The 576,716-nt window shown below is 38.8% G+C and overlaps 1 protein-coding gene across 19 annotated transcripts; it reads left to right on the top strand.

The window, feature by feature from the left end:
- The first annotated feature begins 175,901 nt into the window (after positions 1-175,901).
- On the top strand, positions 175,902-562,199 carry FSTL5 (follistatin like 5). 19 transcript variants are annotated; one of them, XM_069013597.1, is made up of 21 exons: positions 175,902-176,239; positions 220,277-220,336; positions 220,512-220,561; positions 232,749-232,830; positions 283,082-283,130; positions 297,201-297,348; positions 310,436-310,574; positions 329,677-329,710; positions 367,810-368,058; positions 430,544-430,740; positions 440,403-440,523; positions 469,661-469,827; positions 490,150-490,270; positions 497,607-497,768; positions 499,626-499,760; positions 514,802-514,828; positions 518,966-519,084; positions 525,949-526,098; positions 532,353-532,460; positions 534,023-534,147; positions 559,770-562,199. In XM_069013597.1, exons 4-21 carry the CDS (start codon positions 232,777-232,779, stop codon positions 560,470-560,472), a joined length of 2,808 nt encoding a protein of 935 aa, XP_068869698.1. In that variant the 5' UTR covers positions 175,902-176,239; positions 220,277-220,336; positions 220,512-220,561; positions 232,749-232,776; the 3' UTR covers positions 560,473-562,199. The 19 variants fall into 19 exon arrangements, with proteins under 19 accessions (XP_068869698.1, XP_068869699.1, XP_068869701.1 ...); XM_069013598.1 differs by lacking the exon at positions 220,277-220,336; XM_069013604.1 differs by lacking the exons at positions 175,902-176,239; positions 220,277-220,336; positions 220,512-220,561; positions 297,201-297,348 and adding exons at positions 243,562-243,688; positions 271,247-271,296; positions 272,548-272,906 and having other exon boundaries at positions 232,747-232,830.
- Positions 562,200-576,716: the final 14,517 nt, after the last annotated feature.

Below are 576,716 nucleotides of genomic sequence, written 5' to 3'. Positions count from 1 at the left end.
GTTTTTTTGCAGTCGTTCGTTGGAAACTTTTTCTCGTTCCCTTCTTCCCATTTTTCCCTGCACTCGTTCATTGCAAACTTTTTCTCGTTCCCTTCTTCCCATTTTTCCCCTGCACTCGTTCGTTGCAAACTTTTTCTCGTTCCCTTCTTCCCTTTTTTCCCCTGCACTCGTTCGTTGCAAACTTTTTCTCGTTCCCTTCTTCCCTTTGTTTTCTGCACTCGTTCGTTGCAAACTTTTTCTCGTTCCCTTCTTCCCGCTTTTTCCCTGCACTCGTTCGTTGCAAACTTTTTCTCGTTCCTTTCTTCCCATTTTTCCCCTGCACTCGTTCGTTGCAAACTTTTTCTCGTTCCCTTCTTCCCGCTTTTTCCCCTGCACTCGTTCGTTGCAAACTTTTTCTCGTTCCCTTCTTCCCGCTTTTTCCCTGCACTCGTTCGTTGCAAGTTTTTTCTCGTTCCCTTCTTCCCGCGTTTTTTTTGCACTCGTTCGTTGCAAACTTTTTCTCGTTCCCTTCTTCCCGCTTTTTCCCTGCACTCGTTCGTTGCAAACTTTTTCTCATTCACTTCTTCCCGTGTTTTTTGCACTCGTTCGTTGCAAACTTTTTCTCGTTCCCTTCTTCCTGCTTTTTCCCTGCACTCGTTCATTGGAAACTTTTTCTCGTTCCCTTCTTCCCATTTTTCCCCTGCACTCGTTCGTTGCGCTCTTTTTCTCGTTCCCTTCTTCCATTTTTTCCCTGCACTCGTTCGTTGCAAACTTTTTCCCGTTCCCTTCTTCCCGCTTTTTCCCTGCACTCGTTCGTTGCAAACTTTTTCTCGTTCCATTCTTCCCTTTTTTCCCCTGCACTCGTTTGTTGCAAACTTTTTCTCGTTCCTTTCTTCCCGCTTTTTCCCTGCACTCGTTCGTTGCAAACTTTTTCTCGTTCCCTTCCTCCCCCGTTTTTTTTGCACTCGTTCGTTGCAAACATTTTCTCGTTCCCTTCTTCCCGCTTTTCCCCTGCACTCGTTCGTTGCAAACTTTTTCTCGTTCCCTTCTTCCCGCTTTTTCCCTGCACTCGTTCGTTGCAAACTTTTTCTCGTTCCCTTCTTCCCTTTTTTCCCTGCACTCGTTCGTTGCAAACTTTTTCTCGTTCCCTTCTTCCCGTGTTTTTTTTGCACTCGTTCGTTGGAAACTTTTTCTCGTTCCCTTCTTCCCGCTTTTTCCCCTGCACTCGTTCATTGCAAACTTTTTCTCGTTCCCTTCTTCCTATTTTTCCCTGCGCTCGTTCGTTGCAAACTTTTTCTCGTTCCCTTCTTCCCGCGTTTTTTTTGCACTCGTTCGTCGGAAACTTTTTCTCGTTCCCTTCTTCCCGTATTTTTTGCACTCGTTCGTTGCAAACTTTTTCTCGTTCCCTTCTTCCTGCTTTTTCCCTGCACTCGTTCGTTGCAAACTTTTTCTCGTTCCCTTCTTCCCGTGTTTTTTTTGCACTCGTTCGTTGGAAACTTTTTCTCGTTCCCTTCTTCCCGCTTTTTCCCCTGCACTCTTTCGTCGGAAACTTTTTCTCGTTCCCTTCTTCGCATTTTTCCCTGCGCTCGTTCGTTGCAAACTTTTTCTCGTTCCCTTCTTCCCGCGTTTTTTTTGCACTCGTTCGTCGGAAACTTTTTCTCGTTCCCTTCTTCCCGTATTTTTTGCACTCGTTCGTTGCAAACTTTTTCTCGTTCCCTTCTTCCTGCTTTTTCCCTGCACTCGTTCATTGGAAACTTTTTCTCGTTCCCTTCTTCCCATTTTTCCCCTGCACTCGTTCGTTGCAAACTTTTTCTCGTTCCCTTCTTCCATTTTTTCCCTGCACTCGTTCGTTGCAAACTTTTTCTCGTTCCCTTCTTCCCATTTTTTCCCTTCACTCGTTTGTTGCAAACTTTTTCTCGTTCCCTTCTTCCCATTTTTCCCCTGCACTTTTTCGTTGCAAACTTTTTCTCGTTCCCTTTTCCCGCGTTTTTTTTGCACTCGTTCGTTGCGAATTCTTTTTCGTTCCCTTCTTCCCATTTTTCCCCTGCACTCGTTCGTTGCAAACTTTTTCTCGTTCCCTTCTTCCCATTTTTCCCCTGCACTCGTTCGTTGCAAACTTTTTCTCGTTCCCTTCTTCCCTTTTTTCCCTGCACTCGTTCGTTGCAAACTTTTTCTCGTTCCTTTCTTCCCATTTTTCCCCTGCACTCGTTCCTTGCAAACTTTTTCTCGTTCCCTTCTTCCCGTATTTTTTGCACTCGTTCGTTGCAAACTTTTTCTCGTTCCCTTCTTCCCATTTTTTCCCTTCACTCGTTCGTTGCAAACTTTTTCTCGTTCCCTTCTTCCCTTTTTCCCCTGCACTCGTTCGTTGCAAACTTTTTCTCGTTCCTTTCTTCCCTTTTTCCCCTGCACTCCTTCGTTGCAAACTTTTTCTCGTTCCCTTCTTCCCTTTTTCCCCTGCACTCGTCCATTGCAAACTTTTTCTCGTTCCCTTCTTCCCTTTTTTCCCTGCGCTCGTTCGTTGCAAACTTTTTCTCGTTCCCTTCCTCCCCCGTTTTTTTTGCACTCGTTCGTTGCAAACTTTTTCTCGTTCCCTTCTTCCCGCTTTTTCCCTGCACTCGTTCATTGGAAACTTTTTCTCGTTCCCTTCTTCCCATTTTTCCCCTGCACTCGTTCGTTGCAAACTTTTTCTCGTTCCCTTCTTCCATTTTTTCCCTGCACTCGTTCGTTGCAAACTTTTTCTCGTTCCCTTCTTCCCATTTTTTCCCTTCACTCGTTCGTTGCAAACTTTTTCTCGTTCCCTTCTTCCCATTTTTCCCCTGCACTTTTTCGTTGCAAACTTTTTCTCGTTCCCTTTTCCCGCGTTTTTTTTGCACTCGTTCGTTGCAAATTTTTTTTCGTTCCCTTCTTCCCGCTTTTCCCCTGCACTCGTTCGTTGCAAACTTTTTCTCGTTCCCTTCTTCCCATTTTTCCCCTGCACTCGTTCGTTGCAAACTTTTTCTCGTTCCCTTCTTCCCTTTTTCCCCTGCACTCGTTCGTTGCAAACTTTTTCTCGTTCCCTTCTTCCCATTTTTCCCCTGCACTCGTTCCTTGCAAACTTTTTCTCGTTCCCTTCTTCCCGCTTTTTCCCCTGCACTCGTTCATTGCAAACTTTTTCTCGTTCCCTTCTTCCCATTTTTCCCTGCACTCGTTCGTTGCAAACTTTTTCTCGTTCCCTTCTTCCCGCGTTTTTTTTGCACTCGTTCCTTGCAAACTTTTTCTCGTTCCCTTCTTCCCACTTTTTCCCCTGCACTCGTTCATTGCAAACTTTTTCTCGTTCCCTTCTTCCTATTTTTCCCTGCACTCGTTCGTTGCAAACTTTTTCTCGTTCCCTTCTTCCCTTTTTTCCCCTGCACTCGTTCGTTGGAAACTTTTTCTCGTTCCCTTCTTCCCGCGTTTTTTTTGCACTCGTTCGTCGGAAACTTTTTCTCGTTCCCTTCTTCCCATTTTTCCCCTGCACTCGTTCGTTGCAAACTTTTTCTCGTTCCCTTCTTCCCTTTTTTCCCCTGCACTCGTTCGTTGCAAACTTTTTCTCGTTCCCTTCTTCCCTTTGTTTTCTGCACTCGTTCGTTGCAAACTTTTTCTCGTTCCCTTCTTCCCGCTTTTTCCCTGCACTCGTTCGTTGCAAACTTTTTCTCGTTCCTTTCTTCCCATTTTTCCCCTACACTCGTTCCTTGCAAACTTTTTCTCGTTCCCTTCTTCCCGCTTTTTCCCCTGCACTCGTTCGTTGCAAACTTTTTCTCGTTCCCTTCTTCCCGCTTTTTCCCTGCACTCGTTCGTTGCAAACTTTTTCTCATTCGCTTCTTCCCGTGTTCTTTGCACTCGTTCGTTGCAAACTTTTTCTCGTTCCCTTCTTCCTGCTTTTTCCCTGCACTCGTTCATTGGAAACTTTTTCTCGTTCCCTTCTTCCCGCTTTTTCCCTGCCCTCGTTCGTTGCAAACTTTTTCTCGTTCCCTTCTTCCCGCTTTTTCCCCTGCACTCGTTCATTGCAAACTTTTTCTCGTTCCATTTTTACCATTTTTCCCCTGCACTCGTTTGTTGCAAACTTTTTCTCGTTCCTTTCTTCCCGCTTTTTCCCTGCACTCGTTCGTTGCAAACTTTTTCTCGTTCCCTTCCTCCCCCGTTTTTTTTGCACTCGTTCGTTGCAAACTTTTTCTCGTTCCCTTCTTCCCGCTTTTTCCCTGCACTCGTTCGTTGCAAACTTTTTCTCGTTCCCTTCTTCCCTTTTTTCCCCTGCACTCGTTCCTTGCAAACTTTTTCTCGTTCCCTTCTTCCCGCTTTTTCCCCTGCACTCGTTCATTGCAAACTTTTTCTCGTTCCCTTCTTCCTGCTTTTTCCCTGCACTCGTTCGTTGCAAACTTTTTCTCGTTCCCTTTTTCCCGCGTTTTTTTTGCACTCGTTCATCGGAAACTTTTTCTCGTTCCCTTCTTCCCATTTTTCTATTGCACTCGTTCATTGTAAACTTTTTCTCGTTCCCTTCTTCCTATTTTTCCCTGCACTCGTTCGTTGGAAACTTTTTCTCGTTCCCTTCTTTCCGCGTTTTTTTGCAGTCGTTCGTTGGAAACTTTTTCTCGTTCCCTTCTTCCCATTTTTCCCTGCACTCGTTCATTGCAAACTTTTTCTCGTTCCCTTCTTCCCATTTTTCCCCTGCACTCGTTCGTTGCAAACTTTTTCTCGTTCCCTTCTTCCCTTTTTTCCCCTGCACTCGTTCGTTGCAAACTTTTTCTCGTTCCCTTCTTCCCTTTGTTTTCTGCACTCGTTCGTTGCAAACTTTTTCTCGTTCCCTTCTTCCCGCTTTTTCCCTGCACTCGTTCGTTGCAAACTTTTTCTCGTTCCTTTCTTCCCATTTTTCCCCTGCACTCGTTCGTTGCAAACTTTTTCTCGTTCCCTTCTTCCCGCTTTTTCCCCTGCACTCGTTCGTTGCAAACTTTTTCTCGTTCCCTTCTTCCCGCTTTTTCCCTGCACTCGTTCGTTGCAAGTTTTTTCTCGTTCCCTTCTTCCCGCGTTTTTTTTGCACTCGTTCGTTGCAAACTTTTTCTCGTTCCCTTCTTCCCGCTTTTTCCCTGCACTCGTTCGTTGCAAACTTTTTCTCATTCACTTCTTCCCGTGTTTTTTGCACTCGTTCGTTGCAAACTTTTTCTCGTTCCCTTCTTCCTGCTTTTTCCCTGCACTCGTTCATTGGAAACTTTTTCTCGTTCCCTTCTTCCCATTTTTCCCCTGCACTCGTTCGTTGCGCTCTTTTTCTCGTTCCCTTCTTCCATTTTTTCCCTGCACTCGTTCGTTGCAAACTTTTTCCCGTTCCCTTCTTCCCGCTTTTTCCCTGCACTCGTTCGTTGCAAACTTTTTCTCGTTCCATTCTTCCCTTTTTTCCCCTGCACTCGTTTGTTGCAAACTTTTTCTCGTTCCTTTCTTCCCGCTTTTTCCCTGCACTCGTTCGTTGCAAACTTTTTCTCGTTCCCTTCCTCCCCCGTTTTTTTTGCACTCGTTCGTTGCAAACTTTTTCTCGTTCCCTTCTTCCCGCTTTTCCCCTGCACTCGTTCGTTGCAAACTTTTTCTCGTTCCCTTCTTCCCGCTTTTTCCCTGCACTCGTTCGTTGCAAACTTTTTCTCGTTCCCTTCTTCCCTTTTTTCCCTGCACTCGTTCGTTGCAAACTTTTTCTCGTTCCCTTCTTCCCGTGTTTTTTTTGCACTCGTTCGTTGGAAACTTTTTCTCGTTCCCTTCTTCCCGCTTTTTCCCCTGCACTCGTTCATTGCAAACTTTTTCTCGTTCCCTTCTTCCTATTTTTCCCTGCGCTCGTTCGTTGCAAACTTTTTCTCGTTCCCTTCTTCCCGCGTTTTTTTTGCACTCGTTCGTCGGAAACTTTTTCTCGTTCCCTTCTTCCCGTATTTTTTGCACTCGTTCGTTGCAAACTTTTTCTCGTTCCCTTCTTCCTGCTTTTTCCCTGCACTCGTTCGTTGCAAACTTTTTCTCGTTCCCTTCTTCCCGTGTTTTTTTTGCACTCGTTCGTTGGAAACTTTTTCTCGTTCCCTTCTTCCCGCTTTTTCCCCTGCACTCTTTCGTCGGAAACTTTTTCTCGTTCCCTTCTTCGCATTTTTCCCTGCGCTCGTTCGTTGCAAACTTTTTCTCGTTCCCTTCTTCCCGCGTTTTTTTTGCACTCGTTCGTCGGAAACTTTTTCTCGTTCCCTTCTTCCCGTATTTTTTGCACTCGTTCGTTGCAAACTTTTTCTCGTTCCCTTCTTCCTGCTTTTTCCCTGCACTCGTTCATTGGAAACTTTTTCTCGTTCCCTTCTTCCCATTTTTCCCCTGCACTCGTTCGTTGCAAACTTTTTCTCGTTCCCTTCTTCCATTTTTTCCCTGCACTCGTTCGTTGCAAACTTTTTCTCGTTCCCTTCTTCCCATTTTTTCCCTTCACTCGTTTGTTGCAAACTTTTTCTCGTTCCCTTCTTCCCATTTTTCCCCTGCACTTTTTCGTTGCAAACTTTTTCTCGTTCCCTTTTCCCGCGTTTTTTTTGCACTCGTTCGTTGCGAATTCTTTTTCGTTCCCTTCTTCCCATTTTTCCCCTGCACTCGTTCGTTGCAAACTTTTTCTCGTTCCCTTCTTCCCATTTTTCCCCTGCACTCGTTCGTTGCAAACTTTTTCTCGTTCCCTTCTTCCCTTTTTTCCCTGCACTCGTTCGTTGCAAACTTTTTCTCGTTCCTTTCTTCCCATTTTTCCCCTGCACTCGTTCCTTGCAAACTTTTTCTCGTTCCCTTCTTCCCGTATTTTTTGCACTCGTTCGTTGCAAACTTTTTCTCGTTCCCTTCTTCCCATTTTTTCCCTTCACTCGTTCGTTGCAAACTTTTTCTCGTTCCCTTCTTCCCATTTTTCCCCTGCACTTTTTCGTTGCAAACTTTTTCTCGTTCCCTTTTCCCGCGTTTTTTTTGCACTCGTTCGTTGCAAATTTTTTTTCGTTCCCTTCTTCCCGCTTTTCCCCTGCACTCGTTCGTTGCAAACTTTTTCTCGTTCCCTTCTTCCCATTTTTCCCCTGCACTCGTTCGTTGCAAACTTTTTCTCGTTCCCTTCTTCCCTTTTTCCCCTGCACTCGTTCGTTGCAAACTTTTTCTCGTTCCCTTCTTCCCATTTTTCCCCTGCACTCGTTCCTTGCAAACTTTTTCTCGTTCCCTTCTTCCCGCTTTTTCCCCTGCACTCGTTCATTGCAAACTTTTTCTCGTTCCCTTCTTCCCATTTTTCCCTGCACTCGTTCGTTGCAAACTTTTTCTCGTTCCCTTCTTCCCGCGTTTTTTTTGCACTCGTTCCTTGCAAACTTTTTCTCGTTCCCTTCTTCCCACTTTTTCCCCTGCACTCGTTCATTGCAAACTTTTTCTCGTTCCCTTCTTCCCATTTTTCCCTGCACTCGTTCGTTGCAAACTTTTTCTCGTTCCCTTCTTCCCGCGTTTTTTTTGCACTCGTTCCTTGCAAACTTTTTCTCGTTCCCTTCTTCCCACTTTTTCCCCTGCACTCGTTCGTTGCAAACTTTTTCTCGTTCCTTTCTTCCCTTTTTCCCCTGCACTCCTTCGTTGCAAACTTTTTCTCGTTCCCTTCTTCCCTTTTTCCCCTGCACTCGTCCATTGCAAACTTTTTCTCGTTCCCTTCTTCCCGCTTTTTCCCTGCACTCGTTCATTGGAAACTTTTTCTCGTTCCCTTCTTCCCATTTTTCCCCTGCACTCGTTCGTTGCAAACTTTTTCTCGTTCCCTTCTTCCATTTTTTCCCTGCACTCGTTCGTTGCAAACTTTTTCTCGTTCCCTTCTTCCCATTTTTTCCCTTCACTCGTTCGTTGCAAACTTTTTCTCGTTCCCTTCTTCCCATTTTTCCCCTGCACTTTTTCGTTGCAAACTTTTTCTCGTTCCCTTTTCCCGCGTTTTTTTTGCACTCGTTCGTTGCAAATTTTTTTTCGTTCCCTTCTTCCCGCTTTTCCCCTGCACTCGTTCGTTGCAAACTTTTTCTCGTTCCCTTCTTCCCATTTTTCCCCTGCACTCGTTCGTTGCAAACTTTTTCTCGTTCCCTTCTTCCCTTTTTCCCCTGCACTCGTTCGTTGCAAACTTTTTCTCGTTCCCTTCTTCCCATTTTTCCCCTGCACTCGTTCCTTGCAAACTTTTTCTCGTTCCCTTCTTCCCGCTTTTTCCCCTGCACTCGTTCATTGCAAACTTTTTCTCGTTCCCTTCTTCCCATTTTTCCCTGCACTCGTTCGTTGCAAACTTTTTCTCGTTCCCTTCTTCCCGCGTTTTTTTTGCACTCGTTCGTCGGAAACTTTTTCTCGTTCCCTTCTTCCCACTTTTTCCCCTGCACTCGTTCATTGCAAACTTTTTCTCGTTCCCTTCTTCCTATTTTTCCCTGCACTCGTTCGTTGGAAACTTTTTCTCGTTCCCTTCTTCCCGCGTTTTTTTTGCACTCGTTCGTCGGAAACTTTTTCTCGTTCCCTTCTTCCCATTTTTCCCCTGCACTCGTTCGTTGCAAACTTTTTCTCGTTCCCTTCTTCCCTTTTTTCCCCTGCACTCGTTCGTTGCAAACTTTTTCTCGTTCCCTTCTTCCCTTTGTTTTCTGCACTCGTTCGTTGCAAACTTTTTCTCGTTCCCTTCTTCCCGCTTTTTCCCTGCACTCGTTCGTTGCAAACTTTTTCTCGTTCCTTTCTTCCCATTTTTCCCCTACACTCGTTCCTTGCAAACTTTTTCTCGTTCCCTTCTTCCCGCTTTTTCCCCTGCACTCGTTCGTTGCAAACTTTTTCTCGTTCCCTTCTTCCCGCTTTTTCCCTGCACTCGTTCGTTGCAAACTTTTTCTCATTCGCTTCTTCCCGTGTTCTTTGCACTCGTTCGTTGCAAACTTTTTCTCGTTCCCTTCTTCCTGCTTTTTCCCTGCACTCGTTCATTGGAAACTTTTTCTCGTTCCCTTCTTCCCATTTTTCCCCTGCACTCGTTCGTTGCGCTCTTTTTCTCGTTCCCTTCTTCCATTTTTTCCCTGCCCTCGTTCGTTGCAAACTTTTTCTCGTTCCCTTCTTCCCGCTTTTTCCCTGCACTCGTTCGTTGCAAACTTTTTCTCGTTCCATTTTTACCATTTTTCCCCTGCACTCGTTTGTTGCAAACTTTTTCTCGTTCCTTTCTTCCCGCTTTTTCCCTGCACTCGTTCGTTGCAAACTTTTTCTCGTTCCCTTCTTCCCGTTTTTTTTGCACTCGTTCGTTGCAAACTTTTTCTCGTTCCCTTCTTCCCGCTTTTTCCCTGCACTCGTTCGTTGCAAACTTTTTCTCGTTCCCTTCTTCCCTTTTTTCCCCTGCACTCGTTCCTTGCAAACTTTTTCTCGTTCCCTTCTTCCCGCTTTTTCCCCTGCACTCGTTCATTGCAAACTTTTTCTCGTTCCCTTCTTCCTATTTTTCCCTGCACTCGTTCGTTGCAAACTTTTTCTCGTTCCCTTTTTCCAGCGTTTTTTTTGCACTCGTTCATCGGAAACTTTTTCTCGTTCCCTTCTTCCCATTTTTCTATTGCACTCGTTCATTGTAAACTTTTTCTCGTTCCCTTCTTCCTATTTTTCCCTGCACTCGTTCGTTGGAAACTTTTTCTCGTTCCCTTCTTTCCGCGTTTTTTTGCAGTCGTTCGTTGGAAACTTTTTCTCGTTCCCTTCTTCCCATTTTTCCCTGCACTCGTTCATTGCAAACTTTTTCTCGTTCCCTTCTTCCCATTTTTCCCCTGCACTCGTTCGTTGCAAACTTTTTCTCGTTCCCTTCTTCCCTTTTTTCCCCTGCACTCGTTCGTTGCAAACTTTTTCTCGTTCCCTTCTTCCCTTTGTTTTCTGCACTCGTTCGTTGCAAACTTTTTCTCGTTCCCTTCTTCCCGCTTTTCCCTGCACTCGTTCGTTGCAAACTTTTTCTCGTTCCTTTCTTCCCATTTTTCCCCTGCACTCGTTCGTTGCAAACTTTTTCTCGTTCCCTTCTTCCTGCTTTTTCCCTGCACTCGTTCGTTGCAAACTTTTTCTCGTTCCCTTCTTCCCGCTTTTTCCCTGCACTCGTTCGTTGCAAGTTTTTTCTCGTTCCCTTCTTCCCGCGTTTTTTTTGCACTCGTTCGTTGCAAACTTTTTCTCGTTCCCTTCTTCCCGCTTTTTCCCTGCACTCGTTCGTTGCAAACTTTTTCTCATTCACTTCTTCCCGTGTTTTTTGCACTCGTTCGTTGCAAACTTTTTCTCGTTCCCTTCTTCCTGCTTTTTCCCTGCACTCGTTCATTGGAAACTTTTTCTCGTTCCCTTCTTCCCATTTTTCCCCTGCACTCGTTCGTTGCGCTCTTTTTCTCGTTCCCTTCTTCCATTTTTTCCCTGCACTCGTTCGTTGCAAACTTTTTCCCGTTCCCTTCTTCCCGCTTTTTCCCTGCACTCGTTCGTTGCAAACTTTTTCTCGTTCCATTCTTCCCTTTTTTCCCCTGCACTCGTTTGTTGCAAACTTTTTCTCGTTCCTTTCTTCCCGCTTTTTCCCTGCACTCGTTCGTTGCAAACTTTTTCTCGTTCCTTTCTTCCCATTTTTCCCCTGCACTCGTTCGTTGCAAACTTTTTCTCGTTCCCTTCTTCCCGCTTTTCCCCTGCACTCGTTCGTTGCAAACTTTTTCTCGTTCCCTTCTTCCCGCTTTTTCCCTGCACTCGTTCGTTGCAAACTTTTTCTCGTTCCCTTCTTCCCTTTTTTCCCTGCACTCGTTCGTTGCAAACTTTTTCTCGTTCCCTTCTTCCCGTGTTTTTTTTGCACTCGTTCGTTGGAAACTATTTCTCGTTCCCTTCTTCCCGCTTTTTCCCCTGCACTCGTTCATTGCAAACTTTTTCTCGTTCCCTTCTTCCTATTTTTCCCTGCGCTCGTTCGTTGCAAACTTTTTCTCGTTCCCTTCTTCCCGCGTTTTTTTTGCACTCGTTCGTCGGAAACTTTTTCTCGTTCCCTTCTTCCCGTATTTTTTGCACTCGTTCGTTGCAAACTTTTTCTCGTTCCCTTCTTCCTGCTTTTTCCCTGCACTCGTTCGTTGCAAACTTTTTCTCGTTCCCTTCTTCCCGTGTTTTTTTTGCACTCGTTCGTTGGAAACTTTTTCTCGTTCCCTTCTTCCCGCTTTTTCCCCTGCACTCGTTCGTCGGAAACTTTTTCTCGTTCCCTTCTTCGCATTTTTCCCTGCGCTCGTTCGTTGCAAACTTTTTCTCGTTCCCTTCTTCCCGCGTTTTTTTTGCACTCGTTCGTCGGAAACTTTTTCTCGTTCCCTTCTTCCCATTTTTCCCCTGCACTCGTTCGTTGCAAACTTTTTCTCGTTCCCTTCTTCCTGCTTTTTCCCTGCACTCGTTCATTGGAAACTTTTTCTCGTTCCCTTCTTCCCATTTTTCCCCTGCACTCGTTCGTTGCAAACTTTTTCTCGTTCCCTTCTTCCATTTTTTCCCTGCACTCGTTCGTTGCAAACTTTTTCTCGTTCCCTTCTTCCCATTTTTTCCCTTCACTCGTTCGTTGCAAACTTTTTCTCGTTCCCTTCTTCCCATTTTTCCCCTGCACTTTTTCGTTGCAAACTTTTTCTCGTTCCCTTTTCCCGCGTTTTTTTTGCACTCGTTCGTTCCGAATTCTTTTTCGTTCCCTTCTTCCCATTTTTCCCCTGCACTCGTTCGTTGCAAACTTTTTCTCGTTCCCTTCTTCCCATTTTTCCCCTGTACTCGTTCGTTGCAAACTTTTTCTCGTTCCCTTCTTCCCTTTTTCCCCTGCACTCGTTCGTTGCAAACTTTTTCTCGTTCCTTTCTTCCCATTTTTCCCCTGCACTCGTTCCTTGCAAACTTTTTCTCGTTCCCTTCTTCCCGCTTTTTCCCCTGCACTCGTTCCTTGCAAACTTTTTCTCGTTCCCTTCTTCCCATTTTTCCCTGCACTCGTTCGTTGCAAACTTTTTCTCGTTCCCTTCTTCCCGCGTTTTTTTTGCACTCGTTCGTTGGAAACTTTTTCTCGTTCCCTTCTTCCCATTTTTCCCCTGCACTCGTTCATTGCAAACTTTTTCTCGTTCCCTTCTTCCCTTTTTCCCCTGCACTCGTTCGTTGGAAAATTTTTCTCGTTTCTTCTTCCCATTTTTCCCCTGCACTCGTTCGTTGCAAACTTTTTCTCGTTCCCTTCTTCCCTTTTTTCCCCTGCACTCGTTCGTTGCAAACTTTTTCTCGTTCCCTTCTTCCCGCGTTTTTTGCACTCATTCGTTGCGCTCTTTTTCTCGTTCCCTTCTTCCTGCTTTTTCCCTGCACTCGTTCGTTGCGCTCTTTTTCTCGTTCCCTTCTTCCCATTTTTCCCCTGCACTCGTTCGTTGCAAACTTTTACTCGTTCCTTTCTTCCCGTTTTCCCTTGCACTCGTTCGTTGCAAACTTTTTCTCATTCCCTTCTTCCCATTTTTCCCCTGCACTCGTTCGTTGCAAACTTTTTCTCGTTCCCTTCTTCCCGCGTTTTTTGCACTCGTTCGTTGCGCTCTTTTTCTCGTTCCTTTCTTCCCATTTTTCCCCTGCACTCGTTCCTTGCAAACTTTTTCTCGTTCCCTTCTTCCCGCGTTTTTTGCACTCGTTCGTTGCGCTCTTTTTCTCGTTCCCTTCTTCCATTTTTTCCCCTGCACTCGTTCGTTGCAAACTTTTTCTCGTTCCCTTCTTCCCATTTTTCCCCTGCACTCGTTCCTTGCAAACTTTTTCTCGTTCCCTTCTTCCCGCTTTTTCCCCTGCACTCGTTCGTTGCAAACTTTTTCTCGTTCCCTTCTTCCATTTTTTCCCCTGCACTCGTTCGTTGCAAACGTTTTCTCGTTCCCTTCTTCCCATTTTTCCCCTGCACTCGTTCGTTGCAAACTTTTTCTCGTTCCCTTCTTCCCTTTTTCCCTGCACTCGTTCGTTGCAAACTTTTTCTCGTTCCTTTCTTCCCATTTTTCCCCTGCACTCGTTCCTTGCAAACTTTTTCTCGTTCCCTTCTTCCCGCTTTTTCCCCTGCACTCGTTCATTGCAAACTTTTTCTCGTTCCCTTCTTCCCATTTTTCCCTGCACTCGTTCGTTGGAAACTTTTTCTCGTTCCCTTCTTCCCGCGTTTTTTTTGCACTCGTTCGTCGGAAACTTTTTCTCGTTCCCTTCTTCCATTTTTCTCTTGCACTCGTTCATTGCAAACTTTTTCTCGTTCCCTTCTTCCCTTTTTCCCCTGCACTCGTTCGTTGGAAAATTTTTCTCGTTCCCTTCTTCCCATTTTTCCCCTGCACTCGTTCACTGCAAACTTTTTCTCGTTCCCTTCTTCCCATTTTCCCCTGCACTCGTTCGTTGCAAACTTTTTCTCGTTCCCTTCTTCCCATTTTTCCCCTGCACTGGTTCGTTGCAAACTTTTTCTCGTTCCCTTCTTCCCTTTTTTCACCTGCACTCGTTCGTTGCAAACTTTTTCTCGTTCCCTTCTTCCCTTTGTTTTCTGCGCTCGTTCGTTGCAAACTTTTTCTCGTTCCCTTCTTCCCGCATTTTCCCTGCACTCGTTCGTTGCAAACTTTTTCTCATTCACTTCTTCCCGTGTTTTTTGCACTCGTTCGTTGCAAACTTTTTCTCGTTCCCTTCTTCCTGCTTTTTCAGTGCACTCGTTCATTGGAAACTTTTTCTCGTTCCCTTCTTCCCATTTTTCCCCTGCACTCGTTCGTTGCGCTCTTTTTCTCGTTCCCTTCTTCCATTTTTTCCCTGCACTCGTTCGTTGCAAACTTTTTCTCGTTCCCTTCTTCCCTTTTTCCCCTGCACTCGTTCATTGCAAACTTTTTCTCGTTCCCTTCTTCCCGCTTTTCCCTGCACTCGTTTGTTGCAAACTTTTTCTCGTTCCTTTCTTCCCGCTTTTTCCCCTGCACTCGTTCGTTGCGCTCTTTTTCTCGTTCCCTTCTTCCCGCTTTTTCCCTGCACTCGTTCGTTGCAAACTTTTTCTCGTTCCCTTCTTCCCTTTTTCCCCTGCACTCGTTCATTGCAAACTTTTTCTCGTTCCCTTCTTCCCGCTTTTCCCTGCACTCGTTTGTTGCAAACTTTTTCTCGTTCCTTTCTTCCCGCTTTTTCCCCTGCACTCGTTCGTTGCGCTCTTTTTCTCGTTCCCTTCTTCCCGCTTTTTCCCTGCACTCGTTCGTTGCAAACTTTTTCTCATTCACTTCTTCCCGCGTTTTTTGCACTCGTTCGTTGCAAACTTTTTCTCGTTCCCTTCTTCCTGCTTTTTCCCTGCACTCGTTCGTTGCAAACTTTTTCTCGTTCCCTTCTTCCCTGTTTCCCCTGCACTCGTTCATTGCAAACTTTTTCTCGTTCCCTTCCTCCCCCGTTTTTTTTGCACTCGTTCGTTGGAAACTTTTTCTCGTTCCCTTCTTCCCATTTTTCCCCTGCACTCGTTCGTTGCAAACTTTTTCTCGTTCCCTTCTTCCCTTTTTCCCCTGCACTCGTTCGTTGCAAACTTTTTCTCGTTCCCTTCTTCCCTTTTTCCCCTGCACTCGTTTGTTGCAAACTTTTTCTCGTTCCTTTCTTCCCTTTTTCCCCTGCACTCCTTCGTTGCAAACTTTTTCTCGTTCCCTTCTTCCCTTTTTCCCCTGCACTCGTCCATTGCAAACTTTTTCTCGTTCCCTTCTTCCCTTTTTTCCCTGCGCTCGTTCGTTGCAAACTTTTTCTCGTTCCCTTCCTCCCCCGTTTTTTTTGCACTCGTTCGTTGCAAACTTTTTCTCGTTCCCTTCTTCCCGCTTTTTCCCTGCACTCGTTCATTGGAAACTTTTTCTCGTTCCCTTCTTCCCATTTTTCCCCTGCACTCGTTCGTTGCAAACTTTTTCTCGTTCCCTTCTTCCATTTTTTCCCTGCACTCGTTCGTTGCAAACTTTTTCTCGTTCCCTTCTTCCCATTTTTTCCCTTCACTCGTTCGTTGCAAACTTTTTCTCGTTCCCTTCTTCCCATTTTTCCCCTGCACTTTTTCGTTGCAAACTTTTTCTCGTTCCCTTTTCCCGCGTTTTTTTTGCACTCGTTCGTTGCAAATTTTTTTTCGTTCCCTTCTTCCCGCTTTTCCCCTGCACTCGTTCGTTGCAAACTTTTTCTCGTTCCCTTCTTCCCATTTTTCCCCTGCACTCGTTCGTTGCAAACTTTTTCTCGTTCCCTTCTTCCCTTTTTCCCCTGCACTCGTTCGTTGCAAACTTTTTCTCGTTCCCTTCTTCCCATTTTTCCCCTGCACTCGTTCCTTGCAAACTTTTTCTCGTTCCCTTCTTCCCGCTTTTTCCCCTGCACTCGTTCATTGCAAACTTTTTCTCGTTCCCTTCTTCCCATTTTTCCCTGCACTCGTTCGTTGCAAACTTTTTCTCGTTCCCTTCTTCCCGCGTTTTTTTTGCACTCGTTCCTTGCAAACTTTTTCTCGTTCCCTTCTTCCCACTTTTTCCCCTGCACTCGTTCATTGCAAACTTTTTCTCGTTCCCTTCTTCCTATTTTTCCCTGCACTCGTTCGTTGGAAACTTTTTCTCGTTCCCTTCTTCCCGCGTTTTTTTTGCACTCGTTCGTCGGAAACTTTTTCTCGTTCCCTTCTTCCCATTTTTCCCCTGCACTCGTTCGTTGCAAACTTTTTCTCGTTCCCTTCTTCCCTTTTTTCCCCTGCACTCGTTCGTTGCAAACTTTTTCTCGTTCCCTTCTTCCCTTTGTTTTCTGCACTCGTTCGTTGCAAACTTTTTCTCGTTCCCTTCTTCCCGCTTTTTCCCTGCACTCGTTCGTTGCAAACTTTTTCTCGTTCCTTTCTTCCCATTTTTCCCCTACACTCGTTCCTTGCAAACTTTTTCTCGTTCCCTTCTTCCCGCTTTTTCCCCTGCACTCGTTCGTTGCAAACTTTTTCTCGTTCCCTTCTTCCCGCTTTTTCCCTGCACTCGTTCGTTGCAAACTTTTTCTCATTCGCTTCTTCCCGTGTTCTTTGCACTCGTTCGTTGCAAACTTTTTCTCGTTCCCTTCTTCCTGCTTTTTCCCTGCACTCGTTCATTGGAAACTTTTTCTCGTTCCCTTCTTCCCGCTTTTTCCCTGCCCTCGTTCGTTGCAAACTTTTACTCGTTCCCTTCTTCCCGCTTTTTCCCCTGCACTCGTTCATTGCAAACTTTTTCTCGTTCCATTTTTACCATTTTTCCCCTGCACTCGTTTGTTGCAAACTTTTTCTCGTTCCTTTCTTCCCGCTTTTTCCCTGCACTCGTTCGTTGCAAACTTTTTCTCGTTCCCTTCCTCCCCCGTTTTTTTTGCACTCGTTCGTTGCAAACTTTTTCTCGTTCCCTTCTTCCCGCTTTTTCCCTGCACTCGTTCGTTGCAAACTTTTTCTCGTTCCCTTCTTCCCTTTTTTCCCCTGCACTCGTTCCTTGCAAACTTTTTCTCGTTCCCTTCTTCCCGCTTTTTCCCCTGCACTCGTTCATTGCAAACTTTTTCTCGTTCCCTTCTTCCTGCTTTTTCCCTGCACTCGTTCGTTGCAAACTTTTTCTCGTTCCCTTTTTCCCGCGTTTTTTTTGCACTCGTTCATCGGAAACTTTTTCTCGTTCCCTTCTTCCCATTTTTCTATTGCACTCGTTCATTGTAAACTTTTTCTCGTTCCCTTCTTCCTATTTTTCCCTGCACTCGTTCGTTGGAAACTTTTTCTCGTTCCCTTCTTTCTGCGTTTTTTTGCAGTCGTTCGTTGGAAACTTTTTCTCGTTCCCTTCTTCCCATTTTTCCCTGCACTCGTTCATTGCAAACTTTTTCTCGTTCCCTTCTTCCCATTTTTCCCCTGCACTCGTTCGTTGCAAACTTTTTCTCGTTCCCTTCTTCCCTTTTTTCCCCTGCACTCGTTCGTTGCAAACTTTTTCTCGTTCCCTTCTTCCCTTTGTTTTCTGCACTCGTTCGTTGCAAACTTTTTCTCGTTCCCTTCTTCCCGCTTTTTCCCTGCACTCGTTCGTTGCAAACTTTTTCTCGTTCCTTTCTTCCCATTTTTCCCCTGCACTCGTTCGTTGCAAACTTTTTCTCGTTCCCTTCTTCCCGCTTTTTCCCCTGCACTCGTTCGTTGCAAACTTTTTCTCGTTCCCTTCTTCCCGCTTTTTCCCTGCACTCGTTCGTTGCAAGTTTTTTCTCGTTCCCTTCTTCCCGCGTTTTTTTTGCACTCGTTCGTTGCAAACTTTTTCTCGTTCCCTTCTTCCCGCTTTTTCCCTGCACTCGTTCGTTGCAAACTTTTTCTCATTCACTTCTTCCCGTGTTTTTTGCACTCGTTCGTTGCAAACTTTTTCTCGTTCCCTTCTTCCTGCTTTTTCCCTGCACTCGTTCATTGGAAACTTTTTCTCGTTCCCTTCTTCCCATTTTTCCCCTGCACTCGTTCGTTGCGCTCTTTTTCTCGTTCCCTTCTTCCATTTTTTCCCTGCACTCGTTCGTTGCAAACTTTTTCCCGTTCCCTTCTTCCCGCTTTTTCCCTGCACTCGTTCGTTGCAAACTTTTTCTCGTTCCATTCTTCCCTTTTTTCCCCTGCACTCGTTTGTTGCAAACTTTTTCTCGTTCCTTTCTTCCCGCTTTTTCCCTGCACTCGTTCGTTGCAAACTTTTTCTCGTTCCCTTCCTCCCCCGTTTTTTTTGCACTCGTTCGTTGCAAACTTTTTCTCGTTCCCTTCTTCCCGCTTTTCCCCTGCACTCGTTCGTTGCAAACTTTTTCTCGTTCCCTTCTTCCCGCTTTTTCCCTGCACTCGTTCGTTGCAAACTTTTTCTCGTTCCCTTCTTCCCTTTTTTCCCTGCACTCGTTCGTTGCAAACTTTTTCTCGTTCCCTTCTTCCCGTGTTTTTTTTGCACTCGTTCGTTGGAAACTTTTTCTCGTTCCCTTCTTCCCGCTTTTTCCCCTGCACTCGTTCATTGCAAACTTTTTCTCGTTCCCTTCTTCCTATTTTTCCCTGCGCTCGTTCGTTGCAAACTTTTTCTCGTTCCCTTCTTCCCGCGTTTTTTTTGCACTCGTTCGTCGGAAACTTTTTCTCGTTCCCTTCTTCCCGTATTTTTTGCACTCGTTCGTTGCAAACTTTTTCTCGTTCCCTTCTTCCTGCTTTTTCCCTGCACTCGTTCGTTGCAAACTTTTTCTCGTTCCCTTCTTCCCGTGTTTTTTTTGCACTCGTTCGTTGGAAACTTTTTCTCGTTCCCTTCTTCCCGCTTTTTCCCCTGCACTCTTTCGTCGGAAACTTTTTCTCGTTCCCTTCTTCGCATTTTTCCCTGCGCTCGTTCGTTGCAAACTTTTTCTCGTTCCCTTCTTCCCGCGTTTTTTTTGCACTCGTTCGTCGGAAACTTTTTCTCGTTCCCTTCTTCCCGTATTTTTTGCACTCGTTCGTTGCAAACTTTTTCTCGTTCCCTTCTTCCTGCTTTTTCCCTGCACTCGTTCATTGGAAACTTTTTCTCGTTCCCTTCTTCCCATTTTTCCCCTGCACTCGTTCGTTGCAAACTTTTTCTCGTTCCCTTCTTCCATTTTTTCCCTGCACTCGTTCGTTGCAAACTTTTTCTCGTTCCCTTCTTCCCATTTTTTCCCTTCACTCGTTTGTTGCAAACTTTTTCTCGTTCCCTTCTTCCCATTTTTCCCCTGCACTTTTTCGTTGCAAACTTTTTCTCGTTCCCTTTTCCCGCGTTTTTTTTGCACTCGTTCGTTGCGAATTCTTTTTCGTTCCCTTCTTCCCATTTTTCCCCTGCACTCGTTCGTTGCAAACTTTTTCTCGTTCCCTTCTTCCCATTTTTCCCCTGCACTCGTTCGTTGCAAACTTTTTCTCGTTCCCTTCTTCCCTTTTTCCCCTGCACTCGTTCGTTGCAAACTTTTTCTCGTTCCTTTCTTCCCATTTTTCCCCTGCACTCGTTCCTTGCAAACTTTTTCTCGTTCCCTTCTTCCCGTATTTTTTGCACTCGTTCGTTGCAAACTTTTTCTCGTTCCCTTCTTCCCATTTTTTCCCTTCACTCGTTCGTTGCAAACTTTTTCTCGTTCCCTTCTTCCCATTTTTCCCCTGCACTTTTTCGTTGCAAACTTTTTCTCGTTCCCTTTTCCCGCGTTTTTTTTGCACTCGTTCGTTGCAAATTTTTTTTCGTTCCCTTCTTCCCGCTTTTCCCCTGCACTCGTTCGTTGCAAACTTTTTCTCGTTCCCTTCTTCCCATTTTTCCCCTGCACTCGTTCGTTGCAAACTTTTTCTCGTTCCCTTCTTCCCTTTTTCCCCTGCACTCGTTCGTTGCAAACTTTTTCTCGTTCCCTTCTTCCCATTTTTCCCCTGCACTCGTTCGTTGGAAACTTTTTCTCGTTCCCTTCTTCCCGCTTTTTCCCCTGCACTCGTTCGTTGCAAACTTTTTCTCGTTCCCTTCTTCCCGCGTTTTTTTTGCACTCGTTCCTTGCAAACTTTTTCTCGTTCCCTTCTTCCCACTTTTTCCCCTGCACTCGTTCATTGCAAACTTTTTCTCGTTCCCTTCTTCCTATTTTTCCCTGCACTCGTTCGTTGGAAACTTTTTCTCGTTCCCTTCTTCCCGCGTTTTTTTTGCACTCGTTCGTCGGAAACTTTTTCTCGTTCCCTTCTTCCCATTTTTCCCCTGCACTCGTTCGTTGCAAACTTTTTCTCGTTCCCTTCTTCCCTTTTTTCCCCTGCACTCGTTCGTTGCAAACTTTTTCTCGTTCCCTTCTTCCCTTTGTTTTCTGCACTCGTTCGTTGCAAACTTTTTCTCGTTCCCTTCTTCCCGCTTTTTCCCTGCACTCGTTCGTTGCAAACTTTTTCTCGTTCCTTTCTTCCCATTTTTCCCCTACACTCGTTCCTTGCAAACTTTTTCTCGTTCCCTTCTTCCCGCTTTTTCCCCTGCACTCGTTCGTTGCAAACTTTTTCTCGTTCCCTTCTTCCCGCTTTTTCCCTGCACTCGTTCGTTGCAAACTTTTTCTCATTCGCTTCTTCCCGTGTTCTTTGCACTCGTTCGTTGCAAACTTTTTCTCGTTCCCTTCTTCCTGCTTTATCCCTGCACTCGTTCATTGGAAACTTTTCCTCGTTCCCTTCTTCCCGCTTTTTCCCTGCCCTCGTTCGTTGCAAACTTTTTCTCGTTCCCTTCTTCCCGCTTTTTCCCCTGCACTCGTTCATTGCAAACTTTTTCTCGTTCCATTTTTACCATTTTTCCCCTGCACTCGTTTGTTGCAAACTTTTTCTCGTTCCTTTCTTCCCGCTTTTTCCCTGCACTCGTTCGTTGCAAACTTTTTCTCGTTCCCTTCCTCCCCCGTTTTTTTTGCACTCGTTCGTTGCAAACTTTTTCTCGTTCCCTTCTTCCCGCTTTTTCCCTGCACTCGTTCGTTGCAAACTTTTTCTCGTTCCCTTCTTCCCTTTTTTCCCCTGCACTCGTTCCTTGCAAACTTTTTCTCGTTCCCTTCTTCCCGCTTTTTCCCCTGCACTCGTTCATTGCAAACTTTTTCTCGTTCCCTTCTTCCTGCTTTTTCCCTGCACTCGTTCGTTGCAAACTTTTTCTCGTTCCCTTTTTCCCGCGTTTTTTTTGCACTCGTTCATCGGAAACTTTTTCTCGTTCCCTTCTTCCCATTTTTCTATTGCACTCGTTCATTGTAAACTTTTTCTCGTTCCCTTCTTCCTATTTTTCCCTGCACTCGTTCGTTGGAAACTTTTTCTCGTTCCCTTCTTTCCGCGTTTTTTTGCAGTCGTTCGTTGGAAACTTTTTCTCGTTCCCTTCTTCCCATTTTTCCCTGCACTCGTTCATTGCAAACTTTTTCTCGTTCCCTTCTTCCCATTTTTCCCCTGCACTCGTTCGTTGCAAACTTTTTCTCGTTCCCTTCTTCCCTTTTTTCCCCTGCACTCGTTCGTTGCAAACTTTTTCTCGTTCCCTTCTTCCCTTTGTTTTCTGCACTCGTTCGTTGCAAACTTTTTCTCGTTCCCTTCTTCCCGCTTTTTCCCTGCACTCGTTCGTTGCAAACTTTTTCTCGTTCCTTTCTTCCCATTTTTCCCCTGCACTCGTTCGTTGCAAACTTTTTCTCGTTCCCTTCTTCCCGCTTTTTTCCCTTCACTCGTTTGTTGCAAACTTTTTCTCGTTCCCTTCTTCCCGCTTTTTCCCCTGCACTCGTTCGTTGCAAGTTTTTTCTCGTTCCCTTCTTCCCGCGTTTTTTTTGCACTCGTTCGTTGCAAACTTTTTCTCGTTCCCTTCTTCCCGCTTTTTCCCTGCACTCGTTCGTTGCAAACTTTTTCTCATTCACTTCTTCCCGTGTTTTTTGCACTCGTTCGTTGCAAACTTTTTCTCGTTCCCTTCTTCCTGCTTTTTCCCTGCACTCGTTCATTGGAAACTTTTTCTCGTTCCCTTCTTCCCATTTTTCCCCTGCACTCGTTCGTTGCGCTCTTTTTCTCGTTCCCTTCTTCCATTTTTTCCCTGCACTCGTTCGTTGCAAACTTTTTCCCGTTCCCTTCTTCCCGCTTTTTCCCTGCACTCGTTCGTTGCAAACTTTTTCTCGTTCCATTCTTCCCTTTTTTCCCCTGCACTCGTTTGTTGCAAACTTTTTCTCGTTCCTTTCTTCCCGCTTTTTCCCTGCACTCGTTCGTTGCAAACTTTTTCTCGTTCCCTTCCTCCCCCGTTTTTTTTGCACTCGTTCGTTGCAAACTTTTTCTCGTTCCCTTCTTCCCGCTTTTCCCCTGCACTCGTTCGTTGCAAACTTTTTCTCGTTCCCTTCTTCCCGCTTTTTCCCTGCACTCGTTCGTTGCAAACTTTTTCTCGTTCCCTTCTTCCCTTTTTTCCCTGCACTCGTTCGTTGCAAACTTTTTCTCGTTCCCTTCTTCCCGTGTTTTTTTTGCACTCGTTCGTTGCAAACTTTTTCTCGTTCCCTTCTTCCCGCTTTTTCCCCTGCACTCGTTCATTGCAAACTTTTTCTCGTTCCCTTCTTCCTATTTTTCCCTGCGCTCGTTCGTTGCAAACTTTTTCTCGTTCCCTTCTTCCCGCGTTTTTTTTGCACTCGTTCGTCGGAAACTTTTTCTCGTTCCCTTCTTCCCGTATTTTTTGCACTCGTTCGTTGCAAACTTTTTCTCGTTCCCTTCTTCCTGCTTTTTCCCTGCACTCGTTCGTTGCAAACTTTTTCTCGTTCCCTTCTTCCCGTGTTTTTTTTGCACTCGTTCGTTGGAAACTTTTTCTCGTTCCCTTCTTCCCGCTTTTTCCCCTGCACTCTTTCGTCGGAAACTTTTTCTCGTTCCCTTCTTCGCATTTTTCCCTGCGCTCGTTCGTTGCAAACTTTTTCTCGTTCCCTTCTTCCCGCGTTTTTTTTGCACTCGTTCGTCGGAAACTTTCTCTCGTTCCCTTCTTCCCGTATTTTTTGCACTCGTTCGTTGCAAACTTTTTCTCGTTCCCTTCTTCCTGCTTTTTCCCTGCACTCGTTCATTGGAAACTTTTTCTCGTTCCCTTCTTCCCATTTTTCCCCTGCACTCGTTCGTTGCAAACTTTTTCTCGTTCCCTTCTTCCATTTTTTCCCTGCACTCGTTCGTTGCAAACTTTTTCTCGTTCCCTTCTTCCCATTTTTTCCCTTCACTCGTTCGTTGCAAACTTTTTCTCGTTCCCTTCTTCCCATTTTTCCCCTGCACTTTTTCGTTGCAAACTTTTTCTCGTTCCCTTTTCCCGCGTTTTTTTTGCACTCGTTCGTTGCGAATTCTTTTTCGTTCCCTTCTTCCCATTTTTCCCCTGCACTCGTTCGTTGCAAACTTTTTCTCGTTCCCTTCTTCCCATTTTTCCCCTGCACTCGTTCGTTGCAAACTTTTTCTCGTTCCCTTCTTCCCTTTTTCCCCTGCACTCGTTCGTTGCAAACTTTTTCTCGTTCCTTTCTTCCCATTTTTCCCTGCACTCGTTCGTTGCAAACTTTTTCTCGTTCCCTTCTTCCCGTATTTTTTGCACTCGTTCGTTGCAAACTTTTTCTCGTTCCCTTCTTCCCATTTTTCCCTGCACTCGTTCGTTGCAAACTTTTTCTCGTTCCCTTCTTCCCGCGTTTTTTTTGCACTCGTTCGTTGGAAACTTTTTCTCGTTCCCTTCTTCCCATTTTTCCCCTGCACTCGTTCATTGCAAACTTTTTCTCGTTCCCTTCTTCCCTTTTTCCCCTGCACTCGTTCGTTGGAAAATTTTTCTCGTTCCCTTCTTCCCATTTTTCCCCTGCACTCGTTCGTTGCAAACTTTTTCTCGTTCCCTTCTTCCCTTTTTTCCCCTGCACTCGTTCGTTGCAAACTTTTTCTCGTTCCCTTCTTCCCGCTTTTTCCCTGCACTCGTTCGTTGCAAACTTTTTCTCATTCACTTCTTCCCGTGTTTTTTGCACTCGTTCGTTGCAAACTTTTTCTCGTTTCCTTCTTCCTGCTTTTTCCCTGCACTCGTTCATTGGAAACTTTTTCTCGTTCCCTTCTTCCCATTTTTCCCCTGCACTCGTTCGTTGCGCTCTTTTTCTCGTTCCCTTCTTCCATTTTTTCCCTGCACTCGTTCGTTGCAAACTTTTTCTCGTTCCCTTCTTCCCGCTTTTTCCCTGCACTCGTTCGTTGCAAACTTTTTCTCGTTCCATTTTTACCATTTTTCCCCTGCACTCGTTCATTGCAAACTTTTTCTCGTTCCTTTCTTCCCGCTTTTTCCCTGCACTCGTTCGTTGCAAACTTTTTCTCGTTCCCTTCCTCCCCCGTTTTTTTTGCACTCGTTCGTTGCAAACTTTTTCTCGTTCCCTTCTTCCCGCTTTTCCCCTGCACTCGTTCGTTGCAAACTTTTTCTCGTTCCCTTCTTCCCGCTTTTTCCCTGCACTCGTTCGTCGCAAACTTTTTCTCGTTCCCTTCTTCCCTTTTTTCCCTGCACTCGTTCGTTGCAAACTTTTTCTCGTTCCCTTCTTCCCGTGTTTTTTTTGCACTCGTTCGTTGGAAACTTTTTCTCGTTCCCTTCTTCCCGCTTTTTCCCCTGCACTCGTTCATTGCAAACTTTTTCTCGTTCCCTTCTTCCTATTTTTCCCTGCGCTCGTTCGTTGCAAACTTTTTCTCGTTCCCTTCTTCCCGCGTTTTTTTTGCACTCGTTCGTCGGAAACTTTTTCTCGTTCCCTTCTTCCCGTATTTTTTGCACTCGTTCGTTGCAAACTTTTTCTCGTTCCCTTCTTCCTGCTTTTTCCCTGCACTCGTTCGTTGCAAACTTTTTCTCGTTCCCTTCTTCCCGTGTTTTTTTTGCACTCGTTCGTTGGAAACTTTTTCTCGTTCCCTTCTTCCCGCTTTTTCCCCTGCACTCGTTCGTCGGAAACTTTTTCTCGTTCCCTTCTTCGCATTTTTCCCTGCGCTCGTTCGTTGCAAACTTTTTCTCGTTCCCTTCTTCCCGCGTTTTTTTTGCACTCGTTCGTCGGAAACTTTCTCTCGTTCCCTTCTTCCCGTATTTTTTGCACTCGTTCGTTGCAAACTTTTTCTCGTTCCCTTCTTCCTGCTTTTTCCCTGCACTCGTTCATTGGAAACTTTTTCTCGTTCCCTTCTTCCCATTTTTCCCCTGCACTCGTTCGTTGCAAACTTTTTCTCGTTCCCTTCTTCCATTTTTTCCCTGCACTCGTTCGTTGCAAACTTTTTCTCGTTCCCTTCTTCCCATTTTTTCCCTTCACTCGTTCGTTGCAAACTTTTTCTCGTTCCCTTCTTCCCATTTTTCCCCTGCACTTTTTCGTTGCAAACTTTTTCTCGTTCCCTTTTCCCGCGTTTTTTTTGCACTCGTTCGTTGCGAATTCTTTTTCGTTCCCTTCTTCCCATTTTTCCCCTGCACTCGTTCGTTGCAAACTTTTTCTCGTTCCCTTCTTCCCATTTTTCCCCTGCACTCGTTCGTTGCAAACTTTTTCTCGTTCCCTTCTTCCCTTTTTCCCCTGCACTCGTTCGTTGCAAACTTTTTCTCGTTCCTTTCTTCCCATTTTTCCCCTGCACTCGTTCCTTGCAAACTTTTTCTCGTTCCCTTCTTCCCGCTTTTTCCCCTGCACTCGTTCCTTGCAAACTTTTTCTCGTTCCCTTCTTCCCATTTTTCCCTGCACTCGTTCGTTGCAAACTTTTTCTCGTTCCCTTCTTCCCGCGTTTTTTTTGCACTCGTTCGTTGGAAACTTTTTCTCGTTCCCTTCTTCCCATTTTTCCCCTGCACTCGTTCGTTGGAAAATTTTTCTCGTTCCCTTCTTCCCTTTTTCCCCTGCACTCGTTCGTTGGAAAATTTTTCTCGTTCCCTTCTTCCCATTTTTCCCCTGCACTCGTTCGTTGCAAACTTTTTCTCGTTCCCTTCTTCCCTTTTTTCCCCTGCACTCGTTCGTTGCAAACTTTTTCTCGTTCCCTTCTTCCCGCTTTTTCCCTGCACTCGTTCGTTGCAAACTTTTTCTCATTCACTTCTTCCCGTGTTTTTTGCACTCGTTCGTTGCAAACTTTTTCTCGTTCCCTTCTTCCTGCTTTTTCCCTGCACTCGTTCGTTGCGCTCTTTTTCTCGTTCCCTTCTTCCCATTTTTCCCCTGCACTCGTTCGTTGCAAACTTTTACTCGTTCCTTTCTTCCCGTTTTCCCTTGCACTCGTTCGTTGCAAACTTTTTCTCATTCCCTTCTTCCCATTTTTCCCCTGCACTCGTTCGTTGCAAACTTTTTCTCGTTCCCTTCTTCCCGCGTTTTTTGCACTCGTTCGTTGCGCTCTTTTTCTCGTTCCTTTCTTCCCATTTTTCCCCTGCACTCGTTCCTTGCAAACTTTTTCTCGTTCCCTTCTTCCCGCGTTTTTTGCACTCGTTCGTTGCGCTCTTTTTCTCGTTCCCTTCTTCCATTTTTTCCCCTGCACTCGTTCGTTGCAAACTTTTTCTCGTTCCCTTCTTCCCATTTTTCCCCTGCACTCGTTCCTTGCAAACTTTTTCTCGTTCCCTTCTTCCCGCTTTTTCCCCTGCACTCGTTCGTTGCAAACTTTTTCTCGTTCCCTTCTTCCATTTTTTCCCCTGCACTCGTTCGTTGCAAACGTTTTCTCGTTCCCTTCTTCCCATTTTTCCCCTGCACTCGTTCGTTGCAAACTTTTTCTCGTTCCATTTTTACCATTTTTCCCCTGCACTCGTTTGTTGCAAACTTTTTCTCGTTCCTTTCTTCCCATTTTTCCCCTGCACTCGTTCCTTGCAAACTTTTTCTCGTTCCCTTCTTCCCGCTTTTTCCCTGCACTCGTTCGTTGCAAACTTTTCCTCATTCACTTCTTCCCGCGTTTTTTGCACTCGTTCGTTGCAAACTTTTTCTCGTTCCCTTCTTCCTGCTTTTTCCCTGCACTCGTTCGTTGCAAACTTTTTCTCGTTCCCTTCTTCCCTGTTTCCCCTGCACTCGTTCATTGCAAACTTTTTCTCGTTCCCTTCCTCCCCCGTTTTTTTTGCACTCGTTCGTTGGAAACTTTTTCTCGTTCCCTTCTTCCCATTTTTCCCCTGCACTCGTTCGTTGCAAACTTTTTCTCGTTCCCTTCTTCCCTTTTTCCCCTGCACTCGTTCGTTGCAAACTTTTTCTCGTTCCCTTCTTCCCTTTTTCCCCTGCACTCGTTCGTTGCAAACTTTTTCTCGTTCCTTTCTTCCCTTTTTCCCCTGCACTCCTTCGTTGCAAACTTTTTCTCGTTCCCTTCTTCCCTTTTTCCCCTGCACTCGTCCATTGCAAACTTTTTCTCGTTCCCTTCTTCCCTTTTTTCCCTGCGCTCGTTCGTTGCAAACTTTTTCTCGTTCCCTTCCTCCCCCGTTTTTTTTGCACTCGTTCGTTGCAAACTTTTTCTCGTTCCCTTCTTCCCGCTTTTTCCCTGCACTCGTTCATTGGAAACTTTTTCTCGTTCCCTTCTTCCCATTTTTCCCCTGCACTCGTTCGTTGCAAACTTTTTCTCGTTCCCTTCTTCCATTTTTTCCCTGCACTCGTTCGTTGCAAACTTTTTCTCGTTCCCTTCTTCCCATTTTTTCCCTTCACTCGTTCGTTGCAAACTTTTTCTCGTTCCCTTCTTCCCATTTTTCCCCTGCACTTTTTCGTTGCAAACTTTTTCTCGTTCCCTTTTCCCGCGTTTTTTTTGCACTCGTTCGTTGCAAATTTTTTTTCGTTCCCTTCTTCCCGCTTTTCCCCTGCACTCGTTCGTTGCAAACTTTTTCTCGTTCCCTTCTTCCCATTTTTCCCCTGCACTCGTTCGTTGCAAACTTTTTCTCGTTCCCTTCTTCCCTTTTTCCCCTGCACTCGTTCGTTGCAAACTTTTTCTCGTTCCCTTCTTCCCATTTTTCCCCTGCACTCGTTCCTTGCAAACTTTTTCTCGTTCCCTTCTTCCCGCTTTTTCCCCTGCACTCGTTCATTGCAAACTTTTTCTCGTTCCCTTCTTCCCATTTTTCCCTGCACTCGTTCGTTGCAAACTTTTTCTCGTTCCCTTCTTCCCGCGTTTTTTTTGCACTCGTTCGTCGGAAACTTTTTCTCGTTCCCTTCTTCCCACTTTTTCCCCTGCACTCGTTCATTGCAAACTTTTTCTCGTTCCCTTCTTCCTATTTTTCCCTGCACTCGTTCGTTGGAAACTTTTTCTCGTTCCCTTCTTCCCGCGTTTTTTTTGCACTCGTTCGTCGGAAACTTTTTCTCGTTCCCTTCTTCCCATTTTTCCCCTGCACTCGTTCGTTGCAAACTTTTTCCCGTTCCCTTCTTCCCTTTTTTCCCCTGCACTCGTTCGTTGCAAACTTTTTCTCGTTCCCTTCTTCCCTTTGTTTTCTGCACTCGTTCGTTGCAAACTTTTTCTCGTTCCCTTCTTCCCGCTTTTTCCCTGCACTCGTTCGTTGCAAACTTTTTCTCGTTCCTTTCTTCCCATTTTTCCCCTACACTCGTTCCTTGCAAACTTTTTCTCGTTCCCTTCTTCCCGCTTTTTCCCCTGCACTCGTTCGTTGCAAACTTTTTCTCGTTCCCTTCTTCCCGCTTTTTCCCTGCACTCGTTCGTTGCAAACTTTTTCTCATTCGCTTCTTCCCGTGTTCTTTGCACTCGTTCGTTGCAAACTTTTTCTCGTTCCCTTCTTCCTGCTTTTTCCCTGCACTCGTTCATTGGAAACTTTTTCTCGTTCCCTTCTTCCCATTTTTCCCCTGCACTCGTTCGTTGCGCTCTTTTTCTCGTTCCCTTCTTCCATTTTTTCCCTGCCCTCGTTCGTTGCAAACTTTTTCTCGTTCCCTTCTTCCCGCTTTTTCCCTGCACTCGTTCGTTGCAAACTTTTTCTTGTTCCATTTTTACCATTTTTCCCCTGCACTCGTTTGTTGCAAACTTTTTCTCGTTCCTTTCTTCCCGCTTTTTCCCTGCACTCGTTCGTTGCAAACTTTTTCTCGTTCCCTTCCTCCCCCGTTTTTTTTGCACTCGTTCGTTGCAAACTTTTTCTCGTTCCCTTCTTCCCGCTTTTTCCCTGCACTCGTTCGTTGCAAACTTTTTCTCGTTCCCTTCTTCCCTTTTTTCCCCTGCACTCGTTCCTTGCAAACTTTTTCTCGTTCCCTTCTTCCCGCTTTTTCCCCTGCACTCGTTCATTGCAAACTTTTTCTCGTTCCCTTCTTCCTATTTTTCCCTGCACTCGTTCGTTGCAAACTTTTTCTCGTTCCCTTTTTCCCGCGTTTTTTTTGCACTCGTTCATCGGAAACTTTTTCTCGTTCCCTTCTTCCCATTTTTCTATTGCACTCGTTCATTGTAAACTTTTTCTCGTTCCCTTCTTCCTATTTTTCCCTGCACTCGTTCGTTGGAAACTTTTTCTCGTTCCCTTCTTTCCGCGTTTTTTTGCAGTCGTTCGTTGGAAACTTTTTCTCGTTCCCTTCTTCCCATTTTTCCCTGCACTCGTTCATTGCAAACTTTTTCTCGTTCCCTTCTTCCCATTTTTCCCCTGCACTCGTTCGTTGCAAACTTTTTCTCGTTCCCTTCTTCCCTTTTTTCCCCTGCACTCGTTCGTTGCAAACTTTTTCTCGTTCCCTTCTTCCCTTTGTTTTCTGCACTCGTTCGTTGCAAACTTTTTCTCGTTCCCTTCTTCCCGCTTTTTCCCTGCACTCGTTCGTTGCAAACTTTTTCTCGTTCCTTTCTTCCCATTTTTCCCCTGCACTCGTTCGTTGCAAACTTTTTCTCGTTCCCTTCTTCCCGCTTTTTCCCCTGCACTCGTTCGTTGCAAACTTTTTCTCGTTCCCTTCTTCCCGCTTTTTCCCTGCACTCGTTCGTTGCAAGTTTTTTCTCGTTCCCTTCTTCCCGCGTTTTTTTTGCACTCGTTCGTTGCAAACTTTTTCTCGTTCCCTTCTTCCCGCTTTTTCCCTGCACTCGTTCGTTGCAAACTTTTTCTCATTCACTTCTTCCCGTGTTTTTTGCACTCGTTCGTTGCAAACTTTTTCTCGTTCCCTTCTTCCTGCTTTTTCCCTGCACTCGTTCATTGGAAACTTTTTCTCGTTCCCTTCTTCCCATTTTTCCCCTGCACTCGTTCGTTGCGCTCTTTTTCTCGTTCCCTTCTTCCATTTTTTCCCTGCACTCGTTCGTTGCAAACTTTTTCCCGTTCCCTTCTTCCCGCTTTTTCCCTGCACTCGTTCGTTGCAAACTTTTTCTCGTTCCATTCTTCCCTTTTTTCCCCTGCACTCCTTTGTTGCAAACTTTTTCTCGTTCCTTTCTTCCCGCTTTTTCCCTGCACTCGTTCGTTGCAAACTTTTTCTCGTTCCCTTCCTCCCCCGTTTTTTTTGCACTCGTTCGTTGCAAACTTTTTCTCGTTCCCTTCTTCCCGCTTTTCCCCTGCACTCGTTCGTTGCAAACTTTTTCTCGTTCCCTTCTTCCCGCTTTTTCCCCTGCACTCGTTCATTGCAAACTTTTTCTCGTTCCCTTCTTCCTATTTTTCCCTGCGCTCGTTCGTTGCAAACTTTTTCTCGTTCCCTTCTTCCCGCGTTTTTTTTGCACTCGTTCGTCGGAAACTTTTTCTCGTTCCCTTCTTCCCGTATTTTTTGCACTCGTTCGTTGCAAACTTTTTCTCGTTCCCTTCTTCCTGCTTTTTCCCTGCACTCGTTCGTTGCAAACTTTTTCTCGTTCCCTTCTTCCCGTGTTTTTTTTGCACTCGTTCGTTGGAAACTTTTTCTCGTTCCCTTCTTCCCGCTTTTTCCCCTGCACTCGTTCGTCGGAAACTTTTTCTCGTTCCCTTCTTCGCATTTTTCCCTGCGCTCGTTCGTTGCAAACTTTTTCTCGTTCCCTTCTTCCCGCGTTTTTTTTGCACTCGTTCGTCGGAAACTTTTTCTCGTTCCCTTCTTCCCGTATTTTTTGCACTCGTTCGTTGCAAACTTTTTCTCGTTCCCTTCTTCCTGCTTTTTCCCTGCACTCGTTCATTGGAAACTTTTTCTCGTTCCCTTCTTCCCATTTTTCCCCTGCACTCGTTCGTTGCAAACTTTTTCTCGTTCCCTTCTTCCATTTTTTCCCTGCACTCGTTTGTTGCAAACTTTTTCTCGTTCCCTTCTTCCCATTTTTTCCCTTCACTCGTTCGTTGCAAACTTTTTCTCGTTCCCTTCTTCCCATTTTTCCCCTGCACTTTTTCCTTGCAAACTTTTTCTCGTTCCCTTTTCCCGCGTTTTTTTTGCACTCGTTCGTTCCGAATTCTTTTTCGTTCCCTTCTTCCCATTTTTCCCCTGCACTCGTTCGTTGCAAACTTTAACTCGTTCCCTTCTTCCCATTTTTCCCCTGTACTCGTTCGTTGCAAACTTTTTCTCGTTCCCTTCTTCCCTTTTTCCCCTGCACTCGTTCGTTGCAAACTTTTTCTCGTTCCTTTCTTCCCATTTTTCCCCTGCACTCGTTCCTTGCAAACTTTTTCTCGTTCCCTTCTTCCCGCTTTTTCCCCTGCACTCGTTCCTTGCAAACTTTTTCTCGTTCCCTTCTTCCCATTTTTCCCTGCACTCGTTCGTTGCAAACTTTTTCTCGTTCCCTTCTTCCCGCGTTTTTTTTGCACTCGTTCGTTGGAAACTTTTTCTCGTTCCCTTCTTCCCATTTTTCCCCTGCACTCGTTCATTGCAAACTTTTTCTCGTTCCCTTCTTCCCTTTTTCCCCTGCACTCGTTCGTTGGAAAATTTTTCTCGTTCCCTTCTTCCCATTTTTCCCCTGCACTCGTTCGTTGCAAACTTTTTCTCGTTCCCTTCTTCCCATTTTTCCCCTGCACTCGTTCGTTGCAAACTTTTTCTCGTTCCCTTCTTCCCGCGTTTTTTGCACTCATTCGTTGCGCTCTTTTTCTCGTTCCCTTCTTCCTGCTTTTTCCCTGCACTCGTTCGTTGCGCTCTTTTTCTCGTTCCCTTCTTCCCATTTTTCCCCTGCACTCGTTCGTTGCAAACTTTTACTCGTTCCTTTCTTCCCGTTTTCCCTTGCACTCGTTCGTTGCAAACTTTTTCTCATTCCCTTCTTCCCATTTTTCCCCTGCACTCGTTCGTTGCAAACTTTTTCTCGTTCCCTTCTTCCCGCGTTTTTTGCACTCGTTCGTTGCGCTCTTTTTCTCGTTCCTTTCTTCCCATTTTTCCCCTGCACTCGTTCCTTGCAAACTTTTTCTCGTTCCCTTCTTCCCATTTTTCCCCTGCACTCGTTCCTTGCAAACTTTTTCTCGTTCCCTTCTTCCCGCTTTTTCCCCTGCACTCGTTCGTTGCAAACTTTTTCTCGTTCCCTTCTTCCATTTTTTCCCCTGCACTCGTTCGTTGCAAACGTTTTCTCGTTCCCTTCTTCCCATTTTTCCCCTGCACTCGTTCGTTGCAAACTTTTTCTCGTTCCCTTCTTCCTGCTTTTTCCCTGCACTCGTTCATTGGAAACTTTTTCTCGTTCCCTTCTTCCCATTTTTCCCCTGCACTCGTTCGTTGCGCTCTTTTTCTCGTTCCCTTCTTCCATTTTTTCCCTGCACTCGTTCGTTGCAAACTTTTTCCCGTTCCCTTCTTCCCGCTTTTTCCCTGCACTCGTTCGTTGCAAACTTTTTCTCGTTCCATTCTTCCCTTTTTTCCCCTGCACTCGTTTGTTGCAAACTTTTTCTCGTTCCTTTCTTCCCGCTTTTTCCCTGCACTCGTTCGTTGCAAACTTTTTCTCGTTCCCTTCCTCCCCCGTTTTTTTTGCACTCGTTCGTTGCAAACTTTTTCTCGTTCCCTTCTTCCCGCTTTTCCCCTGCACTCGTTCGTTGCAAACTTTTTCTCGTTCCCTTCTTCCCGCTTTTTCCCCTGCACTCGTTCATTGCAAACTTTTTCTCGTTCCCTTCTTCCTATTTTTCCCTGCGCTCGTTCGTTGCAAACTTTTTCTCGTTCCCTTCTTCCCGCGTTTTTTTTGCACTCGTTCGTCGGAAACTTTTTCTCGTTCCCTTCTTCCCGTATTTTTTGCACTCGTTCGTTGCAAACTTTTTCTCGTTCCCTTCTTCCTGCTTTTTCCCTGCACTCGTTCGTTGCAAACTTTTTCTCGTTCCCTTCTTCCCGTGTTTTTTTTGCACTCGTTCGTTGGAAACTTTTTCTCGTTCCCTTCTTCCCGCTTTTTCCCCTGCACTCGTTCGTCGGAAACTTTTTCTCGTTCCCTTCTTCGCATTTTTCCCTGCGCTCGTTCGTTGCAAACTTTTTCTCGTTCCCTTCTTCCCGCGTTTTTTTTGCACTCGTTTGTTGCAAACTTTTTCTCGTTCCCTTCTTCCCGTATTTTTTGCACTCGTTCGTTGCAAACTTTTTCTCGTTCCCTTCTTCCTGCTTTTTCCCTGCACTCGTTCATTGGAAACTTTTTCTCGTTCCCTTCTTCCCATTTTTCCCCTGCACTCGTTCGTTGCAAACTTTTTCTCGTTCCCTTCTTCCATTTTTTCCCTGCACTCGTTCGTTGCAAACTTTTTCTCGTTCCCTTCTTCCCATTTTTTCCCTTCACTCGTTCGTTGCAAACTTTTTCTCGTTCCCTTCTTCCCATTTTTCCCCTGCACTTTTTCGTTGCAAACTTTTTCTCGTTCCCTTTTCCCGCGTTTTTTTTGCACTCGTTCGTTCCGAATTCTTTTTCGTTCCCTTCTTCCATTTTTTCCCCTGCACTCGTTCGTTGCAAACTTTTTCTCGTTCCCTTCTTCCCATTTTTCCCCTGCACTCGTTCCTTGCAAACTTTTTCTCGTTCCCTTCTTCCCGCTTTTTCCCCTGCACTCGTTCGTTGCAAACTTTTTCTCGTTCCCTTCTTCCATTTTTTCCCCTGCACTCGTTCGTTGCAAACGTTTTCTCGTTCCCTTCTTCCCATTTTTCCCCTGCACTCGTTCGTTGCAAACTTTTTCTCGTTCCATTTTTACCATTTTTCCCCTGCACTCGTTTGTTGCAAACTTTTTCTCGTTCCTTTCTTCCCATTTTTCCCCTGCACTCGTTCCTTGCAAACTTTTTCTCGTTCCCTTCTTCCCGCTTTTTCCCTGCACTCGTTCGTTGCAAACTTTTCCTCATTCACTTCTTCCCGCGTTTTTTGCACTCGTTCGTTGCAAACTTTTTCTCGTTCCCTTCTTCCTGCTTTTTCCCTGCACTCGTTCGTTGCAAACTTTTTCTCGTTCCCTTCTTCCCTGTTTCCCCTGCACTCGTTCATTGCAAACTTTTTCTCGTTCCCTTCCTCCCCCGTTTTTTTTGCACTCGTTCGTTGGAAACTTTTTCTCGTTCCCTTCTTCCCATTTTTCCCCTGCACTCGTTCGTTGCAAACTTTTTCTCGTTCCCTTCTTCCCTTTTTCCCCTGCACTCGTTCGTTGCAAACTTTTTCTCGTTCCCTTCTTCCCTTTTTCCCCTGCACTCGTTCGTTGCAAACTTTTTCTCGTTCCTTTCTTCCCTTTTTCCCCTGCACTCCTTCGTTGCAAACTTTTTCTCGTTCCCTTCTTCCCTTTTTCCCCTGCACTCGTCCATTGCAAACTTTTTCTCGTTCCCTTCTTCCCTTTTTTCCCTGCGCTCGTTCGTTGCAAACTTTTTCTCGTTCCCTTCCTCCCCCGTTTTTTTTGCACTCGTTCGTTGCAAACTTTTTCTCGTTCCCTTCTTCCCGCTTTTTCCCTGCACTCGTTCATTGGAAACTTTTTCTCGTTCCCTTCTTCCCATTTTTCCCCTGCACTCGTTCGTTGCAAACTTTTTCTCGTTCCCTTCTTCCATTTTTTCCCTGCACTCGTTCGTTGCAAACTTTTTCTCGTTCCCTTCTTCCCATTTTTTCCCTTCACTCGTTCGTTGCAAACTTTTTCTCGTTCCCTTCTTCCCATTTTTCCCCTGCACTTTTTCGTTGCAAACTTTTTCTCGTTCCCTTTTCCCGCGTTTTTTTTGCACTCGTTCGTTGCAAATTTTTTTTCGTTCCCTTCTTCCCGCTTTTCCCCTGCACTCGTTCGTTGCAAACTTTTTCTCGTTCCCTTCTTCCCATTTTTCCCCTGCACTCGTTCGTTGCAAACTTTTTCTCGTTCCCTTCTTCCCTTTTTCCCCTGCACTCGTTCGTTGCAAACTTTTTCTCGTTCCCTTCTTCCCATTTTTCCCCTGCACTCGTTCCTTGCAAACTTTTTCTCGTTCCCTTCTTCCCGCTTTTTCCCCTGCACTCGTTCATTGCAAACTTTTTCTCGTTCCCTTCTTCCCATTTTTCCCTGCACTCGTTCGTTGCAAACTTTTTCTCGTTCCCTTCTTCCCGCGTTTTTTTTGCACTCGTTCGTCGGAAACTTTTTCTCGTTCCCTTCTTCCCACTTTTTCCCCTGCACTCGTTCATTGCAAACTTTTTCTCGTTCCCTTCTTCCTATTTTTCCCTGCACTCGTTCGTTGGAAACTTTTTCTCGTTCCCTTCTTCCCGCGTTTTTTTTGCACTCGTTCGTCGGAAACTTTTTCTCGTTCCCTTCTTCCCATTTTTCCCCTGCACTCGTTCGTTGCAAACTTTTTCCCGTTCCCTTCTTCCCTTTTTTCCCCTGCACTCGTTCGTTGCAAACTTTTTCTCGTTCCCTTCTTCCCTTTGTTTTCTGCACTCGTTCGTTGCAAACTTTTTCTCGTTCCCTTCTTCCCGCTTTTTCCCTGCACTCGTTCGTTGCAAACTTTTTCTCGTTCCTTTCTTCCCATTTTTCCCCTACACTCGTTCCTTGCAAACTTTTTCTCGTTCCCTTCTTCCCGCTTTTTCCCCTGCACTCGTTCGTTGCAAACTTTTTCTCGTTCCCTTCTTCCCGCTTTTTCCCTGCACTCGTTCGTTGCAAACTTTTTCTCATTCGCTTCTTCCCGTGTTCTTTGCACTCGTTCGTTGCAAACTTTTTCTCGTTCCCTTCTTCCTGCTTTTTCCCTGCACTCGTTCATTGGAAACTTTTTCTCGTTCCCTTCTTCCCATTTTTCCCCTGCACTCGTTCGTTGCGCTCTTTTTCTCGTTCCCTTCTTCCATTTTTTCCCTGCCCTCGTTCGTTGCAAACTTTTTCTCGTTCCCTTCTTCCCGCTTTTTCCCTGCACTCGTTCGTTGCAAACTTTTTCTTGTTCCATTTTTACCATTTTTCCCCTGCACTCGTTTGTTGCAAACTTTTTCTCGTTCCTTTCTTCCCGCTTTTTCCCTGCACTCGTTCGTTGCAAACTTTTTCTCGTTCCCTTCCTCCCCCGTTTTTTTTGCACTCGTTCGTTGCAAACTTTTTCTCGTTCCCTTCTTCCCGCTTTTTCCCTGCACTCGTTCGTTGCAAACTTTTTCTCGTTCCCTTCTTCCCTTTTTTCCCCTGCACTCGTTCCTTGCAAACTTTTTCTCGTTCCCTTCTTCCCGCTTTTTCCCCTGCACTCGTTCATTGCAAACTTTTTCTCGTTCCCTTCTTCCTATTTTTCCCTGCACTCGTTCGTTGCAAACTTTTTCTCGTTCCCTTTTTCCCGCGTTTTTTTTGCACTCGTTCATCGGAAACTTTTTCTCGTTCCCTTCTTCCCATTTTTCTATTGCACTCGTTCATTGTAAACTTTTTCTCGTTCCCTTCTTCCTATTTTTCCCTGCACTCGTTCGTTGGAAACTTTTTCTCGTTCCCTTCTTTCCGCGTTTTTTTGCAGTCGTTCGTTGGAAACTTTTTCTCGTTCCCTTCTTCCCATTTTTCCCTGCACTCGTTCATTGCAAACTTTTTCTCGTTCCCTTCTTCCCATTTTTCCCCTGCACTCGTTCGTTGCAAACTTTTTCTCGTTCCCTTCTTCCCTTTTTTCCCCTGCACTCGTTCGTTGCAAACTTTTTCTCGTTCCCTTCTTCCCTTTGTTTTCTGCACTCGTTCGTTGCAAACTTTTTCTCGTTCCCTTCTTCCCGCTTTTTCCCTGCACTCGTTCGTTGCAAACTTTTTCTCGTTCCTTTCTTCCCATTTTTCCCCTGCACTCGTTCGTTGCAAACTTTTTCTCGTTCCCTTCTTCCCGCTTTTTCCCCTGCACTCGTTCGTTGCAAACTTTTTCTCGTTCCCTTCTTCCCGCTTTTTCCCTGCACTCGTTCGTTGCAAGTTTTTTCTCGTTCCCTTCTTCCCGCGTTTTTTTTGCACTCGTTCGTTGCAAACTTTTTCTCGTTCCCTTCTTCCCGCTTTTTCCCTGCACTCGTTCGTTGCAAACTTTTTCTCATTCACTTCTTCCCGTGTTTTTTGCACTCGTTCGTTGCAAACTTTTTCTCGTTCCCTTCTTCCTGCTTTTTCCCTGCACTCGTTCATTGGAAACTTTTTCTCGTTCCCTTCTTCCCATTTTTCCCCTGCACTCGTTCGTTGCGCTCTTTTTCTCGTTCCCTTCTTCCATTTTTTCCCTGCACTCGTTCGTTGCAAACTTTTTCCCGTTCCCTTCTTCCCGCTTTTTCCCTGCACTCGTTCGTTGCAAACTTTTTCTCGTTCCATTCTTCCCTTTTTTCCCCTGCACTCGTTTGTTGCAAACTTTTTCTCGTTCCTTTCTTCCCGCTTTTTCCCTGCACTCGTTCGTTGCAAACTTTTTCTCGTTCCCTTCCTCCCCCGTTTTTTTTGCACTCGTTCGTTGCAAACTTTTTCTCGTTCCCTTCTTCCCGCTTTTCCCCTGCACTCGTTCGTTGCAAACTTTTTCTCGTTCCCTTCTTCCCGCTTTTTCCCCTGCACTCGTTCATTGCAAACTTTTTCTCGTTCCCTTCTTCCTATTTTTCCCTGCGCTCGTTCGTTGCAAACTTTTTCTCGTTCCCTTCTTCCCGCGTTTTTTTTGCACTCGTTCGTCGGAAACTTTTTCTCGTTCCCTTCTTCCCGTATTTTTTGCACTCGTTCGTTGCAAACTTTTTCTCGTTCCCTTCTTCCTGCTTTTTCCCTGCACTCGTTCGTTGCAAACTTTTTCTCGTTCCCTTCTTCCCGTGTTTTTTTTGCACTCGTTCGTTGGAAACTTTTTCTCGTTCCCTTCTTCCCGCTTTTTCCCCTGCACTCGTTCGTCGGAAACTTTTTCTCGTTCCCTTCTTCGCATTTTTCCCTGCGCTCGTTCGTTGCAAACTTTTTCTCGTTCCCTTCTTCCCGCGTTTTTTTTGCACTCGTTCGTCGGAAACTTTTTCTCGTTCCCTTCTTCCCGTATTTTTTGCACTCGTTCGTTGCAAACTTTTTCTCGTTCCCTTCTTCCTGCTTTTTCCCTGCACTCGTTCATTGGAAACTTTTTCTCGTTCCCTTCTTCCCATTTTTCCCCTGCACTCGTTCGTTGCAAACTTTTTCTCGTTCCCTTCTTCCATTTTTTCCCTGCACTCGTTTGTTGCAAACTTTTTCTCGTTCCCTTCTTCCCATTTTTTCCCTTCACTCGTTCGTTGCAAACTTTTTCTCGTTCCCTTCTTCCCATTTTTCCCCTGCACTTTTTCCTTGCAAACTTTTTCTCGTTCCCTTTTCCCGCGTTTTTTTTGCACTCGTTCGTTCCGAATTCTTTTTCGTTCCCTTCTTCCCATTTTTCCCCTGCACTCGTTCGTTGCAAACTTTAACTCGTTCCCTTCTTCCCATTTTTCCCCTGTACTCGTTCGTTGCAAACTTTTTCTCGTTCCCTTCTTCCCTTTTTCCCCTGCACTCGTTCGTTGCAAACTTTTTCTCGTTCCTTTCTTCCCATTTTTCCCCTGCACTCGTTCCTTGCAAACTTTTTCTCGTTCCCTTCTTCCCGCTTTTTCCCCTGCACTCGTTCCTTGCAAACTTTTTCTCGTTCCCTTCTTCCCATTTTTCCCTGCACTCGTTCGTTGCAAACTTTTTCTCGTTCCCTTCTTCCCGCGTTTTTTTTGCACTCGTTCGTTGGAAACTTTTTCTCGTTCCCTTCTTCCCATTTTTCCCCTGCACTCGTTCGTTGGAAAATTTTTCTCGTTCCCTTCTTCCCTTTTTCCCCTGCACTCGTTCGTTGGAAAATTTTTCTCGTTCCCTTCTTCCCATTTTTCCCCTGCACTCGTTCGTTGCAAACTTTTTCTCGTTCCCTTCTTCCCATTTTTCCCCTGCACTCGTTCGTTGCAAACTTTTTCTCGTTCCCTTCTTCCCGCGTTTTTTGCACTCATTCGTTGCGCTCTTTTTCTCGTTCCCTTCTTCCTGCTTTTTCCCTGCACTCGTTCGTTGCGCTCTTTTTCTCGTTCCCTTCTTCCCATTTTTCCCCTGCACTCGTTCGTTGCAAACTTTTACTCGTTCCTTTCTTCCCGTTTTCCCTTGCACTCGTTCGTTGCAAACTTTTTCTCATTCCCTTCTTCCCATTTTTCCCCTGCACTCGTTCGTTGCAAACTTTTTCTCGTTCCCTTCTTCCCGCGTTTTTTGCACTCGTTCGTTGCGCTCTTTTTCTCGTTCCTTTCTTCCCATTTTTCCCCTGCACTCGTTCCTTGCAAACTTTTTCTCGTTCCCTTCTTCCCATTTTTCCCCTGCACTCGTTCCTTGCAAACTTTTTCTCGTTCCCTTCTTCCCGCTTTTTCCCCTGCACTCGTTCGTTGCAAACTTTTTCTCGTTCCCTTCTTCCATTTTTTCCCCTGCACTCGTTCGTTGCAAACGTTTTCTCGTTCCCTTCTTCCCATTTTTCCCCTGCACTCGTTCGTTGCAAACTTTTTCTCGTTCCCTTCTTCCTGCTTTTTCCCTGCACTCGTTCATTGGAAACTTTTTCTCGTTCCCTTCTTCCCATTTTTCCCCTGCACTCGTTCGTTGCGCTCTTTTTCTCGTTCCCTTCTTCCATTTTTTCCCTGCACTCGTTCGTTGCAAACTTTTTCCCGTTCCCTTCTTCCCGCTTTTTCCCTGCACTCGTTCGTTGCAAACTTTTTCTCGTTCCATTCTTCCCTTTTTTCCCCTGCACTCGTTTGTTGCAAACTTTTTCTCGTTCCTTTCTTCCCGCTTTTTCCCTGCACTCGTTCGTTGCAAACTTTTTCTCGTTCCCTTCCTCCCCCGTTTTTTTTGCACTCGTTCGTTGCAAACTTTTTCTCGTTCCCTTCTTCCCGCTTTTCCCCTGCACTCGTTCGTTGCAAACTTTTTCTCGTTCCCTTCTTCCCGCTTTTTCCCCTGCACTCGTTCATTGCAAACTTTTTCTCGTTCCCTTCTTCCTATTTTTCCCTGCGCTCGTTCGTTGCAAACTTTTTCTCGTTCCCTTCTTCCCGCGTTTTTTTTGCACTCGTTCGTCGGAAACTTTTTCTCGTTCCCTTCTTCCCGTATTTTTTGCACTCGTTCGTTGCAAACTTTTTCTCGTTCCCTTCTTCCTGCTTTTTCCCTGCACTCGTTCGTTGCAAACTTTTTCTCGTTCCCTTCTTCCCGTGTTTTTTTTGCACTCGTTCGTTGGAAACTTTTTCTCGTTCCCTTCTTCCCGCTTTTTCCCCTGCACTCGTTCGTCGGAAACTTTTTCTCGTTCCCTTCTTCGCATTTTTCCCTGCGCTCGTTCGTTGCAAACTTTTTCTCGTTCCCTTCTTCCCGCGTTTTTTTTGCACTCGTTCGTTGCAAACTTTTTCTCGTTCCCTTCTTCCCGTATTTTTTGCACTCGTTCGTTGCAAACTTTTTCTCGTTCCCTTCTTCCTGCTTTTTCCCTGCACTCGTTCATTGGAAACTTTTTCTCGTTCCCTTCTTCCCATTTTTCCCCTGCACTCGTTCGTTGCAAACTTTTTCTCGTTCCCTTCTTCCATTTTTTCCCTGCACTCGTTCGTTGCAAACTTTTTCTCGTTCCCTTCTTCCCATTTTTTCCCTTCACTCGTTCGTTGCAAACTTTTTCTCGTTCCCTTCTTCCCATTTTTCCCCTGCACTTTTTCGTTGCAAACTTTTTCTCGTTCCCTTTTCCCGCGTTTTTTTTGCACTCGTTCGTTCCGAATTCTTTTTCGTTCCCTTCTTCCCATTTTTCCCCTGCACTCGTTCGTTGCAAACTTTTTCTCGTTCCCTTCTTCCCATTTTTCCCCTGTACTCGTTCGTTGCAAACTTTTTCTCGTTCCCTTCTTCCCTTTTTCCCCTGCACTCGTTCGTTGCAAACTTTTTCTCGTTCCTTTCTTCCCATTTTTCCCCTGCACTCGTTCCTTGCAAACTTTTTCTCGTTCCCTTCTTCCCGCTTTTTCCCCTTCACTCGTTCCTTGCAAACTTTTTCTCGTTCCCTTCTTCCCATTTTTCCCTGCACTCGTTCGTTGCAAACTTTTTCTCGTTCCCTTCTTCCCGCGTTTTTTTTGCACTCGTTCGTTGGAAACTTTTTCTCGTTCCCTTCTTCCCATTTTTCCCCTGCACTCGTTCATTGCAAACTTTTTCTCGTTCCCTTCTTCCCTTTTTCCCCTGCACTCGTTCGTTGGAAAATTTTTCTCGTTCCCTTCTTCCCATTTTTCCCCTGCACTCGTTCGTTGCAAACTTTTTCTCGTTCCCTTCTTCCCTTTTTTCCCCTGCACTCGTTCGTTGCAAACTTTTTCTCGTTCCCTTCTTCCCGCGTTTTTTGCACTCATTCGTTGCGCTCTTTTTCTCGTTCCCTTCTTCCTGCTTTTTCCCTGCACTCGTTCGTTGCGCTCTTTTTCTCGTTCCCTTCTTCCCATTTTTCCCCTGCACTCGTTCGTTGCAAACTTTTACTCGTTCCTTTCTTCCCGTTTTCCCTTGCACTCGTTCGTTGCAAACTTTTTCTCATTCCCTTCTTCCCATTTTTCCCCTGCACTCGTTCGTTGCAAACTTTTTCTCGTTCCCTTCTTCCCGCGTTTTTTGCACTCGTTCGTTGCGCTCTTTTTCTCGTTCCTTTCTTCCCATTTTTCCCCTGCACTCGTTCCTTGCAAACTTTTTCTCGTTCCCTTCTTCCCATTTTTCCCCTGCACTCGTTCCTTGCAAACTTTTTCTCGTTCCCTTCTTCCCGCTTTTTCCCCTGCACTCGTTCGTTGCAAACTTTTTCTCGTTCCCTTCTTCCATTTTTTCCCCTGCACTCGTTCGTTGCAAACGTTTTCTCGTTCCCTTCTTCCCATTTTTCCCCTGCACTCGTTCGTTGCAAACTTTTTCTCGTTCCCTTCTTCCCTTTTTCCCTGCACTCGTTCGTTGCAAACTTTTTCTCGTTCCTTTCTTCCCATTTTTCCCCTGCACTCGTTCCTTGCAAACTTTTTCTCGTTCCCTTCTTCCCGCTTTTTCCCCTGCACTCGTTCATTGCAAACTTTTTCTCGTTCCCTTCTTCCCATTTTTCCCTGCACTCGTTCGTTGCAAACTTTTTCTCGTTCCCTTCTTCCCGCGTTTTTTTTGCACTCGTTCGTTGGAAACTTTTTCTCGTTCCCTTCTTCCCATTTTTCCCCTGCACTCGTTCATTGCAAACTTTTTCTCGTTCCCTTCTTCCCTTTTTCCCCTGCACTCGTTCGTTGGAAAATTTTTCTCGTTCCCTTCTTCCCATTTTTCCCCTGCACTCGTTCGTTGCAAACTTTTTCTCGTTCCCTTCTTCCCTTTTTTCCCCTGCACTCGTTCGTTGCAAACTTTTTCTCGTTCCCTTCTTCCCGCTTTTTCCCTGCACTCGTTCGTTGCAAACTTTTTCTCATTCACTTCTTCCCGTGTTTTTTGCACTCGTTTGTTGCAAACTTTTTCTCGTTTCCTTCTTCCTGCTTTTTCCCTGCACTCGTTCATTGGAAACTTTTTCTCGTTCCCTTCTTCCCATTTTTCCCCTGCACTCATTCGTTGCGCTCTTTTTCTCGTTCCCTTCTTCCATTTTTTCCCTGCACTCGTTCGTTGCAAACTTTTTCTCGTTCCCTTCTTCCCGCTTTTTCCCTGCACTCGTTCGTTGCAAACTTTTTCTCGTTCCATTTTTACCATTTTTCCCCTGCACTCGTTTGTTGCAAACTTTTTCTCGTTCCTTTCTTCCCGCTTTTTCCCTGCACTCGTTCGTTGCAAACTTTTTCTCGTTCCCTTCCTCCCCCGTTTTTTTTGCACTCGTTCGTTGCAAACTTTTTCTCGTTCCCTTCTTCCCGCTTTTCCCCTGCACTCGTTCGTTGGAAACTTTTTCTCGTTCCCTTCTTCCCGCTTTTTCCCTGCACTCGTTCGTCGCAAACTTTTTCTCGTTCCCTTCTTCCCTTTTTTCCCTGCACTCGTTCGTTGCAAACTTTTTCTCGTTCCCTTCTTCCCGTGTTTTTTTTGCACTCGTTCGTTGGAAACTTTTTCTCGTTCCCTTCTTCCCGCTTTTTCCCCTGCACTCGTTCATTGCAAACTTTTTCTCGTTCCCTTCTTCCCTTTTTCCCCTGCACTCGTTCGTTGGAAAATTTTTCTCGTTCCCTTCTTCCCATTTTTCCCCTGCACTCGTTCGTTGCAAACTTTTTCTCGTTCCCTTCTTCCCTTTTTTCCCCTGCACTCGTTCGTTGCAAACTTTTTCTCGTTCCCTTCTTCCCGCTTTTTCCCTGCACTCGTTCGTTGCAAACTTTTTCTCATTCACTTCTTCCCGTGTTTTTTGCACTCGTTCGTTGCAAACTTTTTCTCGTTTCCTTCTTCCTGCTTTTTCCCTGCACTCGTTCATTGGAAACTTTTTCTCGTTCCCTTCTTCCCATTTTTCCCCTGCACTCATTCGTTGCGCTCTTTTTCTCGTTCCCTTCTTCCATTTTTTCCCTGCACTCGTTCGTTGCAAACTTTTTCTCGTTCCCTTCTTCCCGCTTTTTCCCTGCACTCGTTCGTTGCAAACTTTTTCTCGTTCCATTTTTACCATTTTTCCCCTGCACTCGTTCGTTGCAAACTTTTTCTCGTTCCCTTCCTCCCCCGTTTTTTTTGCACTCGTTCGTTGCAAACTTTTTCTCGTTCCCTTCTTCCCGCTTTTCCCCTGCACTCGTTCGTTGCAAACTTTTTCTCGTTCCCTTCTTCCCGCTTTTTCCCTGCACTCGTTCGTCGCAAACTTTTTCTCGTTCCCTTCTTCCCTTTTTTCCCTGCACTCGTTCGTTGCAAACTTTTTCTCGTTCCCTTCTTCCCGTGTTTTTTTTGCACTCGTTCGTCGGAAACTTTCTCTCGTTCCCTTCTTCCCGTATTTTTTGCACTCGTTCGTTGCAAACTTTTTCTCGTTCCCTTCTTCCTGCTTTTTCCCTGCACTCGTTCATTGGAAACTTTTTCTCGTTCCCTTCTTCCCATTTTTCCCCTGCACTCGTTCGTTGCAAACTTTTTCTCGTTCCCTTCTTCCATTTTTTCCCTGCACTCGTTCGTTGCAAACTTTTTCTCGTTCCCTTCTTCCCATTTTTTCCCTTCACTCGTTCGTTGCAAACTTTTTCTCGTTCCCTTCTTCCCATTTTTCCCCTGCACTTTTTCGTTGCAAACTTTTTCTCGTTCCCTTTTCCCGCGTTTTTTTTGCACTCGTTCGTTGCGAATTCTTTTTCGTTCCCTTCTTCCCATTTTTCCCCTGCACTCGTTCGTTGCAAACTTTTTCTCGTTCCCTTCTTCCCATTTTTCCCCTGCACTCGTTCGTTGCAAACTTTTTCTCGTTCCCTTCTTCCCTTTTTCCCCTGCACTCGTTCGTTGCAAACTTTTTCTCGTTCCTTTCTTCCCATTTTTCCCCTGCACTCGTTCCTTGCAAACTTTTTCTCGTTCCCTTCTTCCCGCTTTTTCCCCTGCACTCGTTCCTTGCAAACTTTTTCTCGTTCCCTTCTTCCCATTTTTCCCTGCACTCGTTCGTTGCAAACTTTTTCTCGTTCCCTTCTTCCCGCGTTTTTTTTGCACTCGTTCGTTGGAAACTTTTTCTCGTTCCCTTCTTCCCATTTTTCCCCTGCACTCGTTCGTTGGAAAATTTTTCTCGTTCCCTTCTTCCCTTTTTCCCCTGCACTCGTTCGTTGGAAAATTTTTCTCGTTCCCTTCTTCCCATTTTTCCCCTGCACTCGTTCGTTGCAAACTTTTTCTCGTTCCCTTCTTCCCTTTTTTCCCCTGCACTCGTTCGTTGCAAACTTTTTCTCGTTCCCTTCTTCCCGCTTTTTCCCTGCACTCGTTCGTTGCAAACTTTTTCTCATTCACTTCTTCCCGTGTTTTTTGCACTCGTTCGTTGCAAACTTTTTCTCGTTCCCTTCTTCCTGCTTTTTCCCTGCACTCGTTCATTGGAAACTTTTTCTCGTTCCCTTCTTCCCATTTTTCCCCTGCACTCGTTCGTTGCGCTCTTTTTCTCGTTCCCTTCTTCCATTTTTTCCCTGCACTCGTTCGTTGCAAACTTTTTCTCGTTCCCTTCTTCCCGCTTTTTCCCTGCACTCGTTCGTTGCAAACTTTTTCTCGTTCCCTTCTTCCCTTTTTTCCCCTGCACTCGTTCGTTGCAAACTTTTTCTCGTTCCCTTCTTCCTGCTTTTTCCCTGCACTCGTTCGTTGCGCTCTTTTTCTCGTTCCCTTCTTCCCATTTTTCCCCTGCACTCGTTCGTTGCAAACTTTTACTCGTTCCTTTCTTCCCGTTTTCCCTTGCACTCGTTCGTTGCAAACTTTTTCTCATTCCCTTCTTCCCATTTTTCCCCTGCACTCGTTCGTTGCAAACTTTTTCTCGTTCCCTTCTTCCCGCGTTTTTTGCACTCGTTCGTTGCGCTCTTTTTCTCGTTCCTTTCTTCCCATTTTTCCCCTGCACTCGTTCCTTGCAAACTTTTTCTCGTTCCCTTCTTCCCGCGTTTTTTGCACTCGTTCGTTGCGCTCTTTTTCTCGTTCCCTTCTTCCATTTTTTCCCCTGCACTCGTTCGTTGCAAACTTTTTCTCGTTCCCTTCTTCCCATTTTTCCCCTGCACTCGTTCCTTGCAAACTTTTTCTCGTTCCCTTCTTCCCGCTTTTTCCCCTGCACTCGTTCGTTGCAAACTTTTTCTCGTTCCCTTCTTCCATTTTTTCCCCTGCACTCGTTCGTTGCAAACGTTTTCTCGTTCCCTTCTTCCCATTTTTCCCCTGCACTCGTTCGTTGCAAACTTTTTCTCGTTCCATTTTTACCATTTTTCCCCTGCACTCGTTTGTTGCAAACTTTTTCTCGTTCCTTTCTTCCCATTTTTCCCCTGCACTCGTTCCTTGCAAACTTTTTCTCGTTCCCTTCTTCCCGCTTTTTCCCTGCACTCGTTCGTTGCAAACTTTTCCTCATTCACTTCTTCCCGCGTTTTTTGCACTCGTTCATTGCAAACTTTTTCTCGTTCCCTTCCTCCCCCGTTTTTTTTGCACTCGTTCGTTGGAAACTTTTTCTCGTTCCCTTCTTCCCATTTTTCCCCTGCACTCGTTCGTTGCAAACTTTTTCTCGTTCCCTTCTTCCCTTTTTCCCCTGCACTCGTTCGTTGCAAACTTTTTCTCGTTCCCTTCTTCCCTTTTTCCCCTGCACTCGTTCGTTGCAAACTTTTTCTCGTTCCTTTCTTCCCTTTTTCCCCTGCACTCCTTCGTTGCAAACTTTTTCTCGTTCCCTTCTTCCCTTTTTCCCCTGCACTCGTCCATTGCAAATTTTTTCTCGTTCCCGTCTTCACTTTTTTCCCTGCGCTCGTTCGTTGCAAACTTTTTCTCGTTCCCTTCCTCCCCCGTTTTTTTTGCACTCGTTCGTTGCAAACTTTTTCTCGTTCCCTTCTTCCCGCTTTTTCCCTGCACTCGTTCATTGGAAACTTTTTCTCGTTCCCTTCTTCCCATTTTTCCCCTGCACTCGTTCGTTGCAAACTTTTTCTCGTTCCCTTCTTCCATTTTTTCCCTGCACTCGTTCGTTGCAAACTTTTTCTCGTTCCCTTCTTCCCATTTTTTCCCTTCACTCGTTCGTTGCAAACTTTTTCTCGTTCCCTTCTTCCCATTTTTCCCCTGCACTTTTTCGTTGCAAACTTTTTCTCGTTCCCTTTTCCCGCGTTTTTTTTGCACTCGTTCGTTGCAAATTTTTTTTCGTTCCCTTCTTCCCGCTTTTCCCCTGCACTCGTTCGTTGCAAACTTTTTCTCGTTCCCTTCTTCCCATTTTTCCCCTGCACTCGTTCGTTGCAAACTTTTTCTCGTTCCCTTCTTCCCTTTTTCCCCTGCACTCGTTCGTTGCAAACTTTTTCTCGTTCCCTTCTTCCCATTTTTCCCCTGCACTCGTTCCTTGCAAACTTTTTCTCGTTCCCTTCTTCCCGCTTTTTCCCCTGCACTCGTTCATTGCAAACTTTTTCTCGTTCCCTTCTTCCCATTTTTCCCTGCACTCGTTCGTTGCAAACTTTTTCTCGTTCCCTTCTTCCCGCGTTTTTTTTGCACTCGTTCGTCGGAAACTTTTTCTCGTTCCCTTCTTCCCACTTTTTCCCCTGCACTCGTTCATTGCAAACTTTTTCTCGTTCCCTTCTTCCTATTTTTCCCTGCACTCGTTCGTTGGAAACTTTTTCTCGTTCCCTTCTTCCCGCGTTTTTTTTGCACTCGTTCGTCGGAAACTTTTTCTCGTTCCCTTCTTCCCATTTTTCCCCTGCACTCGTTCGTTGCAAACTTTTTCTCGTTCCCTTCTTCCCTTTTTTCCCCTGCACTCGTTCGTTGCGCTCTTTTTCTCGTTCCCTTCTTCCATTTTTTCCCTGCACTCGTTCGTTGCAAACTTTTTCTCGTTCCCTTCTTCCCGCTTTTTCCCTGCACTCGTTCGTTGCAAACTTTTTCTCGTTCCCTTCTTCCCTTTTTTCCCCTGCACTCGTTCGTTGCAAACTTTTTCTCGTTCCCTTCTTCCTGCTTTTTCCCTGCACTCGTTCGTTGCGCTCTTTTTCTCGTTCCCTTCTTCCCATTTTTCCCCTGCACTCGTTCGTTGCAAACTTTTACTCGTTCCTTTCTTCCCGTTTTCCCTTGCACTCGTTCGTTGCAAACTTTTTCTCATTCCCTTCTTCCCATTTTTCCCCTGCACTCGTTCGTTGCAAACTTTTTCTCGTTCCCTTCTTCCCGCGTTTTTTGCACTCGTTCGTTGCGCTCTTTTTCTCGTTCCTTTCTTCCCATTTTTCCCCTGCACTCGTTCCTTGCAAACTTTTTCTCGTTCCCTTCTTCCCGCGTTTTTTGCACTCGTTCGTTGCGCTCTTTTTCTCGTTCCCTTCTTCCATTTTTTCCCCTGCACTCGTTCGTTGCAAACTTTTTCTCGTTCCCTTCTTCCCATTTTTCCCCTGCACTCGTTCCTTGCAAACTTTTTCTCGTTCCCTTCTTCCCGCTTTTTCCCCTGCACTCGTTCGTTGCAAACTTTTTCTCGTTCCCTTCTTCCATTTTTTCCCCTGCACTCGTTCGTTGCAAACGTTTTCTCGTTCCCTTCTTCCCATTTTTCCCCTGCACTCGTTCGTTGCAAACTTTTTCTCGTTCCATTTTTACCATTTTTCCCCTGCACTCGTTTGTTGCAAACTTTTTCTCGTTCCTTTCTTCCCATTTTTCCCCTGCACTCGTTCCTTGCAAACTTTTTCTCGTTCCCTTCTTCCCGCTTTTTCCCTGCACTCGTTCGTTGCAAACTTTTCCTCATTCACTTCTTCCCGCGTTTTTTGCACTCGTTCATTGCAAACTTTTTCTCGTTCCCTTCCTCCCCCGTTTTTTTTGCACTCGTTCGTTGGAAACTTTTTCTCGTTCCCTTCTTCCCATTTTTCCCCTGCACTCGTTCGTTGCAAACTTTTTCTCGTTCCCTTCTTCCCTTTTTCCCCTGCACTCGTTCGTTGCAAACTTTTTCTCGTTCCCTTCTTCCCTTTTTCCCCTGCACTCGTTCGTTGCAAACTTTTTCTCGTTCCTTTCTTCCCTTTTTCCCCTGCACTCCTTCGTTGCAAACTTTTTCTCGTTCCCTTCTTCCCTTTTTCCCCTGCACTCGTCCATTGCAAATTTTTTCTCGTTCCCTTCTTCCCTTTTTTCCCTGCGCTCGTTCGTTGCAAACTTTTTCTCGTTCCCTTCCTCCCCCGTTTTTTTTGCACTCGTTCGTTGCAAACTTTTTCTCGTTCCCTTCTTCCCGCTTTTTCCCTGCACTCGTTCATTGGAAACTTTTTCTCGTTCCCTTCTTCCCATTTTTCCCCTGCACTCGTTCGTTGCAAACTTTTTCTCGTTCCCTTCTTCCATTTTTTCCCTGCACTCGTTCGTTGCAAACTTTTTCTCGTTCCCTTCTTCCCATTTTTTCCCTTCACTCGTTCGTTGCAAACTTTTTCTCGTTCCCTTCTTCCCATTTTTCCCCTGCACTTTTTCGTTGCAAACTTTTTCTCGTTCCCTTTTCCCGCGTTTTTTTTGCACTCGTTCGTTGCAAATTTTTTTTCGTTCCCTTCTTCCCGCTTTTCCCCTGCACTCGTTCGTTGCAAACTTTTTCTCGTTCCCTTCTTCCCATTTTTCCCCTGCACTCGTTCGTTGCAAACTTTTTCTCGTTCCCTTCTTCCCTTTTTCCCCTGCACTCGTTCGTTGCAAACTTTTTCTCGTTCCCTTCTTCCCATTTTTCCCCTGCACTCGTTCCTTGCAAACTTTTTCTCGTTCCCTTCTTCCCGCTTTTTCCCCTGCACTCGTTCATTGCAAACTTTTTCTCGTTCCCTTCTTCCCATTTTTCCCTGCACTCGTTCGTTGCAAACTTTTTCTCGTTCCCTTCTTCCCGCGTTTTTTTTGCACTCGTTCGTCGGAAACTTTTTCTCGTTCCCTTCTTCCCATTTTTCCCCTGCACTCGTTCGTTGCAAACTTTTTCTCGTTCCCTTCTTCCCTTTTTTCCCCTGCACTCGTTCGTTGCAAACTTTTTCTCGTTCCCTTCTTCCCTTTGTTTTCTGCACTCGTTCGTTGCAAACTTTTTCTCGTTCCCTTCTTCCCGCTTTTTCCCTGCACTCGTTCGTTGCAAACTTTTTCTCGTTCCTTTCTTCCCATTTTTCCCCTACACTCGTTCCTTGCAAACTTTTTCTCGTTCCCTTCTTCCCGCTTTTTCCCCTGCACTCGTTCGTTGCAAACTTTTTCTCGTTCCCTTCTTCCCGCTTTTTCCCTGCACTCGTTCGTTGCAAACTTTTTCTCATTCGCTTCTTCCCGTGTTCTTTGCACTCGTTCGTTGCAAACTTTTTCTCGTTCCCTTCTTCCTGCTTTTTCCCTGCACTCGTTCATTGGAAACTTTTTCTCGTTCCCTTCTTCCCATTTTTCCCCTGCACTCGTTCGTTGCGCTCTTTTTCTCGTTCCCTTCTTCCATTTTTTCCCTGCCCTCGTTCGTTGCAAACTTTTTCTCGTTCCCTTCTTCCCGCTTTTTCCCTGCACTCGTTCGTTGCAAACTTTTTCTTGTTCCATTTTTACCATTTTTCCCCTGCACTCGTTTGTTGCAAACTTTTTCTCGTTCCTTTCTTCCCGCTTTTTCCCTGCACTCGTTCGTTGCAAACTTTTTCTCGTTCCCTTCCTCCCCCGTTTTTTTTGGACTCGTTCGTTGCAAACTTTTTCTCGTTCCCTTCTTCCCGCTTTTTCCCTGCACTCGTTCGTTGCAAACTTTTTCTCGTTCCCTTCTTCCCTTTTTTCCCCTGCACTCGTTCCTTGCAAACTTTTTCTCGTTCCCTTCTTCCCGCTTTTTCCCCTGCACTCGTTCATTGCAAACTTTTTCTCGTTCCCTTCTTCCTATTTTTCCCTGCACTCGTTCGTTGCAAACTTTTTCTCGTTCCCTTTTTCCCGCGTTTTTTTTGCACTCGTTCATCGGAAACTTTTTCTCGTTCCCTTCTTCCCATTTTTCTATTGCACTCGTTCATTGTAAACTTTTTCTCGTTCCCTTCTTCCTATTTTTCCCTGCACTCGTTCGTTGGAAACTTTTTCTCGTTCCCTTCTTTCCGCGTTTTTTTGCAGTCGTTCGTTGGAAACTTTTTCTCGTTCCCTTCTTCCCATTTTTCCCTGCACTCGTTCATTGCAAACTTTTTCTCGTTCCCTTCTTCCCATTTTTCCCCTGCACTCGTTCGTTGCAAACTTTTTCTCGTTCCCTTCTTCCCTTTTTTCCCCTGCACTCGTTCGTTGCAAACTTTTTCTCGTTCCCTTCTTCCCTTTGTTTTCTGCACTCGTTCGTTGCAAACTTTTTCTCGTTCCCTTCTTCCCGCTTTTTCCCTGCACTCGTTCGTTGCAAGTTTTTTCTCGTTCCCTTCTTCCCGCGTTTTTTTTGCACTCGTTCGTTGCAAACTTTTTCTCGTTCCCTTCTTCCCGCTTTTTCCCTGCACTCGTTCGTTGCAAACTTTTTCTCATTCACTTCTTCCCGTGTTTTTTGCACTCGTTCGTTGCAAACTTTTTCTCGTTCCCTTCTTCCTGCTTTTTCCCTGCACTCGTTCATTGGAAACTTTTTCTCGTTCCCTTCTTCCCATTTTTCCCCTGCACTCGTTCGTTGCGCTCTTTTTCTCGTTCCCTTCTTCCATTTTTTCCCTGCACTCGTTCGTTGCAAACTTTTTCCCGTTCCCTTCTTCCCGCTTTTTCCCTGCACTCGTTCGTTGCAAACTTTTTCTCGTTGCATTCTTCCCTTTTTTCCCCTGCACTCGTTTGTTGCAAACTTTTTCTCGTTCCTTTCTTCCCGCTTTTTCCCTGCACTCGTTCGTTGCAAACTTTTTCTCGTTCCCTTCCTCCCCCGTTTTTTTTGCACTCGTTCGTTGCAAACTTTTTCTCGTTCCCTTCTTCCCGCTTTTCCCCTGCACTCGTTCGTTGCAAACTTTTTCTCGTTCCCTTCTTCCCGCTTTTTCCCCTGCACTCGTTCATTGCAAACTTTTTCTCGTTCCCTTCTTCCTATTTTTCCCTGCGCTCGTTCGTTGCAAACTTTTTCTCGTTCCCTTCTTCCCGCGTTTTTTTTGCACTCGTTCGTCGGAAACTTTTTCTCGTTCCCTTCTTCCCGTATTTTTTGCACTCGTTCGTTGCAAACTTTTTCTCGTTCCCTTCTTCCTGCTTTTTCCCTGCACTCGTTCGTTGCAAACTTTTTCTCGTTCCCTTCTTCCCGTGTTTTTTTTGCACTCGTTCGTTGGAAACTTTTTCTCGTTCCCTTCTTCCCGCTTTTTCCCCTGCACTCGTTCGTCGGAAACTTTTTCTCGTTCCCTTCTTCGCATTTTTTCCTGCGCTCGTTCGTTGCAAACTTTTTCTCGTTCCCTTCTTCCCGCGTTTTTTTTGCACTCGTTCGTTGCAAACTTTTTCTCGTTCCCTTCTTCCCGTATTTTTTGCACTCGTTCGTTGCAAACTTTTTCTCGTTCCCTTCTTCCTGCTTTTTCCCTGCACTCGTTCATTGGAAACTTTTTCTCGTTCCCTTCTTCCCATTTTTCCCCTGCACTCGTTCGTTGCAAACTTTTTCTCGTTCCCTTCTTCCATTTTTTCCCTGCACTCGTTCGTTGCAAACTTTTTCTCGTTCCCTTCTTCCCATTTTTTCCCTTCACTCGTTCGTTGCAAACTTTTTCTCGTTCCCTTCTTCCCATTTTTCCCCTGCACTTTTTCGTTGCAAACTTTTTCTCGTTCCCTTTTCCCGCGTTTTTTTTGCACTCGTTCGTTCCGAATTCTTTTTCGTTCCCTTCTTCCCATTTTTCCCCTGCACTCGTTCGTTGCAAACTTTTTCTCGTTCCCTTCTTCCCATTTTTCCCCTGTACTCGTTCGTTGCAAACTTTTTCTCGTTCCCTTCTTCCCTTTTTCCCCTGCACTCGTTCGTTGCAAACTTTTTCTCGTTCCTTTCTTCCCATTTTTCCCCTGCACTCGTTCCTTGCAAACTTTTTCTCGTTCCCTTCTTCCCGCTTTTTCCCCTGCACTCGTTCCTTGCAAACTTTTTCTCGTTCCCTTCTTCCCATTTTTCCCTGCACTCGTTCGTTGCAAACTTTTTCTCGTTCCCTTCTTCCCGCGTTTTTTTTGCACTCGTTCGTTGGAAACTTTTTCTCGTTCCCTTCTTCCCATTTTTCCCCTGCACTCGTTCATTGCAAACTTTTTCTCGTTCCCTTCTTCCCTTTTTCCCCTGCACTCGTTCGTTGGAAAATTTTTCTCGTTCCCTTCTTCCCATTTTTCCCCTGCACTCGTTCGTTGCAAACTTTTTCTCGTTCCCTTCTTCCCTTTTTTCCCCTGCACTCGTTCGTTGCAAACTTTTTCTCGTTCCCTTCTTCCCGCGTTTTTTGCACTCATTCGTTGCGCTCTTTTTCTCGTTCCCTTCTTCCTGCTTTTTCCCTGCACTCGTTCGTTGCGCTCTTTTTCTCGTTCCCTTCTTCCCATTTTTCCCCTGCACTCGTTCGTTGCAAACTTTTACTCGTTCCTTTCTTCCCGTTTTCCCTTGCACTCGTTCGTTGCAAACTTTTTCTCATTCCCTTCTTCCCATTTTTCCCCTGCACTCGTTCGTTGCAAACTTTTTCTCGTTCCCTTCTTCCCGCGTTTTTTGCACTCGTTCGTTGCGCTCTTTTTCTCGTTCCTTTCTTCCCATTTTTCCCCTGCACTCGTTCCTTGCAAACTTTTTCTCGTTCCCTTCTTCCCGCGTTTTTTGCACTCGTTCGTTGCGCTCTTTTTCTCGTTCCCTTCTTCCATTTTTTCCCCTGCACTCGTTCGTTGCAAACTTTTTCTCGTTCCCTTCTTCCCATTTTTCCCCTGCACTCGTTCGTTGCAAACTTTTTCTCGTTCCCTTCTTCCCTTTTTTCCCCTGCACTCGTTCGTTGCAAACTTTTTCTCGTTCCCTTCTTCCCGCTTTTTCCCTGCACTCGTTCGTTGCAAACTTTTTCTCATTCACTTCTTCCCGTGTTTTTTGCACTCGTTCGTTGCAAACTTTTTCTCGTTCCCTTCTTCCTGCTTTTTCCCTGCACTCGTTCATTGGAAACTTTTTCTCGTTCCCTTCTTCCCATTTTTCCCCTGCACTCGTTCGTTGCGCTCTTTTTCTCGTTCCCTTCTTCCATTTTTTCCCTGCACTCGTTCGTTGCAAACTTTTTCTCGTTCCCTTCTTCCCGCTTTTTCCCTGCACTCGTTCGTTGCAAACTTTTTCTCGTTCCATTTTTACCATTTTTCCCCTGCACTCGTTTGTTGCAAACTTTTTCTCGTTCCTTTCTTCCCGCTTTTTCCCTGCACTCGTTCGTTGCAAACTTTTTCTCGTTCCCTTCCTCCCCCGTTTTTTTTGCACTCGTTCCTTGCAAACTTTTTCTCGTTCCCTTCTTCCCGCTTTTTCCCTGCACTCGTTCGTTGCAAACTTTTTCTCGTTCCCTTCTTCCCTTTTTTCCCCTGCACTCGTTCGTTGCAAACTTTTTCTCGTTCCCTTCTTCCTGCTTTTTCCCTGCACTCGTTCGTTGCGCTCTTTTTCTCGTTCCCTTCTTCCCATTTTTCCCCTGCACTCGTTCGTTGCAAACTTTTACTCGTTCCTTTCTTCACGTTTTCCCTTGCACTCGTTCGTTGCAAACTTTTTCTCATTCCCTTCTTCCCATTTTTCCCCTGCACTCGTTCGTTGCAAACTTTTTCTCGTTCCCTTCTTCCCGCGTTTTTTGCACTCGTTCGTTGCGCTCTTTTTCTCGTTCCTTTCTTCCCATTTTTCCCCTGCACTCGTTCCTTGCAAACTTTTTCTCGTTCCCTTCTTCCCGCGTTTTTTGCACTCGTTCGTTGCGCTCTTTTTCTCGTTCCCTTCTTCCATTTTTTCCCCTGCACTCGTTCGTTGCAAACTTTTTCTCGTTCCCTTCTTCCCATTTTTCCCCTGCACTCGTTCCTTGCAAACTTTTTCTCGTTCCCTTCTTCCCGCTTTTTCCCCTGCACTCGTTCGTTGCAAACTTTTTCTCGTTCCCTTCTTCCATTTTTTCCCCTGCACTCGTTCGTTGCAAACGTTTTCTCGTTCCCTTCTTCCCATTTTTCCCCTGCACTCGTTCGTTGCAAACTTTTTCTCGTTCCATTTTTACCATTTTTCCCCTGCACTCGTTTGTTGCAAACTTTTTCTCGTTCCTTTCTTCCCATTTTTCCCCTGCACTCGTTCCTTGCAAACTTTTTCTCGTTCCCTTCTTCCCGCTTTTTCCCTGCACTCGTTCGTTGCAAACTTTTCCTCATTCACTTCTTCCCGCGTTTTTTGCACTCGTTCGTTGCAAACTTTTTCTCGTTCCCTTCTTCCTGCTTTTTCCCTGCACTCGTTCGTTGCAAACTTTTTCTCGTTCCCTTCTTCCCTGTTTCCCCTGCACTCGTTCATTGCAAACTTTTTCTCGTTCCCTTCCTCCCCCGTTTTTTTTGCACTCGTTCGTTGGAAACTTTTTCTCGTTCCCTTCTTCCCATTTTTCCCCTGCACTCGTTCGTTGCAAACTTTTTCTCGTTCCCTTCTTCCCTTTTTCCCCTGCACTCGTTTGTTGCAAACTTTTTCTCGTTCCCTTCTTCCCTTTTTCCCCTGCACTCGTTCGTTGCAAACTTTTTCTCGTTCCTTTCTTCCCTTTTTCCCCTGCACTCCTTCGTTGCAAACTTTTTCTCGTTCCCTTCTTCCCTTTTTCCCCTGCACTCGTCCATTGCAAACTTTTTCTCGTTCCCTTCTTCCCTTTTTTCCCTGCGCTCGTTCATTGCAAACTTTTTCTCGTTCCCTTCCTCCCCCGTTTTTTTTGCACTCGTTCGTTGCAAACTTTTTCTCGTTCCCTTCTTCCCGCTTTTTCCCTGCACTCGTTCATTGGAAACTTTTTCTCGTTCCCTTCTTCCCATTTTTCCCCTGCACTCGTTCGTTGCAAACTTTTTCTCGTTCCCTTCTTCCATTTTTTCCCTGCACTCGTTCGTTGCAAACTTTTTCTCATTCGCTTCTTCCCGTGTTCTTTGCACTCGTTCGTTGCAAACTTTTTCTCGTTCCCTTCTTCCTGCTTTTTCCCTGCACTCGTTCATTGGAAACTTTTTCTCGTTCCCTTCTTCCCATTTTTCCCCTGCACTCGTTCGTTGCGCTCTTTTTCTCGTTCCCTTCTTCCATTTTTTCCCTGCCCTCGTTCGTTGCAAACTTTTTCTCGTTCCCTTCTTCCCGCTTTTTCCCTGCACTCGTTCGTTGCAAACTTTTTCTTGTTCCATTTTTACCATTTTTCCCCTGCACTCGTTTGTTGCAAACTTTTTCTCGTTCCTTTCTTCCCGCTTTTTCCCTGCACTCGTTCGTTGCAAACTTTTTCTCGTTCCCTTCCTCCCCCGTTTTTTTTGCACTCGTTCGTTGCAAACTTTTTCTCGTTCCCTTCTTCCCGCTTTTTCCCTGCACTCGTTCGTTGCAAACTTTTTCTCGTTCCCTTCTTCCCTTTTTTCCCCTGCACTCGTTCCTTGCAAACTTTTTCTCGTTCCCTTCTTCCCGCTTTTTCCCCTGCACTCGTTCATTGCAAACTTTTTCTCGTTCCCTTCTTCCTATTTTTCCCTGCACTCGTTCGTTGCAAACTTTTTCTCGTTCCCTTTTTCCCGCGTTTTTTTTGCACTCGTTCATCGGAAACTTTTTCTCGTTCCCTTCTTCCCATTTTTCTATTGCACTCGTTCATTGTAAACTTTTTCTCGTTCCCTTCTTCCTATTTTTCCCTGCACTCGTTCGTTGGAAACTTTTTCTCGTTCCCTTCTTTCCGCGTTTTTTTGCAGTCGTTCGTTGGAAACTTTTTCTCGTTCCCTTCTTCCCATTTTTCCCTGCACTCGTTCATTGCAAACTTTTTCTCGTTCCCTTCTTCCCATTTTTCCCCTGCACTCGTTCGTTGCAAACTTTTTCTCGTTCCCTTCTTCCCTTTTTTCCCCTGCACTCGTTCGTTGCAAACTTTTTCTCGTTCCCTTCTTCCCTTTGTTTTCTGCACTCGTTCGTTGCAAACTTTTTCTCGTTCCCTTCTTCCCGCTTTTTCCCTGCACTCGTTCGTTGCAAGTTTTTTCTCGTTCCCTTCTTCCCGCGTTTTTTTTGCACTCGTTCGTTGCAAACTTTTTCTCGTTCCCTTCTTCCCGCTTTTTCCCTGCACTCGTTCGTTGCAAACTTTTTCTCATTCACTTCTTCCCGTGTTTTTTGCACTCGTTCGTTGCAAACTTTTTCTCGTTCCCTTCTTCCTGCTTTTTCCCTGCACTCGTTCATTGGAAACTTTTTCTCGTTCCCTTCTTCCCATTTTTCCCCTGCACTCGTTCGTTGCGCTCTTTTTCTCGTTCCCTTCTTCCATTTTTTCCCTGCACTCGTTCGTTGCAAACTTTTTCCCGTTCCCTTCTTCCCGCTTTTTCCCTGCACTCGTTCGTTGCAAACTTTTTCTCGTTGCATTCTTCCCTTTTTTCCCCTGCACTCGTTTGTTGCAAACTTTTTCTCGTTCCTTTCTTCCCGCTTTTTCCCTGCACTCGTTCGTTGCAAACTTTTTCTCGTTCCCTTCCTCCCCCGTTTTTTTTGCACTCGTTCGTTGCAAACTTTTTCTCGTTCCCTTCTTCCCGCTTTTCCCCTGCACTCGTTCGTTGCAAACTTTTTCTCGTTCCCTTCTTCCCGCTTTTTCCCCTGCACTCGTTCATTGCAAACTTTTTCTCGTTCCCTTCTTCCTATTTTTCCCTGCGCTCGTTCGTTGCAAACTTTTTCTCGTTCCCTTCTTCCCGCGTTTTTTTTGCACTCGTTCGTCGGAAACTTTTTCTCGTTCCCTTCTTCCCGTATTTTTTGCACTCGTTCGTTGCAAACTTTTTCTCGTTCCCTTCTTCCTGCTTTTTCCCTGCACTCGTTCGTTGCAAACTTTTTCTCGTTCCCTTCTTCCCGTGTTTTTTTTGCACTCGTTCGTTGGAAACTTTTTCTCGTTCCCTTCTTCCCGCTTTTTCCCCTGCACTCGTTCGTCGGAAACTTTTTCTCGTTCCCTTCTTCGCATTTTTTCCTGCGCTCGTTCGTTGCAAACTTTTTCTCGTTCCCTTCTTCCCGCGTTTTTTTTGCACTCGTTCCTTGCAAACTTTTTCTCGTTCCCTTCTTCCCGTATTTTTTGCACTCGTTCGTTGCAAACTTTTTCTCGTTCCCTTCTTCCTGCTTTTTCCCTGCACTCGTTCATTGGAAACTTTTTCTCGTTCCCTTCTTCCCATTTTTCCCCTGCACTCGTTCGTTGCAAACTTTTTCTCGTTCCCTTCTTCCATTTTTTCCCTGCACTCGTTCGTTGCAAACTTTTTCTCGTTCCCTTCTTCCCATTTTTTCCCTTCACTCGTTCGTTGCAAACTTTTTCTCGTTCCCTTCTTCCCATTTTTCCCCTGCACTTTTTCGTTGCAAACTTTTTCTCGTTCCCTTTTCCCGCGTTTTTTTTGCACTCGTTCGTTCCGAATTCTTTTTCGTTCCCTTCTTCCCATTTTTCCCCTGCACTCGTTCGTTGCAAACTTTTTCTCGTTCCCTTCTTCCCATTTTTCCCCTGTACTCGTTCGTTGCAAACTTTTTCTCGTTCCCTTCTTCCCTTTTTCCCCTGCACTCGTTCGTTGCAAACTTTTTCTCGTTCCTTTCTTCCCATTTTTCCCCTGCACTCGTTCCTTGCAAACTTTTTCTCGTTCCCTTCTTCCCGCTTTTTCCCCTGCACTCGTTCCTTGCAAACTTTTTCTCGTTCCCTTCTTCCCATTTTTCCCTGCACTCGTTCGTTGCAAACTTTTTCTCGTTCCCTTCTTCCCGCGTTTTTTTGCACTCGTTCGTTGGAAACTTTTTCTCGTTCCCTTCTTCCCATTTTTCCCCTGCACTCGTTCATTGCAAACTTTTTCTCGTTCCTTTCTTCCCTTTTTCCCCTGCACTCGTTCGTTGGAAAATTTTTCTCGTTCCCTTCTTCCCATTTTTCCCCTGCACTCGTTCGTTGCAAACTTTTTCTCGTTCCCTTCTTCCCTTTTTTCCCCTGCACTCGTTCGTTGCAAACTTTTTCTCGTTCCCTTCTTCCCGCGTTTTTTGCACTCATTCGTTGCGCTCTTTTTCTCGTTCCCTTCTTCCTGCTTTTTCCCTGCACTCGTTCGTTGCGCTCTTTTTCTCGTTCCCTTCTTCCCATTTTTCCCCTGCACTCGTTCGTTGCAAACTTTTACTCGTTCCTTTCTTCCCGTTTTCCCTTGCACTCGTTCGTTGCAAACTTTTTCTCATTCCCTTCTTCCCATTTTTCCCCTGCACTCGTTCGTTGCAAACTTTTTCTCGTTCCCTTCTTCCCGCGTTTTTTGCACTCGTTCGTTGCGCTCTTTTTCTCGTTCCTTTCTTCCCATTTTTCCCCTGCACTCGTTCCTTGCAAACTTTTTCTCGTTCCCTTCTTCCCGCGTTTTTTGCACTCGTTCGTTGCGCTCTTTTTCTCGTTCCCTTCTTCCATTTTTTCCCCTGCACTCGTTCGTTGCAAACTTTTTCTCGTTCCCTTCTTCCCATTTTTCCCCTGCACTCGTTCGTTGCAAACTTTTTCTCGTTCCCTTCTTCCCTTTTTTCCCCTGCACTCGTTCGTTGCAAACTTTTTCTCGTTCCCTTCTTCCCGCTTTTTCCCTGCACTCGTTCGTTGCAAACTTTTTCTCATTCACTTCTTCCCGTGTTTTTTGCACTCGTTCGTTGCAAACTTTTTCTCGTTCCCTTCTTCCTGCTTTTTCCCTGCACTCGTTCATTGGAAACTTTTTCTCGTTCCCTTCTTCCCATTTTTCCCCTGCACTCGTTCGTTGCGCTCTTTTTCTCGTTCCCTTCTTCCATTTTTTCCCTGCACTCGTTCGTTGCAAACTTTTTCTCGTTCCCTTCTTCCCGCTTTTTCCCTGCACTCGTTCGTTGCAAACTTTTTCTCGTTCCATTTTTACCATTTTTCCCCTGCACTCGTTTGTTGCAAACTTTTTCTCGTTCCTTTCTTCCCGCTTTTTCCCTGCACTCGTTCGTTGCAAACTTTTTCTCGTTCCCTTCCTCCCCCGTTTTTTTTGCACTCGTTCCTTGCAAACTTTTTCTCGTTCCCTTCTTCCCGCTTTTTCCCTGCACTCGTTCGTTGCAAACTTTTTCTCGTTCCCTTCTTCCCTTTTTTCCCCTGCACTCGTTCGTTGCAAACTTTTTCTCGTTCCCTTCTTCCTGCTTTTTCCCTGCACTCGTTCGTTGCGCTCTTTTTCTCGTTCCCTTCTTCCCATTTTTCCCCTGCACTCGTTCGTTGCAAACTTTTACTCGTTCCTTTCTTCACGTTTTCCCTTGCACTCGTTCGTTGCAAACTTTTTCTCATTCCCTTCTTCCCATTTTTCCCCTGCACTCGTTCGTTGCAAACTTTTTCTCGTTCCCTTCTTCCCGCGTTTTTTGCACTCGTTCGTTGCGCTCTTTTTCTCGTTCCTTTCTTCCCATTTTTCCCCTGCACTCGTTCCTTGCAAACTTTTTCTCGTTCCCTTCTTCCCGCGTTTTTTGCACTCGTTCGTTGCGCTCTTTTTCTCGTTCCCTTCTTCCATTTTTTCCCCTGCACTCGTTCGTTGCAAACTTTTTCTCGTTCCCTTCTTCCCATTTTTCCCCTGCACTCGTTCCTTGCAAACTTTTTCTCGTTCCCTTCTTCCCGCTTTTTCCCCTGCACTCGTTCGTTGCAAACTTTTTCTCGTTCCCTTCTTCCATTTTTTCCCCTGCACTCGTTCGTTGCAAACGTTTTCTCGTTCCCTTCTTCCCATTTTTCCCCTGCACTCGTTCGTTGCAAACTTTTTCTCGTTCCATTTTTACCATTTTTCCCCTGCACTCGTTTGTTGCAAACTTTTTCTCGTTCCTTTCTTCCCATTTTTCCCCTGCACTCGTTCCTTGCAAACTTTTTCTCGTTCCCTTCTTCCCGCTTTTTCCCTGCACTCGTTCGTTGCAAACTTTTCCTCATTCACTTCTTCCCGCGTTTTTTGCACTCGTTCGTTGCAAACTTTTTCTCGTTCCCTTCTTCCTGCTTTTTCCCTGCACTCGTTCGTTGCAAACTTTTTCTCGTTCCCTTCCTCCCCCGTTTTTTTTGCACTCGTTCGTTGGAAACTTTTTCTCGTTCCCTTCTTCCCATTTTTCCCCTGCACTCGTTCGTTGCAAACTTTTTCTCGTTCCCTTCTTCCCTTTTTCCCCTGCACTCGTTTGTTGCAAACTTTTTCTCGTTCCCTTCTTCCCTTTTTCCCCTGCACTCGTTCGTTGCAAACTTTTTCTCGTTCCTTTCTTCCCTTTTTCCCCTGCACTCCTTCGTTGCAAACTTTTTCTCGTTCCCTTCTTCCCTTTTTCCCCTGCACTCGTCCATTGCAAACTTTTTCTCGTTCCCTTCTTCCCTTTTTTCCCTGCGCTCGTTCATTGCAAACTTTTTCTCGTTCCCTTCCTCCCCCGTTTTTTTTGCACTCGTTCGTTGCAAACTTTTTCTCGTTCCCTTCTTCCCGCTTTTTCCCTGCACTCGTTCATTGGAAACTTTTTCTCGTTCCCTTCTTCCCATTTTTCCCCTGCACTCGTTCGTTGCAAACTTTTTCTCGTTCCCTTCTTCCATTTTTTCCCTGCACTCGTTCGTTGCAAACTTTTTCTCGTTCCCTTCTTCCCATTTTTTCCCTTCACTCGTTCGTTGCAAACTTTTTCTCGTTCCCTTCTTCCCATTTTTCCCCTGCACTTTTTCGTTGCAAACTTTTTCTCGTTCCCTTTTCCCGCGTTTTTTTTGCACTCGTTCGTTGCAAATTTTTTTTCGTTCCCTTCTTCCCGCTTTTCCCCTGCACTCGTTCGTTGCAAACTTTTTCTCGTTCCCTTCTTCCCATTTTTCCCCTGCACTCGTTCGTTGCAAACTTTTTCTCGTTCCCTTCTTCCCTTTTTCCCCTGCACTCGTTCGTTGCAAACTTTTTCTCGTTCCCTTCTTCCCATTTTTCCCCTGCACTCGTTCCTTGCAAACTTTTTCTCGTTCCCTTCTTCCCGCTTTTTCCCCTGCACTCGTTCATTGCAAACTTTTTCTCGTTCCCTTCTTCCCATTTTTCCCTGCACTCGTTCGTTGCAAACTTTTTCTCGTTCCCTTCTTCCCGCGTTTTTTTTGCACTCGTTCGTCGGAAACTTTTTCTCGTTCCCTTCTTCCCACTTTTTCCCCTGCACTCGTTCATTGCAAACTTTTTCTCGTTCCCTTCTTCCTATTTTTCCCTGCACTCGTTCGTTGGAAACTTTTTCTCGTTCCCTTCTTCCCGCGTTTTTTTTGCACTCGTTCGTCGGAAACTTTTTCTCGTTCCCTTCTTCCCATTTTTCCCCTGCACTCGTTCGTTGCTCAATTTTTCTCGTTCCCTTTTTCCCTGCACTCGTTCGTTGCTTGGATTTCCTCGTTCCCTTTTTCCCTGCACTCGTTCGTGCTCGCTCTTTCTCGTTCCCTTTTTCCCTGCACTCGTTCGTTGCTCGCTTTTTCTCGTTCCCTTTTTCCCTGCACTCGTTCGTTGCTCAATTTTTCTCGTTCCCATTTTCCCTGCACTCCTTCGTTGCTCGCTTTTTCTCGTTCCCTTTTTCCCTGCACTCGTTCATTGCGCGGATTTTCTCGTTCCGTTTTTCCCTGCACTCGTTCATTGCGCGGATTTTCTCGTTCCCTTTTTCCCTGCACTCCTTCGTTGTTCGCCCTTTCTCGTTCCGCTTTTCCCTTCACTCGTTCGTTGCTCGCTTTTTCTCATTCCCTTTTTCCCTGCACTCGTTCGTTTTTCGCTTTTCCTCGTTCCCTTTTTCCCTGCACTCGTTCGTTGCTCGGATTTTCTCGTTCCGTTTTTCCCTGCACTCCTTCGTTGCTCGCTTTTTCTCGTTCCCGTTTTCCCTGCACTCGTTCGTTGCTCGCTTTTTCTCGTTCCCGTTTTCCCTGCACTCGTTCGTTGCTCGGATTTTCTCGTTCCCTTTCTCCCTGCACTCGTTCGTTGCTCGCTTTTTCTCGTTCCCTTTTTCCCTGCACTCGTTCGTTGCTCGCTTTTTCTCGTTCCCTTTTTCCCTGCACTCGTTCGTTTTTCGCTCTTTCTCGTTCCCTTTTTCCCTGCACTCCTTCATTGCGCGGATTTTCTCGTTCCCTTTTTCCCTGCACTCGTTCGTTCCTCGCTCTTTCTCATTCTCTTTTTCCCTGCACTCGTTCGTTGCGCGGATTTTCTCGTTCCCTTTTTCCCTGCGCTCGTTCGTTGCTCGCTTTTTCTCATTCCCTTTTTCCCTGTACTCGTTCGTTTTCCGCTTTTCCTCGTTCCCTTTTTCCCTGCACTTGTTCGTTGTTCACCCTTTCTCGTTCCCATTTTCTCTGTACTCGTTCGTTGCTCGCTCTTCCTTGTTCCGCTTTTTCTCGTTCCCTTTTTCCCTGCACTCCTTCGTTGCTCGCTTTTCCTCGTTCCCTTTTTCCCTGCACTCGTTCGTTGCTCGCTTTTTCTCGTTCCCTTTTTCCCTGCACTCGTTCGTTGCGCGGATTTTCTCGTTCCCATTATCCCTGCACTCGTTCATTGCGCGGATTTTCTTGTTCCCTTCTTCCCTGCACTCGTTCGTTGTGTGGATTTTCTCGTTCCCTTTTTCCCGGCACTCGTTCGTTGCTCGCTTTTTCTCGTTCCCGTTTTCCCTGCACTCGTTCGTTGCTCGGATTTTCTCGTTCCCTTTCTCCCTGCACTCGTTCGTTGCTCGCTTTTTCTCGTTCCCTTTTTCCCTGCACTCGTTCGTTGCTCGCTTTTTCTCGTTCCCTTTTCCCTGCACTCGTTCGTTGCTCGCTTTTTCTCGTTCCCTTTTTCCCTGCACTCGTTCGTTTTTCGCTCTTTCTCGTTCCTTTTTTCCCTGCACTCCTTCATTGCGCGGATTTTCTCGTTCCCTTTTTCCCTGCACTCGTTCGTTCCTCGCTCTTTCTCATTGTCTTTTTCCCTGCACTCGTTCGTTGCGCGGATTTTCTCGTTCCCTTTTTCCCTGCACTCCTTCGTTGCTCGATTTTTCTCGTTCCCTTTTTCCCAGCACTCGTTCGTTGCTCGGATTTTCTCGTTCCCTTTTTCCCTGCACTCGTTCGTTGTTCGCCCTTTCTCGTTCCCATTTTCTCTGTACTCGTTCGTTGCTCAATTTTTCTCGTTCCCTTTTTCCCTGCACTCGTTCGTTGCTTGGATTTTCTCGTTCCCTTTTTCCCTGCACTCGTTCGTGCTCGCTCTTTCTCGTTCCCTTTTTCCCTGCACTCGTTCGTTGCTCGCTTTTTCTCGTTCCCTTTTTCCCTGCACTCGTTCGTTGCTCATTTTTTCTCGTTCCCATTTTCCCTGCACTCCTTCGTTGCTCGCTTTTTCTCGTTCCCTTTTTCCCTGCACTCGTTCATTGCGCGGATTTTCTCGTTCCGTTTTTCCCTGAACTCGTTCGTTGCGCGGATTTTCTCGTTCCCTTTTTCCCTGCACTCCTTCGTTGTTCGCTTTTTCTCGTTCCGCTTTTCCCTTCACTTGTTCGTTGCTCGCTTTTTCTCATTCCCTTTTTCCCTGCACTCGTTCGTTTTTCGCTTTTCCTCGTTCCCTTTTTCCCTGCACTCGTTCGTTGCTCGGATTTTCTCGTTCCGTTTTTCCCTGCACTCCTTCGTTGCTCGCTTTTTCTCGTTCCCTTTTTCCCTGCACTCCTTCGTTGCTCGCTTTTTCTCGTTCCCGTTTTCCCTGCACTCGTTCGTTGCTCGCTTTTTCTCGTTCCCGTTTTCCCTGCACTCGTTCGTTGCTCGCTTTTTCTCGTTCCCTTTCTCCCTGCACTCGTTCGTTGCTCGCTTTTTCTCGTTCCCTTTTTCCCTGCACTCGTTCGTTGCTCGCTTTTTCTCATTCCCTTTTTCCCTGTACTCGTTCGTTGCTCGCTTTTTCTCGTTCCCTTTTCCCTGCACTCGTTCGTTGCTCGCTTTTTCTCGTTCCCTTTTCCCCTGCACTCGTTCGTTTTTCGCTCTTTCTCGTTCCCTTTTTCCCTGCACTCCTTCATTGCGCGGATTTTCTCGTTCCCTTTTTCCCTGCACTCGTTCGTTCCTCGCTCTTTCTCGTTCTCTTTTTCCCTGCACTCGTTCGTTGCGCGGATTTTCTCGTTCCCTTTTTCCCTGCGCTCGTTCGTTGCTCGCTTTTTCTCATTCCCTTTTTCCCTGTACTCGTTCGTTTTCCGCTTTTCCTCGTTCCCTTTTTCCCTGCACTCGTTCGTTGTTCGCCCTTTCTCGTTCCCTTTTTCCCTGCACTCGTTCGTTGTTCGCCCTTTCTCGTTCCCATTTTCTCTGCACTTGTTCGTTGCTCGCTCTTCCTCGTTCCGCTTTTTCTCGTTCCCTTTTTCCCTGTACTCCTTCGTTGCTCGATTTTCTCATTCCGTTTTTCCCTGCACTCGTTCGTTGCTCGCTTTTTCTCGTTCCCTTTTTCCCTGCACTCGTTCGTTTCTCGCTTTTTCTCGTTCCCTTTTTCCCTGCACTCGTTCATTGCGCGGATTTTCTCGTCCCATTTTTCCCCGCACTCGTTCGTTGCGCGGATTTTCTTGTTCCCTTTTTCCCTGCACTCGTACGTTTCTCGCTTTTTCTCGTTCCCTTTTTCCCTGCACTCCTTCGTTGCTCGATTTTTCTCGTTCCCTTTTTCCCTGCACTCGTTCGTTGCTCGCTTTTTCTCGTTCCCTTTTTCCCTGCACTCGTTCGTTGCTCGGATTTTCTCGTTCCCTTTTTCCCTGCACTCGTTCGTTGCTCGGATTTTCTCGTTCCCTTTTTCCCTGCACACATTTGTTACTCGCTTTTTCTCGTTCCCTTTTTCCCTGTACTCGTTCGTTGCTCGCTTTTTCTCGTTCCCTTTTTCCCTGCACTCGTTCGTTTCTCGCTTTTTCTCATTCCCTTTTTCCCTGCACTCGTTCGTTGCTCGGATTTTCTCGTTCCCTTTTTCCCTGCACTCGTTCGTTGTTCGCCCTTTCTCGTTCCCATTTTCTCTGTACTCGTTCGTTGCTCGCTTTTTCTCGTTCCCTTTTTCCCTGCACTCGTTCGTTGCTCGCTTTTTCTCATTCCCTTTTTACCTGCACTCGTTCGTTGCTCGATTTTCTCGTTCCTTTTTTCCCTGCACTCGTTGTTTGCTAACTTTTTCTCGTTCCCTTTTTCCCTGCACTCGTTTGTTTTTTGCTTTTCCTCGTTCCCATTTTCTCTGTACTCGTTCGTTGCTCGCTTTTTCTCGTTCCCTTTTTCCCTGCACTCGTTCGTTGCTCGCTTTTTCTCGTTCCCATTTTCCCTGCACTCGTTCATTGCGCAGATTTTCTTGTTCCCTTTTTCCCTGCACTCGTTCGTTACTCGGATTTTCTCGTTCCATTTTTCCCTGCACGCGTTCATTACGCGGATTTTCTTGTTCCCTTTTTCCCTCCACTCGTTCGTTGCTCGCTTTTTCTCGTTCCATTTTTCCCTGCACTCGTTCGTTTTTCGCTCTTTCTCGTTCCCTTTTTCCCTGCACTCATTCGTTGCTCAATTTTTCTCGTTCCGTTTTTCCCTGCACTCGTTCGTTGCTCGCTTTTTCTCGTTCCCTTTTTCCCTGCACTCGTTCGTTTCTCGATTTTTATCGTTCCCTTTTTCCGGCACTCGTTCGTTGCTCAATCTTTCTCATTCCCTTTTTCCCGGCACTCGTTCGTTGCTCGGATTTTTCTCGTTCCCTTTTTCCCTGCACTCGTTCGTTGCTCGCTTTTTCTCGTTCCCTTTTTCCTTCCACTCGTTTGTTGCTCGGATTTTCTCGTTCCCTTTTTCCCTGCACTCGTTCGTTTTTCGCTTTTTCTCGTTCCCTTTTTCCCTGCACTCCTTCGTTTCTCGCTCTTTCTCGGTCCCTTTTTCCCTGCACTCCTTCATTGCGCGGATTTTCTCGTTCCCTTTTTCCCTGCACTCCTTCGTTGCTCGCTTTTTCTCGTTCCCTTTTTCCCTGCACTCGTTCGTTGCTCGCTTTTCCTCGTTCCCTTTTTCCCTGCACTCGTTCGTTGCACGGATTTTGTCGTTCCCATTTTCCCTGCACTCGTTCATTGCGCGGATTTTCTTGTTCCCTTTTTCCCTGCACTCGTTCGTTACTCGGATTTTCTCGTTCCCTTTTTCCCTGCACTTGTTCGTTGCTCGGATTTTCTCGTTCCCTTTTTCCCTGCACTTGTTCGTTGCTAGTTTTTTCTCGTTCCTTTTTTCCCTGCACTCGTTCGTTGCTCGCTCTTCCTCGTTCCGCTTTTTCTCGTTCCCTTTTTCCCTGCACTACTTCGTTGCTCGATTTTCTCATTCCCTTTTTCCCTGCACTCCTTCGTTGCTCGCTTTTTCTCGTTCCCTTTTTCCCTGCACTCGTTCATTGCGCGGATTTTCTCGTTCCATTTTTCCCCGCACTCGTTCATTGCGCGGATATTCTCGTTCCCTTTTTCCCTGCACTCGTACGTTTCTCGCTCTTTCTCGTTCCCTTTTTCCCTGCACTCCTTCATTGCGCGGATTTTCTCGTTCCCTTTTTCCCTGCACTCGTTCGTTGCTCGGATTTTCTCGTTCCCTTTTTCCCTGCACTCGTTCGTTGTTCGCCCTTTCTCGTTCCCATTTTTCTGTACTCGTTCGTTGTTCGGATTTTCTCGTTCCCGTTTTCCCTGCACTCGTTCGTTGCTCGCTTTTTCTCATTCCCTTTTTACCTGCACTCGTTCGTTGCTCGATTTTCTCGTTCCTTTTTACCCTGCACTCGTTGTTTGCTAACTTTTTCTCGTTCCCTTTTTTCCTTGCGCTCCTTCGTTGCTCGCTTTTTCTCGTTCCCTTTTTCCCTGCACTCGTTCGTTTCTCGCTTTTTCTCGTTCCCTTTTTCCCTGCACTCGTTCATTGCGCGGATTTTCTCGTTCCCTTTTTCCCTGCACTCGTTCGTTGTTCGCTTTTTCTCATTCCCTTTTCCCCTGCACTCGTTCGTTGCTCGATTTTTCTCGTTCCCTTTTTCCCTGCACTCGTTTGTTTTTTGCTTTTCCTCGTTCCCTTTTTCCCTGCACTCGTTCGTTGCTCGGATTTTGTCGTTCCCTTTTTCCCTGCACACATTCGTTACTCGCTTTTTCTCGTTCCCTTTTTCCCGGCACTCGTTCGTTGCTCGCTTTTTCTCGTTCCCTTTTTCCCTGCACTCGTTTGTTTTTTGCTTTTCCTCGTTCCCTTTTTCCCTGCACTCGTTCGTTGTTCGACCTTTCTCCTTCCCATTTTCTCTGTACTCGTTCGTTGCTCGCTTTTTCTCGTTCCCTTTTTCCCTGCACTCGTTCGTTGCTCGCTTTTTCTCGTTCCCTTTTTCCCTGCACTCGTTCGTTGCTCGGATTTTCTCGTTCCCTTTTTCCCTGCACTCGTTCGTTGCTCGGATTTTCTCGTTCCCTTTTTCCCTGCACACATTTGTTACTCGCTTTTTCTCGTTCCCTTTTTCCCTGTACTCGTTCGTTGCTCGCTTTTTCTCGTTCCCTTTTTCCCTGCACTCGTTCGTTTCTCGCTTTTTCTCATTCCCTTTTTCCCTGCACTCGTTCGTTGCTCGGATTTTCTCGTTCCCTTTTTCCCTGCACTCGTTCGTTGTTCGCCCTTTCTCGTTCCCATTTTCTCTGTACTCGTTCGTTGCTCGCTTTTTCTCGTTCCCTTTTTCCCTGCACTTGTTCGTTGCTCAATTTTTCTCGTTCCCTTTTTCCCTGCACTCGTTCGTTGCTTGGATTTTCTCGTTCCCTTTTTACCTGCACTCGCTCCTGCTCGCTCTTTCTCGTTCCCTTTTTCCCTGCACTCGTTCGTTGCTCGCTTTTTCTCGTTCCCATTTTCCCTGCACTCCTTCGTTGCTCGCTTTTTCTCGTTCCCTTTTTCCCTGCACTCGTTCATTGCGCGGATTTTCTCGTTTCGTTTTTCCCTGCACTCGTTCGTTGCGCGGATTTTCTCGTTCCCTTTTTCCCTGCACTCCTTCGTTGTTCGCCCTTTCTCGTTCCGCTTTTCCCTTCACTCGTTCGTTGCTCGCTTTTTCTCATTCCCTTTTTCCCTGCACTCGTTCGTTTTTCGTTTTTCCTCGTTCCCTTTTTCCCTGCACTCGTTCGTTGCTCGGATTTTCTCGTTCCGTTTTTCCCTGCACTCCTTCGTTGCTCGATTTTTCTCGTTCCCTTTTTCCCGGCACTCGTTCGTTGCTCGCTTTTTCTCGTTCCCGTTTTCCCTGCACTCGTTCGTTGCTCGGATTTTCTCGTTCCCTTTCTCCCTGCACTCGTTCGTTGCTCGCTTTTTCTCGTTCCCTTTTTCCCTGCACTCCTTCGTTTCTCGCTCTTTCTCGGTCCCTTTTTCCCTGCACTCGTTCGTTGCGCGGATTTTCTCGTTCCCATTATCCCTGCACTCGTTCATTGCGCGGATTTTCTTGTTCCCTTCTTCCCTGCACTCGTTCGTTGTGTGGATTTTCTCGTTCCCTTTTTCCCTGCACTCGTTCGTTGCTCGCTTTTTCTCGTTCCCGTTTTCCCTGCACTCGTTCGTTGCTCGGATTTTCTCGTTCCCTTTCTCCCTGCACTCGTTCATTGCGCGGATTTTCTCGTTCCCTTTTTCCCTGCACTCGTTCGTTGCTCGCTTTTTCTCGTTCCCTTTTTCCCTGCACTCGTTCGTTTTTCGCTCTTTCTCGTTCCTTTTTTCCCTGCACTCCTTCATTGCGCGGATTTTCTCGTTCCCTTTTTCCCTGCACTCGTTCGTTCCTCGCTCTTTCTCATTGTCTTTTTCCCTGCACTCCTTCGTTGCTCGATTTTTCTCGTTCCATTTTTCCCAGCACTCGTTCGTTGCTCGGGTTTTCTCGTTCCCTTTTTCCCTGCACTCGTTCGTTGTTCGCCCTTTCTCGTTCCCATTTTCTCTGTACTCGTTCGTTGCTCGCTTTTTCTCGTTCCCTTTTTCCCTGCACTCGTTCGTTGCTTGGATTTTCTCGTTCCCTTTTTCCCTGCACTCGTTCGTGCTCGCTCTTTCTCGTTCCCTTTTTCCCTGCACTCGTTCGTTGCTCGCTTTTTCTCGTTCCCTTTTTCCCTGCACTCGTTCGTTGCTCAATTTTTCTCGTTCCCATTTTCCCTGCACTCCTTCGTTGCTCGCTTTTTCTCGTTCCCTTTTTCCCTGCACTCGTTCATTGCGCGGATTTTCTCGTTCCGTTTTTCCCTGAACTCGTTCGTTGCGCGGATTTTCTCGTTCCCTTTTTCCCTGCACTCCTTCGTTGTTCGCTTTTTCTCGTTCCGCTTTTCCCTTCACTCGTTCGTTGCTCGCTTTTTCTCATTCCCTTTTTCCCTGCACTCGTTCGTTTTTCGCTTTTCCTCGTTCCCTTTTTCCCTGCACTCGTTCGTTGCTCGGATTTTCTCGTTCCGTTTTTCCCTGCACTCCTTCGTTGCTCGCTTTTTCTCGTTCCCTTTTTCCCTGCACTCCTTCGTTGCTCGCTTTTTCTCGTTCCCGTTTTCCCTGCACTCGTTCGTTGCTCGCTTTTTCTCGTTCCCGTTTTCCCTGCACTCGTTCGTTGCTCGCTTTTTCTCGTTCCCTTTCTCCCTGCACTCGTTCGTTGCTCGCTTTTTCTCGTTCCCTTTTTCCCTGCACTCGTTCGTTGCTCGCTTTTTCTCGTTCCCTTTTCCCTGCACTCGTTCGTTGCTCGCTTTTTCTCGTTCCCTTTTTCCCTGCACTCGTTCGTTGCTCGCTTTTTCTCGTTCCCTTTTCCCTGCACTCGTTCGTTGCTCGCTTTTTCTCGTTCCCTTTTCCCCTGCACTCATTCGTTTTTCGCTCTTTCTCGTTCCCTTTTTCCCTGCACTCCTTCATTGCGCGGATTTTCTCGTTCCCTTTTTCCCTGCACTCGTTCGTTCCTCGCTCTTTCTCATTCTCTTTTTCCCTGCACTCGTTCGTTGCGCGGATTTTCTCGTTCCCTTTTTCCCTGCGCTCGTTCGTTGCTCGCTTTTTCTCATTCCCTTTTTCCCTGTACTCGTTCGTTTTCCGCTTTTCCTCGTTCCCTTTTTCCCTGCACTCGTTCGTTGTTCGCCCTTTCTCGTTCCCTTTTTCCCTGCACTCGTTCGTTGTTCGCCCTTTCTCGTTCCCATTTTCTCTGTACTCGTTCGTTGCTCGCTCTTCCTCGTTCCGCTTTTTCTCGTTCCCTTTTTCCCTGCACTCCTTCGTTGCTCGCTTTTCCTCGTTCCCTTTTTCCCTGCACTCGTTCGTTGCTCGCTTTTTCTCGTTCCCTTTTTCCCTGCACTCGTTCGTTGCGCGGATTTTCTCGTTCCCATTATCCCTGCACTCGTTCATTGCGCGGATTTTCTTGTTCCCTTCTTCCCTGCACTCGTTCGTTGTGTGGATTTTCTCGTTCCCTTTTTCCCTGCACTCGTTCGTTTTTTGCTTTTTCTCGTTCCCTTTTTCCCTGCACTCGTTCGTTTTTCGCTCTTTCTCGTTCCCTTTTTCCCTGCACTCCTTCATTGCGCGGATTTTCTCGTTCCCTTTTTCCCTGCACTCGTTCGTTCCTCGCTCTTTCTCATTGTCTTTTTCCCTGCACTCGTTCGTTGCGCGGATTTTCTCGTTCCCTTTTTCCCTGCACTCCTTCGTTGCTCGATTTTTCTCGTTCCCTTTTTCCCGGCACTCGTTCGTTGCTCGCTTTTTCTCATTCCCTTTTTCCCTGCACTCGTTCGTTGCTCGGATTTTCTCGTTCCGTTTTTCCCTGCACTCCTTCATTGTTCGCCCTTTCTCGTTCCCATTTTCTCTGTACTCGTTCGTTGCTCGCTTTTTCTCGTTCCCTTTTTCCCTGCACTCGTTCGTTGCTCAATTTTTCTCGTTCCCTTTTTCCCTGCACTCGTTCGTTGCTTGGATTTCCTCGTTCCCTTTTTCCCTGCACTCGTTCGTGCTCGCTCTTTCTCGTTCCCTTTTTCCCTGCACTCGTTCGTTGCTCGCTTTTTCTTGTTCCCTTTTTCCCTGCACTCGTTCGTTGCTCAATTTTTCTCGTTCCCATTTTCCCTGCACTCCTTCGTTGCTCGCTTTTTCTCGTTCCCTTTTTCCCTGCACTCGTTCGTTGTGCGGATTTTCTCGTTTTGTTTTTCCCTGCACTCGTTCGTTGCGCGGATTTTCTCGTTCCCTTTTTCCCTGCACTCCTTCGTTGTTCGCCCTTTCTCGTTCCGCTTTTCCCTTCACTCGTTCGTTGCTTGCTTTTTCTCATTCCCTTTTTCCCTGCACTCGTTCGTTTTTCGCTTTTCCTCGTTCCCTTTTTCCCTGCACTCGTTCGTTGCTCGGATTTTCTCGTTCCGTTTTTCCCTGCACTCCTTCGTTGCTCGCTTTTTCTCGTTCCCTTTTTACCTGCACTCGTTCGTTGCTCGCTTTATCTCGTTCCCTTTTCCCTGCACTCGTTCGTTGCTCGCTTTTTCTCGTTCCCTTTTTCCCTGCACTCAATCGTTTTTCGCTCTTTCTCGTTCCCTTTTTCCCTGCACTCGTTCGTTGCTCGGATTTTGTCGTTCCCTTTTTCCCTGCACTCGTTCGTTCCTCGCTCTTTCTCATTCTCTTTTTCCCTGCACTCGTTCGTTGCGCGGATTTTCTCGTTCCCTTTTTCCCTGCGCTCGTTCGTTGCTTGCTTTTTCTCATTCCCTTTTTCCCTGTACTCGTTCGTTTTCCGCTTTTCCTCGTTCCCTTTTTCCCTGCACTCGTTCGTTGTTCGCCCTTTCTCGTTCCCTTTTTCCCTGCACTCGTTCGTTGTTCGCCCTTTCTCGTTCCCATTTTCTCTGTACTCGTTCGTTGCTCGCTCTTCCTCGTTCCGCTTTTTCTCGTTCCCTTTTTCCCTGCACTCCTTCGTTGCTCGCTTTTCCTCGTTCCCTTTTTCCCTGCACTCGTTCGTTGCTCGCTTTTTCTCGTTCCCTTTTTCCCTGCACTCGTTCGTTGCGCGGATTTTCTCGTTCCCATTATCCCTGCACTCGTTCATTGCGCGGATTTTCTTGTTCCCTTCTTCCCTGCACTCGTTCGTTGTGTGGATTTTCTCGTTCCCTTTTTCCCTGCACTCGTTCGTTTTTTGCTTTTTCTCGTTCCCTTTTTCCCTGCACTCGTTCGTTTCTCGCTCTTTCTCGATCCCTTTTTCCCTGCACTCGTTCATTGCGCGGATTTTCTCGTTCCCTTTTTCCCTGCACTCCTTCGTTGCTCGCTTTTTCTCATTCCCTTTTTCCCTGCAATCATTCGTTTTTCGCTTTTCCTCGTTCCCTTTTTCCCTGCACTCGTTCGTTGCTCGATTTTCTCATTCCGTTTTTCCCTGCACTCCTTCGTTGTTCGCTTTTTCTCGTTCCCTTTTTCCCTGCACTCGTTCGTTGCTCGCTTTTTCTCGTTCCCTTTTTCCCTGCACTCGTTCGTTGCACGGATTTTGTCGTTCCCATTTTCCCTGCACTCGTTCATTGCGCGAATTTTCTTGTTCCCTTTTTCCCTGCACTCGTTCATTACTCGGATTTTCTCATTCCCTTTTTCCCTGCACTCGTTCGTTGCTTGGATTCTCTCGTTCCTTTTTTCCCTGCACTCGTTCGTTGCTCGCTCTTCCTCGTTCCGCTTTTTCTCGTTCCCTTTTTCCCTGTACTCCTTCGTTGCTCGATTTTCTCATTCCGTTTTTCCCTGCACTCGTTCGTTGCTCGCTTTTTCTCGTTCCCTTTTTCCCTGCACTCGTTCGTTGCTCGGATTTTCTCGTTCCCTTTTTCCCTGCACTCGTTCATTGCGCGGATTTTCTCGTTCCATTTTTCCCCGCACTCGTTCATTGCGCGGATTTTCTTGTTCCCTTTTTCCCTGCACTCGTACGTTTCTCGCTTTTTCTCGTTCCCTTTTTCCCTGCACTCCTTCGTTGCTCGATTTTTCTCGTTCCCTTTTTCCCGGCAGTCGTTCGTTGCTCGCTTTTTCTCGTTCCCTTTTTCCCTGCACTCGTTTGTTTTTTGCTTTTCCTCGTTCCCTTTTTCCCTGCACTCGTTCGTTGCTCGGATTTTGTCGTTCCCTTTTTCCCTGCACACATTCGTTACTCGCTTTTTCTCGTTCCCTTTTTCCCGGCACTCGTTCGTTGCTCGCTTTTTCTCGTTCCCTTTTTCCCTGCACTCGTTTGTTTTTTGCTTTTCCTCGTTCCCTTTTTCCCTGCACTCGTTCGTTGTTCGACCTTTCTCCTTCCCATTTTCTCTGTACTCGTTCGTTGCTCGCTTTTTCTCGTTCCCTTTTTCCCTGCACTCGTTCGTTGCTCGCTTTTTCTCGTTCCCTTTTTCCCTGCACTCGTTCGTTGCTCGGATTTTCTCGTTCCCTTTTTCCCTGCACTCGTTCGTTGCTCGGATTTTCTCGTTCCCTTTTTCCCTGCACACATTTGTTACTCGCTTTTTCTCGTTCCCTTTTTCCCTGTACTCGTTCGTTGCTCGCTTTTTCTCGTTCCCTTTTTCCCTGCACTCGTTCGTTTCTCGCTTTTTCTCATTCCCTTTTTCCCTGCACTCGTTCGTTGCTCGGATTTTCTCGTTCCCTTTTTCCCTGCACTCGTTCATTGTTCGCCCTTTCTCGTTCCCATTTTCTCTGTACTCGTTCGTTGCTCGCTTTTTCTCGTTCCCTTTTTCCCTGCACTTGTTCGTTGCTCAATTTTTCTCGTTCCCTTTTTCCCTGCACTCGTTCGTTGCTTGGATTTTCTCGTTCCCTTTTTCCCTGCACTCGTTCGTTGCTCGCTCTTTCTCGTTCCCTTTTTCCCTGCACTCGTTCGTTGCTCGCTTTTTCTCGTTCCCATTTTCCCTGCACTCCTTCGTTGCTCGCTTTTTCTCGTTCCCTTTTTCCCTGCACTCGTTCATTGCGCGGATTTTCTCGTTTCGTTTTTCCCTGCACTCGTTCGTTGCGCGGATTTTCTCGTTCCCTTTTTCCCTGCACTCCTTCGTTGTTCGCCCTTTCTCGTTCCGCTTTTCCCTTCACTCGTTCGTTGCTCGCTTTTTCTCATTCCCTTTTTCCCTGCACTCGTTCGTTTTTCGCTTTTCCTCGTTCCCTTTTTCCCTGCACTCGTTCGTTGCTCGGATTTTCTCGTTCCGTTTTTCCCTGCACTCCTTCGTTGCTCGATTTTTCTCGTTCCCTTTTTCCCGGCACTCGTTCGTTGCTCGCTTTTTCTCGTTCCCGTTTTCCCTGCACTCGTTCGTTGCTCGGATTTTCTCGTTCCCTTTCTCCCTGCACTCGTTCGTTGCTCGCTTTTTCTCGTTCCCTTTTTCCCTGCACTCGTTCGTTGCTCGCTTTTTCTCGTTCCCTTTTCCCTGCACTCGTTCGTTGCTCGCTTTTTCTCGTTCCCTTTTTCCCTGCACTCGTTCGTTTTTCGCTCTTTCTCATTCCTTTTTTCCCTGCACTCCTTCATTGCGCGGATTTTCTCGTTCCCTTTTTCCCTGCACTCGTTCGTTCCTCGCTCTTTCTCATTGTCTTTTTCCCTGCACTCGTTCGTTGCGCGGATTTTCTCGTTCCCTTTTTCCCTGCACTCCTTCGTTGCTCGATTTTTCTCGTTCCCTTTTTCCCAGCACTCGTTCGTTGCTCGGATTTTCTCGTTCCCTTTTTCCCTGCACTCGTTCGTTGTTCGCCCTTTCTCGTTCCCATTTTCTCTGTACTCGTTCGTTGCTCGCTTTTTCTCGTTCCCTTTTTCCCTGCACTCGTTCGTTGCTTGGATTTTCTCGTTCCCTTTTTCCCTGCACTCGTTCGTGCTCGCTCTTTCTCGTTCCCTTTTTCCCTGCACTCGTTCGTTGCTCGCTTTTTCTCGTTCCCTTTTTCCCTGCACTCGTTCGTTGCTCATTTTTTCTCGTTCCCATTTTCCCTGCACTCCTTCGTTGCTCGCTTTTTCTCGTTCCCTTTTTCCCTGCACTCGTTCATTGCGCGGATTTTCTCGTTCCGTTTTTCCCTGAACTCGTTCGTTGCGCGGATTTTCTCGTTCCCTTTTTCCCTGCACTCCTTCGTTGTTCGCTTTTTCTCGTTCCGCTTTTCCCTTCACTTGTTCGTTGCTCGCTTTTTCTCATTCCCTTTTTCCCTGCACTCGTTCGTTTTTCGCTTTTCCTCGTTCCCTTTTTCCCTGCACTCGTTCGTTGCTCGGATTTTCTCGTTCCGTTTTTCCCTGCACTCCTTCGTTGCTCGCTTTTTCTCGTTCCCTTTTTCCCTGCACTCCTTCGTTGCTCGCTTTTTCTCGTTCCCGTTTTCCCTGCACTCGTTCGTTGCTCGCTTTTTCTCGTTCCCGTTTTCCCTGCACTCGTTCGTTGCTCGCTTTTTCTCGTTCCCTTTCTCCCTGCACTCGTTCGTTGCTCGCTTTTTCTCGTTCCCTTTTTCCCTGCACTCGTTCGTTGCTCGCTTTTTCTCATTCCCTTTTTCCCTGTACTCGTTCGTTGCTCGCTTTTTCTCGTTCCCTTTTCCCTGCACTCGTTCGTTGCTCGCTTTTTCTCGTTCCCTTTTCCCCTGCACTCGTTCGTTTTTCGCTCTTTCTCGTTCCCTTTTTCCCTGCACTCCTTCATTGCGCGGATTTTCTCGTTCTCTTTTTCCCTGCACTCGTTCGTTGCGCGGATTTTCTCGTTCCCTTTTTCCCTGCGCTCGTTCGTTGCTCGCTTTTTCTCATTCCCTTTTTCCCTGTACTCGTTCGTTTTCCGCTTTTCCTCGTTCCCTTTTTCCCTGCACTCGTTCGTTGTTCGCCCTTTCTCGTTCCCTTTTTCCCTGCACTCGTTCGTTGTTCGCCCTTTCTCGTTCCCATTTTCTCTGTACTCGTTCGTTGCTCGCTCTTCCTCGTTCCGCTTTTTCTCGTTCCCTTTTTCCCTGCACTCCTTCGTTGCTCGCTTTTCCTCGTTCCCTTTTTCCCTGCACTCGTTCGTTGCTCGCTTTTTCTCGTTCCCTTTTTCCCTGCACTCGTTCGTTGCGCGGATTTTCTCGTTCCCATTTTCCCTGCACTCGTTCATTGCGCGGATTTTCTTGTTCCCTTCTTCCCTGCACTCGTTCGTTGTGTGGATTTTCTCGTTCCCTTTTTCCCTGCACTCGTTCGTTTCTCGCTCTTTCTCGTTCCCTTTTTCCCTGCACTCGTTCATTGCGCGGATTTTCTCGTTCCCTTTTTCCCTGTACTCCTTCGTTGCTCGATTTTCTCATTCCGTTTTTCCCTGCACTCGTTCGTTGCTCGCTTTTTCTCGTTCCCTTTTTCCCTGCACTCGTTCGTTTCTCGCTTTTTCTCGTTCCCTTTTTCCCTGCACTCGTTCATTGCGCGGATTTTCTCGTTCCATTTTTCCCCGCACTCGTTCGTTGCGCGGATTTTCTTGTTCCCTTTTTCCCTGCACTCGTACGTTTCTCGCTTTTTCTCGTTCCCTTTTTCCCTGCACTCCTTCGTTGCTCGATTTTTCTCGTTCCCTTTTTCCCTGCACTCGTTCGTTGCTCGCTTTTTCTCGTTCCCTTTTTCCCTGCACTCGTTCGTTGCTCGGATTTTCTCGTTCCCTTTTTCCCTGCACTCGTTCGTTGCTCGGATTTTCTCGTTCCCTTTTTCCCTGCACACATTTGTTACTCGCTTTTTCTCGTTCCCTTTTTCCCTGTACTCGTTCGTTGCTCGCTTTTTCTCGTTCCCTTTTTCCCTGCACTCGTTCGTTTCTCGCTTTTTCTCATTCCCTTTTTCCCTGCACTCGTTCGTTGCTCGGATTTTCTCGTTCCCTTTTTCCCTGCACTCGTTCGTTGTTCGCCCTTTCTCGTTCCCATTTTCTCTGTACTCGTTCGTTGCTCGCTTTTTCTCGTTCCCTTTTTCCCTGCACTCGTTCGTTGCTCGCTTTTTCTCATTCCCTTTTTACCTGCACTCGTTCGTTGCTCGATTTTCTCGTTCCTTTTTTCCCTGCACTCGTTGTTTGCTAACTTTTTCTCGTTCCCTTTTTCCCTGCACTCGTTTGTTTTTTGCTTTTCCTCGTTCCCATTTTCTCTGTACTCGTTCGTTGCTCGCTTTTTCTCGTTCCCTTTTTCCCTGCACTCGTTCGTTGCTCGCTTTTTCTCGTTCCCATTTTCCCTGCACTCGTTCATTGCGCAGATTTTCTTGTTCCCTTTTTCCCTGCACTCGTTCGTTACTCGGATTTTCTCGTTCCATTTTTCCCTGCACGCGTTCATTACGCGGATTTTCTTGTTCCCTTTTTCCCTCCACTCGTTCGTTGCTCGCTTTTTCTCGTTCCATTTTTCCCTGCACTCGTTCGTTTTTCGCTCTTTCTCGTTCCCTTTTTCCCTGCACTCATTCGTTGCTCAATTTTTCTCGTTCCGTTTTTCCCTGCACTCGTTCGTTGCTCGCTTTTTCTCGTTCCCTTTTTCCCTGCACTCGTTCGTTTCTCGATTTTTATCGTTCCCTTTTTCCGGCACTCGTTCGTTGCTCAATCTTTCTCATTCCCTTTTTCCCGGCACTCGTTCGTTGCTCGGATTTTTCTCGTTCCCTTTTTCCCTGCACTCGTTCGTTGCTCGCTTTTTCTCGTTCCCTTTTTCCTTCCACTCGTTTGTTGCTCGGATTTTCTCGTTCCCTTTTTCCCTGCACTCGTTCGTTTTTCGCTTTTTCTCGTTCCCTTTTTCCCTGCACTCCTTCGTTTCTCGCTCTTTCTCGGTCCCTTTTTCCCTGCACTCCTTCATTGCGCGGATTTTCTCGTTCCCTTTTTCCCTGCACTCCTTCGTTGCTCGCTTTTTCTCGTTCCCTTTTTCCCTGCACTCGTTCGTTGCTCGCTTTTCCTCGTTCCCTTTTTCCCTGCACTCGTTCGTTGCACGGATTTTGTCGTTCCCATTTTCCCTGCACTCGTTCATTGCGCGGATTTTCTTGTTCCCTTTTTCCCTGCACTCGTTCGTTACTCGGATTTTCTCGTTCCCTTTTTCCCTGCACTCGTTCGTTGCTCGGATTTTCTCGTTCCCTTTTTCCCTGCACTTGTTCGTTGCTAGTTTTTTCTCGTTCCTTTTTTCCCTGCACTCGTTCGTTGCTCGCTCTTCCTCGTTCCGCTTTTTCTCGTTCCCTTTTTCCCTGCACTACTTCGTTGCTCGATTTTCTCATTCCCTTTTTCCCTGCACTCCTTCGTTGCTCGCTTTTTCTCGTTCCCTTTTTCCTCGTTCATTGCGCGGATTTTCTCGTTCCATTTTTCCCCGCACTCGTTCATTGCGCGGATATTCTCGTTCCCTTTTTCCCTGCACTCGTACGTTTCTCGCTCTTTCTCGTTCCCTTTTTCCCTGCACTCCTTCATTGCGCGGATTTTCTCGTTCCCTTTTTCCCTGCACTCGTTCGTTGCTCGGATTTTCTCGTTCCCTTTTTCCCTGCACTCGTTCGTTGTTCGCCCTTTCTCGTTCCCATTTTTCCCTGCACTCGTTCGTTGTTCGGATTTTCTCGTTCCCGTTTTCCCTGCACTCGTTCGTTGCTCGCTTTTTCTCATTCCCTTTTTACCTGCACTCGTTCGTTGCTCGATTTTCTCGTTCCCTTTTTACCCTGCACTCGTTGTTTGCTAACTTTTTCTCGTTCCCTTTTTTCCTTGCGCTCCTTCGTTGCTCGCTTTTTCTCGTTCCCTTTTTCCCTGCACTCGTTCGTTTCTCGCTTTTTCTCGTTCCCTTTTTCCCTGCACTCGTTCATTGCGCGGATTTTCTCGTTCCCTTTTTCCCTGCACTCGTTCGTTGTTCGCTTTTTCTCATTCCCTTTTTCCCTGCACTCGTTCGTTGCTCGATTTTTCTCGTTCCCTTTTTCCCTGCACTCGTTTGTTTTTTGCTTTTCCTCGTTCCCTTTTTCCCTGCACTCGTTCGTTGCTCGGATTTTGTCGTTCCCTTTTTCCCTGCACACATTCGTTACTCGCTTTTTCTCGTTCCCTTTTTCCCGGCACTCGTTCGTTGCTCGCTTTTTCTCGTTCCCTTTTTCCCTGCACTCGTTTGTTTTTTGCTTTTCCTCGTTCCCTTTTTCCCTGCACTCGTTCGTTGTTCGACCTTTCTCGTTCCCATTTTCTCTGTACTCGTTCGTTGCTCGCTTTTTCTCGTTCCCTTTTTCCCTGCACTCGTTCGTTGCTCGCTTTTTCTCGTTCCCTTTTTCCCTGCACTCGTTCGTTGCTCGGATTTTCTCGTTCCCTTTTTCCCTGCACTCGTTCGTTGCTCGGATTTTCTCGTTCCCTTTTTCCCTGCACACATTTGTTACTCGCTTTTTCTCGTTCCCTTTTTCCCTGTACTCGTTCGTTGCTCGCTTTTTCTCGTTCCCTTTTTCCCTGCACTCGTTCGTTTCTCGCTTTTTCTCATTCCCTTTTTCCCTGCACTCGTTCGTTGCTCGGATTTTCTCGTTCCCTTTTTCCCTGCACTCGTTCGTTGTTCGCCCTTTCTCGTTCCCATTTTCTCTGTACTCGTTCGTTGCTCGCTTTTTCTCGTTCCCTTTTTCCCTGCACTTGTTCGTTGCTCAATTTTTCTCGTTCCCTTTTTCCCTGCACTCGTTCGTTGCTTGGATTTTCTCGTTCCCTTTTTCCCTGCACTCGCTCCTGCTCGCTCTTTCTCGTTCCCTTTTTCCCTGCACTCGTTCGTTGCTCGCTTTTTCTCGTTCCCATTTTCCCTGCACTCCTTCGTTGCTCGCTTTTTCTCGTTCCCTTTTTCCCTGCACTCGTTCATTGCGCGGATTTTCTAGTTTCGTTTTTCCCTGCACTCGTTCGTTGCGCGGATTTTCTCGTTCCCTTTTTCCCTGCACTCCTTCGTTGTTCGCCCTTTCTCGTTCCGCTTTTCCCTTCACTCGTTCGTTGCTCGCTTTTTCTCATTCCCTTTTTCCCTGCACTCGTTCGTTTTTCGCTTTTCCTCGTTCCCTTTTTCCCTGCACTCGTTCGTTGCTCGGATTTTCTCGTTCCGTTTTTCCCTGCACTCCTTCGTTGCTCGATTTTTCTCGTTCCCTTTTTCCCGGCACTCGTTCGTTGCTCGCTTTTTCTCGTTCCCGTTTTCCCTGCACTCGTTCGTTGCTCGGATTTTCTCGTTCCCTTTCTCCCTGCACTCGTTCGTTGCTCGCTTTTTCTCGTTCCCTTTTTCCCTGCACTCGTTCGTTGCTCGCTTTTTCTCGTTCCCTTTTCCCTGCACTCGTTCGTTGCTCGCTTTTTCTCGTTCCCTTTTTCCCTGCACTCGTTCGTTTTTCGCTCTTTCTCGTTCCCTTTTTCCCTGCACTCCTTCATTGCGCGGATTTTCTCGTTCCCTTTTTCCCTGCACTCGTTCGTTCCTCGCTCTTTCTCATTGTCTTTTTCCCTGCACTCGTTCGTTGCGCGGATTTTCTCGTTCCCTTTTTCCCTGCACTCCTTCGTTGCTCGATTTTTCTCGTTCCCTTTTTCCCGGCACTCGTTCGTTGCTCGCTTTCTCTCATTCCCTTTTTCCCTGCACTCGTTCGTTGCTCGGATTTTCTCGTTCCCTTTTTCCCTGCACTCGTTCGTTGTTCGCCCTTTCTCGTTCCCATTTTCTCTGTACTCGTTCGTTGCTCGCTTTTTCTCGTTCCCTTTTTCCCTGCACTCGTTCGTTGCTCAATTTTTCTCGTTCCCTTTTTCCCTGCACTCGTTCGTTGCTTGGATTTCCTCGTTCCCTTTTTCCCTGCACTCGTTCGTGCTCGCTCTTTCTCGTTCCCTTTTTCCCTGCACTCGTTCGTTGCTCGCTTTTTCTCGTTCCCTTTTTCCCTGCACTCGTTCGTTGCTCAATTTTTCTCGTTCCCATTTTCCCTGCACTCCTTCGTTGCTCGCTTTTTCTCGTTCCCTTTTTCCCTGCACTCGTTCATTGCGCGGATTTTCTCGTTCCGTTTTTCCCTGCACTCGTTCATTGCGCGGATTTTCTCGTTCCCTTTTTCCCTGCACTCCTTCGTTGTTCGCCCTTTCTCGTTCCGCTTTTCCCTTCACTCGTTCGTTGCTCGCTTTTTCTCATTCCCTTTTTCCCTGCACTCGTTCGTTTTTCGCTTTTCCTCGTTCCCTTTTTCCCTGCACTCGTTCGTTGCTCGGATTTTCTCGTTCCGTTTTTCCCTGCACTCCTTCGTTGCTCGCTTTTTCTCGTTCCCGTTTTCCCTGCACTCGTTCGTTGCTCGCTTTTTCTCGTTCCCGTTTTCCCTGCACTCGTTCGTTGCTCGGATTTTCTCGTTCCCTTTCTCCCTGCACTCGTTCGTTGCTCGCTTTTTCTCGTTCCCTTTTTCCCTGCACTCGTTCGTTGCTCGCTTTTTCTCGTTCCCTTTTTCCCTGCACTCGTTCGTTTTTCGCTCTTTCTCGTTCCCTTTTTCCCTGCACTCCTTCATTGCGCGGATTTTCTCGTTCCCTTTTTCCCTGCACTCGTTCGTTCCTCGCTCTTTCTCATTCTCTTTTTCCCTGCACTCGTTCGTTGCGCGGATTTTCTCGTTCCCTTTTTCCCTGCGCTCGTTCGTTGCTCGCTTTTTCTCATTCCCTTTTTCCCTGTACTCGTTCGTTTTCCGCTTTTCCTCGTTCCCTTTTTCCCTGCACTTGTTCGTTGTTCACCCTTTCTCGTTCCCATTTTCTCTGTACTCGTTCGTTGCTCGCTCTTCCTCGTTCCGCTTTTTCTCGTTCCCTTTTTCCCTGCACTCCTTCGTTGCTCGCTTTTCCTCGTTCCCTTTTTCCCTGCACTCGTTCGTTGCTCGCTTTTTCTCGTTCCCTTTTTCCCTGCACTCGTTCGTTGCGCGGATTTTCTCGTTCCCATTATCCCTGCACTCGTTCATTGCGCGGATTTTCTTGTTCCCTTCTTCCCTGCACTCGTTCGTTGTGTGGATTTTCTCGTTCCCTTTTTCCCGGCACTCGTTCGTTGCTCGCTTTTTCTCGTTCCCGTTTTCCCTGCACTCGTTCGTTGCTCGGATTTTCTCGTTCCCTTTCTCCCTGCACTCGTTCGTTGCTCGCTTTTTCTCGTTCCCTTTTTCCCTGCACTCGTTCGTTGCTCGCTTTTTCTCGTTCCCTTTTCCCTGCACTCGTTCGTTGCTCGCTTTTTCTCGTTCCCTTTTTCCCTGCACTCCTTCGTTTTTCGCTCTTTCTCGTTCCTTTTTTCCCTGCACTCCTTCATTGCGCGGATTTTCTCGTTCCCTTTTTCCCTGCACTCGTTCGTTCCTCGCTCTTTCTCATTGTCTTTTTCCCTGCACTCGTTCGTTGCGCGGATTTTCTCGTTCCCTTTTTCCCTGCACTCCTTCGTTGCTCGATTTTTCTCGTTCCCTTTTTCCCAGCACTCGTTCGTTGCTCGGATTTTCTCGTTCCCTTTTTCCCTGCACTCGTTCGTTGTTCGCCCTTTCTCGTTCCCATTTTCTCTGTACTCGTTCGTTGCTCGCTTTTTCTCGTTCCCTTTTTCCCTGCACTCGTTCGTTGCTTGGATTTTCTCGTTCCCTTTTTCCCTGCACTCGTTCGTGCTCGCTCTTTCTCGTTCCCTTTTTCCCTGCACTCGTTCGTTGCTCGCTTTTTCTCGTTCCCTTTTTCCCTGCACTCGTTCGTTGCTCATTTTTTCTCGTTCCCATTTTCCCTGCACTCCTTCGTTGCTCGCTTTTTCTCGTTCCCTTTTTCCCTGCACTCGTTCATTGCGCGGATTTTCTCGTTCCGTTTTTCCCTGAACTCGTTCGTTGCGCGGATTTTCTCGTTCCCTTTTTCCCTGCACTCCTTCGTTGTTCGCTTTTTCTCGTTCCGCTTTTCCCTTCACTTGTTCGTTGCTCGCTTTTTCTCATTCCCTTTTTCCCTGCACTCGTTCGTTTTTCGCTTTTCCTCGTTCCCTTTTTCCCTGCACTCGTTCGTTGCTCGGATTTTCTCGTTCCGTTTTTCCCTGCACTCCTTCGTTGCTCGCTTTTTCTCGTTCCCTTTTTCCCTGCACTCCTTCGTTGCTCGCTTTTTCTCGTTCCCGTTTTCCCTGCACTCGTTCGTTGCTCGCTTTTTCTCGTTCCCGTTTTCCCTGCACTCGTTCGTTGCTCGCTTTTTCTCGTTCCCTTTCTCCCTGCACTCGTTCGTTGCTCGCTTTTTCTCGTTCCCTTTTTCCCTGCACTCGTTCGTTGCTCGCTTTTTCTCATTCCCTTTTTCCCTGTACTCGTTCGTTGCTCGCTTTTTCTCGTTCCCTTTTCCCTGCACTCGTTCGTTGCTCGCTTTTTCTCGTTCCCTTTTCCCCTGCACTCGTTCGTTTTTCGCTCTTTCTCGTTCCCTTTTTCCCTGCACTCCTTCATTGCGCGGATTTTCTCGTTCTCTTTTTCCCTGCACTCGTTCGTTGCGCGGATTTTCTCGTTCCCTTTTTCCCTGCGCTCGTTCGTTGCTCGCTTTTTCTCATTCCCTTTTTCCCTGTACTCGTTCGTTTTCCGCTTTTCCTCGTTCCCTTTTTCCCTGCACTCGTTCGTTGTTCGCCCTTTCTCGTTCCCTTTTTCCCTGCACTCGTTCGTTGTTCGCCCTTTCTCGTTCCCATTTTCTCTGTACTCGTTCGTTGCTCGCTCTTCCTCGTTCCGCTTTTTCTCGTTCCCTTTTTCCCTGCACTCCTTCGTTGCTCGCTTTTCCTCGTTCCCTTTTTCCCTGCACTCGTTCGTTGCTCGCTTTTTCTCGTTCCCTTTTTCCCTGCACTCGTTCGTTGCGCGGATTTTCTCGTTCCCATTTTCCCTGCACTCGTTCATTGCGCGGATTTTCTTGTTCCCTTCTTCCCTGCACTCGTTCGTTGTGTGGATTTTCTCGTTCCCTTTTTCCCTGCACTCGTTCGTTTCTCGCTCTTTCTCGTTCCCTTTTTCCCTGCACTCGTTCATTGCGCGGATTTTCTCGTTCCCTTTTTCCCTGTACTCCTTCGTTGCTCGATTTTCTCATTCCGTTTTTCCCTGCACTCGTTCGTTGCTCGCTTTTTCTCGTTCCCTTTTTCCCTGCACTCGTTCGTTTCTCGCTTTTTCTCGTTCCCTTTTTCCCTGCACTCGTTCATTGCGCGGATTTTCTCGTTCCATTTTTCCCCGCACTCGTTCGTTGCGCGGATTTTCTTGTTCCCTTTTTCCCTGCACTCGTACGTTTCTCGCTTTTTCTCGTTCCCTTTTTCCCTGCACTCCTTCGTTGCTCGATTTTTCTCGTTCCCTTTTTCCCTGCACTCGTTCGTTGCTCGCTTTTTCTCGTTCCCTTTTTCCCTGCACTCGTTCGTTGCTCGGATTTTCTCGTTCCCTTTTTCCCTGCACTCGTTCGTTGCTCGGATTTTCTCGTTCCCTTTTTCCCTGCACACATTTGTTACTCGCTTTTTCTCGTTCCCTTTTTCCCTGTACTCGTTCGTTGCTCGCTTTTTCTCGTTCCCTTTTTCCCTGCACTCGTTCGTTTCTCGCTTTTTCTCATTCCCTTTTTCCCTGCACTCGTTCGTTGCTCGGATTTTCTCGTTCCCTTTTTCCCTGCACTCGTTCGTTGTTCGCCCTTTCTCGTTCCCATTTTCTCTGTACTCGTTCGTTGCTCGCTTTTTCTCGTTCCCTTTTTCCCTGCACTCGTTCGTTGCTCGCTTTTTCTCATTCCCTTTTTACCTGCACTCGTTCGTTGCTCGATTTTCTCGTTCCTTTTTTCCCTGCACTCGTTGTTTGCTAACTTTTTCTCGTTCCCTTTTTCCCTGCACTCGTTTGTTTTTTGCTTTTCCTCGTTCCCATTTTCTCTGTACTCGTTCGTTGCTCGCTTTTTCTCGTTCCCTTTTTCCCTGCACTCGTTCGTTGCTCGCTTTTTCTCGTTCCCATTTTCCCTGCACTCGTTCATTGCGCAGATTTTCTTGTTCCCTTTTTCCCTGCACTCGTTCGTTACTCGGATTTTCTCGTTCCATTTTTCCCTGCACGCGTTCATTACGCGGATTTTCTTGTTCCCTTTTTCCCTCCACTCGTTCGTTGCTCGCTTTTTCTCGTTCCATTTTTCCCTGCACTCGTTCGTTTTTCGCTCTTTCTCGTTCCCTTTTTCCCTGCACTCATTCGTTGCTCAATTTTTCTCGTTCCGTTTTTCCCTGCACTCGTTCGTTGCTCGCTTTTTCTCGTTCCCTTTTTCCCTGCACTCGTTCGTTTCTCGATTTTTATCGTTCCCTTTTTCCGGCACTCGTTCGTTGCTCAATCTTTCTCATTCCCTTTTTCCCGGCACTCGTTCGTTGCTCGGATTTTTCTCGTTCCCTTTTTCCCTGCACTCGTTCGTTGCTCGCTTTTTCTCGTTCCCTTTTTCCTTCCACTCGTTTGTTGCTCGGATTTTCTCGTTCCCTTTTTCCCTGCACTCGTTCGTTTTTCGCTTTTTCTCGTTCCCTTTTTCCCTGCACTCCTTCGTTTCTCGCTCTTTCTCGGTCCCTTTTTCCCTGCACTCCTTCATTGCGCGGATTTTCTCGTTCCCTTTTTCCCTGCACTCCTTCGTTGCTCGCTTTTTCTCGTTCCCTTTTTCCCTGCACTCGTTCGTTGCTCGCTTTTCCTCGTTCCCTTTTTCCCTGCACTCGTTCGTTGCACGGATTTTGTCGTTCCCATTTTCCCTGCACTCGTTCATTGCGCGGATTTTCTTGTTCCCTTTTTCCCTGCACTCGTTCGTTACTCGGATTTTCTCGTTCCCTTTTTCCCTGCACTCGTTCGTTGCTCGGATTTTCTCGTTCCCTTTTTCCCTGCACTTGTTCGTTGCTAGTTTTTTCTCGTTCCTTTTTTCCCTGCACTCGTTCGTTGCTCGCTCTTCCTCGTTCCGCTTTTTCTCGTTCCCTTTTTCCCTGCACTACTTCGTTGCTCGATTTTCTCATTCCCTTTTTCCCTGCACTCCTTCGTTGCTCGCTTTTTCTCGTTCCCTTTTTCCCTGCACTCGTTCATTGCGCGGATTTTCTCGTTCCATTTTTCCCCGCACTCGTTCATTGCGCGGATATTCTCGTTCCCTTTTTCCCTGCACTCGTACGTTTCTCGCTCTTTCTCGTTCCCTTTTTCCCTGCACTCCTTCATTGCGCGGATTTTCTCGTTCCCTTTTTCCCTGCACTCGTTCGTTGCTCGGATTTTCTCGTTCCCTTTTTCCCTGCACTCGTTCGTTGTTCGCCCTTTCTCGTTCCCATTTTTCTGTACTCGTTCGTTGTTCGGATTTTCTCGTTCCCGTTTTCCCTGCACTCGTTCGTTGCTCGCTTTTTCTCATTCCCTTTTTACCTGCACTCGTTCGTTGCTCGATTTTCTCGTTCCCTTTTTACCCTGCACTCGTTGTTTGCTAACTTTTTCTCGTTCCCTTTTTTCCTTGCGCTCCTTCGTTGCTCGCTTTTTCTCGTTCCCTTTTTCCCTGCACTCGTTCGTTTCTCGCTTTTTCTCGTTCCCTTTTTCCCTGCACTCGTTCATTGCGCGGATTTTCTCGTTCCCTTTTTCCCTGCACTCGTTCGTTGTTCGCTTTTTCTCATTCCCTTTTTCCCTGCACTCGTTCGTTGCTCGATTTTTCTCGTTCCCTTTTTCCCTGCACTCGTTTGTTTTTTGCTTTTCCTCGTTCCCTTTTTCCCTGCACTCGTTCGTTGCTCGGATTTTGTCGTTCCCTTTTTCCCTGCACACATTCGTTACTCGCTTTTTCTCGTTCCCTTTTTCCCGGCACTCGTTCGTTGCTCGCTTTTTCTCGTTCCCTTTTTCCCTGCACTCGTTTGTTTTTTGCTTTTCCTCGTTCCCTTTTTCCCTGCACTCGTTCGTTGTTCGACATTTCTCGTTCCCATTTTCTCTGTACTCGTTCGTTGCTCGCTTTTTCTCGTTCCCTTTTTCCCTGCACTCGTTCGTTGCTCGCTTTTTCTCGTTCCCTTTTTCCCTGCACTCGTTCGTTGCTCGGATTTTCTCGTTCCCTTTTTCCCTGCACTCGTTCGTTGCTCGGATTTTCTCGTTCCCTTTTTCCCTGCACACATTTGTTACTCGCTTTTTCTCGTTCCCTTTTTCCCTGCACTCGTTCGTTGCTCGGATTTTCTCGTTCCCATTTTCCCTGCACTCGTTCGTTGCTCGCTTTTTCTCGTTCCCTTTTTCCCTGCACTCGTTCGTTGCTCGGATTTTCTCGTTCCCTTTTTCCCTGCACTCGTTCGTTGCTCGGATTTTCTCGTTCCCATTTTCCCTGCACTCCTTCGTTGCTCGCTTTTTCTCGTTCCCTTTTTCCCTGCACTCGTTCATTGCGCGGATTTTCTAGTTTCGTTTTTCCCTGCACTCGTTCGTTGCGCGGATTTTCTCGTTCCCTTTTTCCCTGCACTCCTTCGTTGTTCGCCCTTTCTCGTTCCGCTTTTCCCTTCACTCGTTCGTTGCTCGCTTTTTCTCATTCCCTTTTTCCCTGCACTCGTTCGTTTTTCGCTTTTCCTCGTTCCCTTTTTCCCTGCACTCGTTCGTTGCTCGGATTTTCTCGTTCCGTTTTTCCCTGCACTCCTTCGTTGCTCGATTTTTCTCGTTCCCTTTTTCCCGGCACTCGTTCGTTGCTCGCTTTTTCTCGTTCCCGTTTTCCCTGCACTCGTTCGTTGCTCGGATTTTCTCGTTCCCTTTCTCCCTGCACTCGTTCGTTGCTCGCTTTTTCTCGTTCCCTTTTTCCCTGCACTCGTTCGTTGCTCGGATTTTCTCGTTCCCTTTTCCCTGCACTCGTTCGTTGCTCGCTTTTTCTCGTTCCCTTTTTCCCTGCACTCGTTCGTTTTTCGCTCTTTCTCGTTCCCTTTTTCCCTGCACTCCTTCATTGCGCGGATTTTCTCGTTCCCTTTTTCCCTGCACTCGTTCGTTCCTCGCTCTTTCTCATTGTCTTTTTCCCTGCACTCGTTCGTTGCGCGGATTTTCTCGTTCCCTTTTTCCCTGCACTCCTTCGTTGCTCGATTTTTCTCGTTCCCTTTTTCCCGGCACTCGTTCGTTGCTCGCTTTTTCTCATTCCCTTTTTCCCTGCACTCGTTCGTTGCTCGGATTTTCTCGTTCCCTTTTTCCCTGCACTCGTTCGTTGTTCGCCCTTTCTCGTTCCCATTTTCTCTGTACTCGTTCGTTGCTCGCTTTTTCTCGTTCCCTTTTTCCCTGCACTCGTTCGTTGCTCAATTTTTCTCGTTCCCTTTTTCCCTGCACTCGTTCGTTGCTTGGATTTCCTCGTTCCCTTTTTCCCTGCACTCGTTCGTGCTCGCTCTTTCTCGTTCCCTTTTTCCCTGCACTCGTTCGTTGCTCGCTTTTTCTCGTTCCCTTTTTCCCTGCACTCGTTCGTTGCTCAATTTTTCTCGTTCCCATTTTCCCTGCACTCCTTCGTTGCTCGCTTTTTCTCGTTCCCTTTTTCCCTGCACTCGTTCATTGCGCGGATTTTCTCGTTCCGTTTTTCCCTGCACTCGTTCATTGCGCGGATTTTCTCGTTCCCTTTTTCCCTGCACTCCTTCGTTGTTCGCCCTTTCTCGTTCCGCTTTTCCCTTCACTCGTTCGTTGCTCGCTTTTTCTCATTCCCTTTTTCCCTGCACTCGTTCGTTTTTCGCTTTTCCTCGTTCCCTTTTTCCCTGCACTCGTTCGTTGCTCGGATTTTCTCGTTCCGTTTTTCCCTGCACTCCTTCGTTGCTCGCTTTTTCTCGTTCCCGTTTTCCCTGCACTCGTTCGTTGCTCGCTTTTTCTCGTTCCCGTTTTCCCTGCACTCGTTCGTTGCTCGGATTTTCTCGTTCCCTTTCTCCCTGCACTCGTTCGTTGCTCGCTTTTTCTCGTTCCCTTTTTCCCTGCACTCGTTCGTTGCTCGCTTTTTCTCGTTCCCTTTTTCCCTGCACTCGTTCGTTTTTCGCTCTTTCTCGTTCCCTTTTTCCCTGCACTCCTTCATTGCGCGGATTTTCTCGTTCCCTTTTTCCCTGCACTCGTTCGTTCCTCGCTCTTTCTCATTCTCTTTTTCCCTGCACTCGTTTGTTGCGCGGATTTTCTCGTTCCCTTTTTCCCTGCGCTCGTTCGTTGCTCGCTTTTTCTCATTCCCTTTTTCCCTGTACTCGTTCGTTTTCCGCTTTTCCTCGTTCCCTTTTTCCCTGCACTTGTTCGTTGTTCACCCTTTCTCGTTCCCATTTTCTCTGTACTCGTTCGTTGCTCGCTCTTCCTCGTTCCGCTTTTTCTCGTTCCCTTTTTCCCTGCACTCCTTCGTTGCTCGCTTTTCCTCGTTCCCTTTTTCCCTGCACTCGTTCGTTGCTCGCTTTTTCTCGTTCCCTTTTTCCCTGCACTCGTTCGTTGCGCGGATTTTCTCGTTCCCATTATCCCTGCACTCGTTCATTGCGCGGATTTTCTTGTTCCCTTCTTCCCTGCACTCGTTCGTTGTGTGGATTTTCTCGTTCCCTTTTTCCCGGCACTCGTTCGTTGCTCGCTTTTTCTCGTTCCCGTTTTCCCTGCACTCGTTCGTTGCTCGGATTTTCTCGTTCCCTTTCTCCCTGCACTCGTTCGTTGCTCGGATTTTCTCGTTCCCTTTTTCCCTGCACTCGTTCGTTGCTCGCTTTTTCTCGTTCCCTTTTCCCTGCACTCGTTCGTTGCTCGCTTTTTCTCGTTCCCTTTTTCCCTGCACTCGTTCGTTTTTCGCTCTTTCTCGTTCCTTTTTTCCCTGCACTCCTTCATTGCGCGGATTTTCTCGTTCCCTTTTTCCCTGCACTCGTTCGTTCCTCGCTCTTTCTCATTGTCTTTTTCCCTGCACTCGTTCGTTGCGCGGATTTTCTCGTTCCCTTTTTCCCTGCACTCCTTCGTTGCTCGATTTTTCTCGTTCCCTTTTTCCCAGCACTCGTTCGTTGCTCGGATTTTCTCGTTCCCTTTTTCCCTGCACTCGTTCGTTGTTCGCCCTTTCTCGTTCCCATTTTCTCTGTACTCGTTCGTTGCTCGCTTTTTCTCGTTCCCTTTTTCCCTGCACTCGTTCGTTGCTTGGATTTTCTCGTTCCCTTTTTCCCTGCACTCGTTCGTGCTCGCTCTTTCTCGTTCCCTTTTTCCCTGCACTCGTTCGTTGCTCGCTTTTTCTCGTTCCCTTTTTCCCTGCACTCGTTCGTTGCTCAATTTTTCTCGTTCCCATTTTCCCTGCACTCCTTCGTTGCTCGCTTTTTCTCGTTCCCTTTTTCCCTGCACTCGTTCATTGCGCGGATTTTCTCGTTCCGTTTTTCCCTGAACTCGTTCGTTGCGCGGATTTTCTCGTTCCCTTTTTCCCTGCACTCCTTCGTTGTTCGCTTTTTCTCGTTCCGCTTTTCCCTTCACTTGTTCGTTGCTCGCTTTTTCTCATTCCCTTTTTCCCTGCACTCGTTCGTTTTTCGCTTTTCCTCGTTCCCTTTTTCCCTGCACTCGTTCGTTGCTCGGATTTTCTCGTTCCGTTTTTCCCTGCACTCCTTCGTTGCTCGCTTTTTCTCGTTCCCTTTTTCCCTGCACTCCTTCGTTGCTCGCTTTTTCTCGTTCCCGTTTTCCCTGCACTCGTTCGTTGCTCGCTTTTTCTCGTTCCCGTTTTCCCTGCACTCGTTCGTTGCTCGCTTTTTCTCGTTCCCTTTCTCCCTGCACGCGTTCGTTGCTCGCTTTTTCTCGTTCCCTTTTTCCCTGCACTCGTTCGTTGCTCGCTTTTTCTCGTTCCCTTTTCCCTGCACTCGTTCGTTGCTCGCTTTTTCTCGTTCCCTTTTCCCCTGCACTCGTTCGTTTTTCGCTCTTTCTCGTTCCCTTTTTCCCTGCACTCCTTCATTGCGCGGATTTTCTCGTTCCCTTTTTCCCTGCACTCGTTCGTTCCTCGCTCTTTCTCGTTCTCTTTTTCCCTGCACTCGTTCGTTGCGCGGATTTTCTCGTTCCCTTTTTCCCTGCGCTCGTTCGTTGCTCGCTTTTTCTCATTCCCTTTTTCCCTGTACTCGTTCGTTTTCCGCTTTTCCTCGTTCCCTTTTTCCCTGCACTCGTTCGTTGTTCGCCCTTTCTCGTTCCCATTTTCTCTGCACTCGTTCGTTGTTCGCCCTTTCTCGTTCCCATTTTCTCTGTACTCGTTCGTTGCTCGCTCTTCCTCGTTCCGCTTTTTCTCGTTCCCTTTTTCCCTGCACTCCTTCGTTGCTCGCTTTTCCTCGTTCCCTTTTTCCCTGCACTCGTTCGTTGCTCGCTTTTTCTCGTTCCCTTTTTCCCTGCACTCGTTCGTTGCGCGGATTTTCTCGTTCCCATTTTCCCTGCACTCGTTCATTGCGCGGATTTTCTTGTTCCCTTCTTCCCTGCACTCGTTCGTTGTGTGGATTTTCTCGTTCCCTTTTTCCCTGCACTCGTTCGTTTCTCGCTCTTTCTCGTTCCCTTTTTCCCTGCACTCGTTCATTGCGCGGATTTTCTCGTTCCCTTTTTCCCTGTACTCCTTCGTTGCTCGATTTTCTCATTCCGTTTTTCCCTGCACTCGTTCGTTGCTCGCTTTTTCTCGTTCCCTTTTTCCCTGCACTCGTTCGTTTCTCGCTTTTTCTCGTTCCCTTTTTCCCTGCACTCGTTCATTGCGCGGATTTTCTCGTTCCATTTTTCCCCGCACTCGTTCGTTGCGCGGATTTTCTTGTTCCCTTTTTCCCTGCACTCGTACGTTTCTCGCTTTTTCTCGTTCCCTTTTTCCCTGCACTCCTTCGTTGCTCGATTTTTCTCGTTCCCTTTTTCCCTGCACTCGTTCGTTGCTCGCTTTTTCTCGTTCCCTTTTTCCCTGCACTCGTTCGTTGCTCGGATTTTCTCGTTCCCTTTTTCCCTGCACTCGTTCGTTGCTCGGATTTTCTCGTTCCCTTTTTCCCTGCACACATTTGTTACTCGCTTTTTCTCGTTCCCTTTTTCCCTGTACTCGTTCGTTGCTCGCTTTTTCTCGTTCCCTTTTTCCCTGCACTCGTTCGTTTCTCGCTTTTTCTCATTCCCTTTTTCCCTGCACTCGTTCGTTGCTCGGATTTTCTCGTTCCCTTTTTCCCTGCACTCGTTCGTTGTTCGCCCTTTCTCGTTCCCATTTTCTCTGTACTCGTTCGTTGCTCGCTTTTTCTCGTTCCCTTTTTCCCTGCACTCGTTCGTTGCTCGCTTTTTCTCATTCCCTTTTTACCTGCACTCGTTCGTTGCTCGATTTTCTCGTTCCTTTTTTCCCTGCACTCGTTGTTTGCTAACTTTTTCTCGTTCCCTTTTTCCCTGCACTCGTTTGTTTTTTGCTTTTCCTCGTTCCCATTTTCTCTGTACTCGTTCGTTGCTCGCTTTTTCTCGTTCCCTTTTTCCCTGCACTCGTTCGTTGCTCGCTTTTTCTCGTTCCCATTTTCCCTGCACTCGTTCATTGCGCAGATTTTCTTGTTCCCTTTTTCCCTGCACTCGTTCGTTACTCGGATTTTCTCGTTCCATTTTTCCCTGCACGCGTTCATTACGCGGATTTTCTTGTTCCCTTTTTCCCTCCACTCGTTCGTTGCTCGCTTTTTCTCGTTCCATTTTTCCCTGCACTCGTTCGTTTTTCGCTCTTTCTCGTTCCCTTTTTCCCTGCACTCATTCGTTGCTCAATTTTTCTCGTTCCGTTTTTCCCTGCACTCGTTCGTTGCTCGCTTTTTCTCGTTCCCTTTTTCCCTGCACTCGTTCGTTTCTCGATTTTTATCGTTCCCTTTTTCCGGCACTCGTTCGTTGCTCAATCTTTCTCATTCCCTTTTTCCCGGCACTCGTTCGTTGCTCGGATTTTTCTCGTTCCCTTTTTCCCTGCACTCGTTCGTTGCTCGCTTTTTCTCGTTCCCTTTTTCCTTCCACTCGTTTGTTGCTCGGATTTTCTCGTTCCCTTTTTCCCTGCACTCGTTCGTTTTTCGCTTTTTCTCGTTCCCTTTTTCCCTGCACTCCTTCGTTTCTCGCTCTTTCTCGGTCCCTTTTTCCCTGCACTCCTTCATTGCGCGGATTTTCTCGTTCCCTTTTTCCCTGCACTCCTTCGTTGCTCGCTTTTTCTCGTTCCCTTTTTCCCTGCACTCGTTCGTTGCTCGCTTTTCCTCGTTCCCTTTTTCCCTGCACTCGTTCGTTGCACGGATTTTGTCGTTCCCATTTTCCCTGCACTCGTTCATTGCGCGGATTTTCTTGTTCCCTTTTTCCCTGCACTCGTTCGTTACTCGGATTTTCTCGTTCCCTTTTTCCCTGCACTCGTTCGTTGCTCGGATTTTCTCGTTCCCTTTTTCCCTGCACTTGTTCGTTGCTAGTTTTTTCTCGTTCCTTTTTTCCCTGCACTCGTTCGTTGCTCGCTCTTCCTCGTTCCGCTTTTTCTCGTTCCCTTTTTCCCTGCACTACTTCGTTGCTCGATTTTCTCATTCCCTTTTTCCCTGCACTCCTTCGTTGCTCGCTTTTTCTCGTTCCCTTTTTCCCTGCACTCGTTCATTGCGCGGATTTTCTCGTTCCATTTTTCCCCGCACTCGTTCATTGCGCGGATATTCTCGTTCCCTTTTTCCCTGCACTCGTACGTTTCTCGCTCTTTCTCGTTCCCTTTTTCCCTGCACTCCTTCATTGCGCGGATTTTCTCGTTCCCTTTTTCCCTGCACTCGTTCGTTGCTCGGATTTTCTCGTTCCCTTTTTCCCTGCACTCGTTCGTTGTTCGCCCTTTCTCGTTCCCATTTTTCTGTACTCGTTCGTTGTTCGGATTTTCTCGTTCCCGTTTTCCCTGCACTCGTTCGTTGCTCGCTTTTTCTCATTCCCTTTTTACCTGCACTCGTTCGTTGCTCGATTTTCTCGTTCCCTTTTTACCCTGCACTCGTTGTTTGCTAACTTTTTCTCGTTCCCTTTTTTCCTTGCGCTCCTTCGTTGCTCGCTTTTTCTCGTTCCCTTTTTCCCTGCACTCGTTCGTTTCTCGCTTTTTCTCGTTCCCTTTTTCCCTGCACTCGTTCATTGCGCGGATTTTCTCGTTCCCTTTTTCCCTGCACTCGTTCGTTGTTCGCTTTTTCTCATTCCCTTTTTCCCTGCACTCGTTCGTTGCTCGATTTTTCTCGTTCCCTTTTTCCCTGCACTCGTTTGTTTTTTGCTTTTCCTCGTTCCCTTTTTCCCTGCACTCGTTCGTTGCTCGGATTTTGTCGTTCCCTTTTTCCCTGCACACATTCGTTACTCGCTTTTTCTCGTTCCCTTTTTCCCGGCACTCGTTCGTTGCTCGCTTTTTCTCGTTCCCTTTTTCCCTGCACTCGTTTGTTTTTTGCTTTTCCTCGTTCCCTTTTTCCCTGCACTCGTTCGTTGTTCGACATTTCTCGTTCCCATTTTCTCTGTACTCGTTCGTTGCTCGCTTTTTCTCGTTCCCTTTTTCCCTGCACTCGTTCGTTGCTCGCTTTTTCTCGTTCCCTTTTTCCCTGCACTCGTTCGTTGCTCGGATTTTCTCGTTCCCTTTTTCCCTGCACTCGTTCGTTGCTCGGATTTTCTCGTTCCCTTTTTCCCTGCACACATTTGTTACTCGCTTTTTCTCGTTCCCTTTTTCCCTGCACTCGTTCGTTGCTCGGATTTTCTCGTTCCCATTTTCCCTGCACTCGTTCGTTGCTCGCTTTTTCTCGTTCCCTTTTTCCCTGCACTCGTTCGTTGCTCGGATTTTCTCGTTCCCTTTTTCCCTGCACTCGTTCGTTGCTCGGATTTTCTCGTTCCCATTTTCCCTGCACTCCTTCGTTGCTCGCTTTTTCTCGTTCCCTTTTTCCCTGCACTCGTTCATTGCGCGGATTTTCTAGTTTCGTTTTTCCCTGCACTCGTTCGTTGCGCGGATTTTCTCGTTCCCTTTTTCCCTGCACTCCTTCGTTGTTCGCCCTTTCTCGTTCCGCTTTTCCCTTCACTCGTTCGTTGCTCGCTTTTTCTCATTCCCTTTTTCCCTGCACTCGTTCGTTTTTCGCTTTTCCTCGTTCCCTTTTTCCCTGCACTCGTTCGTTGCTCGGATTTTCTCGTTCCGTTTTTCCCTGCACTCCTTCGTTGCTCGATTTTTCTCGTTCCCTTTTTCCCGGCACTCGTTCGTTGCTCGCTTTTTCTCGTTCCCGTTTTCCCTGCACTCGTTCGTTGCTCGGATTTTCTCGTTCCCTTTCTCCCTGCACTCGTTCGTTGCTCGCTTTTTCTCGTTCCCTTTTTCCCTGCACTCGTTCGTTGCTCGGATTTTCTCGTTCCCTTTTCCCTGCACTCGTTCGTTGCTCGCTTTTTCTCGTTCCCTTTTTCCCTGCACTCGTTCGTTTTTCGCTCTTTCTCGTTCCCTTTTTCCCTGCACTCCTTCATTGCGCGGATTTTCTCGTTCCCTTTTTCCCTGCACTCGTTCGTTCCTCGCTCTTTCTCATTGTCTTTTTCCCTGCACTCGTTCGTTGCGCGGATTTTCTCGTTCCCTTTTTCCCTGCACTCCTTCGTTGCTCGATTTTTCTCGTTCCCTTTTTCCCGGCACTCGTTCGTTGCTCGCTTTTTCTCATTCCCTTTTTCCCTGCACTCGTTCGTTGCTCGGATTTTCTCGTTCCCTTTTTCCCTGCACTCGTTCGTTGTTCGCCCTTTCTCGTTCCCATTTTCTCTGTACTCGTTCGTTGCTCGCTTTTTCTCGTTCCCTTTTTCCCTGCACTCGTTCGTTGCTCAATTTTTCTCGTTCCCTTTTTCCCTGCACTCGTTCGTTGCTTGGATTTCCTCGTTCCCTTTTTCCCTGCACTCGTTCGTGCTCGCTCTTTCTCGTTCCCTTTTTCCCTGCACTCGTTCGTTGCTCGCTTTTTCTCGTTCCCTTTTTCCCTGCACTCGTTCGTTGCTCAATTTTTCTCGTTCCCATTTTCCCTGCACTCCTTCGTTGCTCGCTTTTTCTCGTTCCCTTTTTCCCTGCACTCGTTCATTGCGCGGATTTTCTCGTTCCGTTTTTCCCTGCACTCGTTCATTGCGCGGATTTTCTCGTTCCCTTTTTCCCTGCACTCCTTCGTTGTTCGCCCTTTCTCGTTCCGCTTTTCCCTTCACTCGTTCGTTGCTCGCTTTTTCTCATTCCCTTTTTCCCTGCACTCGTTCGTTTTTCGCTTTTCCTCGTTCCCTTTTTCCCTGCACTCGTTCGTTGCTCGGATTTTCTCGTTCCGTTTTTCCCTGCACTCCTTCGTTGCTCGCTTTTTCTCGTTCCCGTTTTCCCTGCACTCGTTCGTTGCTCGCTTTTTCTCGTTCCCGTTTTCCCTGCACTCGTTCGTTGCTCGGATTTTCTCGTTCCCTTTCTCCCTGCACTCGTTCGTTGCTCGCTTTTTCTCGTTCCCTTTTTCCCTGCACTCGTTCGTTGCTCGCTTTTTCTCGTTCCCTTTTTCCCTGCACTCGTTCGTTTTTCGCTCTTTCTCGTTCCCTTTTTCCCTGCACTCCTTCATTGCGCGGATTTTCTCGTTCCCTTTTTCCCTGCACTCGTTCGTTCCTCGCTCTTTCTCATTCTCTTTTTCCCTGCACTCGTTTGTTGCGCGGATTTTCTCGTTCCCTTTTTCCCTGCGCTCGTTCGTTGCTCGCTTTTTCTCATTCCCTTTTTCCCTGTACTCGTTCGTTTTCCGCTTTTCCTCGTTCCCTTTTTCCCTGCACTTGTTCGTTGTTCACCCTTTCTCGTTCCCATTTTCTCTGTACTCGTTCGTTGCTCGCTCTTCCTCGTTCCGCTTTTTCTCGTTCCCTTTTTCCCTGCACTCCTTCGTTGCTCGCTTTTCCTCGTTCCCTTTTTCCCTGCACTCGTTCGTTGCTCGCTTTTTCTCGTTCCCTTTTTCCCTGCACTCGTTCGTTGCGCGGATTTTCTCGTTCCCATTATCCCTGCACTCGTTCATTGCGCGGATTTTCTTGTTCCCTTCTTCCCTGCACTCGTTCGTTGTGTGGATTTTCTCGTTCCCTTTTTCCCGGCACTCGTTCGTTGCTCGCTTTTTCTCGTTCCCGTTTTCCCTGCACTCGTTCGTTGCTCGGATTTTCTCGTTCCCTTTCTCCCTGCACTCGTTCGTTGCTCGGATTTTCTCGTTCCCTTTTTCCCTGCACTCGTTCGTTGCTCGCTTTTTCTCGTTCCCTTTTCCCTGCACTCGTTCGTTGCTCGCTTTTTCTCGTTCCCTTTTTCCCTGCACTCGTTCGTTTTTCGCTCTTTCTCGTTCCTTTTTTCCCTGCACTCCTTCATTGCGCGGATTTTCTCGTTCCCTTTTTCCCTGCACTCGTTCGTTCCTCGCTCTTTCTCATTGTCTTTTTCCCTGCACTCGTTCGTTGCGCGGATTTTCTCGTTCCCTTTTTCCCTGCACTCCTTCGTTGCTCGATTTTTCTCGTTCCCTTTTTCCCAGCACTCGTTCGTTGCTCGGATTTTCTCGTTCCCTTTTTCCCTGCACTCGTTCGTTGTTCGCCCTTTCTCGTTCCCATTTTCTCTGTACTCGTTCGTTGCTCGCTTTTTCTCGTTCCCTTTTTCCCTGCACTCGTTCGTTGCTTGGATTTTCTCGTTCCCTTTTTCCCTGCACTCGTTCGTGCTCGCTCTTTCTCGTTCCCTTTTTCCCTGCACTCGTTCGTTGCTCGCTTTTTCTCGTTCCCTTTTTCCCTGCACTCGTTCGTTGCTCAATTTTTCTCGTTCCCATTTTCCCTGCACTCCTTCGTTGCTCGCTTTTTCTCGTTCCCTTTTTCCCTGCACTCGTTCATTGCGCGGATTTTCTCGTTCCGTTTTTCCCTGAACTCGTTCGTTGCGCGGATTTTCTCGTTCCCTTTTTCCCTGCACTCCTTCGTTGTTCGCTTTTTCTCGTTCCGCTTTTCCCTTCACTTGTTCGTTGCTCGCTTTTTCTCATTCCCTTTTTCCCTGCACTCGTTCGTTTTTCGCTTTTCCTCGTTCCCTTTTTCCCTGCACTCGTTCGTTGCTCGGATTTTCTCGTTCCGTTTTTCCCTGCACTCCTTCGTTGCTCGCTTTTTCTCGTTCCCTTTTTCCCTGCACTCCTTCGTTGCTCGCTTTTTCTCGTTCCCGTTTTCCCTGCACTCGTTCGTTGCTCGCTTTTTCTCGTTCCCGTTTTCCCTGCACTCGTTCGTTGCTCGCTTTTTCTCGTTCCCTTTCTCCCTGCACGCGTTCGTTGCTCGCTTTTTCTCGTTCCCTTTTTCCCTGCACTCGTTCGTTGCTCGCTTTTTCTCGTTCCCTTTTCCCTGCACTCGTTCGTTGCTCGCTTTTTCTCGTTCCCTTTTCCCCTGCACTCGTTCGTTTTTCGCTCTTTCTCGTTCCCTTTTTCCCTGCACTCCTTCATTGCGCGGATTTTCTCGTTCCCTTTTTCCCTGCACTCGTTCGTTCCTCGCTCTTTCTCGTTCTCTTTTTCCCTGCACTCGTTCGTTGCGCGGATTTTCTCGTTCCCTTTTTCCCTGCGCTCGTTCGTTGCTCGCTTTTTCTCATTCCCTTTTTCCCTGTACTCGTTCGTTTTCCGCTTTTCCTCGTTCCCTTTTTCCCTGCACTCGTTCGTTGTTCGCCCTTTCTCGTTCCCATTTTCTCTGCACTCGTTCGTTGTTCGCCCTTTCTCGTTCCCATTTTCTCTGTACTCGTTCGTTGCTCGCTCTTCCTCGTTCCGCTTTTTCTCGTTCCCTTTTTCCCTGCACTCCTTCGTTGCTCGCTTTTCCTCGTTCCCTTTTTCCCTGCACTCGTTCGTTGCTCGCTTTTTCTCGTTCCCTTTTTCCCTGCACTCGTTCGTTGCGCGGATTTTCTCGTTCCCATTTTCCCTGCACTCGTTCATTGCGCGGATTTTCTTGTTCCCTTCTTCCCTGCACTCGTTCGTTGTGTGGATTTTCTCGTTCCCTTTTTCCCTGCACTCGTTCGTTTCTCGCTCTTTCTCGTTCCCTTTTTCCCTGCACTCGTTCATTGCGCGGATTTTCTCGTTCCCTTTTTCCCTGCACTCCTTCGTTGCTCGCTTTTTCTCATTCCCTTTTTCCCTGCACTCATTCGTTTTTCGCTTTTCCTCGTTCCCTTTTTCCCTGCACTTGTTCGTTGCTCGATTTTCTCATTCCGTTTTTCCCTGCACTCATTCGTTGTTCGCTTTTTCTCGTTCCCTTTTTCCCTGCACTCGTTCGTTGCTCGCTTTTTCTCGTTCCCTTTTTCCCTGCACTCGTTCGTTGCACGGATTTTGTCGTTCCCATTTTCCCTGCACTCGTTCATTGCGCGGATTTTCTTGTTCCCTTTTTCCCTGCACTCGTTCGTTACTCGGATTTTCTCATTCCCTTTTTCCCTGCACTCGTTCGTTGCTCGGATTCTCTCGTTCCTTTTTTCCCTGCACTTGTTCGTTGCTCGCTCTTCCTCGTTCCGCTTTTTCTCGTTCCCTTTTTCCCTGTACTCCTTCGTTGCTCGATTTTCTCATTCCGTTTTTCCCTGCACTCGTTCGTTGCTCGCTTTTTCTCGTTCCCTTTTTCCCTGCACTCGTTCGTTTCTCGCTTTTTCTCGTTCCCTTTTTCCCTGCACTCGTTCATTGCGCGGATTTTCTCGTTCCATTTTTCCCCGCACTCGTTCGTTGCGCGGATTTTCTTGTTCCCTTTTTCCCTGCACTCGTACGTTTCTCGCTTTTTCTCGTTCCCTTTTTCCCTGCACTCCTTCGTTGCTCGATTTTTCTCGTTCCATTTTTCCCTGCACTCGTTCGTTGCTCGCTTTTTCTCGTTCCCTTTTTCCCTGCACTCGTTCGTTGCTCGGATTTTCTCGTTCCCTTTTTCCCTGCACTCGTTCGTTGCTCGGATTTTCTCGTTCCCTTTTTCCCTGCACACATTTGTTACTCGCTTTTTCTCGTTCCCTTTTTCCCTGTACTCGTTCGTTGCTCGCTTTTTCTCGTTCCCTTTTTCCCTGCACTCGTTCGTTTCTCGCTTTTTCTCATTCCCTTTTTCCCTGCACTCGTTCGTTGCTCGGATTTTCTCGTTCCCTTTTTCCCTGCACTCGTTCGTTGTTCGCCCTTTCTCGTTCCCATTTTCTCTGTACTCGTTCGTTGCTCGCTTTTTCTCGTTCCCTTTTTCCCTGCACTCGTTCGTTGCTCGCTTTTTCTCATTCCCTTTTTACCTGCACTCGTTCGTTGCTCGATTTTCTCGTTCCTTTTTTCCCTGCACTCGTTGTTTGCTAACTTTTTCTCGTTCCCTTTTTCCCTGCACTCGTTTGTTTTTTGCTTTTCCTCGTTCCCATTTTCTCTGTACTCGTTCGTTGCTCGCTTTTTCTCGTTCCCTTTTTCCCTGCACTCGTTCGTTGCTCGCTTTTTCTCGTTCCCATTTTCCCTGCACTCGTTCATTGCGCAGATTTTCTTGTTCCCTTTTTCCCTGCACTCGTTCGTTACTCGGATTTTCTCGTTCCATTTTTCCCTGCACGCGTTCATTACGCGGATTTTCTTGTTCCCTTTTTCCCTCCACTCGTTCGTTGCTCGCTTTTTCTCGTTCCATTTTTCCCTGCACTCGTTCGTTTTTCGCTCTTTCTCGTTCCCTTTTTCCCTGCACTCATTCGTTGCTCAATTTTTCTCGTTCCGTTTTTCCCTGCACTCGTTCGTTGCTCGCTTTTTCTCGTTCCCTTTTTCCCTGCACTCGTTCGTTTCTCGATTTTTATCGTTCCCTTTTTCCGGCACTCGTTCGTTGCTCAATCTTTCTCATTCCCTTTTTCCCGGCACTCGTTCGTTGCTCGGATTTTTCTCGTTCCCTTTTTCCCTGCACTCGTTCGTTGCTCGCTTTTTCTCGTTCCCTTTTTCCTTCCACTCGTTTGTTGCTCGGATTTTCTCGTTCCCTTTTTCCCTGCACTCGTTCGTTTTTCGCTTTTTCTCGTTCCCTTTTTCCCTGCACTCCTTCGTTTCTCGCTCTTTCTCGGTCCCTTTTTCCCTGCACTCCTTCATTGCGCGGATTTTCTCGTTCCCTTTTTCCCTGCACTCCTTCGTTGCTCGCTTTTTCTCGTTCCCTTTTTCCCTGCACTCGTTCGTTGCTCGCTTTTCCTCGTTCCCTTTTTCCCTGCACTCGTTCGTTGCACGGATTTTGTCGTTCCCATTTTCCCTGCACTCGTTCATTGCGCGGATTTTCTTGTTCCCTTTTTCCCTGCACTCGTTCGTTACTCGGATTTTCTCGTTCCCTTTTTCCCTGCACTCGTTCGTTGCTCGGATTTTCTCGTTCCCTTTTTCCCTGCACTTGTTCGTTGCTAGTTTTTTCTCGTTCCTTTTTTCCCTGCACTCGTTCGTTGCTCGCTCTTCCTCGTTCCGCTTTTTCTCGTTCCCTTTTTCCCTGCACTACTTCGTTGCTCGATTTTCTCATTCCCTTTTTCCCTGCACTCCTTCGTTGCTCGCTTTTTCTCGTTCCCTTTTTCCCTGCACTCGTTCATTGCGCGGATTTTCTCGTTCCATTTTTCCCCGCACTCGTTCATTGCGCGGATATTCTCGTTCCCTTTTTCCCTGCACTCGTACGTTTCTCGCTCTTTCTCGTTCCCTTTTTCCCTGCACTCCTTCATTGCGCGGATTTTCTCGTTCCCTTTTTCCCTGCACTCGTTCGTTGCTCGGATTTTCTCGTTCCCTTTTTCCCTGCACTCGTTCGTTGTTCGCCCTTTCTCGTTCCCATTTTTCTGTACTCGTTCGTTGTTCGGATTTTCTCGTTCCCGTTTTCCCTGCACTCGTTCGTTGCTCGCTTTTTCTCATTCCCTTTTTACCTGCACTCGTTCGTTGCTCGATTTTCTCGTTCCCTTTTTACCCTGCACTCGTTGTTTGCTAACTTTTTCTCGTTCCCTTTTTTCCTTGCGCTCCTTCGTTGCTCGCTTTTTCTCGTTCCCTTTTTCCCTGCACTCGTTCGTTTCTCGCTTTTTCTCGTTCCCTTTTTCCCTGCACTCGTTCATTGCGCGGATTTTCTCGTTCCCTTTTTCCCTGCACTCGTTCGTTGTTCGCTTTTTCTCATTCCCTTTTTCCCTGCACTCGTTCGTTGCTCGATTTTTCTCGTTCCCTTTTTCCCTGCACTCGTTTGTTTTTTGCTTTTCCTCGTTCCCTTTTTCCCTGCACTCGTTCGTTGCTCGGATTTTGTCGTTCCCTTTTTCCCTGCACACATTCGTTACTCGCTTTTTCTCGTTCCCTTTTTCCCGGCACTCGTTCGTTGCTCGCTTTTTCTCGTTCCCTTTTTCCCTGCACTCGTTTGTTTTTTGCTTTTCCTCGTTCCCTTTTTCCCTGCACTCGTTCGTTGTTCGCCCTTTCTCGTTCCCATTTTCTCTGTACTCGTTCGTTGCTCGCTTTTTCTCGTTCCCTTTTTCCCTGTACTCGTTCGTTGCTCGCTTTTTCTCGTTCCCTTTTTCCCTGCACTCGTTCGTTTCTCGCTTTTTCTCATTCCCTTTTTCCCTGCACTCGTTCGTTGCTCGGATTTTCTCGTTCCCTTTTTCCCTGCACTCGTTCGTTGTTCGCCCTTTCTCGTTCCCATTTTCTCTGTACTCGTTCGTTGCTCGCTTTTTCTCGTTCCCTTTTTCCCTGCACTTGTTCGTTGCTCAATTTTTCTCGTTCCCTTTTTCCCTGCACTCGTTCGTTGCTTGGATTTTCTCGTTCCCTTTTTCCCTGCACTCGCTCCTGCTCGCTCTTTCTCGTTCCCTTTTTCCCTGCACTCGTTCGTTGCTCGCTTTTTCTCGTTCCCATTTTCCCTGCACTCCTTCGTTGCTCGCTTTTTCTCGTTCCCTTTTTCCCTGCACTCGTTCATTGCGCGGATTTTCTAGTTTCGTTTTTCCCTGCACTCGTTCGTTGCGCGGATTTTCTCGTTCCCTTTTTCCCTGCACTCCTTCGTTGTTCGCCCTTTCTCGTTCCGCTTTTCCCTTCACTCGTTCGTTGCTCGCTTTTTCTCATTCCCTTTTTCCCTGCACTCGTTCGTTTTTCGCTTTTCCTCGTTCCCTTTTTCCCTGCACTCGTTCGTTGCTCGGATTTTCTCGTTCCGTTTTTCCCTGCACTCCTTCGTTGCTCGATTTTTCTCGTTCCCTTTTTCCCGGCACTCGTTCGTTGCTCGCTTTTTCTCGTTCCCGTTTTCCCTGCACTCGTTCGTTGCTCGGATTTTCTCGTTCCCTTTCTCCCTGCACTCGTTCGTTGCTCGCTTTTTCTCGTTCCCTTTTTCCCTGCACTCGTTCGTTGCTCGCTTTTTCTCGTTCCCTTTTCCCTGCACTCGTTCGTTGCTCGCTTTTTCTCGTTCCCTTTTTCCCTGCACTCGTTCGTTTTTCGCTCTTTCTCGTTCCCTTTTTCCCTGCACTCCTTCATTGCGCGGATTTTCTCGTTCCCTTTTTCCCTGCACTCGTTCGTTCCTCGCTCTTTCTCATTGTCTTTTTCCCTGCACTCGTTCGTTGCGCGGATTTTCTCGTTCCCTTTTTCCCTGCACTCCTTCGTTGCTCGATTTTTCTCGTTCCCTTTTTCCCGGCACTCGTTCGTTGCTCGCTTTCTCTCATTCCCTTTTTCCCTGCACTCGTTCGTTGCTCGGATTTTCTCGTTCCCTTTTTCCCTGCACTCGTTCGTTGTTCGCCCTTTCTCGTTCCCATTTTCTCTGTACTCGTTCGTTGCTCGCTTTTTCTCGTTCCCTTTTTCCCTGCACTCGTTCGTTGCTCAATTTTTCTCGTTCCCTTTTTCCCTGCACTCGTTCGTTGCTTGGATTTCCTCGTTCCCTTTTTCCCTGCACTCGTTCGTGCTCGCTCTTTCTCGTTCCCTTTTTCCCTGCACTCGTTCGTTGCTCGCTTTTTCTCGTTCCCTTTTTCCCTGCACTCGTTCGTTGCTCAATTTTTCTCGTTCCCATTTTCCCTGCACTCCTTCGTTGCTCGCTTTTTCTCGTTCCCTTTTTCCCTGCACTCGTTCATTGCGCGGATTTTCTCGTTCCGTTTTTCCCTGCACTCGTTCATTGCGCGGATTTTCTCGTTCCCTTTTTCCCTGCACTCCTTCGTTGTTCGCCCTTTCTCGTTCCGCTTTTCCCTTCACTCGTTCGTTGCTCGCTTTTTCTCATTCCCTTTTTCCCTGCACTCGTTCGTTTTTCGCTTTTCCTCGTTCCCTTTTTCCCTGCACTCGTTCGTTGCTCGGATTTTCTCGTTCCGTTTTTCCCTGCACTCCTTCGTTGCTCGCTTTTTCTCGTTCCCGTTTTCCCTGCACTCGTTCGTTGCTCGCTTTTTCTCGTTCCCGTTTTCCCTGCACTCGTTCGTTGCTCGGATTTTCTCGTTCCCTTTCTCCCTGCACTCGTTCGTTGCTCGCTTTTTCTCGTTCCCTTTTTCCCTGCACTCGTTCGTTGCTCGCTTTTTCTCGTTCCCTTTTTCCCTGCACTCGTTCGTTTTTCGCTCTTTCTCGTTCCCTTTTTCCCTGCACTCCTTCATTGCGCGGATTTTCTCGTTCCCTTTTTCCCTGCACTCGTTCGTTCCTCGCTCTTTCTCATTCTCTTTTTCCCTGCACTCCTTCGTTGCGCGGATTTTCTCGTTCCCTTTTTCCCTGCGCTCGTTCGTTGCTCGCTTTTTCTCATTCCCTTTTTCCCTGTACTCGTTCGTTTTCCGCTTTTCCTCGTTCCCTTTTTCCCTGCACTTGTTCGTTGTTCACCCTTTCTCGTTCCCATTTTCTCTGTACTCGTTCGTTGCTCGCTCTTCCTCGTTCCGCTTTTTCTCGTTCCCTTTTTCCCTGCACTCCTTCGTTGCTCGCTTTTCCTCGTTCCCTTTTTCCCTGCACTCGTTCGTTGCTCGCTTTTTCTCGTTCCCTTTTTCCCTGCACTCGTTCGTTGCGCGGATTTTCTCGTTCCCATTATCCCTGCACTCGTTCATTGCGCGGATTTTCTTGTTCCCTTCTTCCCTGCACTCGTTCGTTGTGTGGATTTTCTCGTTCCCTTTTTCCCGGCACTCGTTCGTTGCTCGCTTTTTCTCGTTCCCGTTTTCCCTGCACTCGTTCGTTGCTCGGATTTTCTCGTTCCCTTTCTCCCTGCACTCGTTCGTTGCTCGCTTTTTCTCGTTCCCTTTTTCCCTGCACTCGTTCGTTGCTCGCTTTTTCTCGTTCCCTTTTCCCTGCACTCGTTCGTTGCTCGCTTTTTCTCGTTCCCTTTTTCCCTGCACTCGTTCGTTTTTCGCTCTTTCTCGTTCCTTTTTTCCCTGCACTCCTTCATTGCGCGGATTTTCTCGTTCCCTTTTTCCCTGCACTCGTTCGTTCCTCGCTCTTTCTCATTGTCTTTTTCCCTGCACTCGTTCGTTGCGCGGATTTTCTCGTTCCCTTTTTCCCTGCACTCCTTCGTTGCTCGATTTTTCTCGTTCCCTTTTTCCCAGCACTCGTTCGTTGTTCGCCCTTTCTCGTTCCCTTTTTCCCTGCACTCGTTCGTTGTTCGCCCTTTCTCGTTCCCATTTTCTCTGTACTCGTTCGTTGCTCGCTTTTTCTCGTTCCCTTTTTCCCTGCACTCGTTCGTTGCTTGGATTTTCTCGTTCCCTTTTTCCCTGCACTCGTTCGTGCTCGCTCTTTCTCGTTCCCTTTTTCCCTGCACTCGTTCGTTGCTCGCTTTTTCTCGTTCCCTTTTTCCCTGCACTCGTTCGTTGCTCATTTTTTCTCGTTCCCATTTTCCCTGCACTCCTTCGTTGCTCGCTTTTTCTCGTTCCCTTTTTCCCTGCACTCGTTCATTGCGCGGATTTTCTCGTTCCGTTTTTCCCTGAACTCGTTCGTTGCGCGGATTTTCTCGTTCCCTTTTTCCCTGCACTCCTTCGTTGTTCGCTTTTTCTCGTTCCGCTTTTCCCTTCACTCGTTCGTTGCTCGCTTTTTCTCATTCCCTTTTTCCCTGCACTCGTTCGTTTTTCGCTTTTCCTCGTTCCCTTTTTCCCTGCACTCGTTCGTTGCTCGGATTTTCTCGTTCCGTTTTTCCCTGCACTCCTTCGTTGCTCGCTTTTTCTCGTTCCCTTTTTCCCTGCACTCCTTCGTTGCTCGCTTTTTCTCGTTCCCGTTTTCCCTGCACTCGTTCGTTGCTCGCTTTTTCTCGTTCCCGTTTTCCCTGCACTCGTTCGTTGCTCGCTTTTTCTCGTTCCCTTTCTCCCTGCACTCGTTCGTTGCTCGCTTTTTCTCGTTCCCTTTTTCCCTGCACTCGTTCGTTGCTCGCTTTTTCTCATTCCCTTTTTCCCTGTACTCGTTCGTTGCTCGCTTTTTCTCGTTCCCTTTTCCCTGCACTCGTTCGTTGCTCGCTTTTTCTCGTTCCCTTTTCCCCTGCACTCGTTCGTTTTTCGCTCTTTCTCGTTCCCTTTTTCCCTGCACTCCTTCATTGCGCGGATTTTCTCGTTCTCTTTTTCCCTGCACTCGTTCGTTGCGCGGATTTTCTCGTTCCCTTTTTCCCTGCGCTCGTTCGTTGCTCGCTTTTTCTCATTCCCTTTTTCCCTGTACTCGTTCGTTTTCCGCTTTTCCTCGTTCCCTTTTTCCCTGCACTCGTTCGTTGTTCGCCCTTTCTCGTTCCCTTTTTCCCTGCACTCGTTCGTTGTTCGCCCTTTCTCGTTCCCATTTTCTCTGTACTCGTTCGTTGCTCGCTCTTCCTCGTTCCGCTTTTTCTCGTTCCCTTTTTCCCTGCACTCCTTCGTTGCTCGCTTTTCCTCGTTCCCTTTTTCCCTGCACTCGTTCGTTGCTCGCTTTTTCTCGTTCCCTTTTTCCCTGCACTCGTTCGTTGCGCGGATTTTCTCGTTCCCATTTTCCCTGCACTCGTTCATTGCGCGGATTTTCTTGTTCCCTTCTTCCCTGCACTCGTTCGTTGTGTGGATTTTCTCGTTCCCTTTTTCCCTGCACTCGTTCGTTTCTCGCTCTTTCTCGTTCCCTTTTTCCCTGCACTCGTTCATTGCGCGGATTTTCTCGTTCCCTTTTTCCCTGTACTCCTTCGTTGCTCGATTTTCTCATTCCGTTTTTCCCTGCACTCGTTCGTTGCTCGCTTTTTCTCGTTCCCTTTTTCCCTGCACTCGTTCGTTTCTCGCTTTTTCTCGTTCCCTTTTTCCCTGCACTCGTTCATTGCGCGGATTTTCTCGTTCCATTTTTCCCCGCACTCGTTCGTTGCGCGGATTTTCTTGTTCCCTTTTTCCCTGCACTCGTACGTTTCTCGCTTTTTCTCGTTCCCTTTTTCCCTGCACTCCTTCGTTGCTCGATTTTTCTCGTTCCCTTTTTCCCTGCACTCGTTCGTTGCTCGCTTTTTCTCGTTCCCTTTTTCCCTGCACTCGTTCGTTGCTCGGATTTTCTCGTTCCCTTTTTCCCTGCACTCGTTCGTTGCTCGGATTTTCTCGTTCCCTTTTTCCCTGCACACATTTGTTACTCGCTTTTTCTCGTTCCCTTTTTCCCTGTACTCGTTCGTTGCTCGCTTTTTCTCGTTCCCTTTTTCCCTGCACTCGTTCGTTTCTCGCTTTTTCTCATTCCCTTTTTCCCTGCACTCGTTCGTTGCTCGGATTTTCTCGTTCCCTTTTTCCCTGCACTCGTTCGTTGTTCGCCCTTTCTCGTTCCCATTTTCTCTGTACTCGTTCGTTGCTCGCTTTTTCTCGTTCCCTTTTTCCCTGCACTCGTTCGTTGCTCGCTTTTTCTCATTCCCTTTTTACCTGCACTCGTTCGTTGCTCGATTTTCTCGTTCCTTTTTTCCCTGCACTCGTTGTTTGCTAACTTTTTCTCGTTCCCTTTTTCCCTGCACTCGTTTGTTTTTTGCTTTTCCTCGTTCCCATTTTCTCTGTACTCGTTCGTTGCTCGCTTTTTCTCGTTCCCTTTTTCCCTGCACTCGTTCGTTGCTCGGATTTTCTCGTTCCCTTTTTCCCTGCACTTGTTCGTTGCTAGTTTTTTCTCGTTCCTTTTTTCCCTGCACTCGTTCGTTGCTCGCTCTTCCTCGTTCCGCTTTTTCTCGTTCCCTTTTTCCCTGCACTACTTCGTTGCTCGATTTTCTCATTCCCTTTTTCCCTGCACTCCTTCGTTGCTCGCTTTTTCTCGTTCCCTTTTTCCCTGCACTCGTTCATTGCGCGGATTTTCTCGTTCCATTTTTCCCCGCACTCGTTCATTGCGCGGATATTCTCGTTCCCTTTTTCCCTGCACTCGTACGTTTCTCGCTCTTTCTCGTTCCCTTTTTCCCTGCACTCCTTCATTGCGCGGATTTTCTCGTTCCCTTTTTCCCTGCACTCGTTCGTTGCTCGGATTTTCTCGTTCCCTTTTTCCCTGCACTTGTTCGTTGTTCGCCCTTTCTCGTTCCCATTTTTCTGTACTCGTTCGTTGTTCGGATTTTCTCGTTCCCGTTTTCCCTGCACTCGTTCGTTGCTCGCTTTTTCTCATTCCCTTTTTACCTGCACTCGTTCGTTGCTCGATTTTCTCGTTCCCTTTTTACCCTGCACTCGTTGTTTGCTAACTTTTTCTCGTTCCCTTTTTTCCTTGCGCTCCTTCGTTGCTCGCTTTTTCTCGTTCCCTTTTTCCCTGCACTCGTTCGTTTCTCGCTTTTTCTCGTTCCCTTTTTCCCTGCACTCGTTCATTGCGCGGATTTTCTCGTTCCCTTTTTCCCTGCACTCGTTCGTTGTTCGCTTTTTCTCATTCCCTTTTTCCCTGCACTCGTTCGTTGCTCGATTTTTCTCGTTCCCTTTTTCCCTGCACTCGTTTGTTTTTTGCTTTTCCTCGTTCCCTTTTTCCCTGCACTCGTTCGTTGCTCGGATTTTGTCGTTCCCTTTTTCCCTGCACACATTCGTTACTCGCTTTTTCTCGTTCCCTTTTTCCCGGCACTCGTTCGTTGCTCGCTTTTTCTCGTTCCCTTTTTCCCTGCACTCGTTTGTTTTTTGCTTTTCCTCGTTCCCTTTTTCCCTGCACTCGTTCGTTGTTCGACCTTTCTCGTTCCCATTTTCTCTGTACTCGTTCGTTGCTCGCTTTTTCTCGTTCCCTTTTTCCCTGCACTCGTTCGTTGCTCGCTTTTTCTCGTTCCCTTTTTCCCTGCACTCGTTCGTTGCTCGGATTTTCTCGTTCCCTTTTTCCCTGCACTCGTTCGTTGCTCGGATTTTCTCGTTCCCTTTTTCCCTGCACACATTTGTTACTCGCTTTTTCTCGTTCCCTTTTTCCCTGCACTCGTTCGTTGCTCGGATTTTCTCGTTCCCTTTTTCCCTGCACTCGTTCGTTGCTCGGATTTTCTCGTTCCCATTTTCCCTGCACTCGTTCGTTGCTCGCTTTTTCTCGTTCCCTTTTTCCCTGCACTCGTTCGTTGCTCGGATTTTCTCGTTCCCTTTTTCCCTGCACTCGTTCGTTGCTCGGATTTTCTCGTTCCCATTTTCCCTGCACTCCTTCGTTGCTCGCTTTTTCTCGTTCCCTTTTTCCCTGCACTCGTTCATTGCGCGGATTTTCTAGTTTCGTTTTTCCCTGCACTCGTTCGTTGCGCGGATTTTCTCGTTCCCTTTTTCCCTGCACTCCTTCGTTGTTCGCCCTTTCTCGTTCCGCTTTTCCCTTCACTCGTTCGTTGCTCGCTTTTTCTCATTCCCTTTTTCCCTGCACTCGTTCGTTTTTCGCTTTTCCTCGTTCCCTTTTTCCCTGCACTCGTTCGTTGCTCGGATTTTCTCGTTCCGTTTTTCCCTGCACTCCTTCGTTGCTCGATTTTTCTCGTTCCCTTTTTCCCGGCACTCGTTCGTTGCTCGCTTTTTCTCGTTCCCGTTTTCCCTGCACTCGTTCGTTGCTCGGATTTTCTCGTTCCCTTTCTCCCTGCACTCGTTCGTTGCTCGCTTTTTCTCGTTCCCTTTTTCCCTGCACTCGTTCGTTGCTCGCTTTTTCTCGTTCCCTTTTCCCTGCACTCGTTCGTTGCTCGCTTTTTCTCGTTCCCTTTTTCCCTGCACTCGTTCGTTTTTCGCTCTTTCTCGTTCCCTTTTTCCCTGCACTCCTTCATTGCGCGGATTTTCTCGTTCCCTTTTTCCCTGCACTCGTTCGTTCCTCGCTCTTTCTCATTGTCTTTTTCCCTGCACTCGTTCGTTGCGCGGATTTTCTCGTTCCCTTTTTCCCTGCACTCCTTCGTTGCTCGATTTTTCTCGTTCCCTTTTTCCCGGCACTCGTTCGTTGCTCGCTTTTTCTCATTCCCTTTTTCCCTGCACTCGTTCGTTGCTCGGATTTTCTCGTTCCCTTTTTCCCTGCACTCGTTCGTTGTTCGCCCTTTCTCGTTCCCATTTTCTCTGTACTCGTTCGTTGCTCGCTTTTTCTCGTTCCCTTTTTCCCTGCACTCGTTCGTTGCTCAATTTTTCTCGTTCCCTTTTTCCCTGCACTCGTTCGTTGCTTGGATTTCCTCGTTCCCTTTTTCCCTGCACTCGTTCGTGCTCGCTCTTTCTCGTTCCCTTTTTCCCTGCACTCGTTCGTTGCTCGCTTTTTCTCGTTCCCTTTTTCCCTGCACTCGTTCGTTGCTCAATTTTTCTCGTTCCCATTTTCCCTGCACTCCTTCGTTGCTCGCTTTTTCTCGTTCCCTTTTTCCCTGCACTCGTTCATTGCGCGGATTTTCTCGTTCCGTTTTTCCCTGCACTCGTTCATTGCGCGGATTTTCTCGTTCCCTTTTTCCCTGCACTCCTTCGTTGTTCGCCCTTTCTCGTTCCGCTTTTCCCTTCACTCGTTCGTTGCTCGCTTTTTCTCATTCCCTTTTTCCCTGCACTCGTTCGTTTTTCGCTTTTCCTCGTTCCCTTTTTCCCTGCACTCGTTCGTTGCTCGGATTTTCTCGTTCCGTTTTTCCCTGCACTCCTTCGTTGCTCGCTTTTTCTCGTTCCCGTTTTCCCTGCACTCGTTCGTTGCTCGCTTTTTCTCGTTCCCGTTTTCCCTGCACTCGTTCGTTGCTCGGATTTTCTCGTTCCCTTTCTCCCTGCACTCGTTCGTTGCTCGCTTTTTCTCGTTCCCTTTTTCCCTGCACTCGTTCGTTGCTCGCTTTTTCTCGTTCCCTTTTTCCCTGCACTCGTTCGTTTTTCGCTCTTTCTCGTTCCCTTTTTCCCTGCACTCCTTCATTGCGCGGATTTTCTCGTTCCCTTTTTCCCTGCACTCGTTCGTTCCTCGCTCTTTCTCATTCTCTTTTTCCCTGCACTCGTTTGTTGCGCGGATTTTCTCGTTCCCTTTTTCCCTGCGCTCGTTCGTTGCTCGCTTTTTCTCATTCCCTTTTTCCCTGTACTCGTTCGTTTTCCGCTTTTCCTCGTTCCCTTTTTCCCTGCACTTGTTCGTTGTTCACCCTTTCTCGTTCCCATTTTCTCTGTACTCGTTCGTTGCTCGCTCTTCCTCGTTCCGCTTTTTCTCGTTCCCTTTTTCCCTGCACTCCTTCGTTGCTCGCTTTTCCTCGTTCCCTTTTTCCCTGCACTCGTTCGTTGCTCGCTTTTTCTCGTTCCCTTTTTCCCTGCACTCGTTCGTTGCGCGGATTTTCTCGTTCCCATTATCCCTGCACTCGTTCATTGCGCGGATTTTCTTGTTCCCTTCTTCCCTGCACTCGTTCGTTGTGTGGATTTTCTCGTTCCCTTTTTCCCGGCACTCGTTCGTTGCTCGCTTTTTCTCGTTCCCGTTTTCCCTGCACTCGTTCGTTGCTCGGATTTTCTCGTTCCCTTTCTCCCTGCACTCGTTCGTTGCTCGCTTTTTCTCGTTCCCTTTTTCCCTGCACTCGTTCGTTGCTCGCTTTTTCTCGTTCCCTTTTCCCTGCACTCGTTCGTTGCTCGCTTTTTCTCGTTCCCTTTTTCCCTGCACTCGTTCGTTTTTCGCTCTTTCTCGTTCCTTTTTTCCCTGCACTCCTTCATTGCGCGGATTTTCTCGTTCCCTTTTTCCCTGCACTCGTTCGTTCCTCGCTCTTTCTCATTGTCTTTTTCCCTGCACTCGTTCGTTGCGCGGATTTTCTCGTTCCCTTTTTCCCTGCACTCCTTCGTTGCTCGATTTTTCTCGTTCCCTTTTTCCCAGCACTCGTTCGTTGCTCGGATTTTCTCGTTCCCTTTTTCCCTGCACTCGTTCGTTGTTCGCCCTTTCTCGTTCCCATTTTCTCTGTACTCGTTCGTTGCTCGCTTTTTCTCGTTCCCTTTTTCCCTGCACTCGTTCGTTGCTTGGATTTTCTCGTTCCCTTTTTCCCTGCACTCGTTCGTGCTCGCTCTTTCTCGTTCCCTTTTTCCCTGCACTCGTTCGTTGCTCGCTTTTTCTCGTTCCCTTTTTCCCTGCACTCGTTCGTTGCTCAATTTTTCTCGTTCCCATTTTCCCTGCACTCCTTCGTTGCTCGCTTTTTCTCGTTCCCTTTTTCCCTGCACTCGTTCATTGCGCGGATTTTCTCGTTCCGTTTTTCCCTGAACTCGTTCGTTGCGCGGATTTTCTCGTTCCCTTTTTCCCTGCACTCCTTCGTTGTTCGCTTTTTCTCGTTCCGCTTTTCCCTTCACTTGTTCGTTGCTCGCTTTTTCTCATTCCCTTTTTCCCTGCACTCGTTCGTTTTTCGCTTTTCCTCGTTCCCTTTTTCCCTGCACTCGTTCGTTGCTCGGATTTTCTCGTTCCGTTTTTCCCTGCACTCCTTCGTTGCTCGCTTTTTCTCGTTCCCTTTTTCCCTGCACTCCTTCGTTGCTCGCTTTTTCTCGTTCCCGTTTTCCCTGCACTCGTTCGTTGCTCGCTTTTTCTCGTTCCCGTTTTCCCTGCACTCGTTCGTTGCTCGCTTTTTCTCGTTCCCTTTCTCCCTGCACTCGTTCGTTGCTCGCTTTTTCTCGTTCCCTTTTTCCCTGCACTCGTTCGTTGCTCGCTTTTTCTCGTTCCCTTTTCCCTGCACTCGTTCGTTGCTCGCTTTTTCTCGTTCCCTTTTCCCCTGCACTCGTTCGTTTTTCGCTCTTTCTCGTTCCCTTTTTCCCTGCACTCCTTCATTGCGCGGATTTTCTCGTTCCCTTTTTCCCTGCACTCGTTCGTTCCTCGCTCTTTCTCGTTCTCTTTTTCCCTGCACTCGTTCGTTGCGCGGATTTTCTCGTTCCCTTTTTCCCTGCGCTCGTTCGTTGCTCGCTTTTTCTCATTCCCTTTTTCCCTGTACTCGTTCGTTTTCCGCTTTTCCTCGTTCCCTTTTTCCCTGCACTCGTTCGTTGTTCGCCCTTTCTCGTTCCCATTTTCTCTGCACTCGTTCGTTGTTCGCCCTTTCTCGTTCCCATTTTCTCTGTACTCGTTCGTTGCTCGCTCTTCCTCGTTCCGCTTTTTCTCGTTCCCTTTTTCCCTGCACTCCTTCGTTGCTCGCTTTTCCTCGTTCCCTTTTTCCCTGCACTCGTTCGTTGCTCGCTTTTTCTCGTTCCCTTTTTCCCTGCACTCGTTCGTTGCGCGGATTTTCTCGTTCCCATTTTCCCTGCACTCGTTCATTGCGCGGATTTTCTTGTTCCCTTCTTCCCTGCACTCGTTCGTTGTGTGGATTTTCTCGTTCCCTTTTTCCCTGCACTCGTTCGTTTCTCGCTCTTTCTCGTTCCCTTTTTCCCTGCACTCGTTCATTGCGCGGATTTTCTCGTTCCCTTTTTCCCTGCACTCCTTCGTTGCTCGCTTTTTCTCATTCCCTTTTTCCCTGCACTCATTCGTTTTTCGCTTTTCCTCGTTCCCTTTTTCCCTGCACTTGTTCGTTGCTCGATTTTCTCATTCCGTTTTTCCCTGCACTCATTCGTTGTTCGCTTTTTCTCGTTCCCTTTTTCCCTGCACTCGTTCGTTGCTCGCTTTTTCTCGTTCCCTTTTTCCCTGCACTCGTTCGTTGCACGGATTTTGTCGTTCCCATTTTCCCTGCACTCGTTCATTGCGCGGATTTTCTTGTTCCCTTTTTCCCTGCACTCGTTCGTTACTCGGATTTTCTCATTCCCTTTTTCCCTGCACTCGTTCGTTGCTCGGATTCTCTCGTTCCTTTTTTCCCTGCACTTGTTCGTTGCTCGCTCTTCCTCGTTCCGCTTTTTCTCGTTCCCTTTTTCCCTGTACTCCTTCGTTGCTCGATTTTCTCATTCCGTTTTTCCCTGCACTCGTTCGTTGCTCGCTTTTTCTCGTTCCCTTTTTCCCTGCACTCGTTCGTTTCTCGCTTTTTCTCGTTCCCTTTTTCCCTGCACTCGTTCATTGCGCGGATTTTCTCGTTCCATTTTTCCCCGCACTCGTTCGTTGCGCGGATTTTCTTGTTCCCTTTTTCCCTGCACTCGTACGTTTCTCGCTTTTTCTCGTTCCCTTTTTCCCTGCACTCCTTCGTTGCTCGATTTTTCTCGTTCCCTTTTTCCCTGCACTCGTTCGTTGCTCGCTTTTTCTCGTTCCCTTTTTCCCTGCACTCGTTCGTTGCTCGGATTTTCTCGTTCCCTTTTTCCCTGCACTCGTTCGTTGCTCGGATTTTCTCGTTCCCTTTTTCCCTGCACACATTTGTTACTCGCTTTTTCTCGTTCCCTTTTTCCCTGCACTCGTTCGTTGCTCGCTTTTTCTCGTTCCCTTTTTCCCTGCACTCGTTCGTTTCTCGCTTTTTCTCATTCCCTTTTTCCCTGCACTCGTTCGTTGCTCGGATTTTCTCGTTCCCTTTTTCCCTGCACTCGTTCGTTGTTCGCCCTTTCTCGTTCCCATTTTCTCTGTACTCGTTCGTTGCTCGCTTTTTCTCGTTCCCTTTTTCCCTGCACTTGTTCGTTGCTCGCTTTTTCTCATTCCCTTTTTACCTGCACTCGTTCGTTGCTCGATTTTCTCGTTCCTTTTTTCCCTGCACTCGTTGTTTGCTAACTTTTTCTCGTTCCCTTTTTCCCTGCACTCGTTTGTTTTTTGCTTTTCCTCGTTCCCATTTTCTCTGTACTCGTTCGTTGCTCGCTTTTTCTCGTTCCCTTTTTCCCTGCACTCGTTCGTTGCTCGCTTTTTCTCGTTCCCATTTTCCCTGCACTCGTTCATTGCGCAGATTTTCTTGTTCCCTTTTTCCCTGCACTCGTTCGTTACTCGGATTTTCTCGTTCCATTTTTCCCTGCACGCGTTCATTACGCGGATTTTCTTGTTCCCTTTTTCCCTCCACTCGTTCGTTGCTCGCTTTTTCTCGTTCCATTTTTCCCTGCACTCGTTCGTTTTTCGCTCTTTCTCGTTCCCTTTTTCCCTGCACTCATTCGTTGCTCAATTTTTCTCGTTCCGTTTTTCCCTGCACTCGTTCGTTGCTCGCTTTTTCTCGTTCCCTTTTTCCCTGCACTCGTTCGTTTCTCGATTTTTATCGTTCCCTTTTTCCGGCACTCGTTCGTTGCTCAATCTTTCTCATTCCCTTTTTCCCGGCACTCGTTCGTTGCTCGGATTTTTCTCGTTCCCTTTTTCCCTGCACTCGTTCGTTGCTCGCTTTTTCTCGTTCCCTTTTTCCTTCCACTCGTTTGTTGCTCGGATTTTCTCGTTCCCTTTTTCCCTGCACTCGTTCGTTTTTCGCTTTTTCTCGTTCCCTTTTTCCCTGCACTCCTTCGTTTCTCGCTCTTTCTCGGTCCCTTTTTCCCTGCACTCCTTCATTGCGCGGATTTTCTCGTTCCCTTTTTCCCTGCACTCCTTCGTTGCTCGCTTTTTCTCGTTCCCTTTTTCCCTGCACTCGTTCGTTGCTCGCTTTTCCTCGTTCCCTTTTTCCCTGCACTCGTTCGTTGCACGGATTTTGTCGTTCCCATTTTCCCTGCACTCGTTCATTGCGCGGATTTTCTTGTTCCCTTTTTCCCTGCACTCGTTCGTTACTCGGATTTTCTCGTTCCCTTTTTCCCTGCACTCGTTCGTTGCTCGGATTTTCTCGTTCCCTTTTTCCCTGCACTTGTTCGTTGCTAGTTTTTTCTCGTTCCTTTTTTCCCTGCACTCGTTCGTTGCTCGCTCTTCCTCGTTCCGCTTTTTCTCGTTCCCTTTTTCCCTGCACTACTTCGTTGCTCGATTTTCTCATTCCCTTTTTCCCTGCACTCCTTCGTTGCTCGCTTTTTCTCGTTCCCTTTTTCCCTGCACTCGTTCATTGCGCGGATTTTCTCGTTCCATTTTTCCCCGCACTCGTTCATTGCGCGGATATTCTCGTTCCCTTTTTCCCTGCACTCGTACGTTTCTCGCTCTTTCTCGTTCCCTTTTTCCCTGCACTCCTTCATTGCGCGGATTTTCTCGTTCCCTTTTTCCCTGCACTCGTTCGTTGCTCGGATTTTCTCGTTCCCTTTTTCCCTGCACTCGTTCGTTGTTCGCCCTTTCTCGTTCCCATTTTTCTGTACTCGTTCGTTGTTCGGATTTTCTCGTTCCCTTTTTCCCTGCACTCGTTCGTTGCTCGCTTTTTCTCATTCCCTTTTTACCTGCACTCGTTCGTTGCTCGATTTTCTCGTTCCTTTTTACCCTGCACTCGTTGTTTGCTAACTTTTTCTCGTTCCCTTTTTTCCTTGCGCTCCTTCGTTGCTCGCTTTTTCTCGTTCCCTTTTTCCCTGCACTCGTTCGTTTCTCGCTTTTTCTCGTTCCCTTTTTCCCTGCACTCGTTCATTGCGCGGATTTTCTCGTTCCCTTTTTCCCTGCACTCGTTCGTTGTTCGCTTTTTCTCATTCCCTTTTTCCCTGCACTCGTTCGTTGCTCGATTTTTCTCGTTCCCTTTTTCCCTGTACTCGTTCGTTTTTCGCTTTTCCTCGTTCCCTTTTTCCCTGCACTCGTTCGTTGTGTGGATTTTCTCGTTCCCTTTTTCCCTGCACTCGTTCGTTGTTCGCCCTTTCTCGTTCCCATTTTCTCTGTGCTCGTTCGTTGCTCGCTCTTCCTCATTCCCTTTTTCCCTGCACTCGTTCGTTGCGCGGATTTTCTCGTTCGTTGCTCGCTCTTTCTCATTCCCTTTTTCCCTGCACTCGTTCGTTGCTCGCTCTTTCTCCTTCCCTTTTTCCCTGCACTACTTCGTTGCTCGCTTTTTCTCGTTCCCTTTTTCCCTGCACTCGTTCGTTCCGTGGATTTCCTCGTTCCCTTTTTCCCTGCACTCGTTCGTTTCTCGCTCTTTCTCGTTCCCTTTTTCCCTGCACTCGTTCGTTGCGCGGATTTTCTCGTTCCCTTTTTCCCTGCACTCGTTCGTTGCTCTCTATTCCTCGTTCCCTTTTTCTCTGCACTCGTTCGTTGCTCGCTTTTTCTCGTTCCCATTTTCCCTGCACTCCTTTGTTGCTCGCTCTTTCTCGTTCCCTTTTTCCCTGCACTCATTCGTTGCTCAATCTTTCTCGTTCCCTTTTTCCCGGCACTCGTTCGTTGCTCAATTTTTCTCGTTCCGTTTTTCCCTGCACTCGTTCGTTGCTCGCTTTTTCTCGTTCCCTTTTTCCCTGCACTCGTTCGTTGCTCGGATTTTCTCGTTCCCTTTTTCCCTGCACTCGTTCGTTGCTCGCTCTTCCTCATTCCCATTTTCTCTGTGCTCGTTCGTTGCTCGCTTTTTCTCGTTCCCGTTTTCCCTGCACTCGTTCGTTGCCCACTTTTTCTCGTTCCGCCTTTTTCCTTGCACTCCTTCGTTGCTCACTTTTTCTCGTTCCCGTTTTTTCTGCACTCGTTCGTTGCTCGCTCTTCCTCGTTCCCTTTTTCCCTGCACTCGTTCATTGCGCGGATTTTCTCGTTCGTTGCTCGCTTTTTCTCGTTCCCTTTTTCCCTGCACTCGTTCGTTGCGTGGATTTCCTCGTTCCCTTTTTCCCTGCACTCGTTCGTTTCTCGCTCTTTCTCGTTCCCTTTTTCCCTGCACTCGTTCATTGCGCGGATTTTCTCGTTCCCTTTTTCCCTGCACTCGTTCGTTGCGCGGATTTTCTCGTTCCCTTTTTCCCTGCACTCGTTCGTTGCTCGCTCTTTCTCGTTCCCTTTTTCCCTCCACTCGTTCGTTGCTCGCTTTTTCTCGTTCCATTTTTCCCTGCACTCGTTCGTTTTTCGCTCTTTCTCGTTCCCTTTTTCCCTGCACTCATTCGTTGCTCAATTTTTCTCGTTCCGTTTTTCCCTGCACTTGTTCGTTGCTCGCTTTTTCTCGTTCCGTTTTTCCCTGCACTCGTTCGTTGCTCGCTTTTTCTCGTTCCCTTTTTCCCTGCACTCGTTCGTTTCTCGATTTTTCTCGTTCCCTTTTTCCCTGCACTCGTTCGTTTTTCGCTCTTTCTCGTTCCTTTTTTCCCTGCACTCCTTCATTGCGCGGATTTTCTCGTTCCCTTTTTCCCTGCACTCGTTCGTTCCTCGCTCTTTCTCATTGTCTTTTTCCCTGCACTCGTTCGTTGCGCGGATTTTCTCGTTCCCTTTTTCCCTGCACTCCTTCGTTGCTCGATTTTTCTCGTTCCCTTTTTCCCAGCACTCGTTCGTTGCTCGGATTTTCTCGTTCCCTTTTTCCCTGCACTCGTTCGTTGTTCGCCCTTTCTCGTTCCCATTTTCTCTGTACTCGTTCGTTGCTCGCTTTTTCTCGTTCCCTTTTTCCCTGCACTCGTTCGTTGCTTGGATTTTCTCGTTCCCTTTTTCCCTGCACTCGTTCGTGCTCGCTCTTTCTCGTTCCCTTTTTCCCTGCACTCGTTCGTTGCTCGCTTTTTCTCGTTCCCTTTTTCCCTGCACTCGTTCGTTGCTCAATTTTTCTCGTTCCCATTTTCCCTGCACTCGTTCGTTTCTCGCTTTTTCTCGTTCCCTTTTCCCTGCACTCGTTCATTGCGCGGATTTTCTCGTTCCGTTTTTCCCTGAACTCGTTCGTTGCGCGGATTTTCTCGTTCCCTTTTTCCCTGCACTCCTTCGTTGTTCGCTTTTTCTCGTTCCGCTTTTCCCTTCACTTGTTCGTTGCTCGCTTTTTCTCATTCCCTTTTTCCCTGCACTCGTTCGTTTTTCGCTTTTCCTCGTTCCCTTTTTCCCTGCACTCGTTCGTTGCTCGGATTTTCTCGTTCCGTTTTTCCCTGCACTCCTTCGTTGCTCGCTTTTTCTCGTTCCCTTTTTCCCTGCACTCCTTCGTTGCTCGCTTTTTCTCGTTCCCGTTTTCCCTGCACTCGTTCGTTGCTCGCTTTTTCTCGTTCCCTTTCTCCCTGCACTCGTTCGTTGCTCGCTTTTTCTTGTTCCCTTTTTCCCTGCACTCGTTCGTTGCTCGCTTTTTCTCGTTCCCTTTTCCCTGCACTCGTTCGTTGCTCGCTTTTTCTCGTTCCCTTTTCCCCTGCACTCGTTCGTTTTTCGCTCTTTCTCGTTCCCTTTTTCCCTGCACTCCTTCATTGCGCGGATTTTCTCGTTCCCTTTTTCCCTGCACTCGTTCGTTCCTCGCTCTTTCTCATTCTCTTTTTCCCTGCACTCGTTCGTTGCGCGGATTTTCTCGTTCCCTTTTTCCCTGCGCGCGTTCGTTGCTCGCTTTTTCTCATTCCCTTTTTCCCTGTACTCGTTCGTTTTCCGCTTTTCCTCGTTCCCTTTTTCCCTGCACTCGTTCGTTGTTCGCCCTTTCTCGTTCCCTTTTTCCCTGCACTCGTTCGTTGTTCGCCCTTTCTCGTTCCCATTTTCTCTGTACTCGTTCGTTGCTCGCTCTTCCTCGTTCCGCCTTTTCTCGTTCCCTTTTTCCCTGCACTCCTTCGTTGCTCGCTTTTCCACGTTCCCTTTTTCCCTGCACTCGTTCGTTGCTCGCTTTTTCTCGTTCCCTTTTTCCCTGCACTCGTTCGTTGCGCGGATTTTCTCGTTCCCATTATCCCTGCACTCGTTCATTGCGCGGATTTTCTTGTTCCCTTCTTCCCTGCACTCGTTCGTTGTGTGGATTTTCTCGTTCCCTTTTTCCCTGCACTCGTTCGTTTCTCGCTCTTTCTCGTTCCCTTTTTCCCTGCACTCGTTCATTGCGCGGATTTTCTCGTTCCCTTTTTCCCTGCACTCCTTCGTTGCTCGCTTTTTCTCATTCCCTTTTTCCCTGCACTCATTCGTTTTTCGCTTTTCCTCGTTCCCTTTTTCCCTGCACTTGTTCGTTGCTCGATTTTCTCATTCCGTTTTTCCCTGCACTCATTCGTTGTTCGCTTTTTCTCGTTCCCTTTTTCCCTGCACTCGTTCGTTGCTCGCTTTTTCTCGTTCCCTTTTTCCCTGCACTCGTTCGTTGCACGGATTTTGTCGTTCCCATTTTCCCTGCACTCGTTCATTGCGCGGATTTTCTTGTTCCCTTTTTCCCTGCACTCGTTCGTTACTCGGATTTTCTCATTCCCTTTTTCCCTGCACTCGTTCGTTGCTCGGATTCTCTCGTTCCTTTTTTCCCTGCACTTGTTCGTTGCTCGCTCTTCCTCGTTCCGCTTTTTCTCGTTCCCTTTTTCCCTGTACTCCTTCGTTGCTCGATTTTCTCATTCCGTTTTTCCCCGCACTCGTTCATTGCGCGGATTTTCTTGTTCCCTTTTTCCCTGCACTCGTACGTTTCTCGCTTTTTCTCGTTCCCTTTTTCCCTGCACTCCTTCGTTGCTCGATTTTTCTCGTTCCCTTTTTCCCTGCACTCGTTCGTTGCTCGCTTTTTCTCGTTCCCTTTTTCCCTGCACTCGTTCGTTGCTCGGATTTTCTCGTTCCCTTTTTCCCTGCACTCGTTCGTTGCTCGGATTTTCTCGTTCCCTTTTTCCCTGCACACATTTGTTACTCGCTTTTTCTCGTTCCCTTTTTCCCTGTACTCGTTCGTTGCTCGCTTTTTCTCGTTCCCTTTTTCCCTGCACTCGTTCGTTTCTCGCTTTTTCTCATTCCCTTTTTCCCTGCACTCGTTCGTTGCTCGGATTTTCTCGTTCCCTTTTTCCCTGCACTCGTTCGTTGTTCGCCCTTTCTCGTTCCCATTTTCTCTGTACTCGTTCGTTGCTCGCTTTTTCTCGTTCCCTTTTTCCCTGCACTCGTTCGTTGCTCGCTTTTTCTCATTCCCTTTTTACCTGCACTCGTTCGTTGCTCGATTTTCTCGTTCCTTTTTTCCCTGCACTCGTTGTTTGCTAACTTTTTCTCGTTCCCTTTTTCCCTGCACTCGTTTGTTTTTTGCTTTTCCTCGTTCCCTTTTTCCCTGCACTCGTTCGTTGCTCGGATTTTCTCATTCCCTTTTTCCCTGCACTCGTTCGTTGTTCGCCCTTTCTCGTTCCCATTTTCTCTGTACTCGTTCGTTGCTCGCTTTTTCTCGTTCCCTTTTTCCCTGCACTCGTTCGTTGCTCGCTTTTTCTCGTTCCCATTTTCCCTGCACTCGTTCATTGCGCAGATTTTCTTGTTCCCTTTTTCCCTGCACTCGTTCGTTACTCGGATTTTCTCGTTCCATTTTTCCCTGCACGCGTTCATTACGCGGATTTTCTTGTTCCCTTTTTCCCTCCACTCGTTCGTTGCTCGCTTTTTCTCGTTCCATTTTTCCCTGCACTCGTTCGTTTTTCGCTCTTTCTCGTTCCCTTTTTCCCTGCACTCATTCGTTGCTCAATTTTTCTCGTTCCGTTTTTCCCTGCACTCGTTCGTTGCTCGCTTTTTCTCGTTCCCTTTTTCCCTGCACTCGTTCGTTTCTCGATTTTTATCGTTCCCTTTTTCCGGCACTCGTTCGTTGCTCAATCTTTCTCATTCCCTTTTTCCCGGCACTCGTTCGTTGCTCGGATTTTTCTCGTTCCCTTTTTCCCTGCACTCGTTCGTTGCTCGCTTTTTCTCGTTCCCTTTTTCCTTCCACTCGTTTGTTGCTCGGATTTTCTCGTTCCCTTTTTCCCTGCACTCGTTCGTTTTTCGCTTTTTCTCGTTCCCTTTTTCCCTGCACTCGTTCGTTTCTCGCTCTTTCTCGGTCCCTTTTTCCCTGCACTCCTTCATTGCGCGGATTTTCTCGTTCCCTTTTTCCCTGCACTCCTTCGTTGCTCGCTTTTTCTCGTTCCCTTTTTCCCTGCACTCGTTCGTTGCTCGCTTTTCCTCGTTCCCTTTTTCCCTGCACTCGTTCGTTGCACGGATTTTGTCGTTCCCATTTTCCCTGCACTCGTTCATTGCGCGGATTTTCTTGTTCCCTTTTTCCCTGCACTCGTTCGTTACTCGGATTTTCTCGTTCCCTTTTTCCCTGCACTCGTTCGTTGCTCGGATTTTCTCGTTCCCTTTTTCCCTGCACTTGTTCGTTGCTAGTTTTTTCTCGTTCCTTTTTTCCCTGCACTCGTTCGTTGCTCGCTCTTCCTCGTTCCGCTTTTTCTCGTTCCCTTTTTCCCTGCACTACTTCGTTGCTCGATTTTCTCATTCCCTTTTTCCCTGCACTCCTTCGTTGCTCGCTTTTTCTCGTTCCCTTTTTCCCTGCACTCGTTCATTGCGCGGATTTTCTCGTTCCATTTTTCCCCGCACTCGTTCATTGCGCGGATATTCTCGTTCCCTTTTTCCCTGCACTCGTACGTTTCTCGCTCTTTCTCGTTCCCTTTTTCCCTGCACTCCTTCATTGCGCGGATTTTCTCGTTCCCTTTTTCCCTGCACTCGTTCGTTGCTCGGATTTTCTCGTTCCCTTTTTCCCTGCACTCGTTCGTTGTTCGCCCTTTCTCGTTCCCATTTTTCTGTACTCGTTCGTTGCTCGGATTTTCTCGTTCCCTTTTTCCCTGCACTCGTTCGTTGCTCGCTTTTTCTCATTCCCTTTTTACCTGCACTCGTTCGTTGCTCGATTTTCTCGTTCCTTTTTTCCCTGCACTCGTTGTTTGCTAACTTTTTCTCGTTCCCTTTTTTCCTTGCGTTCCTTCGTTGCTCGCTTTTTCTCGTTCCCTTTTTCCCTGCACTCGTTCGTTGCTCGCTTTTTCTCGTTCCCTTTTTCCCTGCACTCGTTCATTGCGCGGATTTTCTCGTTCCCTTTTTCCCTGCACTCGTTCGTTGTTCGCTTTTTCTCATTCCCTTTTTCCCTGCACTCGTTCGTTGCGCGGATTTTCTCGTTCGTTGCTCGCTCTTTCTCATTCCCTTTTTCCCTGCACTCGTTCGTTGCTCGCTCTTTCTCCTTCCCTTTTTCCCTGCACTACTTCGTTGCTCGCTTTTTCTCGTTCCCTTTTTCCCTGCACTCGTTCGTTGCGTGGATTTCCTCGTTCCCTTTTTCCCTGCACTCGTTCGTTTCTCGCTCTTTCTCGTTCCCTTTTTCCCTGCACTCGTTCGTTGCGCGGATTTTCTCGTTCCCTTTTTCCCTGCACTCGTTCGTTGCTCTCTATTCCTCGTTCCCTTTTTCTCTGCACTCGTTCGTTGCTCGCTTTTTCTCGTTCCCATTTTCCCTGCACTCCTTTGTTGCTCGCTCTTTCTCGTTCCCTTTTTCCCTGCACTCATTCGTTGCTCAATCTTTCTCGTTCCCTTTTTCCCGGCACTCGTTCGTTGCTCAATTTTTCTCGTTCCGTTTTTCCCTGCACTCGTTCGTTGCTCGGATTTTCTCGTTCCCTTTTTCCCTGCACTCGTTCGTTGCTCGGATTTTCTCGTTCCCTTTTTCCCTGCACTCGTTCGTTGCTCGCTCTTCCTCATTCCCATTTTCTCTGTGCTCGTTCGTTGCTCGCTTTTTCTCGTTCCCGTTTTCCCTGCACTCGTTCGTTGCCCACTTTTTCTCGTTCCGCTTTTTTCCTTGCACTCCTTCGTTGCTCACTTTTTCTCGTTCCCGTTTTTTCTGCACTCGTTCGTTGCTCGCTCTTCCTCGTTCCCTTTTTCCCTGCACTCGTTCATTGCGCGGATTTTCTCGTTCGTTGCTCGCTTTTTCTCGTTCCCTTTTTCCCTGCACTCGTTCGTTGCGTGGATTTCCTCGTTCCCTTTTCCCTGCACTCGTTCGTTTCTCGCTCTTTCTCGTTCCCTTTTTCCCTGCACTCGTTCATTGCGCGGATTTTCTCGTTCCCTTTTTCCCTGCACTCGTTCGTTGCGCGGATTTTCTCGTTCCCTTTTTCCCTGCACTCGTTCGTTGCTCGCTCTTTCTCGTTCCCTTTTTCCCTCCACTCGTTCGTTGCTCGCTTTTTCTCGTTCCATTTTTCCCTGCACTCGTTCGTTTTTCGCTCTTTCTCGTTCCCTTTTTCCCTGCACTCATTCGTTGCTCAATTTTTCTCGTTCCGTTTTTCCCTGCACTTGTTCGTTGCTCGCTTTTTCTCGTTCCGTTTTTCCCTGCACTCGTTCGTTGCTCGCTTTTTCTCGTTCCCTTTTTCCCTGCACTCGTTCGTTTCTTGATTTTTCTCGTTCCCTTTTTCCGGCACTCGTTCGTTGCTCAATCTTTCTCATTCCCTTTTTCCCGGCACTCGTTCGTTGCTCGGATTTTTCTCGTTCCCTTTTTCCCTGCACTCGTTCGTTGCTCGCTTTTTCTCGTTCCCTTTTTCCCTGCACTCATTTGTTGCTCGGATTTTCTCGTTCCCTTTTTCCCTGCACTCGTTCGTTGCGCGGATTTTCTCGTTCCCTTTTTCCCTGCACTCCTTCGTTGCTCGATTTTTCTCGTTCCCTTTTTCCCTGCACTCGTTCGTTGCTCGCTTTTTCTCGTTCCCTTTTTCCCTGCACTCGTTCGTTGCTCGGATTTTCTCGTTCCCTTTTTCCCTGCACTCGTTCGTTGCTCGGATTTTCTCGTTCCCTTTTTCCCTGCACACATTTGTTACTCGCTTTTTCTCGTTCCCTTTTTCCCTGTACTCGTTCGTTGCTCGCTTTTTCTCGTTCCCTTTTTCCCTGCACTCGTTCGTTTCTCGCTTTTTCTCATTCCCTTTTTCCCTGCACTCGTTCGTTGCTCGGATTTTCTCGTTCCCTTTTTCCCTGCACTCGTTCGTTGTTCGCCCTTTCTCGTTCCCATTTTCTCTGTACTCGTTCGTTGCTCGCTTTTTCTCGTTCCCTTTTTCCCTGCACTCGTTCGTTGCTCGCTTTTTCTCATTCCCTTTTTACCTGCACTCGTTCGTTGCTCGATTTTCTCGTTCCTTTTTTCCCTGCACTCGTTGTTTGCTAACTTTTTCTCGTTCCCTTTTTCCCTGCACTCGTTTGTTTTTTGCTTTTCCTCGTTCCCTTTTTCCCTGCACTCGTTCGTTGCTCGGATTTTCTCATTCCCTTTTTCCCTGCACTCGTTCGTTGTTCGCCCTTTCTCGTTCCCATTTTCTCTGTACTCGTTCGTTGCTCGCTTTTTCTCGTTCCCTTTTTCCCTGCACTCGTTCGTTGCTCGCTTTTTCTCGTTCCCATTTTCCCTGCACTCGTTCATTGCGCAGATTTTCTTGTTCCCTTTTTCCCTGCACTCGTTCGTTACTCGGATTTTCTCGTTCCATTTTTCCCTGCACGCGTTCATTACGCGGATTTTCTTGTTCCCTTTTTCCCTCCACTCGTTCGTTGCTCGCTTTTTCTCGTTCCATTTTTCCCTGCACTCGTTCGTTTTTCGCTCTTTCTCGTTCCCTTTTTCCCTGCACTCATTCGTTGCTCAATTTTTCTCGTTCCGTTTTTCCCTGCACTCGTTCGTTGCTCGCTTTTTCTCGTTCCCTTTTTCCCTGCACTCGTTCGTTTCTCGATTTTTATCGTTCCCTTTTTCCGGCACTCGTTCGTTGCTCAATCTTTCTCATTCCCTTTTTCCCGGCACTCGTTCGTTGCTCGGATTTTTCTCGTTCCCTTTTTCCCTGCACTCGTTCGTTGCTCGCTTTTTCTCGTTCCCTTTTTCCTTCCACTCGTTTGTTGCTCGGATTTTCTCGTTCCCTTTTTCCCTGCACTCGTTCGTTTTTCGCTTTTTCTCGTTCCCTTTTTCCCTGCACTCGTTCGTTTCTCGCTCTTTCTCGGTCCCTTTTTCCCTGCACTCCTTCATTGCGCGGATTTTCTCGTTCCCTTTTTCCCTGCACTCCTTCGTTGCTCGCTTTTTCTCGTTCCCTTTTTCCCTGCACTCGTTCGTTGCTCGCTTTTCCTCGTTCCCTTTTTCCCTGCACTCGTTCGTTGCACGGATTTTGTCGTTCCCATTTTCCCTGCACTCGTTCATTGCGCGGATTTTCTTGTTCCCTTTTTCCCTGCACTCGTTCGTTACTCGGATTTTCTCGTTCCCTTTTTCCCTGCACTCGTTCGTTGCTCGGATTTTCTCGTTCCCTTTTTCCCTGCACTTGTTCGTTGCTAGTTTTTTCTCGTTCCTTTTTTCCCTGCACTCGTTCGTTGCTCGCTCTTCCTCGTTCCGCTTTTTCTCGTTCCCTTTTTCCCTGCACTACTTCGTTGCTCGATTTTCTCATTCCCTTTTTCCCTGCACTCCTTCGTTGCTCGCTTTTTCTCGTTCCCTTTTTCCCTGCACTCGTTCATTGCGCGGATTTTCTCGTTCCATTTTTCCCCGCACTCGTTCATTGCGCGGATATTCTCGTTCCCTTTTTCCCTGCACTCGTACGTTTCTCGCTCTTTCTCGTTCCCTTTTTCCCTGCACTCCTTCATTGCGCGGATTTTCTCGTTCCCTTTTTCCCTGCACTCGTTCGTTGCTCGGATTTTCTCGTTCCCTTTTTCCCTGCACTCGTTCGTTGTTCGCCCTTTCTCGTTCCCATTTTTCTGTACTCGTTCGTTGCTCGGATTTTCTCGTTCCCTTTTTCCCTGCACTCGTTCGTTGCTCGCTTTTTCTCATTCCCTTTTTACCTGCACTCGTTCGTTGCTCGATTTTCTCGTTCCTTTTTTCCCTGCACTCGTTGTTTGCTAACTTTTTCTCGTTCCCTTTTTTCCTTGCGCTCCTTCGTTGCTCGCTTTTTCTCGTTCCCTTTTTCCCTGCACTCGTTCGTTTCTCGCTTTTTCTCGTTCCCTTTTTCCCTGCACTCGTTCATTGCGCGGATTTTCTCGTTCCCTTTTTCCCTGCACTCGTTCGTTGTTCGCTTTTTCTCATTCCCTTTTTCCCTGCACTCGTTCGTTGCGCGGATTTTCTCGTTCGTTGCTCGCTCTTTCTCATTCCCTTTTTCCCTGCACTCGTTCGTTGCTCGCTCTTTCTCCTTCCCTTTTTCCCTGCACTACTTCGTTGCTCGCTTTTTCTCGTTCCCTTTTTCCCTGCACTCGTTCGTTGCGTGGATTTCCTCGTTCCCTTTTTCCCTGCACTCGTTCGTTTCTCGCTCTTTCTCGTTCCCTTTTTCCCTGCACTCGTTCGTTGCGCGGATTTTCTCGTTCCCTTTTTCCCTGCACTCGTTCGTTGCTCTCTATTCCTCGTTCCCTTTTTCTCTGCACTCGTTCGCTGCTCGCTTTTTCTCGTTCCCATTTTCCCTGCACTCCTTTGTTGCTCGCTCTTTCTCGTTCCCTTTTTCCCTGCACTCATTCGTTGCTCAATCTTTCTCGTTCCCTTTTTCCCGGCACTCGTTCGTTGCTCAATTTTTCTCGTTCCGTTTTTCCCTGCACTCGTTCGTTGCTCGCTTTTTCTCGTTCCCTTTTTCCCTGCACTCGTTCGTTGCTCGGATTTTCTCGTTCCCTTTTTCCCTGCACTCGTTCGTTGCTCGCTCTTCCTCATTCCCATTTTCTCTGTGCTCGTTCGTTGCTCGCTTTTTCTCGTTCCCGTTTTCCCTGCACTCGTTCGTTGCCCACTTTTTCTCGTTCCGCTTTTTTCCTTGCACTCCTTCGTTGCTCACTTTTTCTCGTTCCCGTTTTTTCTGCACTCGTTCGTTGCTCGCTCTTCCTCGTTCCCTTTTTCCCTGCACTCGTTCATTGCGTGGATTTTCTCGTTCGTTGCTCGCTTTTTCTCGTTCCCTTTTTCCCTGCACTCGTTCGTTGCGTGGATTTCCTCGTTCCCTTTTTCCCTGCACTCGTTCGTTTCTCGCTCTTTCTCGTTCCCTTTTTCCCTGCACTCGTTCATTGCGCGGATTTTCTCGTTCCCTTTTTCCCTGCACTCGTTCGTTGCGCGGATTTTCTCGTTCCCTTTTTCCCTGCACTCGTTCGTTGCTCGCTCTTTCTCGTTCCCTTTTTCCCTCCACTCGTTCGTTGCTCGCTTTTTCTCGTTCCATTTTTCCCTGCACTCGTTCGTTTTTCGCTCTTTCTCGTTCCCTTTTTCCCTGCACTCATTCGTTGCTCAATTTTTCTCGTTCCGTTTTTCCCTGCACTTGTTCGTTGCTCGCTTTTTCTCGTTCCGTTTTTCCCTGCACTCGTTCGTTGCTCGCTTTTTCTCGTTCCCTTTTTCCCTGCACTCGTTCGTTTCTTGATTTTTCTCGTTCCCTTTTTCCGGCACTCGTTCGTTGCTCAATCTTTCTCATTCCCTTTTTCCCGGCACTCGTTCGTTGCTCGGATTTTTCTCGTTCCCTTTTTCCCTGCACTCGTTCGTTGCTCGCTTTTTCTCGTTCCCTTTTTCCCTGCACTCGTTTGTTGCTCGGATTTTCTCGTTCCCTTTTTCCCTGCACTCGTTCGTTGCGCGGATTTTCTCGTTCCCTTTTTCCCTGCACTCCTTCGTTGTTCGCCCTTTCTCGTTCCGCTTTTCCCTTCACTCGTTCGTTGCTCGCTTTTTCTCATTCCCTTTTTCCCTGCACTCGTTCGTTTTTCGCTTTTCCTCGTTCCCTTTTTCCCTGCACTCGTTCGTTGCTCGGATTTTCTCGTTCCGTTTTTCCCTGCACTCGTTCGTTGCTCGATTTTTCTCGTTCCCATTTTCTCTGTACTCGTTCGTTGCTCGCTTTTTCTCGTTCCCTTTTTCCCTGCACTCGTTCGTTGCTCGATTTTCTCGTTCCGTTTTTCCCTGCACTCGTTCGTTGCTCACTTTTTCTCGTTCCCTTTTTTCCTTGCACTCCTTCGTTGCTCGCTTTTTCTCGTTCCCTTTTTTCTGCACTCGTTCGTTGCTCTCTTTTTCTCGTTCCCTTTTTCCCTGCACTCGTTCGTTGCTCGCTCTTTCTCGTTCCCTTTTTCCCTGCAATCGTTCGTTGCTCGCTCTTCCTCGTTCCGCTTTTTCTCGTTCCCTTTTTCCCTGCACTCCTTCGTTGCTCGCTTTTCCTCCTTCCCTTTTTCCCTGCACTCGTTCGTTGCTCGCTTTTTCTCGTTCCCTTTTTCCCTGCACTCGTTCATTGCGCGGATTTTCTCGTTCCCATTTTCCCTGCACTCGTTCATTGTGCGGATTTTCTTGTTCCCTTCTTCCCTCCACTCGTTCGTTGCTCGCTTTTTCTCGTTCCATTTTTCCCTGCACTCGTTCGTTGTTCGCTTTTTCTCGTTCCCTTTTTCCCTGCACTCGTTCGTTTCTCGCTCTTTCTCGTTCCCTTTTTCCCTGCACTCCTTCATTGCGCGGATTTTCTCGTTCCCTTTTTCCCTGCACTCCTTCGTTGCTCGATTTTTCTCGTTCCCTTTTTCCCTGCACTCGTTCGTTGCTCGCTTTTTCTCATTCCCTTTTTCCCTGCACTCGTTCGTTTTTCGCTTTTCCTCGTTCCCTTTTTCCCTGCACTCGTTCGTTGCTCGATTTTCTCATTCCGTTTTTCCCTGCACTCATTCGTTGTTCGCTTTTTCTCATTCCCTTTTTCCCTGCACTCGTTCGTTTTTCGCTTTTCCTCGTTCCCTTTTTCCCTGCACTCGTTCGTTACTCGGATTTTCTCATTCCCTTTTTCCCTGCACTCGTTCGTTGCTCGGATTTTCTCGTTCCCTTTTTCCCTGCACTCGTTCGTTGCTCGGATTTTCTCGTTCCCTTTTTCCCTGCACTTGTTCGTTGCCAGTTTTTTCTCGTTCCTTTTTTCCCTGCACTCGTTCGTTGCTCGCTCTTCCTCGTTCCGCTTTTTCTCGTTCCCTTTTTCCCTGCACTCGTTCGTTGCTCGATTTTCTCATTCCGTTTTTCCCTGCACTCGTTCGTTGCTCGCTTTTTCTCGTTCCCTTTTCCTTGCACTCATTCGTTTCTCGGTTTTTCTCGTTCCCTTTTTCCCTGCACTCGTTCGTTTCTCGCTTTTTCTCGTTCCCTTTTTCCCTGCACTCGTTCATTGCGCGGATTTTCTCGTTCCATTTTTCCCCGCACTCGTTCATTGCGCGGATTTTCTCATTCCCTTTTTCCATGCACTCGTACGTTTCTCGCTCTTTCTCGCTCCCATTTTCTCTGTGCTCGTTCGTTGCTTGCTTTTTCTCGTTCCCTTTTCCCCTGCACTCGTTCGTTGCTCGCTCTTCCTCGTTCCCTTTTTCCCTGCACTCGTTCGTTGCTCGCTTTGTCTCGTTCCCTTTTTCCCTGCACTCGTTCGTTGCTCGCTCTTTCTCCTTCCCTTTTTCCCTGCACTCGTTCGTCGCTCGCTTTTTCTCGTTCCCTTTTTCCCTGCACTCGTTCGTTGCGTGGATTTCCTCGTTCCCTTTTTCCCTGCACTCGTTCGTTTCTCGCTTTTTCTCGTTCCCTTTTTCCCTGCACTCGTTCATTGCGCGGATTTTCTCGTTCCATTTTTCCCTGCACTCGTTCGTTGCGCGGATTTTCTCGTTCCCTTTTTCCCTGCACTCGTTCGTTGCGCGGATTTTCTCGTTCCCTTTTTCCCTGCACTCGTTCGTTGCTCGCTCTTTCTCGTTCCCTTTTTCCCTCCACTCGTTCGTTGCTCGCTTTTTCTCGTTCCATTTTTCCCTGCACTCGTTCGTTTTTCGCTCTTTCTCGTTCCCTTTTTCCCTGCACTCATTCGTTGCTCAATTTTTCTCGTTCCGTTTTTCCCTGCACTTGTTCGTTGCTCGCTTTTTCTCGTTCCGTTTTTCCCTGCACTCGTTCGTTGCTCGCTTTTTCTCGTTCCCTTTTTCCCTGCACTCGTTCGTTTCTTGATTTTTCTCGTTCCCTTTTTCCGGCACTCGTTCGTTGCTCAATCTTTCTCATTCCCTTTTTCCCGGCACTCGTTCGTTGCTCGGATTTTTCTCGTTCCCTTTTTCCCTGCACTCGTTCGTTGCTCGCTTTTTCTCGTTCCCTTTTTCCCTGCACTCGTTTGTTGCTCGGATTTTCTCGTTCCCTTTTTCCCTGCACTCGTTCGTTGCGCGGATTTTCTCGTTCCCTTTTTCCCTGCACTCCTTCGTTGTTCGCCCTTTCTCGTTCCGCTTTTCCCTTCACTCGTTCGTTGCTCGCTTTTTCTCATTCCCTTTTTCCCTGCACTCGTTCGTTTTTCGCTTTTCCTCGTTCCCTTTTTCCCTGCACTCGTTCGTTGCTCGGATTTTCTCGTTCCGTTTTTCCCTGCACTCGTTCGTTGCTCGATTTTTCTCGTTCCCATTTTCTCTGTACTCGTTCGTTGCTCGCTTTTTCTCGTTCCCTTTTTCCCTGCACTCGTTCGTTGCTCGATTTTCTCGTTCCGTTTTTCCCTGCACTCGTTCGTTGCTCACTTTTTCTCGTTCCCTTTTTTCCTTGCACTCCTTCGTTGCTCGCTTTTTCTCGTTCCCTTTTTTCTGCACTCGTTCGTTGCTCTCTTTTTCTCGTTCCCTTTTTCCCTGCACTCGTTCGTTGCTCGCTCTTTCTCGTTCCCTTTTTCCCTGCAATCGTTCGTTGCTCGCTCTTCCTCGTTCCGCTTTTTCTCGTTCCCTTTTTCCCTGCACTCCTTCGTTGCTCGCTTTTCCTCCTTCCCTTTTTCCCTGCACTCGTTCGTTGCTCGCTTTTTCTCGTTCCCTTTTTCCCTGCACTCGTTCATTGCGCGGATTTTCTCGTTCCCATTTTCCCTGCACTCGTTCATTGTGCGGATTTTCTTGTTCCCTTCTTCCCTCCACTCGTTCGTTGCTCGCTTTTTCTCGTTCCATTTTTCCCTGCACTCGTTCGTTGTTCGCTTTTTCTCGTTCCCTTTTTCCCTGCACTCGTTCGTTTCTCGCTCTTTCTCGTTCCCTTTTTCCCTGCACTCCTTCATTGCGCGGATTTTCTCGTTCCCTTTTTCCCTGCACTCCTTCGTTGCTCGATTTTTCTCGTTCCCTTTTTCCCTGCACTCGTTCGTTGCTCGCTTTTTCTCATTCCCTTTTTCCCTGCACTCGTTCGTTTTTCGCTTTTCCTCGTTCCCTTTTTCCCTGCACTCGTTCGTTGCTCGATTTTCTCATTCCGTTTTTCCCTGCACTCATTCGTTGTTCGCTTTTTCTCATTCCCTTTTTCCCTGCACTCGTTCGTTTTTCGCTTTTCCTCGTTCCCTTTTTCCCTGCACTCGTTCGTTACTCGGATTTTCTCATTCCCTTTTTCCCTGCACTCGTTCGTTGCTCGGATTTTCTCGTTCCCTTTTTCCCTGCACTCGTTCGTTGCTCGGATTTTCTCGTTCCCTTTTTCCCTGCACTTGTTCGTTGCCAGTTTTTTCTCGTTCCTTTTTTCCCTGCACTCGTTCGTTGCTCGCTCTTCCTCGTTCCGCTTTTTCTCGTTCCCTTTTTCCCTGCACTCGTTCGTTGCTCGATTTTCTCATTCCGTTTTTCCCTGCACTCGTTCGTTGCTCGCTTTTTCTCGTTCCCTTTTCCTTGCACTCATTCGTTTCTCGGTTTTTCTCGTTCCCTTTTTCCCTGCACTCGTTCGTTTCTCGCTTTTTCTCGTTCCCTTTTTCCCTGCACTCGTTCATTGCGCGGATTTTCTCGTTCCATTTTTCCCCGCACTCGTTCATTGCGCGGATTTTCTCATTCCCTTTTTCCATGCACTCGTACGTTTCTCGCTCTTTCTCGCTCCCATTTTCTCTGTGCTCGTTCGTTGCTTGCTTTTTCTCGTTCCCTTTTCCCCTGCACTCGTTCGTTGCTCGCTCTTCCTCGTTCCCTTTTTCCCTGCACTCGTTCGTTGCTCGCTTTGTCTCGTTCCCTTTTTCCCTGCACTCGTTCGTTGCTCGCTCTTTCTCCTTCCCTTTTTCCCTGCACTCGTTCGTCGCTCGCTTTTTCTCGTTCCCTTTTTCCCTGCACTCGTTCGTTGCGTGGATTTCCTCGTTCCCTTTTTCCCTGCACTCGTTCGTTTCTCGCTTTTTCTCGTTCCCTTTTTCCCTGCACTCGTTCATTGCGCGGATTTTCTCGTTCCATTTTTCCCTGCACTCGTTCGTTGCGCGGATTTTCTCGTTCCCTTTTTCCCTGCACTCCTTCGTTGTTCGCCCTTTCTCGTTCCGCTTTTCCCTTCACTCGTTCGTTGCTCGCTTTTCCTCATTCCCTTTTTCCCTGCACTCGTTCGTTTTTCGCTTTTCCTAGTTCCCTTTTTCCCTGCACTCGTTCATTGCTCGGATTTTCTCGTTCCGTTTTTCCCTGCACTCCTTCGTTGCTCGATTTTTCTCGTTCCCTTTTTCCCTGCACTCGTTCGTTGCTCGCTTTTTCTCATTCCCTTTTTCCCTGCACTCGTTCGTTTTTCGCTTTTCCTCGTTCCCTTTTTCCCTGCACTCGTTCGTTGCTCGGATTTTCTCATTCCGTTTTTCCCTGCACTCATTCGTTGTTCGCTTTTTCTCGTTCCCTTTTTCCCTGCACTCGTTCGTTGCTCGCTTTTTCTCGTTCCCTTTTTCCCTGCACTCGTTCGTTGCACGGATTTTGTCGTTCCCATTTTCCCTGCACTCGTTTGTTGCTCGCTCTTTCTCGTTCCCTTTTTCCCTGCACTCGTTCATTGCGCGTATTTTCTCGTTCCATTTTTCCCTGCACTCGTTCATTGCTCGGATTTTCTCGTTCCCTTTTTCCCTGCACTCGTTCGTTGTTCGCTTTTTCTCGTTCCCTTTTTCCCTGCACTCGTTCGTTGCTCGCTCTTCCTCGTTCCCTTTTTCCCTGCACTCGTTCGTTGCTCGCTTTGTCTCGTTCCCTTTTTCCCGGCACTCGTTCGTTGCTCGCTCTTTCTCCTTCCCTTTTTCCCTGCACTACTTCGTTGCTCGCTTTTTCTCGTTCCCTTTTTCCCTGCACTCGTTCGTTGCGTGGATTTCCTCGTTCCCTTTTTCCCTGCACTCGTTCGTTTCTCGCTCTTTCTCGTTCCCTTTTTCCCTGCACTCGTTTGTTGCGCGCATTTTCTCGTTCCCTTTTTCCCTGCACTCGTTCATTGCGCGGATTTTCTCGTTCCCTTTTTCCCTGCACTCGTTCGTTGCGCGGATTTTCTCGTTCCCTTTTTGCCTGCACTCGTTCGTTGCTCTCTCTTCCTCGTTCCCTTTTTCCCTGCACTCGTTCGTTGCTCGCTTTTTCTCGTTCCCATTTTCCCTGCACTCGTTCATTGCGCAGATTTTCTTGTTCCCTTTTTCCCTGCACTCGTTCGTTACTCGGATTTTCTCGTTCCCTTTTTCCCTGCACGCGTTCATTACGCGGATTTTCTCGTTCCATTTTTCCCCGCACTCGTTCATTGCGCGGATTTTCTTGTTCCCTTTTTCCCTCCACTCGTTCGTTGCTCGCTTTTTCTCGTTCCATTTTTCCCTGCACTCGTTCGTTTTTCGCTCTTTCTCCTTCCCTTTTTCCCTGCACTCGTTCGTTGCTCAATTTTTCTCGTTCCCTTTTTCCCTGCACTCGTTCGTTGCTCGCTTTTTCTCGTTCCCTTTTTCCCTGCACTCGTTCGTTTCTCGATTTTTCTCGTTCCCTTTTTCCGGCACTCGTTCGTTGCTCAATCTTTCTCATTCCCTTTTTCCCGGCACTCGTTCGTTTCTCGGATTTTTCTCGTTCCCTTTTTCCCTGCACTCGTTCGTTTTTCGCTTTTTCTCGTTCCCTTTTTCCCTGCACTCGTTCGTTTCACGCTCTTTCTCGTTCCCTATTTCCATGCACTCCTTCATTGCGCGGATTTTCTCCTTCCCTTTTTCCCTGCACTCCTTCGTTGCTCGCTTTTTCTCGTTCCCTTTTTCCCTGCACTCGTTCGTTTTTCGCTTTTCCTCGTTCCCTTTTTCCCTGCACTCGTTCGTTGCACGGATTTTGTCGTTCCCATTTTCCCTGCACTCGTTCATTGCGCGGATTTTCTTGTTCCCTTTTTCCCTGCACTCGTTCATTGCGCGGATTTTCTTGTTCCCATTTTCCCTGCACTCGTTCGTTGCTCGGATTTTCTCGTTCCCTTTTTCCCTGCACTCGTTCGTTGCTCGGATTTTCTCGTTCCCTTTTTCCCTGCACTTGTTCGTTGCCAGTTTTTTCTCGTTCCTTTTTTCCCTGCACTCGTTCGTTGCTCGCTCTTCCTCGTTCCGCTTTTTCTCGTTCCCTTTTTCCCTGCACTCGTTCGTTGCTCGATTTTCTCATTCCGTTTTTCCCTGCACTCGTTCGTTGCTCGCTTTTTCTCGTTCCCTTTTCCTTGCACTCATTCGTTTCTCGGTTTTTCTCGTTCCCTTTTTCCCTGCACTCGTTCGTTTCTCGCTTTTTCTCGTTCCCTTTTTCCCTGCACTCGTTCATTGCGCGGATTTTCTCGTTCCATTTTTCCCCGCACTCGTTCATTGCGCGGATTTTCTCGTTCCCTTTTTCCATGCACTCGTACGTTTCTCGCTCTTTCTCGCTCCCATTTTCTCTGTGCTCGTTCGTTGCTTGCTTTTTCTCGTTCCCTTTTCCCCTGCACTCGTTCGTTGCTCGCTCTTCCTCGTTCCCTTTTTCCCTGCACTCGTTCGTTGCTCGCTTTGTCTCGTTCCCTTTTTCCCTGCACTCGTTCGTTGCTCGCTCTTTCTCCTTCCCTTTTTCCCTGCACTCGTTCGTCGCTCGCTTTTTCTCGTTCCCTTTTTCCCTGCACTCGTTCGTTGCGTGGATTTCCTCGTTCCCTTTTTCCCTGCACTCGTTCGTTTCTCGCTTTTTCTCGTTCCCTTTTTCCCTGCACTCGTTCATTGCGCGGATTTTCTCGTTCCATTTTTCCCTGCACTCGTTCGTTGCGCGGATTTTCTCGTTCCCTTTTTCCCTGCACTCCTTCGTTGTTCGCCCTTTCTCGTTCCGCTTTTCCCTTCACTCGTTCGTTGCTCGCTTTTCCTCATTCCCTTTTTCCCTGCACTCGTTCGTTTTTCGCTTTTCCTAGTTCCCTTTTTCCCTGCACTCGTTCATTGCTCGGATTTTCTCGTTCCGTTTTTCCCTGCACTCCTTCGTTGCTCGATTTTTCCTCGTTCCCTTTTTCCCTGCACTCGTTCGTTGCTCGCTTTTTCTCATTCCCTTTTTCCCTGCACTCGTTCGTTTTTCGCTTTTCCTCGTTCCCTTTTTCCCTGCACTCGTTCGTTGCTCGGATTTTCTCATTCCGTTTTTCCCTGCACTCATTCGTTGTTCGCTTTTTCTCGTTCCCTTTTTCCCTGCACTCGTTCGTTGCTCGCTTTTTCTCGTTCCCTTTTTCCCTGCACTCGTTCGTTGCACGGATTTTGTCGTTCCCATTTTCCCTGCACTCGTTTGTTGCTCGCTCTTTCTCGTTCCCTTTTTCCCTGCACTCGTTCATTGCGCGTATTTTCTCGTTCCATTTTTCCCTGCACTCGTTCATTGCTCGGATTTTCTCGTTCCCTTTTTCCCTGCACTCGTTCGTTGTTCGCTTTTTCTCGTTCCCTTTTTCCCTGCACTCGTTCGTTGCTCGCTCTTCCTCGTTCCCTTTTTCCCTGCACTCGTTCGTTGCTCGCTTTGTCTCGTTCCCTTTTTCCCTGCACTCGTTCGTTGCTCGCTCTTTCTCCTTCCCTTTTTCCCTGCACTACTTCGTTGCTCGCTTTTTCTCGTTCCCTTTTTCCCTGCACTCGTTCGTTGCGTGGATTTCCTCGTTCCCTTTTTCCCTGCACTCGTTCGTTTCTCGCTCTTTCTCGTTCCCTTTTTCCCTGCACTCGTTTGTTGCGCGCATTTTCTCGTTCCCTTTTTCCCTGCACTCGTTCATTGCGCGGATTTTCTCGTTCCCTTTTTCCCTGCACTCGTTCGTTGCGCGGATTTTCTCGTTCCCTTTTTGCCTGCACTCGTTCGTTGCTCTCTCTTCCTCGTTCCCTTTTTCCCTGCACTCGTTCGTTGCTCGCTTTTTCTCGTTCCCATTTTCCCTGCACTCGTTCATTGCGCAGATTTTCTTGTTCCCTTTTTCCCTGCACTCGTTCGTTACTCGGATTTTCTCGTTCCCTTTTTCCCTGCACGCGTTCATTACGCGGATTTTCTCGTTCCATTTTTCCCCGCACTCGTTCATTGCGCGGATTTTCTTGTTCCCTTTTTCCCTCCACTCGTTCGTTGCTCGCTTTTTCTCGTTCCATTTTTCCCTGCACTCGTTCGTTTTTCGCTCTTTCTCCTTCCCTTTTTCCCTGCACTCGTTCGTTGCTCAATTTTTCTCGTTCCCTTTTTCCCTGCACTCGTTCGTTGCTCGCTTTTTCTCGTTCCCTTTTTCCCTGCACTCGTTCGTTTCTCGATTTTTCTCGTTCCCTTTTTCCGGCACTCGTTCGTTGCTCAATCTTTCTCATTCCCTTTTTCCCGGCACTCGTTCGTTTCTCGGATTTTTCTCGTTCCCTTTTTCCCTGCACTCGTTCGTTTTTCGCTTTTTCTCGTTCCCTTTTTCCCTGCACTCGTTCGTTTCACGCTCTTTCTCGTTCCCTATTTCCATGCACTCCTTCATTGCGCGGATTTTCTCCTTCCCTTTTTCCCTGCACTCCTTCGTTGCTCGCTTTTTCTCGTTCCCTTTTTCCCTGCACTCGTTCGTTTTTCGCTTTTCCTCGTTCCCTTTTTCCCTGCACTCGTTCGTTGCACGGATTTTGTCGTTCCCATTTTTCCTGCACTCGTTCATTGCGCGGATTTTCTTGTTCCCTTTTTCCCTGCACTCGTTCATTGCGCGGATTTTCTTGTTCCCATTTTCCCTGCACTCGTTCGTTGCTCGGATTTTCTCGTTCCCTTTTTCCCTGCACTCGTTCGTTGCTCGGATTTTCTCGTTCCCTTTTTCCCTGCACTTGTTCGTTGCCAGTTTTTTCTCGTTCCTTTTTTCCCTGCACTCGTTCGTTGCTCGCTCTTCCTCGTTCCGCTTTTTCTCGTTCCCTTTTTCCCTGCACTCGTTCGTTGCTCGATTTTCTCATTCCGTTTTTCCCTGCACTCGTTCGTTGCTCGCTTTTTCTCGTTCCCTTTTCCTTGCACTCATTCGTTTCTCGGTTTTTCTCGTTCCCTTTTTCCCTGCACTCGTTCGTTTCTCGCTTTTTCTCGTTCCCTTTTTCCCTGCACTCGTTCATTGCGCGGATTTTCTCGTTCCATTTTTCCCCGCACTCGTTCATTGCGCGGATTTTCTCGTTCCCTTTTTCCATGCACTCGTACGTTTCTCGCTCTTTCTCGCTCCCATTTTCTCTGTGCTCGTTCGTTGCTTGCTTTTTCTCGTTCCCTTTTCCCCTGCACTCGTTCGTTGCTCGCTCTTCCTCGTTCCCTTTTTCCCTGCACTCGTTCGTTGCTCGCTTTGTCTCGTTCCCTTTTTCCCTGCACTCGTTCGTTGCTCGCTCTTTCTCCTTCCCTTTTTCCCTGCACTCGTTCGTCGCTCGCTTTTTCTCGTTCCCTTTTTCCCTGCACTCGTTCGTTGCGTGGATTTCCTCGTTCCCTTTTTCCCTGCACTCGTTCGTTTCTCGCTTTTTCTCGTTCCCTTTTTCCCTGCACTCGTTCATTGCGCGGATTTTCTCGTTCCATTTTTCCCTGCACTCGTTCGTTGCGCGGATTTTCTCGTTCCCTTTTTCCCTGCACTCCTTCGTTGTTCGCCCTTTCTCGTTCCGCTTTTCCCTTCACTCGTTCGTTGCTCGCTTTTCCTCATTCCCTTTTTCCCTGCACTCGTTCGTTGCTTGCTTTTTCTCGTTCCCTTTTTCCCTGCACTCGTTCGTTTTTCGCTCTTTCTCGTTCCCTTTTTCCCTGCACTCCTTCATTGCGCGGATTTTCTCGTTCCCTTTTTCCCTGCACTCGTTCGTTCCTCGCTCTTTCTCATTCTCTTTTTCCCTGCACTCGTTCGTTGCGCGGATTTTCTCGTTCCCTTTTTCCCTGCACTCCTTCGTTGCTCGATTTTTCTCGTTCCCTTTTTCCCTGCACTCGTTCGTTGCTCGCTTTTTCTCATTCCCTTTTTCCCTGTACTCGTTCGTTTTTCGCTTTTCCTCGTTCCCTTTTTCCCTGCACTCGTTCGTTGTTCGCCCTTTCTCGTTCCCATTTTCTCTGTACTCGTTCGTTGCTCGCTTTTTCTCGTTCCCTTTTTCCCTGCACTCGTTCGTTGCTCGATTTTCTCGTTCCGTTTTTCCCTGCACTCGTTCATTGCTCACTTTTTCTCGTTCCCTTTTTTCCTTGCACTCCTTCGTTGCTCGCTTTTTCTCGTTCCCTTTTTTTCTGCACTCGTTCGTTGCTCTCTTTTTCTCGTTCCCTTTTTCCCTGCACTCGTTCGTTGCTCGCTCTTTCTCGTTCCCTTTTTCCCTGCAATCGTTCGTTGCTCGCTCTTCCTCGTTCCGCTTTTTCTCGTTCCCTTTTTCCCTGCACTCCTTCGTTGCTCGCTTTTCCTCCTTCCCTTTTTCCCTGCACTCGTTCGTTGCTCGCTTTTTCTCGTTCCCTTTTTCCCTGCACTCGTTCATTGCGCGGATTTTCTCGTTCCCATTTTCCCTGCACTCGTTCATTGTGCGGATTTTCTTGTTCCCTTCTTCCCTCCACTCGTTCGTTGCTCGCTTTTTCTCGTTCCATTTTTCCCTGCACTCGTTCGTTGTTCGCTTTTTCTCGTTCCCTTTTTCCCTGCACTCGTTCGTTTCTCGCTCTTTCTCGTTCCCTTTTTCCCTGCACTCCTTCATTGCGCGGATTTTCTCGTTCCCTTTTTCCCTGCACTCCTTCGTTGCTCGATTTTTCTCGTTCCCTTTTTCCCTGCACTCGTTCGTTGCTCGCTTTTTCTCATTCCCTTTTTCCCTGCACTCGTTCGTTTTTCGCTTTTCCTCGTTCCCTTTTTCCCTGCACTCGTTCGTTGCTCGATTTTCTCATTCCGTTTTTCCCTGCACTCATTCGTTGTTCGCTTTTTCTCATTCCCTTTTTCCCTGCACTCGTTCGTTTTTCGCTTTTCCTCGTTCCCTTTTTCCCTGCACTCGTTCGTTACTCGGATTTTCTCATTCCCTTTTTCCCTGCACTCGTTCGTTGCTCGGATTTTCTCGTTCCCTTTTTCCCTGCACTCGTTCGTTGCTCGGATTTTCTCGTTCCCTTTTTCCCTGCACTTGTTCGTTGCCAGTTTTTTCTCGTTCCTTTTTTCCCTGCACTCGTTCGTTGCTCGCTCTTCCTCGTTCCGCTTTTTCTCGTTCCCTTTTTCCCTGCACTCGTTCGTTGCTCGATTTTCTCATTCCGTTTTTCCCTGCACTCATTCGTTGTTCGCTTTTTCTCATTCCCTTTTTCCCTGCACTCGTTCGTTTTTCGCTTTTCCTCGTTCCCTTTTTCCCTGCACTCGTTCGTTACTCGGATTTTCTCATTCCCTTTTTCCCTGCACTCGTTCGTTGCTCGGATTTTCTCGTTCCCTTTTTCCCTGCACTCGTTCGTTGCTCGGATTTTCTCGTTCCCTTTTTCCCTGCACTTGTTCGTTGCCAGTTTTTTCTCGTTCCTTTTTTCCCTGCACTCGTTCGTTGCTCGCTTTTCCTCGTTCCGCTTTTTCTCGTTCCCTTTTTCCCTGCACTCGTTCGTTGCTCGATTTTCTCATTCCGTTTTTCCCTGCACTCGTTCGTTGCTCGCTTTTTCTCGTTCCCTTTTCCTTGCACTCATTCGTTTCTCGGTTTTTCTCGTTCCCTTTTTCCCTGCACTCGTTCGTTTCTCGCTTTTTCTCGTTCCCTTTTTCCCTGCACTTGTTCATTGCGCGGATTTTCTCGTTCCATTTTTCCCCGCACTCGTTCATTGCGCGGATTTTCTCGTTCCCTTTTTCCATGCACTCGTACGTTTCTCGCTCTTTCTCGCTCCCATTTTCTCTGTGCTCGTTCGTTGCTTGCTTTTTCTCGTTCCCTTTTCCCCTGCACTCGTTCGTTGCTCGCTCTTCCTCGTTCCCTTTTTCCCTGCACTCGTTCGTTGCTCGCTTTGTCTCGTTCCCTTTTTCCCTGCACTCGTTCGTTGCTCGCTCTTTCTCCTTCCCTTTTTCCCTGCACTCGTTCGTCGCTCGCTTTTTCTCGTTCCCTTTTTCCCTGCACTCGTTCGTTGCGTGGATTTCCTCGTTCCCTTTTTCCCTGCACTCGTTCGTTTCTCGCTTTTTCTCGTTCCCTTTTTCCCTGCACTCGTTCATTGCACGGATTTTCTCGTTCCATTTTTCCCTGCACTCGTTCGTTGCGCGGATTTTCTCGTTCCCTTTTTCCCTGCACTCCTTCGTTGTTCGCCCTTTCTCGTTCCGCTTTTCCCTTCACTCGTTCGTTGCTCGCTTTTCCTCATTCCCTTTTTCCCTGCACTCGTTCGTTTTTCGCTTTTCCTAGTTCCCTTTTTCCCTGCACTCGTTCATTGCTCGGATTTTCTCGTTCCGTTTTTCCCTGCACTCCTTCGTTGCTCGATTTTTCTCGTTCCCTTTTTCCCTGCACTCGTTCGTTGCTCGCTTTTTCTCATTCCCTTTTTCCCTGCACTCGTTCGTTTTTCGCTTTTCCTCGTTCCCTTTTTCCCTGCACTCGTTCGTTGCTCGGATTTTCTCATTCCGTTTTTCCCTGCACTCATTCGTTGTTCGCTTTTTCTCGTTCCCTTTTTCCCTGCACTCGTTCGTTGCTCGCTTTTTCTCGTTCCCTTTTTCCCTGCACTCGTTCGTTGCACGGATTTTGTCGTTCCCATTTTCCCTGCACTCGTTTGTTGCTCGCTCTTTCTCGTTCCCTTTTTCCCTGCACTCGTTCATTGCGCGTATTTTCTCGTTCCATTTTTCCCTGCACTCGTTCATTGCTCGGATTTTCTCGTTCCCTTTTTCCCTGCACTCGTTCGTTGTTCGCTTTTTCTCCTTCCCTTTTTCCCTGCACTCGTTCGTTGCTCGCTCTTCCTCGTTCCCTTTTTCCCTGCACTCGTTCGTTGCTCGCTTTGTCTCGTTCCCTTTTTCCCTGCACTCGTTCGTTGCTCGCTCTTTCTCCTTCCCTTTTTCCCTGCACTACTTCGTTGCTCGCTTTTTCTCGTTCCCTTTTTCCCTGCACTCGTTCGTTGCGTGGATTTCCTCGTTCTCTTTTTCCCTGCACTCGTTCGTTTCTCGCTTTTTCTCGTTCCCTTTTTCCCTGCACTCCTTCGTTGCTCGATTTTCTCATTCTGTATTTCCCTGCACTCGTTCGTTGCTCGCTTTTTCTCGTTCCCTTTTCCTTGCACTCATTCGTTGCTCGGTTTTTCTCGTTCCCTTTTTCCCTGCACTCGTTTGTTTCTCGCTTTTTCTCGTTCCCTTTTTCCCTGCACTCGTTCATTGCGCGGATTTTCTCGTTCCATTTTTCCCCGCACTCGTTCATTGCGCGGATTTTCTCGTTCCCTTTTTCCCTGCACTCGTACGTTTCTCGCTCTTTCTCGTTCCCTTTTTCCCTGCACTCCTTGGTTGCTCGATTTTTCTCGTTCCCTTTTTCCCTGCACTCGTTCGTTGCTCGATTTTTCTCGTTCCCTTTTTCCCGGCACTCGTTCGTTGCTCGCTTTTTCTCGTTCCCTTTTTCCCTGCACTCGTTTGTTTTTTGCTTTTCCTCGTTCCCTTTTTCCCTGCACTCGTTCGTTGTTCGCCCTTTCTCGTTCCCATTTTCTCTGTACTTGTTCGTTGCTCGCTTTTTCTCTTTCCCTTTTTCCCTGCACTCGTTCGTTGCTCGCTTTTTCTCATTCCCTTTTTACCTGCACTCGTTCGTTGCTCGATTTTCTCGTTCCTTTTTTCCCTGCACTCGTTGTTTGCTCACTTTTTCTCGTTCCCTTTTTCCCTGCACTCGTACGTTTCTCGCTCTTTCTCGTTCCCTTTTTCCCTGCACTCGTTCGTTGCTCGCTCTTCCTCGTTCCCATTTACCCTGCACTCGTTCATTGCTCGATTTTTCTCCTTCCCTTTCTCCCTGCACTCGTTCGTTGCTCGCTTTTTCTCGTTCCCTTTTTCCCTGCACTCGTTTGTTGCTCGCTCTTTCTCGTTCCCTTTTTCCCTGCACTCGTTCATTGCGCGTATTTTCTCGTTCCATATTTCCCTGCACTCGTTCATTGCTCGGATTTTATCGTTCCCTTTTTCCCTGCACTCGTTCGTTGTTCGCTTTTTCTCGTTCCCTTTTTCCCTGCACTCGTTCGTTGCTCGATTTTTCTCGTTCCCTTTTTCCCTGCACTCGTTCGTTGCTCGCTCTTTCTCCTTCCCTTTTTCCCTGCACTCGTTCGTCGCTCGCTTTTTCTCGTTCCCTTTTTCCCTGCACTCGTTCGTTGCGTGGATTTCCTCGTTCCCTTTTTCCCTGCACTCGTTCGTTTCTCGCTTTTTCTCGTTCCCTTTTTCCCTGCACTCGTTCATTGCGCGGATTTTCTCGTTCCATTTTTCCCTGCACTCGTTCGTTGCGCGGATTTTCTCGTTCCCTTTTTCCCTGCACTCCTTCGTTGTTCGCCCTTTCTCGTTCCGCTTTTCCCTTCACTCGTTCGTTGCTCGCTTTTTCTCATTCCCTTTTTCCCTGCACTCGTTCGTTGCTCGCTTTTCCTCGTTCCCTTTTTCCCTGCACTCGTTCGTTGCTCTGATTTTCTCGTTCCGTTTTTCCCTGCACTCCTTCGTTGCTCGATTTTTCTCGTTCCCTTTTTCCCTGCACTCGTTCGTTGCTCGCTTTGTCTCGTTCCCTTTTTCCCTGCACTCGTTCGTTGCTCGCTCTTTCTCCTTCCCTTTTTCCCTGCACTACTTCGTTGCTCGCTTTTTCTCATTCCCTTTTTCCCTGCACTCATTCGTTTTTCGCTTTTCCTCGTTCCCTTTTTCCCTGCACTCGTTCGTTGCTCGGATTTCCTCGTTCCGTTTTTCCCTGCACTCCTTCGTTGCTCGATTTTTCTCGTTCCCTTTTTCCCGGCACTCGTTCAGTTCTCGCTTTTTCTCGTTCCCTTTTTCCCTGCACTCGTTCATTGCGCGGATTTTCTCGTTCCATTTTTCCCCGCACTCGTTCATTGCGCGGATTTTCTCGTTCCCTTTTTCCCTGCACTCGTACGTTTCTCGCTCTTTCTCGTTCCCTTTTTCCCTGCACTCCTTGGTTGCTCGATTTTTCTCGTTCCCTTTTTCCCTGCACTCCTTCGTTGCTCGATTTTTCTCGTTCCCTTTTTCCCGGCACTCGTTCGTTGCTCGCTTTTTCTCGTTCCCTTTTCCCTGCACTCGTTTGTTTTTTGCTTTTCCTCGTTCCCTTTTTCCCTGCACTCGTTCGTTGTTCGCCCTTTCTCGTTCCCATTTTCTCTGTACTTGTTCGTTGCTCACTTTTTCTCGTTCCCTTTTTCCCTGCACTCGTTCGTTGCTCGCTTTTTCTCATTCCCTTTTTACCTGCACTCGTTCGTTGCGCGGATTTTCTCGTTCCTTTTTTCCCTGCACTCGTTGTTTGCTCACTTTTTCTCGTTCCCTTTTTCCCTGCACTCGTACGTTTCTCGCTCTTTCTCGTTCCCTTTTTCCCTGCACTCGTTCGTTGCTCGCTCTTCCTCGTTCCCATTTACCCTGCACTCGTTCATTGCTCGATTTTTCTCCTTCCCTTTCTCCCTGCACTCGTTCGTTGCTCGCTTTTTCTCGTTCCCTTTTTCCCTGCACTCGTTCGTTTCTCGCTTTTTCTCGTTCCCTTTTTCCCTGCACTCGTTTGTTGCTCGCTCTTTCTCGTTCCCTTTTTCCCTGCACTCGTTCATTGCGCGTATTTTCTCGTTCCATATTTCCCTGCACTCGTTCATTGCTCGGATTTTATCGTTCCCTTTTTCCCTGCACTCGTTCGTTGTTCGCTTTTTCTCGTTCCCTTTTTCCCTGCACTCGTTCGTTGCTCGATTTTTCTCGTTCCCTTTTTCCCTGCACTCGTTCGTTGCTCGCTCTTTCTCCTTCCCTTTTTCCCTGCATTCGTTCGTCGCTCGCTTTTTCTCGTTCCCTTTTTCCCTGCACTCGTTCGTTGCGTGGATTTCCTCGTTCCCTTTTTCCCTGCACTCGTTCGTTTCTCGCTTTTTCTCGTTCCCTTTTTCCCTGCACTCGTTCATTGCGCGGATTTTCTCGTTCCATTTTTCCCTGCACTCGTTCGTTGCGCGGATTTTCTCGTTCCCTTTTTCCCTGCACTCCTTCGTTGTTCGCCCTTTCTCGTTCCGCTTTTCCCTTCACTCGTTCGTTGCTCGCTTTTTCTCATTCCCTTTTTCCCTGCACTCGTTCGTTGCTCGCTTTTCCTCGTTCCCTTTTTCCCTGCACTCGTTCGTTGCTCTGATTTTCTCGTTCCGTTTTTCCCTGCACTCCTTCGTTGCTCGATTTTTCTCGTTCCCTTTTTCCCTGCACTCGTTCGTTGCTCGCTTTGTCTCGTTCCCTTTTTCCCTGCACTCGTTCGTTGCTCGCTCTTTCTCCTTCCCTTTTTCCCTGCACTACTTCTTTGCTCGCTTTTTCTCATTCCCTTTTTCCCTGCACTCATTCGTTTTTCGCTTTTCCTCGTTCCCTTTTTCCCTGCACTCGTTCGTTGCTCGGATTTTCTCGTTCCGTTTTTCCCTGCACTCCTTCGTTGCTCGATTTTTCTCGTTCCCTTTTTCCCGGCACTCGTTCGGTTCTCGCTTTTTCTCGTTCCCTTTTTCCCTGCACTCGTTCGTTGCTCGGATTTTCTCTTTCCCTTTTTCCCTGCACTCGTTCGTTGTTCGCCCTTTCTCGTTCCCATTTTCTCTGTACTCGTTCGTTGCTCGCTTTTTCTCGTTCCCTTTTTCCCTGCACTCGTTCGTTGCTCGCTTTTTCTCATTCCCTTTTTACCTGCACTCGTTCGTTGCTCGATTTTCTCGTTCCTTTTTTCCCTGCACTCGTTGTTTGCTAACTTTTTCTCGTTCCCTTTTTTCCTTGCGCTCCTTCGTTGCTCGCTTTTCCTCGTTCCCTTTTTCCTCGCACTCGTTCGTTGCTCGCTTTTTCTCGTTCCCTTTTTCCCTGCACTCGTTCGTTGCTCGCTCTTTCTCGTTCCCTTTTTCCCTGCACTCGTTCATTGCGCGGATTTTCTCGTTCCATTTTTCCCTGCACTCGTTCGTTGCGCGGATTTTCTCGTTCCCTTTTTCCCTGCACTCGTTCGTTGTTCGCTTTTTCTCATTCCCTTTTTCCCTGCACTCCTTCGTTGCTCGATTTTTCTCGTTCCCTTTTTCCCTGTACTCGTTCGTTTTTCGCTTTTCCTCGTTCCCTTTTTCCCTGCACTCGTTCGTTGTGTGGATTTTCTCGTTCCCTTTTTCCCTGCACTCGTTCGTTGTTCGCCCTTTCTCGTTCCCATTTTCTCTGTGCTCGTTCGTGGCTCGCTTTTTCTCGTTCCCTTTTTCCCTGCACTCGTTCGTTGCTCACTTTTTCTCGTTCCCTTTTTTCCTTGCACTCCTTCGTTGCTCGCTTTTTCTCGTTCCCTTTTTTTCTGCACTCGTTCGTTGCTCGCTCTTCCTCATTCCCTTTTTCCCTGCACTCGTTCATTGCGCGGATTTTCTCGTTCGTTGCTCGCTCTTTCTCATTCCCTTTTTCCCTGCACTCGTTCGTTGCTCGCTTTTTCTCGTTCCCTTTTTCCCTGCACTCGTTCGTTGCTCGCTCTTTCTCCTTCCCTTTTTCCCTGCACTACTTCGTTGCTCGCTTTTTCTCGTTCCCTTTTTCCCTGCACTCGTTCGTTGCGTGGATTTCCTCGTTCCCTTTTTCCCTGCACTCGTTCGTTGCGCGGATTTTCTCGTTCCCTTTTTCCCTGCACTTGTTCGTTGCTCTCTATTCCTCGTTCCCTTTTTCCCTGCACTCGTTCGTTGCTCGCTTTTTCTCGTTCCCATTTTCCCTGCACTCCTTTGTTGCTCGCTCTTTCTCGTTCCCTTTTTCCCTGCACTCATTCGTTGCTCAATCTTTCTCGTTCCCTTTTTCCCTGCACTCGTTCGTTGCTCAATTTTTCTCGTTCCGTTTTTCCCTGCACTCGTTCGTTGCTCGCTTTTTCTTGTTCCCTTTTTCCCTGCACTCGTTCGTTGCTCGGATTTTCTCGTTCCCTTTTTCCCTGCACTCGTTCGTTGTTCGCCCTTTCTCGTTCCCATTTTCTCTGCGCTCGTTCGTTGCTCGGATTTTCTCGTTCCCTTTTTCCCTGCACTCGTTCGTTTTTCGCTTTTACTCGTTCCCTATTTCCCTGCACTCGTTCGTTTCTCGCTCTTTCTCGTTCCCTTTTTCCCTGCACTCCTTCATTGCGCGGATTTTCTCCTTCCCTTTTTCCCTGCACTCGTTCGTTGTTCGCTTTTTCTCATTCCCTTTTTCCCTGCACTCGTTCGTTGCTCGCTTTTTCTCGTTCCCTTTTTTCCTTTCGCTCCTTCGTTGCTCGCTTTTTCTCGTTCCCTTTTTCCCTGCACTCGTTCGTTGCTCGCTCTTCCTCGTTCCCTTTTTCCCTGCACTCGTTCATTGCTCGATTTTTCTCGTTCCCTTTCTCCCTGCACTCGTTTGTTGATCGCTTTTTCTCGTTCCCTTTTTCCCTGCACTCGTTCGTTGCCTGCTTTTTCTCGTTCCCTTTTTCCCTGCACTCGTTCGTTGCGTGGATTTTCTCGTTCCGTTTTTCCCTGCACTCCTTGGTTGCTCGATTTTTCTCGTTCCCTTTTTCCCTGCACTCCTTCGTTGCTCGCTTTTTCTCGTTCCCTTTTTCCCTGCACTCGTTCGTTGCTCGCTTTTTCTCGTTCCCATTTTCCCTGCACTCCTTCGTTGCTCGCTTTTTCTCGTTCCCTTTTTCCCTGCACTCGTTCGTTGTTCGCTTTTTCTCGTTCCCTTTTTCCCTGCACTCGTTCATTGCGCGGATTTTCTCGTTCCCTTTTTCCCTGCACTCGTTCGTTGCGCGGATTTTCTCGTTCCATTTTTCCCTGCACTCGTTCGTTGCTCTCTCTTCCTCGTTCCCTTTTTCCCTGCACTCGTTCGTTGCTCGCTTTTTCTCGTTCCCATTTTCCCTGCACTCCTTTGTTGCTCGCTCTTTCTCGTTCCCTTTTTCCCTGCACTCGTTCGTTGTTCGCTTTTTCTCCTTCCGTTTCTCCCTGCACTCGTTCGTTTCTCACTTTTTCTCCTTCCCTTTTTCCCTGCACTCGTTCGTTACTCGGATTTTCTCGTTCCCTTTTTCCCTGCACTCGTTCGTTTTTCGCTTTTCCTCGTTCCCTTTTTCCCTGCACTCGTTCATTGCTCGGATTTTCTCGTTCCGTTTTTCCCTGCAATCCTTCGTTGCTCAATTTTTCTCGTTCCCTTTTTCCCGGCACTCGTTCGTTGCTCGCTCTTCCTCGTTCCGCTTTTTCTCGTTCCCTTTTTCCCTGCACTCCTTCGTTGCTCGATTTTCTCATTCCGTTTTTCCCTGCACTCGTTCGTTGCTCGCTTTTTCTCGTTCCCTTTTCCTTGCACTCATTCGTTGCTCGGTTTTTCTCGTTCCCTTTTTCCCTGCACTCGTTCGTTGCTCGATTTTTCTCCTTCCCTTTCTCCCTGCACTCGTTCATTGCGCGGATTTTCTTGTTCCATTTTTCCCGCACTCGTTCATTGCGCGGATTTTCTCGTTCCCTTTTTCCCTGCACTCCTTCGTTGCTCGATTTTTCTCGTTCCCTTTTTCCCTGCACTCGTTCGTTTTTCGCTCTTTCTCGTTCCCTTTTTCCCTGCACTCGTTCGTTGCTCGCTTTTTCTTGTTCCCATTTTCCCTGCACTCCTTCGTTGCTCGCTTTTTCTCGTTCCCTTTTTCCCTGCACTCGTTCGTTGTTCGCTTTTTCTCGTTCCCTTTTTCCCTGCACTCGTTCATTGCGCGGATTTTCTCGTTCCCTTTTTCCCTGCACTCGTTCGTTTCTCGCTCTTTCTCGTTCACTTTTTCCCTGCACTCGTTCGTTGCGCGGATTTTCTCGTTCCATTTTTCCCTGCACTCGTTCGTTGCTCTCTCTTCCTCGTTCCCTTTTTCCCTGCACTCGTTCGTTGCTCGCTTTTTCTCGTTCCCATTTTCCCTGCACTCCTTTGTTGCTCGCTCTTTCTCGTTCCCTTTTTCCCTGCACTCGTTCGTTGTTCGCTTTTTCTCCTTCCCTTTCTCCCTGCACTCGTTCGTTTCTCGCTTTTTCTCCTTCCCTTTTTCCCTGCACTCCTTCGTTGCTCGATTTTTCTCGTTCCCTTTTTCCCTGCACTCGTTCGTTGCTTGCTCTTCCTCGTTCCCTTTTTCCCTGCACTCGTTCGTTGCTCACTTTTTCTCGTTCCCTTTTTCCCTGCACTCATTCGTTGCTCGCTCTTCCTCGTTCCCTTTTTCCCTGCACTCGTTCGTTTTTCGCTTTTCCTCGTTCCCTTTTTCCCTGCACTCATTCGTTGCTCGGATTTTCTCGTTCCGTTTTTCCCTGCAATCCTTCGTTGCTCAATTTTTCTCGTTCCCTTTTTCCCGGCACTCGTTCGTTGCTCGCTTTTTCTCGTTCCTTTTTTCCCTGCACTCCTTCGTTGCTCGATTTTCTCGTTCCTTTTTTCCCTGCACTCGTTCTTTGCTCACTTTTTCTCGTTCCCTTTTTTCCTTGCGCTCCTTCGTTGCTCGGTTTTTCTCGTTCCCTTTTCCCCTGCACTCGTTCGTTGCTCGCTCTTCCTCGTTCCCTTTCTCCCCGCACTCTTTCGTTGCTCGCTTTTTCTCGTTCCCTTTTTCCCGGCACTCGTTCGTTGCTCGCTTTTTCTCGTTCCCTTTTTCCCTGCACTCGTTCGTGCCAGGAGCCAGGAGCTCATTGGGCACCGACCATGCGAAAGGCAGGCCAAGGTGAGCGCAGCGCAGCCCAAATCTTGCTCCCTCTTCTTCTTTCTCTTTGAGACTCTACACAGCCCAATGCCTGATTTCTGGCTTAAATGAGGGTTAGGGCTAGGGTTTAGGGTTACTCCTAGGGTTACGCTCGAGAAAACTGCAAAGCCAGGAGCTCAATGGACACTGACCATGCTAAAGGCCAGCCAAGATGACCATGACACAGCCAAAACCTTGCTCCCTCTTCTTCTTCCTGCTTGTAAGACACCACAGCCCTATGCCGGATTGCTGGCCCAAACTAGGGTGAGGGCTAGGGTTAGGCCTGGGCTTAGGCTTGAGAAAACCACAAAGCCAGGCGCTCAGTGGGCACTGACCATGCGAAAGGCAGGCCAAGGTGAGCACGGCACAGCCCAAATCTTGCTCCCTCTTCTTACATCTGCTTGGTACTCGCCACAGCCCAATGCCCGATTTCCGGCTCAAACTAGGGTTAGGGCTTAGGGTTAGGCCTAGGCCTAGGGTTAGGCTTGAGAAAACCACAAAGCCAGGAGCTCAATGGGCTCTGACCATGCGAAAGGCAGGCCAAGGTGAGCATGGCACAGCCCAAATCTTGCTCCCTCTTCTTACATCTGCTTGGTACTCGCCACAGCCATATGCCCGATTTCCGGCTCAAACTGGGGTTAGGGCTAGGGTTAGGGTTCCGCCTAGGGTTAGGCTTGAGAAAACTGCAAAGCCAGGAGCTCAATGGACACTGACCATGCTAAAGGCCGGCCAAGATGACCATGACACAGCCAAAACCTTGCTCCCTCTTCTTCTTTCTGCTTGTAAGACACCACAGCCCTATGCCGGATTGCTGACCCAAACTAGGGTGAGGGCTAGGGTTAGGCCTGGGTTTAGGCTTGAGAAAACCACAAAGCCAGGCGCTCAGTGGGCACTGACCATGCGAAAGGCAGGCCATGATGAGCACGGCACAGCCCAAATCTTGCTCCCTCTTCTTCATTGTGCTTCTAAGACACCACAGACAATGCCCGATTGCTGGCTGAAACTAGGGTTAGCGTTAGGGTTAGGCCTAAGTTTAGGCTTGAGAAAACCACAAAGCCAGGAGCTCAATGGGCACTGACCATGCGAAAGGCAGGCCAAGGTGAGCACGGCACAGCCCAAATCTTGCTCCCTCTTCTTCTTGCTCTGTGGAACTTGACACAGCCCAATGCCTGATTTCCGGCTTAAATGAGGGTTAGGGCTAAGGTTAGGGTTCCGCCTAGGGTTAGGCTTGAGAAAACCACAAAGCCGGGAGCTCAATGGGCACTGACCATGCGAAAGGCAGGCCAAGGTGAGCATGGCACAGCCCAAATCTTGCTCCCTCTTCTTCCATCTGCTTGGTACTTTCCACAGCCGTATGCCGGATTGCTGGCCCAAACTAGGGTTAGGGCTAGGGTTACGGTTACTCCTTAAGGTTAGGCTTGAGAAAACCACAAAGCCAGGAGCTCAATGGACACAGTCCGTGAGAAAGGAAGGCGAACGTGAGCGCAACACAGCCCAAATCTTGCTCACTCTTCTTTTTTGTGCTTGTAAGACACCACAGCCCTATGCCGGATTGCTGGCTCAAACTAGGGTTTAGGTTAGGGTTAGGGTTAGGCCTAAGGTTAAGCTTGAGAAAACCACAAAGTCAGGAGCTCCAGGTGCACTGACCATGCGAAAGGCAGGCGAAAGTGAGTGCAGCACAGCCCAGTCTTGCTCCCTCTTCTTCTTTCTCCGTGGAACTTGACACAGCCCAATGCTTGATTTCCGGCTTAAATGAGGGTTAGGGCTAGGGTTAGGGTTCCGCCTAGGGTTAGGCTTGAGAAAACCACAAAGCCCGGAGCTCCAGGGATACTGACCATGCGAAAGGCAAGCCAAGATGAACATGACACAGCCAAAACCTTGCTCCCTCTTCTTCTTTCTGCTTGTAAGACACCACAGCCCTATGCCAGAATGCTGGCTCAAACTAGGGTTAGGGCTAGGGTTAGGCCTGGGTTTAGGCTTGAGAAAACCACAAAGCCAGGCGCTCAATGGGCACTGACCATGCGAAAGGCAGGCCAAGGTGAGCATGGCACAGCCCAAATCTTGCTCCCTCTTCTTACATCTGCTTGGCACTCGCCACACCCATATGCCCGATTTCCGGCTCAAACTAGGGTTAGGGCTCGGGTTAGGGTTCCGCCTAGGGTTAGGCTTGAGAAAACCACAAAGCCAGGAGCTAATGGGCACTGACCATGCGCAAGGCAGGCGAAAGTGAGTGCAGCACAGGGTTAGGGTCAGGGTTAGGGTTAGGATTAGGCATAGGGTTAGGGTTAGGGTTAGGGTTAGGGTTAGGGTTAGGGCTAGGGCTAGGGTTAGGGTTCCGCCTGGGCTTCGGCTTGAGAAAACCACAAAGTCAGGAGCTCCAGGAACACTGACCATTCGAAAGGCAGGCCAAGGTGAGCACGGCACAGCCCAAATCTTGCTCCCTCTTCTTCATTGTGCTTGTAAGACACCACAGACAATGCCCGATTGCTGGCTCAAGCTCGGGTTAGGGTTAGGGTTAGGCCTAAGTTTAGGCTTGAGAAAACCACAAATCCAGGAGCTCTAGGGACACAGACCGTGCGAAAGGCAGGCCAAGGTGAGCATGGCACAGCCCAAATCTTGCTCCCTCTTCTTCCATCTGCTTGGTACTTGCCACAGCCGTATGCTTGGTTTCCGACTCAAACTAGGGTTAGGGCTAGGGTTAGGGTTCTGCCTAGGGTTTGGCTTGAGAAAACCACAAAGCCAGGAGCTCAATGGGTACTGACCATGCGAAAGGCAGGCCAAGGTGAGCGCAGCGCAGCCCAAATCTTGCTCCTTCTTCTTACATCTGCTTGGTACTCGCCACAGCCCAATGCCCGATTGCTGGCTCAAACTAGGGTTAGGGTTCCGCCTAGGGTTAGGCTTGAGAAAACCACAAAGCCAGGAGCTCCAGGGACACTGACCATGCGAAAGGCAAGCCAAGATTACCATGACACAGCCAAAACCTTGCTCCCTCTTCTTCTTTCTGCTTGTAAGACACCACAGCCCTATGCCGGATTGCTGGCTCAAACTAGGGTTAGGGCTAGGGTTAGGCCTGGGGTTAGGCTTGAGAAAACCACAAAGCCAGGAGCTCCAGGAACACTGACCATGCGAAAGGCAGGCCAAGGTGAGCACGGCACAGCCCAAATCTTGCTCCCTCTTCTTCCATCAGATTAGTACTCTCCACAGCCATATGCCCGATTTCCGGCTCAAACTAGGATTAGGGCTACTGTTCCGCCTAGGGTTAGGCTTGAGAAAACCACAAATCCAGGAGCTCCATGGGCGCTGACCATGCAAAAGGCAAGCCAAGGTGAGCCCAGCGCAGCCCAAATCATGCTCCCTCTTCTTCTTTCTCCATGGATCTCTCCACAGCAAATCCCGATTGCTGGCTCAAACTAGGGTTAGGGTTCCGCCTAGGGTTAGGCTTGAGAAAACCACAAAACCCGGAGCTCCAGGGACACTGACCATGCCAAAGGCAAGCCAAGATGAACATGACACAGTCAAAACCTTGCTCCCTCTTCTTCTTTCTGCTTGTAAGACACCACAGCCCTATGCCGGATTGCTGGCTCAAACTAGGGTTTAGGTTAGGGTTACGCCTCGGCTTAGGTTTGTGAAAACCACAAAGCCAGGAGCTCAATGGGCACTGACCATGCGAAAGGCAGGCCAAGGTGAGCATGACACAACCAAAACCTTGCTTCCTCTTCTTCTTTCTGCTTGTAAGGCACCACAGCCTAATGCTCGATTTCCGGCTCATACTCGGCTTAGGGTTAGGGTTAGGGCTAGGGTTAGGGTTAAGAAAACCACAAAGCCAGGAGCTCCAGGGACACTGACCATGCCAAAGGGAGGCCAAGGTGTGCGCGACACAGCCAAAACCTTGCTCCCTCTTATTTTTTCTGCTTGTAAGGCACCACAGCCCTATTCCCGATTGCTGGCTCAAACGAGGGTTAGGGTTAGGTTTACGCGTCGGGTTAGGCTTTAGAAAACCATACAACCGTGTGTTACAGCGGAGATTACTGTAACAAGCATATATCAAACCAGGAGCCCCGTGGAAAGGAAATATATTTTGATGGATTCTTGGTAGATGTTTCAGAGATCTTTAATTCTCCAGCCACATGGCCCGGGCTCTGCTCAGGAACTCCTCGAGTCACGGGACCCGTGGGTCCTTCCCACACAGGGGAACACAAACCAACCAAGTGGGAATGAGGCTGACCTGGGGCAGGGAAACCCTGTGTCTCCCCCCCAGGGCCCCTCTCCCAGGGCTCCATGGCAGGGGGGAGACCCCAACATCTCACCCGTTTTATTTTAATAAAAGGAGAATGAAAACAACTGGATAAACATAACAGGAACAGTTTCAAGACAAAACAAGCTGCTCTCCTGAGTCTTAAAATGTCCAAACAGATTCTGTGGAACATCTTAGTTCTGACAGAAGGGAGAAAGAACTCTCTGGGCATGCTTGTTGGGAAACGGAGGCAGGAGAGGGTTTAATTTCTTCCCTGCCCCTTTTCATCCCCCCATCGGCATCAGAGAGGAATTGTAGGGAAATGGTACTGTATAAGGAAGCCATGGGGTGAAAAACGGATTAGGAATAAACTGGGGATAGGGTAAACTTAGGAAAGGGTTCATATTGGGTATAGGGTAAAACAGGAAATTAGGCTGTGGGTAGGGAAATTGCTGGAGTGGATATTGTTTATAATTTTGTGCATAACGGCTGCCTTTGACAGGAATACCCCCAGGCCCAGTAACATTTGCTGTTTGTAAACCCTTCTTTCCTTGCACTATATCAAACTGTACAACTTCCCCATCTCCTACACTTTGCAGGTAATTTTTAGGGTTATTCCTTTTAATGGCAGTTCTATGGATGAATAAATCTTCCCCTGTATCATCTTGTGTTATAAATCCATACTTGTTTTTTACATTGTACCATTTCACAGTTCCTGTGATTTCCGTGGCTACAGCTTCTCCTATCACTTGCTTGCGTGTTTGTCGTGGGTGCCGGTCCCCCGTGGCTGCCACCTCGCCGACTCCAATGTCTTGGCCAGGGCCTCGCGTTGCGGCTGCTCCGCACCCTCCGAGCGGCGCTGCTCTGGCGCGTGTCTGGGCTCTGCGCGGCCCCGCGCTGCCATCGCTGCTGGCTCCGTGGCCTGTGAGTGGTTCCGCTGTGCAAACTCCACACTTCTTTGAGAGCGGCCCTGTTTTGGCTCGGCTCAGCGCTGCGCGGCTTCTTGTGTCGCTGTGGAAACCGCCGCTTCTCCCTCCACAGGGCTCTCCGAGCCAGTCGCTCAGAGTGGCCTGCCACACCGAGGGTTTGGGTTAGGCCACACCCTGCTCGGTTCCTGGCTGCTCGTGGCCCACGGCACCCATGGCGCCTGCGGCATCGCTCCCTCACTCGCGGTCGCGTGGCCGGGGACCCCGAGACAGGGATGGGGTCCGCGATAAGGCGCGTGCTCCCGAGGGGGTCAGGCGCATCCAGCACAGGCACCTCCGCTGGCACGGCTGCAGTCATGTGCTCCCGGGATGGTGGCCGCGTGGTCTCGGCCACAGGATAAGTATGATCTTCTGCTTTAGGGGTAATGGGACCATACAAATGCTCTTCAAGAGCGTCCCTGATTATAAGATATGCACGGAAAGCTTCTCTTTGATCCCTTACCTTATCCCAGATCTCGTTCCACAAACACCCCTCACAAGATTCAGGAGGTTCGATATCAAAAAGTAAGTCTCGAGAAATATAGGGGAACCTTTTGAAAAGCCAGATAAAAAAGTGTTCTAGACCTCCCAGTTCCATTACTTTTTTGTTTTGTTGTTCAAGGATTTCTTTTACTTCTAGATACATTTTTTTCTGTGGCTCAGAGAGCCCCATTTCCCACGATTCTTCCATAGTCCAGAGAGAATATCCAAACCAAGATGAGAAGAGAGAGGTCTAGAGTGGTTTTTTACTCACGAATTTCCTCAGGGATCGGTGTCTTGCCTGCATTCCTCCACCAGTTTGTTACAGCAGGGATTACCGTAACACGCCTATATCAAACCAGGAGTCCTGTGGAAAGGAAATATATTTTGATGGATTCTTGGTAGATGTTTCAGAGATCTTTATTTCTCCAGCCGCATGGCCGGGACTCTGCTCAGGAACTCCTCGAGTCATGGGACCCGAGGGTCCTTCCCACACAGGGGAACACAAACCAACCAATCGGGAATGAGGCTGACCAGTGGCAGGGAAACCCTGTGTCTCCCCCCCAGGGCCCCTCTCCCAGGGCTCCATGGGGGGGGGGAGGGAGACCCCAACACCCTGGAGCTCCAGGGACACTGAACATGCGAAAGGGAGGCCAAGGTGAGTGCGGCCAAACCCAAACCTTGCTCCTACTTCTCCTTTCTACTTGGAACTCACCACAGCCAAATGCCCAAATTCTGGGTCATCCTATGGTTTGGGTTATGCCTAGTGTTAGGCTTGAGAAAACCACAAAGCCGGGGGCTCCAAGGACACTGACCTTGCAAAAGGCAGGCCAAGTTGAGCACTTCACAAGCCAAACCTTGTTCTCTCTTCTTTCTGCTTTGAACTCGCCGCAGCCCAATGCGTGGTCGGCCAGTTGTTTTTCCTTGATGATTTCTGTTGGTTCCTTACAACTTAGGATATTCTTTGATTCCATAAGGTAGAATGTGCTCTAACTTTGGAAATTACTTGTAGTAGTCATTCTGTAGTACAACTTTTCTTGGAAAATATACTCTGAGAAGACATGGTTTTGAATCAAGAATTGATGCTGAATGACGTTTAATGACAGTTAATTGTCTCATCCTGCAGGTTTCCTGACTCTTGCGTTGTCTAATTAGCTATTACCTTGCTGAATCTGCAGAATTTTTTTCACTTATCCCCCGACTGAATATTTCTTTTTCAGAATGGAGCAGAACTTTTTCCATATTCTTTCCCACAGTTCAGCCTTGTAGGAAAAAAAAGTGACTAATGAAATATTTGAATCTGTGGAAAATTGGAAGTCTTAGATACTCATAGACAGCACTGAGATACTGCTTATGAAATCTGTAATTTTTAAAGAATGTTGACAAATTGCGGCAGATGAAGAAAAAACTATTGATGTGTTCCTAAGATTAGAAAGTCTCTTGCTGTGAGGAACTGAGTTCAATCTGTTTACTGTATCTGAAATAACGTTAGGATGTCACTTGATTGGAACATATGAGTATATAGTGGTTAATAAAAAGCACTTAAATTCAGCAGAGAAAGACGTAATTAGAGCCTGGTAGCTGAGCCACAGATACTTGCATCAGAAATTTGGGACCACTTTTTAACAATGATGATAACTAAATGATGGAAGAAATTACTATAGGGTTGCTAAATTTGATATCTTTAAAGTCCTCGGAATGCCTGGAAGGAGCCACAATGTAGGATATTCTGCACTTCTTCCAGCTGAAATCCTGCTGGTTGGGGGAGTAGGAGGATGCTAGTGTCTCCCTCATACTTCTTGTAATAAATGTGCCAAAGACAAATTGGATTGTTTTCTCAAAATTTTCCCTTCATTAAACACCAGTTACTGCAGTTGAACACAGGGGTACATGACTGAGATCTAAACACCTGTGATATGGAGCATGACAAACTAAATCAGTGAGCTTTTGTCTTTTGGTTTGCAAATATGCAGACTTCATGCAGAGTTTTGCAATCTGGGGGAGCCATGTAACTCTACTGACTGTGGACTTGTTTTTTTTTCTCCCCATTTTGTGAGAGTTGCCTGCCTTAAACAATATTAAAGTTGATGTTGTTCATAATCTGCGTGTTTCTGGGTTAGACCCACCAGCCCCCACAAGTCCCTTTTGGCAGGCAAGCTCTTGATCTGTTCATCCCCCGGCCTGGGTTGATATTGGGAGTTGGTTGTAGTTCTCTAACGTTCCTAGTCATGTTTATATAACTTCTGGAAAATAAACATCTCTGCCACTACAGTACAGGTTTTCATCCCTTTAAAGTGCAAAATTGTCATGGCAGCCCAAATACCAGAATTTCAGAAGGCATGAAATCTGCACTCGTCCTTTGTGCAGGCTTTAATGAAATGAGATAGGATGGACAAAGATGAGTAGAAATCACACAAAAACAGTTTTATGTATCTGAGGTCTCCCGTGTCCAAATGTCCTATGCTGTTGATTAGCTATATGATACATCAGTCACTGTGTTCTTCCAAAACAAAATCAATCAAACATGACAATTCCTAACTTTTAAAGATCAAATTAGTGTGGTATTCCAAATAGCAATGCATGTTTTTATAACTGTCGTTGACAAAGTAATTTGAATTATCATAGCTCTGCATTATAATTTCTTGCTACCAATGGAAAATAAATGTGCATTTCCTCATGCCCAATAACATGAATAAAAATATAATGGACGCCAAAAATCAGGATTAATTAAAAATAATTATTTCATTCCATAGTGACAGAAAAAGACTTGCTTTAGAAATTTTGAATAGCATATTTTGAAATTACACTTTTGAAATATTTTATTTCAGTGAGGAGCATATAATTTATGACATGTCATTAGACATAGAAATTATTTTGATCTTTTTTTTAATATAAGACATTATATAATGTAGGAACCCAGAGTGCCGAGAATATTTCTCTGCCTGTTTTTAAGGGTTCGTACCCCCCTGAACAACACTGTTTTAGCTTCAAACCTTGGAAAAAATGACCAACAGTCAGACAAGAACTAGAAAATACAGTGGTGTGAATTAGGTGATAGACTACTATGTAAGATTGTCACAGGGTGAAAAATTTAGAGGTTTTGGGCTTCCCTTTGTAGTACACAGATAAGAGTAAAAAATATCAAAATGGAGGATTGTTGTTGTTCTCTAAACCTTCTTCTCCTTCTTCTACTACTCCATGTTCTGTAGTAAAAGTAGTTTGGAATGATTGGATAGAAAATTCCACAGTTCCTAGTCGTGTTACTGAATAATTGGTAGGAAAGTGAAAATAATGTACGTTTTTAGTAACTATTGGTTAAAATCTCTTTAAAAGACTGTGTAAATCTTGATAAGGGGGCTCACTCCTGCTTTTCTGTCTTCTATGCTGTACCTGGGTCACGCTAGTGGCTCTGTTCCTCTGATAAGACTTAATAAACAACTATCTGGAAGCATTGAAACTCAAGGAAAAGTCTTGGTTTATCTTTGAAACTCCTTGCAAGGACTTTCAGCAAATTCTCTCCCATCAGGAGGGACTTAATTTACGGCACGGTTCAGTGTCAATATAAGTATACTTGAAATAGGAAGGCAAAATAAACAAAGTCAAATCAATCAAATTTCTTGACCTGCTAATATAAAATGCTTTGATAATCTATTGAAATGTAAAAGGAAGTTTATGTTTAAGTTTTTCTATTAGTTTACCTTAAATACAAAGAGGGAGTAGTAATACAAATTTATATGAAATCTAGCTGTTATCACATATTTCACACTACAACACAAACAAAGACCATTAAAATGGTAATTTAGTTCTGTCAAGTAAAAGCCACCCTACATCATTTTGGGAGGCAGATTCTCATTTGTTTCCTACAGCCCTTTGGGGCATAAATTATGATAATGGTCCATTTTGATGGGTACTTAATTGCTTTTGCATGCATTCCTGCTGTATGAATTCATGGTGGTTTCTATGAAAGGTTCTGTGTCAATAAATCATGCCGAATGAGTCTCTCTTCAGGAAGGCAGTTATGCAAATGCTAAAGCCTTACTGAGGTTCTATAGCATACCACAACTGGAAAAAAAGGAATGCCCAGTGAATGAGAATAAATATATAGATAGGAACATTTATGCAAGGAGGTGTACTTTGGCATGATTAATCACCAGAAGCTTTTTTAACTTTAGTCAGTGGTTTGACAAATAAATAGTAACTGTGATTTAGTAAAAGTACCTTTTAAAAAAAATATTATTCAGTTCTCCAAATAGTAATCTCATGTTTGAGAGTTGGTTTGTTTCTCATATCATTCATTGAATTGTATATTTGGGAAACTGTCCCTGAAGTACTTCTTAATGCTACAAATGAGCATAACTGTAAAGATCTGGCAAAGGGCAATTTATGGTCAGTCTCCATAAATTATGATACTGGGGTATAATTTTTTCTTTTTTGTTTGAGATATAAAACATACTCACTATTAGGAACTTCCTTTTTCAAGATCTGTCATGTAAAATACACACAATTAGTTTAAAAGCATATGTGCACTAAAAAGTTGAGGTTTGTTTCTACATACTTACTAGACTTGATATATGTCTTTAAGTGAGTGAATTGGAAAGAATCATATTCTTTATTACTGTGTAAATTTTCATGTAATTTAGGTGTCAATAATGAGTAGGAGATAGGTCTGTATCAATTTCCAAATACCCTGGTCACATTTTTGAAAAGAAATAGTAACAACTGTGGTTTTGTTTTGTTTTGTTTTGTTTTGTTTTTACAGTGAATTTTTAATGGTTGTTAAGGTAGGTCTGCTCTTTTTTTGTTTGCTTCTGTGTAAGGGTGAGCCATCAACTGGTATCAGTCTCAGAAGATATGAAGTTCTTTTCCTATAAGCACTGAATATATTGTATCATCAGATATGACTTTTTACAATCATCGAGTATGATTTTTTAACATGTATGAAGCATGATGGCATAATCAATAACCTGTTCTGCTTTTGAAGATAATTCTTAAAGTGGCTTAGTGTTAGATTTTATCTCAAGCCATACCACAGAATGAAAGATGTGAAGAAGAAAACAAGAAATGAAGAATGAAGGTTATAGCCACCTATTGGGAACATTTTTATAGTCTATGAAACAGTGCTTTAGGACATTATTCAGCTTTAAAATATAATCATCACACACATCCGAATTCTACAGGATCTGGATTCATAAAGTAAAATCCTAATTTCTTTGAAGTCAGTTGCAAAATTCTCATTAACTGTCATTAAAATATTCCCATTAGTAAGGTCAGGATGTAAGAGCCAAAACTGAAATTAGTTACTGCTGAGCATTTTGATTATTAGCAAGTGCAACATTTGAAATTATCTGCCTCTTCAATGTGAGGATATTTTTCCATTTATATGAGTTTGTTAGTCTGCTTTGTGTGTTCAGAATCCAAACTCTTGAGGACAGAAATTAGTTTAGGAATATTTTGTACAGTCTCAACAAAAGGGCTGGAGATTTCAATTTGAGCATCGGGGTGCTATCAGAATGCAATGGTTTCATAATAACTGCATGCAAAACAGCTAGGAGAAAATTGCATACAGAAAGGCAATTATCTGGAATATGATAACACAGGCTGACACCTACGCTGGCTTTTCTTCGTAATGGCTGTTGAGCACCTTTGTTAAGCATTTCAAAGACGGAACAGTGACAGGTGCTATAAAGAATTCAAGAGCTATTGTTTAAACTTAAGCAATATCAACTAAAACTCTGATTTCACCCTAGGAAGCCAGTTAATTATAGCTGAGGCTTTATTCAAAAGCTGACATGACATAGCTGACAGAATTAAGGAGCAAACCAAGTTAGTCATTGACATCAGTGGTAGAAAGTACCCCGATACTTCTTACCTCATATGAGGGAATAGTTACAAATTGCTGGTGTGGTTGATGATGCACAGAGTTAATGACATATACAGTGCATTTATAATGGAAAAAAATAAGAAGATTCAGATCTAATTTATATGTATTTGACAGTCTCAAGGCTTTCACAGATGATGGTGCTTTCCTGAATGGAAATAGGGAATTAAATGGAATGCTTACATCCTTTTCTGCAGGGTGGGCCTGAAGTTATACAGGGGGGGTTTGTTTGCTGTGTTTTGATAAATTTTAAAGTCATTTTTCCTTTTCTTTATGTGTTGGAAATTACTATTTTTTCTGCTCTATAAAGAGGTAAAAACTAAATGCAAAGGGAAATACAGTGTGTTTGCATTCCTTGAAAGATTGGGAGGCAAAAGAATTCTGGTTCTCATAGAAGGTATTTTATCTAACTTCCTTTCCCTCTAAGTCAAGAGTATTTGGATGCTATTGTTTCAGAAAATACAAAATGAGTTGAAGTCTCATAACAGGAAGTCTTATATCTAAAGTTAAAGGTCTTAAAACAGGAAAACAGATGGGACATGAAAAGGATAAAGAATGGATATGTAAAGAACTAGATATTACAGATGAGGAGAATACATGGCTACACTCAAAACTGGTAAACTAGGTAAGCCTGACAAAATAATTAAGAACAAAAAGTTCCCAATCCTCAAGATAAAATGGATTGCCAAACTCCCAAGTAGTCCTGTGACATGTATTCCCAGAACACAATTACTAGTTCAGCATCAAAACAATTGGTTGTTTAAAAAAGCAAATCCCCTGTAACTCCCTGTAGTGTTGCCTTATTACTTAACCACTTTTGAGACATGCAGGCTTACTTTGTTGGACTTTGAACCCCCATCTCCTATTTATAGAAAGGAACACTAATGCTGAGTTAAATGACATTCTGGGACAAGGCTGCCTATTCCTCTGTTCTTCATGAGGAAACTGCTTCTTTCTGCACAGATCAGGTAAATTCAAGAATTAGCAAGAAACCCACACCTAGTAATTGGGATATTCACCTGGAGAAGTGGACTAGGATTTTTCATGGTCCTATTCTGGTGAATGATGGTTAATATATTAATTTAATACTTGATCTACTGGATGATTGGAAGACCAATGTGTTTATATGATAGTCTCCAGAGGGATTTTTGTCCTCAGAGAGAAAGGGCTGTTTATTAAACTTGCATATGGGGATCAGGACCTCCTACAGGACTTTCTAACATTTGTTTTAGCAAGACATCATTATACAGATGTGGTCTTGGTCAGCTTTTTCAGCTAGATCTGTAAAGCAGATATTGGCTCAGATAGTCCCATCATATCTGGCAGATATATCCCAAGTTAGTTCCCAGACTATTATCCCAGCAATAGTGAGAGTCATGCAAGTCCAAGTTGCATCTTTTGCTCCTTGGGTTAGGAAAATGGTTGGCAGCACCCCATAACATATGGCCCTGCTCAGAAACTCTTACTGAGAACAAGGTGGGGAGACAAGCAGACAATTCCGTTGGCAGGCTTCTCTTCTCGACTCCCCACAGCACTCTGCAGACTCCCTGTGCTCTTTGCATAACTACAGGTCGGAACAGGTGCCAAAGCTTCTGGTGCATTTTACAAAGTGGCAACAAGATAAGCTCTGTTGCCATCCAGACAAATTATACCCTGGTCCAACATGTACTTCATCAAAGGGCGTGGTAGTCACCACTGGGGATGTTTTTCATTATCTCATCCTCAGTGGGAGATCAATAGAAACAACAGTGTTAGCAAATACTAGAGCCTAAAAGATGTCAAAAATCTTAATCATTTTTATTTTTAAATTTTGTATACCCTTAAGTACAACATAAAATCTTGGCTACAAAATAGGGCTTATGACTCAGTGATTAATTTCATTTAGGATTATATCCCTGTAGAGAGGTTAGTGTGTGGTCAGACTGTGCTACTAATTACTTACTTTGAACATTACCTCACATTCAACAGGCACGTAAAGCAGTATTTATGAATATAGGCAGGAAATGGCTAGTGGAACAGTATCCAAAAATGTTTCAGAGTGTTTTGGAGGTTTTAGATTCTGTTAAATTTATTAATATTAAGGAAAATGCTACTATATGGACCATTACATCAGAGCGGAGATAATAAAATATATCTGAGATTTGCGAAATATTCAATCTAATTGATATCAAGGACGTAACTAAGCAACTTTAATGAAGTGGGCAAGAGCAACCCTAACTATGGTAAAATTATGAAAACTGGAGGCAAATGTAATAAAAACCTGTTGGAGAATAGAATTATTTGGATCAATAAAAGAACTGTGCAAGCTATTGAGCTGGAGGTTTTTAGGCCTGTGTGTGTCAGAGATATTTTCCATGGGAAAGTCCCTGTGTGAAAGTAAACAGTTCGGCCTGAGAACATACAGGGAGTAAAGAACCTGCAGGTGTGCTATCCGGGAATGATACAGAGGAGTTGAGCACAAAATTCTTTTGATCGTAACAAGACTGTGGAAAACTGCCAATGTAGTCCAATTGTGTAGAAATAGAAATGTGTCTTGATAAGCTTTAAGCCACTTAGGAGCTAACAAGCTGGTATACTAAATAAGTGCCTTTAGACTGCTAATAAATCGGAGTGCTTTTTTCAACCATATTGGTTGGCGTCTGTTTTTCTCCCCCTGCCGGGGATCCGGGCTCCCTCTCCTGCGCGGCTTCCAACAAAAACCAGATAGTATTTATTCACTATCAGATTTAATGTCTTATTGTGAATATTCCTGAAAGTATAAAATTTAAGTGATGCATTAAAATCAGAAGAAATGTGCTCTTGACAGTAAAACTGCAGGTAGTAAATTTATCAGTGATACAAAAGTATAACTAGCCTGGAAGAGCAGCAGTCATAGCCTCTTTCCATAGTCCTTGCATTGTTTGCATGCATCTTTTAAATACAGACTTTGTAAAATATTATCTTCATTTTAAATCCATTTATGGTTTTAAGACAACTTTTGCTGCTGGTACTGTTCACAGTTTTGCCTCATTTTACTGTTACTATAGTGCTCCACTATTTGTTTTTGCAGTTTTCAGTCATTGATATCTTACACTTATTTTGTTGGTGGGTCAGGAAAGAAGAATGCTGTGAATTGATATACAGCACATGTTCTTAGGAAATCGTGCAATTGTTCAGCTATCTCAGCAATACTTTTTTTCCCCCCAGTATACAGTGGTCTCTCTCTTTGGTGAACATAATATGAGTACATTAGGCTTAAGTCAGGTGTTTACCACACACCATTCTGGGTATGTGATATCTCTGTGAGCTGGTGTGTTGAATATTTACAAAATAAATAGAATTCACTTTGCTAAACCCTGAAAATTGTTATGACAAATACTCTTGATATTATCCCATTTATTTGCTCTTTTAATAGAAAAAAATTCAAGTAGAATTTCATGAGGTATGAGAGAAGAGAGAAGGCGGCAAATGGCTTTTGCCTAGTGTCCATTACTTTACAAGAAAAAGAGATGTCTGTTGTTTGGTATATGATTGATATATACTCCTGTTCTATAAACCTGGGAGAAATGTTGCAGGAAATGATTTTTTCTATAGAGACTTTTAAAAAAGACTATCATAAAAAGAAACATTTTCATGACTTAATACCCATTAGAGGTATTGGCTCTTTCCATGTTTAAGACATTCATTTCCTTAATGGAAACAGTTACTTCACAGAAAATTGACTAATTTTCAGGCAGTTTAGGTTAGAAATTCACATATGCAGGATTTTCAGGAATTATGATGAGGTTAAGCACCCACATCATATCTAAAATAATAGTTCTTTGTTTAGTTTAATAGCATGATGATCCATTTTTTATTTTAAAGGATAATCCTTATTTCCTTTTCTTTCTGAAAAGAAAGAGAAAGTGGCTGAATAAGGTCACTGTGAAGGAACACAGAGTATATATGTTATCATTTAACTCAAGTTCATTTTCAGTGGAAGGACAGCAGTAAGTTCACTTATTTTGGCAGCACCTGGTGAAGGGCCTTTCCCAAATTCTACCACTAGACAGAATGAGTTTGGTATTGGCTTTTATTGAGTGAGTTCTTCTCTACATCAGTCCTTTCACTCTGAGGTCTTTTGGAAGTCCTGTTGTCTCTACATTCTGAAATCTTAATAAAAGGGTTATTGGATAAAGTATACTATTCAACTATGTTTGTCTTAAAGAAAATAGTTTCCATCAGCTGTTCCAAACTGCATTCTTTAAACTTTTAATGATGCCAGCCACATATGTATTTTCTGCCAAAAATAAAAAAAAGAGGCAAAAGAGACTTGATAATCTGGGCACTGACGCTTTAATGAGACAATTCTCTGTAATCATGCAAATAACTATTTGGCTGACTATTTTGGATGAAGTAGCTTGTTCTCCACCTGCTAAATGGTAAGCCAGCATGGCACAAAAAAGGAATTCTTCCTACTTTGTGTCACCAGTTATTCAGTGGAAATACTGTGTTACTGGTGTTTGCATTTTGCCTTACTGATACCCCTTGTCTTTTTTCAACTAAGCTTTCTGCTACAACAAAAATGCCTATCAGAACATTCACTTTTTTTTCAAAGATAAGCTAATACTAACATAGGAGTATAAAATTACTGACTCTCTTTGATGTGTCTCAGAGCAGCAACTATAACTGTTCTAGTTTAATAGTCAAATGATAGAGGAGACTGAATCCTTAGGATTCCACACTTATGAGGAATATCATAAACCCTGTTGTACATTGAATTTTCATTATAATCTATATCATAAGGCCGGTGAAATGTTCGGGGCTCTATACATTAGCTTTCAAGAAACACCTACAAAATTTTATTTTAGTCAACACTTCCACAACAGGACATTTATGTAATGCCATTCTGCTAGTATGTTTAGCTTTTCCTATTTCAGACAGTTTTTGACAATGTAGAAAAAAAAATACATATATTCAACTGTAGGGGTCTTTTGCTAACACTGCTTAGCTATGATTTATGGCTGGATATGAGCCATGCTGCATTCACTTTTGTGGGTTTTTTTCCTTACGTAATCAAGTCTTCTTTATTAGAAATTACTAATAACTTTGGAGAGCCATTCTTTTCTAATCCAAAACATTTACTTAAATGGTTTTACTTCATTAGCACCTCTCTCACTACCCCAGTTAAAGGGTATTTTTGAAAGCTATAGGCATACCAAATACATATCCACAATAATTGTAGCAAAACACAGCAAGATATCTTTAGTTTTGCACTCTAATAACCATCCAGCTGCCCTTACTTTCAGACTACAGCAGACCCTGAGTAAAAACCTAAATCTTATTTATATTTCGAACAGTTTACTCCAAGTTTATCTTAGCACTTCCACTGCAGTTACAAACTTGGGAGTGTGTTCCTGGAAGACCGGTGCCATCTCCCCCAGGGGCAGCGGTGCCTGCTGGAGTGCTGCTCTGCAGCCTTCTGTCTATCCTCTCTCTAGCCTGCTACGTAGACCAGCAAACTGTAGAGCACACAACAAGCTGTGACAGCCATTTACTGTCCTGCTGCTGCTTCAGTTCTGTCTTATTTTTTGGAGATAATGGAATTACTGTCTAAGAAAATAGAGGATTTTAGCCTATTCTCACTTCAGAAAGGCGAGTGTTATTTTGGCCAGGCTGCTAGGAGGCTTCCCAAGCAGCCTAAGTATGTACTGCAGCTAGAAGAAGCACTTATTAGTTTAGTCCCACTTTTGTGCCATCGCTTTTCTTTTGTTGGCAGAAGCTTTTGTGCAGCTGTGCGTGGAAATGCGTTAGGCCAAGAATCCTGGTTAAAGTTAACACAATCAAGGAAACAAACTGAAATAGTTACTTTAAAATCCAGCTGATAGGTCAGGCCTAATAATACTTACAAATGCTGTGATCAGAGCTTTTCCAAAGGAGAATTATTCAGTACCATCCATCATAATTATTTTCAAGATGACACCTTGTTAGGATGCCAGGTGTTGTATGATAGACTGCTTAGATCCCAAGTAGATTTCGTTAAATGAATGATAAACCTCCAGTGGATGTAAAATCTATTAAATATTAAAAGATATATTATATTAAAGGGTATATTCAGCACCAGATTTAAAGAACAGATTTTAGGAGAACCACAAACACTGAACAACCTGTTTTTATGTTAATTCATGTACATTGTTCCTCTCTGAAATCACATTCACAAAGGAAAAGCAACCTTTTACTACTTAAGGGGAAAAAGCATTAAAAGCCTTGGAGCACTTCACAGGCTAATTGTTTGGAGCATTTCACACTGTAGTTCCACCTTTTTATTCCTTGTGAATCAAAAAATGTGATTTAACAGATGTGTTTCATTCTTTGTAGTATTTTCAACACTGAAACACAAACCAGATATTTGGTCATATACAAATATATATTTTTTATAAAGAAAAGTTTTTGTATTATTTTTGTATCTAATTTTACAAGAGAATACTACTTGTACTGTCAAGACCTCAGTCCAACATCAGTTAATATTCAACTCTGTATAAGGCAGATATCCTATATTTACCTCATATAGAGTGTACCCAAACCAATGAATAGTTTCTACACATCAAGCACCAAATAAAAAATTCAGCAGATTTCTGAGACTGTCACCTTTTACTGTGCCGTTTGTGTTGTACACATCACAGTGGGGTGGGTTCTCCATGCTGTGTATATTAATGAGAAAGATGAAATGAGAAAAAGGCATCCTTTGGTATTTTCCAGACAGAATACTGAGATTTTAATGCCCCTTTTAGATTGGCTGCTCTGCACCATCACACAGAAGTAAGATGGCCACTGAATAAGTGTTTTGATTTACAAAGTCCTATGACGAGTTTATAATTATTTACACCTCAGGTGTCTTATATCCAACCAGCTGCAAGCTGTAATGGCGTGTTTCAAAACAGCAGATTTATGTCTCTTGAATGCACCTATGACAGAAGAAAACTCTGACCATGTATTTGGTTGAATTATTCCTTTTGTCATCTGCAGGCTTTTTCATTAACAGTGATCTTCAAGACAGGATTTACTGTTATTTTCTTCTCACTCACAGAATATTCTGAGTTGGAAGAGACATGCAAGGATTATTGAGTCCATCTCTTAAGTGAACAGCCCATACAGGGATCAAAACCACAACCTTGGTATCACTATCACTCTGCTCTAACCAGCCAAGCTCATCTCAGGGTTGAGTGACTCGTGTGAGTGATGACAGGAATAGGGGCCAAAAGGTCTTGATCACCCATGTTTTCTGGAGTGAGGAAAATATTCAGGTGTGAATTGTGTAGTCATGATCGTCTTGCCTATGTTTTTTTAAACATTGCTGGTGAATTATTTTAATTATTTTTATATATATCCCAAACAAACAAGTATCATATTTTGTTTTTTAAATAGCTGTAAGTTCCTCAGTATAAAACCAGTATTCTCTAATCAAGAGACTTGTGTCATCCAGAATTCTCAAGCCTGAAACGTCTCTTTGTTTTTCCCAAAAGCCAAGATTATTAATAGAACCTATTGGCATGATTTTGTGATTTGCTGGACTAACATTACTGAAATTTGCTTTCAGTAAGGATTTTATTTTTGGAGATGGTAATTAATTCACTTGCTATAGTGTCTGTATTTCAGTGAAACAGGATTTCAAATGGCTTTCATTACTTTATTAATCATCTGAGAATGAAGGTAGCAGAAAGAGTCACTATTTTTCAAGACTGAAGAGAAACTACTGATGTTCAGCTGGTGATATTGGGATGGATTACATAGCATTAAATTGTCTTTTTAAAATGAAAGATACTAATGTCATTTTAGATACTATCCTGAATTTCTGCCTCATTTGAGTTTTCAACATTAATTAACATTTTCAACATTAATTAATCCCATGTGTTAAGGCACACATTGACAAGTAGTCCTCGGAAGTAAGGAGACTTGTTAATATTTACCAGGTACTGATGTGTCTTGACTAGAAGTTTTGTGACCTTTCTTTCAAGTTTATAACTGGTAACAAACTCAGCCTGCCAAAATTACTGGGAGTTCTTTGACATCAGTGATTAATTGCTGATTCTACAGGATTGTGCACTTGTGTGATTTTGAAGAGTTTTACCTTCAATTTAGTGTCACAACAAAATAGTGACTAATTTAAAGGAATTTACCAAGCTGCAGCATGGACACCTATTGTTTCACAACATCATTCCAAGAGGTGGCACAAAGCGCTTCTGGGCAGTTGTCTTATGCTACCAGCCTTTCTTAAGTGAGTTATTTCAGTGTGATCAGACACCTGCTGGCATCTCAGATAAGAATAGGAAGGTCTCAAATAGCCTTTCAAGAACAACACATCTTCAGAAAAGCCCTATAGCTACCTCATTGGTTTTTTTTCAGACCATGTGATTCCCAATATTTTTAAGAAGAAAATGTTCATTATAGAACTTGGGAAGAGCCATAATACTGGAGACAGCAAAAAGGTACTTCACTAGTGGTTCTCTACAATTTTCCCTCCCAGAAAAAACTGTGAGGTGTCTCAATTAGTCCTTGCCTCTCCAGAGTAGTGGTGCTTAATATTGCAGTTTCTCACAATACAAAGTGCACTTTTTTCTTTTTCATTAAGCCTTATACAAACATAACAAAGAAAAGCACCTCTGATGACCAGTCATGCATTTCACTTGTTATTGTGCTTAGGATTCCTGGTAGAAAATGCTTTGATTCTTCTTATTTTGTTCTTGTTTGCTGTGATCTGCTGTTTTAAACAACAATTGAAATACGTCATTTGGATGCAGATTGTGGCAAACTTATATGTAAACTTATATAACTTTATATACCTGGGTCTGGATTCAGCAAAACTCCTCTGGGAAGCTGTGAAGTGGAATGCAAAAGGGAGAGAACTTCAGCTGCCTAATGCAGTGATCTCCTCCTCTCTGTGAGGTTAGTAACCTGTACCTTACTCTGTTACATCGTGCAACTTCTTGTCTCCTCCTGTGCTAGAATGTGGGGAGAGATAAGATAGAGTTGAGCTGTGGGCTGTGGGAAATGCTGGGAGAAGCATGTGGCAGCACAAAGGAGCACATGGCAGCACACAGGGGCTTGTCTCCACCAGACCCTGACGGGAGGAGGTGTCACACGGCAGAGCCCTATGGAGAGGAGCCTGCCAGGAGCTGACGGGTGGGTGGACAGCAAGTGGCCACCCCATGGAAGGACATTTAGAAAGCCTGTTGCTGATGTGGGAACACGGGATAGGTCACGTAGTGAGAATTACCATGTAAGGAAATACTGTGCCTTGGAAAAATGTATAAAAGTAGCTCGTTTCTTTTCAATAAACGTGTCAGATTGTCTGCTCCTCTGGGTCTGCACATCTGGGTCCGTGTCTTGGTTACTCACACTAGAGGAAGGCAGTGGGAGGAAGCTGCATGCGTTGGAGGCAAAGGTGAGGTGAAAAGAGCAGGATGTGCTCCTGATGCAACTGGCAGCTCCATCCACTTTTTACTATCTCAGAGAGGCCTAAGAATTAACGAGGTGAATTTCTCATTACAACTCATAAAATGTCGCTGACTCCAAGGCGGGCAGATCAGTGATCAGTATACCACTCCAAAAAAAATATTATGTGCGCTTTTTTCCTTCTCACACCTCTTAGTTGACTGTGCAGACATAGAAATAAAGTAAATGTGGTTCTGAGTGCTTGCAGAGTTACCTGTGCTACGCTCTTGTAGAATTTGAGCATTATGGATTGAATTCCATATCATTACTGATCTTTTTTTAAAATACAGAAACTCAGCTGTGATAAAATTGTAAACCTTCATTTAATAATCTAAGGTTTTATCCTGAGGCAGTTTTTCAGTGCCTGAAGCACTACTCAGGGAGTACTGATTTATATACATAAACACTGATTTATATATAAATTTGGGTTGAAATCCCAGAAAACATAATCCAGTAGGAAACATATTGCTAAGAATTATGTCATGGAATCATAGAACGGCCTGGGTTGGGAGGGGCCTTAAAGACCATCTAGTTTCAAGCCCCCTGCTGTGGGCAGGGACAACTTCTCCTAGACTAGGTCGCTCCGAGCTCCATCCAACAAGGTCTTAAACACTTGCAGGAATGGGGCATCCAGAACTTTTCTGGGCAACCTGTTTCTGTGCCTCACCACCCTCATAATAAAGAATTTTTTCCTCATATCTTATCTAAACTTTCTTTCTGTTTGAAGCCATTCCTCCTCGTCTTTTCACTGCATGCTCTAGTAAAAAGTCCTTCTCGGTCTTTCTTATGGTATTCATCATCATGTAGCATTTAAAATTCACAGCATTGACTACAACTCTCATTATAAGACGTGACATTTCATGTTTGTACACATAATAAATTACTGGTGTGTGTTTTAATTGTGATAACATCTACCATTTTTCATGACTGTTTGGTTGCTCTGTCTCCTGCTGCTTAAGTTTGCACCAGTGTGGGAGAAGTGTAATTAGGAAATTACTAAGTCTTAGTTAGCAAGCTATATTTCTGAAAAAATTAACACTTTATAAAGCAGAGTAATTTAATATAGAAACCCAAAACTCAGTGTGAGACCTGTCAGAAGTGGTTTTGTCTCAAACTGCTGACTCTTGCTGCAGACAACAAAATCTAAAGATTAGATACCTGGCTTATCTTCTCTGCTGGTTTTCTTTAGCTTTAAACTATTCCTGGTTTTGTCCTCCTCTTCTGAATACATGTAGATGTGTATCAGCTTTTCTTTCTCACAGTTTGGTGCTACAGACTTTCATTTTAATAGCACATTTAGAGCGGGCCATTTCTAGTGCTTAGTTATCAGCAACATTTTTTGCTGGTTTCTGAATTGCAGAGACAGTTGCTTGCACTGTCAACCTGAGAGCTGTCTTTAAAATCATACATCCTTGACATATATAATTAACTAGCTTGGAGGAAGATGGCTGACTGAAATCTGCACAGGCTCAGGAAAAAAGCCCATTACCTGGCACATACTCAACCTAATTGACCTAACAAAGCAGGAGAAATGAATCATGCTTCCAGCTGCTTCTCCTGCCATCTGTGTCTCCCCTTTTAACTGGGTTTAATGTTTTCAGTTTTCCCACACAAGTGCGAAATACCTTTCTGCAGGAGGTCTGTCTGCTTTTTTTGACAGTATGTAATTGTCCACCAGGAATGATGGCTAAGAGGACCAGCTTTCAGTAGGTGGAAAATAGATTGAGGAGTTTCAGCAATGGTGTTGACAATGGATCTGCAGAAGTGCAAGTAGCAGATGACATTCTCAAAAGGGAAAAAAAAAACCCCTAAAATATTCAGAAGGACAAATATCACTCCAAGCAATATTAGGCATCTGAATTGGGCCTTTATTGACTGAAAATCACTAATAATACAGACTTATTTTAATTCAAATGTTAATCTGTGTTTTGACAAACACAGATATTTTAAAACATTGAATCCAATCCTTGATTTAAGTTTGGGGTTTTTTTAAGTAGATCATGAGCTGGAAAAGTTTATATGGTAGTAAATAACTTGGGAAATGCTTCAAATGAACTTCTTGCAACTTGGTATAACTTGAATAACTAAAGTATTTCTACCCTAATTTTGCTGTTTATAAATTGTGCTCCCCAAATTAGTACTACCACTAAAAAACCCACCAGCCCCTCCGCTCCTCTGACAGAAGGCACAAAAGGCAGAGATCATGGGTTGAGGTAAGAACAATTTACTAGAAACAGAAATGAGATACCACAAACAGCAACAGGAACATTATTAGTAACAGAAGTATATAAAAAGAGAGGATGATTCACATGAAAAAATGCTCACTGCAGACCTCATGTGACAATGAACAATGGCAAAGAGCTTCTCCCTCCTACCACGGCCTTCTCAGCAGTAAATGTGCCTAACCCCCCCTCCCCGGAATGACCGGAGGTGTTATAAAATAACAACTTGGCCATGCCCACAGGGCTCCTGGCTCTGCCCCCTCATGGCTAGTACAAAAAATTCACTCTGTCCTGGCTGGAACCAGGACAACTAAGCATATTTTCTCTGTTTGAAAACTGGATATATTGTAGTGCAAAAAAGAACTTTAGTCTTCATAGAAGTATACATGTAAATTACTTTTCTGAAATATTTTCACAGATTCCCAGAATACTCTGAGTTGGCCACTATATTATCATGTATTCTAATATCATACAAACAGCACTGGCTGTTCCTGTTTTCATAACCCTTCCTCATGTGAGAAAATAAAATATGACGGATCTGTTCTACATCTTCACATCTAGCAACATGTAGGGAGACTGGAAAAGTGGCTGGAGAAATAAACTTGGAATTGATAAAGCCATTTAATGCATATTTCTGTAGAAGGTGCTCTTGTAAGTTACTGGATAAATCCTTTGAATCCCAACCTCTCAGGGTAAAACTGAGGAAAAAAAAAAGTAACAGGATTCATTACTTCAGTCTTCCAATGTAAGTAAGTGAAAGAAATGTTCATGGTTGAAAGAAGTTACTTACAATTTATTCTTTGCTTTTTACTTCAGGCCATATACAAAAATAGTAACTCAATCTTGCAAAATCTGTTACTATACTTTGAATCTATAAAGCAATATGTGCAATAATTTATTAGGAAAAAATGAAGTAAAATTCTCATTTCTTTATCTTGTCTTGAGCACATCTCAGCTTCAGATGAATGTACAGTTGCTTTAAGGCAGATTTCTAGTAATAGTTGCTGTTTTAAAATATTTTTAAAATCTGTTTTTTTTATTTCCTTATAAGTATGAATTGTTCTCTACAAATCATTTAATGGAAATATAAAGCATTTTCTTTATTTATTTTCATTAAAATTTGTGTTCTCATTTATAAGGAGTCAGTTTGATGTCTTGCATACCAAGAGGATGTACTATAACACAAGAGTGTCATCTAGTGAATGATTTGGGTGAAGGACAAATGTCTCAGTAGTAGTCAGATTGTGAGTCATACTGTCTCAGTACAGCTGATTAGACAGCAGGAATACTCAGAACATTTTAAAACTCCTTCAGATCAACACTGAACACTAAAAAAGAATTATTTGAAAACTACTATTAAAAGTAAAAGGATAATTTGACATTTACTGCTTCAACATGATACATACACTTCCTTAAGACCTTCTAATCTCATGTACTAAAACAGCTCAAACTTCCAGAACTCATGGAATAAATGTGAAGTAAATTATATTAGAAAGATAATTGGAAGCTTTCTTCTTCTAAAACAAGCTTAACCTTTAGTTGAGTTGTTGAAAACCTTAGATATTAGTTTGCTTTACTTTTTAAAGAAAAAATAAACAACTATTTTCTGCAGGAAGGTCTGGAAAAAACCCGAAACAATGGAGAGCATTTTTGTTAAAAGATCTTTACGTCCTTACCAAAGATAGTTACATTCTGCAGTAGTCTATTTTAATAACTATGCCAATATGTTATACCTGCAGTGGAAAAAAAGATTTAAGGTGAATGTGAGTTATGTATCTTCTCATTGTTTGATATTCAATCTATCAGTGATTTATCAGGAAAGATAATCAGAAATACTTAGGAAATTCTAGCTGTAAATTACTATTCCTGCTAAACAGACAATTTAACTGGGAGAATGAGGTATTCAACTGCATGTGAAGAACAAAAATCTATACTAGGCAGTGATTGTTGATAATTTCTATCCTACAGGTAGCTAAAGATTAGAGTTGGGCGGGGGGGTAGAGGGGTGGAAAAAAAGGATATTTTGAGTGTCGTGCCTTTTTTTAATTACACCAAAAGAATACATTCTAGGTTTTGATTTTACATATGCATATAAAAAGTCCTGATAAAAAGAACTCTAGAAAAGAGCACTCACTGAAATTTATTAGACTTCTAATCTGAAAAATTAAATAAAATTTAATTGTAATCAAAGTAAATCTCCGAGACACCTCAACTGATAGCAAATCCTATTATTATCCTAACCTTGAGAACGGTTTATCTGATTAATTTCAGCTGTTCCCTTACGTTCTTATTTGTAATCATTCCTTGTCCCTTTCTCTAGATTTCTTTCAGTTATAGATTCCTCTTTTGAACTCAGTCATATTTTTTTCCCAATGCTGTTTGCCTTGCCTATTTTTTATAACCTACCCTTTCATTTTCAAAGCCATCTGCTTTTCTTATCTTTCCTTTCAGACCCTAAGTACCACTTTTTAAAATTAGTGTTGAAGGGGAAAATAGCAGCAAAATACAGTAGCAGTTGTGGAAATAAAAGCTGTTAAAGAAGAGAAATGGGTCTCAGTCAGTGCTTCACTCCTGGCTGACTTTTTGGTGTGGGTTTACTGATACCAGTTACAGGTTCAACACTGTTCTGATCATCTGAAGTATGGAAATGCTATGCTTTGAAAGTCTACGGGCTTGAGAATATGCAGAAAACAGAAAACTACCCTTTTCTGATAATCATCATTATCTGGTTTTTAAAATCTTTCAGCTTGTCTTTAGTTAATGTGTGCCGATTCTGATTCTTTCAGAGTATTGTCAAACTATTTCACTAATTATCCAAACAGTGGACGGTACTTTGTTATCATAATAAAAAGTCATATTCTATTCTCTGTGTAATACATGGCTCTAAACTTGAGCCCTAACTTGTTGAAGCCGGAAATAGTCTTTCATAATTCAAGATATGAAAATTCTTATATTCTTTCTCACTTTATTCATGAAGGAACATTTTTTCTAATTATGATCATTAAGGATCATCCCTCCAGAGAGAGGGTCACTCTTGGGCAACGCTGACAACAGCTTGTGCTCTGCTATTTTTCAGACCATTTTCACCCCCTGTTTCTTACTGTAATGGCTTATATGTGTAGTCATAATCTCCTCCTTTAGGGAATGTATCTCTCTTCCAATGTAGGAGGCAAACACTGTGCAGTCATACAGTCAAGTTTGCATAGAATTAAAAAGGAAGATTTTAAATTGTACTATTAAAGTCATGAATAAAACATAGAATCCAGCTCTAAACCAAAATACACTCTGAGGACACTGTCAGAGGCACTGTAGCAAGATCTATCACGCTACACTGCCAGCATGGCAGATTTCATTCCTCTTCCTAAACAAAAACCTGTATAGCTTCTCTGAGTTTTTAATGTGCATTCTTTTCCCTTTGAGTGTTGTAAATAAACTTGGAATATTTTAGGTGTATTACTCTAAAAATTGCATCTGCATCCACTCAATTTTCTTGCCATCTGCCATATAGATTGCCATCTCTTTTAGAACAATAGCAATCTATTTACTAGTTTCTTTCGTATGGTGCTAAGTTTCCAACTGTATTTTCTTTTATATGCTGGCAGCATGCTCAGAGCTGCATTTCCTGCCTGTTAAAAATCTTTAGAAGATGAAGAGTTCACTGGCACTACACTGAGACAGCCCTAGCTCAGACATCTGTGTAAAAAATTCAGCAAGGCAGTACTGTTCCAGATGTGATGTGTTCCTGGAAGTCCTGCAGCTCTAGGGACCACAAGGCCACCATGCAAGTAGATGGCCCTCAGCAAGAGGCAAATGATGAGGAGAAACACTAAATTACTGTCATGCAAAGACTTTGCCAAAGCAATGGGAATAGAAGAAAAAAGACTCAATTTGGAACCATTTTGATGGGCTTTCATGTGTTAGTATGAAATCATTAGCTGCCAGATTCAGTCTGCTAGATTCTCTTCTAACTTTTTCTGTCTGGCCATCAACTGCCCTGTTAGCCCATCTCTGAGACAAATAACTGCCAGGTTTTCAGAATTAGGAGCCAATTCTCTTTCAACAGCCATCCCGAACCCTCCTATTCACACAGCTGTCAGTGTTTATGGCAACCTCTTCCTAGGTGCTTGTGGTGGTAGTTACAGACAAAGGAGATTTCTTTGAAGCATTTGGGTTGGTGTAGTGTTCTAGTCATTTAGGCTCTGGCTTGTTTAATCCTCATGGAGAGGTAGGCAGCCAAGCCTCTTCTGGAAGGATTTGAGGAGAAGATTAAAAACAACTTAAAGCTACTTGGATACTGAGGAGAGAAAAGTAGGATAGCTTCCATTAAGAGGTCAGTGCCTATGCTTCCTCAGCTGTGCCCAAAGGTCACGCTTGTGTGATCAAGTCACCATTAACAGCAACTTTCCTCTAGGTAAGTGCCACCCATCCCAGTGAGAGGGGATGTGCTTGTTCAGGGAGTTTGTTTTTTCCAGAGAAATAACTCCTGCTCAGTTCTTGAAATAGTCATTGTTTTTAAGTGTGTGTGAGTAATCTTGGCTAGTTCATGAAAGTAAGAGAAATGTTGTGTTAAGTTTCACTTCTTTTCAATTCTTTATAGTCAATTTCTTTAAAGCACCACTCCAGATGAGGTAGTTCCTCATCTTGAGCTTACCTACACATTTATATCTGTTTCCAGGAAACTGAGACGATAGAAACATTAAAACAAATTGGATTCAGAATAAAATTAAAGTATCATCATAAAAACAATCTTTCAGAGTAGATGATATTTCAGTGACAGTGTCATTCCACTGTCATTTTATTTCTTTTTTTACTAAAGCAGACTGAAAATGCCCCCCTGGTATGATGATGATGCAAAACACAACACAAGAAAACATGAAGAAATAGTAAAAATGTAAGGGCTTTTTAATGAGAAAATTTAATCAAAGGCTTCTGCTTATAATACTTAAATTCTGTGGTGTTTCCAAACATCTAAAATGCTACAGATTTGAAAAAATATTAATTTATTAGAAATAAATTGATTTTAATTCTTTGAACTACACTCCTATTTGAAGGATACTTTGCTCTGTTACTTTTTAAGCATAGAAAAAGAGAACTGTAAATCATTTTCCCATTTTTTGGAGTAAGTGTTAATGATACTGGCACTTTCATGTCTTCACTCTTTCCTTTGGTGACCAGTTTGTTTAAAAAAACCTGGGCTCAGATAATTAGTCTACTTAAGAGAAGTATGCAATATATGCACATTGGGGAATCATGTAGAAAGAGCAGTTGCTGACTTGAATAAACTCACTGTTTAAAATATCTCATTTTCTTCTCTGATATGCACGTAACTTTTCAAAATGAAAAATTAAAATACCTGTGTATATGCAAAGTATTATGGAGGTTTTTGTAAGGGATAGAAAATGATGCTGGTAAACCGTAGAATTTCATCTTAGGAATTGGAATGAAGTGCAGTCCACCTGCAGCAATACTGCCAGAATTAAGTTTCATATGGGGGACTGTATAAGATACTTTCAAGTTTGAGGTCCTTTAAGACTCATGCCTTTCACTTACAGTTGCCTAAGTTAGGAATAAATATATACTGTTCTCAATTTTAGCTGGCCTGATTCCCTTTCTTTTGAAGCTTTAGTGAAAAGCACACAGAATTATTTTAAAAATGTCCAGGTTGCTATTTTTTTTTCTCCTCTGCTCCTTTTTCCTGTAGAGTGACTTCCCCTGTTAAGACTTGTGAGAGGTGTTAGTGCCACTACTGCTGTTCCTGGTGTAGGTCTGCAGCTGCAGAACAAGCTTTAAGCTGAAAACCTGTTTCTCTTAGCACATATTTCTGCAGCTGAGTTTTGAATACTGCCAATATCCTTACAGGAAGGTGTGCTCTACTTCAAGTATTTTTAAGCATGTGTTGAACATGAGTTTGGAGTAGAGATCTCCTGAGGTCTTTCCAACCTTGATTATCCTGTGATCTGAGGAATGTTGCTTCTCAGGAAAAGAATTTCACACCATGAAATTTTTGTATTTTTCATAGTATTGAAAATCTGTGGAGTGCTTAATTATTATTTTTTTATTTCTAATAAACAAAACCACATTTATTAAAATGCTCCATACATTTCAGTTTATCTGGTCAGAGAAACTATTTTTCAAGTTTCAGCATTGTTTTTTATTTAACAAATTGCATAAAATTAAGTACATTTTGGCTGGTTTTACTTTTAATCCATAAAGGAAACTAGATGTGCTTGAATACTCCGTTTAGGAGGTTTTTTTACCACATCAATTAGCTTTAGTGTAGTGGTTTTAAACTTTGTATTTAGACATTTTACTAGTCTAATATGGGAGGCTCTGCACTCAAAGAGTTCATGTCCATTAAAATGCTTCATACAGATGTCTTATGGAAAGCATGTTTTTCTCCAAGAATCTAGATGTCTGTGAGGAATTTATGTAATTCAGATTACACTGAAATATGCATTAGTGCATCTGAAATGGGTCTTAGTATGTATTTCTCACATAAACTTTTTTTCTTGTTCTATATTGTATCATCTCATCTTAGTTCTAAGGTGAAATATGATATATTTTATCATGTCTGTTTAAAACCTTTGGGTTATCCTTAACTAATAGCCTGAAATACTGAACATCCGTTACAAAACCAAAAGGCCTCAAAGTTTGTCTTGTTTTTCAACATGTAACATCTCAAATAGATAGCCTTACTGAATCAGAACTGATCTCATGAGAAATCCTTCAAACAATTGTCTTCAAACTGACTTAAAGAAACACAAAGAAGATAATTTAAATCATAGAATAATTTCAGTTGAATGAAATCTCCAGAGGTCTTCTGGTCCAGAGCCAAATTTAAATTCAACTTTTTTGGTAAAGGAATTTGAGCCTGACATTTGTTATTGAATCTAAGCAGCAGACTATTCCATCAGCTCAAAATAATCTCCAAAGTGTAACATAAATTACTACTTATCAAGTATATATTGATTTACACAAGCTGGGAATGATGACTTGTGCATTTTATTTTTTTTTTCAACTGTAGACGGACTTTAACTCAATAGCAATTGTTCAAGAAAATCACTTTTTACAGCCTGTGATAAAGACAAACTGACATCTAATTTACAAAGATAATGGGATCATGCTTGGCTCATATGCCCTAAGTACTGCTCTGTAGCAGTTCCAAGCACCGATAGATTCAGGTTTTTCTGAGTTTGTTGCTAACTTTAGAAGCTCTATATTTTAAGATACTCCAGTTTTCCAAGTGGTCATTTTCCTTCAACTGGAAAAAAAAGTCTGAGCTCTATTATCTTTCTACTAAAAGATGATTGTTTTGATTAAGCTAATTCTTTATATTTTTAGGTTTTTTTCATAAACACCTGGTGGGGGGGAAGGCTTTTTTTTTTTTTTTTTTGGTGATTGTATAAAAAAGTCACGGGGTTTTTTTGGTATTGTTTTGCCCACATAAATAGTTAATATAATGTAGATAAATAAATCAGCCACAGCAGAAAAGAAACAAAGGCATTCCTGCTATAAATTCTCTTTTGTATCAGAATAAAATCAGGCTCTAAGTATAACTGTTCTCTCTTTCTTCCCTTCTGGGAAGGGGAAAAAAAGGTTTTCCTAGTACCGTGCCATTCTTATTAGATGTGATAAACCTTAGGGGCACCTCAATGTGATAGATGTATTTTCCTTTCCCAAACTACCTAAAAAAGTTAGTCTGAGCATCCTGTCTTATTACTAAACTCAGATACTAAATATTGGAAATTTACAGCAAGTGCTGAATTTTCTAAGGCATGAATGTTGCAGGTGTAGGTCATTGAAAATGACTGTAACAGAGTGATAGGAAATAGGTGTTTCTCTAAGAAAAGAGGAAGGAAATGAGAGAAACAGGATTTGTATGGAAAGGGTATACACAGGCCAAGCATAGCCAGAAATTTCAAATTTTGATTGATGAGGCTCTACTTATAGACTGCAAAACAGAAGTTGACTTTCAACTATATCAGCAGTCTTAATTTTGGTGGTTTTGACATGTTGTTTGCAACTTTATTGTACTTCACGAAAAGTTACTTTGTGTTCTGTTTTAATTTCTGTGTGTAAAAAGAAATAGGTCATATGCCTGAGAGTAATTTTAATTGAAAGAAAAGATGAGTATTGCCCCTGAAAATCAAAGGAATGCTGATATTATGTTTGCTAAGTCAAACCGGCATCATAATGTACCTTTAAGATACGTTACGGTGGCTTTGGAAAAATGAATAGATTTAAAGAAAGAAATCCATTTAGAAGGACAGACTTCCATAGAACTTTTTTCCTGAGTTAATAGTCATCATCTCTTCTCTAAAGAAACAAAGAAAGCAACAAACCCAGAAAGTTTTCATAATTAAGAAACTGATCTTTCAGAACACTTTCTGCAAATTGAGTGTTGTCATCTCACAGTGAAAGCCTGCCCACCTCTGGGTTCTCGCTTGGCCTAGAGATTTCAGCAGTTAACACATGCCTCTATTTTGTTGAATTGAGACATTAGGTTATACAAGAAGTGTTATTTGCATAAGTGCACTCATAGATGGTTTAGAAAACAGTAATTAAGTATATAAATATCCTGTGGATTTTACATTAAGTAGTGGTGCTTTCCATAATGCACATATAAATGGGCTATACTAAATAAATGAGAAACAGCTCTTTAGTGGTTCCCAATGGATTTAAAGCCTGAGAGTGCAACTAAAGACTCTCAAGACAACAGTCTATGGTATCTGCAAGTACTTTGATGCGATTGGGTAAATATTAGTTTTCTGTGAGTAAGATCCACAGCAGCCAGATCCACAGGTGACAGAAAACCCCTTGTCTTAGAGGCCTAAAGAATATGGTCCTGAATGTGTCTTTTGGATTCAAAAATACAATGAAAGTGGCTGCACAGATGGCCAGCTGCAGAAAGGACATAGTCTGGAAGAAAATGGTGATTAAGAGGGGTTTGTGTACAAAGAATCTTATATTATACTTGTTCTGAGTTGGCTGTAAAGTTGGTTGCCAGAAATGTGAGTGCACACCACTCTAGCCATACTTTTTGGTGGTAATGATGTGCTGTCCTTATCAAAAAAGTGTTACTGTGGGCTGCTTAACTTGCTGCTTGATAGTTGTTGCATTTGTGCTTCTTTCTGCTGGCTTAACCCCCATTTCCACTCCTGAGGAAGTGCCCAGTCTTGCACCAGATCTGTCATCTCTGTCCTTAGAATCTGCTTTCCCTGAGCCTAAACATAGACCCTAAAATGTAATGTAATTCCTGGCTTCTCAAGTTTTTTTGAATGACTGGCTTGGCTCCTGTGGTGGTGCATTTTCCCCTACCCTCAGCTGCACTGTGATCTGAGAAGGCCAAGGCTCCCTAGGCCTTGGCCTTGATGAACTGCACCTGGGCAAGCCCCTCTGGAGCTTGTCAGAAACACTGTCTGTTCCCAGGAACTAGTGCTGTCTAATGAGCACTTGGATTTTCACAGACAGCCTTGGAAACTTTTTCTTCTTGCCTGAATAACACCCCAAGTGGGATAATACTTTCATTATCAAATTTTCAAAGAAAGTTTCTGACCTGAGTTGTGGCTGGGATGGAGGATTACTACAGCTAAAGCCACCTCTCTTGTGATCCTAAAAACAGCAGCCCAAAGTGAGACCCTCTGAGCTCTCCCAGACCACAGCAGCTGTGACCAGTGACCTCCCCTGCCTGGGACAGCTCTCAGAGCCAGTGAACTCTTGAGTTTGCTCTGTGCAGAGGATCACTGAACGATGACGATGGATCCTGGGCTCATAGCCCAACCCCTTGTGACTCAACCCTGTGCCTGTTGAGAAGATGCAAAGGCATCTGAAGTGCTACCTGGAGGTGCTGTTAGAAAGAGGGTGCAGACAGCCCTTCATAGGTTTGACCAAAGTCCATCAGACCTGCTGACTAAGCAAGAATAAAGAAGTGTTTCTAGAGTGACCCCTAGTCAGATACCCCTAGTTCCTTACTTGCCTTGTTTTGAAGAGTCGTGGTTTCTAACTAATGTATCCAAAAGTCCATCTCCTCAATGTAAAAGGAAAAATTAAGACCAGGCAAAAATAAAGATGGAATCTAATGTTCAGTGGCTGTTCTACAGTTCTTCAGATGAAGATGATGATGTTGGAGATTTTCTCAAGGTAATGCAGTCATTCTCAAGGGTCTTACTTATTGAGAAGCAGGAATGATTATCATTAACGATTTTTACAGGTTCTCAATATCTGTACAAGTTAAGGGGCAGAGAGATTGTTCCTTGGAGCAGCTGCTCTTCATCTTGTGTTGAAATTTCTGTTTTCTTTTTAAATTTGGACTGATAGTTATATACAGTAACAAGTTTAAATGAAGCTGGCAGTGTTCTATTTAAGTTGTGAAAGTACCACTGTTTTCTTCTGCAATAAAATAACAAACTATTATAATATATTCTGGGATTATAATGCTGTAGTTAAATTGTATTGCTGAAGAGGCGGTTTGTTTAAAAAGAGCCCTGCTGTGATAAAGGTTCATGTTATTGCTCTGCAGTAGCTTTACTAGTATATTTTTAGACTCAAAATACTATGAGGCTGTTTTTCTTGGGGTGAATGTTTACATATCTGTGTGTCTGTTGGTAAAACTAAAATGCTATGACTTTTGACCTTTCCAGTCTTGCTGATTTAACAGGGACTACATAAACTTACAGTATGTTATATTGGAATTTTTCTCATAGTTTAGATGAATCTGTAGATATGTTTCATCACACAGAAATGAGAAAGCTGTCAGCTTGAACTTGGAAGAGTTCTCACTGAGCTTTTCTCAGTAAGACTTGCAGAAACTGGGACATGTTTAAATAAATTCAATCTATTCAAGCTCTAGTTGAACTTATTTTATAAGAGTTTGCCAAATCCTGGTTTTATTATAGCAGTTCATAAATTTTGCTAGCAACTTCTTACTGCTCTAGATTAAAAAAGTGTTAAAAATTATATACAAAATGTACCTATATATGCTTATTTTTGAAATGTGTGTATGCATATCTGATATGGACAAAGGTCAAGGATGTGTTGATATTTTTGAATTTCAAAGTAACACTGGGTTTGTTTCCTGTTCACTGTAAAGTTCTGAGATAGTTTGCAGAAAAAAAAAAAGAAATGGAAAACACAGATGCTCTTGGAAGCAGGAATGCTGTATTTAGGCACTTCTCAGCAAGGCAGCCTTTTGCTTTTGGTGTCTGGGGAGAACAGGGGCAGGAAGGAGACCCCCAGGGAACCGGGGGTTTTGCAATACACCATCTTTAAAGCAGTCTAACAGAACTCAAAGTAATTGTGGTTAATGTTGGTCCTTGACACTACTGTCCACAAAACCATTTGTATTTTATTCTTTTTTTAATTTACTGGTATAAAATACAGCTTCATCAGGCAGAGCAAGAGGGAATTTTACTGTGTGAGTGCTGAATAAAGAGTTAAAGATGTTTTTTTCACATAGGAGGAAAACTTTGAATATGCTTTGCATATACTGCCACCAAATGACCAAAATGAACATGTAAGGACTGTGCTATTTCACATTTAAGGCATTTAAAATATTTCAAAATGTGAGTTTTTCTTTTAAGTATTCTTGATACAATGACTTCTCCAATGTCCCAAAATTTTCATTGACGTGAAAAGCAGAGATTGCTACATGGTGCATTTTTGTAAATAAACATCTGGTTTGACAGAATACTCACAATATTTTGAAATGCAGAGAGGCCAAGTTATAGAAGCATGCTGTTTAGGGAAGCCATGTCCAGTGTTGCTGAGAGCTATTCATTGTTCAACAATAATGGGCTTAATTGGGCTTTACTTGGGAAAGGACTGTGTGAAAAAGAAATACTTAAGAAATATGGAAAATATTAATTCACAGATTTGCCTGATTTTGGCAGATAGAAAAGCACCAAAATCCCTGGTTGCATCCTGCTCTGGAGTGAGAAATATCCTGTAAACACATTCTTTTCTATATCTTTTCCTTGCTGTTATGGGACTTGAGATACATCAACAGGGACTGCAACAGCTAGTGTGAAAATCCTTCTCATGTTTGAAATTTATAAAGTTTATCTAATCTACAATAGTTATATAAGGATCTTTATTAATTAATATAATATTGGGAATATAATTATCGACTGTAGTCAAACAGTAGGTAACTATTCATTCAGGAAATGCATTCATTCACCAGTTATGTCCAAGCTCAAGCAAAACAGGAGGACAAGGAATGATTTCCTGATTTTCATGAACAAGCAGCTCTGTTTTGAATGCAAATCTGTTTGTCATAGCAGAAGGCATAAAAATAGCTCATTCTAACAGACAGTTTAGGCAGTTCTAAGTGCTTTAGGAATACTGGGCTATATCTGTGAGATGGTCAGAAAGAAAGATCAGTGAGCAGTAGTGATTTTTTTATGAACTGTTTAAAACATCTTGTCTTTGACCTGCAGTAAGTAAAATTCTTGTAGCAGTACAATCTCTATGCAGAGATGTAGGAGAGTAAAGGACTTCCATCAAGTCAGATATTAATTTAAAGCTGTGAGATCATTAATACACTGTTTTCTTCTCACCTGGCCTGAGATAAGAAAGGAGAGATCCAGTTACTTTTGAATCTATTGCTAATCGTATTAATCTTATTGAAGGTATTACCTTATATTTGATTTTGGTATTTTAGATTAATATTTTATTATATTTATTATTATAACAATACTAATAAAATATTAATTGTATTTTCTTTTATTATAAGATTGCAGACTTGGAAATTTAGGAGATTCAGGCTGGGATGTTCTTGCATTTCATTTCTCCTCCACACAGCCCGTGTATTTTCCCCTCCTGTCTATTGCTTTGCTTTTATGCTCTGATATTAATCAGGCTTTGATCAGTTTGCTCCTCTTTTCAAACACTGTTCAGAGGTAAACCCCCTGTGCAGATTTCCCATAGAGAATACTGGCATCTGTAAGCCTTGCTGTCCCTGATAAACGCCATATACTTCAATATGAACAAACCCAGTGTTTGAGCCCCAGAGATGAAGGGATCAGAGTAGGGTAGAAGGCGTAGCAAATTTTGGGGTTTTTCATGAATTAGAGTCTTTCAATTTCGATTAATTTTGGGGGCTGCTGATACAGGTAAGCAATTAACAAATTATCGGTGAGAAAGGAGCAAAGGATTGGCCAAATCTTCCTGGACAAAAATGGAAAAAAATCTGATTTGTAAAAGTCTTTTACTGCTGTGATACCAGCTATAAATATTTTAGTTTCTCATATGCAGAAAATAGTGCTGGCCACTGTCACAGAATTAAAACAATATCTTGACTATGTTCAGAAAATAATTATTGCCTTAGAAAGGCATTCATGCCAGGCTGTGATATCCAGTGTTATCATATGTAAGATTTTAAGGCTGACTATAGCACTTCCTTTTCCTCCATGGAGTTTAGGTGTAAACAATTACAGCAAATCAAATTATCTGCAGAATATAATTTTGAGAATTCCAGTCTTGTAAATTCCTCAGTGTATGATGGATGTACTTTACATTCAATCAAGTCATATTTATGTTCTTTCACACTTTAATTCAGCTTGAAGATATAGGAGTTACTAATGGGTTAATGCTTTTGAAAAACCTCAGGCTAAAATAATAACAGTTGGGAAGAAATTTCACTTTGTCAAGTAAAAAATGTCATCCAATATTGTTCGTTATTAAAATCAGTGCATAATTCAGCCTTTTAGTTCTTTTTATGAAGAGAACACGAAAAAAATCTTTTAGGCCTAATTTGTTTCCAGGATCCACATCTGTGCACTTGGAGTACATTCTTTGTCATAATAGCAGCTGATGAGACAACTGATGTTTACTCTAAACTGGGCTGGAAATTTTAAAAATTGAGATGATTTTTCCCCTTACCCTAAATTTCACATGCTCAAGAATGCTGTTAAGTACTACTTGGCCTAAAGCAATAGCTGCTCGACATTAAGAAAATGTGGAAGTTGTATTTATAATCAAAAGCTAAGAGTGTGAGAACATGTGGTTTTGAGATGTGTGAAGAATGGCCCAAGCAATTGAAATTTAATGGAGGGCTTGGTACAGATTGAAAAGGATATCTTTGCTCACATCTTCAGTCTTTCTTTATACCTTTGTTTTCCAACCTCTCTTTTGCTTCCATCCTGGTGCAATTTCTCATGAATATCTACCTTTCAAACATACTTTGCTGACCCATAAGAAAAGCAGTGTCTTTTTGGGTGTTAAGCAAAAGTTCCACTCTGTGGGTTTCCCCCTCTTCTGCCTTTAGTGGAATATTGCTGGGGTCAAAATAATGGAAAAGATATTTTTTGTAATGATACCCTGCCCTTCCACATAATAGGTAGCTGGCAGTGTAAAACAGTGATGTATACAAGCACAGCACCAATTCTGCTTAAGTTTTTGAGTGGTTTTGGGGGCATTCTCCAATATTGACTTACCAACCACAGATCTTCACCTATCCATCCTATTTTGTTAATCCTCTTCAAGGATTTGTACCCATTTTGGTTGTACTGTAAATAAATATAGAGGACTGAGGACTTTTTTTCCCCCCCCTTCAATTGTTATAATTATGGAAGCAGGGTTTTTTTTGCTTCCTGAGAAATCAGAAAATAAACAGTATAGTAAATTGCTGTTCTTCACAGGGAGAAAAGAATCTGCTACTTCTTTGACTCTATCCACAAATTTAATCAATTTGCTCTATACTAAATGAAAGAATGTTGCTGCAGGTGGAAGGAGGAGTACCTGCACCACATCTCCCAACCCAGTTGGTTACACTGCAAGGCTGTGTAGGAGATACAACTTTGTAACATCACACTGCCATACTCATTTTCATTAAAGAACTCGGGGACACCTAGGGTGGCCTGGTGATGTGCCAAGTAGCCAGGGAATCCAAAGGAAAGAGACTGTTGAGAATAGCAGAGACTCGAGGAGGAAAAACAGACATTAAAATAATCAGCACACCTCTGCCAGCTGAGCATCTTCTAACCTGCATGAACTGAATGTGGGAAGGTCTCCTGGAACTTGTGAAAAATCTGTCTGTGACACAATAATCACGTAGTGTTCACTGACCATACAGTGGAGAGTCTCAAATGCCCAAAGGGTTTTGATCTCTGAAACTCTGAGTTTTGTGAGAAAAGTCTGAGAAATTCCAGCTAAGCAGGTATATTTTCCATCATTGATTGCTGAACCTCTCGAGAACTATTCATGTTGCTCTGTGTTATGCTGAATATCAGTTTGTTGACCCTTTGCCTAATCTTGTGCTTTGCTTTGGTGCTTTCCATTGTGTGGGGACTTTTTTACATCTGCTAAGCCTTTGTTGTCACTGCCCTTTCATGTAGTCCTGGTGTGAATCTTGGCAGTTACAATGGCTTTGGCACAGAGATAAATGATACTCTTGTACATACTCATACCACTGAGGATCATATTCTATTCAGATTAAAAACACTGGGTTTCTTCCCTTTAAACATTGTAATTCTTAGTTTATACATTAGAAAGGTAAAACAAGCTGGTGATTTTTACTATTACTGTTTGAATTTTTTTTTTAATATATAGATCTAAAAACATCTTTTAATGAGTTATCAAAATAGAGCTTGAACTGATTCATGGAGTGTACAACATACATTGTTATGTAAAGCAATTTCTAAAAAAATACTTATCCTGGGAAAAATGCTTGACTACATATTGAAATGAAACATAGCAGCTGTTACAAAGATAGATTTTTTCACCCTCATCCCCACCCCCAAAAGTGAGGTTAGAATTTGAATGTTCAGTCATTGGGGGAGAAACTGAACAGAAATATAGTGACAGTTTAAGTTTTAAAAGCTGCCATATCTTTCCAGGTAGCACAATTGGATAATATTTTAGCTAGGGAACTTCAGGAAGCTTAAACCTGACAGATATGCAAATGCAGTAAATCAACAAAAAGCTTCCTCCTCTTGGATTTCCCATCTAAGTGGGTTGCCTTAAGTTTTGTTTGGAAAAGATTGAATTTCTTCTTTATTTTTTTGATTCTCTTCCTTTGCTATATTATTTAATCTTACATTGTAGCCTCTATAGCATATTGGATTCAGTAAAATGAGAGTAAGATGGATTTTGTTTTCAGTGACTTGTGACTTCTCAGTTGGTATTTTCTTTTAGTGTAACTCACCAGGAGGTTCATGTTCGTTTCACAAAATTACATGAAAAGGTTAGACAACTCAGCATTGTAATAGTGTTTCTTAAACATCATAACATTTTAAATTCTTTTCTTAACAAAATAAAAAAGCAGACTATATGAAAAAATCCCACAGGTACTTATCAATAGCATAGAACAATTTTCATGAAGTAATATTGTAAAAAAAATTCAACATTGATATAGGTTTTTTTTCTAGCACTTGCAGTCAATTTCTTTGTAAAACACATTGAGTTTTGCTTTAAGAAGCCAGAAAGATTCTGGTAAAAGCTGTGGAAGGGCTCTTGAAAAAAACAAAAAACAAAAGGGACAAGTAAAATTCTAGTAATTTAAGTCTTACATAGTTAGAAATTATTGGCATTTCCCCAGCATCCATCTTGACGTACAGCTGTCAATTTTTTTTGTGGAGGAGGCTGACTAAACACACATCACATTCACGGAATGTTCATTATTCCTTCAAGCAAGTACTGACTGATCAACTTAAAAAAAAAAAAAAAAAAAAAAAAAAAAAAAAAAAAAAAAAAGTAAGAATATTGTTAATAGTTTGCAAATCTGAAAAAGTAGAATTCTGTTCTCATATTTCTCTCTTTTTGGTTTTTTTTTTTTTTTTTTTTTTGTTTAGTTATGCTAGTTGAAGTGAACCCCATCTTTCCTCTTCTTTATTTCCCCAGCAGGAAAGACGAGTCATGTGTTTGGGTGTTATGCCTTCATTTAATAAAGGTAAAATTAATGGAGACCTGAATGCTATGAGAATTTCTTGGCTTCTTCTGCTTCCTAAGCTTTCCCTTCCTTCTTCTACTTCCCACTGTTTTTTGTGAACAAACAATTTTCAGCTAAAGAAGAGAGACCCACAGTGGTAACACAGCTTCTCTTCCTCTCACATTGTAACTTTGTCAGTTCACGCTGTAACTTTGCCATGACCCTTGCTTTGCTGATGTCGTTATGCTAATCCCTGTGGCTTCTACTAAGGAGTGGGGAAAATGCCATTCCTTCTGCTTGTCCAGGGATGTCTATGTGATAAATTGATTATAAAATATATCCTTTTCATCCTAGAGTAAAGAAGTATGGAAAAGTTGTTTGTGTGAGCTAATTTGTGATTCCTTGATTAGAAGTACTTACTTAATAACAGGCTGACAAAGGCTGCCAAGCCATGGCATTTGGTGAAAAAGAGATAATGTGCTAAGAAACAGGATATGATTATTCTGCATTGCTGGGGACTATTCATGCACCATTCTCTGCAGAGTTTCTGCTCTGAGTGACAATTTAAAGCATAAAATCAATATTTGTTCAAGCAGAAATTATCTGGGTGTGTATATATAGATACACACACATCTATCACCTTTGAAAAGAGAGATCAGCTTTTTTTGGTTACCACAGAAAAACATAGTGGAAGTTTTCCGAATGGAGGCTCCCTATTTCTTCTACAGACTAATTAAAGCACTCCATGTTTTATGGACTTTGCCTCCAAATAATTAAGATGATTAATCATTATCTTTCCTGCTTTCTCTTCCACTGCTGCCTCATCTTGCTAGTAAGTATTAGACTATGTATTCTTTAAGACTTGATGTTTAGCCGTTTCTGGTTTACGGCATAATGTGCACTTTGAAGATATGAACTCTAAAGGCTTTGTAAGTCTAACCGTAAGAAAAAAATTTCTTTTGATTTTGTCTGTTATCAGCTGTGTGTAAAGCATCAGTGAAAGATGTTTTGCCATATTCTTCCCTACAGGTATAATATAAATGTGGAGTGTTTTCCTTCTCAGGCTCAGAGGCATGTGCCAAGTCTACTAGCTTTCCCCTAGCACACAAGCAATTTCCCACCTGGAAGGCATTAATATGGCACTGTACTGGTGCTCTGGAAGTCCAGTGTAAAGCCAGGCTCTGTCACTGTGAGCACTGCTGTCTGCTCTTGTGGCTAAATGGCTTCTTGGCTCATAACTCCTCAAGGGTGTATCAGCAGCAACCACAAAGGAATACTCACCAACAGTCTCACCTCTATAAACAAATGCACTAGAGCAACGGATAGCATTGCTGTATTTTCATATTTTATCATGTGTTTTCATTTATTTATTTGAGAGGGGGATTGTGTGTGTGATTTCAAGGCATTTCTTCATGAATAAGTGATAAATCTGGAACTTGGAACTGCTGAACTTAATCAGTTGTTTACCTAGATGGAGCTTTATAAATCATACTTTCCTTTTAAACCCGACAGTCTTTGAAGTGTGCATAGATAAAAGCTTTCCCAACAGACATCTTTTAAAATAAAAGTAACACAGAGAATTTCTAGAAATTCTTTCATTGCCCTCTATTTTCAAATACTGTATTTCTTTTTTTTTTTTTTTTCGTCTTGTCATGGTATGGCTTATGGTTAGCATTTGCATCTTACCCAGAACTTTATTGGCCAAGATTTCCAAGAATTGCTATTTTTATCTGGATGCAAAAGGGGAATGTCATCCGAAAGACCAGTATGTGGTCAGGCCATAACCTACTTTTCAATGGAGCACAAGATTATTTTTCTCTGGTACTGAAGGACTGTGTAAAGCTGTTGACTGAGTGAAAGAGATTTTGGGAACCCCCTCCTGAGTTGGCACACAGCTTTACTAACAACAGTACTGTTGGGCTAACAGCAGGCTTATTCAGAAATGAAACTGGGATGTTTTTTTAGGGGGTAGTTTTTTGATTCTGTTTGTAACACGGTGTCACCCACCAGGTTGTTCCATGCATCTCGATTATATGGGAAGCATAATAATAGTTTTCCATAATGTAAAAGTCTTTGAAGCTTTTGTGCAATGGCCAGCCTTGTTGGTCGATTGGCAGAGATGATTTGATCCACACAACTTTGTGTTCCTGTTACGGATCATTAAGAAGTGGCTTAGATTTGTAGCTAATTCCAATCAACCTGTTAGCAGACCAAGTGGTTGGCAACATCATCTAATTGCTTTCAGCCTGATTCTGTGATATAGAGAGAGTTGGAAATGAGATGCATGGAATGGCAGAAAGTAAATTTTTAAAATACATGAACACGAAATTTGAATAGCAATTTATCTGTTGCAAAATTCTGTAAGAATATGCCTACTTTGCAGTGCTTGCAAGCAGCTGCAACCAAAGTAATCAAAAGTTGTTTTGTCAGTAATTCCATGCTAATATGGTGCACTGTTGACTTTTCTAGGCACCCAGTGGGAAATGGCACAGTAAAGCATCCTTGTCTGATATATGCCCCTTCAAGATACTTGTCTAAATTATGTTGAATAATTCATGGTAAGATAATTAGTTAATTAGAGCTCCATTCCAGTGGAACTTGTGCTGTCTCTGAATTTGAGTTTCTATCTTCATCTTGTCACAGCACATCCTGAGAAAAAATTACAATACAAGTCTTATCTCTTGCATCTAAATTATTTCCCTACAGCATTTATCTCTGTTTGCAAGAAACATTTTCATTATCTGCCCTATTTTTGTGTCTTGTTTTGTATCTCCTGCTGCATCTGTAACAAAAATTCTGCAGGTGAAATGCAGTGTAATGCATCCTAGCATGGCAGGATTAAGAATGTTGAGAGTGACAGCTAAGGGTAAACTACTGCAGGAATATAGGGATGTAAGCAGTATAAATTGATGCTGTCACTCTGGGCTATGGTACTTTACAGGCACCTAAATGGGACACTCAGCTAAAGCAGATTGCAAAATCTGAAGTTGTACACTCTTACAGTTCCTTAATTTTAAGCAGATTTTAGCATTTACAGTTTTTTGCAGCACTCTGACATTCTGTTTAAAGCCATGTAAGCAGAGCTCAGCTTGGCTCCCTGTTTTAGGGCCAGAGATGAAGCTTAGCAGATACACATGAGGTTTGGAAGATTCTAAAAAAAGCACCATATTTATGGGTATGCACAGGATGAAATGAGCACATGTACTTTTCATACCTCCATTTTTCCTAGCTGTTCTTCATGCATGTACCAAAAGAGGGGTTTTTTGGCACTTTCGTTGGCTTTTTTGTTTTGTTTTGTTTTCCTGGATTACTTCTTTCCTCCTTACATTTAGAAAATGAAATTTTCCTCCTTCAAAATTTCAAAATACAGCAATTTTTTTTTTTTTTGGTAACTTCTACTCAGTTGCTCTGAAGTTTTTTCTTCAGGAAAAACATTTTTCAAAATTAAAAGCAGAAATGTTGGAACCAAAAATACTGGGGTCTACAAAATAGCCAAGCCTTTGTCTGTGCAGACATCCATGAGATTACCAAGATCTAGCAGTCCTTTATGATAATCTTGATTCTTATCACACTTAGGTCTTTACACTGAGTTGTAAGGGTGAATAGCAAAAAGCAAAGATAATAAGCAGATTAGAATTATTTTTAAATAATACTTAAAGATATTTTATTTCTACAGATTCAAAATCTGAAAAAGAAACAAAAATGTTTAAAATTGGCTCTCCCTGATTTGGAAGTGCATGTGGTAGGAATTAAGTACACATGCCCACTGTATTGAATTAGTATAGAAAGAAGTGGGAGATCATTGCATAATGATGGGAAGGGTCATTTTGCATGCTCAGTTTTGATGTCCATGAGTTAATATTATCTCTTGAAATTGCATCCCTGTCATGCCCCATTTTGTGCTGTCAGACACTTTCCAGCTGGAGGTTGGCAAATCTTGGCTGACACAACAGAGAGAAGATTCTTTTGGTGCCCCTCTGGCTGATTTGTTCCGCTGCAAAAATAAGGAAGGCTGTTTGTCCTTACAGAAAGACAATCCATCCAATTTGTCAGTACCACTGAAGGCTAACAACTAAAGTCAAGGTCTTGCATCACGAATGTCTGGGAAGCCATCATGTAGTCCTGCACAGATCCTTTACAGAGTCACTGAGCTGTGGTGTCTGTGAGTGCTTCTCTCCTTAGGTAAAGTGAAAAGGTGTGTCTTAAACAATTAGTGGGTGAAGGCTACCCGGGGTCTGAATGGAGTAGATCCTGCTTGCTCACCTGGTCACCACACCTGAGATACAGGGTGGATGTCAGTGACTGACAGTAAGATCAACTGCCTCTGTAGTCTCTGTCAGTGATGCCTTGCTTTGCTATTGACTTCAAACACAATTTTCTATGATAAATTATAAAACCCTGTAGGAAAAGAAAAAGACAGTGTTGAGAAAGCTGTCTTTTTGCCCTTCTAGGTTACCAACTCCCTCAGTACCCAGCTAGGAGGCAGTGTGGTTTAGACAGTAGGTGATCAGTCATGGGCAGAGGGTAAAGTCTTGGCATTCAAGGCAGTGGTAGAAAAATGGTTCCTCTTGAGAGGGGATAGGAGAGCAAGGGGTGGAACTTTCATCAGTTCATCAAGCCATGCCGAGTCTCAAACTAAGAATGGTTCTAGAAAACAGAAGAAATGAGAAATGTCACATGGATTATGTGTAAAATGTGCAGGAATCACACTCCTTTTCTGGGCCTCTCTGTTGCTCACCATAACTTGCCACAGCATGGGAAGAAGACAGGGCATATGAAGAGGAAGTTGTTTACAACTAATTGTTGTTTTGGAAGTTCTTGTTAAGAACTTTTTTTTAGTGTTATTGCCTTTAGCAGGTGGGGATAATAATAGGAGAATGTGCTATCAGAAGAGCAACTTTCCTTGATAGTCCTTACGTCTTTTTACAGAGTTGCATCATTGATCAAAAAAAATAAGGTAACTATGGAAACACAGAAACATCTCTCAGTGTTTTCTTCACGATGTTTATTTTTAACACGATTGAATCTTATGAATGGTTCTTCACATGTCGAAAAAGATTTTTCTGAATGTCCTTTCTTATCGTGTAAAAGATACATATAGGATTTGATATAAACCTTCCTTGATGTAGAATAATTTTTGCATAGGGTATGTAAGGAACACAAGATATTTCTAATGCATGAAATTTTTCCCTAACTTTGTGAAAATCCAATCTTTGTTGAACTTTTCAGAATGAATCAGTGAAATGAGGAAAAGATGGTTGTGGATTTCAGTGCAAGAAACACTCTGAGTTTAGGGGTTTGGAGTCCCTGAGCATGTTATTGCACTCCTATATAGACAATGATAATTTTTACAAGTGTCAGCAACTGAAGTTCGTAAGAACTGCTTGATTTCCATACCTTGGGAATTATAGTTGCATACTTAGATTCCTAAATGGTGTTTTAGAAGATGAATATTATAAGTCAATCTTTAATGTCTTTGTCAACTGCTTTATCTAAAATCTAAACACATCCTATGAGAAAGATTGTCCATCTTTTCATTGGGCTGTGTAAATTCATGCTGTTGGTGAAAAGCAAAGATGCTATCAAAATGCCATAGTTGTGAGGTTTGATATTAGCAGAGGCACATAAATAGTGATCAATGCCATCAGTAAAAGTGAAGGCGTAATCTAAAAAGGCAAACATTTTCTCTGTCACTTAAAGAAATGAAATTGTACTCCTTCACTTTACCTCTCCTCCTCACCTTTCTTCCCTACCCTTCCAAATTTTCCCAACAGTGAACTTAATTTCACTGGTAACCTACATGTAATTTAAATCCAGCAGAATTTTTTAAGCTAAACTTGACAGAATGGGGACACACATTTAAAAGGAAAAAATAAGAAGGCACACACCATTCTTTATGTTTCCCCTCTAAAAACATTGCTATTTTAAATGAAAGTAGATGATACTTTGCATATTCATATGCCCTGAATATGAATTGTTGTCACAATCATCTTTCTCTAGAGCACATCCATTGCAGATCTCAGACCCTCATGTCAGTTGCATGCAAAGTAGAATCTAATGCAATCTGACAGTCTCCTGATTTCAGCTGTACAATTATTTTTTAGAAAAACATTTTCCTTTTGCAGACTTGCCACAAGCTTGCCATGCTTCTTTGTTTTGAACGTGAAATTATTCCTGTAACTTTTGTAGATTGTGCCTTTCAGGTTCCACAGAAGAGTATATCCAATATCCTAAGTCAAACACCTTTGATTGCTACCAAATTAATGTGCTTTGTTCATGATACAATATTCATAAATTCTTATCAATTGTTAAAACAGTAGATGAGCTAAGAACTGTATTCAAATAATTTACTGTTACAAAACAAACCCTGGAAATAGAACTAGGAACACTGTTTGCATATGAGTATGTGTCTTATCCCTCCATCAGAGCTCTGAAACCATGGTGAACAATTAGTTCAGTGCCATTCAGCAGCACTCCTGCCCAAGAGGACCCTTAAGGCCTTGCTGTAGTCATCATCATCCACATTTTCCTTTGCCAGTCAACCCTTTCTCATTGCTACTAAAGTTTTGAAGAGTTAATATAAGATTTCTTTAAGACAAGCTTTTGCTGGAGAAGACAAAATAATGAATAATGTTTTAAGATAATCTGTTGTACCAGTTTAGGAAAGCAACTTTATTTATTGGCTTTGCCTTAATGTCTTTCTGAACAGGGACCTAAATTACAAATCATTTAACTTCTCTGTAGGGAGTAACATTGAATTTCAAGTTCTAAAAAAAAAAAAAGCTTATGAACAAACAGTAGTTTGCAGGTGTGCATTTTGGTACTGGGATAGAATTAATTTTCTTCACGGGAGCTGGTATGAGCTCTGTTTTTCCTGCTGAATGCAGGGTTGACAAGAGCTGTTTTAGTTCCTGCCTTTTCTGCTTCAACCCACCCTACAAGCAAGCAGGCTGCAGGAGCAGAAGATTTTGGGAGGTGACCCAGCTAGGAGAGCTGACCCCAACTGACCAAAGGGATATTCCATATCTTAAGGAGTTATTCTCAACATATATAAAGCCATATATAAAGTTGGCTGTGGGCCACAGCTCAGGAACTGGCTGGGAGTCAGTCAAATGGAGGTCAGCAATTGTTTTTCATTCACATAATTTGCCTTTCCAAGGTTTTATTTTCCTTTTCATTGCAGCTTTTTTCAGTTATTGAACTTTTCAACCCACAAGGCTCCTGAGTCTTGCCCTTTTAATTCTCTTTTCCCCCATCCTGAGGGAGAGGCTGTGCGCTATGCATAAGTTGTCAGCTGGGGTTAAATCAGACAGCAGAAAAAAAATTAGCTTTTTTTTTAAAAAAAAAGGTTATTTAAGGATTACACTTGAATTATGGAGCATTTATTGGCTTAAGCAATCAATATCTTACTCACAAAAGCAAGTTTTTCTTCTCAGATTGGAGTACTAAATCTTTTTCCACTTTATTCAATATCACTCTTCTCTTTACTAGAACATTTCAAATACAGAACATTAAACACAATGCTACCAATGAATAGAAACATTTTGCTTTAACAGTGAATATAAGCATACACAAAGAGAGATACACAGCTTATCCTAACCACATAAAATGAAACCTAAGCTAATTAATAATTTGTCTTTTCCCACTACAGTAGCTGTGAGTGACATTTTTCAATTTAAGTAGTAGTGCAAAACATGCTAAATGCTAAGTCTTCTCTGCCAAAGACAGTTGAAGATTTTTGAGATGCAGTTTCCTTTGGCTTTCACATTATCTTAGGAGAAGTCCATGTTTTTTAAGCTCTTTTAAGAGCACCTTTAGGCGAGATGGAAATTAAGTCACTGTGGTAACTCTTTGAGATGACAGAAATAAAATATCATCTGGCATTGTCATGGCAAAGGTTCTGCAGAACCTTTAATATCTCTGACAAAGGGCTTCAATACCAAATTATTGATATTCTTTGAATGTTTTGTCTCAGTGTTTCCATTTGAAGCTGCTCTATTTGTGTGAACCAACAATGTGATCATGACTTCCACATGCATGTGATTGTACTGATTATTACTACAACTGGTTTTGGGGAATAATCTACTTCTTAGTCCATTAATTATTTAAAACATAGCAGTTCTATTCTCCTAATAATGTTTTAGGAATTACCTTTGAAGGATTACTACTGGTTATGTGATCATAACCTTCGCCCGTGATGTGCTGAAACTTGCATACCTATGTGGAGCCCTAAGACTTTCCTTCCCTGATCTTGACCAGAACGTTTTCCCTGAAGAAAAAAAACCTTTGTCTAAGGAGGAGTGTCATTGAATCAACTACGTTTTGGCAAATATTTTTTCGTAGTCAGTCAGGAAATAGTATAAAAAATATCTGACAGACCCTGGTCTCAAGGTAAATAAAATTTATTTCTCTGTATTGATATTGATACTTTTTCTTTTGAATATCATTTATTTATTGATTTGTAACTTAGCCCTTGATATCTCTCAAGATGATCTCTCTTAACTCTGATTTGAAATGAGGAAAAAAGAAAAAGACCCTTTATATACTGAGAAAGAATGAGAAGCAATTTTACATGGGAATGTCTGAAATTAGTTTTTTTGATGAGTTTGTAGGTCTAACTACAGCTTGGTGGGTAAGGAAAAAATTGAAATAAATCTATATCTAATTATATTCTATGTGTATGTTCCACTTAATTACTAGTGAGAATAACTTAATTTATGAGCAAACGAGGAGCAGAATGTAGAGGAGGAACATGGTATTTTTTGTCTGGTGACACCAGTATATCATATTGATATGTTAATTTGACATAGTGTGGTGAATTTTACTGAAGCATTATCAATTTCTCTGTGTAACTAGCAGTGCAGAGAAGTGGAAGAGAAATAATAATTAATGTGCTGTCTTCTAGCAAATTTTTTTCTTTCTCTTTTGTAAAGAGCATAAACGGGTATAGCAACTTCACAAGTAGAATAAACAATAGTGTGAAGTCAATGTATATCACTTTGCTGGCCCATTTATTTTGTTGAAACAGACCATTGCAGACCAGGCTTGTCCCAGACCTTGTTTTTTCCTGTGTAGGTTTCCATTAAATTCTCTAGCTGCCATCATTATTTGCTATTAACACCCAGTGTCTGCTTTGTAGTTTCCTGAGAAATGCTAAGTGGTCTTTAAGGAAGACAGAAAGCTTTAAAAAAGAGGTGATTCAAGGTATTGGATCTCCTTTTTCGTGAAGGCTCTGAGAAACAGCAGGGAGCACAGCATATTGCCAGATTATTCCCTGCTAATTAAGGGAGAAGGTAGAAGAAATCTTGCAGGAAAGGCTAGGGACCTGTTGTCACTGTGTCACTTGGCAGGGTGCTGCATTGTTTACTCATGCAGAAAGCTGACAGGGCTATCAGTTTGCACCAGAGCTCTGCATTCTTCTGAAAACAGCCTTTGCACAAAAGTCAACACATACTGGTTTGTTTGGTTTCATTTTCTTTTTTTTTCATCAGTGACCCCAGCTTTGAAGGAGGCTCAGAAGTCTTGCAGGTATATCAGATGCAAATATCAAAACTCTTAATAATTAACTTCTGTTTCCAGGGAGAGAGCTGGCCCTTAAATGGGTATAAAAGCAAATTTTTACCCAAGGATGTTCAGGGCTCTTCTGAGAGGCTTTTTAGTGGATGGGACAAAGGACAAATTTGTTTTGAGACCCTACTTCAATGTAATGTATTAGTAGATAGTACTGAAATATTTAATCAAATCTTGACTTGTTATTTTGTTAAAAATGGAAAAAAAGATTAACTACTAGAATATGACTAATAAAAGTCTTTAAATGCATGCCAGAAGAGACATCTGAAGGAAAGTGACACTTCTGTCTCTGTATTAGGCCTCAATTCATTCTAAAAAATGCACTTTTTTTATGGTTTCAGAAAATTTAGAAATTAACCGCATGATTTCAAGAGGAAATTTTGTTCTTAAGAAAATTACGGTGGGATTAAAGCGTGAGGCCAGCCTGAGCTTATAATCATTCACATGTGTTTTGCTTTTGAATAGAAGCCTTAGAGTGCAGGATTTTTTTTTCTTTTTAGTAATTGTTCTTAATGGTCAGCAGCACTAACTGGAAACCAGCATAGTAAACATCTGAGAACTACTTCAAAAATATATGGGTATTTGCAAAATACTTTGAGAAGCTTTCATGGGAAGTGCACTAGAACAAGTAGAAAATGGTGACCTTACTGAAACTGTTCATTTTAGCTGTTTGCTGTTAATTGGTAATGTTTTGGAGATACTCCTAAAATATTTCTTCAGGGGTATTTTGACAGGCACTACAGATTTGTGTTACACGATTCTGAATTTTTTTGTTATAATTCAGAGTGTCTTGCTAAGATAATGAAATCTTAATTATGCCTAATTATTCTTTTCTCATTTTTAATTTCTCTCATGCAGTTCACCTTTTTTTACCAAAACTCTCGCAAAAGAATTAGCTTATAACTGCATAATTTAATTTTTATTTCTGATACCCAGCTGCTTATCTTGTTGAGCTTTATTAAGCACGTTTTAAATCAACATGTTTAATTATCAGAGTGATCTTTAAAAATCAATCTAAATAGCCTTAATTTCCCAGTTTCTTGGAGGATCTTAACTCTTTCCATGGAAGGCTGAGATTTGCATTAAATTTTTGGTAGCCTTTTCCCTTATGTAATGATCTAAAGTAAAACAACTGGCTGATTCCCTAAGGACTCTTGAACAGAAAATAAAATCCACAGAGGTTTGCAAAGGCTGAATTAGCCCTTTAAGCAGTAGGCTCCTACATTTCTGGTGCCATTTTTTTTCCTTGGGTAGGGCATCCTCCAGCCAGCATTATCTCATCCCAGGCAGATATTTGCTGCTGCAGATTCCAGCAGAAGAGAGCTGCTGTGGATAGAGGTAGGGATAGCGAAGATGTTTCCTCTGGCTTAGTATTTTCCCCATGTAATATAATGTATCTTAAGGAAATTTTAAAAATAGTAAACCTGTCTGTTCTGCTTGATAAAAATGCTTCTATAAATGCTTCATTCTGTTTTTTCTCATGTTCTTAATGTTTCTGGGAAGATATGTTACTGAATATATGGGTGGGTGGGTGGAAATATGCCTTCCACATAATGAATGGCATGTCTAAATATGCACCTTTTGAGCAGTATTTCTAAACTTGAGCCCATCTGTTTTTCTAACCAGTTATGCAATCAGATCAGGAAATACTGAGTAGGTTGAGGTGACAATGACAGAAGAAAACCATTGTAACTTTACCTTGATCTTGTGTCTGAAAAAGCATTCTCCAGCTTGAAAGAGAAAGTAGGAAAACTTTAAACAAAAATAAAATTTTAATCACATGGTTTGCCCAGTAGATTAAGTACTTCTACTATTGCAATAAAAATCTGATTAGTATTCTTAGACATAATGGTATTTGAAGTCCCAGCTGTAAGTGAGGCTTTAGACCTCAATTGATGTGATAGTCACGGGAAGGGAAAAAGTGTATGGAGAATGTTATACACACAAATTGAGTGAAATTGTGAGCTATTGTGAGCCAGGTTATTTCACCTGTCTGGCGGATGCTATGACTAGAGTGCCTGCACGGCACATTAAAGGTCATTCACTACTCACTCACTACATATTTTTTGTTCTTAGTTAAATAGAAATAATAAAGAAGGCAATTACTATGGAAAGAATGAGATTTTCAGGATAAAAATAACCATATCTTATATACAGAATGGATGTTGAAAAATAAGAGAATAATACCTTGGTTGCGTGATTTGTGCCAGCTCAGGTTGCTTAGATGTTCAGTGAAAATCTAGGCTTTTAGGTGCTTTTAATTTCTCATATCCTGAAAACCTAAATGCTTTTCTTGGTTTGAGAAAACCTGTATAAAAATAAAATATTTGTTTTCAACTCTAAAAAAGAATTTAACAACGTGTTTCAATTTTCAGAACATCATTGTAACTTGCAGAAGAGTTTTAAATAATTTGAAAGGCAGTGACATTTTTATGCCTTTTTTTTTTTTTAACATATGCATATTATGGGTATATTTTCCCCTATAGCATGTGCTGGGGTGCAAATATATATCAAAATGTGTTGTGGTAGTTGTAGGCTGACTTCATCTTCTAATTTTGTTCCTTTTTAAGTGTCTCTCTGGCCTTTTTTGACAATGTTTTGCAGTGTTGTGTGTTATAATTGAAGCCAGAGCATTCTTTTTGTGTCTGAGTGTCAGGTATTTTTGCAGCAAATGATCTTTGTTAGTTAATACTAAAAAATACAATGTTGAGATGACTGACAGTGTATTCTAGTTTAGACTGGATACCATAAATATGGGAAGCTAGTTGTGAAGCTAAATTAAGAGCAAAATAAATACTTGAAACTCTTCATTTTGAAGTTCCATCTGAGAAAGTGAAGTCCAGATCTGCCAGTGTCAGATGTCCTCTCTAATGTGTTTCAGTGTTGTAATAGTGCCATGCTAGGTCAGCACTCCCACAGCTCAGTGCTTGTGTACCTATGTCTTAAAGTTGGGCACAAATCCTCTTTCTGATCCATTTGGAGCAGCAGGATTTCCTTAGTTTTGATTGAGACAGAAGACAGTTAATTTAGAAACCCTTTGTGAGAGCTTTTGTTTCTGTTAAAAGAAGAAACACTACAGGGCTATGTGACTAGAGCTGTGTACCCACAGAATGGGAGAGTTAAACAGAGAATTGTATGAAATTTGGAAAATGACAATTTCACACAATGTTCCTGGATACAAAGAAGGAATTTGATTTCTTTTTACAAGGTAAACCCTCTTTCTGCTCTGATGGAGAAGAATTATTGTTATGGGCTTTTTTCCCACTATTCTCTCCATGAAGATTTCAAAAAGTTTTTCAAGGATTCATTTGCATCTATGAGAACTGTACAATTTGTGGGTTTTGATTTGGATTTTTCCTGGTTTTATAGAGAGGTATAGTATTAGCAATGCTTTGTTATGACATAGGAGAATAGCCAATCTGGGAATTGGCTCTAAAAACAACAAAAAATAAAACCTGCCCTCTTAATTCTGTTCCTGTGTGATAGCAAAGTCTGTGAAATGTGATGATTCAGTATTCTGTATTGTTGAGATGGGCAATACAATGGAGTTGGGTGTGCAGTACTCTGACATTTACTGTATAAGTATCAGGATAGAATTCTCTGTTTCCTGGACTGTATACAGGTTTATTTGTTTGTTTTGCTGAATTTAAAGTTGAACAACAGAGACATTTTATCTATTTTTCCCCCCTGCCGTTCTCTAGTTTATCTGTATAGCATTTACAAATTATATTACTTATTTGGCATAATGGTTTAAAAACCATTATATGTTCTCTTTCTCTTTTCTAACTTGTGTGTCTGCACAATAGGATGTATCCTTAGGTAGGGCAAGTGCTCCAGTAATTTTTGGTTGTTGTGATTTAACCTGGGAGACAGCTGAACACCACACAGCCACTTGCTTGCTGGCTCTGCCCAGCCTGTTCTGTCCCCCCCAGTCCTGTAGTGGGACAAGAGAGAGAATCAGGGGGAAAAAAAAAAAGGTAAATTCATGGGTTGAGAACAATTTAATAGGTCAGAAAACTAAGAGGCAATAATAATAATAATAATGATGATGATAATAATAATGCTGATGATGAGCAAGATAAAAGCATTAGAATATAGAAAGCAAGTGATACACAATGCAATTGCTTGCCAGAAAGCTCCTGAGCAGCAGCCCTGAGCCAGCTTTCCCCTTAGTGTATATGCTGAGCATGGTGCCATATTGTATAGAATATTCCTTTGGTCAGTGAGTGTCAGCTGTGCTGACTGTTCCCCTCCTAGCTTCTTGCACACCCCCAGCCTCCTCACTGGTGGGGTGAGGAGCAGAAAAGGCTTAATGTAAACACTGCTTAGCAACAATTCAAACACTATTGTTAAATTGAATTAATTAGTAACAATTCAAACATCCAATATTATTCTCACCATAAATCAAAAGTACAGCACTGTGCCAGCTACTAGGAAGAAAATTAACTCTATCCCAGCTGAAACCAGGTCACTGATTATGGCTCTCTAGGATTTTGCCAGAATTCCTTCTAGCAGAAGCAAAAAGTACATGCAGCCTTTTAAAATGTTTTGAAGGATTACTTTAAAGCACATGCAAGTTTAGTAATCCTTGCTTTAATCTTTTACATTTTGATTTACATGTGTCAACATCCAGAGGTGCTGTTCTGGACAGCTATTGTCCTCCCCAACTGTTTTGTGAGCCTCACTGTACACTTCTTGAGCAGAATTTAGCATAAATTCTGGCAGGTTTCTCAATTTTGTTAAGGTGAGGAGACGTATTCTACCTTGTCATACTGTATTTTCTGATGTGTATTCAGCAGAATAGATAACTGTCCAGATTTCTTGTTGCATATAAGGCCACGACTGACTCAACAACCAGCCTTGCTCCTGTATCTTATCCTTGGTTACTAACACACGTAGCCACTTGATTTTCTGAAGATATATTCTCTCTGTTCAAGCAGGAAAGGAAGAGGCAGCTGATACTACTTTTTAAAGCTAATTCTCTGGGGAATCTCCAAAGTTTCTGTTTTCCATGAAGCCTTAATAATGAAACTAACAAATCACAAAAGTGTATTAAAACTAATTGGCTTACAAGCTTTGAACATCAGGACTTCGGAGTGTTTTGTCTCTGGATGGCCTTGTTTGAGTTAATGTATACCTAGTTTTGTTATCGTTTAGTTATGGTCCTGTTTTGGGGTGAGACCTGACTATGCATAAACCTTCCCACTCCATAGTCTCCACCCTCCTGAGGGCTGGAAGGAAACCTAGGTGCAACTTAGGTGCAACTTAGGTGCCAGGAAAATTATTGATTACCTTCTGCTGTAAAGTGTCTCATCTTCAGTGTGAATGGAGCTGAAGACTACCCTGGCTGTGGATTTAGAAATGTCTTTTTTTTTTTTTCCCCTCCATTTTTCTTAACAAACAACAATAAAAAACCAAAAGACTCACCCTGATAAAAGTTGGAATTTTTGATTTGGTTTTGGGGGCTGTTTAAATCATCAGGAGAAGCTAACAGAGTTGCATGTCCTTGTAAAAAGCAGTTTTCCACAGAATTATGTGTGAAATCATGTTGCTCTGAGCACAGTATGAATTGATAAAGATAGGAACTTCAAGCTGTTAGTAGAGAGAATTTCAGCCAGTGCTCAGTGTAAAACATATTTCTGGGATTATCTGTGTTAAGTTAATAAGGAAACAATCAGGTTTGAGTCCCTGATTCTTTCTGTTGTGTCTGTTTCCATGGTGTTCTTTGCTGCTTTCGATCCTCTTGTGTCTTGAGACACACTCACACATCCTCAAGATATGGGAGGGAGGGAAACAAAAAGAGAAAGCATTGGCAGTCCCTGCTTTGCCTCTGTAGGTCTTGCATACCTTTTTATTTTGGCTGATAAGGCATTTGCTTGAACTGTAACCCCCTGGGGAGTCAGGACGGTAGAGAGAGATACCTGAGGCTTTGCTGTATCTACCCTGACAGGCTGTGATGGCAGGCATGTTAAGTATTAACCATACTGCGTGTGGCAATTAGAAAAGGAGACAGGTAAAGAACAGAAAATTCAGTGTTAAGGTGTATGGAACAAGAATTTCAGTCACAAAATTGTTTGCACCTCCCTGCACTGGTGCTTCATGCAAATCTCTGGAATATATTTAGCATTATTCTCATCATCATAATTAGTTAGGGATAATGAGTTAAATAGCCTACAAAATACTGGACAGCATTTCTGTAATGGCGCTAGTTTTGGACAGAAATCCGATATCCTAATTTTTGGCTTCATAATTTCATATCTGTAAATCCTATCTCGAATTTACATGGCTCTTTTTAATTTTGGAGCTAATATCAGCAGTTAAGGGCACTTCCCATTCCTACTTGATTCTCCTTAATCTACAGACAAAACTTGGTTGCTTCTTCCTGCTCCTTGTTGCAAGACCCTTGAAAAGGATAGGGTGTTACCTGATTCTATCCATATATACAACAGAAAATAATAATTAAAGCAAATGTTGCATTGTGAATTACAGAGAAAATTTGAATTCAACATCTCTTTCTAAACGTGTAGAAAAGAGTGAAATATTCCTACTTATATTAGTGAAGACAGGTTTTTTCTCTGTTTTGAGGTTTTTGGGAGCTCATGTTTTTTTGTTGTTGTTTACTGACATAATGTGGCATAAACATAATTTTTTCCTAGAAACTGAGTTACTAGTAGAGGAAAAAAGGATTCAAGAAACACTATCTGTATCCCTTTTAGTGCTCTTGCTATACAAAATCTTATTTCCTTGGAAACCTGTATTATCACAGACAGAAGCGTTTCATGGGTTTTGGCTAGATTTCTGTAAAGAAAGTTTGTTGGGGTTTGGGTGGTTTTGTTTGAGTTTTTTTGATCCAAGGTGAAGTGTGAAGGAAAGCTGGCATTCCCCTCCTTTTTAAGCATTTCTGGAAACATTGTGTATGAACCCATCTTACTTGCCAGCGAACATGTAAGAATCAGGCTATGTTCCAGAATGAAATAATCTATTAGAAAAAAAGTCAGTAATAGATGAAGTCAGAGGCTTGAATGGGGGAATTGTTCTAACGTTTGTGAGCCATTTTTTTACTTCGTTGAGTATAACACCTGTCTGTACTCACACACTCTTCCAAGGCTGGCGCAATTTTGAGAAACTTTATAGCAGATTCTTGCCCTTGTTTTTTTTCTCTGGAAATTGGAGTAAGAGAAATGCCTTTCTGACAATCTTTTTCTTTGTTTGTTTCACAATGGCCTCACAACGAGCCAATTTTGTCTTCCCTTCCAGAAGACGAGAAGACCTTCTTTAGACTTAAAATTTAAATTTAAAATGGGACCAAACATTTAAAATTTAAATCCTTTAATCTGGCATGTTCTAGCTCCTAAATACCTAATATACATGCAGAAGTACAAAGTCTATAGGAACCTATTATAGGCATATCTTTCTTCAGTCGTATAATAGATGTGGGCTGTTGTCTCGGTTTTGGAGACAAAAATCAGGAGGAAACACTCTGGAATGAGTGTCTCCTCCGAAGGGAAAAGGGCCTCCCCTTTCCCTCCACCAATAAGACAAGTGGGTCACAGGAAGTAAAAGTGGGGGAAAAGACACCAAAGTGTTTATTAACACACTAACAAAACAGGGTAGAACAGGATAAAAAAACCCCTCAAAATGCAACAAATTCCTGGAGAGGAAACAGAGGTGGGCTTGGACCAGCGAGGCCACCCCATGGGCCCCCTGGACCGGCAAGGAGGGAAGGGAGGAAGTGAGGCAAGGGGAAGGAAAGGGAAAGAAGAACAAGAAAAAAACCAACAGAACGTTTTCCCAGCTAGCCAGAACACAAAGGAACCCCAGAAAAGCAGCACAGTGCTCCCAGAGCGCTCCCTCCCGAGCCCTGCCCAGAGCCTGGAGCCCTTGGGCTGAGCCGTTCAGCCGCCCCCTCCGGTCCCTGGCTCCGGCCCCGCCCCCGGGTCCATCCTAAAGGCACAGCGTCCTCGGGCATTGAGCGGGCGGGTAAGGAATAAAGCGGCTTCATAACATCACCCCAGGACAGCTGTTCAAAGACTGGTAAATGGATTGTCATAACAATTACACGTGTGGTTGAAATTATATGAATAGTGAGTTCTGAAGTGGCCTGCCATGTAACTTACACAGAAATTCTAGATTTCTGATGGTATGAAATTCTATGTAGTTTTTTTCATCTATGGTGATTTAAATGTTATTTTTCAATGCCACGTACTCAGGATAAAAACTAACATAGTCCCTAGATATGTGTCTTGAACCTAATTTAAAACTGTTTCAGAAATGATAATAAAATGAGTTCATTGGTTCATAAGAACTTTGAACACCACTAAAAAATGAAGATTTTCAGATTTAAAAAAATACTCTTATTTAAAGACGATTTTGAACTCTCAGATTCAGAATGTTGTTTTTTTTTTTCCTGCTGGATGCTGAATGTGGGGGTTTTCAATAGCATGGAAGATAGAATTTGGATAGAAAAGTGGCATCAAATTTATATACAATTTTTTTTTTTTTTTAAGGGAGCAGAATTTAATGCATAAGATTAAACAACTTCTGTAAGAAAATAATGACAACAGCACTAGAATGATCATGACTGAGTAGCAAGAACACCTACCACCCTGCTGCTATGTGAAGACTGACATTTTGTTGTTACTGGTTTTTATTTTTTGTTTGTTTGTTTTAGGTTTTTTTTTTTTTTTTTTTTTTTTTTTTTTTTTGCATTTCCTGGAGTCTGCTCCTGTAACTCTTGATATGAAAGGGAACTATCTAGTGGCAGTGCAGGCCTATTACTTTATTATTATGAGTAGTTCACAGGAGGAAGAAGAAATTAATGCACTAGTCTCTTCTTTCTTCAAGTTGTTGTTCCCCAACACATTTTTAATAGAAAAAATGTGTTTCTAAACTTTGGTTTTCAGTGCAGACTCCTTTTCCCACTCTTTCAACTACATGCCAGTATGTTACTAAGAAACAAAATGCAATTTGAAGAAACTGTGTTCATGCACTTTTAAAAAGGTTCAGTATTAAGTCTTTGAACTGCTTTAATTCCTGCCAGCACAGAGTATATGAGTTTCTTTATTAAAACCATCTTTTTTTTCTTTCCCAGCAGCTACACTTGCATTCTTAATAGTTGTAGAGTAAATTCATTTCACCACAATTTGCAGGGTTTGTAGTGTTTTACCATTAGTAGTACCTTTCAACACTGAGTAACGTTAAAAAGGAGAAATAAAAACCTCCCTAAAACTGAAACTCAACCAAACAAAAAACACACCCAAAAGCTCCAAACAAAAATGTATTTATAGATTAATAAGCCAATCTATGGAGGAAATGGTTGGCTTCCTATTGCTTGAAAAGCATATTAAAAGCCTAATAAATTTAGAGGTTTGGTGGTTGTCTACTTCTGGAGCTTTGCCAAGAGAATTTCAGGTTGATGTTGTTGCTATCTGTCTGAATTCTCTCTCAGCTACAGTCAAATGTTACTAACAAAATTCAGTGGTTTTGGACTTCAGAAGCAACTTCTTTTTCTAGTAAACTAGACAAAATTATTCATCCTATTAGCTATTTTGCTGAAACAGAAAGGAATATAAACTGTTTTACTTCTCAAAGAATTAATAAACACTTCATTACCACATGTTTTTGAATGACTAATTAGTATGCTATAATTATGAACTGAAATTATTATTGCATAAGAGACTATTATTTTCTTATTGGATAATAAGGGCTATTTAAGGCTCTCTGACTCCAAAAACTAAAGACAGTTTCCTATGTGTAGTCCATTAAAACATGTGGACCATGTACAATGTAGACTAAATCTATATTGGCTTTCTTACATGTGCTTGGATCTTGATGTACACAAGGGTACTGGCTAATGCTGAAGGGGTGGTCTTGGGGAGCCAGTCTCACACAGATTTCTCATGTTTGAGCATCTAGTGGGGTTGTGAACTAAGCCACTGCCACCCCCTTTTTATAGTAGGAACTGTCAAAGAAATATTTTAGGATTTTAAGAATTTTGAAGAAAAATAGCAAATATCTTTATTCCTGTGAAACATTGAATATGAAATTCAAACTCTGAAACAAATCAACGAAATGACAGCATGTTACAAAAAGCTACCTGGGTTGGTTGAACACAGGAAACAAATTTGTTTGCTGGACTTGAGTAGACCATTACATATGCATTCAAAATTTGTGAACAGTAACCAGAGAGACAAAGTACTAAAACTAGCTGCTCCTAGGGTGATACAGGGCTACATTAGATGAGTTGCATTCTAATAATTAAAACTAATGGGTTGCAGAATTGCCACAAAATAAGGTCTAATCCAGTTGCTTGTAATGTAAAATGACAAAGCAGTACAGCAATAAGTAGTCATTCTCTGACATAAAAAACAAACATGAAGGGCTAAGTCCATAAAGTTGCTTCGTTTGGTGTTGGTCCTATCAGTAGATACTCTAGAATGTCCTCTGGGGATTCTTTAAATCCCACAGATTTGACTGAAGATGCAGATAACTCCCCGGGTTCTGCTGTGCCAGAGGCTGACTCCTTTATGCACCCAGCATGAGTAATGCTACATATTCTATGCGTGAAAGCTACATATTCTTGTAGCCTTCAGGGAAAGCAATTTCTGTAGGCAGATTCTTAGACACAAACACAAGCTGTGTCTTGCAAAAGTATCAGCACTCACTTCCTGGAAGCTTCCTTTAAACAAATGTTCTTGGCTTGACTAAAACCAGGTTTAAATTCCTCCTTCTGCTCAACTGATATGAGAATTATTGCGATGCTGGTCTGTAGCAGCCTATGGAAAATATTGTAATTATACCCATGTTTCTTGACAAGTTGCAAAGATTAGATCTCTTCATATTGGGAAAATGTGAAGGAATTTCCCTATACTTGTGATGAATATCCAAAATACTGTAAAGCTTTATTCTTTTTTTTTTGGGTGTTGTTTTTCTAATGTTGTATTTCATCAAGCTTTTGAAAATTAATTGTTTGAACTCTAGAACAAGAGTTAGAGCTTTGACTTTTCTCTTCCTTTTTACCAGTTAGATCATGGTTTGGCAGATAACCCTTCTTCTGTGTTGAACACATCAGAAACAACGTGAGGCTGAGATTACAAGAATTTTGGTCCAGCACCCAAAGACATGTTACATTTGTTTAAATGTTGCATAGTTTGATCCTTCTCCACTGAGAATAAAATATTATCCATACTGTAAGCTTTGGATTCTGTTTCTGCCACAGAATTTGTGTTTCAGCTTTGACTTGAAGTGTAAATAGTGCAGATGGTTTTTAAAGAGCAATATAAAACACCAATCTATCTCAGGACTTTGGCTATGAATGAAAGACTTCTGGTAAATGATGGTGAAGTCTGAGGAAAGAGAAATTTCAATATTGTAGTATTACTTATATAATCTTGCTACATCATATGAGTAGCACAGCTGGGAGAAGACACAGCTGTAATGATATACAGAAAAATTTTACAGAGTTTATACTAATCTTGTTCTAAAAAGATGCCTTCTTTACCTGTTTTTCTGAACACCTCAGGCTTTTTACATGTAGCTGTCAGTCTTTTTCAGTGAGGGCATGCTGTATATATTTGATTGTGACAAATACACCTACCTACTTCCTCCAGAGCTCCCAGATGGGCAGTCCATAGTAACTATTGGTCATTGCTCCAAAACCGAATCACTTCTTAGTAGCTATTACTGTAATGCATAACCAGTGCAGCAGTAGTTCTAATAGGTTCTGATCTTGGTCATGGCCCTGTTGTTTAAATATTTTCTCACCCCTGAATAAATTTGTATTCAGAGAGGGGAGTCAGCAAAAAATGGTACACAAGAAACTTGAAGATATCTCAATTTTTAAGAGAATTTTTAGCATCTTGAGATGCACTGTTGATTGTAGATCTATGTTGCCAACAGATCAGTTTCCTAAAAACAAGGTTATATTTTAAGATGCTTAGGACTGACATGTTTTGCTAGAAATTGCTGGGTGTCAGCTTCAATTGCTTAAAGCATTTGGTTTCCATAATAAACACAGAAACACTGTATTTAGTAGAGGGTAATTCTGCAGAAACCGAAGTGTGTCACTGATACTGATTGAAATGTGTCTCAGGATGAGGTGAATTTAAATATTTTCATTGCTCAGTATGGTGCATTTTTTTTCCCCTGTGTGTGTATATATATATAAATTCATGTATTTATTAAAATATGCTATCTCTACTGGGTAGGATTTGGCCTAGAACTTGATTGCTGTTGCACTGAATTGCTCTGGGCATCTCAGGACAAACCAATCCATGGTGGACACAGGCAGGGTTGGGGGAGAAGTTCTTACAGTCAGCATAAAGTAGGCAAGAGTGACAATGATAGGGAGGAGAGATTAAGATAAACTAAGATTCTGAGAAGTCAGAGGAACTTGGCCATTGAGATGATCCTCTTCTAGTCTCACTTCTCACCTCACTTTAGGGAATAAGTTTATTTGGGAAGCGTGTCACATTTGCCTCTCAGTGGGGCAAGGTTCCTGACAGCTCACTAGCTGCAGTCGGGCTGACAGTGGTTATGAGCCCATAAATGTAGTGCCAGTTTTCAGTGTCTAGAAGACTTCCTTGCATGTGGAAAAGTGCAGCACTAATGTATGTTCCTTCTGACCCTCTAACAGGGATTTGAATTAATTTTACCCAAGATAAACACTGTTGATGATCTTTTAAATTTTTGGAGGTAAAAAATTCTGTAGATTCTGAGTTTTTGAAAGCTTAAATTTAGCAAGACATTAGGAAAGGACGTTTGTATGAGACCACAGTGAAGAGGAATATTTTAACAGTTTGACAAAAATACTTAATTCTCTTCCTGATGTCACCCACTTCCACTTTTTCTAGCTTTTGAGATTTCAGAATAAGAGAGGTGTGAGAAATTGCATTCAGTCTTCTAATATCACTTCTTAAACTGTATATCTACAACTCAGTACACATTAATTTATTCTCCATGTAATTAATATGAAGTGGTTACGGTTGGGTAACAGTTTTTTCTAAATTGCTTCCAGTATGTAGAATGTTTGATGTGTTTTTATTGCTTTATTTCATTTTGTCAAGATAATATAGTCTACTATATTGGTCTACGTACGTATAAACTGGGCTGAGGGTTGTGTGCTAAATTTAAAAGAATGTTTTAACAAAACCAGTAGGAAAGCTCAACCTGCACGACTTATTTGTGTTGGTGTTGATAACAAATAAAACAAGGAAACAAAAATAGACTTATCTCATGGAAGTTGTCAAAAAATTGTATCTTATAGCAACACAAAATAGCAAAAGAAGAATAATATCTGTCTTTGTTCATGTCCAGAACCTAATCAAATGGCATGAAGAAACAAGAATTTTAGCAATAAACCAGGCAAAGTTGTTATTAATATAAATTCCTAACTAATCTATTGAATATTCTAGAGGAGGAAAAGCATTCCATTTTTTATTTAAGCAAAGTATTCCTGTTTTGATAACTTAAAAAAAAAAAAAAAAGGAAAAAGAAATATCTATTTGGAAATTTGCTTAATAAAGGGGGGAAAGTTGGCAATAACCTCACAAAGAAACAGCAAATGCAATATTCTATCTGGTCTGAGTTTCTTTTTCTCATGGTTCAGACACTACAATGTAAAATCCATTATTCACACAGCTCAGCTCTGCAGTAGGCTCTAATGCAAAAATACACCACATCAGAAATGTGAAAAATTGAGACAGAAACCTTAAACTGATAAAGCAGATCCACACCAGAGGATCATACCTTGAAATTTATATCAGACAATACCAGAATTTGTGAGGATTTCTTTGCTTATTAACCCTGTTCTAAATCATACATGTACACTCTAAATTGTGGGTTTACTTTTTAAAATTCTAGCTGTGTGTATGAAAGCACCACTCATTTTCTGTTTTGGAGTTCTTTTGTTTTTTTTTTTTTTTTTTTCATTGGCTTTATATGCAGAACTTACAAAATCCATAATTTTCCACTGTGGGTTCACAGCATTGTTCTAAGGAAGGCCGTGAAAAGCTGCTTCTGTGGGGGGAGCCCAGCAGTATTTCTAGCACTGCAGCTCAAACAGAAGGCTGCAAACACTTTTTGAGATATTTTGACAGGGTTTTATTTTTAATCAATATCAACAGAAATAAAATCCTTTGTGTTCTTGTGTGGTTTAAAGGAGAAAATATAGGCCATCCCGAACCATCCCGAAGTGTTTAAAAGCTGAATAAGGACATATTGAGAAAGCATAGGTTTATTTCCTGTCTTTTTCCTACAGAAGAATGCCTTTTTGCTGGGTTATAACTTAAGTGTGTCTCTTTCCTTGTAAAATGTTGGGATGGGTTTTTTGGTGTGTGGGGGGGTTTTTTGATTTTTTTTTTTTTCCTCCCCAGAATTAATTTGTTTCTGACAAAATTTAAAGTTTTAAGAAATCCACTTTTCCTAACTAAAAATAATTCTGACAAATCCTCCAGCCAGCCTCTGCTAAGGAATAGCATTCTACCTGGTTTTAAAAGTCAATTTAATATTCAATGCATGGTTTGTTTTTCAGTGCACTTTGCTGCAAAGCAATAAATATCAAAGCACCATAAATTAACACTTTTTATAGGTGGTATACTGACACTTTTCTTACCAGTGACAGGAATATTAAAATTTTTGCAAGTTTTAAAATTATTAGGTTGTGCTAGTTGTGCTCATAATGTAAAAGGAGCAGAACGTGGGGGTGTTAATAATTATTATCTGAAATGAGAGTATGATAGAAATGTCTTAAAGCCATATTGTTGATTTCCAGTGAAGGACTTGATGTATTAATTGTTTGATGAAATACCAGGAGATACCTGGTTTTGTAGGGGCTTTAGATGACTGAGCCCAAGAACTGGAATCCTGAGTGCATCTGGCTTGCAACTTTAAGGTTTGAGTTATTTTAGTACTTCAGAAGCTGTTTATGAAGAAATGAGTAAATAAGTTTTTGCAGATTTGCTGGTAAACTTGAAAGTGTTGGCCTTATAATAAAGGTCAGAGTCACAGAAAGCTAAAATTGTGACAGTGAAATCATGAAAGTCTATGCTGATGGAGGGTGGGAGAAGGAGGACAAAGAAATACTGATGTATTTGGGGGGGGGTTGTGTGGTATTTCTTTTTTTTTTTTTAAATCAAGATGAACTCTGAGTGTCTAAGACCTGTGAGGAAACATTGAGACTCTAAATATGGAGTATTATTATAACATCTGTTACCACTGATCCCTAATCAAAAAGTAACTTGTTCATTCTGTTACTACAACCAGTTTTTGCATCATTACACTAATGATATAATGAAAGAACACAGGGAAGCATAGTCTTTAAAAGTGGCTTTGGCATTCTCTGGCATCCAGCAGTGTCCTGGGAAACAGGTTCTTCCAGTTGGGCAGATCTGCAATAGGCAGAAAATATGTGCCTTTTACAAAGGTGAGCCTGGTGATTCTTGAGGATATGAAAGGTGGCCTGGTGTTTTGAAGAACTGACAGTAGGTTTTGGATGCCTTACCTAAGACAGGCTAAGGGAATAGAAAGTGCAGGGAAAATAGTTCTAAGGGGAAAAAAAAAAGAAAAATCTTGGACTCTTTCCAGATTCTACAGTTACTATGAACTGTATTATGAGAAGATTGTAGGGTCATGGTTGGTATGGAGTTGCTGAGTGACATGTTTAGTGAGAAAGGATGCCAGTAACTGCCAAAGCCCAGAGATCTCCCACAATGTATTTTATTACTGTTTTGTTTTCACTTCCAATTCTCTGTAGCATTTGCTGGGGAAAAACCCCTCAAAACTAACCAAATGAAAAACCTAACCAAACAAACCAAAAATCACTTTCTGCTTTTTCTGAGCATTTCTTCAGTGTTCTTAAAACATTTTGACTAGCATTTTATTTATAGACCTGGAAGGAGAGAACAAAACAGCAAATCCCTTACAGGATTTTCTTACAGGCTACTTCCACATGTAACTTTTTATTTCTTTTACAAGTTCTTGGGAGATATGTTTCTCAGAATGTCTTTAAACGTGTCACTGAAAGAAATTAATACATAGAATTTTATTAGAAAAACTGTGGTGATTTGTGCTCTGGGAAAAAATTTCAACACTTGCTGATAGCACTAAATACAAAGAAAGCAAACCATCTTCTATAAAAATAAGCATATGACATAAACCACCGCTTTGTTATTTTTAAAGTGAGACTGAAAGTACAGGAGTTTGTGTCTGAGATTCTGTTAGCTTGTGTGTGTAGTTTGTGTCTCAAAGCACATTAAATGTCAGTGCTAGGCTGATCAATTTTTTATGTTTTGAAGCAGAATGCATGGAGTTCCTATGAGGGAAACAAAAAGTATTTTTATTTGGCAGAATGAGAATTTCACATTGCGGAAAAAAATCTGCAGCCTGGTATGGCAGATGGTGAGGACTACAAAGCAGCCATTGGTATTAAAATTGAATTTAAAATGTCCTAGTGGTTATAGGTTTATCGCTACGTGAACGGATGGCATATATAAATTGAGTCCAATAGCATTTGCCTGATGCAGATGCTCTCATTTGCTTGGATGGAGCCATTGGAAATGGTCTGATTCTGGTTCTGGGAGAAATGCAGGTACATGCTTAAAAGCCTGCCTTCTGTGTCAGAAAGGATTTGCTTTTTCAATGCATTTGAGAAATGTTGCTGTTTTGTGCCTGGATTCATAATACAATGGGTTTGTTAGGCTATGCAAACAGTGCTGCATTGGGGCACTTTCTGACATCCATTTAAATCGTACTGGAGGGGTGTATCTGGGAGTAAGCAGGATTTTTTTCTCTAGGTGAAAGGAAAAATAAACACTTTAACCATGTATTTTAAGAAGGCTGACCAGAAATTTAAATGTTGGATGCCTGTACTTAAGCTTGTAAACCAAATCTTAGTTTGATTTTCTTTTTCAAGGTATTCAGCACTTTTCATAATTTCTAAAGGGTACTCTATGTGCTGAGTGCCCTTTAAATTCTGTCTCTTTCATTTAAAAACCATAGTGAGATGAGAAGTTTAAACTAGACTGACTTCTAGCTCTAAAAATTGTAGTCTGATTTCATTTTCTAATCCTTGCTACACAAAATTATCAGATATGGTTTTGCAACTTTAATTGAATGAATTTATTGGTGTATTCTCATTATGGGCTTTATGCACAACAGAATGGCACTAAGAGAAAGATAAAGCCTCAGTTCTGTTAAAGCAGACCATTCTCTAAGTAGTTACACACAGGGATCTGGCTCAGCACTGAGGAGGGTTGATGTGAACCACACCTAGGTGAATGGCAAAAGCAAGACATGCCAAGATCCTTCAGAAGATTGGTAGAGATTTTATTTAAGCAAGACTAGTCTGGCTCAAGCTGTAATGACTGAAAATTGTGACCACTTGCTAGCTGCTCAGTAAAAAAAGTCTGTGGTGCTACAATTAACATCTCCCATTTTAGTTTTAATACAACAATTGATAGAAAACCTAACAAATTAAATTCTTTTGAAAGCTGATCATGTAGTGACTAAGGCAACAGGAATGTTTTGGAAAATTTGCATGGTGATGCATAATTGTCTTCATCTCTGGGGTCACATTATTCCAGCATATTCAAGCGAACACCTGAATGTCAATTTTTAATTTGTTCTCTCAAACCCACCAGTTTCAATTTTTGCTTTCAATATGCAGTTTTGCGAATAATACGATGAGTTGAAAACACCAGGAAGATTTTTTAACTTTAGAGACATATTTATTAATGCATTTTTATTTTGCTATATTCCAATCTAAAAAAAGAAAAAAAAGGTATTTTAGAAAGCTGTTGATGTGGGACTTTTTTGGGGAGAGCTACAAGAATGACACATATGGATGAGGCCATATGTGCCTAAGATGTTACAACACCTTCAAACTGACTGACTTTCTGGAACTTTTGGATCTATTTTGTTTAAGCCCAAATTGTGGTGATGTGAGAGAAGTTCAAAATCTAATACCTCGTCTGGATTTAAGTATTTCATGAAAGGAAGCTGAAGAGAATGAACAAGAAGAGCAACCAGCTTCTCATTTTCAACAGCTGTCTGATAGCAATACAGGTGCTAAAATATGGTAACTGTGTGTCTGGAGTGAGAGGCAAAATGGATAATTTTTAGTTGGGTTTTCTTACCTAATTTACGTAACCTGCCCTGCATGATTTCTTCAAGGGTACATATTCCTGTTTTGTAAAATATACCAGGAAGTTAGACACTTGCTAAGGAATCAATCCTCTATTCCAGACAGTGTTTCAGTTGCTGAATTTCACACAGGAAGTGAGATGTATTACCCATTTACCTTCAGAACAAGTCTTTAGTTGTGCCAGATTAAGTTTAAATGAACTATTTGAATGCAACATTCAAATTGACACCACATTTATGTTTCTTTATAAAAGACATCAGTGAAGAAAAGCAGGGTTTTGGCTCTAGAATTTAATTGGCATGGATAATGGACTTAACTTGGAGATTCTGTCCTTCAGTGTATCTTCTCTCAGACTGTGCCCTGAGGGAGAGACATTTCTTATCCTGGTTAATGCATGCTGAATTTTATAGCAGAATCTTCCTTGGAAACCTTAAAAAAAGTCCAGGAAAATACATTCCTTTCAATATATATTTACAGCTAAATATTTCAGAAAAGAATTTGGCATCCTTTAAATGAGCTGAGGAATGTGTCCCTCACTTGGAACTATAAGAAAGGCTTTGAGAGAATTGGGGATATCTCTGGGTAACAACTTCTTGGTTTGACAAAGAGTAAAACTGTTTCCTAATGCTCAGGAGAATTGTTAATGGTAAAATGTCTCCCTATATGAACTTTCTGTTGTATATGAAATTGTACATGATCAGACATGCTAAATGCAAACATCTAAATACAAGAATGTAGCTCATGATTGATTCTTGCTTTAGACTAACTGTGAAGTCAATGTACTGCTCTCTGATCCCAATAAGTTTGAGAGGATAAGTGTTGGAGAATTGAGCTCTTGAGAGACAGAGAGAGTAGTGCAATATTCATAATTCCTTTAATGAGTTAAGGGCTTCTCAGTCCCTTACGGACATAGAGATTAATTTAATTTGGTTACCTAAAGGACAACTAACTTGCTAAGTTTATGACCCTCCCTGGTTATTTCAACCAATTCCTTCCATTTGACATATATGCTACAATTTAGAGCAAGACAAATATTAGGAGAAAACAGTTCTAAGTAAATAATTTAGCTAACAGCAGTGAAAACTTCTTCAATAATGTATTAATCAGAAAACTTTCAGCTACCCCTACCATGAATAATATATATTGAGTAGTTGTCATGAAAAAGTTCCTAACACACTGCAGATAAAAATTGTTCAAGTTGCTGTAGGAAGACCCAAAGTAAAAGCCTTTATTCCCTTATGGTTTAAGTTCAAAATTTGCACAAAATTTCAGGAAGACAAAACTGAATGGTAAACCAGTTTAGGATAAACCCCTGTATATTCTGTACCCATATTATGTGAATAGAAGATTTCCATACTTTCCATAATTTTTCATACTTTTGTGGACACTGAACAATATGAACTTATGTGACTGTCTGAAACATAATTGTATAAGGCTCATAAATTTTTCTGAATTTTCAAGAAAAATGAAAAACATGCTGAAGACTTACAGTTCAACAGTTATTAGAAATGCTTATAAGATGGTTCACATACTTTTTATCTTGATGATTTCACTGTGCAGGTTATCAGTGAAGCATTTCAATTGGCATACTGTGGAAACAGGAATGAAAAAGAATAGTGAGAACCCTGTCCCGTCCTGTCTCCAACAAGTCTTGGATGCTTTTTTTTTTCCTCACACAGAAATTATTTGAACACATTTTACCTGGTACCAAGTAGAGATTAAATTTTGGACAAAAGTTGCCATAAAGACAAATGTTTCAGAATATACAACAGCTGGAATACAAAATGCCATTTTTTGACTTTGTCTCTAGTCTGTCATGGTTTGTCAGACCCATTTTTATTTGGAAGATCAGATTGGTTTGCTTGCTTGACCAGGATGCTTCTCTTTGCCACCTGTGCTGTCACCATAATAGCTTTGATACTACCTATCTGTGAAACCCCTTGGAAAACAGAAGATGGTGAAGAAATAGCCCATTATCAAAAACTCATTGCTGCAAGTTTATATATATATATATATATATATATATATACACACACAGACACAAACACACTTTTAGTCTATCTGCAGCAGTTTCTGAGAGAAGCTTTATGTATTACTGTGATTTAGGTCCTACCTGTGTAAGAGAGGTTTTCTTAATTAAGTATATTCAGTTTATTTATATTCAGTTTAAATATATTCAGTTTCTCAACATCACACTGTATGGCTATACCCATCTATATTAGTAACAAAAATCAATGGCATATTATGTATCTTTATATCTCAAAATCTTCATAATTGCCACCAAATTTGTATTCTCATTAACAAAACAGCCATGAGTAGATAATCACCTCAGAAAAGGATTCGCATTTGTACTGCAAGCTAGGTAATGCACATAGTATTAGAAGCTAGAAACTGATTTACCAACCAATCATAGACCATAAAATAAACAAATAAATCCATGATCTTAGGCTTCTAAAGTAGTTAGCAGACTTTGAGTACTTTTAGTATCAACACCATGTCAAGGATTTTTTTCTCTTTTTAATTTTTTTTTTTTTAATGCAGATCCTGGCACTTTTTCTGGTTTTAGTCAAGGAATTCCTGTTATTTACTGCTGCTGTTTACCTTCATATAAATGAGTCAATTTTATGACACAACTTATGAGGAAAAGTTGTTTTGACTGAAGTAACTGAGAGGAACAGCAAAAGTACTAAGAAATTTAATTTGAAAAGAACTAGAAAATATTCTGCCCTCTCCTATCAGAGATAAAACTATTTAATGTAGACAGAAGACCATACGTAACAAAAGTTACCTACGACAACAGAGTTGGTAAACCCAAGAAACTCATTTAATACTGTAGATATTTCTGAAACTTAATATGAGATGTTAGTCTGATGGGGTGTATCTGCCATCTGGTGCCTAAATGTGCAGTGCACTAGAAAGGGGAAGAATTGGATGTTCAGGTGTCAAGGGTTGCCTTCATTGTCAGCAAGCAAGTGCTGTTAAGTGGGGACAAAAAATATCCCTGTTTCTACAAGGTCTGAAGGGCCCATCTAATGTTGTTTAACCTGAGCTGATACCAGTTACAACAGATAAAATATTAACAAATGCAGTTTGGGAGGTGGGGAAAGACAGAAATACATCAAAATGCAGCAATAAACATGCTCAGTTTGGTCAGTCCAGACCACTAAAAATGGTGATCTTGGCCTACTGAACAGTGATGATGGTATCCTAGTTAGGCTGCCAAACACAAAGAATGGCAAAAACTAAATGTTTGCCAAGAAAAGGAGGACTGCAGCTGAATGTCTGGTTGAAATCATACCCAGATATAATGACATCGCTTTCTTTCCTGCCTGATTAATATGTAATTTACATCAAATTAGACATCCTTGCATTTGCACATGTATGTAATTAGGCTGTGAGGGATCCATCAAATTGTCGAGCTTGTGTTTATTTCTTCCCTCTGTTCCTCTGCTCTGTGGCCTTTAGTGGCTACTTTTAAAATCTTTCTTCTTATCCTTTACTGCTATCTGGTGGTGTGTGCTGGAAAACCTTGTTGAGTGCTCTCTTTTCTCACTTCTAATGAAAAAGCTTAAAGAATGCTTTAAAGCAAAGAACAGCAATTGATTTTGATTTACAGAGGCCTCCACTAATGCTTACTTCTCTGCTTTTATGGTACAAGTGGCTGTTGAACACCACTAAGATATGTTTAAATTCAAAAACTGGTCTTATTTTCTTGACATGGAAAATGCAGTTCTGAGAACTACCTACCTGCAGCACAACACTGAGAGGAATGAGACCCTTCAGGTGCTAGCATGGAAGATTATTAAGTTATATCCTACATAGTATATTATTATCCTGTTTATTTATATAATTCATATTATACCTTTCACTTTTAGCAAATTAGGAACTTCCCATCTGCTATGGGTTGAAGCAGTAAGGAAACCTGCTCTGGCTGGGTGAGTGTGAGGGGAGTGCAGCAGGGCACTGTGGGCTCTCTGGACCTGCCAGCTGTGAAGGGCCTTTGGTCCCAGCAGTGAGCACTCTCTTGAGTGGGGACTGTGACTATCAGAGAGTCTTGTGAAGTTTCCTTAATGCACTGACATGTTTAGGATCGATTTCTTAAATTCTCAGGTGGACTGTGACATCACCATCTTTCTAAAAGTCAGAGTAAACATCCAGAGGTAAGTCCAAGTCAAGGGGTCTGGAAGAGTAACCAGGAAGGATGAGTAGAAATCTAAACTGTAACAAAGTTCAGGATGGACACAAGAAATGAAATTGCTGGAAGCAGCGGTTTATCAACTGCTTTTAGTTGTATTTAAGATGGTTACAGGATCTGACATAAACTTCATTGTTGAAAAGGGACTTTTCTAGAATCTACTTTTTCACACTGTATATTTTCTTTAAAAAAAACAGATTTGCAGAGTATAATCCAGAAATAAACAACAAATGCAGACTTTTCTTTCATTGTTGCCATTTTTAGTGATAAATGCCAAAATTTTCCTATTTCTACCATTTCTATCCATCCAGAGAGTTCTATTACTGAGTTTCCATTCCTTTCTCTTTGGTCTATATAGAATTTATCTAGCTCTTCAACTTTAGTAATCAACAAAAACAATGTAATATTTGCCCTTCTGCTCTTCATTTCCCATATCTTTTATGTGCAATCCAAGTTTCTCTTTTCTGTTTTATGAGTTTCCTCTCTTTCTGCTTAGTTTTTGAAGCTGTGTGTTTATATGAGACTGTTAAATGAATTTACCACATCAAAGATGATTGCTGTAAGTTCTACAAATCCATACAACACTTATTACATTTGATTGGTTTCTCTGAAAAAACTTCCTTATTCTGGTTTATAGTAAAGACCTTCCTATAAAAATTAGGAAACCAAAACCAGTAGCCTAAACATGTCCCCATCAGCCTTTTTCCTCCCTTTCCTCCTCTTGTCCCTACCTAATGCCCTGACCAGGTAAGATTTATTAACACTAGAAAAAAATAAGATGACTGGTAGCTTTCATGTGAAGCCTCAAGGTTTTGGTAGATCTTTCAGAATCTTAATTTACAGTAAATAATGCAGAAATTAAAATAGCGAATATTTTTATTTTCTTTTTACACACTAGTTAGATGTGTCCACAAAACTATGTATTTCCATTAGCTCCAGTGATATTACTGTTTCTGCATTAATTTTGGCTTCATATGAGTACTTTCTAGAATTTGCTGTTTTAGTCAAGGCTGGTCACCGTGAACTAAGTTTAATTTAATTGAGAGCTCATGTGGGTTTAGAAATGCAGAACACAGTGGTGAGCTTTCATGTCCATTTTTTTCTAAGCATTTATTGCTAACTATTTGAAAAGAAGTATTAAAATCACTGGCCAAAAAATCTGCTAATAATAGAGATTCAAAACCCTTAATCATATACAGAGATGAGCCAAGTGTAAATTTAGTCAAACAGTTGTTATAACATGACTATTTTTGTGTAAAACTAAGTCATTTAGCAGAAAGGTTAATGTACTCAATATGTGAAAAACCCATGCAGTTCTAATAAGGTACTGAATAAATTATATGCTATTTTGTTCAGCAATGACTAATAGTTAAATTTGCTATTTTTTTAAACCAGTGCATGATTGCAATATTCACTGATATCAGTAAGAGGTCACAAGTCTTTAGGTCTGTTCTCCTTTGCGTGTATAAACTTAGTCTATTAAAATTATTAATTTGCCTCCTGAATGTGCATGGTTCAGACCAAACTGTTAAAATATTAGTGACCATCTTTACTTCTTTCAATAAACCTGCTGTGTCATGTCATTTCTGCTGTCCTTTTCCTAAAAAGTAGCTTGGGCTGCTTAAAGTGGTGGGAACATCCATTAACAGCTGTCTGTAAGATGCCTCTGCTGAAGCTTGCTGATCCTTGCCTGCCAGTACTGGCAATTTATGCAACAGATATTGCTTTTGTTGCTATTATACTGACTTTGGTCATTTTCTTTGCATGCTTAATACAGGAAGAAATGTGCCCATGTATTGCAACCAGCCAAATGTTGTTATTGCAATGAGTCAGATGACCCAGAGTGTGCATGGCTTACTCTTCCTTCCCCTTCAGGCCCCTTGAAACGTTGGCCAATATGCCCCAAATCTTCAGTGTGAACCAAAGGAAGAATAACTGTACTCCCTCAGTACAGTTCTCCTGGGCTTGGTGAGAGCCTTCTCTAGGCACAGAGAAATTATTGGGAACCCTGCCACTAACCCTCAGGAAGTTCCCATAGGTCACTGCAGCCTTTGGTCCCAGCTCTTCTCATTACAGTTTGGAGCAAGATGATCTACATGGGCATCCACTCCTGTCTAAATGGGAATGAAAAATGCATTTGATATGCCCAAATGTCCTATAAAAAGAATTGTCAACAAAAGGAATGGTGAGTTGGGGGTGGGGGATGGGGAGTAGTGGAATAGCACAATTTAAACCAGTCTTGGAAACGGTTTAGAAAGTAAAAGACAATGTTATAATGTACACAGAGGAAGGAAGTCATGCAAACAATAAAACCAAACTGCTGGAAACTGAAGGAAAGAATTCTGGCGTCCAGTGTATATATAGTATTGGTTAAAGAAATGGTACATCTGATGTTTTTTCTTGTGTGCACAGAAATTGGTCAGATTTATAGAAGAAGCTGTCCAATGACTGAATAATACTTGGGAAAGACTACGAAACATAAACCCAAGGTATAAAACAGTGAGAATGCATATGTATATAAATGAAAAGAAGATGCATGAGAGGATGTACATAAAAAGTTTTCAAATACAAAAATTTTTTTACAATAATGATGATAACTTTTTTCAAGCAAGATATAAAAGAGTTATATTAGCAGTAGGGTAGTTCAGCTAGCAAAATTTTCTGGTAGATGATGTCAAATAAAGCCACCATCTGGGCATGGGTCACATTGTATCATCTGAAAAATATTTTCTTTGTACTTGTAGCAGGAAAGATTATTCCAAATAGCAAATTTGTCATATCAGGTTACATCACCACACAGCAAGATTTCTCTTTAAGTAAAATGGATCAATTCTACAAAGATTTATGATCTCCTTTTTGCTTGTTGTTTTCCACAGTTATTTTTCTGAAGCTCTTTCAGGAAACTACTTCTAGGCTATTTGATTGCTTCTACTTTGACAAACCATGAAATTATGAGTTATATTCAGTAGGACATGTCATTTTCTATAATGCATATAATTAACATTCCTGGGGGGAGCAGTGTCTGAGTGAACAGTACCTCCCTGAAACAGAATGTGCTTGGGTGTAGATGTCCCATAAGGGAGGATTCTCCAAGGTGTATCTGATGAACATCATCACCTAGACAGTAGAAGTGGTTGTCTCCAAGTTTGTTGTTTGAATGAGTCCTGTCTAACTCACCACTCAAACAGTCTGTCAGCTGGAACATAAACATACTGCTAGGATACAGGCAATGATGTAATTCCTCCTTGTATTTCCAAGTATGTGGAACAAATTTTACATGTGTACTAAATCAAAATTCCTCTCCTCTAACAAGTAGCTAAGTCAGTGTTACAGTATTATTGGGCTTTGGTCTTCATATTTTTTTTTGTTCTAGTGCCATCTAAGTTAAAGACTCCTTTACCTGAATAACTTACTTGTCCTAAATAGCATTGCAGAAAGATATTGTCATGTGCAAATTCTTGGTTACAGTATCTTAGACTAAAAATGCTATACCCAAGGGGAGATGAGATTTATAGCAGGATATGAATGTAAAGATAGGAAAGAAACAAACAAAATGAAATACAGAATGAAGTATTTGGAATGCAAAATCCAGAAGCACCAAATGTATTTAAAACAAAAGGGAAGTTGGTCCCATACTTGTGTCGATGGTTCCGATGATAACTGTACAATCCTTACGGATTTAGAAAAGTGAAATGGTGCCGTTCTAGGGAAGGCAAAGTAGAGGAGTGCAGAAGGGAGCATAGGGCCAGAGATACTGCTAATGCAGTAGTATGGGACTGGTATAGGTTAAAATGTTGATATAGGTTAAGATGTTGGTACAGGAGCATGGAAGTCCTCTGGGCAGTAGAGGGTTTCTGCAGGCTTTGAAAGTCTGTATCCCTTCTGGGTCTTGGCTGAGCAGCTGCACCCTCAGAGTTTCTCTATTGCAGTTCCAGTATTTCTTGGCAGAACATTCTCTGTCATACTCTTCAGGGTGTTACCTTCTTCTCTCCTTCCTAGCTCTTGGATGATGGAAAGTGATCCTGGAAGATGTTCCTTGGTGAGGGAAGAGTAGGGGGGACTTGGTATTGAGGGATAGAGGGGGAAGATATTTTAAAACAGTTCAATCAACTTTGATCAGAAGAGCTCTGCCGTTTCAAAAGATTGCAGCAACTCTTCTAAGCAGCATGTTTCCCTTGACTTTTTATTAGCCAAGAATCTCCTACAAAGCCTGAGATTAGCTCAGTTTGGAGCATGGTGCTAATAATGCAAAGCTTGGTAATTCAATCCCCATATGAGCCATTCACTTAGGAGTTGGACTTGGTGATCCTTGTGGGTCTCTTCCAATTCAGAATATTCTGTGATTCTGTGAAGTGCCAGTTTGATCAAATGCAGAACCTATCGTAGAGCTAATGGATAGAAGAAAGTTGCTCTCTTTTTTTTAGAAGTAGGCACCCCCTTATAACTATATTATATATTTCCTCTTTTACTAGGTATTGGGCTAGTCGCTGATTCTTGTTTAAAAAAATATTAGAAATCCTTTTTGTTGAACCACTACTCAGTATTTTTCAGACCTTTAATCTGGTCTGAAAGATTAAGAGTATATGCAAAAACTGTTAGCTACCAATGTTTTAAGCAGCTTTTTCTAAACATGATTAAATGTCCCTGGGTAATACCACGCACTATTCCAGATGATGTGGTTGGTTTGTTTGTTTGTTTTTCTGTAAATAGGTCTCTGCAAACACAATAGAAAAGAAGTGGGGAATTAATGTGCAAGCCCTGTGAGGCAGTTTTTTGAAAATGACAGTGTTTTCCTCAGGCAAACTGCTTTACATTTGTTATTGTTTATCTTCCCAGTAGATTTTTGTGTCTTTGATTTAAGAGGTGTTAGAAATGGCTTCTCAAAAGCAGGACAGATATATTTCTTGTTCCTAATGAAAATAATTTATCATTGGCTTGCTATTTTTATTTGCTGTTCAATTTTAGCTGTCTGTGGTTGAAAACTATCTTACGAATTTTTTTGGTCTTGTAAAATGTATTCTAGGTATGAAGATATTGTTCATTTCAGGTCACTGAAACTAAGGTGTTGTTCTCAGTCTTTTTCTTTTGAAATAAGTTCCTTTTCTGAGCTGTTTTGGTTTTTTTTATTATTTTAGTTTATTCAGAAATGTCTCATGGCAAACTTATTTTCTGCTTTCTTCCAAACCAGGATTAAACAAACTTAATTATATGCTGTGTGAAAAACATTACAGTAGTCACAAGAAATCAGAAAATTGAACTGAATTGATTATATAATTTCTATTTTTTGGGTTACTTTTCAAAATAAGATAAGGAAAAAGTCTTTCTCCTCTTATGCAATGTTAGCTGAAGTGTTTCAAATAATGGGAAGTTTAAGCAACCTTATATATTTTCCAAAATGCCTCTCCCTGACATCAAAACAGTCTCTCTCTCTTTTGACTTGAAAAGTGATATTCTACAGAAGAGAGAATGAGGATAAACAGAAAAGGACAGAAGCATATGTAATTCTTTCTGAACTAGCAGCTTCTGAAAAAAGAAAATGAGCTTGCAATCCTTCTGTACTGCCACTTTCTGGCAGAGTCTGCAGCAATTCATTTTAAAAACCGATGATGTGCCTCAGAAGCATCCCTGTATGTCCTACTGGTGCTATAACTGAAGTGTTGAGAAATGATGCTGTTTATTGCAATGACATTACTGTGTGTTGGCCAAATGGCATCAATTGGGGGTTGATAATAGCCAATTCCACTGTCTTGTTATGGTCACTGTTTTCTGAATCACAGGTTGCTAGTAATTTGAATGCTATCAGTATTTTAGGCAATCCACAAAGACCTGAATTATGCAATATATAATTTTCTTACTGGTTTTGAGTCCGTTACATATTTTGGTATGTTTTTTGAAGAATACACGATAGTCTTCAGTTAACAGGGGCTTACAGGTAAGGTTGTTGTCCTTTGGGGTTTTTTTTTGTTTCCTTTTTTAAAATCCTGATTACAAATAAGTGTATGTACTCTTTGTGCTTTCGTACATTTGCTGGCTTTCCAAAAGCAAAATATAAAAACCTCCCTCAGTACCAGCTGACACTTTTCCATGGATCATGTGACTGTAATTTAGTCTCCTTTGTGTTCATGGTGAACTGAATCATAGACATCAAAAGCCTTGGCACTTGTTGCCTGTAACAGAGTGGAGCTATCTCTTTCCTCCTAATATCACATCTTTCCAAGTAAATGGTGATAGAATGCTGCTTCTTTCAGCTCCTTGCCATGTGCTTTTTCTGTCCAAAAGGTTGATGCATTTTTTTGCAATTGGATTTTTGCTGTTCTGATGTAATATGCTCAGTAGGTTTTCTTCGTTCACTGGCTTTTCTGGTTGGGATATTGCACATATATAGTTCAAATATACTACAAATATACCACACATATAGTATGGGCTGCCTGTTTCTGGCTCTTAAAACACAGACTGGCCTATGGCTGTAAACTGCAACATCAATATGCTTTGGGTGGGGGGAAGCTTTACAATAAACCCCACAGTCCTATTGGGATAACTTTTCAGAGTCTACAGCATTTGTAGTTGTTCTATGCATTCCAAGTTAGTAATGATAGAATGTCATGGTTTGTAAAGTATACAAAATGTTGTGCACAGAGGTGAGGAAGGGTTTGATAGTTTGGTGAAGGCAGTAGTAATCTCTCTTGCATAGTACCTGTGGGAGACATAAAATTCAAACAGAACCTTCTGTATAAAAAAGTCCTCCTCAACCAGCCAAACAAAAAGAAACCCAGAGGAAAAGGAGAAGTCAGAGTTTGGAAAAAAACCTGGCAGTGAGGCAAAGGGAAGAATTCTTTAATGGAGAAAAATGTTAAAATTCCTCCGAAGTATTGAGGCAGAGGCTTTTAGCCAAGAGTAAAAACTGAAGAAGGTTTCCTCAGGCCAATACATGGGGCTCTCCTCTTGGCAACAGTAAAACATCCAATTAGAAGTGTCATGAATGAAATGAAGAAAAGATAATATATCGGACTACAGGGAAAGCAGAAGCTTTAGAGAACTGTAGTAGATGGGGTGGATTTTGGATTTGAAGTTACTTATTTTAAAGGTTTATGAGTATTATTGGCATGACGGTTTCCGTGTTCTTACTGATATAGTAAAAACTGATTTTCTTGAATTGCCAAAGAAAATGAGTAGTTAATAAGTCTATCTTATTTATTATAATTGAAAAGGTGTAGTAGTAGTAGATCAGAAAAACAAATGCTAATATCCCCATTCTATGAACAGTAAGTGCTTAGTGAAGTCCAGTGATTTTACTAATACACAATAACTTTGAGAAATGGCATTAACTACAGGCACATATTTGTTTTCTGGAACATGTTATGACTGCAGATTACTGTATAATAAAAGCTTTTATTCTTTCTACACCAATAGATTGAAAATAGGGTGAGAAGAGCAGAAAAGAGTGTGGATAGGTTGGAAAGGTTGTGTACACAAAATTGGAACAATAATATTGAAATGATTTTGTTTCTTAACCAGAGTTATAAAGATATTTCCCCTTAAAAGTAGTCTGCACTTACAACAGTGTTACAGAGCATCCTCTGTGAGATTCTAAGTCTCACAGAAACTGGAAAAAAATGACAGTGCAGTAATAATCATGAGAAGTTATTTCATTTATTCTGAAATCTATATTAAACTTAGTAGGTAGACCTGTGTCCAGCTCCCAAAATTATGTGAAAGGGTCTATGAGAAACAGACAGCAAACAGCCAGGAAAGGTGAATTCTAGTTTTTAACAAATATTCATAAATGTTAATTAGAGTCTACATTAAAATGTTAGCCAAATATTAAGCTGAAGAGCTTAAATGAATGTAATACATGTAGAAAACGTCCAAATATATTGTTCTTTCATAATAAACAGTTAAGAATGTGCTGTCTAAACTCCTTCGGACTGCCACTAGATGGTGACAGCGACCTTTAAACAGCGTGGACTTGATCAGCTATGCTGAAAGTTGCTTTGCAGACTGGGATATACAGTCTGGAAGCAATAATATCCACCAGCTCTGTAAAACTGGGGTAACATGCAACCCTTTTTTATTTCAAAATAACTTTTAGAGACATTAAAGACCTAAAATCTTGTTCTACCTTGCCCCCTTACCAGAGCTTAAGTATAACTGAAGGCTTTTGATCTACTCATAGATTTAATAGAAAATTTAATAGGCTGCCCAATTCCCTCTCTTAGGGCCATGCAATCGAATGCATGCCCATCCCCTTAACTTATCTGAGCTCCAAAGCCTCCTTTTTACATTAGAGTTGACTCTGTTCCTTTTTAGTTGTATTTGCCTATCCAGAAGTATTAACATGCAACTCTCTCTCTTAGCATGTCATTGAGTCTTCCAGCACTTATTTTCCTTATCCATAGAGAAAATCACCCATATTCTTCAATGTGGTAGGCCCTTAAATGGTAAATTTAAGACATGATGAATTCAAATTGAAAGTCTTGTCAGAATCACTGGCAGCAAGACATGTCTCAGGTTTGCTCAATTTACAAATTGATATTTGTAGATATTTAAAACTGAGAGTCATCCATCTAATATCTATCTGATAAGGAATAATAGATGACTATGGCTTTCAGCATTAGCTACCTTCTACTATGAATGAAAACATTTTTTTTTTCTGATTATATGTTGAAAGTTTACTTCCCCCAGGGTAATGTTCCCCATTCCTTTATGAATCTTAAAATCACTGACATGATTGTTATCCCTTAACAAATCTGCTTGAATTCCACCTTATGAAAAGACTAATATGTCTGGCAGCATTTCAGTGTGATGAACATCAGTAGTTTAGGCTGGAACAGAAGTCCCGTGACTAGCCCAATTGTCCTGCTTTCTGTGCTTTGGTAGATGTTGTGGAGAAGCCTCTTAGTATTTGAACTTCATTCCTCTTGGACAAAACTAAATTACAGATGCTATCCAGGAGTGTGCTCAATGCACATCAACCTTCAGGGGGCATTTGGTCCCTTGAGCCAGAGTGGAGCTAGTTGAAATAACTTACAAAATTTGTAAAATATGGGTAGTAAGTTCTCAACCTATTTATTCAGTTGTTGGTCTCTTATTTGTCTATGCTTACTGCTAAAACATATGGTCTTATAGTATCAAAATCAAAAGATTTTTGCCCGTTCATGAAGTTGTGGGTTTGGTGAGCTTTTGGGGTTTTCTTTTTGGTGGTGGTAGTAGTAAAACCAAATCCCTCGAATTTGCTAGGCAATGCAATAGGAGCTGTGGGGGCATAATTATAATCTTAATGGCTAAATAAAAATGTTCCTATTGCCCAATAAACCATACATTCAAAGGTATAGTTAGGAACTGGCAAAAGTGGGGTGCTATAGTCATAAAGTCACTTCTTTAAATTATGAATGCTATTAAAAGAAGACCAGATGTCCCACTGAGCTGATTTTGCTCCCAGTATTTTTCCTGTAGGTACTATAAGAAGTAATTATGCTGGCTTCAAAATAATGAAGTCAGCTTGGAAGGGGCGAGTTTTCAATAAACATGCCAAATATTACCACTTTTGCAAGTGCTGTTTCTTAGAGTTAGCTGTGGAAGGTATTATTTGTTGTTTATTTCTTTGTAAGAAAGTCATTCCAGCTAACTACCTGTTTGTCAAGATTATTGACCATGAGAAAACAGCACTCGTTATAGAAATGGAACTACAGTACAAGCTTTAGATAATTTGATGTGAACACTCTTCATAATTCATGATACTGAAAATTATTTATGCCAGTAAATGTGCTGACATGTCCCTACTTCATTTATCAAGTCTGGCTCTGCACTGGTGGTGGGAGTTATCAAGTCAATATTTCACAATGTGAAACAAGGAATGGGCCAAACTACAAATACCTTCCAATTTTTAATATAATATATATACATCTTTTTTTAGCTCACTTTGCAAAATATCATGAAATATAATACTTTATTACTTTTTTGAAAGGCATCTGAATTGAAAAATCTGAATCACCAAGTATAAATACTTGGTTTCTACCTTCTATGTGTTTCTGTATTTCTGAACTGTTCCATTATGGTCACACTGCATGTTGTTTTCATAAATTCTAATGGTTTTCCCATACAAGATTTAATTTCTGCTCTTTCAGTCAACTGTTGCACTTACTCAGAACTAAAATTTTTCTTGGTAAGCTACCATAAAGCTTTGCAAGTTAGCACTCCTTTATTTATTTAACATCTATATCTGCTAAGCAGAATGTTTCCAACAGGGAAGCCTCCAGGAATTCCTAGAAACATCAGTATTTTGAATCATCAGATAATGTGACAAAAGATATAATAGACTCTTTTTTTTGCCCTAAAATGTGTCTGTTTGCTCCTATTGATGCAGAAAGACAATTGTCATCTCTTTTATACAGAGCTGGATTGTATGGCCATGGATGATGCTGTTGATGGATGTTTTGCATTGTATGCACTTCCCTTGCTGTTAGAAAAATATTTTACTGGAACCATAAAGTCTGAGAATTGAAGTTATTTGTTTTAATAAGAGAAGAATGTACAAACTTTGTGATCATAGAAACTATTAACAATAAAAGACAGGCCTATTTTACTTTAAAATAACAACGAAACACCCAACAACCACCCTGAAACTTTTCCTGTTAACTTTATTTATCATACCCTGTGGAGTTTATTTCTCCCTAGGCATCTACTATTTATTGTTTAAGAGATGTTTTCAAGACATTAAAGAAAGAGAGAAATTTAATGCTGAAAAAAGGAATTGACATCCTATTACTATATGGTAGGAATTACAGAGAGCAATTATTCAGAATGGTGCTGAACAAGTGAGAAATAATGCTATCCATATATATTACATTTGAAGTATTGCCTGCTCCAGTTGCTTAGGAAAAATAAGCTAATAATAAATCAAGCTCCTCTAGTTAGCAATTGCATTTTTTTAGCCAGTGAGGCTTACATACTTAAGTTTTTTTCCAACATCATACTTAATTTCTTGAAAATGGGGAGGATTATAACATAAATATAACACAAACATTATTACATGAGTTAAATGAATTTCAACACAGGGACAAAAAACGGGGAGGAAAGATCCATAAAGTTTAATAAGTCCCTCCAGAAAGATATAAAATCTCAAAGGTGTGGTTGCAGAGCACAATTCTGACGTTCAGTAGGATGACAGAGAAAAAATTAACCTCGTGTATGCTGGCATGTTACGTTGACATGTAAGATACAGCAGTAGTCCAGCCTTGTGACAGTTCAACACTAATGTTGGTAAATTGTCTTGAAGTAGTTATTCATGGCCTCTATTTGCCAGTAAGTTGAGTCCTACAGCACTTCATTTCATGTTTTATACTGGGCTTCATACAATACGGTCCAGTTGTAAAATGTCTTTTACCCACACGAGAAAAGTTTGCAGGCTGACATATAAAACATTTTCAGGTCTTTCTGCCTAGAACATTGCATGCACATGTGATACATAAAGCATTTTCTGCTGTGAGAGGAGCTATAACAGAAAGACAAGAGGAAATATAAAAGAAGCATAATGGATTATTGCACAGACTCGGAGAAATAGAAGGATTATCTATTGAATGTTGCAAATTATGCTGCCATCTTTTGAAAACTGTGCTGTATTTGAAGAACGTATTCAAAGAAGGGAATAACTATCATGTTATCTGATGAGTCTTCACCAGGCAATGGGTGAAATTTAGAGCAATAGAGTTTTTTAAATGTTTTTTTTCATCCAGACAGATCCAACTTACAGATTGAACAATAACTCTACAAAAAGCCTAGTAGGAAAGAGACGTACTAACTTTGCATCATGAAACATTGCCTGTGACATGCATGAAAATAAAGCAACTCCCCTTAAATCTTTGTGGAAAACCAGGAAGGATTGCAGTAGCCAGCAGCAAGTGATTTTGGTTTCTCTACTATTAGGATCAGAAATAGATGTACACCTGATCTAGATGTTTTTACCTTGCTGGTAGATGAATGATAAAAAGGAAAAGAATAAAGTGTGATTTTTTTAAACAAGTGAGACAAGACTACCTGCATGCAAAATACTGCCTTTTTCATTGCCAATACACACATATATGAACCCCAGGTTCATTTCAGAAATTTATGTAAGCTTAAGATTTATGAGTTTCCTCATCTAATTCTCTTTGCAGAGCCCAAGAGAGTGGATACCACTGCAAAATGGGTCCATTTTATTTAAGACGATACACCTGTCCTCTGCTTTTGCTGATCTTGGTAAGTGGAAGGTAGTGGGGTCACATTTGTTTTTGGGGATGGAATATCCATAGTAATTTGTAATGCAGTTGCATTCAGGGTACACTGCAAAACAGTGCTAATTGGAGACACGTCATGTCCTAAATATGATGCTGCCAGACACAAAGTAGGTCTGAGTATGGGTCAGATTCAAGCCTGTAGTATCTGCAAATATCATATCTAAGAGATTCATCTCCAAAAGATATTCCACTTTCATAACCCTGCACACTCAGTCTACCTATATTCCTCCTGGGTCACTTGTCCCTGTTTCTACCTCCTATACTCTTCATCTTTACATCAAATTGTTTATCAAGACCTACTGTTCATCCATGCAGGTCCTCTGCCACCTTTCCTTGATTTCCTGCTCATGGGATGGACTATTCTTAAGCTTGGATGAGGTGATCCTTGAAAATTAACTAAGTCTCCTGATCTTCTCTCTTTAAGACAGTTTCCCATGAGATTCTTTCAAGCAGGTGCCTGAACAGATCAAAATTTGCTTTTTTAAAGGCCAGTTATGATCTTGCTGTCTGTTTTATTTTCTCGTCTCAGAACTCTGATCGTCATCATCTTGTTATCACTGCAGCCAAGACTACTCCCAAACCTTATATATTCCCAGGCAGTCCTTTCTTGTTTGTAAGTATGAAGTCTAGCAAAAGCCATCTCCCCATACTGACTTGTGTATTACTTGTGGCAGGAAACTTGTGCCCTTGCCTATGTCTGTTGTGTTGCCTCTCTAGAAGATAGTGGTGGTTCAAGTCGCACATGAGAGCAAGTGCCTGTGAATATTAGACTTCTTCCAATTGTTTAAAAAGGCATCATCTAATTCTTCATCCTGGTCAGACAGCCTGTAGCAGACACCCACCACAATGTTGTCCATGTATGCCTACCAGTCCTGACCCATTAGCTCTTAGCTGGCTCATGGTTTCAGCTTGTTATTCTTTGATTGTTCCTTCATTGTTTAAGATCATATTCTTACTTGCTTGATTAGACCTGCCTGGGATTCATTATGGTAACTGTGATTACTAAGGAACTAAGAGCAGGTTAAGGGAGAAAACCATTCAAAGCCAAGTCCTAAGTGCCACAAGACCATAACTGCTACAACTGACTTATTTCCAGCTCTTCTTTTTCTTTGAGGCAAAAAAGGTAGCGTTCACTTTTCTCTTATTCTTCTGATGTAGTGTCACCAAGAGTTCAGTGATGTGATACAAAATCTTGTACTTTGTAAACTTTCTTCATTTTGATTATTGTGGAACATGTGTTTCATGTCACTTAAATTTTCGTTATGATTAGCTGTTGGAATTCCAATATATATATTACACAAATCTTGTTTGGGCAGTGTCCATTTACATGTTCTACACAAGGAAACAACGTGTCTTGCTAGACACTGACTTCCTTCTCTGTCTGCAGAACACACTTGAAAAATGTTCCAACATAAATGTAGCTACTCTGCCTAAAAGCTTTTTAAAAGCCATATAAAACTACTTGAGACAGAAATAATGGCCCTTCATGAGAAGTGAGAACAGAATGTGCAGTCAACAGCAGTACAGTAAAAACGGGGGGGGGGGAGAATCAAGAACTTTACTAGATTAATTTCTCATACTCTCAATCACATTGTATTACCTGAGCTTTCAGGAAATGAGTGTCCCTAAAGGATTTTGTGATATGTCAATAATATTGCAAAGTTTTTAAATATTCTGTTTGTGTTAAACAAGTAAGAAAAGTCAGCTATCTTGTGATGTGTCATACAATTATAAGCATAATCCTAATTCAAAAGCATAGTGATTCTGTCCTGAAGTGGCACAAGCTGTACAGAAACATTCTTCTGATCTCTAAGGCTCCTTTTCCAACTGGTAACTTCTGAGAGAAAGTAAAATGACAATGTGTAGGTATTAACAAAGAAATCCACTATTATTTTTTTAGTTAAAGAATGTTATGTTGTAGCAAGCTGAGGTATTGTTGCTATAGTAGGAGTGTATCCTGCTTTTAATTTTTCTTCTTTTGTTAAGAAAAAACCTTATGAAAAGATGCTGAGAGATTTAGGTGACAGAAGTGTTTCTCTGTGTATAGCTACAGAACAGAACTGAGACAATGCAGCAATACTGTACTCTGAGAACCTCTGGGTTTTGGATTCTTAGCCACTTGGAATTTGAACCTTTTGCACCTTTTCTTTTTCAGAGTACATAAGGAGGAATGAACTTTCAGTGGCATTCCCGACTAATGAGAGTTATTAATATGGCCACACTCCTGTGCCTCTGCTACTTGAGCATGAAAGCAGAATTAACTGGCTTAGCCATGCATCTAGAGTGTAATGAACTATATTGTAGCTCAGGTTAAGGTTTGACTTACATAAGCACGAAGAGAAGATATTTGAATAGAGGGAAAAACACTTGGCGTGTATTTATTCTTCTCTGATAAAATTTTTAAATGGCTCTTAAAGCAGAATGTATTATTGGGCTAACCTGTAAGTCTGTAATTACAGATGGCCAACAAATGCTGAGCTGTTCTAGTATCATAAATAAATATTTGTGTATATGCTAATATGATAGGACAAATTTATTCATTGTGTTTATTTAAATTAGAGCATTTATTATGGCAGAGATTATTAAAAATTTTATTTATGACACTGAATATATAAACAAAGTTTGTTCTTATTCTGCTGGGACTTCCACAATTCCATAGTCTAAATTAAAGATGAGAATCTGAAGGAAGAAAAGGAAGGAAAAAAGTTCTTTTGACAGATAGGGCAGGAAAGGAGTATGAAACTGTTGGAGAGTACTTAGACTATGAAAATGTTTTCTTATATTTCCTTTTTTTTTTGGTTTCTTCGAGGGTGTAACAAAGCCAGCTTCAATAGGTGTCCTATCAAATAAGCACCTATATGAAATACAGATGTGGCTCTTGCTGGGACATGTTTTTATCTCTGTGCCACACACACCTTTAGTTTAAGACACTTGTCATTCCACTGTGCAGCCTTGAGCATTTGTTTTGTCTTTTCTCTCCTGTGGTTCAAACAAACAACTTCTTAGCTCCCCTGTCTGCATTTCTGCATCTGCGGTGTCTCTGCATGTGGCATATGCCTGGCTGCCTCACTGGAGTGAAAATGATTCTGGTTAAGCAGAAGAAATATCATGTAACAGGCCTCCATAGGTCCCAATCCAAGTTTCTAACCAGATTTCTGGATTATACTTTCATTTCTAGTTCCAGGATTCCCTTTTCTTCTCCCCATTCTTCCAGAACAAAGTGGATTTAAATGATTTGGGAATGTTAACTTGGTTTGCCCCAGCTACAGGTCTTTCTGAATAACCAGGAGACAGGAGAGATATATCCAAATTGACTTGCCATGAGTTTTTTTGCAAAATCACAAATCACTTGCTCCATGTAGGTCTGTAGAAGTACTGACTGTCTTTGCTTTGGGTTTTGGTTTGTTGTCTTGTTTTTAATTCTCATTTCCTTAGAATATCTCAAAAAAATTACGGTAATTCTATTAGTGCCTTACAAACACATGCAATAAAATTCTCCACTTTTCTAGATGGCAAAAATGAATTGGAGAAAAAGGGAATAGAGTTGCTTTGCCTGTTGTCATTGAAGGCAACTTTGAATTTCATTTTCCTCTGGTAAGACCAATTTTTTCCAGACGGGCTGGGCTCTGTGTCATGATAATAAATATGTGGAAAAAAACCCCCAACAATCCTGATTTCAACTGTATAGGAAATTATTACTTCATCCTGGTAACTCGTCTTTCTGAAGAAGTACTGAAGAGTTTTAAATCTCTTCTTGTGCAAGTGGCTTTTGTCCACTTGTATTGCTAATGGACACATTCTTCTAAAACCTTCTCAAAACACCAGAATATAGTCATTGTTTAGGTTCATGGATAATCCTAGAACAACATTCTATAGACAGAATGATGTTTTTATTTCTGTATGTTATAAAGCCTCAACTGAAGTTATATGTTCACGTTTAAGGGTATTTTGTGTCTTTAGGACGTTGAACTCATGTATGTTTTGAAAGGGTTCTTTTAAGTATATGCAAATGTTTTTGCCCTAAAACTTGATTAAGCTACTGTAAGATGTTTTGTAGTTCAATTTACTACTGCTTGTTAGAATCTTGATAAACTTCAATCAAATATTACAAGAGGCAAAGATATCTCCAGGTATTTTGAGTTTTGTGTGGATTATTTTTGTGGGGTTTTTTGGGGGTTGGTTTTTTGTTTGTTTTTGAAAGGGGTTGGATTGGTTTGCTTGAGGCTTTTTTCTGATGCTTGATTTTAAGGAATAATAGGGAGAAATAGTAATAGGGGCTACTAGTAATAGGGGCAAAAATTGCTCCTTTTTGAAGAACTTTTCCTGTTCTGATAGAATGTGAGCTATGCTGTTCCTTCTTTTATTTAAAAGAAGGTAAAGGATGCAGCTACCATACCAGATCAAGGCAAGCCAGACACTGAGGTGATCAGGGAGAGCAAGGAAGCAATCTTTGAGTTGAGCCCAGATGTTCCTCAAAATTAAGTCCAAGTGACTCTACCTGGTTAACCAAGAGGTTGTAGCTTCTGTTGGGTTCTGAGGAACTCAGTGATACTTACTAGATGAGTTAATTAGTAAGCTGAGTACAGAGAAGAATAATTGTCTTATAACAGCAATTGTTTTCAACAGTCTATTTAACCAGAAGTAGTGTTTCTGGTTGGAAAGATCTGTGCTTACAAATAAGGTAATTAAATGGTAGTATGCAATATATTCTAATTATAGTTTTATATTCCTAAATATAACAGAGAATGTTGGGTCAATTCAGACATAACTGTATTTTTAACCACCTAGTACCCTGGGATATATGTAAAGAGAATTCTGTAGTAGCAATTCTTTCAAAGAATGTGATGATAAAGTTAGTGCTGAGAAGTAAACATACTTAAATATAAAGTATTTCTAAATTAATTTTTATATCAAATTTTCCTGTGTCTTTTTCTAAGATGCTATTGTTTAAGGTAGAAGATCATTTTTGAGTCACCTCTGATGATGACCATATTTAGTCTGTGGATTTTTTCCAAAAAGCAATAGAAAACCATGTTACTAGTCCCTTAATTTAAATGCTTATTTAATTCCAAGAACAATTAAATATTAATTTGTTTTGCTAGTTACAGCTAAGGATTAGAAATATTTATACATAGGGAATTCAGACATGGTGCTTGAAATTATTCCCTGGTTTGCACAGATAGCAGTGTTTAATAATGCTTTTGATAACTGTATCCAACTGCCTGCATATTGTGACACCAAGCAATTTCTTGTATGTGTCTGTTGTCAAATTCTACACTATGCTTCTTACTACAGAAAAATGTCAGGATCTGAAATTTTAAAGTTCTCAGGAAAACTTTTGTCTATGAGGTTGGACATAAATGGAATGAGTGGAATGAGCATTCTAACCTTAAATTGAGATTCAGCATTTGTTATTGTTCAGTTGACATGTTTATATGTCTCAATTTACTGTGATGAAGCAGTAAAGAAAAAGGGACCTCTAAAGAATAATATGGGCTGCTTATTTAGACATGCTAAGCAGATTGTGTGGCAAAATAGTAGTGCTTTATTTTTACCAGTTCACTAGTTTATTTCTTATATCATATGCTCCCTCATGACTGAAAGGTCAGTCAAAGGCATGAGGATTTTTCTCTGGTTCTGTGTATGTAGTTAGGCTTTGAACAATTTTTTTTTTTTTTAATTGCTCCATCCATTTGTTTTCTACTTGAAGCATTTGGTTGATGAGTATGGAAAATATTTTTATTCATACTAGAAATTAGTTTGTGGTTATGAGTGCCAGTGGGTGAAAACCAGGCAATCCTGTTAAGAAATAGTAGGATAAGGTATTTTGGGTTTTGGGAAGTATTTCTACTTACTGGTGTCAAGCAAACCTTCTCAACAGAGATTACAGTATCTCAGACTTTATGCTAAATGGCACTTGCAGTGAGAGGCTACACTAAAATCAAGAGAAACCTATGAAAAAATCAAGACAAACACGAGGAAGCTAAGATGATTTAAGACTTACATTAGAAGGCCATGATAATCTGAATGTTTCTGAAAGTTTAAGATAGACCTCTGTTAAAAAGTCATTAGCTAGTACAAATTATGCATAAACTCTTCGTTTCTATTCCATGGAGAAGGAGATGTCTCCAGCTGTTTTGTTTGGTGAAAGCCTACTAGATTTTCTTCTGGAGTGAAAAGGTGTGCATGAACAATGAAAGGAAAATTTAAAAAGCTTCCCACACTTTTTCCATTATGTGCAGGCAATAAAAGTTATTAGGAGGACACTTGCTACTTCTGTATTGTCAGATTCACCACAGGGCTACTTTCATCACCCCAGAGGGAATTACATGATTAATGATCAGTCTTGGCTCCTGGCTGGAATCAAATAAATCTTAAACATCTTCCTAACAGCTGTTGAGCTGACCTCAGTTTTACGTTTCTAAATATTTGCTTTCATTTCCTATTCTGAGGTCATCTGGAAGGAAATAATCTCCTTTTTTTTTTTTTTCCATTATGTGGGGAAAGGAGAGAATGCTGAATAAGAACAAAAAACTTGTATTAAATCTATCCAGCAGAAGCCATAGTTTTTTCTATGTGCTTAAATAAACTGTATCATTCCCACTTCTACTATATTTATTATTTTATCATCTAAGCAGAAATAAACTTGCTGATTTAAAGATTAAAAGAATTAAACTGATGCCTTTTTATCTTACTCCATACTACATATTTAAATGGATTTACTAGATGATTTTATTTAGCTTCCAAGATTATGATGCAAGTTATATATGTTGCCTTGAGTTTTGGTCTTTTTTTAATGCAAAATTAGTCAGCTCAAAAAGGGATAATGCATGATTCTTGCACAATAATTTTACTATTTGCATCTTTGTGTATTTTTTTCCTCATGCTTCAAAATATTTGTAAAAATGATTGTAATTATGTCATGTATATGTTGTGCATTGAACTCAGGGGCATTGTGACTGATGAACAAAAAGTTTAGGGAAAAAAAAAAAGGAGTTGGGCTCAATGATCCCTATGGGTCGTTTCCAGTTCAGTCTATTTTATGAATCTATGGCTGTGTTGAGACCCTGGGATACCCTGATAAAAGCATGAAAAACTTAGTCTGAAAAATTTTAGATTAAGTAGATTCCCTCTGTGTGTCATTATGTGAAAGAATAAAAAAAACAAAAGGAAAAAGAATTTACTTAACGTGGAATAGGATTGCTTTTTGTTTTGCTAATTAGCCTTTATTTCTACTGTCACAACAGTCCTTAGCTACAGAGAAGACAGGTTGACAGAATGACTTTAAGTCTTTTGTTGACTGAAAATGAAACCCCAAATCACTAAGATACTGACATTGTTGATCAGCAGCTTCCTGGGTGGACATCTTCAGACTCTTACTGAATGCAGTGCCTTTTGTCCAGAATGCTGCACCAGCTGAAGAGCATCACAGTTTTAATCTCCAACCTAACAACTCTGTGTTATTACAGAGGAGGATGAATGTAGTTGGGATGAATATTGTTCTCACATTTGTGTGTCAGAGTACAGAGCTCTTTAATTCTGCAGGAACATCTCTAGAACAAACACTCTCTAAACTGTAGAAATGAAAGAAGCTCCTCTAACCCTGAGGTCTTGTTTCTTAGCCACGTGGGCTAGTCAGGGTCAGAGGCATTGGAACAGCACTGTCTGCTTGGATTTGCTTAGAGAAGGAGAGGTGCAATGCTGCCTGCAGAGCTGCTACATCAGTGTCTGTAAAATAGCAGTGATGCAAAAACAAACTGGTGCTCAGGTATGGAAAACAGACAATAGACAAATCAACAGAAGTAACTTCACTTCTGGTAAAGTGCCAAAAACTTATAAATCTGAAGAAAGGTTGTCTACCCGAAGCTACTGTATAGTAGCTGTGAATGAGGAGAGTCAGCTCTATGGCTTGGCCACCTATCCCAAAATTAGTTAATCTGTGACATTTTCCTTTATCGATGGAATGATTTAATTCTTTGTGTTTGTTGAAGAAAAAGAAGAGCAGAAGATAATTAAATAAAGGTGAAATTAACAAGTTTTTTATTCTCCAAGAAACCTTCTTAATACTTCAGATTGCCTAGTGCCTTTTAGTCATAGAGTGCATATATACTCCAACACTTAATTTGGAGCCCAAATTTGACTGCAATTTGCTTCAAATCCATACAAAAATGGATTTTATAAACTAGTCTTGGAAATTTTTCTATGCCCTGGTTTAGAGCAAATAAACACACCAGTCTTGATTCTCAGATGGAAGAAATGACTAGTCAAAATATCAAAGTGGCTTAGGAAACAATCTATGCTTTGAAAATATGCCAACTAGAAATAATGAGGCTGTTCTGTTACCCAGGAATTGTGTGATGAAAGGATAATAAAGTCAGTCTTCTGTCTTAGCTGAATCTCTGTCTTACACCTGAGAGCTGAAGCATTTCTTTCCTCTCTATTTCCAATGATAAGCAGGTTAATTTAAGCCATTGTGAGAGCAGAGCAGGAGCTCCCAGATAATTGTCTTGTTTGCTGCTGGGTATTGCTTGCTAATGAGTTCTGTGGCTCTTTATTGCAGTCTAAGATCCTTCCCTATCTGTGGACAAAATAGCAGTGATGTCTGAAGAAGTTCTGATGTGTTATCTGGAAGAAAATAAAATGATTCATCCATTACAGTTTAACTTGAATTAAACACTAGCAACAGGTTGGACTAATAAGAAACAGGTTCCTGTCAAGCAAACCTAGCTGCACTCCTATCTCTGCAATGGGAGTTTCCACTGGCAACCTCATTGTAAATAGTAGGGATTTTGTTGAGGTCGAATTACCATGAATGCTTGTTTGCTTTCCTTTTTTGTTCCCTCAGATCTCTTTGTTACATATCTCATTAATCTATTTTCCCCTCTAACAATCACCTCACCTCTATTATCTCCTGCTTTACTCTTCCTGGCAATCCCTAGGGCTGGCACCAACCTGCTTTGTACAGCTCTCTCAGCTACAACCTACTGCCTTCCTATCCCCGCTTCGAGGCTTGAGCTCTGAAATTAAGGTTGCCATTAGGTAGGGAAAGACAGTAACAAAACAGTAAAGGAGGTAATGTCTTACAGAAAGGTCACTTCAAGCTCAGATACTTCTTTCTTATTCACCCCAACAACAGCTTTGTGCAACCTAATTGATACATCTTCTGTTCTGAAAGTTCTTTGGCATTGTATCATCCAGTATTTCAGAGTTGCTGTCACATCAAGTTTGTCAAAATCCAGTATAGAACCTCTTTTCTAAGGTGTGGTGGTAGTTCAAATGTTCACCTGACTCAATGAAGGGTGGGGAAAAAAAAATATTATCAGTATCAAAGAAAGTAGTCCCATTTCTATTGCTTCATGAAATGAAAACTTGCTTATCCAGGACTACCTAAACTTTCATCTGACAATCAAAATTTGAGTTTCTTCATAACCACCACAAAATTACAGAATAAGCCCTAAGCTAAACAGAAACTTATTGATACAGGATCTAATAAAGGAGTGTTTTCACAAGTGGTGCGCTGATGATTTTTCATGCAATATGTTTTGCCTCAGATTTTAAAAGTTTTTTTAAAAGAAAACCGTTCTTATTTCTTTGTCAAGTGATATGACAGTTTAGTCTGTTTTACATAGTATCTGGAGTGATGTATCAAATCCAGGGACCATTGCATTAGATCCCCTTTTTCAGATCCCCAGGATTAATTTCAGCCCAAACACCAAGGAGTGAGCAGTCATTAAGATGGGAAATTTATTTCTAGGTAAGGACTGACATGCTTCTTCAGAATAACTCAAAAATCTTCACTTTCATGTATTGTCCTGTATTTGGTCTTTAGGAATCTGAGAACCTAGCTTCTGTCAGTACTAGCGTGCAAGTACTCAATCAACTCATTAATTTTAGAGGGAGAACACTGAAAAGGGAGGAGGATTACTTCCTTCTAATTTCATCTACAGCTGAATAATATAATCTGGAAAGACATTGAGTGTGTTATTCATTAGAGTTATCAGCCTGAAACTTTTCTTTAGCTATAAACACCTTTTAAGGATGTAAGAGAAAAATACTTCTGATTTGGAGAAACAATTTATTGATGAAAGATTTTTTGTTTAATGTGAAAGACATATTTAAAGAGGTTAAATGACATATGTCACACTTTGCCTTCTTTGAGATAAAATTGTAACTTTAGATAAACTCCTGCCACTAACAAATAATTAAAGTTTTGAAGCTGTAATTGTAAAAATTTGGACTGATTTGCAAATTAAAAGTACTTGTTAATTGCCAGATATTGAGGCTACTCTTTTTTGCATGAAGATAGACTACAAGGGGAAGAAAATTCCCAGAATAAGCATGTCAGAATAAGGAACGGATGAAATGTTCAGTGACAAAAACATAAAATAGAAAAATATTCCTCCAAATTAAAGATAAGGCACAATGTCTTGCTTTGATTAGTGACCAGGGTGGCAGAACTATTTCTTAGTGGATGGCATGGCCTCTGAACAAGGGATACAAACATTCTAGTCTATGTTAGAGATGCTCTTATTATACTGCTTTAGGTAACTTACAGAAAAATTCCCACACATACATATTACATAGGATTTAACACCTTGGAGAGAATTGCCAGCTGTAAAATTTCTTTTTTGCTTTTAACTTCATGAAACTTGGAAGTAAAGAGGTGTTAATCTGCTTTGCTTTCTTCTTTGAGGACATTTTTAGGTCATAAAAAACCGTGCACAGGAGTTGGGGATGTAACTTTCCAGGGATGATAACCTACCTAGCAACTTTGAAAGGAAAATACTTATAGACTTCATTGCTCTAAAATAATTGTACAGGTAAGTTGGCAAAATAACATGCAAATGAATTTAAGTGTCATCTGTAAATAAATGGAAACATATATTAGCAATCTAAGCTATAATTTTGAATGAAAATCAGTTTATTAGTAGTAGTTATGTGGAACAGTTAATAACTGCTTAATTTATTGAATTGAACACCAGCAATATTTGAAAGTGAAGCTGATAAAAAACTGAAAGACTTCACAAAACAGTAACTGCAAAAGAAAAGCTGCTTTACCAGGCTCTTCATAGCAATGATGTAGCTCTTCAAGGTTACTTGTATTAAGAAGTTATCTATTTGATCTTTGTTCTTCACTTGAAACGGTTCAAAATTATCAAAATCTGATTTCTTGAATACTTAAATGCAATCTCAGAATCAAATAACTAGAGTGGGAAGGGCCTTTTATTTTGGTTACATATGTGTTCCCTCTTGGGAAATTTCCTTTCTTAGACAATTTCAGCAAAATGCTAGAAGTTGAAAATCAGATACTTGAATTTTTATACAAATTTGATTTCATTTGAATAAGCCTATGGCTCCACAGATTTCTTTGTTTGTTTTTTATAATACAAACAGAACAGTCAACCTGTACTAGGTTTCTTGTCAAAATAATAAGAGAGTAACAAAACTGGATAAAAGATTTGAACCAATTGATATTAAATTGCAGAATTTAGGCTGTTAGAAATTTTCATAGGTAGAATAAAAGACTCCAAAACAACACTTTGTACATGCTAAAATAAATGCTGATGTTATTCTACAGTTAAGTAATTTGTCTTGGCAATGATGCATAGTAGAAAAAAGATAACAAGTCATTTAATAACTTACATTCTTTTACGGTATACAAAACCTCATTATTGCAATTTATTAGTTATTATGTTTGAAGAAATTACTCAATATGTTTTTTGTAGTGCTCACTTGAAGGACAGAAATAAATGGTTCTACAAGAGACAGATGGCAAAATAATTACATGCTGAATTTATTAATATTGAATAGAAAGAGCTACAACATCAACAGGTGTGAAAGATGCTGTCATGGCCAGCCTTACCTTTGTTGTAACTCATGAATGCAGCTTTGAAAATGTATCCCTCAACAGCTAAGGTAGCTGGAGAGTAAATTCCAACTTCTTTGACTTTCTAAAAAACAAGTCAGTCACTGTGTGACTTTTAACATAATTAGTTGTCATAAAGATGCAGGCTTAAAGATGTACTTGCTAATGAGCCATTTGAAATCTGATGTTTCTTCCTCTTGCCTTCCTTCCCCAGTTAATGTGGTTTTTTTTTGTTGGTTTTGTTTTGTTTGTTTTTTTGTCGTTGTTTCTTTGGTTTTTTGTTTCTTTGGTTTTTTGTTGTTGTTTTCTTTGTTTTTGTTTGGTTGGTTTTTTGTTTCTTGGGGGTTTTTTTTTGAGAAGTGAGAATTACATCATTACTTCCCAAATGATTGATTAGGATCTTTCATCCTGAAGCATCTGACCTGGGGGATCCAGATAAAATAGAAAATTCCATGTTACAGAAATTTTGTTTGTGGATTCTGTGGAAAGTGGAATTTTTCAAGTTTTTAAATGTCTTTTTACACTGTTGAAAAGGTATGTTAAAATCTCAATAAAAGGTTAGAAGCTATGCTTTGCTTTCCCTTTATACATTACAGAAGGCTTTCTCATGGTCAGATGAGTATTATAATATTTCTGTCATCTAGTGATAAAGCCTGTAAAAGAAATCATTTATTCTTTTATCAGTTTTGCACTATACAAAGGAAACATATGCTTGGTTAAGTGTGGAACTCCCAGTGAAATCAATGGGAATCTCATGTTTTAGGTGCCTACGAAAATTCCCTGGTACCTAAGTGTGAATCCCAATGACACAACCACCTTCAAATCTCTGGCTTTTTAGGAATGCTTTCATATTTCTGCATAGAGGTAGGGAAAGCAGTCAAATGTTCAGGATAACTAACAGGGATTTCCTTTCTAGCTGGGTGCTTTGATTGCTGCTACCTTTTTCTCTTTCAGTCTTTCCTGCTATTACTTCTAGAACTCATTTACATATTGACATATTTTTTAGTATAAACTCCCAAATATTGGTGTAAAAATTTACATACGTGGTGTAAGACCTCTTGTGATAGGAATAACATTGTGGAATTTGAAACAAAGATTTTGATTGCTAGAGCAATCTGGAGTTCCAGATGTTTGTTTTACCTAGCTCTAAATATTGGAGAAGGAACAAACTGTGATCCAGTAATGCATATTTATAGATATCTGTTCCTGATTAGATGAAATACAGCCAGAAATGATAAAATAGGCTTCTGCTTGAGGAAGGTGTCTCATGAGGACAATCCTAAACTTCTCCTTATTAACTGCATATTGTTATAGTGCATATGGCTAGAATTTTTGTTTACGTTATATCCATTCCACTATATTGTATCAATTATATATGTTTATTTTAAATGCTGCACTCACCATCTTTTACATCACAACTTCAGGCAGAACTCTTGTGGTAAGCAGTAAATTTGAGGTTAACCATTTTTTGCTGGAAGGTTTAAACCCGTGTCTCCCAGGAAAGTATTCTAATAGCCTAATTAAAAGCCAAAGTAGACTCTGCTGGCCTCTGCAACTGTGTAATTTTCATCGAATAGGAGCAAACAAAAAGGAAAGGAATTGTAGGATGGTCTTGCTCTTTCTTCTTGGTTCCAGAATTCTTTTTACATTTTACAGTTTAAAATCAAAGAGATGAAAATTTCAGAGGTAGAAATTAGAGTTACAAATCCTCACTTTGAAGTGCATAGACCTCAGGTCTCTTTGCTCTACGTTATTTCTGTTCCATTAATATCTCCCTCCAAGAGGAAGCTGGGGGCTAGAACTGTGTGATTTGCATATACCTTGCTGATTAGGGCTCTTCTGCCTGTTAAGAAATGGGCATTCTTGGAGTATCCTCTATGCCAAAGGGTTTGGCAAATTTTCCTGACTGTTCAGACTACAGATGTTCTGTGACACAAAAATTACATACCCAGAACATTTTTGAGTTGAATCAAGAACTGTCTTGCAAATTAAAGCACCCCACAGACTGGGACACAAATGTTGAGCAGGGGTTTGTGGATTTAGTCTGGGATTTATGTAAGAAAATACTGAGGAACCTAAATCCTGACTTGGATTTAAGTGTTGATGTACACAGACACAATGCCAATGAAGTTTACACAAGCATTTTACACTTGCTTAGAGGAGAAATGGTTGACAGGATGTGCAATTTGTATTTGAGAAATACATTCATTTAAAAAAGAAAAAAAAAACCAAGAAAAGACCCACAAACCCCATGAAACTCCCCAAAACTAAAGCAAACACCTCCAAGCTATAGAATTCATGCAGTACAGCCTAAAAATTGTACAATGTTGTCCTTGACTATTCTTAGTAATAAATGTGGGATGAAGATTTAACAACGAAAGAAATTATGAAATTTTATTAGGAGAAGCACAGTGACCTAACAAAAGTGAAAATAAGATTTGATTGGTATGTATCATAGGAAATCAAGAAAGTTCTGCAAGAGGATTAATAACTACCTGATTACATCCTTCTGGATTTAATCAAAAAAGTTGAAGAGCATATGAAACTGTACCACCCAGAATAACTATGGTAATTGACTTACACTTGTTTCTGCTAAAAGGAGAGAAAATTTTACAAACTAGTTTCTGAGGTTTCAAAAAGCTGGCAAAAATCCCCTAACTGGCAGCCCCCGCTCATAAAATTGAAATGGGCTTGGATTTTTGTTGCCATTAGAAAATTTAGTGGTGATAAGAGCATGGAATATAAACATGACAGAAAGTTTCAATTAACATTTAAAGAGATGTACATGTACCGAGATGAATAGCACATATTCCAGATACTCTACTTCTCCAACACTGAACTCATGTTTTTATAATTGATGCAGTGTATATTAGTAAATCAAATCAATACCACTGCTCATGCCCCTAAACCATTACAATATCAGCAGAAAACTGGATGTTTAAAATTACTGACACGCCTGATCCTTCAAACTAGAAGCTATGCTTGGATGAGAACCCTCTGTTCTACATCGTGTCTTGTTTCTTTGTGCACTCACTACAGGTCAGTTTTCAGTGTGCGGTCTGCTTTGTTTTGCTATTTTCAAAGTAGATTATGCTTTTAGATCCATTAAGACAATAGTTGCCTCCTAGCTAACCACTTAATTAAACCTGTTATTAGCAATTAATATGTACATTTTAATTTTAATATCATTTTATCTCAAATTAAGCTGAAACCTTTTAACTGAATTTGAAATGATGGAACATTGAGTTTGGTAATTTCAAGATTATAACTCTTTTCAGTAATTTTTAATGCAGTTGTAAAATTAGGAATTCTGATCACAAGTCTACTATGGTAAGAAAGCAAAGAGATTTCCTTAAAAATCCTACAGTACTTTTCAAGATTTTAAGAAAAGTTGGGGTTTGGTTTTTTTTGGTCTAATTCTGGGGTTTTTTTGGTCTTACATTAACACGCTCAGAAACGATTCCAAGGTTTATTCTACAATCACAATAGAGAAGAGTTTACACCAAAATAAATTTAAAAAGGTAACTTATAAAGATGTTAAGAAAAATACAGAAGAAAAAAAAGCAATGCATCATTTCTATTTCTCTGTTTAATATTATGCACATAAATATCTCTGCTTGAGTTAATTTCCCTGAAGTTAATAGCAATCTTTCAATTGCAGTTTTTCAATAGAAATTTTACTGTGTTGTGGTTTAGGCTCTGAGGCTACCATTTTACAGAGTCATGAAATGGCTTAGGTTGAAAGGGGCTCTTGAAGGTCACCCCCAACTAGACCAGGTTGCTCAAAGCCCCACCCAGCCTGGCCTTGAACACCTCCAGGGATAGGGCATCCACAGCTTATCTGGGCAACCTGTTCCAGCTTTGTAAAGATTTTGTTACCTAAAGATGTAGATGAGTCACTAATGCAGGTGTTTTTGAAAAACCCAATACACTGATACAGCTTCAAAAATGTGTACATATTTACTGTATAAAAACTTAATGCCACTGAAGTTGTTTTGCATTGAGTTGCCAGGATTATCGTCTGTGGAGACTAGAAGGCAGCAACTCATCTTAACTATGTAGCCCTCCCAAAGAAACATAATTAAAAAAGTAATTTGCCCCTTTGCATGAAATGAGCATTAACGTGAATGCTTCAGTAAACAAATCTACCTATATAATTAAAGTAACATAACAAAATCTATTTAAAGCTCAGAGAAGGAGAAATATAATATAAGGTCAGCTCAGTGTTTCATCCTACAGTCATTTTCATTGCCAATTAGACACAGGTGTGTGCTACATAAATAAGAAAAACTGAGTGTGATGGATATGATTACTATTCATCTCAAACATCCTTTTCCTTTTTTCCTCCCTGTTTTAATTAGATGGTTTCCAGCTGTTCAACATGTGCTGCTGAGATATGCCATTGGAAAATCACATTGAAAGCACAACACAACCATTCTGAATGCAGCATTCTCTTAAAATAGTGTTAGAAATGTTATGGGAAACATTTAAACAGACTTAGACCAAAAAAAAAAAAAATCAGTACTGCAATAAAAGCAGTGAAGAGAAGAATGTGTTTTGACTCAATAGTGGAAAGACAGAAGGAAAGCCAGATGTACAGTGAGGGGAGAATGCAAGGTCTCTTGGAAAAAGTAGATGACTTTATGTGAATGAAAATTACTCATGTATAATTCTGTAATGGTAAAAATTGTTAATTGTCATCAACATGGAAGATCTTAGCTGCATCTTTCCACTGGTCAGCTAGTTGAACCTAACATTCCCAGAAATGGGCTGGACTCTTAAAGAAGTCAAACTGGATGATAGGTAGCATGATGAGCTTCTTTGTCACTCTGGGACTACATGCTCTGCCCAGCCCCCTGTGCGCTGGCACTGAGGTGTGTGCACGGGGGCATTCAGGTAGGGTGGCAGGAGGCCCTGCAGCAGCAGCAGCCCGTGGGCTGTACGAACACGGGGCTCTCTTCTGGAGGGCATGGATGTGGCTGGCCAGGCTACCTGTAGCCAGAGAGCTAACACTGAGTAGTGAACTGCTGGAGCAGTCCCTGGTGAGCTCAGAACCTGCTAATGAGTGTTAGAGGCACCTGCTGCTGCCCTTCCCCATTGCCTTCACCCAATCAAGAAAGCAAGTTTCTTCTCCCAGGGCACAATATGCCCCTGTTTTGTTAAATCCTTGATGTTTTTCCAAAGGAGCCACAGGATTTTAACAGTGTTCTCCTTGAGCTTCTTACAGCTGTACAATTTGTGAGTACCAACTCAAATATTGCTGTTTTGTTGAGCACCAGTACATGCATATAGACTTGCAACTTGGGAAGTCATCAGTAAGTGCTGAGGTTTTATTTATTAATGAATGAAATCCTCTCAGAGTTTCAGCTACACAGTTTGAGAAACTAATGTACGCTTTGAAATACTTTTCTGCTTTCTGTAATTAGACAGAGACAGTTTAAAGATGTATTGATAAGGAAGACATGCAGGAAAATTTAAAGTATACATTTGGAGAATTCAAAGAAAGGTAAAGAAAAACTTCAAAGGTATTGCTGATGTTGCAAGAAGTTTTCCCAATTCTGGAGTAATTTGTGATGAAATACTTTTGGCTTTTTAATATTGTTTTCTTTGTTAGTCACTTAAGAATTTTTTTTGTGATTTGCTATCTATGCTTTTTTCTTTTCTTACTAACAGTAGATGAGTATGAAAATTTTAAGTTCTAGGTTTTAAAATTTTGCTTGCTTTTCTATTGTTTGGGGTTTTTTTCTGATAATAAGCTGCCTCTTTCTTTAAACACTTGATTTGTCATATAAACTTACATACTCTTAGTTAATTTCGTATTTTATGTTCTTAAGAGACTTTTCACTAGGAGTATAATATGCCAATTAAAATGCTATTACTTTTGACAAAATTAACTACTAGCCAAACTTAAGGGAGAAAAAAAATGTAGGGGAAGACTTCAGATGACAAAATGCCTTTTATAATTTCCAAGGTTTTTCAGGTTTCTGCTATTTATGGAGGTCAGGGGGTGGGGCATGACTCTATATCCTACTAAAGTTCTGTGGAGGAATTATTATTCTTTCTATTACATGTCTGAAATTCCAAATCTTCATCAGATGACAGCAAGAAATGGAAACAATTTAGAGTAATGTTTTTAGATATTTCTGTGCCAACCCCCTTAATGCATATATGATCAAACTGGAGTTTGATTTATGGCTATAGGTTCATGTGTCTTCCGACTTAAGCTTTTGTTGTGGCCTGATCTTAATATTATTTTCTGTTCTCCCTTGCCTATAAGCTAATGCTCATCTGTCCTCTCAGCTTTTCTTATTTCATACTGTCTTAAGAACTATATTAGCTCCTAGACAAGCTTGAGAATTAAAAAAACATTTGAATAACTGTTAGCTTAAGAAATGTTTATGTCAGACTCGGTGATTGCAGATATGAAGCTGCTCTAACATTCCAGGGAATCACATACAACAGCCACACATTTAGTGAGTGTTTTCAAAAGCCCACATTCTTGGCAACAGTATTTTATCTGTGCACAGCTCATTCCCTATAATGACAGTTGTTTTGGCTTTGAAACAAAGCAGATTGTGGGAAAGTAGTGACAGAAATTCAGAAGTGCTAGCATTTAGGCAAAATCATGACTGCTGTCTTTTATTTGAATTAATTTTTCATCTAAAGATGGTCTATGCATCCATGCATTGCAATTTTCTAAATTGCTTTCTATGTCTTCATTGACAGCAAGAATGAACAGTCAAAAATCAAAAACCATGGTAATGGGAGGGGCAAACATGATCACTTGTGGTGTTTCTAAAGTAGAAAATAAAGGATTTAGCTCTACTGACGTCATTAAGAAGGGATAGGCTTAAGACTCTCATGCCACCCTACCACTCCCTCCAAAACAGAGAATATCAAACGAGATTTTTTAGCAGCTCAGAGTTGGGCTAATATCTTGTGTAAAAACTGTTGCTTTTATTTATTTGTAGAGAGTGATAAAGCCATTTGCTAAGAGTTGCAGAAATAGAGTTGAACATCCCTGCTTGCAGAGACTTGAATGCAACAAATACGCATTTGTAACTGAGATGGTAAAACGCAGCATACTCTGGCATAATTTATGAATGTTTTAGGATAAATTGTTCAGTTCAGAACTTAGGATCCCACTGACTTGTTGGAAGAGAACTTTCAGGGATGGAGGTGGGTAGATTAAATAGAATAATAATCTGCCTCATGAAAAAGACTGGGGGAAAACCCCTTAATTTTATTTATTAATTCTTACAAATAAAATCTATATTGGTTAACATAATGCATGGGAGATGTTGGAAAAAGGCATGAAGGTTTCTTGATCCTGCTTCAGTGGACAAAAAGGATTAGCTTGGATGTGTAAACCTAAAGCAATTTGTAAGATATGCTAAGGTGCTGCTTCCCACATACAAAGGTGTGTTATTGTCCTGTGTTGCAAACTCTGTACACGTAGATACGTGCTCTGTGTGCATGTGGCTACTGGGAACCGGTGCTTAGTCTTGCTGCAGGTTGGAACTGGGGGCATGGACCTTTGCTGGACTAACAGATCTGGCCCTATTCCTCTGAGAAAGAGGTTTCTAGACAGAGATGGTTAACTGCTTTTTTTATCTAACATAATGTTTGGCTAGTCTTTGTACTGGAAATGAAACGCCGTTTCTGCCATGACCATTAAGGTTTTGTGTTTGAGCAGGAATCACAGAGTATTTTCAAACAAGAATAACTATATGGGGCCTGACCAAAATTTTTCCTGAATCAGGTGCCTTGTGTTTGACAGTGGTGAGCACCTTGTGTCTAGGAAACAGCATCAATTCTGAATGTGGTGTGGTGCTTCAAGAGAATGCTCCCCACCCTACAGCATTTAAGGTTAATGGAAAACCTAGGGACAGATAAAGTCTTTGCAGAATTTTACACTAAGATAAAGTAGGCCTCTTGAAAGAATGTAAGTTGGAGAGTAGTTGTGTGTTAACATGGGTGATTTTGATTTAACCATGGCTCAGCACAAGATATGTGTTTCGCTGGAGTGGATTGTAAAATACCAGCTCTGTTCTGTGGAAGTTAAATTTGTCTCTGTTATGTCTCAGCAATGCTGAGAATCTTGGGGGTTTTTTGGTTTATTTAAGCATCTCTAATCTTCACAACTCTATGATACAGGCTTCACACTTAGAGTTAAATAAAGAGTGGTATGGTTATTCACCATCTCAACAGGTTGCTATCATACAACTACATGTAGGAAAAATATGAGCAAGGTCCCCTCTTCCTCCATTAGTTTCTCTTGTGATTTTGTCTATTCTTTATTTGCCTTGAATTGTACTAATGGGAGATTGGGGGTGAGTGGTTTCCAGTTTTCTTTCAAATGCTATTCTGGCCATGAAAAGGAGAGCTTCTCTAGGGGAAGCACTTGTGCAGGAGTACAGTAGTTCCACAGGGCTTAGTGAGGAGATCAGAAGTGCTATAACTCTGTTTCAAAGCTGTTTCTTATCTTCTCAGAGTTTAGATTTACTGGGGGCCAAGAAGGAATAAATCCTGCAAATGCTTTAATAGGCCTGTCATGTCTTAAGCCCAGCTGAAGATGAAACACCACACAGCTGCTCACGTGGCCCCCATCTCCCCAGTCTGGTTGAATGGGGAGGAGAATCACAGTAAAACTTGTAGGTTGAGATAAGAACATTTTAACAATTGAAAAGAAGGTAAGAATACAGTAATAATGGTAAATTATAATAATAATGACAATAATAAGGAAAAAACCCCAACAAGTGCTGCACAATGCTATTGCTTACCATCAAACCTAAATCAGCCCCTGCTTCCAGGTAACTCCCTGAGTGTATATACCAGGCACGATGTTCTGTGGTGCGGAATATCCCTTTGGTCAGTTTGGGTCACCTGTCCCAGCTCTGCTCCCTCCCAGCTTGTTGTTTTTTGCATACCTCCTCACTGGCAGAACATGAGACAAGGAAAAAAGCAGTATTTGACTTAGGATAAATGGACTTACACTAATGTTTTGGGGTTTTGTTATTATCAACACTGTTCTCATTCCGAATCCAAAATACAGCACTGTAACAGCTACTGAGAAAAAATTAACTTTATCCTAGCTGAAACCCAGACAAGGCCTATCACAGAAAGAAATTCAAATTTTATTTGAATTACTACTATGATTTTCTGACTACTTCCATCATGTTTAGGATGCTAGTCACTGTCTGCAATAGAAGTTGTTAGAAAGATGAAGATATAGTTACTGTTTTCACTCTGCTTAGTTTATTTCTAAGGGTGAAGGCCAAGAGCTTGTATCCTTCCTATTCTATTACCTGTATGCCTTTTTTTTTGGATCAGTTATTTACCTTTCAATTATTAATATTTATCCTTTTAAATGGCTCTCTCTAGTTCATCTGTACCTCCTGCTGTTAGTATCTTTTTACATACTGTTTTTCTTCTGTGTACTCTTCTAAAAGTACTCTTCCTTACTTTTCCACATCTGACCCATTTCCCGTTGAACAGTACAAGTCTTGTTCACTGTATTGCTTTCATGAATACGTTTTTAAAGTTTATTTTTTCTAAGATCTGGGAACATACTGAAGTGTGTTTTTTTCTTATATATCTGAAGATACATCAACCTTTAAGGAATTTCTATGAATTCTTACAAGCTTTTATTAATTACCTAGAAAGAAGTTCATTAGTGTAATGATATGATAAATGTTGTTGAACTTCTCTGCACAATTCCTGGCAGTTTCATTAAAAATGAATAATTTAGTGGTCTTTTAATTAAACTTTCATGCACTGTTCATGAGCATGATAATCCTAATATGTAACTCTAATTAACACAAAATATAGTAATATTTGTGGCAATGAAGAGGCCTTTTTAAATACCGACTCTCTTTAGTTTAAATGTCAAAATACCACAGTCTTGAGACTAGGAAGAAGCAAGCTGATGTCATCTGTTTAACTACCTCATTCTTATGAATATCTTTCAAAAATACCTTAGAATTACTATTCTTTTGCTCCTTCTTTTAGTGAACACTGTCTTGCAAACAGTTGAATCTGACAAATAATTCCTATCACACATTATTTTTATAGCATCCTTATAAGGACTTAGATAAATGGTGTGTGCAGTTTTTTTCTGTTTATATATAACACAATATTTGTCTTTGCTAACACCTAACTCAAACAAACAGTTATCTGTATCTAAAAGACTAAAATTGGCTGATTTCTGCATGGTCTAATTACATGAACATTTTAAGAGGTTATTGTTTTTGGAAATCCAATATAAGTAAAGGAAGAAGGAGCTGTCATATGTCTACCTGAGTATTAAATTTTCCAAACAAGAGTTTGAACTTGAAGTTACTTCCACAAGATTTCTCATTAGCTAAGCTGTCTCATTTATTTATCATTTTTACAAGGGCATATATGTCACAGAAATTGAACTGTATGATTCTACATGTCTTGCTTCTAACAGCATAGTTGAGGTGAACGGTTGAGAATAATCTCAGCACCAGAACTTAAAAACAGTTTCATAAGGAGGTAAAATTTCTGAATTGAGTAAAAAATTTTGCACCCTTTATGCATTCATATTTTAGGGGGTCTTGGCTACTGGGTAATGACAAATATTTGTTTTGGTTTAGTGTCCTAGCTAGTAGATGTGATTCTAGATGTGAATTATTATTCCAAATCCAAAGCAACATAATAACATTTTTAAATGCTTGCATATTTTTCATTGTTCACTTTTATTATTTTACTTTATTTTTCTGTCCCTCAAAAAAAGTTTGTGCATGATCAGTCAAACACTAAAACTAGCAACCCGTGCCTTACTAAGGCTGTCAGTGCAGTTTGACCAGGGAATAACGAAGTGAAAAAGGATCTGCATTTAATTTTTTTTTTTTTTTTTTTTTTTTGCTTCTGTGCACATTGCATTATTCCAAGTGCCTGAGTCATGGACTGATTTGCTGAGTAGGTTATTGAATCACTTTTCAATCATATCCTGATTTTGCCCAAAATGCACTGGGGCCAGTGTTGTGAAATCACCTCACACAGTGAGTTCTGCTTGGCCTCTGTCAGCCTAATAGTCTGTGAAACTTGAGTCATTGATCTGAGCACAGTGGATATACTGGCATACAACATTCAGAGAACTAGCTTCAAATGTATTATTACAAGAACCTCAGTTAATCAGTGATTTGTGTCTTATTTTTAACACGTCTTTTTAGCTGTATTTGTTCCAGATTAATATAAAAAATTGCAGAGAGAGTATAATTGTGTACAGTCTAAATAAATCATGGAAATGTTTGGTGAAATAAAATCTAAAGATCTGACAAATAGTTGCATTGTTTTTATACACTTACTATATAAAACAATATTTACACACTCATAAAAAAGATGAAAAAGAAAATGCTATTTAAATTTCAAATTTTCCCTAGTCTAAGGATTGTCATAATTACCTTGGCAATAAAACATTCATTTAAAGTCACATGTGCTCTGTCACCACAGTATCTGGAAGAAGTAACAACAGACCTCTGTGGTTTTGCCTACAAGGGCATGAGAACTGTCCTGTGCTGTTTGCTCACGGGCTCTTGCCTACCTTGCAGCACTGCTGTGGTGCTGTGTGACATTTCAATGCCCTAAGTGTGCATCTGCTGTCATGCTGCTGCTGTGGATTTTATACTTCTTTCCCAGCCTCAAGAACAGGACTTTCATGTTCACTTACGAAGGGGAGAGGGGATGTGTAGTGCTCCAAATGGTTACCTTAGTAACTGCAGTAACAATGTACAGAAAAAGTTGAAAGTTTCACTTTTATGAAACCCCAGATCACAGAATCACAGAATGGGTCAGTTTGGAAGAGACCACAGTGGGTCATCTGGTCCAATCTCTCTGCTTGAGCAGGGTTGTCCTAGAACATGTTGCACAAGATTCTAGGTAACTGGGTAACTTTTTTCAGACAGGAATGCCACTCCAAAGTGGGATTGCAGAGAAGTACCCACACTTAAACAAACATTGTTACCAGTTTAGAAAAATAATTTCCTAACATTTTGAGTAGTCATTCTATTTGCAACACTGAAACCTGGGAAATGTATTGATAAATGTAAAAGGACTATACTTAGTAGGGTTATAGAGGACAATAGTTTTAAGATCTCCTGATGTGTGCTCATGCAATTATAATGACCATCTTTAGATTTTTCCTCTTTTGCTTGGTTTGAACCTCTGCTGAAACTGTTGAAGCAGCACAATAATACTTTTTACCATATTTAATTGCCTCTTGCTCTGCTCTCTAATTTGTAATTTAATTTGATATTTGTAAAGTAGTGTTGGCAAGCCCACAGAACAGAAGAGAAGGGAAAATGAGTGCTGAATACAGCAAACAATATAAATTTTGAGGAAGGGGGATGAAGTCACCAACCCCTTCTCATTCTACCAAAATCGATATTTGAGTAATGCAAGTGATTAATATTAACAATTTAGAGTCAGAATCCATTCCATTGTTGGATTTATTAAATACTGTCCATATTTTATTACTGTGATCTTTTTGCTGTCTGAAGTACAGAGAACTGATCAGATTTCTGCATTCCTTTCAGTGTATGTACCCTCTTGGTACCCCTTCCACTCTTCCTCTTTTGAACAAATTCACATAATTGAGAGATGGATATCAATGGAGGTACTCTGGTTCAGCAACAATATTTTAACCACAGGCTGGCATAATAGCAATTTAAAAAGTTAATCAGGTTACTACCTTGTTAAAAGAGAAAGAAAAGACCAAAAAAACCCCAGACACAAAACCAAACCAACTCTAGCTTGATCCATTTTTTTTAAAAATTTAGTTGATAACATTTTGTGCCTGTCAGGACATTGTCAGCATATTGCTAATCCTAGATGGTAAAGGAACTGTTGTTTGAAAGTGTGAGTGCATATTGTAAATATTGCTGGGATAAGAAGCTGTAAAGCTGTAATTGCAAAATTGCTGTAGAGCAGCTCTGTTTTATATGTTCTGTGTTCATCTCTGAGTTATTAGGAAGTTATGCAAGTCAATGCACAGGCATCATTTTATGTTAAAGAGCTGGCATGTCTTCACTGAAGCCTGGTGCCTCATTCAGTGCATTCCCAAGCAAGGAGGGGGAGTCTGAGGGAGAGGTGGGTGGAAGCCGAGGTGGTTTCCTGGACCGCTGTGTCAAGAGTAGGAGCACGGATCACGTTTGGACATCGTGTCCTTGGGCTGAGGGAAGCAGAGCCCTTTCAAGGCAATACTGGATGTGCCTCATTCCCAGGAGTAAGGGCAGCCCCATGAACACAGCAGTGACTGGAAATTTTGGATGCAGTCACCAGCTACGATCACATGTATTTGTTTCCCGAGTGCCACGAGCTAGAAATCTGGATGTAATTAGTAATTTCTACTAAAGGTGTAATGTACATCATGTTCGTATTTCTGAAGGAAACTCTTATTTCAAAATTCTTATTTTGAAATTGCCTATTTTTTTTTTATATATTTGGAATTTTTCTAGCAGAATAATAAGCTAAGTCGATAAGAGGTTTTGGGGTTTTTTTTGTAATTGTTTGTAGCAGAAATTGAATCAGTCTTTTAGTTTTTTTATTTGGTGAGGATTTTCAAATCCATATATATGTGGAACCCATACAAATAACCTGATTTTCCAGACAGTGGGAATAAACATTGATTTCTGCTGCTTGGCAAGTTTTAAAAGATTGAGCTGTGTGTTTTAGTATGATTATAAAGTTTTGGGCTTTTTGCTTGTCTCAGACTAAGATTTTTTTTTTTTTCCCCCACAAGAATCATTGAGTGCAAATCTTAAGTGATATGGGGATTAAACCCACAATCATGGCATTATTAGCAGCATGCTCTAACCAACTGAGCTAATCTTAGCAGAGAGTGCAATTTCAAGAGAAATTTAAAGGTAAAAAGTCTTTCTTTCATGAGGAGAAAAAAAAAGTATGTGTGGTATTGCTAAAAAACTTTCAGTTTTATTTAATGAAAAAATACAGAATTGTTTCTAGTTTAAAATGATAATGCTAAAACTGCAATGTAAATTGTTCTCTAGGGTAATTCAAAAGGTTCTTGAGCATTTTTTATTTGATGTATATTATATTCTTTTTGTGACTGAGTCACACTGCCTGCAAAAAAATAATTCTTCCTATAGGAGAGAATATCATAAAGACTGATATCTTTGGTACCTTAAAAGACATTAAGGCAATGAAAAAATTACCTGTATTGTACAAAAATAATAGGGAATTATCCTTCTTCTTCTGACATAAACTTTTCTCATGCCTTCTGGGAGTGGTGGTGCTGATGTTCTGCAAAGTTCTCTTCTTGTGGTGACAAGCAAGAAGACAATGACTTCAATTACTGTAGCCAAAAAGGAAGTATTGAGCAATTATCACCAGAACAAGAGTGACTGGAGTATGGAGGAAAGGAATGGAATGCTGTCACTGTCTAACTTTTCCATGAACCTAAAATTAAAATCTCAGCAGCTGAGAAAAGAGATATCCAAGGTGAAAGTAATGCTCATTTAAAATATTCAAGTATTGCTGACTTCAAGAAGTATTTTAATGAGCTTGATACCGGACATAAAAGTTATAATCTCAGCAATAACAACAAAATAATCTTTTCCACTCTCTCAAACATAGTTTGAGGTTTTATTACAGGAAACATTCTTTGAGAAAGATTTCCTTGAACAACCATTTCATGGAACTTGCATTAAAAATCTAGCTGGACAAAGCATTGTAAGTAGTAGGGGATTAAAGACTTTGACTAGAAAGCAATTTCCTAATGAGGTGTAAATGTAAACAGCCTGTAAATTATGGGCTAATGTAGGGATCTTTTTACATGGTTGGATGGATGCTTAACTTTTAGTTACTCTGGTCTAAAGCAAGTTTTGCATCATTAAGCAAGACTGGTTACATTGTTAAGAGAGGCTGTGGAATCTCTATCCCTGGACATATTTTAAAAAACCCAAAAAGCACATTAGTGTATAAGATAGAATCTACCTGACAGAGGTTGGGGTAGGAAACAAAGGTCTCTTAACAAGCAGTGGCTCCACATATAAGGATAGTGCTTATGTGGTGTATGAAATTGATTTTATAGGTCCTCATCAGATGCTATTGCATAGTAGTTTGCAATTCTGACTTGTCTCTTTGTCATGTTGTTTTGCATCTCACCTCTTTTCTCTTGGATGCTGCTTGGCTGGCTGCTGGGTCCTTGACCTCTTTCCAGGCTGTCCCTGGCCCAGTGCCAGGGTGTGTGTTATGCTCAGGAGTAGGGATCTTGCACTTACCCAGCACCTTGGGGACAGCTGAGGAAAAGAGAGGGGAGCTATAATTTTCCTCAGTATTTCAGATCTATAGCCTTCTATTCATAAAGATAGAGTCTCCCTTTGTTTTTTAGCTATTAATACTAGAGTAGTCCATCCATTCAGGGGAAATATGTTTTTTCCCCAGTAAGCTTCAATTAAGTAAACTAGACTTTTCTGTGTTCCTTCATTTCTGTTAACTATAGTAGTCTAAATTTCTCCATGTTATACAACTTGGTTTTCGTTACTTTTTCTAAGACATTTCTATTCCTCATTTTGAAGAGTAAAATCACTTAGCCCTTAGTTGAGACAATTTTCTTTAGAGAGAAAGCAAAAACAAGACAAAAGTATTCTGCAGTTACGCAGGAATACGTGTGTCTTATTTATTGCAGTATTTCAACTTATCCCTGTTGTTACCTTAGATCAAGCATTTTAATGGACTTTGTGCCTCCCCTTGTGGGACATACGTGTCACATTTAATAAGAGGCAACAAATGAAGCCAACAGTTTTAGATATGCAGTTATAAGAGTTTGGGAGTTTTCAGTGATCACTGATCTTTCAGTGATATGTAAAGCTATCTATTCATATTTTATATATTATTTTTATAGTGTGCTTTCAGATAAACTTCAATATCTATTTCAGCTTAATATTGTTTTCAGTGAATATAGCAGAAAGAATATGATTAAATTGTGTAGAAAAATGATTCGTAAGCAATTAAGGAAGCCTTATTTATATCCCATATTTTTGCATAAAATAATTCCAAATACAAACTAAACATATACTGCAATTTGCTGGAGGATGATTGTTTTGTTTTGTTTGGGGATTTTGGAGTGTGTGTGTTTGGTTTTATTTCCCCAGAGAAAATGTCAACAGTGATATTTGCCAGTGCCAGGCCAAATTATTATTATTTACATTACAGTATACAAGTGGTATCAAGTGTTCAGATGCAAGGTAAACCATAAAATAAACAGTGCTTTCTATGTTTTATTAGTAGACACCTCGCTTTTAAAACTAAAGATTTCTTGTCCTCTTCCAGTTGCTGTTATATCTAATGTGATATTATTCAAAGTGTATTAGGGCTCAGAATAATATTTATTATTATAATTTTTGTATATAGAGTAATATTTTGCTTGCAGCTGTTTAATTTGACTGCATGCAGTTTTGTGTAGTGAAGCCTCTTGGGTCCATTCTGTATACCAGCTTCATGAAGAATTGCTCTGTACAGAACAATTTATCATCTTGGAAATGATCTGCACAGAGCTGCAGCTGGATTATTCATGCTCCCTGCTTTGTCTGCTTCTCTCAGATTGCATCCTGGTGTAGAGTCAGCCCAGGTATCAGCAGCTTTCAGTGTACCTGTAGAATCAAACCCACTAACTAGGCCAGTGGAACATGTCTAAGTTATTTATCTGAAATTGCTACTGTCTGAAACCATCCCTGTGCTGTCTGAGCTTATGCTAGGGTCTTCATTAAATGCTTCTAGCTTGGAGCTTTGCACCTGCCAGAATAGATACGTGAAATTGTATTTAAGCCTTTTTGAACTCTCTGGGATTGAAGGCTTGTTTTTAGCCAAAGAGTGCAACAAATGCTTTGCTGTATTTTGAGCCTTAACTCATCACACATTTTACAGGAATAGCCTCATGTTTCTGTATATGAGAATAATTGTGTATAGTCCAAAGTTCAGCAAATGTTGCTCATGCAGTCACTGAAGATCAGAAATTTGTAACTGGGATCATGAAAGTCACTTTAAATCTTGATCTGAAACGATGAGAAAGATCCATTATGTATACTAATTTATTAGTATTTTCAAATATTTCATACAGAAACAGTAATGACACAAATAGGGTATTTTTAGAGTAAGGAGTTCCAAGATGTCAAGTTACACCTTAACAAAAAAAAAACCTAATCAAAGTAACACAACATTTTTACCTCAGAGATTCTCAGGTACAATGTACCTGCTGTGACCACAGTATCTCCAAATCCCACTGACTCCTTTCTAGTCACACAATAACACAATTAGCATTCAGGAATAAATTAGTAGTCATCTGACATTTTTAAAAGTTCTATATGGGGGCAAAAGTCTTCCCTCAACTTTCTCTCATCTATTCTGGAAACTGGGTTGAAATAGGACTTTAGGGAAGAAATACTTTAATGAGCTCAATCTACATTAAAATACTCTCTATTCAGTCCCCTCTGGGGATGCTGTAAAAGAGTCTTCCAGAAAATGTGTAGCATGATAGCACTTTGCAATTTTCTGATAGAAAGCATAAGTTTCTGCATATTGAAGACAAAATGAAATCTTCCAAAACTCTGAGTATGCTCACGTTGGGCTGTTAAATTTTACAGGCAAAGTCTGTAGCACTCCCTGTTGGGTGCATATATATTTCATTCTGTGCTAATTAGTGCATAGCCAAATTCAGTTAAGAAAGAACTCACTAGAGTGAGAGGAACTGAGCTGAGGTATTTGAGACGGGCAACTGACTTCTTTTGTGTAGTGTAGACTATGTTAAAAGAATGCCTTGTGCAGGATCAGTAAAATATGTAGTAATTGAAAACCATAATCAAAGGCAATCAGAATTTTTCTTAGTGCATATAATAAAAAGAAAACATCCTTCTAGGAGGTTTTTTTGTTTATATTTAGTTAACAATCCCATGAGGTACTCATCAATTATTCTCAGGGTATGGGAGTGGGGATGATGTGGGGTGTGGAGGGGAAGTATTTGATATTTTTGCTTTAAATATAAATTTAACCATAAAGTATATTTCTGTTTTCAGACAATTTTATGGGTATAGATGGCTGCAAATTTAAGTCTGCTTTCCAGAAAAAGTAATAATCTTGGGATTTTTATGGGTTTGCATGAAAGAAGAAAAAAATGGCTTATTTTCTTGTCATAAAGCTGTATTCTAGAGTATTGTGAAACAAAAGAAAACCAGTGAGAACTGGGTAGGGGGTGGCAACATTCACCTAGAACTGAAGTGCTAAAATATGCATGTCAAAATATGCAGGGTCATTTTTGCTTAAATACAATAGAGAGGCTGCTTTCTAACTCCCATTATTTTGATTAATATATAGATTAATATCTAAATAGTAATTGTGTTCTAAGCATCATTCAACTGTTGTCTGTGATATAATTATTGTCATGACTCTTAGCAAAGATAAAACAAATGTTATCCTTAGTATCTTGTTACAGACAAAACAGGAGAAGACCTTTTAAGGAAAGTCAGAATTTGTTATTTTTCTTAATTGACATCTTAAAGATTAATCTAAGAATCATCTTTAGCAGTTCATATTTAATTATTACAGAAAGAGAAACAGTAATAATGCAAATACTAGTAGTACAGGATTAAGTCATAGCAAACTCAGATAATCATACAGTTAAACCCTCCTTATAATAATCCTTAATATTTCACTGTTGCAAGGAGTAGTGAGAAGGAACAAGGTAGAAAAATACAGGAAGTTGCCAGCATCCTTTTGCTTTAAGAAGTTTTATCATGACATTTTCTTCTTCCTTGGGCTAGAACATAAAAAATTTTAGGTATTTTTATATGTTGCTAGGATATATTTCCACTTAGTTTCTTCACTGTTCTGCAAGTGTGCTCTGTGATGCAATTTACATATGTCAGATGCAAACTGCATAGTTTTGTCTGAAATTGGATAATTGTTTCTTCATGTGACCATTAGTGAGTAGCTTGTAAACCCAGGAGTTTCCATTGCCAGCCCATGCCCCTGCTCAACAAATACACTTCTATCCTGCATTTGGCACTGCCACTTCTAGAAGCCTTTGCTGTCGTTCCAGGCCTCTATTTCTCTACAATATGTTATTCTATTAAAGCCATAAATCCCCCACTCTACCCAGAATAACTACTTGCTGCTACTACATGTATTAAAACTATGCGTGTTCCTCACCAAGATAAGGACATGTAAACCAAACATGCCCATCTCTCTGTTAACAAATCCCTGTTAGAGCTAAACAAAGCAAAAGGAAGGCTGGAGGCAGGTGAAGACAAGTTCAAAGCAAAGCAGGCAAACTGATAAGCTTTAGTCCTGGAGCCTTGCAAGCCCAATAGGAAGTCTGTGACCTCCTACTATTGATGACAGTACTGTGTTCACAGGGCCACAGAGCTACACACAGAGTATGCTCATTCACTTCTGAAGGGACAAATGAACACTGCTGCTACTAGGCACGTGTATCTTTTAATATAAAAGAATTTACATCTCATTGTAATGGCACGAAGAAAGAGTACATTATTTGTAGTCAGTGCAAATATTGACACCATCTGAACTATGCCCATTTCTAGTCAGAATAAATTGTTAGACTTTCAGACAGCTATGTCAAGAAGGTCCTGTTTATTGCAAAAATATCCTTTCACATCATTTTTCTGTTGGCGTGCCTAACAGCAATAGGTAAGGTTTCAGAAAAAACAACTTTCACATGTTTCAATATTTACAAAATACTTTATTAATATTAAAGTATTTATTTTCTTGGTCTTTTTTTTTAAAAGAAGATAGGAAAAAAAAGTTGATGGACAGCATGTCCATTAACTGTTACTACTTCTTGTATGAAGACACAACACTACCCTGAGGGTCCAGCACATTGGTTCTTATACCTGCCACACATTTGGACTTCTAAGTCTCTGTAAAATTAGCCCACAGACCTATTTTGGGTTATCTGCTTGTTTGGAGTTTATGGATAAGATTGTCTTACTTGTTTTCAATAATACTTTTCACTTAACTAATAAGTTAATTTGTTAATATGTTTAGAGTGTGATCTTTAAACAATCAGAAAGTCATAAGCTCAAAGTACATATGTTATATTTTCTACATTTTGATAATTTTCATGGTTTTCTGTCTCCAAAGATGAGTGTCCAAACCCTCTGGACAAACTATTCCATGTTTGACAGCTCTTACTGTGAGGATAGTTTGCTTGCAAGTAGTTGGAGTTTCTCCTGCAATTTCTACTTGTTGCCTCTCATTCCACTGAGCACTTCCAGAAGAGACCAAGTCTGTCTTCTCTCTACATCCTTGTTAGGCAGTCAGAGGCAACAATTAAATATTCCCTGAACTTCTGACCTCAGACCCTGCTCTCTCATATCCACTTTAAGAGGCCTGACAGGGTATGGCAGTGGTGGCAGTCCCCAGCCTGTTCCTTTGAGAGACCTGCTGGAATGCAGTCTGTCTAGTTACTATTCTGGTGCTGCTTTTCAATGGCAGAAACAGATTAAGTAAAAATAAGGGAAAAGGTAAAAATAGGTGGCTTTAAGTTATAGAATATATTTCAGTATTGCAGAATTTCACTTTCTCATGTGGCCTAAAAGAGGGGAATTTCTCCTTCCTATACCAGTGTTTTTTGCACAGATTTTGAAGGCTGAAATACTTACTAATTTAAGGGTTACACCCCATGAAGCAAAAGTAGCATTAACCATTGTATTTAATTGTTTTCAAAGAAATGTTACAAGGTTCTTAAAAGATAAATGTACTTGTTTTTGTTGAAATTTCCTAAACACTGGCACAGAACATCAGGGAATATGAACACAGGAGAAAAAGAAGCTAGTTCCTTCACTAGAAAAGAAGGAAAGACATCCTTATTATTCCTTTCATAGGGCAGCCAAATAACATTTCAAAGTAGGGGTCAGGAGGCCTTTGTCTAAATATACATTCAGTGTTACTCTTGGGATTCTTTCTTTGACCTGAATCTATAGACAAGTATATGCTATTTATTGTTTATGCCAGTATTATCTTTGCTTTAACACAGAAATACAATTTTTTTAGCCTCGTTTTTCTCATGAGGCTTTTTTTACAAACTTGTGTTACATTCCCAGTTATTCTGTTTTTTGCAAAGGTGAATAAACCAAGATCCTCTCCTTTAACCACTGCGCCTCCCTACTCTCCAACCGAGGGTTCATTTATTTGTTTCAATTGTAGTCTGAATTCATCTTCCTTGAAAACAGGTGATTATGCAGCCTTTGCATGAGCCTGTGTGTGCTACTGCCTGGGGTTTAGTGTGCAGAATGAAACTCATTGTCACACAGGAGCTACAGTTTCCTGCTTTGTTCCAGAAACTTCTGGTACAAGAATAAAATCTGCTGATATTTTCTTCAGGCCTTTGTCTCTCTTTCCTGTATTTATGTTTATATTTACATTCCATATATATGACTCCCCAAATTCATCTCACCAGTTCCTTCAAAGTATCCTGCAAAATTTTCTGCCTGCAGTTTTTTATTTAGCATAAAAGCATTTATTTTTCTACTTGCTCTTAATCTTCTACCTAGTATTGCTTTTGAGGTTAGTGCAGAGACAACCTGAGCAGTAAAGTAAAGCCTTGCAGCTCTCCTTCCTAATTCTGAGAGTATCAAAAAATGAAGTTGAAGGATTTGCTTTATTTACAAACTAGAAAATTTAAATTTTTTTTACATTAAAAATGATGTGATTTGGTGAGAGAAGTACAGAACTAAGGTCTTGTAGACCCTTTCCTAATGAACAACTCCTCAATTCCAGGCTTGATTTCAGGCAGGTCTATAGCTTTTTGACTTTCACTCTTTTCTGAATAGTTTGGTCTGTAGGACTGTGCCCTTTCTGTCCTAGAAGAAGGGTTCTCTATCACCCCTATACTTTTAAATATTTCTTGAACTGTGCAGCAACTCTGTATTCCCAGTTCCTTGCTCCTGCTGAGCCCGTCTTGGACTCTCTTACTCCCCATGGGAGAGGCAGTCCTCCCTGGAGTTATCCATCAGAAAGGTAAATGTTGTCTAAACAAAGCCCTTCAAACTAACACAACAAGTATAGTGAGAAGAACCATATAAAAGAGGCACAAAGCTGTGCTTTAAACCTCTCTTAAAAAAAGTCAGTTGAAACAAAACTGGGCAGTCATAGAGCAGTGAATGTCTAAGCCCAACACCAAATGAATGTGTAAGTGTAGGGCTGTTTCTATTTGGAGTGCTTAATTTTTTGCTAAAATACATATTCACACGGGTCAAAAAAGTTTGGACTGCCAAGAAAAAGATAAAGGCGAGTTATAACAATTATTTGCAACATGTAAATTCTAGTTAATTCTAAGCAAAGAATATCTGTGGTTTAGGGAGAGTCATAAGTTATAGAGAAACATTTTTATAAGAGTTGGACTTGATCTTTGTGGATTCCTTCTGACTCAGAATATTCTGTGGATCCTTGTGAGTGCCTTGCAACTCAGAATATTCTCTGATTCTGTGGTATATCTAGTTTTGAAATTGTTTGGATACAAGTTATTTTTAGTTATAAGGTTACAAAGAGGTGAAGGGTGAACAATGAGTGTGACTATAAGATCTATTGTTTTTTAAGGCACTTGATATGTTACCTCATGAAACTTTGTTAGCAATATCAGTTTCATTCGGCTCAAATTTAATATTGTAATGCTTTTTGCTCATATCTGGAAGAAAAAGTTTATAAATTGATTAGAAAAATATGAAACTTGAAAATATTTTATAAACATGTATTTGATCACTTGAAGGGAACAAGAAGCCCTAAATGTTTTGCAAAACTATTTTTGTTCTAATAAGAAACCATAGATACTTAACTTGTTTTTGATGATCTTTGTATTTTACTTCCAGTAATGTAGTTCACAGTCTGGCTTTACTAAAGTCTTCCTTTACTCATACTGAGTATGATTTTAAGTAAAATATGAGCCTTTTCAATGTAGTAAAAAAAAAAAAAATAGGGTAGCTGTTGAATTTTCAAGTGATAATAAAGGAAACTTAAGAGATCCAAAGTTGGAAACAGTAATTAAGAAATTATGTAGATACTTGCTGAGCTATCACATCTGTGTGAGAATGAAAAGATGGGAAATTTCTCGCTGCCTGGGGGTTATGTACTACATGAAAAATAAAAGTAGTGTGGCCTTGCATCTAAGGTTCTTTCAAGGAAAACTTGTAGATTTTCACATTCTTGAACAGAGATAAGTCATCCATCACTTTTGAAAGCAAAGAAAAATTGATGTGGTTTGCTATATTTGATTAGAAACCATTGGCCATGTGCACAAATGAGTAGTGATCTAAGGAATATCAGATTTACCAAGTGAAAATTGGTAACTTTAAAAAAAATCTGAAGTGTTATTAAAAAAACCCCAAACATAAACTACTAATCTTACTTTTTAAAATGCTTTTATTATGAATAACTGATTATTTTTCTGAGTCAATTTTCTGCCTTTTGAATTTTTAATTTTTTTACTTTTGAAATACAATTGTTTATTTCTTTATGAATGGCACTGCAACATATTTTGAATAAAATGTAATGTCCCACATCTTTGCAATAGTGAACCTTCATACTTAGAGTGGAGAATAAACACACATTTACCACTCTGACTAATAAAATACATTTGCATGTACATACATACGAATGTACATATATGCATAAAAATCTGGGCATCTGTGTACAGAAGTAGTGCCAGTGGAAGTATTTATAGCAAAGTGCACACTTTCCATTATCACTTTTTTATATGTAAATCTATGAACAAATCACTTCTATTTTTCATTGTAAGGTAGAGTCATACTTTAATTTCATAAAGATCAGTTTCTCTTTGTTGAACTGACTCAGGTGAAAGTGAAAAATATTTCAGACGAAGTCAAGTGAAGGACAGTATTTGAATTGATCAGTACAGTATTGACTCATGACATTGTATTTTGTGACCTGTTATTTAAATAATAATTTTTACACAATAAATATTTAAATGATAATTTTTAACTATCTTCTGTCCTCTCACTGAGTGTGGGATTGTTTTTGGTTGTTTGAATTTACAATTACATATTCTTAGTATATAGGATGGCATGGCCACATGTCGATGTTAAAAGGAAGGAGAAAGGATACTGAGATGAAACTGGAGTGTTATTCTGGATTGTAGGAAACTAAGTAGGCATTGGCCTTACTAAACTGTCTTCTCAATTGTGTCAAGCTTCTCGGAAAAAAATTGTTTGAAAAATACATTTTGAAAGCAATTACAAAAATATCACTAAAGCTGATATTGGTTGGACAGTCAGGATAAGGCTGCTGCTGTGAAACAGGACACACTAGCACCTCTTTTAGTTTTCATTTTCTTCATCTCTCTTGTCTTCTAGAGCTTCCTTTTCATGGTCCAGTGCTCTGACCCTCTCACCCATATGCAAAAAGGATAGTAGTAAGCAAATGAGGAACAGTGCTGAGCCAAAACCTTGACTTTTTCTTACAAATAAAAGCACGGTTAACTTTTTGGTTTCTTTAGAGTTACTGATAGAATAAATTAGCAGAGTTTACCCTCGATTGGCTTTATATATCATTATCTACACATTGCTTAGTTAAATGTTGTTGTTAAAGGAAAAACACTGGGAAATTTTACAGGGCCAAGAGTAATGTAGTAGGCATTGATGCAAATTATCTTTAGTCTCTTGATAAAAACTGATGGGCTTGGAAAAATATAAAATATATTGTCTTGTTAAAAAAATCACAAACTAAAATGTACTAGTAAGCAAGGAAATTAGTTCAAGAGCTCTAAGACACTCGAGTATTGTCTTTCATTAAGGCAATGGCTATTTGCTGTGACAGCCAGCTCTCCTATCAAGTCATTGCTAGTGCCATTCATTATTATTATGTATGGAGGTATGAAGAAAAATACAATGACAAGGAGTAAGATGTGCATAAGGCAAAGTAAAGTGCTCAGGAATTTGTTAAAGTGGTTGTGTGGTAATGGAATGGCAGCCTGAGCTACAGATATTGATGTGAACGTGAGAAGCTCTGAATCAGAACTTCTTTGAACCATGGAAATCTGTGTTTTTTATTTTGTGTCTGTCTGTCTTAAATACCAAAATTTTTGCAGGACTTCAAAGCTCAAGTATTGATAAAAAATTTTTAAGTGTTGTAAAATCCATTGCAAAACAAATAGACGTGGTTGGCTGGGAAAAACCCAGCTGGCTTTTGCCATCTCTGTGTTATGTTGTGATATTCCATATCCAGTGGAATGTGGCACTCTCTTGCTCTTATGATACAGGAAAACAATACTAAAGGTACAAGAATAGCTGTATGACAGTGTGGCTGTTGGCACTGTGTTCATGTGCATGTAAGATGGCAAGCTGAGGGCTGTGGATGTTTCCCTGTCACAGAGAAGACTTTCAGCCTTTAGAGCTGGCATTGCTAGTAATTAGATGCACTCATCACATTTACACTGCAGTTGTGGATATGAAAGTAGACATTGATGGTCTAGATAAGTGTGTAAAATTAGCTAACTAATTTAACAAGATTTGATTTAATTTAATCAGTGACTTGGTATTAAAAATAGCTTAAGAAGTCACTATCAATCAAGGAGAGATAGGAACTGGTTATGACACTAAATAAACATTATTTTAACTGTCTGATATTGTAAGAGATTAATGTAGTATCTCCTAGTTTGTGGAAAAAGCCCAAGCAAAGTGGTTATAGCTCACTTCCCCCCAGTTTAAATCTTGCATTTTAATCCTCCATCAGTTTCAATGTGTCACTTAAGTAAGTAGCTGTCAGGTATAACTGTGCCTCTTTGCCTGTTTTCTTTGTTGAATGAACTCAGTTTATTCTTATATTTAATAAACATTTGTAAGTATTTGCCAGTGAAGCTGTGCTCTTCTGCCAAATTTAATGTTGCATCCTTCTGCTCTCAGTATCTATACTGGTATTTTCTCTCTCTTTGTGACATATAATCAACTACATATTCTTTCTTTTTAGGTAGGACTTCAATTTACTGTTTTATCTCCCCAGCTGAAATGTGGCTGTTTTGTAATTTTTTCCCAGTAAGAATTTTTTTCCCTTTTTTTTTTTTATTTTTCTCTGTCATAATATTATTTTAAGAGTATCTACTTCAGCAACAATCCATAGCTCAGGAAAAAACCCAACAACAAACATTAGAGGAGAAATAAAATCTGAAATGGTGAAAAATTTGAAACCAGTATATCTCTACCTATTTATATTTGAGTACTGTTGTTTTGAGAGGAGGAGACTGCAGGAGAAGGCTACAGATTGTGAGTGTTTGGGGGTGAGCAGAGGGAAACACAGCTGGATAAAGGGGTGTTTTCTGTTGGGCCTCATGTCCCAAAGCTGCATCCTCCAATCCCATAGAGAATATCACAGATCATGTGGGGGCCATCAAGTTAAAGCCTTGGTAAAAATGTGCTGTAATTCAAGTTTACAGTGTCTAGGTTTACTGTGTTGAAGGATCAGGGGACTGATAGCAGTAAATCAATGTTTATTTTTCATTTTCCAGACCCCAGGTAATGCATAAGACCAAATGAAAGAAGCAGCACTCATTTTCAGGTATCCAAGTAGCACGGTTCTCATATTTACTCAAAGCTGCCTGAAGGCTGGAACACACTAGTCTAATTACAGCAGGTATCATTTGTGAGCACAAATAATACCATAGGAAGCAAATACAAGAAAAACAAAGATAGGTCCTTGGAGATCTAGAAGTCGTGATGAAAAGAGAAAACATGATGCTCTGAAGTGGTAAATTTTGATCTGATGAATAGCAAAGGGTTGAAAAGTATGAGCATTCTGTAGCAGATGTGTTGTTTTCTGGTCAACAGTCTTAAATAAAGCCAACAAAAAAAAGGGAAATGGAGGAGCAATCTCAGCATACCAAGGCACATCAAGTGCATGCTTCAGAAGGATAACAGAAGTAAGAGAAAGACAGAAAACTCTCTGAATAAGCCCTTTTGGCACAAATACATAGAATCTAAATTTATTGTATTTCTCTAGAGATGTAGGACTAGAAAATGGGGGGAAAAAAAGAGATAATTTTCCACTTAAAAAATGCCACTCCAAATTAATATATCTTTTCAATTAGAAGGTCCTTATTTCCCAAGAAAGGTAGGGCAAGCCTCAGAATGGGTAAAATCCTACCCTCTTGAATGAGTGGTGTTTTATTTTTCCTCTGAATTTGAAAGAATTATGATTTCATAAAATCTCCCAGATAGACTCTACAATAATGTTGCCCAGATGGAAGGATTTTACATAAAAATCCTCACTGATGCTACCAGAGATTTTCCTGTACAGATGGGAACCACTAAATCATCTGGGCATTATATTCTCTTGCAGAGGATTTAATAAGATTGAAGAGAGTTAAAAAATATGGGATAAAAATAAGAGACACATAACTGTTTTGCTGAAAAGAGCTTACAGAGAGGGGGAGGTTGACAGAGGCACTCAAAGCAGCTACTGGTAAGCATTCATGTAAAACCAGTGTCAAAGTGCAATTCTGGATTCTCCCAAGTTGAAATATGGAAAAAGAATTTTTCAACTTTCTTGTTGATATAATGACTTCACTAGTATGAGACATCAAATACTTTGAACAGGATCAGGAGAATGAATGGCATTAGGGAAGCTGGGAGATTGCAAACCTGGTCTTTTATAACAGTCGTAGCCAATGAAAGTTTCCATGTATTAACTCTAAAATTACTTTGCTCTTTGGTCATTTAAACATTAACAAATTTAGTGCAAATTGCGTAATCTTCAGATTGAAAGAGTTCTCATACAAAATTAAACTGTTCTGCTTCTTTCTCAAATTAGTTCCCCAGGTAGTTGCACTAAAAACCAGAAGGATACAAAAAGTATCACTCCTAAATCAATTTGACACCAGAGAAGGTTCATATTTCATAAGTAAGAACTGATAATCAAAGACTCAGGCTGCATGTTCCTGGAAGCTGGGTTTTCACTGTGGATTTGTGGCATCACAGGCAAGCTGGAGGTTGCAAAGCACTGTGTTCTCGCAAGAGCAAGATGGACACGTTCAACAGATTACATGTTTGGAAGTATTATTACTTATTCTACTTATGGAACTTCTTGTAGTGACCTCCTCAATGCTCTGATTCTTCTGCTCCCTTTCTAAGACCTTTGTTTTTCTCAGCGTTGCTACAACAGGGACTAAGGTAAGAAAGGAAAGAGACACTTTTCTCTTAATATGGTCTCCAGCTAATACACTAACACAGAAACAGACCTTAGGTCATCATAACAGTACCTCAGCTACCTTAACCAGAAAGCAAACAACTAGAAAATAAAACAAAAGTGCACAACTCTGAATAGTTAAAGCTAGAATTTAGTGAAAACTTGTAATTCTTACAGTTTCTGTAGCAGGATATAGAAGCTAATGATACCATAGAATGTATTTTTTTTCTCCTAAAAGATGTTTGTGTTTGAAACATAAAATATGTTTTAAATAATAACATTCATATTTATACCTTTGGCAGCTCTTTTGATAACTGCTAGACACGCTTCACAGTCTTTGTGTTAAGCCACTGGTATTTCCTAAACATCAGCTATTCTTGGAGAATATGAGGGGGATGGGGTACAGAATAGTTTCCACATACATTTCTGTAAAACTGTGTTGAAGAGTTTCCACAGGTACTTTGTTCTCAATTCAGGTTTAAACCTCCATAAAATTTTCTGTATACCTTTGCATAAAAAAATAGAACAACATGCTAAACTATCATTACCAAAATAGATGATATTATTATCAGCATTTTAACCAAAATCACAGTCACTGTAGGTTTGAATGCTGCCTTGCATCTCTCTCCTACAGTTTTTGACACTGATTATGAAGGAAATCTTTATGCTTACAATTTTTATTGTTGGGTATACTTTGACTAAAACTCCACACAAAATTAATGAACCCAAACAATTTGAAGTATATATAGCAAGAACTTTAGTTATGGATAATCAGATTCTTGGGGTTCAGTAGTTTGGTAATATTCAAGTTGGAATTCTTGTAGGATGAATAATTGTCTATTTGGAAATAGTATCGTCAGTCTGATTTGCTTAACATAAGAGAAATCCTCTGATTCTTTTCAAGAAATCAGGAACTCTACCTCAAATACTGCACATACCCATGTTCCACCAAAATCATTCAACATCCTTTGGATGGTGGTGGTACAGGAGAATTCACGTAAACTTGTTTCCTAGAAGAAAATGTGGGCAAAACCTTAGTGATATTGATGAAGCCTAAAGGAATAACACCTGGTAAATTTGTATAATAAAAGGGGTCAATAACTTGGAAATTAAGAACATGAAAGCATTAAAAGTATAATTTCGAGGTGTATATTGAATTTAGGAAAAAAAAAATTACATGGCTAAAATGAAGTAAAAGTATAAACAAAGTAAAAAAAAGACTATGCAATTAAAGATTATATAATGATTTGTTTTTCAGTATTATGAAAATGTGATTCTTTCCTTATTTATGAGTTTATTAAAATTTTAATAATTTAATTAATATTACCAAGGGACCATTAGTGTCAATGGTGGTTTCTATAGCACAGTACAGCCACAGTCCACAAAATCAGAAGAGTTAATCATCCTCTGTAAGGAAAGAATATTTGTGTAGATGCTTCATTTTAAGTATATGTCAAATTCTAGAAAGCAAACAACTTCAGTTGTTCATCTTAGTTGGGATGAAGTATGATATTTGAAATGCCCACATCTCTCAGGAGAACACTTTTCTAAAAATTCTGATCTGCATTGTGCAGTGTAGTCCATAGATCTCCATGAGATACTTTTATGTATGCTGTTCACTTCTGAGTCATGTAAAGTTTCAAGGAAAGGAGGAAAGCAATGTAGAGTGAATGTTTAATGTTCTACAGATCGTTCCACTTGTTAATTTTTGCAGTAACACAGATTACACTTCTACACTTCTACATTTCCTCTTCAGAACACTGCATGTGCCAGATATGATGTAGCACACCAAAGAGTTTCATGTTTGATTAAAAAGGCACAAAAGATAATGGGAACAAAAAGCACAGCTGTTAATGCCAGCATAACATTTTGAGCTGTACGGGGGACGACAGAATAGACTATGATAAGGTGTGCCAAAATACAAGCAAACATTCACATTAAGGGTTTTCTAATTATTTTATGTTTATCTAATCAAAACACACACTGCTGGAAGAACTCAAGTAGAACAGGGATGATTATTCCTCAAGTATTGATCCTTAAAATCTAAATCTTCAGTTAGACTCTAAGGGAGTATATAAAAATAATTGTCTTGTTGCTTTACAGTTAATTGAAGGAAAAAAACGTAAGAATAGTCTCAATCATATGCTAAATAAAAAAACCTGCCCTACATTTAAAATCACTGGAGTTGTCCTTTGTAGTAGATTTGAAAGGCTGTATCAGGAAAAAAAATGACTACTCATAAAAGGAGAAATGTTTGGCTGATGGAATATCTGTAGATATAATTGAATTCTAAAACAGACAACAGTTCCAAAAGCTTCAAGATGGAATCAGTTGGAAAAGTCAGTAACAGCTTGGATCAGTCTAAATTTTACTTAATTCCTTCAAAGGAAACACATGGAACGAATCAATATAAACTGAAGGGTGTCCTGTGATAGTTTTGCTAATACCACACAAAAATTTGTCTATCCAAAACAGGCTTTATGAACTGACCTGTGTACAGAAAACTGCAGACTGGTCATTAGTAGGTTAAGACCTGTTGAATCTATGTATGTATAAAGAATTGGGGCAAGTTGTATAGTGACCTTATTTTGGGTTTAGTTACAATCAATTATATGTTTCAGATGGGTAATGAATGAGGGATTTGAATAAAGATCTGAAAGCTTAGATAGAATTTTAAGCAGGCTGGCCATATATTGAGGTGAGATTTACTGAAGAGTCATTGTTTATAGATTTGAAATGACACTTCTGCATCTCCTAACATGAAGGATTATTCTTATGAAACTGTACTTGGTAAATATTCCACAGGATTGGATAGAAATAAAACCCATGCATCAAAATATGTCTATATAATCCCTATTATTTTCCTTCTTTGTCTATATGACAATGCACTTTTCCATCCTTTCCCAGTTATGACTTAATTTTGCAGCCATCACTCTGTTTCATGTGTAGTCACACACTGTTTCATACATAGTCAAATAGATCCACTGGACCAGCTGCAGTCTTTGTTGAATAGATCCACAGGCAGCAAATCAAGGCACTTCCTGTAGCAGTGCTCTTAATGTTTGAAAATAGATATATTGTACCAGTTTCATTTTTCTGAACTGTTTGCTTAACTTTTTCTCTTCTTACAATGTTGTTGGAGTGCTTTAGAATATTCACAGCATGATGAACTTGGCTTTGTTTCTGCATATTTAGTTTTTGAGTGAAGCTACTCCATTGAATATAACTGTACCACAAATCAGAAAAGAGTGAGAGCATAATATCCACAGGTGTTAAACTATATTTTATTTCAAAACTGTTTTTCAAAGAATATTTGCGCTAAAGCTGCACTGCGAGTAGGTTGTACATTATTTTAGTCTGCTTTGCTACTATAGCCCTGTCTAGGCAGGGGGGTTGGACTAGATGATCTCCAGAAGTCCCTTCCACTCTAAAAATTTTGTGATTCTGTGACACTTATACTTGATTTAGTGTTAAATTGCCTACTGAGTTATTTCTATGCTGCATGATGGGGTTAGCTTTACTCTTACTAGTTACGACTACTTAAAACTTCACTCTTACTAGTTCTGTTTTGCATCCACAGACACTTAGACTAAAATATGGTCCTACGTGAGCAGCAGTTTTAAATCAGAGAATGTAATTTTACTATGCTTTTATGGCTGGTCTAAGCAATTCTCCTAATAGGCTTTTGTACTGCTTGGCACCTATAAAGGTTTGAGTGCAACATGATTTTATTTTGAAGAGCTTTGGGTAATTATTTGCTATCCAGTCATATTGTTGCTAATTTCACCATGAGCTGCATTAGTAAAGCCTATACAAAGTGCAAATGGATTGTTCTTTTGATTTCTTTTATCATCTGCATTTTGGGAGTACTATCTAAAAACTGAGCAAACATATTGCATGGATATCTCATTAATTTTGCCATTTCTGTATTTGCTAAGTCTCTGGTTCTGAAGTACATTCATTATTCAAATTTATCTGGGAATCTAGTAGGTGAATATATTTTCATCTGTAGACAGTTTTTAATAGATGATTATCAAGATTACCAATTTACATCGGGTTTATACTTTTCTGTAATAGATATAGACATTCTAACATGACTTGCAAATTGTTATTTTCAAGCAGATACTGAACTGAGCCTTCTTAATTCTGCAATTCAGAGTGACAGTTTTTGTTTACAGTTTCTATTTTTTGAAGGAAACAATTAATGATTCATCTCTCTGAGTTTCTTCTTTGAGTCTTTAATTTTGAACAAAATCTTGTGGAGTGCTTTCCATTAAAAAAAAAAGTAGCAGGTAAATCATGAGGTGATCTCATTATATTTCTTTTCCCTTTCCTCAGTATCCTGTGTACTGAGTTTTCTTATCCGTTCTCCATCTCTAGCCATTTCACTTATTCCAGGAATTTAATTCTGTTCTCTCTTGCTCAATCTCACCTGCTTTTTTCTATTCCTCAACTCTTTCTTTTGTCTCTTGTTATCTCTACTTCCTGTACTCAGCTGTTCAGAGAATCTTTTTGTCTGTGATCTTGTCTTGCTATTTAACCTCTTTGATTGCTCCAGTGATGTTTCTCTCAGGAAATACCCTTTACTGAAAACATAACTGTCTGTCCTTCAGACCCTTGTCTTCTGCCTATGTTTTGAAGTTGCCAGTTCCATACTGGTTGTAAGTCACTTTACCTAATCCACACCTCTCTGTCTAGACCACAACTTTAGCTTTTTCTCTACCACCCCTCAAAACTGTGAAAGACACCAATATATGGTGAGTAAAATGACTCCCATTTGAAATATGTTACTAGTTGCAGAAGACTAAATTTATGTCATGCATGATTGCAGGTGGACTAAGGGCAGGCTTTCTGGCTTTATTCACCTGGTTTCTGCCTTGAAATTTGACTTCTGCCTCTTTGGTTCTCAGTAAATCACCAAGAACAAACACCTCATAATAAGTGATTAGCAATTACATGTGCCTGAAGAAAATAGCTTTTGCTGTTTTGCAAGTAGACATTGTCTCAACCATATCTGTTCCCTGAGCTGCTGGAGAAAACCACTTGTGGTGTGTGTGGACAGAAATTGTGCTAGAATAGATATGCTTACAGATAAGTGCAAGTTGAGTATGCATATTCCACCTGCATTTCAAACCTGATGATTTATTTAGCAACTTAGTAGCCTTTTATTAAATCTTTCTAATGTACATGTACGTGAATGCCATTTGATACCTTAAATATCTGTACTTGTGAGTAGTACCTAATACACTTTTATAATGTACTCTATGAACTGTGTAAATCTCTGAATTCTGAAACTTCAGAATGATATTGGCTTCCTGACTGAAAACAAGTACCTGATTTAGCAGAGAAGCAAATGTAAGTGTGGTATGTATCCTGATCCTGCTTCCAGATGATGACAGTGTAACTGTACTGTCTGTATCTCTGGAGGTTTTTAGTGAAATACACAGTGTGTGTATATTCTGTAGCACATGCTAAGCAAAGCCAGCACAGCAGGCATTTTTACAGTGACTGTAAGTATTTTTCCTGAATCAATGGTATTGGATTATATCAGGCAAGCAGTAGCATTTATGCTAAAATGCATGCTACTGTGATTTTTCTGAACTCTCTTTAAAGTTCAGTTGTGTGTCTTTTTCAGTTGTACTGAAATATTGGATCATCACTATTGATGACTTGTAATCACTGCTTTTAAATTGACATGTTGATTGATAAGGCAGGATTATCATGTGATTAAGAATGAGTAAGAAATAGGAAACTTCTGTTCCCAGCAGTGCCCCAGATTTCTTTTGTAACTGCTTAAACAGCTTAGCCTCTCAGTATTTTTCCCATTCAAGCAAAAAGAGAGCATCAGTGTTTTCTTTTCTTGTGGAAGTATACAGAAGTAATGTGATCTGTATTTGTGAATAGTAGTAAAGTAATCACATGTGTTAGGAATAAACACAAAAATTTCTCTTATAATGAATTTCAACAACTTCTTTGTAATTGTTTTTAAAACCAAAATAAGATCTTATTTTTCCTAGCTTTTTCTTCCAAATTTTATTATATTCATGTGTGACTGGGTAATCCTTTTCAAATTTCTGTAAATCCACAAAAGTGATGAACAAGAACTTACTTGGCCTATTTCTGACTTCAATAGAAATTACATGAAGGGTAGGATAAACTACAAGAAAGGAGATCTTTTAACTGAATATTTAATAAGCTGTAATGCACTTTTTTTTTTTTTTCCCTTCTTGAGTAAAGTGCTTGGAGAAAATCTGATTTTTTTGGCAAATCAAATCTCAGATTTTCAAATGGTACTGTAATGGTGAAAATAGATTTTTCTACATATAATTGGATAGTACATCATATGTAGTTAAAGGTCTGTCACTTTAAATTAGATAAGTTTTGAAGAAGATCTGGTTGATTCCAAAACTGGGTTCATTGAGAGGTATAAAAACTGAAGAGTTTCAAGTAACCATTTCACATCCCTCATATTATTTAAGAAATGTGTGCTTGTTAATATTTAACACTGTATTACTGGCAGGAGTAAGTTGGTTTCCTGTGAATGTCAGAGTTTATAGAGTGACCTATGAAAAAGAAAGGAAAATGAAATAAAATTAATAAAATGTGTGCAGAATACAAGACTACAGCTTTAATTTTGTCCCAGGAACTACTTTATTAGTAAGAAGTATGAATATATTCTTTTTCTGCATTAGGATTTGCCAACATGAAGCTGTCATACTGCCCCTTTTACATCACATCATTCCTCTGTGCAGAAGCAGTGGCAAAACGGTTAGAAATTAGTTGCCAGAGGATGATATTTCCATTTTTCTTGAACTGCTTAGCTTTATTTTTTTTTTGTTCTTATTCAAACTGTTAGAATGTTGTCTGGAAAGACAAAGAAGGATTCTGGCTGAGTAGAACTGTGAACTAACTGATATGTAGAATAATGACATTGTCTCCCAGCTGAAAAGTTCACTGCATTCTTTACCATATGTAGCTGTTGTAATATGGGTACGAACCTTTGAGGAAATTTATCTCCTAAAGAAGTGAGAAATTCTGCTATATCAAAGTCACAAACACAATAAGCCAGAATACTTGTGCCATTTAATATTCTTTGTGCTCTTCTGGGACAAGCTGATCGCTCTCAAGGAGAGACAGGGTAAGATGTGTCTACATATCTTATTATATTCTGCTCTTGTTCTCCAGAACTGTAGGAAATGTCTCTTAGCCTGTACAGATATCAGAGTTCACAGACCTACCGCTTCAAAGTCAGTAAGTGCATTCTTTGAAGAACTGGTTCCTTTATATTCTCAGTACAACTTGGGATGGGGATGAGCTACATGACTAGGAGTGAATTAGGCTACACAACAGTGTACTTTAATTTAGACTTTTGTTCTAGACATACAATTATTATTTTTATTGGCTTATTCCCTAGGAAAACCCACTCAAAGCCAAGTAATTGTGCTTCATCTCTGTCACAGAGATTTAGGGCAAATGCAGGAACTCTCAGATTGTATGAGGAATTATTCTCCAGTGCTGTAATGATCAGACAATTCATGGATGCTTACAGACTGCACAGGGTGTTTGAATTTGAGCACTGGCACAGAAGTCTGCCTGTCTTTTCAAAAATTTGTCTGAAGTGTAGCTCCTATTGTAATGCATAAAATGAACACAAGGACGATATTTATCCCTTGCTCAAGGGGATTTTTATTGGTTTGGAATAGGTTACCTAAACTGCAGTGGTAGTGGATATTAACAACTTGCCAGTGTGCCTCAGCAGCATGTTAGGTGTGTTATTGTTCTGGGTTTGGTGCTGGTGTTTTTTAACAGGGTATCAGACAGTTCTCCCTAGAGTTTGTAAGTGACTGTTACAGGTCACTGACTCTTGGAAAGCACAAAAAAATGTTGAATTAAGAGGGGCCCTTACAGAACTTTTGCTTAAAAATAAATTCAGCTTTATGAGGCTGATACGAGGTGCTTGCTACTTTATTGATAACATTTCAAAAGCTATCTTTTCTGTAAAATAAGTTAAACAACTGTTTTCTGTCACAGGCTAGCTAAACTCAAAACTACACACCATATGTCTCCAGAAATCACCTGTGTGGGACTTTCAGGAAATGAGCTATAAAATAGAGAATACTCTGTGTTAGTGGACAGAAATAAATCAAACAGCAAATGAAAATGAGATGGTAAATATTTACAGATGTCAGGATTACTACCACAGAACTTCATAGGGAAAAAATCAAAAATCAAAATATCTAAATAGTTTGATAAAACTAACTTAAAGAGTAAACAATGCTAATCCAAAGACTTTGACATCCTTGTCAATACGTAATTCCTACGAGTTAAATTTCTCATTATGGTTTTAGTAAAATTTTTTTTGTAAAATATTTTTTCTATATAAACACAGCATGATATATTTAACTTAATACACATTTAAATAGTCAAGAGCTGTCAAATTCTGAAATGTAGAGTATTAGGTCTTTCCCTTCCACCAGTGAATACTGTCAGCTGTGATGTTTTCGCATTTGGTTATTTGCTTTAAATGCTACAGTCAATAGAATGAGGACTCCTCAGAGAAGAAAAAAAAAAGGTTGAATTACTGTTCTTGTTTAAATCTTGTACAAAGATTCTTACCCTTTTTACAGGCATTCTTTGGCATGCAATGCTAACATTGTCCAGTAGGTGCCCTAAGAGATCTCTTTTAAATGTTACAACTAGGCACTGAAATTGAGTATCTGCTGCTTTCTCTTTGCTCTTTGTGTGGAGTTGGTTTTGTTTGTTTTTTGTTTTTTTTTTAGTAGAATCTGTACTATCTACTATCGAGTGGTATTATGCTTTCAGATTTCAACTATAATGAATAATGAAATTATTAGATCCCAAATGAAGTTGAAAAATGCTAGATGATACGAAATCAAGTATTTATCCTCATTGCCTAATTCTTTTCCAGAAGTAATTTTTAATGTGGGTATTAATTCTGTAGTGTATTATCTTCTCACTGTTTAAAAAGTTGTTGCTTTATTTTCACAAGATGAGAATGGGGACAACGCCATCTTGTCAGAATCACTATCACTGTAATGCTGCTACACCCTGCCATGAATTTAGAGCATTTTTTTTATTAGAAATAATGAAAAAATCTACAGATCTAAACTCAGGGCCTAGGCTTCTCCCCCCCACACTCTGAGTTTACATCTGTTACTTTGTGGTATGCATTTGAATTATCTTGATGAATTTCAAAGGTAGGTTTCTTATGTGTGAACAATAATGCATATTCCTTTCATTTGGCTCCCTTTGTGAGAACTGGCTTTGAGGAGACATGGGGAAAACCTTAATGTGGCTTTATGATCCTTGCTGTCATGTGGGAGATCTCGTGTGACAGATGGTTGGCACAACCTTTCTCCAAGCCACGAGTAAGCTAATTTTCTTCTATGCCATTTGCCAGTGTCTGTCATTCCAGTGCTCCTGATGCCCTGCTGTTATAGAAGCACCGGTCCAGGCCTCAATGCATTCCTTGTGCTTTTTGTTCAGGACAGAGTTTATAGTGGATGCACTATCATCTTTCATTAAAACACTGAACAGACACTGAGTGAATTAGACCAGTGGAAAATGAGGGAAAGGTGTATGTGTCCAAACTTCACGCTGTGTGTGTGCAGGAGAGAGAGAGATCTGGAGGATTATTTATGCTATCTCGTATCAGAGCATCCTGAGAGTTCCTTTGCTGTCATTGACTTCAGGCTAATCAATGATCTTCACTAGTAACAGCTGCACTGAAGAGGCAGCTGTTGTCTTCAAATAACAGAGGAATAATTTGTTAAGAAGAAGTGGAAATTAAATCCTACAAAGGACAGTACTTTGGACTGTATATTTTGAAATAAGATTTCAGTATTGCTAGAATTTATTGTGCCTGAAACTATGTTTGATATTAAGCTCCAAATATAGTTGTGTTTAAAGTGTTGCATATTCTTCATTCAAAGACAAAAGTAATTATGTTTTTCGTTTTTTCGTCTTATTTATTACATTGTAATTGTTGGGCTAGTTTGAGACAACAAATGAATTAACATTTAGTAGTATCAGGTATTTATATCCTGGATTTTTTGGCAACTATTAATGGGAATGCTTTTCAGTTCCAATGTTTAAAGATAGATCACAGAAAAATAAAATTTTGTTATTGAACTTGCAGGTGGTGACGAGTACTAAGCCACACAGAAGTCACTGGAATAATCTAAAGAGTAAGTAAAAAGGCAAGTTTTTGAAATGTCCTATTTTTGTCCCTTTTTGATTATTAACACAAAATCCCAAGCACAAATTTAAAAAAAAAAAATTGATTGAATTAGAAATACTAGTGGTAGAAAAGCTAAGAGAAGAAAAACGATGCTTGCTCTCTAATTCTGCATTCATTTTATGTGCAATGCTGTTTACAAGGAATATAACCCCTTCTCTACAATTTTTTTCAGTAGAAAAGGAGATACAAATTAGTCAAAGAAAGTGACGGTTGTTCTAACTTCAGTGAGTTATGGCTAGGTTGTAAAGTGTAAGAGCAAGTGTTCTGGAATGTCCTGGTTTTTGACTGCTAACTGGAGTTAAACCATGGCATGGACAAATACTGAATAGGTTGCTAAAACAACTTGAATCATCTATTATTTGCATTAACTTCCCTTTAACATACAGAGACTTTGGTCTTCTCTTTGTCTTGCATAAAGTTTCCTGCTGTACTGGATGTTATATTAAGCAGCATCTCATAAATACAAAATAGAGAATCTTTATTATTTATATCTAGTCTAAACAAACATAAACCAGCTTTGAAGTTCCTCTGTGTTTCTCCTCTTTACAAGAAAATGCCAGTACTTACTGCATGTGTTCTTCTCTGCCCAATGGCAAATGCTTCAAATATAGTAATTGGGGTAGAAAAACTAAAAACCAAGCATAACTGATTGTCAAGCACATGGGTCTCAGGAGTATACCAAACTGAAAATCGTCTGGCACACTATGTGGGAACTGCCAGATATGATCATAAAGTATCCAAATTAAGGTTATGGAAACCAGAAATATACCACTAAGCAGCAACAGTCTCTCTGGAGTAGCAATTAATTGTTAGGCACAGAATATGTTCTTAATTACAATAATATATATTGGTCTGCATTACATCCAATAAAGTAATATCCCAGTTACTCTGTGGATGAAAATGTTTGAACTGCAGAAACTGATGATATAATGTATGGGTCCCAAAATAATAATAATAAAAAAAAAAATTCATTCATGTTTTTTTTGCATGTGTGTATAAAAACAGAGCCAACAATGTAAAAAATACAAATAATATTCATTAAGCAGAAAACAGAAAGATGTCAGGATGTGAATAAGCAAAATTTATTTTCCAAATATGGTCTATAGCTGATGCAGATCTAAATTAGAGGAAAAGTTAGAAAAAATGTATGTGCTAAAAATACATTAAAGTAATTTTAATTAAATATGAGCTTTTAAATTGAATACCTCGGTGAGTTTACAAAGAATAAAGATACGCATGATCAGATAAACACACCCAAAATTGCAAGAATTCCAAGATACCTTAATGTATTCCATGATTGTATCATTATTTACACTGAAATTTAGGAGTGCAAGTCCTCACAAGGCACAGAGATTTTCAAAAGTTTTGAGGGTCTTCCATATGCTGTTTTGGGGATTCATTGTGTACTAATTTGCAAAGCCAAGCAGTAAGTTATGGTATGTCAGACCTTGCATAATTTGACCGATTTCCTGACTACTTCAATAATTGGATTATATAAAACATCTACATAATTGTTGTTTGTTTCATGTACTTTCAAAATGGCAAAGGAGAATGGATGAGCAAGGTCCCTGTTCACCCTCCCAACATTGCAATTTGGCCTGAGTTTTGAATAAGTCAGTTTGGGATTTACCTCTGTCCCAGGAGAGTTTCTGGTGCAGCTGTGCTAGTAGACTGAGTGTCAATTTTGTATTGCAAAACATTTCCTTAAGTAGTGCAATTATATTGTCTGAACTTTGCAAAAAACTGAGAGGATTTAAGAGAAAAATGAGGGGAGAAGTAAAATAATAGGGTTTCAGAAATGCAACCCACATGCCAGACAAGCTGCCTTCATGATAACTGGCAATTAGAAAGGGTTGGGTCAATGAAAGTCTAGTTTATTTGGCTTTATATTCCTTGTGTCAAAGTTAATCATGTTTCTTCTTGCAGTGCCATGACCTAATTATCAGTCCAGTAAGAACACCCTTACAAAACAGTAATAAGCGAATGCAATCCAACCTATCCTGCTCTATTATTTCCTATGTTAACTAGTCCAGTTTTTAGGTATGGTATTTGCCTAGTTTTGTTTCTCACTGTGTGTTTATTCCACATGTAGACACAAGTGTAATTAACCTAGAAAGCTGATGTACGTCAGAGCAGCTGACCTCTGTCTGGCTTTACCCTAGCCATGGGTGATTTAAAGACAGTTTAATACTTTAATCTGTAATGTATTTTCCCAAAAGGCACAAAACAGGTAACCTATAATGGCATGAGGAGTAGATACTTAATTTTCATAATGATTTCACATCGAAGATGAAGGAGCTATTCTTTAAAAGTGGTGGAATGGATAGTAAATTAATTTAAAAATACTAAATCAGATAACTAAACCTGTTATCTCACAATAAAGCAGATTCGAGTGAGACTTCAAAATACTGTTTCTCTGCTTGACTTCACATAAATATATTTCTAAGTTTTTAGGCGATTACCTTCCAGTTGGATTTTTTGTTTTGATTGTTCCTGTTCATCCAAAGGTACCTCTTCTCCTGTTTATAATTGGAGCATGTAATTAATGGTCCTAGCTCAAGGTGGTTTTTTTTTCTTCCCCTTTGTTTTGCGTAACTAAGTAAGACTCCCAGTCGCATGTCCATGTTTCTGGCAAGGGCTACCAGGGACCTCTACCTTGGCATTCAAGCGCCTGAATTTGGTGTGAACGCTAGGGATTACCGATACAGGTGTGCAAAGCCTCCAGCATACCTGAACTTTCAGATAGCCCGTTGATATATGAAAGCTTATGAATACTGCATAACATCCCCCCTGCTTGAAACAAGCCGGCACAACACAACACCCCTCCGTGCTTCAGGGGGGAGTTACTCGCTGTTTCTCAGCAGTTGCGCTTCTCACTGCCGGCGCCCGCGCTGCCATCTGCCCGGGCGCTGGGCGCCGCCGCCCGGAGCCGGCTCTGTGCGCACCGCGGGGAAAACGGAGCGGGGCCACGGCCCTGCGGAGGGGAAGCCGAAGGAGGGACTCGGTGACCTCTGCCGGGGTAACAGCCTCCTGCGTGGGCAGGGAACGCCTCGGCGACGAGGGCTGAGGCGACACGAGACGTTCCATCCCCCTGGCCCGTAGAAACCCGCAGTAAGCCAGAGAAGGGAGGCGGTGGTTGGGCGCAAGTTTGGGAGCCCGCCCGGCGCTGGGGGCGGCGCGGGGGCGGTGCGAGCGGCGGCGGCGGCGGGCGGCAGTCGGGCTGGGCGGGAGCGCGGCCGCTGCTGTCCGCGCCGCGCCGGGTGCTGAAGGGCGCCCGCGCCGCCTCCGCGGCCGCGGAACCGCTCCCCGCGCCTGCTCCCGCCGGGAAGCGCCGTCACGGGAACTGCGCCGAGTTTGCTCCGGACGAGTCGCTCGCTCTCTTGCTCACTGGGTCGCGGAGGAGCCGCTTTTGGCTTTGTTAAAGGAAGAAGTGTTCCTCTCTTTACCATTTGCACGAGGACCCGTCGAGCTGGGGTTTTTGGTTTTTTCCCTTTGTGGATTTTAGTGACTCTCGGACAAGGTAAGCAGCCATACCAATATATGTATATACACACACACATATATTTTTCTCGTAAATGGTAGCAGGGTGCTGGATGGGATGGAGGAGCTGGCAATTAAAGGCAGAGCAAACTTGGAAGCTTGGTAGCCCTTAGGTCAGTGTAGGGGCAAGGCTTGGAAAAGGGTTGCAGCTTTCAGTGAAAAGGGCTCCATAAAAGATGAATCTGAATGAAAAGTTCGAGGTTTATTTTTATTGAAAGCCGGCTCTCAGAGTAATTTTTAAATGATTGAAAATATTTTATTTTTTGAAATCTTGGAATATTATAGAAAGATCTCCAAGGACATTATGGAACCTTCCTTGTATAAAAACCGTTTTGGGGGGGACTAGAGAAGCTCTGGTTGATTCTGTCTGGGGGAAGACAGGATATGCGAGGTCATTCTGGGAAGTAGAGAGTAAAGTAGGAATTAAACAGGATTTAAAAGCTTAGCCCCATGTTGCTCTGTGTTCTTGTGCGTGCCTGTATACGTGTGTAACAGAAGGACAGTGATACCCTGTTACTTGACAAAAAATTCAGCACTGTAACGCTGTCAACTTGTGAAACAGCACCTTTATGAAAGGGATCATCACCACTTCTGCCTCCAACGTCAATGTGCGGGGTGTGTGTGTGTCTGTGAAAGTTGTGGATTTTTTTCCTTTAATGTTGGCCAAACGTCAGGCCTGCTTCCAGGATGCAACTAGGCGTAAATGCGAATCTTGGATTTAATAATACCATATGATGTTGCATTTATAGGACTGCTGTTGTCAGTAATTGAATAGAACTGAGAAGTGTGGGCAGATGTAATGTCTTTTTCTTTCAGCAGTGTTTAATGTTTCGTGAGCTTGGTAAGGAACTCTGCTTCACAGAGGAGTTTGCTGCTGTTTCTGTGAGTTGTCAGAGTTGTGCACATACAGAGCTCAGCGCTACACAGGGATTTCTGCACATGCGGAGCTGGGTCCCGTGCAGGGGATTCTGTCTGAGATTAAGGCTGATTCCAGAGGGAATAGGCTACTGATGCTGCTAGCCAGTGCTACTGAGATAACTGAACAGAATAAGCAGGTAAATGAGGTCCCCATCTTGTGTTTTTTAGGATTACGTAGCACATCATACTCTTTTGGTTGTGAGAAATTTTCTTAGGAACTGGGACCTAAAGCATAAGTGTTTCTCTACACAGTTGTCCTTCACAAGTGCTAGCTGTTGTGTTAGCTGTGTGCATAAAGTAACTTTTGTTGATGAGATGAAGCTGATCAAAGGAGGCTGCTTCATAGTATTACAGCATCTTTTTGCTCCTGCATCATTTCCTTAATGTTAAGGTGGATTCTTTTTGCTGAATTTTTGTATCAGCTAGAGTATAAAGATAACCATCAGGCAGCAGCACAGAGCTACTGATGGGTGAAGTGGAAAGCTAGCAAAATGAGGAGAAAGTAGTTTAGGGTGCCAGGACTTTCATTACATTTGGGTAGAATTAGGAAATATGTTTTATTGTTCTGTCTCCCTTCCCCTCTCTCTGGTCATAAAACAGCTGTCTTCTTCCTCTCTCAACAGCAGGGAATGAAAGTTTATTACACACCACTTGCACTGGTTGCAAGCCTTCTCTGACAGTCTATCCATCAGCTAAGACAGCTCTTATCATCTGTCATTGACATGAATATTGATTTGCTTTGAAATATTTTGATATAATTTTAAATGATGGCTTTTAAGGTATGGAGATTCAGGATGTTTACTTTTTGAAGTAGACATTATGAAATTATTTTGAAAAAGTTAGTTTGAACCATGTGGTGCAGACACTACAATAATACTGAGAGGAAGAAAGGCCCACAACAGAACAACCCCAACCCATTAATTTTATATCCAAACTTCTAATGTTTATACAGGACCTGAATCTGCAAATCATTGTTCACTTGAGTGGTCTTTATTCCTACACATAGTCTTTTTCCAGCCAACAGGACTTTGTCTGTTATTACATGATTAAAAGTGATAGACCTTTCTGAGATCAGTCATTTTACCAGCATCAGTCGGATGATAAACTATGATACTTAGACATTAATTCTGTGCTTTTAAATTTAAATCTTATATCTGATTTTATTTTCTGTGTAATGGTTTGCCTTAGTTTGTATTAGGCTGCTTTATTTGATAAGTCATGTTTGAAAAATGGGTATTTGAAATGATACATACACTCTGAAGGAGGTAAAATGGCACTGCTATTTTTCAACAAAATGGTGCTCTAAATATGTGTATCCATTAAGTGTGGTCCATAGCCATTTTGGTCATTGGTTCTAACTAGAAGAAGTCTGTCTGCAGTAGTAAACCTTGTTCAAGCATATGTATAAACTTATAAGGATATGATTTTTTATAATATGCAGTTCCAAGTCCTTTACCAACACCACGCAATAGTTGTTAATGACTTGACCAAACAGCTGACTGCAGAACTAATGCAAAATCAGGGAGGAGTTTTGGTACAAAAACAGGATTCATGGAAAATTTGGGTTTAAAGAGGTACTTTATAGACTCTTCTTAAGCTGACCAACACACAAAGGTCTTCATGTGAGGGCACACGTGACTATTGAAAATATTAACAAATGCACAACCCTGTCAGGGGTCCAAAGCTTACTTTTTCCAGTGGATCACTTGTTTATTTGCTGGTTTAAGGCTTTTGACAGCAAATGGTAATCAGTAAAAGCCCAAATATTGTGGTTGCTCAGTTCTAGATGTGTTCTGGATCTACCTAATCATGTCAGTTTTTCATTCTGATTTTATTTGTGTGTGAGTTTATCCAGTAATTCTCAGTGTTTGTTTAAAAAGCAATATTCAGTCTTAGAAGAACTGTTACAATCACAGTAATGATGTCTTTTAAAAATACAAAACTTTTATTTTTCCTAGAAAAATGCCTGCTGTCCCAAACTGTGACTTTATATAGCATTTCAGAAAATACAAATTTTCTGTAACTCTTCTCAAGACTGTAAAATAATACTAAAAACAAGGCTCTGCTCAGTTTTATTAGTTTCAAATCTGAAGATGGAGCTCCAATAGGAATAGTTCTGCCATTTAACAGATCTGAACTTGGCTTTCATATCTCAAAGGTAAGAGGTCAAATGAAATTTAGGAAGTCCATTCTGATTATTTTTTCTCCGGGCTGGCAAATACTATTGGATAATTGTGGACATTAAATATTGCAAGACTGAATCACTGGCTCAAGGGGAAGCAGTGAATCCAGTGGCATTCTTCACTTTGTTCTAGAGTTTTTCTAAGCAGAAGCAGGACCAGATTTGTTAACTATTCAGTGTAGCTTGGTCTGTTATGCTATGTAATTTTAAAGTAAATAGATTAGCAAATTTGTTTCTAAATCTGTTTAATCCGTTTTTTAGTTCAAGCTTTTTTTTTTGTACCTTCTGAAGCATAGGGAATAGCTATCAGCAAATGAAAAGACTGGAAACTTGTTTGCATATGATAGTATACATATTTAATACAGCATGCTTTTCCGTTCCTCTTGGTAGACAGAACGCCACTTGTCACAGGTCTCCACTTGGATATTGAGCTATTGACCAGAGCATTGAGGGTCTGACCATCCAGCCAATTCCTCATTGACTGAGTAGTCCATGCATCAACTCTATGTCTCTCTAGTTTAGATAAATAATTTAAATTAAATTTAAATTAAATTTATATTATCGGAAGAGCAGTAAGTCAAATATTTTCTCTGTAGTAGAGAGACATTGAGAAAGCTGTGGGTTGACCAAGAGTAGTTGTTGTCTGGCCCCTTTGAAAATAGTGCCATATGAAACTCCCTCTAACACCTCCAATATCAAGGGTTACTACTGCCCAGGAAAAATATTCAAGAGAAATCAAACCCACAGCTTTATTCTCTCCCTTGCTATTTTACAAGTTGGTTTTTTAGGTTTTGGGTTGAGTAACCTCTAGATACAAAGACTTGTGTCCTGGTAGGTTGTGTTCCTTTCTAGCAGTTGCATTTATTAAACAGATGTGTCTTCATTTGGATGGGTCAGTGCAGATCAAGGAAATTCTGCACAGTTACTGTGGCAGAAAAACTTCAGAAAGGCTCCCTAATTGCTGGTATCTCTTATTTCCTCTATGCCATTGTTACTTCTGTTTGTATTGGCTAAGTATGCTGGCCAAGAGAGGTTGCTGTGGTTTAGCCAGGCATGATTCCTTACCAAGAGGGGATGGGAATGACTTGGGAAATATGTATTTCTTATCTATTTTTAGCTTTATTTGATAGCAACATTTATGCAGGTATTTACACTTAGTATCCTAGAAATGATCATAGTAAGTCTATTCAATTAATCACTCTTTATAGCATTCATTATGTAAAATTAGTGGTGAATTACTTGGCTCCATTGCTGACTTGTGCAAATCTTAAGAAAATAAGAAGTTCTAATGAGTTAAATGAGGGGAGAGTTGGCAATGCTTGCACTGACTGCTTGAAGTAGGTTGAAGTTCACAGTTTATTTGCATTTGAATTAACTGAGGTTGGTGTCCAGCAGTGCTTTTCAGAGCAGATTTCAGAAAGACTTTTTTGTGCAATAAAGTACTTGAAAATGTTAGATGGAAGATGAAGGATATTTAAAATATTTCTTTCTTTTCCTGACAGAGAGAGCTTTCTTCTCATTTTATTCCAAGTGAGGCTTATTGTAATCTGAAATATTTTTACCACTGAATAGGCAGTCTTGTGGTAAAAGCCACTATCATTTTCATATCAGCATATTAAAAACTTTCTGAAAGTATTTTTAGTTCCTTCATAAGGAATTTCCTAATACCTACAAAAAGAAATAAAATCATCTGAAAGCAGCTCATAACTTTAATGAGATAAAAACTTATTTATTACTAAAAATGCTATTTTATTAAACGTTTGGAACTTCTAGATAACTACTTTACATACTTTTCCTTCCATTAGGAAATAAAATATTTTAAGAGGCTTTCTGCATTGTAACTCTGAACTGTATGTATTTTTATTATTATAACAGAACTTTGTCTTCCCAAACAATATGTAAATCATACATGTTTAAACAAATCAATGAGCAATAAAGCAAAAGCAGGTAGAAAATTCTTACATGATGGGTAGTAGAAATAAACTTTGTTTTCAAAGAGCTTGCAGATTATGACTTGTTTCGAAGTTCAACATTTCAAGCTCTATTTTTTTAATGTATTTTCTTTCATAAACTTTGCTTAACAAACACCACTATAACTGATAATATGTATTGTTTATAGGTTTTATTAGTTTTTTTCATAAATGATTGCTAGGAAAGAAAAACCAAAACACTTTCACATCATTCTGGTACATCAATGGAAATCTTGATTCATATGCAAAAGCAGTCAAAAAGATAAATGCAACCTTTGATTCTGTTACAGAGTGAGTATAGTGCACTAATGTTACAACTATTTATATAATTGAGGATTGTATTTGGTGACAGTCATGGCCTTCCAGTGATAACAAGAAACATGCAAGGTTCAAACACATTTAGTGTATACTGAGAAAAGACTAATACCTGCTTTCTGAGGACAAACTGTAGCGCAATGGAAAGCTAAATGCACATGAATAAAACACAGGTATTTGTGAACTGGTCATTCAGAGTTGCAGAGTCCACCTTTTTATTCATAGAGCAGAAAATAACCTATTGTACGTAAGTAAAAGAAGAGATGCACCTTGTTAATTTTGAAAATGCTTTTGCATTTATATTTTAAGAGAAAGATAATTATTTTGTCACATTTTGGAGAGGTTTTTGTTCCTTCTGCATCATCACTTGTAGCAGTGTCTAATTTTCCCCTCCTAAGGGTCTGTTTTAAGCCTTATACCAACAAAATTAGAAGCTTTTATAAGACATTTGTACCACATCTTGGTAACTATTCACCTTTTATGAGAGATTTGATAGCTGAAAGAAACCTGAGACCAGGTACCTTTGTTAAAGGCAGGTTTTCTCAGTGTTTTACATATACTCCTCAGGTCTGAGAGGTGAATCCTCAGAAAATTCTCTGAAAGACATTTCCAAACATTTGCTCAGTTATCTCTGCAGTATTCATAGGAGTGCAAAATCTGATATTATCAAGGAGAGAATGCTTTGGATTGGAAGGGACCTTAGAGATCATCTTGTTCAAACCCCCTGCCATGGGAAAGGACACCTTCCACCCGACCAGGTTGCTCAAAGTCCATCCAGTTTGATCTTGAACATTTCCAGGGCTTGGAGCATCCACAGCTTCTCTGGGCAAGCTGCTCTGGTGTGTCAACACCCTCACAGTGAAGAATTTCCTCCTAATATATAATCTAAAACTACTCTGAGTTTAAAGTTATTCTTCCTCATCCTATCACTACATGGCCTTGTAAAAAGTACCTCTTCATCTTTTGTGTAAGGCCCGTTTCCGTAGTGGAAGGCCTCAATGTGGTCCCCCTGGAACTTTCTCTTCTCCCACCTGAACAACCCCAACTCTCTGAGCCTGGAGCGGTGCTTCGTAGGAGAGGTGCTCCAGCCCTCTGGTCATCTTGGTGGCCCTCCTCCGGACTTGCTCCAACAGGGACACATCCTTATGTTGGGGCTCTCAGAGATGGATACAGTACTCCAGGTGGGGTCTCACAAGAATGGAATGGAGGAGGAGGATCATCACCCTTGACCTTCTGTCCACTATTCCTTTGCTGCTGCCCAGGATTTGTCTTCCTGCACTGCAAGTGCACATTGCTGAGTCACGTTGAACTTCTTGTCAGCCAGCACCCCCAAGTCCTTCTTGCCAGGGATGCTCTCAACCTGTTCTCCACCCAACCTTTATTTGTGCTTGGGATTGCTGCGACCCAAGTGCAGGACCTTGCACTTGGCCTTGTTGAACTTCAAGAGTTTTGCACAGTCCCACCTCACAAGCCTGTCCAGGTCCCTCTGGATGGCATCCTTTCTCTCTAGTGTGTTGACTAAACCATGCAGCTTGGAGTCATTGGCAAACTTGCTGATGATGCACTCAGTCACACTGTCCCTGTCACTGATGGAGCTGTTAAGTAGCACCAGTCCCAGTACCAGCCCCTGAGGAACGCCACTTGTCACTGGTCTCCACTTGGATATTGAGCCATTCACCAGAGCACTGAGGGTCTGACCATCCAGCCAATTCCTCATTGACTGAGTAGTCCATGCATCAACTCTATGTCTCTAGTTTAGATAAATAATTTAAATTAAATTTAAATTAAATCCAGGGGTTTTTTTTAAAGTAGCATCTTATTTTGACAGTGAGCCCTTCTTTTCTCTCTGCCCTGTTTCAAGATGGAAACATAAGTTCAGCTCATCATCAGTTTTTGCAGTGGAAAGGCCACAGAGAAAGAAGAGAAGCCCCTTGTGACAGTACTTTGGGTTTGTCCTTGTCAAGTGGAATTAAGCTGCACGGATCCTCCCTCTCCTTGCAACAGCCAAGGTTAGCCATAACCTCAGCTTCAGTGAGAAATTGATGTTTTTAATCTTGAGGGCTGATTTTTAAGTTGAAATACAGTTTATCACAGTGCTGCTCTTCCATATTATCAAGCACTTTGACAGAGAGAAAATTCTTATTTAAAATACAAGACACAGCACCAGGTTATTATAGGTTGAAGGCTGATTATATTTTTCATTTTTTTCCTATGCCTTTTAAGGTGAATGAATCTTAGCTAGTATAGTGGAGAGTTAAAATATTATTTTTTAAAACTGTTGGTCTTCTAACCTATATGTTATGTTTCTATCTTTCATTTATGCTACCTTTATATTCTCATGTAATTCAGAAACCCAGCCATAATTAGTGCTATGGTAGTATTTCAACACAAAAAATATATTTCTCTTTTAGATGTTTTTGTATTTGCTCTAGGCTGATTTTGATAAACAGTAATATTCTATAGAAATTTTTCTAGACATAGATGCATGGGCTGATTTAGTTCTTTTCCAGGGACACTGAAAGAAAAAACTACAATTAACATCACTTCTGAGATTTAACTTTTGTATAATGTAAATTATTTTTTGAACTGAAGATACTTTTTCTAGTGAATTTAAACTGTGTTGCTTAGCTATAGTTGCATTTTAGTCTACTGTCTTAAGATGCTGATTCTGTTATTTTATGGTTGGAGAGTTTTTTTCACAGAAATATTTGAACAGTCTATATTTGTATGTTCTTGGTGCAGTCAGCAGGGTGGGGGGAGGTTTTCTGCACCTTGGAGGTTGCATTTGAAATATTAGTAGAGTGCTTAAAGCATCAGATCTTAAAATTGGTGTCCCCAAAGGACCAAAAAGATCTAATATTTTAATATATTTGTGTCCTTTATATCTTTTCTGTGTGATAGTCACATTCATCTACCGCTCTAGGCTCTCAGTAATCTTTTCCATTCATAAGTAAACTTTTAAAAGGGCTGCTATGCTTATCTTTGTAAAAATACATGATACACACGTAAGTCATTAATAAATCTATACTGAAAATTTCATTTATACTTCCAAAGTCTCAGTAATCCATATAATAATATAGCACCCCCCTGTTCTCATGGTTTCTCAGATAGAACAGCTCTCACATTAATAGAGAGATTGAAATGAAAGTCTGTGATATAATTTGCTGACTCTAATGATTTAGAGTGCATTTATTAATTTATGAGCTGCATCTGACTCCTCGATGAACAATGTGAAGTATTATGGCTAATAATTTCATTTTGATCATTCTCTGCTTGCCTTTTGAGAGACAAAAGGTCCAATTTTAGTGAGTTAGTCTTATATTTTTTATAAGCTGGGCTTTTTCCTGGAGTTATCATGAGTAAATGGTGAAAGAAAACCTAAAGAGCTGATCATGAAGCTTTAAATGGTTAAAAAAATAAGTTTTGTACCTTTGTTATTTTTTCTAATGAAGAAATTGAAGGGGGAATTGTATGCATGGATGCAAATTCTGAATTATAAAATTTGTGTTATTTAAGTGTTAAATATTGTGTATTAAATATTTCCCAGTAAGAAAAATGCCTTCACTAAAAGGGTGGTCAGGCATTGGAACAGGCTGCCTAGGGAAGTGGTCCACCATCCCTGGAAGTGGTCAAGAAATATGTGGATGTGTCACTTGGGGACAGTGTTTAGTAGTGAACACAGCACTGCTGGGCTAATGGTTGGACCTAGTGATCTTAGAGTTATATTCAATTGATTAATGATTCTGTGACTGTGTTCAGTTTGAGCTATTCCAAAAAGAGTTATGAAGGAGTTGCAAAGTTACATATAAGCATTGCAAAAATCATTAGTAATGGTTGGGGTTGTTTTCAATATTCAAAAACAAGACTTATTTTAAACTTCCCTTACATCTGAGATCCTTAACATCTCAGATGATAATTTGTATTTTCAACATGACCTTTCCTATCCCAGCACGCAGCAGAAGGTTTCTGTGGCATATTGATTTGTATTCATCAACCATGAGACCCACTTTGGTAATTTGAGGGATTTTTAAGCATCAATTCACCATTTCTCTCTAGAACTGGATTTTTGAGGTTACCATTGGTAAAGTCAACTGATCTAAAAGCCACAGCAAATTTGGGATGTCAAGAAGGAATACCATTTGCTGGAAAGAGTTTCACTCTAATCAGTGAATGTTTAAGGAAAAGTATCTTCTCAGCACTCTTTGTTCTGCCTTTAGACTAGGTTTGTAAGCCAATTATCTTTATGAATTTTTCATTGCTTTTGACTAGTGTCTGAGGGATCAGTTCTTTTACAATCCTGTAATAACTGCATTGGAATTATTTGTGTGGGACAGATACAATGCATAAGTAATTTTCCTCTATTTCTGATATTTAGGTCCTGCAGTAATTATGCACTTTGTTTTTCCTCTGTTATCTTTTACTTTGGGTTTACTTTCTCTATTTTTTATAGTAATTTATTTCACAAAAGGCCTTTAGGCCTCAGAAAGCCAGTTTTTTTGTGTTAAAGGTAGTGTATTTCATTATCTATAACAATTTGTAACTGTTCATCACGTAGCCTTTGCGTGGAATACAAAATGTCAGCTGTAAGATTTCACAAGTTAAAACACCTCCATGAGGAACTTAAACTGAGGCAGAATGAAATAGGAAAGTGCTACTGAAAAGAGTCACACTGCCTTAAAATGAGTATGCAGTGTGTGTGAAGGTTCAACTGATTTACAAAGATGAGGTCTAAAAGTGAAGCTTCAGAGTGGAAATTTCCTGATTGGAAAGGGTACATCTAGCCAAAAAATTATTCTGAAGTTTGTTAATAAGTGCAAGTGGAGGAGAAACAATCCAGAGAAAGACTTTACCATAGTAAATATTTTTAGAATTTAATTATACTTCAGAGAAAGCCATGGGGTGGTTGGGAGTGGGGGAGAAAGCTGGTATTAGCACTAAGTGGAAATTTAATCTTTTGAGTTTTTTAATATGAAAAAGTACCTTATAAGAAGTGCTGCTCGTAAATTTCTAATTTAGGACATTTCTGAGTTTACCTAGTCTCTCAAGACTAGCAAGAATTGGAGTACAGAAAATAGAAGGTTATGCTTTCTAGGAGCTGAACACTATGAACAGAAGCTGAATCCTGCTACTCCTTTTGGCTTGTTCTACATCTACACTCAGAAGAAGACACATAACTGCTCACAAATGAAGGGTCAGAATTTGGCAGATCTGGGCTTAAAAAACAGAGTGGAAAGTGAGCGGTAAGTGAAATAAAAAAACCTAGTAATTGTACATACAAATTAAAAAAGCTTTAGAGTGTGCTCTTAAGTGTTCTTACAAGGAAGGACTTTGTGAACTGAGAAATATTTTTTCTGTTGCTCCATGTTAAGAGACAGTGTCATTTTTATCTTCAGCAGGAATTAAATTTTAGTGTAAGATATTTAGGCAGAGGGCAAAAGCCTTGGACATATTTCACTAGAGAAATGTTTCTTATTTGCTGACTATCATAGCATTTGTTGGGAGTGAAAACATTGATGAAATAATTGTGAACCAGAAGAATGTAACTCCTGATCCACCAAAATAGAATGAAATTCTTTGTGTATTTAAGGGAAGTAGCTATTTCCCTTAAATACACAAAGGGGAAAAAAGAAAAGTCTGCAATAGCTAAACTCGTGACTTTGTAGCTGCTTTTCTTTCTTTCTTTCAGTTTCTAGTGGAAAAAAAAAGTAATTACTAGTGGAAAAAGAGAATAAAAAAATAGCATTTCTGTGCTCCCAGACTGACTGAAAAGTGGTATGGTTACATTTACATTAATATTATCATAGCAGGTTTGCATCAGTGAAAATACGAGGATAAATCAGACACCATATGTGCAGCTCCACACTTAATTACTAGACAAACACTTCTGTAATGAAGATTATGGCACTGTTTTGAAATTTGCATCCTCCTTTTTATCCTTGCATGCATGTTATTTCTGGCCATCTGTGGGAAATACTATAAAATTAGAGCCAGTGAGCAAATCTAACAACAGAAGAATATTAATGGTAAAAGTCAGTATTACTAAAGAAGAGTCCTAAATTTCTGAATGTTCATGAACGGCTGTTATGACCAAAAACCACCCTAAAAACTAGAATGCTGCTAGAATATGTGTTTACAGTAGATAAAATAATAGATAATTGAGAGTCCCAATAGCAAAAAAGTCTTCCACTTTGCTGTGGGATTCTGGGTCACGTTTATTGTCACAACAATGTAAGAGAGATACTAAGCTTGCTCAAACAGCCTTTCAGTTATATTTTAAATAAGTTGATTTAGAGTTTATTGTGTCCACTTTGACATAACTGAGCAAGTGAAGTCATAATCAGAGTGCAATTTCAGTCTGTAGCTAAATAAACTAATAATATTAATTGAACTGTGTTGGGGTCACTGCTACCCCTCACATCCTGTTACACCTGTTGATCAGTCTTTCCATCTATTGGCCAGTGGTGATATGAGTGGTGAGAAGGATTAGGGAGCTGGTCTGGCTAGAAATTAACCCTTTTCCTGCACTGCTCTCCACCTATCAGTTGGAATATCACGACCAAAGATCAGTTTAAGCTCTGATGGAACAAGACCACTTCCATCAAAATGATGTAAAACTGATTTGCTTGAACCCAGTGTGTTACTGTAGATGTAGACTGTAACAGTAATTGTCTGGGATAAAACTTGAACAGAGCAGTACAGTCCCTATGACTTGGGGCACTGAACTGCAGGTAACTACTCTCTCCCCTGTGCATCCCAAGACATGGCTTTAAACCTTTCTCTTAGGGCTTCTAGAGGGATAGTTTATCCCTATAGTAGTGTCTCAAGTGGGTGAGGATAGACTTACAGGAATACTGGTCTAGAAAGAGATTGATGTAAAGCAAACAACCCCTGCATTTATCCTCCCAGGCATGCTTCTGATATCCCATTATGGTTAAAAAAAAAAACCAAAAAAAACCAAAAACCCAACAAACCAAAAAACCAAACCCAAAAAGCTGTCTTTCCCAGCTTTGTAGATGGTTCTTCAGGAGTAGTTTTTAAATACTCCCTTTCCAGATACATATCTCCCTTGGGCTTTTAGAGTAGCCAAAAGTGGGGCAAAACATAGAGCTGAATCCAGGCTATCTTTCATGGGTGATGTTCAAAGAGGTCAAGTGACTTTGGAAATAAGGGGTACTTTTTGATACTTTTAATGGCACCTACTCTCCTTTTTTTCCTCAGTATGTATTGTGTATTATATGGTTCACTTAGAGCTGTAGGGAACTCTGAGTTTCTGGTAGTAGTTAAGGACCATGAATAGGGAGTACTTAGCAGAACCTTACAAATTGGATCTTGGGTTGTTGGCAAGGCTGGCTTTAAGCATAGGAGGCTGCCCAAAACAGTTGACTTTGAGAGAGCAGCAATGGCTCTACTCGTTTTGTTTCCAAGTGTTCAACTTAGAAGTTGCAGACACTGGCTGCAGTGTCAGTGAGTGTTGGCACTCTTTTATTAAGTGAGGAATTAGGGAATATGAGCAGTGTGCACTGCTACATGGAAGATCTTCTCTTCCTTCTTAGCAGCATCCCTTTTCCCTCATCTCCTGCACTATGCCAGGAAGATGAACAGTGAACCCGATGCATCAGTTTGGTTCCCTGACATTTATTGCCTTTATTCTTCTTCGGCACTCTCTTTTTCTTCCTGCTGGAACTTTCTAGTGCTACAGATCATACTCAGTATTTTTGGAGGAGGCAAAGAGAGAGGGTTTGACCTGGGTTTGCTATCAGCTGTGGTTTGAGATGATCCATGTCTTACTCTGGAGGATGGAAGTTATCATCACCTCTCTTCACTGAACGTCAGATTGCCTCATTTATGCAACTTTAAGATATTGAAGATGACAAAGAAAGGTGGATTCTTCCCTCTATCTGTAGGCAGGGTAATCCTGTTTTTTCAAAATCAGAGATTTTCAGAATGCAAGAATGATTGTATTAAAGTGATTAATGTTGAAGTGATAAATTAAAGTCATTTGGATATCCTCCACTGAGGCTTCTTCCGCTGCTTAATAGTCATGTAAGAGCTGCAAGACAGTAAACAGTCTTCAGATTCCATTGCATGTTGCTGAACCAGATAAAAACTTTCAAAATAACTTTCAAAGCCCTCTTCCTCTGCCTTGATGAATTTCTGTGTTTTGTGGCTTGCAGAAAATCTCACCTGGTTAACAAGAAATACTTGAAATTGCTGAGGGGTAGGCATTCCCAGATGTTTAAAATACAGAGGCAAGAGAAGCTTTCAGTTCTAACAGCATAGGGATGCTTACCTGAGTCAGCACTGAGGATAATTCATGTGACAGTAACTGATTCATCAATAAAGGGCCACTTGGACATTTGCCACGTGACCAGTGTTTGTGACAAAGCAGTTGGGATGGGATGTTCAGCAGTATCTCCCAGCTCGTCTTCATGAGCACTGCACTTCACAGAGGTGTCCTAGACAATCCCAGAATCGATGCGGTTGAATCAGAAATTGAGACTAGCATCAAGGTGGGATGAAAAAGGGAGCACAAACTCATATTTCAGGGAGATGGGGTGGTCACTCTTCAGGCTGTAGCTTCACAGTGGCACCTTCACATGAGAAGAGATGGGATGTCCTTGCCTACGTGCAGAGTTCATACTAGATGTGATATGGAGTGTCTGGTGATGGCATCTGAGCATGAATTTCTTGGTGAAATATAGGGTTGTTTTTTTTTTTTGGTGAGAGGCTCTTTCTAGTGTTTCCTGGCACACTGATGGTCAAAACTTAATTCTAGTCAATTCTACATTAACTATTTCCTGTATTTCTATTGTATAAATAAAACTGAAGTTATTCACCTTTTTGTCTTTCCAAAAATAACCAAACAGTGCAAAAAATCCTCCTCAAAACCCCAAAAAAGCCAGAACCAAATAAAATATGTAAAACTTTTTGGTTTTTTAGGTCAGTGAACAAAAAAAAAATTGTTTTCAATGTGTTATACAATGGTGGTTGAGGAGAGACAAAATACATTCCTTTCACATACTACCATTTTATCACCACATACTGGCTGCTCCTTGCTTTGTATTAACTCTGTTTCATTTTTCTTAGAAGTAACAATATTTTTAGCTAATGAATTACTGAAAAAATCTTATTTTACAATCCTTTTTAGCTACAGCCTAATCAGGAAGTGGTAGGTTTTTCTGGTTTACTGTCAGCTTTCCAGCATGCATTTGGAACTACTTCTTCCTAATAGTTATATTAGAGTGGTATAAAACCATAAGCAATAAAAAACCCAGTAAAATTGCACAAGATAGTTAAAACATAGCAGGAAATGTAGGTTTGGATCCTGTTGGATGGGATTGTAAGCATATGAGAAATGCACTATTTTATTAGAAATATCTTTGCAAAATTTAAAGAAGGATTCAGTTTTTCTAGGAAAAGTACTATGTACTAAAATGATGCACTAAATTTAATATAAATAGTAGAATGCAAATGACCAAGTCAGCTGTCAGAGTAAATTTTTTTTTCATGAGGTGTGATAGGGTGAGGTTTTTTGTTCTATAGAATCTCAGAACTTTATGTGTTTCCTTCCTATTTTTCTCAGTCTATTAATTTATTTTTACATAAGGTGAGAAAATCCTTCTTTTACAGACTTGGACTTTAACATCCAAGCACATGGCACTGAGAACGTATGCCAGCTTTATGACTGACTAAACAAGTGCAATTTTCTGTATTTCTTTCTGATTGTGCTGAATTGAGGCTCATGAAGAAAGCTGACCTTTGTGAGTGTAAAGAAGAAAGAGACTCGAGTCACCACAACGCAGGAAAGGAGAGAGGCAAAAAACTCCACAGCAGTTAAATTGAAAAAGAAAAAATACCTGTAACTATTTTGGCTGTTCAGGTACAGAACACTTTACCCTATTTGTATATTTCTGTGAACCTATATAAATGGGAATAGATTTTTTTCTAAAGACAATCACAAGAAACTTTGAATTTCTTTCATTTTAGCTAACAGAGTTATTTTAAAGTTTTGTTTCCATTCTTGTGAATGTTCATTGTAACTAAATCGTAAAAATAGGGTGAAATTCTGGATCAAAAATATTAAATGTGGATTTTAGAGTTATTTTCATGTTGTCAATTAGGTCAGGATTTCATCTATAGTTAATTATATTAGTGTGGGCACTGGGGGAGAGTACTGCAGGGCAAATGTATTTTTGGTTCAATCCTGATAAGGACAAACTGCCCTCAGCTACAGATAAGTCTGTGTTTATTTAAACAGCTGCAACATTCATCAGTCCTTTTGGTTATGGATTGAGCTGTGCTTCGATCCAGTTGTACAAAAATCCACATGCATCTTTATTCTCTGCAGTTTGATAATTTCGTATTTCCTGTCAGTACTGTTGTGTAGACTCCATCACACCAGAGTGCATCCATGTCCTGCTGTGTTTGAGGAGCTCATGGTTTCTTGCATGTCATAGGCTTTCCAGTGTCACATCTCTCGCTGATACGCGCTCTCGTTACCTTCCTGTCCTATGAAGACTGCTGAAATGTTGCTTCCCCCGTCCCTAACTACCTTCTCTCTTTAACTTTTTATGGTTTGTGACTTAGTTTCCTTCTTTAGTCCTTTATAATTCTTTTGTTACTTCAAATCCAATTATAGGCAAAACCCTCAAACCTGTCTATTCCAGTCTTTGCCATTTGCATGGTGATCTTGAGGAACAATCTCCAGGTGGGTTGACTTTAAACCACCTGAATTACTGAAGAATCTCTTTCACTGGGTAAAAAAGATGGGATCTATCTCTGTTGGCTACAGCAATTCAATGCAGAGAGTTTCATAGGTGTGAAGGGATAAAATCATAACATTAACCAGAATACTTAATAGAAAGTAATTCTCTAAATTATCATGCCTGTTTGAATTAATGAAAGATATATCATGGTTTAGCATTCATCCAAGGAGTTCAATAACACAAAGGTTTCAGTAGTTTTGTTGGTAACTACTGTTCTACCAAACCTCAATCTTTTCTTGAATACCAAAGGAGAGAAGTAAGGGTGATAGATTAGTGTATCATAGCAAATATGGAGAATTTGTGTCTTAAATTTAGCAGATTACCTGTTTAAAAAAAAAGTTGTATCTTAAGCAGCCATTTTGCTTTCTCTAGGATAATGTCTTTTCTCAAATGTACTCTTAACAATTTACTATGGAAGTGCCAACAGCTGTTGTTTCTTCTTACATGTAGTGTTAGTAGTATTTTATTTTACAAGAAAAACTTTAAAAACTTGAAAACCAGAATGTTTATCTTTTCTAGCCTGTGCAAAGTACACAGTGACCCAGTGGTATACTATGTGTCAATTTACAAATTTTGTAAAATATTAACGGTACCAAGCTATTCACCTGAGTTCTAAGCTGGCAGGTTTTCTGTTTCTGGTTTCATAACATAAAGTGGTTGAATTCCCATTGGTTCAGATACTTCCATGATGGTAAACATCAATCCTCTAGGATATTGAGGAACCAGCTGTGACAAGTTTGCTTAAGGATGGAAGAAAGAGACCCCCTTGCTAACAGTGTAACCTCCACAAACTAGTGCTTGCATATATCAATGATGCTAAAACCACCCTGAGGTTGATACTGAAGTCTTGGGAAAAAAATAGATCATTACACACAACTTGAATCCATTAAAAAAAGCTCTTTATGAGATATGTGAACTATACGACCCTCATTTTCTTCTTCTTTCTGAAATACTAATGGTTCTGAGACCACGTGAAGAACTTATAAGAAAGGTTTAAAATTGCCATGTATCGTTTCATTATAATTCATTGAAATTATATGAAATAATATAATTATTATTTACTAACGGGGTCACTAACGCTAAGACATTTGGGTGTCATCCTTTGTATAAATAAATAAATAAATGAAAATGATAAGACCAAATTAGAGCATGAAGTTAGCAGCAAAGATAAGCATCTCTGCTGCATCTGCATTTCAGGTGTTTTGATCTTTCAGAAACGCCCCTGGCATGCTCAGGCCACTTGTATACAGGTTCACATGAGCCACTGTAAATCTTTAGAGCTGATTCCAAAGAAGTCCTTCTAGAAAAGCCCTGGGCAAATGGATCTTGCATCCTGCCACAGAGGGGGTATGGGCTGCCTGGGCTTCTGCTCCTCCCCACCAGCACCTGGCAGTGCAAGTGGCATGAGGGCAGCAAGAGAGAGTAACAGTGAAAGGCGGGGAAAGCTGGTCCTGGTGCTGGCTGCTCACCACGGTGGTGCCTGGAGGTACCTGCGTTGGAGCCACCTGACATGTTTGTAGTGTCTGCACACAGACCAAGTGCAGTAGTACAGGACCAGGAGTTCAAGGATCTGCACTCCACTCTCTGCCTTGTGCAGTGTGATGGTTTTGCAGTTTAAATCAGGAAAGGAGTGAGGGAGAGATGGGCAGGAGTTGGCAGAAGGCAGGATACATCTGGGGTGGCAAGGGCTTTTTCTGAGATTTTTAAAAAAAATATTACTCAACCTGCGTGTTCCAGCACATGAGCTGTCAGTAGCATTGCTGTCTGTTCCAAAATGACTTGCCAGCCTCTTTTGGTGGGTGAAGGATGAAGAGCATGTGCCTGCACAGTGAGTGGCTGCGGCCATATAAAGTCTCAGCTGAGAGACAGAACAGATTGGTACGCAGATGTATGAGCTGTTGGCTGCCGTGGCAGTGCTGAACTTCACTGTTGCAAGCCCCAAGCCTGCTGTACATAGTTAAGGTGACCTAACAACTCTGGTTCAGAGTGTGGCTGCCACTTCTGGAGGAGAACTGGAAGGTGACAGCATGAAGTGTGCAGTGCTCAAAAGCTGTCAGCAAGTTGTGGGGGTGAGAGCTGCCCCCACGACCCCGTGATCTGCTTTCCACGTTGCATTTTGACAAGGAGAAACATTGCTAGATATGGATTATGGCTGCATTCATAAGAAAATCTCATACTGTGATTTCTTTGTAAGAACCCCGTTTTTGGTGTAAAGATAACTATCCTAAGTTTTCTTTAAGGCTGGCTCCGTGTGAAGATGTGGGGCACTAGGGTAGAGTAGAAGCAGGCTAATGGGAAAAGATGTTTTTAGCTAAAACTTCTGCTATTCATTCAAAGTTAATGCAATATATTAGTCTCTACACAAGAAAATACTTTCTTTGTGTCTACCTTTCTGCCATGAAACCATAAGGGTAGATAAAAGCATCTTAAGAAATGGTAGCAGTGTATTCTTTCATGGCTGGTTATTTGTGTCCATTATTATATGCAATGAAATCCTCAAAGTCACAGGCAATGAAGCATGGTTTATATTTATTACTCTGGCTGTATTATAAACCTATTAATAACACTGAATATGGTGACATAGCTTATGGTCTTTTTCTGATCCCCACAAAATAGACAATTAATTTTATTCTTATTTTTATTTTCAGATTAATAATATGTAAAAGACAGAGACTGACATTTCCTGAGAGCATACTGTACTCCTCCTTGATATGTTGAAGCTGACCTTTTAAATAATGCCAGGTTAATATCTGATGTATCTTTTCTTTTAAAGGCAGGAGGAATGCAGTGATTGAGCCAGTATTTAAAATTTCATTTATTATACTTTGTAGGGGCATTAAGTTGATCAGATCAGTTTATTGGGGTGGATAGTTACATTTTCAAATGAATTATATCTCTCTTCTTAATGCCACATAACCTGGCTAGTCACCATTAATCAACACAGAACAGAGCATAATAGCTGAGGAATTCCTGAAAAAAAAAAGAGGTTTGAAAATGGGAAAGTTAATAATTTAAAGTATGTATACATTTAAAATAGGGCATTCTTGTAACTGGGTATATGTTTTAACTCTTCATATAAATTCTGGCTAAGCCAGGTTACATTAATTCGATTTTTTTTTTTTTTTAATACACTGTAAATACACATTATCACATTTGGAACTGGTTGTGTAAAAGATGATATCATTTCAGTCTTCTCAGTGAAGATTACAGCATGGGAACAGGTAAAATAGTGCTTATTATATATTTGCTAAACTCTCACAGTAGCAACCTCTTTCCTAGTCCAACAAGAAAGAGTCAGGCAAAGAACAAATATTACCACTGAACTTCTGAGAAGATTTAGAAATCATCATAACTTTGAGAGGAAGCAGTCACTATGTTATTGTAGAATATATTAATCATTATTAGATATTCATAAGCAAGGTGTCAGAACTGGGATTTAATTTGTTTTCCACAAAATATTGGACTTGCAAGTGTGAAAAGCGCTAGCAGGAGAGAAAAGCAAGATAATAGGTTTGCATTACATGTCCTCAAGAATTAAAAGAAATTGTCTCTAACTCAAGGGTGACTAGCTGATCATCAGGGTGGTGGTGGAAACTGTGAATTTTTCATGTAGTTTTCTTTGCTTAAAAAAAAAGAAGCCTGAAAAATATTTGAGGGTCCCAATTCCCTTACCTAAATGAGGGTGAGATATGCTAAGGTATTCCTTCGGTCAGTTCAGAAGCTGTAGCTCTCCCAGCAGTGCTCCTCACCCAGGAGTTTTAAGGTACAAACTTGACAGAGAATAAAATAATCCTCTTATGAATAATAATTTATAAAAATTTCAGAAGTAACTGAAATGGAAAGAAGTCAATAGTGAGACAACTGCAGAGTACATCAGGTTCATGAATGCTCTGGAAATGGGCTAAAAAGTGAAATGACAGAGCTTTCGGAGAATCAGAAAGGAAAATCTAAATTTGGTACTGAAGAAATTACTGAACAGTGAGAAATAAGAAACAACCATTATCTGTTCAACATCCTTCACTCTATTCCTCCTCAGCTCATGAGGAAAATCTAAGGATGACAGTCAATACATGAGACTCCTACAACATAGATCAGTTTAATGCTAAAAGAGTGCATTAAGCTCATTGTTAAAAGAGGATTAATGCATACTGAGGAAAGAAACCCAGCACCTTAATTATTTCTGTGCAGTGAAGGGGGGGGGAGGGGGGATAGCCACACGCCCTAATTATTTACATGCAATGAGTAGCTGTAAATTAACTGTTTGCATTAATAGGATGGAAGATACAGAATTATTGCTAGTAGTATTTTAAGAATTTCAGTTCAGTGTTTACTGGCAGAGAAATCATATATATATACATTAAAATATGTACTGGAATGTTTTTGAATTTTTAAATTTTTCTTTGCATTTTAACCTATAAGCTATACTATAAATGAGAAATGTGCAGAGGAAGAAAACACAGAGATACATTTGTTGTCTGCTTAAAGAGAGAGTAAACTCATCAGATTTCCAGACATGGTTAAATGAATATAAAGAAACAACAGTCTTCAGTAAAAATAAAAGTAGACATATAGTAAAAACCTATAAGCAATTGCTTTGCAAATATGTAGTTAATGAAGTTAAAAATACTGAAGAATGTTATCTAAACACTGAAAAATCAAGTTCTGCCAGATTATAATTAATGAGTAAACAGGGTCTAGATCATTAATGCAAATTTGAGTTCAGAAATATGTTATTTTGCCCAGGATGCATGGTGTAAGAATTCTTTCAAAACACAATTTCTGATTTCTTGATAATATACTATTAAAAGAAAAGTAAAAAACTTCTTTGCTTGTAATTTGGGCTGCATCTTCAAGTAGAAATACGAAAGAAGCAATTTTAGGTAACATGAATACATAGTCCTGATACCTTATTTCTTTCTATTCAGCTATATGCAGCACCAAAATCTGGAGTTGTAATTAAGCTTTGAAAAGTCATTTTTATTCCTGCTCTTAGTTCAACTCTTTAACAATGTAAGTCTTTAGGACAGATCATAATTTTTCATAAAATAGAGATTTCATAATAGTACTGTGTTAAGGAGAACTGTGGGTTTTGGTAGTAATTTTAAAATAAATAATTATTTAAGATATCCAATACATTCAGTAAAAAATGTATGCTACTCAAAAAAAAAAAAAAGGATATTTTAAATTCTAAAAAGGCAAATAATAACTGCATACACCCTGCATACTTTTGAGATTTTAGGTGGCATCTGTCCAAAAAGCTTACTTTTTAAATTTGTGCTGTAAGTTTTCATCCAAGTATCAGGCAATGAAGTCAGAAACTGAGCATGCAATAATTTTCTCTTCTTCTGTAAAAGTACAAAGAATAAGCCTTTCAAGGTCAAACAATTTTCAAAACTATAAGGACTCTATTCTTTTACACCACATGAGGCTAAAATATATTCAGTTTGTGGGAGGGTGGTACAATGTGGTTGCTCTTACAACCTTCTGTGAAATGACTGTTTTCCAACCAAATTTTCGTTGTACAGAGAGATACTCCACAAGTGCACAAAGGGGACAAAAGTTCAACAGTGCATAGTTAGTCTTAGCATGCACAAGTGCTAAACTAATCTGATTCTGACCTTGAAAGTCAACAATTAAGTATATCTTAAAAAAAATTCAACAAAACACAAATAAAGGGATGTTTTCTTTGAGATCAAAAATCAAGATTCTGATTTTTCATATTTCTTTTGTTAGTTTTTTTTTTTTTTTTTCTTTAATGGACTTATTTTTCCAGTAACAGTGACACTGAGAACTAACACAGAATCAGTGAAGGAAAATGCCATACCATAATGGACTTGAATACTCACAGTTCTGAAATAGTCTTTTTTTGCTGTTTCCAGTCAGTGAGCTAGATCAGTTGTAATAATCCCATAGCAGAGGTCCACCAGAACATCTGATCAGCCATTCTGTTTTGGTGGAAGTATGAGAGGAACCCAAGAAGAAAATTCCACTGTGTCATTTCCTATCAGCACTGTAGTATCCTGTTACTGAACAGGTGTAAAAGAACAAGTCTAAAGTTATTTATGTAAAATATCTCTCTGTAATAGAGCTTGTTTTCTGTGTTTCAAATAATTCTCTGCTTAATGTATTCTGTGCAAGCTCTCCTAAGAGAGATACTTCTACTGTGTATATTAGAAAAGCTGGAGCACCAGAGAAAGGTAATTGAAGTGGAAACTGTTGGAATAAGCAATGATAAATGAGAAGAAATGTGAAGTTTGATTAATAGGGGGACCCAGAATGAGATTGGGTTTGGTGGAACAAAAGGTAAGTGATGTCAAAGTAATATGGTGTATTAATGTCGATCTTTTGTTTGAATTACAAGTGTGAAGGCAAGGCAGGCTGGGAAAAATCAGCTGGAATGAGAATGAAACAGACCTTTATGTGGTTTTGCCAAATTCGGTAGAGTAGTCCCCAAAGAAGGGTATCAGACTTAAGTAGGATCCTGTTACTGAGCCTGTGAATTTACTACTTTTAAAATCTCCACAGGAATTAATTCTGTTCAGTCTCTCTGCCTTCAGGTGACTGTGAGGACTACTGATATGTGAAGAATGATAGGAATCAAATCCACAGTTTGTTTAACAGTATTGCCAGGAGCATGACTGTAAATGATAGAGGATAATAAGTGATCCCCAATTTGTTCACATTTTATGCTCAGATGATTTCCCATAGAAAAGAAAATGTCAGGCAAGACTCGAACATTCGATGCACAATCTGGCTCCTAGGGCACACTTATGATGTTTTGTACTTACTCTTGTTTATCTTATCAGAGGTTTCTACATTGGCAGGGTAAGCGAACTAAAAGCAAAGTAGAAAGGGGAATAAAAACCCACTCATGTGTGAAAGTGGTTCATCTCTGTCCCATATTGCAGGACTAAATAATATAGACTAAGCAGACTGACTTGGGAGTGCCTTGAAGTAATGAAGATCAGTTTGCTGTGTTGTCTCTTTAACATGGTGGTTTCAACACAAATGCTGAATATCAATAATAAATATTGCATATCTCTAATAAGTTCTGAAACCGCTTATGAAATGTACATGTGTACATCCATTAGGAACCATATAAGGGAACTCTCATGCCATATGTATCTGTAAATCTGAGTATGATTATTATAAGCTTTTAGGTTGTGAATAGTGCATCATGAGAGACCATATTTAAAGGAAAATTTGATGAACATGTGATTGATGATAATTTTTTTCTTTCATCTGAGAAAATGTATTTCATTTTTCTCCACTGCTTTTCTCTAATGTTCTTTTTTTGACTTTTCCTGGTTGTTTCCTCAGTGACTCCCTCATATGAATATTGAACAGTGATAAAAAATGTTCAGTTCAGCACAACAAATTGATACTGCTGTCCCAGATACTACCACCATTTTTCCTCTTTGCTGTTGTGCCAGACAGATTGTCCTATATCTACTATATTTATTCAAGTCCACAAATGGATTATCAGTATTGTAAACCTTTATTATATGATTTATGCCAAAGTAATATTGCATCTCTGAACTTGTACATTTTATTTTGACAGAAACAGACCTGTAAAGATGTTTATGTGCTGGTCCGCTGTTTTACTTCTTGGATGCATTTTGCTGGGAGCAGATGGGTGGCCGGTCAAGGAAGGATACAACTTCAGGCCCTATCAGCCCCTAATAAGATTACGACACAAGGTATGGATTATTCTCTAATACATCTTGATTTTCTTCCAAGGTCAAGGGATAAAGTATACTCCAGCCTTGTCTTTTTTGTGTTTATTAATGTTCAGAAATTAACTTTTTCAAAGAGAATGACATAAGATCTGTTTTAGCTTCTGTCTTGGTTTGAAAGACAGGTGTCTGCTAAGGAAGGCAGGAGCCCCCCTTGGAATGGCAGATGCAACCCCCCTTCCCTCCGAGTTATTATAATTTTGAAATCAAGGGCTTTTAGGCAAAGATGTGGGAAATAGGAATAACAGTTCTTTACTATTATATATCTATATGTGTATAACCAGTCAAACAAACACCAATAACTCTGGCAGTAACAGCAAACACAAACCCAGTCCCAGCCTTCTCGGCTGTCAGGCCCTTTCCCCTCGGGTGCAGTTCCGCTCGCAGCCGGCAGGGGCGCTGGCGGCTCCCGGTGAGCAGGGCAGGTGCGATGCCGAGACCGACTGCCCACACACCCAGGTGAGACAAAAAGAGCAGCCACGTCCTTTGTTTTTCTTAAGTACTCAGCCATTTGTTCCCCTAGCAACATGTATGGAGGAAAATTCCTTTAACAGAGAAAAAAAAAACCAAAAAAACTTTTTAGGAGAGCTCCTAAAAAACCCCAACAGCTTCAAAAACTAGAGATTAGTTATATCAACAGAAACTCAGAGGGAGAGCCAGGAGAGGCTGTCTCTTAAAGCAACTGTCAGCATCTGCTTAAGGCAATGACTTGTCCCAGTCCTCAGTGAATTTCAGTCTGAGCAACGAACAGGGAAACTGCCCATCAAAGAAGAATAGTGCTGAAGTTAACTTGTTTGCAAGAGGTAGATGTTCCCAGTGCTTGCTGAATTTAGGAGTTTTGGACCATGGCATAGTGCAGATGTTTTCTGAGTTACATGGTTCCCATATTCAACGACTACATGCCATTCAAATTTTACCCACCTGCTGCTCCTTTGTCATGAATCCAGGTCTCCTAAAACAGTTCTCAGCTAACAAGTCCTGCTCTTCTTCTGGTTGCTGAAAGGGAAGCTTCTGTGGTGGTTCTGTGAAACAAGGAAGAGGGCTGTAATATTTCCATGGGCTGTCTAAAGTTAGCATAGATCTGATCAACTTAATTTCTTCTTGGCATGATAGTCGTGGAAACAGCATCTGAAGTGCCTTAAGACCTACAGTCAAGCAGAGATAAAAAAAAAATTCTTTTCACCCTTCTAAATTTTTGTGCTACAAGTAAAAGGTCTAATTATAGCCAGAAAGTCTAAATGTTAGTTTCTATTAATGTTTCAAGATACTGCTAGTTTTATTTCTCAATACCTTTTATAAAGTATGAAAGATACTTCTTTTTGGTCCTCAGTTTAAAAAAAAAGACCCAATCTCGTCATATAAAGAGGCATTGACAGTGTGAGTTCTCAAACAAGTAAAATTGCCTATTAGCAAATATTTTGTATGCTGTGTAGATTAAATACAAGAAGTTTCTTAACAGATGGAAAATAAAATCTTAAAATTATACAATTATGCATCCACTATGGAATGTTCTCAATCAGAATAAAGACTAAATCAGGACACAGTCAGAGAAATACATAACTGTATCAGCACACAGGTTTTTTATGCTGAGTATTATCAAAACTTTGTCTCATCACTTTATTTCCATTTGACAGCTGTAAGCAAAATAAAATAAAATAGCACAAGAAAGGTTCTTTGAAATCTAGAAGGAAGAGAGAGACTAGTAATGAAACCATGGAATGAATCATGTGAGAGAGAAATCACGTGTACAAAAAAACCCCAACACAAAACCATGAAGACTGTAAGAACAATGAAGGACAGAATATGGGGTATGATTAGTATTATTTTCTGAGGTTAGATGTTCTCTGATCTTAATGAATGTATGTGGAACTATTCATATGTTGGTTTATGTTGTCTTAATTATACTTTTAATGTACTGGTAACTGTCATATAATTCTTGGAATAGGTTGTCATAAACTTTTCAAGTTTAATATTGGGGGAATCACACAGATGTGCAAACAAGATAAAAGTAATTAAAACTTGATATAAAACAATATATTGAAAAATAGGGTGGGGTTTTTCCTATGCAATATGTCTAGATAAAAAAAAGTTTTAGTATAGCTCAGCTTTTGGTATTATGGATATATGTTTGTATCAAAAAGCTAGGAATGTAAAACTTTTCTAAAGTCAATTTTTAAAACCAGCTTTGGCATGGATATGGATACTCAAAATGTAAATATGGTAAAAGAAACTTTCTGCTTCAATCAAACACTTAATAAATCGAGTGCTTAGATTAAGTTATGCCAATAGAATACTTACTACAAACAGATGATAATGAATATATGCAGTTATATTTCCTTTGATCAGGCAATATGTATGCAAGTTTATGTGTGCAAAGATTAAAAAATATATATATATTAATCACTGTTGCTCTCATAAAGGGGAATTTATCTAACTTGAACAATAGTCCAACAAGAGCAACCTTAAATGTCAACATGCAGGGAAAAACAATCCTGTTGGTACTTAGGTACTCTCTTCAAATAATGATTGTGTTTGTGGTGAAAACAGGCATTCATATCATAAAGCTTTTGTTGTTTTAAAAGGGATTATGAACGATTTTAGCTTCTCATGAATAGAAATTACAAGTAGGAATTTAATCTATATATATGATTATCTGAAAGCATAAGAATAGCATTGCTATGGAAAAAAACTTTACAAATAGGGAAAAAAATTATGCATAAAGAAGCATTATTTTACTTTGAGGGTGACTCAGCACTGGAACAGATTGCCCAGAGTGCTTGTTAAGTCTTCATCTTTGCAGACATTTAAAAACAGTCTGCACATGGTCTGGGACAACCTGTTGCAGGTGACCATGCTTGAGCAGGAAGATACAACAAGGTGACTTCCAAAGGTCCTAACATTCTTTGATTCTGTATTTCATTATGATACATAATTATAGTAATGTTCATTATCATGGCCATTTTAATGGCAATGAAGATCAAATGTTTGACTGCATTGTTTATATATGAACTATTCAAAACCAGTAAGAGATGAGTTCTCTTGAACCAGAACTGAGAAAGAATATTACAAAGCACTCCTCAAAGTTTTGTTTCCAGTCCCCTACCCTTGTTTAACTGCCACGGCTTACATTTATGGGGTTATGCTGAAAAGTACCAGGCTGTGTCTGAACAGCATGTGAATTTCTTGTTAAGCCAGGTAATCCTTGGTTCTTCATTTGTCATAACACTGGAAGAGTTTGTAAGGTACTTTCCATTTGGGAGTCTTCTTGCATTGCTGCTGAAGTATTGTGAGCAATTTGTTAATACCTAGGTTCCCACCTGATATTGCTAGGAAGTATTTTTAGCATCCTAATGAATTTTCTTCTTGTAATTTGTATGCCTTTGACAGAGACCAATGTTTATGCAATGTCTTCAGTGAAAGACTGTATGCTCTGAGATTTCCAGGTATAAACAGGCAGGCGGCAGCCAACAGAATGGGAACTGTTGGCTGCTGATTCTCTGTCAGACGCTAAGAAATATGGAATATAGCCTGTACATCCATATGTATACTCCAGGGCATGCCAACTCTGCGTATCTAACACATGCATGCACAACCCACCTTGGCAAGCCAGGTGATTCACATGGTTTAGCAGGGAATCATACTGCTGACAGTGCCTCGTTGTTAATGATCTCATCACGGGTGGGGAGCAGTTCAGTTTTAGTCTAAAGGGACAGTTGGTAAAGGTGTAATTTAGTCCTTGTCCCCTGGACTCCTTTTACTTAGGCCCAATTCTGAACTTTCGAGGTTAGGACAATCATGTTCCCAAAATTCAGGGCTAACCCCTCACTGAGAGCAACCACTGCCCTGACAGCATAGGCAGGGGTGGGCTCGGGGGAACCTGGGAACAGAGAGAGGGGAGAATCCCGGGAAGTCAGAGTTCAGCCTGAGCCTCAGCCTTAGCCTTGGCCTGTGTCCGGGTCTGTGCAGGATACTCCGTCAGAAAAGAGCTTCTGTTGTCCAGCTGAGCGGGAGTGCACAGAGGTTACAGCAAAGGGGACGTGCCAGCTTTCACTGGCTTCTGCTGATCTGTTGATTCAAACTTCTTTCCAGCCTTGTCCTGGTTTTGTCTTGTTTTACCAAAGGGCTAAGGGGAAGTGACTCAGATGTGCAGCCCTCACTCTTGTCTGTGATATTTCTCCAGACTAAAATACTGCTTTTAACTTCCTGTAAAAAACCTGCCTCTGTCCCTTTTTCTTCTTCCCTTCTCACTGTTGCTGTTTGCTGCTAAATTAATCAGTTCAACCCTGATTCACATTAAATTAGGGCTCAGGACTAGGTTAGTTTTGAGGGGTTTAGGTTACATTAGCATTAGATCCAGTTTAGAAATTTTTAAGCAGACTTTGTCTGAATTAAACAAAGCAAGAGAAAAACGTAAGCTTCTGTTCCCGGTTATTAAAAGCAAATTGGAATACATAAGCACAAAGCACAGAAAAAAACCCCATGTATTACTTTTAGGTTTTTGCCTAAAACTTATAAAATGTTCTCCCTCAGCTAACAGCACTGAAACACCTGTAAAATATAGACAGGCTGAGTGCTCAATGATTTTATTATCATTTAGGGTGTCATGGCCAAGAAAGAAATGCACAGAAAGTAGTATTCCAGGATTCAAAACTAGCCTGGGCTTTCCCTGTGTTGTCTGGTCTCTAGACAACCTGAAGATTTACAGTTCACCGTGTCTATCTGGAAAATCTGTTTGCTTGCAGGATCTGAGAAGTCATAAAATGGGATCCTCTAAAATCCTCTGTCCTAGGGAGAGAGAAGGGAAAAAAATCTATTGAAGATGAGCAGTGAATTCTGAGGAGTAAGAACAGAACTTTTCCTGGTCACATCAGTGCTTCTCTCAGCTCTAAAGTAACATGAGAATTTTCTTCCTTCTGAGGTTCTGTGAGCACAGTATCTATGTCCTATGCAAATTCCAGGATTAGAAGTAGCAAGACTCAGTTTTAGTTTTTTAATCTCTAAGTGTAGTCAAGAAGTCTTTGGTTTTTTGTTGGTTTGTTTGTTTAATTTTATTTTCCTTTTCTCAGGAGAGGGAGGGAATTCTGCATTCTAATCTGATTTTTCCTGTGGGCAGTAGCATTAAAAAGGCACGAGTAATTTTTTTCTTTAAATCCCATTACAATCATTGTGCATTAACAAGCTAATATCAATTAAACATTTTATTTTTGCTATGTCTCACTACATGCTCAAAGCATTTTTTACATCTTACGAAAGTTGCTTCTAAAATCTCCCTGTAAAATTTCTTCTATAATCTTTCTTCCAGGCTAGTCAGTCACTGGAGGGTGGAGTACCAAAGTCTGGAATTAAGGCAAGGCTGATCCCTGCTTTCAAGATGCCTACTGATACTTATTAGCAATGCCTGTCTATAAACTTGTATAAACTTGTAGTCAGATCAAGAGGGCTAGTCAGGGAGCAAAGGTGCATCTTAATTATTGGGCTGAACCTCTTGATGTGCCTTTCTTTTTTCTTCCTGTTACTGAACGTCATCACTGTGGAAAAGATTATTCTCAACCAAATATTTTGAGGGATGATGAAATTCACATGTATTATCTACCTTTTGATTAACATTGTTTTTTTAATTTCACTTTCCAGGTTGGCAACAAAGGATAAAACATAACATAGTGGTATAGGGAGGCAATGTAATTACCTTCTTCAGTAGTCAGCTTGGCCTTCTCAGATTGAATCCTAGGAAGAGGATTTCCAGTTATCCTGTGAATAGATAAGAAATGTTTTCTTACCTTTCTGGTGTTTGGGATTCAGTGCAAACCCAGTGTATATCAGCTATCATTTCAGATTCTTGATAAGCATGTTTTTTCATATTCTATTATGATAGCAAATTGTCCTCACAAATTGCAATTGCAGTAATAGCAAAACAAAGCCAGGAGAGATTTGTTTGATATATTACATGAGGTGATTTGCTCCTGTTTAAATTTGTGCAGTTTGTATTTCCAAGATCATGAAAGAGGACAGATACTTGAACTGTGTGTTTATGAGATCTGGCTCTTTTCCATGGCTTCCTTGTTGCCTCTTAACTCTTCAGGTCCTCAAGACTACTCTGTAATTTAATTCTATCTCTTTATTTTTTTTCCTATCAGAGAAATGCTTTATTTTATTTTTTTCCATTGCTTCTTTTTCTCAGGCATTTTCCTCATGGATTTAATACCTATATTTATTACCTAGAAGATGTAGACTTTTATTATCTATATTAACCTTTATTATCTTGGTTTGTTAAAATGAAAGTAACGTCCTATAGCATAGAAAATGCTTATAATGTGAGAAGTAATAAGTAAAAATCAAAATAAAACTTATATTAAACTTATATTAAATAATAAACATGATGTATAATAGTTTTCTTGGTATGTAGACAAACTGGGCTGTACCCCAGACTATTTTTTTTCTAATTTTTAACTAAATAATGATCAATTTAGCTTACAGTTTATTTTTCACCTCTGATTCTAATTAGCTACTTAAATTCTGTTTTTAAATAAAAATAATTATGTAGTTTAAGCATTTGCTTTTGTGTTGGGTTAGCATGACGTGGTTTTCATAGCAGCGGGGCTGCAGGGATGGCTTCTCTGAGAAGCTGCCAGAGGCTTCCTTCATGATCACAGCCAGTGCCAGCCAGGTCCAGGACAGACCCACTGCTGGCCAAGGCTGAGCCAATCAGAAATGGTGGTAACCCCTGTGATAACATATTCAAGAAGGAAGAAAAGTTATTGTGCAGATATAACTGGATTAAGTGAACAGTGGGGAGAGAATATGGGAGAGGAACAGCTCTGCAGACACCAGTGTCTGATCAGAAGGAGGGGGAGGAGGTGTTCCAGGTGCCCTAGCAGCGATTCTCCTTCAGCCTCTGGTGCAGACCATGGTCAAGCAGCAGTGGCCCCATGGAGGACCATGAGGATGGAGAGATCCACCTGCAGCCCGTGAAGGAGACCCACACCCAATCAGGTGGATGCCTGAAAGGAGGCTGGCAAGGACCTGCAGGCCCATGGAGAGAGGAGCCCATGCTGGAATAAGTTTCCTGGTGGGACTCGTGACCCCATGGGGAACCCACGTTGAGCAGGCAGTGCCTGACGGACTGCACCCTGTGGAAGAGTGACCCATGTTCCAACAGCAGCATTATGAGGAGAACTGTTGCAGAAGGGATGGATTCAGTTTGGACAGCTTCATTGAAGGACTGTCTCCCAGGGGAGGGACCCCATACTAGAGCAGGGGAAGGGCTCCTCTCTGTGAGCAATGGCAGGAACAGTGTGTGATGAACTGGCCGAAACCCTCATTCCCCATCTCCCTGCGCTTCTGTGGTGGAAGAGGTAGAACTCGGGAAGAAGGGAAGAGTGGGGGAAGGTGTTTTTAAGGTCTTATTTTACTTCTCATTATACTGCTCTGATTTTCTTAGAAATAAATTCAGTTAATATCTCTAATTCTAATCTGTTACACCTGTGCCAGTATTTGGTGAGTGATCTCTCCCAGTCCTTATCTCAACTCATGAACCTTTCATTATATTTTCTCGCTGCTGTCCACTTGAGGAGGGGAGTGATAGAGCAGCTTTGGTGGGTGCTGCCATCCAGCCAGTGTCAACCCATTATCATTTTAAACATTAGTATACTGTGCATCTATTTGGTGATGTATTCCCAGCTGAGGGAATGGAGCATTGGTATACAGCAATAAAAGAAAGAAAGAAAAAGAACACTGGGCTTTATTATACAATCAAATTAAAATATTTGTGCACTGTTAGATTCCTCTTAAATTGGCATCAGTTAGGTTGGGTCTTGCATCCATGTTTCTTTTCAATATCCATATTTTAAAACATCTTTTATACTTTTATTCCTATACTTTGTGTGGTAGAAAAACAAGTTCAGAATAAATTGTCTCCTTTTAGTACTGGGAAAATATATCACTAGTTTTACCTCTTCTTCATTGCTTACTTTTTTCTAACTATGTTTTCAGTTGTCATTTTGAACTGTGATAATTTTACTGGGTGTGTGATATGCAGTGGGAGCACAAATCTGGTACTTTTTAGATAAAAATCATATTTAATGATATACTACTATACCTTTTTATTTTTTTCTTTTACAGTAGCCACTGTTCTGATTTTGTGTTACCAAGATGTCAGGTTAAACAACCCATCTGTACTTCATGTGAACATGACTTTTGTTATCTTGCAGTAAAAATATTTGCTATCACAATATCTAAGAAATTTTTTAGCATTTATTTTTGTGAACAGTTTAAATTTTTTCATTTGAAATCTTTGCAAGGAGCCATGGTAAGAAGCATTGATCTGTGTTTACGTACATTAGGTTTAGGTGTATTCAATTTGGCTTTCTTCAGCAGCCTTTCCTTTTGAGAATTTTGTAACTGGAAAACTCTGTGGCTTCATCTCCATTGTTTATAGAGCAAAATAACAGTAAGAAAGTCCTCTTATCTTGTGAACTTACTGAAATAGGCTATGTTTACCTTAAGATGCCTTCAGTTCTGGGTAAGGTGACTGCTAGATTACAGTAGTTGTTATGACATGTTATTTTTTTCTCTTTTATAATTGCTGGTGGGATCATATACGTAGTCCAGCTTAGGGCACTGTATTTGTTCCTGATAACTGATTTCATGGTAAATCATACCAGACAAGAACACTACACTCATCAGAATTCTCAAATCCCTTCAACCATGAGCTAAGGGAATGTGATGTCTTTCAATTTCAGATTTATTTTCCATTATGAAGAAAACCCAAACGACAGCATTAGTTAAAACCACAAAAAACCCCAGTCTCCTTTCAAAATTTGAGGCTAAAGGATAGAATACCCATTGAAAGCATTAAAGGTTTTGGTTTCTGTGCTTAGGCCTGACACAAAGAAAATGGAGAGCTTAATGACAGCCTAATTAAAAGATGTCTAATTACATCTTTTTTCTTATTGTTACGCGTTGATACAGCTATGGTTAAATAACCATAGTGCTAAGAACACAGAAGCTTTATGCCTAACACATAACATTCAAAACAAAGCTCTCCCAAACTTTACTAATACAAAAATGTTGCTATTTGACTTCATTAAAATTGCTCACAGAATCATAGAATGGTTTGGCCTTGAAGGTATCTGAAAGATTTTTCTGCGGGCTGAAGAACCCCAGGTCTCTCAGCCTGTCTTCATGGGAGAGGTGCATCAGTCCTCTGAGCATCTTTGCGGGCCTCTCCTGAACTCTCTCCAGCAGGTCCATGTACGTATGCTGGGGATCCCAGAGCTGAACACAGAACTTGAGGTGGGGTCTCATGAGATGCAAGAGATGAGTAAGAGATTTTTGTTTTACTTGACATATCTTTTAAAAAATTACAAAAAACTGAAAGTTTCCATTTAACGTGCTTGGTTAACTACACTCAACTGCATTTATACTATTTATATAAATGAACACAATGTATAAACAATGCAGTGTATGAACAGTATGTTCATGTGAAGTGAGTTTAATAGCCATAAATATTTCTGAAACATTGCATAATGTTAATAGCATCTGCTTAATGTTCATTGTCAATTCTATCAAACAACTTCATGAAATTGAATTCCCCTGCCCGATGCATTCTAACAAAATATTATTTGAAGTAAGAAAAATCTAACAAGCTTATTCTGGGCCCCTTCTTCCAATGAAAACAAATCTAAGAAAAATTATTAGTCATTTGTTTATTGCATTGCTTATAACTTTGGTTATGTAACTCTAATAAGCAGCTTATAACTCAAGTCTATTTTCTAGGGACAAGTAAGGCCTATCACTCTCTTGAGGCATCAGTGGAATTTTCATTTCACTAACGTTTCATGAAAATGCCATTGCTTTCTATTATTATTACCTGTGGATTATTGTCGTACATCAATGCAAGTAACAAAGCACTAATATTACATCATCTTAATGGAATGTATTCAACTTGTTGGTATATGTGTCATTATTTGGTATTACATAATTTGATGCTACAATTCTGAAATTAACAGTAACTACTGTATTGCAAGCAGATGATCCCCAAAACTGTAAAAGACTAATCCCACTGCAACACATAGTTTGTGGCATTTTTATAAAGGTCTGAGAAACCACTGCATTGGTCAGTCTGACTTTCCATATAAAGGTCACCTATTTATTTCGTTATTCCTTCATTCTTCCTCTAAGTGGGGCATAGTGAAGCATGCCTTTCAAAGAATTTACTGAATCTTCACATATTTTCTACACCTTCATATTTTCAAAAAAATTTTTTGATGGTTTATTATTAGCAAAGTACAGAGCTTACCATTTGGATACATCTGTCTTGTTTTGCCAGTGACTGCTTCTTGGGACCTACTCCATCCTTAGATGGAATACAATCAAAGTGATTGGTTTGGTACAAGGAAGTATTTGCAAGACATTATTTGTAGTTTACTATTCCTAACAAACTATTTTATTGGTGTTTGCTTGTATCAGTCAAAGGCAGGGAAGAAAAGTAGATGTCTTCATATATATATATATGTACACTATAATTTATATATATATAAATATATATATATATAAATACACTATAATTAAAAATACAATATTATCAATTAGATTAGAACTTCAGCTATTTACTGGATTGTTATTTCAGCTCTCTGTGAACTCTTTTTTTCAAGCTAATTGTTTCCAGCATGAATGCCAGGAGAAAATAACTCAAAACTTTACAGTGCATTGCCTATTACACAGTAGGAAAACTGTAACCAATTGTTAGTGTATCTGCAGAGTATATAGCTGCACTTCATAGTTCATTTTGAAAAATAAATTGAAATTCACCAATCAAATACTGAGTTAATCCTGAATTTTCTGAGATTCAGTAGAGGAAAATACAATCCTAATTTTACTTTCTAGTTTCCTAAATGTCACACGGTGGGTAACACGATATAACCTTTCATCAAATCTCTGGTTGAAATGAATGTGTTCCTCAAATACAGAGTTTAACACTTTACAAAAGGGCAGGTGCAATTGATTAATATTCATATCATGAACTTTCCTTTTCCTTTGCTACACTACTTTATCTGCCCTTATAAAATGAATGGCAGAAAGAACCTGTTATTCCTAGCAATGCCTCAGCATACTGGTTTTAATCAATACTTGTAGAAAGACTACAATTTTACCCGTAATTATGTCTTAGTGCAGACTAAATACTACTTGCATTCCTGGATTATAAGAAGGTAATTGATGTTTATGCTCTCATGTCTATACCCTCTAATTGTCATTCTTCCTGCAGATTTTCATCTATCTGTACAAAAATTTGCCAAGAGGAAAAATAAGATCTGAGTGAGCCTCAGACAGACTGAATAATAAAAAGCAAAATACGTTATGTGGTTTTAGAAAATTACACTTAAAACCACCTCTGAAATTTAAAAAGAAAAACGAATAGGGATTGAATAGGCAAATTACTGCCATTAATGTCATTTGGAATTCTGTGGCTAAGATCCCTCTGCACTGGCTTGCTTTTTTTTTTAACTAGCAGTATATTGTCAGGAAATATACTACTGTTCAGTAATTGTGAGGGTACCTGGAGCTTTAGGTACTCATGTAAGGGGAAAGATAATAGAATACCCATTAAATAACGTATCCTACAATTTCCAGTGATAATTCAGCATGCTAAAGTGTTGCTTCTTGGAGATCTCTTCCCCCTTCTTTGCCTATTCAAATCTAGAGTGTTCTCAGATTAATTGCAAAATAAATGTGTATTTACACTGAATATGATTAGCTTATATCAGCTTATATGAGCTATATCAGATAAGTATATTCATCTCTAGCACCTCATCAACTGTCCTGTGTTACTGCATTTCTTTCTTGGTAGTCTTGAAGAAAATACATCTCATGCTGTCTATGCATGGGAAAGTAATACTGCACTGAGTGTCTGAGCATATGAAGTTTAATGCAAAATATGCACAAATAGTAATTACTTCTGTGAAGTCATTATTCATGTACCTCTTTATAATTCCCCATAGTTCACTACAGTTTCATTGGGCCTGTAGAATCATTAGGGTTCCTCTTGGACAAGCTCTTATACTGGAAACAAACAAAAAAACCCCAACAAAACAAAAAACAACAACAATTTTATAGTACTGTTAAACCCCAATGATTTAGTGAAATAAGAATACTTCAATTTAAATATAAAACTCAAAACTATTTCTCAGCTGCCTTTCAACTGCAAGAGTGATCAGGGATTATAGGTCCTATAGGGTGCTTATTTGTCTTGGGAGCTATGTGCAGCCTGCTGCAAGCAGGTCTTTTTACACTAGGCAGCATTGCTTTGGAAATGTGTCTATATGAATCATGAACAATCCTTCCAGAAGGAATTGTTGCTTTGAAAATGTACTAATCTGACTGACTCTGCCTATTTTAAAAAAGAAATGTTGTTTTGTAGAATGCAATACATGGTGCATACATGAGATATAAACAGTGTTACTGTGTTGTGAGCAGGAATCTGCTTAAATTCAGTTGGTACTGAAGAACATTGGAATTTAAACAGTAACTTTAGCCCAGAACTGTTTCTCCTTGAGCACAAAGGCTACCTTTAAGAATAATATATGCCCTTGCAACCATCTAGGTTATTTGCTTTTATGTCAGACAGGACTGAATTGAAAAAACCTGTGGATCTTTGTGTAGAACTTCTCCTGTCCACTTTTTGTCCCTAGAAATCACACACTTTGTTGAAGCCTGGTCTAGAGATAGTTTTCCTTCAGAGTAGTAGACATAGACAAGATGATGTTGAGCTTTTTCAGATCTTTATTTCTTCTCTGCTTCCCCTTTGCTTTTAAGGGATTGTAATCTGCACACAGAGAACTGCTTCAAACTCAGCTTCCTGGGTCTACCATGGCTGTTCTTCATGTTCCTCAGGGATCTAAATCAGCAAAGCAAGAACCGAATCAGCGTATTTCACAGTTCACCCTTCCCATCTCTGTGGTTGGTTTGGTTTTGTGTCTCAGTGACCGCTGCTGTCCACTGCCCAGGCTGGCTCCAGCGGTGTGCGGCAGCAGTGGGGAGCAGCTGGAGGCACGGAGCTTTAAGGCTGCTCCTCTGAAGCCTCTGCTCCACCCAGGGCAGCAAAGGCTCACAGGCACTGTAGCAGCCAGCAGCCCTCGAGGAAGGGAAAGATAAAGAGTTCTGGGGAGGCTTGCCTTTGGATACAGTTCCAGGTTTACTGCCCAAAGGGAGTCCAAGAACCACAAGCACAGATCAGATCTGTGCAACAACTCGTAACGGGATGCGTTACAACGGGGATGGCCCGACGGGGCCAATAGGGGTCTTTGGGGGAGGGATATGGACAGGAATAGACATTCCTGCGGACCAATAGTCTCAAGGGGTGGAGGGAAAGGGGGTCACATGCTCCAATGGGGCATCAAGGTTTAGGGGATTTCCAAGAGGGGAGTTATCCGACGGGGCAGGGTCTCGGGGGATTGACAGGGACCATATAAGAATAATTAGGGAGGGCTTTGGTGATAGGCACAGAACAGTCCAGAACTCCGGGAGGGGTTTGGGTGATTGATAGGGAAGGAGCCAGAACAAGGGGAGGGGATGACCATTTTTGGGAGCGGCTTGGATCTGGGACAGACCAACCGGGAGTAGAAGTGGGGAAGGTAGGGAGGAGCCATTAGGGTACAAAGAGTATACAAAATACAATAAAAACATCGCATCACCACAGTTTTGGTTTTAATGACAAATATTTCACTCTTGTATCCAGGCTCCCCAAATACTGTTGGGTTGCTTTCATATGGATTCACGAATTCAAGACTTCATCATTTTTCCTCCCCAGGCCTGTAAGACTTACTCTTAAGACTGTAATATTTAGCAGTATTCCTGGGAATGCCATTAATTCTGAAAACTTCAACAGCTTAATATATTACCTTATTTTTGCCTAGCAACCTTGCTTCACATCTTGTTTCCTTCACACAATCTTATATTCATGCGATGCCTTAATCAATACAAGAATAACCTGTGGCATATTATTTTCTCAGAATTTGCTGCTATAAATGGTGGCAATCTCTAAGAAGACTGGGCTGTGTATGCAGAATACCAGTTCAGGAATCCTGCTGCAAACATTGAACTAAAAAGCTTTCTGCAGTAAATAGTGTTCTGACAAGAGCAAGAGGAAAATGGTTCACTTTTTGCACATTCTTTCTTCCTTACCATAGGAAGCAAGGCATTGCTTACTGCTGCTTAACAGAATAGCTTTACAAATGTAAATGTCATTGCTTCTGCTTTGCATGCATTTTTAGTTTAAATTGCAATTGTACTGCAGTTGCTAAGACTGTACTGAAGTTTGATTCTGTAAAACTTCTTTGAAACACAAATCTTCAGCCTAATGTCATTGATCAAATTGGGTCTGAGAATAGTATATCAGATTGCTTTTTGCAGTATGTGTGCTTGTACTCCCTGGCTGTGACCATGCTGCTATTTCACCCATGAATAAAAAGTTTCCGTACATTTGTAATTCAGATTTCTTGTAATTAAAGTTGCTGTATTAATTTAAGTGAATATATTGTTAATTCAGCTACTATAGCTTGTACAAGTTTTAACAATAATAACTATTTTGTTACCTCTCTTAAAGAAATATTTTCTTTAATAACAATTATTCCATTATTATAATAATAATAATAATTATTATTTGTGATGTAGTACCCCAATGCAGAATTAGCCTTAAAGATAATGAACGCAAAACTGATTTTCTGCATTTTCACTATATTCTATTATATGACTAATGATAACTTTTCATTAAAAAATGTAAAAAAAGCAAATAACTTTGCACTCCCTTTTTCATCAGCTTCTGTAATTAATGGTTTATGTTTATCAAATTATTTAAATTTTTGCCACATGTCAAGGACAATCTACCATATGCTTTACACTAATTAGTACTTTGTTTATTCTAGGAATTTGATTAATTCAGCAGCTACTTTTTAAATAGAACCAGCATAGCAAAGGAGGCTTTGTCTGAGTTTTCCAAAGACAAAATAGGGCTCCTCTTCTTTTATCAGTAGCCCACTCTGGCAGACACACACCCAGATCCTTAGCAGATGATTCAGGCACAGTGGTAAGTGAGGTTCTAGATACAATACAGTCATGTAGTTTCTCTTTTAAAGAACACAGAATTAAGTGGAAGTCAGAATGTTTCTATGTGCAACATCCAAGGTTTACAAACACTAATTTTCTTTCAAAAACGGAAAATTCACAAGATACATATTTAAATGGGGCTAAGAAATAGGCTTTACTGTTTCTTAAATGGTTGATGTATTGTCTTAGTCCTAGAACGTCAATTACTTTTACAGATCAGCTCTGGTCTTTCCTATAAATAGCTTTGTACCTTCTTGGGAATCACTGCAATTTAAGAGTCCCTTTGACTGTCCTTTTCTACACCCCTTATTGCTAATATGAAGCCCTTCTAAATAAGACTTGATATTATGCCAGCTTCATTTAGCAAACATGGCATTTCTGACTAATGATGATGTCAAAATGCTGGGATGTTTTAAGAGATGTTGATAGTGTTTGTGTATTAAGACAAAAAAGAAAATAGCACTAGGAAAGGAGCTTTTATACCTTAGAAAAGCATTTCTGTATATTTAAATAAGTTTCTTTGCAGAGCCTCATTTAATTTATATTGCAAATAGTTTATAACGTATGATTTGTAACAATAATGATTTGTATGATCAACCATCTGTGATCTTTTTTTAGTTCACAAACATAACAGAAAATCATTGTCTCCACTTCCATGGAGTGTACTTTGGAAAGTTTACTTTAAATTCTGCCTTTTGGGCATACAGGAAAGGTTTCTTTAGAGTTTTAATGTGTTCTGCATCGGTCCATTTCACCAGGCCGATACACTGTAATGCAACACAAGCCCATAAAATGCCATGCAACCTGTCTGATTAATTTGTTTGGAAAGTGTTAAATTCAAAAGTGTTTTGCTATATTGAAGCTGATAAAAATATCCAGGAATACAAAATGTTTGGTTCATGTTGGTTCTGCTTACAGATGGCTGATATCAGTAGGTACCAATATAGTACTGCAGTTCATGTAATCATTCCAGCTTTATTTATATATAGGTATAGATTTATTTGTTTGTTTATTTATTTATTTGTATATAATTTCTTTGATTGTTAACATGTTAGGTGAAAATATTCTGTTTATGTATCATAATGCAATTACAGGAAAAAACAACAGAAATGTGTGTAATAGTGGGTTTCTGATGTCCTCCACACAAGTGTTCATACAGAAGTACATTTTACTTACTACCACAATGCTTGCAGTTTTACACACTTTCTAATAGTATATGGGTAGAATTTTGTTATTTTCAGTCCAACTAGCATTAAAAGCCTAGCACACTGCACAAATGCAGGTGGAAATAAATGTTACTATGAACATTTGTTTACCTAAAGTTTCAAAAGTTCATTTACCACTCTTACATTCCAGGACCCTGAAACTTTTGTTTATTTTTTTGTCTGTTTCCCAGCAGGATGAGCAGTTCCTATTTCCCTGAGCATCTGAAATTAATTTTCCTAAGTTATAGGTGCTTGTAACACCATCTCACTGGCATAATTCATTGCTTCTTTGTGATTTTCTACAGCAAATATTTCACATAATTTATCTTTCAGTATTAAGGAGGAATCTGTATTTAATTCAGCCTCAGTATAAATTTGTCTGCATTTTTTAACTGTGTTTTCTGTAGAAAAGTCTAATCTAGCAAGGTTTCTCTAGGCAGAAAGCTAATTTCTGAGTTCAAAGATGCTACACCCTGTCTAATCACTGGTTAATTTTGAAATAACTTGAGGCTTAGAGACTTTTCTTTCTATGTGGATGCTCTTCGCTGCTAGCAAGCATCTTGCTTGGCCCAAGGAATATCACACTGAGGTTGTTCTATGATCTGCTAAGAAAGTTTTTTCTGTCTAGTTTGAATGGCAGCTTAAAATTAAAATTTGAATATTTTGAGAAAACTAAGTCATGAAAATTTGCTCAAAAATCTTCAGCTGAAATTAAAGAAAATAAAGATATTAGAAGAGATGAGGTCTGAAAAGACATTTTCAGTTAATGCCTCCTTTCCTTGAAATCTTAACACATTGCATTAAAAAAAACCCAGCATGTTTTTTTAAATTTTAAAATTTTATCCGAATCATTTTGTTTCTACTCTGAAGTTTGCCAAGATTTTTTGCACTCTCTTCTTCCTAATAAGTAATTTTCATCCTAATTAGTGTTGATCTTCTCCTTTGATACCAGTATTTATTTTTAATAATGCTTTCCTGCAAGTGTACTCTGATCTAGTAATCAATTCTTGGATTAAGTCTTCAGAATCTATTGCAGCTTTATTGGCAAAAAATTCCATTATTCTGATTTGAAACTAAAGAAGGGAAAAAAGACTAGTGAGTTTTGTGGAATGAAATGGTGTCCATGGAGCCTGTAAATTGTGCTATCTGAATGCTAACACAACTCTATATCTTGGTGGTTGGTTGATATTTTAATAAGCACAGATTGCTTATCATTAACAAGATTCTTCTGTGTTTACACTGGCCTATTAAAGGCTAAGTATCACTCTATGACTTCTAAAGATATATAAAATGAAAATTAAAAGCAAATTCTCCTCTAGAAGACTAGAAGAAGTAACTAGACAGATCCTCTAAACCAAATGCTGACTGTAGTGTAAAATGAAACGTGAAAGAAATTAACTAATACTGAAACTATTGCTTAAATTTTAGTATAGCATGAAAATCAGAATGGCATGAAAATTGATACTGGTAAATTCAGCACATCATACCATATCCAGTATTTCAGGAAATACCATTCACTGTATTTAGGAAATACTAAAAATGTATGAGAAAATGCCTTGCAATCTAGCATCACATTTTACTGATAATGGATTTTATTTTATATTTTTTTTTAAATTTCTTGTTAGTGTTTCTAATGTAGTCATGGAGAAATTTGAAAACATGCTTCCCAGATACACAGAAGTTTTGACAGAATTACTTGTTTGAAAAAAAAGCCAAGAAAAGAGTCATTGACTTAGATTTGTAAAACTGGGTTGCAGGGAACAACAAAAATATTGCATCAGTACCTATATTATTTATTATTTCACAAAATTAGAAAAAGTTGAAACAATATGTTTTAGTTGTTTGAGGATTAGATGGCCTTGTGCTTAAGTTAATGGTAACTAGACATTTCTATGTCCCTGTGAATTAGAAAATATTAACATATATACTGTTAAAAGACATATGAATTGCTGCAGAAGCATTAACTTTTTACAGATTCCTGTGTACAGTCTGGATGCTTTAAAGACTAAATGAACCTGTAACGAGCACAATAATAACAAATCCTTAGTGTATATAGATAAAATAAAATAGTGCAATAACTACTGAAGGGTAATCAGTACACCCTCAGTTATCAAAAGCTAAAATGCTTAAAAATGCCCATTAGAAATTGCAGTGAAAGAAAAAAACTTACGTAATTTCCTCTTCTTGTTAAAATTATGAGAGAAAATTCTTTCTTGTAATGGGACAAAATTTGGAAGTGTTTTGCATTTAGCCTATTCCTAGGGCTATTTTTACTAGCATAAACTTTTATAGCAGCAAATATTTGAAGACTTGCAGTACCCAAAATAAAGAGCATCCTTTTGAGCAAATATTGTAAAATCAAAGTTTGAAATTTTGGGGACAGACTACTACCTTGAGTAAATTTTCATGCTTCAAAATGGTATCGGGGACAAGTCCCAATTTTACAGGGACTTGTGCAGCTGAATTATGAGCATCTCCCAAGAGGTCAAGTGACAGAGACTGCGTGGCCCCCGTGGATAATGTGTTCCAGCACTTAATCACAGTCATGGTGGGAGAAAAAAAAAGGTGAAAAATGCTAGGGGAGTTTAAAAATGGGTTATACAGGACTCTTGAGGCATCAGGCAAAGTGTAGTTGATTTTATGTTGGAGCAGGATGGAGGAGGAACTAGACTGTCTCACTTGGATCTTGTATGTCTATGATTTTATGATTTTTGGGATAACTAATTCTGCAATTAATACATTTTTTTTGCTCTTAATTGCAGCAGGAAAAGCATCATGAAAGCACAAGAAATAAAGGTAAGTGCCAATTATTTTCAAAATGTGGGCATTCGTATAATTATCACAAATCCAACATTCATTATTGGTAAAAACTATCCAGATGGATTGTCTACTGAGTATTTTGGTTATTTGAAATGATAAAAATATACCCAGGAAAGGGGTTGAAATTTAGAAAGTAAATGTATTAGCTACTATTTTTGGAACTCTGAGATGAACAACGCTGATTGCTGCACTCTGGATGGGATGGGATGGGATGCACAGCTTCTCACTAAGTTTGTGTCCCAGACTATGGCTGGGTATCATACTTTCATAAAACATCAGTACCATCAATTTAGCTTCTCCCTTTCCATTCAGTAAATGTGAAACTGGATGTGATTCCAATTTGTGCACAAATGAATCATGTCCTTAATAGGCTGCCTTGCAAAATGACTGTTGGGGGTGGTTTTTGCCTACAGTTTATATTTTCACTGCACCTTTGTGCTAGTGGCTAAGCACTATGTGAAATAGAATATCCAGGTTAAAGAAACAGCCTTGTGTCAAGAAAATTGAGACTTCCAAAACCCAAATGTGGATATCACACTTTTCTTTTTCTAATATAAAGTCTGTTAAGAGACAGAACATCCAAATCTCTTGGTTAAAAATGGCTAAAGCAATGAAAAGCGGAATTGCCAATAGTAGCAAGGATTGTTCTCTTGATATTTCAGTTGTTTAAAGAGATAGGATATGAGATACTTTAAAAGGAAAACAAAGGGAGGGTAGGAGAAAGAGCAGCAGCTCAATGTTGCAAAGAGACAAGGGAATGAAGCTACAAACCAACCTATATCTTTTTTATTGCCTTAGGAAGCAATGTGTAATCATATCACCTGAGTTAGCTGTTCTTAATCCAGTTATTTATGTATCACAGTACTCATTCATCTCAATTTTCTTTCTTTCTCTCACACTGAGGCCAAACACAAGCATCTAAAGGCAGACTAAAGCTGATGGTTGATTGGAGCCGTGTCAGGACAATTACATCGTTTATGATGATATGATAATTTACATCATCTGAATGTCCTGTGGTCCTTCATTTGAGGAGTGTGCATGGGAAAGATAATTGAACCAAAAAATCCCCTTCATTTTCAACCAATTTGTGATTTATAATTTTCTTTTCTGAGTTAATACAATATAAAGTTGAATCTTCTCTAGATGTAGTAAGTGCATCCATGATGTATTTTCCAAAAATCTTTCCTGACTTAATACAAATTACAAAAAAGACTGTGAAAACTCAGATTAGATTGCAGGAATAAATGATATGTGAATGCTGAAGGACTCTGAAATGGGCCATTCTTTGTGGATTTTTATGATTTATGTCCCTTATATATGATGTTTGACAGTCTTTTTTGCACACCCCACCCCATGCTGTTGCCAGGTGGTCATTATGGTATGTATGTGACCAACAAGTAAAAGCAGGAACAAACAAATGAGCTGGATGGGAGAGCCCATCTTATTCATTAGCTGTTAGTTTAGTTAACTAAGCACGGAAGCAATTTTCCAAGGATTATGAAATAGTGCCTGCAGCTACAACCAAAGGAACCCATTAAACTCTACTTGAAGGGAGATAACCATTTTCTCCAAACAAGCAGTGAAATTGGTGCTCAGCTGCACAAAATTTGTTGTGATTGTATCTCTAACATCACTTGAGGAAATTTTTAACCTACTAAACTTCTTGCAAGATATGTTTGCCTAAACTGACAATTCAGCTTGGAAGATTTTGGTGGTCTGGAAGATTAATCATACTCAAGAGTAGTCTTTGGAACATACATGTATCTGCAGATACACTTTATTGCATAATGCTATTTTGAGGTGGATTTATGATTGGGATTTTTGTGGGGTTCAATATGTTTTCATATTCTTTAAATTTATTTGTTTTCATGTGTTCTTTTTCCATGTAACTGCAAAGTTTCAGAAAGATATTTTTATTTCACAGCATATAAAATCTTAGAACTTCTTCTACTTAAAATACTGGTTGGTTCAGATGGAACAAGACTAAATTAATGTTTCAGCATAAGCATTTTTGTTTTGTCAGTGAGCAACTGCAGTTCACATGCAATATCTAAATGTTTTGTGCTCTGCATATGTTCTTGTGAGATAGGTAAATTTTCCTGAAATTCTCAGGACGGGTTTCTAGCAATATTCCTTACGCTCTGCATATTTCAACCACTACATATGGTAAAAGGAGAAAATAATTTCTGTGGTTTCTTAATGGTTCTGACACTTTCAGAAGCAGTGTCGTCCTCTTAATTCAGAGGACAATTACAGCTCATCCTTACCAAGTAAAATGCTGGAGTCTCTGTTGTGCCTCATAACTTCTGTTAATGTCACTAGTTCAATATCTAATTTTTGTTAATAATTTCATTAGATGGTGTGTTTTAAGAGGGGAGGATATTGCAGCAGAATTCAAGTCAAATGCTTTTTGACTTCAGCAGGATCATGATATTAGTAAGAAGGACCATTCTGTATATTTTATTATACTATAATTACCTAGTAATTTTTCATTTTACCCAATTTGTATAAAATTTCTATAAAATACATCAGATTCCTATTTTTATTTTAGTAAGGATGTTTTTATTGTTCTGTAGTGTTTTTTTTTTCTTCCTGGCACATTTCTGACCTGCTTGTTTTTCCCATCTGTTACTTCTGTTTTCAGCCTCTAAGTCAATCACACCAGAATAGAAGCCAATACTCAAACACACCCTGTTCTGACACTAATCCCATCTCTTTCTGATCTGTGATATTCTTTTTCTTATTTTACTTAACAGATAACAGATCTTTTGTACACTGTTTGAGAAAAGCAGCACTGCTTTTATGTAAAACACTGTTAACATTTTACAATTTTAGCAGATGTTGGCAAACTTCCTTATGCTTCTGAGAATCTTTTGTATGTTAAAATGATTATCACAGGGCGAAATACAAATGAAATTAGCTTCATAACACTTCTATAATTTAAAAGGAATAACAAGGTGATCACGAACTAAGCCTTGCTAACTTTTAATTGCTGGCTTGAAGTCCCATTTGACCTTCCTTAACTTTCTTTTCCAGTATTAACTCCTTCAGACAAAAAAAATGTCTTATTCCAAACCTATAGTGGAAAATAAAATCGATATTTTTTGCGATGAATTGGAAACATCAGAAATTGTCTTACTTTAAGCAATGGGGAAGAATTTTCTTCCCAGCTTATGCTTGACTTTGGAGACATTTATGTGCTTTTAATAAAGATCATTATAAACTCTAAAGTAGAAATAATTTCTGACAATATTGTTCTGAATAACTTTTACTTCTGAAGTACCAGAAGGTTGTCTAGTGAAACATATCAACTATTTGCCAAACCTGAAAGGCATCTCAATTCCTTTTCTCAGAAAAAACACTGGCACACAGGAAGTAAGGAGCCACAAAAATATTTCAATTATCTGCTAGCATTTCATATCAGTTCCTAAGCTCAGTCCCAGTTTGAATTACTGTACAATAATTTTTTTTTTGAGAATTTTGTAATCCATTTCAGCATAGAGAAGCAATGCGTAATATGTTTCTAAAAATCCCCAGGAAAATCAGAGAAAAAAAATCTGAATTTAGGCTGAGAGTAAGGTGGTTGTTGTGTTGATATTGAACAACGATATGATGGTGTACACTAGCTGTGTAACTTTGCCTATTAGTTTAGCAACTTAAAGAACACCTTTTGAAAGACAGAAAAGGTGCTCCAGGTTAGATTTGGAAAATAGGCACTTTCAATAGCATCTTCAAAATGTGCATGCAAATAATTTTAATTATATTAACTTGAAGGGTTTTTTATTTTAGTTAAGTGTACTTAGGTACCAACTGTATAGGATGCTTTTAAAATGGTTGCTAGCTACTACTGATCCGAGCTTTGAACATCACTAATACTCAAAATTAAACCGTTTAGAGAATTTTGAATGACATAATTTTAATTACAGCTTGAGTTTCTAATTGTACTCAATACTTCTCATTTTATGCTTACCTTAATAATCTGAATGTAAAACCATTGTTGGCTCACAGACGAGTTTCAAAAACATAATTCTCTATGATAATGAACATACTGCGAGACTCTTCTGATATCATTAACAAACATCTGTTCCTTTTATAATCTTTAGCTACCAAAATTAGAGAGGAAATCATACAGGCATCCCTTGTATATCTTACTTACTCTTTAATCCTTAAAAAGTTAGCATACCTGCACAACCCTCGTGGCCTTTTTTGGGATCCCATATTGGTGTGATCTTTTTCTGTGCACTGATGAATGTAAGACAAGAAGTGAACAAAAGCTTGAAAAGGTTCAAAATTGAAAGAATTTAAGGAGCAAAATCAGTAAGGCCTTATTTGAATTATAACTTGTAAAAATGAAATTGTACCTGGAGATACTCTCAAATGCCAGAGGGTGAACAAACTGTTAGATCCATCCTGCAATATGTCTGGCTGTCACTACTTTTGATAAAGGACAAAACTATGAATGTTCTGATGCAGAATACATGATATCAGCATCCTTTGTCATGTTAAAACCATTAACTGTGGCAAAAAATAGAGTTCCTTACATTCTGTAATGTATCCAGTGATTCATTTTGTCTACTCAAGCAAATGATTCTTAATTCCTCTTTCAACAGACTTGTATTAATTGTGTACAGTTAGAATCTGAACTGCAATCCTCTTGGACTGAACTGACTATTTTACTTTGTAGCTTCTCTACTGGATCAGTACATTCAGAAAAAAAATGTAGTATTTTAGAGACTGTGTGTAGCAGCAAACACATTGGTAAATATTTGTCCAAGATCATTGTTTTCATTGAAATGCAACTGCTAAATAATTTGACCTACAGGGTTTGTTCTGAAGTTCTTTTCTTTGTCATTATGCTCCAGCTTACCTGAGTGAATAAACTTTTAAGAGTTGGTATGAGGATTTTTGAATTAAGCATGCCAAATACTATCCCCTTTATCCTGTTCCATTCTCCTCCAAGGCCTAGTCAACTGAAACTAAAATCTCTTTTGTTACTTAAGAATTGCCGTAAGAAATGGTGTTCTGTTTTACACCTGAATAATTCTCCTTTCCCTTTCTCACAAAAGAACTACAGACATAGTATTATTAACTGAATGTTTTGGGGTGTTCTTTATTTATTATTATATTGGAATGGCTTTACCATGATTAACACTTGTAGAAATTACAACGCTAAATTTGAATCAATTCAGAGTCAGATTAAGAAATGCATTTAAAAGAAACAAATTTCTTCATGTGTGAAAATAATTTTAGTGTAACAGTTAATCTTACAGTTTATTTTTCAACAGGCCTGAAGCTCATTTTGAGAAAGTAAAGTGTGTGAGTCAGTGTCAGATATTAGTTCTAGGTAGTATTTTGATGACAGTGGGATTACTCAGATGTAGAAAGTATATGTTAAGAGCAAGGTCTCTCCTGTATGTACAGTTTTATGAAAATGTTTTCTTTTTTTTTTTTTAAACAAAGCATTATTTGACAGTGCAGAATTCCAGCTTTCATATCTATCTGTCAATACAGCACAGTATTTGTATAGTAACCTACCTGCTACCAGTGTAATGCCATGGACATAAACAGTGTAAACTGCACAAACATGTTTGCCTTACCAGTTGTTGTATTGAGGTAAACATACTTTATCTTAGTCAAGAAATTAATTAAAAATGCTAAAGTAATAAAAAGTGAATACAGCATGGTGCAAATATTTTGCAGAATTGCAGCATTTACCTTAGTCTAAATTCTAGACCTACATTTCATACCGGTGAAAAATTGTCTGCAGTTTTACTATGTTAGTGTCAGGGGAAGACAGCATCACATAGAATTTCTTGAGTGTTTCATTACAAATTATGTCTGCATTTTCACAGAGGAGTTATTTCCAACTTTATATTGCTTGGCTGCAAAGTTTCCAAGTCCATTTTTGCTATGACAAAATAGATATGCTAAAAAGATAGTTACTAAAAACCAAAAGAGTCAGAATGAGACTATAAATTTTTTCTAAATTACAGAGAAATTCACAGCTGCCAGTGTATATTCAAAAAAATCAATTGGAATAGTCAGATGCGTCTTTATTTTTTCTTAAATGCATATCCATTATTTCTGCCACTATTTAAAACTACGTGAGGGGATGCACAGCTAATCTAATAGTGACTACAGAGATAACTACTGATATTTATTGCATATAATTATAATATATCTTATATGATAATGTAGATATATGATCCTATATGCATTATATAATAATGTATATATAATGATAGTGGAGAAAATATGAAAGCAAAAAAATTTTCTACAACTGTGCTCTGTTGCATTCATAAAAGGATGAAATTCATATGAGATGTGTTTGACTTGTTAGCAGTTTTAGGAATTATGAATACAAAGAATTTCTTTCTTCTTTGGATTTTCTTTACAGCAGGGAGAGGTACATCTGAGTTTGGTTCTCTTCTCATATGTAATATTCATGACATTCAGAAACTTGGAAGGGAAAAAGATGGTCTGTGTCAAAATTCTAGGCAAGAACTCTTCTCTAAAATGATATGTCTATTCAAACAGGAAATGCAATGGTTATTTCTGCATGTAGTAGCACAGTTGAGCTAACAAAAGAGATGGGTATCCCTATCTTGTTTTTAAAAAAAAAAAATCATCCGTGTCCTCCTAAAATTTAGGTTGCATTCTGTTAAATTACTAAACCTATTTCAAAGTAGATACTGTGAACTTGACAAGAGAGGGTTAAGTTCCACAGCATTCATGAAGTTGTTCTTCGTAGTGCACAAACACTTAATAGGAACAGATACAGCAGAGAAGAGATTCAACACTGGCAAGGGAGTGGAGTGCTGAATACTGACTGAAATACATATGCATTCCTATTAAGACTTTACTAGCTTTAAAGAAGTCACTCAGAGGATGAGTGTCGCAATTTTGGTTATTTAAATTTAAATGTATTGGTAGTCTGAATTTTAATGATGCAAGACCCACAAAAGGCTTTGAATAGCAGTACAGTTTGATTATTTTTTTCCCACATAAATTTTGTTTTAAAGCTTCCAAGTAAGAGTAGTTACTGTTTAACTTGAACATTCTAGTGAAAATGTTTCGGGTAATGTGTTGTTTCAAGAGTAGGCTGAGAAGCGTTAATGCATATGAATTGACTTTAAGTTAGTCTGTTCTTGTTAATAATGTTGAGGTTTTAAAGTTAAAAATTAATGCTAAAAGCTTTGTAATTTTATATATTAAGATTCTTCTTTGTGCTTTAGACAATGTGTATTTTCAGTAATGGCTTTGGTTTACCTCTTTCATCTTAAAAGAGGTACACAAACCACAGATGGCTTTATGAAATAATTTGAGTTAGCTCTTGAGCACTGATGATTTGCACTAAATTCACAGAAAAAGTATACTTGTATCCTTTAATATAGATATATACAGATATATATACATTAGTGAAGTGTCTGTAGGCTGTGCATGCCATGTTTCTCACATGTAGTGAATATTTCTTTGATTACACTAACAGTAGAAATCTAAATGTAAAATGGGTCCTTTCCTGTGAAGTTTAGCTGGTTTAGAATATTATCTGCCTCTTCTGTGTACCCTACTCCTTTGCAGAACCTTCATTCTCAGAATGAAGAGCAAAATACGATTTGTATCAGCACCACAGATATCTTTGTTAAATCTGACATATGATAGCCAGGTGGAGCAGGCTATTTCACACTACTTGTGATGTAGCAGGCAATTATTATGACCAAGAATAAACTAATTAGAATGATAGGAAGTGCAGCTCATGTTTTGTGTGACAGACTGTTGAAGCAAGATAATCTTCCTATCTTAACAACTTGAAGATTTCCTTTTAGAATAGATTTTCAAAAAAGCAAAGTGCATGTCAGAAACTCTCCTAATGCTACTAAACAAAAAACTTGCATTTTATTTGTAAATAAGTATACAGTGTAACAGCTAAAAAGTCTATATTGGAATTTTTGAGAAGGCAACTTCACTTATTGGGTTTTATTTGCCTGTAGCATAACCCTGGCTTTATCAGTAGATCTCAATATTATCTCAATATGTTTATATAAAATAGTCTCCTGTGATGCCTCATTACTGAACAGAAAGAAGACTATGATATTTATATCACTGAAAAAGATATATATAGAGATCATTTTAAAAATCCTCAGAGACCTTTAAAAGCTCTACAATATTTTTTTAGATACGAACTTAAAATCCAATATAGGCAATAGTTCAATTAGACTATTCAAAAAGGAGTATTTAAAGTTGAGAAAGGGTTGTAATGAAAGAAAAATTGAAGTTGAGGAGGCATACATAAAATTCAGAAGCAAAAGATCTGGTATATATACTGGTATTTCAGAAATAAATTCTATTTAATTTACACTTTTTAAAAATAAATACCTGTAAATAGGTATCTTTTTCACACAGGTATGAGGCCACTGATTTTTATTGTATATTTATAACACTGATAGCAATCAGCATAACTTGCATGTGGGTTTTCTGTGCTGTTTACACAAACTTTTAAGAACACTTATGCAGAAAAAGACCTGACACGTTGGTGTCACCTAGAAGAAATTTCTATACTCATGCCATCTGAAACAGAATTACTTTTTGCATTCATATAACATTCTTCAGAATACTACTGATTATACATTAAAAAGATATTTTCTCCTATGAAATAACTCTTGCAAGCAACTTAAAGGATAATCAGAACTTATATAAACTTGAAAAATGAGTCTGTTGAACAAAATTTCCACCTCAGCTTCCATCCCCAGTTATTGCAGCACTGTATATCGTTCAGATGCTGGCTGAGGCAATTACAGTATTCAATTTTTTCCTTTGTCTTTGAAAAGCAGGGGTTGATGTGTTTCATTGTCATTAAGGTCGTGTTCTGGTTTGCTCCAAGCACACTCTTTTGCCACTTGCCTTAGACACCAGAACATGATTAACAGTGTCAGATCCTGTTAACGTTTGCATCATAACTGAAAGTAGATGTTACAGTGAAGTGCAAATTAAAGACTGCTAAAATGCCTGCCACTAACAATTATGGTGGGGCAGTATAAAATTTCTCATTTGTTTCCAAAGGTCAGATTAATAAAGCTGCCTGGCACATTTTCATAAAGGGTGGACCCAGCTGTCTGTTTAGATTATGCTTAAGAGTCTAATGTTTCTAAGGAAACTTTGCAAAGAATGAATGCATCCATTTTAACTAGCAGTTTAAATGTGGGTAATTATTATACCTTTCTCTGAAGGGATCCAAACCAGGGGTTGCAGTCACTCAAATGTCTTTCTCCTTTTTAATTCACACATATAAAAATCAGATTTCTTTTATGAATTTCTTTTTTAATCCTTAAAGTAGCTCCCCAAGACCTGAAAACTAAATCCTTAGCTGAATGAGCTGTAAATTAAACTGCATCAAATATTAAAAATAGACCTATTTCTATATATTCCTACATGACACAAATGAGAACTAAAAGGAAGTGCACTAGTTAAATTAAAGATATTATTTCCATTAAAACATTGGATAGATATATTATGGCTCAAAATTTAATTCAAGAGAGTAAAATTAAAAATTTTATTTATATTGTACCTATTCAAGTGATTAGTACAAAACCATACAAAATACATACAAATTTTTTTGATTATGCAGTTGTGTACATCTTTAGCAAGTGAATATAGCTTTCTACTCTTTCTTCCTAATAATAAAATTTCTGGTCATTTTTCAAAGTAGCTTTTTGAATGTTTGCTGAAATGTAAAAATTAATTTGCTATTATTAAAAATGGTGTTTTTTTTTTTCTTTTCTTTAAATGCACATAACAGTATTCTGTGAAAAAAAAAAGGAGACTTCTGATTTGGCAGGAAGTTGTCAGTAGAGTTACTAAGATTTAGATCTAAATATGCTACTAAAGAAATTGAATGATTTTTTAGGTTTATGTTGAAAATAAGACTGAATATCACGGCATAAATCAAGAAACTGGAATAATTTTTTTCCTCTAATCAAGAAACCACAAAGGAAAATAATAAAAAAAGTTTATCAACTTTACAATAACTTGAGTAAACAAAATGTCATAAATCCCCCAGCTGTTCATAATGTATCAAGAAGGTTTTCCTAGCAGAGGTGGTGAAATACTAAAAAGTGTTACTTATGACACTTCTTAAACCTCACCTGACATACCATATCTATTTCAGAATGTTCATGTTTTAGATTGAATTTAATTTAATCCTAAGCAAATACAGAGAAGGGTTACTCTAGTGTTCAGACAGTATTTTTAAGTAAAATTCGAGAACACAACTTGTTTTTCCTAGGAGAACGGAATGCTTAAAAGTATGTTGATACAAATGCTTGAAAAGAGCATGAAACTCCCAAAATGAAAAGTTAGGTAGACTATACATATTTTCAACAAGAGGCAGCACTCCTTGCACGCAGCAAGACATTTCTCTGTGTGCAGTTTCTTCCTCTTTGCATGAATTAATATGATATTAAAAATGCTATGTGTGATTGCGTGGAAATAACAAAGTAAAAATTGAATTAAACCTGTTTCAGGAGGAATTTCCCTGGTTCTGTGAAACTAAGGAGGAGATTTGGTGCTTTACCTGTACTCAAATTTATTTGAGTTCATGCAAAGTGATGCATTAATGAAAGAAAAATCTCAGGAAATTGCCTGAAAGGGATGGTACAAGGAGTCACTCAGCATCTCCTTTAAATTGAAGCAAGACTTCTCTTATCTGGAAGACTAATCTAAGGTGTTCTGTTTATAGGGCAAGGTAAAATGTTTCAGTTTATGGGTTATGATAAAACTCTGGTTTTTTGCATTCACATTCCTTTGTAAAGATAACTTTATTTGTGCAGCCATGGCCTGGATAATTTTCTCTAAAGCCTTCTTTTTCCATGTTCTTTCCCACCTGTGTCCTGTTTTGTATCAGCTCTGTCTCCCTTCTTCATACCAGCCATTCATATCTTTCAATATTTGGCATGGCAGAAAGTAGTCTGTGTTCTCAGGGGAGAATATGTGTAAGGCTTAAAGTGCAGCCTCCCTTGAATATCCAAGGGTAGGATATGCCTTTGAACTTTCAAAGGTTTTTAGAGATTAAGTATTTGAAGTAATTCCTAGCTTTCTTCATAGTCATAGGGCACATAGTTTTCAGTTTCAGGTTCTGAAAAGGAGTGAACTTTATGGGACAGTCTGAGTGAAAACAGCTACCATTCAGTTGGGATCATGTCTTTACAGGCATATATTTGTAAATTGACTTATGTTTCCATCACCTTGGAGGGCCTGGTGACTCTTCAAGAAAGAATTGTATTTTATTAATTAATAGGGATTCAAATATTTTTCTAATTTTTAAAATATTACTTGAAATCATAATAGGGTAAATTTTGAATGATTCTTAAAGATTTTTAAATTTATATGATGGACAGATAACTGTCAGAAAAAGTTTGTCTTTCAAAATTGTAGCAGTTGACAATAAGGTTTGCCAGATTTTGTTTCGCTGAGCTGTGGAAAGGATATCCATATGGTATCATTGCAATGACAGTAACAAACTGTAATTCTGTGTGGCCCTGAATAACAACGTAAGTGGAGGCCTTTGGCTGCTCAGGCAACAAGTATTGATCAAAAAGCTGTTTATCAGAGTTTCCAGCCTGGGAAAGAAATACAGTGGGATAGATTTTTGTTCATACACTTACCAGAATTTTCTTGCACAGGGGTTGGTTAAAAGGTAAATCCATGGCTGATAAAGTACTGGCTGATTGTTGTTTAAATAATCTAAGAGATTTGACACAAATGGTTGCACATCTAAACACTGTTCTAGAACAAGTGTCTTTGTATTCAATAGCAAAGTGATAGAGTGGGATTCTTTATTCTCTTCATGCACGCTGGACTTTGAAGCATATAGAATTTATTTGCACGTATGGTGCCCGGGCTATAAATGTTTCTATAGCATTTGGTGTCCTGTCTAGACTTAACCAAAGCACAGGCTTAGATTGCTGTGCTGGCAGGATCTCAAAACAAAAATTCTCAATAATAAGGTTCAGGTTACTCTCTATTTAAATTTTTCACAAAAAACACAAATATAATTGTGAATGCTGGCCCACTAGAAATAATCAGTCAAATCTTGATGTTTTCATTCTTTTAAAAGACCATAAAATCCATGGCAGCATTGCTTTAATGGAAATTTAAGAAAACATTTCATTATCTCAGAAATAAATATATCCAAGGATATTAAAACAAGCATTTTTTTAGCTTTTTAAAGTCCTGCATAGAGCTGATTAAATGAAGGCTCTCAGAAGGAAGGAAAGATTAGAGAGTTTTAGCAAATAGAAAGGCATAGAAAAATCCCATTTGTACTATAAGTGCCACCAAGTTTCTAATAAGCACACATTGATTCTTCCTCATAAAATGTAAAAGCTGTGATTTTGTAGCTTTAAGGATAATTGCCCACTAAAAATGCATTACAAATGGAGGAAGAAAACCCAGTAAAAATATTCTGGTATCATAATCATAATTTCTATGCTCAAAGGATCATATATGTAGGTTGCACTCTGGTCTAAATAGCAGTAATCTGACCTTCTTTCCCCAGAAACACTGAAACATCTTATTACTCTTTATAATTGTAACCAGCATCTCAAAAATAAAAGCCATACATACAGTTAGGAGTATCATTAATGAAATAACATTCGCAGAAGTAATAGAGAATGATGAACACTAAAGAGAATGTATTTATATTGCTTAAATGTAGTCTTTCTAAGGTGGTTCAACACACTCCTGTGTACATATATATTAATAAACTTAAAGAAATATGTTTATATGTTCACAGGTATACAGATAAAATGTTGGGACAGACATACAGCAAAAAATGTGTAGAAGGAGAATCTCAGAACAGAAATGAGAATCTAGGAAAAAAAGGACTTCTTGTGAGTCTTTAATAGCCTTTAAATACATATTTCAAACAACCATTTTAAGGTATCATGTCGTCTACAGCAAGTGTAATAAAAGTAGCAGGAAATACTGAGCTTTTTCCCATTCATTTCTTTATTTCCACTTCAAATTGAAGTGTTGGATTAGGCAAAATTGGGAAGTGTAATGTAGTTCAAGATTAAAACATACAAGCTGAAATATACAGAATTATAGATATTTCTTCTTTTAAATTTGGGTTTTTATAGTACATTTGAGGAGGTTTTTGGTAAAGCATGTCACGTGACTCTCTGCGTGATTGCATGCGCTCCTTCTGGATGGATGCTCTTTAAAGCATTAGCATTTTTCATAGGTCTGTATTCCAACACACTTGCTGGACATACTGATTGCTGAATGTGCAAGGTGTGTGACCTGTTATCCTCTTTGCTTGCTTGTTAAGAAAAAAAAGTCTCTTTATGTGCCCGTTTATCTTCATAAGCAGTCAATTGCAAATGACATTTCTTCCTTTCCTTGTCTCTCTGGAGAGGTATTATGAGACATGAAACCTGTTTACTTTCTTTCAAGCTCTTCTGTACTGACTGAGATTGCCCTTTTCCACATGTCTACTTTATTCTTGCAGTTGTGGCAAACGCTCAGAGTTTAGGGGAATCATAAATGCAAGCAAGCTACAGGCTTGCCATGCAGAGCATGAAGGTCAGTGCTGTTTTCCACATTGGGATTGCAGTGTCTCATCAGACACCTTAGCAATCTGATCTAGTTGCTATCAGAAAAGTCAATATTTGCATTTTGTTGAATATGCATACCCACCAGTGTTTGGAAAAAGGGTTATTCGGTATCTGTGCTTGTATGATTATCTTGTTTGCATTCACAAGATACTATCTGCAAATCCTCTAATGATTCAAAGACAATGTTGTATGAAGTTATTTCATTATTAGGATTAATTCATTGCTATTCTAAATTAAACAGGCTTAGAATTTTTTGTTCTTTAATTTGAGATAGGGCACTGGAAGGACAACTTGAAGAAAAATGCCAAAAAATGCTTTAACTCATGAAATGTTAAGTGTACACAGAGAAGCCATTTTAGTTCATGTTATGTTTGTGTATCACTTTTTAAAGAACTTTTGAATCACACTGGCTGCTGAGAAACATTGGTTTGCCTGCAAACAGTAGTAGAAAATAGATTAATGATTTTAATTAATGGTCTAAAAGTTAATTGATGGAATTTAACAAAAAACCCCTGATTTTAATATGAGGATTTTTCTTAAGTAGCGTGCAATCACCTTTGGCAAGCCATTGAGTCAAAAACATTCTCTACTGGTAGATTCTTGTTGAATATATTGAATTTGTTTGACTTCAGTGGGATTCTGCAGGTGTGCTTGATTTTGATGGCAGACAGACTTAGAACACTTAATTCTGAAAGATTTAAAATGCAGAAAAAAATCCTTTTCAGAGTGCCTTGAAAGTATCTTAGCAATACATTTACAAAATTGCTCCTTATGCTTTGAGAAATATTGAGCAGAGATCAGTAATTTAGAAATTTGTGTCTGTTTTCAGAGTTACTCAGTTTATGAAAATGCTCTTTCCTTTGTACAGAAAAATTCTACATTCATTGATTAAATTGAAGTAGAAGAGTTGGGTTGTGCGTAGTGCAAAAACAGGGACCAAAAAAATCCTGTCCTCTTCCAATAGCAGATGGATTACACAATTAACTAAGTTGGTTCACTGGTATCCAGCTTTTCTGGCTTATTTTGAGAGTGGCACCAGAAGAAGTGGCCAGGTCTACCTTAGAACCAACTTATTTGTGTCTTAATTTTTCCTTAGTCTTGGACTCGGGGCTTGTGAGCTCTAGTGAGCTTTACATTGAGTGGGTGAACCCCATTATGCATACAAAGAAAGCTAACAGACACCTAACTGTTTATACTGTCCTGAATGTTTTCTAACTTGAGATGGTGTAGAAGCACCATCTCAAGTTAGAAGCTGACTTTAATTGCAGGGTGGATTGTGGTAACGTTACTTTGTGAAATGCACTGTTTTCTGCTTAACAAATAGACAGAGAGGAAAGCTTTTCTATCACTCAGTGTGCAGGAGAACATAGGGGCTAAATATGTTGTTATTTTCTAAATAAAAATAAACAATAGCAGTTTATCAGCCACAGTGTACAACAGCACAAGCTGCAAGAATAACATTAAGGTTAAAGCCGTCTATAGGATGTACATCCTTTAATTTGAGGGAGTACTCATGCCATATTAATATTTGGTTCTCTCAGTTATGGAGCATATTGCAATACAACCAGCTACTGAAAATAACTTTCATTTGCAGTATCTGTATGCCATCAGTTATTCGCATTTCTTCTGTTCCCAAGAACTCTGTGGGATAAGGTAGGCCTTTCAGAAGCAGGAACCGAAGTCCGTAGTGCATGAATTGAATTTGTTAGAGCCTTTAGTCTGTTAGTCTTTCCACAGAGATGCACGATCAAGAGCTTGAAATGCACATTGTATTAATTTCAGTGCCAGAGCTTATGTATTGATTTCTGAAACTTTGTCATGTCGTGTAAAACAGAAACTGAAAGCCAGTTTTGCAATGGGAAATCAGAAATATTTTAGATACGTAGAATTTTTCCACTCAGCTTTACAAGGCACACAGAAATGCCTTCGTTTTGGTGCATTCTTTTCATTACTATTTTCTCACTACTAATTGTTTCATAGTTTCATGATATTTGTTTCCATGTGGGTTTCTGTTTGATTGATTCTGTTTTGTTGTCCTGAGAGCAGGAGAACAGGATATGTCTTGTTCTTTTTTTGTTCACCTTTTACATTTTGACTTGTTTTTCTGGAGCTAGAAAAAATGTTATCTTGAACAATATCAAACTGATTTTTTGGCTGTTCGGTCTAAAATGTTTGGCTACCCCTATACTAAATAAATTAGCAGCAAATGATGAATAATGGAGCAGTCATTTTCTTCTACTAAATAATGAAATTCATATAATGAAAAAATAAACCATTCTATTTTATGTTATCTGAAAAATTGATAACCAGTTTGTAGGCTTTACATTATTCAGATAACAGAAAATATGCAATACATTTGGATTTGATCTGCTTCTTCCCTTCAGCTATACAAGTACAAGGTTTAGCAGAATACGTTTCACTTGCTCACTCCTAAACCCAGAAATACATATGTTACAAACTAGGTATTAGAAAAATCAAAGTATATTTTTTGGCCTTCAATGGAGAAACAGTTTTGTCTAACTTTTTGCTTAAAAGGTAGTCTGAATAGTCATTGGTATTTCTTCAAAGATAAAAATGTATTGGCTAATTGCTTGGTACAGAGAGCCATGTGTTTGACAGGCAAATTTACATACAAATGTCTTAAAGGGATATCAAAATGCTTGACTTTCTCTTCTATAGTAATTGTGTTTAAAATAACGTGTTTTGTGTGCTTTAGTTGTGACTTTCAAGATGGAATTTTGACTGAGCTTTTCCAGTATAGTATTATCACACTGAAGATATTTGGAATAAATTATACAGGGTAGCAAAAATGTGTTCTGTACTTCTGCTGTTCACATTTCATATATGCTTTTAGAACTTCAGAAGTCAGTTTATTGCCAAAATGGTTTGCAGCTAATAAAAATGACATAAAAAAATTCCTGGATGAACCTATGAGCTAAAATCAGTAGCACTTTTACCTTTTTGATACATTTGTATTTTTTTCCTATATAAAGTGTTTTATTTTTGGCACTAAATGACCATACATACTTTACATGAAGCACATCTAACCAGAATTTCACAGAGAAATCTTATATCTCTGAAAAAATTATATGGCTGCACAGACCTTGAGTGCACTTATTTAATGTCCTCCAGAGCTTTAATTTGAGGACTTCTGTACTTTTTTTCTCATGCTATTTCCTGATAGATATAGAATATACAAAAGCACCCTACGGAGTTATACCCACAAGGTAAGTCACAAGTCATCTTCTTCTGTACCTAACTGGTACTGGTTTTTTGCTGGTTTGGTAGCAGCATTTTTGAACTGGAGAGCTAGCCCCAGTATGAGATTACATGTGTAATCCTTGCTTGCATTAAAGGAGTCCAGACTTTTGTCTCAGAGGAAACCATTAAAACATTTGCAAACCACTAATCTCTTCAGGGATTTTTGATTGTTTATCAAGGGCAAGTCAACTGGGTGGCAATTCTATTTTATATTTCCTTATTTGGAGCAGACAATGCTAAAATACACAGAACAAAAATAGTATACTAGATAGAAATTAATCATTAAGAAATCAAACTAGCATGAATGAACCCACATAGAGTCTAAAGCTGGTGTGGTCTCATACTTAATACTCAGAAATAAAAAAAACCCAACTAGTTACTTAAAATTGTCTTACTTGACTCAACTGAACATGGCTGAAATGTCTAATTAAAATAGAAAATGCCTGCTATTGTTAAACATTACATTACAGCTTTAGATGTCTGTGAATAGTAAAAGTTACATTGTTTGGTGACATTATTTATAATTTTGCCTGGGGATCACTAGTTTCTGCTTGAGAGGAGAAAAAATGAAATATTGGAAATTTAGGAACATGAACAACAGATGTTAAAAAACTTAGGTCATCAAGACTATATGCTTAAGGTATTACATTTTCATTGAATCTAGTGTTCAATCTACAGATGAATGTGCAAAAGAAGAACTAGATTTATGCCAATAGGCAGGAAGATGATTGCATTCATATTGAGGTTGCCTAACATGACAAACAGCCTTCAACTTGAAGAAATGAATCTCACATTTGTTTATTTTTCATTTCTGTAGCAGGAATCTATTTCAATATTTCTGTTTTTCTGGAATGTGGCACTATATGATAGAGAAGACAGGCAATTTTTATGTGTCCCCAAACCATCTAAAGTTAAAATTGGAATTCTCCTGGAAGACAACAGAACTCAGGCTGATCACAGTTCAAATTCTGATGTGAATTTCTCTGTTAACAATCAGGCAACAACAGTCCATATCAGCCTCTCTCTTTCAGAGTTTAGTTTTGTGTATGAAGTACATTTATATACACCAAAAAACCCCCAAAACCAATACAACTGGTAACTGCAGTGGAGGACACAGATAAGGGAGGAAAGACTCAGAAAATTAAAGGCATTCTCGGAGATACAGTAATGATATTGACACAAAGCAGTGCCAAGAGTCTAATAATAAGAAACTTGTCTTCTGAATACTTGCATTCTATGTCAGGGGTTGTAAATATTACTATATTTCTAGCAATTTATCATTATGTTCTTGAATTTAGGGAGACAGCTATAAGAACTGAAAAACAATTCTTTTCAGTATACATAGCATAGGTTGGTTTAGTGAATGCAGAGCCTATCAGCACAATGAGGGGTATGCTCCCGTTGGCTTAACTCTGGTCAACATTATCTGTACTCCTTGAGTGTATTTTTAGACAGTTTAAAAAAAAAACCAAAACAAACCATAAACAAGTAGAACCAGAACAACACCAGAGTTTCATTCACCTAGTCTCCAAGGTTTAGAGACAAAGGGAGAAAGGCATAAAAAGTCACCAGACCTCATACCTTAGACAACCTGGTTTCTGAAGCATATCTATGACTATGGGTATTAGAAGTTTTAGTAGTATGAAAAACAGTGGGAAAAATTGAAGATTTGAGAGCAGTGATTTTCTTTCCAAGTCTCATTTTATATGATTTCTTATAGCTAAAATTGGATTGGATATTGTGCAAATAAGAACAAGTTTCATTTCATTAGTTAATGTGTGTTTATATGGTACTAATTCCTTTTTTTTTGTTGTTTTTTTTCTGGGAGCTGGTCACATTATCCACCAAATTAGGAAATGAACTTTCTATGCCACATTTTCTAGTTAATAGGAATTTATGCTTTATCTGCTATGCTAGCAGTTATTTTCCTTCCATCCCCCATCTAGCTACACTGTCCATAGAACACAAAATTATTTAAGAGGCATATGCCTTGAGTGTCAGTGCTGTTTTTTTTAATAAAATGTTTTGGGTTTTTTTTTTCCTTAGTGAAACATAGTGAAAATGCAAATAGACTGTATCATGAAAAGTACATATGCTTAAAACTAAATGAGATAAAACCACAAAAGAAGAAAAAAACCCAATTTTCACATTATCTCCTTACTGCATAAAAAAACTGGTATTATTTTAAAGTCCCTGAAACTTGAGAGCTGGAGCATCCTTAATACATACTGGGAATTCCTTCAGGTGAGTTTTCAACACAAGCATGAGCTCAGTATTCCTAGTTAGGGCATTTTAAATGAGAAATTGCAACCTAACAAACGAAACATTCTCATTTCCAAAATCCACTGGGCCTTTGTGTAGCAGTAGTCATTCCAAGGTACCATGCAGCAAAAATGTATCCTCGTTATTGGGAACAAAAGGAGCTTATACTCCTCAGTGACATGGCTGCTGTGATGTTGATGGTGATTTACTTGAAGCGTTCAGCGCACTCATGCATCTCACAACTGTAGGCAGCGGTCTGAAAAGTCTGTCTGCAGCCAAATTTTCTAGGCTCTGAAAAAAAAGAAAATTAAGAATGAAAGGAGGAAAAACTGGCATTTTTTTACCTTACTGAAACAATGTTTTAGCTGTAACCTTTTCGCATTCTGTCATTTACCCTGATAACAGGATTTGCTTCTGTGTCTTTACGTAAGTAGGGTGTTAATCTCACTGTGATTATAGAGCAGAGATACACCCCTAAGCCTGTTTATGATAGGACCACAGAGAAAAATGGACACTTCTAGCCCTGAGGAGAAAGTACAAAGATTGGGAGTGTTTTATGTTGGTGTGCTGAGGAATCTGAAGGTTGGATGAAGGAGATTTCAGGCTAGCACATGGCTTTTAGTACAGATTTCAGCAAATTTAACCTATCTGCAATTTCAGGCTTCAAAAGTTTGATGTCGGTGTTTAGAACATGAGCCCTTCATGTTCTTCTACTGCCATATTAACATCTATAACATGAACATTGACACAGAAGTCATTTGTGATTTAAGTACAGGTTACAGACAGATACTGATTTTAAGAGGATTGTGTTTTTGTAGCTCTGACCTTCTCACACTTGAAGTGAGCAAGTGTACAAATGTCTATAAAATTTAAGAATTTCTTTTTAATGTGGAATTTAGGGCTATTTAAAAGATGTTTCAGGTGATTAATGTTAAGAAAAATGACAAGAAAATGTATGTGTTAGTGAATGCAGCTCACAGCTAAATAGGCAAACAAATCCAGAGACAACATCGAAGTGTACACATCTTGCATTTTATAAGATGCTGACTGCCTACAGTGAAACTTTTTAATAGCATCAGGAATGTGTTTACTTACAAGATTGTCTTATAGACCTAGCACAAGTAGTTTAACTGCTTGATGAATTTTAGGTAACATTAAAATTATTTTGAAATGCTCTCTAATAAATCTCCTGATGGTTATTGTACTTCATATAAGTTGTTTTCTTACCTTAATTATCAGCTCTGTGCAGAGGTAAATTAAGTACTTCCTAGTCAGTATAGAGTTAATTATTTATTAACTACCATTTTATTAATTATATTTTTCTTTTTTTCTTTTATAGTCTGGGTTCTTTAGAAAAGGAAGCTTATAGAGTCATCTGAGTCACCTTTTCCTTTTTTTTTTCTCCTGTCAGTCCCCTCATAATAATTTTTTAAGTGTATTGATCAAGTTGAGTCAATTTGGAAACAGAAATTGTAGTTTTAGAAATACATTCTGCCATGTTTGTCCTAGTCAACAACTTTGCAAAATTAACTACCTAATTAGTATCTCACAGAGAGAAAAGATGTTTTCAATATGTGCTGCATATAAGTAATGTCAGGCTAACCTCTGTATACATGCCAGAATGTTGGTTGGTTTGTCTGTTTGGTCTGTTCACCATGTACTCTGACTATTATCTGGTAGCATGTTCTGGGAGACATGGATTTACTGTAAAAAATGAGAACATTTTGGGGCAAGGAAAAGTAAAAAGCAAAGACAAAGCTGAGAGACAGAAGATAGACATCTGTGAGAAAACAAGTTCCATTAGGGCTGATGGCTCAAAGAGCAATCTATAGCCTTTATTTTTAATTCTTATGAGATATAGCCAAATGATTGTCATTTCCTCAATAAGAAAATTATGTAAGTTCATAAAGGAGATGGAAGAAAGCAAAGTGTATCATAAACATTTTTCTGCAGAGGGAAGACTGTGTGTCTTCCACAGAGAACACCTCAGATGTGGTACAAAGAGTGCTCAGGATTTTAACAGGAAAGTGTCTGAGACATCGAATATTAACCTTATGCAAGTAGATATGTGGACCTTAACACTCATTTTTGTTCAACTATCTCAGGACTGAATCTTGTGGGCTTTGAACACCTGACTGGAATTAGTCATTAGCCAACAGGGGGCAATATGCTGGTCTTTCCCCTTAGGCTTCCACCTCTTCCTTGGAGCAGTGGGTGACCCTGCATGGATGGTTTTCTGTTGATGCGCAAAGTGGTGTGAATTGCTTTGTTTCACTGCAGTGACCAGGAGAGTGCCTAGAGTTTAGAGAAATAAGTTCACATGAACGTGGCTTAAATTTGCCTTCTGACTGGTTTCTATTAAATGAAGCTTGGCTATAAAAAATAAATTAATAAAGGATAATAAATAAATTTTATAGAAAGCCATGCCATATACGTTTGCAAACAATGCATTTGTAATAACACTGCATTGTTTATGAAGCATCGCTATTATTCTGTGGTGTTAGTATGTTTATAGGAGCATTGCTGTGTAAAAACAGCTCCAGTCATATGGTATTCTCGGGGGAACAAAACTATTATAATTCCTTCTTAGCTTTACTAGAATTCAGCAAATAAATATGAACATTATCTTTGGGTGAGTGAGAACATTTTGCACTTTTTAAAAACTTTTATGTCAGAAGAAATAGCAGGAGGCATTCAGAAGATATGATTATTTAAAGCTGGAGTAGTAGAAATGGAAAAAATTGAAAAGAAGTTCTAGGTTCTGTACTTTAGGAGTAATGAGACCAAATTCTGTTCTAAAGTGTTGCAAATGACAGTAGAGAAGAGAGATGTGCATGAGTATTAGTGCAGAATGAGTAGTATTCATCATTTTGCTTTTCTGAAATGACACCAGAAAGAATACTCATTTCACTTCATGAGGATGGAAGAGAGGAGCTCTCTGAACAGATTATAAGACTTCTGTACTCTGTTATGTGTTGTCAGATTTTTATTCGGTTAAATCTTAACTCTGGCTGGGTTAAGAAGCTTTATACTACTGAGTACCATTACTGTGGGTAGTATTGATGAAAAGCAAGCTGTGAAGGGAACTATTTTGCTTTCCAGTACAGTACTGCACTATATCAGAGACATATGGCAAAGACTTTCCCAATATGGGGAAAATCAAAAGTATACTCAAGCTTGGACAAATTTTTGACTGAAGTTGAAGTGCTCTTCTGTTTCAGAAGTGAATCAAAATTTTATAGTGACAGCGAATTGAGACTTCTCAGAATTGCAATTTGTTCGGAGCCAAGGGGCTTTTTACCCTCAGTAAATTTTATTGCCTTCAAGTATTTTAAATGTGAGCTGTTTTAGGATCCTGTACCCTCAGCAAAAATCAGGCTACTGTCTATTGGAGTCTCAACTACTTTACCTGGTCAATTTTTTTCAAGTTAATATCTTCCCATGGAGAATTTTTTCCAACAAATTTATATTTTCTAATAAAAATCTGTTACATTATCTGATTCTTGCTAGAACAGTGTTTCCAGTCAGCTTCATTCCATATGATCGTTATTCTCTCAGTATCCTTAGCATCAAAATGCTTACTAGTGCATTTTAAATTCTTCTGTGACCCTGAAGTGTACTGAATGGTAAAGAAAGCAACTGAGATGACTTTTGCTGTATTTTGTGGTTTTACCACATGCAGGAAAACTTGCAGTGTGACTTGAAAATCTGAAGGGTAAGTTCTCTCTAGCAGAAAAGTGTATTTATTCTTATCTGTTCACCAGGATTCTTTCTTCCTTAATATTTTAGTTCATTTCCTTTGATTTTATAAAATACTTGACGAAACATAAAACAACATAATGATTTTTGTAATGTTCTTTATCAGAATGCCTACAAGAAGAAAGAGTTGATTTTTGGACAGAGTTTGGTTATTCCTTTGTGTTGCTAGGTGCAATATATGTCTTCATAACAAGTTCAGTTTTGATTTTGTGGAATCACTTGTCATGTATTACATAGACCAGATTCATAGGAATCCTAGCAAACACAGTATGAGGACAACTGCAGTACAGCAGAATATTCTTTATGTGACAGGTTAACTTTTCCTAATGAAATATTTACCTTTACTATTAAAGACATGCTTGGGCCTTTTTAAATAACACACTATATTCTTCCTCACCTTTTCAGTTACTTCTCATTTTAGATCAGTTTCTTATACTCTTTTTTCATACTGAGCAGTTGCTAATTTTATTAGCAATTACTCTAAAGTTTACCTCTTATGCACAGAATTGTTCTCAGGATTGGCATACCATGTATGGGGGAACACTGTAAAAAACTTATCTAGGCCCTTAGCAATACTTTATAGGTAACTTACAACTATTTTACTTTGGTTTTAATCTTTAGATATTAGTAGCTTTGGCATGTTGCTCACTTGAAGGCAACATAAAAACCAGTATTATTCAGAGACTGGATTTGCCTGATGAGTATACAATCTAATAAAAGTTCGTGAAATACGGTGTTTCCTCCCTTTGGGTTTAAAGAAGACTATATGAGACTATGTCAAGTAGTTTAAAAAAGGTTGACTTCATAATGAAGAGAAGGCCCTAATGTGCACAAGAAGTATTCAGATATAATTGGGGGCTTAGGGTTTTTTTAATACTAAAATATCACTTAACTTTTTGTTCTAGTTTTGTTACATTGTATACACATAGGAGTATTTCATATCCAAGCACAAAGTGCTGGAATTCTGGACTCAATAATTGAAAATATGAGAAGATTTTAGATCTTCTGTGTAGTGGCAGAAATACTAGATTTGTTTGAAGTGCCTGTGATATACCCACGAGTCTATTTATATCAATTTAGTCTAATATTTTGTTTTTGGAATGATGGTTTAATTAGGATGACCTTTTGATCAAAATTTAAATGATACTTGTGAAAAGAAAGTGAACCGGGTCTGCTGCAGGAATCTGTGTAGTGGTAGATGCACCCTCCTTTTGCACAGTCCTGGTGTCTCACAGAAGAGATTTTTTGGGGAGAATTTTGTCAACTGACTGACTTTTCTTCTTGAACTGGAACCGATGAGCACTGACACCTCCTCCCAAATTTGTGCTCCTTTCATAGAAACAAAGATCGCCAAGAAAAATCTGCTCACGGGTTCTTGAAGGGATCTTTGTGTTCTGTAAATTTAAAATTGCCTTTATTCTCAGGAACTATTTAATGATCAGTGGTTTGTGGTTTGTCCATGATAACTGTTCACATTAATGTGATCTGAATGTTGTTTTGCAGTTTTCCTTTTGATCCCTCAGAAATATTCTACTTAAAAAAGAAATTGAATCTGATTGCAACTTAAATGTATAAATGGGCAGTTTTAAAGTGGAGTTTTGTACAGAGAAATAGTAATTTTTATTAAGCTTGAATGTTTCCTCTTCTCTATGAACAGATTATTTGACTCATCTCCAGATCATCAGCTCATTTTGAAGCTAGTCTTCTTTCAAACAAATCCATAAGCATCCTACTTTGTTACACATCACTTTTTAATTTTTAGAGTTGTGGTAGTCTGTTTCTCATCTCCATATAATTGTTATATCTATGATGTTTACAAGCTATTCATTTCTCACCTAGCAGGAATACAAAACGTATTTCCAAGTTCATCCAATCATGCATTTCTTGTAAGAGTGTAAGTCAGACAGGTTGGCCTAGGCGGACTCAAATAGAAGCATGACTTTCTGTCACAACGTCCAGAATCACGTAATAATGGATTTCATTACTGTGCTACCAGAGAGGGAAAAAGAAATGAATTCAGAATAATAAAGCTACCTGCCAAATCTTTTCACATTAGGCAAGCTGTGATTGACTAAGTATAAAGATGTAGGTGCTTGTAAATTGTGAATCTCAGAAAATTTTCTCTGTTGTGAAAAACGAGGTTCACTCTTTGTAAAATTTTAAGGAAAGTTTAATAAAAGGGACAATTAGGAGACAACAGCAGCAAGGGTGTTACGGCCGCCCGGGTACTTCGGCAGAGATACAAAGGCACACCTTTACATCCAAAAGCTCGTCTTTAAAAGTACATCGCTTATTCCGTATTCATCACCATCATGCATCATTCATTGATTCTTTGGAGTTGCTGAGTATCATCTTATCAGTCTTATCTTTTTCTTGGCTCCATTCCGTCTGGTTTCGGGTTCTTCTGATAAGATTTTCCAGGAATGTGAAGACCCCCCCCCCCCCGCCCCCCATCCTTCCCAAACTGGCCACACAAACTACAGACATTCTACAGCATTACATTACAGAACCCAGGCAAAGCTTTTCTAACATTAAGGAACGTAAAAAAACCAACATCACAATCCATTCATAACAGTTACGGAACATGCGAAAAGCCAACATCACAATACCATTTATAACAGAGGGATCCGCCGGAGGGACCCGCGGTGATGCGTCCCGCCCGCGGAGGGATCCGCCGGAGGGACTATTTGTGATGCGGTGCTGCCCGCGGAGGGATCAGCGGTGATGAGTCCCGCCCGCGGAGGGATCCGCCAGAGGGACTATTTGTGATGCGGTCCTGCCCGCGGAGGGACCCGCGGAAGGCACCCGCGGTGAGGCAGTCCTGGCCGCAGAGGGATCAGCGGTGTTTGGTTGTACATTTGGTCAGTATGAGCTTGCCTCGCTCGCTGCTGGTTAAAAACTCTGCTGGTCACCGTGCATTAATTCAAAGAACACGGTTAAGTCACACTACTTTCGTATCAGTGGAGGTCTAAGATCACTCATGAGCTATTTGTTTATGTCTGTACTGTAAAATGATAGTTCCTTGATTTCAGTAAGCAAAAATTATAGAAATACAAAAACCCCTACATCATGACTTCTCATTTTTACAGTGCTCAAGTTAAGCAAATGCCCAAATAAAATGGCAAATAGTCCGCTTAGAGGAGAAAAAAAGGAACTGAAACAAACCAAATATAACTATGACTTTGAAAGTATGAAGAGTTTAGTCATTAGCACTTGGAATGCTTTCTGTGTTAGCTGCAGGAATTTCATGGTACTGACACAACTTCAGACGGTGCACTTAACACTTTGCTAAATTATTTGCACATTTTTGTCTGTTTCAGCTGGCATCACTGCCTTGGAAATCTTCAGTGTCTCTTTTATCATAGCACACAGGTATCAAGTCACAGGAAAGCGTGCCTCATTTGGAAAAAATCAGCTCAACTTGACTATGATGGAAAATCCACAGAACTTTTTTTTTTTTCTTGCTGAGTTAATTTGTGGTGCTCTTGTGGTGTTCCTGTGGATGGAATTTTACTGTCAAGACTTGGGTATATTCAAAAAAGTTCTTCAAGAAGAGAAATGTGGGAAGGAAAGGCACATCACTCTTGTGAGGATGAGGAAGAGAGAGAAAGATAGAAGTTCAGTACCTGCACATTGTCAGGCATACATACCCAGAAAAGAATCACTCCACTTATGTTGATAAAAAAATAGGCCATATATATTGATGAATATTGTTTAAACTGTCTGTTAGATTCAGGAGGAAAATTAAAAATAACTATAAAGGAAATACGTAGTATTCTTTCAAGATAATGGGCTTTCCACCTCCTTTTCAAAAAAGTGATGGGGGCTCCAGAAAGCTTTACAAATACATTATCCATCATTTTGCTGTTTTCTAGAAATGGCAGTGCTAACAGAATTCTGTGAAATTTATTTACAAATACATGGGTAGCAATACTATTAAAATGTCTTTTAGCTTTAGTTGAATTTTCAAAAAGTGATGCAGGTTAAATTCTGTATGAAATAAAGAATAGGTTTAAAAACTCAACAAGAAGTTTGTATTAACCAGTATGACTGGAAGTACACTAATGTCCAAATTCTTCAGAAATAGCTATGGCAATTTGTGGATTAAATGGCTTTAAAAGTCATTCCTATTCCTATTTGTACTTTCTTTTTTCCTAGACTGTAGTACTGTGCTACTTCAGCTACATACAAAATGAAATTAAGATGGTGAAATAAGTTCTGCCATGACTTAAAATGAATGTAGGCATTACAGGAATGTTACCTTACAATGTAGTATTGAAAAGAAAAATCATACAGTTATAATTCAGTCATGCTTGTGCATAAGGATAAATGTATAGTGTCAAGATATAACTGTTTTATGGAAAACAAAGCCAGTTATCTGGGTCATTCCAGGAACTTTCAACTAATGAGTCATTTCACACAGATCTCGTATAGGTTTGTTTGATAGTTTTCAAAATGCTGTAAAGGCAGCCTTTAAGCATAGAGGAAAATATATTGTGAATTATAATTTCAGTCATTCAACTAAACTGTTTATGAGAAAATCAATTGTAAAAATTTAGTTACAATGGCATTGCTACTTTAAAAGGATTTGTGATGAAATATTTGTTTCTGCTTCAATTAATAATTTAGGGTTGCCAAGCATGAACAGGATTTGGCGACCTGAAATGACTTTTAATTCAGTTAAATGAGTTTTAAAAAACAGTAGCTCAAAATAGTCATTCCCATGGCAAAGTTTATTTCTCTAGCTATAAAAAGCAAATTTACATCGGCGCATCTCATTTCATAAATTTCTTGAAATTACCTATGAAAGTATGATGTATTAACAAAATATTTAGCTTTATTAAGAGGCATGAAAGTTAATTTTGCTTTTAGAAACTGCATTTACAACACATATCATAACAGGATTTTCATTTTCATTCGTTTGAAACATTTCTGTACTTCAGTAGCTAAACCACTGAAACAACAGACAGGGATTTGGCAGCTGTGGTGATCATAAGCTTCAGTTTAACTTCCTGCCATTTTCTGGTGGGAAGAAATGCAACAGCTGAACCAGGTGTGTGGAAGTTACACACCACTATAAATGTTCTTGTAGACAGCACTCTATTGAATAGTAATTTAAAATTACCTTTTATGTTTTTGTACAATTAGTTCTATAGCTTGTATTTCGTAAATGCTTAAGGATTATCTACTACTAAAGCTCTAGATTAATTCTTACGTAGAATGCTGGTGGGTTTTACCAAATTCTAATATTATCTAAGAAAAAAAGTAGTATTTTTTTCTAAGTTTAGAAGGGCAATTTGTCACTAAACAGAAGTTATATCAACTAAAACAAAAAGCATGACAGTTGAAATATCTGGCTAGATTTTTCCTTTCCATTAAAAGCTAAATGCTTTCTCATTCATAAAGAAATATATGGTTTTCTTGTAAGATTGATTTTCCTTGAAGTAGGAGATAGGACTGTTTGTAGTTTGACTTTAGTTTGCTTTTACATATTTATTAGAAGAGAAGAATCAATTCTACAGCAAACTATTTCTATAAAGACTACTGCATATAAAATGGAAACTGTGTTACTGTGGTTTAGCAAGAAAACTATGTTTTTTTCTTTTTTTCCCCTGGGAATTATATTTCACAGAAAATATCTTTAGTCTAAGCACAGAAAAAATTTTCAGTAGTCACGTTGCTTGACTGAGTCATCTCACTTGGGCATTATTTTCTGTGAAAGTAATCACTTTTATATTTATTTGAGTGCACATCTCTGGTTTGTCAGGTCCATAGATGTAAAAATAATTTTTGGTATTTTGCTTTTCCATGTATTTTTTTTCTTTTCATAGAGCAATATTGTCTCCTAAGAGAGGTCTGGAAAAGCATTTTGCCTTTTTGTTTTAATACTGCCTAGCTTTCAGTGTGATTTTTTGGTATTTGTAGATATTTTGGGTTAATTCTAACATCTTTAGAAAAAAACTGACAACTTTGCTGAATATATGGAGCAGGTAGGATCAGTCCTGCTCTGAAAAAATAAAAAAAACGATGAGGTATATACTCAGTGCGTGGGACTCTGTATAACTTTTAGCTTACTTAAAATGGCAGAATTAAGTAATGAAAGTTCAAGCATAATTAAGATTATTTTCTTCCAGTAAAGTCCAGAGGGAAATAGTATTGTTTCACCATTAATATGTATATTCTTTATAGAAACACTTTTTAAAAAACTTTCTCTAAAATATTTACTTTTTGTACGTTGTTTTGTTGGGGTTTTTTGGGGGTTTGGGGTTTTTTTTGGTCTGTTGGTGGTTTTTTTTTTCCTTTCCGAAATCCACACATGGGTCATTAGTGTCAAAGTTTGTTAGCTAAGTGGCTCTGAGAGCTGTTGTCATATATACAAGTGTGCAGTGTTTTGCTGTTCTTTCTGAAGGGCTTATAAAGATCATATCTCACCTTAATAATTTTTACACCATTACATTTCATGTGTTTATGTTCCACATGTGTAAAGGTCATAGAAATTATTAGTATCTTACTGGTTGTGTAAAAGAAATTGAATGAGAAATTCCATATAACAAAACCATCATGATATTCTTTTAAAGATTTTTTTTTTTTCTAAAAAGTGCCACTGATTAACAGTTTGGATTATAACACACACACACCCACATGGCCTTTGCTGTATTATTGATGCCTGAAAATCTGTCAAAGCTCCCACAGTATTCCTGTAGTGAGTCGTTCTGGCATGAAAGCAGCCCACATAATGCTCTCATTGGTGACCAAGACAGTGCTGAGTTTTAGATACCACTGAACATTCTTTCCATAAAGGGCTTTTCTATTTCCACTCTGCCCCTCTGAAACCAAGAAGTTGGGAAAAGCCGTGGCTGGTGGAGCTGGCCCAAACTGGCCAAAGGGGTATCCCATTCCATAGAACATTCTTCTCATGGTACCAGCTGGGCAAAAGGAGGAGGGCAGGCTGGGGGGGAATATTGGTGGTTAAGATGTGGCCCTGTTACTTCTGCTGTTTTACAGAAGATGGCTGGGCATCTGCCTGCCAGTGGAAATGAATGAATGAATTCTGTATTGAATTCCTTCTGAATTCCTGTGAGCAAGCAACTGGGTGGGCAGTTACCTACTGTCCGGGGTCAACCCAGCACAGTTCCTTAGGAACAACTGGAAAGAAATGGACAACGTGAAATTTACTGAGAGCAAATGTTTCACATCAGTAAAACTGAAAATACTTGACATTTCTTTTTCAGTTTTCCTTGAACAGTAATGGTGCTGCACTTTAACCATATGGTTTAAATGCTGCTTAATGTATGTGCTACTTTTTCTAGTACAGGTCCCTGGGGAAGGTAGCAGAAAGACATCACAGCTTTTATCTGCAAGGAGGGCTTTGAAGTTAAAAACTCCAACAAAACAGTGTTGTTTCAATGTCTAACACAGGAATTGAATAAACTCTGGATTGTGGTATGCTAGTTTGTACCATGGATAATTGAATGACCTGTTTCATGACAGCTACTTGATCAGGGGATGGGTTAAATTTTCTTTTTATAATGTTGTTTCATATAGAAGCATATTTAATCACAGGGAAAGCCACATATACCTATCAAGGAAAGAATAGCTTTTTACTATATTATTAGCTCAAAATGGACAAATCTGCCCTTCATGTGAAAAGTTGCCAAAGAGGAACAGTTAATATTGTTATTGTGTGACACAGCAGTTAAACCTTGGTTCTTGAACCCAAATCCAGCCTTCCTGATTTTAACTAAGTAAAACAAAAATTCCAGTCAATAACTTAACTGAAACTTTTGATTGTTTTGATCATTGTTGCTAAAACTAATCAGTTTGGCTTTTGAATAACAAAACCAATACTTAGGTTGTTTTGATGACTGAGAACTAAACTAGCCCTTCAGAAAGCCTTATTTCAAATAAGCATTAAAATGTGTGAAAGGTTGTTCAGGCTATGACCTTTTCAAAACTGCTGTCGCTGTGATGCACATTTCCTGCTCTTGGTGACATTGGGCGATGTGTTTGGCAGAATGGAGGATTGCCTGCTGTGCTGCAATTGAAAGGCAGTCAAGCATTTGAATAAAGGTCCATGTGTCTGTGATAAGGCAAACGTGCAATTTGTTTCCTGCTTTGTGTTAAAGAAACTCTTTTTGCCACTGGTTTGATGTTAAATGAATTATAAACACTTTTCAAAAGATGAAGATAATATGTGAGAAAGACACAGTTAATGCTAATCAGAGCTAAGGATTTAATTGAAAGTAATGAATTGCTGGCTTGAAACTGCTCAAAGGACATCAGTCTATATTTACACTTAGAGCCATCAGTGCTCTTAATCCAAATCTATTCAGCTGTTTATGTCAGACCTTGTGTGCATTTTCCATTCCCCCTGTGTAAGGCAAGTAGCATGTCTGGAGCCCACAGACCATTTTATAAATTTAATGCTCACTGGTCAAACGTAAGGAGGGTGATTAATGACGGAGATTTTTACAAGACTTAGTATTGTGCCCAAGAATCCCCTCCTAGCAGTGAAGGAGAACTGGGCAACCTCTTCTTGGTTCCCATGAGTGTGAGAACCATCCTTGCTAGGATGGTAATGTCACCTGAGGGACCTGGCAGGGCCCTGGGCTACGAGGTGGCACACAAGAACTTGCTGTGTGGGCCCTGGGCCAGAGCACTGCCCAGCACCACTTGGGTGGTGAAATTGAATTTGGTACAGGCAGAAATCTGAACAGGGCACCTCACTGGAGGAAAGGCTCTGCAGTGGAGTTGTCACAGGCATTTGCTCTGATATCAAAGCAGGTGTTTAATAGCCCTGTGACTGAACAACAAATTTTACAGAGGCAGGAACCCACAGAAAGCCTTTTTATTTGCAGGAGGCAAGGGCCAGGCAGCTGCTGAGCCCCCTGATGTGGGCACCTGGAGTAGAGCAAGCCTATAAAGGGGTTGCTACGAGGGCAAGAGAGGAGCAGGTGAAGGCCCTGGAAAGGGGGAAAAGTTTCTGCCTAATAAGCAAAACAGGTGTTTGTGTAGTTCTGGTTGTATTGTAATTTCTACTCATTTTCTTATGTGGTGTTTTTTTTCCTGATCTTCAATTTCATTCAAGGAAAGGAGGTATGATACGATTTTTCTCTTTCCTGAGGAAACTAAATTGTGTGAATTTTGCTGAAGATGGCTGCTAAGCACTGGGAAGAGAAACAGATTAATGTGGACAAAGATGCTAACCTGACTGCTTCTGGCTGACAGATGCACTTTTTTTGGAAGTTTCAATATTTTAGGTTAATAGCTGGGTATTCAGCATTTACACATCTCCTTGGTATTACTTGGTAGTATTTTGTTCTCCTTTTTCTCACTGTAGTTTTGCATATTACTGCGTTTAAAAGTGTGTCACTTTCCCCTAATTTGTTCCAGCTTGCCTTTATAGGGCAATAAGAAAGTCACTTTATTTGAACACAGACCCTTATTCTCCTGAGTGTATTTAGGCTTGACTTTTAAGGTTGATAAAAGCCTGTGCAGTCATAATGCCTGTGTCAGTTTCTGTTGGTCCTCACTGATAACTACTGAGCCCACCAGAAGGTCTTAATCAAGTTCTATGGAGGTGTGAATCTTTACAGTTCTTCCAGTGCCTCTACAAGGAAGGAAGGAGGGGAGGAAAGGGGGGTGAGTGTGTGTCTGAGGGCACAGGGAGCAGGCAGCAAAGAAGGGAGGAGAGGATAGTACAAGACCCAGCCAAAAATTAATTTTACACACAGCCAGAATAAACTATTGTATAAAGCATTCCAGCTTACTTGGCTGCTGCTGAAAGGAAACCATGACACAGCAAGAGAATGATGAGCCATGTGTATGATTTTCTTTCACTCCTGCAGGTGGGAGCAGGGCTGGGGGGTGTGAGCTGCAAGGGTCTGTTGCTGAGGGCAATGGGCTGCAGCTGCAGATCCTCATCCTGCCCCTGCATGGGTGTGGAGCTTTTGTTTGTCCTTGTTTTCCACCCTCCCATCTTTGAACCACTAGCTGTCTTTAGTTTGTTAAGATAGGGGCTGTTACGTGGTGGAAATTGATTACGTAATCATCATATTGGCAAATTTTGAATTATTTTTTTGTTTGCTCTCAAATAATCCACTCTTTTCTTTAAATTTTGTTCTCTGGCCAAAATATTCCTAACCAAAGAAAAAAAAAAATCTAAATTTCTGAACAATTTTGTAGAGCAAGAGTTCTGGATAATGAGTAGAGCAGATTTAGTGTCACCCTCAGTCAATGTAATTACAATCTGGTCTTGCTAGTGAAATAAAAATTTGTTAAAGAACTGTTGCTAAAACAGTACAGTTCAAAAATATAAAACATCTAGAGTTTTAATATTTATGAGCAGCTTCTCAGAGTTCGTACTGGGGTCATGCTCAGTGTTAATGCCCTATGAGTGTTAATGGTAGATGGTAATCAATTTTATTTGCTGCTAAAACCTGAGACTATACTGAACACTTGCTAAAATAAGGATTACAGTCTTGGTTAGGCCTTTCATGGATACTGTATTAAGCAAAGATACAGCTGTAGAGCTGGAATTGTAATTTAAAGAATGGTTTTAAATAGAAGAGCAGGGAATTGGACACAGGTCTTTTGACCCTGGAAATTACCAATACACAAAGTATTGGTGCATTGTCTTGAAAAATAGCTACCACTTTGTTTTACATGGCATGTGTGTAATGCAGCAAGTTAGGATAGAAGCCATGACTGCAAATTATATTGTTAGGGAAATAAGAAACCAGTCTGAGTTTGTGAGAGGCTACTCAGCATACAGAAAGCCTCTGTGTGTGTGTGTGTTCCAGCCCAGGGCCAACTGTAGAACATGGTGATTCATACTCTCATGAATTTCCAAAATTTCCTTGTGCAACATTTCTCTAAACTGATTAGATAAAAGGATAGAGTATATATTTCTGTGAGTCTTTTGCATGCTAAAACATCAGATTAATTCCCAGCTGTAAATGAATCAAAGCGTGACCTACAACTTTCTCAGCTATGGATGCTGTTGAACTAGCCTTTAAATAGGAAGCCTGTGTGAGGAGTCCCAACTGACAACTTGAATCTGTATTTGTTCATTTTTTTTTCTTAAAAGTTAAAACAATTTCATTTCTCTACTTTCTAGAAATAAAAAACAAAATCTTTATTTTTTGTTTGCTCTTCCATTTGGTATCTCTTTAGAGTTTTCAACTTCCAGAGAATCTGAAAATTCTATGTGACTGCTTTGGCTGTTTTGGGTGTAATAAATTTTTAGTGATAGTTCTTAAAGTGTGATTTTTTTTTTTTTTTTAACTTACAGCTATGATAATTTGAATGTTTCCTTACTTACTATCAGATGGAACAAAGTACATTTTGTTTCCTGTAGTACTGTAGATCCTCTCAGAATGTGTAAATATTACACTTTTTTGGCTGAAAATTCAGAGTACATAGCTCATATGGGTACACGCTTCCCTATTTTTGTGTTGTGGCATTTGAAAAATGTAGATGTGCCTATAATCACATAAGTAATAACAATTCCTGGTAAAGTATTAGCATTCATGGCTAGATTATTTGTCATCCTGACTTCCTGGCTTTCTTAATATTGAATATGCAATGCTGCTTACCTTCTCAGCTAAGTTACTGAATTATATCTAAATATGGGAACCTAAGTTAATCTTGGACTAACTTACTTTCTAAATCTAAGCGCTTAGATAGAATAACAGCCTTCTGAAAAACTTGGTGTTTGTGATGATGATGGTCTCCTGAATGGGTGCTGCACCCTAAGCAGTTTTATCCCAGGAGACTTCTCTACACTGACATTCAAGAAACCCAACCAAAAACTCCTAAAAAACCCCAGCAAACTGAAAAGAACCTCATCCGTTATCAAAGTATCGAAAGTATACCTCCAATAATAATAAATCCAGGAAGGAAAAGTAATGGTCTCAGTTTCCTGATGGTGACTGAAATAGTCGGGTGTTCCTGAATGGGTTGCATGTCGTAGCCCATATTGGTTTAAAATATGGTTTCTCTTTTGTTCATGGCAAGATTCCTGTAGCTTAGTAGCTGTTCTATTCCAAGATTAAAATTATGGAAGTACCTTTTTTGGAAACAAAAAAAGGAAATGAAGGATTTGCCAAATATTGTGATTTTTGCAGTTTGGACCGGAGCAGTGAAAAGCAGCAGAAACTGGTTTTACTTAAGCTGTATTTTGTTTGTTTGTTTTTTTAACTTACATCTAAACCCATTTCTTGATATCTCTCAGTAGCTCTTTAGATTGATTGATTTGTTTACATTTTCATAACGGGGTGCAGGTTTATTTCAAATTTATGTTTGTGAGCATTTTGTTACCTGTTTTGGAATTGCATGGATTTTATTTATTTCTTTGTTGTGAGTGATCTGGTAATCTGGTAACCACTGTTTGGTGGACTGCTTCAGAGTACTCTTTACCTGTTTTTTCTTGAATATGTACTATAAACCACTGGAAACACTACATAGCTGCTCCTTTTCAGTACAGAACAGTGCCTGTTAAACATGCTGAAACTTAAGGCTATAACTTAATGCTAACTGAAGGCTTCAAATTGTATCTGGAGAAAGAATCTTGCTTCTCTTGAGGTTAGTGGGAATTTTACCACAGACTTCAGTTGAAGGAGTTGCATATGCAGTGATGTATGCAAATTTATGTATTGTTTTGGAATAGTTAATGGTGTAAAATGAAGACATACATAAAACGATGTGGTAGCCTGTTAACCCACTGCTTTTGTGATGCCATGTTCCCCTTCCTGCTCCCCCCGCCCTTAGCCTTGGCCACTCCCTATTGGTTCCTGTATGGTTGCAACAAAACATTTCCTAATAAATATGATTTTTCATTAAGGCAGAAAAGTTGCTTGTTTATTGCTGTACAAAATTGGTATTTGTTGACATATGCCAATATTATAAATATCTATATATATTATGTAAATTATTCTCCCTTATCTGAAAGAACGTGTTTTGCATTCAGGCATCAGATTCAATTATAGTACTAAGATGAAGTCCATAGAGAAGTCTTAAATGAGTTCTGTATTCATAATGTACAGCACAGTACATTTTTAAGTCACCACACACCTCTCAATAATTCAGAGCAGTTGTCAGATGGAGATCTGAGATCTTTATCTTCAATTCAGAAAGCAGAAATAATAATGGTTTATGCACTTTTGTCCTCAAACTGTAAAAGTTTCATCACTTCAAAGAAGTTCTTAGATTCTGTAACACGAATACATGACCTGTGCTGTAAAGCACTCTTGGACGTTGTAAAGCTTTATTTGAGCTTAGCTTTAGTATAAGGAAATAGGGAAATTTCGTTTGCATTAATTTCTGTCAGCTAATGACTGTTGCTCATGTATAGTGGTGATACATTGGCACAAGGAGAAATACTTTCAAAAACCTATGGGAAATTTTTAATGTATAATTGGGTTTTCCTGTTTCAAGTAATTTTGGTGTGTGAGCAGTTAAACCCACCATCAGTCTGGTCTGTACATGTGTATAAAAATCACTGGAGTGTAGTTATATCAGCCATACAACACCTGAGGTGAATATGTAGTCCTCTCAACTTTGTGCTGAAATTGTTATCAAGTAATATAGTGAAAGCATGTCATTAGAGCCAAATTTCATGGTTGTGTGCTTTCTGTAGTACATTTGTCTAGAAAATTTGTGCTGTGTGAGAAAGCAAGAAATCAAGGCATGGTTGTCTAATAGACCCATAGTCTTCAGAAGAAAAAGTGGTGAGATTTTATTTCTGCCACTGAAGTGAAGAACGTAAATTCTCAGTGCTTGAAGAAATGTGTGTCAAGCTATGGTAATGACATGTTAATGCTTCACTATGGAAAATGAATCTAGTATGACCAAATTACTACCAAATTATGCATTGTGATTTGCTTCTTCATGCTATTTTTACATGGGTTAGCCAAGGATGGATTCAGCTAGCATGCGAGGATAAAGGAGAGTATTGCAAATAATTAGAATACTAGGTATTTGTTCTGGACATTAGGAGGGTGGAGTGAGAGAATAAAATGAAGTAACTGTGAAGGGCAGTTCTCCCACATTTGGAGATATTTTAGTATTTTTATACATATTTTATGACACAATTATGTTTTCAGGACACCTGTTTAATTGATAATTGGAATTGACAATTCTGCTTTCATTTTCACATCATACCCTTTCTCTTGCCAAGAAGCCATAGGTATTCTATGGCAGTCGAAATGGAAACTGAGGATATAATGAGGAAATATTACTGTGCACTGAACTTCCCCTTTCACCAAGAGATCTGCTACTGACAAAAGTACTTATCTTACATGGTGGCAGCAGCACAGATATGATAGAAAGTGGACAGGTGATTTTGGTAGCCTGATGTAGACAATCCATTTCCATGTTTCAGGAGCAGAAGGAATTGCAAGTTGTGGCCAGCACAAATGCCTCTATTTCTACTGCAGCACTCTTAAAGCTCTGTTCGCTATCCAGATCACATTTGTGTCATTGAAATACCACTAGAAGTTCATGGGTCTCCTTCTAGCCACCATTTGTTTGATATCAGTCCTGCTCTTCATGCTCTGTTTCCTGAAATGTCATTGTATTGCCACCACAGAGGTTTTGTTGGTTTTTTAAAAAATGCTCCATATTGATTAAGAGGCCTTATTCTGCTCTAGTTATTTTCCTGTATCAGTCTCAATGTGTGAATGTCTATTTTATCTGCCTGTTCATGAAGCTTCTGGAAGATTCTATTAATTGCATGGTTTAGTTTTAGGTAGTCCTGCAAGGAGTACAGAGTTAGATTCGGTCCTTATGGGTGCCTTCCAATTTGAGACATCCTATGATCTAAATTCTAGAGAATGCATTGTTCTTACATGCAGTAGTATAGCAATCTTAAGGCAACAAACTTTAATATACTTAAAAAAGTAATTATTTACTATTCATTTTTTAATGAAGAGTAACTCTTGTTGCTAGATCTTGCTCTTAATTACAGTTGGCCTGTGACAATGATTAAAAGTATAAAAGTCATGATAAACAGACAAAATTTGTGTAACATCAGGCTGACCTGTGTTTAATATTAGTCAAGGATGTAACAAAAGACAGTCTCACTTAATTTACACAAATCAATCCTTTTTTTATCTTGCATGTAATTAAGCAAAATGTAATTATTAAATCAAAGCTTTTTTTTTTTTTTCTTTTTTTAAGGGTATCTTGGTCAGGATGGCCATGTTGGATCATGTGAGAACAAGTACTGTGGTCTGGGCAGACACTGCGTTGTGAATGGAAAGACTGGCCAAGCCGAGTGTCTGTGCATGGAGCACTGCAAGCCACATTACAAACCTGTGTGTGGGTCTGATGGAGAATTCTATGAAAACCACTGTGAAGTGCACAGGGCTGCCTGTCTGAAAAAGCAAAAGATCACCATTGTACACAACGAAGATTGTTTCTTTAAAGGTAAGCATGGCTGAAAAATATCTGGAATATTTGCTATCGGGTATGTGTTTTCAAGCTGTTCAATTAAATCTCTATAGAGTCTGCACTGAGTGTACAGTGAGTAAATGACTTGAACAGTTAACACAGTAAGTATTGCACTCCAGAGATACCTTATGGATTTTTTTTTCTGTTGTTTATACTCAATGCTCTGGGCAATCGCCCCTTTTTAACCTGAATAAACCGGTTGTCTCTTGGAAACTAATCTATGGCAGCTTGCCTTACAAATGTGGTTGCTGACCTCATTCATCTGAATGTACTTAGATCTCAAAGCCTGAAAGATATTAATCTTTGTTACAGGAAAAACGGAATTTAGGATTTCAGAGGGGTTTTGGAAGGTTGCAGACCTGTGCTCATATTTGGTGTTGAAGTTGATAGATCAGCAGCTTGTTCATGGCTACATGGGTCTTTCTTGCTTTGAATTTGGATAATGAAGAGTTTCCTTGTGTACTCATCAAAGCATGCACGATTAGTTACTTTTTAATCTTCTGAATGCTAAGAGGTGCCAGCCTGAGTTCTGAGACATACAGCTTATGCTGAGCATTGTATGCTGGCAGTGTCGACCATTGCAACATGCTCTTTTTTTCTATAATTTGAGCACACCTTGCAGGTTTCTGGAACTCTGCCAATGCAGACCTTGAATAAGAATATTTGTGAGTACTTTGACAGATTTTGAGTGTGTTTTCCCTGGTTAAAAAAGATGGATAGTTTTGATGGGAGGGGAAATTTTTTAATAAGGCCCTTTTTTATTAGTCTATCTAGTGCCTCATAAAAACATGTTAAGCTCAGCAACTTCATCAAAAATGCTAAGGTACAGCTATCCATAGATTAAACTGGAGGTGTGGAAATCTAGCAGCAACTACACATATAAGTAATAGTGAAAGTTTAACTTTGCTTAAAACTAACTGTGGACACTGTTTAAAATTGATATATCATCACAATATGTAGGCTTTAAGTAAGTAGCATATGTTCTGAGGTAGTGTAAGATTAAAATGGGATTCTAGGAGTAACAGATAGGGCTTGTAGGGAATGGTTTGTGCAATAACAACAAAACATGAATGCTGCCATCTTAACAATCACAATCTCTTTAAAAAAGAACTTCGATGATGCAGTACTCTGATAGAAGAAATGACAGTAAAAAAACCCAAAATGTTTAAATTTACAGGGCTAATTTCAATTCTTTAGTGTGGTGTATGCAACACAAATAATTTCAGAGCATGTGTGGGAAAAATTACAGCACTGCTACATTTTCTCCCCTTATACAAAGAGAGATTTATTTATGGAAATGAGAAATGAGACAGTACTTCAGGTAGAAATATCATCCAGAGGTTGCGTTAAGTTTTGTTAACTCATCTTTATGGTTTGAATTCACCATGTTTCTTTCACACATTGCTGTGGACAATGGAGTATCTGAATGATGTTCAACTTCATACACCTAATTTAGATGCTGGATTAAAATGTAAAAAAAATTAGGTTTCTCCTTTAGTCAGTTACAGTCTTCAGTAAAGGACTGGGGTATCCGAGGGACTTTGTCTTAGATGCCTTCTGAAAACTGTTATTTATCAAGATACTCAAGTTCTCTAATTTGGGCTTTAACTACATGCCTAGAAATATTGTAAATTATTTCATTTTCTCTCTTCTTTCTCATTTATGTTGACTTCAGTGGTGTTAAACAAATGAGACAGCGACAGTTATTCTTCTTTATATTATTTCATATATTTGGGCCTTATCAATCTGACTTTCTTCTATCTTAACTCCAGCTCCTTCATTGCTGTAGTTGAGCACAGTGCTGTTAAAGCATTTTTGCCTTTCTTGACTATTAACTGTCTTCCAACATCTACTGTATCTATGTGGTAAAGAAGGCAGAAGATGTCAAGCTATTTTTATGTGACTTCTTTCTTTTACAAAACATTTCTAAACTAACCACTAGTAGATTGCCTTCAGTAAAGCTGAAGGTTCTGCCAGTTACAGGTCAAAAATAGTAAAAAGCTAATGGGAAAAAACCCTCAAGGGTGCTACTCCTGGATAGAGAAGGTGAACCCCCATCACTATTAATGGTGTCAGAAGGACGCTGCCATGTGTCCTCGTTAGTTTAGCTGACCTCCTCTAGCACAAATCTCATTTCAAGGACCTGCTTCTGAGAGCAGAAAAATTCAAAAAAGATCAGAAAACAAATATTCTGAGCACTTTCTTCAGGCTTTCACAAAATTCTTTAGAAGAGGCTAGTCCAAACTGGGGCAGAGTGTGAGGGGAAGGAGTGCCTGCAAGATGCTGCTACATGATAGGGTAGTGACTGTCAACAATGACTATATTAAGACAGCAGTTAAGTATTTTTAATTTCTGGTTTACTGGCAATCATTGATTTTCAGATCAAATTACTGTGTACTTAGCTACTTAGCTTTTTTTTTTTTTTTTTTTTTTTTTTTGGTGTATTTTATCTCTGACAGGTCATGCTTTGGGGTAGTTGTGTTTCAAATCCTCATGCTGGGTTCTCTGTTCTCCTTCTTCGGGGGGAAATACTTCTTGATGCAGAAATTTTAAGTTTTAGGTTGGGTATGGAGCTCAAGATGAGAGAAGCCAAGAAATACACCTTATTTAAATGAGTAAGCTTACTAGAAAACACTAGTATTCTGTGTCAGGAGAATAAAATTTTAAAAGCTAATGTTCTATTACCTAATTGACATTACAATAGTAGCTAGGTAGCTATAATTATTTGAATAATACATCTTGTAACCAAATGATTTATAGTTGAGCTCAAACATCGTGAGTTCTACTTAATGGTTTGAAAATTGCCCTTTTAAACACTTACATGATAAGTGGAGTTTAAGGATTGCCTTGCTAAATGAGAGAGATCTTTGGCTTATATGTTGAAACTCCATTAAAATCACTGAGAAATGTGTCTTAGCTAAGCTGTGCATAGAACACAGACAAAAAGCATCAAGTCCTTCACAGAGAGCCATTTCTGAAACATTTGATAAATACATTTTGAGGTAGTGAAATCTGTGTTAAATCTGTATTCTGCTGACATGATTTTTTTTAAACTAAAACTTCAAATTCTGGTCCATTACCTGCTTTTTATTGTAGCTTATTTATTTCGAGAATCATTGGACTCCTTCCATTTTTTCATTTTTTTAAATTCCTTTTCACTTGCTATCTTTATTTCTTCACACCAAATTAAATCACCCCTTTTTCCAAAATACGCGTAGAATACGTGCAAAACAGTAATTGAAGTTGAAAGTCTTTCCTTGATGATTGAGACTGTTATGCAAATGATACATTTTTGACATGGATCAAGATAATGGCCATACTAAATTAGAAATTACTTTTCCTCCACTCCTTCTATAATTATTCCCTCAGTTACTTATTAGCATGTCATGATGCATCAGAAACTGAACGATTTTTCCTACTGGCTTGGTTAGATATTTAGATGCCAATTGTGACCCTGAGAGTTAGTCAATAAACTGTCTCAATTTCTTCCCATATAAAAGCAAAATGAATTCTACAGAGAAGCTAATTACTTATAATCCCCTTTTCTATGAATTTAAATTAGAAGTATTTTGTCTACCTGTAGAGTCCTTTGTTTCCCTCAGGTAAAGTCCAGTGTCCTGTAACTGCATGTTAGAGATTGAAAATTTTGCAATCACTTTCAGAGGAGCTCTCAAGCCTGAACTATCTAAAAAATGTAAAATATTTACGATTATACTAATAAAGCAAGAGAACTCTTTAGAAAATGCTTTGTGATCCAAGGAACTTTCTAAGAATGGTATTCATAGAGATGGTCAAGTGCCAGGATGGTGTGTTCAGTGAGGGGGAAGAAGAGGAAACATAAATGATGAACTAAAGGAAAGGTTAATGACAAACTTCAAAGTTTGAAGCTTAGATTATTCATTAGATCTGATATTGACCATATGAGCTGGGAAGTGTGATATGTTTTGGTACTGCTTTTATTTGCTGGGTGAGTAAGTAGTTTGTGCAGAGCATGAGCACAGGAGCATGCAGAGGCCACCAAGCTCTCTGCTTCCAGTGTCCTGCATGTTCTCAAGCCAGGCACTTTGTGTTTCCAAGCAGCTTCAGCTGGGTGTAAGAAAAGCAATACAAGCATCTGACTGTGTGTTTGACACTATTGACTAACCCCTGGCTCTTGCTAGCCATACCTATAACAAGCATTAGAGGATGGTGATTCAAATGGCCTAGAATTATTTTACTTGGTGTTTCGACCCTTATCTTTATTCTGTGAAGTGGCACTGTGAAATTAATGGCTTTGTGCAGAATGAAGAAGGCTGGAAACATTATTCTTCAGCTTCTCTGAAGTTCAGTTGGACTCATGTGGGACAATGTACTGGGTCATGAATGGCATTCTCAGGACATCAGATAAGGTTCAGTTACAATTTTTTTGTGTTCACTTCTTTTACTCCATTCTCCTAAACCCAGGCCAGTAAATCTAAGTAAGAGTTTAAAAACTTCTCCATGACAAATTCATCTTGTGTTTTCTATGCACCCTGAGCTTCTTGTGTATTTTATGTTATATTTTTTTTCCATACGGTGATACACTCGGTCATTATGACAAATGGCAATTTGCTTTGAATCTTCAGGAATGTAGCAAATACTCCTATATACTTGGAATTTTATAGACTATTTCTGGCATAAAGTTTACTTCATACGTAAGCTTTTTACTTTTAAGTAGCTTCTGTGACATCCTTGTGATATTAACATTATTTTAATCTCTATTTTTGTCTCATTTATCATTTGGTGAATATTTTCCTCTGTTAAAAAGTCTGTGAGCTTCAGATTTCTTACTGCTATTACTAAAATATCTAGGTATCTAAAGACTGCTGCAACATTTGCTTTTCCCCTGACTGTTCCTGAAAGACGAAGTAGAAACTTAGGTTGGAAATCTTGCTCCCAATACTAATCTGTTCAGGGCAGAGGATAAGAGCGGACTATGGACAAATTCAAAGTAAGTATGAGAAAACTGGAAAAAGTTCAGAAGACAGTAGCAGGAATGGCCAAAAGTAGTAAATGGCTTAAAAAGGATATGAAGGCATCTTACAAAATCATCAGGGTAAGCTAAGAGTGGATATGAATAGGCTGCCTTGTATTCCAAGAAAAGACAGAAAAATTATGAAATAAGAAAGCAGGAACAAATTCAAAGGAAGCTTTGGTGTTTGACATACAGCAGATCCTGTGAGTTAAAGCAACACAGGATTTCAGCAGCAGACTGTTAATAATATAGTGTGGAAAGCCTACAGGCTTTTCCTTTTTAAATAGGGCTGGGGGAAATGAGTTGAAGTGAACTAAATACTAACTATACCACAGAAAAGATCTAGAATTCCTTTCTAGCCTCTACAGTGACTTCCACAGGATTAGTTCAAGGATTGTAATTTTAAAATTTTTGTGTATGTTTGATTTGTGCCCTAGGTGATCTTAGACTGGTTCTTAAAATATTGGCACATTCATTTAGAAGCACTGACATTTATTTAATCTTATTTGATGTTCATATACTTCAAAAGCAAGCATTTAAGTCTCTGTCATCTTACCAGTTTCGCTTCAAGAAATATTTAATCTTGTCTCTTATATAAATCTTAAACACATTATTTAAGTTTTCTCATTAGCCAGTCTTTCAAAAGAAATTTTAGGATATGTTAATCTGAATATCAATCCAATGTTTTCATTGCAAAAGAAATTTTGCACTAAGATGCACTTGCTTTTTTACTTTGGCTATCAGTTGGCTTCTCTGTAGAAGTTTTCAAAAACATCATTATTACACTCTTCCTGAAAGCCTGAATTTCTGCGTATAACATCACCCTTAAGGTTGCTGCCAATAAGGTGTCAAGCTTCAAATATCACTCCAGAAGTATGTTCAACACAAGCTGTGTTGTGAAAAGAAATATGAAAAAATCTTTCAGAACTCGAGGATTCTGCTTGATCTTAAAACACATTTGATAGCACATAGGAATTATTAGACTTAGATTACTAATTCAGCCTATGATCTATATATCTTCACTTTAGTGCAACACTTAAAAAATTAATATTAAATCCTGAATTCATGCAGCGATAACATTAGTAATTGCACATTCACAGAGTGGTAAAAATAACTGTTAATGGCAGATGTGCCACTCAGCACTTTGTTGGAAAGAGATGCTCTAACCAATAGAAAACTGGTTCTTTTTAATACCCATTGAAACCATACGAAATTTTAGCACTGTTCCCCTACTCTGCTGTCCCCACACAGTTCATTTTCTTGAGTTGCCTTGCTCATGGCATTTGGAAAACTGGTGTTTTTTCCTCCAACATCTGTGCAAGATTTTCTCAAATATCTCTCTTAAATTCCCCAGTGTTGTCTTAAATTGCTTAAACTAACTGGCACGCAAGGCCAACATATGTAATATCTGCTACTGGATCTGCAGAGGGAAGCTAAATTCAAGGTATTGATGAGAATATGCATATAACAGGCTTAATTTAAAAACAATGTTCAATATACCCTGCTTCACTGCTGTCAGTGATATTGTATCTCTTTGCAATTTAAGTCTCAAACTCTCTCTTTCCTCCTTTGCATTGAATTCATACCTCTAAAACGTTGGATGGGGCAATGACAATCTTGAAACAAGTTACGAATATAGGTTTGGCTTTTTTGACTGGCTGAAGATATACTGCAATGACATCCCTTATTTTCAGTGTCTGGAGCAGTCCCAGTCTTTGTATATCAATTCCTTCAATGCTGGGATAAATCTTTTAATCAGCTCTAAGCTATTATGTATTCTACATTCATATAGTGATGAAGAATCTGTGTTCTCTAGCTAATCTCTGTACAAACTTAATGAAGTTTAAAATTTCTTGTAAGGTCATCGCTGCTGTTTGAAACCACACAAAGAAATGGGTCTGTGGACATCACAGATTTTCAGTGGTAGAAAATTTTAAAACCTTTAATTTTTCCAGTAATGATGTTGAATCTGTTCAAAGAAGCTCTATTAACCTGAAAGCTGAATTCTTAAGTCTCTGTCAAGTCACTGAATCAGACAACCAACATTGTAAAGTCTTCTTCCTTGGAGATACTAAAAACCTGATTTGATTTGGTCCTGGGCAAGCAGTTCTAGGTGGCCCTTCTTGAGCAGGGGAGCAGCACCAGGTAATTTCTTTCTTCAACCTCAACCATTCTGTGGATAAGCATCTCTGAAAAAACATCCTTGCTTCTTATACACCCTCAGCCTGATTTTAAAGAAACAGAATGTAGCACATGGTGCTGAAATTCAGCCAGTAGTTTCTGGTACTGTTGAGGAGGAATTGGAGAGATTAGAGGAAAAGAAACAGAAGCAGAGTTCTGGCAAAGAGTTATCAGTGGACAGGTAGCATTAGAGTCCTACTAGTGCCCTCCTTTCTAACCTGGTACCTTGGGCCTGCAGATAGGGCAGTGCCACTCACAGGATAGATATTCTTTGCTCCCCTGCTTTTTCAGTACTGTCACAAAAGTGTTGATGCATTTCTAGCAATACAAGGATTGTACAGGTATGGTTCGAATCATGTCTCAATTTCTGAGCTCAAATAGCCCTTACAAAAAAGTTTAGGAAGAGGCAAAAAAACCACCACACAAATTCTTTTATGATGTTCTAAAATATATATTGGTATTGCCTAGTATTGAGAATAGAAAATGTGTTTAAAACTGGAAGAAGAAAGGTAACTACTCCATAATGTAGTGGCACTATGGCTGCTTGTACTTCAAACCTAAAACTTCTTGGTGCCAGCTAAAAAACTATTAAAATAGTTAGAGAATTCTTTTTTAATATCAAATTGGTGGCATGGGACAGTGGAAATTATTACACAATAAGTAAAACTAAATTTAAACTGTTTTATCATAAATTTATAGTAAATAAAGGAAGCCTTGTATTCAGGAAGACATTTAAGTGGGATACATAATTTTTAAGTTTAGAGTAAGCTCAAGATCTTAAACTACTGAACATTAGTTGGCCTAATGCAAAGTTTAAAAAGTTTTAATTAAATAACGTCAGAATTATCATTAGGTCTTGTGGGAAATTTTTCTGATGGAACATATTGTTGGCCTTTAAAAATCATTAGCAACTGGATACATACACAAGGCACTGGCATGATATTTGGAATTCAAGTTGGCTAGTGTACGATATACCAACTTAAAAAAAGCCATAGCTTCTTTTACAGAATCTGAGTAATATGGAGAGAAGTAGGCATGCAAAAATGATTTTTAATTTCCATTTCTGGCTCTAGTAGCTAATAGTGGATGGGGTATAAAACAGGGGATAAAAACCTGTCAGTTAAAAGGTTTTCTCTTGTGGTTTGCTATTTACTCTCTTTTAACACAGGATGGTAGATGGGGTTTACAGTAAGCTAAACTAGAAATCTAGCTTTGCCTGTATTTGCTTGGTTTTATTGTGTAGCACCTTAGTAGAACGTGAGAAAGGAAACTGATTCAAAGAAACTTAATCTACTCAGTTGACAACAGCTAGTTGAGGCAAATTCTGTCAATATCTGTAAGTACTGGGGTTCTTTCTTGGAATCTGATAGAAAGTGCAGAAAAGAAATAATGAGATGCAAGAGTCAGATGCTTCCAAATTACGTTTTTTAGTAGATCACTACTGAGATGACTTCCAATTTTTTCCTTTCATTTGTCTCATCCTGTGACTAGAACACATTGTGATACAAAGAAAACTTCCTGCCACCATGCTTGTGATGGCACCTCTCATGTTATTATTATGTTTTTAAAGTTATGGTATGAACAAGTATTAGAGGCAACTAGAAAATAAGTAGCCACAAGCACTTTCTACAGAAGAAGACATGGGCAGTATACTCTGTTAATTGTGTCACAGACAGGTAAATAAAATAAATGAAGTAGCATGATTTTGATGAACATTGAATATATTCTATTTATTGTCAGGACTTGGTAGTTTTTGTATACCTTATTTTAAAAAAATAAAGTATTTATACTACTGTAACCAGAGTTTATACTGTTACTTCTGTAACAGAAAACATTGCAAGCAAAAGATAATAATTTAAAGTTTGACAGAGATCTGTAATTAGTGATTCAATTACAGCATTTTTGTTATGGAATTGTCGATTATACAATACTCCTTTTGAAGTAAACTTCAATTAAAGTAGAGTATATTATCAGAATTTATCCTGAGATAAAACAAATGTGGCTCTTATTTAAATAGATGTAGAATGGCCCAAAGAATCCCTCCAGCTGAAACTGATTTTAAAAGATTAATTTCAGAAAATCAAAGTAAATTTTTGCCTCATTTGGATTTATTTTTCTCCTTGTTTGATTCTGAACTTCTCCCTTTTGCTGTCATTGAAACCAGAGCTTTGTTACTGGTTATCTATAATAATTTCTATGAAATTTATAAAATTTATATTACTTGCAGTTTTTATTTTCATGAAGAAGCTAGTCTTTCTCCTAGACCTTAGCAAATGTGCTTTTCCTGATACTCATGCAGAGAGTAAATAAAATTTGATAAACTGGGCAATGAAATCTAATTAGATCCTTTCGCTTTCTCTTTATCTGGAATGATAATGTGGATTTAATTTAAAATTGTTGAAAGCAAACAACAGAAATAAAAGAAAACAGATTACAGCAAAAATAAGGTAAACTATAGCCCTAAGAAATAAGCTGAAGTAGAGTAACACAAAACTTCCACTCACTAAGAGCGGTGTTTTATATTTTTGCATGTATTTGTATTGGCTTTGGGTGCAATTAAATCCTGAACTATATACTGCCAGGAAAGTTTGTTTCCCTCAGGGCTGGAACAGATGGTGGAGATTCTTTTTTTCTTCTCACCATTTAGAGACCAAGTCTGCTGAATCTCTGCAAGAAAAAGTATTTATGCCAAAGAAAACTGCTGATGTTGGCCTTAAAGCAGTAGAATTCTTATCTGTATTCTCTATAGAGTTATTACTAAGACTCCTGGTAAACAGGCAGTGCACTGAAGTTTTGCTATTAGTGTTTTAATATAGATTTGATATCTGTCTAGTAATGTTTGTTGTACAGAATAGAAAAAGTGCTATTGACTAATAAAACTGCAGGTTTTCACTTAGTATTCAGCCTGTTTGTCAGGATATTTCACTGTGCAAGGAGGAGGCTGTGAATTAGCATTTCCCAGTTATCACTTTGATAATTAGAAGAATAAAAATCTAAATGCATGGAGAATAGCAGAAGTGTTGTTAATGATGAGCACTCCATACTCTTAATCCCACCTGGAAAATGAGGAAAAAACACTCCTGGGATCTAATAAAATGGAAAGCCTCGTATATCAGTAAAAAAAAAAAAAAAATCAGAAAGAGGGAAAAATATCCTTGTGGTGTTAAGTACTAATTATGGTCAAGAAGTTTCATTAGTGCTACTAAATTTAAGACAACTGCTGATTGGATCAGTTCTTTGTTATTTTCCTGTTCTGTCTTCTCTTTTATACAAGTCCTTGCCATTCAAACAGAACATAAAGATTTTTATTGGTCCCTTATGATGCAAACTATAGTTGTACAATCATCACTTTAGAATATGAGCTCTGTGTGCTCTTAGATTTGCTGTCACTTTATCACAATTGTAGAAGCATCTTGAAGTGTATTTGCTTAAGCAGATGGTGAATGGCCGCACTGGGAATATATCTATCTTCTTTACTGTATGATGAAGTTTTAGAGCAGACATTTTAGCTATGGTAGTTGGAAAAACATACTTTTGTGATAAATCTTGTAGGAAAAAAAAACTGGTAAAAGATTTAAAAGGCCCTAATAATACTGAGTACCTGAAATCCGTATAAATGAGATAGTTGAGTGAACACAAATGACACGTACAATATATAAGAATTTTAATGCTTTCTTTCATTTTTGCAGTATTTTATAATTAAACATTTTTAAAGGAAATTAAAACTTATGTGTTTCAGATTTTTGTTCACAAAAAATCCCAAAGTGCTAAGGATTACTGTGGGGTAGGGAAAACCTTCTAGTTTATATGGGAGTTTCTCTGACACTATTCTTCAGTGATCTCAGGATCTAATTCAGTCTTCCCTACTGAGTCTAATGAAGATTAGATTCATTGAAATCAATCACTTGATGAATATTTCTTATATTGCAAGCATGGAAGATGTAAAAGGGAGCCCAAGGCAGAAAATACTGGGTTAGAGGTTTGAAATAAATAAACCATAAAAAACCAAACAAAAACAAAGAAAACCCCTTCCTCAAACCTGAAAAAACTATTGAAAACACACTGTTTTTATCACTAGTGTGATGTAAACTTGAATGTTGATCTGAATTGATCTCAGGATTTGCCTGAAACATAAATCCAGTTGATTTGGCAAACACCACAGCTGGTGGCAGATCCTCACTTATATTGGATAGGGTTTACTTACTGTGTATGTTTTGGAAATTTACCTCACAGTTTAACTAGCATTTTAAAGATTTTCTTGTATGACTCCTTTAAAATATTAAAAAGTTTAGAAGTATTCTGAGAATGGTGATGCTTTTAAAAAAGTAGAGTTAGACTTGCTTTGCTTATGTCCAGTATTTGTAGAGAATAAGTAGTTGAAAAACAAACCAAAAGGAGAGATCAGAAGAGACTCCTATGGCATTACATGTGCTTGTTGTGATGGTTTGGATTTTCTTGTTTGGTTGGTGTCTTTTTTTTGGGGGGGTTTTTTTGGTTGTTTGTGGGGGGGGGTTTGGTTGGTTGGTTTTTTTGAGGGTTTTTGTTTTTTGGGGGGGGGTTTGCTTTGTTTGTTTGTTTTGTGGGGTGTTTTGGTCTTAGTACTGCTTATATTGGACTCTGGAAATAAATAGAGACATTTTCATTAATCTTTGCCCTCAGTGGACTTGAATTAAGGTATAGTGCTGCTGCTATAGGCAGCAGGAAGATCAGATATACCAATGATAGAAAGACAATAATAGGTTAAGTCATGAGTTAGCAGTTGATGGGGGACCCAGGAGTACAAATGAAGTAGCCAGTTATAAATTCTTACAAACTTTATTCATTTTTGTAGTTCACAGATAAATGAACGTAAGTCTAAGTACAATATGTACAGCCATTAGAGTTGACTTGGTATTCTCTTTGTATAACCAAACTATACATTCATATATTAATTACTTTGACATCAGTTAAAAAATCTCCCACTTCACTCCAAAAATAGTGTTGAGAAGAAAAGAAAATCATTGCTTCATTTCTTTATTTGTTTTACTCTCTATGCAAGTATTAGTGGTGATGGTGGCAATGAAGACACTTTTAAGCCTCATGGGATCTGGGTGTTTGTCATAATATTTCTAATTCGTACCGTGAATTATGTGTGGATGGGGCCAGTCTATGGTGCCTGTTTTGCACACTTGCTTCTGGAAGACGAAAATCTGGGTATGTAGGCTAAAATCAGTTGTTTTCCTGAACAATGCTGTTGTTTAGATGATCAAAAGGCTGAGGCACTAGGATGCATTGTAGAAACATTTCTAGTCTACATGTAATAAGTATATTTTCCTGTATAAAATTTTTTAAAAAACATTCTGGACCTTGCTTGAAATACAGAAATTTTTGACATGAGAAGTGAATGGTGGCACACGAGAATCTGATAACACAAAAAATTCATGCAGAGTTCACCTGATCAAGCTTTGGTATTTGCAGTATTTAAATACTCTTTTCTATTGCATAATTTAAGGAGTTGAGTTTTCAGTGCAGAAGATTGAATAAGGTATTATTATTTCAAAGACACAGGGTAAATCAAACAATAAAGGATCTTAATTCTCTGTCTCTTGTAAAAGAGAGTGAGTGTACATAAGATTACAAGTGAAGGTGAGATAACTTCATTTTAATATGGTAATAATTTTTATTTGTTTATTGGACTGATGGAAAAGAGGAGGTTCACTTTGCAAGAAGTTGAATGCAAATGTAACAGAAATTACTTGTGGAAGTAAAAACTAACAGGAATATTCTCAGAAAATTCTTCCATTGTTACTTTAAAAAAAATTATTTAAAATGACAACTATTTTTTTTAATTGTAAGAGTGGCAGAAAACAGATGGACAAAGTTTTTCATTGTATAGAGTAGATGCAAGAGTACAAAGCTAGGATGATCAGTCCCCACAACCTGTAGAATAAGGCCTAGTAACTTCCCAGAAATTACATCAGTTTAAATTTGTTTACAATTTTTATTTATAAGGAAGTCATAAAAAAAAAAGGAGAGAAAATCTTTTTCACAAAAAAAAAGGTCTCTATAAAAGCTAAGCATGCAGAATGCAGAGATCCATCTCTTTCACTAAACCAAGAGTTATTTTGCAGGTGATATAGTACAATTACAATTTTGACCAATCAAGATAGAGTTCTTTTGATGAACTTTGAAAAACAAGTTTGGGTGAAGAGAGAATAGGAGGAGTTACTTGGATTTTCTCTTCTAAGTTAAACTTCTTTACTTTTTGCTTTGCTGTACACCACTGTGCTGATTGGTCACTCAGAGTGTTGTACTGTGTGTGATTTTTTAAAAAAGTTATTACTGTTTTTTATATTCCAAGTTATTTGCAACAATTTTTACTTCTCCTTTTGTCAGAAATAAAAACTTGAAATTGCTGAACGACTGAGAAGCTGAGATACTAAAATGGAAATAAGGATAGAGTCAGTCCTTGAAAAAAAACCCCTCAAAACCAATCAATAAAACAAAACCCACAAGAAAAGAACAGTCAACAAAGAAAATAAGCTGTCAGGCTGGAATTCCTGTCAAAATAAATTGTTAAAAATCGATCCTACAGGCATTTCACCATTTTCCTTGCTGTACAAATGTTGGCTACTCCAGTCTGTGAACTGGCTGGCCTTGTTGTCTCTAGTCACTCAATCTTAGGAGATCAGTGGTACTCAGAAATGCTACAAAGACCTCTTCTGATCTGATGTGTTGGAAAAATAGAAAGTTATCTGTGTGCAAGTAAAAGTCTGTACAAGTATCTCATTATTTTTTCTGCATTTCTCACTTATTGCTTTCCTAACTTCAGCAAAGGAGGAAGGTTCTCTTAACTTGATGAAATGTACCTCAACCAACTGACTTTCATAGATCACTGAGAGCACAACTCATTCTGAAAACTGCAAAAGTATTTCTGAATGCTGAGATGGGGCTATACACAGTTTGGTCTGCTTATTTCAACAAATCACTATGTTTTGAAGTTCAAATTAGCACATTCCTAACATTAAATTTTTACTGTGTGCACACTTAAAATACTCCTAGAATGTGACTCTGAGACTACTGGCTCAGGCCTCAGAAAAGTAGACTCTCTTACAATTGCCAGAGAAGTGAATCTTTACATTCATGTGCTTATTGGTATTGGAGGAATAGTGATGTTCAGCACAGTGTGGAGGCTCAGGTAGGGCTAACACTAGTTTGTGGTGGAACACAGGGGCAGAGATTTCTGGAGGAGTTCCATTTCCTGTTGACTTTATATGTCTCAGTCTACTGGTTTGGTTTGTTTTTTTTTTGGGTAGTTGTATTTTGTGGATTTTGCTCCCTGTGAGACAGTTTTAACTTGGAGAATTTTTCTGCATGAATGACTTGGAGGGATTTATTTTCTCTCCTGAAGAGGATGCACGCCTGTTACGTGAAACCTCCATCTTCCTTTGTATTTTAGGTAACAAAATACAGAAGAGATATTCACTGAGTGGCAATTTTGTTCTGCTTTGTTTTGCATTTTGAAAACTGCATCACTGAGTTTTTTTCCTCTCTTACATGACAGGTGTGACAGTTGAGACAAATTGCTGTCACACCTTTCAGTGTTCTGTTATTAAGTATTCAGGATCTTCCCGGTCTTTCTTGAAGTGTCCTTGGTCAATGTTTTTTTAAGGTTGAACTTTTCTTTCTTGTCTCCATCAAATCTCACTGTCTGTAGAAGGAATTGTAATGCTCTGAGATTTCGATCCTTGTGGTTTTACCTGCAGGCAGCTAAACACCACAGGAAGGTTTAGAAAATTAATTCGGTCCCAGCCAAAATCAGGACACAGTGGACTCATTTTGTTGTGTAAATTCTAAGGTTTTATTCTATTTCACTTCTTATAGTGCAGTAGTTGCTGAAGCCTGGGTTATCTAGCCAGCTCCTTTGAGTTGGTGTATAAAACTGCTGAAGAAAATTCATTGTTTTTGAGGTAATTTAACCCACAAATTATATATTTAAATATATATATTATATATAAATTGTATATAGGTGTGTATATGCAAACCAATAAATAATATTAAATTTATGTTTATGAACTAATACTTACTAATATGTTTACAAAGACACATTGGCTGTGAAATTGTGTCTTCAGAGAAGGATGATTTATAATTGCTAATTGTGCGTAATCTTTTTTAAGTGTAGAGTGACAACTATGTAACCAGAAGAAATTGGTAGTAATTAGCCACTGATCAATGAACATATGCTATCACAGTCCTTTGGACCTGCTAGGGAGATGAGATCTAAACCCCATGAGGAAATCCCCTTATAGGGAACTTCCATGAGATTTAAAACAAGCAAGAAAAAAACAACCCCAAACCCCCAAAGACATGAGTTTTAGCTTTGGGAAAAAAAAACCAAAACAAAACAGTAAAAAGCTTGGGTGGAGTAGAAAAAAAAGTTTCAAGTAGTCAAAAAGGATAAGAAGATTGTAGTTTATACATGACTGAGAAGAGATGGATGAAAAGTCTTAGAAGTTCTTGAGGTTCTTATGGGAAGAATGAAAATTGTCTCATTCCTTCTGCATCTGCTCTTACTTTCCACTTTTTCTTGCCATCTCCGTGTGGAGAAGTTGCTATGTTATACCTTCCTCTTAGTAAATACCTGTTTGTTAAAAAAAACAACTTTCCAAAGGAAGGATTTATTTAAAGGAACGCTGGTGGGTTTTCACTGTGCTGCTGAGATTGAGTTTTCATCTCTGTTTCGAATCTCTACAGGGAGTATTTTCATCAGTATGAACACTACATGACCAGTTCAGACTTGCCTATGGAAAAAAGTTCCTTGATTACTTGATAATCCTCTCTGCTGATAATAAAAATTGTCTGCTCTGGGCAGCATTTTTAAATGTTTTGGTGATCTAAATTTTCTTGGCTGCTAATAAGATGCAGAAAGAGACATCAAATAGCTTTGGGATACATTTCAAAGTACAGGCATTTAATAGTGTTTTAACTGCATTTGCAGGCAATAGCACCATTTTCTTAAAGGTAGAATCTTATCAGCTGAACTATTTTCAATTTCCTCCACTGACATCCAATATCAACTCTCAAATACATCTCATACCATTATGGAAGTCGTAGCAATTCAGACAGTCTAATAAATATACAATTATTTTCTTAAGTCACAATTTAAAAACAATGTCTTTGAACAGTCTTCCACACATAGCTTTTATGGGCTAATTCATAAATTTGTATACATATCTGTAGGCCTTTTGCTGACTTACTGTACCTTGGAAATGCACAATAATTTTCTTGTGATTGCAAATCCAAAAATGTTTTAATTTAAATTGAGCTGATATTAAAAAAAAAGGAAAAAAAGTTACATTCCTGGTAAATTATCTGGTACATAAAAGTAACAGAATACCTGTGGCCAAAGTGACACAAAGTTTCTCTATATATAGAGAGAATAGAGAATATAGAATATAGATATAATATACAGATGCACATACAGTGCTACTTTATAACAACAACAGGGTGGTGTGGCATTTCTGATTTAAGGCCTAATATGAGATGTCAGTCTTTCAGCTGACTTCAGTAGGTACTTGAGCAACTCAACATAGTGTTAGACAACTAAAACCACAGACCAGTTTAAATGGCTGAGTTAACTTTACCTCATATCATCAATGCATGAATCTGTAGGATTGAGCTGGACATTATGTACCAAGGGGCAGGTAAGAGATAAGCTCTGTAGAAAACTGCTGCTGTGTCATGGAAACAAAATCATTTACATTTTCCAGTGCATAATAACTCATGCAATTTTTATGAGGGCATAATATTTCTTTCAACTCTATTTCTTCTGCTGGGAATGTGAACCGTGTTCGATGGTCTGCCTGAAGTAACATCACTATTATGTTTCTGTTCTACTTTATTTGCTAATAGAGAATAATGGAAATTGTACTTATCTGGTGGAGCTGTATTAGTAGAAGTCAGTAGAAGAGGCATGTAGCATGGCCAACAAAAGACAAAGTTGTTTGGGGGGGTGTGTGTGTACTCACTCTCCTCTCTTCCTGTCTCTTTCTCCCTTTTTTCATGGAATCACAGAATGTTTTGGGTTGGAAAGGACCTTAAAGGTCATCTAGTTCCGACCCTTCTGCCAGGGCTAGGGGTGCTACCCACTAGACTGGGTTACTCAGAGCTCCATCCAGCATGACCTTGGGCACTTCTGATGGCAGACAGGTGTAATGTCCTTGTGCCACTTAGCAGGTCTGCTTTTGTTCTGTCCCTCTGTGGAGCACACTTTATACACTACAAACTCCACTGCTGAGGATAATCTTCCTATAGTTGCTTAACCAGATGGCAGCTACCAACCACCTCTGTAAAGTGAACATGAGGTTGTCGAATGTCTGTTTTTACTGATGTGCACTTTTCCAGAGTGGGCTTACAAATGCCATATTTAAATGCATCATAATAAATCAAATTAAATATCTGAAATGGTCTGAACAAGTGTGTATGACAAATCAGTTTTGCTGTGCATAATACGGGATTCTAATGGTGAACTAGTAGATGATTGATGGTTTTACAGTGGTAAATTAGTACTCATTAAAAAAAAAATCCTGAATTACGAACATTTTTTTATGAGATAGGTACTCAGCACATAGAGTACTCACATGTTCTGAGAAGAAAGGATTAATACCTCTCTAGCTGTACTGAGAACAATGTCCAGCAGGGGGAAAAGAGACTGAAAATGAAGTCTGAGAATGGGTGTCAGTAATGGATGAGAGGAAAAATCCCTTAAGAAATATAATCAGAGTTCTGTTAGGAGGAATTGAGGAACCTGTGACTTAGGCAATTCTGATGCAAGTAGTTGTAAAATAATGTATCTCTGTAAATCAATATGAAGGAAGAAAAAAAGCATAAGGTTTAAATCCAGAAAGATAGGAAAGTAAGATGTCATAAAGCAAATAATTTCAGATTTGCTGACTGCAACCTGCAGTACAGTTCATTCTATAAACACAGCATCCATACCTTGAGTAGGGAGAGAGATTTTGGAATCTCAAGAAAAATGTTGTCTAACACTATAGCTTGTGATTGATATACAGAGTTGTTCTATATTTAAAACAGATCTTTGAAAGATCAATTTCTGAGCTCTGAGTCCTTCATGTCATCTTTCAGAAAGAAGGAACAATGCTATTTTGACTAAATAATTGAGAGCAGTAATGATGGAGGTATTCAAGATGTCCCTTGGCAGATCAATGAATATAAAATCCAAGAGGAAAAGCAATTGCAGGAACACTACATGAGATCTTTACTTGAATAGCCAGTCACTCTCTGTACACTACCATAATCCTTTAGCTGGAATTTGTAATTTATGTGCTAGTGATTCTTTCAATAAATTAATTAGATAAAACTCCCTTGTGTTCCTACCACATTTAACATGAAGAATTTCTGAAAGTATAGCCTGCTTTTGTGCAGTGCTAGTTTGATCCTGGATGGCAAAACAGGCTTTGAAAATGGAATGCAATTTTTTTAATCTTTTTCACTGTAATTAGACAAGGGAGAAGTAGGTGTGGTCACATTTGTGGAATAATTTTTATATGGAAGCTACTAATGTTCAAACATAAATAATACTAGGCTGACCTTTTGTGTAAGAATTACAATTTTATGCATGGAAAATTATTGTTAGACTTGTTTTCAGGAACTAGACAAATTTATGACTAATATTTGACTAATAAGTACAAGATATGCAAAGTGTATTTTGCCAAAATCCATTTCATATTTTGTGGTACATTATGCAAGGTGAAACTGTTACTTTTTGTAGTTCAAGTTAATGATTCTCATAATTTTTAAATTGTTTGTGAGCTGCAAATATCCATGATAAGTTGGCTGAAGTTTCATTTTATAAATTTGAAGGTACTATTTGACTTGAACTGGTGATCAGATGCTTGAATTTTGCTTGCTTGGTGGTTTATGACCTGAAGAATATTACCTTGACAATGTGGAATATATTTTTTCATCACAGCAGACTTAATAATACTAAAGAAGCTTGAAAAATGAGTATGCATGGGTTTTGTGATGATGTCACAACGAATGTTTATAAAAAGTGGTTGCAGATAGCAGTAGGAATAGCACTGCGGAAGATTTAATTCTGTGTTTCTGCTTTACAATACAGCCTAGCTTACTGTTTCAAACACATTGTTACAAGTGTTATCTGTCATTTTTATGCTTTAGAAAGAAAGCTTTGAATTTTGTGTACCTACTCTATTTTTTCTTCCTTTTCAAAAATTCACTCAGTTTTGTCTGAACCTATTGGTTAACTTGCACTGTTGCGTGCTTAGTGGAAGTTAAATTTGGCACAAGATAATCTCCCAATATTTACTCTGAACAGAATGTGCTGAAGTCCAGAGATAGAAAGTTTGCACAGATACCTATTTTGTTAGTAAGTTCCTGCTGGAATTTAATTCCAATAGAGAACAAAGGAGTAGGTATCTGTGCCACTACTCACAGCACTATAGAATTATAGAATGTTTTGGATTGGAAGAGACCTTAAGATGAATTGGTTCCAACCTCCTTGCCATGGGAAGGATGCCATTCACAAGACCAGGTTGCTCAGGGTCCCATCCAACCTGGCCCTAAACACAGAATCACAGAATGTGCTGAGTTGGAAGGGATCCACAATGTTCATCAAAGTCCAACTTCTGGCCCTGCACAGGACAGCTCCAGGAATCACACCATGTGCCTGAGAATGTTGTCCAGACATTTCTTGAACAACATCAGTCTTGGTGCTGTGACCAGGTCCTGGGGAGCCTGTTTCAGTGCCCAGCCACCCTTTGGGTGAAAAACTTTTTCCTAGTATTTAACCTAAACCTCATCTGACACAACTTCAAGCCATTCCTACATTTCCTCTCACTGGTCACCACAGAGAAGAGATCAGTCCCTGCTCCTCCTCTTGCCTTCATGAGGAAGTTGTAACTTCAGTGAGGTCTCCCCTCAATCTCCTCTTCACCAGGCTGAACAGAGCAAGTGACCTCAGACACTCCTCATACGGCTTCACCTCCAGACCCTTCACCATCCTTGTTGTCCTTCTTTGCACATTCTCTAATAGTCTAATGACTTTTTTATATTGTGGAGCCTAAAGCTGCACACAGGATTCAGGATGAGTGCAGAGCAGAGCAGGACAATCCCCTCCCTTGCCTGGCTAGTGATGCTGTGCCTGATGCCCCCAGGACACGGCTGGCCCTCCTGGCTGCCAGGGCACTGCTGATGCACATTCAACTTGCTGTTGCTGGGACCACTAGGTCCTTCTCGCAGTGCTGCTCTCCAGCCTCTCAGCCTGTCTGTACATCCAGGGATGGGCCATCCACAACCTCTTTGTACAACCTGTTCAGTACTTCACCACACTCATAGTGAAGAATTTCTTCCTAACATCTAATCTAAGCATGTCATCACAGTTTAAAATCACTGCCCATTTACTTGTCACTATCTGGCTCTATAAACAGTCCTTCTCTATCATTTTTATAAATACCATAAACTTGCAAGTATTTTTTTTTTCAATGTGATGGCTAAAATAGATACAGCATTAATAATTCTGATAGATCCACTTCCTCAGTGAAAAAATTCTCATGTATAGGTTTGTTTTGGTTTTTTTTTTCCCTTGCATGGGTATAATCCTATTAAAATATCTGTACAAGGAAATGTATGTATGACTGGAGAGTGATCCAGTTGAAGTTCCATTAATAATAAAAGGCTCTGTAAAATACCATGGTGTTGGTTAGTCTGCTCCACATTCTAGGTTTAAAAATTCTAATTATTTCAGACTTTTTTTCTAATTATATTTCAAATATTCTATACCTTAAAATTTGAAAATTAAAAATATGTGATTAAATCTATGGAAGTTAGGATTGTAGGGATTTAGTAGTTGGATTTTTTTTTTAATTAATTGCTTTGAGTTAAGAAGTAACAACTGACTGTAAGACAAGTTCATATTCCTTTTTTTTTGGTCAATACACACATATTAATTTCAGTAGGATAAACACAGTTCAGCATTCCTTATTTAAAGTGTCCTAAATGTGATGTTTGCGGTTTTAAACAGCAGATGATAGTTTTGTTGTTGTCAGACATGTAAATATCACTGAGAGATTTTTGGGTTCCCAAAAATGTATCTGAATCTCTCCCCTAATGGACCCATGACTGCAGTAGGATTTAACAGGCTCTTGGCTCTGTCTCCTGGCTCGCAGTAGGAGTCACAGAAAGCTGACTCAGCTGAAGCCACTGAGCGTTTCCTCGTTGGTTTGTTATGGCCAGTAAATTTCATCACAGAGGGGAGGAAGGAAGTCATAAGGAGGCAAAAGTAATGCCATGTATCACATGACTTGTTTCAATGTCAGTTGGCATCCCTTCATAAGTACTTAATGTATTCCACGTCCTTACCTTACATCATCGGTTTACAGAGATGAAATTTCATCTTTATAACTTAAATCCAATCTCCACTGTTGGGAGAAACCCGTTTGAAATTACTGTGTGTTTTCTGGGCAGAGACTATGGCTTTGGTGGCAAGGGTTTGTGTAAGGATGTAGAAAAATATTATTTTTTAACTTTTAAATTGATACTGACTCAGAAAATTCTTGCAAGTAAAGCAATATTTTGGTATAATAGCCTTGTTATATGTACAATGAAGTTACCCTACCATTAACTTGTGTATGGTTTGGATTTTTTCGAGTTCATTTTGACTAGAGTTTTCATCAAAAAAAAATTGACTAGCAGGAGGACTGACTGTATTTAAACTTCATTACAAGGTATTTTTTATTTCTAGCAACATGTAGGTACATGTTGAAGGTAGTGAAATAGTAAATTCTTTGGAACAAAGAACTTTTTTAGAATTGGCATGATGGAATCTTGTTTCACTCCTGTCTTGTGATCAATAAAATGCTTACTGACACTCAATTTAATAGTTAATTTTATTTTAAAAGCTGAAACGACAGAAAAACCTCTTGGGAATTATCAATAATATAATTTGATATAAACTAATCTGTTTCATCTTATTGAGAGTTATTTTATGCATACCTGTCCTCAGACTAAAAATAACAAATGGTAGAATGTTATTTTGCTTCAACAGTTTCAAGTTCCAAATCTTGTACAGCTAATACCTAGCAAATATAGAAATAATCATGGCTTTCTTTGGCTGATATATTTAATATTTTGTCTTGCCATAAAGCCATCCCTCTCAAAGCTACCTATGCTTCTGATACTTTCTTAGTTTATATCTGTGTAGCTATCCAACTGTGAAATGTATTAATTTACTAATAATAATTTTACACAGAATGTTAAGGATAGCAACTGAAAACTTAAGTTTTTTAATCACATTTTAATTTCTCTCCCACACATACATTCATAACTGTGTTTTTTGGCATTCCAAGCAGTCTACTCAATTGTTGTGATTTTATAGCTCCTCTTCTCTTTTTTTTGAGTATTAAATATTAGTGCTATTTTTCAAAGTAAAACTGTGTACTGGGGGAGGGGAGAGATTGGTTTTATTCCTCTGTGCACTTACACAGTGAGTCTCCTTGGCTGTCTTAACTTTTATTTTTCCTTTATGATAATTTCTTCTTCATTTCCCTTGCATATTGCTTTAGTTTTACACGATGCATCAATGAAAAATATACTTTGTTTAGAAATTTTTATCTGTAGTTTGCTCTTTTTCAGTTAATTTTCATGCCTGGGTAGTTTTTTTCTTTTTCATCTGGCTTAATATCATCTTCAATTATTTTCAAATCTGAACATAATCTAAAGTAGCAGTGAACCTTCAGTGCTGAGGAACACAAACTTATAGTTAATGAATCTGGAAAAGTGCACACTTTCAAATGTATCTTTAGTTTTTTTAATATTGTTCCATGGCTTAGCTCTTTGCTCAGTGTGTGGGTGCTATAGCACGTACCTCACCAACTTACTGCATGCATTTTATTCTTGGCACTGCATATAATATGGTAAGATCAATTAAGTCAGATTATACATTTGCATAGTTTGGTAATAGTGAATACTTCTGAGAAAAGAAGCAAGAAATAGAAGGTGGATATAGCAATTCTCACAAGTATGTCTTCCCAGATTCTGGTAACTAGCAATTTAAGGACTCGGAGCTCCCAGCTGGCCTGTTCTGAAGCTAATCCAATTTATGCTTTTGTTTTATGAAACATTCTGTGAGAAGGAATTTTTAAATTGAATTGTGCCATATATGGAAAGGTCTTCCTTTTGGGTTTTAAATCTACTGCTTAGAAAATTTATTTTCAATTCCATTCTTGAGTGAGACAGATGATTCATGGCATGGCTATACCCTGCATCACTATGTGTAAGTCTGGGATTTTCAAGCTACTGAAATACCTTTTTTTATGCCAAATCTTGCCTTAAAAATTTTTCTAAGATACACTGGGAAATGGTCTTCTCAGAATATAGCCAATTGAAATCTATTTTACTTGTGTTACTGTTGCTGTTCTCCTTTATTTTTTTAAATTATTATTAATACAGTATTGTAATTAGCTTCAGCATATGAAACTCTATGGGACTTGAGCAACATATGTATGTCATTTTCAAAGTAAATTTCTTAGTTCTCTTTCCTAGTAGAGAAATGTTGTTGTATAGGATTTTGGTTCTGATGTTTGAATAGATAGATTTCCATAAATAATTGTGGAAAATTACATTTAAGCAACAACAGGAAGTAGTATAAGATTAAAATCTATTGTGGTAGCAGATGAAATGTGTTGGAAAGATTCATTTAAACAAGTAATGGTAGAAGAAAGGGTGTTGATAAGGCACAACAGTCAAAAAATACTCAAGATATGTGGTGTAGGTAGACCAACAAGAAACAGACACTTGCATAGTAACCCTCACTGTAGCCACACATTTCCTCCAATCCCAGTCAACTCCATTCCATTAGAGGGTAAGGACTGAGTTGTTTGTTTGTTTGTTTGATTGATTGATTGATTGATTTCACTGTCCCGCTAGAATCCTAGTTTAACGTTTTAATGCAAAAAAATAAGTATGTGCATTTCTTTAGATGAGGATCCGAGAACTTGCTGCCAAAAGTATGTGACTGTCACAAAGATCCTGAGTTAAATTGCTTGGAATCTGTCTGGCATAGAGTCAGGTTGTTGTTTTTCTGTGTATTTCACCTACAGGGACTGCTTTTGCTAGATGTATTCAGAGCTCTGTTGAAGCAGCTGTAAAGATCATTGAAATGGAGGTGTCGATGTCCCTCTTGCTTTCATCATGTGGTGGGAAACAAGAATCGGGTGCCCCTTCTGCTTCACTTGGGGTGTAGACTACCTCAGGAATTGTAGCTTACAAAATTTTTAACGTTTGAGGGTTGAGCTATTCTTGTTGAAAGACTCTTAGAAAGCTATTGTGCCTGTCTATGGGTCAGAAATAGTCTCTAGGTTGCTAGTTGGAGCACTAATGTGGAAGGATCAAGTCCTAATCCTTATTCCAGGTACTGTTTTAAGCTACAGAAGTTCAACTGAAGAGAAAGGTAGATTTTTCATAATACTCTCAATTCTCATAGCTGAAGAATCTTCCTGGAGATGTGGCATCTGAGAAGGAATAATTTATCTAAAGAAAGTTTCAATTTTTAATTTTTTTTTTCTACTGCATCCATGAATGTCTCGATTGTAAGAATATATTAAAGCTGTGCTCCATTTCTGTATGCTTTGTGAGTCTAAAGGCTTTTGTAAACAGAATCTACATCAATTTGGCAAGTTTAATACTGATTTGAAATGGTGTAACTAAGGGCAAAATGTGGTCCCAAATGTGCTTTGATATGAATGTGGTGGTTATTATAGAATCTCTCAAAATTCCTTAACTATTATTACTAGAGCTAAAAACTTTAGGGATACAGTTAGCTTGCTTGCCATAATTAAAGCAATTTCTTATTGCAATCTGCCTTTAGTCAGGCATACCTGAGAGCTGAAATTAACCTTTTTAACATTCTCATCTTTCATGTCTGAGAGGTGCCTTGAAGTGTGAGTGTATGAGAATGACTTTTTGCTTATTTTATTCTGCAGCAGAGTTTTGTTTTGTTTTGTTTTGTTTTCATGGCAAGTTCTTGTTTAAGTCAGCTCTCCTTTGTATACAAAGTATGTCTTTTGTATATGTGCATTTGAGTCTGGATAAGCTAATTACTTTCTGAATAAAGTGGACTTAGTTTTTAAGAAAGCTAGACTTTGATTTTGATTTGGATTATTTTTTCTAGTTCTGTTCTTGTCTACACTTACAATAAATATTTACTATTACGGATAGTAGAATTTCCAGTCAGAATACTCTAAAATTTACACCTGCTATTGAAAAACATATTTTGTAGAAATAGGTCCTACAGACACAAACTACTAAACAGTAGAAGTCCTGCGATACCATTTCTCAATGCTTCACTTGATAATTTTGTTTAGGAGTTTCTGATATTAATGAACTCTCTTTGCTTTTTGCTCTGGTTTCCTTTTCTCAGCCATTAATACATCATTATTTCCTGCTATATCCTAATCTTGTCCCTGGCCTGGGTGCTTCTTGGTTTAAGTGTGTACAGTCCTGGACTATCCTAGTTTTAAATATTCCAGAGAAGCTTTTCTCAGTGTCCCATAGAGATAATTGCACCAAGTACTTTTACTCTAGTCTTAGACTATTTTCCCATTTAGTTAAGTGTTTCATTTTTTTTAACTTTAATGTTGGGGGGTTTTGTTTGTTTGTTTGTTTCCTATGGCAATTAAATCCTCTTCAACAATGTTATTTAACCTTACTGTTGTATTTGTATTTTTTGGTCCTTGCTAAAGAGCGTAGCTCATATTTAGTTCACCTAAATCTTGTAACATAAAATTCCCTCAGGCGTTAAAATTCTATACTGTTCTTCAAATCTTTTCTAATTTGACAATACTTTTCTGGTGATATGCCCAGAACTGAGTATGCTGTTCCAGAAGCAACTGTGGAAGTGCAGGATACCAAGTGCTGAAATGCCATTGTATGTATCTCTTGATATGCACAGCCGAATGCAGCAAAGGCTTTCTTGCAACCAATTCACGTCAGTAAAATATATTGTTTTCTCTCTTAACTCCCCTGATTTTGTGTTTCTCTGAAAATTTCTTCTTTCTCTTCAAGAACTTTTCTAAGTTCTTTTTCCCAGTGTAATGCAATTTCATTATCTTCAGGTTGTGTTTTGAAAATCATTATCTCATTGATATTGCTTGATCTCTGGTGTGATTTATGTATTTCTTCAGCTTATTACTTATTGAATCTTCTAGGCTATTACTGAGGATGCTGAGTACTAGGCCTAGTAAAGTTCTGTATATCATCCTAGATGGGGCCTTTCACCGTTCAATAAACACCATGTCTTAAAACTCTGTTGAGTGTGGATTATTAACAGTTTCTTCCCTTATGAATTCTAGTAAGTATGAATTAACTTTGTAGCTGTGCTAAATCACTCACTGAAATAGGAAAAGTTTTCATGCGTTGGATGGCTTTGTTTACCTTTTCTCTGTAGCAACAGTGCTCCTCTGAATAACAGGGAAATTCAGTCAGAAATCATATTTCAAAATTGTATGACTATTTTCTTCCCTGTGGATTGAGACAGTTTTTTCCCCCCTCTGTTTTAAAATTAACATTTGATATTGCTTTCTAATACTACTTTCTCGTATCATTAATGCAGACTAATAGTCTGGGTTTGATACAAATGACTGAATATATTTTTTAGATCTAATTTTGTAAAGTGAACAAGCATATCTTTATACCAGTTCTAGGAAAAGAAACCATGAAGACTCTTCCTCTCTAACCAATGTGAAGTCAAATTGAATCCGAACTAGATAACATTAGCTTACACTTAAACTTGATGAAATCATTAATAGTTTTTCTAAGTCTTTAATATTTAGAAATTTTTATTTCTTTTTAAGAAATAAACTAGAACCAGTTAATATGTGTTACCATGTTACTCCTCAGTAGCTGGGCTGGATTTCTCAGGTGCATGAAGGACATTTCTCCTGCATGCTCAGAGCAGAAGTAACAATGCAGTATAGCCCCTCACTTAGGAGGAATAACACACATATTTGTCCCTAAGTTTCATAGTATTTTTCCTAGAATGTCAAAGGAAAAATAGCAGCTCAATATCTGATTGTAGACTCCAGTGACTCTTCAAATTTTATGTCTTTCTGACCCATCCTCTATCATACAATCAATCCCTACTCATGTAGGAGTACCTCACCTGGGTGTACCAATTCCAGTCTATTCCTCTTATAACTCTCTGCTTATCAAAGCTGCCATTGTTCTCTTATTTCCATTACAGCTCCTTTTCATTTTGTCTCACCAGTAGGACACTTTTTGCTTTACTATGTCTGGACAAGAAAAATACTGAAATAACAGTGCTGCAATGCAAAGATCAATTATAGATCTCTTCCCGTAATGTCCTTTGTTCTTCAGAAAAAGCAATTTGAAATAGGGAGGGATTAATCTCTTTGTGGCCTATAGTCTCCCTGGTTGTGAGGCATGCCTGTTGAAGTGGAAATCTTGTTATTTAGCTGCCAGAGTCAATAAAATATATATTGGATATATTAATTTTTTTGATTTTTACACTGAGTAACTCTGGAGGAATTATTGACAGGAAAAGGTATCTTTGTAGTTGCAAAAGGAATCCATTCCCAGTCAGGTTTCAAGCGAGTGTGCTGGAGATATTCTTTGTATTTATGGTAACAAAAATGCTCCAGAAATAATAGGAAAGCTGTAAAAAACCTTTAAATCCAGTGGATTTTGCATATTTTAACATACAAAGCATAAAATGGTCATTGTTTTTAAAAGGACAAAAATGACAAACAATATTGCAGTCCAAGTGCTTAAATTTTGGCATGGTAAGAATAGTGTAAAGCAGGGCATACAATGGAAAATGCTAAATTAATAATTCTACAGAGAATGACCTTAATAGCAGCTGTCCCTTGGCAATGAAGTAATGGCAATAGTATTTATTGTGTAGCAATTTCCATTTTCAAGGTACTGCACTTATTTAACAGATTTGATAGAGGGGAAAACAATTCCTGTCTCAGGCTCTTGATTTACTTTACATTTCCTCTCAGTAAGGAACCCTTACTCTTTCTCTTGAGGGTACAGGAATGTTTACCCTTTCTCTTGAGTAAGGAACCCTTTACAAGGGAGAAGAGCTTAGAACTAGAAAGAGTTGCTTCAGTCCTGCAGAAAGAGCTAACTATCTCCTTTTATGTATTCTGGATATAAATGACATGACTAGATGTAGAAACTCTTTCAGAAGGGTGGAAACTGGAGAATACAAAATATTTCTACCATGGAATCTTTCTAAGCAGCAGGATAAATAATTCATACCACGGTTTTCATGGAATAAAACTATAATTCAGGGTTCTAGACACTAAAGGCAATTTCCCCTTGTATCTCTTCTCTCTGTGCAATATGTCTGGCAAATTTCTTACATTTTTTGACCACTCAAAGCCATGCAGCTCTAAAAGATCTTCTAAAAATAAACCTATTTATATAACTGAGGGGAAAAAAGAAGGGATAGATACCCTCATGAGATCAGCATCGACCCTTAGAGAAATAGTGCCTACAGAAGAATGAGGCTTTTTGGAAATTTTTTGGTAATTTTGTAGTTCAGTAGGCAGGGATTCCTTCAGAATCTTTCTTCATTATTACTCAAGATTATCTGTAATTAAGTAAATATGAGATTGAATGAACCTACTGCAAAAGACTGTAAACATGTTTACACATTTTGATAAACATTCCTGCATTTTTTCCTCTTGGAGCATTGATTCATCTGCATCATACTAAATGGAAATGAGCAAGATGTAAAATTAATCCACCCTTGTAACTATCTGAAGAGAGTAATTATCTGATGCTTACAAGCTGTTTCTAGAATAGATCCTTTCCAAGCTACATTAAATATAATTGTGTCTGTGTTTGAGTTTCAAATTACAGTGGATCCCATTCCTTAACAATATAAGTGCTGTAGGTCCACTAAAGTCAGTGGAGCTGTACAGATTTTTCTTTTACAGGAGCCGTGCCCCAAAGTATCTACATGTCCACTGCAATTTTGACATTGTGATAAATGATAGCAGTTTATGTGTGCTTATTGTGAGAAATCAGTGTATGGATAAACTGTGATGTCTGGTTAATTGTGTCCCATATCACAAGTGCTCAAGCTGTGGAGCCATGGAACCCAGCCCTTAGCAAGCATTACACTGTTTGCATAGTAGAAGCTCAAGAACAAGAACATTCAGATTTGACAGCTAACTTTATGCTAAGTATACATAAAAGAAAATATCCTCTCCTGGAAAATCAGTTTAAGACTTTGGGAGAATGGAGAACGGGAAGTTGGCAGATTAAAGGATAAAAAGCTAAAGAGGGATTTATTGAGGTTTTAATCTGTGTAGGTTTTGGTTTGGTTTTTTTTTTTTTTTTTTTTTTTTTTTTTTGTTTTTTTGTTTTTTTGTTTTTGTTTTTTGGTTTGTTTTTTTGTAGGTTTTGGTTTGTTTATTTGGTTGGTTTTTTGGTTCCAGTTTTTGGTGGTTTTTTTTGGTTGGTTTGTTTTGGTTTTGGGTTGGGGTTTTTTTTGTTGTTACAGAGCAAGTGAAATGGCTAAGTCCTCACTTGAAGCAGACCAGACCAAGAAAAGCTGAAGGGTCTAGTCCCAAGAAGCTGTTATCCTGGTACTAATACCCTGTACTAATAGCCTGCAGACTGGGATCTTAAACCTAGAATGCTCTCTTATGCTGATTTCTGAGATAGGTAAGAGATTGTTTTCATGATAGAAGTTCACATACTCATCAGTAATAATCAAGTATAGTTGCAGGAACCTGTGGGAAATTCTAGCCAAGTCAGGTCAACACTGATAGAAATTTTATAAATTAAAATAAAATTCAATTTGAGAGTCAAAAATTCAAACATTTAAAGATAGATTGTTTTTTGAATTTGTATCTAAGGTATCAGAAATCTAATGCTGACACACAGTAGGAGGAAACACATTGACTGGGCGCAAGGAACAGAGAAATATCACTTTTTGCAGCACTTTAGACTTGGGTTCATGGGTTGACATAAGTAGTTCATGAAACTGCACCTTTACCATTTTCAGGTTCTTTCTTGTACATCTGTGACATAGTTACTTTATAATATTACTGTAAAAAAAAACCCTAACAAACTCACACTTTTAAGAAAACCATGCAAAGAGCTTCTGTATGAGGTGCTGGAGAAATGATAGAGAGCAAACAAGAGTCTAGCTACATAAAGCTGTATATGAAAAATACTAACTAAATTTCTCAACAGCAGAGGAACAGGAGAGTATGTAAGGATCTAATATGATCAGAAATGTCTTCCTGAAAATTCATAAAGTTTCCCCCAAGGGTTTTTTCTGAAACCTGGTAGAGAACTGACAGAATAAGCCAATACTAAGTCAGGGCTTTGAAAACTTTCTGAAAGATCTTGACCTTCTGTGAGTGACTCTCTTTGTTAAGCTTGTAGCCCATTCCAAACCTGTTTTTCAATAGTGCAGTAGTGATTTCCAGACATTGTGAAAGCGTGAGTGATGTGAGTACATTATCTGTCTCTGAACATAATTACTAATCACATTGTATTTCAGGAATGAAATGCAGCTATTAATACTCTGTAAATCAAAGGGATTCTTTAAGTGGAAATGGAGTCCATTTGTGTTAGAGAAATGAGGCATAAAAGAAAGGTTTATGGACACCTAACCTCTTTTCTTTTACTTTTCTCCCCAAAATGCTGCATTTATATTTTTGGCATTCAGCTTCATATAGTATTAAAAGATAGATATGTTAGCAACATAAAAGCTTCACTTCCAGTAAATACTGATGATTAGATTTAAGTTCAATTGAAGTATCAAATAGAAATATAAGTTCTCAGTCAAGACTTTTCTAGACTTTACCTTGATGGTTTGCACTGCTTGTGGTCTGATTTTGATCTCAGTGATCTGCTCTTCAAGCTTTTTGTTCAAAAATATTTCTCTTTAAAATCTTGTCAACTCAGGTTTGAGATCATAAAGTGGAACCTGCCAAAAGTCTCATTTGTTTTCTCTTAGATGATGGTGGCCAAATCAGTGTCTGGACATTAATTACCCTATCTTTTCAGGCTTGCTAGTGCACAGATCACCATTCTTCCTCTTCTGAAACCTGGCTTTTGTTTCTATCTTTGTTTACCATGTTTGTGAATAGAGCTGGGATAAAAGTGGAAATTAATAGATTCTGGGAAGCCCTAGTCCCAGGAGCTACTGAGAAAGGTAGGGACTCTCCCATTGGTCTCCATGGATACTGAGAAAAAGCAAGTTGGTTCTTGCAAGCCCTTAGGGTTATGGGAGTTAGTTATCAGCATCAGAACCTTGTTTGAAAATTCTTAGGTGATTCCGGCCTGGAGAATCTCTCTTGATACCTATATTGGGGTTTTCGGTTGGTTTTCCTTACTATAAATTGAAGGAAAATTATATCTTGTTTCCTCTGTGAAGTGTTATAAAATCCATTGAGGAAGAATGCTATATAAAGGTCTCTTCAAGAGGATGGAACTTTAAAAAAATGTGTCCCAGTGAGGAAGATCATTAAACTTAGTAGTACTCATTTACCCTGTCTAGCTGTGTTTTCTGAAAAAAAAAAAAAAATCCAAAGAGACTTGCATTGAATTTGCTAGCTTTTCTTAGCCAGTGAAACACTCAAGGGGTAAAAAAATAAATTCTGTTCTTTCATCTCTTAGGGATTGTAACAGAGTAGGTAGAGACTTAGTACACTGCTTTCTCTAATTCTTTTATTATTGTGAATTATCTTCTGCTGACAGCTCATAACCTATAACCTTTTTACAATAAGAATAATTCTTGATCTATCTGCTGCTGCATCAAGGTGAAGATCAAAGCGTTATTCCTAGATCTTGCCTGCTAAGAGTATAGGGTTGCTTTTAAAAAAATCTTTCAGTTATTGCTGTGTTATTTGATGTTACAATGACTCTTGTCATGTGACTTTCATTCTTACCATTTTGAAAGCACCAATACTGGCTGTTTTAGAGAACATGTAAGAGTAAAACTGTGCAAAAAAAATTTTAAGTTGTTTATAATAATAAGTTTTGATTGTGGTTTAACCACAAACACAAGTTGGAAACTTGTTGGATTTTCCTTTGTCCAGTTTCAGAGCGGGTATTTTTCTTATGAATGGGGTCATGTAGGTCATTATCATCTTCATCTCATTATGTTTGCTTTATCCAGGCTATCACCCACTCTTACAGCCTTTGCTTCCATATTGAGGCTAGTTACAAATTTTTTTGATAAAGAACCTTGCTTTTTTGAATTGGTATTAAAAAAAAACCCAAATCAACCACACACAACTCTCTTCTATACCTTATGATAATAGCCTGTTCATGTAGCCTTTGGTAAAAGACGGTAGGAGAATCCTTTTCAGTGGAAAATTACACGTTCCCTAGAAATGTACAGAGCTCTGCCTTAATGCCACTTATTGTTGTTGCCAGATGAGGAGGTCACAAAGCCCCATAATTTATTTTTCTGGCTTTAATACATGGCTTTTGTAAACTCTGGAGGAAAGCTTGTTTAAAGAAGGCACTGTGAGCCATAAGAAATGCTGTTAAATTAGATTTATGCAGTTTACTTTGCTGGGAAGTGCTGTGCAAAATAAACCCTGAGCATGTGACTTTAATACTGCATGAAGGCTTTTGTCCCTAAAGTAAAACAGTGACAAAAAATTATAAAACTGTACCAAAAGCTTTTCTTTTCTTGCTAGCTGAATCAAACTGGGCCTTTAGACTCGAGGTGTACACTGTCTCCCATTGTTAGATGCCATGCCTGACATTATGGGAGTAGGAAGGAACTGTGGCATTGTTGGGATTGAGCCTATTATCAAGACTGCTTTAAATACCGGGCACAGTTAAGCAGTAAATGAGCAGCTGCTGCACACAATGGCAGCCTTTTTGCTGCTTCATGGCACTGTGCACTGAAGCTTTTGAGCAGGTTGTGTGTGGGGGTGGCCACTGGTGGTATCAAACATGAGGTGATGAGTGTGAGAGATGACACTGCAATACAGCACTGCAGCATCTCTAGCCCTGCTTGGCCCAGACAGTATTTTCTTTTACATCCCAGCACTCCAAATGGGTGAGATTACAGGGTTAGCAAAATCTGTGTGTGTGTGAGGAGCATAACCAGAGGCCATGAGAGTAGCCATCAAATGTCATTCGCAGTCCAGTACTTGTGAGATCTGATTATTCATTGAGTAGCTGGAAACATCTCCATCAAGGTTCTTTAATGAGTCAGAGAACTTCCCTCTCTGTCTCCACCAAAGCTAAACCAGTATTAGAGCTCATTGTCTATTCAAGATGAATTGCTTAAATTGTTTTAAAATATCTATAAGTCATGTCAGAATTTATTAGTAACAGCTGTTAGTATTAATCTAATGTAAAGACTGCATTTTTGTCCCTCTGAATCCATAAAAGCCATCCAGTTTAAATCCCTTCCACAACCTGTTGGTCATGCAAATGTTTTTAATTCATTGGTCAATAGAAGCAGTATTATATATTCTGTTTAAGATTTGTAATTGTTTTACATTACAAATTTACATTGTATACAACCTGTGTATACAATCAGAAGCTGGAATGGCAAGAGTTACTTGTTGAAATGTGCAGGTAACATACATCTTTATTCTGTGCCTTTGTTCAACTTGGCTCAGATTAAAACTGAAAGATATTAAATTAAAGATCAAAGGGATTTTTTTTTTTTTTACAAGTCACTGAGAAGCTACTTTGGTGGATAGGACTATACAATTGTATAGCTATGAATAGAGTTATTCAAGATTCTTAGGGTTTTTCCTATTTGAGGACAAAGAATATTCTTTTTACCCAGACAGGAAGGATGACACCCTTTTGCCCAAATAATTAACTTTTGGCATGGTTTGCTTTAACGTTTAAATGTCGCATTTGGGAATATGATTATGAACGGGAAACTTGAGTTTTGCTTCACTATATTGCGTAGTCTTAATCTGTAACAGGCTGCCTGATTATTTCAGATGGAAAGCATGACTACTAGGCCTCCCTCAAGCAAAAAAGTAATTTAAAAAGAATGATGTGGAAGTCTTAGCTATGCAGGAAGTAGTTCTGTTTGGAAGCCTGTTCAAGACTATAAATTGAACTCTGTCCAGACCTAAGGAAACATGACTGTGTTCTGCTCCAGTACTTGGCACTTGTCTTGAACAGTGCTTTCTCTAGCAAGATATAAATATCTACAGCAGCAGATATACTTGCTACGAAAGAGAAATGCTAATGAAATATGTCATTCTACTTCATGCCTCTTTTGACAATGAAACTGGCACAAAAAGGTGCATGTCGTGTAATTTCCTTTGTTTAGTGCACATCCTGAAGTGCAATCTGACAGCTTTGGGATGGCTTAGTATAAATTCTATAAAGAAAAATTTCAGTTAAAAAAGATAAATACAGAAGCAAGGTTGTTTTAGAAAATTATCACTCATCTCCAAGTCAATGGCCAACTCTGTGCTTTTGATAGTGTAAATACAGCCAGCAAAAGAAACTCTATTAACTATACTGAAGTTTTCAAAGCGTGCTTTTCTTCCCCATGTACTATATGATTATAGTTGTGTGGCTAAATTTAGGTCTACTGTTCTGCCATCTGTCTTTTAAAACACTGTAGTGTGTTAATGATTTTTCCTCAGTCCCTCATTGTAAACAAAATCTGTTATTGGTTCTTGCTTGAGTGATTTTTCCTAAGCTCTTTACACTATGTGTTGGCACTACAGTCAGTTTGAAATATCCTTCCACTGCATGATAAGTTAATGATCAGAAGTGATGAAATTCAAAACTGTGTTCTTACAGCACACCTGCTAATGCACCAGGATATTGACTGCAGAAAGGCTTTTATATTCCAACTATGTTTAGTAAACCACTATGCCAGATTAAAGAGATAAGAGATTTAAAGTATTGTTGTGAGTTCTAAGGCCGCATTTCTTTCTGAGATGTAAGAATCCATTTATATTTTGGTTTGTTCCAATGCTAATCCTGATGGTACTTCTGAAAGAATTGATTAGAGAGCACTCTAAAACATATGTGGGCATAAAATAAAATTTAAGAAGCATGTATAATTTTATATCAACAGCTGTTGTGTATTCTTTCAAAGGCTGACAGGAAATATTGCATGCCTGTATATGCTGTCTTAAAACGAGAGAGAATATGAAGATCAAAGATAAAGTGGTTGTTTGTCTTGGAGACACTTGCAGTTTCCCATTACATTTGACATTAAAAAGTGTTTCAAATATTATGGGAATACCTCTTAGAAATGTAAGCTTAAATACTTTGTGTAATAAAGAAAATAATACATTAAACATGTCGCTGCAGTCTGTAAGCCCATCCCATTTTTACATCAAATCTATCTTCATATTTGAATGTTTCCCCCTATATTACTGTGAGCACTAAAGCTAGTTGCTAATCAGTAGTATTTCCTTGTGAAAATCCAACAACACTGCTTAATAATTTTGCTTTCAAATGTCTTATGTATTTGCACACAGTTATAGATCATGAAGATAAATTATAAGATTTGTAGTGATTTTTTAAATATCAAAAAATCACAACCTATACACACACACAGATATATATAATAAAGATATATAGATAGATATTTAATAAAAACTTGATAATTAAATGCACACAAAAAGCTATAGGCTTGAACTTCCACATACAAAAGATGTTATCTGATGTAACCTATTATAATATACATGTTACACAGGCTCTTGTTTTGCTTAGGGTTTCAGTGAAATATTTTGAAGGTTTAGATTTTAGCCACATTTTGGAAATGCTGAGAGAAAAAGGAAAATTGAAAAGAAAAACCTGCCACTTATTCAAAATGGCTCAGAGCATAAAATACAGAATCTTGAGTAATTAAGAGCAAGCACCTTGTGCCTAAACCATCTGAGGCAAAGAATGATACATGTTAAAATTAATTGAAATAGTTTGTTTTCATTTTTTTTGAACCAGCACATGCTTTGCTTTACAGAAAAGATTTGCCAGTAAGTTGTACATTAGAATTAGGTAAGACTTTGATGTGGATAGAAAACAAAGACCTTTTCCCAATGTCATTAATTTTCTGCAAAATTCCAAACACAGGAATTCTTAATTTTTTCAGTTGTAGCCACATCTTCATTATAAATTCAGTCAGAGCATGGTTAAAAAAAGTGGTTTTGAAACTTCCCTCTAGATTTCCCTTCATTCTCATCTCAGTCTCCTTCTAATATATAAAAGGAAGTTATTCTGAGCAGAGAAATTTAAAATTAATTTATAAATGAACATATTTTTAACAACATGGAAAAGCATACATGTATAACTAGGTGGACAAAAATAAAGACTAATGTTATATGCATATTTTATATGCAATAAAATACAACTGAGTTTGAACTCAGTTATAAAAAATCACCCAATTATTTCTGATGTTTTCTAGTTTGCACTGTACTCTGTTTGGAAACAAATATTCACCTTGCATGTTGCTTCACATCAAAGGCTCCTCACTATGCACTTCCAGGTGGGCTAATTGCCTCTAGCTCTACCATTTCCACTATTTTGCCTATCTCAATTTGATTGAAAACTAATCTACTCTAAGCATTGAGAAGGTAGTAATGCACGTATGTCTATGGATTCCTACATGGCCAGCAAGTCCTGCCCACAGTCAGGACTGTTAACTGTTTTCTAATGTGCATAAAATGATTCTTTTCTCAGTGCTGCAAACATTTGGGTTTGCAAAATATGGAGGACCCTAAAATTTCTATGGTGCATAGCTACTTTGTTTTTGATAGTAATTTTATTCCAGCAAAACTTTATTCAAAATTGTTTGTAGAGGGAAACAGACAGTTGATATATAGCCATTTCACTTCCTTGGGTGTGGTGTCAGCATTTATGGAACTAACATATAGCACATACTTAATCTCCTTTGGATTCTGATTGTCTTAGACTTTTGGAACTCCTGACAGCAATTAAAAGGAGCAGCCACATTTAAATTTCTCTGGGAAGAACACTCTTGGATCCTTCTGCCTGATGTAATAAAGTGCTCTCATATTACATTTCTTAAGGTCAGGAAAGTAAAATGGCTGCTCTGCCTGTATGACTGCTGTAATTTTATAATTTAGATATTATCCATAATGCTTTGAAAATTTTAAAATTGGGTAAAGACTAAAACTAATTTGAAAAACCCAAATAAACCTAATTCATCCATGAGTTTAAAAAAGCCATAATTACATTCTAAATATTTTTTTAGGCTAAATGTTACTAATTAGATATTAAGCACTAGGGAATGTTCATATATACAAACCAGTGCTTTTCCTTTGCACTTTAATGACTTCAAGTAATTTTAATAACAGGCTTGTTTGGCTTGTTTGTCCCATTAAGGAGCAGTGTGGGTCCATGTTTCACTCTAGGAATTCAGTATCACTGAGTCATTGCAACTCCTCCATTCTCTAGGATTGCTGATGCAACATGGGTTTGAATCATACTGGTTCATGTAAAATGCAGACAACTATTTACAAAGTGCTGATCTGTCATGGAATGAAATAAAAATGTTCTTTTAAGACTTAAGATTTATGCAACCTCAACTGCCCATAGGATTCCTATCTTAGAAAGAAGCAGATCTCTTGGAGAAAGGATTGTGCATTTGCTGGATTTGTCCTTAACTGAAATCTTAGTCTTAAATCTTACAGACTGCCATTCCCCTAGGAAAATGTTTCTCTGCCCTCAGCAAAAGGGTATGAAGTTCTTCATATAGAAGCCTTAGCTATTTATGATGACTAGAAATAATTTTTAATCCTCTCCTTTTCTTAATTGTTTTTTCTCAGATAATACTAGCAGGCTTTAAAGTACTGATAGGTATAGAACACAGGTCAACACTTGTGTGGCCCTAGAATGTTATTTGAGAGTTTTGAGGCTTGCATGATAATAGATGAAGGATTTTTTACTACCTCTATTCTTAAGAAGTTCCAGATGTGTAAGCTTTTAGTAACGTATTAACTGAGATTTCTAGAATTATGATGTAATTATATTTATAAAATCACTGAATATAGACAAGCAAGTAGGACCTACTCCAATATTTTTATTTCATCTTGCCAAATTATGAAGTCACATTGCTGATTATGTCCTGATCTTTTTACAGATAATAGTGTTGATTGTTTGGGTTATCTGTAGAACTTTGGTATGTTGTTTTGCTGCATATAAACACATTTCATATGAATGTTGAAGGGGAGAGACAGATCAGGGATTCTTTTTTTTTTTTTTTTGGTGCTATTTGATTTGATTGCTCAGTATATTGCCATGCATATGCAGGTGGCAAAATGTGAATACAGGGCACTAACCATTATGTTCATTTACTTTGCCATTTAGGAAGCACAGATGTTGACTATATAATAACAAGGTGTTTCTTGTTGTAACAGTCCTGCTGTTAGGTCCCCCTGCTACTACAGTAGTTTGCTGCTTTGATGTGTTAGAGACATCCTTTGCTGGGAACGTGTAACTGTATTGTCTATTTTTTTAATCTGTCTTCAAATTTGTAACTTCTCAAAACAGGAAAAATAAAGGAAGTTAAGTAAGTTCACACTGCGTTCTTCATAAGATATTTCTCATTTGAATTTCTAGTATTTTATTCTTTGGGATTGTGTTGCCTTGCTGTATGAACAGATGAACCTAATGTGCATTTGGAATAACAGACAAAAAGCACTGCTGTGGCTTTTTAAGTCTTGCTTCTTCTATTATTTGTAGTTTTATGAGTTGCTGTTTGCTACCTCCTAACAAATATTCTTACTAAGTTGCCTAACAAATATTCAACTTGAATGTTCTAAATGTCTCGGTAATGCCACTTTTTTCCTCATGTAACCTGAATGCTATCTATTTACTGAATACAGTTGAATCCATAAGTCCCTTAAAACTGCAGTCTCAGTGGTTAAAAGGACTTGGCTTTTGGAGGGCAAGCAGGGAATTAAAGCTGAACAATGAAACAAAAGTCAAAGCTCTGGGAGAGATTTAAAAAAAAACCAAAAAGCATTTAGTAGAACTACCTGTATCTCTACGGTCTCTATTCATCAAACATTTCCCATCCTTGAGTTTCTAGGAGTTCAGGGCATTTCTGGAATCCTCAGTGACACTATTGAACAATGTAGTCATGTCATCTTAAAGTTAGAAAGGCAAGAAAAAAAAAAGACTACCTGAAAGATGAGATACCTTGTAACATAAGGCTGAAAAGTTGATCAATGGTTAAAACTCTGTTACTGATAATTGTACATGGAAATAAAGTTCTCAATTCTGAGAAACGGTTCAGCATGTTTAGAATTGAGTAGCCTGGTTAATGACAATAGTCAGCACTATTGCCCCTCCTCTGTTGGACTGCGCTTGCAATACCAGCTCACAGCTTGAATACAAATTGAATTTCAAGGTCTGGGTTTTAACCATCAAAGCCATTCATTGGATTGGTCTAAACTGAGGGAGACTATCTCAGTCCATGGCTCTGCCCTCCCGTAAGGACTGCACTCCTCAGGAGCAATGAAACTACCAGGCACTTTAGGACTCCTGAGCACAGCCTGTGCCCCAAAGCTGTACAGATCACTTCTGGTGTAAGAGAAGATTGCAAAAGAGGACACAAATACTGCCAGCGCTGAGAGGCCTCAGAGTATAATTAACAAGCCATGCAGATACCTGAGTAATTTGCATGTGCTAAGTATATGGGGTTTTTATTCCTCCTAAGAGATATTTTTCCAACTGTTAGTTCATTTTAAAAGCTTAAAATTTTCCATATTATAAGTAGAAGAAAGTTAGGAATTTTGTGTCCTTTTTCCTATTGCTGATCCTGCAGAGAGTTTCAGTTGTTCTGTTTCATGCTAAAGCCTTTGAAGACACTCATCATAGGCATTTAAAGTAGCACAATACAGAATATGAAGTAATTCATTAAAAATGAATTGAATATTGAGAATATTGGATAAACTGAGTTGGTCTTTTCATATGCCAAAGTGATATGCAAAGATCTTGCTGAGTTACCAGCACTGCTATTGGCAGGGTACAATTCATTCATAAATTTTGCTGAGCGTTCACAATGGCACAGTGCATCTGGACCTAATGAAATAAAACATACCAAAAAATATTTTATTTGTTTTCAGAGAAAAATGTTTTAACCTCTCTGGAAAGCTGCTTCCTATATGTTTGCAACATGCATCTCTCTCAAACAATTGATACAATTTTCAGAGAGAAATGGCATTTCCTAAACTCAAAATCCCACCTAGGGTTTTTTTTTCCTCTTTCCATATCTGTTGCTTTTCATCTCTCTGCAGATCCACAGTGACATTAACATTAGGCTCTAGAAGTGCAAACATACCTATTCAGGGGTTGGTTTTTTTGGCTTTTTTTGGTTGTTGCATGGTTGGTTGGTTTTGTTTGGTTTTTTGGGTTTGTTTTTTTTAATAAAATGTCAGCAGGTGACAATCTGTGTTTCTCTGGTACCATTTTTTGGTTTTACAATGTTAAGTACAGGTGAGATTGATTTCTTATCCATTTCAGCAGGTTACGAAGTATTAAATTGGTATACTGGAGCCAACTGGAAATATAGCTGGAAATAGCCTCTGGGAGCCAGGATTGTCCTGACATATTTTGGAAATAAAGCTGTGTGATCAGTCATAAAATCAAGTTAGCAAAAAGAAAAAGACTGTGAGTTAAGAATTTCTTACTGCTATGTCACAATGACGTTCATATGCACCTTTTGTTTTTCTCTGGTAGTAGTCATCTTATCCTTGTGTTGTTTGAGGCTCTTGCACATCTACTCCTGTGCAGTGTACTTCCCAGTACTGTTGGTGCTTTCAGAACTGTACTGATTTTCCCTCTTAAGTTTAGTTTACAGGCTGTGGAATAGCAACTTAATGAGTGATTCGTGGCTTGCTTGTATTCTACCTGAGTGTTGTCCTCTCCTCTTAGTAAATAAAAGTTTTTTTTCCTGTTTTTGTGTCCTCCAGGCTTCTGACGTTTTCCTGAGAAGCTCACTGTTTGTGTTTTCTGACACTGAATTCTGCTCAGTTGCCTTACAAGATTCTTCTGGAAGCCTTTTGAATGCTCTATTATGTTATGACTTAGTTGTCTCTGAGGATACCTTGTTTGGCAAATTCTAAATGCTTGGTGAATTACTACCTCATATTCTTCCAAAAATATATTTTTATCCTAACTGTCATTCTTTCTTCTCATAATCCCAAGAGTAGTATATTATAAGTTTTCAATTACAGTGGGTTTTGTAATTTTAAAAGGATTTTTTTGGGGGGAAAGGGGTAGAAATTGTCATTATTGGTGAAAATTTTGTTGTTGAATCAAAGTCTCTCCCCTTTTCTGTAATTGTTCCATTTATCTTTATAAAATCAATAGAAAATTATTAAAGCATTAACTTCTTCAGAGCACGTGATTGTCAAAAATCAAGCTACATTTTGTCTCTGTCTGACATATATTGCTCTATACATAGAGTTCCAGTAACTAAGTCTTCTCCACTTATTCTGTCTAGTTCTAGCATTTTCACTCCGGAATTATGCTTGAGGAATTTTGCTGTGAAGCAGGTGTGAAACTACTTCCATGTAGCCTCTGAGAGACCCATGGCAGAGTAGATTGGACAAGAGGAAGAAGGAGACACCAGGGATTGGCAGAGAGCCAGTTTGTCTCAAGACAAAATTGTAGGCTGGGCACATTGGTCTGAATGAATTAACAGAGATCTTTCTCTGTTCTTATTTTTGTGTAGCTAGTAATCTAGATAGATTAAACCCATCAGTTTTTTTAGTGATGAGAATTTTATGTGAAACAACAGTGGTACCTCCCATCTTTTGGAGTACAAAATTAAATCCAAAAGAATTTAAAATGGTAAATTATTCAGAGCCCAGTTTCCTGACCTGCAAAGATTACCGTGATACTTGAAATAAAATAATGCCAGTGCTGGGAAAAGCTTTAAAAGGAGAGAGCTCATCTCCCTTAGAAATGAACCTGGGAAGGAAGAGTTTTAGGAGGTTTTGATTCCATGTTAACTTGTTTGGTGTTTCTGCTTTTGAGTGGTCTTCTGTACAGTGCAGAAGTTCTACAGGTATCCAGTAACAAATAAGATGAAAAAAAAAAACCCAAACATTAGAGCACTTAACCTTATTATTGTCTGAGATACCAGGAAAACAACTGCAACTGTCATTTTAATAATTACATAATCCAGTCAAGGAATTTGAGGATGATGTTCAGATAACTGGTGTACTTAATATTCTTTATCTTCATGAGGATGACAGTTTTTCTTGAGTGTACTTTTCTTAACTTGCATTAAGAAATTGCCTCTAACTTACATTACATTTCTTAATTAACATGGGTGAAAACTTTAAGCGGTCTAAGTATATATTATTTGCAGCATTTTTGAAGTACAAAGCCGCTTATCTATTTTATGTGGAGCACCATGGAAGACTGACCTTCCAAACACCCACCTAAACCTACACTTAGTTATTTGAAAGAGAAGTGGCAATCGTAAAAAAGCATGGCAAGCAGTCAGGAATCTTTTAGCAAAGTTGGTGTCAGTACAAGGACAAAAGACTTTAATTACCAACGTGGGAGAGGCAGACAAAACAGACCAAGGCAGAGTTGTCCCTTCTTCATAACGGCATGTGCATGTATCTCCTTCAAGCAGCTGAAATACCAGAATCTACATTAACTTTTCCATCCATGTGAATTTCTGAACTAATCCATCTTCTCTCATCCTGAATTTCAAGCCAAAGAATTGATTTATGAGGAAATTGCGTATGCAGTGCAGAGTGTTCTTTAAGACATACTGTGGACACCATTTAATTCTAATACAAAGATTGAGAGGAGGAGGAATATGTTACTTAGAATAAAAGGAAGAATACAAAATATAAGACAGATGAGAAGAGAATGGGAAAAAAATGAAAATATGTTTTCAGGATGCTTAGGCTTCCAATGCTTAGGAAAGTTCAAAGGATATTGCTGTGCATGTAGAAATATTTCTTGAGTTCTTTTACTGAGGACTCCGTGGAAGATAAATTTCTTTTTCGCATAAATACTGTCATATTTTTTTCTTGAAAAAGCTACACCCTGTAGTTCTTAGTAGCAGAGATTCAATGAAAACAATTCTTTGTCTTGAATTTTTTTTTCAATTTATTATTTCAATTAAGTTTAATTGGGAGTTATAAAGAACTTTAGCTAATTGATGCTTGGTTTTGCTAGCATCAAATAGGTTGAAAGAGTGGTTTCAAAAAACTCATGTCACTGGTTGATATTAAAAATATAAGTATTTTAGTGTTTGTATATTTTTGTTCCTTTGTATCATTATCCTATGCTTCTCTTTTCAAATTTCATGGTCAATGACTTGCTCATAAACTAATCTGTTCCAAATAGTTAATATGCAGGCTTGCTCTATTTAAAGAAGTGTGATTTTTGGATTTAATCGAGGTTTCTGTATAAATTAGATCGAGTTGGCTTGTACTTATATCTTTTGGTATACCTTGAAAAAAATAAAGTGATACTGCATATTACATTTGGCACTTTCAGAAGAACTCTACCTTATGCATGGAAGCTACATGTTATGTTTTGTCTTATTTGGACTAATCACAATTTAGTACAAATAGTAGTCACAAATAGTTGTTTTATAACCGTAAATTACAGAAGGACTTGACTTTTTAAAATGCAAATATTCAAGTGAGAAAAGTGATCTATTTAGATTGTTACAGTGAAAAATCATTAGAATGCCAAAACACCTTTCAAAGGATAAGTTGGTTGCATTCAGTATGAATATTCTATGAAAATGTATTTTTAGTATGGAGCAGAATTCAGGCTACCATCCCACATACACTTCTTTAAAAACTCATTTAAAGTTCATTAAGTCCAATTAAGCATTAAATATTTCAGCTGCTTTGCTTCCCACTTTCTTAATTTTTAAATCATTCAAGCCTATAGTAAATACAAAATAAAAGGTACAGACTTGTTCTTAGCTATACCTAAAAGATAGCAGGAAAGTCTAAATTTTTGAGTTAAATTATTTAGAATTTAAATATGTGGATATTCAATTAGACTTGGGAACACGTATCTTTGCATCATGTTAGTGGGATTTAATTCTTAATTTTCTAGCTGCATTTTTCACAAGCCAATTCTGCATAAGTTTTCTAAGAATATAGCTCTCACTGTGGGCTAAGAACAGAACATGGAAGACAGCTTTGTAATCTACCAGCAGCAAGCATATGTGGCAAATTATTGGCTTCACTAATTGTGTTTTACCCATGGATCCATTAAGAATTGAAAGTAGTACCATAAACCGGTGCTTTGTTTGGTTGGCTAAGTTTGTAGAAGTTTGTGTTTTCTGCCAAAGCTGTAATTTCTCTGTGTGTGTGTATGTTTGTGTTACAATATTTTAATGTGATAAGTGAAAAGTAGGGTTGTATTTTTTTCTCAATTTAATTGCCTTTTCATGAGGTTATTGCATTCCAGTTGGATTTGTAGACTAAATATGTAAAGCAAAATTGCTACTGTTTTCAACAGAGCAGCAATATTAACAATGACTGAGCTGTAGGAAAGCTGTTTTTAATAAACGCCTGGTGGGTCATGTCCTTCAGTTTACCTGTATGTATAGCCATTCAAGCTCTTCAAGTACCTGTGCTGCATGACTAAAGAGAACTCTTTCTGGGTACACATTGGGCTTGTAGTCAGGGTTGACTGCTTTCTAAACTGCATGCTGGTCTTCAGAACATACTGATCTACCAGCAAATCATGCAATGCGTAAACTCTTTTTAAAATTTCTGAGTAGGCTTGGGTAGGTTTGGTAATATATGTATGTTAATAATATCTACATTAATACTTTTAGGAACAGATAAAATTTGGGAACAGTGTTGCTACTTTTGGAAATTTACCAGAAATAATGTTGTATGATGAGGTAACAATTCTTAGAGGTCACTTAAGGTTTGTTTTGCAATTTCTCTCAAGGCTGACAAAGGCTAGCTGCACATAAAGCCTATAACATGAAAATCCATTAACATTTTGGAATTGCAACTAATATTACATCTAGATAGAGTTGAAATATCCTAGTAATTATAATTTTAACTGTTCACATAGAGGGTTTATTAGTAAGAGAGCAGATTACAAATAGATCACACAAATATCTAGGTTATTGTTCTGGAGGAAAAAAAAGCAAACAGTAAACTAGTGCCCCAAACCATCATCTTATCGTGTTTCCAGTGTGCTTTTAAAAATTAAATGGATCATAAGAAAAATATTAAAGTAGAAATTATATTAAAATGCAGATGTAGGTTAAATACTATTATGTCTTGACAGAAGATATTTTTAATTGTTTTATTTTTTCGCCAGAAACAAAGATTAGCTGTCTGATTAGTTTCTGTAATTACAACAACATAAAATAGAAGAGGTCCTTTTTTTTTAGCTCAAGAAACATAAACATTTAATGGCAACCTATAAATAAATTATTGTGGTTTTTATGTATAATTTCTGAGGCCTCAGAGCTTGTAACTTAATATTACATTAGGTTATCAAGACCTTTGTGAATGAGAAAAAAATGTAGTAATTATTAAAATATTTTATAGAATCTACTTAAATTGATTTTGGGTTTATAAATATTCTTTATGTTTGCAGAGATAGTATTTTCTTTCGAAATACAATTTTTATCAAATAAGAGATCAATTTTCTGCATAGTAATAAATTACTATGAATACATAAAAATCAAACTGTGTTCTAAAATTTAAATCCTAGTGTTTTTAGACCCAGAGCTGTTAGATTTTACACAGGCATGGAAAAGCAGCTCTGTGGAGAAGGACCTGGGGATCCTGGTGGACACCAAGCTGTCCATGAGCCAGCAGGGCCCTTTTGGCCAAGAGGCCAATGGTGTCCTGGGGCACATTAGGAAGAGCATTCCAGAAGGTCAAGGGAGGTGATCCTGCCCCTCTGCTCAGCTCTGGTGAGGCACATCTGGAGTGCTGTGTCCAGTTCTGGGCTCCTCAGGACAAGAGAGACATGGATTGGGTCCAGCGAAGGGTGACAAAGATGATGAAGGGACAGGAGCATCTCTCTTAAGAGGAAAGGCTGAGGGAGCTGGGCCTGTTCAGCCATGAAAAGAGACAACTGAGAGGGGACCTCATCAGTGTCTGTCAGTGTCTGAAGGGAGGGTGTCAGAGGGTGGAGCCAGGCTCTGCTCGGTGGTGCTGAGCAATAGGACAAGAGGCAATGGGGCAGAAACTGATGCACAGGAAGGTCCAGCTGAATATGAAGAAGGATGTTTTTACTGTGCAGGAGACCGAGCACTGGAACAGGTTGCTCAGAGAGGTGGTGGAGTTTCCCTCACTGGAGATATTCAAGAACCAAGTGGATGCATTCCTGTGCCATGTGCTCTGGGATGACTCTGGTTGAGCAGGGAGGTTGGACCAGATGTGACCCACTGCAGTCCCTTCCAACCTTACCCATTCTGTGACGCTGTGAAATAGAAAGCAAGTTTTGTATTTCCTTGGCGTAGTGTTCCCAAGCACATGACTTTTGGATTAAGCAATGTTCAGCTGTAAAAAGGGAAGTGTTTACTTCCTTTCAACAGTGAACAGAATGCTCCTAATTTAATGCAGAAGTAACCTCTTGTCCACAGCAAGAGGTTGAATTTGGTTTTTTTGTAATTTACATGAGTTGTACCTAAGCAAAATCCTTCAGCCATCTGCCACTAGTCAATAAATCCTTTTTTAATTTCCATTAATTCTTGTTGGAAAGATTGAAGAAATCCACCCATCTGTTTGATAGAAACATTATATCCACAGGGAAAGCACACTGAGAATTTTATCACTCTTTGCTTTAGAGGTGGGGGAATATAATCTAGAGCAACTGCAGTAATGTGTGGGAATGTTCAGCGTGTGCTTCTTAGATAAACTTTGCATATTAATTCATTGAGTAATTGAGGAATGAAGTATTCCGATAGTCAGAAATTCAGTCCCAATACAAGAGTGCAAAGTCTCTTTCGATTTTAACATAGTTAATTCTACTGTAGTGAGTAAACCAACTCATTTAACAAGTCAGAAACCATCAAGGGAAATTTAGTGGTAGAGAAATAGAAAGGGGTAAGGGAAAGAGGTGTGTGATCATATTCTGTGAAATTGCCTTTAAAATAGAAGTTCTTCTGAACAGATAGCATTTATATTTGCTGAGCATGACATTTTTAGCATTGAACAAATAATAATCTAAATAAATTGGTCCTGATTTTAGTGTCAGATGGCAAAAGGACAATAATAGCAACCACATCTGTTTTGAGAGCTGCTGTTTAAACAGCCCATTCTTGTTGCTGACCAAATGTTTCTGTTCTGACAAAATATTTTTATCATATCTGACAGTATCTAATGCACACCAGGAAATGTTTATATGACATATGTCTGGTGAAATTCTACTTAGAGGACTACCTTTGACAAAAAAAAGTCCCCATCAGTATTGTGTTATGAGAAACAGCTTTGAAGGAAAATATTTACTATAGACTGTGCTCTGGAAGGTCATACCATGGCAGCATGTCTTGATGGTGAGATAAAAGAACACCCAAATAACTAAATATATACCCACTTGTGCATGCTAAACTGGGAAAATTTTCTGCTGAGAAGAGTTTCTGAGTGTTCCTCAACTCTTTCGCTGAGATATGCAACATAAAGTTAATTTATGTTCAGATTTCAATCTAGATTCCTATGTTGACCCTTTGCAAGGAGATTTGTAGCCAAGTGACAGCACAGCAGTGATAGTGTTTTGTTCAGCATGAATTGCAGTATATACTTTTTTTTAGTGGATATGTTGAAATGGTATATATCAGAAATGTTTGCTACTGGTATGTGCTTTGGCTTTAGCAGTATCTGTTGAGGCTGTTCTGTGCTCATACATGGGTAAAGTTGGTGTGTCCACCCACATCTTTAATTTTGTCTTTCTGTCCTGATTTAAAATATTAATTAAAAAAAAGTTTAGTGGTTGTTTTTGTTTTTTTTTTTTTGCTTTTTTTTAATCAGACCTACTTATTTTATAAAATATTTGTCCTTATCATGATGATTTTATTTTTATGTTTTTGGTCTCTCTTTCCCCTGAGGAAAAAATGCAATAATAAACTTGCTAACCTGCTTGTGACCTTCACAGGTCAGGAATTGCTTGGTCTACTGTTCATAACAAACCTGGCACATGTGGACTTTCAAATTTATTCTGCTAAGGCTATTTTTATCTGCCTTTTTCTTAGTCCCTTAGAACAGTGTAATGGTAGAAGATTACACCCAGTTAAGATATAGATTGATTTCTCAGTTTAGAGCCAGAATCTCTGTTTTCAGCACCTGAAATGCACCTGAGCTCATGCCTTGTAATTAGAAGCTCCCCCTGTGAAAACCAAGGGGGTTGATCTGAGCCAACAAATGGGTAAGAAGCCTCTAGAAGCAGAAGTGTCAGTGCCATGCCATGATTGCCCCCACTGCCTGGTTAGAACATGACTTAGTGAGGTGATCTCACTTTTCGCAGTGTTTTAGTGTCAGTGTTTAGTGTTTCACATTTAAATCTTTTCCAGTTCCTCTTCTTCAAATTCTTGTTGCCCTCTGGCACCTGTGCAGGGATCTGAGACTGAGCGTGCCAAGATGCCTCAGGGATACCTCTGAAGCCTGGGCACTCATTCAGGCATAGGAAGGCTGTCCCCACCTTCTTTAAGGTCAGATCAGCTTGATTTTCAGGAGTGAAGACTCTGAGAATAGGACATAATTCACTTTGCTGACACACACTGATTTACTGAACGTGAGAATTAAAGCCATTAAGGTAAAATGTTCTCTTCTTAATGAGTTCATTTCTGTTGCTTAGAATAGTTTGGAATTTGGGTACACTCCTCTTGTCTCTGTTGATACATACTATATCCAAATAAAAAGTATTCTTCAAGGGGAGTGAAAAAAGTGATGTAGATTATTCTTAGACTTTCCTCTGGAAAGGTCCTTCCAGAAGAAGCCTCTTCACATTCACATCTCCTTGGAATAAATGTAAGCAGTGTATTTGGTGTGAGAGGTTCATATTAAGTAACGAACTTCCACCTTCATTAGTGTGTCTTCTCAAATTACTAATACTTTTTTCAGAAGTACTTGTGATGCTGTGAAGCTGGCCATACATCAGGTATTTGATCTCAAATGAAGTCCCCAAATTCTTGACCGTTTGTCTTGGTGGATTTTTGGAGAATAAAAGTTTTTTTTAAACCTCTTACAAGTCAGAAAGAATGAAGCTGCTTTGGAGTTTTACAACACACTTCAGCTGACCTACAGATGTAACTAGATAACCCCTTTCTTAGAGATAGTTATCATGGTTTCTTGCAGTTTCTGTTTCCTCTCACACAGCAGTGTTTCCTTGCTGAATTAGCTATGTTTAACAGCTTTTAGCGAAGTTTTTTATTCCCAGATAGGACTCAAAGTAATTTTAATTGGTATGGGCATTTCTTGAAGTCACGTAAGTTTTGACATAGTGACTGTTCTTTAGAGTTTTAAAGAATGATTAATTTAACAAAAAGGGCCTTCTTAAAGAACTGCATCTTATGTACCCTTGCTTCCCAGCCTTTTCCTATGTATTCCAGTCCAGTGTTATGTGTAGTATATGCACAAGTGTCCATGTTGCAATTTACAGGCTGGTATATTGTCTCATTTATTACAAGGCCGAAAATATTTCTTAACTCTTAGCATTCACAGAAGCTCAATGCACAGGTTCACTTTGCATCTAGGAGAATTCTGGTAATTAATTTTTCTTAACATTTACTGTCTGTTAGAGACTTCAGTATTTGTGAGAGGATCTCGACTATCTCTCCTGACAACAGAACAGGCAAAGTTGGAAGGCAAAATAAGATTATCCATTTATAAAAGTGATAATCTGTATCTAAATGCTGTTCATTTTATTTCCTGCCAATACATCTAATGGATTAATAATTTCTGAGAAGTCTGGAAGTGAGACTTTTTTGTATTCATGTTTTCCTTTAAAACAAAACAGAATCCAGGAACAGCCCCTGTTAACCCAGATGCAAAGAACATCCATATTTACAACTCTAAAAAAAGCAAGTCAGCTATAGTACCAATGACTTCCAGCATCTTCAGATTTATCCAATATAAGGGTTATTTTTTAATTTCTAAAAGACAATTTTCTGTCCATTCTCACCACTTCCCCTTTACTAGATAGGGCATGTAGAAAAAGAAGAGAAATAAAGATTGAGTTTCATTCTCAAGATTATTTGCAGAGTAAGTCTTTCTGTAAAGCCTGCAATATATTGCTTTTTTGGAGCTCCTGGAATGTCTTGTAAAAAAAATTACTCTTACTATTTAACCCCATTCTTTTCTCAGAACAGGAGTAATAATAATAGTAGTAGTAGCACTAGTAATATTAATAATAATAATAATATTAATAATAATAATAGTATAATAATAACAGCAGCAATAACGTTCCTTGTCTCTGTTATGTGAATGTTGTGGTACCCCTTGGTTGTAAATGATAGAATTCAATCTCCAAGTTAGATGACAGACTAAATTCAGGTTACTTGTCATTGGTAGGAAGCTCTGAAAACTACCTATCTTGAAAATAATCTCAGGGTAATATGAAGCTTTTTTTTCCTGTTCCTCCCTTTTCAGTCAAGGTCTAGAAGCAAATTTAGGTTAAACCTGAGTAAATTTACAAATCCTTAAAAGTGTCATCCATTCACACAGTGGGGTACACGTCACAATACATTGTTTCTTTCCAGTGTGCTGCTTTGTCTAAAGATCTCAGTGTTTAAATCAGTTTTGTATGCCTATGGATACAAGAATTAGAAGACTTCAAGAATAATAGTAATTAATACATGCTTTTTATTTCTAGGCAGGGATTTTTGAACATTTGCTTTGTGTACCTAATTACTTACAATGAGAAAAGCCTGGTACTAGTATTTAGATTTCAGTCACACTGATCACTAGAGATTTTGTCACCATTTTTCAGTGCATATAAAATATAGTTTTACACACTACATAAGTTTTCTATTAATTTCTTTTACATTACTTTTCGACTAGAATGAGTTTACAAAAATACAATAGAGTTTGACCAAATCCACTGAGTAATCTGGTAGTAGTAATACAATTGTATTTATGCATTTTCTCTCATGTATGAAAAGGGAATATCTTTTTTCAAAACAATAATTTCTTTACTGTGGTGTTGTTCGATATAAGAAACTAAAATGGAGGGACTTTTATCTAAATCAAATCTGTGCCTGCTATTTCAAGCAACCAACTAAGATGAAATCTATATATGTTTGTTTTTAGAGTTTCTTAAATGGGTTTGTGAATTTAATTTCTATTTAGTACAAAAAAAAGAACTGAGGATACTTGTTTATAGCTCCAATTATTTCTATACAACAGCCAGTACTTTATTGTAGTGTTCCCACTGTGTTCCTGTTTTTCTGAAACAACAAGAATATTACAGCAGATAAACTTGTTCTGCAAGGATATCTTAAGCAGTATTATGCAGATATGATTTTCCCGTTCTTAACAGGGTAGTTGACCCCTTTCCAAAGATTAAATGGTTTGAACAAAAACTTGTCTTCTATCTTACTTGCATACGAACTTGGCTGTTGCTTTATTACTGTTAGTACACAGAAGTATACATATTTATATACACAACCTGTTTCTGACATAATTTCCCAACATATTCTCTCTGGAACTGTAATTGCAGTATCACATGTCAGGGGGTTCCTTTTTATTCTCGTTTAATGTTTAATGTAACTACTCCTATTTGTTAATTTGTTTGACTTTTGCACCTGTTGTTTAGCAATTTGAATATTGATCAAATCAAATGTTTTTTCACAATAGATAATGTTGTCCTCGCCTCATCTTGCATTACTTTCCTGTTGTTGTAGTTCTGTTAACCAGCACTGCTGCTACTGTCCTTCAGCAGGGGTAACTCAAATATTACATTTGAAACTGGAACTGATTTTATTCTAAAAAAATATATCATATGATAAGGTATTTTGAAAATTGGTTTTTCCATTATATTAAGGAAGAACTTGAATATAATGATTTCCTCAATAGTTTCAAGGAAAATTTGGCCCTTTTCCCTAGTTTATTATTTTAGAGATCTACAGATACATTAAGTGCTATTGGTAAAAATTCACACCTTTTCTTAAGAAACATACATGATTTTCTTTCACAGTTAAGGGTTTTTTTTAGTATGCAGATGTTAGTTTAATTCAGTTACTGAAAGATTCTCTGCTCTTGCTGTACTCTTGGAATTTGCTCTCTGGTGAGGTAAAACTTCTGGGAAGGAGAACATGGCTCCTTCTCCACAGACCAGCTGAACCTGTATGGCTTCAAGGCTGTGCAGAAACTTTACAAAATACAGGGTGGGGCAGAGCTTTTTAGTATGGTGGGAGATGAGAATCCCCCTAAAGAGAAATTCCCCAAAAGACAAGCTATAACATCCTTTTTTCATTCAGTATTTGTTTTTAGAGATTGGAAGCTTATTTACTTTAAAGTCAAAGTTTGAAAGGAGGAAAATACAAATAGCAGATGTGGGTGTAACTCTTCTACAAATAGACAAGAATTGTACCCATTTTGCAGATTACATATTTTGAAAGCTTACACTACCTCCCTTCATTTTTCTGTGAAGAGGAGACATATAGAATGAAAACTGTCAGTTTACAGAGTCTATTGTGAGGGGATAGATGTACCCAAAATTGCTCTGTGGCACATACTAGTTGACAGGTTGAAAGTCCATATTTTTAAGTGTTAGATGTTCTCTTGTGATCACTGTCGTGTTTATATACGTAAACCAGACCACCTATTTCAGAGACTTTATATAAAATACAGTAACTATACCTGTTCAGGAAGTGATGTATATGTTACATAGTACAAAGATAAGCTTCCACAATCTCACCATCAGGCTCAGTGATCCCTAATATGTTCTCAAGAAAAATCATTAACTGGGCAACACAAACATAAATGAGATATATTTTATTTGATTGTGAGAGTAATAATGACTTTATAAAAGCTTTCCACTCTTTATTGACGTGAAACAGTACAGATCTGCAAAGTGTTTTTAACGTCTAAAAATTGTGATAATATTTGTTATATGGTGTTTTATCCACAAATGCTCTTTCAAGTCAGCTGTTATCCTTTAGTTAAGAGCATACCTTGATGTTTTTAGTATATCTATTTTTTATTCTAAAGAGACTTTTGCTTCTTAAAAATGGTGAAAACAAAACAAAAAGTACTATTCAAGGGATAGACATACAATTGCAGAATCATTAAAACTATTTAAACTCTAATTTCATTACATGCTTACTTTGAAAGTTGCCTCTGTTTGGAGTATGCAATGCCAGATATCAGAATCCGTAAGCAAAATGAAGTTAATGCTGAAATCACATATTTAGATGTGTTCAGTTCAGATGCAAGAGCTGGTCTGTATATAATTTTGTTTTGGCAGGTTAATTGTAATGACAGACATGGCACTCTTCATTTAGAAGAGTACATCTCTTCTAAAGATGTCTTGGTACATGTGATACTTCTTTTGAGTTATGGCTAGGACAAAGTCAACTTTAGGTTTGGAATAATAATTACTAATAAAACACTATCCATCAGTCACAGAGAGAAAGCAAAAAGATTATAATAACTTGAAATTAGAATTAGCACAAATTTAAAAAAAAAGCCCAAACAATCAATCCCCTTAATTTTATTCTAATCAAGCAAAGTGATCACATGAAAAACATCTTAAAATCTAAAAAAAGATCTTAAAATGGTAGGAAAATAAGGATTCTTATTACCTTCAGATTGCTTTGATTTGAATCATATAATTAATGAGATTTGAAAAGAGCTTTAAGATCATCAAGGTCAGCTATTAACCCAGCACCAGCATTGTGTTGACCATTCAACCATGTTGTCCGGTGTCACATCCACATGTATTTTTGAACACTTCCAGGAATGGTGACCATCACTTCCCTGGGTAGTCTGTTCCAATGCTTTACAACCCTTTTTGAAGTATGTGAAGGATTGTATCTAGAAACACAGAATTAATATGAAACCAAATAGAATAAAACTTCTTTTTAAATCCCTAAATCTATGTGAATAAGGAAATTTTCTGCTGAAGATTAAGTGCTGAACAAAACACTTAGAAACAAAGCTTCAGCTGTAAGCAAACAAAGCTATTAATTTCATTGCAATTGGTGAAAAGCTGGAGTGTAATTCTTCCTAACGCCTTTCTACATCAAACTATAGATGAGAAATGTCTCTACTAAGGCATGTATTTATAGTTCAAGAATATTCAATTCAAATATTGATCTATTTTCTCTAGGTAGCCTTTTCTGTGACTGTGAAAGAAAAAATGATCAAAATACTGTTTAAGGTTGACTGGTCAAATTCTGTGCCTAATCTGAGAACTTTGCAAGGTTCACACTGCATCTCTAAAGGAAAGTCAGAGTTTGTAGGCCTAGCTTTTCTCTTGCATTGATTTACATGACTCTAACTTTGAGTACGAGTATGAGGAGAAACTCAGATACAAGTGTGTGTGATGCCAAGTTATTATTCACTTTTGGTTCCATATATATACACACACAAAACTAAGTCTCTTTTTCCTATAGCACAAGACTGAATGTAACAACTTCTGCAATTAGCACCAAAACCCATCTGTGATAAAGGTGAAACAAAGGAAGAAGTGAGCATAGGTGATGGTGGAGAAGAAACAGAAATGGAGCAGCAGAACTGTCTTTTCTTTTTTTCCCCCAGTGTTTTAGTACTGTTTTAGTTAGGCCCAGTCTTCATGCCTCACCTTCATAAACCCTTTAATACTCCACATCTCTGGGAAGTTTTTGGGAAAAGGAAGATTGTGACTTAATATTTCATCTCTTTCAGTAACTTTTTGCTTCTTTGTTTGTTTTTAATAAGAGAGAGCCCTCTGACACATGCTTCCCAAGAAGCAGAAGTGGAATTCTGCATACATTTTCTGACAAAGCTTATATCCCATAAGTGTTTTCTTGCTGGATTTGGAATGCTTTTTCTTTTTTTCTTTTTTTCTAAATGTAGGCCTATAGCATTTCACAACTTTCATAGTATCACTTTAGACAGTTCAAGTCAAAAATTGTTTAAGCCCTGTGGGAGGAAGACTAACAGCAATGGTTGCATTAACTCCACTAGAGGGGAAAGTAAAATGCTGCATTAAACTTCTGTCTCAACCTTCATTTTTAATGATGCCTTCCTTTGGGACACACTGCTTTTCTCTTTTTCTCTCAAATTTGTTTTAAAAATTATAAGAAAACTCAGATTATCTTATTAATGTTTACTGATGAAATGGAAGGTTAATTTTTTTAAGATGTGTGAAACAAACAGAAAAACTGATCTAAAAGCTTCAACGGGATACAAGAAAAAACCTCATACCCCTTCATTTGTTAAATGCACCCATTTTCATCTCGTCTTTGCCATGGTATAATACCTCAAAGTAAGCATACAAGACATGAGAAATGCTGTGAAGGGATATCACTGTACGAAAGCTGTGTGGGTTTCTGTTGCTTCAAGACAGGGTCAATCCTGTAGAAGAGTCCTGCATTCTTCAGTTACAGACTAGCAGTGCTTACAGTGTTTGTGGTGCTAACATGCAGTCCACACAACCCCCACATTCACTGTTTTCTCAGCTGTGGAAAATGATGTTTTGCTCATTATTGTCAACCTGCTATAGCTTTCAGATGTCACCTTGAAGGTGAAAGTTTATATGACCTATTTGCTTCTGTCAGGAGATCTGTGATGTAACAACTACTCTGCATTAACAACCAGAAGACCAACACACACCACTACCCCAAATGCTGATTTCCGTATTTTTCTTCATTTTGCAGTTACTTTTTAAGTTAATATTTGTCACTTCATATAATGTTTCTAACCAGTTCTAAAAAAGAAAAGAAAAAAAGAGTTGAAATAGTATTACCTATTTTTTACCTATTTTTTTTACCTATTTTACCTAATTTCCAGTTTTTCCATTTTCTTAATGCAAATTTATTACAGCTTCTACTGTTACTTAACCTAAATAGCATTTATCTAAGGAAAATCTGAATAGTTTTTCTGAAGTATTTATTGATTGCTTAGGCACAGAAAAGCTGTTTATATGTCTCCAGATAAGACTGGACACCAGAATTGTGCCAGTATTTGTAATTAAATGAAATTATTACTTCTGTCTTATGATTTTTAGTTTTGAAAAGCCAGAATGGTTAAGAACATTTTAACTGGTGATATCTGAGGAAAGGACAGCAATATTCCTTATTTACAGGGTGCAACTAAGGCTTTGAAAATCTAGATTCTTTTCTATTTTATATTCCAGCTATGGTAATCATTTAGAAGTATTTTCCAAGGACAGTGACAGATACAACTTTAAAATTTTGTACTTTTGTGCCTGTCTCTGGATAATTGGGTGCTTTTTGTGTGGGAGGTATTTTTATGTGTATATCACATAAAAATAGACAGCACTGTTGAATATTCTAAACAATTTTTGTAGCTGCTTAGACCTATTAACACAACAGAATTGAGTAACTGAAGTCCTTAACACCTGAGTATCTTGACTTTGACAGTAATGCTGAATTTAGATTTAGATAATTATCTCATTAGAAAGTACAGATGCTACACAATAAGACATAAAGCAGCATATCTGCTGATTGAGTGCTGTATAAATTACTCCCCCACCCAAAAAAGCCAAACACAGATTCAAAATGTCTTTTCCTCTTTTTTCTTTTTTCCCTCTTTTTTTTTCCTCTTTTTTTTTTTTTCCTTTTTTTTTTTTTTTTTTTTTTTAGTCACTCTGAATGTCTAAAGCTGAGCAGCTGTTGGGTCAAAATTTCCAGTCCTGAAATTTCATGTTTTTTAAAAAAAGGTAGAAAATTCTCACCTTTTATTTAAAACATAGCTGCAGCAGGGAAAAGCTTTGATGTTAATCCCTGTTTATTTGCTTTTGAGTGTAAAGCTTTCCTTTCTACCCACCTCAAACTCTGGACCATAGGTCAAAATTCAGGTCTATGTCCAGGTGAGATTGTTTCTCTTCTGGTTCCAGAGCTTCAGTGAGGAGACCAAAGAATAAGGGTCAAAACTTTTGACCTCTAGATTTGGAAGATAAGGGTTTTATATTGAAAAATAAGATATTGTGAAATGATATCTGAACTTGGAGTTTCTTTCGGATAAACCTAAGCAATTTTAATGGCCTAAAATATGCCTTTATTTACTAGGGCAACAAGTAAGATTACAACTTTCATGCTTTATCTGTAGACAGATCTTGAAAAATAGCTGAATGGAGGAAGACCTTCAAGTTGCCTCTTCTGTTATGTTTGAAATTGAATTGATATCAGATCATATCTCTACTGACTTCATCCTGTGTACAGGGGGGATGTATGTGCATGTGTACGGGCATATGAATACGTGTGTGTGCATATCTGCATTAGTTTCTATATGTGTGTATGTATAAATATATATATAATCTTGGATTAATTTCTCATATGTGCTCCTTGCAATGTAATTTGTAATTTTGCAGTGAATTGTTTTGGCTAATTAGATTATTCTGAATATGTTCAGAATGTAGAAGGTTAAAAATAAGCTTGCTGCTTATCAGGTCTATTCCATTTCCAATAATCTGACTTATGTATATATCAGTTTTGGATTATTTAAAGCTGTTCCTATGAGATATGCTTCACTGAAAACTAGTTGCCATGTCAGATAGATCCAAAGTTATTTTAATTTTAAAGGAAAAATGTGGAAACTATTTGTGCTATGTAGATATAGATAAAAATCTATCAGTAGACATAGAGATAAAACTCAGTGCAAAATCAAAAATAGCTCAGAATCAAATTGTATCTTAGCAGCTGATGACTTTTATAGGGATAGACATGCCATGAATGTTAGCTTTCTGACATAAGGGTTGTTCCTGCTAGATGGGGAGGCTAAGCAAGGAAAGATTAAAGTATTAACCATGAATGTGGTGAAAGAACTGAGAACAGAAATCAAATGGTTTGCTTATTGTGCTTTTAAAATATGTGCATTATTTTCTTCTTTGTGTTTTTCTAAAAACTGCAAAATTAAAGAATCTGATATCTGACTTTGGATGTAAAAAGTGTTCTGTAAACTATTATTTTAGCTGATTCTTTAATATTTTTCTGCAGGTGTTAAGAATATGTATATTCCTTTGCCATCTTTTCATAAATAATTAGTTAATTTGTTGATAAATTTTTCTCTTACAAATTAAGGAGGACTAATGGTCAAACAGAACTTCTTTTTCTGTTCTAGGCAGATACCATCTATTGAATACAGTCTAGAAGGACAGTAGCACTCAAAATCTAACTTTCAGCTGGTTCCTAGGTAACAGAGGTACAGCTATGAAACTGTTGCACTGAATGGAAGGAAACAGCAAATGTTTCCATTTTTCTACCATTTTTGAGTTTGAATGAAGTAAACCCCTAGGACTATCACTACTTCAGAAATTGCAAGATATGGGACTGGAGGACTGCACTTAGATTCCAGTGTGGGTTTTTTGTCACTGTCAGGTTTCTGCACACCTTCTGTGATTGCACAGACAATTTCAGAAAGCTTGTGAAATAAATCGTAGCAGAGTTTTTTTATTTAGGTTTCTGGGGTTTTTTTTTTGTTCATTTTTTCGATAAAAATTGTTATGTAGTAGAACTGGTCCTCTCCATGAATGAAACAAACAGAAAAGCAAATTTTGTGTTTTCTTGTTCTATTATTACTTTCTAGGAATTTTTCAGAAAGTAGCTATTTATTTTTGTATGGATTCTAGTTCAAAAATGAAATGAAAAAGTATTAGAAAATTGAATTAAGGTAGTAAATTATGTATGTGTAGGTTATCCCTTCATGTATGCAGCTAATTATATAGAATTTAGTAGGCCTTTCTGAAAGTAATATAATTGTAGTATATTCCCAGTAGTTTGTCTTTCTCAATTTTGTTAAACATAAATTGCTTTCCTCGCTGTAAAGGTTGACATACTTAATCCCCATTTACCATTTGTGTGTCATTGAGACAACTATTTCACAAGTAATGCTTACTAAATTAGAACATAAATAAAGCAACTGCATTTTCCTCTGTGCTGCTACTCCAGCCTGGGGGAGGTCTCCAATAAACAGAGCCTCATTCTTGTAATTTAAACATCAGCTTCACATTCCTCAAATAATGGAGTAAAAGGCAGTCATGACAATGATATGAGAGGGCAATTTGTTAATGAATTGTGCCCTATGTTCACTAGGAGTGTCTAATTGTTTCCCTGTGATTGCCTTATCTGTCGGTAACATCCATCCATCATGGATGTCCTTAAATTCCAGATGTTGGTGTAAAGACTACTTTCAATTATATATAAAATGAAAACGTTTTAATGTAGTATAGCTGTGGAAACCTGGTTTACCACAACTGTAATTAGCTAAGATCATAAATTGAGGGTTCATCACTCACTGGCTTAAAGTACATTGTTAAAATTCATAGTAATATTTAGAAGGTTGGTGTTAGAATAAAATATAAATAATATAGTAGTTCTAACAGATTACTTTGCTTAAGTTGTGAATGAAGTTTTTCTACAGGAAGTACCCAAATATATGTGGCAGTAGCAGCCTCTCAGGTTATTTTGTATTAGACAGTGTTTGTATTTTGTATTAAAAAAATGATGCAAATATTTTTCTCTTGTGGAAAAATGTATAAATAGTTTATAAACATGCAATATGAATGTGCTCTTATATGGCTATTATACTAGCTACAGATGTTTGTGCTATGCAATGAGAAGTGTACAAAAAAAGAAATGTGGTAAATATGTTGTCTGAATTCTTTCTTCTCTCTCTGAACAGATGTGAGAGAATACATTAGTTCATTTTTCCTTAAACCTTAGATGTAAAGTTAATGTCTAAAGTGCATTAAAATGTCTTTCCTGGACTGCGATCAAACTTCATTTACAAATGTTTCCATAAGCTCTATTTTGAGTTAAAACTAGAAAACACCACTTATTATTGCAACACTTTTCATGATCATGTGATACATAAATTTAATTGTTTTTCCTCTAAATTTACATGTTTTGTAAAATTACTCATGGAAATATTTGTGCAATTTTTTGCAAAAGTTTTCCAGAATTTATTATTAAATATCTTCAATATCCAAATGAGCATTAGCATCATTATTGCCTTTGTAGAGATTTGTAGAATCTCTTTTCGATTCTTGATCAGTTGTTAAAGTGAGAAACATTGTCCTGTGTTTCAAGGAAAAACTATTGTCAGTGTGACATTTTTGTTAATTTTCTATGTCTTTTTTGAAGTCAGACATGAAGCGACTTGTGAATGCTACTGTGTCAAATCCATGGTTTAACAGATATAACTCTTTTGCTGTGTTGTCTGTCTCTAAAGAATAGCTCTTTGCAGTTTTAAAATTGCAGAATGAGACTGATGTTTTACAGGAGCTAAAATCTGAATGTGTAGCTAGCTCTGAGCAGTGCACTATCTAATAGGATTTGTCTTGTCTTCCTCACCACCCCAGCCCTGCCAAGAGTGTAGGTAAAATAGTGTTAGCTATCACCTGCAGCAGAGTGAAGCCAGTCTGTCTTTTCGAGGACACCACAACCAGAAAAGTTATCTAGGGGAGACAAAGATGATACTTGTTTTCTGTCCCAGTCTCTTGGAGTTCACCCAAATGAATCAGAGTATGTTCAAGTTAAGTGCTCTTTTCCCTCCCCACCACCTGGAGCCTACATCCATTCAGATGGCAAGGTTTGCTCACTGTAGCTTCAGAATGCCTGAGGAATAAACATGTTTCCCTACTCAGTATTTCTGCATTAGACCCCTGAAAAGCAGTCACGCAGAACTCAACTCTTACAAATTGTATGGCCTCAATCTTCATGCCCCTGGCAGATGAGGACAAATATGCAAATACTATGCATAGCTTAGGCTGTCAGTTAAATACAGCTTGGGTTTGTCTATTTCTATTACTTAAATAGCTACATAACAGTTGGTGGCTTTTAGAAAAACCAAAACAAAAAAGGCTAGAGTGGTTTTGATTCCAAAAAACATTTTATCTTCTTCCATGATTTAACTTCTATCATAAATCCTTCTTTTCCAGGTCGGAGTCTTTCTAGGATAGTGAGAAGCATTTAGGAACATTTTCTCTGCCTTTTTTAATGGCTATGAAGGTGTTCATCGTGTCGCCATAATGATGCATATCCCATTAAATATACCAAAGTAATAAATTCTAGTCCCATACCTGTAAATTAGATGTTTCTTAAAAGACCCACTTTCAAAACAAAACTGCCTATGCAGTTTCCATGAGGTAAATAGTTGTTCTCATACATCATTATATCTTCAGAATAGGGACTAAAAAGAAGGTTGCAAAATAGCTTTCTTTGCTAATCAGTATATTGCTTTATCCTTGAATTCACTACTTGGAAGTTATGTATTGGCTAACTGTAAATATCTGTCTGCATGAAATACATTGTATTATGCTGGTACACATTTCTATATCTCATCTTATAAAAAACCCTTTTGAAATCCTAAGGTTATCTTAATAAAAAAACCCAAACAAACCCTTTTAAACTGTTTCTCTATCCAATTTAAAATATGCAGCAACTGACATAAGAGAATACCAGGCATACATTATTTTGTGCTTTGGTTTAAAATAAGTACTGACTGTAACCACTGTATGCAGGAAATTTCTGTAACATTTTCCATTTTATAGAAGACTTGATAATGAAAAGAGTAAACCAGATTTTGTCAAAGATATTTTTTCTCTTCCTTTGGCAGTCCCACCTTTTCTTGTTTAAATAAGCTTGCTATGTCCAATAAATGAAAAGTAGAGATAGATTATGAGCACTGAAGAGCAATTTCTGCTTTTTGAAGTCAAATATTATTACGAAATATATAGTATATATTTTTCTGTCATACTTGCAGGGGTTTTTGCATACATTACATTCCTACATTTATATGAAAAGCTTTACCAGAGGTAACACTGTAATAAATCTTCAGATGCACCTTTCCAGAATGATAAATAAAAAAAGTACATGCTTGGAAATTGATAGAAGTTTGCTTAGTATCTATAAGCAGAGAACATTGTCTAAAAAAGTATCTAAAACTGCAATAATTTGTTTTTGTCTTAATTTCAAGACCAGACAAGGAAATGTTATGGATCAAACCACTACAGAATTAATTTCTTACCTCTTAAAAGAACCCTGTTTGTAGTCTTATAAGAAGTTAATAGTCTTTGCTTTTTTAGTTTTTGATTTTGTTTTGCTTACATTTAAACTTTTAATAGGAAATCAAATGCAAAATAATCTTGTTTTGTGTATTTTCTTTTCAGGGGATAAATGCAAACCTACTGAATACAATGAAGTGAAAAATGTGTTACTGGATCTACAAAACCAGAGATACATTGCACAATCAAAAGATGAATCTGTTGGTGAGAAAATGGCATTAAAGAAACTTCTTGTGGATCAAATGTTCAATTATTTTGATTCAGACAACAATGGACTTGTGGACACGAATGAGTTATCTCAGGTAAGATTTAGTTTTTGTTTCTGTTAGCACTGTGACTATTCAGATGTCTTTGTCAGGACATACAAACATGGAATATCATGTCTTAGGATACTTTAGAAAATGTGAGTCTCTGAGGTTTAAAACTTCATTTGAGAATTTTTGAATGGCTGAATTATTCAGAAGTTCTGTAGTGATTATTTAGTAATTTGAATATGCTTTGAAGTGTACTGCAGTGTGTTAGAACACTCTAGGCTACTGTGACCATGAGTTGTTTTATTATCTATAATCTACTGCATATTGTCATCCAGTCCAACTGTATAGATGTATTGTAGAAGTTGAAAACAATTAAAATAATGAGGTAAATCACTTGTGTAATACTAAAGAAGTATTATTGCTTTATCTTAGGGCTAGAGAAGTACAGAAGAAATCCTGCAAAGAGAGTTCATGGTAGTCTCTAAATAGCAAATTTTAACTAATTACAGATCTAAACCAGTAATTGCTACTCTGGTAGGCATAACAGCACCAGCTTTAATCTACCTAAAATGACTGATTCTATTAAAGAGTGTTGATGGGGCAAATGCACTTTGATTTACTAGAGGTCTGTGTTTGAGAAACCTAGTCATGGCTAAACTATATTAGTGAGTCTACTACTAGGCAGCCAATTAAATGTTTAAGAAAGGCAGGATTTTTTAGATGTGTGTGTTGATCATTATCCTATGTTTTAAGTTGCATGGCAGTATTAAGAGGTAGGCTGGAGTTACCATTTCCATACAGCTAACTTTTAAAATTTTCGTCACAATTTCAAGGACCTGAGGGTGATTACAAATACAGGTATCAGGCCAACTACTAATACACTATTTCAAAAGACGGATTTAAAACTATTTTTCTGTACTTTTCCAAGATTGGTTTTTCCTGCTGCTTTTTAGAGTCTTTCAGAACTTCAACTTTCAAAGGACTTTGGTGCCTGTGTATATCTTACAAATGCGTTATATATGAATATACTATATGAATACATAGCATAGATAGGAATCACATATATAGATTTGCAAACTATAGTTAATTCCTCTCTATTCAGTTGCTACATGTATGCTTTTCCTTCTTCTGTGTGTGTCAAACATAGTTTTAAAATAATAAAAAAATTCTTCCATTATTGTGTTTTCAAACTTTCTATACGTACTTTTCCCCACTTTTTTCTTTTTTTTCTGTAAAGAGGAATTTATAATGGCAGCTGTAAAATAGTGCTTTTTCACAAGTATGGAAACAAGTCAGCCTTAAACCCCAAACATGTGCTTTTTGGTTTTGCTAAAGTTCATTGTAGAAACATCAAATTTTTCAACCTACAGATTAAGGTGAAGTAAATTCATTGCTAGTGTTTTTTGCTTTGTCATTGTATGTTTTGACAAGAGGGACCCGTGCTGGAGCACTCTGTTCCTGAAGGACTGCACCCTTTGGAAGGGATTGAGGCTGGAGCTGTTCTTGAAGAACTGCACCCCAGGGGAAGGACTCATGTTGGAGCAGTTCATGGAGGACTCTCTCCTGTAGGAGGGGAAGAGTGAGATGAGTTCTCCCTCTGAGGAGGAGGGAGTAGTAAAAAGAACATGTGATGAACTGACTGCAGCCCCCATTCCCTGTCCCTCTGCTCTGCTGGGGAGGGAGAATGTAGAGAATGTGGTCAGTGAGGTTAAGCCCCTTGGAGGAAAGGTGTTTCTGATATTAGGTTTTATTTGTCATTTATCTTTCTCTTGTCTGATTGGTAATGGATTCAGTTAATTTGTCCCCGAAGTGAGTCTGTTTTGCCCATGATGGTATTTGGTGAGTGATCGCTCCCTGACTTTATCTTGGCCCATGAACTTTTCATTATATTTTTGCTCTCCTAGCCAGCTGAGGAGTAACAGAGCAGCTTTGGTGGCCACGTGGTATCCAGCCAGGGTCAACAATCCCCAGGGAGACATTACTGTACTCCTGAAAACGTTCTCAGGATTAGGAGAATTTTTCTCAGTTGTGCTCAGAGTAAAAAATTTTGAAATCTGCAGAGTTGTCATAAATAACAGCTCCTGTCTGCATTTTAAATGCAATCATATTAAGGGGATATGAAAAGCAACATACTTTCTGCATAAAACAAGGACTCCTGGAGTTAATTTAAGTTCATGTGAATATTGAAGTTCAGTTTATAGTGCATCTTAAATTTTACATATCATCAATCTTGCTGTGCAATCAGGCCCTTGGATTGCATTTATTATCTCATAGGTGTCCATATAGTCATCCTACCTAATGTAAAATTGAAATGAATCAGTTGAAGATTGGAAATGGTGACAGCAACACTCCAATTTTATTGATGTATTTTGGATCAAAAGTCATAAGGTGAATTTGTATCTTGATGCAAGAGAAACAAATACTCCTCTCCCCAAAAAAGCAAAACCAGTATTTTTATTAAAAAAACCCTATTTCAAATAGTAAGAAAGGTTTGTCTGTTTGGGGTTTTTTTGTTGTTTTGGTAGTTTCAATACTTCAAATCTGATAGCAATAAATTAAAAATTGGCAGACTATTTTTTTCTGCTGTTTGAACAATTCTAGCATCTGGGTTGAGGGAGGTATTTTTTCAGCTTTTTACCGGCTAGCGCTTATAGTTCAATGCCTTAGAAAGCCTCGAGCAACCCAGAGAGGCAGCACGGGCAATCCAGCATTTCAGGAGCTCTAAAATCGGTACCTGTATCAGCTGCAAAGCACATACCACCAGCAGAAGCAAAGAGGGAGAAACAGAGCTCTCTGCTCGCTCAATTTCCTGCAGTTAGAAGCTTTCAAAAAGAAACAGACGACAAGAGATGCTCACAGAAAGAGTTGCAAAGCCAGAGAGAGCGCCCCCCCCCCCCTTGGTCCTGTCTTTTATTGGGAGAAGGGGAAAGGGGCGGACTGGGGGCGGGCCCGGGGTGAGCGGCCAATAGGACACTGCTGAAGAGTCTGAGTTACATTTGGTTTTGCCCGCGCTTAGAACAAAGGGGTTCAGAGCACATGGGCAGGAGCACGTGTCTTTGGGAGGGGGAAGGGAAGCTCAGAACAGGCAGCAACACTGGGTATAATATTTTTCATGGTTGTGTGTTACAGTGGGGATACTGCAACACGCCTATATCCAACCAGGAGTCCCGTGGAAAACAAATATATACGGACGGATTCTTGCTAGATGTTTCAGAGATGTTTATTTCCCCAGCCGCATGGCCGGGGCTCTGCTGAGGGACTCTGCTGCAGTCAGCACCCGAGCTGCTTTGCCCGCGCAGGGGAACACAAACCAACCAATGGGGAACGAGGCTGAGCAGGGGCAGGGAAACCCCGTGTGTCTGTGCCCTCAGGGCTCCCGGGGCTACAGGCGGGGGGAGGAGACCCCAACAGTTGTGTAGTCCAACACAGAATTGCAGCTAAAAAGAATTTTAACTCCCATACACTGTGTGAATGTGATAGGAAAACAGTGGGATTATGTAGGTCCATGCAGGCTAAATGGACATTTTTTTCTGATGTAAACTCTTCCTTGACTGCTTTAATCGCTGACTCTGATTCATTTAATATTTTAGTTTCCAAATCCTATATTGGAAAGTGATTTTGAAAGAACTTACAAATTTAACACTTTAGACCACTCTGTTTTGAGAAGTAGGTACTAACCAGAGAGAGTATGTATCTTTCCAAAATTGCAAACCATGAAATAGGCAGGATTCTCATCATCTTCATCATCTCTGATCAACATATCTGCAAGGTTTCTGGTAAGATGAGGTGGTTCCTTGAAGGGTTTGATTTGTTTTTAAAGCACTTTGAAACATTTTAAATGAATCCAGCCTAATGGAAGATAATTGAATCTTCTGGTTAGCTATGAATATTCAGTTGTTAACAGACTAATTTTTTAATCTATTTTATCTTATGCAATACCAAACTGGAATTTAATAAAAATTTGTAAATGAAATACTAGTGTTTCTATCACTGTAGACTGCTTGATTACTCCATACTGTTTTTCTATATGGAAGAGGAAAAAGAGTAGAAGTGTTATGGGTAGGCATGGGAGTAACGTGTTTTTCCAGTTATGAATGCAGTCGTTCTGCTGTGGTGGAACTGCCATTTTATAAACAGTAAGCCTGTTCTGGTTGCCATCAGTGCAAGATGCATAAGCTCTAAAAATGTTTCATCTTTCTCAACAATGAAATTCAAGTTCCTTTTTGAAGGAAGAAGTATGTGAAGTGAAATAATCTACACTTGATTAGACTGAGAGATGCTTTTTTTTTCTATTTATTTCTTACACTAGTGAACTCAGAAAGCAAAATTTTACAGAAAAGGGAAGTGACATAGCCTGAAAGCAAGTTGAATATATAATAATAATAATAATAATAATAGTAATAATAATAAATTTTCCTCTTCCTTTCCCTCCTTTCAATGATCCATTTTTAGAGTCAAAGAAAGAAGTTAACATCCTTATTTATAAACTAGTATCCATAATTTCAAATACCTGAATAGATTTCCTTTATTTACCAGGTTAATATAAGACAAATGAAAATACATTACTTTTCTATAAAACCTCTTCCTTACATCTGCAAAAAGAAAATACTCCGCAGTTATTTTGGTTGTATTTCTGTATTAATGACAATACAGAATGGCACTTCATGCCAGCCAGAACTTTATGGGACTTGTTTGTAGAGATACAACTTACATAAATTACATCTCTGTCAGACTTGGTTTCTCAAACTGATCAAAATACTTTGTTGGACCTTGGCATTTAAATTTTTACCTTCATGACTTCTGATTTTGCATCTAACCAGTGCTGTTATTAAGAGTTATTTGGAGGACTTGGAGCTCAGAGAAGGAATAATGAGTCTCTCTCTGTGTTTTTAATCAACTTTGGTTTTCCCTACATGTTACATAAGCAGAAGAATATTTTCCATGTTGATTTGTAGTTCTATTTATTTTCTACTATTAATTAGGGACATATTATTTAGGTTGCATTATCTATTTTTACTATCACTATTCTAGGAAAAAGTAAATGTTCTATACTCAATTCTAGGTTCAAAATAAAAATAAGAACCCTACATGAAACTTTAAAATTGGTGGAAATTAAGACTCTTTTAGGAATTAGTAGTTAGATAAAGCTTACAAACACTGTGATCCTCATGCAAACTGTAACATCTTGATCTTCCTTAGTTGCATTTGGTTTTATCAGGTAGAAGCATTTCCAATTATATTCTTGCAGGCCGTGAAGGCAGCAGGAGTAAGCTTCATTTCTTGAGGAGGTTCAAGGACTGGTGCTATCTGGAAGTGGACACAAAGTATAATGGTGCAGGATTCTTTTTGCACTCATTTCTCATGTTTTATCTTGGTCAAGTCCAGAGCCACAGGCTCAGAGTGCTGGTGGTTCTGGGTTTAGTTCTGAGATGCAGAATTTTACCCAGCCTATCTCTGTGGCCCTAATACCTATTCTGGTCCTACACCGTGAGCTAAGCATCTATAGCATTATATTTGCAGACACCTAAGGACACACTTATATCTTCTGAGTCAGATTAGGTCTTCCCTCTGCTAAGTGCAGAATTGGAAAGACAGAGAAATGTGCCTTTCATTGGAGCAGTTTGCAGAAAGAGATCTCATGTCTGAGCTATGTAACTTGATTGGTTTGGGGTAGTATTGAGATAATGCCTTTAAATGAAATTGAGTACATGCCTCTATAGGCCACTTTGTGTGGGTTTAGCAGTGCAGATACCCATATCCTCACGAGTCTCTGCATCATTCTGTGATGCAGAACTCCAGTATCTTTACTCACTCTACATTTATCAAAGATATCACACTACTGTAGACACCAAGTAAGACTATGGTGTTGCTGCCCTGCAGAACTTGCTGGTAAATTATAAGAATATTGATTTAACTAGATTAAGGGAAGTTAAAGCAAGGAACAATTTACCAACCTTTATTATCAATTTAGTTTCATGATAATCAATTCTTTTAATTTATAAAAGGTTATACTGCTGTGGAAGATGGTGGAACAAGTAATTGAACCCCCCCTTGTGCAGTCACAATTAATTTGAAGCACACTTCTCACAGTTTTTGGTGTCTGATGTACTTGGTGTTTTATCGAGCCCTGAGTGGCACTGCAGTGATGAGGTACTTGTTTTTAGGGAAGATGAACACACATTGAATGACCATATTTGATTGAAAGGAAGGTTTTGTGTGTAGTTGTATTTATATAGCAGTTTCCTTGGGGAGGTACATAAAGAACATTAATCACAAGCAAACAAAAAACCACTGATAATACTTCAGGTAAGGTGACCTAACAAAAGTTGTGTTATGTTATTTGTGGTCTAGTTTCATAACATCTGCAGATTTTTCATTTTGACTATCAGAAATCAGATTAAAACGAATGACACAATCTATTCTGATGTGCAGTTTGTAATTTTTAATCAGATTATGTTTCCCAGTGTTCTAAAATTTGGAGTTGTACTGACTAAATTTCTGAGAGGATTTGAACTGGGGTAATAGTATGGTGTTTCATAGGAAATAGATAATTGTGTGCTATATCTTTTAGAAATGTAATTTTTTCCAAAAAATGAAAATCCTTCCTCTGTGTTTCAAAGAGTATTAAATTGTGATGGATAAGTGTCATAATTTGGAAAAGACATATTTAATTTGAAAATATAGATAAGTTTCTAAGTTTTCAGCATTTACAGGGTTTCACAATGAACCGTGAACAGTTTCCTGTATATTTTGCCTTTTACCAGTTTATAATATGGAAAGTAAATTCTTCACTGTCTTTATGCAAATTCACACTAAAAATTGTGGGCATAAATATTTGCTAACCTTCTCTGGTATGAATTTTCATCTTAAAGGTTTGAAATCAAATAATCTGTGTTTGACTTGTATGGCACAACCATAAAATTGTACAGACAATCTTAATCAGGCTTTAACCTTTATAGTATTTTGTTTCTAGCATGTGACTTGCTGAAAATTTTCCCAGTTTTTATTCTGCCTCCTGAACAACGCTGTCTGTTTAGTTTAACCAAGGAGTAGACAGTCTGGGTTTAAAGAATTGGCTTAAGAAACAGTTTCCTTGAATTTTAGTCTTCTCCATGGACAGAGATTAATAGAATTTAAAATTTAAGGCACATTGTTGGATCATCTGTGAAACACAAGTGTGATTACATGATGGTGTATCGTATGCCTGGAATTTTATTCTATTTATCCTACGCTTTTAAGTAAATTAATGTCTTGCAAAAAACTTCCATAAGGAAGTGGGCAACCTTAATTTGTCAGGCATGTCATATTGGCTTTCTTGGAATCATTTAGCTTGTAACTTCATATCACAGTTGATCTGAACTTCAAGCTGCTACAGAAACAGGTAATTTTTCAAAATCCAAACCACCTCCACCTGACTTCTACCTAGTTCTGAGTGATATCTCATGTGATAGAACCCCACCCCTTCGAAAGGAAAAGCCAACCAACAACCCAAAATTTCCATAAAGGTGAACTTTGCTTCTGATCACAGAGTTGATCTGATCCACAAGATCCCATTGGAAAGCTGGGACATGGCTAGATCCTGCACAAGAGAATTCAGGTTGGAACAGCTCTTCTAGCAGCAAATCACAGATAATTAAGAGTAATCACCATATAAATCAACGTCTGTACCTTCTAAAATCTGTCCTCACAGACGTGTTTGGAGGGTTTATCAACAGCGAGTGTATTTTCCAAAGAACTCCAAAGTATATCATCTGCATAAAGATATATATACAAAAATAAACATTGAATCTTATATCTGTAATCAAAATGATAGATCTACTGAGGAAAAAAATTAAATAATTTCCAGGATGATGAAACGTACCTGTCTATAGTATCATTATTGGAAATAGCACAATAATTCTAATATTTTTTAAATTATGATTCTTCTTTTTTAAAATATGCTGCTTTTCAATTGGTCGTTTTTTAACAGATAACAGATTTTAGTTCAAAGAATGGAAGCTGAGAACACTAATTTGAGGTTTAAAAGCTTATACTATAAAGGCAGGTGTTTGTGGGGATTTAAAAAAGGTTTTCTTCAACCTTTGACTTACACCTAAGTGTAAAGTTTCATCCTTATTTGTACAATTGAAGATAATGAAAGCAAGCATTTAAAACATTGAAACAATGAGAGGAACAATGCTTCTCATACTAAATGTCCAAGGCCTTAAAATTTCAGTGATTGTTAAAGTTTCCAATACACACCATTACATATTTAGTACTTCTAAACTGTAATGGGTTTAGGGTTACTAATTTTTCCCAGACTGCATTTTTGTCCTTAATGTACCAGCTGCAAGATCTACACAATTTTATTTTTTCTTAATTCACTTTAATGTGAGCTCAATAAAAAGGCTTTTAAAGGATAGGAGGTAGTTAGCACTAATATTCAGGCAACATAGTATGTATTTTTAATTGATAATAGCAAAAGGTGGTTTTGTAGTGATTTTTCTTATCTTTGTAAATGGTTTTCATACTCTCTAATGTACTAACAAGGTGATTATCTTTTATAATGCTTTTATATTATTATGTAGGAGATGACTTCTGGTAGCATAAAATGTGTCTTTTCTTTTTCCTCTAATGCTCCTATTATTCCCTATTATTCTTTTAGGTATTTTGTGTTTACATGAATAGTAACTGAATGAATTCCTTTGCAGAGCAACTGAAACATAAAAGCCCCTGTATCCCTTGTTTTTCAGAAGATATCCTCTATTAATATAAATATAATGGCTTTTCAATTATCATGGGAGACTGATAAAGGGTTGGAAGAGTAATTATTTTACCTGGGAATTAACTATAGTTACAGTTCTTTCTTCTGTGCCTGATACAAAACTGTAAACTGAGCAATATTATGAAAAGTTACATCAGTTTTGGCTCTTTCAGTTATGTGATAGTACTTCTAATACATGGCCCCATGTAATATGACAATTCTGAATTACTCTCAGCATCTTAAATATTCCTCGGCTGGAATCTAAGGGGATCTCTTACAACATACACAGATTTTAAAAAAAAATAATGGTGCATTTATTAAAGAACATTGCTCTGGGATAAGTTAATTGGAGTTAAAAATTGAATAGCTATTAATTATGATCTGTTTACAAATTCTATGTGTCCCCATTTAGAAACAGGAGCCTTTTCAGGTCAGCTACTTATGTAACAGGTCTTTGTTAAGGTAATAGGCTTGTGAAAAGCCTGTAAGAAGTTGATACAATTAGTAGGGTAGTAAGAGTTCATATTAGTTATTTTTGAAATTGTCTGCATTTGGTTTCTATGGTTAGGAATTAAAGGAAAAAGACATTATGCCATTTGTACTCTGGAAATTATTATTTTAGGTATATTTGAATGTTCCTTAATCACCATTCCTGTACATAAAAAATAAAATCAGCTTTAAAATTTCAGTGTCTTTATAGTGCTTCAGTCTATCTCCATTATATGGATGGTCTGTATATTCTAAAAACTTTTGTGTAATTTCAGAGAGTCTGTCCTAAAGGTATTAACTTTTAAAACTCTAATAAATAATTACAAAGTAACTGGAAATCCCTGACTTTACACAGTTGCAGTTCATTGCCCCACAGCAACCTTAAAATGATCTATTAAATGATTATTAGAAACAATTAATTATACCAGAGAACTAGAAGAGTTCAAATGTAATTTCATGGTTATAATTTTCTTGTCAGGTAATAAAACGGGATGAGCTTGGCAAGGAACCATCTGAGTGCTCTGTGTTCGATTTGCTGAAATATGATGATTATAACGGTGACAAGCACCTAGCTCTAGAGGAGTTCTACAGAGCTTTTCGTAAGTACCAAGACTAGTCTTTTCTTTCTGCCTTATTTTATCTTTCTTGCTTTGTTTTCCTAAATGGCAGGGTTTGATTTCTGAGTATTGAAACGTCTGGATGCTTTATTTAAATTCGTGCAATTTAGTAGTCATGGCATAGCAGAAAACTTTTTAGCAGAAATCAATGATACCTAGTAGCTTCTAGATTTATGAAGGATCTTGGTAATGGAGAATTCATGGCTAATCTTTCTTGATGCCAACATGCATTGCTAAGTCTGTGTTGTGCACTAGTGGAAAGTAGTGTGGTCAAGACATAATCAATGGAACAGAAATACGTCCCCATACCCTTTATTTATGAGTGCTGATCAGAGCATTCTTGACAAACCCAGCAACAAATGTACCACTTTTATTGGGTGCCTTACAGCTTCACAGGACTCGTAAGGAGATAAGGATTTGTGGTGTAGTTTTGCAAGGTATTTGTTCCCTGGATGCCAAAGGGGTCTCAGGACAAATGTGCACAGTACAAGCAAACACCTTGATCAAACCACTGGGTTAGCAGACAGAAGAAAGGTGTTAAGAGCTTTTATACAGTATGTTAAATGTAGTATCCATATATTTTGTTATATCCAGATAAGAAATGATGATTTTTCACTCTTATCTACCTCAAATTTAAGATTGAATCTTGAAATCTAACTTTGGTTTAAAAACTGTTGCTCCAAACTGAGTAACGTGGCAGTACAGAAGATCAAGTTTGTCCTAAATTCTTTTTATAATTACTTATTATACATTGACTAGTCCATTAATGTATCTTCATTTTGAGTAATTACAGCCTGTTGCTTTAGTCTGCTTGTACTTTATCTTTGGGCAGATGAGCACTCAGCCACTTCAGATGATATCAAATGAAAAGAGGATAAAAAACTGCCTTAAGTTTTAAACTAAAAAGTAATGAATTGGTATTAGAAAAATTAAAAATAGCTGCATGGAAAGCAAGAAGAATAAACTTGAAATGAATAATCAAGACAGACTTCCTGAAAGTTTCTTAGTTTTGACTGTTGCATTAGATTTTTCTTTCTCCGAAAGTCTTTCAGAAAGTGTGATTTTGTGATGCAGCTTAGCTGATCGAATTACTTACTGCTCCTAAAAATAACTTGATCCTGCTACCTGAAGTTATCTGACTGCCTTTCTTACAGTGTACTAACAGTCACAGTCTCTCTTCTGAGTCACTTACTAAGTCAGCAGAAAAATACTCACCCTCCAGATCCCACCCCAATCCCATTGTGTGACCTGAATTGATTAAGTGAAGGGTCAGACCATAACTCATGCAAAAGAAGTGTGAGCAGAGCCAAGAAATGAGGTGGGGGAAGAAAATGGGAGATACTAGGGCATTGTGATGGTGAGATAAATTAATGGATCTGCAGCAGCAAAACACTAGGAAATACCTTAATTTCTTTTTAATAGGTTGTGATACAAATTTGGCTTACAAAAATGTATGGAATTATATAGCATCTGTAGAAATACACACATTAGCTATGATTATATGGCTAGATGTTGTACTTCTAGATCTTGATCGTGTGCACAGATGGAGAAACTGCTATTGAAGCCTTTAACATATGTAGCAATCCAAGAAGGTTAAAGACATGTTTAAAGCGCTAGCATGCTTTTTGCAAACATTGTATTTATGGAAGTATAACATAGTTCTTCCAAATAAGATTTTGATGTGTCTCTGAGGGACTATTTTGTATAGTTGTAAAACTCCAGACCTAAGAATAGCTTTTCATTATATATTTTTAATGGACTTCTGAATAATGAAAATAATTTCCATATGGTATGTTAAGCATTGCCTTAATATGAATGGTAATGAAAACATTAGATTACGCAAGATTAAGAATCATTTAGGTTTCCTTGTTGCAATAGAATAGTGGAGAAGACCCTGTTTAAAACTGTAAGGCTATCTTGGAAGATGATTTCTAGAGTAAGATTCATTCTTCTGTGTTGTTAATAAAATTTATATGTATTCATTACATAATGAAAAATAAAACCTAAAAACGGCTGCTACTGCATTGTATGTTGTGTGTCCAGAAAGTCAAAGAAATGTGTCATAACATTAGGCTCTGTAATGAAGGTAGAATAAATACTCTTGAAATAAATTTGAGGATTAACGGTAGTTCCATTTCATTTTGTCTCAAGAGAGTTTGAATTCAGTCAGTTTGACCTACCTCACTAGCATTAACAAAAATTATATAATGCTATAAAAGTATACTAAACTAAGGGAAACCAAAACAAATTGAATGAGGCACCTGGTCCCTCGACTACTGTTCTTAGGGCTAAACAAGATGACACAAAGCTGAAACCAAGCTCTTCATGCAAGCCACGCCAGGCCAAGGTAAGGCAAATGTGTCAGCCCCTCTCCAGAGGCCCGTGTTGTTCGCCTACAGCAAAGCTTGTGAGCTGGTACTCATAATGCCAAGTCTGGATTTACCAGGACACAGACAATTAATATAGACAGGGAACAAGATTCATGTATAGATATGTACACAAGAAGCACTCACAACACATCTTCCACATGCTATTCCACGAAAAAAATCTCAATTAAGCATCCACCTACAAAGTAATTAAATGTTTTAATTTTCTTTAATAAAGTGACATAGGGAGGTTGCAAATACTTATTCCAAATATAAATAAACCTGTTTTTTTGCTAGGAATTTCTTTTAAATACTTAAATATTTTCAAATTTACATTCTATTTTATTATATTTTAATGATTAATTTTAATATTCTTATTAATTTTGTTCCATTATATGTTATAATATGTTATATAAAAATATGTTTGAAATGATCCCATTTTACAATATGGAAAAGATTATTTTTCACCAGCTCAGACACTTTCAAACATGTAGAACAAATAGAAAACAAAACAGGAAAGATTTTTTCAAATTATTGTCATTGCTATATAGTGAGTGAAAGATTATAACTGAGTAATGGTATTTACAGGGGATTGTCTTCTAAAATATTCTAGTGTTATTTGTTATTTAGAAACACTTAGACATAAACTTTATTTTAAATTAAAAAGTGCTTCTAGAATTTTTGACCTCTTGCACGATCCCATCAATTGAACTTGACAGTGTTTTTCATGGGCTTTTCATTCCTTTATATCTACCATTTTAATGTACATATGGAACCTAATCTCAGTTTAATCCCTGCTATTCCCAGTGGAATTGCCTCTATCCCTACTTGTAGTGAAGGGGTGGATTTGAGAAATGTCAAGTTCTCCTTGAAGTTTGTGCAACTGCTGGAATATGTGTTGCCAACTTTTATTCACTCAGAATGGCAGTGAAGAAAATTTGGCTTTGTGATGAAGGAGAAATTGATCCTATTCAAAGCTTCCACACAATTTAAAGAGTTGTTTGTGTATTTTTTTTCTTTTTTTTTATTTTTGTAACAGAAGTCAGAGTCATATGAGCACAGAAATGCTAAGACAAGGTGGTAGAGGTTGGGCAAGGGCAATAGGGGTCACAGCACCACAGTTTTTATACATAGCAATACCACAAGGGTTCTTTTCAAGCCAGTTTGTACCTAGCACTGTTAAAATATAGAATGTACAGTAGTTAACAAATTATCCTTTAGGTTGTATTTGAATTTGATGAACATTAAAGAGATCTCATTTTCTAAAGGCAACTGTCCATCAGCATTCTCTATTAAGCACAGAAGAATTTTTGAAAAAATAGTGAGAAGGCTGGAGAAGGTGTAAGAAAAGGCATAAGGGAAATTTGTGTCCTCTGTCTTGGCCTAAAAAGGGGGTAGTGATAATCAAGCATACTACTGGTGTGCACTTTTCCAGCTTTGATTTCAAGTAGTACTTAAAAACACTTAGGTAAGATTTTGAACACAGATAGGATTAAAAATAATCTTCACTATGTTGTTGAACAAACTACTCCATTGAAGAAGTTTCTTTTCAAAGACTTACACAATTGCATTTTATTTACATATGAATGCCTGTCTTTGGGATTAATTATCAGTCTTCTTTCATTAGCATTTGCAGGTAGGATTTTTTTTCGTTGGCATACTTAGTTAGAAGTTGTCCTCACAAATACCAGCAATTCTAATTTTAACTCCAGCTGTAGAAAAGGAAGCACCTTAAGGGCAAAGATGAAGCATAGGCTGTTTTAAAGATATTAATATGCACATAATTCTGTATCTATACATACATACATATAAATGCTTACTTGTATTCTGTGATTTACTTTCAACAGTCTAATGTTATCTGACAGAATGGATTCACAATAAACTGGACAGCCAAATGTAAATAACTATATGCAGTGGAAGAAAAAAAGTCCCTTTCCCCCTTCAGAAGGTCAGATGCTGAGGCAGTAACAAACAAAGAAAATGTCTGAAAGGGTGCTCTCAACCTGGAGTATTTCTGCCAAGATTCACAGAGTGTTGCAAGTGGATGAAAGATGCTTACTGGCCTGTGTAAGGTTTTACCTATTGGTAAGACCACTGTGGTTTTCTGGAAATAGGCTGTTTTCACTCATATCATGAGGAGTAATTTTTGGTGCTATAGCATTTGTCTCCTAGTTATTTGTCTGCTGTATTCCATAACAATTTAACTAGATCGATAGTGTGTGCAGAGAGGAACCTAAAAAATGGCTTCCTCTAACACAAGTAGATAAAGCAGAAAGTTTAGCTCTAGCTAGGTTTTTAGAGCTTGAGACTGAAGGTATCAGCTGATTCGGTCCTCCACTGCTTTGGCCATGTCATGTAAAATTATATCCTAAAAGTGATCCACTTCCATCTTAGTGTTTTGTTTTGCTTTTCTTTGCATTCCTTCTTCAGCCAGTCCCAAGCTAAAGGATTTTTTATCAGCAAACATTTTTTTAGACAAGGAAGGATATGTTTTTCTGAAAAGGCAGGCAAAATCCTAAGATGAGGGAGCCAAACAGAAGCTAAAAAGGGTGTGGAATACAGTTTCTTGTTCATTTTATGTGTTCTATAAACTAAATATCAACCAATGTGCTTCCTTTATTTTTAAACTGTTTTCTTTCTTTGGTTAATGTCTCCTATGGTATCAAGATAATTTTGTGTTACCTGTAAACGTTGTCTCTTTTTGTTTTTCTTCTAGTGTTCTTTTCTAAAATAAATAATCTTATTTGCTTTCCTCCAATACAAAATAACATTTCAAAGCAGGTACTTCAGGTGGCTTTCATGGTGGGTTGTAATACCTCAAGGCATACCACAAGAAAATAAATTGTTCTGTTTGATCACTCAGCAGATGTATACATAGGCACTTCTCTTTGTAATTTCTGTAGAAATAATGACACTAATTTAGACATTTCTGCATAAAACTGATTGAATACAATTAATATAAACCCCAAATTTATTGTACATAATTGAACTAACTGTTCTATGTAACAATTGACCTCCTGCATAAAATGAAGGAAAAAAAATAGCAATGTCTTTCAGATTTCTGTTGCTAGTGTAGGACTATTCTTGATGTTGTCCTACACTCAAAAAAAGGGGCCATAGAAAGGCTGTGAACATTGAGGACTTGACTATAAAAATTACCCTTAGACACACAAGAAAGTGTGAGAGTTATCTAGACAAAACAAAATATGACCTAATTGTCATTCTTCTATTAATGATGCTTTGTAGTTTCACTGGAACTGCTTGTGCTTTCAGGTATACTTGGCACTCTTAAGGATACCTAATCTGTTGTGCAGCTGGTACTTGGGATCTTGTATGTTGCTACCGTACATGCTAACACCGTATGTATTTAAAAGTACCTTCAGTTTTGAAATTACATTCAGGTCACAGATACCAAATTTGGATTTCAAGCACTGCTTGTTGCTGAAGTATTTGTATGAAATGATTTACGTGCCTCCAGTAACTGCAGATGTTACAGAAGGTTTTGATCTGGTCCAAAATTATGGAACTCGCTTTGGGCTCACCTCTTAGGAGAAACTTTGAGGCCAGTGACTAATGACTGTCAAAATCAGTGCTTTGTTGTGTCTTGAATCACGTGGAAAAGAAGCAGCCAGAAGTTCCTATAAATACTTAGTGCTTCATTATGAACACACATTCTTAGTTATTGCATTCTCTCAGTCCTGAAAAATATTCTAAAGCATCACTGCTTTCATTATAATAGCTCTACTTCTATTTTAAGTTGTCAAATGCAATAATTACAGGTGCACGTTCAGAAATTCTTTTTTTGAAATATGAATCTTTGTTTCTGAAGCAAAATAGACCAGAATTAAAAAAAAAACAACAAAACAAAAATGAGCAACCCTACAACAGTATCTAAATTTTAAAAAGGCATATATTGAATTACTAAATGAAATAAATGAGAATTCCCACTGGATTCCTTAAGTTATCTTGAAGTCCACAAAGTGTAATTCAAAAAATACTTACGGATTTTATATTTCCAATTAATTCAAATGAGGTCCCAAATACTGTATTTAGTGTGTAATCTGAGTCAGAGCTTTATAACCGTGATGGGTCTTCAATAGTAAAACATGTTAACAAATAGTGGAGGAAACATTTCTGAGGGAGGAAGAGGTAGTATTCTGTCTCCTGCTACCAATAATTCCTTTTCAGCAACAGTTTGAGCGTATTAGATTGTTCCAGAGGGTGTTATATTTCACCACTAACCTCTAGAAACACCAGTTAACATCACATTGAGCAGGAGCTATTGGAGTTCATGGTAATTTTTTTTGCTCAACCTAATCTATCTCTCAAATTCTTACCTGTGCTATATGTATTTTCAATCTAGAGAATCTCAGCTGGAAGAAAATGTACCCTCTTCTATTGAGTGGGCAGGACTTTAAACTGATCATTAGAAACAAGGAAGTATCTAAGGTTTCATGGATTGAAGTAGTGTACCTGAAATTTCTCACATGCCACTAAGTCAATTCAATTTGATGCCAGCTGATTTTTTTTCATGTTTTTGGGGAATCAGGTAACAAATTTAAGGCCATCCTAGGTTTGTGTGAGTAAATAAAACAAATATTTCACAGTGTCTTCAGGTGTCATACTGAAGAAACGAGGAGATTTCATTTATGAGCCTTCAGCTCTGCTGTTCTCTAATCCTATCAGTGCATTTACCTGAAAGCTTTTGCCTGCTTTGGTCATGTAAGTTACCAGAGACAGCACTGTGAAACAGAGGATTGCAGAGGAAGAGGACTGGAACAAAACACCTTAGTTACAGCAGCTTTGTTTCAGACAAGAGGATTGGTAGAGATTGACTTGCATGGCATTTGCTACTGGCTCAAAATGCCAGAGACTGAAGTCTTGTGTGTCTTTCAGTGAGCTCATTCTGGAGAATGACACAGAATGGTGAGGAAAAAGTAAACACCAAACAATTACACATATCTGGCTGTGGTTAGCAAAGTACCTCAGTAATTGATCTATTGCTTGTTTCTCAGGAATCAGTTATCTGTGGTGAGTTACAGTATTGTTGCTAATATTTTTTTTTTACATTGTGAATTATGAGAATATTTTCATCTCTGCAGAGCAGTATACTTTTAAGTTTAGGCTATGACTGATGTCCCAACATCCACAAAAGCTTTTATGTAGATATTTTAAGGAAATTTCAAGGGAATTTAAAATAGTAATTTATAACTAGTTTCCTTTATCAACTATTTTAAAGGAAGCTGTCTTTCTTCATATTGGGGGTGAGGTGGAGAGAAGAAAGATGCTATCAGAACATAAGGAGTAATAACTGGCCATTAAAGGAGACAATCACCAGCTAATCCACGAGCAAGAGCATTAAGTATCTCTACTTCAAGACAGAATTGCTCATCTGGAACTATCATGAATATTAATAGCTCTTAAAGTATTATTTAGTAAGAAATCCATTTGATTAATCTATTCATTGTTTTGCTTTTTTTGCCTACTGGTGATTTTTAAATATCAAGCAGTAATGTTCACTGTAGAAAAGTGCTACTAAGTAATTTTATTCAGAACTTTTTTGGGTTTGGGTTTTTTCCTTGTTGGCTTGTTGGTTTATCGTTTGGGGTTTTTTATTTTGGTTTTTGTTTGGTCCTATTGGTAGTGATTTGGGGTTTTTTAGAAAGATCTGGTTTGGGTTTTTTAGTAACTCCTTTACTCTGCGTGCTTTGGTTTTGTTCTCACATTTGGGTAAATAAAAATTAAAAAATCATTAGTCAGAGGAATGTAGAAGGTTTGGAGTAATCTCTGAGACATATGGATTTCTTTAGAATATTCGACATTTCCACTGTAAAAAGAAAATCCAAAGACACAGTTATGTACCAGGTTTTATGAAAGTACTTTGAAAATTCTGTAAATGGACTAAATCGAAAAATAATAATTCCAATTTTGCAAAACTTGTGAACTTTTCTCACTAGACCTTAAAGAGAAGTGCATTACATTGCACTGGGAAATTTTTTTTCTTGAATGTCCTCAAATAACATACAGTAAGAAGAAATTGGCTCAAGAATACCTGCAATGCAAAGAAATATATTAAAGAAGAAACCTTTTAGTTCCCTCATTGTTCATGGTGGATTAGGTTCCAGTAAAGTTTTCTTACTTCAGGAAATTTCATTCCTAACTTAATTTCTCAAAATAATAGGACAGTTAAAAGATTTATTGTAGCATTTCACCATAGCTTTTGAATTTGGTATATTTTTTCTCTTTAATATAGTTATTCCATAGTGTGAGGGGTTTTTTGTGTTGTATGCTTTTGCAGTTTAAAACTATTCTAGTTCATATGTATTTTTGGCTAACTGAAGTATACAGTGAAGGAAATATTTTATTCAATATGTCAAAGAAAATATGGATAAATTAATTTTCAATATTAAAATTGTGAAATTATTACAGTTTAATGAAAATAAATTGATCTCATCATCCCTAAAGCATTTGAAAATCCATTCACTTCAAAAAATATGTTAAGGGTTTCTTTTTTAAGGCAGGATATTGTTCTTTAACTCATCTATTAATCTTATTGGTCTACTTTGTAACAGTTGCTAGTACATATATTTGAAAATGCTAATTGTTTTAGCACATTCACAAAGTGCTTGGATAAAAGGATTCCAGCATGATAAATTGTTGTTTCTGACTAGTATTTAACTTCATTTTCTGAAGTTATATATTGAATGAAGGAAAATATAATTTACATGTTGTTATTTAAACTCAGGGAATTAGGATCTATTTAATCCTGTAGTGATAGAACTACTTGGTATGTTGAAGATATACATGAAAAATTGTTCTTTTATTTATTTTTGTTTGGTTTGGTTTTTAAATTTTATTTCAGTAAGTCGTAGTCTCTTGTTATCAAGCATTTACCTGGTTAGTATAGCACAGATCTCTCAGTGTTTGTAAGTAGCTTCTAATATACTGTCACTGCTAAAAATACTCGTATGTGTATAGAGTTGAGTGTGTCATGCCAGAATTTAAGCTGCTAAAACTTGGTATAAATATTGACAACTGTATGGTTAGGGCAGAAAGAATATCAAGTACTGCAGTTTAAGCTATTTTAGTGGTCTGTGATATTGTAAACTGTGAGACTAATTGCTTCTCATCACTCCTGGCTTTCTAAATCCTCAGAAATAAACATCTCATAATTGCATATAATAATTGTTTATGTATTTGTTAAAGAGTTACATGCAAGCTGAATTCAGTAGGAATATTTATGTGGGTATGGGTTGCATATATTTGATGAAATTGTCTATCATGAAATAGATGAAATCGTCTGACTCCACTCCCTCTGCTGACTGCAGCCCTCATTTAGTTGGATGAGTATTATCTGAGATGTGTAGATGTGACACTTAGGGACATGGTTTAGTGTGGACTCAACAGTGCTGGGTTAAAATTTGGCATGATGATTTTTTAGGTCTTTTTCAACCTAAATGATTCTGTGATACTATCAACAGCCTAAAAACATCTGTGCAATTTTCCAAATGTATTACAGATGTGGTTGGATATTAAAAAAATCCAAACACATACAAAACCCCAGTCTTCTCCCCAATCTCCAACAAGAAAACCTGAACATTGTCTACCAAAGAACATGAGGAAACAGGTTAACAAAATATCCCTGTGCCTGTGTTATATACAGAATTAAATTGTCAGTAGATTCTCAAGCTGATTTTCAAAACAGATCATGTCAAATCTCAAGTAGGTTAGCAAGTGATTTATATGGAAATGCAATTTTGACTGTAGTAAAAAAGAAGGTGTCATACAAAGGCTGGGAAGCAGAGGTTTACATAGTGCAATATTGTGTCAAAAGAGATTTTAAAAAAGATGCAAAATAGTGAAAATCTAGAGGAGAGCAAAACCACATAAGCCTTCTTTATATAGTTATTTTGTATAAGAATTGGGAACGGGATTGCCTAAGATGGTAGGGATCCAACAAGTAATCTGTTTGCCACTCTGGCATGAATAAATGTTTGGAGAAAGTGTCATATTTAAAAAATTTGTTTTGCATTATGATTATAATTCTTCCCAACCAAGACATGTGGTAGAGATGTATTTGTTGGAGGGAATTTTAATAGTGTTTTAAAACTTGCTGAGTAGGCTGTTTAAGAAATATTTGATGCTAAACAAAGATTAATGTTGTGTTCCTGCTCATGAACTGTCGAGTTAATGTCTACTTTGAGTAACAACAAATACATGTTAACTTTTCTGGGTTAGAACAAATGTGCATCTAGTGCAGTATCTTTGTTCTAAGAGTGCTTAGGGAAGATTGCTAAAGAAGCAAAAGCATGTAAGTTTCTTCTAAAATATTTTCTCCTCTTTAGTGATTTTTTTTTTCTCAGAGACTGCCTCTCTTTAATAGCTCTTGATGGATGTCTCACTCATAGGTTTGATTACTTTTTGGACCCATGTAGAATTAGCATCTACAGTATTCTGTTTCAGAGACACAATATAATGTGTCCTGGATACAAGTGCTATCTATTTTTTCTTCATTGTGCACACCTCCTGTTTAGTTTATTAAGTTTTGTATGATAAGAAACCATGAACAGTTGTTCCATATCTCTTTTCTCTGAAACTGTTTTGTTGCATTTTTTTTCTTATATTCCTGACATACCTTTGTAGTCATCTCTTTTCCATTCTGAGATCCCCATGTCATTTAATAGCTGCTTGTATGGAACACCTCCCACATCTTTGTTCATTCTTTTTGTGTTTCTTTGTTCTTTTTCAAGTTTTAATGTAAGTTTTTTTACAGAGGGAGGGACAGAAAGCAAACAGTCAAGTTCCTCATGTAACATGGATTTATACAGTGCCATAGGAAGTTTTTTCTGAGTACCAGTCTTAACCTAATAATTCCTTTTATTGTCATATTGTCAGGACTGAGTAAATGTTTTCCTAAAACTGTGAAGTATACTCTAAAGGTTTCATACCTGAGCAATGCTAACTAGTTAAGAGCCTGTCATTCTGTAAACAAGGTTTGGCATTTTTAAAATTTCCTTCATGCAATACTACCAATACTGAATTAAGTATATTGAATTTGGCATGCCAATATCATAAGTAAGGTCTTTAAGAAAATCAGCTTTTATGTTTGCTACCTAAACTACCTGATTAGCTATTCTCCAGAAATCCTATCCCAGAAAAATTTATCACTTTATAATCTTTCCACTTCTCATGGATGATGTTGAACAATATGCGTTTCAGTGGAGGTCCAGGTGCAACTCTGCTGGTAACTTTTCTTCATAAGAGACCTGCCAACAGATTCCAAGATCTGGTGTCTGTGAAAGGGTAGAAGATACTGTGAGTAGGACTGTATTTTACAGGACTGAAGTGCTAAGAGTCACAGCTTAATCCAATCTGTCTTTAGGTTGTCCTTTAACCTTTGTGCTGGTCTTCTTAGATGCATAGCCCATTGCCTGCTTTAGTCTTGGAGAAACATACCAGATATGCAAAGCTGAGAGCAGAGTATCCACAGTCCTTGTTCTGGAGTATGTCACTGAGCTCAACATGAAGTCTTGGTCCTTTGCACAAACACCTGTTCGTAAGACAGTAAAACTCTCCTGAGTGAATAACAAAAATTAGAAGCCTCTGTACAGTCAGGTAACAGAGCCTACCTAGAGTTCTGCTTGCTTTCTTTTTCCCCTCAAAATGCGAATACACACTTCAGCCAGTTGATGGATTTTTCAGAATCTCTTTCATCCTTAAGCTGCTTTCATTTGTGCTTATTTCTATGTTAAAGATTCCTGTGAGGAGCTGATTCATAACTCTAGTCTGAGGATTTCAGGGAACTATTGAAGAACAGATGCATGGACCCCTTCTTTTTATGCAGAAATATGGTAGTTCTGCTACGTTTTAGGCTTTTTAACCACGTTCACAGTTCAGCTGATTTAATCCTGAATTACTATTTTAGAATACTGTCCTCTCGTTCTCCTGACAGAACTGGATGAGGAGATGGTTTTTACAAAATCAGCTTATTATATAAAATTCAAGACAGGTCCAGAGATCTTAAATGTTTAGAAACTATATTACCATTCTGGGAAAAAAGCCTTGAAATTTGAAAGTGAAATGACGGTACACAATAAATAAAATTGGCAAATTATTACATTTATAAACTGAGAGCTTCATGCGTAAAACTGTGAATTACCAGGGCTGCCAACTCTCCTCTTAAAATTCCCATTTCATTATTGATTAGCTCCAGAAATACTTCATAGATTGAAGCATTTTAAATGTTTCATTTTAGGCAACAGCAAGTGTGCGGTATTGGTGTTCATCATCTGTATTTGCAATAAACAGGAGCATTAAATTTGGATCTATACTAGTAAAATTACTTGAAAATATTTATGCTAACTCTTAGCATTTAGATAAAATGGTATTACTTGAACTAGTCATGTGCAAATACAACAAGCATACAGAAATTGATTTTTGCATAAACTTTTGGTTTTGTTTAGACAGATTCAGCAACATATTCTACAATAAATAAGGTCAAAACCAATTATCACTGTTACTTCAGTGAATTAACACTTCCGTGTTCTCTGGATAAGAAAGCTGTGTTTAACACCCAACTTCATTTCCTTTGAAATTTCTTTTCAAGAGAAAAAAAAAAAAATTATAAGGAGTAATGGACTAGATGTCTTTTTAATTATGTTTTATTCCTAATGCACATTATTGGCTGTTCTTACCCAAATACCATTTTTATTAAGTTATTGCCATATATATATTTTGCAATATAAAGTAAAAGTATAGCTCATAACAAATTTTTTTCTGTGCCTATATTTTTGCATAATATAGTGTTAGGATTTTTTAATTTGTTCATCATTATGACTTCATTGCAAAAGGGTGCTTTAAATTTGCAGATGTTTTGAAATTCACTTTAGCTATTCAGTTGTTAAACTGAAAAGCAGAATAGGAAACATTCTCTCAGATCAGAAGAAATATTGGTGCTTTGGAATATATCATACTTCTACAATTATGGAATTTTTGTCTTTGAAGCAAATTTTTCCGGCTCACAGAGAGAGAGCATTTAATAATATTTGAGGTATTATGTCCTCTGCTTCCCTATGATTTAATAGATCCCATAGAAGAAAGGAACTGCAAAACCTCATTGCATTTTGGATAATGTATAAGTCAAGCACTGAATATTTATGCTGCAAGTTAATGAAAAATAGCTGAGTTAGCTTTAACTACTTTAGATGAAAAAAAGTTGAGTTCAACACATAGTTTACAGGACCTAATCCACAGCAATCTCCAGCAGGAAAGGTGATTTCTTCTAACTAAACAAGACATTTTGGATATCTTTATACTCCACAGTGGACCCACTTTGAGCATTTGACTAGTAAATTTTTCTGAGGTCATGTGTTACTTGGTGAGACACCATTAATTTCAATTGATTTCACTGACAGCAACTAGAAAGTAGGTAAATGATGATAGCACTGGTAGCAAGAGTTGCTGAAGAGACAAATTACACAAGGAGGCTGTTTTATACAGTGATGGATAGAGTGAAAGAAATTTGCTAAACAAAAAGATGCAGAAGAGTTTATAATTGACAACTGCTCCCTCAGAACCTGAATCTGAAAGACATGATCCTTGGTCATTTCTCTTGGCTGACACCAAATAACTGGGGAGTCCCTGGCAGAAATAGTTTATGATGCTTGTAGAAAGACAAGAGGCTGTGGCAGCTCTTAGGTCTCCAGTTTCTTAATTCGGAGATTCATATACTCTGGAGATTTAAGTCCATGTAGCTGGGCTTTCACTAGTGCTAGATGGTGGTATTTTTATTGATATCCTCTTTTTAATATAATTTATAATTCAAGTCATTCAATTAAGATATTAAAAGAAGTTTGGCTCAACTTTACTTGACTTTTTGTTACTGCATTATGAAATTTTAATTATCTTCGCACATATACCGTGGTGTTCTGTTTCATTTGATGAAGAGAATGGAGAATGAATCATAAGTATAGTGCAAAAATAGCTTTTGTCTGTTAAAACTTCTGTGTCTTTTATTATTGGTGCTGAAAGGTGTTTAGTGAACAAGACAGATAATTACAATAAGAAAAAAGAGAAAACTAATGGTAAACAAATGTGTGTTTTTAAGTGGAAAAATTGTCTTTGCTTTTGAATCAAAGCTCCTAAGTAGTGCAATGCATCAGACTAATAGTTTATTCAATTTAGATTTATGGTTTAGCTGGACACGATTGCATATTCCTCATGTTCAGGAAAAGGATGCAACCCCAGAGGTTCTGGGTAGTCTTAGATGAAACTGGAGTAAACTGAAGCTGTACTTTGAACAAATGAAATGGTATCTAGATAAAGAACGGTATCACGTTGGGAAGCTAGGCCTGTTAAACATGGACAGTTTAACCTTTTTTTGGCTCGCTTGCCATGCATCTACTATCTGATGTCAGTATTACTGCTCCCTAGACTCACACTGAGACATGAAGTCATGCTGGCAGAGTTTGTAAAACATGTAGCCCTCCCTTCAAAGCTCTTGATGAACACTTGAGGGATACTGTTAAGAGCTTTTCAGAAATCCATCTGGGCTTCATGGACTGGATCACCTTTGTCTTTTGCAACCCTAACCACTAGCATTAATTCAGATTTTTCACAGACTACTTTGTAGCTGGGATCATTGAATCACAAAATGTGTTAGAGGGGAATTCTTGCAGGCATTTGGCCAAGCTCCTTTATTCATGTTCCAGTTGTGGTCTACCTGAATCCTTGTCTGCAAAGCTGATTTCTAGCCAGGTGAATCCCTGTATTTTTACATGGACTTTGTCCCAAGTGCAAGACTTTTCATTTGTCTTGGTAGAATTTCACAGTTTGTCAGCCCATTCCTTCTGTTTATAAAGTTCCCTCTGAAGGGCCATCTTGTAGAAGTCTACTTCTTGATCCTGTGAATTTGGTGACAGGTGCAAGATTTCTGAGGGTCCATTCTGTCTTGTCATCCAAGTCCTTAATGAAAATGTTAAACAGTATTGAAACCATGTGTAGTAAGCTGACCTTTAGTCTGTGAAATGCTGACCCCTTGAGCCTGAAGGCAGGGTAAGATACTTGCAGTTCACTGATGCTATCCACACCTCCCTACCTGGGGTTCAGCAGTGCTCTGAGTGACTGAACCAAAGCCTGGTTAGAGTAAATGATGTTCTCTACTGTTCTATTAACCATATTGCTCATCTTTTCATAATAGAAACCAGTTCAGGCTTACTGAATACTTACATAAATTCATGTGTATAGTCTGCTAAGTGTTCCCCACACAAAGCTGAATAAATACAGCTTTTTCACTTCTCTAGGAAGTCCTCTGATGTTTAACATTGTGTATCTGTCTTTACAGCTTGCAAATTTGTTAACATTGTATTTTTAAAATTATTTTAGAAAATTATCATTCATTCTTTACCAGTTTCTGTGTTTAAATTTGCCATCATCACAGGGTGCATAATTTGAATGGATTTATTCAGAGTTCAAAAAATTACCATGTACTTTTATCATTCATGAATACTTATGTGTGCCACTGTTTTAATGAAAAATATTATTTTCAACTTTATGAATTCCTTTATTCTCATTTCTAATTTCCAGTACTGGGTGAGCCTTGTGCTAGTGATGTGCTAAATATTTGGAATTGGTCTTATAATGAATCACAATTAGCCTTATGTCTCATTAGATTTCCTGTGAGGATTTAGAAAATGTAGTGTATAATCCTCCCTTATGTTTATTGGTATTATAAACCTTTTGTGCATTCTTCAAACTGAAATGTCTTTGTTTGAAAGTAGTCAGTCATCATGGTTCATTATTTGTATCTATCTTAAGGTTTTACAGATGTTTTAAAGAAAAGTGCTATCAGTGGTTAAGTCAATGAATATAGCTGATAATAAAATGTCAGTGTGAGGTATCTTTTAGAATTGAATTAGTCCTGAAGGTGGGAGTGTTTCATTCTTGGCTTTTTTCAACATCACCTTTTAACCCTATTATTGTTTACCTAGAACTATATTTACTTCATGAAATTCAATTACATCTCATTCATGTAGAACATAGTAAGAGTAGAATATAGTAAGGGCAAAGTTATGACAGAGACATTTGTGAAGGTTAAGAGAAGAAAGTCTCTTGTCAGTAGTTTATGCTCCGTAATCAGCAGCTTTCACAACAGCTGGAGCTTTGTAGGATCCTGAAAATTAAAAGCTGTTGAAAGTATCCAAAGTAGAAAATGGATATAGTCTGTTATTAAAAATTGTCTTTAAAACCAGGTCTTTTGTCCATAAATTGTTTTCCTCATCCATCCCAGAATTAGATCAAAAGTGAGATTAAAGATAGACAAGCTGATTTTGTAGTGACTGAATTTTTGGCAGAATTTTAGTTTAACTTTCGCTGCTGATATGGTTTGTGGAGAATATCTGGTCTTCTGTCTTCCAGATGAGTATTAGGGGACCTAGGGAAAATCTCTCACTCAGAAAGATGAGAAAACTAATGCAAATGGTGATGTCCAGTGAAGCTGGAAAAAAGAGGACTTCGGGGACATATACAAGCTCAGGTGAACTTCTTAGTAGATAACTAAGTTAGATGGGAGTTGTGTAATAGCTGAAACAAGCTGCATATTTTGGTGTAAGCCCAGGAAAGTGAGTGGAATCAACTCGAGGAAAGCAAAGAAACTGACACTTCGACTGGGTGTAGAACTTGCAATCCATAATAAAACATATGTTATAGTTTGCAGGGGGTGGAGTGTTGATGGAAATCAAGATCATTGAAATGAAATATATTGTAGAAAAGCTTTCCGTTTTTCGATTTAATACAAATTCTGATTCAATTGTCTAAATTTTGTATAGAACTTCCAAGGGGTTATTAATTTCCTATTTCACCCTGGAAAATCCTGTCTTTATTTCACTTACATTTTATAATTAAGTTGTTCATAAGTAAACTTTCTATATGTGTGAGAAGATAGACATGTACCAAAGCTTCATCTTTTAACTTTGGGCTTGTATCTTTGGATTAAATGTGTGGTCATCATAATTACTACTATTATTTTCCTCTGACAGCAGTGTTTTAATCTCTGTCAATAAAAAAAAGTGTACATTTTTCAGATTTAAAACACAATATTCAATATTATGTTCATGGATTTGAACAACTAAAGAGTTTTTAGTTTAGGAGTCACAATGGATTAATATCTGAGATTTACATTTTTTAAAATATTTTTTCTTATAAGAAAAAAGGTAATAATTTTGGTGATTTGATTTGGGATTTTTCTTTGGTTGGTTGGTTGGTTGGTTGGTTGGGTTTTTTTGGTTTGTTTGGGTTTTTTTTTCTTTAGCATCACCTTAGTGTAAAAACATGATGACAGGACTTTATTTTCCTTGTTCCTCATGGAAAATTACTCCCCCCCATTCCAAATTAAGGGATTCCTCAGATTAAAGCAGTGGAATTCTTTAGCTAACAAGCAAGCTAATGCTAGTCTATATTCCTTTTCTTGCAGGATAATTAACTCTTCTGACACATTATGCTAGTGTCACCACCAGAAGCTGCCTCTGGCCTGGCAATACTGTGTTGAGGGGTGCTAAAACAGTATTATCACTATATGGTTGCCTGGTGCTTTCTTCCTTGTGCATTTGCTGTTGACCATTTATCAGTTGCAGGATACTTGTGTTCTGACAGATTTTTTTTTTATCTGATTAGGGTGGCTTTATTGTAAAGCTGTCTTACTGCAATAGATCATGGACTCTTCTTCTAGAGGTCTGGATTCTGCTTGATGTTCTAATTCAGACTACATTTGGAGCTTAGACTGCAACTTGTGTTATGTGTTATGTGTCTCATTGTGTTTGTGTCCCAGCCTTGTGTGTGTACCATATTCCAACACACCCCCTTTATTTTGTCATTTGTCTTCAACCATTCTTCATGAACAGTGTTACCAAGAGGAAGCATTTTTCCATATCAGGCATTTATTAGCAGACATTCAGTAGGAATTTTTATATTATAGAAGATGTATCTTCCCATATGTGAAGCCTGATGAGATGGCTCGCCACCCTAAGTCCAGATTCTGAGGGATTGTCAAGAAAAGAGTGATATGGAGTAGGGGGGAAGTGAGACTAAGTTTGATTTTATAAAACTTTGTGAAACAAACTTTATTTTAAAGTTTAAATCCACACATCTGCATATGCATCGGCATGTTCTGTGCATGACTGAGAAGATAAACTGTGAAACTGCACAGTCTTGGATGGGATGGTGGGAAAGCTCCTATTTCAGCTGAGGAAGTGTTCCAGAGATGACAGGGCCTGACACTGTAGACAGCTGAATACTGTTCCAGGTCTTGTTAAAAATCTATACAGGAAAATCTAAAAAGAGCGATGTAAGAAGCGGTTTCTAGAATCTTTGCTTTATAGAGGTCTAAAAGACACGGTGACCCATGGTGACTGGGTCCATAGCAGGATATACAGGATATACATGGAGAGACATAATCACAAATATTGTTAAGTATTTGATACACCAGTGGAAAAGTCGGAATAGTTTCTAGTATCAATTTATATTGGCTAAAATCTACATTTGTGATCAGTGTTTTAAAAACAAATTTTTCCTTTTCTTGGCACAAACTGAAAAGTCAGTAGGAATAGAAGACAATCTGGTTAATATTTCTGTAATTGTATATACTCCTCCTATTCTGACAGCAAGTTATACTCTGGTAGTATCTTGTAAAAGGTGTATTGCTGTTTGGATTATGATCTAAATCTGAACAAAATATCTGAGATAAATTGTTGGATGAAAAATAACGTGCTCACTATCATGATCTCCCTGTTGGTCAGACTAGCATACTTACTAGAACATGACAAACATGTTTGTGGCCCCCACCTTGCCATACAGGAGATGATGTGCATTTGGGAACAGACACATCTTTCCCAGAATTCAGGCAGGAAGTGGTAAGGGTGCATACCTGCAAACTCTAACGGGTTGGTGCACTAAGTTGTGCTGCCAAGCCACAAGGTAGCCATGAACCCTCCTCCCCTCACCTGACCCAGTGATGAAGCCAAGTCAGTCAGTTCCAGATGTAGTGAAACCCAGCTGATGCTTACTTCAGTCTCTAGAGCTATTGCATAAATACTATATCTGAATGTATTTAAGATGGGACAAGAACTTACAAGATCAGTGGACATGAGCAGTAAGGTAGAGAAACAAAAGAGGAAGTAGGACTGAGGAGAAATAAAAGATGAGAATAAGAAGACATGAAATGAAAGGGTGGGGAGAGGGAAAGAAAAAAGCAAAGACTATTCTGAATGCATCTGAGATTCTGTGTAGCTGGAAAAGCATCTAGAAGAAAAAGCAAAGATTTATTAACAGTTTTGAAATGGAGGTAAATCAGAGGAGCTGCCAAAATACTGATTGTGAATATAACAATCTCTTGTGAGGTTGTGTTCACATATAAATGTGTGCTTATTGATTTTCAGATAAACACTGAAGTCATTGGGTGTCAACCTCATGGTTTTCTTTCTATGAAGTGTCATTTTCATATATTCTTTCTTTTTTTACCTGAAGAGAGATGTTTTTGAAGCTATTATTGAAAAGTAATAATTTTGTCTTATGAGAGGATCAGATGGCATGAAATTATAAGTACTTTTTAAGCATTACCATGGGGAAAAGTATCCTGGTTTTAAGAGTTTTATCCACCTTGATGAATTCCACTTTAGTTGAGCTATTTAGAAGCCTTGCTCAGGCTGCTCACAGCTGCAAGTACATCCCAATTTTGGAAATCTGTAGCTTAATCCGGCCTCATGATGTTTCTTCCTCACTATTCTGTGAAGTTTTTGTTGCTACTCATTACAGATTCTGGTACATCAGAGGAACATTCAGTGTTCTCTTCAGCCGAATAATCTCTTTGTAGTACTTGTTTCTGTCTATGTCATTCCAAAACTGAAAAGCAAGCTACTAAATTTATAAATAGGCCAAACCTCAAATGCAATGTTATGAATAATTTTTTGAAATAAACTAAATCACACTGATACTTAATTGAAGAAACATAAGTAAGAAAATAAGGAAAATAAATACTTTTTCTTCAATATTTTCTCCCTTATTAACTAAATATAATCATATTTTGAAGACGGTGATATCTGTGCAATCACATATATGCCTGTGATGCAAGATGAAAGGCATACCAATCTTAGGGCTTTAAAATTTAATGAATATATTTACAGTGACTGTAGAAAGCAGTCATATCTTTCTTTACCTTGTCTTATCTGATCAGTTGCTATAATAGTCAGCATTTCCAGAATCTACAATAAAAATTGTTCAAATATATTTTAAAATATGTACTTTTGGTGTAGGTAATTTCTAATGCCCAAAAATATGTCCCAGAGGAGTTGGTGAAATGCACAGAAGATGACAGCAAGCACAGAAGTATCGAATTGAACCTTTCAGAAACTTGGTGGTATGCATAAGCTGGTGTTAACATGATGTTATCAGTTAAACTAGAGAGGGTGTTTTGGAAATGGTGCATTACATTCGGCAAGAAGAAACAGGATAGGTCATGTTAATAATGAAATGGAAAAATTCATTCAACCTAAATAACTTCCAAAATTTTTTCAATAACTATCTTTCTTATGTGCCCCCCTCCCTTCTGCAATTTTTTCTTTTGTACATCTTAAATACCTTTCTCACCACTGTTGCAAAGACTCAGCACAGCAGTTTCTGGAAGATTTGAAGTTCAGCTTTGTGCATCTAAAATACTAACTTTGGAAAATTAAGCACTGAGATGCCATGAAAGAGTGCTGAGACTAAATTTAACATCCCATCAATGTTGCATCAATACCTGATATGCTTTCTGCTGTTATTCTTAAAAATTGACAGAGTCCAATTCTGCAACAGTTCTTACTAAAAACGCGCTAGCATAGCGAGAATTACTTTTCTGTTTTAAAAGAAAACATATAAAACTCAAGCAAAGACAGTATTTTTTAGTGACAATGTTAGTGTTGTTGTGAAGAGTCATCTTATTCTCCATGTTCTGAACAAAGGCACATATTCTCTGTTGAATTTACAATGGATATAAGTTACACATAAGTGTAAAGTGTTGAACACTAAATGAGAAAATTTATTGCAAGTCTTTGAGGTTTTTTAAAATTCTAATGTGTCTCATTTGAAGTACCCATGCTAATACTGCTCTGTGATCCACTAGATTGCTTTATTTTTGCACAGATCATTTTTAGCATATGCTCTCCTCTTATCTTAAAATAAATTTTAAAAAACCACATTTTTCATAGATTTTTAAAAAGCAGCTATTGCTGCAAGAACAACTGTGTTTAAGAAAATGTATCAGAAAACTTTGAGATGCTATTGATGCACAGTCATTATTCATATGTGTCCATACAAATGGTCATTACCATGGGTGTGATATCACATATAAGGACAGGTATAATTGGAATAGGTAATTTGGCATATTTTCTTAAACAGTAATGTATCATTTTATTTGAGAGAACTTATCATATTTTCTGGACTGTTGTGGTTTCTGTTATTTTGGAAATATTTTTTATGTACAAGTGTTTTAACTATATCTTATTAATCTTAAGTGTAGCCTTTAAAATGGGATCTAAGTCTAAAAATGGGAATAGGTTATCTGAAAAATATTTACATTTACTCTGAGATTCTTTTCTAAACACAATTTGTAATTAACTATTGCAGCAACTTTATAGGCTAGAAATATATTGTTGTCTAACTTGGAATATTGAATCTATAAAACTTGCAAGTTTATATATATACATAAACCTAGGATACCATATCTGACTACTTTCAGATCAGCAATTCCAGTAACATGCATCAAATCAAATTTTAACCCATCAAAATAACTTTGAAATTTCCCTTAGGATTCACTGAATGGTGCATGAAATCAGTTTCAGAACATACTGAGAGGATATGTTAAGGTTGGGCAGGCAGTTTCAGTCTGCTGAGGTGACAGTAGAGACAGGAGGGAGAGAGACTTATTATTTGCCACTTCGTTTACTGTCTCTTCAAGAGACTTAAATGCATAAAAGCATTTCACGAGGAGAAAGAACTAGTCTTTCAGTCAGGATATGCAAATTTTGGATTGTTTTGCTTATGCCTAATAAATCGCCTGTGAGAAACTGGCTGTCGACGTTATGGGAGTAGATTACTGATTTCCCTTGCAACAGAAGACTTTGAAGCTGTATAGATCAGGAGTTACCTTTCTTGGCCTGGGACTTCCCTTAGGCTGGAAAAGTTTTCAGAACAATTGAATGCAACTTCCCAGGGTTCTCAAAGCAACATAGTCTGTAGGGTGAGCCCTTTTTCTGCACTGTTGTAAATATCCTTAACAAATGCAGTGGTGATACTTTTCAAAACATGCTCAGCATTCCTGTAGTACAGATACAGGAATATAAGGCAAAAACTAATGCATATAGATTTTGTGCACATTTGTGTGAAACACAGGGTCTTGAGGGGGTGTTTGAGTCAATGGACACAGAAAGTGAAATTAATTTAATTAAAGTAAGAATTAAATTTGAAACACATGTATAATGAGCTTGGAAATTTTTTTTTTAGCTTAATCAGTTCGTGACTTTGAAATAAACAAAAAGTGATAATTGCTGATTTTAATAATGGTTGCCATGAATAATATTTTTTTTTTAATTAAAACATATGTAATATGTGAGCAAAGAAATCAGAGGAAATCCTGTAAAAATCAGTTAAAAATATCAGAGGGGCAAAATTATTTTCAAGAGTTAATACACAATGATTATTAATTCAAGTGCATTGCAGTTGATTTACTTGTTTCATTCAAAATGTTTAAATACCTTAAATTATGTTCCCTCTATTTTCTAAATGAAATAACAGTTAAAGAAGATTTGAGCACCCATTTTCTGGGTGATTTCCATGTAAAATTAAGAAATATGCCTTAACACAGTAAAAACAACTGTATTGGTCCCAGGTCCAGCCATTCCAATGCTTTCTTTCAACCATGAACTTGAGTTGATGTCTGGAGAAGTGTAAGGATAGTATCATTATAATTTGTCCCAAGTGTTTCTGTAATCTGCAGATGTAAGCTTCTGGAATCTACAGTAACCTTTGGAAAAGATTTTTTTCAGATCTATCACTTCAAACTGCTGTCCTTCATTTTGAACCTGGCCCCTCAGTTATTTTGATGGCTTTCGGGTGTTAGACAATAAGCTATTGTGCTGTTGTGGAAATGCTTTCCCAGCATTTCCATGAATTTATTGGCTTCTGTCAAAGCTCTCTGCATCATTAGTTTTTTGGGTTTTTTTAATAAAAATTCAAGCCTATCTGGTTTTTTTTTTAATATATATTTAAACTGCTCTGTACCTTGATCACTCTTGTCTTTACTCTGAGCTTTTATCTACCTTACAGAGGACACAGAGCTGCATAAAGTATTCTGTAGTCTACAAATCATGGAGCAAAATTATTTCGGGTTTTGCTTGATTTCAGATGCTTTCCAAAGAATTTCTAATCATTGATTTGAATTTTTCTCTGCTGGAGGGGACAGAGTTGATAAAGCTGCTTATCATCACTCCACTGTTTCTCTCCTGACAAATGAACTTGCAGCCCATTAATCCAAAAGTCCTTCAGCTATTTCTTACAGTCACAGTCTACAGTTGTTCCTATTACTTCAAAGAACCATTAAATAACATAGACTTTGCTTCAGTGGTAAGCACTTTATAAGTACATACATTTATAAAATTTTCATAAATACAATCATCTATAATTTATTTAGTAATTTTATTTATTTCAAATTATTTGTAAGAATTTTCTTTAAAGGTATTTGCTTCTTTAGTAATTTTTAGTCCTAAAAAGTCAAAGATGAAAGCTGTTTCAGTAATAAAAGAATTTGATGCTAAATTCACTGAAGCAAGAGGTTAGCTGATATATTCTACTTTATCCTTTGTACTGTTAAAGCATGAAGCACTCTTAATGATTCTAGTATTTGAATAAAATATACTCTATTCTTGTGAGAGGAAACAGAAACCTTGGGGTGTTAGCTTCACATTTGTCTTTCAGAGAAGCTTTAAATTCTCCCATAAAATAAAGGTTTCCTAGGATGACCAATGAATCACTCTCTATTCTTTTCATTGACTAGTACTATAAAAAATGCAGAAATTACTGTGTTTTCTTTCATGTTTTCTGATAATTTTCTGATGTAATTGGTTTCTACAGGACTTCCTAAAACCAGGAGCTATTACAGTATTATATTTTCAACAAAAAAAATGTTTTTCATGTCTCTTGTCAGAAAAGACAAAAGAACAATAAGTGATAATTATAAAGTTAAGAGCTTTCAGACTTTTTGTAACAACAGTATTGCCTGAATTTTGATCCAAGCTTGGCAGCTAAAACATTAAGGAATCATGCAAAAGTTATTTATGCTTTTTATTTTTTTTTTTTCCAGCTTGTTAGTGTGTGTGCTTTTAAATGGATTTTGGGAGCAGAAAGACTTATTTGCTGGCGTAAGATCCTAGCAACAGACACTCATGAACCATGTTCTGTTACTTTTCATACTGAAACATTTTACTAAATATGTGAATAATATGTTTACAACAAGTTCAAAGCAGAATATACAGCAGATAATGACAAAATTAGTCATGCTAATGGTGATGTGTGCTGATTTTAAAATTGCTGTAAAAGAACAGCAAAATGACACTGATGAAAAAGCTTTTGTTGTGTCAATTTAAGGAAAGTGGGAGCAATGCCAGAAGAGTAAAAGGCACATTATCTAGCTGCCTTTCAGCTAATTCAAGCCACCCAGTAATGGTATGCATTAAGTACAGAGTTCATGGACAAAAGGCTTTTTGCTTGGTTTTAAAAGTTGTTTTAATCTAAATTAGGTTTGAAATAGGCAAACAAAATAAATACAGCCTTGATGTTGTCTTAATTTTAAAAAGCGGGTATCATTTGGCATAATGTTCATTAGTTTAGACTCAGAAGAGTTTTGTGGCTGCTTTGAATAAATACGCAGAACTTATGGAAGCAAATGAGAAGGTTCAAATTGCACATTTGTTAATGGAATTAAATTAACCAAGGCAGTCTCCAGTTGAGTAAGAACTTCCTCCCTTCCTCACTTTAACAAGATAATCAATTATAAAGTGATACACAGACTACAAATACAACATCTCATACTTTTTAGCTTTTAAAACCTTTCATTCAGAGTGATATTGCGGTTTTTCTTTACTCATCCTTGAGAGGCAGTAAGGAACTTACTTAGCCTCACCAAATTACATGTACTTCAGTGCTTCTCTTCCAAATCAGTAGCCTGATTTGGTATTCTAAGACCACAAATGAATTTTATGATTGTGTACAGTCCCCTACAGGCTATTTTGTGCCATCAAAGGAATTGGAGATTGGATTTTTTTCATGTATAGGAAAAGAACTGAAATAGCCCTGCTTTTACTATTTATTCTTTAACTTCTTCAGAAAGCTCAAATCCAAGTATAACAACTCTTTCCCTAAATGTGCTAAATTTGGAGCATCAAACTGTTCCCCATTATGCACATCGACCCAATGCAGTTAGGATTAAGAAAGCAGAATTGTTGGTCAAAGCACTGTACAGCTGTCACTATCTTTTTTTTTTTTTCCTAGCAGAGCCCTACCATCCCTCTCTGTTTTAAAAGTACAATGATATAATTTTATCTGTTGACTTAGAAGAATATTGATAAAGCTTAACTCATACTAAGAATGGCAACCCAAGATGTATGACTCTTGGAAAAAAAAAAAAAAGGCTAAAATAAGGTTCCATTATTTGTTTATCTGTATTGCTGTTGTAATAGTTTTGTAACCTGTCAACTTTGAAAACTCCTTTTTCCTGCCTTTCTCAGTTTACTTACTACATTTTGGTCAAACTGACAAAATTCAAGCACTTACATTCTAATCTAATTGATCATCATTTGCAGTATTTCTTGATTCAGTTGGAGTGATGTCATGTTGCATTTGATTTCAGTAAGTTCTGAAGGTATTTTCAAAGATATCAGAAAGATATTTATGTTAGAAAGCACTTAGAAAATTATAATAGAAGAACTATTCATAATTTGATCTAATTTTGCCTGAAGGACAAGCAAAAGTAGGTCTATAGAATAAATTCTAGATAACTAAAGAGAAGCAATGAAAAAAAAGTGCTTTCGTAATTTTCAGTAAAGCACTTGGGATGTTTACAGATTAGAATCTGTTTAGTCAACTAAAATCCTGGGAGTTAGTAGTGATGAAATGAGCAAGGACCTGGATGAAAGGGAGATGATATGGGTTCAGTGAAACAGGAAAATACCACTTTGGGAAGGAGTTATTGAAGCTCTCCAGAGACCACCTGGGAAGCAAACTTATTTAAAGATTGGAATTGGAGAACCTTGAAGCCTGGCACAGTAAAAGTGATATGAAAATTAATGTTACAAAGTACAAGTTCTTATACTTGGTTAATGGTAAGAAATTACACTTTAGTATAATTACTGAGAAGTAATCTACTGGAAAGAGCAGAGTAGAAGAAAATTGTGTAAACCTGTCATTTACAGGGCAACTCTGAGAAACCAGATGAGATCTGTGTGAAAATGGCAATTGCATTCTACAGACATTTTGACTAAAGTCTTTCAGGAAAAGATATGGATTAGTTGATATATTCCACTTAATTAATCCTAAATATTTTGTACAGTTTTCTTTCACGTGTTTTCAAGAAGGATAAATTCAAGCTGGATCAAATACAGTAATAACTTCAGTAACAAAAACAAGTTGGGAAGAGCCAGAAGAACTTGGCTCGGGACCATAAAGCAGGATGAAGGGTAGGGAAGTTTGCAGAATTGCTTCAGCAGCCAGGGAATTTATCAAACCCTTTCAACTATTTAACACACATTCCTCAACCAATGCAGGAATATTTTATATTTAAATGATTAGTTTTGATTTCGCTTACTTGTTTGGGGATTATTGGTTGGTTGGTTGGTTGATTGGTTTTGGTTTTGGTTTTGCTTTGTTGTTTAAAATCTTGAAAATCTATTTTTGAACTTCTTCAGTAAGAGTTCCTTTTTCCTGGTCAATGTTAAAGTTCTAAAATGTCTTCCCAGTAGTTAATATTTACTCTGCTTTCACTCCTTTTGTCTTATTTTGTAATAGCTTTATTTTATTTCCAACCAGATATTTTTACAGAGTTGTCTGTTGTCTTCATCTCTTAACTATGTTTCTAGCTTTTATTTAAACATTTGGGTTGTTTTGGTTTGGATTTTTTTTTGTTTGCATTTCTCTCCTTTATCTGAAAGCGTGTATCCAGTAACTTTTATAATTAAGAACCAGGGATGCGTGTCAGATTGATACTGCATCTGGAGAAGTTACAAACAAACTCATTAATATGGTACACCATAGTAGAGGATCCATGCTTCTAAAAATAGCAAGCTGTAAAAGGTAGTGTCTGCTGGCTACTTAAAATATTACTGCTTTGTAACCAACAATACCCACATTTGCTTTTTTGCTTGGTGATGGTTTCAGTAAACAGAATTAATTTCACTTCCAAATTTTCTAAACCTTTACTCTGCTTTTTCATTTAACATTAAATGAACAAAATGTGTGTGACTAAACTTCAAACAGTTATTATTGATCTACAAATGCAACGTGGAGGGAAAGCTAAGGAGTCATCCTGGTCAGGAATATCTCTTAGTGATGTGACATCAGTATCTGTCTAAAAAGTATTTGCTCTCAGAACCAGGTTTATTTCTTTCAAGGAGAAAATAAGAGATGGTAAATGCATCATTTAATTCCTGGCCAGTATTTCTGAAGGAATGTCATAGTGCCTGAACTGTGAGACCAGTTCTGCTCTCTGCACCTGACAGCTTTTTGTACACACCACACCCTTCCACCCCCAGCAGTGTTTGCCTCTTTCAGTGTGGTTGCAGACATTTAATGGACAGGAATTTTCAGGGAGTTACCTGCCAAAGATTCTGCACCAGGTACTGCCCTGTAAGCTTAGTGCTTTTTGGGTTGGGTGGTAACTTTTTTCCCCCCAGTAAGGAGAAAATATATGCAATAGTTTTCTCTCAAGAAAATAAGCTATAATGTAACTTATTTACCTTTTTTCCTATTAAATAATAATATAAATATACATAATTTTATAATATATGACAGTTTTTGCATAAATGTTCAGTATTTTGCAGGAAAGCAACGATTCTAGCATTTATTAGAACAGGGTTTTTTTAATGATTCTTAAGATATGTGTAACATCGCTGAATTGACTAGTTCCAGGTAGTACAACAGTTTCTTCATATTTTAAAATTCTGCATTTGGCCCTTTTGTTACAATATAGTCATGAGATAAAAATTGCAAATGGCATATCAAAATAAATTCAGAATTTTTTCAGAAATTGTTCGGGAGTTTCTCTGGCAAAACGAGTATTATCATCCTATATTATTATTGTTGTTGTTGTTGTTGTTGTTGTTGTTGTTGTTGTTGTTAACGTCATTATCTTAGAATAAAGGTTCTGACTTGTCCACTGCACCTACCTTAACTGTCAGATAACTTCCGGTGTCTGATTTTGGATACACAGTCAGGTGTACCTCTGGAATTCACTTTCATGTTAAATGCTGCTTCTTACAGGCTGATGCTTGTCAGTCAGTTTAATTGAAATGTCACACTGACCTTTATATGAAATACTCTGAACTTACTGGGGTTTTTGAAGTTCTTCTTACTTTCATTCTAGCTAAAATATTTGAATTACCAGTATACAAAAAGTTCATGCTGATTAGGTTCATGAAACTGCCTGCTAATTGATCTTACAAACAATTTGTTTTTTGCAGGTGTAATTCAGCTGAGTCTGCCTGAAGATCAAAAAATAAGCACCACTGCAGCAACAGTGGGACAGAGTGCTGTCTTAAGTTGTGCCATCCAGGGAACCCTGAGACCTCCCATCATCTGGAAGAGGAACAATGTCATTCTGAACAGCTTAGATTTGGAAGATATCAGTGTAAGTAACAGAAAGTTCTTTTTAACAGCTTTTTATCAAAACCTCTCATAAATAATAGAAAAGTGATGCATAACAAGCGACATACTTCTGCTGTTTCAAAGAAAAGAAATGGAAATGATATGAAGCAAACTCCATCTGTTTTTATTTGCTGTGTATTTGAACCCCTGTTAAATATAGAGAAAATATGTTTCACAAACCAATCATTTAAAAAATAAATATAGCAAAAGAAGCACATGAGGACTAGATTTCAGCCCAAAATAGACTCAGCATTAGACATTCAGGATTGCACAGTCTTCAAATATTTAAAAGAAAAGAGAAATCTGGGACATGAACATTTTCATGTACATACATCATAATAATAATCTTCTTTTATAATAGTTCAATAGAAATATATTTTTTTCCAAAATAAGTATTTCATAATAAAATAATTTGTTTTGCCCATTCCTCCAAATATTCAGCAGTTATCTGGTACCTCTTGAAGAATGAAACACAGAATATTGGTATAAGTTATAAATATTTTTGTCAGGAAGGCAAGTTTTTGCCACCTAACAGTGCTATGACCCAAAAAGACAGAGGAAAATAGAAAAAGATAATTAGAATTACATCTTCTGGCAAAACTAAAAATAGGCTTTCATTTGTATTTTGTATGCTTCTGGATATGCTTTCTTTGTTTTGGCCATTTTATGTTAGCAAAGTTCTAAATGTGGACAAATTGTTACATCGGGAGTTGTGTTGTCTGTCTAGCCCAAGTGAGTCTGAAATCACCTGCACTGTTGTGTGTGTGGAATATTGCTACAATCAAATACCTAGTTTGTCTATTTTTATTTCTTTTTTTAATGAATGTTTTATTTTTAAGGTGAAAATTGTTGCCACACATAATCTCTCTTTGATTTCTGGTTTTGTTAGTTGTGTTAGTAAACTGAGCTTCCTCACAGTGGTGCTTTGTAAAATAAAGGACAGTTTCAAAGCTTGAAAGCTCATCTTGCTTGGGTGGTGGCTTTAAGTCTCTTGAGAGGCTTAGGATAAGCCCAACCTCATATGAAAAGTTCTCTGTTCAATAACAATTGCTTTTGTTAGTTTGATATTAATCATATGACTGACACTGAAAAGTGTCTTGCCCATGTTCACAAGATCCTGTCTGCAATATTTGTTACCTTTCTGTAAATATTCATGATGTTCCAAACCATTATTTGGAGTTCTTACTAATCAATTCTAAGTGTAATAGCTGGCACGAGCCCTAGATAGAAACAGGAAGATGCATCTGTACACGCAGAAATAAAAGGGAAATGATGAATGGAAATGATGAAGCTAACAGCTCAGCTTCAGACTGAAAGGTTCAGTTGGCTTTTTTTTGCAGACATAAAAGAGCAAGTGTTTTCTAAGCTTGATACATACATTTTGAGTATAAAAAAAAACCCCCAAAACCAAAACAACAAAAACCAAGCAGAGAAGGTTTTTGTGCTGGGTGCAGGTGCCCAGGAATTGGCAGTAGGGGCCACAGGTGTGGCTTCTCAGGGAAAAGGACAGGGGGTGTCCTGTGCTGTATGAGCCAGTCCCAAGGGACCATTGGCAGGGCAGCTACTCAGACACACTCATGGCATCTCTGAAAGAACATTCCAAAAAGGGCATAAAAACCCAGGGAGAAAGAGAGAGAGATTAGAGAACAAAAAAGCAAGAAGCAGCAGAGGTAAGTCTAAGGCTGGAGGAGCAGAAGGTACTCCTTGGTGAAGCAGATATCCAAAACATCCACATCGGAGCAGGTTTATCTTGAAGGACTTGACCAATTGCCTGACCAGTCTGGTGACCTTCTATGATCCAGTGATGACAGTTGTTGGCAAGGGAAGATCAACAGATATTACCTATCCAGACTTCTGCAGGGCCTTCAATTTGGTACCATGCAACTTCCTTCTCTCCAAATTGGGATGGATGGATGGATGGATGGATGGATGGATGGATGGATGGATGGATGGATGGATGGATGGATGGAGCCAGAGGTTATGGTCAACAACTCTGTGTTACTGTGTCTAAGTGGAGGCCAGTGAACAAGAGGTGCCTCTCAGGGATCTGTCTTGGGAGTGGTGCTCTTCAGCATCTCTATCAATGACACAGACAGTGTGATCGTGTTCCCCCTCAGCAAGTTTGCACATGACATGAAGCTGAGTGGTGCATTTGACACATCTGAAAGATGGGACGCCATCCAGGGGGACCTGGACAAATCTGATAAGTGGGCCCAGAGGAACCTCATGAGGTTCAATGAGTCCAAGTGCAAGGTGCTGCACCTGGGTCAGGGCAATCCCATATACAAGTACGGACTGGGAGAAGTCATTGAGAGCAGATGAGAAGGACTCTCATGAGTGAGAGCTGGACATGAACCAACAGTGTGTGCTTGCAGTCTAGAAGGCCAACTGCATCCTGGGCTGCATCAAAAGAGGAGTGGCCAGCAGGTCGAGGGAGGCAATTCTCTGAATTTCTAAATTTCCCAAGATCAAGGCTGTTCTTGCCCACCATGGTACTTACTAAGCAATCTCCCAGTGTTTGTCTGAACCCATGAGCTTTCTCATTCACGTTTCTCTTATTTTCTGCCCCTGTCCTACTGTGGGGAGTGGAGAAGGAGTGAGTAAGAGAGCAGCTGGATGGGAGCATGGCTGTTAGCCAGAGCACATTTCTGAAATACTTACCACAGCTAGAAGAGAGTTGAGTGTTGAATTTTGAAAACTTGTGAGATGCCCACTTCGAAGTGAGATCACAGTGGTGATCAGACATTCAAAGAAATGTTGAAATTGCTAGAATTGGCCAGATTAATTTATATTTAATAGGAGAGGAGGAATGTGTGATAGTGTATTGGGTTAACAACCCACAAACATTAAAATAAAGGTCTGCAAAATGTTACCTGAATCTAGGGTTATGTTGGTGCCTTCATTTTGTGTACAGGTACAGTAAGACTTTTTAAAGGAGTAAAAGCTTCCAGTGACAGGAGTGCATAATTCTGAGGATGACCATATTCGTCATTTGTAAGCTTAAGAAAATTATAAACAATCAGGAATGTTTGGAATTCTTTCTAAGCAAAAATTCTATTACAGTTTAGTCCCTTAATATTAAGTTTAGTTGTGATTCAGATACAGAAAGAGAAGGTCAGATTCAATATCCACAGAGTGAGGCACTAAAATTAATAGAGCTCAAATATATATATATATATGTGGAATATTAATCTGTCTTTGCAGATAAAGTAAAATAGAGAGGAAGAAATAATTAATGGTGTCTGGATTTAAAAAAGAAACAACAAAGGAATGGACAGAAAGACACTGAGTTAGATTCGTCCCCAGACCTTCTTTTCTTCAAAATTTATTTTATGTTTCACTGTTTTCACAGATTTGATCTCTCTCGATTTATTTCTAGATTCTATACTCCTTGTATAATATAAGATGTCCCCAGAAACAGGTACTCCCGGTTTTACTATGGCTATATTTAAACTACAGTGATGTTTGCCTAACTCTGGGAATTCTTAATTTACTCAGTTATACAAGAACCACATCTGTGCATCTCAAGACTAATAATATTGTGTAAAGGGCAGTACATTTTCTGAAAATAGCAAGGCCAACACTGGCCTGGGAAGATAGGGTTATGGGTTTTTTTCAGTAAAATGCATCAAAGATCAACATAACTGGAAGTCAGTACATATATAGGAAACCAGTCAGACAATGCAGTAGTGACAATGGGATTTTGTAAATCATAGCAAGTGCTCACAATTAGAAATTCAGCTTTTGCAGCTATCCGGGTCTCAATATGAATTAAGCTATTTGCTTCGAGGAGGGGAAAACTCAGAACAATATAATGTCTCAGTGTTTTGTCAAATGGAAAAATGCAACAAGAAGGAAAGGAATCCAGGTCTAAACCGAAATTGATAGTTCAATTTATGCTATTATTGTTTTTTAAATACTCCTCTACTGAAAGTGTACAATATATATCTCTAAAGCTGTCAACTATGGAGTGGCTAAAAATGAGTCTTGATAATGACTAATGTCTTGTATACTCTAAGACATTTTAAAGAAATATTAAGAAATACTTTCAAGGGATGATAATAGAAATTTCTGTTTAAGTGGTGCATTTAAAAATGTTCTACAAAGCGTGTGTTAATAACATTACTGGTAATATCCAGCTGATAATTTTATAAGTCCTTAGTACTACTCAACTCTTCTTATGGTACTAATAACTACTATTTGTGGAAGTAGGACATCTTGCTACTAGTCCTTCTCTTACTGAAACTGATGGGAGGCAGGGATAATTAGCATCCGAGTGAAATTATGAAAAATTATATGCCTCTGCAAATTTTACTTAAATTGTAATATAATTATGCTGTGACTCACTACAGAACTGATATCACAGGGCATTTTGCTGATATTTCAGTACACATATAGAAAGGCTTTTTTTTTGCTTGCTGTTTTCCTGCATCTTAAATTTAATATTTGCCTTTCCACTTTCCTCTTGTTTTTATCTAACCTACTATTCATTAGAGATAATAATTCCCATGTATGAAAAATAGCAGATGTATTTCCCAAATGCAACATGTATTACTTTTTTAGTGTTAATTCATTCACTTTTTAAAGTCTTCATAACTTATTTTACTTTATTGTTTTTCTGATATTTTATTCCAGCTTTGCCTTCAGGTTCTTTCCTGTACATGGGAACAATCACACTTATAAGATCTCGGCCCCTTTTCTTACAATTTTTGAAGATCTGTTGAGATTTGTTCACATGCAAAGTTGTTGAAGAATGGTTAGAGGATCAGGGACATGGATCATTGATAAAGCCGAAAGGTACAGATCAATAAAAGAGCTGTACAAGCAAAGGCCTGCACAAGCAAAGGCCTGCATGAGAAAATGCCTGCGTGAGAAACAAGCCTGAGAACAAAAAGGGAGTTTTAAGGAGGTACAGTGCTGTGCTGATAAGATGTACTGACCATGAGAAGGGAGGGAGAACTTTGATTTCTCAAGTCAAAACATAAATAATAGAAGCTTGCCAAATGTAGCCTTTTATCTAACCCAATTATGTAGAAGTAAGGATGCGCTTTTATAAGCTTAAACCAATCAAGAACTGACAAGCATGTACTCTCATACTATATAAGTGCCTCTGTATTACCAATAAACGAAGCTTGCTTTATCAATCACATTGATTGTCTGCATATCTTCCCCGGCCAAAGTCAGCACAAAGTTTAACAGTAACTTTTCAAAATAGTGTAGTTCAACTTCTTCCTCTTGGTGAAAGCTCATAATATCTTTCTTTGGGCTTCCTTCATGGAAAGCATGTAATATTTCCATTTTGGGGGTTTTGAAGTTATGTATAGGTTATCCTTTTTTCAAAACTTCTCATTTCTTTATCTTGGTAAAATTAATTTGCACATTAAAACTGTCACTTTTTTTGGTGACAGCTGGCATTTTCTTCCTGACATTTGCCCTTCGGCCAGCAAGAAAAAACACAACCCAAAACACTGTAATGGAGAATGCCACTAAAAGCTAACATTTTCTGAAGGATGTGACAGCTTCCATTCTGTAGAGTTCTGATCACCAACTGATGACAGAAAGGTTTCCAGATTGTCCAAAACACTAAGCACCTTTCCTAGAAAGGACTCCAGACATCTGACCTCTTCTTTTTCTTCCAGCTTCTCATCCTTTGTTCCTTTTATTATTCTTAAGAAAACTGTCAGGAGAACCTCATGAATTATTCCTTTCAACATTGTTTTTTGCCACGGGATACTATGGACCTACAGACAAGCTTCTCTTTATGCATTGTTGAATTGTTCTTAATACAACACAGTTATGACTTTAATATGATGGTTAGAAATATTAATGCCCTGTCTGAGAAAAATTTGTGTCTGTGTGCTTGGGTGTTTTTGCTTCCAACAGAGTCCCAGGTGAACCATAAATGTCAGGGAAATATTCTTCAATCTTTTTTATCTGCTCCCCAAATCAGATAAAACAACTCTTAGAAGTTAAAAAAAAAAAAAAAAAAAAGGAAATAAAAGAAAAATTTAAAAGTTAGGATATAAACTAGGGGACTTAAAGAAAGAGAAAATTAATAGTCAAGAGAGAGTAGTGTCCTGTCTCTGGCCAGACATGGCAAATTTTTGCAGTAGCCAGGAAGGGAGCATGTCTGGGACTCAGGACATTCTATACCACCTCATGTCGTTTTTCAGAAATGGGGGAAGGGCTCCCTTTCACATTGAGTTGAGTCACAAAGGGAGAAGTCAGGTGTTTGGGGGGGTTTCTGTGGGTGCAGGTGAGCAATCACATATGAATCATTCACTTCTTTTCTTCTTGTATAATCTGTCATTAGTATTGTTGCTATTACTGTTTGTTGTCTTACTCCATTGCTATTTCCAGTAAATTGTTCTTACCTCAACCCATGATCTTTCCCTCTTGTGCCTCCAGTTCTCCTCTCCAGGCTGCCACAGGGGGAGGCGGCGTGATTGAACTCCACATGGTTTGGCATCTTTCACTAAGAACATTAAATTAGGGAATACCATACCTAAACCATGACAAAAAGATACTCAAACCATGACAAAAAGATATTGAACATTCATGTAAACCTATTTCTTTGTTCTCAAATGTCCTAAAAGAGGGAATGCCTGCTTGCAGTCAATGCACTCACTTTCTGATTTGCTGCAGCAAGCTCTGCATGCTCTTGTTTCTTTCCTGAGGAGGTTTTTCTCCTCCCTGAAGTTTTGCCAAGGGGCCATCTTATTGCTTGTGTGAGGGAAAGTGTAGAGGTCCTATGACATGAAGGGAGAACCAGAGCTTACTTCCCTTCAGAGGTGATGCTCCTATCCTCTTCCTTTTTGGAAGTCAGTAACTCATGGTCCAACAATGAACAAATAAAACTGTTCAATTGTAGTACCATAGGCAAAAAGCTGGCAGTTGTTTTCAGTGCAAAATCTGGATCGTGATCAGTTTATTTTGAGTTTTTACCAGTAAATTGCAGTGCAGCAATTTCAGTGTGTGATCTTCTATGTGGTATTCTGTGTGTTACAACCAGGATATATATATATAAGAAGTTATATATATATATAACTTCTTATATATATGAGGTTCACTTTAAAAGCCTAGTTGTACGTTTTCCTTGTATGTTATGCTTATGACACCTCTTAAACACATTACAACTCTCTCAGGTATTTTCTACTGATTTTTCTGATGAGGTGGTTGGATTTGATTAACAGTGACTCATCAAAGTCAGCATGTTTCTATTTTTATCTATATTGAATTGCCCTTTATCTGTTACACAGTTTTTCTTTTAAATAGGATGTATTATTACCTTTTCTATTTCATGAGTTGAATACCATTTTTGTTTTGTTTTTTCTTTTTCTACTCCACTTGTTATGATCCAGTTGAGAGATGCCTCTGCCTGAATTAAAGTCAAATGAGACCACATGCTGAAGTCAGTACTACGGATTTTATTTAACAGTAAATGTGAGGTACAGAGATAGAAAGAAATAGGAAGGAGTGGAGGGGTAGAGAAGGAGAGAGAGATCAAGCAGAAAATGGTCACCACACTGTAGATCCAGAGGCGTCCCATTGGTCCTTCTTCACCCTGGTCTTCTCGGTAGTCGTTCTGGAGGTACCACTTTTATGCAGTCCAAGTTGTGGGTATCCATGGGTGGTCACAAATATTCCCATAACTTGGGGTAGCATGTGTATAAGCAGTTGTTTCCTTTCTCACAGTTTTCCACAGTTGGAATTTTTATCTGGATACATTAACCAGGATGTGTTAACCACACTTCAACTGCTCTAGGCCTGGAATAAATGCCTTCCTGTTGCAAATTCATGTCTTCTGTCCTTATCTCAAGTTCACACTGTGGTTACTTATCTTATGGCAAGTCACTTCTGTGGCCTTGACAATGTTTGAGGCAATTGTGGTCTTTAAGTCTCTTACATCGCCCTGTGGCTCAAACAGTGTCTTCCTGGGACCTTTTTCTCATTTCACAGGTTGTCCAGCAGGGTGATGTATTTGTAGAAAAGTCAGAGGAGAAAAGACAGAGCAGCAGGAAAACGACACAAGCAATTGTACAGTGTACAATAGTTATCCCAACTGTTACAAATGTAACTGTAGTTGCAATCATCAACCCGATCATCATTATAGACATATAAGTCACAAGGTTTAGAATATGGACTTGAACCACGACACCAACCTTAGGTTTGGAGTGATTGGAAGAGCTCTGATATTTGATCAGTGATTTGTTTCATTTTGGCTCAGGCTTCTTCAACTGATAATGTTGCATGGTGAATGGATTAAGATTTAAGATTCTGCAATTCCCTTGTTCCTTTAATAATAACATATCTAATGCCAACTGATTTTGTAAAGCCATTTTTGGTCTTGTTGGTCTTGTGAGTTCAGCTCTCTGAACAGATACCTGGCTCAATTACTTGAGGGCATGTGTACCTGCCATGTAATATTTTGCAAGGCCCATTGTTGTTGCGTCATAACTATAGAAGGTGTAAAAAATATTTTAAAGTTCCAAAGCTATATTTTTTTCCCCACTGTATAATAATCACATCTATTACTGTTCAGTTCTCATCTTTTTTTTCAGGAGAATTTAGTTTCTGCCATGTCCTTCTTGATAATTAATAATGAAAGATGAAATTTAGGCAAATGGCTGGGAGTACTATCCTGCACCTTAGACCAGCATGCTCAGTTAGGAACATCCCAAAGCTAATCCAGGTGGTGTAGGATAGCTGCACATACAGATGTCTATCAAGTACATTTGGAGCTTGAATTTAGGAGTAACTGCTACTCCTTTTTTTTCAAGCACCAGAGCTTTTATCACACATTTTTTTCACTCTTGCCCATCTTCCCTGTATTTTAAAATTAGTGGAAAGCTGGTTTATATTTTGTGTTATAAGATGACTTCTAAAACTTCTTAAGCATCTCTTTTTTCACTCCCATAATATCTTTCTTCCTCAACCTTTTATTTTCAGTTTAAATTCACTGTTTCCTCTGCTCTTTACTGTATATGTATATAGAGATCCAGGTTATGTCTGCATTCAGTATTGCTGTTACTAGCAAATTCAGTTTGTGCTATTAATTTCCGATTAGCTCATCAAAAAATTGCAGTTTGATTTTTATGTACGGTTATAAACTTACTCCTCTCACTTCTTTTGCTATATATATTCCATCAACTGGGTGAAAAACAGGATCATTTCTGAATAATTTTATTACTAGTTACATATTTATTTCTCCTTACTTGCCCAGGTCATTTTGCAGTAGTTTTGTTACCCTTGTAGACTTCATGCTTTTCAGAGCTTTCAGAAGAATTATGAGAAAGGGTTTTATAATACACAAAAAGAAGACTAAGCTTTTCAGGTTATTATTTTAGAAAAGAAGTCTTGAAAGAGCAACCCAGACTACGCTAGAGCTGGCAGTAAAGGTCACTCCTTCTTAAGAGCATGAGAAAGATGCTTTGTTAATAATGGCTTCCTATGGCTCACAGTCCTGACTTTCCAATCCCTGCTGTAGTACATTAAATAGGAGGGCCATATCACCAGCAGTAAAAGTGCTTTGATATCCAGGAGTCTGTTTCATTGAACATAGAGGCACAATTGCTTAAATACAAAAAAAAAAAAAAGAGAGAAACCCTTTCTGGCCCGCCATCACAAGCAGCCCAGGAGGAAAACTGAGGATACATAGGGCATAATTACCTATTGGGAACTTGGCTCAACTGGCATTTATATATTCTCAAAACTAATAATAATTTTAAAAAAAATACTACAGAAGTGTACAAAGGTATTTGCTCAGTACTGACTCAGAAAGAAAATTGCTACCCATTTGAAAAATAATTGGTACCACTTCTTGCAAAAGTGAACATAAAGCAAATTGTTTATCTAGACCAAGTCTGATCACTTTGTGAACTCTGACTGGATAACAACAGAAAAGGATATATCTGCTATGATTTTCAAATTATGATATCTAAGATTTCTCTGAATCAAACTGGTCAGTGATCTGTCTACTCATATACCTGATACCATGTATCCATTCGTATCTAAATTTACTTAATTCTACTTTAGCTCAGACTGATTTCTCTTTCACCTGTTAATTTTATCACCTTCATGTATATTCTTCCTTCCTTTCTTTTTCATTTTTATACCATTCTTACATAGCATTCTTTATAATCTAGAGCTTCCTTTTCAAAAGTTTCAGAACTTTTTCTATTTGGGTATATACAAGAGCCTTTGTATCCATGGCAGAGTGTTTTCATTATTCTGTTCAAAAGGAGAGAAAAAATAAACTAAAGGTTTCCTAATTTAGTATGATTTGGGAAACAGATCCATCAGTCCATCTGATTCTCCTTTCATGTATGCCTGTCTTAAAACTACAAACAGAAGTAGGGAAGCTGAAACAATGCTTCTAAATAATACCTAATTGGGTTTGGTGTAAAAAATTGTCCTTGAATAAGGAAAATTCAGGTGAGTTGACACAGAATCACTGAATCTGCATTCTTTATTATACTTTCATAGGTAAAGTGAGATAGAAGTGATTGGATTTTTTGACAGGTACTTTAAAGTACCTACTAAATATGTTTTGGTTTTGCTGATGAACATTTTCCTTCTAGAACTTTCTAAGGAAAATATATTAATGTTTTCAAATCATATTTGCATATAGATACTTAATTGAAATCTTGAAGGGGAAAAAGAATTATTTTTTTACATAGAAAATAAATTTCCGAGTACTTTAATAAAAGGAAACTTTCTTATCATTCTCATCTGAAGTATCTTATCTTGTTTGGTTCAAAAGCAAACTTTTGTGTCCATTTACTCTTAAGAATTTTTATAGCAACAGTTTTTAAGCATTTTATTTCAATTGTTCTGTTACTTAATTGGGAGGAGGCCATGCCTTCCTTTGTAGAATTTGTGCTCCTTCCAGGCAAGAGTCTGTCTTTACAGACCTGTTTGTGTTAATGAGAAATCAAGTGGAATTGCCATACTCTGGCACAGTAAAATATCAATACCATATGACTTTTGTCTACAAGATATTTAAAATTTTATGTAGCAATTTGGCAAGTGTTATGAATTCTGTGCAGTTCCTACTATTGTAACTTATAGTTAATGAAAGATGACTGAAATCCTGTTTTACCTTCACATTTTTAACATTATATACATTAGTATTAACATCAGACAAGAAATTCATTTGTGAAAAAGTCTTTGAAGTTTAACCTGTGATTATTGAACAATTAATGTTTGAAAAAGAAGGCAGAGAAGAAAAAGCTGCCTTTTTTCCCACCCCTCTGTATTAATAGAAACCTTGTTTCTGACATGGATTCTGTGATCAGTTGGCAACAGCTAATGACTGGAGTAAAATATAATAGTAATCAAGGGTTAGCTAGAGAAAAAGAACTTCTGTACATATCAGTCTTCCAAAGTAAGGCTGCACTGTATATAAGAAAAAGGTCATATTTTGGTATTTCAGTAATAGAGTTTCATATGGTGACAGTAGCATAGAATCTTTCCAATGGACAGTGCTGTCCCATTGTTTAAAATAAAAGCAAAGAACAAGGGAGAGAAAAGAAAATATAGTGTATATAGCTTCATGTTTTTAAAGGATGTGCACTTCTAAAAAAATTTTGGGCCCATTACAGAAAGTGGTATTTAGAAAAGCAAAAATTAATTACAGAAGACAAATATTAACAAAAATGGTGTACCGAGAAGGAAAACTATTTCGGTACATCTTGTAGAAATTTGAGGTGTGTTAATAAAGAGTTAGCTATTATTGCAACAGAAGAGAACTTCTTACTGTGATTGGCAGAGCAGTGGTAAAATTGAAGTAATGGATGTCTCACAGAAGAGAGAACCTGTTGCTCAGTTTAAAGAGAGCACAGGAATATGGTCATGACTCAGTGTGATACTCTCATTTGCATATAAATTTTTATATAAGCATTTAATTTAACTGGAGTTTATGGTCTTATTTTTAACTGTGCAATTGACAGTACTGTGTTCAATTTTTTTTTAGAACTATTGTAACACAGGAAACACATGTACCTCAATTAGGCACTTTGCTTTTAAATAACAGTTTACCTGCAAGTAGCAGGATATAGTAAACTGTCTATGTATAACAAATATAAGCATTTAATAAGAACAAAGCATCTAAATATCAGCAAGATTTATTTTTTAATAGCATCCAGAAAATATTTATAATGACTATTCACCATCCCTTTTGAAACAGGGAATTTCCAGCCTCATTTTGTGACTCAAACACAGCCTAGATGTAACAGAAAGAAGAAACAGAAATATCTTATTGGTAATAACGTGTAGAAAGTAATGAGATTTTGTTTTTCAGCATTATGCTATTGTCTTTTTCTGTGAACAGCCATCAAAATATGTGATACCTGTGGGCTTACCATAACATCTTGGCTTCATATCAGTAAAAGGACAGAAGTCATACTTGGTACAGCTCTAGAAAATATGTTTGTCAGTGCCACCATATGCTGAAAATTTTTGGTTTTTTACTGAAAACTTTTTGAGCACTGTAATTTTTCTTGTTTTATACCAGGGTGTTCTTCCAATGGCCTACAGTTAACCTGACCAGAAACCAGAACCAGACAATACAAAGGCAATACTAAAAAGTATCACCATTCATTTCTGTAGAGAGGGAAAACAAAACAAACAAAAACCTTACCTCTGAAACAAAACCCAAAGCATTTTTCCTGCATAACTATTTCTGTGGTTACACTAAAAGGTTGCTGCCAATGACCTTGAAGTGTCTTTTCTTTCATTGATATCAAGGAATCAATCATGCCTAGTAAAGATTTCTTGTGATAAAGAATTAGACTGATGGGCATGGATTGTTGTATTAGTGGTTTTAGCAAAGGCAATGTCTGTGTGATGCTTAGATAACTAAGATTGGTATTAAATGTAAATTGTCTCAGCTTTCAGTATTTTATTAGCATAAATTCAGCATCTATTTGTAGTACTCCAGCACATACTGAGTGTTTAGTTCAAGTTGACTGGAATTTGCTGTTTATTTAAAAGACTCAAACTAAAATATTTCAGAAGTATTGAGTGTGTCAATCTTGGCTAAACCCTTAAGTGAAGCTGCTGTGCTGGCATTCAAACTGCCAATATTTTGATTTTATAAGAAAAGAGCAAAAGATGGATAGAGAACGCATGTCACTCACTTGTTGTATGTAATCAGGTGTGCAGTTGAAAGAAATGTTTCATATGGGAATTACATTCAAAATCTTTCTAAGTATATATGTGCCCATTTCTTATATGATGTACTTGATAACAAACTGGCACAAATGGCATAGTATTTATAATCCAAATAATGTGTGACTGGCCCCTGTTTTCTTTCTGCTGTTGTCTTCACTTCATACATTAATGCTGCGTTTAAAATGAGAGATCAACTTGAAGAAAACTATTAGCGTTATAATATGCTTTTTTCCCCCCTTGTGTGCTAAGAAAGTGAATCATTCTGATTTTGTAATCATTTTAAGGTACTAGGTTTATTTTTTTTCTTTTATTTTTTCTCCCCCATATATCCTCTTCAGCTGCCACATATTAGGGGATTCCCAAACAATGTCTATCTTTTTTGATTTAGGTAGTTTTCTCTGCAAGATCTTTGAAAGTTGTTTGAAAACATGTTTTTGTGTCTGTTTATTGGTTTATCACATGTACATTAAGGAGTTTGTGACAAACCAAAATTTATTCCACAGGGCTTTTGTAGATTGCATAAACGTTGAAGACACTCTACCTACTTGTCTGTCTCACTCCTGGATTGTTCATAAATACATGAGATGGACTAGATAATAATTGGATGAAAATTTAATACAAAAATTTAAAGATTGTTTTCTTTAGTATTTTTTTTGTAGATTCTCTTGAGTTTGTAAAGAAACATCTGGAGAAGTCTGGAGACTTCTTTGCACTCTTTCTACAAATAAAATGTCTTTAAAGAAGGAAAGTACAAATGGGGATGCTCTTGCTAAAAGCTTATTCCACAAATCTAACTCTAAACTCATCTCTAAATTTGAAGGGTAAATTACATCAGTACTTCTGCTTCTCTGGGCCTCTTAAGAGTTAGACACCTTCAGAATATGATCCAAGTAAACTGTGTAGTGCAAAGCTAGTTTCTCTTTGCAGAGCTACCTTGGAGTGTAATAATAAATACATCTACAATTAAAGCTGATAAAAAAAAAAGAAAAAGAAAAAGAACCGTTTGGGGGAATGATAATAAACTGTGGTAATTGGGTAATTATTATTCATCTCATTGGTTATGAGGTGAACTTGAAAAATATATGAGAAATTAATGTCAAATAGATTTATCCGATTAAATCTGATTATATAAAAATTTGTTTTGTTAAAAAGGAGTAAAAGTTAAATGGTATATGAGTCATTCTGAAGATCTCTATGTAACATGAAGCAATAAAAAAGGCAGCTGTATCAGAGCATGCTGAATTTTCCATTTAAAATATACTGCATCTACTCAGTTGGAGATTTTTAATGTCTAAATAAATTTGCAGTCCTTATTGCAGATTCATAGCAAGATAGCATAAAATTACAGAGTTTTTGGGGAAGTAAAAGGTTAGTGATGTTTTATGGCTAGCCTCAAGAGCTCTAGTACTTTGGAAAAGCTCTCACTTATGTCTAGTGGCTGCCATAAACAAGAAAAAAATCCAAATTCTCTTTACACATCTACGTATCAAATGAAGTCGTTGCTCTCAGTGGTGATCTAGTACTGAGGCATTTTATGTCACTTTTCTCTGTCATCCCTCTTCAGGTTCTTAGGAGGCTTGAACATTATTAGATTTCAAAATAGCAAACCCAATTTTTAATCAACAGACATTTTTTGAAAAGCACAAATCAATTGCATGTTTTCTGTAGAATAATGGATATTACCATTTATTAGCTGTTACTATTTCCTCATGAAGTGAAATTGCAGCCCTTAGTCTATCCCAGAAAATAAAGGGAAAATCATAGCTATCTAATTAATTATCTAAACAGGTACAGTGTTACTATGTTCATTTATAGTCAGAGAAATAATCTTTTTCTCAGATTTGCTGCATACAGCCAAATCCTGCTCAATTCAACTAACAGCCTGGGCTCATGCATTACAAAGTCTTATTTTAGGAAGCAAGAGTAGTGGCTGACCTCTGCATTGACCATTTGTAATACAGGCTTAGGAAGATATGCATGAAGACTTTCTCAGCATCGGAGATTTAGTTAGATGTTCTGAATTACTCACCAAATGATCATCGCTTTACCCAGTCATCAGTAGAGTAAGGCTAGTAAAGCTATTTGCAGTAATGAAATACAGCCTGTAAAATTCAGTCATTATTTGCTTTTTTCTTTCTGTTCTCTCCAGTGTCAAGAAAAAAGAGGAAACAATGGAATGCTTAGAATGTCTAATTGTAGCTAGGAAGTTTGTTTTCATGGTCAGCAGAGAGAGGTGGGTGGCAGCTAAAACTGAGCAATGACAGATCCACTGAACGGTCCCATGAAAGGATTTTGCTACCCCGAGCTTTCTCAAATGACTGTAAAAGAAGCTTAGGAAGATTAATTTCCTTTGACTAAAACTAGCCTGCATTAATAGTCACGAATTGGTGTCTGGTATTACATTCTTCAGAGCAGAGTTTCTTTTAAGATCCTGTTGCTTTCTAGTGCATATACTATGCTAGTGCTTATGTTAGACTGCACGCTTTTCTTCTTTAAGCTTTGGCATGATTTGCAATTTTCTGTCAGGATGATTCTTCAGCCAGTGGACTTACACTAGATTCATGATTTATTCTTACTGCAGCTGTAAAATATGAGACTGAGAGAAGGCATGCAAAATTTGTCCTTATGAAATGTAGGTTTTGTTTTCCTTCTTAATCTAGAAGGAAAACTTCAAAAACCATCTTGGATTTCTGCCAAGTGCAATTATTTTCAGATTTCTTTGTGGAATATAATTTCTTTCTGACAGTCCATAGCAAATTGCAGAGTTGCATTGCTTTGCCAATGTGAACAGAGAAACTGATTACTTGGCAAATAGGAGTTGTAACATTGACGTTAGCATGAAAAGCCTGAGCTGAGTTTATCTGGCAAACCAACCGTACATAAATGATTATTTTAAAAAATGTTTTCAGTTAACCCTCAAAAGGTTATCTGCTCTCTGTGTCCTTGTAATAAAGGAAGTTAGAGATACTGAAAGGTATGTAAAATATGAGCAAGAATGTGACATTAGTATTAATGGTACTTCCATGAGTTGACTGAAATAAAATGCAGAAAGCTTGGAGGGATGTACAGGAAATAAGGGGGGGTATGTATATTGGCTGTGTTTTACAAGCAAACAACTGCTGTTCTGGATATATCTGTTGGTTGCAATTATTGATCCAGCTTTCCTTTAGGAAACCAATAAAAAAATTTAATTCTTAGCTTCAAATTTTCTACCTGATCAGCTCAGAGACAGATGATGTGGTGGTTTTTGACTTTTCCCATTAGAAAATCAAGATTTTCCTTTAAAAAGAAGGGAAATTCTTCCACCCAGAGTGTGTTATCATTATAATTGAGCTATTATAACTCTGCTAGCCATCAGTAAAAAAGAGACCAAACAATATATTTTTTCCTTTGTTTTAGATTGGTTAAAGACTGCAAATAGAAATAAAGGTAATATGAAAAGCTATGAATTAAAAATATTTGGTGTTTGCTAATTCCATTTATTAAGGACACAATAAACTGGGGTTTTTTTCTATTTGAGGATAATGTAAGTAAGAATTCATATCTTCAATTCACATAGCCTATGTTCTTTTCTTTATTGGATTTTTTTATTATTATTATTTATGCAAAGCAAAAAAACCCCAAAAAGTTATTTAAGATACCAATATATTGGCAGCAAATGCTGTGAAAAAATACCAAAAATAAAATGCCACAAACCAAACAAAAACCACTTCTAGCTTCTGTGATGATGAACAAATTCAAGCAGTCTATTTCATTGTAAGTTCTCCTGTAGGGAGGAAGCTGGAACAGTCTTTCTATAGTTTTTAATGAAGAAGTACCAGCAAATGGTCGTAAATTCTCTTATATGGAAAGTGTTAGCATATGAAAGCAAGTTACAAACTCCAAGGAAATAATTGCTGATTCAGAACAAAAAATCACCTTTAGTTTCTGTTTTATAAGCAGTAAGAGACCAAAGCAAAGATTCACTATCAAATTAAAGTTTCCTTTTCATGTTATTTTGCTCATTACTCATAACATATATCATGATTTGTAAAATGTCAAGTTCTTCAGGAGAACAGAATTGCAGTGGAATCATTGTTAAGATAATTGTTCAATTCTATCTTTTTAACTATGACAAAAATAATTAGGGTTTCTCAATGTAATTGTAAAAGTACCTTGCCATTTCTATTTGAACAGTAGAAGAACAAAAATTGAGCTTGTAGCAATTTTTTTACTGTCATCAAATATATTTTCCAAAAGGTAAAAAACCACTTTTCTGTGTTTTTTGCTGTTGATGTTTGAAGGCTCTGTGTCAAAGATGTTTGTGTGTCAGTATAGATACAGGTTTTCTTTTAATTACTTAGTTCGTGAGTTAGTCAATAAGGCACTAAATGCTTGTCAACATGCAGTGTCAAATAGCTCTGTTTGCACTTCACCATCCATTTTCAAATGCTGCTTACAACATTAAGTTCACTTTGTATTGAGTAGTTTGCTTTAATTAACAAAACAAACATTGAATTCGGTATAACAATAAGCTAGGGATATTTATTTTGTAGTTGTAAGAAAACCAAACCAACCAACCACACAAAAGTCACCACTACCAACAAAAAATGCTATCCATAAAATTCTAACTCTCTTGAGTGTCATCATGTGTGAATTCTATTGAAATACTAATGTAAAATAACCAGAGGGGTGTTTCATCCATTGTTTCTATGACAAAGAAGAGAGAAACCATAACACAGACACCCGTTTACTTAAAAAATAGCTATGGTACCTAAAGATATCATATGCCACAATGAGGCAGTTAAAAAGCTGTAACAGGTGAGTGTGCTTCAAAGCACTATCTAATAATTTAGCGTAAGGAATGGTAAACTAGTCTCCAGACTGCATTGTAGCAGCTGAATTTTTATACACTCCATCCTATGCCCTATTATGTTCACAAACACATTTGGCAGAGATTAGGCAAAAAGTTTTAAACAGCAATAACAATATACATTTTCCAGATAAAATGTAAGTACCTGTAGTGTGGCTCTTTTGAATCACTGTTCTTTCATCTTCCACTAAAAATGTTGTTGAAGAGGAACACCTTGAAAACGTGTTCAGCTAGTAAGAGGGAAAAAGTAAATTGATCTTCTGCGTCATATATTTTAGAAAGAGATAAAGATCAAAACATCCAATAAGGAAGTTTTTAGTCATGTGGGTTATTCTGAAGGGAAATCCAGTGGTATTGGTTCGCATCATCACAGGTAAAAATTAAGTCTTAAAGAGGGTCCCTTTTTTGATCTTTGCAGTGATAACATGCAATGGTATATTGAAGATTTGGTAGAAATATTTTCTGTGTAACCGAAGTGCTTATATAGAAACCTATAGTTAACTTAAGAAAGTCAAGTTATTGACAGGATTACCAGGTCGGTTAATTTTTAGGTGGGTTGTCTTCTTCCAATGAACAACTGGCAGAATCATTGGAAGCACAGAGTTGTGCAATGTGAAATTTAGTTACCCAAACATCTTTGGATGAAAAAAGAAAGAAATGCAGTGAGACATATGTTTTTTGAATAATATTTTGAGTGTATTTAAAGAAAGAAAACTGAGAAATTAAAGGGAATTTCACAGACGCTTCAGTTTTCATGTTTAAATTTCAGTCTACAAAAAGACTCAAGATGTTATAGTGAAAGTAATCTTGAATGAAATATGAGATTATGTTCTCTGGATAAGAACAAAAACTGGAAAGTCAGAACTGAAGAAAATAAACCCCAATAAATTGGAAAAGACATAGGTAAGATAATGGAGGAGTGCAAGTACAGTCACAATGAACCAGAAGTTAATGTAGCCCAGTATTTTGTCATTGATAACATCCAAAGGATAGAATGTAAGAATAAGGCAGCACATAGTAATATTTTCCATCAAATTTCTTTTACTGTGCAACTTATGGACTTCCTGAATGAGGTATTGTAGCTGAAGCTTTAGCTTTTGGAAGCTTTTGATAAAGTCTTCAATAGGAATTGAGGAATTTATAGAAGAGGTTACAAAGTTTGTGAAGAAACTTGATAAGGAAGAACTGGTTGGAGATACAAAGGGGAGGACAACATTGGCTGCAGTGACTGAGATGGCAGAGTTGAGGAGCCTAAGAGAAGACAGCAGGGCAAAAAGCAATACAACCATGGACTTCAGGAGAGGAAACTTCAGCCTATTCAAGGATGTGCTTGGAAGAATCCCATAGAAGATCTTGCTGAAAGAAAAGGGGTCTAAGAGAGATGGTTGATTTTCAAGGATGACATCCTCTATGCTCAAGAACAGACTTTTGCAATGAACAGTAAATCAAAAGCAGCCAGAAGTCTGTATTAATGAACAATGAGCTCTTGGGAGAATTCAAATAAAAGGGAAAAGGTATAAGGAACAACAGAGGACCCAGGAAGAACATCGAGACTCTATTTGAATGTGAAGATAAGGAAAGACAAAGTCATCCCAGAATTGGATCTGGTGAGAGTCACGAAGATCTACAGAGTTTCAGGACTGTATCAGCAGCAAGAGAAAGAGGGGAAAATATGGGCCTTTTGCTGAGCTGGCGTGGAACCCAGTGCCAAAATGATGATGCACTAAAAGTCTGCTTTGCCTCAGTCTTGACCACAAACATTTGCTTTCAGGAATCCCAGATCACTGAAATCAGTTTACAGCAGTAGTGCTTCTGTAATGTATCACTGAATCTAATGAGAAGAATTGAAGAAAAATGAGGTGGTTTTTTTTTGGTCTGTCTGTTCATTACAGAGGATGACAACACTTCGACAGGATGTCATTTAACTTGTTAATTTTTGCAGAGATTTAGTTTTTCCCTCTGGTTGGATCCAATCCTCAACAGCTTTTCTTCTGCAAATAACTGTCATAGCTAAATAAACATATTGCTTCTGCAGAGTTTAACTAGTTGTTAAAATAAAAGTTGTGTTTTCTTTTACAGTCACAATATAGGTAGCAAGTATAAACAACTCCACCATTCACAAGTATAATATTTGAATTTCAGATTACTGTCAGATATTCTGATTTAATATTTGTGATGTCTGATATTTGTATCACAGCTTTGTTGCCAAGATGACGAGCATAATTACTGTAGAGATGTGGGCTGAATTATGATAACCTTGTTTTTAATCTTTCCTGGTAGGATTTTGGAGATGATGGGTCCTTGTACATCACTAAGGTTACCACAACTCATATGGGAAATTACACCTGCTTTGCTGATGGGTATGATAAGCTCTATCAAACTCATATTCTCCAGGTGACTGGTAAGGAAAAATGTTCCAATTATCAAGTCATAAGAAACTTGGATTTTGTTAAGCAGATCTGTTGTTCCTGTTTTACTTTTTTTGTATTGTGTTACAGCTTAATAGAAAAAGATATATAATTTTTTTCTTCATTGTTCTCATTCAAGTAACCTTAAAAATAATGAAACACAATAATTTTAATTTATTGCTTCCATATCAATAATAATTATTAAAAGGTGTAAAGATAGTCCAGAGGACTTGCTTTGCCCCTGTGATGTTATGCAGAACAATAAGTGGTTTATATATGCATGTATACACAGATAAAATAGTTTTGGATACTAATTTAGTAACCTGGAGAACACGTTGGGAAAAACGTGTGTAAGTTTCTAATGTTAAGAATGTTTTGTTGAATATAAGATTAAAAGAATGCACTTCCCAGAAGGTTCTGTAATTGATGTAGGCTTCTCAATTCACATTTATGGTATTGAAATCTAACCATGATTTTAGTAGATTAACTTGAGGCACCTGGATTTGAAATCTTGATTTTTACATTTTCCTGCATCTGTTCAAGTTCCAGGTAACACTTCATTGAATTCTGTACTTGGACAAAACTTAACTGTTTTGTTAGTCGTGCCCTGAAGACAGGCCTTTACTTTCTCTAGAACTTGCGTACCCTGTCCTAGCTGTTTTTCCTGTATGCAATTTATTTCCTAAATTATTTTAAGCAGTTCTTTTCCAGTGATGGTGTGCTTTATGACCACTGAGATTTAATGTCTTTTTTTTTTCTTTGAGTACTTTCATGGTATTTCAACTCATATTTATCTTTGACTCTTAAGACTCCCTTTCTGCAGTAAACTACCAGTGTTTGTCATTCCATGTTGTTAATTAATCCTATCCAGAATCATGTTTGACCTCAATCTTCTCCAAATTTGCTTTGCATTAAGAGACCCTATTTCTCTCCTGAGGCATACTCTAGCCCTAGTTTCCGTGCCACTGCTGTTGCAATCATTCTTTGTTTTGTTAGTTATTAATCACTTGCATAAACCCTTATTAGGCTGACTTTTTTTTGACATCTCATTCAAGAATGCTGAAATTTTTTCTGTTATTCTTATCTTACATTTATATACATATGAAATACAGCTTCCAAGATTATTTTGGCTTTTAATATGATTCATTCTTATTTTAATAGACTTTTTCCCCCTTTCTCTTGTTAATATCTTCACATTTTAAATTGCTTTGACATTTAGTGCTTGTTTGCAGTTTTATAAACATGTTGTCTCTGCTGTTACGTTTCTCCAGGAAGCTGGCTTATAAGATTTATCTACCCATATACCTCAGCTTTTTTTCCCCCAACTTCTTCCCCTCCTGACCCACAACACATTGTAGATAGAGTGTTGTCCCTGAGCTAATACATGGAATCAACATCTTTTCCTCCAAATTTTTCTTCTGGGATTATTTTCTGTCATTTGAAAAGCCAGGTAGCAAGTACTGGCTAAACCAGTTAGAAGACTGAAGTGAAGTTTATTGATATTTTAATTCCTGCATACATAGCAGAGTTATTGGCAAGCTGAATACATTAGTAGGTTCTTGGCCAACATTCTCCGCTGTTTTATGGGGTCTGGTTTACCCTAAATTATCAACAAAATTATATGCTTATCAACACATTCCTTACTGATCCCAATGTGTAAATAATCCCCCAGAGGTGCATAGCAAGAGTTAAAATACTAGGATTCTTCATGTTTGGCTCAGTTCAGCGCATAATGAGACAAAACTCCACTTAAGTTTTAGAAGGTTTTCTGTAAGACGAGAAAATCAAGAAATATAATTTGAGAGAGGTGAAGGAGGACAAATGTAGATTTTTCTGCTGATAAAGTGTCTGCCAAGAAGTTGGTTTTTTTCATCTGGAAACCCCTGTAAACCTCAGATTGCCGCTATTCCAAAAGCTGGCACTGGAATGATACCTTCCTAAATGATTTTGGATGTTGCTGTTTTGGGGAGCAAGAAACAGGAAAAGGAGGCCTTTTGAGCAGTGGGATTATTTTCTGTGCATGCTGTGGATAAATAAAGTTAAATCCATTGAGATTAAAGGTCAGATGAACAGCTCTTCCACAGTTTAGACCTATACTTCTAAGGAATAATCTTCTTAAGCACAGGCAGGATGGTCAGTATTTGGAGCTATGATAACGACTAATTAGTATAATGATACTTGTATTAACTGGAGAGTCAGTCAAAAGGTTAATGGGATAATGAGACTACGTTGATCACAAAGATCTAATATGAAGGTTCAATGAAAACAATGTAATTAAATTTTAAGTTCTTTCTTGGTTTCCATTTATGAACAGCTATATATTTTTAGAAAAAAATTCATCTATTTTAGGCTAGTATGCAATTTTTATATATATAAGTCTGACTTACTTTTAAGACTAAAATCTAAGATTTTTTTTAGTTTCGAATTATCTAGCACAGTAGTAAAAATAATGAGCTTCCATTGGAATCTTAAAAATACACTTAATGAGCACTGTAAAAGACTTGTTTTATAGTGAAAAAATCAGTCTACTCTTAGACAAATAAAATGGTAAATATTGTAAGCAATACTATAAGTTGATATTTAACACTTTTTCATATAAACTACAAAAGAAATGTGATCAGGAAGGAGTAACTCTTTCATAACAATCTTAATTATTAGTATTTACATAATACTTAAAACTTTCAGTGCATATATATTTGAGATTATATGACTCAGACTTTATGACTAAATGGATTTGAGTCTCTCAGTTTGACCTTTATTTTTCTTCTAATATATCAGTGATACTTAAATAAGATCAGTAGTTTTTGTACCTTAAGGTAAATAAAGGAGAATCCAGTCCCTCGGCCAGATACAAGCTGAGAATGTATAGTGTCTGAAGAATTGTTTGCCAGCTTAGTTTTTCAAAAGTATCTCAGTTTAACAGAAGAGTTGTTCTATACATCATTAGAAGAATCTAGTTCACTATAGATACCACCTGTTTCTTTTTTAAACGCATACATTCTCCCTGGATTCAAGACAGCTTGAATAGACTATTTTCTCCCTTCCCCCATCAGATCCAACTGAAGTAATACTCAGAAGGTTTTATATCAAATATTAGAGGTATTGAAGAGTTACGTATCCACCATATTTGGAACCAACAGTCTCACATTGCTTGTTGGATTGAAAGATAAGGGATATAGAATTCACTCAATTATGTGTTATACATTACTCTGCTTAATACAAACATGCAGTTCTTTAGATTAAGATGCTAGAGCACATCTGTTTGAAAGTCAGTGAGAATAATTAATTGTGTACTTAAAATTTCATTTCTGGTGATATTTATGGTCAGTTACACAAAAAAAATACCAAACCACAACAACAAAAAATACCCAAAACAAAATAAACAACAAAAAAAAGGTGATTCAAATGAACCCCAAAGACTTCACATTGAACTTGTCACATCAAATTAACTTTATAGACTGAGCCCGTAACTGCACTTGTATTTCAGCTGTCGGCATGCCTCAGTTGCACAGTTCTTTCTTAGTAGAATATTACAAATAGGCTTCAGGGTAACATGAAATAAAAATTATAATGCAAAAGGAGGGTTGAAAACATTGCTAGTTGTATAGACCTACCAGACAGAGAGTTGCTGAGGAAAGAGGAAAATGGCAGCAAATAGAGGAAAGATCGGGCAAGAAATAAGCCCTACTGTCATGCAAGAACCTCTGTGCCTGGGAAAACAGTGCTAAAGCAATCTACTATGGAAATGAGGGGTAGTAAAAGAAAACTCAGACATATTTTCATATGAGCAGGTCCTCTCTTCACTTTCACTTCTTCTAACAACCCTTAAGTAGTTAATTTAGTGACAATAACATTTTGTCATGCAGGGTGAGATTTTATTTGTTGGTTTAGGAAGAATTTGATTTCACAGTATTTTCTAGAACTTTCTTAACAATAATATTGCATCCAAAATATTGCATGCCTTTTGCCCAAATAAAACTAATTAATTCCTTTTTCTATTCAATGAAAATTCTTTGAAATTGGACTGTTAAAAAAATTTCTCTTCATGTATGCTCAGTAGAAGTCTGTCAAGGTGTGATAGTGAAATGCCATAAGGTTTTATATGCAATGAGAATATTTCACTGACACAAAAAGAGACAAGAAATATCCTTGCATATGTAGTCAGAACACAATTAATTGCAATGCCTTGCTATTGGTCCTAAAAGTTGTTTCTGTTGCTGAGATGCTTGAGAGTGTTCAGTGATGGCAATCCTGTCTCTAAGGAAGTGGAGGTCCTTGCTTTTCCAGAGACAAAGTGGAAGAATTAGCCATTTGGCTTTGCTGCAGTGGGAAATCTACAACATGAGGTAGGCTACCTAAAGGACCTTGTGTCAAGAAATGCTGAACGGGCAGACATGAAAATTGGATTTTAGGAAGTGAGGCAGGGCAAGACTGGGAGCTGAGGTGTCAAAAAACGTTCAGACCACTGAATGTGCAGTCAAGCGGGGCTCAGTCCGAAGAACACAGTGGGGAAGGCACGGTCTCAGTATGGATCACACAGATGCTATGCAAGAGCAGATAGAACAGGGAAGAAATGGAGAGGAAATAGGAGTGGGAATATCAGGCTTTAGAGGAAAATAAAGATCCACTTCCATGAAAGCAAAGTCCTTTTCAGAAAATCAATATAAACCTTAAATCTCTGATTTTTATGTGCTCTTCCTCTCAGCTGATAGTCTTAATAAACTAAAAGCCATATTATCTAATTTTTAACCTTCTCCTGTGTTATTATATTACATTTTTTCAATTTGCATATTGGGATTAGGTTGAAGAGACCATCCTCTAGCTGGGTTTAAAATATCCCTGAAACCTACTGATTCTTGCATCCTCTCTGAGATAAAGTACGTTTGTGTATTTCTTGTAATGTAGAAATGTAAGGCATTTCTGTGATCTAATGGGACAGCATGCTGAGACATTCCTTTTAAATAGTTGAATAGGATTTGAAAATATTTAATCTCAGGCCAAAATAGACACAGTTAATTTTTGGTCTTGTTATCTTCTTTCATTATCAACTGATACTTCATCCTCTAACCAGCTGTGTTTTGTGACACAGCCTAAGTATTCCACATTTTTTCAGCTGCATTAAACAAAACTTTGGCAAATAGAAAATATACTTCTTTAATCCTATTACAGTTAATATTATTTAATTGTTAGAAACAACCTCAAGCAAGTTCTCTTTATAAAAAATTAAGGATAAGATAAATAGTTATTCATCTAAAAAGTTTACATAGCAGGATTTTAAAATCTTGCTTAGCTATGTATTACCAATAGGAATATGTCCACTGTGATGTCACTGACACTACTGATGTGTGGTATTTAGAAGGTTTTTAATTGGTAAGCAAATACTGAAGCAAGTTTTCAAACCTTGGAAAATTGATGTCAACAATTCTTATATTAATAAAAAAACTCATAAGACTACACTTATACATAGGTTCACAGAATCTGCTGAGTTGGAAGGGACCCATCAGGATCACTGAGTCCAACTCAGGGTCCTACACAGGACAGCCCAACAGTCACACCATGTGCCTGAGTGCATTGTCCAAACACTTAATGAACTCTATCATGCTTGGTGCTGTGACCACTTTCCTGAGAGCCTGTTCCAGTGCCCAAAAATCCTCTGGGTGAAGAACTTTTTCCTGATATCCAACTTAAACCTCCCCTGACACAGTTTCATGCCACTCCCTCAGGTCTTGTCACTAATCACCACAAAGAAATCAGTGCCTGCCCCTCCCCTTGCCTTCACAAGGAAGCTGTAGTCTGCAATGAGGTCTCCCCTCAGTCTCCTCCAGGCTGAATAGACCAAGTGCCCACAGCCAATTCTCATATGGCTTCACCTCAAAACCCTTCACAATCCCTGTGGCCCTGCTTTGGACATTCTCTAACCACTCGGTGTCTTTTGTGTATTGTGGTCCCCAAAACTTCACTCAGTGCTCGAGGTGAGGCCTCCCCAGTGCAGAGCAGAGTGGGATGCACCCCAGGACATGCTTGGCCCTCCTGGCTGCCAGGGCACTGCTGGCATCTACCAGGACCTCTAGGTCCTTTTATACAGTGCTGCTCTCCAGCACCTCATTCCCCAGTTTATACACACAACCAGGGTTGCCCTATCCCTGGTGCAGAATCTGGCATGTTCCCTTGTTAAACTTCATGCAGTTGGTGATTGCCCATCTTTCTGCAGGACCTCTCTGCCCTTGAGGGAGTCAACAGCTTCTCCCAATTTGGTGTTGTCAGCGAAGTTGCTTAGTATTCCTTCAAGTCCTGCGTCCAAGTCGTTAATAAGATGTTGAAGAGAACTGGGCTGAGGATGGAGCCCTGTGGAACCCCACTAGTGACTGGATCCCTGCCAGATATTGCCCCATTCACTGTAACTCTTTGTTCCTGACCAATAAGCCAGTTGTTCACCCATTATGTAACACAGTTATCCAACTGTGTGGACATTTTGTCCAGAAGGCTACCTGTCTTGTTTAACATCTTAATGATCTGAATGATGGGGCAGAGTTCTACCTTCAACAGTTTTGTAGATGGCACCGAACTGGGAGGAGTGGCTGATAGACTGCAGAATCTTGCTGCTATTCATAGAGAGTTTGACAGGATGGAGAAATGAACCAGCAGGAATTTAAGAAGTTCAGCAAGAAGTGCTAGAGTCCTGCACCCAGGGAGGAACAACTCCTGTGCACTAGTATATGCCGGGGACCACCTAGTGGAAAGCATCTTGGCAGAAAAGGACTTCAGAGGGAAGTCAGGTTGAACATAAGCTAGTGATGTGTCCATGTGATAAAGAAGGGAAGTGGTGTCATGGGTACAGAAGGTCCTCTCTGAACAGGTATAGAAAAGTATAAACCTGAACAGGTTTTATGCAGGTAGAATGGATTGTTGATAGGTGTTTTGGAAAGAGGGAAAAGGTGGAGATGAATTGTTAAAGTTTGTGAAACAGGACAGTTACAATCTTTGTACAACATTATCATGACTTACTAATTGTACATTTTTCATATTTTATAAAGGAATCCAAGGAAAAATAAAAGTCTTATTACTCAACCACAAACTATTGAACTAGAATTGAGGCATTTTTCTTCAATACCGCAGGCAGTGAAAAGAGGTTTTTCTCACAGAATATTTTTTCTGCTTCATAAATTTTCTGAGACAGAATTCTGCATTGAATGTCACTGAATATCTGACTAATACCACATCTGCGTGTTGTTATATATAGCTGCAGGGGTCTTCTGAATTGCTTGTAATTATTTTTCTTAAAATGAAGATAATGTTCTTCACTAAATTATAATTGTTTTCTGTATTCAGTTCCACCAGTTATCCGAGTCTATCCAGAGAGCCAGGCAAGGGAGCCAGGTGTGACAGCTAGCCTTCGGTGCCACGCTGAAGGTATTCCCAACCCACAGCTTGGTTGGCTGAAGAATGGCATTGATATCACTCCAAAGTTGTCCAAACAGCTGACTCTTCAAGGTAAAGGGGTGTATTTATTGTTTTCTACAGATTGCTAGTGTTTTATCCATGCATTGTTTCCATACTAGCTGCCCTTTTTCCACAGTTTTAACTAAGGCTTGAAATCTAAGCTAAAACATTTCAAAAGATGTGATATCTTTCAGTTACTCCCCAAGGCACGTATCTTCTCTGCTTTCTCTTTGTTAGAATAATGATTGTATTTACTGGCAGGATTACCAGAAAATTCCAATATGCTCTTCTCTGTTTGAAAATGTGCAGTATCTCAGTGGAGCAGACAGTCCTAGACCTGATCCCAGTCAGAGCTGATAAGAATCTTAATGAGATTTGGGGACCTGATGGTAGAAAGGACTGGAGAAGAAATACCTGAAATGGATGTGCTGTTTTCTGAAGGGTATCAGCAGACCTCCATGGGAGTGCAAAGACTTTGCATACACACACACACAAACCCTATCTTCCTCCCCAAAAATCTCAAACCCCAAAAACCTGCAAAACCCCCCAAAACCCCAGTAAAGGAAAGTCTTACTTTTAATCAACAGTTCATTTCTATGAATCTTCAGGGTTCAGCAAAATCAATGGACCTGTCCAGCATAAAATCTCTATGCTTCTTCAGTCTTTCTGGTGATTTTTGATCAGCCATAGGAAAAAAAAATCTCCTGCTACTAGTGTTCCCTTCAAAACTTTCACTCATCAACAAAACCAGGATGTTTAGTTAGGATAGGACAACACTCAGCCTGCACTGTAAGAAGCAGTGGGACAGACATGGCAAGTGCTTCTCTGAAGAGTTACTTTACCTGCAGATGTCATAGTCCTCTGTTCTTTCATGGACAACTCTCCTGGATATTTGTGAACAATTGCCTTCCAGAAACACTTTCCACTATGAGTAGAAAGGGATGAACTCCTCTTCCGTTGCAATTTTACCTTTAGGGATTTGAGGGAATTTTTTTCCCTTTGTCTCTCTTCCATATATTTATGATAAATAAATTAAAAAGGGTTCTTCCCTAAGCAAAATACATTTAATTTGATTTTCTAGCATTTAATTATTTGAAATAAAATTTTGAAAATCTCATTACATTTTCCCTGAGATTTTTCTGAGTTAAACTATCTGTGCACTAGCTTCAAGCTAAAAGGGTGCTGCACCGTAAGACAGTGCCCCTTCTAGTCTGTACTTTAGAATACCTACAAAGCTGGTTTTTGTATAGTTCTTACAGCTGAACAAGTTTACTATACTTAAAATTCAATTAATCATTGTTCACACCATTATTCACATCACATTATTTAAAAGATCTGGACTGTTTGTTGTCATTCCTGCACAAGCTGATGTCCAGTTCCTGAGGTTTCCATAAGCTTCTACATTGATGTAGGTGAAAAATTTCAATGCACTTTTTTTTTTCTTTTGTTACACTACAAACCCAAAAGTAACTAGGTGAGTCTGGTTAGGGATAACAAATAATTTTATTAAAATTTTTATTTACATTGAAAGTTTTGCCTGTTATTTTCCATGGATTATTTTGTGTAAAGGAAATTATGGTGTCAAGTGACCAAATACAACATAATAAAAACCCAATATTTACCTGATTTAAAAAAAACTATAGTCATTTAAATATATATAAAACCTCAGATTGGTATTTGGCTCTGAAGTGCAAAGTCAGCTGAGGCACTCTGGTATCTGTGAGATGAAATAGTGCACGTAATTCACTAGCCAGTTGAATACCTTTGGACTAATTTGGCATGCCTCCAAGTTACGAAGTCAGGAATGAAAATGGTTTAATTAGTATAAGCAGAGAAACCCTTCTGCATTTATAATCTGAAAGCCCTAGCATTGTCTGCATGTTGATTTTTTTTTTCCTCTCCTTTCAGCAAATGGTAGTGAGGTTCACATTAGCAATGTGCGCTATGAAGATACAGGAGCTTACACTTGCATTGCAAAGAATGAAGCAGGGGTGGATGAAGATATTTCTTCTCTCTTTGTGGAAGATTCTGCTCGAAAGACTCGTAAGTATATTGTGAGAGGTACAAAAATGCATGCTGGCTACACTCAAACATTTAATCAGTATTAAAACTATGAAACATTAAAAAAATTGGGTTTCTGTAGGTAGCTGATTTAAAAAAATAAAGTTCAGTTAATGGTATCCAAGAGTCACTGAAGGCAGAGTGTGCAATCTGCACTGTATTTGGAAGTAAAATGAAATCCCTGATTCATTCTGTGAATCAACATATTTTTTAGATTGCTGATAAATTTTTGATAGTTTCCTCATGATAGATGTGTTGCATATGAAGGGAATGTAAAGGGAAAAAGCAACTGGATATGTATATATGGTGACTATTAGTGTGTTTTCCAGTGGTTGATAGGGGTGTGAGAGTAAGACCTTTTTCTGCTGTGTGTTCTTGAGATATACCAAGAGTCAAAATTGGCCCTCATGACATGAAAGTGATCATAAGACTTGATCGGACCTACTGAAGTGCCCAGCAGGTCCAGATCAGTTCCAGCCTGCCCATGCTGTCTTGTGCCTGCATGACTGTGGTTCTTCAGCATTGTGGAGCAGCAATGAACACATTCACTTGTATGCTGGGAGTTGAATGTGCCAAAGAAATCACTATCACTACTAACAAGTAGCTTTCCTTATCCTCTGTAATTAGTAGTGGGCTTTATAAACCCTGTTTACCTATTATTTGTCTAACTTGGTATTTCTTTCCTCTTACCTCACTTTGCTTAGAAAAATCCATTCCTGAGTTTATACTTCACCCGTTTTTTGTTTGATTGGTTTGGTTGGTTGTTGTTTTTTGTTTGGTTGTTTTTTTGAATCTGTTACTGTAATGAATACTATATATTTGTTAGAAATACATCTAGTAAAATGATGGTTGTCTTACTAGTGAGTGTGGTTGCATTAACTTAAGACATTCCTGTTTATTTAGAAGCTTATTCAACAGTGCCAAGTACTCGGCAGGATACCAGAGACAGAATTAGTAGCACTGCAAGTCTGCCTGACACTTCCAAGCTGCAGGACATTGAGTTCTGTTACATACAGGTTTACTATGCTTTAAATGTTTCAGAGGAGATCTTCCATGCAGGAGAGTTTTAGAACCTAAATGTTGATATCTTTGCTTAGCTGATTTTAGTAACACTAATTAATTGTCTTAACATGGGGTTTTTTAAGTGTCATGAAAATTATTGCTCAGACGTTTCTGGGAGGGCACCTAAGGATAAGTAAGTTGTTTGATCATGCAGCGTTTCTGGTAATCTGGTAATGTGAAGTAGCTTGACCACTTCCGTTTGCCTTTTGCATTGTACAAAAAATGTTGTGAATTTTGCCAAATTTCAAGAGCCTGGAGAACTCTAGTTTGTGTATGTTTGGTTAAAACTTCGGCCTTAACAACAAAATATTTGTAGCCAACCATACAGTTTCAAAGTGTTTTAGTTAAGTAATTTTATCTTCTGAAGACCTGATCTGCTGTGAATATGTAGGGATATCCACAACAATGCAAAACAATTTTTTCAGGACTTGTAATGTGGTGTAATAATTTTAGGTCTGCTACCTTAGCAGGATTTGTAAAATCACATGCCATGCAATGAACACAGCTTGTTACAAATGCCTTAGTATCTACTAGCAATATGTTTTTAGAATGACCATTGGTGTCATGAAAGATGTAAATGAAGGAAGACAGAATATAAACCAAATTATTTCTAAGACAATTCATCCAAAAGATATAGTCATCTTCCTTCCTATAAAAGTAATTTACTATGCAAGTTCTATGTTGTATGTTGAAGGGAAGCGTTTTACCATTGTGTTCCTTGGTGTTTGAACATGGTTTCCTAAGCAGTGTTCCATGTGTAAATATTCATATAACCCACAGATGCATAGTTGTAACATTCAAATTTAGGTGTAGCAGATACTTACACTTTCAAGTCCAATTTGCTCAGCCACCCATTTCAGTACATGCAAGAAGATTACAGTACATACAAATAAAAATAGCACTGTTGACATGAACAAATTATCTTAACAGGTGCAAATTTTTATAGATGCAGTTTAAAAAACTGCTGCTGTTTTAAAAAAAATTCTATTGCAGTGAGGAGTTGCTAGCATGAGAGATCTGATACTTGAAGTGGAAGGGCCTCATTATTAATTCTTCTCCACTTGTTTTTATATTTTTCCCAAAATTCTTGTTCATGCATGAAATTAGGGATTATTAGGGAATAAAATTACATAGGTAAAACCACTTGGATAGGATTTGGGGCTTTTTTTTTTTTACCCCACCCACACATATTAAGCACAACTACTTTAATTTCAGGTCTGCTGATTAGGTAACAAGTTACATTCTAAAGATAGTCTCTGGTGAATGTAAATGTGGTTCCATATGATCTGATATAAACTATTTTTGTCATTGATGACATTTTTATAAATTATTTTGCTTTTATCCTCCTTTAGGAGAATAAAGCAGACATATTTACTTTTTTTTTTTTTTTTTTTTTTGTTCCTTACTAGAGAGCTCCCTTTTGGAAATCATAGGTTAGTGTTGTGAATAAAATAAGATCAAATTCTCACTAGCTTGTCAGTTAATCTGGGCTTTTCTCCTTTGTGATGTCACATAAGATAAAAATCAAAGCAAAATAAAAGCATTTCTGAACATTGAGCTGATTTGCTATTGAGAGTTTAGTGAGAACTTTACACTTGAGTTCTAAAATATAAAGTACAATTGTAGTGCCTTGAGAATGTCAGTAATTTCAAAAGCCACATAAAAAATACAGGACATTATTTCAAAAGCCACGTAAAAAATACAGGACATGATTACCAGTGCATGCATTTTATTTCCTAGAAAGTTTAATAGTCAAATTAAGTGTTCACTTTTGTACTTATCTGACCCATTGTTTATGTGAATGTGTAAACTTTTGTGATTTAATGTTACTTTGCACAATAAACTAAATTTTTATTATTTTTCTGTGGAATCTCACTTTCAATACATCCCAAATTTATGGAAAAACCCATTTTAGTGCTTTGAGAAAAAAATAATATCTGTGGCAGAAAGGGAAAGGCTAGTTAATTTCTTTGTAAAGGGGTAATTTAAACAGCTCCTAAGAGAAAATATTATATTTTCTGGTACCTCTGCCTAAATTAAAATCAGTGTCATTATGGACAAGTAGATGGTTAAATAATAAGCAAACCTTTCCCTCACCTGTCTAAAAATGCTATCAGACTGCTAGGTTTTCATAATTCACGGGATTTTTGCAGATTCACATAATGCACATGTCTGTATTATAAAGAGAAAAGAAGTGAATGGCAAAGCTATACTGAATTGTGGGAAATGTGATGCTAGTAGGAAAAATAAAGTTATACAATGCAAAGTATGAATTGAGGGTGCTAGGGTCTTGTTTATTTTGAAGTTTCCAGTTTCAGAAATTTGAAATCCAGTTATCAAGAAAAGTCAGAATAATTTTGATGATAATGGTTCATCATCAGGGTGGTAATCTAGATGGAATTGAATGAAGAATACTCTGAAAATGCCTTGTCATCCATCAGTAAATGCCAGCACTCAACACAAAACCATTGTGCTGTTTCACATAGGTAAAATTTTGAATAGTGGATGACAGTCTCAAGAATAGTTTGGCCTCTTCTTAGCACACCAGCCTTTTTCAATGTACACTAAAAATAAGACTTCTGAAAATATGTTTTCATTTTAACATTGTCTTAGGTGAGAGAAATGAAATTATTTTCTTTAAAATACTTTAGTTTTAGCCATGCCTTTTACTGATTAACTCATTCTGTAGCTGAAATTTTATTTATTTATTTATTTAACAACTATATACCAGCACATGGATCCTTTTTGGTAGATTTGTGACGTTATAATGGAAAATTTTAGTTGGTATTACCTATATAAATGTCTCTTATAAGTACTGGTGATAAATGTCTACTGTTCTCTTTTATCAGATCCTGTTTAATTCCTCTGATGTTGACAACAGCAGTAGTATCTACAATACTTTTGAATGTGAGAACTGCGCTGTTTTTATTCCCTAGAGACTGCAAATTCCTTTTTTTGCTGTGAATTCCATTTTCCCTCAAGCTTGCAGTTAAAGCCATTGAGAATGAGATAGCTGGTCTGGGTGATAGCTGAATAACCCCTGCGGTGGCTGGTAAAAACATTCTGGGGATTAATGACCTGGTCTAAATCTCATTGAAGACTCAAGAGTCTCCCCTACTGACATGATCCTCTAATAATACCTGAGAGAGCTCAGCTGTGTTGGAAGGAGTCTTTGGTGTAATCACATTTGTAAATACAAATAGCAGTTTAAAGTCTGGTTTTAGTTTCATTCCAACATATTTTCATTTTTCAGAGCAGGTATTGCATGGATTCATAGACTCAAGCGTGATGGAACCGTTTTATCTAACTCTATCTTCTACATTTCACAAGACATTAAATTGCAGTCTGTTCTGCCTGAACACAGATCTAGTGCTTTGTTTGCCTGAAGTGTATCCTTACAGACATGCATATACCTGAGTCAGACATGCAGAGTCAAAAAAATCCCTCATTTCTCTTGATATTTTGCTTTACTTATTAATCAATTTTGCTAAGACAGAATAATGCTTAGTTTCCATTTTGAAGTCAGTTTTTCCTTCAGTTGCCTCCTTTGAGTCTCTCTTTTTTTTCCCACCAATAAATTGACCTCTTAAGAATTGTTGTTCTATGAATATTGATTGCAAATTCTCAAACACACGAAATATCGGTCTCTCATAATAAGACAATTACCACAGTCCTCAGTTTTTTTTGTCTTGAGACTTCTAATTGGTTTTGGTACAGTTTGGGGTTTTTTAAAATGGGAACTGCTCTTTGCAGAAGCAAATGTAGTATTTGTTTCTTTAATGTTCTGGAAAGAGAAATATGTATTTGATAATTTTTCTTCCACATCTATGGATCCTTTGTCACTATTTTCCACTAATATCAGCAGTGGAAGTTTGTTTATCTGTTTATCTCCAATATGCTGTCAGACCTCACTTTCCAAATGCTGTTCCTTCTCACATGTCTCAGTTAGTCATAGTCTGTTCGTTTTCCAATACATCTACATTTCCATTTGAATATAACAAAATTAAATTATTTTAGAGATGAACTTGACAAAGTCTTTCAAACAATTTCTTAGAACTGTTATTTATCATTACAAGTAATTCACAGACTTCTTAGGAAATGATTTTGTATTTGTTTACAGATCACTGATGAAAGTTGTTACGACACAGTTCTCAACCTGTTGCTCTGGACATGCTCCAGAACATTCCTCTTCACATTTTACTAGTGATTTAACTACCTTCTCAGATTAATTATTTTGGCAGTTTTTAATTCAATTAACACATACTTTACCATTATTACATAACTGTAATATTTAATCAGAATATTGTGTTAACAAATCGGATGTTTAGAAAAATTATGGGTTACAACTATACAAATTTTTACGTTACCAAACTTCTATTTACATCAGAAAATATAACCAGGTTTGTCTGTTAAGACCTGTTCTCTGTTAGAACATATCAGCTGACTTATCATTGTCTTCTTGTTTTTTGATCTCTTACTGAATTTAATTCTATGCAAGTGTTGTCTGTTCTTTTATCTGGGTCATATGCCCCAGTCTAACTAGCCCACAGCTGCTTGAGTTATTAAGTTTCAGGAAGTGGGCAACTACTAGGAGTAAATATAGTGGTACTTTATGGCACTCCTAAACTTTATGATGTATTCTGATTTTTTTTCAAAACCAGTAGCACCAGACTAAACATCTGAAACAGCTTTTAGCAAGTATATCTATGCACTGCATTTCTACGCACTGCATTTCTACCTGGATATTTTAAATATTTGTCTTGATTACACATAATTTACCCCCTTTTTTTTTCCTTTGTAAGATAGAAGACGTTCAGTCAGGCTCTGTTTTCAGTTATTATCCTGCCCCTGTACAAATACAGGGCAAAAATATTTATAGCTATACATTGTCAACAGAACATTAAAAAACCAAACTAGTTCATAGCAGTACAATTTAAAACTTGAGTAGCTCTGATATGACAAGGCTTTTCTTCTACCTTTAGTAGCAATCTGGGATGATTTCCGGGGTTTTTGCTGCTTCAGTGGTATAAAGGAATGTCAGACTGCTGGAACTTATTCTGTTAGCTGAAAAATGGGATTTCATCATAACTAAGACTACTTCTTTTCTTAAGGATTCCAATTTCTCTCTTTTTGTAAACAGGTTCTATATTCTACTGCCCAGCATCCTGCAGCAACTGATAAAAGATGGCTTTTCATTTTCTACCTTGTAGTACGTGCAGATACATTTTAAGGGACTATCAAACCCTTTATTAATGGATAGCTTTCTCCTCCATACTGCTGGTTTTACCATCATTTAAAGCATGTACACACAAATGTACAACTCCACTGTAGATTTCTGCTGATGACTACATTTGATAATCACAAACAGATTGGATCAGCCCAACTCCTAGAAGCCATAGGGCAAACCAAAGCCTTCATCTTGCTGTTGTTGAAACACTGTTTGGAAGCTGAAGAATTTAAATGTAGAACAAAGATATTTTGGCAGTGTATCTTGACAATAAATTTATGAGAAGGTGGAGTGGGCGACATGTTACTGCCTTTTTTTGTTGATACACAGTACAATAATAATCACAAATAGAGGAGGAAGAAATTACAGCTTCCATTTGTGGGATTTATTTATTTAATGAGATTCCATTGGGGTAGTAGTAAAACCAATGGATTTGGTCTAATTTCAGTTTTTAGTCAAAGTAACATTAATTGTATATGGAATATAATACATAGCTAAATATACCAAATAAACCATTTTGTTAACTTAGGAAAAAGATAACAAGGAAGACTTACACTAATAGTGGAATATTTAAGAGAAATAATGGAGTGGAATATATCGGTGTAATCTGATACACATATGGAACATCAGATTACACTGCATACAGATATTTTTTTCTAAAGAAGAAAATCAGGCAGTGTAAAAAGCAGGAAAATAAAAAGTATTCATCATCAAAGACAAGTGATTATTTTCAAGGGTAATTTTCAAATAAAATTTTTATCTTAGCTACTAGTCAAATAATTTTGAAGTAAAGTAACTAAAAATCTGTATTTTTTTTGTTTTGTTTCATGATGACTTTGACAGGTCCATCAGTTGTGCTTTAGTTTCTTTTCTGATTCTACCATACTAGCACCATAGATCATAAAAACTCATGCTGTTCCCTTTAAAATGAAATCGGTCTGTGGGTTTGTTAATTTTTGTTTTTTAAAATATTATTATTTATCTTAATTATTTCCAAAAAATTATGTTAAAAAGCACAGTTCAGTTTGCCATTGATTAATATGACTTCTTAGGTGTTTCTCTTAAATTTTATTGAGGCATATCTATGTACCTTGGGGAGACAACTGGCATGATAGATAGTTATCAAGTAAAGCTATTAAGACAGTTTCAAGACCAATTTGAGAGTACTTGATTGTCTTTTAATATTTAGTAGGTTTCATTTTGGTTATCAACCATATGCTTTTGTGTTACTGAATTCGCCCACTATGACATCAGCATAGGCAAGATAATTTATCCTTTAGATTCTTTCCCCTAGTCACAAAAAGCAGAACAAATGTTCTCTGCCTCATGCACTGTGTCTTAGGAATACATTTAAAAAAAATCATATAACTGTTCCATGCCATTAAGTAGCTCTGTTTCTAACTGGGCCTTTTTTAGGTAATGTCATAGTCCTATCACCTAACAAGATTATGTGATCTGAATGCTACTGACTTGACAGGTTTATGGCCATCATAGGCAACAAGACATCTCCACTGTCTGGAACTGGGAATAAGACTAAAAGCCTTTTGATGGTGATTTATGGCCTAAATTCTCTCTGAAAGGCTTTATGCAATTTTAATAGAATCTTCCTGTCACATCTGATACTGGATGGTACCTATTTACCTAATTTCCTGAGATAATTTATGCTGGCATTTTATTTTATGGCAGAGCTAAACAAGTTTATACTTGTTGACAGCATCGTAGGCAAAGACTTTATTTCAAACTAAGTAATTCAGCTCATGAACCATTTTTTCTTCCTGCTAGTGTAGACTGGATTGAGTTAATGTGCTATGGGAAAGAACTTATACATGATTAATTATAAAGAGTTATACAAAATGTAGAAAAATAAGCTAACATGTTCATATTTGAACAAAATTAAAATGTCAACTGTTGACTTTTAACTGATAAATAATAGTCTAATGTACATAAACCAGATCTTTGGTTATTGTATTAGCTAACCTGAAATGAAATTAAAGTGCATGTCACATAAGAACAGACTGGAATTTTGAAAGAAATTTTAATGGCAATTATTTTAAAAATACTTGAAGCAAGCAACAGAAACTTTAAAAAAAGTGTTGGCTTCACAAATAAATTAGGTTTTATATATTTTCATTTGTATATAAATCAAACAAATCTGAATTTCTTATAGAAAAGAATGAAATTAAAAGCAGTTATGTGCATAGCTTTTTTCATTTGGCTGGATAGTGGAAGCTGAGCAAAAAGTAATTCATGTCACTCATCTTCACTTTTAACACAATTATTTTTAATATACAGATAATAATTAAAAACTTACGTGGTTCAGCAAAAAGATAGTAATTATGGTATAGATTTACCCTGTAGCATACGGGTGTGTATGCATTAGAGATGTGAGAAAAGAGAGTAAGTAACACTCTCTTTATCATCTGTATAGGATTAATCTAAACAGTTGACAGGTGGTGCTATCAGTGAAGTAGGGAGACAGCATCCCTTTAAACATCTTGAAATTACTTTTTTTATGCAATTGAAGGTGCAGTAGATTATAATAGGACAATTCTGAAAAATAATGTTGAACTACATATTTTTGTCATATGCCTTACTGCATTTTCTATTACATCTACCTGTGACCTCCTGCCATCATGGAATTGAAGGCACTGAAAGGGACAGTGGTTTCCTATCTGACAGTGCAAAGCTTAGAACAATCAGCTGATATGAAACCGTTGATTTTTTTTTATCAGCTGTTAAGTTCTGATAGAAATTCAGATAAAATATTTACAAAATATTGAGTACAAAGCTTGTGTTTTAATGAGATAAAACTTGGAATTAACAACAATGGTTCTATATTCATGAACAATCATTATTCGCATTTTCCCCTGCAGTTTTTTAATTTGGAATATTATATAATGCAGAGAAGTGTCTTTTTTCTGGTTTCCCCTATGGTTAAAGCCGTCTTAAATGGCATTGTTCTCTTAGTGCAGCAAACAAAGAAATTTTTCAGATATTAAGGTTTTAATTGATATCCATTTTATTTGAGTATGTCTGGATATATAGTATTGTATGCTGATTACTGAAAATTTGAACAGCTAATTATAATGCTGAAAGGAAGTAGAAGAGCTAAATTTAGTCTTCAAACTCACTCAGTGTCAATTTTACACACACACACACACATACACACACACTATTTCAAAAATGCATTGAATGTTTTAAGAAAAGAAAAGTAGGGAGGAAGAACACTAGTTGAAATCTTTGAAATTGTCTTTTGAGTCAGAAAAGTGAATGTAATGGCATTTATTACCAATGCAATAGGAAAGAGAAGGATACAGAATTTATTTGGAAAGTGATATTGTAGTACCCTCATTCATTTAGTGCTAGAAATACCATGGCTCTTTGCAGTTGCTGTTTCCATCCAAAGTGGGTAAGAAATTACCCTGTTATTAGTCTGCTGAAGAATTTCATTAATTACCAAGGACAGAGTTTAGTGAAATATGTGCAACCTATTACCGTTCAACCAACACAGACAATGTATAACAAAGATGAAGAGCAGGCATTCAGAGGTAATGTTAGCTGCTCCTAATCAAAGGCTGGGGCTGTACACAAAACCATAGAATAGCTATGAAAGGACCATGAAGAGTGATTTTTATGGAGCTGTAAGAAAGGAAAGGGGAAGGGGAAGGGGGGGAAGGGGAAAGGGAAGGGGAAGGGGAAGGGGAAGGGGAAGGGGAAGGGGAAGGGGAAGGGGAAGGGGAAGGGGAAGGGGAAGGGGAAGGGGAAGGGGAGGGGAGGGAAGGAAAGGAAAGGAAAGGAAAGGAAAGGAAAGGAAAGGAAAGGAAAGGAAAGGAAAGGAAAGGAAAGGAAAGGAAAGGAAAGGAAAGGAAAGGAAAGGAAAGGAAAGGAAAGGAAAGGAAAGGAAAGGAAAGGAAAGGAAAGGAAAGGAAAGGAAAGGAAAGGAAAGGAAAGGAAAGGAAAGGAAAGGAAAGGAGGGGAAAGGGGAAAGGAAAGGGGAAAGGAAAGGGGAAAGGAAAGGAAAGGAAAAAGGAAAGGAAAGGAAAACCTCTTTCAAGAAAACTTGGATTCTCCCTTGTTTTGTGCTGCTGGGGGAGGAGGGAGAGAGATGAACAATGCAGACTTCTTTTTGATGACAATATAAAAGGCCCAGCAACAAACGGTGTAATAAAAGAGCTGCTTTAATAAGATATAATAAAAAGAGGAATATAGATAGTGAGTAAATCTTGCAACCCTTCACATGCTGGGCATCGCGGATGTATGCAGCACGGGATTAATTGTGGATGGATTTTCCCATAGCAAGCTGTGCAGATCCTGTCCATGGAGAAGTTCCCCCTCCCTGCAATGCTGTGGTGGTTTCATCTGGTGTAACAAAGAAACCCATATATCTTCTGGCAGGTTGCAATGTTACATTTGTCATAAAACCCATGAGTGTGCAGCACAGGCTTTTATGGGCATTCCAGCAGATATCCTTGCAGCGAGTACCCATGTGACATGCAGGCTTCCCAAGCCTTAAGTACAAGGCCCCATGTGGCAGACATAGCCTACTCAAGGTCACACTCTTCTGGAATATGATGTCTTCTGTAAGGCTCACAGTACTTTTCCTGATACTATTTAGTAACTATATGGAATCAGGGCAAGAGAGATGATGATATTCCATCTTGAAACCAGAAAAATTTGCTGAGATCTATTAATAATTATGTATTCTTACATCATGAAGTTTGCAAATATTTGAGAATTTAGTATAAAGTGTGGCTGAAAATGTTAATTTTTGCTAAACCAAAAAGGAAGGCAAACAATATGTTCCTTAGCATACTTTATACTTGTTGTAGTTGTTCCATCATTGAACTCTTTATCTCAAGAGTTGACATCTTTCCTGAACATAAGTTATAGGTCTGATTAAAAAACTAAGTGAGGTTTCTTGATCTGTTAGGAGACATGGTGGCTGTTGTTTATGATTTTATATTGTATTCTTAAATGATGTCTCAATTTTCTTCCAGCTGATATGCTAATTTTAAAATTAATATATGAGGCTTTTAAAACACTTATTATCCTGCCCATTTTCATGAGCAAAGCTCAGAATCATACATATTATTTTACATTAACACAAATTAATGTTTTCGGTACTTAGCATCTTAAATAATTTTGTTTGATCCTGTGCAATTCCATACAGCTACATAATTGTAATTACTTTTTATTTTATTTTCTATGTCACCCCTAGAAAAACAATTATAAACTTTAGAATATTATGGCTGAATTTATGGGACCTCAAGTGCCATGTATTACATGGTTATTTCCTCACAATGTGAAGAGAAAACTAATTTTAAAGGAAATCCTCCAGGTTGCCCTGGGGAAATCAATTTTCTTTATTGCATAAGAAAGGCTGTGTGAGATAACATAGCGAACATACAGAATTGTGATCTGCATCTGGAGCCACTGTTTGGGCATGTAGGGATAAACTTAAAAGTTCCAGAACCAGTTTGGAGCTGAGTCTGGTGAATGGCATAAAGGGCAAAAGATGGGCTTGTACAGAGACATCAGCAGGAAAAAGAAGGCTAAGGGCAAATGTGGGCCTACTGAATGGGTGGGGACCTTGTGGCAAAGGATATGGAAGGGGACAAGTTGTACTGAAGGTTTCTTCATGTTGGTCTTTCCTGGCAAAACTGTTCCTAGGAGAGTGACACCACTGGGAAAGTTTGGGAAGGAAATCATCCTCTGGCAAGGAAGCCATATCCATGGTGTATAGGATCTGATTGAGACCATTTACACGAAGTGGACTTTCCCAGGTGAAGGGGCCTGGATAGCATGCACCCACTAGCACTGGGCAAACTGGCCCATGGCACTGGGAGGCCACTCTGGGTGATCTGTGAAGGATCATGGTGATCGAGGAGGTTCTTGCAGACTGTAAGAAAGCCAGCACTGTTCTTCAAGGGCAAGAGGGAGAATCCAAGACATGATAGGTGCATCAGCCTCACCTTGATTTCTGGAATGGAGATGGAGCATTTCATCCTGGAAACCATTCCCAGAACTCAAAGGTGTTTAGGAGCAGTCAGCATGGATTTACAGAGGTGACATAGGTTAGCAAGCATAGTCCCGGAAGGGATATCCTTGCTAAGGGGTGCTTACAGCTTCCTCTGGGACCTGATAGAACCTATCAGTGGCCAGTTTGAATATGGACAATTCTTTAAGCCACTTAAAGTTGTGACCGCCTCTGTGATACACACTTAAGAATAGACAAACTCCCCCCCAAGCTCTCTCTCGTTTCCGGCGCTGGGACAGGTGGCTGCAGGCCCCGTGCGGGGGCCAGCGGGCCCGGCCAGGCCCTGCTTGGGCCAGGCCAGGCCGGGCCACAGCCAGCCTGGAGCCATGGGCCTGTTCCAGCCATGGAACCACCCCCCACTGCCTTGCCGTGGGCAGCCGGAGCGGCTCGGAACCCCCCTCCACTGCGGCCGAGATTCAGCAAAGCGGCACCGCTGTCCGGCAGAGGTCAGGGGACCAACAGCGATAAGCCACATTCCAGCTGCAAGGCCGAGGTGAGATTAACCCTTTTAGTGCTGTGAAGAGCTGAAAACCTGAGGGAAGAGAGAGAGGAGATGCTTAAAGCTGAAAGTCTGTTGTGAAGCTATGATATATCAGAGTATCCTGTTGTAATTTCATGAAGATATGGGGGGTGGAGTGTTCAACTCATAAGCAAAAGCACCTGCGCTGAGATAGGCAGATGCTGACGCAGCTGTAATTTCATGAGAAGTTTGGACAGAGAGAGATGAACCAGATGAACCAGATGAGGACTTTTGCTCCAAAGAGCAAAGGAGAAAAACCTCAATTCCTAGAGATGCTTCCAGAGATAGTCTTAAAGATGAAGATGACCCTTTGCTCCCAGGGAAGGAGAAGGGCCTCTGTTTTTTTTGTTTCTGAACAGCTCAACCTTAAAATTGTACCCCAGAAAACTTTCAAGAGTGGACCCTCGAAAGCAGTTGCGGGAAAAGCTGCAAGTCGGGGGAAGGGACTCACATCGCAAGCAGAGAGACTCCTCTTCCTGAATGGACTGAACAATATTTGGAAGTGGGTGGCTGTCTCGGTGTGATACTGTTTTCATAGCATGAGCAAAAAGAGACTTCTCTTTCTAAATGGACTGAACAAGGTTATTATGGAAGTGGTAAACAGACTGAACATCTTAAGGGTTGCCTTTATATTGTCAGTGGGAGAAGGGAGGAAGGTGGGGGGAGGAAGAGAGTTCTAAAGGTGGTATAATTTTTTTTCTTTTCTTCTTTTAGGTCTGTTAATAAACTTCTTTATATTCATTCAAGTTGGTGCCTGCTTTGCATTTCTCCTAATTCTTATCTCACAGAAGATAAACAGTAATGAGTATTTTAGACCAAACCACTACAAGAGGAAAAAGTTCCTGGTGGGCCTGACAGCCCTCAGCAGTGAGATGACTGGCAGGGTGGATGTTGTAGGAGATACTATTTAGGATGTCCTTAGAAATCTTTTGGATGCCCTCAAAGACAAACCCATGAAGTTCAGGCTAGATACCTAGACAGGAGGCTGAATCCAAAACTGACTGAAGTACCAGACCCAAAGGCCTGCATCATGTCCCAGGGCTGTTTTTTCTGTCTCCTATCTGTTGAAGTACAAATGATATTTGGGAAAATCATAGTATCCAAGCCTTTTCTGGAGTGATAGTTCCTTTTTCACTCCCAACTTTCAGCTGTCAGCAGCTGAGGAACTTCTGTGTACCAAAATAATTTTTAATAATATGTGTTTCATTGCTTTTCACAAACTTTTTTTTTTTTAAAGCATACTAATGTTTTTATCTTTTGCAACACTGTGTTTCAGTGAATGTCCCAATTTCATTACATGCGTGTGTGTGTGACGTGTTTTCTGTGTTGTATTCCTTTCCTTTAAGCTATTTGGGGTTTTCTTTATTTCTTAAGATCATTACTTTGCAATATGCTTTGGTTTTCAGTGATGGTGTTTTAAAAATTTTATTCTGTTGCATGCTGAGTTCTAAATATTTACAATTTGAAAAATTATATTTTCTTTATTTGTTTTTTTTCCCTCTGCAGACAGAAAGAGCAATATTGGGCTAATATAATTTTTATTGTTCTCAAAGGTCTAAAATCCAATTGTAAACAAGATGGCCAAATAAAATTTATGTATTCCCAGAAAAACCAATGTAAACATTTAGTTAGTTACCATGCCAACTTATACTTTCAGTCTTGGTCTTCCAAAGATAATGGCAAACATTATGCAACATGACAGTTTTGGTAGCATGGTTGCTCTACAGCCATACAGAACAATATCTTGTTTTGATTTTGCATATCTCTCTCATAAGTGTCCTGAACTCAATCTCTTCAAAGTCCAGGGTTTAAAGGAAATTATGAAAATTGCATCACCTGTCATTAATATGCATCATTTATATGCATGAAAACTGCACATGCTTTTTGTAATGGATTATGAAACACAGTATTGATACTGGTTAATGGAGTTAGCTTGGGGGAATTTAGTGGGAGTGATGGAGTTTACCCTATCCCAAATAGCTGCTCTGGCTAAACACAATTGTGTCATGTGACGCAGAGAACTATCGTTAGTTCACTGTTTCCATTGATTTACCTGTAGGAGTATTTTAGTGGATCAGAGGTTAAAGCAGCATAATTATTTCAGAATTAATGTATCATTTCTTGTTTTATCTTGTTCATTTGTATTTTCTGTTCTTTCTTTCTCTTACATGCTGCAGTTGCAAACATATTGTGGCGAGAGCAAGGTACTAATGGCGATTACTTTTGTTCATATTTTCTGTATTATGATGAAATGCTCATCTGTTGTTTCTTTTGTGTGTGTGTCTATGTTTGTTCATACTCTACAGTTACAGTAATTACCTGCTCCCTTGCAACACTGAGGAATTTCATTTAAAGAAAAACTACAGCGGTAATGAATGCCTTAAAGGCTCATACTTTCGTAAACTCCTTTTCTTTTTTGGGAGAGAGAAGGAAATATGCTGTTCACAATTTTCAGACAATTGCTCAAAGATATACAAGAAGCTCAGATTTAAAATGTAGACATTTAACTTTTGTTGCTATGATAAAACTTCCAGCCAGTCAGCCTGTATGCTGTTGAGATTGATTTTCTTGTATGAATCTCTCTTATTTGACAACATTATAGTCTTAAGCAGTTTAAAACTGAGATACCTGTTGTTGCTTAATGAAACCAAGCATCTTATTCTTACACTCAGGAAAGATTTGTAAATAAATGTTGGGACAGGGAATGGATATTTGTAATGAACTAAAGGTTAAATATAAATAAAGACAAAATGAGGTGTTATAAAAGTCATGGAAATTTTATTTTACAAGCAAAAGATAGGTATTAGTTTTCAATTATATATGACATAATCTCAAAAATTATCTCATATTCCAGAAAAATACCATAATCTAAGTGTTGTCATGCATTCCCATTTTGTTGTTCTAACTCATGTATTCTTCATCTAAAGTTGCAATTTAGGAATTAATATATTTCAGGAGTAAGAAATTGTTTCAATTATTTCCATTGGAAGATTGATAATACAAGAGAATAATATAATAAGTGGATCAGGCTTTGCTGTGAATTCATGTTAGAAATGGTATTTCCGTAGACTTTTTAAAAATTGGTTTTAAATTAATTTAAAAATTCAGAAATCTGATATTTCATTTGCCTGTACATAGTAACCTTTGGCTTTCCCAGTGTATTTATAAATATGAACTAGTTTTATTTTTTTATTCATTTTACCAGTTGCTCAGCTGGTACAAAAAATCGTCTCCCTAATTGTGGTGGAGCTCAGCTGTGATCTTCCTGCTCTATTGGCCTTGCAGAGTGCAAATGATGTGTTTAGGGCTTCATACCGTTCCACTGTAAATTATTAAACTGATATGCAACATGATTGCACCAAATTCTCAAAAGTATGGTGTTCTCACCTCTTGTTCCTCTTGTTGAGAAAGTATCAATTATATTTTATCTCCAATAAAACTGAAAACGTGATTAGTATCACCTTGATTTTTTTAGATTATTGTCTTTTCAAGACAGTTTGTTGCCTTCAGGGGTTAGAATGCACCTAGGAAAACTTAAATTCTATGACAAAAAAGACCAATTAAAAATAATAGCGTACCAGAGGGCTTATGGTAAAGACATTCAAGTTTCTCTGTGACTAATGTGAAAGTAAACAAAAAACAATTTATAGTAGCAGATTTTGTGTCTCCTAGAGCAGATTTTCGCACTCTCCTGAATTTCTCATTGGCCAATCCTTGTGTTTCCAACAAATGCTGTTACTAATTGCAACACTGGAAATATTTTACAAGAGAGCAATACCCTGAAGATGCCAATAAACATCACTGCTGACTTCTCTGGGCCATGCATGCTCTGACATTTTCTGTTATCAAAGTATTAACAGATAGGAGGGGAGGCATATGGGTGATTAGTAGGACAATCAAGATCATGAAACCATACATAGGCCTTAGTGCCTACAGATATTTCTGTATCAAGTGCACAAATATTTTATCACAACCACTTGCATGAGAAAATCTGAAAGGATTTTGAAGGTACATGTGTATTACAGTAATAATACAATAGATAAATAAATGTAAATATATTCATATGTTTGCAAAAGATCCCCAACCACCACCATTTTAAAAAAAAATTAGTGTTAGCCAGTTTTAAGTATCAGTTTAGTCTAAATAAAGCAAATCTATTTGTCTACTGTTTCTGACACTGCATTAAAAATGTGCAGGATTGTATTTAGTGGGGGGAGGATTGCAAAATTAAGTCTTTAAAGGAATATCTCCTGTAGTTCTGAAAAAGTGGCTTGCCTAGGTGATTAGATATTTATGCAGATTAGATACTTGGATAGGTATCTGTAGCCACTGACTCAAGAGTTTTGGGTCGTAATAAGTTGGAAAGGGGACTTAACTAATTGGATCCACAGGTAAAGTTTTGTTATATGAACTGGCTTCCTTAACTTGGTATAGAAATGGAAGAAGGACATTTCATACTGTGTGTCTGTCACTGATTTTGTAGAACAGTTTTGTAAAACATTATTATCCAGACTTTGGAAATAAAGCTTTAAAACTTTGGGCTGTCTGTTAGGCATAAATATTATCTGTACATTGGAAATCTTGCTTTGGAATATTGACACCTGAGGTGGAAGTTTAGGAGCCTGTTTATCAAATGTCTTGGTCACCTGGGGCTATCAGCTCAGTTACTTCCTCACGTTCTGGTATTGCTTATCCTGCTAATAACTGTAATATACTTCAGCCAATGAGAGGAGGGAGAAGGGAAAACTCTGTTTTGTCCCCAGCCAGGTTCACATATTCATCCCCAAGACACAATATGCCAGTTGCTCAGCTAGAGTTCTCTACACTGTGTTGACTGGTACAGGCAGCCTAACATCAGTCAGGCTTATCTGCAAATTCCAGCTGTTCTTACACGATACAGTATCAGGCATTTTCTAAAGAGAGGCCTTAACTTACTGTCTTATACAGCCTGTGTGGTTTATCTGCCAAGGCATACCGAAGTGCCAATGGCCACAGTGGGCAAATTGCCCTGAGTATGCCCTGTGCTCTGAGTAGACATGACTGGGAAGTTTTCCATGAATCTAAGACTGCTTCTATGTTACACCAAATGCAGCATAGACAAATTTCTCTCCCACTTTTTGGTAACATATTAATAGTTAAATTTGGCATAAAGTGAGGAAACCCTGCTTGGAGACTGCCCCTCCTTTCTTTCTGGGAAAATTTGGCCAGAAATGGGAAATGATTCCACAAGATTTCTCAAAGATAATTTACCTTGTGTGTTTGGGTGTAGGATGTTCAGGATCTTCTTCATATTACTACGTTTTGAGCAACTGTATTGGCTATGTGAACCCTAACAGGGACTGGAAACTTTTATTTTTGTGTGTACATAAATACAAACATACACAAACATGCATTTTCCCTACCCCCTCTTGATTTTCTCATTATTCTGTTTTCTATTAAGACCTGTTCTCTCTCTGTTAAAGTTGGTTTTCCTTTAGAATTTAGCATAAGCAGAATTTCAGATTCAAATTTCTTTTTCCTGGGTTTCACTCTTCTGTGTTCCTATACCACACGTTGTGTCAAGTGGAAGCTGAGGTCCTGTGCCCAGGATAAATACCCATTTTACCATTGTAGCCAACAGTTAAGTTGTCTGAATGGTTATAGTTATAATTTCATGAGTACTATGATTTTCTTCTAAGAATTTTATGAGTATGAACTGATCACCCGTTACAGCATCCACATAGCAAATTTGATCACAGATATTGTGAGGCTTCATGCTACACATCTGGTTCCCACCTTCTCCACAAAACTTAGCATCATGCCTTTCATTCAGCAACGTTGTGGAAGAAGGATTGAATAATTCTGTAAACACCTGTGGCCCTTCAACATTGGAATGAAGATCTGCCCAACTCTTTCTAATAGAATAAAATATAGAATATTTCCTTTTCTGACTGAAATATCAAGTAAGGGATTATAACAAAGAGTTATAAAGAAATTTTGTTAAGTCTTCCATCCCTGAGCAAAAGAAAAAAAAAAAAAAAAAAATAGAGAATTTATATTAATTTGATTTCAGTGTAGATGATGTCACAAGATCACTTTTATTGCTGCAGCTGTCAAACTGTGTGTTTCTAGATCTGTATTCATAAAGACTTGCCAATGGAGAAAATTATGTGAAATTCTGAATAATGTAACAGCTTTGTTTTAGTTTTACAATAAAAGATCCCATAGGTTTAGCGGTATTACCGCTATATGCATTAACAAATTGATCTCATACCAAACTGTGATTAGGTTTTTAGTTCAAGACAAGGATTTTCTTTGTCATTATTTAATTTTATACATTTCAATGTGTTTTTGTCCCTAAGGTCTGGGAATTGGGAACATGTTTTATGTTTTTTATGAAGATGGCATCAAAGTAATACAACCAGTGGAATGTGAATTTCAGAGGCATATTAAGCCTAGTGAAAAACTCCTCGGTTTTCAGGCAAGTTGTTTTTAAAAATCTATTTGTAGTGTTTTCTCAATTATAATTTTATTTACATAAGAATTTATTATTACTAGTTTAGTGTTTTCTGCTTCATAAATTCAGCCATGTCTTCTGAATTAATTAAAAGCTTATAATGGTGATCTCAAAATTTCTTGTATTTTCCTCTATTAAATTCATACTTTCAGTCTCTATTTCAATTGAATATTGCCTGAATACTTTTGCAACCCTTTTCTTTCTTTGGCTGTCTTTCTTCTTTCCCAGTTCTTTAATAGCTCTGTATTTCTGAATTTGTTGTTGGGTTTTTTTGTTTAATCCCCACCAGCTCCCCACCTCAGACCCACAGTTAAGTTCATCTTAGTGAATCAGGGATTGAGTCTCTCTATAGTAAATACAGGATTTTTGTTGGGGGGGTGGGATGATTTTAAAGGTTTCTTTTTGTCCACTGGATGTTTGTCTGTATTAAACTCTCAACTATCGTGAGACAAATCCCTGTGCTGGTAAACACTCTCAAAGCTTCCACTGAAGTTAGTAGAGATGATTGATGCTTTTGTTCCAACTTAAAATTCATATAAGTAGTTTCAGTAACTTTACTGTTAACATATTTATAGCTGATTTCTCCAAATTCTGAGAATTTATGATGTAGTTTCCCTGAGTAGGATGCATAAAAACACTAGTGTGTTCTCCACTTCCATTTATTCTTGTGATGTTTTTCCTTTACTGCTAATCAGATTGCTAGCTGACATGATGCATGTTCCCACAGGAACACTTGGTACTAGTCACTGCATTAAGACTTACTCTATATGATCTATCACCTTTCAAAAATAGTAACTTTTTCTCATTTGGATTTGAATGAGTGACCTTGAAATACATACTAAGCATTGAGCTGTACATTTTGGTTTTTTTTCTTTAATGCCTCAATGACAGCAGAGCTAGAGCTGTCTCAATGGAATTTGCCTCTTCAGTTATCATTATTGATGTCAAAGGCTGCTGTACTCAGCAACAAGATTTATTTTAGTGTGAATAATTATGCTTTGAACAGCTAATCATACCTTGATTTGTGCTGCTTAAGTGAAATTAGGTTGACACAGCCAAAAATAAGCCAAAAAACTTTTTTTTGGCTGTTTAATTAAAAAGCTGATTATTTAAGAAGTCTGTTAAAATTTTATTGGTCTAAAGTGCAGCCTAGATTTTAAGAGTATTTTTATTTAAATGTGGCAATAATCAGGATGAATAAGTCAGATTTGTTTCCTGTTGGAACCTTTCAAACCTGGAGTAGCATAATAGCTAAATCCTCTTGGGGGGGGGGGGGGGAGGGGGAAGAAAAAAAAAATGAAAAGACCAGGAAAGCAGGCTACTTGATAATTTTAATTTTAAACTGGGGATAGACTTGTCCTTCTTGAGCTCTGTAGGTGTGGAGCTATGGAGAGAGGTCTGGTTAATAAAATAGAAACTAAGATTTTTACCTACATTCATGTCATTTTGCCCATTAAATTCAAGATATTTCTGCTTATTTCTCTGAACAGTGAAAGTATATTCCCTCGCATAGGGTGGTTAATAAACATTTATTCTTGCAAGAGAAATTAGAAATGTTTGGAAAATATTTCTAAAATATTATGTTTTTCTACTCGGAGTGACATTGTTTTTCACTCTGCATAAAAACAAATAAACTGAGAAATAGTTTTCAGTAAATATTTTGAAGAAACTCCTTTAAAAGTACTTTCCTAATAGAAGCAGAATGAAAAAATAATTTAATAAAATTCCCTGCATATACTGTATATTACTATAACAACAGTAGTATATCCTTGAAAAAGTTAATTGACTATGAAGCTTTTGACAACTGTTTCCTCCTTTGAAGAATATCATATATTCCTCAAGCCTCTTTGGAAAGTCTCTTTCCTCTAAATGAAAATAAAAAAATAACCTAGTTCTGTTCCAGGATCAGATTTTTATCAAGTTCAGGATGTGATTGCTTAGTGGTAAGAGTTCATGTCATAAATTGGTGGTTAGTAATTCTCTTTGGCTCTGTCATATACTTTTACTAATCAGAGATGTTGGTAAGTGTACCAAGCATATATTGAGGTAGCTTTACATAGCCTTTGACATTAGAGCATCTCCATGACTTAACTATTAACATATTAACATTAAAGGAAATACAGGCTTGCTTAAACCTCTCCTATTTCTTTACACTTTTCTGAATCAGCTGTTCAAGTAAAACCACAGGAGAGTTGTTTATTGCCAAAGAGTTGCTAAAGCATAGGAACATTACCAAATTCAGCAGTGCTATTTAGATTATAGAAAATGTCTGGATGTTACCCATGGCACTCCAATGTTCCTCCACAGGTTTCCTGTTTGTCCACAAACCTGAACTGAGTTTCTGTAAAAGAATGAGCTCAGGTGTTTCTACATAGCATTGCATTGTATTGTGAACAGTGCTGCAGTACTTACACACGTACATATTTAGGTATGCTCATTTTGCTAAAGGTAAATATATTTTCTCACTAGCTATATACTTGAGAACCCTTATCTAAATATTTAATTACCTCTTATGCCACTGAGTGTAAATACAGCAAAGCACTTTGGTGTGTATCTAACATGTCTCATTGTGTTTGAAGTGCAGCAAAAGATTTAGTGCTTTACTGGATCATCATGGGTCACAGAAGTTGTAAAGACCTTCTTCCTCTCCTTCCCAGAATCTCCTAAATCACTTGAATCTTCTTAATGTCAAGTGCAAGTAGAAATTTATATGTCTGATAGTGACAATTCTAGATGCGTAGGGACAGAAATAAACTGATTTCTGTTTCCCGATGTAAGTTATTGCTTAGTTAGACCAGCTTTGACAGCTGTTTGTTTAACCTGTTGTCAAATAGATTCTTAACCATGGTTCAAGTAGAGTCTTTCACCTGTTAAATGTCTCATCATTCTGAAGTGCTTGGGACATTTTCCTCACTGATATTCAACCTCTGCGTATCCTCTGTAAATTAATATTATCCAAAGACTTAAATTCTAATTCTTATGCAAAAGTGTTTTTATTTTCCTTTCACAGTGAATCCCAGTTAGAATAATTATTTCCAGAGACTGGGAAAAAAGCAATTGAAACAGATGCCTTTTTGAGACTAATGAAAAAATCCTTTTGGCTTCAACATAAAACTGATTTTCTGTTTATTACAAGAAGTAGCACATAATGGACAAATTTCAGTGAAATATGCCATCTCAAATTTGAATATATGCTGGAGGTCTGAGCAAAATACTTAATTTCAAAATAATTAATGTGACTACATGGCAGACCAAAGTTTCCACAGGAAATTAGATTGAAACATACTTTGTAGTCTGCAGAAACTGCCTTTGTTTTATACTCTTTCAGCACAGAAAATGTAGTAATTGCTAACCCTTGTTTGTAAAAAAAAAAAAAGTATAAAAAAATTCCACAGTCTGATTTTTACTAAAGAATGTCAAGAAAACAATAACTTAATGTAGAAGATGTGATACATAAATTCATGTCTTAAGACTTGTACTGTTTTAACCTGTTGGTATCATCTTACTCTTAGGCAGCCATAGCATAGCTAGACATTTCATTATACTGCCTAAAGACTTTGACTCACATCCTGTTAAAACACTGAAGGCGCTTGCAGTAAGTGTAAGTTAATAAACATAGAATTTGCACAAATAAATCTACAAGTACATGTTTCCTCTTGAGATTTTCTTGCCCCAGACTATCTTGAAAAACTTTCTCTAAGGATTTATTTCCCTCCATCTGCTGACTTGTTACAGAGCAAGTCACTTTTTGATTAAAAAGTCTGGGGGGAATACAACAATGAAGTAAATTAATGTTTTATCAGAAGTTAACTTTCTTTTTTTTTTTTTAAAGAATAAATTAGGAAAAAAAAAATTGCTCACATTTTAATTAGAAGAAGAAAATGGTGGGTTTATGCTTATATTTTAAGGAGAAATTATTTTAACCTATTACTCAACCACTGGGGAAATTAATATGGAGCCTCAGAATAACTGCCTGCAGTGTAAAAGAAGTCCAAACTGTCTAATCAGATAAATGTTAAATTTTCAACAGCAAGATTCCGTTTCTGTTGAAACAGCTTCAGATAAATGCAGATTTGAATAACTAGAGAAACAACTACATAAACCAGTTTATACTGGAAAAAACTGAGTTTTGGTCATGAGAATTTTGATGCATAATTTTTACTGTTTCTTTGGAAAAACAGGTTATTGCTTTTATTTTATGTTTTCCTTCTTTTTGGGCAAGGTGAGAATTGGCATTGGATTATATAAATTTATGACAACATGAAAAATATTTTAGAACCTTTAAAGTACATTTCTATTTGCAGATATGTGTATGTGTGGTTGCGTATATATGACTATATATTGGTCTTAAAATGGAAAAAATCTTTAAAAATACACTTCAGTAAGTATTTTAGACTCAGATTCAGGAAAATTTATAAGGAGGTAGCTCATCTCTAGATATAAGTGCTTAAGTTAGAGTACTTTGCTGTTCTGCTATACATCCCACAAGGGGAGGTGGTATCAGAGTAATCATTTACACTAATATCTATGATGCCATGTGAGAGAAACCCAGATTCCTTCAGCAGAAGGCAGCCTTATTTTTGAACAATATATTGAATATTTCCTTGTAGAATTCAGTCCCAGAAACTCATGTAAGTTAATGTGAGTCCCTGAGAGATGACTGAAAATAATGTCTTTGTATAGATTTGTTACAAGCATTTGCAGATTCGTTGGTTGAAGAAGGTGCTCTCTCTGAGGAATAAAGAGGATGGTGTAGAACAATCTAGATGTAGTTATCTGTTCAGATAAAGCATGGAGCTAAGACAAGGTATATTTAGATTAAATATAAAAAATAATGAGATCAGTGAAAAAAACTTCCACTTGAAGTGACAATTACACAGAAGGCAAATGGCAATAGATCACTGATACGGTGATTGCACATCATATTAGAGACATACTTGCATATGTTGACTTTATGCAACAGTAAAAAACATTTATCTACTTTTAAGAATGAAAGTCCATTTTGTCCCATGCCTGTCATTCCCTAAAAACTAGATTTTTAACTTCTCCCCTTGATCTTCATGGCTTTTTATCAGCACAAACTAAATCTTACTTGTTACTTATTTTTGAGTTCTCCTGAAGTTCCTGATGATGTGCTATCACACAGTACCTGAGTTTCATAACCTTTCCTTATCAATATGATTCCTGAAATAACTTCCTTTTGTGTTGAGGTTTAGGAGCCGTGTAAAAGAAAGCAGTGGCTTTCCATCTTCTCCAAAGAAACTCCCTCTTTTAAAGCTGGAAATTGATTTATTTCTTCTTTTGACACATAAAGATTGAGTGTATTTTTGAAAATGTAGAGGCACAGCAGGCAAAGAATGTTGATGATACAGAAAAATAAGTGTTGAAATGCATCATCATCTTGAAGAGCATTGCTTAGTGCCAGACATAGTGTTCTGTCACATAATGTTTCCTGTGCCTTTTAAAAGGAGCTTGATGCTTAGAAACAGAATTCTTGTTTAAGATCTCATCATCTCTTGCTGCTCATTCTACATTGAGTCATTATCTGCTGACATATCATAATTATTTTCACAGCGACCAGTTATGATGTATCAGGCAGAGCATTCTAAATTAGGAATAAGCAGCAGATAAGTGGCAAAAAGAAATAATACTTATGATTTGGTGAAATTTTCCCTTGTGATGCAAAGAATATAAAATAAGAGTCAAAAAAGAAAAGGTCAGGAAAAAAAACAAGCTTGGTACATGCTGTACTTCTCCAAGCAGAGTATTTTTCAGGACCCTGTTTTTAAATAATTATCATATCCATTATAGGAAATAAATCATGCTATTTCATAAGTGGAATTTCCAAATATAGTAACATGTTTCACCAAGTAAATTTTATTTTTTATAAAACCAAGCTTTTCTGGGAGAAAATATTCACAGATAGGTAGATAAATACATGATGATTTGCCATATATTTCTACAAATCAGGAATAGTGAGCATGTAAACTACAGCTAACTGTATTGACTGAGAGTGTATTGTTATATGTATTACTAAATATCAATTCACTGATCAGAAGTTTGGTGTTTTTTCAAATTCATCCTTTTGCAGGAATGGAAGGGCAGAGAGGGAAGGAATGGTAGTAAGAAGACATTTAGTATTTGTTGGGTTTAACAGTAGTAAGATAGGCCATGAGAATGTTTCATGGCAGAAGTAGCCAAGCATCTTGATCTTTAAAGCAACCGATCAGTTTTCCAAGTGACCAGAACAGCTGATCTCTCTGACTGCTGCTTTGCCCCTGTGCCATGTGACAATTTGCACTGCACCACCTCCTCTTTGTCTTCATTTGTACATTATCATCTCCCCAGTTAGGCACTGCTGTGTTCTCAGCTGCAGGGTGCAAAGCCATGCCTGCACTGCCTCCCTTTGCAGGGCACAGTGATGCTGCTCAGGTGGGAGCTGCCAGCTACTGCAGCAGCAAGGCATCGTGTGTCTGATTTGGTTTTCTGGTTTAAAGGTCTCCTGCCCCTTGCTCACTTTATTTTTACATGTATGGTTGTTTCAATTTTTTTTTCTTTCTCAGGTCAACCGTACTAACTTCTTGAACTTCTAGAAAACATCCCCAAATTCGGTGTATGGATTATTTTACAGTGCTTGTTGTGGTGCTTACAAGATGCAGTTTGACTAACTGAGCTTATATCCTAGTGTCAGTTGTCCTTTTTCCTTCCCTTTGTTTTCTGAGGTTTTATTTTACAGTTAAAAAAGAAGAAAAGGAGTATAATTTGTCTTTCTATTACATTGTTGACTGTTTTGATTCTTACACGTTCCCTGTTTCTGTTGAATTATAGGATGAAGTTTGTCCCAAAGCAGGTGGTGATCCTGTTCAGCGGTGTGTATGGGCTACTGCTGTTAATGTAAAAGACAAGTTTATATACGTAACTCAGCCCACACTTGACAGAGTTCTCATTGTTGATGTGCAGTCTCAGAAAGTCGTACAGGTATTTCTTTCTCATTTTTTAAGTTACTAATTAATTTATACACAAAAATTAAGACTTTCCTTCATGTTTCAGAAACAGAAATACAATTATCTTGAGAGTAAACACATTATTTCGAAAAAAGCTCACTTACTTTCAACATTCAGCAGCAGTTTTTGTTTAGTGACTGTTCTTCTCAATAGATAATTGGGAGGGAGATAACATGAAAATAGCTCTTAGAAATAGCATTCAAGTAGTTGAGAAAATTATTTCTTTAGGAAGTTTCTGGCTTTAGGTACCTTTCATTTAAAAATGATGATTGGCTAAAATAGAGCCTTATCACAAGAATGTGTCTATCAGCTTTGACAGAAAGGTCAGGTTTGGTTACAGAAGGTGGAGGACTATTACTCGGTACACTTTTAGACAGTGAAATTACTGAAACAGTAAAAATAAACACCATCCTAGCCAAGACTGGAGACTATGAATTCAAACTTCTTCTCTATTCCTCTTTCTTGAGAGCTGGAGATACTCTGCTTAGTGAAAATAATTCATTGAATAAAAGAGAGAAATTAATGCTATGCTACAGAGATTGATGCAGTCATAGAGTCTGTGCAAAACTAGATGTGGTGTGTTGACCCTGACTGGAGGCCAAAAGCCACTCTTATCACTCCACCCCCCAAAAGCCACTCTTATCACTCCACTCCCCAGCTGGACAGGGGAAAGAGGCTCATGGGTTGAGATAAGGGCAGGAAAAGATCACTCACCAATTATCATCACAGGCAAAACTGATTTGACTTTAATAATAACTTCAACTCATTTCCTTACCAAAATCTAAAAAGGATAATGATGAGTAAAACAAATCCTAAAAAAAACCTGTCCCCCAGCCCTCCCTCCTTCCTGGGCTTAATTTTATTCCTGAATCTCTGCCTCTTTCCCCACCAGCAGTGAGGGAGATGAGAAATGGGAGGAGGTCAGTTCATCAGTTCATCACACGGTATTTCTGCTGCTGCTTCTTCCTCAGAGAGAATAGTCTTTTCCCTTTCTCCTTCGTGGGGCCATTCCCATGGGAGACAGTCCTTCATTAACTTCTCCAGTGTCTTTCCCGTGAGCTTCAGTTCTTCACGAACTGCTCCAGTGTGGGTCCCTGTCCGTGGGGTACGGTCCTTCAGGAACAGATTGCTCCAGGTTGGGTCCCCTGTGGGGTCACAAGTCCTGCCAATAAACCTGTTTCAGCTTGGGTGCCTCTCTCCACAAGTTCACGGGTCCTCCCAGGAGCCTGCTCCATCATAGGCTTCCCATGGAGTCAGTGCCTCCTTCAGTCATTCACCTGCACCACTGTGGGATCCTCCAGGGTGGATCTCTGCTCCACCACAGACTCCATGTGCTGCAGAGGCACAGTTGCTTCACCGTGGTCCTCACCCCAGGCTGCAAGGGAATCTCTGTTGGGTCACCTGGAGCACCTCCTGCTCCTCCTTCTCCACTGACCTGGGCATCTGCAGAGCTGTTCCTCTTGCATATTCTCACTCCTCTCTCCTCTAGTTGCAAGTACTTCTCCACAGTAACACTTTTTTGCTTCTCAGTTATGTTATCCCAGAGGTTCTACCCCACCACTGATTGACTAGATATTGGCCAGTAGCGGGTCTGTGTTGGAACCAGCTGGCATTGGCTTTGCCAGGCATGGAGGAAGCATCTCACAGCTTCTCACAGGAGCCACCTGTACAGCTCCCCAGCTACCAAAGCTTGTCATGCAAACCCAATGTGCTTATAATAACACACTGCTTATAATGTCATCCTATGCATAGGAAACAGGTGTTCTTTAGCAAAGTAAAACGTAGATTTTTTAAAATTAGAAACCTAACTAAATTGTTAATAAAACGCCACTTAAATAGAGCTTTTCTTGATGCCTTTTGGTTTTTTCACTGATGAATGAAAATCTTTAATGCTTAGATTATATGTTAGGCTACAGGGAGACAGTATTGTGTCCTTTCAATACTTAAAGGGGACTCCTAAGAAAGTTGGAGGCAGATTTATTAATAGGGACAGTAGCAATAGGGCAAGGGGTAGTGGTTTTAAATAACAGATGGTAGATGCAGACTAGATATAGGGAAGACTTTTTTTACAATGAGGTTTGTGAAACACTCTCAGAGGTTGCCCAGAGAAGTGGTAGAAGCCCCATCCCTGGAAACCTTCAAAGTCAGGTTAGATGGTGCTCTGACCAGCCTGACCTAGTTGAAGATGTCCCTGCTCAGTGCAGAGAGTTTGGACTAGATGACTTTTAAAGGTGCCTTCCAACTCAAACTATTCCATGATGTAAGTATAAACATGTATTATATGTATGCATATAAAATTCAAAAGTAAATAGCAAAATTGCAATTATAAAATTGCATTAAATTCACAAATAATACTTTTGCATACTTGAAACGTCTGCTTTCTGTATTGTGTGCCAGCTTACTCAGAGATGGCTTCCTCAAAACTTGAAGTCTCCAAATGCTAGAGACTTACAAAATGTTTTATTCAAGAAGTTAATAATAAAAAGGGTTTGGTGGTTTTTTGGTTTTTTTTGTTAGATTGGCCTTTGAGTATTAAAATAAACTTAGTGGGTAATGATTTTTTTTTTTCTGAAAGCAATACTTTTTTTACAACTGGTTTGATATATTACTTCAGGAAGACAGACTAAAAACCCATCGTCTCAACACAATCCACAAATTTGAAAGATTGGAATGTCTGGCAATGTTTTCCATGGTCTCTGACTGACATTCAGGTGTCAGCTTCCTTTTCTACACAGGAGGGATGAAATATCAATGTAATTGCCTTTATTAGCATTTAGACTTCAGTGTCAAAAGCACATGATTTCCTCTTGAGCTCACTAAAAATAGGTTTTAATTTAGGTTTTATGAAATAGGTCCATCGGTAGGATCTTCTAATTTGTCTTCCGTTACATCATTTATTGTTTTAAATATGTATAAATATATATCACTTTACTGTTACAAAATGTGTAGAGCCACTTACTGCAAAGATACATGTTAATTAAAAGTAAAGTTCAGTAAATTAAGCACTAATTAAAAGTGCAGCCCTTTCCCAGAAATATGTAGAGCAATTGTGCAATTTTTTAATGGAGTTAGATTGTTCTATCATAAAAATATTCAATTTTCTATAATGAGCTGAAAACCAGACAGAGAATGCCTAGGTGTAGCAAAGAGCTTTATGCACTAAGTCTGTGCTACTTAGCAAGTATATTGAGCTAAAACCAGGATATTCCAGAAGATTTCATGTTACTCCAGAGGGAAAAAAAATCACTTTCAAAGGAATTTTATTTGGAGGGATAGAGTAGCATTGTTTTTCCACTAATTTAATAATATCCAGATTATGAATTTAGGAAAGTATAGATTTAAATTTACCCCAGCTGTGGAAAACTTCTGCAGAAATGAAAGTCTTGGTTTTGATGACTGTAGGTGTTTCAGTATTCATCATTTATTATCTTTTCATTTCACAGTACTTCACAAAGATATTTGGTAAGACAACATAACTAAGGAATAACAGTTAAATCAGATTAATTAAGCCAAATGCGTTAATGTCACTTTTGAACACCTGAGTAGAATTTTTACTGTTCTTTACTGATCTGAATATTATTTCCTAGGATATAGTTAGCCAAATACTTGGGAAAAGTTCAAGGGGCCTTGCTGTCCGTCCAGCTTACCCATGCCATTGTTCAGATAGGCTTAATAACAAAACAAAACAAAAACTAACAGTAGTCACAAACAAAACAAATAAATAATGAAAGCATAAAAGCTGTACAATCTTTTTACACATTATATAAAACTGTAAAAAGTAAAATCACTGTTGGTTCACAGATGGGTTTAGAATTGAAGTAAGGCTAATTAGAAATTTAGTGACAAGTCAAGAGATACTTTGTTTAGCATTTCTTATAACAAGCGTGTCTCTGTCTTTTAAAAATAAGCATTTATTTTCTATCTATTTTTTGCAAGCAGGAAGAACTTTATAACCATTAAATGTTCCTCTGCTCATATGATACACACTTAAAAAACACTTGTACAAGCAGAAGGGAATTTTATTTTCCAGTCAGATCAGTCTATTTTCATTACTTAGAGTACTGCCTAGCACAGAAAAAAAAAAAAAAATTCATTTTTGGAAAATAGAAACTAAGCTACTCAGAATTGAGAGAATTTTTCTTGTTAGACTGCCTGTTTTCTAAAAATCATATTAATACAGAGAATATTATTTCCATACATGTTCATGTGCATGTACCTTTTTCTAGTCTACATCGTAAAGAAGAACCCACCTTGCAAAAAATGCACATAGGCTAGTGGGAACAAATGTGGAGATAAGTTCATATTTTGAAAGTGAGAGCACTCTAATGAAACTTCTGTCACTATGCAAAAACCCTAAAGAAGATTAAAAATTTATTTGAAAGGGCTTTAAGTCATGTAGTTATGCTGTTTTCTGTGTAAAAATGATGTTTATTTGGTTTTGCTTATTACAGTGTTTTCTCTGAAGTACTATTATGCATGTTTTTCCTTTCTACTATGAAAGTTAATGTAAAAGGTGTGCACATATGTGACAACTAGATTTGAGGATGATTTATTTTTATGACAGGTGTATTTATCAAAATAAGTACTTTAGAGGATTCTATAGCAGACTAAATTGAAATGTATTGAAAACATGGATGTTGTATCTTTAGCGATACATATAGAGAGAGACTTTTTGGCTTATAATTCTCTTTCTAAAGTCAAGAGGAGCATTTGCTTTCATTTGTAAATTTTTGAAAGCAAGAATTGTGCGGTATTGCATAGCGGCATACCACTGAGTGGGATGACTTAGAGGCTGAAGTAAACGGAGTCATCATTGTTCAGTCCTCAGTGTGCTGCTGGCAGATCAGCCTGGTCAGCTGGAAACAGCTGAGCAAGTCTGCTTCTGCGATGCTTAACTCCTTTTTGCTGCTGGCTTCCCTCTAGGGAGCTGTACTGCCTGTGCCTGACCCTGCAGGCAATTCCTTCTGCTCCTCCTGGCTGTGCCATGACCCCAACTCTGCACACAGCTGGCAGTCCTCTGGCAGAACATGTATGGGTCAGACCTTTGTCTGGGGAAGCCAAAAGGAAATTTGACATGCCTTGACAAATTAGCTATACAGCAGTTCAAGTATTATTTTAAACAACTTGTTTTCTAACATGTAGCAAAAAAAAGTTATCAAACACAAATGACCTTTTTCCAGGGGTAATTTCTGATTTTCAATGAGCCGGTGAGCAACCTGGCTTCATTTTCCATTTTCAAAAGGAAAAACAAATTCTGCTTAGATTAAGTGGTCGCTTGCAACACCTCAGGAGTACAGTTAAGTATCATCAGCAGTCTCAGCCAGCCATTAGTGCATTATCTGGAGGATCTACATCATTAGTTTAAATTAGGTTCACTTAATTAGCCAGCTGGTACTCTCCTTGACACACTGATAAACAAGCTGTGCTTTACAGTTCCATAATGGTAAGACTAAAAAACAATTTCCGCCTATTTTTTCTTCTTTAATGATGAAAATAAAAAAGTAATCCCTCCAATTGTTCAGCTTGCACAGAACACGTCTTAATCAAATACACTGTCCTCCCATTTCATACCTCTGAAGCCTTCAGTTCTTGTAACAAAGGAAGTTTAGAGCTCAACTGTCTAAAAGGTTTGTGATCTCAAGAGACAGTGCTCAAAGTTGTAGGGAAAACACTTTGGTTCTCATCACAGGTCTATGAAAAGTAGCAACTGTAATTGGGAAAACATATGAAAACAATTCTTCCTACTTCAACAAAATATACACATTTTAACAGGTAGGAAGCTTTGGGTGCAGCAACATCATGTTGGTTGTATGCAGTAACATATTAATTCCAGTGTGTGGCTTGAGAATATTCTTCCCTTTTTAACCTTTTTTTAGTAAATGGTGTAGTTTTTCAACCAGTATATGTAAAGTGAGAGTGATGGCAGGGAAGGAAGACAAGTGGTTTTTCACTTGATTTAAAACCTTTGTTTTCAACTTCTTAATAGCTTCAATAGAATGTAGTTTAGATGCCAAGTGTTAGAGTACATAATGAATAAAAAACACATTTTCAGCAATTCGGTAACTGAATTAATCAGAGGGCTGTTTCAACAATTGTCAACATAATTCTTAAATACAGTCTGAAAGTATTTGGAAATGCATATCTACTCATCATTTTCATTCAAGCATATATACTAATGTTTCCTTTGAAAATGTGACAGAAAGGGTTTCTATTTTTATTATATTTCAGGCAGTAAGTACAGATCCCGTTCCAGTGAAACTACACTATGATAAATCACATGATCAAGTCTGGGTGCTGAGCTGGGGAAACATGGAAAAGAATTCACCAACTTTGCAGGTGAGATGATCACGATTATATGTAAGGAAATCTAGACAAGTTGAACCTTTGTGTAGTTTGTGTAATTGCCATGTGTTGCATATTTTTCTTTAAGCGTTATTACCATGACCCCCGCAGGTGCAGAGAAATTCTTTTAGGTAACCAGAAAACAAGTCAGACAACTGACTTCTCCAAAGAAGTTAATGACTACTTTCAACACCCTTAGTCAGAACTGACAATGGCAAATTGATAGAAGGATAAGGAATGCAGCTGAAAACAGCAGCATGTTCTATACTGCCAATCTTTTGAGAGCAAACTGTTGCTGTTCATGATATTTTTGTCCCTAATAAGAGGATAAACCAGACTTCAGACATGTTTCCTTTTCATTAAGGTCATATTGACACTCTGGAGGTATCAAGCTCTGTCCTTACTGGTTTTTTTATATGAAAGATATTAAAAATCTTTATTTTTCCTGTACCTTGGAGCAGCGAAAAGCCTAGGGACAGTCCCTAAAGAAACATCTCAAGAAGCTGTACTTACTACTTTTTTATTAATTTCTGGTTTTTATTTATAGTAATCCCCTGAGACTATGATGCTCACCCTTATATCATAATTTAAAAATTCATTTTAATTTTAATTTGTTTTCCTTTTCTTCAGAAGTTAATGAAATCCTTATGCATTTATTATGTACTTATATTAATATATACTTATATATAAGAAAAAGAATAAGAGAAATTTGAAAAGTAAAATTAGTAACATTTGAAATCACCTTTTTAGCACCTACAGGCTCTTAGTAACTTTGAGCATGCAAGGTAATTTGTGGAAGTTTAGCTGTCACTCCTCTCCAGAACTGATAATTGAGTCAGTCTTACCATATTTTAAAGTCACTGATCATCCTCACCCTCATTTTTAGTATAGATAGTAGATATTTTTCTTTTCTAAAAAAATCGACTCTTAAATGCATATATGTGAATAGCATAGTGGCTATTATATGGAATTATTTTTTATTCACCCATAAACATTTGCTTCAGAGAAGGTCCAAGATTTTGGGATTTGAATAAAACTGGCTCATAACAATTTAAGGGATAAATAAACTCAGTTCAGCTTGTTCTTCTGAAATATGTCTGTTCTATGTTGAATTACCTCATGACTGACAAGAATTGGGAATATGCATAGCCATATGTTCCAGTGGATTTGTGGATAGCATCTCATCTTTTCACTCTGGCTGAAGAGTTTAAAAAATTTAATCTCACTCTAAGATCTAGTATAAAAAAAAAAAAGATAAACAAAAATCTTAGTTTAAACTAAGAACTGTTAAAGGTCTTATTAATGCAAATGAATAAATATGGATTCAGGGGTGATAAAAAAAGATGGAGTACGAAGACTAAGTGGTCAGGTATGTAATAGTTCTCTGAAATCTGTAATGTTGATCAGCTTTATTCCCTGTCATTTGCATTCATTTTCTTGGTAACAAAGACAATAGAAGAGAAGGAATACAGAGGCAATACTGTATTCATTCATTTGGATTGAGATTTAATTTTGAAACAATACTTCTAGTTTATAATGATCATCACTTTATCCAGGTGATAACGCAAGCCAGTGGGAGTGTCTCTCATCACACAATCCACACTCAGCCAGTGGGAAAGCAGTTTGACAGAGTGGATGACTTTTTCATTCCAGCTACAACCCTCATCATTACCCACGTACGGTAAGTTTATCTGAATGTAGTGAATGTAGGTTTGTCTCTGTGTTTATCCAAAGAACAGGTTCTGGCTGTGACAGAACTGAACAATTTGATCAGCTGGACTTCAAAAGCCATATGGAAAAGGAGGGTGAGGAAAACAGGACAACACTTAGCACAGGCATAAAGCAGAGCTCTCCCCAAGACCTCTCAGAGGAAAATCTATTTTTCTTCCTCAAAATACACTAGTAAGAATGTGATATATAATTTGCTTTTCATATTATTTTCTGCAACATTTCTGCCTGTAGGGATTGAGTCTGTAGTCTAGGATTTTTAATCTGAGTATTGTATTAATGTGTATTGGTAGTCTGTATGTTTAGAACTTCTAAGTTTCTTTGCAAGCTGACACAGATCCATTTCATCTCAAAACAGCTCTGCCAACAATTAACTCCATTGTTTATTCTGATATTCCAAGTTCAAGTTGCCATAGAAATACCTTCATTAGATGATCTTAACTGTCATCGTTCCAGTTAAGCAAACATCTCAAATTACAGGTGTAAATAGGCATCTCCATTAGCAAGGATATAATTTCTGATTGTAGTGAGTGGTAGTCTTTTAAATGTAAAAATATGCAATTTAGGGTGATTTTACAATTGATTTCAGCATTTGCTCTATGTGTGCCCGTGCAGAATGTAGTCTTCTGTATCAAACACTTGGCTTCTCCTAAAGATGCTGTTGATGAAAGATAATTTTTTAAATTTCCTTCAAAACTGTTAACTAATAACTAAGTTAGCAATCAGCCATATGCAATTTAAAAGGAAACGTATAAATTAATGTAGCTAAATAATAAATTTACTCTAAGTACCATTATTACCTAATTTCTTGAACTGAGTAGACAAATTCTTCTTGTGTCCCTGAAGTAATCTGCAGTCCTCACATTCAGCCTTAGGAAAACATTGAATATTTCTGCTGTATTTGAAACATATGTGTTGTGAGAACAAAAGTTACTGCTTCATGAACTAGCAAGTACTAGAGGTACTTCCCAAACAGAGCTGACATATAGATACTTTAATATTCAAGTAAACAGGAAAATAAAAACATGGATAGGGATAAACATCATACAAGGAGTGGAATCAGGGCTGAGAAAGAAAAACAGGGTCAGTCCAAAGCTAGTGTTGGACTCTGCTTGTGCAACTCAAACTATTTTAAGTTGATATTTTACACAAATAGGTCAAGTAGGCGCTTCCTGCTTTGCACATTGAGTCACAGTTACCTTCAGCTGCTGAGTCATTTCCCATGTCCTATGTGAAACTGAGGAGAAGAGGGAATGAAAGAATAAAAGAAAACCCACAGGAATAAAAAAGAACACTGAAAGAATAAAATCAAATAAGTGCCTGCAGATACACGATTAATACGTACATCAATTCAGGCCTGGTAATTTTTATTTTATTATTTTTATTCACATGCCAGATAAAATTGCCAAGATTGCCAAAATGCCAAAAGAAAATTTGTGACCTGACAAAAAGCCTGCAGTAGTTTTGCCACTGCTAAAACCATAGATTTGGGGATTTAATGAACAAAATCAATTTGGTTTTACCAAATCATGAGCTTACTGGAAATGCTATTAATTCTATAGAATGTCTTTTCTAAAAAAGAAAAGGTTAAAACCACTATGTCGACAAATAAAGTGGGATTTTTTTAATGTATTCTTCAAGACCTATTTATGTTAATCAGTTGTTGAAGAATTTGTCTTCCATAAAACGTTTGGCCTGCAAGTACCTTGATTATTTTGTTTAAATAGGAATGCACTATGTGAACAATGTGACAGGAAAGATTTAAAATTAACTGTATTCATCAACTTAATAGTGATGTAGAAAAACCCAGTCTATTAAATTTAATATCACCAGTCAACAAAACAAATGCTCAATCTCAGCATGTGTTTCTTAAGGATGTTAGGCAACAAACATAAAGCTTGAGTTTATTATTCTTGGGAGTGTATACCAACCAGGGGAGCAATTTATGACTGTGAATTGCGAAAAACAGCTACAAGGGAAATAACCCCCCTGGCTAAGTTGGCTGGCTGGTTAATTGCCCAAGGGCCCTATTTACTCTTTGTCAGAAATCAGTTCCCTTTCACCATGCAAAACCAGCCCCTTTCAAAAAAGGAGAGCTTTCTGTAGCTAGGTACATTTGTCACCTGTAAACTAAAATTTTGAGTGATGGAGCAGAAGACAGTATGCATGGCTTACCAAATTAGCTTCCAGAACCACATAGTCAGAATAAAGGCAATTCTAAGCAAAAAAAGACATATCACTTAAAAGAATGAATTAAGTTTCTAGCACAAACCATCTGATACCATCTGCAGTATATTACTATCTGCAGCATATTCTGTCCAATAAGTTGGCTTGTTGACACAGAGGAACAGAAGTAAAGGCAAATAATTTAAAGCTACAGTGAATGATTTTTTTTTTCTTTTTAATAATAGCTAAAATGGTAATTGCTGGTAGTATGTATGTGCTTAAAACTTGTTGTGAAATAATTTTACTTAATAAGTGATGGAACTATACTTTTGATTTACCTAGGTTAGTTATTTCTATATATGAAAATCCAAATGGACTGCCCACTATTGGAAAAGAAAATTCCACACATTTTAATGCTCTTTTGGGCAGCAGATAATTTCGCACACACTTCCTCCACATCAGACATTTGAAGAGATACTATAAATTTTGGTCTCAGGTAAACAGTAATTCATTCCAAGGAAAAAAAAATGTTTTCTCATCTTTTTCCTACCACTGACTGAGTTAATGTTTGGTTGCACTTATCACACAGCAGGAGTCAGGGCAAATAACCTTTTGGTTTGATAACAAGCAGGTGTAACATTCATGCTCTGAACAACTGTGATGCACCATCAAAGCACCAGCTAACCAAGCTAAGTAGGCATGAGCCAAAAGAAATGGAGGGAAAATAGATGAATTTATTATCTTTAAACTTTCTTTTATAATTGGTGGCTAGTTGATATGTGTACAGAAGAGGACAAGAAAATTTATCATTTTGGGGAGAAAAATGTGGTAGGTTCAGCACCACCAGATAGTTTTGGAATGTTAGGAAGGTGTCTCCCTCTCTTTTATGTTCCAGTAATACTGTTGCCTTCCACTCAAACACCATCAGGAATCAAACGATGTTTTGTCTGTAATCTTTTTGTACCTGCATTTATAAATATATGTATGTGTCTGTGTGTATGTGTGTATTTGTAAAGAAAAGAAAGTATCTCTTAGTTATAGTGAAAATAACACTAATTATCTCCCTAATAATGTGTAGAGCAGCCCCACTGATGTTTCCAGATAGCAAATCCATGGTTGTACAGAGAGTCTCAGCTGCAGATAGACCTGGTTGCCATCCCATGATAATGCTTTAAAAATATAGGTGACTTAATTCTAGAATTTCCTGTCTGTTTTTTTTTTTCACATGACTATTTCACCTGCTGACTCTAAGGAAGGAATTGCCTCATGACTTTGAGCATTCCTTCATGATGGAAATAAATTTCCTTCTTTTTCTCACTAAGCAAGGTCAGAGTTTAGAGGAAGTCAGTTTCCCATGAGTTTTCATGAGTTGCTTGTGCCAGCTAGTTGTAGTGTAATGCACAACAGATCTTAGTCTTAATCTTAGAAAAAAGAGACTATGACACAAAACAGTGATAATTATTGTTAAAAGAACTCTGAAAGAAGTTTGCTTGGTCTTGCTGTTGGAAATCTAAAGATTTCAAAGGGAAGAAATTAAATATTCATCTCACCTATCTTGAAAAATAGCCCGTCCTGCTGTTGTCATTGGCAGTGCACTCACTGTCAATATACTTTGAATTATACAAAGAGAATGAATGAATGTAAAGCATTGTTTTTCATGCACAGTTTCCTGCCCATATTTTCAGTGCACACAGCGTGAAAAAAGTCTCCCCCTCCCCCACTTCTGTTGAAAAATTACCAAACACCAGGGCCACAAAAGTAGGTAGGATGAGATCTATTACTCTGTAATAAACAGTATGAATGCCAAGGTGTTTATCCTTGGTTACTTCTGAAGCTTTTTCCTTTTGTAGATGCACCTTTTAAGAATTGGGTATATGTTTTCAGTATTTGTCCTTATACATTTACTAAGAAGAAAATTTTATTCAGGGAGCTATTTCTGTTCCAAAGCAATTCAGTACAACCAATGATCTTGTCCTTAATTGTCTAATACCTCTCCTTATCATAAAAATAGACTTTTCCAATTAGTATGTGGGATGGTTGCAGAAAGATGACTTGTACAATACTCATGAAAATATATTCTTGGAAGCTGAAGGAGCAAAAGGGCTGATTATTTGAGCTCCAGTGTTCATAAATCGAAGTGAACAAAAGATAATTGGAATAAATTAAGGTCTTTCCCTACACTCTGTAAAGTGTTTCAAAAGTGGTATTAAATGATCTCACTGTAATGGAATAACTCTAACTTTTTAGATGTTTTAATCTTTTAGCAGTGTTTTAAATGTCATACAGTTACCTGACCTAACAAGTGGAAGAATGAGCAATCAACTCACTGGTGAGATGGCTCAGGATATGAATAGAGTTAATATATTCTGTTTGAGTTTTTCTCTCTTTTATGCCTCTGTTGTGTACAGTAATAGGGGAAGCAGTCTTTCTAAAATTACACTTATTCATTTGCACAAAACAATCCAAAAACTAAGCTTTTCTTCAAGAGTTAATTGGAATGTGCTGCCAGTGCATTCCTTCTTAATTGAAACCCATGTGAGGCGGTGATTTGGTAAATTCACATTTTCATCATTCCAGAGTTTAAGCACCTACAGAGGTGTGAAGTAGCTGACAGAGTGTGAGAGCATTTTCAGTGTTTCTATGCAAATAATCAAACAGAAGATATTATTTTTGCTGCAAAAATCCTACATAATCAGAGAAAGCTTTCTATTCAGTAGTTTCTGAGGGAAATAATGGCAGTGGTAAATGCTGAGTCAACTGTAGATGAAACATTAACAAAAGAGATAAAATTAATTTAGGGGTTGAATTTCTCACATGGACAGTATGATTTAGTGTGAAGATAAAGGACAATCTAATATTTTGCAAATTCTGTTAACAATGCACGTAAGGGGAGCAGAAGTTTTGAGATAGTTCTTAGTCATCAAGCAATAAACCTATAATGATGCGGGGAAAATAGGGGAGCAGCTTGAAAGCTTGAGGAATCTGAGACAGCTCAGTAGCACCAGGGATCTATATCTAGATCTGTAAAAGATCTAGAAAGTACTCTGCAATTTCTAAAAATGATTGTGGAATCTGTCAGTGAATCCTACATGGTGGCCCAGCACACAAAGGAGGGTTAGGGGTTCACTCTTCAGCCTCCCACTTTGTGTTTTAGTGAGAGACTAATCCTAAATGGAAACCTTGTCAATCTTTCCCCTCTCTGTGTATTTGCCCCCCAAAAGAAGGACACTTCTGGCCCGTAAATATGTTGCTTTTGAAAAATAGGGGGTTTTGGGAAAGAGAGAAGACAGCAAAAAGTCTTTTGCTGCACCTTTTTTATTGGCTTTAAATAGTGGATTTTAGAGCGTCTTTGTTCCAGAGGGAATATAAAGAATGACAGATTGAGAGATTCAGCTCAAACAGTTTTAAAGCATTGAAACTTACTTTGTCCAACTACCACCATTGGCAACAGCAACAGCTATTGAAGTAAGTGCCTTTTTAGAAATGTGCAGGTCCTCTTTAGTATGTTGAAACCATATTCTCTACTTCAGGCCTCCTCTGTTTACATGTTCCCACCCAGAAATTCCATAAATATAGTCACTATATATCTTTAAACTAAGAAACTCTCAGTCCTTTAGGTAAATACAAGATATGCCAAGTGTCCAGATTTACACAGGTATCCTTTTTCAGGTCCACTCCTGTATTCTAATTGACAAGGACCAGGGTTTGCAGGCTTTAAAATGCATTAGGCAGTAAGGATTCCCATCTGTGTCTGTGGGAAAGCACCTACAGAGATCATGAAGATGAAAATAATTGCTGTCATTCCACAAATGCAGTTAAGATTTGCCATCACTGAAATGATGTTCTGAGGTGTTCATAACATTGTTGAAGCCAGGGCCTTTTGGAATTCAGGAAGACAGTATTTTAAATTTTAAAGTTCATTTTCACCTCAGTGCTGTGAAATTTAACTAATAATTAATTGCACATTTATACGTAGCCAATATAAAACTTTTTAAATCTTTTTATTCAGTGTGACTTTCTAAACTTGCAAAATAGATGTATGCACACATAGACACACACACACATATATGAGGAATCAGTCTGGAAAACTGTCTTGTTTGTGGAATCAGTTATTCTGCATGCTTTTTCCCATGTCAGCTGACAATACAATACTTCCTGACCAATTTTTTATGTTATGGTCCAAATCTTTTCCTCTTAGGTACCTTGAGTAAAACTTCACAAAGTTCTTGAACAACAAATTCCAGCTGTCAGCAGAAAAAAAGATTATATGAAAAACCATTTCCACTTCAGTGTGGCTATGTAGAAATGAAAATTCCCTCCAAATGTTACCTGAAGCACATGATTGCAAGCAGCCTTTGTAGCACTATAAAACAACAGATTCGGTTAAAAAAAATGAAAAAAGAATCCCTGTGCTCTACTTGACCTTCCCTATTAGCTCAGAAAATGCCTAGAACCTGGCTTAAGTAAGTCTAGTCAGCTGTAATACAACAAAAGGTGGTTTTGCTGAATTGTAATTTATTTATTTTTTCACACTGTAAGGTGTTTTCTCTTTTGCACGTGTAGAAGTCATTACAGGAATATTTACCTTTGGAAAAATATCATCTTCCATCTTAGGTGGTCAAACCATTGCTAAAAATAAATGTTGTACCTGTCTCTAGAACCTACCTGCTTTTAAAAATTCAGCATCTATCAGTGCCAGTATTTAGAAACATATGACACAATGTAATGTTTAAAAACATAATCAACTATAAGAAGAAACTAATCTCTGCAATTATGGCACATGATTTGTTCTACCTAGTGGTTAGAAGTTATCTCAGTGCTGCCTTAATTACTCATTGGTTTTCAAAAAATGCCCCAATTTATAAAAATTAATTTATTAGCTAGGAGTCAGTATTAAAATGATGCAATTAGCCTTTTTTGGTTTTTTGTATGTTTGATAGTAAACCACCAGAGCACAATTATTTTTAAAAAGTTTTCTGAGTCTGGCTTGGATGGAGATTGTTTTCTGGATGGCAGCAGGAATAGTGCTGTAGTATAGATGTGTGACAAGGAGCTAGTAAAAATGTGATTGGAAATTTTCATTTGTTCAGTTCTATTTTTTAATATTTAGAATAGAGTTTTGTTAACTGTGTTTAAGATTTCCTATTTGTTGTGTTACAAACCATATAAAATGGGTTTAAATCGTATGAATCAAAGACTTTAAGGGAACTTTCAAATCTACACAAATAGACTCTTTTTGTCTATGTTCCTTCTGTGGGTTCTCAGCTGTCAGCGTGTAATGTCTTATGGTGAATAAAACATCCAAGTTCCATCTTAACAGAGCCACTCATACCAACCCCCACCTCCCGTACAATCTACAGATTAGAACACAACAGTTTGCCATGATGTGCCTGATCTTTTTTCCCATGGTAATCTTACTTTTTAATTCAACTGTCATTTCTAATGCTTCTATATGCACAAAATAATATTTTATCATGTTTGGGGGTTTTTTGAAACAATTTTTTTGTTGTTGTTCAGTCTAATATTTTCTTAATTTGGGTCACCAGTAGAAACTAAAGGGGAGAAAGGATTTGTGGTAAAGTTCAGTATTTGTTCTTAAGAATATTCACATATCCCCAGCTATAAGAGTATGTGAACTTCATGTTTAAAATGAAGAAAAAGATCTATTGAGACTGTTTTGATGTATGTAATTTATCACTTTTGTAGTCCTTATCTCTACCTCATTATTCATTCTGTACTAGTGCTGACTATTTCTTTTGACATATATAAATTTGACTGTTCAGTCCATATTACATCTACCCACCTTGATGTTACCACATTTTCTGAAGTACCAGATTTTCTTAATCCTATCCTACCTTGTACTGACATTTAGGAGCATCTTTAGAATGTCTTTTGTTCACTATGTCTCTATAGATAGCCATTTCTTTGACTTTTATTGCTTTAAAAATGATTTATTATTTTTTTTTAAATTATTAAATTGCTAGCTCTCCTTCCCTAGAAAGTATGAGACAGAAAAATGCATTTGCTGCCAACACTAAAAGTAGGTTTTTGCTGTGTGGGTTCCTTTATGATATAACACGAACAGTTTCATATATTCCTGGATTCTAAAAATGTAGAAATTAAGGTACTTCCCTTTGCCCTAAAATTTCTTGGATTATTTCTTGTCAGCATTGGACAACAATTTGCAATCATTAGAAAGTGTGTTGTAATACACATCTTGCAAGTGCTCCACAAGAGAGACCTCACACAATTCATAGACTCCTGCATCACTAGCACCCTAAAAATTCAGGATTTATCCCTACCCTGTGCAATGTGCACTAAATGTGGGAAGTCCTGGGCTTTGTGTGCAGCATGTTAAAAGAAGTCAGCTCTTCCTGGAAGAAGTGCTTGATTTACTTATTTGATTTATCCAGCCGAGTTACAGAAGACAACTTGCATATTCTTTCCCACAAATAAATGCTTGAAAGATTATATCACTTGTGGTTTTTTCACCCAAGTGAAAACTATCCTGATAAGAGTGAGGATTTTGTTGATGACACTTTAAATGTCATTTACTTTGGCTCAGCAGCATTAACTTTGTGGTGTTCATTTTTTAATCCAGAGCCAATCTTATTAAATATGATGTAGGATAAACTCAGAATTTGAAATCTTACTAATGCACAAAGCTATCTATTTTATAATATTATTTTCTATCTCTGTTGCTTATTGTCTAGTAATGGATTTTTTCCTATTCAATCTCAGAGCACAAAGCTTAATTTGAGAAGATCTCTTTATTCTAGGAACATAGCACTTGTCAGGATTCCTTCAAGCCCTTGCTGAAATATTTCTTCCCTTCTGTCTTGCATGGCTGTCTTGAAGTCCTTGATATCCTTATTTTTCGAAATAATGGTCAGTATGTGCTGAGAGAGTAAAAGAAAGAGAGAAAAAAACAGTCATTTTAGTATTTTTGACCATCATTGACTGTGGAGTCTCTGACATCCAATTTAATCCTCTCTACACTGAGCTCCCTCGCTGAGAATGGAAATAGAGAAACAATATTCACTTATATGAAGTATATAAAAAGAAATATCAAAAAAAGAATAAAATCTTCAGAAAAAATCTGTGACTATCAGTCTCTGAAATCTTGAAATAATTACTATAAGATCTCTTTCACTCAGGTCTCTCAGGTGATATTCAGCACTTGTTTTTCCCTTTGTGTGGGACTGCAGGTCTCTTTTGGGAATTTGTTCTTTTGCCCCTAGCCCTTGAGATATCCTTTTCTATTCTATTTCAGTACATTTTAGGATCTAATCAGAAATTTTATCATTACTAAGATTGTCTGCTCCCACAGATCTAAAAATGTTGGTTTCATACAACTTACAATTGAATATTAAGTTCCTTTCTGAATTGATCTGTCAAGACCTGTATTTATTTTTATCAGTATTATTAAGTAAACTTATGGCTTCTGACAGATGACTTATGACTTCTGATGGTATGACTTCTGATGGACTAGATCTGTGCTGGCTTTTATTTTTATCATAAAAATGTATTCCTTAATCCACACAATAATAATAGTAATAATAATAATGATTTTAATGAAAGCGAGTTATATCTGTCTGTATATTAATTTTCCTCTTTCATCCCACGTATGCTATAAATTTCAAAGATTATCTGTTATTGGATAGACATTTTTTTCTTCTAATTTGAGAAGTACAGATGAGATGTTCAATGTGCAAATCTGCAAGAACTTAGAAACCTGAAGTTTTCAAAACCCAGAACTTCTTCCCAAACAGGAATATAATAAAGGGGTCAATATTTTTAGAAGATTAGACCTGCCATCAAATTCTGTTCTCCTTATAACAGAAATTATAGTGATGATCTCATTTTATTCTAAAATTATTCATTTTCCATAAGAGTGGCCCCACAGCCTTATGTTCTGTGTAGTTTAATTTTCTTTTTTTTTCTTTATCATTTGTTTCCCGCTCCTAAGGACTGCTATGTTATTACTTCCCAGGTACATTATCACAGTCACACGATACTGCTGCAGAAGTTATTTCTCTTTTTTATGAGTCATTTTTAAATAGTTCATACACAATAATTGCAACCAATAAATAGATAAAGTGGTGAAGAGGGCAGAAATATTTTACAGATATGTGTGTGTGAATGTATGTGTTCATGCACATAAACACTTAAAAAAATAGAGAATTATTAAGTTTTCAGAAGATGGAAATATTTCCTCAGATAGGAGAATGCTTTGTGCTTAATGCTGTTACATGCAAATACCAAAAAAGGAGAAAAAAGTGCCTTTTGTGATACAAAAGAAAAATAGGAAGCAAGTGTTCCTAATGTTGTAAAGAGCATCAGGAACAAAATTAGGAAAGCAAACTTAGGTCAAAAACTGTTTTCATACCCAAAAGAAAGGCACCATTTATGCTGCTGAGCAGTTCCTACTGGGAAAAATCCACTTAGCCTTTTGTTATCATCAAACAACCATTTCTGAACTGCAGAAGTTAAAGAAAGGTCTTTTCTGAGCAACCTGACAGAAATGAACGATTCCAGGCAACAGCAATCTTGTAAGTCCTGAGAAGAAAGCTGTTATGCTCTTGCAGTGCTGACTTTTTTTAAACTAGAATCACTTCCACAATTAAAAATATTTTTAATCTAGAGGTAAATATTTTATTTTCTGCATTATACTACAGTAATTGTAGTAGAATGTGACAATGAAAAGTATGTATTTTAAAAACTCTTTAAGCAAGAAAAAATAATTTTGTGATGATTTGAATTGTATGAATGCAAGGCATCTGAAGTAAAATATACCAGTGTGAGCAGTCATCTTTACAATCATCTGTGTGGATATAAACTGAAGAGTAATTTTAAAAAAGTAAATAATGTTTGCAGTTTTGTATGTTAGAAAATTCTTAGTTGCACTGGTAGCAAAAACTACAAGTACCAGTAAAGGCTATTGATTTATACAGCTAAGAAAAAAGTTCTTACACCAATTTTCCTTTTTCCTTTCCTTAGTTATTAATATTTCCTTCTCCAGAGCTACTGAGGATAACTTCATTTAACAGAAAAAATGTTTGGTATATAACACACTTCTATTTCAGCATTTTGTTTCAATGGTAGTAGTGTGCCATGTTGGTAGATCAGAAGCTTTTTGTAAGATCAGTGTAGACTCTGAACCTCTAACTCACTGGTTTTGGGTAGTTAATGGCATTTTCTTTTGAGACCCAGAAAACCTTTGGTCAGCAGATTTGATCAAACATTGTAATAATAGAACTTTATCTTCCCAGGTTGAATTTTGCATAAATTTTGAAAAAAAAAAAAAGCTGTCTAAGGCATAGAATATTAGGTGGCTTTAAACAAAATTTTTATTCACTCAGGATAAAGTAGATAATTTTTTTTTTTTTTTTCTTGAATGAAGTTATTTGAGTTATAAAATTTCTCTTTTTTACAAAAGTGCTGCTGTTTGCTTCTTCCACAGATAATTTTGATTGTTGTTCATTTAATTATCTTCTGTTAGATTTTCTTTTTAATTTGAGAACATAATTTTCCTGAAGTGATTGATTTCAGACTTTAAAAAAATGTCTGTAGACTTCATGAGGATAATATCTGGGGGTAGGCCAAAACAAGAAAGGATAGAGGACATCAGTTTTTATATCATCATCATCTTCTTCTTCTTCTAGGAAGATATTTCCAAAGATTTTCTCTATTTTGTCTTTTTAAACAATGCTTAGATATTTCCTCTTTTATACTGACTGCAGTTGCAGTGGTAAGCAATATATGCAGCTTATCTAAAAGAAGAAAATAGCACAGAGGAAGTCAGGTTGTTAATTTGCCACCTGTTGGCAGCTCCACACTTGCATCTTGCTTGGCTATTCTTTGTGCATAGCAGAGGCAAATTACTTTCTCTGCCTCAAGGGTGGAAAAACTGACACCTTGCAAATTTAAAGACACAGTGTCAGAATTCACATGGCTTTGGCACTTTTCTAGTACAGAATTTCTTTCAGTCCTGCATTGAGTTTCTCCTTCATGCTTTGTTTTTCTCTTATGGCCTTTGCTTTAGTATGTTTTACACAATAACCTAATATACATTTCACAGTGTTATAGAGACAGTTAATAATGGTGAGACAATTTGGACCTAACTCTGCTCTAGCTAATTCAAGTAATTGTGCCTTAGTAGGCTTTAATTTTGTCCTGTGTTATCCATGTGGGACCCATGCTTTAGAATGGGAAAAATTGTGTAGCACAGGTGGTGTACCATTCCCTTGCACAGCTTTTATAGTTCCTGTCTGCAGAAACACTTTAAAAATCATTCTTTACAACCTAGGAAATTTCCTAAACTTTTAAAATCAGTAGATGTAGCACGCTTACTAGCCACATTCCATTATACTTAGTATTCTTGAAAAATATTAGTTATCTTTTGCAAATTCATTGTCTGAAGTGGATCCTGTCTCGGTATTTTGCAGTAGCCATGGTGGTAATTCTGTCAGAGTATATCAACTACTTTAATAGTGTCATGAAAACATAGTTCACTAAGATATTATGTTTAAAAAAGTTGCTTTTGGAAATTCATATATAAGATTTGCTTGCAGTTCGTAGATCTCAGCAAAACCCTAAGATAAAAATTAAAGGCAGACTCTGAAGAGAGTCTCTTTGATGACTCTCTAGCATTGATAAAACATTGAAGTTGATTTTTATGGTTGGCAAGCACGCTTTCTGTGGAAAGTAAAGTGATGTTTTTCTCTTGAAGCTATGCTTTGAGAGCAGTGAAAATCATCTTCAGACATTCCTGAAAATGCTGGGAGGGACATCTCTGCTTTTAGGGCTGTTTTGCATGGAGATTTATATAACACTCTTCACTCTATGCAGGCACTTTCAGCAGTGCTACCTATTCTTCAAATCAGTGGTTTTAATTTCTGACCACAAAGGGCAGCTTTAATAGCCCCTACAGCTGTATGATGCCTGAATTATAATGGCTTGGAGAAACAATCACATTTCAAATGTAATTGCAGCTCTTAGTCACATCGTGATGTAGTGTCAGTCATTTAAGCTTCAATTGTTCAAATCTTTGTACAGTTTTATAAGGCTATATTTGGATATTATGTTTTCGTGCTGATAGGATGCTTATGGTGAGTGTTAGTTTCAGATGGTAGGCACCTAGATTTAGATGTGAAAATACAGTGTATCCGTGGGTGTAAGCTGTCTGTCTTCTGCTATGGTTAGTGGAGGTTTAGTCTATACACACAGGGGAGTTCAAAAAACAATTTTTCTCACCCCCTACAGGCCTCTGGTACCGGTTATTTTAGAAAATTCTTCAGACACTGTTGACTGTATGGTCTAGATTTCTGCTGGCAAAAATAGCAGCTTATATTTTCAGCTCATATTCAGACTTACATAGTTATGCATAGAAGTGTAGGGGTCCACAGAAAAGGAACACCACCTGTAGAGAATGGTTTTTGCCCCGAGGAACTGTAGTGATGCTGTACATTTATAGTGGCAATTCCTGAAGCTCCTTATTGACCACTGATATGATTGAAGAGCAGAAAAGCAGCTGTGCTTGATTAGAATTGCAAAAACAGGCTTTTTCTTGTTTATTTCAAAGCAGTAAGGATATAAATATAAACAACTTGATATGTTTATGTAGTCTGGAAGAGATACAATTAAGACATATCATTTTTGTGACTTTTTCACTTTCTGGTTCATATATCAATTTCATCAATAAACTGATGAAAACAACAGATTATAAAAAACACAGTATTTAAAATTAAACTGGTCATTGTGGCAGTGCACTCATTTTGCATGTGTGCTTAATCTAAACTACACCTTTTTTAATTTTAAAGCGTATTACTTGAAATCCGTTTCAGAACCACCCAGAACTCAACTCTGTGTGGCTTGAGATCTAGCACTGCTGTCCTAAATTATATGTGATACTGATATACAGGCATTCAACTCTCCAGTTCATCAGCTGAAAATGAAAATATTTATGTTTAATCCTAAGAAGAGAGAGAGCATGCTTATCCCTTGAGAGGACAAGGAAAGGTCATCACTTTCAAGGATACTACCACTTGATCTCAAACAGCATCAGTGGACTCTTTATAGGCAAATTTGGAAGATACAGGATTCTGCATAAAGGAGCAGTGAAAATATTTGGAACCTTATTACTGAGGCCCAGAACCTGTGAGCAAAAATTATTTTTACTTTTCCACTTCTCATATTAGAAGAAAAAAAACAAAACAGTGAAAGGAGAGATGCCCTTAAAACATCCTTTTCTTCCTGTACTTCAACAGAAAGGTGATATTATACCTGCTCTACATACTCATATGCATGTGTGCATGTTCATGTTTTGTAATATGCCCTTTTTATATCAAATAATACATACCTCCATTAAAACTCTGCAGACGGGGGAGTAAGTAAACAGGAGGTGTCTGAGAGTGATATTTCATGAAATTTCAGCACTGAATTGGTGTGGGGTTTTCCCCCCTCTTATCCCTCCCTCTGTCCTGTAGGATTTAGATGACAGAAGAAAGATCCAAAGACAAGAGGAATTCAGGGATACTTATGGATCTTTTGCTACACACCTACTCACAGTCATAACAAAATGGTAGCAGAATCCTTGCCAGTCTGAAATACACCAACTCACAACATGAGTGTTTGCCCTGTGGCTGTATCCACTGAATTCAGAAAAGGCTTGACAATAAACAACCTCCTTGTGCAATGGCTATGTATTTTGGTTTGTAAACAATGTCAACCCTTTTCAGATATGGAAAGAGATACTAAAATGTGGCAGTGCTGAAGTTCAGGCAGTAAGTACTGACCTTCTGGAATAAGTTTCTTAAGCCTTTTCTCAGTACTAGAAATAAGAAAAAAACTTACGTAGGTACTGCGGTGATGAAGATGGAGAGTTATGCACATAAATGTGACATTCTGTAACCAGGAAACCTCCCACAGAATTTGGTGAGTCATTAAAAATTTCAGCCAGGTTTCTGTTTTTCAGGTTTGTTTACAGCTACCAATACATAGCACATTCTACCAATGATATTTCTACAATACATTTTCTAATTAATTTATTGAAATCTAGCTTCTTGTTATGGAACAAACCCACAAAATCCAGAGCAGGAAGCTGTACACATTTTAAATTGTTTAATGACTTTCAAAGCATTTTTGGTATAGCTAGAAATAGCAATGACATAACAGATATACAAGAACAGTGAAGTATTTGAGAGGGGGAAAAGAAAGTTTCATTCATTCCTCAAAAGCAAAATACTCTTCTTGAACTCAGCAAGAGTCAATGCTGCTTAAGCTGAACAGGCTCGATAAAGAACTTGAGAGGAATTTTATGTGAAACCAGAACTACTTGTTCTAAACCATAATAAACCATTTTTCTACATTAACAGAGGGGTTTTTTTTTCTGGTTTGAAAGCCCCCCATCTTAAAGGGCAGTGATTGAATAATTTATTTTGGGCAGTGGAAGGGCACCAGCCATATAAATCCTGTTGTGTTCTGATACTCTGCACTTTCGTACTTTCTCATAAGTGAAAGTTGTATAGCACGTAAGGAAAAGAAAATTTGTTTTATACCCTTTTTACCTGTCACAAATGATGGAACTTAAGGTGATGGAAATTTTGCAGGTAAAATACTGTGAAAATTAGGTATGACAAAACACAGGATGTAAAAATACTTGTAAAAACTGACAATATTTATGTATAATAATAATGCCTACTAAGATTTCCAAAATTGATACCTTTTAAAATATAAATTTAATGTTAGTGCCTCATGTCATAAGTTGTTTCTCAGTGATGGGCAAGTTTCTGTGAGCACGTTATTCCAAAGAAAGATTTGTTGAAAGATTTCCCCCACTCTGAGACATGTGATAATCTGATGAGAGCAAGAGAGAGGAGTAGTTTTGGTAGAGCAATAATCTGATTTGCTATAAGGATTACTTTGACAATGAGAGCTTGGCAATGAGAGTTTTCAGGTTGTTTTTCAGGAAATAGGATAGTGGTAATTATGATACCTATTTTGGGAGAAGAATGATGGAGTTCCTGGGTTTACTGTTCTTTTTGTTCTGTATGTGTTGCAGACAGGCTTATAGTTCCATAAAACTTGGAGCAAAATCCCATATTTTAAATACAATTAAAATGCTTTAAAATACTTGAAAAATTATGTATTGAATTTATTTTGTGAGACAAATGCAGAACTAATAATTTGTAATGTTGTTAAATTTGTCACTGTAATTATGTGACTTTATATATGTGGGCAAGTTTTTTTTTTATTTTTAAAAAATAAGGCAATCATCTATATAATCTGCTTTTTTGGGTTGTTTTTTAAATTGCATTTGGCAATTACCACCTTATAGGATACTCTTCCCATCTCTTTTAAGTTGCTTTGGACAAGTAAATTTTAGTTACCTCAGTTCCCCTTGTCTGGGTACTGTAAAGCTCATTATGGAAAACTAATGACTCCCTGTGGTGAGCTGTCCCCAGCCAGCAGCTGAGCTTCCACCTAGCAGGAGCAACAGCTACTTTGGAAGAAGTTTTATTGTTGAACATAACGTTACATGTCATGGAATATCCCTGGGGTAGCCTGCTGTGTCACCTCCCAACCTCTTGCAAACATCCAGACTACTCATGGGGAAGGCAGAGTAAGAAAAACAGAGAAGGCCTTGATGCTGTGCCAGCAGTGCTCAACAGTAACTAAAACATTGGTGAGCTATCAACACTTTTGTTCACAAATTTAAAACACAGCACCACACATGATAAAAATTATGGTATGATAAAAATTAATTCCATCTCCGCCAAACCAGTATACTGCTCTTACAGAAACTGCTTTAGAGTTGCTAAGTATAATTAGTCCTATTTCTTTTAAATTTTTGTCACAACGTATGGTCAAAAACCTTGAAAATCTGGGATTAAAATCTTTATTGTTTATTCATATGGAGTAAGTGCAGAAAGAAACAATCACAGATTTCAGAGTTCTTGCATTTACTCCAATTGGAGTGATATGCCCACAGGCTACAGTTCCCACTTGCATTGACTGTACAGAAAATTATTGGAAATGTAAAGATTTGCTCTTATGTCTGGCAGGTTTAAGTTACATGTGATTCCAATATGCACTGTGACAAATGCCTTTGTGTGCTGTCTGATACTGTGCATGATTTCACTGCATAGAAGAGACATAAGGTTGAAATTTTCATAAATATTTATCAGAAACTAATGAGCAGTGGGAGGCTTCTACATACTAAGCTATATGAGAGGAAACTTTTCTCTGCATATTCCATCAGCTGTCTATAAAATATTCAGTAAAAGTGAAGGTATTCTCAACTATCACTTGTTGTTTTCCAACAGCTTAATCATAAAAACCAGGCTAACTGCACAGAGGTGACAGACACAATTTCATCACATAATTATGAATGGATGTATTTTTTAAATCCTGTTAGGTCACCAAGTGCTTTGGAAAGTTACAATATTATGGCTACTTTGTAAGTTGGGTTCAGCTCCTTATAGAACATAGAGTACTAATGCAGACTTCTTTACTCAGATTTAATAGCTTTCCTTTACTTGGAATGGGAAAAGATATCTCGAGGTAGTCAAAGCTCAGCACATGCACTTACTGATTTGGTTTTCCAAGACCTCATACAAAAATCTCACTAATAATCAGTTTTGTGAGATGTCCCTATTTTGCTGGTTCTGTAGACACCACTGGAGGACAACATTTTTTGCATCCCCCAACCTACTTGCCTGTGCAGTCCAAAACTGTCACCTTAGTGACTTGCAATACTTTTTTCTGATAAATTTGGTAAGTACTATTTTTTTTTACAGTTGTTCTTGTCTTCTCATCATAAAGATGAAAGCAAATCTGGCAATGGAAGCAGAGTTAATAATCTGACACTGGTATGCTGAGAAGGTTCATAATACTGTAGAGAAGGGAAGACAGATTAATCAGTTAGTTAGAAGACAGCAATTAGGTTATTGGACAGTGGGCTAAAATTTATTTGCAATTGGTCATTGCTGTGTGTAAACAGGTAACAGTTCTGAAGCAGGTCTCCGTGATCTAACTGCATTCCCCCAAGCTATGGACCATGATCTTCTACATGTAGATCCATAAACCTCAAAAGAATGACCATTCAGCCTTAGAACATCCTTCACCCCACATGAAATTATAGCTGTTATTGTTATATGGTTGTAATATTACAAGCAATTCATAAGCTTCCTGAGTTTGGAGACCAATATGTTGTCAAGGAGGATGCTTATTTTCAAAATATATGTGTGTGTATGAAAGATCAGTAATTGTAAAAATATTAGTAACTAGTGTGTGAAATTCACAATTAGTTAAGATCAGAAACAGTGTAAGGTAAGTTTTAAAAACCAGCTCTTTTCTACACAGTGCGTGGAAAAGTGGGATCACGACCTCAGTCCTGCAGAAAAGCAGATTCGTCTGCATTCTACTTGTGTGTGTGTGTGTGAGCTAAGGCATGGTGTCAAATCACTGTTATTTCATGAAGTTTCAAACACTTGGCTGCTGCTTTTCAGGCATTGGAATGGGCTGCTGTGGGAGGTGATGGAGTCACCATCCCTGGAGGTGTTTAAGAGGCATCTGGATGATATGGTGATGTGGTTTAGGGGTAACAGTGGCAGTACTGTGGGAATGGTTGGACTGTATGATCTTAAAGGTCTTTTCCAACCTTGAGGTTTCTATGATTTTATGATTCTTAGTATCTCAGCATCAAATGAATGAGTAGTATAAGATTAAAATCTATTGTACCTATGCAATTTTGATTATATGAACAAAGCCAAAAAATCGAGATATATATATCATTTTATATATATAATATATGAGAGATATATATTATATATATATATGATATATATATTATATGATCATATAGATAATCATATATTCATCAGCTAGAAGAGACCATGAGAACATCTTCTTTGACTTTCTGTATATAATTTAGAATTTAAACATTTCAATTAGTCATCGAGCGATTCAGATAACGAATCTGCTATTTCTGAAGCTACATCTACTTATCCAAGTAGATAGTAGTATAATCTTTACCTGGAGATTCCCACCACAGAAAATTCATCACATATCTGGTAGTTGGTTGCAATGGTACATTGTCCCTATTGTTAGGAAAAAATAACCTATTCCTAATTTAAAGTTGTTGGTTTCAGTATGCAGTCATTTTATATTGGACTCAGACTCTTGCATAAAACCATTGTCTCCATTCCACAAATAATTTTCAGGTTTGTCCTTGCCCCTAATTTTTTAATACTCCTTTTTAGAAGGGCAGAAAGGAAAAAAATAAAAAGCAAACCAAAAAACCAACCAAACAAAAAAACCATAAAGCATTCTCAGTTTAGTCTCCTCAGTGCAGAATACAAATATGAGTCTGTTGTATTATTCTTACCTCTCTCTGGATATACCTCCAAGGACTTCACAGAGGCTTTCGGGTTCTGGTTTTGACTCATTAGACTCAGATTTCATATTGACTTGCATGTCTATTAGGATCATTAAATCCTTTTATAGCTGCTGTTTTTTAGGATACGGGTCTGTGTTCATGTCCTACATTCCTCATTCACTTGTGAAGCTGCTCAACTTTACACTTGGCTACCTTTGAACACATTTTGCTTGAATGAGCATCTGATTATAATGATTTTTCTGTCATTATCTACAACCTTAGTGTCATGGATACATATTTACATCCAAATCATGTGTGTAAATTTTGTGAAGTATCAGCTTTTGTACCAAGAAGTTTCCTGTAAAATTATGATTCTGCATTGGCAACTACATGTTATTACAGATAAATTATTTTTCCTTCAGGTATCAGTTTTTATTCCAAGAAAGCTATGCCCTTCTGATATTCAGTTACCTTCAGAAAGTTTACTAATAAAAAAATTAAATTAGGTTTGTCTGACAAAGTTAATTTTTTCATAAACCCACGTTGACTGTGTTATATTCATGATTTTCTGTAGTTCATTCTCCTATCATCTATTTTATTATTTCCCTTGGATATGCATCAAGCTGTTCAGCTTAGCTGGAATGCCTGACTTTGTCTTATGAATATTTCAACAATCTTTTTTTTTTAGACTTTCCGAATTTTCCTGTTATTCTGAGATGTATTAAAATGCTAAGAGCTAGTCAACTCTTTCAAAATTATTAGGAACAAATTATCTAACCTGACAGATATATGTCCCTATAAAAAAACCTGTTTATCACCTTCCTCAGTTGCCAGTGGCTTGGAAAGTACTTTCTCATCTTTAAGTAACAAAAGTATATTTTCTCATTATTTGTTTTTTCTGTTGGGTTTGATTTTTTTAAACTATACCAGACATGGAAATCTTAGCTTTTCTTATCAACTTTCTTCACTTCCCCTTTTCCCTTCTGTATCATCCCTCCAGAACTTCATTACTTTTTCCATCCTTACACCTCTGCCTAGCAATTCTCAGAGACTAAGAAGCAGCCTCACAAACCTCACAGGCACAGGAACAGATCTCTCTTGATTTGTTCAGCTTCTCAAAACTCCAACCACAAAGCTCTCACTGAAACAGGCAGACAAACATATCAAACACACAGCTTGCCAAATCCTTTTACACTCAAGACGACTGGCAGCTTTAAATGATTTTTCCCCCTCCTTGTTTTTATCCATATTGTTGGACTGTTTGGGTATTTACATCCCTGTCCAGCTTGACTGAATTTTAATTGGAGCACTGAAACGTTACAGGCAATATGATAGCCAAGAAAGAATTGTTTAAACAGTAGTATTGATAAAATCCTATTAGTTCCAATAAATTACTTTTGGCAGCTGTACTTCTGGTTTTGGGAAGGGTAGATCCTTCGTGAAAGTGCAGCAGCTTCTCTCCCAGCCAGGTCCAAAGTTCTGTCTATTTTTAGTAACCAAAACCATTTTTTTTTGACAGAGCGATGTTTTTATACTCTTATTCAAAATTGTATATTTTTATTGTTTGTACTTTCTCACATCCATCTCTTTAGTACCTCAGTTGCAATGGTAGCCTACAGCATGGTAGGTTAGAAACCATGTTGGGCCTTAGATAACCTGTATTTTCACTCAGACTATGCCAATGGATTATTATATAGCCTTAGGCCAGTCATTCAGCTTTCTTTACACTATGTACTATCTGTGCAATGCTTTGAAATCAGTAAGTAAAAACTACTACTTAAGTTCAGTGTATTATTCTGCTCACATAACTGATCTTTTAGTGTATTCAGCTCCAGAGACATTACGTTCTAGGCTAACTTTACATCTGTGTCCAAAGTAGTGACTTTTTAAAGTTTGAACTAGAAAACGTTTATAAAGCAAAAAGTCCATTGTGTGTTAATGTTACGAGAAAATAGAATTATATTTTACCAGGGCTAGAGAAGTCAATACTTTAAGGAAGGAAAGAGAGCATATCTCACAAACCTTTGTTTCCAATTCAGAAGTAAACAGAATGCAATGAATAGCATGGATAGCTGTAAATAGTTGTAAGTTGAAAATAAACAATCGCTGAAAAAAATGTATTAAATTGCTCTTTGCACACTTTAAAAGTAAGATACATTGTAAACAGGCATCTCGGTATAACTGGTTATCAGAATACATATGGTTAGCTGCTGTAGCATATAAAATCAAGTTCTTTAATAGCTCCAGAGCAAGGGACAGTAAATCTCCCAGGTGCAGCAAATACAGCATCAGATAAGGGGGTTAGAATGTTGAAGCCAGGTTCTATAGTTTTTAGTTAAACTCAATTACCAAAGCTGAAGCCACTGTTTACATCGCAGGAACAATCTGTCCAAGATCCTGTAAGCTTTTTACTTGTGGATTTTTGAACTGTGAACTAAATATTACAAAGACAGATAAAGCTGTACAAGAATTCTTTGGGAAGTTTAGGTTAAAACACTTGAAACATGGTATGTTATCAGCTGATCTGTTCTAAAATGTGTTTGCTGACTAACTGTGGAGATCTGGAGAACCTTGCTGTGGACAAGCATAATTTTTTTAAAAACATGCCTTTGCTAGGGGGAAGGTTTATGTCCACATTCTTCTGTGGCTCCTAAGATACTTCGTTGACTCTAATCAGATTATTCAACAAAAAACCATTTAAAGGATCTTAATTATTCCACAGTAAATAAAATTTATCTTAATGGCATGCATTGGGGAATGCTTATGCAAACCTTTTAACTGGCAGAGTTTAGGGGATTTGTCTGAGGGTGTACCTGGGTACCACTCGGTAATGAGAAGCTGGAGTACAACCCAGTGGCAGTGTCCTCTGTGGGGAAGGCTAGATCTCAAACATGAGTCTTTCCCCGTCTTCAGCTGATGTCACCCCCCGGGAAGGTAGGCAAGACCTTTTCTTTAACCTCAGGCAACACATTCAGATGTGGTAATCAGAGGGTTTATGCAACCAAAGTTAACATAGGTTAAGTGTACCTGTCGTTCAAAAACATGTATTCTGGGAATAAAATTTGTGGAGCAAAGATAAATAACTTATATATTCCTCTTGAAATCAATAACATTCGAATGCAAAAATATCGCATAAATTGATCATTAATACTGCTTAATCAAATAATCATAAGCAAGGCAGATTTCTTTGAATCAAATTGATTTAAATCCTTCATTTTAAACACAATTTAAATCAGCAACTAAGATTTGCTGATTTAGATAATTGATGCTAATCTTGTTTTGCATTTTTGTTTTACTTTAGAAAAAGGTCAATTTTATGACCTGGAATAATCTTAAAAAAAATAAGTTGTCAAGCAGCACAAAGATTTCTTCTTATTGCTTGTCTGGTTGATATATGATAAATGAAAAAAAAATTGGTTTAGATTTCTATCAGTTTAAAATATATCTATTTAGATTTTTAAATTTGTTTTGTGGTAGAAAATGGTTAAGAATTCATTTGGGTTTTTTTAAAAAAGGTTACTTTTTTTTTTAGATTACTTGTGTTTTCTTTCATGCGAGATAGAAACTATAATGCAACTCAAATCATACAGTGAGATTTTAAGTCTTTTTCCTGAATTAAATAAAGGTACCATGAAGTATGATGGACACATATATAGAATAAAAGGTATCAAATATTTTCAAATGTTAAATGTCTGATTTTTTTACAGAAAACAATTTATTACTGTGTTTAATACAGTTTCTGAAAACAACAGGCCAAATTTTAAACAACATTTATATATTTAATCATGTAGATGATGACTGCTGTGTTTTCAGTATGGATTTGGTGTATGTTTATGTATATTGGAAAATTTCACTTGGATGAAAGTCTGTGGTTTAATACCCGTGTAAGATAAAAACAACTTTTTGAGAGCCCTTTCTTTCACTTTTAAAAAAGATTTCCTGATTTTTCCCATGTCTATATATTGGTATACTGAAAGAGAAAAATAATGTTTTCAAACCCAAGGTCAGCTTGCCAATCTCAAAGACAAAAAGTTTACTGTGTGTTTGCAACTGAAATTGAGATCAAAAGTAGTTAAAGCAAGAACTCTCTGTACTGTGTACTTTTATTAAAATGGATTAAATAATATTATAATCGCTGAAAATTAAGTTACTATTAATTAAAATTAAGTGCCCGTCATCACACTGACCTTAAAATGACTTGTTTTCCCTTTATCTTCTTGTGAACACTCCTGGATAGTTCGCTGATTGCTGCTGTGCATTGTTATGTAAAAAGGCAATCAATAAGCCAATTCTGTTGTCCTTTTGTAACCACTGCCCAGATGTCTGACATTGGTTATTAAACATGGAGATGTGGGAAATGTCAGTGTTGTTACCTATTTAACCTTTTGTATTACAGGATGATTCTGTACATAATATAGCACAAGTCTCTTTCTTATAGCTGAAAAATGCTTCCTAATAATGGAACCAGAAATCAATGACTTTATGGCTACCGAAAAAGATTAACAAACAGATGTTATGTGGCCAAAAAAACTAAAAATCAAATTCTGCTTGATGATCCTAATCTTTTCTATGGCAAAACAGCAGACTTCATGAGTAGAAAAGTAATGGTAATTATCAAGTTCTCCAGACATGACTTTCATAAAAGCTCACTCACACTTTTCTAACCAAGATGACTGAATTCATGTATTTATAAGTGGCAGAATAATCAAAGCCAAAAATGATCTCATAATCAGCTCAAATTGTAATCGTGGCCAATCTGATTGACGCTGGCCCTTCTTTGGGCAGGATTTGGACCAAATGAAATCCTGAGGTCGCTTCCAACTGAAATAGTCCTTTAGTTCTGTGCTTTTATGATACTACAGCAGTATGCAAGGATTTTGGAAGGTGGGGCTAAAATTAAAAGTGTTCTTACATCAATTCAGTAGAAAGTGCAGATGTAATTCACCCTGTCTTATACTGAGGAACTGACTGAACAATGTCCTGAAACCTTTTTTACCTATTACTTTGGTGGTTCACTGACTAATAAATACACTGGGGTTGCAAGTATAGTGTGAAATTTCTGTGTTATTTGTCAACTCAATTGTTGGAGCATTCTGACTGTCATAGGGCTTTGAATCAACAGGATGTGAAAGGTGTTTTTAGATTATATATATCATTACACAGCCTCATTCTTAGGATCAAAGATTCAGAGGAAAATGCCAAGAAATGTGCCAAAGGAAAACAGCTGTTTGGGAAAAGTGCTGTGAAAGCTACTTAGATAAGTAAAGCTAGTATACTTCCACATGACTCCATAATATTTAGAAGTACATTTTTTGCATATATATATATGTTTGATTGTACAGTCAGAATATATACATTAACATTAAAGAATAGTCATATAGTTTAAAAGGGTAAAAACAATCAGCTCTAGGATTTAAAAATTTAACCATATTATTCATGTTCAATGAAAGTTCCTTGAGGTATGGAAGAGCATAAAGGGTCATTTAAATTGTAAGAAATATGGTGTTTGGATAATTAGGAGGCATAAACCTAAATCCTTTTATGATATTCATTTCTATTGAATTAAAATAAGGAAGATTCAGATAATTATCTGAATAACAATGAGCACTGGGTTAAGATGATGTTCCCAAGTAAGTTGAAGAGCTGTATGAACTGAATTCAAATATGTGGGATGTACTGTCTATTGATATTTAATCTTTTTCTCCTTCATGGCTTTTGTAAAAGTTAGAAGTGAATAGATATGCTGAAAGTAATGTTTACCTTTTCCCTCATGTCAGTAGGAAAAAAGAACTTTCCCAAATAATCAGATAAATGTGTTTTAGGCATTTTTTTTGGATGCACTCTAATTTACAAGAACACTAAAAATTAAATATTATATACTGCTTAATATCTGAAACATCTGAAGCTGAGATATATAGCAATACTCCGCTGCACATAGTAACTCGTCTCCTTTGCTCATGGTGTCTTTCCCTATTCATATATAATGCACACAAGTAGCTCTGACTTTGGTTTTGTGCTTCTCCTTTCAGGTTTGGATATATTCTTCATAAGGACGATCCCATGCTCCAGAAAATTGACCTAGAAACAATGTCGTACATCAAGACAATTAGTTTAAAGGATTATAATTGCATTCCTCAGTCACTGGCTTATACACATCTTGGAGGATATCTTTTTGTCTGCTGTAAGCCTGACACCACCGGGGCTGTCCTACCGCAGCTCATAGTGGATAGCGTTACTGATTCCGTGATCGGATACAACGGCGACGTGACGGGCGTGCCACATATCTCCCCAGATGGACACTACCTTCTCAGCATTGATGATGCAAAAGGCCTCATGAGGATCCAGTCTATCACAGTGAGAGGAGAAATACAGGATGCATTTGACATTCACACTAATTTGCACATATCTGATGTAGCTTTTCAGCCATCCTTCACTGAAGCTCATCAGTACAATGTCTACTGCAGCTCCAGCACACAAACTGATGTTCTCTTCATGGAGCTCTCCTCTGGCAAGGTTAAAATGGTGAAGAGTCTGAAGGAGCCCATCAAGGCAGGCGAATGGCCTTGGAACAGTAAGAACCGTCTTATAAAAGACAGTGGCCTTTTTGGTCAGTATCTCATGACCCCTTCCAAGGAATCTCTGTTTATCCTGGATGGACGGCTCAATAAGTTAAATTGTGAAATCACTGAAGTTGAGAGAGGCAACACAGTAATTTGGGTCGGAGAAGCATAAGGATCCGTGTTAGATATTTATTTACTGAGTTAATAGTTTTACAGTACATTGCACTTAAATTACACCATTCTTCAAATCTACACAATCTTCATTTTTAATTGTTAAGCCCTTCTATATCTGTTATTTCTTTGACATGTACACAATTTGAATCAGCTTCCACATAAAAATGACTAAAATGATGGCTATTTGATAATGGTACTCCTTATTAATTATCAACTGAGATTGTGTTGTTTGACTGAAATAACTAAATATTGAAATTCATTATAACTATAATAAATTATTGTAAAAGAAGAAGGGAAAAAAAAACCAACCAAAAAAGTTTCAGGGAATTTAATATGGTACTTTGCATTTGTAAATGGAAGAGTTAAATGTGATTCAAATTTTGTTATGTTTTGCTTCAGACACAAAGCAAGAGCTGATGTACAACAACCTTTGACTCCTTAAGCTGAAATGTTACATCCTGTCCAGTCCACTGTTAAATCTTTTTGTGCCTTGAAGCGAAAGTCTCACAAGAAAGACAAACATAGAAATTATAAAATTTTTTCCCACTGTGGCTACAGGATTGCTTGCCATTGGAAAGAAAGTTTTGCTACCAAATTCCTGGTGTCAAGTTGTGCAACATACATGGACAGGAAAAAAAAAACCAGAAATTATGTTTGCAGTGTTTTCTAATCACTGCATTTTGGAGTTTATTTTTATGGTGTCTTAGTTGAGAAAGCTGCTTGCAGAAGCTTAACCTTTTTTTAGAAAAAAAAAAGATGTTTTTCAGCTATCACAGGGTGGCATCAGCAAGGAGTTTCAGGTCTAGTGAAGAGAAATATTGCACATCTTTTCAGAGTATACCACATTCTCAAAACCTGGCATTACAAAACTTCACTTATATCATTGAGGAAATAGTTAATTAAAAATAAAGAAAATGCATTTTAAGAAAATGAAAATGCAAAGAACTGAAGTCTACAACCAGTAGATAACATTTTTGCTTATTCATTGTACCATTGATTCCTATTTGTTAAAACATTTGGTTAGCTCAACAGGTTTTCTAGTCCATGCATCCAATTGGATTAATGCAAAAAAAAAAAAAAAAAAGGAAAAAACGGAAACAACAAAAACTTTGTATTTTTTATAGTTTGTTTACTTAGTGTTCTAACACTGGTTAAACATGTAAATGGGAAAAAGAAGATTCCCATAACTAGAATAATAAGTCAATAGAAAGCCAGCAGTGAACATCTATCCAGACTCAGAACAGTGACTTAGAAGTTTGAGAGTATTTTTATTTTTATTATGTTTTTTGCTAAAGAATGCTTATAAGCTCTTAAAATGACCTCCATTTACTGAAGGCAATCAGAAAAAATACCTTTTTTTAAACAAAGTTTTACTGCAATTTAGATTGTGTAAAATTGCTTAGAAATCTGGAATTTTCTAGCATTGTAATCTTGTGTGCATTGAGCATTCTGCCCTGTGTGGTACAGTAGATCTCTCTTTAGCTTGAGCAAACCTCCTGGTAAGTAGATTTAACTGAGATAAAAATTTGCTAACATTTCTAGCTACTGAATCTGTTTTCCTTTTTAAGAACTCTTTTCCTTTGTGAACAAACAATAATCATGTAAACTGTTACTCAATTGCAGTAGTCTGTCTCATGCATTTTTTGTTCTGTAATTTATACCACGTGAATGTTCTGTATGTAGAAAATGCTTGACAAAAGGAGAATAAACCCCATAAATTTTAAACAGTCCTGACTTTGGTGAATCGTCCAATCAGCTGCACTGAGCTGGCAAGTAAAACTGACTATTTGAAAGCACCTATTGTTTTATATAGATGTATGGAAAGAGATGTATTTATGTATATGCAAAATAATATGCAGTTGGAAAGAATTTTTTTTCTTAAGTAACTGGAAAAGTTTCCTTTGGCTGCTACAAAGAAAAGCTCATCTATTAGCACATCTAAAGCAAAAGGACAGGCTGAGTGGAGAATGGATTCAGGCAAACCTTAGGGAGAAAGACTTGGGAGTGTTAGTGGATGAAAAGCTCAGTATGACTCAGCAGTGCGCGCTTGCAACCCAGAAATCCAACTGCATCCTGGTCTGCATCAAGAGAGACATGACCAGCAGGTTGAGTGATGTGATTATTATTATTTGCCTTCAATAATTCTACTTCTTTTTTGACAATATTTTCCAGACTCTGTATGTAAACAATGGTCACAACTTCTCACCATTGTTTTTTCAGTGAAGTTAAACAAATATTTGATCACCATGGTTGCTTTCATAGCTCTTACAGTTGAAGTTCAGCTTTCTCAAATACAGATGGCCTGACTGAAAGCTTTAATCTAAATGAGGGGAAGAGCTGGAACCTCTTTCAATTTTTTGCTAGCAGCTCTATGAGGAAACCTGATGTAAAGAGGCTTTTTCAAGCTAGAGAGGTGGTGTCTTCAGGGAGGCCTAAGAAGAGCTTGCCAGTACCCATGGGAGGTTATAAAAGAGACAGGGTTAGATTCTTCACAGCTGTGTGTAGCAGGAGGACAAGACACAGCAGCATAAATTGAGTTTCAGACTGGATGTAAGGAAAAGCTGCAATGACAGTCAAGCATGGGAGCAGGTTGCTTAGGGAGACTGTGCAGTCTCCATCCTTGGTGTTTTTTACACCTGTCTGGATTATGCCCATTTGACCTTTAGTGGAACTGGCTGTGACTAGCAGAGTGTTGGAGTAGAGACCTGCCAAGGGCCCTTCAGACCTCAGTTGTCTTGTGATTCTATCATTATGACTTGGGGATGGAAACAATAGGAGACTTAATTTGTTTTAGTTATTTAAGTTTCTGATTGAGTTTAATGTAAAACCTGCAAGTGTTACGGTTTGGCTGAAGTATGGCCTAAGCAAAACTCAAAAAACAATATGTTTTGTCACTTGAAATCCTTAGCTCTGAACATCTCATTTTAAACCAAGGATATTCTCATTTGAAATCCAGAACACATTTCTTGGATTCCAGGAAATCCCAAGCTGATTGTAGAACTTGCACAGGATGAAATATGCAGAGGTAAGTGCTCCTTTTGATGTATCTGAAAAAAAGCTGTGGCAGAGGGAAGGAGGACATGAGAAAACCACTGTAGATGAGATCTCTTACCACTCTGCGTCCAAATGTGAATGTAGCCATTTCAGTGTGTCCTTGTCTCAGCTTTTCTAGTAAAACTGTTCTAGGCATTTATAATATAGTTCAGTAGGGGAATAAAATGATCTGTTAACTTACTAATCAATTTGAGATAGGAGAACTCATGTCATAACTATGGTCATGTCTTCAAAGGAAATACTTTAATATAACGTCCTGTTCATCTCTCATCAGTTTGTCCATTGCATTTTGGTCTTCATCTTAAGCAGTTCCTAAAGAAACCTACTCAAAACTTTGTTTTGAGGTTAGCAACTAAAATGTAGAACACATAGGAATTAAAAAAGGACATATTTAAACATTATTTAGCTGTAATATCCTGTAAGTATGAATTCATTTTTTTGTGAATACTGTTGTTAAATGAGGAAAAACATAGTCTTAACTTTGTATCTAAAAATCCTAATTTCAGCCAAATTCAGAAAGCATATGAGGTGAGAGAGGGGGAAAAGTCATTCTGTACATACATAGGCTAATTAGAGAGATGTGAGATGGAGCCCAGCAGTTGAGACCCTTTGCACTTGCACCACACTGACAGTGTTTCACTGTGACCAATCTCCCCACAATGGAGGAAGACTCGGAGGAGAAGGGCAAAAATAATGAGCTCAGGGAAGAATGTCAAGAATGACCAATTATTGTAAAGAAAGCTGCGTTTTTAGGGGGACTGAAAAGTAAACTTTGGCTTAGATACACAACTCTACCAGTGAGTCATCAGGTTGTATAAACAGCTTTCCCTGGGATAATTAATGGAGACTGTTCTGAGCTAGCCAGAGTAGCGTGGGGAGAGAAAGTGTACATGTGGCTCGACCTAATGTTCACTTTGAAAACTGGCCAGCTACTAAAATGAACTTAGAAGAGAGTCATGGGCTTGACCTGTTTCAACCGTTGTTCTCCTTTCTGGTGACTTGACACACCCAGCACCATGATGATGAGAAGACTGGGACTGGTGATAGAACAATGTTTGCATGGTGATTCAACTGCATTTTGCAATAGCTACATCATGCTTCTGTTACGATTTCAGTGTGCTGCTGTAATACTCTACTAAATCAAAATGTCATTAAACAACAATTATATCAAGTAAATTTGATATTAAACTTTAAATCCTCCAATGTGGAACCTCTAAAAGAACCTAGTCAGGGAGTGTTGGACTCCTACCTCCACACATTATCAATCCATTTTATGTAATACTGGAATTAAAAAAAAAATATATCAGTACTTAGAGTACTTCATGGAATCACCATAATAATTTAATTTGGAAGAAAGGGACAAAATCTTACTTACGCTGATGTTAGGACTTATTTTACTGTCAGTGAGTATAACACAACACAGTAAAGGCAACAAAGTGTGGTGAACTATTTCCTTGTTTTATTGAGGAGGGAAGAGATTCTGATGGGTCTGTAATCTGAGAGCTAAAGAGATCATCATCTAAGATATGCTTAGGTTCCTTAGCACAGGTAATTCAACTTCCAGATTGTTCAAGGGGTTTTATATTGGGGTGTTTTTGTTTGGATTTGAGGGGTTTTTGATTGTTTTTTTTGTTGGATTTTTTTTGGGGGGGGGGCGAGGGGGAAGGTGGCAGAGGTGTTTGTATTGTTTAGATAGTAACCTAGAATGAAATTTTCAGAGAAAGTACTAACAAGACTATGTGTCAAAAATCTATTGACCAGTGATAAAAATTCATGAACAGGAGTTACAAATACATATTTCACTTGAATCTATCCTGCCTGTCACCTCTTAATGGGTTAAATGCCCTGTTGGTGTGCCACTGCTTTAAAAATGATTTTAAACTGTCTTCAGTGAGCTGTCTTTCACAAAGTATGACAAATTCAGTTACTGATAAAAGACTGAAAGATACTGAAATTGCTTTTTTCTATTTAGAACTAATGCATGAAAAATTGCTTCTTCTAGCTTATGAATATTAAACTTGTTCTTATTTTAATTTAATAGATTAAAAAAATAGCCTCCTGTTACAAGTCATGATGTTAATGTTCTTATTTTTAATCTTCTCCAGGTATGTGTCCTTTACACAAGGATGGACAAATAGTTCTCTCATTGTGCAATGCTTCTTTTTATATTTTTCTCTAGTAATGAAAACTCAGGTATATGCTTTCCTTTTAATTGTCATTATACCTATGAAAAAAATGTATTTGCCTGGTAACATTTTTCAGTAGTCTCCTTGTATGAGATTCAAGAAAAAAACCAAACCACAGTCCACCATACCCCAGTATGGTGGAATTCCAGTATCCTGGAATCTGTCACAGTAAGATTGTTTTCCCCCCTCTCACCCCCATCTCAGCAGACCTATGCTAAATCATTATTAATGTTGCAGCCAATACTGTGAACAAGTAGAAGCAACAGAATAAGGAAAAATTATTGTGTAAATGAGACGGGAAGAGGAGCTAAGTCTCCAAGTTATAGCAAAATTAGTTTTTAAGTGTCTCATTTAAAATTGTAAATAAATATCCATTTTCTCTATGTAAAGATTATGTAAGGAGATACACTTGTGAACTGTACTTGGATACTATTTCCAAATAAACTTTCTCCCTATACTTTGAGAGCAGAACTACATAATTTACTGCTGTAAATTATGGCTGGACCTCCATATCCTTTCCTCCACCAGTCAATGGCTCCTGGGTCCTTTGCATTTCCAGTTAAGTGGACATCTGGGGTGGCATTTGTGCTATCTTAGAACCATAGAATAATAGAATCAGTAAGATTGGAAAAGACCTTCAAGTCCAGCCTTTGACTGAACACCACCACATCAACAAGACCATAGCACTGGGTGCCATGTTCAGTTGTTTCTTGAACACTCCCAGGGATGGTGACTCCACCACTTCCATGAGCAGCCCATTCCAATGCCTAACCACTTTCAGTGAAGAAATTCTTCCTAATGAACTCCCCTGGTGCAGTTTGAGGCTGTTTCCTCTTGTCCTGTCACTGGGAGAAGAGGCTGAACCCTACCTGGCTACACCCTCAGGCAGTTGTAGAGAGTGGTAAGGTTACCCCTGAACCTCCTGTTTTTCCGATTTAACAACCCCAGCTCCCTCAGCTGCTCCTCATAGGACTTATTCTCTAGACCCTCCATTAGCTCCTGTGCTTGACATGTTCCAGCACCTCAAAGTCTTGCTTGAAATGAGGAGCCAAGAACTGGGAACAGCATTCAAAGTGAGGCCTCACCAGTGCCAAGTGCAGAGGGACAATCATTTCCCTGGTCCTACTGGCATTAATATGTTATCCTCTTTTACCTTGTAAGCTTAAGTGCAACATTTAACTATGGGAGTCAGCCTCTTTCCCACTAGATCAGCATGACCTTTTGAGTTATATTTGATGTTCAAGTCAATTTTGGCTGAAATGATTAATCATTTTCATCTCAAATTATGTTACATTTCTACAAGATATTGCTTTTACTTTACCTGTTTTGCTAAGCTCTATTTACTTTGGATGACCTTGGTCTTGTGATAAACCTCTGACTGTTATTTAAAACCCAAATAGAACACCTTTCATTCACTTCACTGAAGAGAGGTTTTTGCCTAATTTTTCTGCATCTTTTTGTTTACTCTGTAGGAGAATGTGTATTTTTGTAGAGCTAGCCTTTTGTACTCCCTAGCAGCAGCTTTTTGTGTGTACCAAGGACGAAAGCCATGACAGTGAGGTATCACCACATCATTCAAGATCTGTGTAGGACACAAAAGCCAGAAGCTCTGCAGTACTTTCATCTTATGTTTACCTCCTGCTATTTTACATGCCAGCTGTGCTGACAGGTACAAGGAGATAGAGGAGTGGAAGTTGTTCAGTGCCCTTTGTGGCTGGGACCAAGTGGGTGAAGTATTAGCTTCAGTTTAGTACAGAAATCTTAAGTGGTTTTGGGCTCAGAAAGTGGTGAAGACAAGCCTTCCAGATTTCAAACCAAACCTTACCCACAACTCTCTAAAACACAGGGTCTAGCAGAGTTTCAGTCAGTGCTGTCTTGGGCTGAGGAACTTTGCTCAGAGAAGTTAAAATGTTGCTTGAGTTTTTCATTATTATTTTTCATTATCACATTTAATACTGGTTTTGGCATCCATAACCTGTAGTTCTGAAACTGAAATCTTGCTACTTGAGTCATCTTCCTTTGTGCTGATAGCAGAAATGATTGTGTGTTCCCATTTTTCACTCTTGCCCTCATTCTGTTTACTGATGTAAATAAATGTGTATGAGACACAGTAAAACTATGATGTTCTAAGGGTAGAGGCCTCATAGGAGGGATTGACCTGCTAGTTAATTACTTGCCATAATGGAGAAAAACTAGAAATATTTGTACATAAATGAAGCCCTTCTTCAAGAAGATCTAAATATCTGATGAGTTTTACCCTAAAAATGAAGGGCTTATGTAATCATCACACATACATGAGAACCTGGAGTTCCAAAGAGTATTTTTATGGTTTCCTAAACATTTTAAATGTGCCAAGGACTGAATATTCTCAGTTCAATAAATGTGAGTGTTCTTTAAGGCTTTTGTTAATACTGTAATACTGCTATTGCTTGTTTTTAACTAGAAAACTTTTTTTTGAGATCTACTAAACCCTATTTTATTTAGAGATTCAGTTACTGACTGTAGATTTTTATTCACTGGGATTGATCATGATTTACACACCTCACAGACAGGTGATAATTTAGTAATACGAAAATAACGGAATTAAATTTCTCTGTTGCTTCTCCAAATATACTTCCATTTGAATGACAAACTTTTGGGGAGTTGAGATCATTATATTCCCACTCTTTCTTTAATATTTTCGTGTTGATATAATTCCAAATCATTCTTCAATTCTTCAAATACCTCTTTTTTCCTGACACGTAGGCATATAATAGAAAGCAGGAAAATAGAAAACTCTTTTCCTCTTTTTATTCTAAGCTTCAGTAATTCTGAAGAATTTTTCTAAGTATTAGTTTATACAAGTGAACTACATGGTTGAAATTCAAGAACTCTGGTGTTCAGATAGTGTTGTATTGCCAGTCATGTCTTCTCTTGTTCTTCAAGGCAATCTTTTTTTTAATTTAACTAGGATAGGAAAACACCCTTGGCACACTTCACTGGCAAATTCAGATCCTGAACAGACCTGAGAAGAAAACATAAAAACACAGAAAAATCCAAGAAAATAAAAATATATTTTGCTATTACAGTACTTAGTCTGCTTTAAGAATCACAGAGAAGGTGTTGTTTTTTTTTCCTGTTACCAAATATTGTACAGTATTCTGCTTGGGTTCCATCTGCTGCTTAATGTGATTTAATTGATTTTAGTGAAGTTGTTCTTGTCTTCCAGTAGGATAAATTAGACTCAGTTTCAACTTAGTTTCTGAAAGTGCCGACTATCCAAGATTTGTGAAGAATGAAGCAAGTCTGTTGTCATTTGAGAGGAGTGCCACAGAGTCACACACTACAGAGTCATTACAGAGCAGAAACACAATGGTTTAATCCAAAGGAGACACAATGTGGGGATGTCTAGCATTTCTCCAAATGAATTGAAACACGCAATTTTATGTCCGAGGTTGCTGAAGGGTAAAATTTGTCACAGACTTAAATGTCATCTTGGTGTTTACATGTGCTTAACATAGTTGGAGCATTTCTGTAAAGAAACAGAAATGATGGAGGACTGGACTGAAACAGAACTTAACCTGAACTTTGGAGCTGGAAGTGGCATTCACACCCACAGGTGAAAGCCCTGGATCCTGTGACGCAGCATGGGAAGAGTTGATGGCTCAGAAAGAAACTTGATAGAAGTCAGTGATCTGAATGGGCTTTCCTGTTTTACTCGTTCCAAAATAAATAAATTAGTGGGCAATTTCCAGGCTTTTATATTGATACTGAATATTGCAGATGGATTTTTATTAATTTGATCAGACTGCTTTTGTTAGAACATATCAAGGACAGGGTAAGAAGCCCCTGCAGCATTAGACCCCACTATTTCTGTGACAGAAAGAGCCTACTCTCTGCTGACGTGGGTCTGAAATAAGTCTTCAAATTGCTTAGCATTGTGGGAATATATTCAGACCTTGATGTGCCCAGAAGCAGACACTTTGTGTTCTAGAAAATATGTTGGTGAAAGCTGACATGCACAGGAGAATTTAGAGGCCCAAGTTATGGAGGCAGGTCAGCACAGTTTCTACGGATCTAAATTTTGTACTCGGGCATTTTACATGTTTCGTAGGTCTGAAACTTAAAACAATTGGGAACGCAGTGGAATTCACAGCACATGAATGGAAGTTTTGTGAGAAAAGATAAGTGTATAAAGCATCATAATATTTTGTGTGTCACAAATTAACTTTTCAAATAAAATGTGTACGGATTCTAACAAACATAGTCCATATGTTACTACTATAAGCATAAACTAAGCAAATATTTTCTTCTGTTTATAAGACATAGGTACTGTGCCTGACCTCAAGGCAAGTCAAGCAACTCCTGACCCCTTCTGATCCATAAGGTTTAAAACATTGAATGAAAAAGTAGTGGGAGAAACAATGACACACCAGAAAACTAGTTCAGTTTGTTTTCCCTTTTTAAGCAATATGAGTGACAATATGAAAAGAAGCTGAGCGAGCTTTCTGCTACTTCACTGCAATCGCTGCCATTTGGTTTCCACACTCTTGCAGATTATTAGCAAATGCCAGAGTTTCTATTAATTGCTCCTCTGCTGCACAAAGTAACTATGGTAGCTTTTCTCTTAACTCTGGAAAAACATTCAAACAAGGCCCTGCAAGCAGGAAATAATGGGACTTTTTCAGTTTGTTACATTTATAGTGTCAGACTCCAGTTAAAAATTCAGTATGTCTGGGACAAACAAACTTTAATCAGCTTACTGGAAGCCTCAGTCACAATAGTGGCACTGTTCTCACTGTTAGCATTCCTTTGTTTTATAAAATCTTAAAGATTTTCTTTTTCTCCATAATATTGTCTCTTGCGAATACCTGAATTGGAGCAGTATGTGGCTGTATGCCATATCTCATTTTTATGCTGAGCATACACAATATGTGACATTCTGAGGCAAACACCTTTATCCTGGAACCCTGCAAGTACTCAGTGGGATCTGCTGGCTTATTCAGTACACAATGCCAAATTGTCTCTGAATTTGTCAGCAACTTTTGTCACAGTCTCAGGCACAATGTTACCAGCAGGATCTTTCCAGTTTTTTCCTCTTTACCATTCCTTCTTAACATACCCTGAAGAACTTAACATAGTTGGACTCAATGATTTCAAAGGTCTTTTCCAACCTAAATGATTATTCTAGTAGCTTTGAACTTTCCTATTGAACATAGAGATTAGAAATAAATAAAGATTTTGACATGACATTTCATTAATACGTTGTACAATGGCATTGGTATCTCCATATATCTGTTGGAAACACCAAAAAAATACTGTATTCTAGGACACCTTTTCTATAGCTCTCATCAATGAATTTGGGCAAGCCTACATTCAACTTGTACTCCTCTGCCTTTCTAGCTTCATGCAAAGTCCTGAACCACTGCTGTTGGGTTTCTAGGCACCACACAGAAACTGTAGATTGTTAAAACTTGACTGTTTCTGTTACTCCACTCATTGCACTGTCCATGGCTTTTTTTACAAACCTTTAATCAAGAGTTCTGCTGGATTCAGCTTTTCAGGGAAGCTCTATGAGGGATTACTGCTTTCTTGACCCATTCTGTCATGAGTGAAGTGTTAAAAGCTCTTCATTGCTATAAAAACTGAGGTAGCCTTGCAAAGAGAAAGAACTAGAACATTTCAGGATGGGGCAAGTCAAACTCAAATGTAGGTTACCTGTCTCCACAGCTAGGCTACATTTTAACTGGTGTTTCTAGGATTATGCTTTTATACTTTACTAAAATGCACTTTGTTAAAATGTTTGGGGGTTTTAGGTCTTAAGGAATAAAATACCATTTTTCTTCTGTGAGTTATATGAGGTAATTTGCTGCAGCCAGGTCAGCAACAATGCAGTCAGTCAAAGTCTGGGTAGACTCTGTCTTAGCATCTTCTCTGCTCTCTGGAGAGTTTTACTGAAGGAACTGAATGCTGGATTGACTTTTTTCCATCTTTACATTAAAGTGGCAGTCTTATATGTTTTTAGATTTGTTAAAACTTCCTAACTGTCATCACTGAAAGGAATTTCAATGAAATATATGCAAAGGGGCTTTTCCCACAACTGACATTTTACTTTTTACATTACAAATTTCACAAGAGAGTTTGCTTGAATGACTGGTGCATGTACAACTGAAATTGTTTAAGAAGAGCAAGCTGTGTTTCTTGAAATAATGTTTTCCCCTTTTCTTTTTCCCCAGTCTTCAGCAATCCATTTTGCCTGGAATATGTTGTCTCCATAGAAAAGCACGTTCTAAGAATGAGAATTCATAACAGCATATCAAGGACAGGTTGAATGGAGCTCTGAGAAACCTGGCCAAGTAGAAATTGTCCCTGGCCAATGCAGGGGAGTTAGAACTAGATGATCTTTAAGATTCCTTTTAACCTAGACCATTCTATGATAAGAAATGTGTTGTTCTACTTTCTAAGTGTCAGAATAATTCCTTTAGGTCTGTATGTAGAATTGAAACAGTTTTTGCTGTTCACTGTGAACTCGCATACAATTCTGCATGTGATCAGTATGTGATTTTCTAATATAATCTGCTTTTCCATTGGACATATCAAACATGAAATGCATTCAACAGTATCTGAGCTTCCAAATTCATATCCAGTCTACATAGAAATTCCTGATTTATCATATCAAGTCCAGTCTTTTTTTCTTTGTGCTTTTATTTTTTCCCAGATGCGCATTACTTCGTTTTAGCCATCAACCCAGCGATAAGGTATCACTTAGCAGGAGTCAGATGTATCCCTGGAGAAGCCGTTCCCACCCGAAGGCTTGAAGGCGGCCTGCTCTGTGAACAGCACCGCCATCTAGTGTGGCATCAGCACCCATCCTTCCCACGTGGATGGGCGTGAAACCCCCAGTGCTTGCAGCACTTGAAGATGCTCTCTTGGAGCAGTATCTTGGATGTGACAATTTCCAAAACAAATCCCACACCTAAGTTTCTGGTACAGTGATCCATATGTTCAGAGAAAATTCATCTCAATACTTTTAAAGCACAAAAATTGCTTCAACTCATGAGACATTCAACTCGTGGTAATTTTTAGATGTGTGAGCTTGTGTAGGCTTTTGTTTGGGTTTGTGGGTTTTTTGCCAATATTACTTTTTTTTTTCCCCACCTACAGAGTGCTTTAACTGCCATAATACATTTTTTACATCACTTTCTGACCTCACTATTTTAATGTCTTGTTCAGATCCCTCCATTTTTTTTGCTGCATCCTAGGCCTTGTTCAATGATTTTCCTCTTTTCAAACTAGAATGACTGAGCAGTCAAATTCTGTCACTGCATAATCTACTGAAGCAATCTGCTCTTTCAGTGAGCTTCACTTGGCCATTATTGCCATATTTTCCCTGCCAGTAAGATGGTAAATATGACCTTTTCCATGGCTAGTAAAAGTCTACAGATTTTGTGTTGACCTGATTGTGAAGCTCTCAGGACTTGTCTGGGCTTGCCTTGGCCTGAGCTGCTCTTATCTCCTCTTAATAATTCTCTGTTGGTCTAATGATTAATTCCTAGCTTTAGTTGCCCCCTGTGAATAAACTTTAATGTAAAGGTCTGACAGGTTTTTCACTCTTTGCCTAAAGAGCAGTAGCCCCTTATGGCAAAAAAAGTTGAAGGAGGCTATGGTGCAATTTTCAAACTTCAGTTGGGGATCAGTGAAAGAAGCAGACTGTGATAAGAAAGCACATAAAGATAGTCCCAGCTGAATGCCAGCAGCGAGGCAGAAGGGATCCTGCACACACACCTAAACTGAAGCCCTATTTGGAAGCAACTCAGGATGCTGATAGCCTGCCACCACTTCCCTGCTTGATGGAGATAAGTACAACTGACCCTTTGATGCAACAGATGTTAGCAGTGAGCACAACACCGAAGAAAAAAGTAGTTATTCGTTAAGTGTTGAATAACAATCTTAACGACATCAACAGTAAGGCTTTTCAGCATGAATTTGGACTATAACTTAATATTACTGTAGCAAGATTAATTGGCTCTATTGTATTTAGACTGTTGACATTATTATCAGGTTAGAAATAAATTCTTGGCTCTGTATGAAACTTTATGGGTTTTTATTTTTGGCCATTACAGTTCATTGAGTATAACATAGCCATAACAGGCATTATCAACTCTTCTTGGAACTGAAAAGATCTGTTTAATCTTTCATCTAATTTCTGTACATTTCATCCTTTCATTATTCCTGAAAACATAATTACTCTGCAAGACCTGTCTATAGTAACTTCCTTCTATTGAATAGTTAAAATTTATTATACAGCATATCAATACCAAAGGAGAAAAGACTGGATGAACATTTTGGACTGTAAAGCACTTATTAGTTTTGGTTTATGAAATCCCTGGAATAAAAACTAGGTTTTCTATTAGATCTGTAGTGCTAATTCTATCTCCTTTAACTTCTCTTAATAAGCATCATTTGCATCTTCTATTAGTTGGAGGCATAAGTGGCAGCACTAAGGATGCAGTGTTCATCTACCTGATTTATATCTTTCCCAACTATACCATTCAGGGTTTTAAAGGACAGCAATATTAAACAATCTTTTTTGAAAAATCTCATGCAAATGCAATGTTTTTTAGCAATTCCCCAGACTTATACAAATGGGTTATTTTATTTTGGCTCCATTTCTTTAACTGTCCCAGCATTTGAAAATAAATTAAATCAATATATAAATTCAATCAATTTTTTAAAAAAATGAAAGTCTATGCAGTTTTCAAAGGACAAAAGTTTGGGGGATAATTATTTTCAAGAACGAACAAAGAATTTCAGGCATGAAACAGAGTTCCATCCCTGTGTCATGCACAAGTCAAAAAACCAGAATGTGTAGCTCTTGAGAATACTAAGACGTTTTCTTAAAACTTTTGTAATGTCTTAACATCTTCTAGATGCTTGAAAATATCTGCTGTTGGGTTCCTAAGGCAAGTAGCATGAATTCAATGCAAGATTTCAAGAAGGAGCTATTAACAAGCAGTTTGTCATTCACTGTAAACTCTTTCTTCTGGAAGCGCTTTGCAAGAACTTTGCTTGGCGTTTGCAATTGCTGTCATGATGAATGATGTGTCATCTTTTTCCTTCTCCCCACTTTGCTGGAGAGATGCCATAAAATTCTCAGCACTGTGCCACAACTAGAAACAGTGTAGTAGTTCTCAAGAATTTTCGTTGCAATAATTATTTACCTATATACCTACCTACCTTTTGGCCCTGCCTCTGAAATGAAAGATGGGCAGAGGGTAGGGATGGGATGCAAAAAAAGGTTCAGGATCTTTTTGTGCTGTTGAAGATGAAATTGAGATTCTGGATTTTCAATTCTTTGTAATTTACTACCATACACAAAAAATTAGCAACTACAGATTTGCATGAGAAAGACAGCCATTTTCCTGAAAAAAAAATTATATAGTTACTACAGCAAAGTACTTTTGTCCTCTAAATTTACCTCACTCTTGCATAGAGGTAGAAATTTCTACAAACCCCCACACTAATCTGTAACTTAAAATGATGTAGCCAGAGCCCCAGAATTCAATCCAGCTGAAGTCATCTGCCTCACAACTCTTTTGTTCCAGGTATCAAAGTCAAAATCACTTAAAATTCACCCTTTTTGGAGTGAAAAAAAACCAACCAGACAAAAAACCCCCAATGAAACAAGACAGGCTCTTTTTCAGAAATGCAGTTACACAGCAGAAAAGTTGCCTGATGGATGAACTTTCAAGTTTCCTTCACCAGGAGGAAATTAGAAACCAGGATTGTTCTCTTAATCTACTGTTGGTGAATTAAATTTGAGGTGATTTTTCTTCTTACTAATACAGTAGTATTCAAACTTTATTTGGACAAGTGACAAGTGGGTAATCTGTTTAGCTGAAGGTGCCCAAGTTCTCAAAAACCCTTCAGGATTTGTGGAGTGCCAAAGAGGGCATTCAGATATGAAACATGCTGCAGGTGCTAGCTGTAATGACATCCTGCAAACGTGTCTCTCAGATTATTCCTTTAGATTAAAGTCAATGTATATATATATATATATATATATATATATATATATTTAGAGTGACATTTGTAATAACATCTTTCTTGTTCACAATCATGTATTTTATTCTTTATGATCCTAACTTCTTTCTTTCTCTAGCTGTCTCAGAGACTTCCGTTTCACCAGCAATTTTCCAGAGTACTGTCTTTAAAGAAAAATCCAACAATGTCACAAAGTATAACTTGCCTAGCAAATTCTTAATACTTTAAAAATATTGTTAAACCTAATTTTATGGAACTGGTACCAGACAATTTCAGAATCAGATGTCCTTTTGTTGTAAATGCACAATTTTCCTTTCTGATCTGATTCATCTGTTTATGTACTGCTTCTGGATCAAAACTTCAGACCTGTTTGTGAAATGGCATGGAGAATTGACATCCCTTTTTTGCCAATAGATGTTAAAGATAACGCTGTTGATCAGGTCTCTAGTTCAGAAAACCCCTAAATTCTAATCAGAAGATGGAAAAGATTTCTCTACTTTCCCCTGTTTCTTAGCAATGAGTGCAGTCTTCTACTAAAGCAGTACATGATATTAGATTAACCTTTGCTATGAGTCTGTAAGAGTTCTTACAGCTACTAGAACACAAGATAAACTGACTTCAGCCTTTTCCCTTTAGTGTGGATAGTCTAAACTGATGTCACATATGAACTTTGTGGAATCAAAAATAAGAATATCATATCTTTGTGCTACCAAAGTCATACTTTATTACAGCATACTCAAAATTTGAATTTTCACTAACAAGTTCGGCTTTTTTAGCAAAGTATTTGCTAATCATTGCTTACTGTCTTTGAACAGTGCAGTAGGGAGGGGGAGTATCAGACCTACTTTCTCACAAGACCTTTCTATTTCTTAGGCTATCTCATAAATTATTTCAAACATGTATCAGCTTTATTCAATATGACTAAAATATCAACAGAACCTTTGACACTGACAACCAAAAAAGCCCTAAAGAAAATTCT

Source organism: Aphelocoma coerulescens, chromosome 4 (assembly GCF_041296385.1).
Source record: "Aphelocoma coerulescens isolate FSJ_1873_10779 chromosome 4, UR_Acoe_1.0, whole genome shotgun sequence".
NCBI lineage: Eukaryota > Metazoa > Chordata > Aves > Passeriformes > Corvidae > Aphelocoma > Aphelocoma coerulescens.
The sequence above is the reverse complement of the archived record's forward strand: the minus strand, read 5'-3'. Positions and strand labels throughout refer to the sequence as shown.

Bases quoted from the DNA above. Each gene is read 5' to 3' on its own strand.
- FSTL5 (XM_069013600.1), top strand. From the start codon at position 232,777: ATGGGTCCATTTTATTTAAGACGATACACCTGTCCTCTGCTTTTGCTG. The intron at 497,769-499,625 runs GTAAAGGGGTGT...CTCTCCTTTCAG, and splicing joins CAAACAGCTGACTCTTCAAG to CAAATGGTAGTGAGGTTCAC. The intron at 519,085-525,948 runs GCAAGTTGTTTT...GTTGAATTATAG, and splicing joins AAAAACTCCTCGGTTTTCAG to GATGAAGTTTGTCCCAAAGC.